General features: G+C 48.1%; 7 protein-coding genes and 1 long non-coding RNA gene across 11 annotated transcripts; 3 read left to right on the top strand and 5 right to left on the bottom strand.

Annotated features, from left to right (window-relative positions):
• Nucleotides 1–65025: 65025 nt before the first annotated feature.
• Ksr2 (kinase suppressor of ras 2) lies at nt 65026–262599 on the bottom strand. The gene is made up of 20 exons (XM_042669592.1): nt 262420–262599; nt 225393–225533; nt 223128–223278; nt 203314–203809; nt 171297–171484; nt 136415–136484; nt 133346–133429; nt 123857–123924; nt 123756–123765; nt 120850–120991; nt 113947–114115; nt 110166–110207; nt 109947–110019; nt 106781–106829; nt 104615–104982; nt 76133–76229; nt 75089–75222; nt 69785–69916; nt 66344–66473; nt 65026–65205 (listed from the first exon to the last, which is right to left on the bottom strand). The coding sequence occupies exons 1-20, from the start codon at nt 262597–262599 to the stop codon at nt 65026–65028; spliced, it is 2904 nt and encodes a 967-aa protein (XP_042525526.1).
• An 11613-nt stretch (nt 262600–274212) lies between these two features.
• LOC122099062 lies at nt 274213–278307 on the bottom strand. Its single transcript, XR_006145837.1, has 3 exons — nt 277937–278307; nt 276433–276654; nt 274213–274319 (listed from the first exon to the last, which is right to left on the bottom strand). It is a non-coding gene; the product is annotated as an uncharacterized LOC122099062 (long non-coding RNA).
• A 233-nt stretch (nt 278308–278540) lies between these two features.
• Nucleotides 278541–291644, top strand: Rfc5 (replication factor C subunit 5). Its single transcript, XM_042669557.1, has 12 exons — nt 278541–278678; nt 280146–280210; nt 281137–281273; nt 282461–282540; nt 283383–283456; nt 284793–284952; nt 285440–285521; nt 286339–286468; nt 287011–287088; nt 288543–288597; nt 289486–289609; nt 291025–291644. Exons 1-11 carry the CDS (start codon nt 278623–278625, stop codon nt 289580–289582), a joined length of 1014 nt encoding a protein of 337 aa, XP_042525491.1. The 5' UTR covers nt 278541–278622; the 3' UTR covers nt 289583–289609; nt 291025–291644.
• On the bottom strand, nt 291598–308979 carry Wsb2 (WD repeat and SOCS box containing 2). 2 transcript variants are annotated; one of them, XM_042669555.1, is made up of 9 exons: nt 308827–308979; nt 302843–303011; nt 299298–299542; nt 299021–299152; nt 295412–295512; nt 294128–294300; nt 293477–293587; nt 293280–293387; nt 291598–292856 (listed from the first exon to the last, which is right to left on the bottom strand). In XM_042669555.1, exons 1-9 carry the CDS (start codon nt 308837–308839, stop codon nt 292694–292696), a joined length of 1215 nt encoding a protein of 404 aa, XP_042525489.1. In that variant the 5' UTR covers nt 308840–308979; the 3' UTR covers nt 291598–292693. The 2 variants fall into 2 exon arrangements, with proteins under 2 accessions (XP_042525489.1, XP_042525488.1); XM_042669554.1 differs by lacking the exon at nt 308827–308979 and having other exon boundaries at nt 302843–303030.
• Nucleotides 308980–310680: 1701 nt separating this feature from the next.
• Vsig10 (V-set and immunoglobulin domain containing 10) lies at nt 310681–332268 on the bottom strand. Its single transcript, XM_042669629.1, has 9 exons — nt 332190–332268; nt 327397–327678; nt 323491–323793; nt 321770–322030; nt 321265–321558; nt 317374–317484; nt 316337–316349; nt 314633–314844; nt 310681–313629 (listed from the first exon to the last, which is right to left on the bottom strand). Exons 1-9 carry the CDS (start codon nt 332266–332268, stop codon nt 313577–313579), a joined length of 1608 nt encoding a protein of 535 aa, XP_042525563.1. The 3' UTR covers nt 310681–313576.
• A 16177-nt stretch (nt 332269–348445) lies between these two features.
• Pebp1 (phosphatidylethanolamine binding protein 1) lies at nt 348446–351704 on the top strand. Its single transcript, XM_042669602.1, has 4 exons — nt 348446–348683; nt 349179–349288; nt 349652–349752; nt 350900–351704. The coding sequence occupies exons 1-4, from the start codon at nt 348549–348551 to the stop codon at nt 351115–351117; spliced, it is 564 nt and encodes a 187-aa protein (XP_042525536.1). The 5' UTR covers nt 348446–348548; the 3' UTR covers nt 351118–351704.
• A 4636-nt stretch (nt 351705–356340) lies between these two features.
• Taok3 (TAO kinase 3) lies at nt 356341–489636 on the bottom strand. 3 transcript variants are annotated; one of them, XM_042669598.1, is made up of 22 exons: nt 478112–478266; nt 472381–472516; nt 430628–430730; nt 421135–421345; nt 420576–420647; nt 419843–419944; nt 416963–417008; nt 416024–416120; nt 413020–413133; nt 411612–411703; nt 409171–409264; nt 408161–408242; nt 405705–405872; nt 403015–403221; nt 391884–392018; nt 380372–380608; nt 378559–378687; nt 375213–375416; nt 367583–367822; nt 365052–365264; nt 357705–357887; nt 356341–356856 (listed from the first exon to the last, which is right to left on the bottom strand). In XM_042669598.1, the coding sequence occupies exons 4-22, from the start codon at nt 421252–421254 to the stop codon at nt 356695–356697; spliced, it is 2697 nt and encodes an 898-aa protein (XP_042525532.1). In that variant the 5' UTR covers nt 421255–421345; nt 430628–430730; nt 472381–472516; nt 478112–478266; the 3' UTR covers nt 356341–356694. The 3 variants fall into 3 exon arrangements, with proteins under 3 accessions (XP_042525532.1, XP_042525534.1, XP_042525533.1); XM_042669600.1 differs by lacking the exons at nt 472381–472516; nt 478112–478266 and adding an exon at nt 489422–489636; XM_042669599.1 differs by lacking the exon at nt 472381–472516.
• Nucleotides 489637–494003: 4367 nt separating this feature from the next.
• On the top strand, nt 494004–526256 carry Suds3 (SDS3 homolog, SIN3A corepressor complex component). Its single transcript, XM_042669601.1, has 12 exons — nt 494004–494260; nt 497188–497257; nt 500119–500174; nt 501241–501312; nt 502989–503008; nt 504808–504964; nt 510487–510582; nt 511354–511415; nt 511549–511570; nt 513510–513615; nt 520380–520464; nt 523130–526256. The coding sequence occupies exons 1-12, from the start codon at nt 494119–494121 to the stop codon at nt 523226–523228; spliced, it is 987 nt and encodes a 328-aa protein (XP_042525535.1). The 5' UTR covers nt 494004–494118; the 3' UTR covers nt 523229–526256.
• The last annotated feature ends 270 nt before the right edge of the window (nt 526257–526526 follow it).

The following is a 526526-nucleotide window of genomic DNA, read 5'->3' as shown; positions in this document are numbered from 1 at the left end:
TGGAGATGTTTCTGGATAAGTCCCTCTCCAAGCTATCGTAACCGTGGTTACTCATGAGAAAGGAAATGCTTTCAGATTCACTTATGAATTGTCATTTTGATGATGCATATTTCCTTTCTTTTTTTTTTTTTAACTGCATTTTTTTGCACCACCCTTAAACAAAAGGCTAAAGTCCTTAAAGTCCCACTGTCTCAGCTTCCAGACCTGGTTTTGTGATGCTGGGCAAAGGTACTTGACTTTTCTATTTCTCTTTAAAGAGAAATGACATACTTATTGTGTTCTGTGTGTGTGTGTGCATACACACCGGTTGTGGGTTTGAACTCAGGGCCTGGGCACTGTCCCTGAACTTTTGTGCTCAAGGCTGGTGCTCTACCACTTGAGCCACAGCTCCACTTCTAGCTTTTATTTTTTATTTTTTGGTGGTTAATTGGAGATCAGAATCTCACAGACTTTCCTGCCTGGGCTGGCTTTGATCCGTGATCCTCAGATCTCAGCCTCCTGAGTAGCTAAGATTATAGGTGTGAGCCACCAGGGCCTAGCCCGACTTGGGCTTTCCCAGGGGAGGAGATCCTCCTTCTCCCCATCCCCCGCCCCCCCCCCCCCCCCGCTCCCCGCAGTGGCTCCCTCTGGGAATTCAAGAAGGGTGAGGCTGGCTGTGCCAGCCCCTGAAGCTCTCCCATTCCTGGGCTTGGCGGTGGGTGAACCACAGGGCATGGCTGAACATATCACTGCTTCATCCGCCATGTGGAGGGAGCTTCGGGGCTGTGTACCCCATGGGTGAAGAGATCTAGAAAGCTCACAGAGCCTTCATCTCAACTAGATTTTACAAAGCTCATGTACAGAAGCCAGTTTGGCAGCCTGTAGACCATTATCTCCATCAGCATGGCAGAACATTCTAGAACTTGGGGCTAACGTTCTTCAATTCCTTCTTACCCATATTGCACCCTGTGCTGGACCCTTGCTGTGAGTTCTGTGTGGTGGGCAGAGCCATGACTTTGGACAGACAAGGGCTTGTGATCCAGCTTCGCCTCCTGCCGTACTGACTGACGGCGCCTCCTGAGCGGAAGTTCATGAAGTGGCATGGCCCGAGCCAAGTGCATTGTGGACTATTGTTTTTAGAGTCGCTTTACCTTGCCCATTTAGAGACATGAGGGCCAGGTGCGGTGGCACACGCCTGTAATCCCAGCTATTCAGGAGTCAGAGGTAGGAGGATCCTGGCTGGCAGACAGCTGAGGTCCAGGGAGACCTTATCTGAAAAATTAACTAAAAGTTAAAAGGACGGGGTGTGTGGTTCAAAGGGTAGAGCGCTTGCCTAGCAAGCGAGGGTCCTGAGTTCACTTTCTAGAGTGTCAACACTTTGGATGGGAAATACAAACGTAATTGCAGCAAGAGAGTTGCCTGGTGAGTGGAAGAAGGAAATGCAGTGTCAGTGTTCTCTGGAACATTAAGAATCAACAACAACAGCAACAAGAATGAAGGATGGTACCTGCTTCCTTCCTCTCCCTCTCCTTTTCCCTTACTCCCTTTTCTTTTCTTAGGCCAACCTCATCTCACAGCCGGGGTGGAGCTGGAGTGGAGTATTAGAAGCACAGATGCAGGTGGACAGAAGTAGAAGTCCCTGAAAGCATACCCGGAAGGCCTAACATAGTCTGCAGTGGTAGTCAGGGAAGGCTTCCTGGAGGAAGAGTCAGATTACAGACCTGGCTGGGGATGAAGGAGCAGATGGTAGGAGCAAGGGGCGAAGGGCTAGACCAGCAGGTGAACAGGCTCTGAGGTGGGAGAGAGCCGGCCTTCTGAGGCTCAAGGTGAGAGGAGAAAGCCAGGCTCTCCCCAGGAGGCTGGAGAGGGCATCAAGACCACGGAGGCCTCCCGAGCAGTTAGAGACTCCAGTGTGTTCCTGGAGTTTGATTTGTTAAGATGGTCCCGGCTGATGCTAAATGACACATGGGCAGGGAATGTCAGATTCGCTACAGGAAGCCCAGGAGAGATGAGCCAGGAGGTCAGGATTGGGGCGATGAGGGGCGCGGGGAGGGGAGAGATGGAAGAGGTTGAATCACAAAGTGACCCAGGACAGTGGCACTGAGGCCGACAGCGCTGTCCTGGATGACTCTCCTGCTTGTAAAAGATCCTGCCGTCCTTTTTTTTTTCTTTTTAATTTTCCAAAAGGCAAAGATTAAAAATAGGGATCAGAGATCCCTCCTGACCCAAATTCCTTCCCTTACTGCTTTTTAAATGAGCAACTACCTTGTTCCAAAAGACATGATGGGTGAACGGGTTGGCAGACCCCATGTTTCTGGCAGAGAGTTTCCTACCTTGCAGCGGTGCAGCACCGGGCTTGGCCTGAAGGAGGCGCTGAATAAATGAATCATGGACGGACAGGCCACGTCTGTAGTTGGGGGTAAGCGGCTTGTGTGGGAGGTAAGAGGGAGCGGTGGAGACTCGTGGAACGATTGGGAAGGCATGTCCATGGATGGAGTTTAGAGCCAGCTGGCAGATACCAGGCAGGAAGATGAGGCCGAAATCACATCATCCCCTACCCAACAGCTGTCACCAGAGCCCTGGAAGAGCAGAATTTAGATTCAGAAGGAGGGGAGTGAGAGAGGTGGGGGGTGGTCTTTGGGGAAGTGGAAATCGGTGATGGGTGTGATCCAAGTGCTTTGCTCTCACCAAGTGCGTGCTGTCCTGGACTGGCCTCACCTGGAAAGAGGTCAGGATCACAGCCGCTGGAGTCACTCGGACCCACACGCGAGGGCCCGCCTGCATCCTAAGAGAATCTCCAGATCCACTCACCAGCACGTGACAGCTCGAGAAACACAAGCCCAGTAGCCAGAGGGCTACTGGGGAGACTTGTGTGTGGCCGCCGGAAGCCTCACGTGGAATATTTCCATGTAATGTGTGTGTGATACTGTTAGATCAAAACCATCCCAAATCACCATCATTCAACAGCTTCATGAGCAACTGTGACGGCAATTGCAAATGCAATTTCAGTCCCAGCTGACCTTCTGCACAGAAGCGCTGCAGACTGGACATGCTCTCACGACGCCGTGGGTTGGGGTCTCTGAATAACAGCCCCAGGCACCTGGGAGAATTGTGTTTGGTTTACAGTGTATATCATTAAAAAAAAATGTGTTCTGCACCAGGCAGCAATGGCTCATAATCCTAGCTACTCAGGAGGCTGAGATCTGAGGATGGTGGTTCAAAAACCAGCCCGGGCAGGAAAGTCTGTAAGACTCTTATCTCTGATGAACCACCCCAAAACCAGAAGTGGAGCTGCAGCTCACGTGGTAGAGCTGCTAGCCTTGGGGATAGAAGCTCAGGGACAACATCCAGGCTCTGAGTTCAAGACACACACACACACACACACACACACACACACTTTGCCAATAGACTGCTGTTTAGAAACGGGAGGTTTTGACACAATATACATTTCTGGCTTTCTCGGGACAGTGCAGAGTGTGGCATATGCCGGTGTGGAGCAGGTAGGGGTATGCCCGTCACACGGGGCCTGGGGTCTCTGGGCCTTGGGCCACCACGCCGTCCCTCACGCAGTGTCTTGCTAGTTGACAGCGGATCTTCCATCAGACATTGGAAGTCGCTCTGTGCAGCTGCTCCGTGCAGAGACAAGAAGTGCATCTAGTGCCTGATGTACCCAGATGTTTCGTGGGACCCCAGAGACTGCCCCTCCTCCTCCCCAGTTCCGTGGGTTTCCTCAGTGACTGCCTTGTGGTGGCCTGGGCTGGCTTGATCTCCATCTCCTTTTGTTTTTGTTGGTTTTGGTTTTGGCGTCAGTACTGGGGCTTGAGTCGGAGGCCTTATGCTATTGTTTGGACAGTACTCTACCATTTTGAGCCACAGCGTTTTGAGGGTGAAGTGGAAATAAGATGGTGACCAGGGCTGGCTTCAAACTGCAATCCTCAGATCTCAGCCTCCAGAATAGCAAGGCTGGCAGACATGAGCTGCTGGTGCCTGGCTTTATCTCTGTTCGAATCATTTGCCTGGGACAGTCCCCCAGCTCCCCAGCCTCACTCCACAGGGCTCTACAACTCAAGAACTTTAGTATCTCCCTGCCTCAGTTTCCCCATCCATAAAACAGGTTAACCACAGTATCTCCACTGCTATTAGGTACTGGTAAAGGGAAGATAAGGGAGGAGAGGGGAGAGAAGAGGAAAGGGAGAGGTGAGGGGAAAAGAGAGAGGTGGGAAGGAGAGAGGGGAGGGGAGGAGACAAGTAGGAAGGGGAGTGGGGGAGAGGAGGGGAGAGACGAGGAGAAGGGTGAAGTTGGGGTGTTTCATTCTCTGTTCTCTCCCTGTCAGAACCCATGTCTAGCAGGGCCACATTCTTTTCTGAGAACCTATGGTGGGGGGGGGGTATCCCCCAATTCCATTCAATGGCACACCATGGCCCTGTCTCTCCTTCCCGCTGCAGGCCGGGTGGTCACAGTGCCCTGCTTCTGGGCCCTGGGCCCATCCTGTGTGCGTTAAGCTGAATTTCGGAGGGATGGGCCTCAAGTTCACGGCCCAAGTCCTGGGACCTGCGCAGTGCCCACAGTGGGGGACTGTCACCACTCCCAGGGCCGGGCAGCTAAACAGCGTAAATGACATTGTCACCAGCTTTCACAGGCGGTGACTCACAGCCTTAATTAAAATGCTGAGGAGAATGTAAAGCAAGGCTGCCTTGGAAAACACAGAGAGCCTGCTAAACTGCCGAGCTGTTTCTTCCAGGAAAGCGGAGAAAACAGAGACAGAGAAGGCGGGGAGAGGGAGAGGGAGAGGGAGAGGGGGAACGGGACAGAGAAGGTATGTTTAGGAGTGTGTGTGCACAACAGTATCCTTAAACTTTCATGTAAATTCATAACTATTAGCATTTGCGTATATGCTTGTCTATGTCTATCCTGTCCATCCATCTGTCTGTACAGCCATCTTTACAACGATCAGTTTTTTGGGGGGAGCATTGCTAGAGATTTAACTCAGGGCTTTGAGTTTGCTAGGAACATACTTTACCACTTGAACCATACCTCTAGCTAAATTCTTAAAAGTGGGGGGAGAAAGGAAGAGGAGGAAGAGGAGGAGGAGGAGGAGGAGGAGGAGAGAGAGAGAGAGAGAGAGAGAGAGAGAGTGTCCTGGGGTTTGAACTCAGGGCCTGGGTGTTGCCCCTGAGTTTTTTGACTCAGGGCTACAGCTCTACCACTTTGAGCCACAGCACCATTTCCAATCTTCTGGTGGTTAATTGGAGATAAGAGTTTCACAGACTTTCCTGTCCGGGCAGGCTTTGAACCACAATCTTCGGATTTCAGCCTCCTGAGTAGCTAAGATTACAGGCGTGAGCACTGCTGCCTGGCAAAATATATATGCTTTAGGATTAAAGACTGTACCACAAAAGCCACAACACCATTGTCGTACCTCAGAAAATTGACTAGACGTTCAAAAATTCACTCAATACTAGTGGAAGTTGGTCTTGTCCTTTCCTCCCTGGCCCCCTTTCTTTACCTTCTTTCTTTTACAAAACTTGTCTAGGTAATAAATTGAATCCCCATCACTTGAGAAAGGAAAGCAGAAACTGTGCCGAGCACACAGGCAATGGGAGCAGTTAGAAGTTTAGCCTGGGGGAGCAGGGTGGAGGAGGCTGGCTCCTCTCATGGGGGTTGCCAGATAAAGTGCTCCCAGCCTTGAATCAGACAAGAAATCCAAGCTAACAACATCAATTGCTGTGTGTGTGTGTGTGTGTGTGTGTGTGTGTGTGTGTGTGTGTGTGTGTGTGTGTGTGTGTCTTGAACTCAGGGCCCGGGCCCTGAGTCTCTAAGCTTTTTCACTCAAGGCTATCACTCTACCCCTTGAGCCACAGCTCCACATCTGGCTTTTTAATGGTTCACTGAGAGAAGAGTCTCATGTACGTGCTTGCCCAGGCTGGCTTTGAACCTCAGATCTCAGGCTCCCGAGTAGTTACGAAGACACGTGTGAGCCACCAGCTCCTGGCTCCAGCTGCTTTTTAAAACCTGCAATGGCCACACACATGTCCTCAGCATTATCACCCGCTGTCATCCAACCATGACCCATCAGGCTCCTCCCAACTTCATTCATTCCGGGGACCGACACGGACATCTCTCCTCAGAAACGAGCCCGCCATGGCCCTGGATGGGAACTGCAGAAAGAAACACCATGTTTCCACTCAAGTCTCCAGGACTCCCCGCTCCCCCAGTCCCTGAGAAATCTCAGGGCTCCAGGCCACTGGAAATGACCATGCCTACCTTCAGTGTGAGTTTCGAACATTTGTTAAAAAGATAGTCGAAAGCGGTAAGAACATACAGCCCTGAAAACCCATCCTGATCCCGTTCACGTATAGGAAATAAAGGAATTTCATCTCAGCCGCTGCATCAGAGCCGGGAGGGGGAGAAAGACAGCAGAAGGCTTGGCCAGCTAAGACTGATCTTCATCTGCAAACACATACTCGGTATTGACTCCGTTCATTTACTATTGCGTCAGCCTAATCCATCCTCATTATTTCCCTTATGTGAGATTTCAGAGCCGAGTTACTGCTATAAACATCAAAGAGCAAAAACTAATAATTAAATAAAATAATAAAATAAAATAAAAATATGCCCCCAAAGATGTCAGCTACAATGGGATACTCTTCTAATTGATCCCTGTAGATTATCTTTTTAGGCTAAGAATTCTCAGAATTTTTTCTTTACAGCCCTAAGTAATACATGTGGCTATTTTAATGACTAAATAAAACGAACTGCTTCTGTCATCTTGCCATTATCAGCAAGCTTGCTGGGACATGGTAAAAACAGAGGATGTATCTTCTTTCTTCTTTACACTGGAGTTCGGCTGCGGGGTTTAGCCTGGAGCCGGGAGCTCGGGGCTTTTGCTGAAAATGAAGCAGTAGCTGACCTGACTCTCATCACAAGCAAGCAAAATCCTTTAGTAGAAAAATGATGGATGCTCGCAGTCACTTCCCGAAGTTGAGCAAGCTTCCCGAATGCACGAGATCCTGTCTTCATTTCCAAGTAAAAATGGGTTCCACCAAGGTTCATCTTTTTTATTTTTAAGTCCTGAAGGTAGCAGCACTTCAGCTACGGTCAGGTTTTGAGAAAGAAAAGTTCCTGGAGGATTATTCCCCGTTTGGGTAATGCTGGGCAAATGTTCTTAGCTAACTTGCCTCAGGGCACTTCTGAAAACCTGTGGAATTTCTTTTAGGTACCTTGAATCTGAAAAAGCAGACCCATCCTCCTCTCCTAGCCCCACACTCCCATGACAGAACCAGAAGTAGGGAGACGATCACAGAGCCCAGGCTGGAAACAGAAATTTTTACCTCTTGTTACAAAAGGGTTCTGGGGGTCTCCATTGGCACAAGGTTGAAATAAAAACACAAACAAAATTAACCTTCTCTTTTTCTCTCCTAAATCCAAACCACCACCACCAACAAAAAGCCAGAGACTTCATGCTAACCTAACAGGACGTGGCTGCAGGTTCCTCAACGGAGCCTTGGGTTCCAAAGCCTCTATTTCCCAGATTTTAAAAAAAAATTGAAATTTTAGGACAGGAAAGGACCTGGTCTAGACTAACTACACAACTAGAGGACTCTCTTTCTCTCCCATCTGTGTTCCTAAAGCCTTCCCTTTACAGAGTGTCACACCCACTATCCCGAGCCTTTGCAGACATAACTACACGAGCTCCATCACCTGGATGACCTGTACAGAGGTCAGGTCGGGCTAACTTCTCAGAATCCAATCACAGAATCCTATGTCAAAGCCTGGCCTCCTGGTATCCCACAGTGACATGGTCTTTTAACTCTTAGTTCCCCATTGCCAAGAGGGTGGTGCACATCCCACCTACAGCTCCCATGTCCCCTTCTCTGAGGGGTCCCCCTGGCAATCCCCAGGCACTCACCCCAGGGACAGAAGCAGTATTTCAAATCTGCCTCTCCAAGAACTGTTTGCTCCTCCAGGGAGGCTTTCTGGGTGCCCCTGCCGGGTCAGACTGCAGAGTGCCTTGCTTGGGGGTACTTGCGCGGTTTGGGTAGCTGTCCTGGGGGGGGAGGGCTCCACCCTGGATGCGCCACTTAACTCAATTGTGTCACATCTGACACGTGTGCTGATGACTGCGCTCATCCTGGGCTTAGCTTCACTAAACAGGATTATGCTAAGACCCGTGCAGTAGCACCCCGCCGAGCACGCTCTATTGGGGACTTAGAGGTATCTTCTGTTCATTTATCATTGCACTGAACAGATCCGATGGGCTCAATTTCCCAGCACTGCAGGGCACTGCTCACAACGGTCCTTTCCTGGCATCAGGCAGGGACTGACATAAACAGGCAGGACTTGCGGCCTCCGGGCAGGGGGCCTCGTTGGCTGTCAAAATGAGCTCAGAGCAAGAGATTTGGTAAAGGCAGCAGCACGTAAACAGATCTCATCAGCTCTGGGTTTCTTTGGTTTCTAAAGTTAACACCTGAGAAGTTTGTCTGTCTGTCTGTCTCTTTGTGATGATACTGGGGCTTGAACTCAAGGCCTGGGTGGGCACTGCTCCAAAGCTTTTTGTGCTCAAGGCTAATGCTCTATCACTTGAGCCACAGCTCCATTTCTGCCTTGTTGGTGGTTCCTTGGAGATAAGAGTTTCATGGTCTTGTCTGCCTGTGCTGACTTCAAACCTCCATCATCAGATCTCTGCCTCCTGAGTTGCTAGTATGACAGGCGTGAGCCACCGTGCCTGGCTTGTGAGAGGTCTCTTTAGAAAGGCTCTTTCTCTCTGAATGCCCAGCATTGGATGGAAGAAAGGGCTAATATCCAGCCAGCGCTACGCGGGAGGATTCTTACTCATTCTCTCCATAAGTGTCACAACAGTTGGGAGAGATGGAATTAAACTCCCTTTAAGTCCAAATTTCTGAGTCCTCTCCGGTACACATAAAGTTAGTATTAAGGGCATTGGACAAGCATCATTCTACCAAGGATCTATGCCAGCTTCGTTACAAATATGCTGTGTGACTTTTACCAAGTCATGCAGCTTTTGCTGGGCCGCAGTTTTCCCCATTTGTGCAATGAGGGCGATGGACAGGAGACAGAAGCATTGGTTCCTCCTTCCCGGCAAAACACGGCAACACCAGCCCCGCAGCCTGAGCATACGATCTCACATCTCGGGTTTGGACTGGTGAATTTGGACCCAGAGGATCCATTGGGCTAACATTTGACCCTGGCTAGATGAGATGATGTCTCATGGCTATTGGGTGTTAGGATGAGGGAACTGATGGCTGTGGCCTTCTGGCTCTCGGGTCATTGGCCATAGACAAGATGGGGCGTCATGCCTTCCGGATGCAAATAGGTCCTAAGGTGCTCTCAGATTCAACTGTGTGCATCAATGTCTCCTAGGAAAGATCCACTGCGCTGACTATCCCTCCCTGCACAAACCTTCAGCGCCTCAGACAGAGAGACAGGTGCAGCATGCAGTCCTGGCCCCCAAACACACTGTAGGAAGGAAGCGTGACCAAATCTGTGTGTACTCCTAATGTACAGGTGCACGGACCCCCGAGCCGTAAGTGTTCAGGGAATTCAGCAGCACCCACCCTGTCCAGCTGGGCTGTGTGTGGAAGTCCCTCCAGGGACCAAGGACAGCTCCTTGCTCCTTGCTGTGGGGACCCTCTGCGGCATCCTGAGTCACCATACCACCCCCAGCCTCTCGGCCTTTGCCAAGTGGCTTTCCCATCAAGAATGCTCGCATGAAAGTGTGGTTTCCAGAACTCCTTTTACAGTGCTCACAAAACCTTCTACACAATCTCTTGTGGGAGTTCATCGCTCTCATTATTATTAACAGATAATGGAAAAGAAGTTCAGAGAGGTTAAGTAACCAACTGGAAGTCCACACAACTATGGAGCAAGCGAAGTGTAACCTCACACGTACAGGAAGCTTTAACAAGCTATTTGCTCTCTTCCCTGCATGGTCTGGGGTTTGGGGAATTATATATATATATATATATGTATATTATGTGTGTATGTATATATTACATATGTGACACATACATGTATATATATATATTATATGTAGAAGCCATTCTCTCGATGGTTGGGATAACCTCTGGCTAGCAGAGGAGTCTGGTGAGGAAGCTGTCTGCCTTCCCACAGGGGTGTGTCAGACTGCTTAAGTATAAAAAAAATACAATCCCCCCCCCCCAGATCAGAAGCCCAAAGTGGGGGGGCTGTGGTCCCCAGGGGACTATGAGCATGTGCATTTCCTCGCTTTGCTGCCTCAGTTTCCATATCTATCAAATGCAGTGTGGGTGTCTGCCTTGGGGAGCTGTAAGAAGATTCCAGACCTCTCTAGAAGAAAGCAGCGGTTTGAGCCTGCCCTCAGTCCATGGCCCCCTCAGAGGTTTCTAGAGTCTGGGCTGGGCCAGTGCGGTATTGCGGCTGGGGAAGAGCTGCCGAGGCAGGTCCCGACCCCTCTGCTCCTGACACACACCCAAAGTTAACGACGACGACGACAACAACAACAACAACAACAAATCATCTCCAACAACCCAACAGAGGAAAAACTGCTTCTGGTGGGGCGCTGCACCGAGGTTTTCTGGTGCTTTTCCAAACCTGCTGCGTTTGCACTTCGTCCCGGGAGATGGGGGGCGTCTCCTCACATTCCTGCGAGGGGGAAGCGGCTCCCAGCTTCTGTCTTCCCGGATCCTGGGGTCACCAGGGGCTACAAGGTGCGCCAGGAGCATCTTTGGGGTCCCTCCCTCCCTGGTCTCACCAGTCACTGAGTCCGAACCCCGGGTGGGGGGATCTTGGGGAGGGAAGAGCCAGGGGTGGGCGCAGCCTCCTCTACCCCGGGTGGGGGGGGGGCATGGCTCCAGACTTCGGTTCCTTTATTGGCAGGAAACCCTGGGTTTATCTATATCTGCCACTTTATGTAGGCCCCGAGATAGCGCCACAAAAGTATTGTGTCCCCAATTTACACACTGGAAAAGCCGAGGCTCCTTTGGAGAAACGGAGGGGCTTGACCTAATGGCAGCCCACTCGGGGATCTGAAACTCCCCGGAGTCCCCCCCCACAACACCAACCCGCTTCGGCGCCCCCCGGCGTCCCCAGCACGGTCCCCAGGCGCTGGGGGCGGCGGGCGGGGAGGCCACCGCGCCCGGAGGCCGGGGGACACGCACCTCACATCCTCAGGGCGAAGGCCCTAGACCCCGGTCCGGACCCGGGGGCCGCGGGTTCCCCAGGCGGCGCGGAAAGTTGGGGGTCTCCGGAGGGAAGCCCGAGGCTCGGCCGCTCCGGACGCACCCGGCGCACCCGGAGCCGCCGCGGTGCCAGACGCACAACTTTCCAGGTTCTAGGAGTCGGCGCTCGCTCGTCGCTCGCTCTCACACCCCCATCACCCGAGTAAGAAAGAGGCGCGGGGAGCCCGGCGGTGCCCGCGGGCGCGAGGGGCAAAGTTGGGAGGCAGGCGGGCGCCGCGACCCCGCGGAGCGGAGCCGCCCCCCGTCCGGCCTCGGGTCCCCCGCGGGCTGCGGGCGCCCGGAGGTGGCGAGGTGTCCGCCATGGCGGAGGCCGGCAGGTGCGGCGCGGCGGGAGAGGCCGCGCAAAGTTGGGGACGGACGGCGCCGCGATCGATCGACCCCTCCTCCGCCCCGGGCGTCCCCGAGCCCCGGGACCCCCGCTCCCCTCCTCGCCGGGGGTGGCTGGCGGGGCCGAGCGGGGCCGCCATTACCGCAGCGCGGCGCGGGGCGCGCGGCTGGGGAGGGACGCGGGGGTCCCCTGCAAAGTTGGAGCGGGGAGCCGGGAGCCGGCACCGGGGCTGGGGCCGCCGGCGGGGAGGAGACCCAGGCGGCCGGACTCAAGTTGGGACAGCGCGCGCGTGTCCGCGCGGGGTCCCCGGGGGTCCGGGAGGCGCCGGGGGGCGGGGAGGGCCCCGCGGGGGACGCGGGACGCCGCTGGAGAACTCACCTGGGGGCCGGGCCGGGCCGCCCCGGGGCCGCTCGGAGCTGCGCGGCCGCCGCCGCCGCCTCCGGGCTGTGCTCCGCCGTCTCCGCCCGCTCCGGTGCCCGCGGCCGCCGCCGGTCGCCGTCCCGCAGCCCGCGGAGCCAGGCGCACCCGCTCGCCTCCCGCGAGGAGCCGCGTCCCTCCCTTCCCCGCCGCTTTGTGCCTCCCCGGAGCGCTCCCCACCCCGCCCCCGCCCGCCCTCCCCGCCCGCCCTCTCCCCCCTCCCTCCGCCCCGGCGAGCCGCAAGTTCGGGACCCAGGCTGGCCGGCTCCCCGCCCCGCGCGCGCGCGCGCGCACCCCGGGCTCACCCGGCCGCCCCGCCGCTCCTCGGAGCCCGAGCCGCCGCCGCCGCGCCGAGCAGGAACCGCGGCGTCCATGTGTGGGGACGGAGCCCCGCGCGGAGGGTCGTCGGGCGGGGGGACGGATTCCTCAGCCGCCCCCCCTTTATCCTGTCATCGCGGAAACGAATTAGCGGTGACGTCCGGGGGGGGGCTCACCCCTCATTAGAAAAGAGCCGCCGCGCGCTCCGAAGCGCACACCTTTTATATAACCTCATTTCCATTTTTTTTCTATCAGGAAACACACGCGCGCACACACACACACACACACGTGGTCGTTCCTGGGGGTCCTGGGGGCTGGGGGCGCGCGCAGCAGCCACGCAGGGAAGGGCAGCTCCCCTTGGGCACAGATGGCCCCACGGGAGGTGACGATCGGGACTGGCGTCTCCGGCGGTGTTGGGACAATGTTCCCTCGTGGGACACCCCGTGCACCCCTCCCCAGACTGCGTACCGATGGACCCCCCCCAGGGGGCGGCAAGGATTGGGGAGGGGGTCGGGCCCAGCTCTGGCCCCGGACTCTTGGGTGTGCAGCCGGAGAGTCAGTTTCTAGAAATGTGGCCTGGCTCTGGTCTTTTCTAGCGCGGAGCTTACGCTGCTCAGGGCCTCTGGGGAGGGGGTGGGGAGAGGCCGGAGGGGACATGTTCACGCGTGGGTCAGAGACTCCCCCCCCCCCCAAGGTGTAGAGGGGAGAGGCCCAGAGCTGGGCTGGGAGGAGGGAGGGCTGAACCGAGAACGAAGCTTCCCTTCCTTTCTTAGGGGCCCGAACATATGGGTAACCATATAAACTCGTCTCGAAGCTGTATTTTCCTGGGCAGATTGCAAAGGATTTTTTGCATTTCACTGTCGCTGTTGCTCACATGCTTTTGGGGAAGCAGGGGGTGGGGGATTCAAGGAAAAGGAGGAAGATTCTCTCTCTCTCTCTCTCTCTCACACACACACGCACACGCACACGCACACACACAGAGGCATCTGGCTGTGGTGGCTTGATCCTCCTTCATCCCTAGCCTTGCCCAGGGAGCAGTGAGCCCGTTGGGGCTGGAGTTGTGCAGAGCAAAGGTAAAGAGGACACCCCCCCCCCATTTTGTCACTAATAAATGCTTTTCTGGTACCTTGCACACCAAGCAGAGGAGAAGGGAGTGTGACTTGGGGGGGGGGAGGTCAGGAAGAGGGAGGTGGGGGCTGAGAAGAGGGATGAATGTAGAGAAAGCTGACTGGGGTGTGTGGAAGTCTATGTTGTCTTCAGCGCTTTTGGAAGGAAGAACAGAGAAAATTCCATCAGCCCCAGAGCTGGGCCACATCTGGCAAGAGGCAAGAGCCGGTATCCTTCAAGGTGAGAAGACTGGACTGGGGGGATTGTGAGGAGAGACCAGATGGGGAAAGGCTTTGCATCGTACCTGGGGGGTGTAGTACCTGCTCAGGAAAGGAGAGCTATCCTGAAGGTGATGCTGAGTGGCAGAAGGGCTGGACAGGTGTCCCTGCACCCAGCTGGCCCTCCTGCTTGAACAGTTCCAAAGTTGAGCGCTGGGTTTCACTGGTGTTGGGTCTCAGAACACTGCTCCCTCAATTACCATGGCAACTGGGGGAATAAAAACGAGGAAGCCAGGGAAGAGAGGCTGCTCCTCCGCTGGGCTGGCGGTTCACCTGTTCCAAACGCGGTTTGCTAGTCTGCCACGTGGGGTCAGGGCCAAAAGCGGCTGGGGACAGAGGCGCTTCCTGTTCTAGAATCCGAGGGATTAGAAATCGGAGCAGAGTGGTCAGTAGGAAAGGCTGGACTGTGAGACGTGGGGTCAGAGCTGAGGCATTGCAGAAGGCAGAGTTGGCTTGGGTTTGAAAGGGGAACAGAGGCCTCGCTGTCCCCAGTTCTGTCCCTTGATGCCCCATGTCCCGAGAGCAAGCAACGATGGGGCTAGGGAGACAGAGGCTTGGATCCTGGGGAAGAGCCAGCTATCACAGGGAGATTGTGTGTGTGTGTGTGTAAGAAAGAACATAAAGAAATTGAGAGCGAGCTCCTGAGCCTTCCCTTGCTCCCTCTAAAATGATTAAGAGCAGCAGTTGTGTAGTAGAAAGAAGAAAGCCACTCTTGTATGGAGTGTTTCTCTCTTGACTTTTTTTGGAGCTCAACGTTGTTTTTCAGGTCTAGCCCATCCAACTGTCCTAAAGATGGCAAGAGTGGATCCTTGTTCCTGTTTGCCTTGGGGAAGAAACAGCTCCTGGAGGCAAAGCCGCTGGCTCCGGCCATCCAGTTCATCAGGAGTAAAGCAAACATTATTGCGTGGGTCCCAGGGCTCCAAAGGGGGCTTCCCCAGGGCCTGCAGAACGTTGAGTTGGGTTTTTTTGGGGGGAGGGGGATGGGGAGTGACTTGCTGTTGGGACCCTTCATTCTCAAGTCTGGAGTCAATAACCAGAGACATTTTGCTCCCAACCGTGTGGCCTTCTTTTGGGACTAGCTGGCACAGGATCGAGCCAGCTGTGGCCTGTCCGGGCACCCACATGGCACACCATGATAACAATTAATCTTGGATCTCTCTCCCTCTCTCTCTCTCTGCCTCACCCCTCCATGGGCAGTGGGTGGGTAAAGGGGGGTGTCATCCCTCCCTGGCCCCAGTCCTCAGCTCAGGGGAGCCGGCCAAGTGACAGAGGAGCTGGAAAAGGGACTTGGTTGGTTTTGCTGATATGGCAGCTGCCACTGAGGGGTAATACATTATCCAGGGCTAATGAAAACATAATTATCTTCTTTTGGCTGCAGAGAGGGGCTAATTTAATAGGCTGCGATCGAAAGGCATCTGCTGAATTCACCCAGCAGTGAAAACACTTGAAGGGCTGGGGCAGGGGTGTGTGTGTGTGTGTGGGGGGGGAACTGAAGTGTGCCTGCCTGATGCGGCCTGGCGACCCTGTCTGGGCCGCAGAAGGGTGAAAGGGGGCGTGGCGCATCGCGAAGGGGCGTGGCAAGCAACCGAAGGGGCGTGGCAAGCGGTGGAGGGGCGGGGCGAGTAGTGGAGGGACGAGGTGGCCCTAAGGGATCTATGAACAGACAGCTGGGCTGCGTCTATCTCCTTAAAATAAACTTATCTTTAGTTGTACATGCAACATGTCAGCTTAAAAGTATAGTGCACATCGTCATTCTCCCACCTCCAACCCCACTCCTCCTCCCTCCCTCCCTCCATTTCCCTAGGTTCAGAGAATCTGCGTATGACCGCATCTCCCCCTGCCCCACTCTTCCTCTCTTTATTCCTCTACCTCCTCACCTTTACCCCTTACCCCATCTCAAGAGCTGCACTCCTTTTTCTGCCACGAATTTGTGGGCTCGGCTTCCTTATCTGCCTGGTTCATGTCCACTGGGGGTCATACGCAGACTAGGAAGGGGGGCCCCACCATTCTAGGGCCCTCATCTTCCAGTCTTCCCCGCTGTAAGGAAACCCTTGGCCTGGGCACCCCTTTGCCACTGGGGAAAGCCACTGTGAAACTGGGCAGGACTGTCGTTTGTCACTCCAAGCCAGTGGTTCTTCAAGCATCTTCACCTGGAAACGAGGTCACCGCCCCTTGATGACCTGCTGGACAGCCAGTTCGCTGTCCCCACCCCAGACCACACAATCAGAGGCTGGGGTGGGGTTGTGAGGTGGGTCTGTGTTTGAAACTCGCCCTCCCAGCATTCTGACTCAGGTGGAAGTCTGACAAACTCTGTCCCGACCCGCAGCTGAACAGATGTCTGGAGTAAGAGAGGGAGGAGCAGGGTTGTTTACCTGGAGTTTCCCTTATTAGGCATCAAGTGTATGCCCAGCCCCGTGGGTTACATCCTGGGTCCTTCTGGGTCTTCCTTACTATCCTGCATGCACTTACTGCATCACACTGCCCAGAAATGCTCTTTGGTCTATCTCGTCCTGGATTAAAGGCCCCTAGGGTGGCAGGAGACGCAGGGCATCTTCTTTGCTTAGGACACACAGGGCCCCACTCTGCCCCCAGCAGCTCTGCATCCCAGCATCCACGTGCCACAACCTGTCAGTGACAGATCCGTTCCCCCCCACTCCCCCCCCCCCCCCCGCTCCCCAGCTCAGGGCACTGGCTCTGGAGCCCTTAAGGAGGGAGGGTGCTTCACCAAGGTAACAGGAGGCTGGCAGGCCAGACATGACTGAGGGTCAGGAAGCATGGTTGTCAGAGGGCCTGAAACCCCCAGGATGGGAGGGAGGGAGGGAGAAGGGAGGGAGGTCATGGTCCCTGAGGATGTTAAACTCCCTGGAGACACATGGAGGACTCTGCCAGATATACAAGACGGATGAGCCCTTTAAGGCTTAAAGGGGCAGGTGGGACATAAGAGAGAAAGTAGGTCTGAGGTTGCTCAGGCCTGGTTCTTGCACTAGTGTGCTATGTGAACTTGGTTTTAAAAAAAAAAAAAAAAGCAAAACCACAAACGCCACCCCCCTCCCAAAGACTTGGCATAGTTGAATGTCAAAAGGGAGATCTTAGAGCCGAGTGTGTTGGTTCATATCTGTAATTCTAACTGCTGGGGAGACAGACAGCAGGATGGAGGTTCAAGGCCAGCCTGGGGCACAAATTAACCAGGTTCTCTCTCCACGGTGGCTGCTACTTTGAGGAGGACCAACTCCAACCAAGTGTCTTTTCGTAAAGCCAAGAGTCCCCACGGTCCAGTGGCTTTTTTAAAAGAAGCCTGAGACTTTATGAAAGTTAAGAATAACTGATCCAGACTGTCCAAAAATGCAGGTGATTCCTTCCCTGGCCAGCCCTTGGGCTCCCTGCAGCCTTAGAGGAGAGGCAGTTCCCAGAATGACCGACAGATGGCGCTAAGCCTTCACTGTAGCTGCCCCTGTTTTCTGAGCTCGCGGGGCAGGTCCAGCCCTCTCTAGAATAAACACCCCTTGGCACCTGGGCCTGGGTCCTGGCTCACCCGGACTGCGGTGCTGGGCCACCCTGGGGGCTGTCTGCACCTTTGGTTCCCAGCCCAGTCTTGCAGACTTTGTCCGCAGAGGAGACACATCAAAAAAACCCACGTGAGTGTCAGAGCATTAGGGAACAGGTGATAGGAGGGGTGGAGTGGGGAGTAGCCCTCGGAGGTACATCAGAGTTCCCCTGAGAAGGCCCCAGTTTGCACAGGAGAAGGTTGGGGCTCAGAGAAGGCAATTCACTCTCTTTAGGTCACACAGCCAGGAGGGAGCAAAACCCACCCTGACTCATCTTCAATCAGCTCCCTTGTACATACTTGGGGGTCAGTGACATGGTGTCTCAGCGACCACCGAAGCAGAGATCCATCTCTCCAGCTGCTGGGACCTGAGGCAGGTGTGTGAATGAATAATGACACCACTCTGCTGACTGCTAAGGGTTAGGAAAAGTCTTTGGGGATACTGGGAGAGGAGGGGACGTTAAGAGTTCTGAGCAGTGATCTGAATGAGTTTGACACCTGATTCTGTCTTTATCTGCTGTGTGACCTTGGGCTGGGTGCTTGCCTCTCTGGGCCTCTGTCTTCCCTCCTCTAGGTTTGCTTGGGGCTCTGGTGTTTGAGGGGTTCCAAGACCTCTCCCCCAACCTCCATTTAGAGCTCTTCTGGTTTGAGACTATACGCCTTACTCTGCTTTCAGGGAGAGCCCTGGACTGGGGGCTCTATTAGTCATTCAATTTCCTACTCCTCCCTCCTTCTGCTGGGCCAAGTGCCTGAGGCTGGGGAAACTGAGGCCCAGGCAGGATTCTGCCCCCCCCCCCAAGTCCAGGCAAGCTCGAGGTCCCTGAGCACTGAGATTTCTGTCTACCTGCCTGTGATCATGGGAAGGGGCTCCGCTGGTCCCACCTGCCATCCCACGCTTTGGAGAGAGAACGCTTTATCCACCCCCACCCCCCAGCCCTGAGCTCTGACAAGTGATTTATTCAAACGGACACCTGAGCAAACAGTCGGGTACTCTGTCCTAATTGCGTGGGCAAGGGCTCAGTCCGGAGCCTGGCTGCTGCCTTGTGGGGTGACCTTTCCCGAGTCAATTACCCTTTCTGAGTCTCAGCCTTCTCATCTGCTGAAACTGTGGATGATGAGCTGGGCACTGGTGACTCATGCCTGCAATCCTAAACTACTCGGGAGATGGAGATCTGGAGGACTGGGGTTCAAGACCAGCCTAGGCAGCAAAGTCCATAAGACTCCATTTCTAAAAAGTAACCAGCAAAAAAAACAGGGCTGGAGGCATGGCTCACGCGGCAAAGCACCTGCTGAGTAAGCCAAGCAACTACAACACCTTGAATTCAAATTACAACAGAGGGATGGGGGGGGGGAGAGAATAAGCGAGAAAGGGGAGAAGAGAGAGAGAGGGAGAGAGAGGGGAGAGAGAGAGAGAGAGAAAGCAGAGAGAGAGAGAGAGAGAGAGAGAGAGAGAGAGAGAGAGAGAGAGAGAGAGAGAGAGAGGGAAAGCACTTAGGGATCATCTTTTGTCTCCCTGGATGGTATTTACTCAAAGAGAGGCTCATGTGTGGCTGGGGTCCAGGGCGGCACATAGGACTCTGGTCACCAAGGCTCTTTCTTCATCCGATGATTACTACAGGCTCGTGTGAGCTCCTTGTCTGTGTAGTGTGAGTGTGGGAGCTGTATCTGGAGCTGTGTGGTGTTCTTCAGCACGTCTAGTAGCTTGCTGGCACATTCCAGGCATTTAACAACTCAACCCAATCCCGTGCAGGAGTCAGGGTAGTCTGCCTATACTAGGGTTCTGGGACTTGTTATAAGTGCACATTTGGTGGATGCATCCCCAGCCCACTGAGGCAGCTGTTCCGGGGTAGAGCCCGTGACTCCGATGCACCAGGTAGTTTGGGAATCCCCTCCTACACCTCCAGGGGATAGCTGGGGAATCTTCTTTCTGCAGAAACCAAAACCTAAAGTAGCTGGAAGAAGAGCTGGGAGGGGGTGGCTCATGAGGGAGGTTAAGGCCTCTGTCTGTCTGCCCTCGTGTCCTGTCTGTTCTGTCCTGTCCTCCTCCAGGAGACCCTGCAGCATTTAGGACTTCCAGGCACATGGCTTGAAAATCATTGCCTTGCAAGTTCTCATACTGCAGCTGCCCACCTACCTGCCCACCAACACACCCGCCCACCCCTCATCCACCCAACCACCCATCATTCAATGTCCGTCCATCCATCCATCCACCTATTGTCCATCCATCTATCCATTTATCCATCCATTCATCACACCATGCATCTGTCTATCCACCCATCACTCATCCATCATCCATCCATCCATCCCATCTATCCATTATCCATCCCCTCATTATCCATCCATTTATGTATCCATCCATCCTTCATCCATCCATGCATCCATTTATCCACCCATCATTTATCTATTCCTCCACTCATCATTCCTCCATTTATGTACCCATCCATCCATCCTTCATCTTTCTACACATCCATCCATTCATGTATCCATCCACCCATCCATCCATCCTTCATTTATCCATGTATCCATCTATCCACCCACCATCCATCTATCCACTTACCCATCCACCCATCTGTCCATCTATCTATCCACCCACCCACCCACCCACCCACCCACCCATCCATCCATCCATCCATCCATCTACCCACCATCCATCCATCCATCCATCCATCCATCCATCCATCCATCCATCCATCCTTCTCTGCCATGCATCCATTTCTGTCTGTTGAGTTGGGGACCCACGTGTTTCTTGAGTTCCTGCATGTCTTGCCAGCAGGAGCAGTGGCTTCCTTTCCTGCAGGCTCTTTGTTGAAGGCTGTTTGTACAGCGTTGGAAGATAGAAATACCATGTACATTCAGAGGACAGATCGGACGTACCTTTCGTCCAGTATAAATATAATGCCTGTCGTTGGAGAAAGGGCAGCCTTTCCTACATTTGGACGTCTTGTCCTCGAGCCCAGCCTCATCACCTGATCCTCTTTGTGTGGGAACCAGGACTTGGGGAACGATAGCAGGGCCAACACCCTGCTTACTCTTGTTTGAGTAGGAAAACCCTGTGTCTTTGACCCACACATCTCATATCTTCTGCAAGCATTCCAAAAGCCATGGCAGGCTACGAGCCTGCAAGAGGAGTGGAGCCGGCGTCTCCTCTATGTCTTGGCACGGTTCGCCCTCCCTGCTCCATCCTTCCATTCCTTCAGTACTGAGTGCTGCCTGATTGCTCATGTCAAACAAACAGGCACTGTCCCAGCCTGAGAGAGCTTAGCAGGTGGGGAGAGAGAGGCAGTGGCCTCCCAAGAACTGCAAGGAGAGGAGCCTGGGCCTGGGCGAGGAGCCTGGGCCTGGGTGGGGGCGAGGAGCCTGGGCCTGGGTGGGGGCGAGGAGCCTGGGCCCGGGTGAGGAGCCTGGGCCGGGGCGAGGAGCCTGGGCCCGGGAGAGGAGCCTGGGCCTGGGAGAGGAGCCTGGGCCTGGGTGGGGGCGAGGAGCCTGGGCCTGGGTGGGGGCGAGGAGCCTGGGCCCGGGAGAGGAGCCTGGGCCGGGGAGAGGAGCCTGGGCCTGGGTGGGGGAGAGGAGCCTGGGCCTGGGTGGGGGCGAGGAGCCTGGGCCCGGGAGAAGAGCCTGGGCCTAGGTGGGGGCAGGAAGCCCTCCCCCTCCCCCCCTGCCTCCAGCGGGCCCCAGGAAGGCCCTCCATGCCTTCAGGCCCCCAACGTCCTCCAGGCCTCCACACTGCCTGGCCTGCCTGCTAGGTGCTGCTGTTGATGAGGTGATCTTACCACAGACCCAGGCCCGTGCTAAGCTCTCAAGCCTGCAGAAATACTGAGGTTACCTCCTTAACGTGAAAACCCACGAGTGGGAACGTTCCACATGTGACCTTGTATTCTGGGGGGGGGGGTGTCACAGCGAAAATGCAACTCTGCTAAAAATACCAGAGGAAATGGCTCTCAGGGCCTGGGTACAGCGCTGTGGCAGGGCGTTGGCCTCACGTGCATGTGGCCTGAACCCCAGCACCGCCCAAAGCCAGTGCACAGCATCCAAACAAATCACTGCTGGCTCCTGGGAGATACAGACTAAACCAGATACCAAGAGCCACACACCGGACTCCATGAACCAGAAGCAGGGTCCCTGTCCCCAGGACTGCGAGAATGTGGCCGTGGGAGAAACAGACAGCAAACACAGCATGAACTGTGACCCCCACCCTGTTCCTCCTCCTTCCTCTCTGCCCTTCCTCTCAGAATTCATCCCATTCTCTCCAGAACTTTCCCAAGTCTTCAAAAGCAAGAGGAGACTGGGGTGGAGGTGGGGACCATGGAGGCTGAGACAGGGTAGGGGTGGGTTCCACAGGAGCCAGGGCTGATTTCACAAAATACAGCAGGAAGGGGGTGGGAATCTTAGGAGAGGGGCAAACAGTTGGTGCGCCTTCAATGGTTGCTCGAGGAAGCAGCGAGGCACCGTGGTTTTTGCCTATAATCCTTGCAACTAGAGAAGCTGAGATCGGGAGGATCATGATTTGAGGCCAGCCTGGGGAAAATGTTCACAAGATGCCAACTCAGTCCATAAGATTTTGGGGGTGGTGGCTTGTGCCTGTCACCTTGGCAAACCAGCAGAGCTGTGGTGAAGGACAGCCTGGGAAAACCAGGAGAAATATTTTTTTAAAAAAATGAACAGATATGAGAGAGAGAGAGAGAGAGTGAGAGAGAGAGAGAGGAAGAGGAAGGAGAAGGAGAAGGAGGAGGAGGAGGAGGAGAAGGAGAAGGAGAAGAAGAAGAAGAAGAAGAAGAAGAAGAAGAAGAAGAAGAAGAAGAAGAAGAAGAAGAAGAAGAGGAAGAGGAAGAAAATGTCTTGTAGATGTTTCTAAGCTCTTGAAAACCCACCGAATTCCTTTCTGAGCTGACATCAGGGGGATCAATGCGTTCATTCAGAATCCCGCTAGGCCCCCAGCCCACACAGTTCTAACGAGCACTCCCGCAGGGAGCGCAGCGCTGGTATTTAATCGATACTAGTAGGAAAATTGCCAGCATCCATGAGGGGGCCATCTGAGGGCCGGCGACCACAGGCATGGACAACCCACGGTCTGGGGTGGGTGTCTGTAAGAGGTGTCAAGACAGAAGTGGCCACGGCCTGTCACAGCCAATCATTTCCCACCGGCCTCCTCTGCTCCAGGCATAGCACTGGAGCGCTCAGAGGGCGCCAGTAAGGCTCACCGCCTTCATGGGAGGAAATGGAAGCCCTTTCTCCTTCCCTCCCTCCCCCACTCTCTCCTTGCTCCTTTCTCTTATCTGTCTTTCATCCTGCAAGAGTGATGGTTCCCACTCTGGTCTTGGTACCCTTGGAAGCCAAGTCAGTCAACACACTTTCCTGTCCTTAAGATTCAGCCAATAGAAGGCCCTGAGGACAGGGCAGGGGCGGGGGATGTCAGGGAGGGCTGGTTTGTTCCCTCCTGGTGGCTGTCAATCAGTCAGGACAGTCCTTCTTCCCTCCTGTTGGCTGCTGCTCTCTCCTCTGGCCTGTTGGGACTCCCGGTAGTTCTGGGTCTTACAATGTGCCCTATGCATTCCCTGGTCCCTGACCAAAACATCTGTAAACTTCCATGACCCCTCAATGGTATCATTGGAGGAGGCGGGGGGGAGTCCCCTGTGGGGGTCCCAAAAGGACAGTGGAGACCCCGCGCTGCTCTAGCTCCATTTGGACTGAACAGCTCACCTCCCTTCACTCTGGTATTCCACTGTATCTGATGAGGGCTGGGGGCTTTGCTTTCTATCTGAATCCCAAGCTAAGGGCAAAGGACTCTTCATCTAGTCTGTCCTGGCTACAGGGAGATAGGTAGAAGGAGGGGACACATTTATATCCACTGCCTTGAAGTTATATGTAAGCAGTGTTTTCCTAGGAAGAAGCAATTTCTCTTTTTGTATAATCATTCCAATCATCAACACAAGAACACATACAATGAAACCCACCGATGATCAGAAAGACTGCCCAGTTCTCTGAGACTTCTCTGATAAGCAATAGCTATATATTTGTGCTGGTCCTGGGTCTTGAACTCAGGGCCTGGGCACTGTCCCCGAACTTTGGTATTCAAGGGTAGCATTCTGCCACTTGAGCCACAGCTCCATTTGCAGCTTTTTGGTGGTTAATTGGACATAAGAATCTCACAGACTTTTCCTGCCTGGGCTGGCTTTGAACCACGCTCCTCAGATCTCAGCTTCCTGAGTAGCATGGACTACAGACCTGAGCCACCAGCACCTGGCAACAGCAGATATTTTTACCATGACCTTTGAACAACTCTGGTGACAGTTGTTTGCTTTCTGAGTCAGAGAGCTCTCGAGTTTGAGCACTGTTTTCCAGGTCTGGAGGCTTGGGACTGGGTTGTGTCAAGGAGAAAGGAAGACAAGGTTTGAGGAGAGGGCTGGGATGGTAGGAGAGTCTATAGTCTCAAAGATGGTGGCTCAAGTGCACAGTAGATACTCAATAAACACTTTCAGTCCAAACATGGACCACCTCTTGCTTGATTCTCCTCAGTCTTTGGAAGTGGGCGGATGCAAATCGTTTTCAAGTGATTTAAAAGCTCCCCTGTAGCCTAGAACAAGCGGAAGAAACTTCCATGCCTTGTTTCCCTCTCATCCGTTCATTGAAGAACCTCCTGAGCTCAGAGCCGCTCATGAATCATGCTATTCACCGGCTGAATGAAGGCAATCCTGACGCCGCTTAAAACGCCTTCCCGCTGCACCGGGCAAAACACTCATTCCCTCTTCTATGCAAAGTAAACCACTTGAGTGTCTGACTTTTGTCTCTTCCAGAAGCTTCATCTAATAGGCTGGCCTCGAAAACACAGCGTGGAAAAAAAAAGCCAGCCTGGGGCTTCACCTGCCTCTGGATGAGCACCCTGGTTTTGCTCCCTCATTTTATTTTATTTCCTTCAAGGACTTTTTATTGGAGAGACTGCCGCAGGGAATTCTGGGTAGACTGGGAGTGGGCTTAGCTAAGGAGAGATCAGCATGAAACTCACATGGTCATCCGTGGCCTCGTATGAAGGGGGGAGTTAAACCCCAATATCTGCAGGTGCTGAGGGTCCCATGGGGCCCTTGGAGAAGCAGAGCATGAGTTGTGTGGGTGTGTACGTGTGTGTGCACATGGTGCTTACGGAAGTCACCAGATGGGGAGGGATGGTCATTGATCCAGAACTGAGTGGTGGGGAATGACAGAGAGCAAGTACCCCTGGGCCTGTCATGTCTGAGCTGAGCTCAAAAGCAGCTGGACTTTCAGGGGACCATGGGGAGGTGCACCCCAAAGCCTTGCTCAAGAGAAGACAAGCTATTTGGGTTCATGATGGACTCAGCTATGCAAGCAGGGACAGTGGTGTGGGGTTCTTTGACGCTGTTCTGGATGAGGCAAACATTTCGAGTTTTTTGCAACAAATGAGAAAAAGAGACCAGGCCAGCGGTGACCGAGAAAGTGCTAGAATCTGAGGAGAGCAAGGGGGTGGCAGGAAGACTACTGAAAAAGTAGTGGATAGACAGGAATGAGTGAATGAAAGAAGAGAGCGCAGAGCTCACTGTGGGCCCCACGGTTTAGGTCTGTTATGGCTGACCTGGCCTCTGACGCAGACAGCCCAGGATGCTAGGGCCCGGTGCAATGTGCCCAGGAACATGGACTTGACCCTGCTGGGATGGCCTGATGCTCTCTTCTCCTTCTTCTCTCCCTGCTAAAAGTCTCTCAAGCATTTGGTATACATGCTCAGGGCAGGGCTGGCCATGGGAAAAGCTCAGTAAACTTTAATGACTATCATCATTTAGCATTAACTTCAGTTCCTCTAGCCCCAGCTGTAGGCCCCTGGGTGGCCCTGGGCTGGTCAGACCTCATTTGTTCCTGGTTCTCCTCTCTCAGTGGTTCAGATGGGCAGGCTCTGTCCTACAACTGCAGAGCATCTGCTGGCTCTAAGTCCCTCATCTTCTTTTAGGGGAGACACAGGAAAATGTGGGCCTGGATCAGCCAGGCTGATGGGTCTGCAGAGACCCCCAAGGGTGTGAGTGAAGGGCCACCAAACTGAGGGTCTTAGGTAGAGTGATCTGGTTTGCCCTGGTATTCTCCTGGCTTTCCATAGGAAGTTCTGGGCTGGGTATGATGGTGCATGCTCTACCCCTGGCCCGCCATCATTCCTGCTATGGGTCGCATTATCTCCTCCCTTTTCAGGCTCTAATAGGCCTGGGGAAATTTCTCCACTGGGTGAGCAGGGCCCACCATAGATGAATGGGATCCCCCGGCATCTGCCTTCTTGCCTGGATGCCTTTCAAGATTCTCATATGAACCACACTTTTTTTGGAGGGGGAAGGGAGTGATACTGGGGATTGGACCCAGACCCTTGCTCTTACTAGACAAATGCTTTCCCACTTGAACCTCTTCCTCCTGTCCTTTGGTTTTATTGTATTTTGGAGACAGGGACTTGCTAACTTTGCTAGAGTTGCCCTCAAACTGTGATCTTCCTGCCTCAGTCTCCTGAGTAGCTGGGATTATAGGTGTAAGGCACCATGCCTGGTTAGATCATATGTTTGAAATCTTTAGAACACTGTCTGGAAGAGTGGTAGTTGATCGACATTAGCAATGGTAATGACAATACTTGGCAAAATGCCAAGGGACAGTGACAATAACCCTTACTGCTCTTCCCTGCTTTGCCCAGCTCATTCTTCCTTCCCTCCCTCCCTCCCTCCCTCCCTCCTTTCCTTCCTTCCTTCCTTCTCCTCCATGGTCCTGTGATATAGGGAATGGCAGAGGGAGAAACTGAGGTTCAGACAGGTACCATTGAATGCACAGTGTGTGTGTGTGTGTGTGTGTGTGTGTGTGTGTGTGTGTGTGTGTGTGTGTGACCCTGTGCTTCCAGTCCCTGCTCTGGGGCAGTTGGGCAGGTGTCCTGGGCACACTGGCTAGCAGGAGTGGATCTTCATGATGAGCCAAACACTAGCCTGTCTGAGGGTCACCAGAGGGTCAGGTGGGGGCAGAGTGGCTTGTCCAGAGCCCAGAGCTGGCCTACAGGGAATTCTCCTGGCCAGATAGAGAAGTCACCAGATGGGAGGCTGTGAATTTAATATGTGGCCATCTGCAGCCGGCGGTCTCCCTCCCCCTCCTCAGTTCTCCCCCCCTCCAGATGAGAAATCACTGCACACAGTTCCCTGCTCTGAGGCTACTTAGGTGCAAGGGGCAGAGTTCCTTCACCTGCTATAGCTTGCATGTCTGTCCAGATTTAGCTTCTCCCTCCCTTGGGAGGCCAGGCGTGAGGATCTGCCCCAGGAGCAGCCGTGGCCACCACGGTCAGACCCTCCGTCTCCATCACATCTACTTCCCGCTCAGAGGAAGCTGATGGCTACTAGGTGAGGATGGAGAAGCACAAAGGAAAAACGCAAAGGCTGTGGAGGGTAGGGCCCACCCCTGGAGCAGGGGTGACAAGGGCAGGTCAGCCTCTGTTCCCAGCCCACCTAAGCCTACAGAGAGGTCCCTCGCTTGAGCTTCCCGGAAACTCTCAGCTCTACCCAGACACCTGCTCCCCCCAGCTTGAGAAGACCCCTGTGACTCACAGGGCAGCCTCTGGGCAAAGCAGGGACCCCCCCCTCCCAGTTCCCATCACTGGAGATGGATGCAAAGCCCCGTGCACTGGGACAACATGACAGGCCAACATGAAAGATGCTTCTGGAAGCATTGAACAGTCAAGGCTTTTGCCACAGAGCAGGCACAGCATGCTGGGGTGATCTGGGGTGCTCTAGAAAGTGGGGTATGGTTGCAGACCCCACCGAGACAGCCTGGGCAGGGAGTACACACACACTGCCGACAGCCAGGCCCCCTTCGTGAGAGACTGGAGCTTTCCCCCACCCGTCTCCCGCCTGCCCCTCAGGGGTTGAGGCTCTCTGCTCTTCGATGCAGCTAACACACGCCCCATCACTGGCTGAAGTGCCTTTTAGAAGTGAGTTCGAGGTGGTCTGTTTCACACAGACTCCCCACTGGAGGGAGAACTCACATACTTTTTGGGGAGTTTGTATTCATGCTTGCTAGGCAGACACCCTACCACTTGCTTCTATAACAGATCAAGGCAAGTGCACCCACACACCGGACCCCCAGCTGCACCCCACACTGTAGAGTGACTGTGGGCGGGGGCTCTGCTCATCATCTCCGGCCCTGTGAGATGACAGTGGCATCGTTTCTGTCTTACAGGAGGGGACACTGGGGATTTCAAAGGGGGCTGTGACTTGCCTATGGTCCTACAATGAGACAGTGGCAGGGGAGAACAGGAAGGCGGGCCTGGCTGGGGTGTCGTCTCCCTCCCTTCCAGATTTGATGTCGGCGCACATCTGGAGGGCTGCTCTGCACTGATGTCCGTGCACATCTGGAGGGCTTCCCTGCCCTGAGCTCCCCAGGCTCGCATTGCATACTGGCCTCTGCCTTTCTCCCCTGCATTGTGCCGTTGGGGCTTTGCTATGTTTCCTTCCAATGGGATCAGGTTTGAGCCCACGCGGACTACGTGGGCTGCATTACCTACTAATGGCCTCTGGGTCTCCAACGAGACCAACCGAGGAAGGAAGTTTGCTCTTTGACCCAGAACATTTCATCTGCCCGGGGCAAGGAAATTACATTAGTGAATTATGATCTGTTTTGCAAGGTTCCTCTGACCAGCCAGGATGCTGACCAGTTTCCTGACCCTATGCATCAGAGATTCAACTTTCCGAGCTCAGGGCCGGCGGACAGGCTCGCTGTGGCCTGCTATAGACAGCAGCCTGGCACTGGGGGAAAGAGAGTTCTAGTTCCAGCTGTACCTCTCGACCTCCAGCAAGTTCCCCAACTTCCTCAGCCTCATAGAAATGGCGTCGGTAATAATCACAGGAGGCTTTTATCCATCTCTTTTGCCTCTTGTGGGACGATTCAACTTTCCCTCTATTAGATGTCAGATGATCTGCTCTTCCCAGATGGGTGTGGTTAATATGGCGCCCCGGCATTTGCTGAGAATCAACCAGGACGAGGACCAGCATTGGGTAAGGATGCTGTCCCTTAGGGGTCCACTTTGCTCCTAATTCCTATTGTCAGATATTCACACCTAGAGCTCTGCGACAAGTCTTCTTAGTGTGGGTGGCACCTGCCACTTGCTTCTAGTAGAGAGAACCCCCCCACCCCCCATCATGGATGTCACTGGTGGATTACCAGTGGACAATAAGCCGGTGCCGTTTACACGCTCATCTTCTCTCACAGCCTGGGGGATTGGGAGCCATGCTGGGAGCTGCCTCGGGGCCGTGGCCAGCAAGATCTCAAGGCTGTCACGAGCCATGTGAGCCATCACGGAGCAGGCAGCAGTGATTGTCCCCTTTCCTCGGACCCAGGAGGACTGAGAGCATCTGAGCGTGGCCCAGGCCCCTGGCTGCATGGAGTCCATTAGTCCAGCCTGCTCCATGGCTGGAGACTCTCCATTGGAGAGTCACCTGGTCTCTGAGTTCTCCGTCCCAATGGGAAAGCCGAGCCTTCTAAGAAATAGCCCTTGGGGCACCCTAGCACGGCTATCTGCCCCCTCGGATCACCAATGTCAAGGTGTTTGTGAGAGACCCAGAATTCAGGGGCTGGTGGTGGCTTCTTCCCTGCTGCTGGCCCCAAGGCAGGGGCTGGTGGAGCCCAGCTCTGACCTCTACAAGCTCAGGCCTCTCCCCTTGGCAAGCTGCGGTCAGAGACCAGGGCCACAGGCTTCCGGACGCAATACCCTGGAGACCCCTTGGAGGAAGCGAGGTCCCCCAGCCACGGGGCCTCCTCATGCGAGTCTGTCCCTTGGGTCTGTCCCTGCTTCTCCATAATTCACGGTCACGGCCACATTAACTGACGCTGCAGAGGCCATGAACTTGGCTAATTGTTTCCAAAGAGCTTTCTGGGCTGATTATAGGGTATTGGTATGGGAAGTGGCGAGGTCCTGGGGCTGGGCCATTCACGCTAGCCCCTGGGGTACCATCTGCCCGGATGCGCTTCAGAGAACAGCCAGAAGAGCTTTTATCTCCAGTTTGGGAAACTTTTTCTATTTTATTTTTGAAATTGTACTGGGGTTTGAACTCAGGGCCTCACGCTCGCTAGCCAAAAAAAAAAAAAAAAAAGTCCCTAGACCTTTTTACTTTCATTTGCATCTCAGGGTCACGCACAAGCTTCTAACCAGGGCTAGTGTTGGACCCAGTCTTCCTGTCTCCGTCTTTTGAGTAGCTGGAATGACAGGTGTGTGCCACCACACTGAGCCCCTAGGGCTGATTTTTGAAATGACTCCCTATGGCTTTCCATTTGTCTTGGTTTCAGTTCATTACCAGGTCAATTGCTTCACATTTCCTTTACCTCAGTTATTCTAGGGTCTTCTCCCTTCCCTCCTTTACTTCTTACCTTTAGGCAGGAGGAATCTGGGAGGAGGGCCTATCAGTAGGAAGTAGACTCAGGGAAATAAATCCCACCACACATCCATCATTTTGTCTCTGTGCTGTTATAATGATGCCCCGGGAAAACACACCCATGTCCTGCAGGAACCAAATGCTGAAGCCAGGCACGGTGTGACCTCAGAGTCCACCTTCCTCGTGACATATGAGCTCGAGAAGATCGGTCTGCTATTGCCCTAATGTTTACCTCTAGCTGGGCATTTCCCCCTTCAATGCATGATCTTAGCCATTTGATGGGGTGTCCACAACCCTCTCTTCCCACACTACTGCCAGACATTACTAATGGATCACAGCACACACATGATGAACCTGGATCTGCTCTCAACTATGTGACCTAGGCATCACCAAATCCTTTGAGAGAAGGTTACAGATGAAGACAAGAGGATGCTCCGTCTTGATGGTCATTGTCAGGACCAGGTGACTTGGCTTCTCACTCGGGTCCTCAGAAGTTCTCCTGGTACCATGGAGGAACCAAAAGGTTGCTGAGAATAAACTCAGCCCAAAGCTTGGTTTCCGTCCCACACACAGAACAGTGCGGTGCTGTTCCCTGCAGAGCTCAACTTCCCCCTCTGTGCCCTGTGCCCTGTGCCCAGGCACCCTCCTGGCCTTTCAGGATTTGAAGGCTGGGACCTCTCAGAGCCCGCCCAGCCCTGGTTTCTCTAGAGTTGGGCATTTGCACAGCCCGCCACTCTCGTGCCCTTTGGCTGATCACGGCACAGAAGTAAAGCACCTGGAGATGAGAGCCACAAACTCATGCTGTGAAGCCAGAAATGGCCACTCCCTTGCCCAGCGTCCCGTTGCTTCCAGAGTTCCACAGACCGTGGGGTGCAGAGGCAGAGTCCTCCCCCCCCCCCCCCCCCCCGCGCTTCCCAACACCTCTGCTCAGCCCCAGCTGTAAGGGCTGTAGAGGAGACAAATCCCTCCCCTGTTTCTTGCTTGCTTTCAGCTCTGAACTGTGAAATCCAAGATGGTGAGGACTCGGTCCTTCTTTACTGCAGCCCCCTCCATTCTTAGAACCTAGTCAGACTTCAGTAGACACACCAGACAGTGCTCAGAATACCGAAGTCCTCAATGAAGACCCAGCAAGGGAACAAATGAGAATGACTGGTGAGAGCGATGAGGGGGAAGAGCATGTCTTTGCACTCCAGCGGATAAGCTGGGGGGGGGGGGGGGCAAACACTGGCCAGAGAATGAAGACAGCACAGGAGAAATTGATTCAAGAGGTGTGAAGATTCCCAGGGACCCTGGCCTGCTGGATCCAGGGCAGGAAAAGGCAGCATAAAAGCAAATAGATGAACAGAAGCTGAGACTTGAAGCTTCCGCTTAAAGATGGAGAACTGATGCCCTGTCTTTCATATGCAGAGGGGGGCAGGCCCGGAAGAGGCAACGGCACATGCAAAGGCACGGAGGTTGGGTCCTGTTTGAGAGTAGCAGAATCTTGAGGCATTCTGAGTGAGCCTTGACAGGTAGACATTGGCTTACTACGTGGCCTCGGAGCTTGAGGTCAGGCATTTAGATGGTTTCTGATGTATACAGGAAGCTACAGAAAGGTCTAGAACAAAGGACTGGGTGTTACCTTATCTAGGCAGATTCTTCTGGCCACAAGGGGTGACATGGCTTAGGGGAGAGGCAGGAAGAAGAGCAGGGCATGTGCTTGGGGTTCACTGCAGGGCTACAGGTAAGAGCAGACAGCAAATTGGGTTTAGGGTGGTGATACTGTGCCAGATGAAATGGACAGACAAGGCATGGTTTTGAGATCTTGTCCCTTGCACCAAGTCTCTAGAATCATCCTTGAGGCTCCCACACGGGCCGTCTCCCCAGCCAGGTCCTGAAACCACGTTAAGTCATGTCTGGCCCCAGCTTCCGGATGCTTCCCTACCTGCTTTCCTCCCTGTTGGCAAAGCTCTCAGTTATTCTCTAATTGTCCTCATTTCGGCTCCCTCGTGTTCTTGTCAAACAGTAATTTAAAAAATGAGTCACCATGAACTTCATGCCGTTCTCCATTTATAATTAGGCCCATTTCCCCTGCTCTTCCACGCTTTCCTTCTCCCTCTCTCTGTCTCTGTCTCCCCACACCCCCCCCCCGCTTTGAAAAAATGAGAGGAGGAAAAAAAAACATCATACTTTGTGTTTGGCATTGGCTCTTAGATCTTTTGCCAGACAAAGGGTAGTGTCAGCTCAGGTGCCTTACAGGAGACCGGTCACTCTGGTGGTCAGCCTGAGAACCCAGGCTTCCAGCCTCTGGTGGGCCATTGGGAACATGAATCACAGAACTGAATCTCCAGGCCCAAGCACTCAGCCTCCTGCAATGGACGGGCCAGGGCCGAGTCAATGCAAGCTGAGCGTCCTGAGCAAGGCCCGCTTGGCCTTGAGTCACCCATTTGAAAATGGATCCAAGGCATGTCTGTTGGGAAAGACACTGGGACGAGGTTCATTTCATTTAGTCAGTCAACAAACACAGATGGTGATTTTCCACGTGGCACCCTGCCCCTCTTGAAGGAGGCTGCGGCCTCTGGTAGAGGCTCTTCCTTTCGTAGCAGCTGCTCTGTGCTCCTCTCTCAGAGGGGCCCCAGGCTCCTCCTCAGCCCTGCTGTGGATTCTTGCTCTGTCCCTTCTAAGTACATATCTTAACTCAAGTGTCCCTCTTCCTTATTTCTCTGTGCTGCCTCCTGCCCACCTGATGGCTTCAAACATGATCTGCCAGCTGTCACCTCCCTTTCACTTTTCCCATTCAGGTGTGCCTCCATCCTGAGCCTTCTCCTGGACAGCCTCAGGCCCATGTCTTGGCTACAACTACCTGAGTCAGGGGGCTGCACCTAGCCTTCCTTTCTATGCATCATTTCCTTCCTTCTAAGTAGAGAACTAAAGGAGAGAAGAAAAAAGGAAAGGTCCCAGCCAGACACCACTGGTGGCTCACATCTGTAATCCCAGCTGCTCAAGAGCTTGAGATTTGGAGGACTGCAGTTCAAAGCTAGGCCCAAACAGAAAAGTTCTCAAGACTCCATTCTCCCAAATAATCAGCAAAAAGAACAGGCCTGGAGGTGTGGCTCAAATGGTAGAGCACCAGCTAAGCAAGCAAAGCCAAGTTAGCAGGAGGCCCAGAGTTCAATCCTAAGGACCAGCAAAATGGGGATTGGAATGGGGAGGCTAGTTCTGAGGTAGGGGTCACCTAGACCTTCCCTCATTTATTTACAAAAGCTCCTCCAAAGGCAAGGGGCCTTCCGCCTGATCCCCCTTTCCATAAGGAAAGTTCTAGGGTGCTTTCTCTCTCTCTCTCTCTCTCTCTCTCTCTCTCTCACACACACACACACACACACACACACACACACACACGCCCTAGGCTACGATTAAACATCTGCGACACACTCAGTTATGCATGCAATTCAGATTTAATAAGAGGTTCCTGGACTGTGTAATAAAACACAAGGAGCAGGTTACCAGTTGCGGTCTGATCTCTATTTAATTAGATGCCGGCATCCTGTGGCTTTGGGGCTGGGATCAGACTTATGGGTTAGATGATAACTTTTCAGCAGGTTTAATCTGTGTCCTGCTCTTGGGGGAAAGAGGGGTGAGTCCTTTGAGTCACCAACAGAACAGAAAAGCCAGGAAGACCTTGGTCAGTGGGATCTGGGGAAGACCGGCTTGCAGGTTGTCCAAAACTTTAGTTAATGTAAAATGTAGTATGGGGGGTGGAGGGGGGGTTAGACTGAAAGAAGGTCTGCATAGATTCATGGAGGGCCAGTTTGACACTTTGGAGTCACAGGACTCAAGTCACAGGAAGACACCCCAGGTCCCACTACAGTAAGGGACGGGATTCCAGGCGGGTTATGGAAACCCAGTTGTGGGCTTCTATGAAGCATGGGTTTCCGTGTTGTAAAGAATCCCTCTGTGATTGGCTGGGAGCTCACACGTAATTAATCCTCGACAGGGAGGGATTAGAACGGGCTGGTATGGCGTAAGACTCCATCTGTGATGGAGAGGCACCTCACACACGGTTAAGCTGGCAAGGGAAGGAAGCAACGTACGCTGCCATGTTGTAGGAAATCCCAGCGCGGATGAGCTGGGAATCGCACAGGGAAGGGAGGCAGGTTTGGCAGAGGAATGCTGTCGATTTGGCTATTCCTCTCATTCTGCATGATTCACCATAAGCAGAAAAGACACAACCCAGCTCAAGGCCAAGCGCCATGATGAGCCGTGCACGACACTGGTCTCAAAGAGAACCGTAGCATGCGGTCATCTTACATGGCGGAGCAAGTTGAGAACTACACAGAAGGAGCCAGTGTGAGGAGAGAAAATAATATAACAGAATCATCTTGAGTTCACAGCCTATAATTAGCTGAGCAGAGTGAGTTCTAACAAAAATCAATGCCAGATAGCTTCCGTGATAAGAGGAAAATGAAGCAAAACAACACCACCACCGCCACCAGCAATCTGACTTTTTTTTCTGGTTATTTCAGGGATGGGAAGACTTTCCTACCCAGGCTGTCTTTGAACCATGATCATCTGGAACTCTGCCGCCTGAGCCACAGGCTGCTGGCTTGTCCAGGTGAACTTTCATAAAGCGGACAAGGCGTTTGGTAAACTTTAGATGCTCAGATCAGTACTGAAAGGCAAAACTATAGATAGGCCACAGGTATGTAAAGAAGATACCCATGCCATCAATTGGTACAGAAAAGCAGGCTGCTCAGCCTGAATCCTCAGAGAAAATACAAAGTGGAAACTACATGAGCTAGTTCTACACACACACACACACACACACACCATGACAAAACATAACAAAATAAGATTTTTATTTAACCCTGGCTCCAACTATTGAAAGGAACTTTGCTTCATACACAGAGGCAAAGACCTGGAACATCCTTAGGGAGAGGACCTGAAGCCCGAACACGTGCTGTTGCCCGGCTACTCCTCTTGGGGACCCAACCAGCCTGCTTCCAAAGTTGAGACGAGGAATACCTCTTGCGACAATGAACAGCTAATTGGCAGCATGGCTGATCTCTACCCATTAGATGCCAACAGCACCCTCTACTCCGATTTGAAAATTAAAAAACTATGCCTGGACTTTGCCACGCATCCCCTTGGGAAGCAGAAACTGCCTCTGGTTGAAAACCACCAACATAATCACCCTGGGCCGGCTGCTCAAGAAACAGACTGAATTTCCTCCCTGGTGGAGGACAGCCGAAGGTGGAGAGAGGCAGCTAAAAATAACACTGCCCAATCAAGGATCATAAATCACCGAGAAGGGAGCACTCTGCTTCCAAGACATGGTGGGAGTGCCAAGGGTGGTGTGGAGGGAAGGAAGAGCAAGGAGGAGAGGCTGGAGACAGGGTGGAGACAATGAAGCCAGAACACTGAGAGGGAAGAGAGGCTGCCTGGCCCCGGTTTGGGGCACTTGGGACCAGGGAACACGCGCTGGGACGTGGCCACAGGGAACAAAGGCCAAGCAAAGGAGTGGGGCTGGCCTGGGAACCTCATTGTCCCATCTGCCAACCTACTGTCTCCGGGGAAGTGGGGGTGGGCTTCAGCATCACCACGTTCCCCGATTTTATCCAGGAAGCTGGAAATGTGCCGCGTGTTTCCCGGCCCCTTTGTGGAAACATTGCCTCCCTGGAGCGCCCATACATTCTGGGCATGCGTGGTAAGATGCTGCACGTGCCAGGTCTACTGAGCATGCACGATGTGGCACTGCACCCCATGCATTCTGAGCATGTGCAATTTGTTCTCAAGGATGGTTGAGGAAAGCTATACACCTGTGAATAACAAGGGTCGACTGTGGTTAAGTTCTCTTGCCTTATACCAGGCAGAGAACGTAAGTGGATTTATAGTTTGAGCTTCATCTCCTGCTTGCCCAGAATTAGCTCCAGGAGAGCTGGAATCATACAGAGCCTGCCCAGGAGGCTGAATGAATGGACGAATGAGTGAATGAATGCACCACGGGCTCCTTGCAGTCAATGGGTTACTGTGGCTGGTTGGCAAGGTGAGCAATCTTGTTAACAAGGTCAGCGTCAGGGATTTATGTCTTCATTACACGGTTGGGGCCCCATGTCAGGACAACCCAGACCTCTAGCAAGCCTGGGTGCTGACACTAGAAATCAAACTGGCTCACTGTCTCACTGGGAATCAAGGCAGCCATGCTCAGCCTGCTGGGATGCAGGCTCCTCACCCAGACACCGGACCTGTGGACCACGCTCCAGGTCTTAGCTTACAGCAGGCATCCTGCAATTGCACTGTTGTAGTGTGTGGAGTGCAGTACAAGCATGAACAATACAGCCTGGAAAGACCAGGCATGGTGGCACGTGCCTGACATCTCAAGGCTCTGGAGGTAGAAACTGGGAGGATCGTAGTTCAGGTCATCTCCAGGCAAAAATGTGAGATCCTACCTGGAAAACCCTAAAATAAGAAGAGCCACGAGCGTGGCTCAAGTGGTAGAGCACCTGCCCAGCAATCATGAGGCCTCGAGTTCAATTCCTGGTGCTGCCCCAAACACAAATAAGACCATCAATAATGGAAACAAAAGGAAACAAAGCTCCACACAGCAGCCTCTGAGCTGTTAGGGTGGAGCCCCAAGAGCTGGGAGTAGTGGTGGTGGTGCAAAGCTTTGGCTCCTGCTGGCACCCTTAGGCTCACCCTTCCCCCATCTTTCCAACTGCTCACACTAGCCTGCCCTTCCCCCAGTGTGCACTTTCCTTAACCAAATCCAGATCCTGCCTGGCCTCGCCAGCTGGCTACCAGGACCCACCTCACTTGTGGCTACTGACTCTGGCAAACGCCCTGTCTTCTAGGCAGAATGACTGGGCAACTCTGCCCAGGCCTCTCCTACCTGGTCAAGGCCCCTCAGAGGCTCCTCCTCCTCCTCCTCCTCCTCCTCCTCCTTCTCTTCCTCCTCCTCCTCCTCAGAGCTGGACAGTTCTGAGGGCACCTGGCTTCATCAGGTTCTGGCAGTCTGTCGCTGGGCAGGTCTGACTCCTGGTCTAGGCAGCCCTCCCCACAGCACCCTGGGCCATGAGAATCGGCCCAGGTGTGTCCTGGAGCCCGTCACCTGGCCCAGCTGTCCCCAGGATTATGGATGGCAATGGGGGCCTCAAGGCTGCCTGGGAGGGGGGGCATGGAGGCAGGACTCAACTCATCACCCCCTCCACACACACACCCAATTTATTTGCCTGTCACACATTCCCACATCTGAACAGGTGCGTCCAGGAAGGTTCTAGAATCTCCCTATGCTTCACAGGTTCACTCGTGAGTCTCACTGGCCAGTCAGGTGGGGAAACGGTGAATGAAGGTCACTTGTGGGAAAAGGTTTGAACACACTGAGAAGTATGAGCAGAGGTTTCAGGGGGCAGGGAGCATGTGTAGCTGATGGATAGACAGACAGACAGATGGACAGGCAGGCAGCGACCTATTTGCTTCTCCCAGAACCTAAGCCTGGCTTGTGATTTTGTATTTGTTAACTTGTTTATTACGGAGTTTTTGCTAGAATGCCAACCCCAGGAGCAAGGACTGATCTGAATCTATCAGGGCCTAGGATCCAGAGAGGTTTGTGAACAGAATGAAGAAAGAAAAGGAAGCAGATACAAGAGAGAAAGGGCTGCCAGACATAAAAGCAGGCATGGAAGGATGGAGGGATGGACGGATGGACGGAGGGATGGGAGGTACTGGGGAAGTACAGGCAGCCTTCCAGCAAGTTCCTGACCAGGGGCCCTCTGATCCTCAAGGCTATCCCTGATGTTGTCCGTCCACCCGGCCCAAGCCCCTGTCCACCCACTTGCCCATTCCCCCCTAAAGAAAATTTGCTCACAGAAAGAAAAGTTGCTTGTGGAGTCCTGGGGAGAGTGCCAGAGGCTAGGACAGAGCTGGACAGAAAGTGAAGTGAAAAAAGTATGCTGGGGTCCAGGCCCCGGGGAGTTCCGCCTGGCCTGCCTCACGTGAGAATAAGGTCCGAGACCTCTCAGAATCCTCACCCCACTTCCAGTGAACTGTGCAGGCTCCTGCCTAGCACAGGCTTTTCAAAAGTCAGTCACTCAGCCAGGTGCCGGGAGCTCATCCTGTAGTCTTAGTGACTCTGGAAGCTGAGATCTGTAGTTCAAAGCCAGGCAGGATAGAAAAGTTAGTGAGATTCTTATCTCCAACTAACCAGCCACAGAAGCTTGATTGGAGACACAGTACATATAGTACAACACCGGCCATGCAAGCAGCTGAGCATGTGTAAGGCCCTGAGTTCAAATCCTAGTACTGCCCCGTCAAATTACCTCACTCATGAATACATGCATCATCTCTGGTTTCCAACAGCAGTATGACTATTTTTGTTTACTTATCATGTGCACCGGACATTCTAAAGTATGCCCACAATACAAAATTCCTCCCAGAGAAAGAATTTTGTCAAAATTCGAAACCATTGTTAAATTAATTTTTTCACTTAAAACTGGCATTTAAAAAATATGTATCCTTTTACTAATCATATTTTATAGGGAAGCTAATTCAGGGCATCTTCCTCCCCCCACATACCTCCTCTCCCCCTCTCTCCCCCCTCCCTCCTCCTCCCGCCTCAGACAGCCACACTCAACTACATGCAATGATTTCAGAAGTTTGAAACTTAATCAGAGTTTGAGATTGTTCAAAGTCAACTAAGGCTTAGTTTGTGTTTTCTAGCTGCGGAATAATATATCTTCCTATGTTTAAATAGAAGATTCAGAATAAATAGTGATGATAGACTTGAATAAAACATCCTGAAGTTATTTCTGCCATTCTTTACTGTCTCTTGGAGCAATGTTTAAAATTTAGTAGTTTAAAATTTTTAAGGCATAGAGTATGAGTCACAGGTACAATTTGTTTTGGTGGTTGTTAAATGCCAACTTTTGGTTCCTAGATAATCTATTTTACTGAATTTAAATGTAGCTTTAAGCATCAAAGTGTATTCTTCTTAAATGACGGGTTGGGAATGAAGAAGAACATGAAAAGAATCCTTATTGTTACAGCATTATTTGTTGTTGTTGTTATAGCATTCTTATGAGAAGTCATGTTGCTGTATACGAGACAGAAATGTTAAAAATGGTCCCCTTTGGATGTCAACTATTTGCCCACGTTACTGTTCCCCAAAAGTTATTCACACTGCCATTTCTTTTCTTTTTCTTTCTTTTTTGTGCCTGTCCTGGGGCTCGAACTCAGGTCTTGGGCACTGTCCCTGAGCTTTGTCGCGCAAGGCTAGGGCTCTAGTACTCGAGCCACAGCTCTCTCTCTGGCTTCGTGGAGGTTAATGGCTGTGAGGAGGGTGAGCTGCCGGCACCCAGCTAAGCTGCAAATTTCCAGCCTTGCTTTCTGTGGATACACAGGAACACCGACAAAGTCCAGCATTATTGTGCATGTGTACAAGTGTGCCAACACACGCTGGTGGGACCACCACAGTCTCAAAATCTCCTCTCACACGCTACAGCATAGGTTCGAGGTTTGGTCCCGCGCGCGGGCGCCTGTAGATCTGCTTCTGGCTTTGGGACAAGAGCTGCAGCTCACCCTAGCTCCCCTCCAGCGGGGAGCTTAGCTTGCATCTGATTTTGTTTTCTTTTTGCATGAGGGATCGCGTGCCCCGGGCCGGGCTTTCCTGCTCCCGGGAAGGGCAGAGGCAGTGTGGTTTAGAAGTTCCCTGCTTGGGGCTGGGAAGGTGGCTCAGTGGTAGAGCGCTTGCCTTGCATGCATGAGGCCCTGGGTTCGATTCCCCAGCACCACATAAGCAAAAAGGAAAAAAGCCGGAAGTGGCGCTGTGGCTCAAGTGATAGAGCGCTAGCCTTGAGCTGAAGAGCTGAGGGACAGCGCCCAGGCCCAGAGTTCAGGCCCACGACCGGACCCAAAAAAAAAAAAAAAGAAGTTCCCTGCTTGTGGCTCCTGAAGTCTGGGGTTATTTTCACCCTGCCCTTTCCTGCGTGGCCCGGGGCCAGAGGCTGTTCCCAGCTCAGTGCTGCCTTCTGCGTGGATCTCACCACCCCATGGCTGTCACCTGCCCTGTACCACACGGGCCCCGTGACCTGGGCTATTTAAGTAACTGTCTCTCTCTCACACACACACACACACACACACACACACACACACACACACACACGCGCGCACGCACGCACACATGCACGCACACACCCTGTTCCTCGGCTCCTTGGTGCCAAGGAGAGATTTTGCGGTCAGATCCTATTTCTCTGCTCCGTGTCCCCAGCTGGCGACGGGTTGGGGATGCCGTGACCCGCACTGTCTGCGCCCACAGGTTTCCTCATCCCCAGAGACTCGTGCCCAGGCCTTACGGGCACCTCGGGCCTCGCTGATTCCTGGGGTGTTCTCGAGGGGTGGAGGAGGCTGCATTGTCAGAACCTGCAGTGAGTGGACTGGGAACCCCCCCCCCGCCCCCGACTGGCAGGACCCCTCTTACAAACAGGGGACGCTCGAGCGTTTGCCCCACCAAGTCCTTCCATGGTGAGAATCAGAGCCGGGCAGCGTCTGCCTCTCTCCAGCCCCTGCCACCTGACCAGGTGACGTTGGGAGCTTAGAGGTGAGTCTCATTTTCAGCCCTAATGTTTTCTAAGCCATATTTAGAGGCCTAGCCTACCATCCCAGCCCATCTAGTCTGTAGCCTGCTCCTCTTCTTTCCCCCAGGCTCTGCTGCTCTCCTTGGCCAAATCCATCCGTCCGTTCCCCGCCATTACGAGGTTGAAGGGAGCTCTGGGGCCCAGAATCGCTGTCCCGCCCTGCAAAGCCCATCTCTCCTCACCCACACCAAGCTACCATTCATTCTATGGTCCAGTCTCCTACCCCCTCACCCCAGGGACTTTGCACATGCTGTTCCCACTGCCTGGAACACTTTTCCAGCCTCTCCGCTTCCTCTTGCAGACATGATCTTCAGCTCTCAGGTTGAAGACCTTTTCCTCTAAGAAATACTTGCCAGGTCTTCCCCTGGATTCCTGTGATGCCCCTGTACCCCCAGCACTGGGCACAGTGTACTGTGATGTATCTCACCGTGGAGAGAAGATGGATGAAAGCTGGACTGAGATCGTCATCACCACAGGGCCGGGCACATAGTAAGTGTTCAACTAATCCTTGGAAAATGACTAAGGAAAAAAGTCCTGAGCACAGAGGTGGAGACTGGGTAAAGTTTGTGTAGCTCAGGCCAAGCCTTGTTACTTCTCCATCCTATCCCTAAAACCCATGCTCCTAGTGGCCTTCTCCCTCTGCCTCCTCCTGGCCCCGCCATTTTGTTTTTCTCTTTTTTTCCTCCCTCCCTCTCTCCCTCCTTCCCTCCCTCCTTCCTCCCTTCCTTTCCTTCCTCTTATTCTTTCTTTCTCAATAGTACTGAGGATTGAGCCCAGCAAGTCCTCTACCACTTGAGCCATGCCTCAGTCCTTTTTCAGTTAGCTTTTTCAGAGTCTCATTGCGTTCGCCTAGGCTGGCGGCCAACTGTGATCTTCCTACCGCAGCCTCTCTTGGGTAATTGAAATCACGCCCAGGCTGCTGGGTTTCTTTTTGAAAGGCATACCTGAACTTTAACCCCTCTGGGCTCCACAGAGGGGTCCACCAGGGCGCAGACACAGGGAAAGGCACACAGACATGGACGCGGTCCTCCACGCCCTCAGAGAAAATCGCCCTGCTGACACTTTGAATGGAAAGTTCCAGGCTCCAGAGCAGACTGGGCGGTGGTAGCCTCTGACTACCCTCTGAAGGCTAATGTGTTAAAGTCTTGGTCCCCAGGAAGTGGGGGGTGGGAGGGAGGCCTTCAGGGCATTGGAGGCTCGCCCTTGGAGGGGGTCGTAGGACTCCAGACCCTCCCTGGCAATGAGATCAGAACTGAGTCCTAAGCAACGGGGCCATTGATCATGGGCTGGAACTCCCCTAACTGGAAGCCAAAAGAAACCTTTTCTCCTTACAAGCTCATTGTCTCATGTGTTTTGTTATGGTAACAGAAAGCTGAGCCTTCAGCCTTTGGAAATCAATGCATGTCTCAAGAAGGTCAGTACCCCACATCCTAACCACAGCATGGATCCCGGGGCACCCAGTGATGCCGGAAATGACCTGGCATCCCTGGTCTTGCTGGGCTAGGGTTGGAGTATTTGCAGGTAGAAGCAGCTGCTGTGGTGCGGCGGCCCTCGCGTGTCTGTCTTCCTGCGTGCTGAGCCTCCTGCATACCCGCAGATGGAGGTGCCAGCGGAAGCAGTGTTCCCTAATGAAGACGCTAATTGACACGAGCTGATTGTTCGGCTAAACAAGCCAGTGGACAGCACCCCCAGGAGGGGCGCTGGGCGGAAGTCGTCCACTCCAGAGGCCTCGTGTGAGGGAGGACAGGTCCACGAGGCTGTCAGCATGGCGCGTCTCTCCCTGCCCACCACCGCATCCCTGCCAGCGACAAAGCCATCAGGAGGGGAAAGCAATTACTGATGACCACACGGCCCACCAGACGCTTTGTGAGCGGACAGCCTCAGAATTCCAGGGTGTGTGATTACAGGATGCCTGGGGGCTGGCGTGCACGGCCACCGAGCTCTGCCACTTGGGCTGCTGCGCTGTGACATTGAAGGCCACTCGGGGACTGAAAGCCTGGTCCTCAGAGTCAGGTAGGCTCTGTAGAATGAGTTGGGTGTACATTCGCCTCCACCCCTTCCCGGGACGCGAAACTCCCGGGCGGCATTGATTCTTCGTCTTCATATGCTGAGCTACTGACTGCAGTCGCTGGAGCGCAATGCACCTCGGGAAATGTTTATTGCTAAATGACAATTAAAAAAAAGAAGTCTAGCTTACACTATTGAAAATTCAGAGTCCTGAACTGATTCTACAGGTATGAGTTTTAGGAAGATTTAGAAAGATTTCCTCTCTCTTCCTCTCTCTCTCTGTCTCTCTCTCTCTGTGGTCTATTGGTCAAGTCCAGGGCCAAGCTCTACCACTGAGTCACAAAGTCAACCCCAGAGGTGCTCCCTTTTTGCTATTACAGCTGGGAACACTGGGGCTATGTACAAGAAGCAGATACAATAGGGCCAACCAGGTAATACCGCACATGTCCATGTTACCAGAAGCCAAAAATTAACCTTCCATCCTGTGACACACTGAACCTCTCACTGACCTGTGAGTCAACCCACACTACCCATGCAGGTATATTTCCAACTATTTTCCCACCCTCTCACCCACCCCTCCATCCATTCATTCATTCGCTCATCCACTTCTCATCCATCAACCTACTCACACATCCATCTATCTATCCATTACCTACCTAATCATCTACCCATCCATTTATCCATCCAAACAACCTCTCATCCATCCATCCTTCCCCTACATATCCACCCACTTATCCAGATATTTACCCATCTATCCAAACAACCACTCATCTGTCCATCTATCCATCTATTCATCCACTCATTCATCTATCTATCCACTTATATCCTCACTATGGATAATGATTTTGTCTGAGACCAGGATTTGAACTCTTGAACTGATATTTTCACTCACTGGCTGAGGAGCCATGCCTCCAACCCCGACTATGAACATTGTTTTTATTAAACATTGTCTAGCTTCCAGACATTGTGCTAGGCACTGTATAACTTCCTCTTGAATGGATCTCAATTAAAGTTATTATAAAAGTGATGTACAGAGGGGTTACAGTTACATAAGTCATGCAATGAGTACCTTTCTTTTTGGACAATGTCACTCGATCTCACTTTTATGTCATTGACATTACAGAGGGAGAGACTAATAGATCAGCAAGTAATCTCAATCCAGCATGGTCTGGGTTATTCCAGGGCTGAGCAGGAGAGGCTGTGGGAAGCACTACCTAGGAGGCCCAGGGAAGGCTTTCTCAGAGAGGTGATGTCTACCTGCCCAGGAAGGCAGAACCAGTTGGGGAATGCTTGATGGGAAGAAGACTTTCAAGGCAGGAACTGCTGCTTGTACAAAGCAAAGGCAGGGGACAGCATGCCCACGCAGGGGAGAGGCCAGTGGTTCTGGATGTCTGGGTCACAGGAAGTAAAGCTGGAAAGAGAGTGAACTGGCCAGAATTCTGGGTCAGCCAAGAAAGGCCTTGAGTTTGACTATGTCGTAAGGTCTATGGGAGCTTTGGGGCGATGGAAATGGAGAACTTTGGGAATACACCCCCCCACTCCTCAACCCTCAGTGGTAGTTCTCCACTGAAGCAAGGAGCAGCAAGAGGCAAGAGACCCCACCAAGGAATTACAGTCAACCTACTTGTGTGTCAACTTGGGTCTTGCGGAATCCTTTTTCAGAACCATTTTTCTGCCTGATTGAAAAGCTAGTGATGTGGGAAGGAGGCAAATTAATGACCCAGACAGTGATTAATATTTTCCTCCAGACGCCTTCTTGAAATTCTCAAGGGAAACTCAGAGCCAAGCCCAAGAGGGAATATCTATGGCACAGGATTCTGGGTGAAGGCATGTCCCAGGACATGCTCTGTGGCCTGTCAGAGGCGACGGCTCAAAATGCTGTCATCCTACACCTTCTCCAGGTTACAGTCATCCACAAAGTAGAGTTCACACACCTATGTGTCAGGCATTGTGCCATTGGATACAAGACGAACTAAACCAGCTTCTTGCTTTCCAGGAGCCTGTAATTTTAGTAGGGACAGGGAACCCATCCATCAAAAGCTCAAGGTCAGCACTGACAGGATTCAGAAAGAGGAGCAAGGAGAGGAAGTGGCAGAACCCAAATACCCACCTCCCCACCCCCAGAATAAGAGTAAGAAGGGAAAGGCAGGTTCCAGAGTTGCCACGGTAACCAACGTGGAACTAAAAATAGTGACAGATCTCAATTGGCAAGTCCAGGCAAGAAATGTCAATAGATGAGGTCTCAGGTCTGAAAATCCATAAATGTCAAGTGTAAAAAAGCATGCTGCATAGAGATCTGGTGGTAACTCCAGGGAAAGACCTAGAAACTTTAAGAACAGGAGCCCTGGGAAGCAGGATAGAATGAAGGAAACGATGAGGAGGCAACTGTTTTCTATGCCAAAGATTTCTCACTGGATGGATTGCTTTCCCACTGTGCATAGGCAACGCAAACCACTGGCTATGTCAGTGGAGACAAATCTATTCAGTTAAATCAGGCCAAGTGGCCAAGTGAATGTTGGGGCAGGCAAGTTAGCAGCATTCGATTTGGAGTAAGGAGTGTGGGGACAGAGTTCAGAGGGACCTTAAACTTGGAGGGGCACAAATGGCTTGTGTTGCCAAAGAGCCTTTGTTTCCATTATTCATAGAAAGGAAGGCTGCAGGACCATTGTCAGTACTCGTGACTTTATCCCCATCAGAATTCGTAAGTGTTTTCATACCATCTCATAGCTGTAAATATCTTGAAATATTTATGTGCCTCCCTACCTCCAAATTTCAGGATTTGTGAGGCTCACAGCTAGCTCCTGTTAATTAATGTGGTAGGATTAAAACATATGATAAAGTGCATTTTTTCCCCTTCAGTACTAGGGATTGAACCCAGGGGCTTAGCTCATGTTCCATAAGACTAGTTCTTTTGTGTAGGTATATATCTATATCTATATTTATATATATGCATGCATGGGAGCTTGCTAAGTTGCCTTGAGCTGGCTTCAAATTCTTCCTTTCTTCATCACTTGAGTAGCTGGGATTACACATGTGAACCACTATGCCTGACATCATGTAGTGTGGCGGTAAGGGTGCGAGTGTTGGTGCTAGGATTTGAACTCCTCACCTCACACTTGCTAGTCAGGCCCTCTGTTGTTGAGCCACACCTCCTAGCCTTCTTTTTGGTTGCTTTTGGACTGGTTCTTTTTGAGATAAGATTTCACATCCTGCCTGAGGCCAGCCTGGACCATGACCCCCCCTATTTGGGTCTCCCCAACTAGAATCCATGCTCCCCAGGAATTCCTCCATGAATTGATTTCCTCTAGCTGGAATTCCCTGTGCTGTGTCTTGTAGATGATCGAGGGCCGCCTCTGCTGGATGAACTAGGCTTGTCCAGGTAACACTGGTGCCTGGCCCGTGGTGTTTGTGATATAGACCATGTGGACTGTCCCACTGTAATTACTGCATGACCTTTTGGGGGGCACCAATAGAGACCCACAGAAACACTCCTGCCCATGCCGGGTATGGAAGGCATGCTGGGGGCGGAGGATCCAGTCAGCAGGAGGAGAGGCAAGCCGGGAAAATCCAGCCATTGAAGCAGAGCCCAAGGAAATCCAAAGGACCTTGTGCGAGAGGCAAATGGGTACTAATGAAGCCCTTCTCCCTCTCCCCCTCCTCGTCCATCACCAGCAGCGAGTTCATCTCAGCAGAACGCCGCCACGCTGCCCGTCCTGTACGTGTCAGGAATCTGAATGTTGCCGACTGTGTCGCTGTGGTGGTTTTAATGCGTGGGTCTGGTGGGGTTTGTAGCTGTCCGTGAGCGTGAAGGACTCACACCTGCGTTCTGCGGACACACATGTAAACACCACGACGCTGCGGCCGGGCTGTGACGACCTGGGGAGGGGAGGTGTTTGCAGCCGTTCCACGTTGAAAGACACGAGGCGGCGGCTGCTCTTCAGGCCACGCCTGCAGCTCCCAGGCTGTGGCCCCTTCCTACGGCAGATGTTTTCTCCACAGCTCTGCATCAGCCGTGTCTGGGGCTGGAGCCTCTGCTGAGTGGTTCACAGTATTGTTCTTCCAAGAGTCTGTGACCCTGCCTCGCAGTACTGTCCCAGACAGATGAGGGTGGGTGCACTGGGTACTTAAACCAGCACCTAAAACACTGCCCAGCACCCTGTCAATGCAGCTGCCATCTTACAGGACCGAGGGAATATTGCTGACATTCCCAGCTCCGTGACTTTCATCCTGCTCATTGTTCAGGAGACAGATCCACAGTTGGAAAAACAATTACCTGGGCAGGAGTTTTGCCATGCTTTAGGTTGTCATAGCAAAGAACATTCTGGGTTGGAGAGTACATAGACATGAGGGTAAGGCCCAGCTGTGTGACCATGGGCAAGTTACTTGACTTCTCTGAGCCTCTGGCTCCAGATGACTTAAGACAAAGGGTCACTGCAGCCCTGCACACTTCATGGAGTCTGCAGGGGTTAGAGGTGGGCACAGTGGGCATGGTGGGAGCGACAGCAATCGGAGGAGCCACTCTCAGGGACAAGGAGGAGGCAATGTCGGAGAGGCATCCGGAAGGCCAGCGGAGGAAGGAGACACAGAGGAGAATGATTCCACCTTCACGTCCCCGTGCACAGGCTAACTCAGGCTCTGTCCCCAAGGGATTTCCCTCCCCTTGTGCGCACAGACCGCAGAGGCTGCCATGGAAATGACTGAGCCCCACAGAGAGTGCGGGAAGTGTGACGGCACAGCACAGAGCATTCAGAGCCAAGGGCTGCCATGGCTGGGCTGGGCTCAGCGAGACCTGCAGTTCAGCATGGAGCCCGGTTCTTCCCAGCCAGTGACACAGGCCCAGGAGGGCCTGCTCTGTAGCTTCGAGGAGGAGGAGGAGGAGGAGGAGGAGGAGGAGGAGGAGGAGGAGGAGGAGGAGGAGGAGGGGGAGGAGGGGGAGGGGGAGGAGGAGGAGGAGGAGGAGGAGGAGGAGGAGGGGGAGGGGGAGGGGGGGAGGGGGAGGAGGAGGAGGAGGAGGGCTCTGAAGGTACCAGAGTGTGAGCAACTTGCTGGCGTAGATGGGAGAGGTATTGACCCCTTACTGGGGTCTCAGGGTGGTGAGGCCTTGGAGATTCCAATCCCAGAGAGATGGATGGATGGACGTATGCACTGACAAATGGATACACGAATGGACAGACGAGTGAACAGATGGTGGATGGACAGATGGATGCTGAAGTGGATGGATAGAAGGGAGAATTGACAGGATGGATGGTTGATGAATGGACAGTTGGCAGAGGCTAGATGGATAGATGAATGGGCAGGTAGATGGATGACAAATGAGTGGGCAGATGGATAGATGGATGGGAAGAAAGATAGATGGCTAAAAGGATGCATAAGTAGGCAGACAGATGAATGGATAGATAGACAGATGGATGAATAAGTAGATGGGTGAAAGGGTGGATAGCTGGGAAGAGAGATGGACAGGTTACTGAGAAGATAGATGGATGGACAGATTGGCAGATGACTGAGAAGACAGAAGGATAGATGGATGGATAAATGGGTGTATAGATGCTGCTGCTGCTGCTGCTGGTGGTAGTGTGTATGTGTGCATGTGTGCACATGTGTGTGTATGGATGATGTTAGTGAACAACAATCTAAACCCTTCAGATGCTGTAAAGGGCACAGGTCCTAATAGGCCCCAAATTACATGCAGCTCATCTGCTTGCCAGGAGTCAGTGCTGGGGGCTTCGCTTAGCCAGAGGTGAGTGTCCTGTGCTTACCACCTGCCTCACGTATATTGCAGCAGCACCGGGAGGAACACATGGCACTCTACAGCGCCCGCGGTGCCCATGGAGAGGTAGCTGGTTCTGGGCAGGCTCGCTGTGGGAGCGGGACGTGTCAGTCTCCCACAGCCTCCACGCAGAACTGGTTTCCTCCGACAACACTGGGACTTTGAGACCTCCGGATTTTATTAGCCAGCATCAAATGCCTCTTTAGAACTCATTGTGCTAGAGAAAGCACAGGAAGTAGGGTGAAATTTTTCCTGCCAACTGGATTTCCTTTGATAATGAACTCCACTCTGGTGTAAACATTTCTATGAGAATTCTCTTCATTGAGAAGTGATTTTTTTTTTAATGCACTTGACAAAAGGGTGTGGGGGGGGTGTTAATGTTATGGTCTCCTTTATTCCTAATGAGGTGGGATCCTCTCTGAGCCAGTGGGCCTTAGTTTCTCCATCTACCCCTGGCAAGAGCCATCTTCCTGAGATTGCCCTAGGGTGCTGTGTGTGTGTGAGGAGCGTTGCTGCTCCAGTACAGGTAGGTCATGGTGGGAGGGCAAACTAAACAGGCTCAAGTCCCTCTCGTGTCTAAGAACGCAGAATGTGGTTTTTACAAGACGTTGCCACAGAGATAGTCACGTGTCAGGATAGGCAGCTGACCGGCTCACAGAGCCGCACTGCCTTCACACACACACACACACACACACACACACACACACACACACACACACACACACACACACACACACACACATCCATGATGGTGGGACGGGGCTCCACCCCACAGGCAAATCATTAAATACACACACCCTACACCTAGCATGGCGGTGCACACTCATAATCCCAGCACTTGGGAGGTTGAAGCAGGAGAATCGAAATTGGAGGCCAGCCTGGGCGCTCTCTCTCTCTCACGCGCACACACGCGCACACGCGCACGCACGCGCACACACACGCACACACGCACGCGCACACTGTCCCCTCTTACACGCCGAGGCTCCACCCCACCCTCACCGCATTTCCCCGCATGGCCTCAGTCAGGCGCCCCTGGGCCGCCCCTCCTCTTCCCTTTCTCGCTGGACCCTGGCAGGCGTTTGCCGCTGTTCGGCCCAAGTCCCCGCCACCTTCACCCCATCCATGTCTACCCAGCACCCCCCGGGCCACGGTGAACCTCCTTGATCCCCCCTCCCGACCTCATCAACGCCACGGTGACCTCACAGACACCCCGGTGACCTCTCCTGCCCATCTGACCCGGCTTCTTTCTTTCCCAGGATGCACCTGGAGGCCCTGGCAGCCACTTCCGGCTTATCTCGAGGCCTGAGCCCCTCGGCCTAGGCTGGGGCCTGTCACTGGCTGTGCCCCGTCCTGACCAAGCCCCCCTCTACTGCGTTCCTCTGCCCTCCAGACGCCCCCAGACGCGGGCCCCAGTGTCTCAGGCCCCGCTGCGGGAAAGCTGGAGGCCTACCTGCCAACAACACCACCCCGGTGCCCAGCCATGGTGCGCAAGAGAGGCGCTTCCTGCGCACTCATTGGACGAAGAGCCTTGGCCCCGCCCTCCAAGACACCTCTGCTCCAATCCCACGGGGCCTCCTCCGCTAAGGGGCGGGGCTTGGCGCAGGCTTGTTGAAGGAGCGCCCTGCGGGTCCTCGCCAGGCCTCTGCCAGCGTCCGCCCGGGCCGCCTTGGTCCCGGCCAGCGCCCCAGCCAGGCAGTCAGCGCTCCTCTCGAGCGCTTCTCGTTCGCTCCGTTTCCGCAGACGTCTGTGCGGGCACTCCTGCCATCCCGGCCGCTCCAGCCGGCCGGACTGCAGGCATGCCGAGCCCGCCAGCGTGCCCGCCCGCCCCAGACGCCTGGCGTCCACCCCAGGCAAGGTGGCAGCCACGCGGCAGCAGCTGCTACTGAGGCACCGACCGCAGGGCCCGGGCCCCGAGCCCGGCACCCCTCCCCTGCCACAGGCACCTATGCCCTGTGAACTCTGACCCCCCATCTGACCCACAGGCGCCCGCCCCACACCGCACGCTTCCTGGGAGCTGCTCCTCTAGCCCAGAAGCAAGTGGAGGGCCTGGGCCGGGGCCCCCAGCCTGGCCTCGCTGCTGCAGGCCGCGTGGCGCCGGCCGCCGTGGCCTCTGCCTGCGTGGCAGCCCGCGCCACACACACCCCCGTTTGCGGGCTTCTCCTGACCCTCCCAGGTAAGCCACCACCCAGGGTCCGAGCTCTGGGGCCGCCCGGGTGGAGGCCTCCGGGTGTGCACACGGGAGGTGATGAGGAGTCAGCCCCCTCCCCTCCCACAGGCCGCACTCCCCCATCGGACACCCCCTTCTGATGCCTGGGGCTGGGGGGCGCTGCCCCGGGAACCGCGTGACCCGGAGGAAGGACACGCTGGCTGGCATGGGTAAGGTCAAGATGGGGGGGGTCTGCACTGTCGGGCAGCCCCTGAGGCCCCAGAAGAAGAACCAAGCATGTAAGAGGCCCCTCCCTCCCGGGCGCTGCCTGGGTGCCCCGAATCTCCCATAGTGGGGATGTGAGGGGGAGCACAGGCCCCCACCTGTACTCACCGGTCCAGCGAGGCCTCACCCTGGCATGGTGGCATCGCCCCTCTCACCCGGAGCCGCCAGCAGCACTAATCAGCCTGGCGTGTGGCAGTGACTGGGGCTTAATTGACACCAGGTGGCCCCTCCCCTGGGGCAGGCCCGGAGCAGCTCAGCTGGGCCAGGAGACCAAGCTCCCAGGCAGGGGCTGGGGGGGGGGGGGCAGTGCAGGGGGGGTTCAGGAGAGGCAAGGGCGGTCAGCCAGCCCTGCCTGCCCCGGCTGCCCACTCCCTCCATGGAGCCAGGCCCCGCTTCCCCCGGTTCTGACCTTTCTTTCATTCCCCAGGCTCTGCTGTGGCTGCAGTGGCAGTGTGTGCCCAGAATGAGGTGTCTCAGGTTCCACCTCTCACCGCCCCCCCCAAGCTGGCTGGGACAGCGTGCAGGGAGCACAGGCTGGCCCGGCCGGGTCCAGGTGGTCCCTGCCAGCTCCCAAGTAAGAGCAGACATGGTAGAGTCACAGGAGCCAGGGATCAGTGTTTTAATGAACATTTATTATGCACATCCCTGCCTAGGCCGTAAGTGAATAGATTAAGGAAATGCCCAGCGGTGGCCTCTAGGCAATAGCGTGTAGTGATAATAAAAATCTCACATGCCCACAAGGGGAGGATTTAGTAACACTGTTTTGCTGATGAAGGAATAGAGGCTCAGAGAAGCAAAGTGTCTTTCTCAAGGTCACACAGCAAGACAGCAACACACACACACACAGAGCTCAGTCTGATCCCAGCTGGATTTTCATCACCACCATCACTCATCCCACTGTTCAAGATCGAGACATGGAGGCTCAGAGAGAGGCAGCCGGTTCTCCAAGTCACACAGCCAGAGATGGAATTAGGATTGGCTACTGAGTGTGTTGGGTCCTGCCACCCAGGGGGAAAATAAAGTCCATTCTTGATACACAGGCCTTCCCTCCGGGCTCTGGTGAGTCCTTGCTTCTATCAGGGTCTCAGATTAGCACCTCAGCTGGAGAAAGAGCACTGCACATGGAGTCAAAATGTGTGCCAAGCTCGCGGTGTGACCTTGAGCAGCTTCTTCCAGCTCTCTGGGCTCTGCTGTGCCTCTGAACAGCCAGTGAGAAGAGGCTTTGTGACTGAGGCTAGCAGGGCAGGGCTGGAGAACGGGGGTGTCCCCCCCCTCCCCCCCAGCTCGTGTCCCCCCCCCTCCCGCCACAGTGCCCCGCCCAGCTCCTCCTCCTCACTGCCAAAAGGCAAAAGTTAGAAGTCCCCAACTTCACGCCCTGGCTCTGCCCACTGATGTTGTGACCTTCTGTGGTCCTTTCTGGGTCTCGTTTTCTGCTGTCTAAACCACCACCCTGGAGAGTCGCCTCCCTGCCCAGGCCATGCACAAAGCACATCCGATGAAGGCAACAGCGTTTATGGGGCACTTACTGTGTGCTGGAGAAGTAAGAATGCACAGAATAAAGTCGGGGCGGAGGAGGGTGAGCTGCTCATTCATTCAACTTGTTGGCCCCTGTACTGTGTGTTGGGTGCTGTAAGGCTCGGAGACTACAGGAGTTCACAACATACCTGGGCCTTTGTCCACGCACCGCTGACATGTTCTCACCATTAACCGTGATCACGGATGGCTGTCATAATGACCATGTTTCTCTTCTCAGGCAAGATGGATTCCCCTCCCCTGCCCCTTGCAGGACTCAGTTTCCCTGTGGGTAGCATACCAGGCCTGGCTCCTGTGGTCCACCCTGCCCCACCCCTCTGGGGAACTCCACCCTGTGGTGTGGGATTCCAGAACGTTCTTAGAGCTAATCCTCAGTGCCCTCTTGGGCTGGTTTGGGATTGCTGTGCAGGCGCCCGGGCAGGTAGCTCACCCCGCTGGCACCGGCCCCGGCCCCACGTGGGCTGGGAGACACTGCGCTGTGACTCAGCCTGCCTGACTTGTCAAGCGAGGAGAAGGGAGCCGGCAGCTGCCTGGGCGGCAGCCAGGGGGCCTCCGGCAGGTGCCCGGGTACAGCCCGGCGCGTTCGGCTTACAAGGAAAAGACACTCAGCTCAGGGGACCGTGCACTGTCTCTGGGAGACAGTGAATGCCCTAGAATATTCTAGAAAGAATCATTGCTGCCTTGAAAGGGCAGGCGTTCATTTCCTGTCCCGCTAAGAACTTTACCCCGAAAGAGAAATGCAGGCACCTGGGGAGATGATTTGGGTCTCTCCTGTGGGCCTTAGTCATGGCCTCCTCCGGGAAGCAAGTTCTGAGCCTGTCCCTTGTGCCAGGCCGGGCCTCCCCTGAACGCCCCCGAACACCCTGGGCCTGTCCTCGCTCATCCAACCCCAACCCCAACCCCAAGCTCGGTGAGTTCTCCCTCACCCAGCGCCAGCATGGCAGAGCTGGCTTGAGTATAGACAGATGCGCCCCGAGCAAAGATAGCTTCTCCTTCACCAGTTGCTCTACCACCTTCTCCTTCAGCCACGCAGCATTCCTGAGTGTGGGGCTAGTGCCCAGGGATAGGGAAATACTCATTTTCTCTTCAGAACGCCTCCTACCTCCTGATGGTAATTTTAACTAGGTAAATTGTTGTAGGTGGTAGTCATCAACCACCACCATTGCTGGGCACCGTGGATCAGCCTGTAATCCCAGCTACTCAGGAGGTAAAGATAAGGAGAAATTTGGTTCTCTAGATCTCAACCAATACCTGGGCATGATGGGTCACACCTGTAATCTCAACTACTCAGAAAGTGTAAATAAGAGGATTGACATCTGAGCACCAAAGTCTCAAGCCTTTTTAATCCTAGCTACTCAGGAGGCTGAGATCTGAGGATCATGGTTGGAAGCCAGCCAGGGCACGAAAGTCTGGGAGACTCTTATCTCTAATCAGAATATCTCTACTCAGAAAAAGCCAGAAGTGGCGCCATGGCTCAAGCAGTAGAGCGCTAGCCTTGAGCCCAAAGCAGCTCTGGGACAGCACCCAGGCCTTGCATTCAAGCCCCAGGACCAGAAAAACAAAATGAAGACTGACATTGAGGCCAACTGGGCATAAATTCAAGAGTCTGTTAGAAAAACAAAACAATGAAAAATAAATTGGGGGGTAGGCTTCAAAGGGAGGGCACCGGCCTAGCAGACACAAGGCCCTGAGTTCAATTCCCAGTAAGGCCCAAACCAACCACCACCAAACCCTACCGACAGTGGCTGTAGTCAGGCAGCAGGCGTGTTCGGGTGAGGCTGGCGGGCGCCCTTGGTGGGTGGGGGGTGGCGGGGCGCTGTGGGGCGCCGCATAAGCATTGCTAACTTCCCCACTGTGTGCCATGCGCAGCCTCCGTGTTCCAGAAATAGGCCTGGCCTGTGTGCTCTGGTGTGTGGCCACGGGCATCCGACGCAGAAGCCGGGCCCCAGCTCAGCCCCTTATCCCCGAGAAGAGGCTAGTCTAGTCTCTACATATAAAAAAGCAAAAAGCAACAGGTAGAATGGATTCCACGATTCTTTAATCATGGGAAACAGCAATAGAAAATATTTTTAATGAGATACTTTGCAGTCTTGGGCGGGGGGAGGAAGGGGGACACATCTTTGGAATCCAGCGCCTGGTGACCGAGGCACATTTCACAGGCTTCGTGGCCTGCCACGCGTGCACAGTGGCTTCTGTATGGAGTCATGCACCCGTGGAAGGTTCTATTGACTGAAGACAGAGCCAGGAAAGAAGGGGGGGTGGCAAGATGGCGCCGAGCCTCCATCCTCAGTCACCACACCCTACAGCGATGCTTGCTTCCTTTCGCTGGTACTGGGGTTTTGAACTTGTCTCGTGGCTGGGTGCTCTGCCACTTGAGCCACAACCCCTCCTAGTCCAGCTTGCCTTGAACCACAGCGTCCTGAGCAGCTGGCACGCCCGGCGTGGGTCTGTGGTGTCTATGCGGCCACACAGCCACGTTCAGGACGTTGCTCTGCACGCGTTGGCCGTGCGGCTGGGAATTCAAGCCCATCGTTGAAACGGCCTTCCCCCAACCCGTGTCCCGCTTGCACTGCGAGTCCCGACTCTTCAGGAGACCACACAACAAGGAGCCTGGAGACCTGGGGCTGGTCTCCCCCGCCCCTGCACCCTGGCTCCTCCTGTTGTGCGTGGCCAGGGCTGCTGTGGCCCCGTGTGGCTGAATCCTGGCAGTCTGGGAAGTGGGAAGGACGCAATGGAGAACGTGGGTCTGCGATCCCAGCACACAGAAGGGAAGACGAGGTGTGTTTCTGTGGGTACTAGATAAACTCCGGGCTAAGCTGGGGGACAGTGTGTGAACCTGGAGGGGAGTCCCTGTTCCCCACCCACCCCAATTGTTTTTTTGTCAGTCGTGGGGCTTGAACTCAGGGCCTGGGCGCTGTCCCTGAACTCTTCAGCTCAAGGCTAGCGCTCTACCACTTGAGCCACAGTGCCACTTCTGGTTTTCTGGTGGTTCAGTGAAGACAAGAATCTCATGGGCTTTCCTGCCCGGGCTGGCTTTGAACCACCATCCTCAGATCTCAGCCTCCTGAGCTGCTAGGATGGCAGGCGTGAGCACTGATGCCTGGCTTCCCCACTACTTTGTGACCCTAAGGCTTGTGTCATCTCTTCCACCCCTGACGGCCCGTGCTGGTGACACAGGTGTCCCCAGGCCCCAGCCAGTCACACTGAGCTCGCTCGAGGGAGCAGCGCTGGCCTCTAACACAGAGGTGTCATTTCACGGTCGGGCTGGTGCCAGGGCGTCTCCCTGCAGTAATGAAACGAAACATTAAGCCTTTAAATGAGCCGAGATTTTATTCCAAGACAGAGAAATTAGCCAGTGGAGCAAAATAGCATTTCAAATAAAATGTGAGTGGAGGCTCCTGAGCCGTTAGACGACTTCATTTGCTAGGTAATTAAGGCGAGGCAAAGGGGTGAGAGTCCCCTGCCCTCACCCGGTGCCCCGGGCCCCGGCCAGTGACGTCTGCCTTCTGTCTTTCTCATGACGTTAGCAACGGCTTTTTCTTCTAGTAAGCTCCAAGACATTTTTTTTTTTTAAAGTGGGATCTGATTTATTCTTTTTTTTTTTGGTCGTGGGACCTGAACTCTGGGCCTGGGTACTGCCCCTCAGCTCTTCAGCTCAAGGCTAGCGCTCTACCACTTGAGCCACAGCGCTACTTCTGGCTTTTTCTGCTTATGTGGTGCTGAGGAATTGAACCCAGGGCCTTATGCATGCAAGGCAAGCGCTCTACCACTGAGCTACCTTCCCAGCCCGGATCTGATTTATTCTTTAATTCCAATAAGAACCATCTCATTGAGATTGGAAAATATCCCACAGAACGAAAGCCCAGGAGAACACCGAGCTGGATACTGGCAGACCTGCCGCCCTCAGCCCGGCCTAACCCTGTGTCCAGGCTGGGTGGGGCACACCTGTCACCCCAGCTATGGAGGAAGTGTAAATAGAAGATTCATGGCCCAGACAGGCTGGGCAAAGTATGAGGCTTTATTAGAAAAATAAAGAAAACAAAAAAGGGCTGGAGGTTCAAGTGGTAGAGTACCTTTCTGGCAAGCAATGAGGTCCTGAGTTCAAACTTCAGAATTGCTGATAGACACACAGAGGAAGACAAAGAGATAGGGGAGGAGAGAGAGAGAGAGAGAGAGAGAGAGAGAGAGAGAGAGAGAGAGAGAGAGAGAGAGAGAGAGAGAGAGAGAGATTCAGTCTGGGTTTAGATCTTTGCTTCACTCTTAGTATTGTGTGGCATTAGGTAAGTTTCTTAATTTCTCTGAGCCACCAATACTACAACTGGGTAACAGATAGTGCTAGAATATTTGTTCTGTGGAAGCATGGTGAGGTTGGCTGGGGAGGATGTCTGGGAGGGGCTCAGCACTGGGCCGTGGGCTGGTGGGAGAGGTGGAATGTGAATGAGTGAAAGGAGGAGGAGCCCAGGGCTGCAGGAGTGAGAGGCCATGCTCTGCCTCAGGGAATGCAGGCATCTTCATTATGCCAGGTGCTTTCCTGCGGCTTGAGCATGGAGATTAATGAGTGGCTCAGTTCCATGACTTCTGAAGCTTGGCCAACACCTGCTAATCCTAATGAAAAAGAAACCCAACTCCCGAAGGTCACATGGCAGGAATAGACTCCATCGCTGAAACCCGGCCTACAGACCCAAGCATGTGAGGGTGAGTGACAGTTGTCATGAATTGTGGACTTGGAAGGATGTTTGTTCCACAGCATTAGCATTAGCTGACTGATACACCATTCAATGTCATGCTGCAGGCTTCCTTCCACACAACAGAAATTCAGACCCATCCTGGCGGCAGTGTAATGCAGTAATTCTCAAATTCTTTATTGGCATAAATAATTCAGACATTGGATTCTCACTAAACATTGCACTAAACACAAGAAACAACAGGCTTGCCGGTCAGAGGCTCACAAACTGTCCAACAGCCCAAGTTAAAAATACTTTTTTTTTGTGAGAAGTGTAGAAAACTTTATAAATGATTCTGTACAAATATACAAGTGGACCCCTCCATCCAGCCAGCCATCCGGCTTTCTTTCCCGGATGGCATCGAATCAAATTATTCTCTCCCTATTCCAAGATGTTGGCAACAAAGGTGAGAGACAGAAACCAAGACAGAGAAGGAGAAGAGGAGAGCATGAAGCAGCCCCAGAAGGAAAAATGTGAAACAGATTTTAGCTCCTCCTGCGAGTTGGTCAGCGTGGACACACGTGGAGCCGTGGTGGACTGAGGGTCCCTGCGAGCCTGTACAGAATGTCTCTATAGAATATATATAGGTCAGATTTATAGGCATATATATTTGGGCATACAAAAAGGCGACAGCATCATTTACATAAGAAAGCCTTTGTACAATCCAGGGCTGGCTTTGGGAGAGACCTGGTTAAAGTGTCAAGGTCAAGGGAGAGAGGCCAGAGAGCACGGCCAGCCCGGAGGGGTGCCCTGAGCCGGGCCCATCCTGTGTGGACGCTCGCCTGGTGTGAGTGGTCTCGTCCGCCCTGGCCGATCATCCTGGGGTTCACTTTGGGACGTGGGTGAGGGGCTTCTGGCCTGTACCAGGGCTGTGGCGGGCCGGTTGCCAGAGCCGCCTCAGCAACCCGTGGCCAGCCCCTGCCTGTAGATGCTGGTCCCCGGCATGGCAGGGAGATTGTTCTTAGGAGAACTGGGCCTCCCCTGCTTCCCAGGAACCCCCCCAAAAAAAACATCTGGGTAAATGGGTTACATTCAGCACCCCCCCACTCCAGCCCCTGCTTTATCAGGTGTATCTTCCAGAAAGTGGGGTCCAGAGGGAAGTGCAGATGGGTGACTCAGAATTCACACTTACTGAGCACCTACTGGGTGCTGGGCATCGTGTGATGCCATTGACATTCATTAGTTAATTGAACACATCTTCCTCCTTCTCCCCCCCAAAAAAACCGCATAGGGGGCCGTGGTGGGACACACAGAGGCAGAGAAAACCCAAGGAAGGCCCTGGAGCAGCAGCATGGCTTTGACCTTGCTGAGATTGCGGCCACGGCACAGCGGCTGGGGTGGTAAGTTGAGTGGAGATGAAGCCCGCAAGCCAGCCCTGGCCCCCTTCTCCAACTTCAGGCTGGACTGCAGCCGTGGTCCGTGCCCATGACGACCCCTGGCTCTCCCTCACTGACCTCCAGGAACCAAGCATTTTTCCCATCATGCTTTGAGCCTGGGTCCTTCCACAAGTACATTTCTAAGGTCAGGCCTGTCCTTGGCCAGTGGTTCCCCCCCTCACCCCCCTTGACACACACACACACACACACACACACAGAGAAAGCTGTCAGGGAGTCCCTGGGGAGGCTTTCCTGGCATGACAAGATGTCACAGGAAATCAGAGACACGTGTCACGAGGAGGCGAAGTGAGCGGGGGACAGAAGCAATGTCAGGATCTGGATAGGGGTGCTGAGGCCAGCCTCAAGCAGCCCCTGAGTGACACACAGGGACTCACAGGACCTGAGAGAGATGGAAAGGGGGGGGGCATCAGCGTGCCATCCTGGCCAGCACGCAGGAAGCTCTCCTGTCATCTTCCCCTTGCGCCCCAATGCTAAGACGATACGGTGGGCGTGAAGTTCACGTCTCCGGGTCTGTCTAAGGCTGTTCCTCCTGCCACACACTTTTCCTTGCTCACCTGCTGCTCTTTTTCCAGCAGCGCAGGAGGCGCATGGATCTGCTGAATGGTCACATGGAAGGCAATCTGGGGGCAGGATGGGGAAGGCTCCTTGTGGACCTGTCTGTGGACATGAGCTCTGAAAGCAGGGGAAGATGTTCTGAGAAGTCCTGGAGGCCTTTAAATTCCATCAAGGGGCCGGGAAGCGGGCTCTGGGCAAGGGGCAGCCTGGGGCCACAGAGAGGGAGGAGGAAGGGGCCGAGATGGGCCTTTGCGTGTCTTCCAACTGTGCAGAGGACCAGGCCAGCCAAGCTCCGTCCTGGACGGTGGGCGGGCCAGGGCGGGCGCGCTGGTGCAGTTCACGCTACAAGCAGTGGCTGCAGTTCACTCGAGTTCTCTTGGACCTATTTCACACACACAGCTACGCGAATGGAATTCTTTGCAGCAAGGGAGAGAAGAGACTGGCAGAGGAAGGCAAGAATCTCCCAGGGCCAATTCCTTTTAAATTGCCAATGGCTCAGCCTGGGCACAGCTGGGGAAAGGGAGACCAGCACCCCTGGCTGACTACCACACGCTCCCCCACCCCAATTCTAAAAGCCAACTTCCCAAGCAATGCCGACTGTGCTTCATCCAATGCTAGGTGCTCGGTGGCCTGGGTCCCATGCTAGCCAGGACACCTGTACAGTCCCCTCCCAGGCCAGCTACGGCAGATGGGGATGAAGCTGCCCTACCTTGACCACACTGACTGACCGAGAAATACCCAAGGTCTAGCCTGTAGTAGATGCTCAATAAACCACTGACAACATGAGTGGCTGAGGAAGAAACACACGGGTCATCTCTACCCACCAGGACCAGTTCATTCAAAGCCTGGAGAGCCCTCTCAGCCCCATCTCCTTCAGAAATGTGCTGTTTCTGCTGGTGTTCAGGACCAGCCTTTCCCACACCTCCCTCTAGGGCGGGAGAGTCAGGGTATTTTTAAACAGGAAGAACTGGCCCAGGGCTGCATTTTTTTTAACAGATAGAAAAGAAAACTAAGATTTGTTTTCAATCATCAGACTTTCAAAATGAAGAAACTCTAATGGGAACAGCACAGCGGGCTGGCATAAACAATCTCAGCACGGGGGGGGGGGGGGGGGAGGGGGGGGACTCTCTTCCCAGCGCTGTATTTCACATCTACTATTCACTGTGTGGCTCTCTCCTCAGCTCCCGGTCTGGGGCCGTGTCCTGGGGCCGGGGGGAGGGGGGGGAGGAGGAGGGCGGGGAGGTGGAGGAGGAAGGAGAGGAAGAGCCTGCTGTCACAAGTGTTTCAAGGAACAGGGGTGGAAGTGGGGATCCACTAGAACCTGCCACAGAGCAATCAGAAGTCACATTCTGTTTGGCCATGCTGGGATTTGAACTCCTCCCTCCCCACCTCAGAGGCTGGAATGGAAACAGCCCTGTGGATGGCAGACGTGGCCTGTGGGCTCACTGTCACTCACCCCTTCAGACAGGGCTCTGAACACACTTGAGGAAGCTTCTGGAAAGGTGCCATGGGTGGCACCACCCCAACCCTGCCAGAAAACGTTACACACAGTGGTGATTGAACTGGCATCTGCCCTTGAAGAACAGCTACGCCAAAGCCCCGGCCCAAAGCCCTCAGGGCCGCACGAGGCTCGCAGACCAGAGCACAGCGCATCTGGTTAGTTAATAGGAGGTTGCAATTAAGGTGGGCTCCAGAACTCGACTGGTGTCCTTACGAGATGGTCACGTGACAACAGAGACTGGAGGGGACCGGCACATGGGAGGCCAGAGGCAGGGACTGGAAGGAAGCAGCCACCAGCCCGCTGGAAGTGAAGGGAGGAGGAAGACCCCCTGCAGCTCCCAGGGGCCCAGGGCCACGGCAGCACTGGGCTTCTGACTCCCGCAAGGTGGAGAGAAGGGGTAGGGACAAGAGGAGCTATCTGGGGACTGCACGGTGAGCTTTACGTGAGGAAGCAGCCGGCGAAGAGCAGAGACGAGCTGCAAATCCTCCGCCGAAGCCAATGCTTGCGTTTGAAGATGGGCCTCCAAAGAGATGGGGTCCAATTAGGTCAAGAGGATGGGGCCTTATTCCAACGTTAGACCGGCATCTGATGGGGCACCAAAGATGGGGTGAAATCGCTGATAAGGAGAGCGCTCTCCCCGGACAGCCCCAATGGACGTCTCATGATGGCAGCCCTCGTCAGAGCCCCACCTACGCCTGCCCGCGGTCAGATCTGTCCCCCTGGGGCTGGCCAGCTCCTAAAGGACAGTGCCTGTCCCTGTGAAAGACAGAGTACCAACAGGAAACAAGTCCAATTTCCCAAGTTAGGAGTTAGTCTCCCTTTGATTCTTTCCCCCCTCAATGAAAGATCAAGTGTTAAGGAAACCATCTGGCAGAGCGGGTTGAGGCTTCCAGGCCTGAGCTGGTGAGCCCAGCTCTGGATTCCTCTGCATGGTGGCTGTCCAGGGACCACGCCCAGCTGGGGACAGAGGCTGCAGGAGGGGAGGGAGGGATCTGGGTGTGCTGTGTGCGCGTGTGTGGCTGGTGCATGTGTGGTTTCTGGCACTGGCTTGTGAGGGTCACCACGGCGGGACACCACACAAGGCGTGGTCCTCCGGGATGGACACTAACAGCAGGAACAGGAGCTTCGTGACCCCATCAGATTCTTTCCTTTGAGCAGGAACAGGGAGCCAAGGTCAAGATGGACCCGAGCGATGTGGAGTTTCTAGCATGCCTCTGGTGGAGGGGGTGGGGGTGGGGGGCTGCCCGTCCCCACACCAGGCCAGGAGTACACCTGACCTGGAGGAGCAGACAGAATCCAGCACGCAACGCCGTGGCCCTCGGAAGGTGGTGGAGTAACTGCTCTATGGTGCTTCACCCCTGCACCACCTGCATGGAAGTCTTGATGTATAGATGGCTTTGCTGACCGTGAAACTGAACAAGAAGCCGATGGTTTCTGGAGCACAACAAGGACCCCCACACAAACACGAACCCGCATGGATCGCCTGGACGCACGGAGGGCCGGGCTAGTGGTCAGATGGACAATCGAAGCCTCTTCTCTTTCCAAAGAATGAGCGGACACATTCTCCTCTGGGGAGTCCTCTGCGCACACACTGAGGCCCGTCAGAGGGGAAGGGTTTCAGATTTAAATATAAAAGGGGCTACTGGGGCTGGGGGTTTAGCCCAGCGGAAGGGCGCCTGCCTGGCCACGCGCAAGGCCCTGGGTTCGGTTCTCAGCCCTAGTTAAAAAAAAAAAAGGGGGCTACTACGAGGCCAGGAGGAGCCAGGGAGACCCCGAGCCTGGAGCATTAGCGATCTTGGAAGGTGAACCCGTGTCAGAAAGATGGAGGAGAGAGGAGGAGGTGACAGGGCTCTCCCTGAGCCCCCCGGCCCTGCCATCGACCCCAACCTGATGGACCCACAGACAATCACCGAGGCGGCCCCCCTGGGTCCTGCCAAGGCGTGGCTGGGCCTTGGATGAATCCTGGAAGGGGGAAGGCGAGGCAAGAGGCCGTGGCGGCTCACCCGCCCAGCTCTTCCCATCTGCGTACGCTCTTGGTACCAGGGCCCACGACTGAGCTGAGAGGTTCTGGAAGGATTTGAGAAGCTAGTGGTTGGACTTGGGCACTCACTGGGCAGCTGGGCAGAGTCCAGGCTGTGCCCAGCACGGCCCACGGTCACAGAGCTGGTCTGAGGAGGGGCCTGCGCGGCAGGCAAGGCTCCGTACACCGGCCCCCAGGATGCTGGGGCTCCGGGGCTCCCAACACGCCTGGGAAGTATCCAAGATCTACGTGTGGGGAGCCACAGGCCCCGAAGATGAAGAGGAGGAATGGCCTGGGAAAGGGGGTGTCTCCGCAGGTGGTAAGTGGAGAGTGACACCAGAGGGCCGTGGACGGCCGGCTCGGCTCTGGGGTCACTGCCACCATTCTTTCTGGCTCCCAAGCAGGCGGGGGCCCAGAGCTCAGGGCAGCTGGTGGTAGCCAGGGTGCAGGAGGCCCTGCACGTTGGGCTGGATTTTGAGTCAGCTCTGGTAGGTTTGTGGCTCCCAGGTCCCATTATACCACCAAGAATGGGCAGCCTCTACGGAGTCCCGGCCTCTAAGGAGGCCACAGACCAGCCCTGCGCCTCCCGCTGCGGCCCGGCGGCCTGCGCGCTATCGCTGTGCTGGGGGCAGATGTCTCTGGTGGGTCAGGTCCCCTCAGCGGGGTCAGGGACAAACCACGGCAAGGCTCTCCTCACCCCTCTCTCTCCCACACCCCAGTGGCTCCCAGCGACCTTCAGGAAGGACAGTCTGCCAGCCCGGGCGGGGAGCAGGGCGAGGGACAGGCAGAGGGGACACGGAGCAATCACACACAGGCCAGGGGACCCCGGCTCCTAACAGAGAGGCCACCCAGGGACCCAGCACGGGGCTAGAGAACGGCCAGCTCCACACACTCCCACACCTCCACACTGGGGCTCCTGCAGCGCCACAGACACATCCTGAGACCCCCCACAGGCCCCTCAGATCCACATCCGCCTTGGAGGAGGAAAGAATGTACCAGAACCCCCCCCACCCAAGGCCCTCGCCTTCAGGGAGTGTCACAAACACTACCGAGCTGTAGGGAGAGGTGAGGTCGGGTGACATTCTCACACGGCAGGAGACGAGACAGGACTGGGGTCCCCAGGGGGCGGCCCTCAGGAGACATGTGGGGCTGTTCGCTGCCCTTTGGGGGTGGAACACAGGGGCACCCCTGCCTCTTCAGGCCGGGGGTGGAGCCTCTGGAAACAGAAGGTTCCACAGGAAGCACCCCCTCCCGCCTTGACCTTGACCTAGTGGCCCTGACCCAGCCCGCGCAGGGTCCTGATGTCTGCCCCGCCTTCCCAGGACCCTCAGCACGGAGAAGAGGAGCCGCCGTGCTGCGCCCTGCGGCAGGCCGGTGCAGCTCCTCCCCGTCCAGCTGGGAGGAGGACAGACAGCCCCAGTCCACACGGAGATGCAGACAGACGCACGCACGCTGACCCGTCCGAGGGCCCCCCCCCTCCCCGGCCTCCCATCCCAGCCTCCCCGGCCTCCCATCCCAGCCTCCACGGCCCACTCCACGCTCAGCCTGCAGCTCTCTTCTCCCCACCCCCGGCCCCCCGCATCTCACAGGGCGACACTGTCTTCCCGGGGGGCGCACACGTCTGGGGTGGGGGCGTGCGTGCTCCCAGGCTGGCCGGGGGGGGCCTCTGTGGGGAGCTGTGGCCTCCTCGGCTGGCAGAGGGCAGAGCAGGGAGGGAGAGGCGGCTCGCCGAAGCGGAGGCAGCTGGCACTATCCCCACGCTGACGTCACAGCCTGGAGTGGAGAGAAGGGAGCACTGTGAGAGGACTCGCACGGGTGGCCAGGCCGGTCTGTGTGGCTCTAGGAGGACTTGAGGTGGACTGCCCCTGTCCCCCGAGGACCTGCTACCTGACAAATGCTGCACATCCCCAACTCACTCACACCTGGGGACAGCCTGAGATAGAGCAGGACATTTCCTCTCAGGGGAGAGCATGGGAGCTCAGAGAGGTCCAGTGCTTTGTCCCAGAGTGCACAGCAGGAAGCATCTTTGAACCCAGAACTCTCCTAATGGTAGCATACGGCCTCTAGGCATTTTGTGAACACGTGCGCAAACAAGCTTGCTGCCCACTGCAGAAAAAGGACTTCATTTAGTTTGTTCCCAGCTCTTAGAATGGAGGCTCCCAATATGTGTTCTATACACATAGGTCCCATAATAATAAAAAGAACGCAGGAATGAGTGAATAAATTCCAGAGTCTAAAGTCCTATGATGCCAGATCACCACTTGCTCCGTGTCCCCAGCCCAGCTCCACGGTGGAATCTAGGAAGGAAGAGCCCTGCCTTCTTTTCCCTCCAGACAGCTTTAAGTCCTTCTGTTCAGTTGACCTCCATCTTCTCCTCCTGACCCCTAGGACGGCAGGGGTCACTGATAATGAGCCAACTGGCACAGGAGCCGGGGCCCGCCCTGGGCAGCCTCACAGAGCCTGTCTGCCTCACTTTCTGGATTGTCTGGAGGCTGGGTTTGGGAGGGGGCGCGGGGAAAGATGCTACACTCGGGGAGAACCAGATCTGCAACCCCAACAGGGAAGGGGAGGGGTGTGGAGCCTCTTCATAACACGGCAGAGGTCCCTCAGGCCAGAAGCTGGGAACCTTTCCAGTGGGGAATGCTGGGAGCCCAGAGCGGCCGTGATGGGCAGGCCGCTGGGCTGAGGGAGATCGCTACGCTATCAAGCCTCACAGGGGGGCTAAGTCATGAAGGCTCTGTGGTAATCACAGGCAGCCTCCAAGGTCCAAACTCCACAGCAGACTCACTGGACAGAGAGAGACCTGGTTGGGAAGCAGGTGGGGTCTGAGGGTGCAGTACAAGGAGGGGCTGGCTGGCTCCCACAGGCAGGGGAGTGGAGCTCAATGGTATTGAAGGTCACAGGACAAGGCAGTGGATGGCGCTGTAGAGAGAGGAAACGTACTCTGCAGACTTCCAGAAATGTCCAGGGTGAGACAGGCGGCGGTTTCGCTTCGGCAGTTTCTCCAGCATGTCCATGAGCTTGGTGAAGGTGGGCCGCTCCTCCTGCTCGAAGGCCCAGCAGAAGAGAAGAATGTCCTACAGACACCAGTGGGTGGCGGTTAAAATGCGTGCCGACTTTGTTGGCTCCTCATTGAAGTACTGGCACTTTGCACCTCATAGGGTCTGTCAGTCTGTCTTTCTGCCTCACATCCTTCTCTCTCTGTCACCATTCATCCGTGTGCTCAGCCACTCACCTCTCCATCCCTCTGTTCACCCACAAAGCATCCATCCATCCATATCAATTCACTCATCTTTCTTCTATCATCCATCTACCCACCCATATATTCTTCCATCTATCTATCCATCTGTCCATTCATACATATGTCCATCCATCCATGCATCCACCAAACAGAATTCATAAAACCATCCAATCATATTAATTCACTTACTCATTTTTAATCTACCATTATCCATCCATCCATCCATCCATCTATCCATCCATCCATCCATCAATTCATCCATTCTTCCTACTTACTTTCTGAGCCCATACAATAAACCAGGTAGGCTCTATGCTACCAAATATCAAGATCAATAATAGTTCCAAATGTATTTCTCAGCATTTTTCTCAAAAAACAAAAAGTGAGGGGGTAGAAGGAAATGCTGAAGTCTCTTGCTACACCCTAAAGATGTAAGTAACCTTCAAAGTCACAGAGGAGGAAAGTTACTTTTTTGTAGTCCTCACCCGAGAGGAAACCTGCAGGCAGGTAATCCTGACAGACACGCCAGGCCATTACTGCTCCTCTGACTTATCTTTTGATCAAAAGAGAGGATTCGTCCCGCTGTGCCTAAGAGGAAAGTTATTAATTTATAATCAGGCTTCTCTGTGTCTACCTTGCTCTGAGAGTTAGATAATGCCTTAAAATTATTATAGGGATGAAGATGAAGTGAAAAAACCAATCATATTTCTGATATTTTAATCAATATTTCTTGAAGGAAAGAAAAGAGACTGGCTGGTTCCGAACTCAGCCAAGTCCACTGCTAAGATGCAGTACGGCTAGGTGTTAGTGCGCCCCTGGTGGCAAGCACCTGGAATTGCAGGCATAGTGCAGAGACTGCTGGAACTCCCAGGCCCTAACTTCACAAGGCTGTGGGTGCTATTTACTTTGTCTGGAACCTTCTGGGGCTATGCCTGCTTTTCCCCTTGCCTGTGGCCCTGCAGGATGGAGGGACTTACCGAGATTTCTTTTCCCAAGCCAATCTGGCTGAGGTTGGGTTTCATTCCTGTCCCCATCTGCCAGATGATGGCCTCTGCTGGCTGGGTCTTGAAAGGCCACTCCCTGGCGTGGAGTTCATACCAGATCGTGCTGTTGGCAGATGTTAAAAGGAGGTGATGTGCGATGTCCCTCGTGACCCCACGTCCCTTTCCCTGCCAGCGCCACCTGCCCAGCTGTGCTCCTGGCTGACCTCTCCTCCTCTCCCTAGTCGTTTCCTCTCGGGGTTAACATTTGCCCCCTGGACCACACTTGAAGCTTCCCCACGTCTCCCACACCGTGCCTTTCCCCGGATACCTTCTTTGATGCCAGACACCTTTGTCATAAAGGGAGTGACGATTTTGGGGGCGCACCCCAGCAGTGATGGGAGGTGTGTGCTAAGGCACCTCTGTGCTGGGTGGTGGAGACTAGGCCCTTTCTTTGCCAGAGCTCTCTCCTGGGCTGAGTGCCTGACAGAGGGATTTCCCCCTCCCCAACCTTTACATGGCCTGCGGGGTGGGGGAGGAGATTAACCGTAACTTGAGCTGAAAGCAGCAGGGCTCTGGGTGGACATGGAGTATGGAGTTCAAGGTGAACAGCTGGAGTTTGGAGTCTGGGGCTTGGCTCTGAGAGATCTCTGGCTGAGCCAAATGGACCCCAGTCTCCCCTCGACCCACTCAAAATGGGAACCACACAGCTCTGGCTGAGAAAGGGTGAAATTTCACAACACTCAATAGACTTCTGAAAGGCTTTTTTCCCCCTAAGTCATCCCTGCGCTCCAGGTTCCCAAGCAACAGGATGCTCCTAAATGGCAGGAATCCAAGAGCGCCGGGGCCTTCGCACAGCAACAGTGTCAGAAATAAGAGCCTCATTAAAACTTCCTTTCAAGACCAACTTTTAAGAGAAATCTACTTTGAGAGGACTTTTTTTTTTTTTTTGCTAAAGATGAAAACTCTTCATGGAAAACCAATTACTTACTTTGGTACATTTTGTTAATTATGTTTTTTTCCCCCCTTTTGCTAAACTGATACTAAAATACAGCGGCTTAATTACTGCAATTTAGTTTCAGATGAACGGTATCTAACTGGATAAAGATTTGGGCATTAACTAATCAGGGCAAGTGACAGCTCAAAAGAGGCCTAAGTGACAGGTGTTAAGGACTCTGATCTTGAACCACCCGGGGGCTGGGGGGTGGTGGTGGTGGCAGTGAGGTACTATGGAGCAACTATCTAACATGTCTCAGGGATCCATGTCTAAGTGAACACATCTGCTGGACTGCCACTGTCCCTGCCAGCGTCCCCAGCCCTTGAATCTACCCATAGATAAGGCAAGGACTGGCGTGGCCATTCAAAGAACGGGGCACAGGCCGCTTGCCGGCTGCCCTCTGGCTGTGAGGTTTGAAACAGAGGACCTTGCTAGGCAGGTGCTCTACCTTGTGAGTCTCACTTGCAGTCCATTAATGCTTTACTATGTTTCCCCCTCTTGCTCTTGCCTCTAGTGGGGTGCAACTCCACACCCATATGCTGGTAAGATAGGATCTCGCTGAATACTCTCCCTTCCCCCCACTCCACAGTCTGGCCTTGAAGTACAACCCCCCCATTCTCTACCTCCTGCGTAGCTAAGATACACAGGTGTGAGCCACACCAGGGTTTTCTGCCCTGAACCTTCGGCTGTGTCTCTGAGTCGTCTTAACCCTTTACTGCCAAAGATGTCATTCCCTCGAGTGGTTATAGCCATTGTTTATTTCCTGACAAGGCCTCAACTTCTCTTTCCTAGACTCTAGGCATGGAGACTCAAGGTCCATGTCTAAATGCCACTTCTTTGGCCTCCCTAGCATCGTGCAGCCCCGTCTCACCTCCAGGATCTCCACCTTGGTAGATGACCTCAGCCCGCTCAGGTAGTGGTGGATACCTGAACGCCATCTACGTGCAGCCCATCACCAAATGCTGACATGTCGGTCCCTTAAGTCCTTCAGTCTGTCTCAGCTCCATACCCACAGGCACTGACTCCGTAGGGGCCAGAATCTCCCTAGGGAGGGACCCCCCCCCCCCCCGCTGCTGATGTCCTCCCCCATTCTGTTCTCTGCATGGCAGTCAGACTGACCTGATTGCACTAGGACTCTAATTACCATGAAGCCATCTCTGGCTCCATAACCATCAAGGGCTCCCTGGTGCCTTGAAGATGAAATAAAATCTCCTCAATTCTGCCATGAAGTGCTTTCAGGATTGACTGGCTTCCCTCTTCAGTCGCTCATCTTACCACCCACCGCCTTCCTCCCTTCCCCTAAACTCTCCATCCATCTGCTTCCTCCTCCCCACGACCCTCGCCTCACGTGTTCCTTCACCGTGGACAGCGTGCGCTTTCCTCCTTGTGTACCATTGTGCGCCTCCCTTCCTCCTCCAACAGCTCACTCTACCCCGTCCGTATTCAACTTTCAACTTAGGCCTATGAGTCATCTCCTCCTAGAAGAGACTCGAGGTGGAGATGGGATCCTTTTCAATTCCACTAGTGTTGTGGTGATTCCCAGCATAGCCCTCATCTCCTTTTGTCCTCCATAACACAAGATCAGAGGAGGGAATCTGTGCTGAGTGGAAAATAGGTCTATGAGTTCTTTAGTATTTCTCCCTGTAGAAGTCTAGAATACATTTTGGTTTACCACCCTGTGTCCCCTACCATGGAATGTATCTTGAAGAGACAATTTGGACTGTTTCTGCCACAAGGAAGATGTGTAAGATGATAGTGTGTGTCACCCTGACTTGCTCAGCACACAATGCAAGGGGTTAAAAAGGGGTAAAAATTCTCCTAAATGTGGCTAATTGTGCGTGTTAGTCAAAACTGAATGAGAAAGTCCCAGAAGAGTGGAAACGATGCTACTTAACTCCTGAGACCACTCACAAGTGGCTGGGGGATCCTGCCACCAAGCTGTGAGCTCCCTCTTCCAATACACCTCAACTGTCACCTCCTGAGTGACCCAGGCCAGCTCAGAGTCACAGCTCAGAAGCCATTCCCACATTCCTGAGCACAGACAGGGTCCATGTTGTTCCAGGTTGCTGAGTTTGGGAAAACTCGTGATACAGCAGTAGCTAACCAATACATGAATGACATTTGTAGCCCAGCCTCTGTAACAGTCCTAGCACATAGCAGGGAGCTAATGAATGAATGAGTGAATGAATGAATGACTCAGGTAACCTGGGGTATCCACATAACCGGTAAGAAACCAGCTGTACAGACATGTTTGCGTCATTTCTTTCCTACTAAGCTCCACTCAGATCCCCTTATTTTCACTCAGACATCTCTTCTGCCTCTCTCCTCTCCCCCTCTCAGGTGTCTCTGCCCTTCCACAATCATGGCAAGAGCGGGGGTAGGGGGTGGGAAATGCCCTCTGCCCCATGCTGGACTCTCCAAGGCCAGGGTGAGCCACCTACCCGAGTGCAAAGACATCTGAGTGCTTGGAAAAGGGAAGCTTGTCCTCCTCTGTGTCAGGGGACAGCTGGCGGATGATCTCCGGAGCCAGGTGACACAGCCAGCCATTCTGGATGCGCAGTTTGTCCTCACGCCTGGAAGATCAAAGCGCAGACTGAGCCCTAATCCTAAACCCCCCAAGTCCTCTGCTGCTTTGGCTTTCCCCCACTGGGTTCTACCTGACCTTCAACTTGAGGCTGAGACCCAGTGGAAAGTGCAGGAAGAGAGAACTGGAATGAAAGCCCTGGGGAGAAACACTGGACACTCAAACCACCCCGGCTCCCACGGCCAACCATTACAGTCAATTCTTCTTTGTGATAGCTGTGTTCCATAGTACAAAGTCTTCAGGTATTAGAAGATATTGACATAGCAAACACTAAATCATTGTTCCTTGAGGAGATACATACCCATACACAAACCTCACATAAGCTGTAATTCACTTAGAAATCCTAAAAATAAACTCATGTACTAGATTCTTGGTCTTTGAAACAACCATGAACAAGACTAGCAAGATCCCTGGCCTTTGCTCTTTGGTAGAAGAAAGAGACCACAAATGAATTAAATACTAACAGTGGTGTTACTGAAAAATTTAAAACAGTGAAGACATCCAGGATAAGAAACGTCCTAAAGGAGAACTCAGAGCTAGCAACACAGAAGATTCAGCCATATGAACAAGGAGAGGAAGGGGAGGCTAGTTCCAAGGCCCAAGGCAGGCCTACACATCTAGAACTCTTAGGTTCTAAACTCTAAAGACCACCACCAGTATAAATGGAACCACCATGCATCCTGTGAGCTAAAACGCATACAGCTGACTCCTTACTGATAGGACTTGGCTGGTTCTTCCTTTATTCATGATAAACAACACTGCAACGAACATCTTTGGGTAGATACCAACTATCTCCCTTTACCAAGCTCTATTATTGTCCCTCAGAATAAACTCTTGGAAGAGGAGGGAGCCCAGGTCCCTTCTATATATGGCAAATCTTTAGCAAACCAGAGCTCTGCACTTGCAATGAACAGCTCAGTAGAACTTCCATGAGGTTTTCGCTGATTGAAGGAAAGGGCCAGTTACCACGGGGTAGATCAAGAGTGAGATCGTGTAGGACCTCCACTCCCCTGAAGGTCTTCTGTGGGGTCCAGAGGCTGCTGCATTCTACAAAGCTTCCAGAGTTTGTAGGTTTCTGACCTACGTGAGGTATGATACCAACCCCTTAAGAGTGCTCATTCACATTCCAGAACCCTGACTATCTTATCTGGATACCTTCAGGAAGAGCATTGTCAGAGTGGTCCAAGATGAGAGTTGCTCTCTGCTAATATGGTGGTCCAACATGGCTGTCCAACATGGCCACTCCTAACCACACTGCTATCCAGCATGATGACTACTATAACTGAAGAACAGAACTTATGACTTGGTTACATTTTAATTATAATTAAATATATATGGCCACTTGTGGCTAGTGGCTAACAAGTTACATAACCCAATCAAATCCAGACAATTATGAACTAAATATGAATTTTAACTTAAATATGGTTTATTATTTGTGATGCTAGGGATCATGCCAAAAGTATTTTACATGCTAGGCAAGTACTCTACCACAGAACTATACTTCTGCCCTTAGATTTCTGAGGCAAGTTCTCACTATGTAGCTCAGGCTGGTCTGGAAATTGCTACGGAGACTAGATTGGCCTTAAACTCCTGATCCTTATGTCTCAGCCTCCCTAGTGCTGAGACACTTGCCTAAATATGTTTTCGTAAGTCTTCTTTGCACAGCCGTAAGTGGAAAGTGGTGTTGAAATGTCCCAGTTAAAATGATAAATGCTTGCACATGCCTTCCCTGAAGTCCACCTGCAGGCAGACCACAGATTCAGAAACATCAATAGAGGAAAGAACTCGGAGGAAGCCTCCAGGGATCCAGAGCTGGGGAGGGGGGAGGAGGATGGGTCCAGTGCTGCTGTCCCATTCACTAGCTGGGAGGGGGGAGGTGAGAGGCTTGGTGCATTTCAGAATTGTGCTCTCCAGGTGGTCTCAGAGCACAGAAGGCCCATTTGGATATACGGTGATTCGGATACATTCCCTAACAGCAGCCGTGGGAAGGGAACACGGCTGGTAACTGCTGTAATCTCAGCCTTCCTGTTTGGATGTTCCGGGTGTGCTACCCCAGGACCTGGCCACTTGTCTACCCCTTTCATTTCCATGCCAAAAGCACACTGGCAGAAGGGACAGAAAACAATGCAATTAGATGGATACCAATGATGAATCTGTTGAAATCCAGGGCTTCTCAACCTAGGTATGACTGACAAATTTAAGTCTGGATGATTTCTCTGCTGTGATGCTTAGAAACACTGTCTCTGGTCTCTACACACTAGATGCCAACACACCTTCCACGCCAGCTACAACAACTAAAACTTATCTCCAGACATCATCACATGACCCTGGCTGAGAAAATGGCCCCTGTTGAGATGTTTCTGTCCTAATGTATATAAAGTAAGGGAATGGTTCAAATCTAGAGTTTCAGCATCAGTGACCTCTTCTTGGAACATGGTAGAGACATTCTTCTCTAGAAGAGGACTTGAGCTCTCCCTCCACAGCAAACCCCAGAATGGGCAGGGTTGGAAGATGCTTGCTTCTAGAACTAGAGCACCTGTGGGGCTTGATGACCCACTGGTTGCTTTCCGGTTATGAAACCTCTAACCAACCCAGGCCTCTATTTTCCTGCCTGTTAAATGGGCACATTAGTCTGTACCACAGTCAGCCCTCAAAAGGACTGAGATCACTTATTATATACAAGGTTATTTCAGTGGCCAGGGTTGCGTGACATCCTCACATCATGATTGGCTTGTGAATATAGATGTTAGCTTGTATACACATCTATGTCTATATGTGTGTGCATTCACACCTATGCACACACAGAGATAATACACATTTTATCCTGAAGACTCAGAAATGGAGTTGAGGGTAGGACCCCCAATAAGAATGTCCTCCAAGGGACTGCGAAGGTGGCTCAGTGGTAGAGTGCTTGCCTTGCATGCCTGAGGCCCTGGGTTCGATTCCTCAGCACCACATAAGCAAAAAGAAAAAAGCCGGAAGTGGCGCTGTGACTCAAGTGGTAGAGTGCTAGCCTTGAGCTGAAGAGCTGAGGGACAGTGCCCAGACCCAGAGTTCAGGCCCCACGACCGGACCCCCTCCGAAAAAAAAAAAAAGAATGTCCTCCATGAAAGAGGGCATTGGGTTGGGAAGGTGGCTCAGTGGTAGAGTGCTTGCTTTGCATGCATGAGACCCTGGGATTCCTCAGCACCACATAAGCAGAAAAAGCCAGAAGTGGCGCTGTGGCTCAAGTGGTAAAGCGCTCGCCTTGAGCTGAAAAGCTGAGGAACAGCATCCAGGCCCAGAGTTCAGACCCCATGATTGGCAAAAGGAAGGAAGGAAGGAAGGAAGGAAGGAAGGAAGGAAGGAAGGAAGGAAGGAAGGAAGGAAGGAAGGAAGGAAGAGGGCATTGGAAAGACTAGCCTTCTCCAGGTATACATGGCCAGGCTGATGGGGCATGGTGGGTTGGGAAGCTGTGGTGGACACAAGAACAAATTACCCAATGTACCTGAGTTTCCACCATCACAACACCTCCACTGCTGCCGCTGCCCTGCTGGGTCAGTAGAGGACTGGCATGGGGGGGGGGGGAATGTCACTAGGACACACGGAGGAGTGGAGGCCACACAATTACCATCAGCCTGGGGCCGCGTGGGCAACTTCTCTGGAGGAAGAAACCAGAAGCCAGGCCTGGTGTAGACACACCGGGGCGTCCGGTTTCCATGGTGACGGGCCCACCAGTGACAACACGAATCATCTTCATTGTGGTTATTATTACGATTAATAACAGGCTACACACGTACGGGCAGCTGGCACCGTGGGGCTGGCATCTTAACCAACACATCTTCTTGAGGACAGCCGAGTAGCTGTATGCTGAGATGTCTGGATCTGAGAGCTTGGTCGGCTGCCTCCTCCCTCCCAAGCCACTGTTGAGTGCCTACTGTATGCCAGGCTACTGCTGAGTGCCTACTGTATGTGGGGCTGTCTGTGCCACCCCTAACGCCCTTCGAGGACCCCAGGGTGTCCTTTAAAGAATTCAGGGGCTCTTCAAAGCAACTGAGGGTTCAAGTGAAGTGAGAGAAACCAAAGGCTGTGTTCCTGCAGCAACAGGACACTCCTCCTAACCCACAGGACGAGAAGAAAACACACAGGGGTTTAGAATGCACGCAAGCACACACTCCAAATTAAAAGTCACAGGACAGGGCCTCTGAATTATGGGTTGTTTATAAGGGACCAAGCTGTTTCTCACATGGTCAACTTAATTCAGCTTGCTCTGGGGCTAACTGCCTCAGAGAGTTAATTACTTAAGGTTGGTTAATCATTCTCTGGGTGATACTGAGGAAGGGATATGCAAATTAATGCTAATTATAACAACTCTCTCAGCGCTACTATTTGTCAGGCGTTTGAAGTGAACGAGGTGTGGCGCTGGGTGCTTGCCGAGCATGTTCCTTTGTATCGTTACAAGGACCCTAGGAGGCAGGCACCGTTTTCTTAGATCAAGGAAGCTCAAGTTCCTAAGTTGTGCATCTGGATGGAAGTCCAAGGTAATAAGTGGCAGAGCCCGGGGGCCGCAGCCTCACTCTAAACCTGGTTCTTCGGCCTGCACTCCTGAGGTGCTAGAATGAATGATGACTGAGCTAAGTGGGGCAGGGGCTCTTGCGTGACCCCATCCTTCCAGGTGAGGACTCAAGTAAGGGGAGAGTCCTTGGACCAAACTTAAGGGCAAAAGCTTTGCAGGATTTGGGGGTGCTCTGTGCCCAATGCCTGCCCCCAACACAGGCAAGCAAGGAACATCCTTGCCATTTACAGAACAGGCAAGCAAGCCACATAGGACTAAGTGCGTAAGACTGTACTGCCATCTACTCAGGAGGCAGAGATCGAAAGGATGTCAGTTTGAGGCTGACCCCAGGCGAAATCTTGACACCCAGTACAAAAAAAAAAAAAAGCATAAAAAGCATTGAGGGTGCAACTCAAGTGGTAGAGCCCTTATCTAGCAAGTGCAGAGGCCTGAATTCCAATCCCAGTGCCATCCAAAACCAAGGGGCAACAAAGCATGACCTGGAAGCATGCCAGCCTCCCAACGCGGGACAGTGACCAGAGGCTCCACTCAGCTGCAGGCCATGGAGGCCGCATGAGAGGTCACCCTATCACCGGGGGACTCTCCCACCTCCTCCCACCCTCGCACCTGCCAGCCTGCAGCACCCCGGAAATGCTGAAGAGCCCGAAGTCCGTGATGACCACTTTGCCATTGTCGTAGAAGACGTTCTTTGACTTGAGGTCCTTGTGGAGGATGCCCTTGGCGTGCAGGTAGCCCATTCCCTGCAGGAAGCAGAGGAGGGAGCTGTCACAGGACACCCTAGCACCAGCTGCCGCCCCGACTTCTGCTATGAGGCAGATGAGTCTAGGGTCAGTCCGGTCTGGTCCCTGGAGTCTGGAGATGGGATGGAAGGAGGCGCAGCAAGCAAGACCCAGCTCCCCCCTGCACCCCCCCTTCCATAGACCACTGCAAAGCCATATCCTCTTGATTGGTCTGTTCCCCAAACGACACAGCCGTGGGATGAACAGGGACAATGCGGGAGTGACGTTCTCAGAGAAAAGGGACTCCCTTCTGCCATGGCTCCCACTCCCCTTCAGAGATGGAGCCCCCTTCTTTGTTCAGCTGGCACCCCTGAAGCATGCCTAGATTTTCAGGAGAAGGTTTGCGAGAGCCCAGAAGAGCCCAGAGGAGAGTCTACCAGAGGTCTAAGTCAAAGGCAGATGTGCAGAAACTTATTTTTGCCTTCATGAGCAAGTCCCATTTTTTTAATTGCTTCTTTGCGGGACTAACGCTTCCAATGGCAAATAAGATGCCTGCTGGGAATCGCAGGATGTTCCTTTTTTGCCTGAATACAAACAACACCCAAGGATTTGTTTCTCCAGCTGCAGCGGGGAGGAGAGATGGCTCGCACTTTGGGGAATTCCAAGGACTCAGATAATGGATCAGGAACCAAGGGGCCTTGGCCATGTCTCTGCACCTGCCAGCCCTCACACGGGAGCATGGACACAGACCAATGGGCTGGAGATAATTGCTAAATGCGGCATCTGAAGAACTCTTTTGCACATGACACCTAGTACTTTTTAAGTGGGGGATGAGACCATGAGTCTCACAGTCTCAAACCTGTGGGGTTTCTCAGGAGGGGCTGGGGGGAGGTCTTTCTGAGGTTCAGGAGGAGGGAGTGTCCCCAAATACCTTCACAATCTCCTGAGCAATCTGCCTGGTTTTGTTGACATCCAGGACAATCTTGGCGTCCCTCACCACCGAGTAGAGCGTCCGACCCTTACAGAGGCTGCAAAGTAAAAAGTCAAGGTCATTTCTGGAAGCGGTCAGCAGTCATGAAGAAGGTGACCACAGTTATGAGAGGTCACACATGATGGATGTCACTTGCCACTGGAGATCATGACCAGGACCTGGGCTGGACGCTGGAGCTGGTTCTGGGGTGTGTGTGAAGATCTGGAAAAAAAAGTTCTCGTAGATTCTTTAAGGATTGCCACTGAACGTACCCATTTCCCATCCACCCAGGGTGTCACGGGCAGAAAGTCACGCACACACTGACAATCTCTGTGTCCCCTGACCCTACTCAGCGAGCACTAGGGGCAGCTGCTGGCACTTGCCAGGGGTCCCCTGAGAACAGGGACAGTGACAACAGACCAGCCAAGCTTCGGCTGACAGGGGCCAAGTACCACCGGCAAATGATACACTCAATCCTTCAGAAGGGGGTGTGTAAACACCAATAAAACCAGCCCGGACCAGACACTTGTCTAGATAGAAGGGTTTTCAGCCTCATTGGCTTCATCAGGAGGACCAGCGGTTGAGGATGAACGACAGGATGACAAAAGACATCGTGCAGAGACAGCAACACCTCCTCATTAACTGCCTGCGCGTCTCTCTGTCCTGTCCTCCCCTGGGAGGCTCAGTGCCAGCACACACAAAGCAGGCGTGCAATAAACAGTGGCTGAGTAAATGAACGAATGAATTCTGGTTTCACCGTGGTCTTCTCAGTCCGAGCGTTATTGTTGGACCTTGCTGACATTCAAGTTCCTGTGTCTGAATCCCAGCACGGCTCCCTGTGTGCCTTTGGCTGGGTTACTTTACCTCTCTGAGCCTCATTTTGCTCACCTCCTGAAGGAAACCAGTGAGACTTAGCCTTGTCGTTTCTTTGGGGATTTGGAGAGGATAAAGTTTTGTACAGTGGGTGTCTGGCACCCGGTATGCATTCCTGCACACTGCTCAGGATCATGAGGGGCCTAGAGTCAGACTCCATGGTGCTAGGATCTGATCTGTCATATACTGGATGTGTGGCCCTGGGAGAGAAAGTTGTCCTCGCTGAACCTCAGTGGTATTATCTGTAGAATGGGGCCAACAGTAACTTGTAAACTCAAGTATGTAAAGACATAGCTCCTCTCCAGGCAGAAAGACTCCATGCAAGGCTCATCCACTATGAGAGGCAGTAAATAAATGATCAATAAAGTGGTCTCTCTCTCTCTCTCTCTCTCACACACACACACACACATACACACACACACACACACACACACACACACACACTCCTGCAAATACAGAAAGCTCCAGTTATACATCTGTCTATCTATGATCTCTGTCATCTCTGCCTCTAGTCACCTGCTACTCTCATACCCTTCAAAATACCTGTGACCACCCATGCTGTTTGACTAAGATTAGCTCTTCACCTGCTGAAGGTAAGCCTCCCAAGGCAGAGAGCTGACTCACGGATGGTCTGATTCACCTGTCAAGGTCGCCCAGAAAGTCCGCAAGGGCACCCCCTCCCCCGCCCCGTGACTCAAGGCTGCCCCCCCCCATCCAAGGCAGCGTGTTTTGAAGCTGGCCCAGCAGCGGTTGGAGGCAGGGTGGGCTGAGCAGCCAATTAAGCCATATTGACATTTAAGCATTGGCGATGGCGGAGGCCGTGGGTGGATTTCTGTCCCCTGATGCCTCGTTCTTGCGCAACCACCTACACTCATTACCGGCCAGGGCCTCCCACCGCTACAGTTCCCAGACTGAGTCCCCGGCTCAGGGTGGCTGAGTGAGGGTGAACGGCTCAAGTGCCCTTCCCTGATCTCATCCTCCCGCAGTGGGGTCTTCGCCTCCCTTCCTCCCCGCCGGGCCCTGCGCCACAGGAAGCAAACTCACTCCATTCCGGGTTGGGGTGTAACTTTGTGCAACCCCGGTTTGCTGCATCTGCAAGTGGAAAATAGGCAAATGGCCCCAGATAAGCCATTCCTCCCCTCTCCCCAGGCGCCCTAGCGGCACCTCACATGCATCCAACCTAGACAAACGCTGAACCTAGCAAACGCCGAGAGCAGGCATTTATCAGCCCCACGCTGGAGCCAACTGGGAAAGAATGAATGTATCCCCCAATTTCCTATGAGGAAATTCTAACCCCAATGGGGTGGTGTTAGAAGTTGGGCCTGTGGGGGGTGGTCAGCCATAAGTGAGATTAGCAACTCTTATAAATGGGACCCCAGGAAATGCAGAATAGTCAAGAACATTAAATAAGGAATTAAAAGGGAGTCCAGGGAGCCCACCCTCTCACCACCAGAGGCTGCAGGGTTGGGGGGGGGGTTACTGTCTGCCAATGAAAGAGAAACCCCACCACAGCCAAACCATGCTGCTGTCCTGCTCCAATCCCAGACTTCTGCCCTCTGGAACTGTGAGCAATAAATATCTGTTGTTTCTAAGCAGTCTCTATACTTCCTTACAGCAGCCTGAACTAAGCTACAACCCAAATGTTAAGTCACAGCAAACTAGATCAACAGTGACGCATAAGAAAAATACACACCATTGCCTCAAATCAAAATAAACAAGCTCTACTGCCAGCACAAACAGGAGAAAGGGAGGGGAAATTAAAAGGAGGACCGTGAAGTAGACAGGGATTAAAGAAGTGGTGGACCTATCACATAGCAGGTAACAAGTGGTTCCATCATGGAGCTTCTTGCTCCCATAATGCTTTGGGTTTCCACACAAATGCTTCTTCTTTCCATAATGTCCTGGGTACCTGCTCAACCAATGCAGAGAGTCACAAGCCATCAACCAATCAGCACAAAGCCCAGGGAGAGGAGAAATGGGAGGAGTGGTGTAATATAATAACCCCACCCCCCAGCCCCACGGTTGTACTCTACTTTTGGCTCCCTCTTCAAATAGAGAGGCTCTGTTCCCTACTTTCATGGCTGTCCTTTGTCCTCTTTTAAAACACTTTCCTGCCTTTCAAATTCTTGAACAGGGAGAAGAAAAAAACAAACCCATACTCCTACATGCCATCATTGGCCAGACGCTCAGGCTACCTAGAGTCCATTGTATAAAGTACACAAATAGAAAAATAACATTTTTACCTCCTTTAAATGATCCAGCCTGTGGAATTCAAGGGCTATAGTTAAGGATAACAAATGGTCTACTTGGAAGGTGAGCTACTGGCATACAGGCATGATTTAATATCTCCTCTGCCTCAATCCTCACCCCTCTGTATTGCACCCCATCTCCCTGCTTCCTGCCTGATCCCACCATTGTTTAGGAGCCTAGGCCCCTGGCAGATCTCCTTGACCAAGAATGACCAGCCCTGCTCCCAGAGACTCTGACTGGAACATGAGAAATGGGATTGAATAATTTGATATTTCTAAGGCTGGTAGTTGCAGAAAGTTCAAGGGTGGCCGAGAAGGCCACTCTGGGGAGGAAGTGTTGATGCTGAGAGCTGAAAGAAACCAACTGTGTGGGCATCTTGGGTGGAGACAGTGCAAAGGTCTTAATCCTGCAAAAGTGCAGGATTAAGTTCAGCATGTGCTAGGAAGGCTGGACTCCACAGAGCATGTCCCATTGCTTGCCCATTGCTTGACCTCCAACTAAAAGACACAGTGAGAAGATCCCAGGCTCTTAACTGCGTTGAGCACAAAGGCAGTTCATTTCAAAATCAGTTAATGAAAAAAAGAAAGGAAGAAAACCAACAACCTGGGTTGTCAGGAAGGATTTAAAACTCTCCGCTATTCACCGGAGAGGAAGCATTCCTGCACTTCTTCACACCCAGATCCCATCTGACTGTCCCATGCTCTTCCTCCCTCCCTCGAGCAAACAAATCATATTCCAAGTGACAAGTTGCTCACTCCATCAAATTCCAGCCTCGGGCAACGGCCCAACTTCCAAACCCTTCACGATTCTAACAGTGAAGATATTAAAATCTGGGGACTCTGGGGCTTTATAATAAAAAATGCCAGGTTAGCTTCTTATAAAAATGGGAAATGCCAGAAAGCAAGTGAGAAACGCCAGCTGCTTGCCACCTGCTTACCCCAATGCGCACCCAGGAAATGAAGCGCTATGGACTTCCATTAAGTAAGGGGCTGAAGGCTCTCTCCAGCATACAACCGCGCGTGCGAGGCCGCAAGCCCAGACACCCACGAGAAGTTGGACTTGGCCCTCGAGGAGGTGACCTGCTCCTCCTCCTCCTTCACTCTCTTCACATGCTTCTCCTTGTTCTTCAGCCCCAGTGGGTCTGATTTTGTTATGTGAGGGGCCCTGAAGTTGGCTGCTTCCGGCCCCTTGAAAGATTGAGACGTGGAGTTCTGGCTGTTGGGTCCCGATCTTCGCCATCTTTGATTACGAATCCGTGCCGCTAGACACAGGGCTGACATTGGTGGCTATGCAGAGATTCTCTGCCTCTCTGTGCCATGGCCCTGCCCAAAGGCTTCATGGAACATGGGACAGGCTCTCCTATTTGGAGCTTATTTTCTCAGCCTCTCCTGGGTCAGTCTGCCTGTCTCCTTCAGGCTCCCCTCCAACACGATCATTCCAGATCATTGGCCACGTTGGCCAACTCTTTTATTTCCTCACATGCTCACTTCCCGTGCACTGAGTTTGAAAACTCAAGTGTCTGTGCTATGGCTCAAACTTGTCTCCTGCAAATTGCTACGCCCGTGCCCCTGGAGGTGAGGTGTTTAGGAGGTGACTAGGGTTAGATGAGATCTGGAGGGTGGGGCCCCCAGGATGGCCTTAGTGGAATTATAAAACAAGAGGACGGGAGACCTGAGTTAGCACGCTTGTCCAATCCCACCATGGGAAACACTCCGCCATGTTGGGATGCAGTGGGCCGCCCTCACCAAGATGCAGTACCACGCTCTTGATTTCCAGCTCACAGCCCTGAACTAAACAAATCTGTATTTGGGGGCTGGGGTGTAGCTCAGTGATAGAGCCCTTGCTTAGCACACACAAGGTCCTGGGTTTGAACCCCAGCACCACAGAAAGAAGCCAAACCCACCAACAATCCTTTATGCTTTATAAATGACCCAGTCTCTGGCATTTAGTTATAGCAATGGGAAATGGACTCATAACATTTTAAAAAGAAACTTATCATTGCCTTCTGTCACTCCTGGAGTGGAAAGCTAGACTCCCCAACTTCAAATAAATGTTTTTAAAAAATAAACACAATGGCAACAACACTCAGTAATAAACAAAGTCGAGTCTTATGCTCGCATGGTGGCTTGCCAACAGTCTCTAAGGCCAAAGGCTCTGCTTTTTTGGAAAAACAGAGCAAAGACGTTTTATCCAGCAAGGTTTAGGAAGGAGTGAAATGCTAGCAGTAAATACACAGACACAGAGTTCGTTAATGTCAGGACACTATGTTCAGGTAACAAGCCAGAAGGGCTGACTCCTTGCTCCGATGAGTGATATTCTCTTGGGAGAGACAAGCAATAGGCAAACAGAGTAACTGCAAGTTATAATTAGAGCGACAGAAAAATAAACACCAAGGGCCTCTATTTGTAGGGCTGCTGTCTTAAGAGGAGGGGCAGCAGCAGCCATCCCAGCCTATACCATTCCAGGACAGGGACTAAGGGCCAACCAAGTGCCCACTCGATGCTCTCCCAGGACAGATCGTGACATTTAAGGAGCCATTCAAAGGCACCTGAGGATCTTGGCAAAGATTTTTCAGGCATCATCTCATTTAATGTCTCAGACTCTATATAATGTGGCCTGCTCATTCCCACTGTACAGATGGGGAAAACTGAGGATGTGAGTCCGTCTAGTTAGAAGCACACACCTCAGGATCAGAACTACTTCAGAGGATATCCTGCCACCCTCGGGCAGTTTACCTGAGATCTTCGGAAGTCACAGGGCTCTGTACACTGCAAGGTAGGGAAGTGTGAACGAATGCCATACTCCATGGAACGTGGCCTGGGCATGGACATGCTGCTGATGTTGTTACTGGAGGGCCTTTTGTCTGCACCAGGTGTGTGCACGCGTGCGTGCGTGCGTATGTGTGTGTGTGTGTGTGTGTGTGTAATCTAGATGTCCAGTGTTAATACTTAACTCTCAGCATCACCTGAAGACTATATGGGGCAAGGTGAATCTTATTTATTTATTCAGTGATTTATTCAAGGTGCTTGTCAGAGGCAGGAAACTTAGGTACAAGAAGTTGTAATCTCCTAGGCCCTGCAGAGAGGGGCAACACGGTCAGGATTTGAACCCAGACCTTGAATGTTCCCATCTTCCTAGGGTTGGCTAGGAGCTCTGGGAAGAGGTGGCTCAGTGGAGGGGCAGAGATGCACTAAGACGCCCACTCTGCCCACACCTCAAATTCAAGGTCAGGCCTGTGAGTCCTCTCTCTTACTCCATCCACGTGCTGCCTCTGCTTGGGACTTCTCAGAGGCACCAGCAGTCCAGAGGAGGCTGGACCCGGGCAGCCTTCGGCTCTGCATGCAGGGTCCTTGCCCACAGGGGCCGAGAAGAGCCAGGAACAACCCACAGAACTGGTGACTGAACGGAGGGAAGACGTCCTCCTGTGTGTGACCGTCCTGGGCCCGCCAGGGCGGGGTGCAGTGTCAGGACAGGGCTGGGTGCAGTGTCCTGGCACAAGAAACAGATCATAGGCTAAACCCAGGTGAAATCAGAAGTGACCCTTTCTAACCAGGTGCTGGTGGTGGCTCATTCCTATAATCCTAGCTACTCAGGAGGCTGAGATCTGAGGATTGCGAATCAAAGCCAGCCTGGCAAGGAACTCTGTGAGACTCATATCTCCAATGAACCACCAGAAAACTGGAAGTAGTGCTGTGGCTCAAAGCGGTAGGGTGCTAACCTTGAGCAAAAGAGCTCAGGGACAGCACCCAGGCCCAGAGTTCAAGCCCTACAACTGATTAAAAAGAAAAAAAGAAAAAGAAGTGACAGTTTCTGCCTCGCTTTGTGCAAGGTACCCTGGGGACACCAAGATGGAGCGGACCGCTGGCCCTGCCCCCGCTGCAGGGCCAGACATCGAATACCAGCAACTCTTATTGGCTGACCAGAGCCACGTTTATTTTTCAGTAAATATTTGAACAGTAAACTGAAGGACTGCCTTAAAAAAAAAAGTATACATCTGTCACCTAATTTATATGCATTAAAAAATCCACAGAGTTCAGACTCCGAGGTGTTAGCAAAGCTTTTCCCCTGGCGGCTGAGGCATTACACTTTTCCTTCCTCCCTCCTGCTTATCTCTCCTTTCTAATTTTCTCCAATAAACATGTGTTACTTTTGTAAATTGAGAAAAAGGGAGCAAGGGGGGATCAAAGCGCTGTTAAGTCAGACTGTGGTGAAGCGCAGACCCAGAGGCTCATTCTACAGACTGGCTAGAAAATCCTGAGCTGGTTGAGAAATTGAAATCAAAGGACAAAGTTACCGTCTGAGCTCCAACTCCAAGAAACTTAGAGGGGTTTGCCATTATCAAGAGGGCTGCAAGCGGGTTCGGCCTTCCATCTCTTGCACATTCCAGGCACGCAGCAAATGCTTGGTCTGACAACATACCCTCTGTGTAACAGTTCATGCTTTAATCTGGAAAGCAGAACTTGACTTTTTAAAATAACTATGTATGGCCAAGTATGGTGGTGCATGCCTGTAGTCCCAGCATTCAGGAAAGGCTCAGAGGTAGAAGATGGAGAGTTTGAGTTCATATTAAGACTGCTTCAAACAAACTCCTCAAAGGGTGACGACAGAGGCAAAGTGGAGTAGCTGTAGGAGATAGGGGTAGGCAGGCGGGTGGCGGGCATTGCCACATCCTTTCTCCCATGGGCCCTGAAGCCCAGGACAGCCTAGGTTGTTGGAGGTGGGACATGCACAGGGCCATCAGCCTTGGGGCTGAGCTGACCCTAGAGCTTTTAGGAAGGAAAAGAGGGGGAAGAGGGAGGGAGGAGAAGGGAGGAAGAGGAGCAGAGGAGAGGAAGAAAAGGAGGAGGAAAAGTCCTGTCTCTCTTTGGGATGCCAGGGCATTACAGTCTGGGTGGAAAATGTCCTTCGAAGCCCATGCATGAAAGGCTCAGGGGCCAGATCACCATGCATGAAAGGCTCAGGGGCCAGATCACCATGCATGAAAGGCTCAGGGGCCAGATCACTTTGGGAGGAAAGTGGCTGCTCTCTGATGGGCTCCCAATGTGACCCCGGCGGCTGGGTCACAGGTGGGGAAACTGAGACTCAGAGAGATGAGGTCATCCGCAAGATTGTGCAGGGCAGGAACCAGGCATCCACCCTAGGATCCCTTTGACACCAGGGACTTGTCCTGAGTCATGTGACCTGTAGGAAGCAGGAAGACGGGGCATCTGCAAGATTGTGCAGGGCAGGAACCAGGCATCCACCCTAGGATCCCTTTGACACCAGGGACTTGTCCTGAGGCATGTGACCTGTAGGAAGCAGGAAGACGGGGCATCTGCAAGATTGTGCAGGGCAGGAACCAGGCATCCACCCTAGGATCCCTTTGACACCAGGGACTTGTCCTGAGTCATGTGACCTGTAGGAAGCAGGAAGACGGGGCGGGAGCGGACAGAGGCACCAGCATTTCCTAGTCACAGAGCTCTGTGCGCATCTTCCCCTTGCTAGGGCTCTGCAGGGAAATTTATCCTCCTATTTCACCCATGTGGAAGGCTTGGAGTGTGTGTGTGTGTGTGTGTGTGTGTGTGTGTGTGTGTGTGTGTGTGTGTGTGTGTGTGTGTGTGTGTGTGTGTGTGTGTGTGTGTGTGTGTGTGTGTGTGTGTGTGTAAGAGCCTTCTCTGCCATGTGGAAGGCGTGTGTGTGTGTGTGTGTGTGTTCTAAGAGTCTTCTCTGCCAGAACCTGGAGAAGGAACTCAGCCCCATTTGCCCAGCCCCTCTTGCCCACAGCGCCAGGGAGGGGCATCGCAAACCTAGGGCCAAGACTTGCTTTTTTGTATGGTCCATGAGCTAAGCCTGGTTGTGGGTTTATAATTCCTTTACACAATTGTAAAAACAATTCAAAAGAAGAACAGTACTTGTGACCTGGGAAATTTAAGTGTCAGTGTGCGACAGCCACCCCATCGGTTTGCAGATTGTCTATGGCTGCTTCCCTGCTCCAAGGGTGAAGCTGAACACTGCCAGAGACCTAATGACAACGCTCAAAATGTCTGCTGCCTGTCCTCTAAAGAAAAGGACCCAAGAAATCACAGTTGAACAACAGAAGTCGGGCAACTGGGACAAAGACTGACCACTTTGAGGCTCCCTTCTGTGCAGTGGGGCCTGGGTAAGGTCAAGGCCCAGTGTGGATACCGTTCGATCCATTCATTCATGCATGCATGCACTGTCCCAAACTCCCAGAGCTCTGACCCTGCCAGGTGCTCTGCTAGGTGTGGGGACAGTGAGTCTGGTGGCAGATACACAGTGTGTGTGAAGAGCAAGTGGCAGTATGCAGGGACAAGACCCTTGGAGCCTGGACTTACACTCAGAAGAAAGAAAGAATCAGAACCAGACCAGGGCAAGCTCAGCTGGACCAAAGAACCCCCTGTGCCTGTGTTCCCCAATGCTGAGAGAGGCTGAGCTGCCCCCCCACCCCCACCCCCGAGGGCAGGACTGTGGAAATCCACATCAGTATCACACAGGATTTTAAGTCCCCTGCTTCTCCTCCATTCCCTGCTGCAACCCCACACCAGGCTGCCCCTGCACAAATGACCATCCGAGCAAGACAAATCCCATATTGCTCCAGAATGCCTTCTTTCCACATCACTGGTGTGGATGCATCCACGGGGGGGGGGGGGGCAGGGGGGAGGCGGGGAGCGGGAGGGATGGCCCAACCCACAGCTGCTACACCAGGATCCCTGCAGCTGGACAAACACCACCGTTCATGAGAAATGTCCACACATACACACACACTGATGTGTGCATTCTACAGGTGTAGGTGTACTTTTACACACACTCACACACACACCCACGAACATGCATATTTAAATGTGAATTGAGTACTTGTCAGTGTCTGTTAAGTGCAGGTACACGTATGCATATTTATTCTTATGGTTTGGGTAAATGCATGGTCCCTAAGGCAAGCAGTAGTAGGTGGGTTCTAAAGCGAGGTCTTTAGGTCATTGGGGCATGCCCTTAAAAGGTGCCCTCCTTCCCTCTCTCCCTCTTCCCCCTCCCCTCGGTGTGACTGCTTCCCACCACAATATACTGACTTCACCAGAGGCCCAAACCTCAGGGCGGACTAGGACATGAAGCTCCAAAACTCCAGAGCCACAAAGGCCCCAAGTAAACCTTCTTCTCTGTTTCTCTCAGTGGCCCGCGTCATTACGAAGCTGACCGTGATGTGTGTGGAGGGTCACTCTGGTGCATGCACACAGGCACGTCTGTTATGACTTTCCATGACTGCAGTCTGTGGTAGCCACCCGGGTACCAATCTCCCGCCTCTCATCCCTAGGTCGGCGTTCTGTCTACATTTCCCCAGGCCTTTGAAATGCTCCAAGAAGCCAATCAATTCTCTGCAGAGCGGAAGTTCAGGCTGCCAGGAGCGGGGAGAACTTGGGGGTGGGGAGGAGGTGAGTGCGCGCTAATGAATGGATCAAGGATCTTTTTCTTTTTGAGACGACATAATGTTCTAAAATTAGATTTGGGTAACAGTTGCCAAATTTTGTAACGATACTAAAAAAATTCCCCACCAAACTATATGTTTTAAATGAGTGAATTTGATGGTGTCTAAATTAGAAATCAATAAGGTTGTCTAAAAAAAATAAACAAAATTAGAAGTTCCACAAGGGTGGTTTTCTTGGCTCTGCCAACCAAGAAGCCCCATTTCTATAAGCTATGTCTTTGCCTGCCTTGCAGCAAGGAACATTTGGGTTCTTTCTTTCTCTCCAAATTTTGTAAGCAAGAACTTCAGGGCCTGGAGGGACGAAGGAGGCAAGACAACTCGGGTAGACACTGGAGGCAAACAAGCCACCAAAGGGTACCCCAAAGACTGGGGACACTGGACGGCTGGTGAGAAGGGGCCCTGCCACTTCCTGGTTGGGGAACTTGAGCATCCATCATGTCTCTCCCCCTCCCTGTGCAATGTGACTCAGGAGTCACAGTGGGTCCTGGAAACCCACCAGATTGGGATAGCCTGGATTCCTGGGCTTACCCTACAGCTACTTTAAGGAGACACAAACTTCAGAGCAAGGTGCAGAGGCTAGGAGACGGGAAGTGTGGTCTCCTGTGTACCTCGGAGGGAGCAATGAGAAGCAGAATCTGTTGTATTCTCTGTGCCAGAGTTTTGTAACTCACAGGAAAGCTTCTGGTCTGTCCAGCTGCACTGATTCAGAGCATCTTTTCCCAAAAGCTCACAGCTAAAGTGTCAAGACTGAGTTGGGAGCCTGGGATGGCCTGACTCCAAGTTCCAAGCTCTTGATTGCTAGGTTGATTGGGGATATTCATTACTGCATCAGACGTGTTTCCTATCCTAACTAAAAAGGCATGCAGAGAGGTTGGGACACTGAAGTCATTCAATAACTATCAGCTATGTATACAAAGTGGAAGAGACTACAAAACAGAGGGAGAGGGAAAGAGAGAGAGAGACAGACAGACAGAGACACAGAGACAGAGGCAGACAGAGACAGAGACATAGAGAGAGACAGAGAAAGAACATGAGCTAGGGTCAATATCCTACAGCAGCATCAGAGAAACCAAATTCCTTGGGATGGAAATGGCATTTTCTTTGGTGTTGCTCTTTCACAAATACTGCAGGATATGGACTCCTTCCCGCTTGTGCACAACTGGGTAGCACCATAATTTTAAAGAACCACAGGCAGATGGGAATCTTTCCTTGGTGAGATTCAATTCCATGTTTTTGTTCACTGTTTTCTCCGCTGCTTACAAATAGAAAGCAAGTCACCCCAGGAATGGGACCTTACTTCTCAAGCATTGGAGGAAAAAAAAAACCCAGAAAATAAATTCCCAGAGAGATTAAAAACATGAGTTCTGTGCCCCAAAAGGTTGTCATGTGGCAATGTTGTAGCTTCATGAGAAAGATGCACACTCGATGTAATCCTATTACAAATATTTCCATTAGTCTCCAAGCCTTACCTTGGTAATCTGTTTCAATTGAAAGTCCTGTCATTCCCCCAAAACCCAATTTAGAAGGGAGAGGAACAAAATAGAAGTTTGTGCCAATTTTCTCAGAGATGGGAAAAATTCCCACTGGAGTTCATCTGGGGTTCTGTCTCTCCTTAAAGCTCTTAACCGCAGGGCACCAGGCGAATTCTTCCCTAATGTTTGCCTGGCTATTCTTGCCCTCCCAGGCCCTCCAGCTTCCGAGATAGCTTCAAGGGCGAAGATACGGGATCTTCAGCAAATGCCCAGACAAGCTTTCTGACGCTCTGTAGAGGCTGGGGACGGGATGTACACAAGAGTTAGGACCAGCCTGGCTGTTCTCAACACACAGCCCAAACCCAGAGTCCAGCCCTCTGGAGTCCAGTGCACTAGGCTGCTTTCCTCTGCCACTGTGGAAGCTACTGGTTCATTTCAGGTACAATGAATGCCCAGGGGTGGGGGATGGGATGGTGGTATGGCACGCTGAGGAGAGGGAGGACAGAATTTAGCAGTACATGGGAGGTGGCTGCCTGGTCCACAGCCCAGGGGCTCTGTCCCTGCCTCTTGTTCAAGTGGAGTCGGTGCTGACCCCCCCACCCAGAGAGTTTCTGCTTGCTTAAAAATAAACCGAAACTAACCACTCTACACCTTGAGCCAGGCCCCAGATTGTTATTAAGTGGGGACTCACGCTTCTGCCCTGGATCCTTGCACTGTGATCTCCCCACCTCTGCCTCCCAAGCCACCAGGTTACAGGAATGCCCCGCCACGCCTGGCTGCCTCCAGACGTTTTTTTGAGCCATCACTGGCTGAATCTGCAGAGGGGGACTGTTGCTTCACATGAACTGTTCTGTCCTTTCTACGGAGCCTGCCCTTCCTCTATCATCTCATTGCTTCAAGAGTCTTTGAAACTTCCTGCCTGATACAATAATTGTGGCTGGTGTGTGTGTGTGTGTGTGTGTGTGTGTGTGTGTGTGTGTGTGTGTGTGTGTGTGTGTGTGTGTGTGTGTGTGTGTGTGTGTGTGTGTGTGTGTGTGTGTGTGTGTGTGTGTGTCTGTGTATTTTCACCACAGCTAGGGGGACTGAGGGGCCAGGCCTCCTGTCTTACAAAGCACGGTAGCTCCAGTCCCCATCTCCTCCTGGCCATGGTTAGTGAGGAGATGCACGGCTGGTAAGTGAATGGATGGCTGTGTTTCTAACATCTTGGTTGGGGAAACACGTTTTTGATCACCCACAAGTCAGAAGGAATCTTCCAGTGCCACCAGTGCTGGGCCCAGCAGACATCTTTTCTATGAAAATCTGGAGCTAAATGTCAAGGCTCACGGATGCAATCTCACAAATTCTTTCAATCAGGCAGCCCAGAAGGATTAGACTATGGATTATATTGGTTCCCCGAGTTATATATTAACACTCTTTTTGGCAGCCTGAAATAACATTTCTCTCCTTAGCCAATATCTTCTCCTTTCCCAGTTAGCAAACATTGAGGGTTATTATTTTCCCCTGAGTTGTCGATTTCAGCTCCAGTTCTTGCTTGGTATGTGCAGGCAAAGCTCTGCTTGCTTCGAGGATTCATAAATACCACACTACTGGCTGCAGGAATGCATGGCGCCATGCGTCAGCCAGGATGGGGAGCCTCCTGTGTAGAAGTAAAAGCCACGTATGTGGTATGGGAGAAAGGAACCTGTTACAGAGCTCTGCCAAGTGTGTGTGGGGGGGGGGGGGAAGGGAGGGAGAGCGGGGAACTAGAGATGCTGAACACTGTTTTTCTCCTGCAAAGATGGAAGCCAGAGAAAGGTCCAGGGGAAAGCTCCCAAGTTTTCAGAGTAAAATATAGGCTTAGACACTCCTAAGCTGAGTAACCTAGGCAGGATAATTAACGTCTCTGAGCCTGTTTCCTCTCCTGCCACATACCAGCCACAGGGAGTCACAGGGATGCCCAGTGTTTCATCCCTAAGTTACATTTAATGGAAATTAAATTAGATACTGTGTGATCTGGAGCTTTGCTGTAGAGACTCCAGGTCATGCAAGAGAAGATTTGACTAGGTGTCCTGGCACCCCCAGGACTCCCTCAAAATGACTAAAATGACTGGACCTCCTTTCTATTCAGCTCCACTTCTCCAGGAAGATCCATTCCTGTCACCACATCCAGTGCTCTTTGGAAAGTGCCGGCCCTGGATTCTGTCACAGAGAATCTCAAAAGCCAGTTGTGCCAGGCTTTCTTCTGGCCAATTTGTCGCAAGTAACACTGGTGACGTTAAGACTACACGTGTCATCAGTACTGCGACCAGCCAGGAAGACTCATTCTTTCCCTGCAGACAGGCAATAGAATGGCCAGGAGTGGCGACGCAGAGCAGTTTCCAAGTCTGTAGGATTCTGGAATCCTCTATTGTCATGGAAGCTTGCTCGGAGATGGGCAGAAGGGAAAAAGTGTTGGTTCAGTTCCTTGTGGGAAATGGGCAATAGTTAGTTGTCAGCCAGGGTCTATAATGGAATTACTAGGAAAGATTTTTTTTTTTATTTAAGCTAGAGAGAGAAAAGACATTCGTAAACCATCCCGTCAGTTGGCTCTGGGCTGTCATCATCCCAAAGCCCCCACATAATTCTAATGGTGAGCCCAGGGCAGGGGCCGCTGGAAAAGCTGACATCATTCCCTTTGACTCAGTAATGGGAAAAACAAAAGCAAAGAACAGACCAAACCAAACCAATACAACACAACACAACTCATTCTCTTTCGCATCCTTATGAAAAATGATCCCAGTTACTTCTGTTCTGCATGTTTGTTTATAAAAAACACTTCCACCCTTACATGCATTTGATCCAGCTCCTGGAAACGGCTCTGTGAAACAGAGTGAAACAAGGTCAGTCCTCCCATGCAGCAGATGAAGGAGTGGGGCGCAAAGCCCCAAACACTGGCCCATAACCACCCAATGCCCCATGGGGACAGACACCAGGCTTTCTGATCACAAAACCAGGAGGGCTACTTCACGGGAAATAGCCAAAGAGCGTTAAGACCTTTAAAGAAAGTCAAGCCCATTCTTTCACTATAAGGAAGCTGTCCAAGGGACCTACCTTTGGTACCTGACCCCAAAGGATGTTCTTTCAAACCACACCAAGGTTTCAACTCAGGGCTCACACTTGCTTGGGTTGGTGCTCTACCACTTGAGCCATGCCTCCGATCTATCTTTTTGTTGGTTAATGAGCTGGAATTTCTCAGACTTTCCTACCCAGGCTGGTTTTGAACTGCAATCCTCTGATCTCAGACTCCTGAGTAGCTATGTTGATCAAAAGTTTGGTCAGGAGAGAGGCCAAGATGTGTTTCTGAGAGGGAGATGATCCTGAAATCAAGTGCAGGCTTCTGGTGTAGCAAGGAAGGGGCTGAAGTCTAGCCCTCCATCTGCTCCCAAAAGCCCCAGCTGCCTGCACACCACCACCCCACCCAGGCTGTCACTCTGCTGCTTTCCTGGAGTGGGTTAAACCTCACCCCCTTGTGCTCTTGTTTGAACTACTGATTTGCTTAGCAAACATTTTCTCTATAAATAATGAGTAAGTACACAGCAGCCTGCTGCTGATGAATTGTTATGAGTTGGGAGTTAATGGGGTATAAAGTAAGTAACGAGCAGGCTTGTTTTCACTCTGCACCCCTCAATTCCCCATCATCCTTGGGAGCAGCACTGAACAACCTTGGAATTAAATTAGTGTCTTCTCTCTGCATCCCTCCCCATCACCCAAGACCACCCAGGGCTGCCTTCTACCCCACCTCCCAGGCTGAGAACTAAGCCACTCCCCACCATCCTTCCAGAGTACCTCACTCCCCATTTTAGTACAGAGTTCCACAAAGTTAGAACCAAAGGGCAGGAAATGAGCACAGTGGGCTAGATTCTAATGCTCTTGCCTGTACTGTCTCGCTCTCCCTGCACAGTCTGTTTTCTCTGCTTCTATGGGCGTGCTTCTGATCCATGGCGGGTGACTTGCCAGCAGTCTCATCATTCTCCATGCTCTGCCTCACCTTGGTGCCTTGCTGTGAGTAAGATGCACTACCTGCTTGAATTGTGCCCCTAGAAGAAAAGTCTCCTTTCTTGGACTGGCCTGATAGAAACCAGCACCTCAGCAGCTACTTGCTGATGGCTCGATTAATGGGTGGGTGCACAGATGAATGGATGGATGGGTGGATGAATTAATAAACAGATGGGTAGGTGGGTGGATTCTGGATGATGGATAGACCGATGGGTGGATGAATAGATGGGTAGGTGGATGGATGGATGAATGAATGGATGGGTGGACCCTGGATGAATATGGGAAGTTGGGTGGATACTGGATAGATGGATGGAGAGGTGTTTCAATGGTAGTTGGATGAATGGGCAGATGGGAGGTTGGGTAACTATTAGATGGATAGATGAGAGGACACGCAGGTACACTGGAGAGTGAACACATAGGTCGGTGGACAGACAGATGGGTGACAGATGGATAGACAGGTAAGGGGAACAGGATGGATGGATGGATGGATGGATGGATGGATGGATGGATGGATGGATGGATGGGAGGATCCGTGGAAAATGGGGAGGTGAGTGGAATACTGGATGGATGAACGGATGGGTGGATAGGAGAATGCACAGGAGGCTGGAAGGGTAAGTGAACACATAGGTCGGTGGATAGATAGGTGGACAAACTGGAATGGATGGATGGATGAATGGGTGGGAGCACCAGTGGCTAAATGGGTAGATGGATGGGCGTATAAAGTGGAGGGGGAGGGAGGGGGACAGAGATGGATGAACTGATGGGCATGTGTGAGTGAGTAAGCATGCATTCCATGTTGACCCATGCTGGGTCAACACAGGCGGGGACCAGGAGGTAGATGGCTATTCAAGGATGATTATAACCCTTTCCCAAACACTGGGACAGAGAGCTGCAAAGGGGAAGCTGTCTGCAGGCACAGGGCGGTAGAGGAAGAGCCTTGCTTGAGGCTGGCATGCCTGGGGATGGGCGGGGGGGGGGGGGGAGTTGAGGTTCATGGAGAAGATGGAACGAATGACAAGACCCTGCACCCGGCTGCAGTCCTAAGAGCTGTCAAGTTGCTTGGACAGAAATCAACCCTAGTGATCAAGGGACGCTGACAGTCTCCAATCGTCTACAAACAGCTCCCAACAAGTCCTCGGAGCGTCCTTGATCTGGGCCTGCCAGTCCCTGCGGGCTGTGCTAATAATGATCATGGAGGGCCGGGCGCAGCTGAGGAAATTCTGAAGTTGCTGTAACCCCCTCCCCTGCCTTTGAAGAGGTCCGATCTCTCCCCTCCCTCACCCGCCTCGGGGTCTTTTGAACACCTAGAAGAAACGGAATCCTCTTTTGAAGAGGACTTGGAGACAGACCTTTTGATTAAAAAGTAGGAGCAACTTCTCAGTCCCATGTCTTTTGGCAGTTGTCAAAGGGAGAAGTTGTTGTGAGGGTTGGCGGGGGTGGGGGGGGCGATAGGGGGGTGGAGGGGAGGGCCTGCTTCTCATCCTGGGTCTCAGAGCAAAGGCAGATTGTCCCTGGAGACTGCAGAAGGGCTGAGCCCCAAGGAGGGAGGGGGAACCTGCAGGGGTCTCTCCAATGGCAACTTTAAATGTGGGTCACTGACAACTCAACCAGAAAGTTCTCCTCACTAACGAGGTGCTCCTGGGAACTCATTGCCCACCCCCCACCCCCAAATCTCAGCACTGTGGTTTTGACTTTACCTGGTCACCGGGAAAAGCCCACTGTGGTCAGATTAGTGATAGGTACAGAATTAGTGTCTTGCCAACTACTATTATTACTTCATCATTTCAAGACCACTCCTCCCTCTCCTCTCTCTTTATAGTTTTCCCTTTCCCCATTCGCTTGCTCCTCCTGGCTGTGCAAGGACAAGATGGATGCAAATGCCGAGGCTTAGAGAGTTCAAGTGACTTGTCTAAGGTAACACAGCCAACCACTGATTAAGCCCGAACACTACCCCCACAGCACTGAAACCCCACATCCACCAGCACTGAGGCAACAGCTGTGGACCTAAGTCTCCTTTCTTGGGGCAGGGCTAGCAACAATCACAGCTGTTATTAACCGAGCTCCTGGTCAATCTGAGTGCCTGTAAGTGCATGAACCCATTTGATCTTCACCTCAACCCCACAAGGATGGGTGAGATTATTATCTCTGAGCTCTGCATTGTTGCACAAGCCTGTTTTCCTCCTGCAAAATGGGGACAAGGATTGAAGGATGAATTATCTGTAAAGTCCGGGAGCCTGGTCTATAGTAATTGTCCAATAAATGCATCTCCTCCTGATGAATGTTCAAACCCTCCCATCGCTGGGCACCTATGGCTCACACCTGTAATCCTAGCTCCTCAGGAGGCTGAGATCTGAGGCTCGTGGTTCAAAGCCAACCCGGACAAGAAAGTCTGTAAGACTCTTCTCTCCAATTAATCACAAAAAAACCGGAAGTGGCTCAAGTGGTAGAGTACTCATCTTGAGCTGAAGAGCTCAGGGACAGTGCCCAAGCTCAGAGTTCAAGCCTCATGACCAGCAAAAAATAAATTAATAAATAAATAAATAAAAATCAAACTCTCCTCCCCCATGTCCTGCAAAAACAGTTCAGCCAAGCGACTGGCAAGCCTTCCCTTCCCTTCCCTTGTCTCAAATGACAATGGTGACTGGCCAGCCACGTCTGGTTTGGACAACAAGCCACTGGGTCCCCAGAGGGGACGACTCCTGGGAACCGATCCCCTTCCCGCCTCCAGGGCCCCGTAGCTGTTCTGGTGATGAGGGTGGGAGTTTGTCTTGGGAGCGGGTCCTCCAGCTGTGGCTCGGCCTGTCCCACTGTCGTTACAGTGCTCTGAGCGTCCCAGTGCCCATCTAGTGAGGAGGGCGGCGAGTTCCACTCCCACCCTGACCCCGCCTGCAGCAGATGGGCTGGACCGTCACGTCCTGGGGCAGGTGCCCAGACATCCCCACACAGCGAGTGGAGGGCCGGCGCCATGGGAAGGCTGGCAGGTCGCCGGGGGGACCTCGCCTGTGCTCTCCGTGCCAGCTCTTAGAGCTGAGCTACTGCCTGGCCAGTCCCGGCTCCACAGACGACAGGCCCCGCCCTTCCTCGGGCCCGTGGGGCCTCACTCGCAGTGCTTGGTGCCCCTCGCAGCAATCTACCATACTGCTCCCCCAAGGCTGCTGGGTCTCAGTGCATGGCAGGAGAGGATTGTTACAAGCCACTGAACCAACAGCTCCCAGTGGGCCGCAGAGCTGCTGGGGAGCCAGGCGGGTGGGCAGGTGGGGGAGGACAGAGCCAATCCACCTTTTAGAACCATTAGATACCCAGATCTGGGGCTCAAAGCACCCCATAGCAACAGGTGGTCCCCAGTCTTATATCTACTTCTGGGTAGTAGATATCCACGGGAGGGGGGGGTGGGAGGGAGGGAGCCGCAACAAATCTAATTTTCTTTTTAAACAAGCCTCTCGTTTCTGAGTTGGCCCCAACTCTCTAAGCACCTATTTGGTCAGACTGAGACTCTCAGAGTCAGTCGGTCAGCCCGTCCATCTGTCCTCCCTTCACCTTTGTCTTCCCTTTCACCCACACCGGAAGATGTTGCTCACACTGCATATATTAATACCCAGATTGATTTTCCCCATGCCAGGCATTATAAGATTTATCTAGGCCCGTGGTTCCCCATCGACTGAGGAAGTCAATGTCCCAGCGGTCAATCAATCCTGATCTCCCCTAAGACACAGAGTCAATATCTATTTATTATTTGATTTATGGGCTTAATTATCTTAAACACAATCAGACAGGGGACAAAGCCAAAGCTGAGCAGTGGCCAGCCAACAGGATCTGAGTTGGAGACTCATGACACTGAACCCCAGTATCCAGCGAGTTCCCTGGGCAGAGAACAGCCCTGGCCTTGTTTGGGTCAGTCACCGTCCATGCTCACTTGTCGCCCTGGCCTGGGGTTGGCCATGGGAGACAGGAGAGAAGGGACAAATGCCAGGATTTCAATCCACACCTGCCATCAACTCATGCCATAAGACAGGCAGGTCTGGAGGCTCAGATGATGAACTTGAGTCGGAGATAAGACAAAGTTTATTGTCGGGGGGGGGGGGGGGAGGGGGGGAGGGGCGGAGGGGACACAGCACTCAGCAGGTCCCGGGGTGTCTACAGGGTGTAAGGGTGTAAGAGGGAATTCCGGAGCTGATGTGTGACTAGGAAACAGAAAAGAGACGCAGAGTCTATTTCCTCTGGGCTTGGATCCCACGTCGCCCTTCCTAGCTTAGAACCCTGGGGCGAAATTGTTAGGAAAAGCTGGCTTGTGCAGAGTGATCAAGGTTCATGCACAGGCAGGGTTTTCTGTCTTTTGAGTCACGGTCCCCACTTCCCCCACCCACAGGCGCAGACATGGAAACGCAGGGACGGCTGAAACTTCACAAGGTTCTTAATTACAACATTCCCTCCTCCCGCGAGGGCCCCGAGCCTGATCGTGGTTTCACTGCAGCCTGTCAGCGGCGCCAAGGAAAAGTGTCCTGGGCTGTGGAACACATGTTGCCCACGCACGCCTCCAGAGCACGGGAGTGCGGCCGGCTATTTTTAACCTGGGTAAACAGTGGAAAGTGTTGAGGACACTGAGTGTCCAGGCCCCCCACCCGCTCACGGCCGCTTTCCCCAAAAGGAGCTGTCCTGCCAAAGCAGCTTCTAGAATACATACGTGGTCCCACACCAAGTGTCCACTGCGCCTTTGGACAAGAAAACACATGGGCAATCCTAACGGCAAGTTCTTCCGTGGCAAAGGAGGCCCCAAAAGAGGATCAATCACAAGGTGGCCCTCCTTCAGTTAGATCCCTGGATGGCTTTCCTCCCGGCCTTAGGGGGAAAAGATTCAAATTCCTAATTCATAAAGTCCTTTCTGACTGTCTCCAGCAACTCCCAGGGGAGCCCATCTTGTTTTCTGGAGCCTCTGGGCCTTTGCACGTGCTATGTTTTCTGTCTGGAACAACACTATCTTCTTACCTATCTGGCTATTCCCTGGGTGGACACAGGACCAGCCCTGGGTCCACACAGCCTCCTATGGTCCTACAGAACCCCACTGGAGAATCATCTAGTGAGCCTCAAGAGGACAAAGGTCAGGCCTTTCCCCCTCTATTCATAGCACCACAGAACCTTTAGCACAGTGAGTATCTGAGATACCAACACTCAAATCACCGGCCCTTTGCTGTGCCCCTACAACCGACACTACCTCAGTGGCCTCTCCATCAGCCCCTAGCCAACCTTTCCCATCTCTGCACCATTTTCTTTAGTCCCAGTCATGCTCTGAAATTCTAATTTAAATAGTGCTGCAGATTACGGCTACACTCACCCAAAGGAGCATGCTGGAGGCGTACTTTTTTTTTCATTCATTCATTCAACAAATACAAATGGAGCATGTGATCTGTGTGCCGGGGAGAAGCCAGTCCAGTGGGGAGGCTCTGGCTTTCCTGGGGCTTTGTGTTAAGGTGAGGAGGGGAAACAGCTACATCACAAAGCAAGCAAAACAGCAGGAGGACCATATCACTCTGATCCATGGTAACTTGGCACTAAGGCAGAGAGCCAGGCAGGGTTAGAAAGGCCAGAGGTGGGAGGTGGCAGGCGGGTGCATTTGGGGTGGGTTGTCTGACTCTCTGCTGGTTGCTTCTTTCACAGCCTAGCTGCTTCTCAGCCCCCTTGCAAGCCAGGCTTGGCTCGACCCTCTATCCTAGGACAAACTTCCTGGCCTCCCAGAGGGCCTCAGGCTCAGCTAGAGCCCATGGTTTCAGTGTCCACGTCCACCCCGATGACTCACACGTGGTTATTTCCGGCCCCAACCTTTCAGTTCATCCCGGAGACCAATTTGCCACATTCGACAGTCATCCACACTAAGCCTAGAGCTTAGAGAAATGAAGTCACTCAGCTGAGCTGGGATCAGAGCTGGGACAGGAAGCCAAGTCCTGAAACTCCGGCCATCAGGCTGCATCCCGGGCCATCTCAAGAAACACAGCCATGTTTGGCACTTGAGAGAAAAAAAATGTCCTATGCTCTTTATTTCGATAATGCCATAGTAATTACTATAGCAACAAGAGAGGGAGGACTTAGGAGCATCTATCTGTAGTTACTGGGAGCTCTGGGAACTATTTCCATAGATCTCTTGTGGTTAGCCAGTCCTAGGGCTTGAACTCAGCCTGGACACTGTCCCTGGCCTTTTTCACTCAAGGCGGCATTCTACCACTTGAGCCACAACTCCACTTCCTGGGTTTTTTTTTTTTGGTAGTTCATCAGAAATATGTCTTACAGACTTTCCTCTCCAACCCTGTCCTGGGTTGGCTTTGAACCGTGATCCTCAGATCTTAGCCTCCTGAGTAGCTATGATTAGAGGTGTGAGTCACCAGCTTCCAGCTCAAAAAGGAAATTTTTTTAAGGTGATGACAGGCGTTGCCCCCAGTAATGGAGAATCTTGGGGATGTGAGCCATCTTGGTGGCCCTGAGCAGAAGTCTTCCATTGGTCATCTGATTGTGAACTGTTTATCAACAAGTACAGACATAACATCTGTGCCCCAAGCTAATGGAGACCATAAGGGGTCCATTTATAACATTTCCTTCACAAAAGTCCCCAAGCCGCCGTTTCATATTGCCACACAATTAAAGAGAGCTGCCGACAAAAAACTCTTTTCAGCTGTGATTTATAAAGGGAAAGCAATTCAGCTTTTATGGACAGAAAAGGAAGCCAGCGCCACTGGATGATAGGAGCTGAAATCTTCGTGTGTTCAGTTACCCCTCCCCCTCCACTCTTGTATATTATATTTAGGACAATCAAACTTGTCCAAAGGAGATGAGGGGGGCAGGAGGAATAAATCAGAAAGACACAAGTACAAGTTACAGAAGAAGAAAAAAAAAGAAAGAAAGAAAGAAAGAAAAGCCGGCCAACATCTCATCCAGGCTCTGAGCGAACCATCCTCGTGGAAGGCAGGGCCCTCTCCGCGCACTTGTCTGTCGGCTAACGATGGTGCCATGGTGGCACTGTATTACGGAGCACAGAAAAGAAGGATGGATTCTTGGAAGTGGGAATGAATAGCGGTTGGGCAGCACAGCCCCTGGTGTTCCACTGGGTTTGAGCAGCTGTACAAATGCGACGCGCAGCGTTTCATTTACCACATTTGGGAGGGGGCTGCCTGTCATCCCTGTGGACAGGCCATCCTCCGTGACAGAAGGGGCTGTCAGACTCCACGGCCCCAGGGAGGCAGAGCCTGCTCGCCCTCTCCTCCCTTCTCCCTGGGCACACAGCCTCAATCGGATCCCAATGGGATGCTTACCTGAAACCCCTGGCCCTGGGAAAGCGTTCTGATGACGCTGATACACAGGAACCAGCCAGACTTCTTCCTAGGTGGGAAGTGGCCCCTCCTTCCTCACCCACTTTTCCCATGCCTGCACCCTTTATTGCCATAACTGAGTCTTGACACGTGAAGCCAGCAAGCCAAGTAAAAAAGGTACCAGGAAGCCCAGGAGCAGTCAGAGTGCTTACTATTTAAAATTAAAAAAAAAAACAAAAAACAAAAAACAGAAAAAACAAGCCTTGCTCTGGCCCAGTGCAGTGGCTCACTCCTGTAATCCTAGCTACTTGGGAGGTGGTGACTAGGAGGACTGGACTTCCAGGCCAGTCTAGGCAGAAAACTTCTTTTCAAGAGACCTCATCTCACCAATAAGAAGCTGGGTGTGGGAGAGCACCTGTCACCCCAGGTCTGCAGGAGGCAGACATAAGAGGATAGAGAGATCCTGCTTGAGAAAGAAAGCCAAGTGGGCTGCAGGCACTTGCCTAGCAAGCCCGACTTTAATCCCCAGAACAGCAATAATAAATAACCCCAAAACAAAACCAACCCCCAAACTAGCTCTTGTTTTCCCAGCACAGTAAGATGCTCTCCAGACCCTTTGCCAGGGCCTGTGAAGAAAATGTAATTCACTGCCTGGCTTTCTGCAGCCCTTTTCCTTTCCTCATCCCTTTCCTTCTTTCTGGCCTTCAAACTTGCTGCCCCTGCCTGCCTCAGGGCCTTTGTAATTGCTGTACCCCTATGGGATCTGTTCTTTGCTTCTCAGCATGACTGGCTCCTCCTCTTCGGTGGATCTCAACTCCTATAATAACACTAGGACGCCTAAGATGCCTCCTCTAGAACCTGTCACTGACCATCCGTCGCCCTATTTGTGTCCTTTAAAGTAGGCATCATGTTCATTTATCTTGCTTGATCAACTTTCCCCAGAAAGTCAAGTCCTGGTATAACCTGGAGGTCCTGAATTCTGAAGGTCCAGCCTACAGCCTGGCACTAGGTCCAGCTCTGATAAATGCCCGTGGAAGGCCCACCTTAGCACTGCAGTGTGTAAGAGACCCAGGAAGCCCTGCTGGGAGAGGAAGGGTTAAACACTCCAACACTCCAGGCTCTCTCCCATTCTGGACCCAGACACTCACCTCCCATTGCCAGGGGGTGTGCAAGGTGTGTGGGAAAGACCCTCTCCAGAAGCAGAGAAGCGTGCTAAGGATGGGAAGTAGGAAGGTGTTTCTCTACAGCAGTGGGTCTCATGCTTGAGTCAGAGTCCCCTGACTCAAGCCGGGCCAGAGGCATGAATCCGCAGAGAAGGCCTGCAGGCCACCAGAATTCCTGCCTGCACCCACGTGAGGCTTCAGAGGGTTTGTTTTTAAAATTTCCTTCATAATTAAGTATTTCAGTTTTACTCATTTGCCTCAATGACTTGAAGAGCTTGAGCCTTTAGAATAACTGGTTTTTGGAGGGGTAGGGAACAAGGTCTTGCTGTTTAGCCAAGGCTAAACTTGCAATCCATCATCCAGCCTCTGCCTCTTGAGTGGGAAAGCACATTCTTAAGTAACTGCAATTCTGGGAGACAATTCTGGGTGCATGCATGTGTGTGTGTGTAGCATTCACAAAAGTACACACACAGCTGCAAATCAAAAGTACAAATTCAAAACTCAGGTCTGGTAAGCCAGTGGTCCTGGAGCTGGTGTGTGTGTGCAAAGGCTGAATCTTTCTAAGAAAATTCCAGAAGAGTCCAGGCTACAAGCAGCAGCTACGAGCCCTGGGCTCTGGGACCACGTCTTCCAGGTGATGCTGAGCCTCCCAGAGGGGCAGAGCTCTGGGGCCTGGGAGCTGTCACTGACCGCTCTGGTTCAGGCCACCACCTGACAAAGGATGGGCCAGCCCAGAGCCCAGGGGTCCATCTGCTCCATTCTCAGGTCTGTGTGACTTGGTTTATGACCTGGGCCAGGCCTCCCTCTGCCTCTCAGGTCTGTGCTCCCACACAGTGATCAACAGGAGAGGAAAAAGGTCTTGAGAAGTGAAGCCTCTACTTCTTTTATTTCCAAGGCTCTGTGTTCAACCCACTCATCCGCCAGGGCTGGGATTCCGGGGAGAAGTTTGAGGCCCTGCCACTTTCAGCCTTAACAAAAGGAGGCATGAGAAGAAATAATTCCAAGCCTTGGCCAGGCCCAGTGTTTCTATTTCCTTTTCAGGGAACTAGAGCATCATGAGCTTCCTGATCAATCTTCCAGGAAGACTCAGGGCAGCTCCATGCTCCTTTAGCTCTACCTTTAGTGGCCACGAGGGTGCAGTTTGGTTTGAAAGGCTCCACCTACAAATGGACTTGATGCATTAGGTCAAAGGAGATACACTGGGCAGATGACTGCCCCCAGTGACAGCCAGGCCCTAACCCCTGGAGGGATGAATGCAACTTCAAGCATAGAGCTGGATGTTGCAGGTGGGTCCTGAACACAGCCTCAACCCATTGGTCCTTCTAGCATGGAGCCAGGGGCTGGATGAGCTGAAGCAGATGATAGGACCATGGAAACCAGATGTTCTGTCACTGAATTCCAAAGGAGGATGGGGCAGGAAGCCATGGAATGCGGGACTACCACTTCCAAGGCTGAGAAAGGCAAGAAAACAGACCTGCTTCCAGAATTTGGGGAAGAAAATGCAGTCCCAGCTAGATTTTAGTTTAGTGACCCACTCAAGACCTTCAGAACCACGAAGGGAAGGCAGTTTGCTAGGAAGGGGACAGGAGTAGCTCCTGGAGACTGTGTTTGGAGTACCATGCACCCACTGGGGATCCAGAGAGACACCCCCCCCCACCAACACACACACATTTTGAGAAGCACCACCTCCCAGCTGCTCTGTCTCATCTGCAAGCACAATCTATGTTCAGAGAACCCAAGTTTTGCTGGTGTCAGCACAAACGTTCACTCTCACCTGCTCTTTTTACAGATGTGGAAACTGAGGCCCAGGAATCCTGCTCCCCACCCCCCTGCCCCCGCCATCTACCCCTGCAGCTGGGAGGAAGGGCGACAGACGCTTCCATTCAACTGTCTCATTATCAGCTTTTCCAATTCTATTTGGTGTTTTTAACACAAGCAGTTGCACAGCCTGTCGATAGCTTTGTGATCATTCCATAATGACCCAATCCTGCAATCACGCAGCCGCTCTGACTCCAACTGCATTTGTGGAGAGAGTAACTGGGTAACTTGTGGGTTGTTACCCCCATTCCCCAAGTGCCATCCACAGTGCAAGACAAAGAAGCTAATCTTAGAAATACTTGTTAACTTCAATGCTAATTGCTAAGTCACTGGCTAGAACATGCCATTCAATGGATCTGAAACATGCCAGGTAATTATCTGGTCTTATGCACCCTGTAAAATAAAACTGGGGTCCAAAATGTGTCCCAGTTGGTTGGCTGGCACCCAACCACCGACCTCTGCCAGTCACTCATCCGCATGGAAGCAATTAATCAAATTACTCAAATATTTGGTTGCAATCAGATGTTCCAAGGACAAATCTAGATGGCCAACAAGTGGGTAGTTGTGAATGGGCGCGCAGAGCCCTTCCCTCCATCAACAGATAACAATACAATCAGAGGACATAAATATCACTTTTTTTGGGGGGGGCAGCTCATCTGGCATCCTCACACAAAATACCAAAACACTTCAGAGACCAATTACATGTCCCAGAGCTGCAGAGCCTTTATGGTGGTGCCAGGAAAAGGCCGGGCTCTTTGTGAATCTGTAGGTAGAGGCTGCATGTGGGGAGAGGGCTCGGAGTTTGCACAATGGGGGTGTGTGAATGCAGCTGGCAGGCCGGCTGTGCAACACATTTTCATAAGGACCACTCTTTTTTCCCCAGGGGTGGCTGCTAACTGGGTCCATCCATTTCCAATTAGCCAGCTCTTAGGAAGGGGAGGGGGGAGAGAGGCAAGGGTCTGTGGTAAATGTTGGGGTGGGGGGGAGATTAGAGAACAAGGAAACAGGAGGTCCTTAGAGGGGTCAGGAAATAATTTATTTCAAAGGTCTAATTTGGGGGGGGGGGAACAAAGCAGAGTTAACAGAGCAGAAAGTAAAGAGATGCCAGAGAGGAAGCTGGAGTACCAGCTTAAGGTGGGAGCAGCAGGAAGGAAAACAGGAGTAAGGGAAAGCTGACTTTCCAACCAGACTTCTGCATTCCAAGTAAAGGGCTCCTGACTTCCTCGATAAGATGAAGAAAGGAAGCTAAGAGTCTCACTGGAAAGGGTGTAGAGCTGGCCACGGACAGTCCACAGATCACCTGTCATGCTACGGCCACCGACCTGCCCCAAGGCACTGCCTACCTTCCCACTCAGGGGCTCATTCTCTGCGCCCAGGAAAACCACCTACATCACTCTGGCCAATGGGTGGATGCAAGGTAGCATATCACAGCAGAGACCTGGACATCTTGCCATACTTGGGGACCCTCGACCTCCGTGGGAACCAGCCCCAGACTCTGCTACTGGGGATACGAAGCCCCGTGGATCAGAACCAAGGCACCAGCGGACAGGTGTGCAAGGGCATCCAGCTTCCTCTCTACCAGCCAGCCAAACAGCCCCCTATGAGAGCCCACTCACTGAGCCCAGCTCAGGCTGGAACCACCCACAAGACAGAAAAGCCTCTAGTTTGGGGTGGGGATTTTGCTACTGAGCTTAGACTACCTCATGAGGGCAGCCCAGACACTGCATTCCTTACTTGAGAGTCGCTTCTCCCCTGACATATGAGCAAAACCCTCAATCACTTACATAAACTCGCCATCCCGGACTCCAGTCAACCCACCATCTACAAAGTCAGTGGTGACGGATGACAATGCACCTGCCACAATTGCGCTAAGGCTCAAAAGTAAACTCAAGGAGAGTCTGTCATTCTGGAGGGCAGATTCAAGAAGAGACCCGACATACCCTGACATATGCCATCACATACCCAACTTTGGAGAGGTTCTATTGGCTGGGATGAGGAAGGGCCCACAACTGCACTAAGCCGCCCACTAAGCCGGGCGGCAGGAAGCATGGTGAAGCCACGGCGAGTGGCGGGGCGGGACTCACCTGGTGATGATGGCCAGGTGGGGCGGGCTCATACAGGCCCCCATGAAAAGCACCACGTTCTCGTGCCTCGTCTGCCTGTAGGCCATCACCTCCCGCTTAAAGGCCTTGAGCTGGTCCTCATTGTCCCTCTCGATGTCGATCAGCCGGATGGCCACCTCGCCGTGCCAGCGGCCGTGGTACACCTGCCCAAAGCGGCCCTTGCCGATGAGCTCGCCGATCTCCAGCTGCTCGAAGGGGATGTCCCACTCCTGCAGGAAGATGCTGGTCTGGCTGGCCTTGCGTGGGAAGCTCCGGGCTGAGAGCAGGGACAGGTTCATCTCCTCGAAGTCGTCCTCTGACTCCTCAGCTTCATCATGGCCCTCTTCATTCTGTAGGAGGAGAGAATGATCAGCGCTGCGCTGCCTCCAGCTCTCCCCGCCCTGTGGTCCTGCCTGCTCTGCAAGCCACGTGCTCTGGGGAGGGCTTGACATGCCTCCACACTGCCACCTTCACTCCTGGCTGGTGACGGGTGGCTCTGGTCTAGGATCACAGAACCATGGAAATCAGGGTCAGCCAACTTTTTTGGTACTACTGGGTAAACTGGGGCTTGAAGCAGAGAAATGCCATGGGAGCAACCACCCATTCTAGTTCTCTGGACTTCGGTGATACGTGTGTGTCTTGGGGCTTGAACTCAGGGCATTGGCACCGTCCCTGAGCTTTTGGGCCTGAGGCTAATAATGCTCTACACTTGAGCCATAGCTCTACTTCTAGCTTTTTGGTGGTTAACTGGAGATAAGAGTCTTGTGGATTTTCCTGCTTGGTCTGAATTTGAATCCTGAGCCTCAGATCTCAGCCTTCTGAGTAGCTGGGGTTATAGGCATGAGCCACTGGTGATGGGCTTGTTTTGGTGACACATCAAAAGTGATACATCTCAGTGTCACACCTTCTCTCCCAGGTAGCCCTGGGATACCTCTTGTTGGAGGTCACAGGCAGCCAGACCCGGGGGCGGGGGGCGCGGGGGAACAATAATTCAGGGCTCTGGACTCCTGTGATCCAAGGGTGTCCTATTCCATCCACCCTGCTGTTTTGATGCTCATGGTGTATATGATTGGGGTGACTGGCTAAAATATGGGTGTGTCTGTATGTGGCACACGACAGCCACCATTACAAAGTGTCTTGCCTCCCCTGGGGAATTTAGAATCAATGATTCTGAAATTTGGAGAAGGCAGAGCATAAAGGTTCACAAGGTAGCAAGGCAGGCAAGAGACCCACGAGATCCAGCTATATCCTGATCTACAGTGCCAAGAGCATCAGCCAACCAGGATCCTGTATTTTTACTACGAATGCCACGTGACTCCAACACGCTCAGACATGACCATCCTGAGGGATAACCACTCAAGGTCTAAGAATGCACCTGTCCAGCATGGTGTTTGCAGTGCCTGGGACCTTGGGATCCTTTTGCTGGAACAGCGGTTTCCTGAGCCAATGGGGCATCCCAGAGGCCCTGCCCTGGTCAGATGACCTGAGAAGGTGGGCACAGGCTGTCCTCACTCTCAATCCCTTGGCAAGCTGCCCACCGTGCCAACCTCGGAATCAATCCGGGAAATGTTGGCTTCCCAAGATCATTTTCCTAAGGACCTTCTGTAGTCCCAGAAAGAGACACAATTTCCCTGGAGACCTAGAGAACCTGAATTCTTGGAAGCCCAGAGCACAGTGGCAGAGCGGAGTGCTCAGACTCCACAGTTCTGACCTGGGAGACTTCATTTCTTCCTTCCACAACCTGGGTCGGGGTGGAGGTAGGATGAGGGGGGGAAGTTCCAGAACATTCTCACTGCCCTACCAAGCCCAGCATCCCTGGAGCCCCCAACTCCTCATTCCATTTGCTAGTCAACCAGTCTTGAGCTCATTTTTCAACTACAAATGCAAATCTCTGGCCAACTTCCACACAACTGGCTTTCTCCCCCCCCCCCCCACACCCCAAGGCACACACCATGTAACATAATGGCCCATTAGGCTCAGGTGGGGAGGGGCCGAGCTCCTTAACTGTCCTGGAGTTCCAACATCCATCCAACGGCCACCCCTCCCCCATGCACCCCAAGCCCTCTGCAGCATCAAAGGCATCAGCTGGCCTGGCCATGTTCTCAGCAGCCCCTGGAAAAAGCCACTTCCCTCCACTCCAATTCTCACCTCCGAGGTTGGCTCCACTTCAATTTGAAGTAACGGGTTTCCTTCCAAGCTTTAAAGAAAGAAAAAAAAGCAATGTGACCCTTAGGTGAAAGGTAAGTCCATGGATAAATTGAAGCTAGCCACGAAGTTCTGCCTACCAAGTCATTCTCTCACAACATTTGGGTCTAAAATCATCCCTAACCTGGCATGCACACAAAGAATTTCAACAGATTCTGGAACGTTCAAGGCTTGTCTTTCTTTATTGCTTCAGTTCCAACTAAGAAGCTTCAGTATAAATTGGCCTTCATTCCATGAGTCTTAGATGTTCCTAAGTCTTATATGCTTGCCGTGGAAGAATGAATCTGATGTCTAAGGTTCACTCACCATCAGACTCTCCTGGGAGCATATCATTTGTTCATTCATTTGTGCATTCATTTATCCACTCATTCAACCAGAATTCTGCTCCAGAAGCATTCCTGAGGATTTAGAGTTGACCTAGGCTTCAGCTCCTCACTTCAAGTACTACTGCATGACTACTGAAAGACCTAAAGCAAGTTGTGTGATTAAAAGTGACAAGGAGCACCAGCACCGGTGGCTCACGCCTATAACCCTAGCTACTCAAGAAGCTGAGATCTGAGAATCACGGTTCAAAGCCAGCCAGGAAGGAAAGTTCATGAGTCTCTTATCTCCAATTAACCACCAGAAAACCAGACGTGGCACTGTGGCTCAAGTGGTGAAGTGCTAGCCTTGAGCTGAAGAGCTCAGGGATAGAACCCAGGTCCAGAGTTCAAGCCCCATGACCAACAACAACAAAAAAAAAAAGTGACAAGGGCCAATAATTGATGAGTTCAAGAAGTGGAGTATGAATTCCCAGGAGAGAGTGTTGATGGATATATTTGCAAGCTCCTGGTATTTGGTTTGGAATTTGTCAAGCACATGCAATCAGGACGTGGTGGGTGAGAATGAGAAGACTTCACAGGTGTGTGTGTGTGTGTGTGTGTGTGTTGTGTTCAAAAGCTCATGAGATGTGCACATGGTGGGTGCCAGTGCTGGAGCCCACTGTGCTTGTTTTGTGAGCTACATAGGGACCGTGGCGTGTGTTCTGTACAGAGCTTGTCTTGTGTGTCCCGGAGTATCTTTTGTAGTCTCCAGGATATGTGTTTGTGGTGTGTGACTACAAAGCAACACCTGGACTACCGAAGGCACACAGAGTTAAGACAGGTAGACAACAGAATCATAACAAAAGCCACGCCCCTTTTGTATTTCTCCAATAGGAACTCAGCAGATTCTCCAACAGCCTCATCATTGGGTGGGAGGGCTGTCCATCCTGATCCACAAGACCCTGGGAATCTGTCCACATTCTGGAGCAGAGTCTAAATGATCATCAGGTCCCAAAGAAGGAGAAAGGGGTCATCATGAAGCAGTGTGTAAAGAATTGTTTCTATGATAGCCAAGGGGAGACAGGATGAAATGGTAGTGTGATGGTTGATTTGCCTGGAAGTTGGTTCCTACGGGCAGAAAAACACTCCTAGGGTACCCTTCTCCACACCTCACACAGAGCACAGCCCTCCTGTGTTGGCATCCAGGTGTTGGGGCTATTGGAGGAGTAGGTTCCCATCACTGAGCACACACAAGCAGATCACAGGCACCTACCTAGTGACTGTTTCCCACCAGTACTTCTTGTCTGTCGAGATCGTAACCTGGGGTTCATCTCACACAAAATGTGGAGTTGGTTTATGTGCAGCAGAGACCCAGAGTGAGATGCTGGTCCCATAGCTCCCAGCAAGTTACTGCTGCATTTACTTTAGTCTAACATGAATCAAAAAGGATGGGAAAATTAGGGGAGCCCAGAGAAAAACCAAGTCAGCAGAAATATGATTTGGAAAAACCAATCAAAGCCAGTGTGCCCCAGTTTCAGCCAAAGAAGTAAAGGAAGCGATGTCACCTTGGCTGTCCAAGCCATAGGCTCTTCTATACGCAAAGAGCATCTGTGACCTGGGACTGTCTCATTGCAGTATTATTTACAATGAAATGTTGAAAAGTATTGAGAGATCCAGCAAGAGGCATAAGAGGAAGAAACTGACTCTACAAGGACATGTCCTTCCTTCCTTCCTTCCTTTTCTTTGTGCCAGAACTGGAGCTTGAACTCAGTGTCTGGGTGCTGTCCCTGAGCATTTTTTTGCTCGAAGTTGATGCTCTACCACTTGAGCCACACCTCTACCTCTGACTTTTGGATGGTTTAATTGGAGATAAGAGTCTCATGGACTTTCCTGTCCAGGCTTGCTTCAAAATTCTATCCTCAGATCTCAGCTTCCTGAGTAGCTAGGATTATAGGCATGAGTCGGTGGAGCTGTGGCTCAAATGGTTGAGCATCAGCCTTGACCAAAACCAAAACAAACCAAAGCAAAACAAAAACTCAGGGACAGCACCCAGGCCCTGAGTTCAACCCCTAGTCCACACACATTACACACACACACACACACACACACACACACACACACACACACACACACACACACACACACACACACACACACACACACACACACACAGCTTTGCCAGTAGTTTTACTTTAATTGGTTATTTTTCCTTTCCTTTTTAATGGAATACTCAAAATTTCCAAAATTAACTTTTGTCAACTGTTACAAACTGGAAGCCAGCAAGCTCATTCTACAAGATACTCAAATCAGATCATCAGAATGGCTTCAGTCCTCAGCTCTGCCTCTATATGGAGAAAATGAGTCATAGACAAACAAATGGGCAGGGCTGTGTTCTAATAAAGCTTTATTTATAAAAGCAGAGGATAGCTTAGTTTGTCTCACAGACTAAAGTCAACTGAACCCTGGTGCAAATCTCGAGTACCCTGTTTAAAAGATTAAGAACATTTACCAAGCTCTGCCTGATGTCTAGGGAAAGCTGTCTTTCTCATGACAGGGAGGGGACTGGGGAATTGGCCTGCTCCCTAGAAGTCACACGTGCCATTTTCTTGTATGTTGAGACACAAGGCAGAGCTTGGGGGGAGGGGGAATGTGGCCTCTGTGACCTGGCCTGGACTGTTTAGCTCTGCCTAAGTCATGCCCTGGATCTCTTTGTTCCTGCCCCATTTCTTTCTTTCAGAGAGAAGGAGCACAGTGGAAGGGGTGGGCAAAGCCAGAGGCTTAGGGACACAGCGCTCAGCTCCACTTACATTGGATTGGAGGCCACTGGATGCAGGATGACCTGGGGTGCCCGCGTTGGCGTCTCTGGCACAGGTACCACATCTGAGAGCCGGAGAAGGCACAGTCAGAGACCAAGCCTGGAGTCTCCCCAGTCCCCCCCGCCCCCCAGAGGCGGCCACCTTCTCTGATCCTGTCCCCACCAATACATCCCCACCCCTAGGGCTTGTCACAGCTACCAGTAGACTCACCTGGGAAGATGAACTGCTGCTTGTATTTGTAGTAGTGTGATGCTGCTTAGAAGAGAAAGAAAGCAGCAGGTGAGTGAGAATGCCCTCAGGTTCCACGCTGGGCCCACAGCCACCACATGATCATGCCCTCATGGGCACCTGGGACACCAGAGCTCCAAGCATCCAACCCAATATCCCCATGGGGTGTCTTATATCCCTAACCATGCTGCTACTGATAAAATGCATAAATACATGCTCATTCAAACACATACTCACATGGTCTACTCTTTAAATCAATATTAATTGTTCCCTTTGGGTAAATTTAATCTCAATGGCTTTTTAAAAAATCTTTTATTTGTAGACTGAGAAAACAAAAATGTTTCTATGGCTAGACATGATGGCTCATGCCTATAATCCCAGGTACTTAGAGTATGGACATCAGAAGAATGGCAGCCCAAGGCCAGCTGGGCAAAACGTTGGCCAAAGCTCATCTCAACCAACAAGCCAGGAACAGTGTTAATGGCTGTCCTTCAGATACCAGGAGGCACGGATGGGAGGCTCAAGGTCTGAAGGCAAAAGCACAAGACCCTACCTAAAAAATCAACTAAAACAAAAAAGGGAAAGGGGTGGGTGTGGCTCAAGGGGTAGAGCACCAGCTTTTTAGCAAGTACAAGGCCCTGAGGTCAAATCCCAGTACCACAAAAAAAAATTCTTCCTGTTTTCCCCATATTTTCCAATTAAGATTATCCTCTTTTTCTTTTCTTTTTGCTTTGTTGATATAAGAAATGGCTAAGCGCAGTGGCTAAAAACAGCACACATGTATCCACTTGGATTGAAGTCCAAAGTTTGCACTGAACTTCGAGGTTCTGGGTCAGCTGGAGAGTCCTCCCCTCATCCTTTACATTTAGATGAAACTACGAGGATAATGGTACAAGGCCAGACTGGGCAGGTGCAGTGCAAGTTTTACACCTACAATTCTTGGCCCATCACTTCAGCACCCAACTTGGAATAAAAAATCTTCTTTATATGTATCTATATATGTGTGTGTATATCTATAGATAGATAGATATAAACATGGCTGGACACTGGTAGATAACACCTGTGATTTTAGCTACTCAGGAAGTGAAATTTGAGGATCATGGTTCAAAGCCAGCTAGGGTAAGAAAGTCTGTGAGATTCTTATCTCCACTAAACTACCCAAAAAGAAGGAAGTAGAGCTGTGGCTCAGTGGTGGAGTGTTAGCCTTGGGCAAAAGAAACAGGAATAATGCCCAGACCCTAAGTTCAAACCCCAGGACTGGTTGTACACACACACACACACACACACACACACACACACACACACACACACCCTCTTCAAACCCCAGGACTGGTACGTACACACACACACACACACACACACACACACACACACACACACACACACACACACACACACACACACACCCTCTGTACTAAGCATGTGCAGACTTTTTTCTTGTTATTTCTTAGGCAATATGATACAATAGCTAGTCACAGAGCACCTGTGTTGTGTCAGATATTATAAATCAGTAGGAATGTCTTAAGAACACGGGAGAGGTGTGTGGTCCCCATGCAGACACTGAGCCATTGTACCCTTAGGTTGTGGTGCTCCTGTGGGCCCAGGAAAAGGACCTCAGGGGGCAAATATATTAGCTGAGATGGATGCACAGGCTGTTCCCTCAGCTTAACTAACAGACAGGAATGATTTGTAATTAAGAGATGACTGGAGAGCTTTGGGTGCTAAGTCATTTGTCTGGGGCATGCAAATGCAAATCCCTCCCTGAGGTTGGAAGTGATTTACAACTCCCTTCAGGACTAAGTTCCAACAGCTCAGGATCCCAAACTCCCTGCTAACATGGTATGTAGGTATGAAACACACGTTTGCTGAAAAAATTCCACCACTTGGGAAGTCGAGGCAGAAGGATCACAAGTTTGAGGCCAATCTGGCTATGTAAGTCAGGCCAGCTGAGAAAAGCAAAGGCTCAAGATGTAGCTCAGTGGCAGAGAACTCATTGAGCATGCGTACAAAGGCAGGCCCTGAACTCAGTTCCCAGTGCTGTAGAAAACCAAAACCAAAGCTGTATGGCTCACAGGTAGGCGCCAACCACATGCCTGTAGACATTTTTATGCCTATACTCATGCAAAATGTCGTCATACATACCTCAACACATGCAATACAGAGTATGCTATTATACCTGTGATTCTGCAAATCACTCATCTTTCCACTTAAAATGCATACGGGTATCTTCCCGTGACAAGGCTCCCTAGAATACTGAATTCCCTAGATGAGATCTTTGATGAGACTGTCACTCTGCTGAGCTCTGGATGCCTGCTGCTTCAATGATCCTAAGGGTTAGGAACTATTATTATCCCCATTGTGCAGATAGGGAAACTGAGGCCCAGAGAGTTAATCATCTGAACAACTATATGCAGATATTATGTGGTAGAGCTGAATTGAAGGGCTCACTATAGAGCCCAGGGTGGTATCAAACCCACAATCCTCCTGCTTCAGCTTCCATTCACCCTTTTGAAGAGGAGCCCTCGCCCTGGGCAATGCCCGGTAGGTGACCTGCCTGGCTACTCAGCACCCTAGCTAAGATAATTCCGCTGCAACTCAGGGGGTGGGGGGAGGAGGGGACGGGGTGTGTGACTTCCATGTGACAGGCCCTCACTCCTAGTAGACATGAGGTTGTACCAGAATTACATACACAAATAAAAGGGAGGTGACCCTGACCAAGCAACATGCATTTTACTCATAAACTGGCATGTTGAATGGAAACAGCCTATTGTACAACTACTTAAAGATAATTTTTAAAAATAAAGCACCAAAGTTTCAAGACTCAGACCCATTCCCTGTCTAGGAAGAACAGTGTGGGTGGGGGACAGTCGGCTTGTCCTCAACAGCACTGAGTCTGGGGCTCCCAGGTGTGAAAGTCAGAGAACCTCCTGAACTCAAGAGCCAGATTAAGTCTTTCCTCCTTTCAGAGGAATTGCTTAGGTATTCATCATAGCTATAGAGACTCCACAGCAGCCCTCCTGGGGTCTCCCATCAGGATCAGGGCTGCATTCTGGAAGTTAGGGAGAATCTCAGGTATGGCCCTCCTCAAGGAGAAATATCCCTATGTCTAATGACAAAGGGGACCAAAAAGCCACCATGTCCCCCATGTGGATCCTCCTCCATCGTCTACAGCCCAGTGCCTCCTCCCCAGTCAATAGCCTGAGTAGGAGATGGTGGAACCTTCTATAACATTCCAGCTTTCCAAGGTGAGAAAAGGGAATTCAGAAGTCTCACAGCAGGAATATGGGAGACCAGGGTCTTGAACCCAGGACTCTAGGTACTCATTTAGAGCATGTGTTTGACATTAGGGAACGGGACACAGAAAACAGGTGGACTCGGGAATGTGTCTCTACATCCCTTGGCACATGACCCTGCTGCTAACTGTCAACTGCTCTGGCTCACAGGACAAGTACCAGCTGGCAGAGCAATGGATCCCTCTGTAAACAGACTCAGGTGAAGACTGCAGCTGCTGCCAGCCAAAAGTGAGAGTCTCCACAAAGCCTTGTGCCACCTCATGCCTCAATTTCCTCACCTGTAAAATGGAGTGAATATCACTTATCTCATGGTTATTCTAAATGAAATTAGGTGATAGATGAACTGCCTATGGCAAGGATCCACCCACATTCCTCCTTGGTCCTCCCTACCCATCAGGCTACTGCTCTCGATCAAGGGCTGGTCTCATTCCCCTCTCTGTCCTCTCTTCCCCTCCAATGCAGGGTCGTACCTGGCAGGTTGAAGTTCTTCTGCTGCCTCGTGCACTGGGGGGAAGGGTGGAGGGGAGAAGGCGGCGTGGCGCTGGGTGGGAGGGGAGGAGCCGGCGAGGAGGGTGTGGAGGACGTCGTGGAGGAGGGGTTGCTGCTGGAGTCTGGCTGGTAAGGGACAGGGATGTGGTCCTGCAGAAACAGAAGGGGGCAGGGGTCATGAACAGGCAGGGAAGCACAGACACAAGAAAGAAAGGGGGCTGAGCAGGAAAGGATCGCAGCTCAGCTTCCTAGGCTACCCTTGCCTTTCTTTACTCGGGCAGTGACCAGATCCTTCGAGCTCCACCACGCTGCATCTGGCCACAGTAAGAATTAGTTTGTAAGCTGGGTGCTGGTGGCTCACACCTGTAATCCTAGCTACTCAGGAGCCTGAGATCTGAGGATCACTGTTCAAAGCCAGCCTGGGCAGCAAAGTCGATAAGTCTCTGATCTCCAATGAACCACCAGACAACCAGAAGTGGCGCTGTGGTTCAAGTGGTAGAGCACTAGCCTTGAGCTGAAAAGCTGAGGGACAGTGCCCAGGCCCAGAGTTGAAGCCCCACAAACGACCCCCCTCCCACCAAAAAAGAATTAACTTGTAGAGTCACATACCCATTCACTGCTTGGACCCCAAAGGGCAAGGTTATCAAGGAATGAAAACCACAGAGCCCCCTGTGCCTCTTTGAGTCTGGGCGGCCTCACACAGAGGTGTCCGGCGTACTCGCCCCAGCCTGACACCTCTCCTCCTGGGTGTTTATTAAAGAATCAACAGCCTGACAGCTCCTGAGAGCAGGGGAGCAAGATGCAGCATCTTCATCCACAGCTCAGCTGGAGTCTGCACTACCTTGCGCTGCCCCCTGGGTCAGCTCTAGAGCAAAGACAGAAACAGAGTTCCGATGCACAGCACATCATCAGAAAAAAAGAAAGGGTGAGAAAAAGAGAGAGAGAGAGAGAGAGAGAGAGAGAGAGAGAGAGAGAGAGAGAGAGAGAGAAAGAGAGAGAGAGAGAGAGAGAGAGAAAGAGAAAGAGGCAGTGTAGTGAGTCAACTACCACCTCTCTGCAAAGGTATGTCACCTAGTAATTCAGAATCTGGTCTCACTCGGGACCAAGAGTCTTTTGAAGACATAATTAAAAAATGAGGGAATGGAGAGAAAGAGGGAACAGCTTACACTAAGCAAAAGGAAAGAAATGTACATATCACCCTATTTGGAAGAAATAGTTGTATTGTCAAAATTCATACAATTCATAAGCTTTATAGACCATGATAATGACAATCCACCTTGTGAAGGTTAAAATGTGTTTGTGACTTTAGCTAAATATCACTACCTCCACAATATTGTGAAGTTTATGTAATCACTGAATCTCAACAAAGAAAATTAAAAAGTAAGGGTAATCATCTTGGACTAAGCCAGTGCTAACTACAATGACAAATATCATTCGATGAGATAGGAAAGGACACACTCACACACAGACACAGACAGACAGACAGACAGACAGACACACACACACACACACACACACACACACAGCCGTGCGAAGACAGAAGTAGAGATCAGAGGGATTCTGGCACAAGCCAAAGGTTGCGGGAATCCTCAGAAGCTGAGGAAGGCAACAGGTCTTCCTTCAGAGGCTCTGGTGAGCACCTCTGCTGACCCCTGACCTTGCTGAAAGCCACAGTGGTTTAACCATTTTTCCACTGGAGGTCATACGCGCCGCCTCCTGCTGACTACTGTGGATAAAGTTACTATGAGCATGTATATGTAGGTTTCCTATGAATATGGGTTTTTATTGCTCTGGAATAATGTTCAAAGATGCAATTTCTGGATGATATAGAAACATCATGCTTATTAGTTTTGTTGTATTTCTTTAAGAAAACGCACCATTTTCAGCACAGTACTCTGGGCAGACTTGCTCATTTTCCCTGGCTGAACTGTTCTAGTAGGAGGGGAAATTCTTTCTGCAGGTGAGGCCCAGGTCCCAATGGGACCAGTAGCTGGAGTTGGAATTCCTTCAGAGGGAAACTTGAACTCTTCTAGATCACGAGGGAAAGGGTAGCTGGCACAATCCTTCTTTCTGAACACAGACAAGAGATGGAAACACCCCTCAGAGACCATCCAGGCCTCACCCTTCCTCCCGTAGGGAGTACTAAGGGGGAGAAACATGTCAATGGCTTGCTGGAGTCCCATGGGTGTCCAGGTCCCAGCTCCCAGCCCAGAGACAGGAACAGAAGGCTGGACTATGGACTAAGAAACTGACTCTGGGAATCAAACAGGAGTACGCTCAGCTGGGCCTCCACTCCACTGAGCACTGAGCTGGACATGGCAGAGGTAACTGCCCTCTCACGGTCAGTTCCCTTAACTGCCCTTTGCCTCCTGACCCAACAGCCGCTGTGGAATGGTCTGCCCTAAATAAACAGAGGTTAATGTCTGGTGACACCACAGCCCAGCCCAACACGGGACTAGAACTGATAGTATTAAATGAGCTGTCCACTAAGACGAGATGCTGGGAGGATTAGGGCAGAGGCTGAGTAGAGATGAGACTGGAAGAGAACGAAGGGTCCACAGTACACTAGAAACCAATAAGCAGAAGGCTGTGAGGAGTAGAAAATCCATGGCGTTCTCTGTGGAGAACTCTAACAACACAGAGTAAACATGAGAGCAGAAAATGAGGGTGTAAGTCATCAACAGCTGAACAGGTCAGATCCATGAAGTGAGCCCTGGGTCAGCGCACAACAGAAGGCCAGAACAACCATCTGTGGTCTTGTTTGGGGTCAAGCCAACTGCCCAACTCAAGGCCATCCTCTGTGTGTCCTTTCATGAGGCCCAGCTCTTAGAGGGTGAGCTCCAGGCCCTGTGTCACCCCATCTGCTTTTCCTGTAGACACCCTACTTGGCTGACTTAGGCCAGGTGGGTCTCTGCTCCCTGCAGCCAACTGAAAACAGCCAGGCAGCATCAGCCCCTTCTGACACTGGACCACAGCAGGCAGATCTTCAGCCCTTGCTGCTAGGATAGATAATAGTTCTGATGCCTTGATCAAAGGGACCAGAGCTACAGATCAGTCCCCCGAGGAGCACAGATAGGATGCTGCGAATGCTTATCTTCCATCCGCTCTGCCTTCTTCTCCCCTTCACCTTGTCTTCTTGATCCTCCCTCTTTCTCTATTGCTGTTATTCCTTTTTGATCATTTACCATCTCCCCCATTCCCTCTATCCTCTTTCATTTCCACCATCTTTTCCTCTGTCTTCCTTTCCTACTTCCTTTTCTTCTTCACTTTTCTCCTTTTCCTTCTTACGCTTATTTTCCCTTCTCTTCCTCTACCGTTCCCTCCTGCCTCTCCTTCCTTCTCCTCTTGTTCTTCCCATCCTTCCCCCTATTGATCATCTTCCTGCTCCATCCTCTCCTTCTCTTCTGCCGGCTCCTCTTCCTCCCTGCCTTCCTTCTCCTTCTATCCTCCTCCTCTTTTTTTATTCTGCCAGTCCTAGGGTTTGAACTCAGGGCTCAGGGGCTGTCTGTTTGAGCTTTTTTGCTCAAAGCTAGCCCTCTAATAGTTGACCAGAGTTCCATATCTAGCTAGTTGTTGGTTAACTGGAGACAAAAATCTCATAAACTTTCCTGCCCAGACAAGCTTTGAACTGTAATTCTCAGATCTCAGCTTCCTGAGTAGCTAGGGTTACAGGCATGAGCAACTGGTGCCCTGCTTCTCCTCTTTTTTTCTGTCCCTCTTCCTCCTCCTCCTCTTCTTCTTCCTTTCTCTTCCTCTTCCTCTTCCTTTCTTCCTCCCCTTCCTCCTGTTTTCATCATCAAGCTGTGCATGCATGCCCTGAGTACCCCATGCTGGACTAAATCCCTTTTACACACCACACCATCTAATCCTCTCCACAACCCCAACCACATCTATCGTATCGTATAACCCATTTTACAGAAGTGAACACCAAGTGCAGTCAGACTGAAATGGCCTGCCCAGTCACATAGCAAGTTAAGGAGTTGAGCTGCAAGTCCACGCTTTCTGACGCCAAAATCCACATTCCAATTATCATGGCAGGTGAGAAAACAAGGGCTCTGCGAAGGCGGATAGACGGAGCCAGGCAGGAAAAGAGCCAAAGCAACGTCAAGAACACTTCAGAGCAAACTGGCCCCGAAATCTACACCATTCCCCACTTCACTGCCTGACAAAGACCATCTGCATGACACCATGAGAGGAGAAAGGAGGGAAAAAAAATAACTCAGCCCAGTGAGGGAACCTGACCACATTCATGTCTATGCTTTCTAAACAGAGGTTAATTTATTTTCCTTGTCAGATTCTCCTTCTGGCAGACAAGCAGAACAATGCCAATCACTGATGACTCTAACCCCAAGGGGCTGCAGCGCCTGTAAAGCCAGAGGGGCAGGCCACAAGGTGGCTCTCGATTCCTGGTCCCCTCAGGATGCCAAGGAAAAGACAGGTCTTCAGAAAGGCAGTTACCCCAGGGGCTCATTATCTGAGCCCCCCTCAGCCCTCCCAGCTGTGGGGATCCCCTCTTATAAAAAACCTGTATCTTATGTTTTTTTAAATTCAAGTCTTCATTTGTTGGGGAGGCTGATGGAACCCTGAGCCTTGCACAGGCAAGGCAAGCGCTCTCCTGCCTGAGACCTGGATGTTTTGAAAATGACCATGGAGAAGGGGACATTTTACCTGGAAGCTTATAATACCAGCCAGAATTTCCAACACATCTACTGTACGCATGTGTTTTAAAATACTGATCTTTTCATTTTGTTTCCCTAACTTTCCTCTTGTTCACCTCAAGTGTTTATGAAACACAGACTCCATGTCCTTAGATGCTAGGGACGCTCGCCATTAAGAGCTGGGGTCTAGGTCTCCTCTCCTCTAATCTTGTTTCACTTTTCTCATAATTAAGAAAGTACACCAGGAGTGAGGCTGGCCAAGTCTCACCTTGGTTGCTAATTCCAGAGCCATGAGCAGTCTGCCATATTGTGAAGAAGCCCAAGCCACAGGCTCAGGGTACATGTGAGTAAACCTAGACTTCTGTGTGAGGCCCCGCCCTTGACATCCCACTAAAGATGATGGAAGCTCCAGCTAGGTCAAAGCACCTGACGGTAAACATTTCAGGTTCAAGGGACATAGCTGTTGTGATCTTCAACTTTTCATTTTTTTACATCTAACTGGGATGTGACGGAGTTCCAATAATGTTTTTTTTCCTTTGGTTTTGTTTTTGAGACAGTCTTCAATGATCCTAGGCTGGCCTGGAACTCTCTGTAGAGCTTGGGCTGGACTTGAAATCCTGCCTCTGCTTCACTGGTGTTGGGATAAGTGTCACCAAACCCAGTCCTGGTAAGTCTTCATTCATAAAATTAGACCATGGGATGGACATGGCCTATGGGCAAGAATGGGCTAAGCTCTGTGTTGGATGCCTCAAGACACCAGCTAATGGAGATTTCCCAGCTGAGTCCTGGGACTCTATGCAGTAAAACCAAACCCATGCTGTGTCCCAGCTCCCAATCCCCAGAGCTATGAGCACAGTACAAGAATGGGTGTCATATCCCACCAATATTGGGGCCACCCATCAAGCTGCAGCAGATGAAAAGAGCACCATTTCATGTACAGAGAACCCAAGGTTCTGGGAGATGAAGTGACTTGCTAAAGCTTTGCATCCAGTAAGTAGTGGAAGCGAGGGCGGACTGCCAGGTTGTCCTGACGCCAGAACACAAGCCTTCTCCATTGCTAGGACGATGCCACGAGAAGCCAGATGGCAACTGGCTCAGAGATCTCGTAGCAGAATCTGGGGGTGAGAGCACAAGAAGAAAAGAGCATACAGCTTGGGAGGAAGCATGGAAGGAAAGGTCAGAGATGAAGGGAAGGAGGGACTAAACTATGCCCAGCCTTGTAAGCTACCAGAGAAGATTCAGGCTTGTTTTTGGAAAGCAACAGAAAGCCCCTGGATGGTCTTAAAAGCAAAGAGAGATGACAGTCTAATGACATTCTTAAGAGTCACCCTGGCTGCTGGCCCGAGAATGGATGGGGGAAGGAGGAATGAGAGGAGAGCATGATCTTCAGAATGCTCATCTGGGACCTGCACGCTTGTGTCTCCCTTCTTCTTAGGGCTGACTCACACTTATTCACCTTCAAGGCCTTATGGGGCTCCAAAGACCACACAGGGGTATATCCTTTGCCTCCCACTGCTAAGCTTTGTGGGCCCAAGTGTAGCCTCACCAGCAGACCAAGAGGAACATGGGGGAGATCCTGCTAGAAATAAAGAGGTACAGAGAGGGCTGGGAATGTAGCTTAGTGGTAGAGTGCTTGCCTAGTGTTCATGAAGCCCTGGGTTTGATTCCTCAGTACCACATAAACAGAACAAGAAAACAAAAAGTCTCAGAGAGGCCCACTGCTACCCAGCTGCCTGAGGAAGGAAGCTAACCCAACTAGCTGGTGCTCAGAGCTCAGAGCTCCCAAAGATAACCTCCCATCCAGTCTCCACTAGAAGTGGAGTTGTTGATCCCCAGCCCTTAGCACACAGATGTTCGGAAAGCCGAGGACCATCTGCACAGCGGATCCCAGCAGATGGGGAGACGTCTCAGAGCATAGAGCAGGCAGGGGCTGAGGCACGGAGGAAAACTCCCTTTGGGGTTCTCCTGACCACACCACCCTCCACACATGCACCCCCTATTTCAAGGACACAGATTTCTGGCACATGACTATCTCTGCTAACTGCCAGGCGCTTCCAGCAAGCTTGATTCCACACAAATCACAGGGGAAAGGGAGGACCAGGAGAGCCCAGGGGGGTTGGCAGGTGCGTACCGCACCCAGGTCAATTCCGTCCATCCCTTTTGCCCACTACTTGGTGGTGCCACCCCCCCCCACAAGCCTGAACCCCACAGAAGCCCCCATCTCACCTTGTTGATTTTGTTGGTTTTGGGGAGCGTCTGACTGATGTGCAGGTCTGAGTACCGGGGTGGTTTCCGTACAGGGTTGTTGATGTCACACGGGACCGACTCTGTCCGGACTAACCTTGCTGGATCCGTAGGGACAAAAGCAGTAATGGGAGAGTTTAAGTATTATTTTGGCTTTGACTGTACCAGGAGAGTGGAGCTGACCCCACCTGGAAGGTCCCTGTCTCACCTGTATATGCGCATGTGGACGCGTACACGCACGCGTGCATGCACACACTGAGAGAGACAGTCATTGTATCACTATGGTGAGACCCAAGTGTTCTCTACGCTTTCTGTACTGTCCAAAATATAATAATCAGCTGGGAACAATGGCCTACATCTGCAAGCTGAGATCTGAGGCTGAGATCTAAGGATCACAAATCAGCAAAACAAGCCAGAAGTGGAGCTGTGGTTCAACCAGTAAGAGTGGAGGACTTGAGCAGAAGGGAAAGCATAATACCCTGTATTCAAACTACAATTCCTGCACAAAATAAATGTAAATGATAATTAAAAACAAAAACTGAGGCTCTCACAGTTAGTTTTTTCCCTATACCATTATTGTTTCCTAGTTACCCATTCTAGAACTGATCCTCCTTTAATATTATGAGGTTCCTGATTTCTCAGGATTAGCAGACAGTTCTAACCTTTGTATGGGGTCACCTTTTGTTAACCATGGGCGGGGGGGGGGGGGTATCAGAACTAAGCAGCTAGCCACACATGGCCATCCAAACAATCACTAAGGCCTATTAAGACCAGCCCCTGGGGGTCACACCCAAAACTACCCAGCAAGATGGACATATAGATGATGCCAGACAAATGCTTCCTGACCCAAATCTCATGATTGACCCCTTTCCTTCTGTTATTTCTACTACTCACAGGGAGCAAGACAAAGAACAACACAGAGAAAGCTAAGGTTAATACAAAGGTCCTCTTCTTGGTTCATCTGTTTTCTTTTTCTTTTTTTTCTTAATTGTGGGAATAAAAAGAGAACTGGTTGAAATGTTAAAGCTTTGGGTTGACCCAAGGATTTAATTTCTCTGCTTAGCCTGAGCTGCCATTACCATGGAAACAGGGTCTATTTTCAACTTCCCACCAACAGAGGGGAAAAGGGAAAAAAAAAAAAAAAAAAAGCAGGCAGACTTCTGGAAAGTTCCATTTGCTTGTACAGGTACCTGTTGTCTTAGAACACGGAGAGCATGACCTGGAAGGTGGGTGGCAGGGAGGGAGGGAGTCTTTCCTTAAATATCAGCCTCGGAGGGTCACCCGCCCCCCAGCAGTCTGAGGCTCACCTCCACACTGGAGACAGAGTCACAGCATCAACTACCCAGAGGAATTTCATGGGAGAATTCCTCCTCAAAGAAGCTGGCCCAAGGTGAGGGAGCTGTGAGAATTTAGGCTTTAAAATAGCTTCCTTGACTGTACATAGTGACTCTGGAAATAGATGGTTCTTAATTAAGGGTGTGGGGTGAAAGGGGCATGGGAAGAGAGGTGAAGGCCTTTCTCCACTTCTCTATGTGGACGAACAATGCAAAGAGCATAAAAATCCCCTGGCTTTGGGAAGGCCTTCAGCCACCACTTGCTTCCTCCTTCCCTTGAGTTCAGTCTAAATTTCAGGGGATTCCTCCAAGCTTGCTAATTGAGTCCATGCAGGAGTGCGAAGATGAAGATGAAAGATCTGCTCTTGTATTAGCAAATCTTCTGAAATGACTGATAGTTTTAAATGGGGGTCTTAGCAGGGGAGGTGGTAAGAAGGAAGATGAACTCTGGTACTAAGTTGCTAAACTTTAAAAGCAAGACTATGGCACATAGAAGTCTCCGTTGGGACTTTAAGATTCAGAGACACTTGAAAGACAGATCCATACAGCTGCTGGAGCATCTGCCTTCTCCAGATACCTTCCCTGCCCCATCTGGCCATCTGTGGGACACCTGAATTTACAGTCAACTCTGTCTGCAAGAAGCACCTCCCCAACTTTAAAATGCATAGAAATACCGTGCAGATGGGTGGGGTGGCGGGGGTGAGTAGTGAATTCTTAGTAGGTCTGGGGACAGAAATGGGGAATTTTTAACACATTCTCAGATGTTATGTCCCAGTGTTACTGGTCTACATGCCATCATTTGAACAGAAAAGGTCTGGGTCATGATGTCCAGGAGAAGTTTCTGTGGTGATGAAATGGCTCTGGATCTGGATCAAATCCAATATGGCAGCCACCTGTGGTTACTAAGCCCTAGCAGTATGGCTGACGTGACTAATTAAACTTGTGCTCTTATTTCATTTTAATTATTCTAAATGGCCAGATGTGGCTTGTAGCTACTGAATCAAGAGTAGAGACCTAGAGAGTCCCCCCAGGGATGGACTACAAGGTAGATAGTGGGGTCTGAGGGTTTGGGGCAAGAATTCTGGGAATTATTCGGGAAATGGAAAAGGTTTTCAGAGTCAAATCCTGTTAAGTCATTTGTGAGTAAGGAAAAGCCTTCCTTCCAGCTCTATTGGTCTTGCCTTTTCACTGGGAATGGCTTCTAATAACCACCCAGCCCAATCAGGTTGGCCCAGACACTCCCAGATGGCCTAAACCAGCAAACCTGAGCCAGAGACTTCTCCATGCTCACCTCCACAAGGCCAACTGACTGAACATGGCAAGAGCAGGATGGAGAGCACTCAGCCAGCACTCTTCTCATGGGAAGGGAAAGCAACGGATTGGCAGAAAGAGCAGAAGTGAAAATTGGAAGAACAGACAGGAATGAAAGAACAAGGGCTAACAATGAGGGGAGGTGAACTGCAGTATCAGAGACCAGCAGGAAAGTCTGGAAAATGAGGGGCAGGATAGAAGGTGTCTGAGGGAACGAAATGGAGTGAGAGAGTAGTTAAGGATCAGGAGGCATCTGCAATCATGCTGTCTGGGGCAACTACTGGTGGCATGCAAGAGGCTCCCAGCCCACCACTACCCGAGGGAAGCAAGGGTTAAATACTTACCTCCTCGGTGGATGATCAGGAGGTGACAGGGCGGGGCTTCTTTGGTGCATTTGTTGTGGCACTTTAATCTGAAAAAAAAAAAAGAAAAAGAAAAAGATGGATGGACAATGGATGGATGGAACAATGGGTGGGTGGATGGAAAAAGTAGTGGATAAGTTGGTGCATGAATGGATGGATAATGGATAGACGGAATGGGTGCTGAGGATGCATGAATGTATCAGTAGATAAGTGGGTGGGTGGATGGATGGATGAGAAAGTGGATGGATAAATGAGCTACCCCAAGTGGTTTGGAAAGTTCTTGGTATTGTGGGTACCCAGATGGGAAATGAGAAAGTTACAGCAAAGACTCATCTTTGGTAACCCAGATAATTAACTCTGGAGAGCAGCTGCTGCCACATACCCTCCTGGGTCCATCCTGAGAGTGGTCCCACAGTGGTGGCCATTTTTTCACCACTAGTGCCCACGTAGACTTCATGCCTCCAACTCATTTCCCCGACAGTCTGTACTCATCATCAGCATCATCATGGTTCTGACCATCACGTGACTTGAAGACTCACTAGTCTCCATTGCACAGATACAATTTCACTCCAGCTTTAGAGAAAGGAGCCCCAGGACTCTCAGCCTACCTCAGGGAATTAAACCAATGGGGATTCCATTTAATAGCTATGTTTTCAGGTTACCTTACAATGGAAAGGAATATTGATGTTTTTTCCATTCAGAATAGCAATATGCTTTCATCAATATACCTTTTTTTTCTGCCACTACTGGGGTTTGAACTCAGAGCCTCAGGTTTGCATGGCTTGCTTAGCTGGTGTTTTACTTGAGCCATGCCTCCAGGCCTGCATTTTGCTGGTTGCTTTAGCTATGGCATCTCTTGGGCTTTTCTGTCCTAGCTGGCTTGACTCTTACCTGTCTTCTAGTCTCTGCTTTCTTCCTCCTTCTTCCCTCCCCTCTACCTTTATACCATTGTCAGTTTTCTTCCAGCTCCATGAGAAGCATAAATAGGAGGATCACAGGCCAGACTAGCCTGAGCATAAATACCAAACCCTATTCAAAAAAATAATGAAAGCAAAACAGGCCATGGTCTGGCCTCAGCAGTAGAGCAACTACCTAACAAGCAAGGAGCCCTGAGTTCAAATCCTAGTACTGCCCCTCTTCTCCCCAAATAAAGGCAAAAAAGCAAAACAAAACAAAACTATAACAACAAAAAAAAACCTCTCAGTCTTGGGATCAAGCAGACTTGAGCTGCACACAGCTCTGACTTCTCAGTAGTATGAACAAGGGACCGTCAATCAGGAAAATGTCTGCACAGAGCGCACCTGCACTAGTAGAACTGTACTTTCTACACAAGGACTCTCTGAGTACACACGGGGATGTCATTCTACCCTTGTAGAGCCTGGACACTTGGAAAGGATTTATTTAGCGTTTTCATTGAAAACAGCCAATTTTTTTCAAACTTTCAAGCATTAATAGGATAAGCTTCAGTTATGGAGAAAAGTCGCTTGTGTGGAACGTCTTATCTCCCAGAGGGGCTGCTGGTGGAGGGAGACAAAGTAACACCATGCCCTCAGAAAACTGGGCATGAGAATTTATATCCAATACAAAACAATCCAGGCCTTCTTCCTGGTGTGCCCCCTGCCCATCCCCCGGATCTTCCGGAGGGAGCCTGGTGCCTCAAATATGCTGAATAGATACTGGAGACATGGTGGGAGAGCAGAGAAAAGCAAGGAAAGGGAGGAAGAGTGGGCAGAGGGGAAAAAATCAATTAAATATTGCTGATTAGGGATCTTTCTTTTTTTTCTGGAAAATGCTTTGTTTCTTGTAAACTGCACCCTCATTGTGTGCAGTGCACCCCATCCATTCCCTTCCTCCTCCTCAGCAGGGGGCAGGCACAGGGATTTAACCAAGGCACGGTGGATCTTCGGGAAGATTCCTGAGAATTACCACCACCACCACCACCACCACCACCACCACCATCATCATCACCACCACCACCACCACCACCATCGCCGCCACCACCACCACCACCACCACCATCACCATCACCACCACCACCACTACCATCACCACCACCACCACCACCATCACCACCACCACCACCACCACCACCACCACCACCACCACCACCACCATCACCATCATCATCACCACCACCACCACCACCATCGCCGCCACCACCACCACCACCACCACCACCACCACCACCGCCGCCGCCACCACCACCACCACCACCGCCGCCACCACCACCACCACCACCGCCGCCACCACCACCATCACCACCACCATCACCACCACCACCACCACCATCACCACCACCACCACCACCACCACCACCACCACCACCATCATCACCACCACCACCACCACCATCGCCGCCACCACCACCACCACCACCACCACCACCACCACCACCACCATCACCATCACCACCACCACCACCACCATCACCACCACCACCACCACCATCATCATCATCATCATAATCACCATCATCACCACCGTCATCTCCATCATCACCACGATCATCACCACCACCACCACCACGATCACCATCACCAATGTTACCATCATCACCACCATTATCATAACTACCACCATCACCATCATCGTCACTTTAACCAATGCCATCACCACCGTCACCACCACCACTATCATCGACATCACCTTCACCACCGCCATCATCACCATTATTACTACCATCACCCCCTCCCCACCCCCAGCAGCACTATCACTACACCAACTCACTTCAGCTTCCTCGTCTCTCACATACAACTGTAATTGGACTGTGATTTTTGCTTAGAATAGGTTTAAAATGCAGAAAAGGGACCGTTAATACCCATGATAATTATTGCAAAAAGCTGAAGTGTTTCTATTAATGGCAAAGTAAGTTCAAGATTCAAGCTGGTGATCTCTGAAATGCGCGCTCATAATTATATCCTGTCAATATCCTGCCTGTTGTACGAATTCCCAAAGCTTCCAGGAACTTGGCGGCAGCTGCAACATTGGCATTTGTGATTTCTCCAGTTTGCAAAGGTCGGAAGCAAGGAATGCATCCAGTGGCTCAGACCGATACAGGCAGACTTTACACTCTGATCTCCTAGCACTTGTGGCTGGCTCCATTTTTGCAAAACCAGGAATAATTCAAATCAAACATGGAATGATGGGTACAAGAACGCAGGTGAGGAGAACACAGGGCAAGGGAGGGAATTGAAAACTCAGCCAATCTGAGTGAAAAGGCCCCACAATATAACCAAACTGAGCAAGGAGGCATGGCTTATTTAAGTGCAAATTACTGAGGGGAGCAGTGGTGTGGAAAGAAGGAAATGTAAGCAAGTCCAGTCAGCTAGGGCAGCAGGGGCAAGGTTGGGGGAGGGTGGGGAGGGAACTGTGGAGATAGTGTTGAAGCATTCCTAGAAGAAACTAGAAAGCCCATCCTAGCTAATCCTGGCTGCCAGCACATCCCGAGTGCCCAGGGAAGCAACCACTGCCTCAGAAGTGGGTGGTAACCCGATGGAGCATGTACATGTATTTGCCTCTGCTACGTGACATGATCTGACATGGAAGCTTCTGGGCACTTGGGAATTTTAGTGCTAACTTTGGGAAAGTCCCAGGCAAAGTGGGGTATCTGGCCACCCTATGAGAGAATACAGCCCTATAATCACCACCCATAAATACAGGGTGAGAAACCCCATCATTCACTCTATACCTTTCCAGTGGGAAAAGTATAATTCACCCTAGAAGCTGCAGGTGTTTGCTGGGTGCGTCCATGGGGCAAGTGACTGGCACTGGCCTACTGACACTCAGTCATGCGCACTCCACTCCAATGGGGGCAATTCTGCAGCCCTGGGGGGCATCTGGCAACATCTGGAGACGTTTTCTGTTGTCACAACTAGCTATTAAGGACTGCTTAATGCACAGAATTGCAACCAGAATGATCTAGCTCCAAATACTGAACAGAGGCGAGGCTGAGAATTCCTGAGGTCTACCTTTAGCATATCTCCCAAGAAACCGTATGGTTTGGGAAAAAAAATCCCCAAGGAATACTGGAAAACAAGAGCCACAGCAAGGTGAGAAATATCCAGAACTTTCCAGAACCCCACTCTTGCTTCAACTCCCATAAGCCACTCTGCTTCCTGTGTTAAATGGTAGCCATTTATTTAAAGGTTTTGACCAAATCTCCAAGCCATGAATGTGACTGGGGCACTCATCTTCAGCATGCTGAGCGAGTACATCTGCCTCATTGTACATCAGAGAGGTTTAGTCATTTCCTCAAAATCACACGGCCAGGAAGTGGTCAGACTGGGGACCTGAGCTCAGCTCCTCCTGCCCCGAGTCTGTATCCCTGCGGTCCTTTTACTGCCATGAGCTGGGCTCCCTAGAAGCCTATGCTGAGCGTGGGATTCTTGCAAGGGATGTATTCAAGGAGAAACCCGTCCCGCTGTGAGGCAGCAAGGGTGCAAGTGGGGAGAAAAAGCTAAGTGGGATTTGGTTTCAGGTAATTCCAGAATCGGCTGGTCCTGCAGGGAGCTCTGCCACATAAATCGCACACACCGTGGAGCCAGTCTGCCTCGAGGGATTTTTTTTCCAACCCTGCATTAGGGACCTGCCAGCCCCCAAACACCATGCAGGCCAAGGGAGATGAGCTCAACACCAAGGCATGGATGTGCTCACGAACATGGGCCAGACCCTGGATTCTCCCAAGGAGGGGGACCGCACCTCAGAACCTATGCTAATGTGCTTGCAACCAACCTGGACCTCCAGAGCTGGGGAGTCTCGGGACGCCAGCACCCCTGGCTACTGTTTCGCTTGCCCCTGCCCAGGAAGTGGCCATCGTGACCTCAGCATCCTCCCCCCCCTCCCCCCATGACTGAGGCCCACCCTCAGGATGAAGGCCAAAACTGCTTTCCCAGAGAGGAGCTGGAAAGTCAGTGGTCAGGGCAGAGCATAGTTTCAAAGCAGAATCAATCACCCTATCCCCGGTGCCTGATGGAAACCACTGCAAAATAAACTCCAAAAAGTCTCAAGTCCTGCTGCAAGCCTTTCCTCCCTGCCCTGCTTCACCTGCTAAATCCTTTTCCTTCACAAGGTCCTCAGGGACAGGCACCCTTGATGTGCATCCTACCCCATCCATGCACCCCACCAGGCTTCCTCTGTGCCAATATATTCTCCCTGTTGCCCAGTGCTCTCTGGATAGCCAAGTCCCTCCCTCACAGATGGAGGACAAGCAGAAAACAGCAGGGAGGCCTATTATAAGGGCCCGGAGCTCCAGACCTGGAGCTCCACAGTGCAACCCAGGGAGTCTGCCAAGAGATCCAGCTGCCACTTCCATCCAGTCCTGGGTGGGGCCTGGGCTCACCTTGGGAGCTGACCATGACTGTAAGCACACTAGGCCGGGCTGGCCACGCTTCTCAGAGCCAAGGCACAACCCACAACAGAGGCTGTGCAGCGCAAGAAAACAGCCAGACTACAGTGCCACTTCTCCGTGGTGGCTAGGAAGATCTTGCCTGTGTTTCTGTACTCTGCCTTGTACAGAAAAAATAAAATAAATACATCTTGGCATCGATTCTTTAGCTACAGCTTGAAGCCTCCCAAATCACTTCTGTGCATCTGTCTGCAAGAAATGAAGACTAAGGTACAAAGGTTCTCAAAGACCAAGACCTGAGTTTGCAGGAACTTCTGGAAGGACCTGGGAGCACAGAAGGAAGCAGATAACACATGCCTGAGGGCTGGGAAACCCACCAGCATCTTCCTGCAAAAGCAAACTTGAGCCAGCTGGATCCACAGCTATCAGACAATCCGTGGATTGTGCTGACACTGGACCGCTGCATTCGGCGCTTATGAACCTATCAGACGAAGACGCCTCGATTTCGATAACTGCAGATTGCTTTCTGGGCTTTAATTTCTCATCAGTTCATTAATCTCTCTATTCAGAACACCAACAAGACAGCTTGATGATAATTCCTCAGGAAGTGGGCACTAAGCTGAAGCAGGAGGGAAGGGGGTGGCTAGATGTGGAGAAGTTTCTGGTTTCCTGGGTGGAGGGGTACCCCAAAACTAATTAATTCTTCAAGTAGAAATCAGGTTAGCTTCCAGAGATTAAGTACTTCGAGTGAGCCAGGTACAAAAATAAACATGAAACACAGTGGTAAACTTGCTTGGTTTTCCTTTGAAACAAGCTAGCTAGGAAGCTATTACCCCCATGTTCCAAAGGAAGGTAAGCAATCTGAGGGATCACATACTAATTGGACTCAAATCTGGGCCTATCTGTCCTACAGCCTGGCTTCCCAATCACAGGCTATCTTTATGACTCATTACACAACTATTTATTGCATGAATTTCAGGAGAGATGAAGACAAACAAAAGCCAGATCTATACAGGGAGGCTCAGAGCAGAAAAACAGAGGAACTTGTACTTCTCCAAACTGGAGAAGTACTGATCATCCTCACAAAAACATCCAGCCAGACAGGAAGGCTTGATTTGGCTTTTACACTGCTACCTCTCCATCAGGCTGTGGCTCTCCCAAGTGGGGGCCTAGAACCGAGGCCTCCTAACCACCTGGAACTTGCAGGATGTGCAGACTGCAGAGATCCTGGAGCAGAGACTCCAGAGGAGTGCAGCCCACATTGCATCTGTGCTACAACCCACCAGCACGTTCTGTGCATGCTCAAGTGAGACCCACTGCTAGGTGTGGTGGTGCACACCTGTAATCCCAATACTTGGGAGGCTGAGGAAGGAAGACTGTGAGTTTGTTCTACATAGCAAGACACACTACCTCAGAAAACCAAAAGGTCGAGGACCATAATTTAAGAAAAAGAAATGTGGGGATCACTCAGCAGCTGGAGAATAACCAAATACAATTTCTAACTCAACTGTAGGGAGGCCTGAGGATGCCCCCAGCCCCCAAGTGCTTCTGGTCCTGGGCCTCTCCCATGCAATGGACAGTAGAGCCCAGTTCCTGCCACCCAGGGAGTCTCTGGCAAGCACAGAATGCTCTGGGCTAAAGGGATCACAAGAATAAATCATTTCCTGCCTGGGAGACTCAAATGTGCACCTCTGGCTGCTTTCGGGGACAGAAAATGACCTGGGCCACAGAATCCTGCATCTTAAATTCTCACTCTAGCAGGAGACCTTTCCTGACCTCTTTAATTCCTATTTTCCCTTCTCTACTTCCTCCTGTCTCTTAGTTTCTCAGCCTTATCCCTTCAAGACCTCCTTTAAGAACTTTACTTGGTTTACTGGCTGTGCACCTCCTGCCCACCCACCAGGACATGGATTTTGTCCCTTTAATTCCCCACTCCTCCCCAGTGCCTGGAAGACACCTTGGTACACAGTGTTTACAGATTACAGCTGAGCATTTCTAATCCCAAAATCTGAAACCCAGAATGCAAAACTTGGTGAGTGCCAACAGGACACCACAGGTGTCCACACCTGATCCCACAGTCAAAACACAGGTGCAGGGCTGGGCTTAGTAATACACATCTATAGTTCCAGCTAGCTAGCAGATAGGAGGATGGTGATCCAAAGCCAATCACAGCAAAGATCTAAGAAAACAAAAGACAAAACAAATCTGGAAAACAAACAATAACAACAACAACAACAAAAACTGACAGAAGGACTTGGAGGAGGTTGGGACATTTCCCATCCCTAGCATTTACTCAATCTAGCATATTCACGATCCAACTAATAAGTAGTTGTTGACTGAAACGAAGAATGGTTTAGGAGGTATCTCTGAGAAAGGGCCTCCCACTTCCTGCCACCTCTCCACAATGTACGTACACTACACTATCAGAGCAACGTGTCTCTAAGGGTCTTCACTTCCTGACCAGCATTTCTAGGGGCAAATTGGTGATCAGGGCAATCCCGCCACAGCTAGCTTTGAACTCTTCACCAGGTGAAGAGGGATGTTCCTGGCTACAACACTGGGCCAGTGCATTTCACTGAGTTCGTCTGACAGCCCTGTGGCCATGTGCCGATGGGAAAACTGAGGCCAACACAACAGACTTGAAAAAGCTGGAGTTCACACCCAAGAGTTCAGTGATGGAGCTGGGACCTAAACCTCAGCCCTGGTACCCTGGTAGTTCCAAATGCCTATGGATCCTGCAGCCAGCCCTGGCCCCTGTTGCCAGGCCCCCCTCCAGGGGTCACTGTGGGCTGTGGGGCTGCCAGACAATGCCTGGGCAGTGACTGTCTCCACCCATGGCTCCCTCAGAGCTGGAAGGAAACAATGCTCTGCTCTCCGCAATCAGGAAGCTCGAAGGGTTCAGCCTGACCTTCTCAGGCAGGTGAGAGATGACCAGGATGGCTATCCCACCCCTGTCTATCAGGGAGGAGCAGGGATGAGGGAGGCCCGAAAGGACCCGAAAGACAGACAGCAACCTCTGCCTGCTAACTGGGCAGAGCAAGGCCAGGCAGGAGTGCAAGGGGAATTCCTAGACTCTTCCCCTAAGGCGGAGTGAGTGCTGTTGGCCACTTTGCAGCGATGGGACCTGAGCGGATAGCTAATATACCTGGTGCAAGGAGCCAGAGCCAGCCTGGGAACTCAATGTGGGCGCTGTGCTGTCCTCGGCATGCTGGTTTGAGGAGTGCTTTACTGCCCCCCACGACAGATCTGATTATTAATTATTCCTCTCCCACAGATGAAACTACTGGGGACTTATCCAAGGCCACACAGGGACACAGAGGTGGGATTTGAACCCAGCTTAGTGTGATAGCTGAGCTCACACCTGGAGTGAGTTTTCTTTTGCTTCCCTCCCTCCCTTTGGTCAGCCATGACAGAATGGACATGGGGAAGGAGTGGGAAGAGGTAGCGGGGCTGGGTGGTCCAGCTGTCTAGCCAGTACGTAAGGACACAGTGACTAGAACAGGAGTTATGGAGTTTGGGTTCAAGTCCTGACTGCTACTTTCCAGCTATGGCTTTTCCTGGCTGAGACTCGAATGGTAATACTCCTTCAGAGAAGTGCCCTGAGGAGAGAAAGCAGGGAGACGCAAAGGCCCCTACCAACTCCAAGAGCCAGGAATCAGCAAACCACACAGGACTAGGCTGGTTTTTCTACATCAGATTTTGCTGGAATAAGTTCATTGCTTTGTGCCTACTTTGTCTAGGAATGTTCCTGAGCTGAAGAGGCTCGGCTAAGAAGCTGCCATGCAGATTCCTCCACTAATGGGCTGCAAAACTTCAAATACTGACAGTGTGATTTGTGGGAGGACAGGCTTGCCAGCCCCTGATCCTAGACAATCCGAGCATGGAGCTTCCACGTGTGCCGGCCCAGTGTTCTGTGTTCCCTACTATGTTCTGTCAGTGGGGATTATGACCCAGAATCACCCAACCCCCTCTGCACTGTCCTCTTCCCCCGCCCGAATGTTGAATGTCTAAAGTGGACCAAAGGACTCTCTCAAAAGAAAGCAACCTCCCAGGCTCTCATCAGGTGCTGCACGTGCCTCGCTGACGGCAGGTGCTTCGGAAAGTCCCTTCCAAGTACAGCCACTTACTTGCAATTTTTACATTTGAGACCAAAAAGCATCCCCTTTCCACAGACCGTACACGTCTGAGACATCCAGTACTTGGTGGAAAACCTGTAGAAGAGAGACAGAAATGTTTCAAGGAGCAGAGGATAGCAATCAACCAATCTCTAGGAGGACGCCCTTGAGTACTGGAATCCAATCCTGCTTCCTCCAACATCGGTGACTCTCTTCCTCAAGTTGCTTAAACTGCTGGACCCTCCGTCCCTTCACCTGGATGGCCACAGTGTTGGCCTCATGGGTTGTCAGGAGGATTAAATGAAGTCATGCGTGCCTAGGGCTTTCCCCAGGGGCCTGGCACCAAGTTAGTATTGGACGGATTAATCGGGTTATGAATATCTTACAAACTTGAACATTTATAATAGATGGCCTATTTCATTCATTAGACAAAAACTGATGAGGGGTCTTCTACTCTGGGCCAAGTTTGGTTTCAGAATAGAGGAATGGAGCCCAACTATTGGAATGAAGGAGTCCCCCAAAAGGGAAAGCCTTTGACCATCAGCTCCCCTACCTCTCAAACTGCAAACAGAGTTTAGCAATCTCCCAGGGAGCCCTATTACCAGTGTGGGTAGGAACCCATTTGATTAACTCCCAGACAAGGCTGCTGGGTGCCTTCTATCCCCAGATCCCATTGGGAGGAGGCAGCAGCAAGCCAAGCAAGGCTCCCAGGAAAAGGATTGAAGGTTGTCAGGTCACAGTTAATTTTAATTTTCAATTTGTGCCACCGTCGGCAGGAGTCGTATCTAATCTTCACCGCTTCCAGTGTCAAATGGGAAATGGGAAGTGATTACATAACTTGGAGGCAGAGAATTTTGAGGGAAAGGCAGCCTCTCTTGGCTGTACCATCATGGCAATCTGGGTCAATCCCTCTCCAAACAGAACAAGCTGGAGCCTGAAGACTCCACAGCTAAGCAAATATAGTGGTATGCTGAGCAGAGCCCCCAGTTCTGGACTTGTTGGGCCCCCTGAGCAGGGCCAAGGAGTATAACAAGAGTCTGTTCTGTGGAAGGCAGCAGCTCTCAGGAATGGCACGGGGCAGCTATTCTCCCAGCAGCCAGAAGAGCGGGGATAGAGCACAAGTGTACATGGTGGGGGGGGGGGGTGGGATAAGGGGGGGAATTCCCTTTCCAACCCTGGCCTGTCCCCAGGGTCAGCTCTCTCCTTGTTGCCTGGCTCTGGCTGAAGTGACTGCTGAGAGAGAATGGGATTTTAATTTGGTTTCTTCACCAAGGCTGGGCTGAGTACCCATCTCTAGCCCCTGACATGAAGCCCAAGGAGAAACACAGAGCGACTAAAGATGAACAGACCACCTCTACGAACCCAGTCCCAAGTCTCAGATGACCTGGTTGCTCCCTCTTAGCTCTGCATAAATACAGAAACTGAGGCACTAGCAGGTTCCAAAGCCTGGGGGTGACCTCTATCTAGGAAATGACCTTAAGCTAGGATATAGATGGCAGGAGTAGGGCCAATTCATGGATGAAGATAAATCAGGGCCAATCCTGGGGTGTGGCTGAGGCAGAGATGAAACTAAGCCAGGGGTGTGGCCAAGTTAGAAACACAGCAGACTCAGGGATGTAGACAATTCAGGAGCATGGCCAGTCCAGGAGCAAAGCTCAATAGGGGGTGTGGCTAATTCAGGGGTGTGGCTGAGACAGAATGTGGCCAATCCAGAGGCCAAGCTCAATCGGGGATGTAGACAATTCAGGGTTGCGGCCAATCCTGAAGCAGAGCTCAATCAGGAGTGTGGCCAGTCCAGGGGCGTGGCTAAGCCAAGGGCGTGGCCGACCCTGGGTGCTGTGGGCAGCCTACACGGTGAAGACCTCGTGTTTGCTCCTCCTCTCTGCAGCTCACAGCCTGACCACAGGCATCTATCACATATTTCTCACAGCTTCCTCCAATTTTTCTCATTTGAGGTTTGACAACTATCCTGTCAACATACTTCTTTCAAAAGCCGCTGACAAGATGCCACTCCAGTGAGGGTGACCTCCAGCTGTGGCTATGTCTCCACCCCTGGTGTGTCCCTCCCCCAGTTGGGATCCCTGGGGACTGTCACAGTCTGTTGGCTGAGTTTCCTCTAGGTGGACAGCGTTCTGGAGACACAGGCCTTACATCCTGCTCAGTGTTGCAACACTGACACAGAAACACCTAGAGGAAAGAATCCATGCATGGGACCATCAGCTGGCTCACAGAGGCCTCACAGCATGGAACACCCTCAGCTGTCTGGCTGAGCCCATAGTGGTTCCCCCTCCCCCCAAGGCCTCAGTTTCCTTATCTATCAAATGAGGGTGATCATATTCATCCCAAAGAGATCGTAAGGCAATGGGGCAAACCACAGAAAGTCAGATGTGGGAAAGGGTACTAAGCAACTTGTTATAAGGGCAGACTAGTAGTAGCTAAAACCCACTCCCAACAAAGGCAGGTATAACCCTGGGGAAGTTATCCTATCACCCTGCCAGCAGCAGCCCCAGCCTGCCTCCACCTCAGGAGAGAATAAGCACCAGGGTCCAGCCCACAACCTTGTATTTCCTGGGTAAGAATTACCCAAAATTAGGACCTAAAGCAACAGCATTTACTGTTCATTTACTATGTGCCTGTGAGAAGCACTTTGTGTGTGTGTGTGTGTGTGTGTGTGTGTGTGTGTGTGTGTGTGTGTGTGTATTAACTCACTTAACTTTCATAACTATCCTGGAGGTAGGAAGACTTACTTGATGAAAAAGAGAAAGCAAACAACTTTCTCAAAGTTTCAAAGCTTTTTCACTCTGAATTTGGTCTTTTGTAGCTTTTTTCCCCCCCCAGGGCTGAGGACCAAACCCAGGGCCTTGCGCGCACTGGGTGGGCTAAACCCCCCAGCCCCCTTCACTCTGAATTTGGAACATAGGCAGTGACTCCAAAGCCTGGTGACTTTGACGAAAGGCAAGCTTGTGAGAGGCGCTGGTCTCAGACCTCTAGTTACCATGGTAATGAAGGAGCTGGGGCCAAATATTCTGTCCTACCTCGCCCACCCATGCCCGGGTTTACAGGTGCACACAGGCAGCCTACCTGTGTTTGATGGAGTTGCCCAGGTCTCTGCGGGGAATCTGCGGGGACCAGCGCGGCACTGACAGTGTGTCTACAGAGAGAGAAGAGTGGAGGAGAAAGGCTTGTTACACCGTGGTAGGGGGCTGCCAGGCTCTGGCCGAGCCCTGGGACGAAAAGGAATGATGGCCGGACACCTTCACCTGCTGAAGGCACCAGCAGCAGAATACTGTTACATCCACAACTGCAAGGCTCCCTGGGCAGTACAGCCAGAAGATGCCTTATGAGAAACCAGCTGTAGAATGAATAGAATCAGCCATCACTTCCATTTACGGAGGATGTAGCAGGTGCCACGCATGTGCCCATGAGTCACAGGAACCGCAGTCGCACAGTGCAGCCTACATCCTCAAAACCACCACAGGAACGAAGGTGCCAGCTCCCCCACTGCACGGATGGGGATACTGAGCCTGAGAGAGGGCAAGTCCCTTGCTCAAGGCCTTGTCTAGCAGCAGCACATCCTGGCTAGAGGGACTTGACAGCCTGCATCCTGGTGAAGTTGTGTGTAGCCATTACCAATGCCCACAAGGCCAGCCCAGTCTCATTTCTGCCAGAGTTGTGCAACTCATGAAATTAACTCTTTAACATCTTATAGTGAATCCACTGAAGTGCTTATTTCAAAAGTGAACTCTAAGCCAGGCATGGTAGGTGATACACACCTATAATCCCAGCACTAGGAAGAGGCCGAGACAGGAGGACTGAGAGTTCAAAGCCAGCCTGGGCTGCACAGAGGCCTCGTCTTTAAAACAAAGCAAAACAAAACAAAATGAAACATTAAAAAAATCCCCCCAAGCTTTATCTCTCTGTTCGTTTCTAGCTCTTCCTCTTGCTCTTCTTTTCTAGCTCTGTCTGCTCTCTCTCTGCTCTAGCTCTTTCCTCTCTCTCTTTCCCAGCCACGTGGAGTGCCAACCTTGCCTGGTCCCAGCATCTCTCTGTTCGTTTCTAGCTCTTCCTCTTGCTCTTCTTTTCTAGCTCTGTCTGCTCTCTCTCTGCTCTAGCTCTTTCCTCTCTCTCTTTCCCAGCCACGTGGAGTGCCAACCTTGCCTGGTCCCAGCAGGTCTACTGAATAAACCTACCCCTTACCTGAAAAAAAAAAAAAAAAAAAAAAAAAAAAAAAAAAAATCCCCCCAAAACCAGAAAACTGTATTACTCTATCCCATTTTCTATTGGCTGTAGTTACACTGTTAGCTAACTTCTTTTAGTATGTGCCATTTAATGTCATACCAGAATAGTGGATGAATGAATGGATGGATAATGGGTGGATGGATGGAAAGACAGACGAACAGGTAAGTGGATGCAGAGATAATGAATGGGTGGGTGGATGGATGGAGAATGGTAATGAATGGGTGGATAGATGCGTAAGTGGATGGATAATTGGTGGATGGATGGATGGATAATGGATAGCTGAGTGGGTAGAAGGACAGATAGGTAGATGAAAATGGGCGGATAGATGGAATGACAAATGAGAGTGACAAAGAAGGAATAACCCATGCAGCCTTCACAATAGGCGTCTCCCTATGTGGTCATTTCTTGCACGTTCAGTGTGAATGCCAGTGGGCTGCGCTGTCACTCTGTCCGTCGGTGGTTCAAGGTCTTGCGCAGACCCTGGCTCCAGCCCCAGCTTCTCTCACTGTCTGGCCATCTGCACCAGCCTCTCCTCGGCCCCGGAGGCCCCCGAGGCGAGATGAGAGCAGAAATGAACTCCTATGCCGCCTGTGAACTCGAGCTGCGCGGGGGATGGGGCTCTCTTCCCAGCAGATGGATGGTGTGGTCTTGTTTCAGGGTTGCAGACGCCCCTCGTTTTTCACAGCTATTGTTATGGAACAGAGCAGGGAGGGAGGGAGCCGGCATGTCAGGACCCATCAGGAGCATTTAACCCCAGTCCACTCATTCTCTCTTCTGTCTGGTGACACTGTCGCCAGCCATCTGAAAGCTGTTTCCCGAGACCCCAGTGGTGCCCCTGGAAAGCGGGAAACCTTTCTAAGACAGCTAATGATTCTCTGAGCCCAAAAGGGCAGAGAAAACTCAAGAAACAGACAGCATGACATATCAATCACCATCACAGCCTGTGGAATTTCCTCCAGCTTAACCGAAAAGCAAAACTCATCAAAGCCCACTTCCCCCATGTTTTAGTTTCTGAGAGTGACAACAACAACAAAAAAAAGACAAGAGAGAAAAACAATTCAAATATATTCTTGTTCTAATTCCTGCCTCCTCAAGGAGCTGATACAGGAGGTAGAGCAAAGACCTCACCTGTGACTGCCACTCCCATGCCGGGGAAGGCACAGCTTTCACATGAAACTTCCAGCAAACCAGAGGCACAGCCGGGAGCTGGTGGCTCACGGCTGTAATGCTACTCAGGAGGCTGAGACCTGAGGATCATGGTTCAAAGCCAACCCGGGTAGGAAAGTCCATGAGACTCTTATCTCCAATTAACAACCAGAAAACCAGAAGTGGCGCTGAGGCTCAAGTGGTAGAGCGCTCACCTTGAGCTGAAGAGCTCAGGGACAGCGCCCAGGCCCAGAGTTCAAGTCCACAACTGACAAAAAAAGAAAACACCACCAGAGGCACCAAATGCCTCTCGTCTCATGAGCCACTCGTACTGCCTGACTAGGGCGCTGTGTTGAGAAGGATGCTGAGGCTCCCCAGGAAAGCACATAAGACCATTAGTAATGTCTGCTGTGAGTGAAGACCCAGGTAACACAGCAACAAATCTGCCTACCTTTGCAGAAGCAAGGGCTACATTCCACCTTTGCACCCCCACCTCACAGCACAGTGCCTAGAGCCAAGTGTACACATAGTGTACATGCATGCAAAACCAGGACTATTGTCATAGAAACACAGAGTACACTGCTCCCTCCATATGTGCATGGTGCCATGCTGTGCCTGGAAATTCTGCCCATGGGAAGCACTAAAAGTGCTACCATTTGTCTCAGGCACAAAGGGAGACAATATTTCAGACAGGTGCAGCGATCTAATAAAGGTCATAGACAGCCAAGTACCATTGCCCCATGCCTCCCAGAAGCCTCAAGGCTCTCAGCTAGAGGAACATTGCTTCCTTACTTGGCAATGTCTGGGGGATATCTTGGGGTATTGCACTGTGCGGGGGGGGGGGGGGGGTGGAGTGTGCATGTGCGGGGGGTGTATCCTAGAATCTAGTGAGGGATGGCCAGAGAGGCTGGTTCAATATCCTGAAATACACAGACATACCCCCTCCTCCCATCCTCAAATGGCTCAAAATGTCAGCCAAGACTGAAAATTCCTAATTCTTAGCCAGGCACTGATGGCTCACACCTGTCATCCTGGTTACTCAGGAGGCTAAGATCTGAGGATCATGGTTTGAAGCAAGGTCTAAGCAAGAAAGTCTGTGAGACACTTAGCTCCAATCAACTACCAAAGATACAGAAGTGGAGCTGTGATTCAAGCGGTACAGCACCAGCCTTGAGTGAAAATGCTCAAGGACAACCCCCAGGTCCTGAGTTCAAGTTCCAGAACTGGCACAAAAATTTTTAAAAATAAGGAAAAGAATTCCTGATTCTCTAACTAACTCCTCCCTAAGCACCATCATGACCACTCACCAAAACAATCAGCAACACCAAACAGCAGCTGGAGCTGCAGAGGACTGAGAGCACAGAACAGACCCTTCGGACAGGGTCCACACGACCCGGATTCTATTCTCAAGGGCAGCGCCCTTCCAGAAGAGCACACAAGATCAAGCAGGGTGGTTTGATCTCCCTTCCCAGTGGCTTCTGTCAGCTACATCACACATCAAGTATGGTCTCCCAGCCTCAAGTCCTCAGAGCTCTATGTGGGCGTGCAGACTTGAACATGAACAGCCTTGCTTTACTTTCTTTGGGTTTCAATTTACTCCTGGAAGCCTTAAGAGCAAAGAGAACCTATTGGAAAGGAGAACAGAGAGATAATCCATGAGAATCGAGGACTTCTCTTAGCAGAGAAGGAGAATCACATTTCCAGCAATTTAACCAATCCTGAGACTGCTGTTAAACAATCAAAGCACTTATTAAAATGTCTCTGTGCCCACACAGAAGCCCTTTTCTCTCCCTCGTTTTCTGTTAAGAAGTCCTGCAGACATGGACGCAGGATGCTGCACATCCCAGCTGCCTGTGGGCTTGGGGGGAGAGTCACAGACATTTCTTCTTAAATATTTTCATTTCCAGTGCCTAGAATGATAAAGCAATGGATGCAGGAAGGTTTCTTCTTCTTTTGCATGAGTCTACAGATGTCTCTGCCCTCTCAAAAATGAATACTTCGCAACACAAGGGGAATAACCTAGCAGCCTGGCCTTGGTAATCACCTTGGTAGTCAGAAAGACACACAGAACTCCTACCAGAAGAAACCAGTGTTAAACAAACCTAGCAGCCTGGCCTTGGTAACCACCTTGGTAGTCAGAAAGACACACAGAACTCCTAACAGAAGAAACCAGTGTTAAACAAACCAAGTGTCCATACGATGTTAAGCTTTATAATGAAAATCTCAGACTCTGTCTTGCTGAGTCTAAAGTCAGGCTAATAAAGTGAGGTGGGCACTGGGAAAGAACACAGAAGTGTGAATACAAAGACATCAGGTAAAACTTGGTGATAAGGAACTGAAGGCAGGGGAAGAGAAAGAAATGGAGAAGATCTGGGTTACCAGTGGCTCATGCTTGTCTACCTTAGCTACTATATGGGAGGCTAGAAATGGGAGGAATGTGATTTGAGGCTAACTTGCACAGAAAACTTCATGAGATTGCCCTCTCAACTGTTATCTGGGCATAGTGGTGCATACTTGTCATCCCAGCTGGGACAGGAAACCACAAATAGGTGGATGAAAATCAAGGAACACACACACACGCACACGCACACACACACACACACACACACACACACACACACACACACACTTAGAGGTGTAGACTGTAAGTAGAGCAACAGTTCTGCAAAGCACTCAGTTCAAACCCCAGCTGCAAAACAAAAAGAAGAAGAAGAAAAGTGGGAAGAAGAAAAATAATCACAGATCTGTTTTATGTTCGGTCTTACCCAATCCTAAACATTATTTCAAACCAAGCCAGTCCAATAGCATTATGTGACATATTAATTCATCTCCCAATCTGATGGAGTGCCAGCCATTATCATTTGCCCTCACTCCAACCACAGAAAGTCAAGAAGTTAGACCATTTGTTGAAAGCAAGTAAAAGCCAGGACTTGAATTCTGAATTCAGGTCACAAAACCCAGGTCCAATAAACAACAGCCAGTCTGTCTGTGTGGTTTTGAGCCACTAGGTTTGTGGTCTTTTGTTGGAAGAGCTGGAAGAAACTATCTGGCCCCTGTGTTGTGCCAGACATGGTTTTAGGAACTGAACAGGTGACAGGAAAATATCACCACGTTTTGAGTTTAGAGTCTAGCAGGAGAATCAGAAAGTAAATGAGCCAACAAACGCCAGCCTTTTAGGAAAAGGAAACAGTACAGATGTGGGGGTCCTAAGACAACAGAGACTTTGACTATGTGTTAGACCAGAGGCCAGATGTTGTGCTGGACCTTATGAATGTAAGAGCTCCCTCTGGTGGCTGAGAGGAGTCAACCCAGCAGGGTAATGGAGAAACAGACTGGAGCTTCCCCAACCAGGCCACTTTCCACCTCCCACCTCTACCCTGGCCCAGACTTGTCCAGCCGTCACAATCCCACAGCAGCCCCCAATTAAAACTCCAAATCCTTCGCTCCACACTCACTGGAAAAGCAAAGGCAGGGCTAGTTGATGCCATAGCTGTGTCCCTTTCATGACATCAAAACATGTTTCCTCTCTCTGATGTAAAGGAGAATTTTTTTTTAAATTGGAGTATACGCCAGGGCCCAGGCTGGTCTTGGGGGGACAATTCCTTAGACATTTCCAAGCCCCAGGGGAGGGAAAAAAAAGGTAACCATGAGAAGATGGCAAGATAGGTTTTTTTTTTTAAATAATTATAATTTGTCTATTGTGGAGACTCAATCAGGACTGAGAGATCGTTGGGAAAGGGTCTCTCCCCAGCTACTTCAGAATCTACTCAGGGGATAAAATGTGGTGTTGAGTGGATAAATGAATGATGAATAAATTAACACACCAATGAAGAAATAAGTTCTGACCAGAACTGTTAAGCTCCTTGCTGAACTTACAGGCTGTGCATCATGTTACATATCTGTAATCCCAACTAGTCAGCAGGCGAAGGTAAGGAAGATCTAGACTGAGACTAGATCAGGTAAAGGGCTCAGTGAGGCCCAGAGTTCAATCCCTAGCGCTGCTAAGTAACAAATGAACAAATAAAACAAGAGCCTTACCTTCCTGGCCTGTGGGGATCTTAGGGATACTCGGTGTGGGACTTGGAGCAAAGCCAACAGATAACCCCCCAGCCCCACCCCTCCCCCGCCAGATACTCTCCCAGGTGGGGGAAGGACAGACACATCGCCTCTATTTCACCAATCTGAGCTGTGAACATTCTCGGCTGAGTGACAGGACCTCGAGCTCCAGGCTCGTCGTGCAGGTACACGGGAAATGGTAGTGTCTGCTCCTGGGCTGACTGAACTGAAGGGACGCCACGGGCAGAGCATCCGGCCCTTGCGGGCCCAGGAGCAGCACCTGGCTCCCCTCACCATGCTCAGCCACCGTGCAGAGGTGCCTTGTAGCAGCAGTTCTTCATTAAATCCACGCAACTTCGGGGGGCTGGCACCCCCAGTTTACAAAGCACACAATACGACAACTAAATAGTTAGCTAGCTAGTATCTGCCAGACTTGCAAGTCCATCCTAGTATCTTATAAAACTCTGGGCTGGCTTCCTAGCCCCGTGTGGAGACCCCCTTTTGAGACAAATGCAAAGATAATTTGCAAAACCAAGCCTTCCTGGAGGAAGAGAGATTGAGAAGCTGTTAGTGGCCATCTCCAAGGCAGAAAGCTCCTTGGATGTAAGAGCCAGTCACCTTCTCCTCTAGTGTTTCCATGGAGATAACGGCCTCTGAGCACACAGCACTATCACCTTCAGCAGGAAGCACTTACTGGGCGCCTACTGTATGCCGTGACCTACACTGTGGGATTTAAATGAACTATTCCTTTTCATCTCCACAGCCCTGTGCAGGCAGGCAAACGGGTCTGAGCTAGGCCAGTGGAGCCCGAGCTTATCCCCAAAGATACCCTAAGCTCCACACTGTCCTTAAGCTTCCAGCCGAGGGACGTGAGGGACTCTGTATGAGCTCAGCTTAGCTGTGGTCATATCAACTAGCGATTCTTGGAGCCCCAAAGATACTCAAAACTAATAATACTTCCACGGCTCAACGTTTGAGGGCCATGAGCCGGTCACTAGCTAAAATCCTACTGATTTAGCCATCACACCGAACTTAGCATCGACTGAAGGCACTCACCACGTGATTCATGCCGCAGCCAAGAAATCTGTTTGCTTCAATATCCAACTCAAATATATCCAGCCCGGAAGTGTTTTAATTACAGGATGCCTCTAAAGGTCACAGCCCTATGATGGCTTAGGGTCAAAAATCAAGTTTCTTTGTGGATTTGGGCATAACTTTCTTCCAGAGACCTCAAGCGTACACATCGTTACCCAGGGCCTTGGGTGGCCAAAGCAACAGATGGATCTGAAGCCATACCATGAGCCATTGGTCTGGGAGTGGGAGCACTGCGGTGGCGGGGGGGGGGGGGGGGGGGGGGGAGGCCAGTCAGTGTACATGTGGGGCTTGGCTGTGAGTGTGGCCTGCCTGTGGGAGGCAGGGCAGCCTCCACTTCCCAGTAGACAGCGCTTCCGGGCCCCCGGTGCAGCGTGGGAGAGAGCGTGAGACGTGAAGTCGCAGCTCTGTGACAAATATAACCTCTGCCACTTAGGAACTGTGCGGGCCTCGGCCATCTTGACTTCCCTAAGCTTCACTTTGCTCCTCTTCAAAAAGGGGATTGTGATCCCTCCCTCCTTAGGAGAGAGGCGATCTCATGAGGACAGGGCTTTGTGGGGGGCCTGATGGAGCCTTGTGATTATTGGTTTTGTTGTTGTCATCATTAGTCTGCCTCTAGAATTAACACGCCAGTTAGCACACTGCACAGCTCTCCATGGCCTGAGATTTAGAGCAGAGGCTGGCAAACTTGACCCTGGGGTCAAATGCAGCCCGCCCTCGGGTTCAGTAAACACAGTTTGATTGGCATACGTGTTCCCCCTGCCCCCCCACTTTGCTCAGCAATACCGTCCGTGCCTCTCACTGTGAGAGCAGCTTGAGTATTGTGACAGAGACGATCTGCTCATAAAATAATAATTACCTGGTCCTTTACGGAGAAAGCATGCTAATGTCTAATTTAGAGTAGGGAAACTTGTTTTATTTGGCTAATTGGCAGAAAGATTTTTTTTTTCCCTTCTGTGGAGTCAGAAGACCTGGTTCAAGACCCACCTTGACCACTTTACCTGTTGAGAATTCTTTGGACAAATGACCTGCAGCCTTCAATCCAAACTATGTAGGAGCACTTCATATCACCCCTCTGTTCGCACAGTCTTAGTACCCTCTGACTGAGTCCTAGCACTTTCCTCCCAAAGGGTGTTGCTGTTTGATTTCCATTTTGCAGAAGACAGCTGCCAGGCAAGGGAGGGTTTGAAGGATGCTCAGTGACAATGCTATCCCCTTTGCTGTCTCTAGAATATTCCAGGAGGCCATGCCCCTGTGGCAGGCCATGCTAAAAAGTCATATCAACTCCTAGGGCAGAGGAAGAGGAAAATGAACTCTCACTGCTTCTGCCTGAGTTTATTACTGTGACTTGCGTGTTGTCACTTTATCAAAGTGGAGAGCGACCTGAAAGATATGTGAATGACAACTGGAGGGAGGTGGCGGTCATGGCTGAAGGGGTAGAGGACCTGTTCTTCTGGGAATGTTTCTAGTAGAAGATGGGTGGGCAGGGAGGGCACTGAGCAAATGCCAGGTGAGAGAAGGGCCAGGAATGTGCAGAGGCAGTGAGAAAAGCTTACAGGAGAGCCATCTCCTGGGACCCCTGGCCCCACTCTGATTAGAAGATAAACCAGACAACTTCGGGATCTAGTGGGGAACAAAGAAAACGCACTGATTCTAATATTCCCCATTCAAAACCATTGCTCCCTTTGAAAAAGACCCTCACCACCTGGCCTCTGAGCCCAGGCTGGTATCTGCCCAGTGGGAGCCACCTTTATCATAAATCAAACCCGGGGATGGGGGAGAGCATCTTTTCTCTCCTGGCGAGCAATGTGGACCCAGAGTCATCACCTGTGATTTATTTTACCCTTTCGGTAGGCATCAAATAAATTCCTCCACCAGGAAAGAAAGAGAAGCGGCTGTGGTATTCAATTACATTTTATCATCTGCTCATCGCTGAATTTATTCAAGCGTATCAAGAATTTTTAACCCTGCCACCAAACAATGGGAGACCTGTGTCACAGGGGGGTTTGTGCTCCTTGCAGGGTGATGGATGGCCAATCCAAGGTCTCTGCAGTAGGAAGGGGGGATACACGCAGGAGATGGGGGGGGTGCTGTGGTGGCTGAGGGGGTGGGAGATGTAAAGGAGTAAACTATGAGATGACCCCCCTCCCCGCCCCGGCCTGGAGAGGGGAGTACCATGCTGAGGCAGCAGAGTAGGAAATGGCCTTTCTTCTCTCGCCTTCCTTTCCCTGGCCCAAAGCAGCAGCAGCCCACCTTCCCCTTGCTACCCTTTCACTGCTAAACCCTGAGAACAGGAAAGGAAAGCCCCGAAATGCCAACTGCATTTTACATAATGAGGTAATAAATTGGAAACACATCATCAAAGGGGAAATCACTTGTTAGCCATCTAGAGATGCAGAGGAGTTGTTAGGACAATGAGGCTGCCTGGGTCTGTCTGGAGATGGCCTTGGGCACTTGGGGAAAAACAGGGGCCTTGCTAAGGGGCTGTTGGTGGCATCATGGGAGGGGGAGGGGGAGGGGGAGAGGAGGAAAGGGAAAAAGGGAAGGTCTCTCCAGTTCAGAATATAGATCTAAACTTGGAATATTACAAACCAAGTCTTCCATCACAGCATCACATCAGTATCGTCTACTCACGCAGCCAGCCAAGGGGCAGGCAGTGAAGAAGAAAGCGCCAGTCCCAGGCCTGAGAGGCAGACACAAGCCATGCATCTGTGAGGGTGAATGACAGTCGCCCACCAGGATTCACATGGCCACCCCTCCAGGCCTCCAGGCCACCCTGGGGGGACGCCTGTGTTGATCTCATTTGCAGATGAACACACTGGGGTTCTGAGAGCTTCAGGGAGAAGCAGAGGGGCAAAAGGAAAGGAGGTAGTAAGGCAAGAGCTCACCTACCGGTTCTGCCACCAACTGAAAAAGCTACTTAGCTTCAGTCAACTAACAGTGATGACAGTTGGTGGTTTCCCCAAACCATCAGCACACTGGAACCACTGGAAGCCTGGTGGTGACTCAATTCAGACATCAGCAAATTATAGATCTGCAGCTTGTTTTTATGAATAAAGTTTTATTGACTCATGGCCACACACATTTGTCTATGACTGCAGAGCTGAGCAATTATAACATAGACCATTTGATGCATGAGGCTGAAAATAATTACCACCTGGCCCTTTAATCTAGTGTGCTGACCTCTGACTTTGTCCTGCAGATCTCCCTGAGATTCTGAATTTGGGGACCCCTGGCCAAGTGTTCAAGATTCATTAGCCCCTGAAGCAACGCCACCTATCATGTTCACCTATTTCCTCAAGAAGTAGGGCCAGGACAGCAGAGCACGGCACCTCTACCCATTGCCTGGATAGATGAATACCAATCCATCAGTGAAAAAGGTACTGTACTGATTCCATTTTGTAAATGGTGAAACTGAGGCCCAGTAGTTCCCTAAGGACAATGTTCTTTCTGACATGGATGCCGATTCCTGGCTTGGGTTTCCATGACAGTAAATCCCTCTTTTTGAACACTGTGTTCTGTGATCTGGCTGTGAGCTCCTGAAAGCAGGAGAGACTAGAGTAGAACTGAGCAGGAGTTGGCTTGACCATCTCCTGGGAACACTCCAGGCCTGAGCAGGAGGAAGAGAAGCGGCCCTGAGACCTGGCCAAGCCCAGGGCCCAGCTGGCAAGCACAGAACCACCTCGGACCCTGTGTCCTTGACCCAAAGGAAAATGCTCACTGGGAAACCTGGCCTGGCTCCAGTTTAAAAGAGGACAAAACAAGAGTTGACAGACAGAAGCCCACAGCTGCCATCCGCAAACACCAGCCCTGCGCCCCATCCATTTCAATTGTAAATAATCTCACATGGAAATCAACCAGCAGAAAGCACAGTGGCATGCATGGGGGTGGGCACGATGGAGACTGTGAGACACAGAGACCACCGCGAGGGTTCGCTATTCGGACCCAGAAAGGGCTGGCCTGTGGATTGCATATTCCAGGTCAGGGCTACTCACGGTGGCCACAAAGCCCCCTTTTCTCCTAAGAGACAAAGCATGCATACATGGAATTCATTTCTAATCCAGCTCTTTGTAAGATGGAGGAGGGATGAAATCCATCTTGTAGAGTGTCTTGGCCTCAATACAAAGCAGCACCCCCCCCCCACACACACACCACAGCAACCTAGGTGTCTATTCCACAGCTTTCCTGAACAACTCCTCTCTCTGGCCAAAACATGGGCAGAACCTTTGGGAAAACAGCCATGACTCTGTAGAGACACAGCCGTGAGCTATGGGAAGAATGGCACAGTCCAAGTTCCTCGGGCCATTTGTCCCCCTCCTGTCAGGCTGTCCTCAGTGCCTGCCCACAGCCCTCGCTTGCTGCTGGGAAGGATGGCTCTTCAGCTCTCCACACGATCCACCATCAATTACTTACATATTTATTGCCTTGAACTGAATTTATAGATCTTAAACTCAGAGCCATTCGAAGCTGTCTGAGCTGAAAATTCTCCCCCAGTGGAAGTGTGGGGTTTTTAAATTTAGGCAGCCACCTTGTCATTAATGTTCAGTGGAAGTTAATTGTGCATAGAACAAGGGATGGCTGAGAGCTTTGCCCACCCCGACTCATTGCTCATTACTGCTTGAGCGAGCTTCGCCGGGGACAAAACCATCTGAGATGGCTATAAAAGACCGGGATCAGATCTTAAGGACCCAAGATGTCGGGCCCTGTTGGATCAGCCCTCGGTGACTGAACGCTCCATCCCAAGTGGTGTCATGCTGTCTGTACTCTGCAGACACCGGGAAGACAGCCCTGTGATGGATCGTTTTCCAAGGTCAAAGCCACGCATCTGTTTTCCAAAGAGTTGTCTTTCTTTGAGCATCTCTAAGTGGGGCCAGGATGTCTGCTGAGATTATGGGACTGTGATGAGTCCTGGTCGCAGCCTTTCAAGCGAGGTCACTGCTGCTGGAGCCCTGCTACAACACAGCCATGCTGATCAGTGGGAGGTGCTTGAATCTACCCAGCACAGTATCTGGCCTCTCCGAGGGTCACGTGCATGGGCAATCTCTAGGTAACTCTAATTGCTGATGGAAACTGGAATCAGGAGTGCTGTCCCATCCATACACCTGCCTGCCTCTCTAGACCTTCCAAGGCTCTCCTGGCTCTATAGCAGTAGGTTTCAAACATGTAGAATCCTTTCACACACCCTTCCATGAAGTCGTAGGCTTTAGGATGGGGACCAAGGAAAAAAGTGCTTGTTCTATCATGTTCCTGATGGTCAATGTGGCTGGTCTTGGGCTAGAGACCCAAGATTGCCAATGAGAACTTCCTGGTGTCAGCAGTAGTGACACGGAGGACCAGGGCATTCTCCACAAGGGGTTGTCCTGGGCCCTATAGGATGCCAAGCAGAGCCTCTGGCCTCCACCCACGAGGGGCCAGCAGCAGCCTGCTCCCTGAGCTGTGACAAAGAAGACTGATCCATACATTGCCAATAACCACATTGTAGGAGGTCAAAGGTAACAAAACTGTGTCAGGAGCCGGTGGCTTACACCTGTAATCCTAGCAACTCAGGACACTGAGATCTGAGGATTTCAGTTTGAATCCATCCTGGGCAGATAGGTCTGTGAGACACTTATCTCCAATGAGCTAGTAAAAAGACAAGCAGGAGCCCAAGGCCTGAACTTGAGTCCCTGAACTGACACAAAAGTAAGAAATAGATACTAAAACTTGTAACACAGGAAGTTAATGAACGGTACCACAAACATCTTGGGGCTCGCGATGCAAGTCCCAACACTGATTGAGGATGTGGGGGTCAAGGATGGAGAGCCACTGAAGGAAATGTGGGATAAGGAAGTGCCACACTGTCACTCCTCCAGGTCCCCACGGGGCCAACCAGCTCCATACCCCATAAGCCAAATGGCTCCTTGTCCTCTTAACATCTCTCACTTCTTGGAGGAGTCACCGCTCCCCAGGTAGAGAGGCTGAGCCCTGCAACCAAGCTAGCCACGCCCTGGATCCTGCCAGGAAATGGGTCTGAGCCAGCAAAGGCACTCAAGGCCATGCTCAAAGAGCATCTGATTGCGACTCTCAGAGAGAAAACATAAATCCACAAAGCAGTGCAGGTTCCCGATTCTCCAACTCAGCAAACTTAATTCTAAAGGGCAATCGTTCCTGGTGTTTGTTTTTTGCTTTCTCCCAAAAAGGCACAAGATTGATAGTCAGTGGAGAAAGAAAGAGGTGTCCGATGGGGCCTGGCAGATGGGTGATGGATGGGGTGATGGCTGCATGATAGATATGCAATCAGGGCTGTTTGCAGACTCTGCTGTGACACCTGCCTCTATTCTCCTCTGTGGGGCTGGGCTCTGATCTCAGCCCTGGGCCACACCCTTCGCCGCCTTTACCTGGCACTCTATTCCTGATGGGGAAACAGCCCCTAATGATGGATGTGCTCAGTATGCTCATTCAATGCTTCTGCATCAAGCAAAGGCAGATTGATGAGCTGTAGAGGAGACGCATTCAAGGCCTGATCTATGCCTTTCACCTTGCAGCCAGCAGCCCGGCCTCCCAGCGCAAGGCAGTGTCTTTACACTGTCAATAGGACCTTGATTCTGTAAAGGATAAAAGACGTGTTCGTGGGTGAATGTGTACAGCCAGCTCAGGGTTTTCTGAGCCCCACTCAAAGCCCCCAGGTGACATTTTTGTGGGTTTTTTTTTTTTTTTTTTTGCAGCTGCTAGCTTCTTTCAGCCCTAGATATCAGCCCAGGGTGAGAACAGGCAAAAGACCTTCCTTGGAGCTAAGGAGCTGAGCAGTCCTAAGTTCATATCTCAGTGTGGTCCTCAGCCAAACCTTTCACCCTGGCTGAGACTATTCACTTCCTTATCTGTAGGGATAATTTGAGAACCGGAACAGCAACTCTGTAAGACAGCTGTGAAGAGGTAGATCACCTGGCCCAGCTACTTGTCATCGTGAAAGTTTGGGGAAGTTCTTGTTTCAACGCCTCTGGTCTTCATTTCCTTCATGACTTATTTCTCACAGGATCAATAGAGTAGAGCTGGCACTTGGCAGATGCTTAATTAATATTTGTCCTTCTTTATTTCCTTCAACTTGGCTCAAGAGGGAAGTGAATAAGGCATGCGTTTGTTTCTTTAGAACTGAAAATCACATGGCCACTCCCTACCCAGGGTTGAAGCGTGGCATCCCCTCTCTAAACTCACAACTCATCCGAAAAGGGGGTCACTGCAGATTAAGTTAGGATGCAGTCACACTTGGTTGGATGCCCCTGATTGAGAAACCTTAAAGAGAAACAAACAGACCTGGAGCCACTCAGAGAGGGAGGAGGACGTGCAGACACTGCCAGGACGTGAGCTAGAGAGGGATGCTGGGGTCCAGCAGCACCCAGAAACTGGATCCTTTCCTACAGCCTTCAGAGGGGGCACAGCCCAGCCATACCATGCTACACTGTGACTTTTGACTTCGACCTCTGTAGAACCACAAAGGGTATGAATAAGGAATGAATGCTTTTTTTTTTTTTTGGTCGGTCATGGGGCTTGAACTCTGGGCCTGGGCGCTGTCCCTATGCTCTTCAGCTCAAGGCTAGCGCTCCACCACTTAAACCACAGTGCCACTTCTGTTTTTCTAGAGATTTATTGGAGATAAGAGTTTCATGGACTTTCTTGCTCAGGCTGGCTTTGAACCGAGATCCTCAGATCTCAGCCTCCTGAGTAGCTGGGATTACAGGCGTGAGCCATCGGCACCAGCTATGAATGCTTATTCTAAACCATTCAGTTTATACTACACTTCGTTATCTCAGACCTCAGAGAGAAACACACATCTTACTTCAAGCAGCCCTGCTTGTCCATCTCTCTGCTCTAGGTAGAGAACTGATTGATTCTCTGCTTCTTAGGATCCCCTCCTCAGTAAATTATTTCAGCAAAATGTCAGAGCAAAAACATTATAGACTTTGAGGCCCTGTGGGGTTTCTGTCCCACTACTCTACTCTGCCTGCATGCAGCCACGGGTAAGACACATGTAGTGACACAGCCCCAGGTCACCAGGCTGTCCCTGGGTGCTGCCCCCAGAGTGACACGTGTGCTGGCTCGTCGCTGGCTCATCACACTTGATGACAATGAGTTCAGCAAGGACACAGGGTGACCCTGTTCCATAAAGATGCAGCTGCCCTGGCTGAGGTAAGATCAGGTGAGTGTGCATGCCAGGACCATCCTCCACTTTGATTCATGACAAGTTAGAGGCACTCACCATCCACACACGACCTCAGTCTCCAGGACTGTGGGGGATGACACACATGTACCCTGCTTTTGCAGGCAAGAGAAACTAAGCCCTCCAAGCAACTGGAGGTGGAGGGCGGGGCAAAGGCAGAGCTGAACCCAAGGCAAGACAGCCCCTAAACTGCCAGGTCTGGTCACCCTTGAAATTGAAGCTAGAGTAGCCTCCTGGCCCTCAGCTGAGACCCAAAGACTCTGCTCTCCGTGAACTTGGGGTTTCTCCCCCCCCAACCACCATGGAACAATCTCCCAAGGGAGTCATGAAAAATTGTGAGCTGCCTGGGCCAGGACAGGGCAGTTCACAGCTGCAGGAAGGAAGGGAAGGTTGATGGACAGTGGGATGGTGGTGTCTGGTGTTTTATGACAGCAGATGGACTGAGGCCAAGAGGTGGGAGGGACAGGAGCCTCGGGGCTTCTGGTAGCCCTGGAACCCTTGTAAGGAGAGCAGGGTAGTGCCAGGCTGTCCCCAGATGTGGATGAATACTCTGGAATGCCACCTGTCCACTGCCAGCACTGTGCCGCAGCCCATCTGGGATCAGCTCATCTCTGCGCGGGGACCTGCCTCCCTGCACCCTGGCTCTGGAGGAGGCAGCACCTGGGACAAACCCCAGCGTGACCACCTACTATTGGCAGATCTCAAACAAGTGATCTCGTGCCTCAGAGTCAAATTTTCTCATCTTTAAAATGGGGTGGGAACATCTCTCATGCCTGATGTGACACGCTATGGTGACTGGCATACAATAAACATTTAATAAGAATGCCAGCTCCATCCACCCCGCCTCACACAGTCCCCAAGCATTAGAATTCAACTAGCCCAGAGATGGGCTGTGACCCCAAGACCAAATCCAGACCCACTTCTGTATGATTGAAATCTAAGAAAGGCTTTTCCATTTTTAAATTATTTGAATAAATTTCGTGATTTGAAAAATTATATGCAATTCACAGTTCAATGTCCACAAATCAAGTTATACTTTCTTTTTTGCAGGGATAGTACTGGAGTTTGAACTCAGATCTGGGAGCTTCAGAGGAAGGCTTCTACCGCCTGAGCCATGCCCCTTCTACCACTCAAAACACGCCCCCGGCACTCAAGCCACGCCCCTGACCTCATGGCCTCTCCCCTCCCCTCACCTGTCGTGCACACAGCTTTTGATGCCATAATACAGAGTTCTGGAATTGTGGCAGAGATCATGCAGCTGAGTTTACCTGCCAGGCCGCCACTGAGATCAGATGGGGGCTGGATGGTTCTTGGTGGCAGGGGCTGTGCTCTACACTGCAGGACACTGAATGCGCACTTTCTGGTCTCCATCCACTAACTTGCCATGGCGTTGTGTGCCCAGCCATAACAACCAAAAATGTTTCTGGGCACTGGGAACAGAGAATCACACCCAGCTGAGACTTCTTCATTCTGAGCTAATCCTACTTACATCCTTTAGAAGAAATAATGAAACTGGGGCAGTGGACAGTGTGAGTTGCCCAGCTGGATGGTGGCAGAGAGGAGACTGTTTTGAGGGTTTTACGTCTTACGTTTTCAGAACATCCTTGCTCCTACATGACTGGGCCTCCTGGATGAGCAGCAGCCCGAGGAGCCGGGGAGCGAAGCTTCAAGACCTGAGCTGAGTCAGCTGCTGAGCCCCGCGTGTGTTACAACCAAACAGCTATGTGGGGAACCTGTTCCACTGGAGGATCATGGAGAACCCTGACCTATGACACCCCTAAACACACCTTAACACCAGGCACCAGTGGCTCAGGCCTGTCATCCTCCTCAGGAGACTAAGATCTGAAGGTCCCAGGTCTGAAGCTACCCCTGGCATATTCCATCTCCAAATAAGTAGCAAACACCAGACTGGAGGCATCGCTCAAGTGGTAGAGCAGCAGCTGAGCAAGGGCAAGGTTCTCTGTTCAAATCCTGGTACTAACTTAAAAAAAAACTCATACTTGTATTCTATCCTTAATAGGGAGGAAGGGGCTGGGAAGGTGGCTCAGTGGTAGAGCGCTTGCCTTGCATGCATGAGGCCCTGGGTTCGATTCCTCAGCACCACATAAGCAAAAAAAAAAACAAAAAAACAAACAAACTCGGAAGTAGCGCTGTGGCTCAAGTGGTAGACGCTAGCCTTGAGCTGAAGAGCTGAGGGACAGCGCCCAGGCCCAGAGTTCAGGCCTCACGACCTGACCCCCCACAAAAAAAAAAAAAAAAATAGGGAGGAAGTTCTGATGCCTGCTACATCTTGGAGAATATCATCCAAGTGAAAGAAAGAAGCTAGTCACAAGAGACAGACGCTGGGGTTCTGAGCACAGGGAAGTACCCAGAGTGGTCAAGTTCATGGAGATAGGAGAGTAGAGGTTCCCAGGGACAAGGGGGAAGGAGTGGGCAGTTGATGGTTAATGGGGCCAGGCTTTCAGCAGTTCAGGGGTGGTGGTGGTGGCTACAGACAATGAGAGCCTGCTTCATACCACATAACTGAACAAGCGGTATTCTCAGAGCTCAACCCTCCACTCACAATGGACTTGAGCCCAATAAACTCATCTGAAGTTGAAAACGACCCAAGTGGCATATGCATTACACACACATAACCTCCCTAACAACGTCACAGCTTAGCCACTGCAGAGCGGTGGTTTTTAGAGTATACCCAGGTAAGACCTTGGGATGCTGTGGTGGATAAAGAGCTCTTGCATCTCAAGAGGACATCACTAGCCCAGGAAAATAGCACAGGTAGAAAAATGGCAGAATTCAAAGCATGGTTTCTACTGGATTTCTACTGCCTTTGCCCCATCTTGAAGCAAAAAGGAAAAAAAATCTGGAAGTTTAATAATTATGAAGTCAAGGATAGTCTATATGCGTGAGACATTGTGAAACTGGCACAAGAAAAAGTTCAGTAAAGTAAAATAACGCACATGAACTGTTACTATGTGCCATAAGCACACATAGTATCAAACATCACCAATAATGATGACACTCTTGAGAAGTTCACCCTCACATGACTCATCTTTAGCTGAATACCACAGGGTACACTTTAAGTTAATTAGATGGCCAGGGTGGTACTAGGTGATGGAATATGCAACTTGCTGCATGCATATGCTCCACTGTTGGCCAAAACACTGCCATACAGCCCATGAATACAGACCAGTTACGAAGCATGTCCTTAAGTATTGTCTTTACGTAAAAGGAGCAATGTGCAGAAAATACATAGCCTATTGAAACAAGCAATAGAAAACTACCCTGAAAGAGAAAATAGAAGTGCTCTCACCCAGATTGTTTCCAAGGGAACACCTTTCGATGGTAGTATTTTGACTTCCTCCATGACATACTTGTGTGTTGCCTCACCTCACTGCAAGATGCATGCGTTACATTTTGTAATGTAAAAATACTTCTTATAAAAAGTCTAGAGGAGACTTGTTCTAAGGAGCTGGCCCCACAGAAGTACACAACTAAGAACTGACAAGGATGGGTTCCCAGCTTGATGGAGAATGCTTGGAAAGTCTCTGATCACATCCCCCTGGGTGGGCTGTTCAGAGCTGTAGCTCATTACCTGACAAAATGTTAATTTACTATTGCCATTAAGAGTCATGATAGATCTGGTTGGAAAAGTGACCGAACAGAAGATAAAAGGGAAGGCTGCTGACATTGCCATGTGGAGAAAGGTCCCTTAATATCTTTCTGTGGTACTTCTGTGCGTTCAACTGTAGAAACTTAGGGAGAGGAAAACGAATCAACATTACAGGCTGCCTTTTAATTTACACCCGTGAAATAATTTTGACGATCGTTCATAAGTGTTTAACTAATGTTTATTCTGGAAATGTCACCAGCGCCTCTGAAATTTACTTTGATATTCTCTGAGTGTTACCTCTCTATTAATATGTGAATGTGGAAAGACTCGCTCTCAGTCTAACATCCTGACATCTTTTTTTGATGTGCTGAGACTTGGCATGGATTTGAGATTCATGATCATATTTAAGACAAAATTGAGCTTCAAAGAAAATCTATGGTGTTCTCTGTCTGCCCATGAACTATCACGCTACCCATTCTCACCCCACTTCAACCCACACAAGGGGGATGCTCTGCTATGCTCAGCCCTGGGAGGTGTTCTTCACTCATTACCTACTATGAAAACAAGAATCTTTGGTAACCACTGAATCAAACAACTCAATGATTAACATCTCTTCTGGTGAGACACATCAATGTACTGAGAAAGCACATTTCCTTCTCCTGCTTACATGGACAGACAGGACAGCATTGCGCATCCACCTTGTCTGAGAAGACCTGCAGTGCTTTGCAATAAGGTATATTAGAGCCAGGTGATGGTGTCTCACACCTTGTAACCTTAGCTACTCAGGAGGCTGAGATCTAAGGATCACAGTTCGAAGCCAGCCCTCACAGGAAAGTATGTGAAACTGTTCTCCAATTAACCACCGAAAAGCTGAATGTGGAGCTGTGGCTTAAGTGGTAGAGCACCCATCTTCAGAGAGAAAAGCTATAGAATTTCACCAAGGCTCTGAGCTCATGACCTGGTATTAGCATGCACGCGCACGCACGCGCACACACACACATACACACACACACACACACACAAAGTACACTGGGTACAGAGTTTTGTTTAATCCTGCCCAACCACTCAAGGCCCTGAGGAAGAATGATATTCATTAGCCAATGTCAAATGCTTTTCTGCTCAAAACCCATAACCTGCCCACCCCCAAGTCTCAGTCTTCAGGAACAGTGTGACTATGGCATACTGAGCTTTTTACTTCTTCTACCTTGGAACTTGGAATGGAGCAGACTGGAGAGAGCCAGTACAATATGGAGAAGTGGTGACTGGCTCCTATGCACCAGAGCTTGTGGAGATGAGCTGAGGCCAGCAGCCAGCACCAACTCCACCAGCCACGTGAGGCCGCCATCTTGGAAATGGATCCTTGAAGGTCTGTGCAGCCTTCGGATGGAATGCAGCCCAACAGCATCCCAGGGACACCTTTCTGAGAGGTCTGGCCCAAGACTACTCTACTGCGCAACTCCAAAATCCCCCACTCACAGACACTGTGAGAGAAGAAATTTTCTTTGCTGTTGTGACTAAATCTTTTTTTTTAATTGAAAAGGTGAACTGGGGGGGGGGGGGCACAGTTACATAGGCAAGGCAATGAGTACATTTGCTTTTAATCATTGTTACCCCATCCCTCTTTATCTCCCACTTACCCCTTCCTCCCCCCTCCCCCATGTGACTAAATCAGTTGTCACCGGAGGAAGAACCCTTCTACCAACAACAGATAAATTAACAGTGGTCTCATGCAACCTGCTAGCCAGGCATGGTAGCTCACAACTGTAATCAGAGCTTATGGGAGGCACAGATAGGGAGGAATTGGGTTTTTTGCCCAAGCAAAAAGTTAGTCAGAGTCCTCCTCCCCTCCCCCACCCCCAACTCAATGACAAAAGCTGGACACAGCGATTTCCACCTGTCATCTCAGCTAGATGGAAGGTTATAAAGTAAGAGGATCACAGTCCAGGCAACTCAAGGTAAGAAAATCAAGACCCTGACAAAAATAACAAGCAAAAAGGGCTAAGAACATGACTCAAGTGATAGAGCCACTTGCCTAGCAAGTACAAGGCCCCAAGTTCAAGCCCAGTGCTAAAAATACATGTATGTATGTATGTATGTATGTGTATATGTATGTATGTGTGCACATATGTACTACCCGCTGGTGTCATGGGCATCTTAATGTGCATAAATACACAGTGCTGTTCTCACGATGACAAAAATCTCCAGTGATCCATTTCTTAGAGCATGTCGCTGTCATTACACAGCATGTGACTGTGGCCAATTGTTCTGCAGTAGGTAACACCTACAGATTTTTAAAGAGAAAGAAAACTCTACTGCTTCACACAGCAAACTGAAAATATTTTATGAATAAGTTTAAAATGAGGAATCAATGAATTTTTTGGGGGGGAAGAAAGGTGTCAACAAAATGAGATGGTAAGTAGCCCTCCAGCCCCACATCCCAGTAAGGGAATGGCATTTTTCATTCCCATGATACAGGCACTAAGTTACTTGATTCAGATACTGAACTTGGGACATTGGCTTCCCATGCCTAGTCTTCCTACAGGGATGAGGAAGAGGTGTCAGCCAGGCAGTGTGCCACCCACACAGCCCCTCTCAGCATCTGCCCTTGGCTAAAGCAGGCAGCCTCACCCAGACTCTCCCATGCCTTGGCCAGCACATCCCACTGCTAAGGACCGGCCAGTGAGGTGGTACAAAGTCCAGAGCCCTTTGTTCCACTTCAAAACAATGCCAGACAAGATCCTGTGCCCTGGAGGTCGGGTGAGAGCTTTAGACTGTAGCACATGTAGCCCAGATTCTCCTGCACCACTGCAACACAACTACGTGATAAACTTATAATACACCAATCTCCTCAGTTCTGCTGCCAGGAAACAAGCTGTGACAATGTGACAAATGCAAGTCTACCATTCTTCCTTCTTACTTCCTGTCCATTTATACATTCATAATAATCATCGATGGTTATTAATATTAATACTAATTAATATTAATATTAATTAATAATACTAATAAGCAATGGTTGGAGCCTGGTGTGAACAGGGAACTGATCCTAGCAAAATGAGTTCACTAGTGTCTACCTGTCCAGAAGCAGTTTTCCACGTTTCTCTTAGTTATGGTTCAAGAAATTTCATGAAGCTATCATTTCTAAAAGCTTTTTTTACGTTCTTGGTCATTTTCTCTTCAAGTTTTGTATCTCTTCCTTATTTCTCTCCTCTTTCCTCTTTCTCTGGGATCTCACTGACAAATATATGAGACCCTATGTCTCAAGTGTGTTTTCTTTAGGCTTCCTCTGCCCCACATTGCTTCAGTATGGACATTTTCTCTGATTTATCCTCTAGTTCACCAACTTTCTCTTCAAGTGTATCTAATCTACAGTTAACTCCGTTTATTCAATTACTCCTTTCATTTGGAACTCTGAGTTCAAGAAAGTCCATCTGATGTGTTTTTTGGTTCCACAGATCTGTGCTAAGATTTTGCATGCCATCATCACATATACCTTAATCGGAGTTATTTTTAAATTCCATGCCTTGCAAAGAAATACAAGAAATAAAAGTCAGAGACCGCTGATAAAAGTGACAACACCGATGCATTCTGACATCTTGCTGTGTGAAAGAAGCCAGACACAAAGTAAACACACGCTGTGAACCAAGTCCTCTGACATTCTGGAGCATGGAAAGTAATCTATTGTAGCAGAAGGAAGGCAGGGAATTTGAGGAGAACTATAGGGTGATGAAATGTTCTGCACGGTTACTCAGGCATATACTCAGTTCTTGTCTGAACTCACCCAACTGTATTCTTTTAGTGGTGGCAACTTATTTTGCCTCAATAGTATTAGACTTTTAAAAACCTAAATTAGTGCCTTTGAGGAGACAAGCTCCTAATTCTGGCAAATCCCAGAACATAAGAATTAAGAATAAATTAAATCTTGATAAAGTAAAAGAAGATAAAGTCTATGTTTATTGACTCAATATCTGGATCATCTTGGGGGAGGGGGAGGGGTCTGGGTTTTTTCTACTGGTTTTCAGTCATGTGGTTTTGCCTCCTAATATGTCTGGTAATTTTTTATTGAATTCCTAAAGTTGTGCATGAAAATTGGAGGAGATAATTTGAGCTTGGGGATGATGTCATTTTTCTCTAGAGAAGACTTAAATCTTGCTTCTGGGAGCAGCAAATCACATTAATCCAATGAGGTACCGTGTAGATTTGATACTGGGCTTCATCTCGTACAAGCACTGGTCTATCTCTAGCTTGCCCTCACTCCTCTAGTCCGCCCCTCAGCTTCCCTGCTGGACACACTGGGATTTACCAGGGCCCCCCTTCTTCCTGGTAGGCCTTGAGAACCAATTTTTCTCTCCCTAAGCAACATGAGACATAAATTTCTGCTGAACTTCATAATCCCGAAGTCATCGTGTTGTAAGTGGCAAATACGTGAGGGAGACCAGCAGCGTTGAACCTGGGGCTCATGTGTTGGTACCTCTTCTTTCTATAATCAGAGCTACTGAAGTCCTTACTGTCTTGGTAGCTTGCTAATGTCTTCAAACAGGTTTTAAAAAATACTGTGTGGGGAAAAAAATATTGTGTGCAGCTGTTGTGGCTCTTCTTGGCAGGAAGGCTGGCTTGGAGCTCAGTACCACTCACCATGGATGGAAGGGGGAGTTTCTTCAGGACCCCATGCACAGATCCAGAGCCAAGCTCTACCTTCAAGGGCCTCAGAAGGGACTGGTGACAAGGACTTCAATGCTGTTGGCTACGGCTGCCTTGTGCAATGGCTCTCCCCAGTGACATTTCCTGTGAGCCCAGCCTCAGAAAAGAGCCAACCCCCAGTTTAAAAAACATTACTGGTAACGCACCTATATATAATAGGAACATCTCAAGCGATGCTAATTCATCATCTCACTTGAGTCTCACTGTTGATCTATTTAAGAGATATATTGAGGCTATCATTAACATATGAAATTCATTAAGTGTACAATTCCATGATTTTTTTCAACACTGAAGGATCTTATACTTGCTAGACAGATGCTCTAGCACTTTAGACATGCCCCCAGTCCTTTCTTGATTTGGTCATTTTTTTCAGGTAAGGTCTCACATTTTTGCCCACACTGGCCTCAGATCACAATCCCTCCTACCTAGGGCCTCCTGCACCTGGGATCATAGGCACATGCTAGCATGCCCAGCTTGTTTGTTGAGATGGGGACTCTAATGTTTTCCCCAGACTGGCCTCAAACCACTGTCTTCTCCATTTCTGCTTCCAAAGTAGCTCAGATTACAAGCATTAGCCACCATGTCAAGCCTAATTCCATGAACTTCTAGTAAAAATTTACAGAATTTTGATCATAGTCATAATGCAATTTTTAGAACATTCTCACCAAAAATATACTTGGCATAAAACTGTTCTGAGCCCAAGCCCCAGGCAACCACTCATCTACCCTGTCTCTCTATATTTGTAATTTCTAGATAGCTGATACAAATGAAAGCGCTGAGTCTGTGATCTTTTCTGACTGTCTTCTTTCATTTGTCATCACTGATCTATAATGGAAGTATTATTATCCTCACTGTACAGATGAGAAAATTGGGGATTGGAGAGGTTAAGAGACTTGGCCTGACATTAATCTGTTGGTCAATGGAAAGGATACCAAGTTTTGAGATGACACCTGAAGGCTTCTCTTCTCCATGAAACTGCATGCTACCCCCATCCCCAGAGCCATCTCCATGGGCTGCTAGCTCCTGGGTGGTGACCCATCGCCTCACACAATCATGGTCTGTTAGACTCCAGGAACCACCTCTATAGAAGGACTATGGTGAACGCTCTCCCAATGCCTGCATTTAATTGATTGGTATTTACTTATTATTTAATGAATTGACATTCACATTATTTGATATTTGTTAGAGTTGAACAAAGGAAAACAAAAAGGAGGTTAAACCAAAAAAAAATGGATAAAGGACAGAACTGTAGCCTGGGCAACCGTTCACAGATCAATCACTGGGGAGTCTACCCAAACTCAGGCTCTAGTGATCAAGTATTTGTGTCTGTCGACTAGGTTTCCTCTAAGCTTTTAGGTCAGTAGCCGAGTCCAAAGGGTAGGCTCATTTTTTCATGCTTAGGACTATTTTTTTCATGATTTGTACTTAAATCCAAATTTGAGAAAGATCCAGCCCACATACCCCACTGACCCTTCTACATGTATTTGCATAGATAGCAGGAAATACATAAATATGTAGACTAGGGCAGTGGGAAGATTCTGAGTGTTTACAAACTAAACCTCTGCTTCCAGGGAGTTTTGTGTCAGAGTTTGGAGGCCATATTGAACAGAGGTTAAGAGCAAAGGATTCTGGGCTTACAAAGCAACTCCATCACTTACCAGCTGTATGCCCTCAGGTAGGTTTGGTTACTTAACCTGTCTGGGCTATAAGCATCTCAGCTATAACAGGAGGATAAAGATAGCATCTTCCTCACAGGGTCAGAGAAGGATTTAAAGAATAAAAGCAGGTGAGGAGGCTGGTCCAGAGCAAAGTATCCACATACAATACCTCCTAATGACACAGGCCTGGCTGTTTCTTCATCCATGAGTTTGTATTAATGGCATCTTCCCAGATCAAGTTCTGTACTATGTTTATGAAAGAGAGACTGTGGATGAAGAGCACACATGGGGGAAGGAGGGGCTCAATACTATATTTGAAACTTCCTGTAGGTCTAAAATGATTTCAAAATAATCACTGTGTAACTCAAGAGAGCTACTGGACTCTTTGAGCCTCTTGTTCCTCTTCATTTTGTAATGTAGATTTGATCATTTATCCCAGTATATAACACATGGTAGATGGTCAATGGACACTTGGGTTACAGTGATTGAATTAAATAATTCACATTTATTTACCTATGATGTCCGTATTTACCTATGATGTCCAGCTGTTATATTCATGCATTAGAGACAGAAAGTTAGAGCTTGTTGTGTTTTGCAGGTCCTGGAACTTGAGCTCAGAGCCTGGACACTGTTCCTGAGCTTTTGTGCTCAGTGCTAGCTAGCACTCTACTATTTAAGCCACAGCTCCACTTTCAGCTTTCTGGTACTTCATTGGAGAAAAGAGTCTCATGGACTTTCCTACCCAAGTTGGCTTCAACCCTGATCCTCAGGTCTCAGCCTCTTGAGTAGTTAGGATTACAGGCATAAGCCATCAGCACCGCCTAGGGGGAGGGGGGGGAGAATATGTGAGTGTATGTGGTGTGTGTGTGTGTTTGTATGTGAAGGAGGAAGAGCTGGGGGACTAAGGCAGATGTGGTGCAGAGTGAATCTGGAGCACACAGAGCCTGCTGTCTGTTGTCTTCTGTTTGGGCTTAGGGCCATGGAGAGCCATGGATGGGCGATGGGAAGGACTGAGTCACCGACTGCCCTTCTGTAAACATCCCAGTCTACTAAGTAGGGTGGGATTGGTTAGGAGGGTATGGTGTGGTTAGAGAGTGGTATGAGAGCTAGCCAGGAAGTGAAATTGGCAAAAACTGAGGACAGAAGGTTTTCTGGGTGGGTGTGGTCAAAGAATGGATATGGCATTTGGGCTCCAATGAGGCTACCTGTGGTTGGTATTGATGAGTAGACACAATGTGGGACCAGTTTTCTGGGAGAAGCAAACACCCTACAGAGAAAGGAGGATGGCGTGGCTTGCTATTGCTTTCCACTCACCAAAGACCACTGGGGCCTTTGACGTCAGAGGCTCTGTGAGAAGTGAAAATGCGGCCCAGGCTGACAGGGACTGGCTGCAGACACAGCTCTCCAAGTGTTTGTTGAATGAATAAGCGAATGGCTAAACCAGAAGCTTCAAGCCTCTATGGTGGCTGACCTTCTGTAATTACTTCTGTATTTGGGAAAAATAGTTTTAGACTCTTATTTTATGGTCCCAAATCAACTTTATGAGTCTTCCTTATGATGATTATCAATCTAGGTCTTTTATTCTCTGTCAGATGAAAAGAAAAAGAAAAAGAAAACCTTGACTTTTATCTACATTTGTCATGCTTAATTATTTTCTTCATTTATATTCCAATATGCTAAATATTATGATAATCTTTAGTCGGTTCCTTTTTAAGCTAAGTGCTCCTTAACAACAAGAATCCTGAAAAAGCCCCAATGTTCATGTTAAGTTACTTGTGGGCAAGATGGGGATAATTATCAGTATTTATCAAATGCGATAATATGCAAAAGAGCATATTCTTAAACCAGAGGCAATATACAAGATTGGAGCTGTTACTCTCACTCATCGAACAAAATTTCTAAGTTAAAAGAAAAAAAAAATCTCTCCAAAGATTTCTACTTATTTTTGGAGAAGAAACAGTTACCCAGTATCTACCCACAAATTAAAAAAAAAAAACCTAGTGAAGAGTGTTTATCACACACCTGTAAACCCAGCTACCTGGCTAGTAAAGAAGGCTCTCTGCAGGAGGCTAGCCTGGTTACAGTCCAAGATTAAGGGAGCCCATTGACCAAGGCCCCTGGGGAGGGTGGCAAATCTTGGTAGGAGCACATGGTAGAACAAGCCACTCACCATACAAGCCAGGAAAAAAAACAAACCTTCAATGACCCAAAGACCTCCTACTTGGCCCAGCCTCCTAAAGTTCTCCCATATCCCAAAAGCAAGAACCCTAGAGACCAAGCTGCTAAGACAGGGAACTCAGAGACATGCATAAGACAGGAATACTGAGACAGCATTACAATAATCAAGAAGCAACAGTTCCAATCTGATTAAAACCAAGTGCACACAGAAAGACACAACCAATCTCAAAGCTTACAGGAGTCAGAATTCTAATACACAGAACACATCATCTGTTGTTTTTTTGTGTGTGTTGTTGTTGTTTGTCAGTCGTGGGGCCTGAACTCTGGGCCTGGGCACTATCCCTCAGCTCTTCAGCTCTTTAGTGAGCACTCTACCACTTGAGCCACAGCGCCACTTCTGGCTTTTTCTACTTATGTGGTGCTGAGGAATCAAACCTAGGGCCTCATGCATGCAAGGCAAGCACTCTACCACTGAGCCACCTTCCCAGTCTGTTTTTCTTTAGAATTAATGAAAGTTAGAAAAGAAATGGAGTATAGAAAAAAATCACCACCAAATAATGATGCCAAGATTTGAAAGACAGAGGGCTCAAGAGATAAACAAACAGTTACAGAAAGGCAAAGCCTGTGAGACTTGTGAATCAATACCAGAAAATAGAGGTTATCTACCACAAACCACAAACCACAAACGGATGGGCTGGGGTGTCCCCTGAGCCTCTCCCAGCCTGGATGGAGCACCTTTCCCAACATCTCCCTTCTTTCTCCCTCTAGTCTTGAGTTTAGTCTTTGTCATTTTGCTGTGGTGGTAAGAGGAAAGTCTTTCCTTTTTAGATGGGGAAACTGAGACTCAGAGTGGCTGGCTGAGTGACCTGGCGTAGTGAGGGATGGCAAAGCCTGGCCAACACCTGGGGTTTGGAATGCATCAGGCTATCTCAGGCCCATTGACTGGCGGGGGGGGGGGGGGGGGGGGGCGGGGGGCGGGGAGGGCTCCACATGGAGAAGCTGCTGACTGGTTTATGATCCCAGTTAGAAAATGGGTGTCAGGGGGAGGCAAAGGAAAGTGGCTTAGCCTAGAGCCAGCGCCCTCACCCTCAGCATGGAGTCGGAGGAGCAGGCAGTACAGACCAGCACACTGTGACTAATTTGAGGAGTACCCCTTCCTCTGCTGAGAGCCCCCACAGACTGTGCTGAGTGCTGGCTCCCTAGTGGGCATTTGGGGAGCAGCATTTAACTCTTTATGGTCACCTGGGGGACCCTGTGAGAGGCGATCCCTGGCACCAACTGACTAATGGGCAATTTCACAGCTGAGGGGAGCTCTGTCACTCCCCTCTCCTGCCCCCCCAGAGGCACCCAGTTTACTCCCCAGCCAATTACACAGCCACCCCCAAAGCTTGGCTCATTAGCCTGGTGATGGCATAGCTCAAACTGAAGACTTGCCCCTTATAGATGCTCAATTTCCCAAGGCTGCTGCAACTCAGAACTCTAAGGCAGGCGGCTTTAAGCAACAGGAATTACTCTTTCATTGTTTAGGAGGCCAGGTATTTTTCTTCTTCTAGGGACAGGAGGGCTGTATGTACTCCTCGCTTCCAACAGCTTCTGTGTGTCCCAATTCCCATCTACCCCTAGAATGCATCACACTGGGCTAAATGTCCACCTTGCTCATCTTAACTTCGCTCATTATATCCACAAGGGTCCTATGTCCAAAGAAGGTCACACTTGGAGGTGATGTGGGTGAGGACTCCACACATCACAACATGCACCTGGCAGGTGGCAATGGTTGCTAGGGAAGAGAAGAGGAAGAGGAGCTCAGGGGAGTTCACACCTGAGCCTCCCTTAGGCCCAAGATGATCCAATCACACTCCAATTCCAAGTGGAAACCCTCAGATCTGGTTTCTTCCCTTTACCAACCCCACATCTCATCCAGCTAGACCTCACTCTGTTGATCCTCTGCTGACCCCTCTCCACCCCTCAAGTCCCTGTGCAAAACACAAGCTACTCATGGCAGCCTCCCCCAAAAATCCTGCTAGGGTCTGTACCCTTGTTTCTGGATACCATAACCACCAAAGCACCCTGAACAGCTGGTGGCTGCCACAGTAGCTACTTTGTGTCTGCCTCCCCAGCCATCTGGACAGAGGATACGGATGAAGATTTCAAATGTCTGGTCATCCCAGTCACCCTGGTACCCACCAAAGGAAGCAATTTCGATGGGATGGGCAGGCAAAGGAATGAGTCTTGAATCCAGGAGTTGACTGGAGAAAAAGCCTTTGCTCCTGACTATCTCGAATTACATATGGAGAAGTGGCAGGTGGCATGGCCTCAAGTAACACTATCCCATCTGAACACTTCGTCCCTCTGGTGACCCCCCTACCCTACCCGGAAAAGCCACCTAACTTCCTAGTACCCCGCTGTCCTCATTCACAAAAAGAGAAAACCAGTTGCTACCTCCTCTTTGGTGGCTTACAAAGACCATCTGACCCTGGCATCTGACCCAACTCTGTGTCTTACTGAGGTTAGGTGGCTCTTTCTAATTGATCAATGACATGTTAGTCTGATGGATAATGAATAAGGAAAGAAGAGCCTTGGATTCTCCATTTATGACCTTCAAAAAATGTTTAAGAAGGACACTAAACAAAAAAAAAATTCTAAATTGAGTTTCAGAGACATTTGGGAACCACTGCTATTGGGAGACAGTACCAGGGATGGGACACCGGACTTTTCTGCTTCATATAACTCACTTTTACCTGCTTATTCATATCTTGGGGTCTTGTGGGGATAGGGGGCTTGTGTATAAGCTTTTCTTTTTTCTTCCTTTTTGTTTTTTTTTTTTTTTTTTGTATGTCATGGGGCTTGAACTCTGGGCCTGGGCGCTGTCCCTGCACTTTACCACTTGAGCCACAGTAACATTTTTTGTTTTCTGGTGGTTTATTGGAGATAAGAGTCTCACGGATTTTCCTGCCCGGGCTGGCTTTGAACCAAGATCCTCAGATCTCAGCCTCCTGAGTAGCTAGGATTACAGGCGTGAGCCACCGATGCCCAGTAATAAGCTTCTTTTTGAAGAGAGGTTTTGTTGCGAAGTAATGCAAGAAAGCTTTAAAACTCCAAACCAGAAAAATGGTTCCTGCTAGGATGGTTTGAAATACGGCTTTGTCCACTCTGAAACTCATGGTGAAATGTGATTGGTGCTGAGCAGGTTTAGGGGTGGGACATAGGGGGAGGCAGCTGGGTCATGATGCTGGGTCATGAGTGACTGCTGCCTTTCTGGAGGCAATGGGTTACAGTGGGATTCAGTCCCTTTCTCTCTTTCATGTACACTGCCCCCGCCCTTTCTGCCTTCACCGTGAGTCTGTAGGCCCTCAATGGCCTCCAAAACAGCGGAGGAAATGCTTTCCAGTATGCATTACCCAGTCTCTGGTATCCTGTGATAGTCCTGTTGAACAAGTGAACGCATGACCCCTGAATGGGGCTGGCAGATGCCTTGGGCCCTCTGGAAGATGTCAAAGTTTCCCATTGGGCCCTGTTCTTAGAGTTTAATCTGTCTGCCACCTCCAGCAGGAGGCACAGTTGTGTCTGTGATTCACACCCACCTCCTTCACCCCTGCCCATTTGGGTTCAGGGAGCTGGGCAGGTGTCTGGATGGCAGCTTGGCTGAAGATGGAGCCAGGTGACCGAAGGAACTGATGATAATCAGTTCATTCATGAGCAGCAGCAGCACCAGGAACCATGACCCCAGCAGGGCTAACACACCTGAGTGATGTAGGCTCACACTGCAGCTTGGATAATCTCAGGCTTGGATAATGGTGAATTGAAGTAAGAAGAGAAAGTCATAGCACTGACACTGAAGTCAGAAGTGTTTGGAAAATCTCGTGGGAGTTTACCTGCTGTTGTTCGTCACTGCTAATGAACATGCCCTGGCCACTCCAGCTGGGGCTTGACCTTGGCTATCCACTGGAACCCTCTAGGGAGGTTCCAGAGGCCCCATCGTAGACCCAGGTGCCCCCCAAGGGTCCCGATGCCATTGAGCTGGGGTATAACCTGGACACTTCTCCCATGAGAGAACAGACAATGACTCTCGGCTGCTCAGCACCCCTCTTGGGGTCATTAATAGCACGTGGTGGCCCTTGGGTAATGCAGTTCAGGGGGTTCAGTGAGGTTCACAAGCTTTCAGGGGCTCCTGCTACTGCTAATAGCCTGGAATACTCTATCTAATTTAAATCATGGAGGTGATCATGGAAAGAATGAGCCAGAAAGTCACAAGTAGCTGCTTCAGGGACACAGGACCCGAAAGGAGGCCGTGGGAGACGGAAACCACTGCTTGCCTTGCGGGACCTCTGCTAACATTTGCAGAGCAGCTTTTTTGGAAATGTAGCCAGCATTCAGTATGAGTTAGAGACCTGAATTTGTGAGGGGAGCAGAGGAGCTGAGTTTCTAAAAGGGAGCCAAGGGGGTAGGCAATGTGCTGCTTCTGGGGTTTGCTCCACTGTGGCTCTGGGGATCAAAGTCCTCCCGCCCTCCCTTCCCCCCCACCCCCAGGGATGGTGAGTATGATTCCCCTGTGAGTTGACACCATGGAGCCAAGCCTGACCCAAACTGCTCAAAAGTTCTCCCAATTCTGGAGCTAGCTACAAGACATAGTTTTGCAGCAAACTCTCTCCCAGCCACACGCTCCGCTCCTCCACTCCCTCTTCTGAGGGTAATGAACCTTGATCTCAAGCCTCATTAAACCCCATTATATAATCAGCCCCATCCCGAGAGTCCCCTCATAACCCTCCCAGTGTGGGCTGTGATTTAGCTCCGTCTCTATCGACGCCCGCCCCCCTTCCCACCCGCTGCCCACAAAGCAGTCGATGGTCAACTCCCCTTGCCTCATCTCTGGGACCAAGAACAGACACACCGAGAGGGAGAGGGGCCTTGCAACCGCACCCTCCATGCCCTTCCCTGAAGGACATTTCCTGAAACACACAGGGTCCCACATGCCACTCCAGCTGGTGCTTCCACGACCACGCTAGGGAGCAGCGCATCCATTAGTCACTTGTTTTCCCTCAGTGGTGCTGCCCTGGAGGCAGCTCACAAAGAAAGACCCAGAACCCCCGCAGGTGGCAACAGTGCCCAGCCATCCCTCATCTTCAAGACGGCCAGAATGAAGGAGTCCCTTTTGGGCCACTCTGTACTCGCAGGCGCCCACAGGGACAGCTACCACCTGGGACCACCGATGCCCTGACTATTAACAGCAGAGTTGAGGGAGCGTGGGTGCCACTTCCTAGGGAAGCAGTCTCTAACCCAGAGGCACCTTTCCAGCCAGGCCGCTACCCATGACCATCCCCCACCCAGGAGAGAAAACTCGAACCAGAAAAGTCCCTGGCTGAACCATGAGGGGGTCGGGGGGAGGGGGGCGATAACCACACAGCCCAGTGCTGTAGATGACAGAATTGTGGCACAGAGGCTGTCAATGCTAGGTCTTCCTATTAAGTACCAGGTGACATAATGTCAGCTACCATCTATTAAACACTTACTGTATACAAGCCCTGTGCCGACAGAGCTCAACCCATAAGGGCTATGCTGACCCTCCATGAGGAGCCTGAGGTTCAGAGAGGCTCCTAGCTCTCTCAAGGACAGACACACAGCACCAAAGTACAGAGCTAAGGACAACAACCCAGCCTTTCCTCCTTCACCCCTCTGGGGCCCACATTCCCAGCTGTGACACCAACCTTCCCCTACTGGCACCACACACCTGGTCTGACAGCATCCCCCGCCCCTGTTCCTACTCACCCAGGCACGCGGAGTGCTGCCTCTGATTTCTGTGACTGTGATTTCTCTTGACAAACTGATCAGTTGGCTTTCGGCTGTTGACTGTGTGTCCCAAGTGCTGTTTTAGTTCCTACTTAGTTCCTACAAGGCAAGGCCTGCAGACTACAGGCCTACAGATAAGCCAGTCTCTGAATCTGTACCTTGCTGACATGGAGTCTTCCTTCCAGACCCTCAACGGGTCCCTGCAGTCCCCACCAAACACACACCTGCACACAGACCCCCAGTTCTCCTTTGCCTTCATAGCTTTCATCAAGTTGTCAAAGGGACCCCTGACTTACCAGGGGAAAACTTCAGAACTCTTAGGCTTAGTAATAAAACCTCGCCCTTCAGGAAAGGTGATTGTTCTTTTTACTTCTTGCTGTGCATTTGAGACACCTTGGCTATCAAATGAGGACTAATGATTATACTGGTCAGCTTTCGGTAAGAAAGAAATAGATTCATATCCCAGCTTAGCTGCTGTGCAACTTAAGAGCAAGTTCCCTGGTCCCGAGCCTCGGTTTCCCCAGTTTGCAAAAATAATAACAAGAACTAAATGTGGTCCCCCAAGGTAAGCAAGGAGCAGGTCCTAATAAGGCCCGCGACCATTTCTTATGTATGAACGACACAACATGACACAGGAGCAGTCAAGCGCTCAATTCACAGCAATCAGCCAATCAGAGTTGCTGCTTTGCTGGAGGAGCCAATGGGTGTCACCAGAGGACTCCCCTGGGCCCCCGCACATCTGTGTCCCACAGCTAAACCAGCCTCTGAGCAGAGAAGACCACAAGCTTTCTGAAACAATCAGTCCTGATTGCCAGAAACTTCCTTTTCTATTCTGAGTCATAACCACCCTGTCCCCAGCAGAAATGTGTAAGAACAGAGTCTGAAACTACCCCAGGCCACCATCAGCCCAGTTTGAACCTGACTCCATCTCTGAGCAGTAGAGGCCACATAGGCTGGCCAGAGCAAAGCAAAATGCAACATTCCCGGTGCCTTAACCTACAATGGCCAAGAAGATTCTGGAACCAAGCAGCTGAAGAACGGTAGGGAGGAGGGAGGAGGGCTGACATGCCTGTGGAGATCCTTGTCATAACTACCTGCCCGCAAAGAGCAGGGGCCAGGCGCACAATGTCAGCAGCCGAGAGCTGAGGACACCCCCTCCAAGCCACCCAAAGGGGCGGGTTTGGCATGGGGGGAGGGCGAGGGGGGAAGCAGGTGATGCACAAGAAAAATGTCTGCACCGTGGCAGCCGGCATGGAAGACAGTGCAGCCTGGGGGAGACGGGGCAGGCGCAGGCGAAGGGAGACTTACTTGCAGAGCAGTTGGCCTCGGAGTGCACGGGCGGGGTGGAGGGCAGGAAGGGCGCGTGCCCCACAAAGAAGGAGCGCAGGGAGCGGTCGGACAGAAGCGGGGAGCGTGGCTGCGCCGGAATGTTCTCGCAGCTGCCCACGCCGCCGCTGTGGATCTTGAGGTTGAAGGGTTTGCTCTTTTTCTTGGCTCTGGAAAAAGGAGACAGAAAAGGAGCTAGAGCCGTATTATGCATTGAATTAACCCCGGCCTTGGGTCTCCACAGGGGGAAGGGGGAGAGAGAAAAAGCAGTTCCCAGGGAGAAAATGAGAAAAGATACAGTTTGGGGGGACAGGATGGAGGTGGTTTTGTCCCCAGGTCCTCTTGGATCCTCTGAAGAGCCCATTTCTGCTGTGAAGACCCAGGAAGACATAATAGGCCATTCTTTTCCTCTTAGCTCCCTGCGAAAGTTCTAGAAAATGAAGGTCAAGTTCAGCTCCCAAATCCAACCCTGGACATCCTGGGGTCCCAGGGCTGCAGGCACTCGGCCCTCTACCATGCTGTCCTCTGGTGGACTGGTAGCATCCAGGAGACCTGGGTCAAGGTGGCATCACCCCATGCCAGGTTCCCTGCAACCAATTGTATAAAAACCACCAACCTGGGAGGGAGGGAGAGGGCAAAGGAAGGCACGAATGTTCCGAATCCTTTGTGTCCATGTGTGAGAATGGACCAGTGATGCTGGCATAGTCAAGGGTAGGGAGGGGGACGAAGAAGAGTCACGGGGGGGGGGGGGGAGTCTGGTCAAGATACATTGTATGTGCCTATGGACATGTTAAAATGAACCCCCCTTGTACCCCCCCCCCCAAAACACATACCACACACACACACACACACACCCCTTCCTGACACCTTTCAGGAGATGTAAACAGATCAAACCTCCAGTGGGAAGCCAATAACCCTTGGTGGAAGCTTCTGCTTGTTGGGGTTTCTGCTACAGAGCCCCTTACCCTGAGCCCACCTGTGAGTCTGTCTGGTTCTCATCTGAGGCCCTACCAAGTACTAGGCTGGTGCTCCTTTTAGGAGTACTGAAGGCAGGAAGCTCCCAGCACCCTGGGCTGGATCACTGGGGGTTGGGGGAGGAGCGGGGGGCATGAGTACTGCAGGGGTAGAGAGACAGTCATCCAAAAGAGACCCTGGAAACCAGGCATCATGGCTCATACCTGTAATCCCAGATTCTCAGAAGGCTGAAATCAGAGGCTCACAGTACAAAGCTAGCCAGGGCAGGAAAATCTATGAGACTGATCTCCAGTTAACCACCAAAAAGCTGGAAATGGAAAAGTGGCTCAAGTGGTAGAGCATCAGCCTCGAATGAAAAAGTTCAGGGACAGTTCTTGTGCCCTGTATTCAAGCCTTAGTACCAGCGTGGGTGCGTGGGTGCGCACACACACACACACACAGGGACCCTGGGGTACCTTGCCCTTCCCTCTGTCTAGCCCCTCATAGCACTCCTGGGTGGGGTGGGGTGGGGTGGGGTGGGGTGGGGTGGAGGTGGGTGGTGAATGACCAGATTGCAGGGACAGATGCTTGCGGTTTAGCTTCCCCCTCTCTGGGGATCAGTTAAGTTTTCAATTCACCTCATCTCTCTCACCATGGGGGAGAAGATGGAATAAAAATCATCTCTGAATCACTGCAAAATATCCACGTTTATTCTAATTCTATCCTGAGAATTCACTGTTTACTAACTCCAGACAGAATCTGCTGCTAAAACAAAATGGGAATGTCAGTGCCATTGAGCCCTGCTTTTTGTTTTTTTTTGGGGGGGGGGGTCTCTTTAAGGCCCAAAGATGATGTGGTGACCCGTGTGCACCTGGGCCTAGGGAGTGACTCATCTCCCACGGGAACTTCAGTATTTGTGGGAAGATTTCTAAATGAAAGAAGAGAAAGAAGAGCCCAACTCTGGAACCTCACAACTCATGGCCATGGGCTCCGTGTCCCTCCTCCCCAAGGGAAAGGGAAGAAGGGAACCATGGCTAAGTCTTGTACCTATGCCCAGCCGGGCACTGGTCCTGCCCACCCAAGTGAAGACCATTTGGCTCCTGCTGCAGAGAAGATCACCTTCCGCTCATGTTAACCACCGCAAGCTGCCTGCCTGGTTCATTTCCATTTGTCTGAGATGACCCAGCCCCTCTGTACCTCCTGCAGGCAGCCATCCTGGAATCCAGTCACTCTGAGCAAGGTTTGGAAGTGCCTCCTCCAGGAAATCTTCCCTAACAACCCCCCCCACCCCCCCCACACACACCCCTCTCCTGGCCAAGGACAGCCATCCTTCTCAGTTCTCCCCATCAATATGGCTGCCATTTCCTATTTTTTTCAAAAAATGTCACCTCCCCATCAGATGGGGGCGGGGGAGTGCTTTGAGAGCAATGGCTGTGTTCCATTTATCTTTATATCCTAGGCAGCCAGCACAGAGTCTGGTACACAGTAGGTGCTCATGACATTCTTCTTTTTAAAGGCCTGTCCTGGATGAAGACTCTGGCACGAATCATACCCATTGTCTTTCTGTTTGATGAATGGGAAGGAGCTACAGGGCTAGTTTGCACACTTGTCCCTGTCCCCAGGAGCTGGTTTAAAGAGTGCCTGGCTTCAAAATGTACCCAAGGTTCCTCTCAGAGCCCCTCCTGGTCCCCTCCCCGGAGTGACCTGGGAATCCCGGTTATCTTAGATCTACGCCTCCCCCAAGCTGGCTGCCTGGGCCTCTGTTCTGCTGATGATCCCTGCAGGGGTCCCACAGCAAGGACCTGCTGTGACTGCAACTGCTGGTGGTTTCTCAGCCTAGGGCTGGAGAAGTCAGGAGGAGTGGAGAAGGCGATTTCCTTCCCCACAAAGCTACAAAAATGAAGGCTCAGAGAAGCTCCAGGCCCTGCTGGTTCACACCTGTAATTGCAGCTACTCAGGAGGCAGAGATAGGAGGATCTCAGTAAAGAGGGGGGTGGGGGGAGGTAGACTAAAATCTTACCAAAATAACTAAAACAAAGGAGCTGGAGGTGTGGCTCTGGTGATAGAGCCCTGACTAGCTCCCAAGGAAAAAAAGAATGAGTCAGCCAATCTATGCTGAGAGATGGCTAGCAGCATGAATTTCTCTGGGAGTCTTACTGACTGGGCAAGGGGCAAGCCTTCTGGGGAAGCTGAAAACACCTCTGTCTCAGCCGGTCACCTGCTGCACGGACAGACGTAAAAACTCACCAAGCCAGCTGTAAAAATTAAACCCTCCTGCACATCAGTTCTGGCTTCCAACAAGGTTTTTATAACAACAACAACAACAAGATGAGTAACCCAATTTTAAAAAAATGAAAAAGGGCTTTTTATAGACATTTCTCCCCAGAAGCCACCAAGCTGACCCTCTTCAGGGAAAGGCACATGGGAATCACGTGACATTGGCCTTCCAACCCACCAGAGGCCACGGACAAAACCCAAGCTGGAGATAACCAGTGTTGGCAAGGAGGAGGGAAGCTCTTCGCTGCTGGAGGGAGGGGGAAGGTGGAGGTCCACTTTATAGATGAGGACACAGAAGTCCAGAGAAGGGAGATGGCCCAGAGGTGTAAACGCCAAACACACCCCCAAACCAGGGCACTTCAGGAGTGCCTGTGTCAGGCCCTTCTGGGGACAAGGAGAACATGAGAGACAGCCCTCATTGTCACAGGCCAGCACCAAGCTGTGCCAGCTCAACACCAGGGTGAGCAACTACAAACCTGAGCTCCACGGTGAGAGTCACCAGCTGACTTGATTCCCGAGGCAGGTGAGAGGGAGGGGCGCCAGCTCTGGGTCTTCTGGGAGGTGACCCATGAGTTTGCACCTGGCCACACCCCCCAGTTCTTCTAGACCAGCCATGGGTGAACAATGAGCCGAGGCCAGGCCCGAGTCAGCCCTGAGCCTTGCTCCTTTTTGTATACAAAGCTTTCTTGGAGCCCCACTGTACCCTGTCATACTGTCTGGGCTGTCTGGGCAAGAGGTTCCTTGTGACCGAGGCTGGATGACCTCGAAGGCTGCAGTACTGACTAGCTAGCCCTTCACCCAAGAGTCCAATCACTTCTGCACCAGGCCACCTGCCCTCCAAGGTTAAAAAAAGAAAGAAGAGGAAGGGAAGAGCCCTTAAGAGTACCAGGGTCCGCATGGGATTTGTTTTTCCTAGAGTGTGAAATGTCTCTCAAATTTTTAATGCCTATAGAATAAACATAGTCAACAGCATGGTGATGCACATCTTTAATTCCAGCCTTCAGGAGGCTGAAGCAGGAGGATCGTGAGTTTGAGGTCAACCTAGCTTACACAGTGAGACCCTGTTCCAAAGTAATAAAAGATGAGGGTGGGAGCAGACCTGGGTGTCCTCAAAGCCAGTTGGTTCCCACCCATGTCAATCATTCCACTGTGGGTGCTGCTCACATACATTCTGCTCACAGGCATCCGTCCCTGGACTACAGGAAGTGCACCAGGCTGTCAACAAGCAGGTTAACTGGGAAGAATCCATCTTCCACTTGCACCTGGGTATCTTGCCAAAGGCAAGATCATTTGGGAATGATCCAGAAGCCCAAGCACAGCCCCCTACCCCCCACCCTCCACCATGATCCAGGCTCTTCCAGACAAAGCAGGGGCCGGGGCTCAGCCTTCCAGGCCAGATTGGATTGGTGTGGGTGTCCTGGCCTGCTGATTTCCTGCCTCTCTGTGATTAGCCACTAATCTTATTTTTTTCCCTTTGTTCCCCAACCCGTAAATCAGTTACAGACCAAATATTTACACAGCCTATCATTTCCGACTGAAGGAGGTCTCCTGACAGCCCTCATTATTAGAAATGATGACTGATCTGGGACAGAGACTTCACTGACACGTGGCTGGGTGCTTTCCTTTAAGTTTGCTTCCTCTATGGCCTGAAGATCATTTCCAAGACGAATTGGCATAGAGCTCTTCTCGATGTCTCCCTGGGGCTGGGTGGGGGGAAGGGGGGCCCAGGCAGTCTCCCGTCACCCCAATGTACCGTGCTCAATGTACAATGCTCCCTCTTCCTCTTGGCCTCACCCTTGGCCAGACAATGGATTCACATTATCTGACTCAAACACAATTCCCTAGAACCAGAAATTTATATATACACATATAGAAAAAGACAGCCAAGTACAGACCCAGGGGAAAACAAACATCTTTACTGGTCCCCTTTGACTACCTTTTCTTCTTTAAGATGAGGTTTGACATCTTGAGATGAGGAAGCAGAGGGTCAAAGAAGTGGAAATTTGTCCTAGTTCACAAAGCACAGAAGAGACAAAAGCAGCCTTTGAACCTGGTTCTGTCTGACACCAACGATCTTAGTCCTAAAGTATACCACAGCCTTGGTAAGATGAGGATTTGCTTAGAAGCTGACGAGGAAGAGGTTTTGGTTATGGGAATCCTTAACACCCCAAGTTGCCTTGAAGATAGCACACAAATGTATCCTTAGTGATCACCCGCTCACGTGAGAACTGAACAACTTCCCCTGTAGGAGGTCAGCAAAAGTATTTAGCTCAAGGAAAACAAGCACCCGCCTCTGGGGAAAGGTACACTGTGAGTGCGTATTTTGGGCCATGCCTAAGCAGGTGTGCATTTCAATCTGATGGCTCTGTGGCTTCTGTGAAGCCCAGAGGCTGGCAGCAGCCTGCACCACAGAGCCTGTGCTGCCAGCTAGATTCCCAGTGGAGGCGGCCAACCTCAGCCATTCTTGACTTCTTGCTTGTAAATTGCAGGGTTCAAGCTGCATTATGGAAAAAGCTCATCTATCTCCCACTTGCTGAGTTGGCCAAGCAGGCCTCACGGCCGTGACCATGAGCATGTCAGAAACTGCACCGAGTCCACCTTCTGATTTACGCAGGCAATCTCCTCTCCCCACTCCTACTCTGCCCCTCACTTCAGTGGGGGAAAGTGAGTCACTGGGAGCTGCACAGAGGCCATGGACCAGCCTTCATCCACCAAGATGATCCCCACCCCACTCCCGTGGAACTTCTAGTAACTCAGACCCTTTTTCCCACCATGACTCCAGGAAGAAAGTCAAACATTTTCCTTTGCATTTCCAGAATTATGATTTGAATACAGAGGGGTTGTTTTCCCCCATGCAAGGCCTCCAATATCCTTTTGTGTATACATATGTGTGCTAATACTGGTACCTGCGCTCAGGGCCTGGGTGCTGTCCCTTAACTTTTTCATTCAAAGCTGACACCCTACTATTTGAGCCACAGCTCCACTTCCAGCTTTTTGGTAGTTCACTGGAGAAAAGAGTTTCACCAACTTTCCTGCTTAGACTGGTTTCAAATCACGATCCTCAGATCCCAGCGTCCTGAGTAGCTAGGATTACAGGTGTGAGCCACCCAGGCAGTTACTTTGGGAAGCTCAGTTTAATGAGCAGTGATTTCTCCAAAGTGCCTGTCTGGTCCTTCCTGCTACCCTCAAGAGTCCCCGGAATTGCCAGATCCTGGGGATGGAAAGCGGGACCAACAGCTGTCACATGTGCACACACACGATACATCTGAGGTCAGACAGAAAGAATGATGCATACATTAATGAAGATGGGAGAGTGGGGGGAGCAAGTCCACTCTTTATCATGCATGCAGATCCTTTATGAGGAAAGGAATGTGTTGAGAGAGGAGGGGGAGGAAAGGGAGGGAAAGAAGGAAGGAAGGGAGAAAGATGGGTAGAAGGGAGGGAGGGAGGAAGATGGAAGGCAGTGTCTCAGTAGCACTTCATTTATAAAAGCAAGCTGTGGGCCATACTTTGTCCAGAATTGACCCTGGTGCCCTGAGAGCTCCAGGACTAGTGGTTAGAACAGTGAAGAAACCCTACCTCTCCTTAATTAACTAGAAGAAAACCAGCTGATTCAACTCTTACCCTAAGCCCTGGGTGGGCTCACGTGAACCAGCCAGGCTGTGTGGGACTTGCTCGAGCTGGTGGCTGGCTGTAGGCAAGTTAATTAAATGGCAGCGATGTTGCTGATAACGATGCGGTTCTGGCTGTGAGATGGCCACATCCACGGGGCCTTGCTTGGGGGGCACTCTGCTGCCTTAGAAGAAGAATGATGGCTCTGTCCAGACTCCCACTCCCCACTTCCTGCCAGGCACAAAATCTGGTCTGTGGTGCCTGGGTTCCGGATCTGCCCAGGGATGCTGGGTCACCACGCGAAGCCCGTGCTGCGAGCCACACAAATGCACACGGAGAGCCCCCTCACCTGCTGCGGCCGGGCCTGGGTGGGGCTGGCTGTGCTGTGAGGAGCTACAAGGAGAAGCAGTGCAGGTGGGCTTTGAAGGATCAAAGAAATCACTGCATCCTGGGCCCAGGTCTGTGCCAGCTGGGGGCCGAGGGCGGCAGGCGTCTATCTCAAGTGGCAGTTCAGAGGGGCAATGTCACGTGGGATGCTCACATCCTCAAGGAATGACACAGCCCGTCACGCAGCTGCCAGGAGAGACTGAGGCCCAGCCACTGCCTCTCTCCCAGAGCCCAAGGCGCCCGGGGAGTGGCACGAGGCTCAGCTTCCCTCCTGCATATGGAACGCGGCTGCCCTCTGGCCCCCATGACTTGCCTGCCACGTCTGCGCAGCACCGAGATGAATTATGGATGGGGAGAGGTTTGGCAGGTTGACAGAGATAGACGGCTGCCCACCAAAGGCCAGGCTGGGTGCAGAGCAAAACCAACCCATCAAGATGTTCCACAGGATGCCTACCCGTCCCCCCCCCCCCGCCCCCTGCCATGGGCCCACGTGCAACAGCTCCTTCTCCCCTGGAGCCACCCGTGTCTCTGGGCAGAGAATAGTCCATCTCAGGCCTCTTGCTGATGCCTACACTCCAGCCAGGTGGTGTCTGGGCCACGCTGTAGCTTCCCCACGGTAAGTCTCAGCAGGAATTAAGTCAAGCTAGTAAGAAACACAGAGGGGTCTCTCTGGACCCCCCAGGCTGAGACCTCCAATTGTCACTGCAGTAGAGAACCATGCCCCTACGGAGCTGTGCCGATGGATCAAGAGACCTACTTCCCAGCTTGCACCATGCCAAAATCTGGTTGATAGATTTCACACAAGCACACGCACGTACGCGAACGAGCAAGTACGCGTGCACACGCACGCGCGCGCGCATGCACACACACACACACGCACACGAAATAGGCACTTAACTATATATTGTTCACAGGCACTAAAGCCCAAATATCCATCAGTGGGCAGATGCATAAACTAATTTTGTGGGAACAGAGCTTCTAACATGGAGTGAAAAAGGCAGTCGCAAAAAGCAAGTGCTATGTTATACACAGGCTTCCACTCACATGAACTGAACAGAGGACTCGGATCACTGGAGACAGATAGCTGCTGGTCATTTCCCAGGGCCAAGAAAGAAGGTGAAATCCAAATAAATGAGAGGGAGGGAGAGCAGCGGCAGAAGGTGAGGTATCAGGATGACCAGAGCTGCCCTCAGTTCCTGGAGGAACTAAGAGTCCAGCAGAAGAGCCAGCACTGAAACCCAGAGATGTCAAACACGAGGAATACGGAATGACAAAGAACACAGGCCAGTCTAGGTAGCACATCCCTGTATTCCCAGCTACTTGAGAGAGGTACTTCATCCAGGCCAACCCAGGACAAAGGCCAGGGTGTAGAGCCATCTGCTCAATCATCTGCCCACAGGCAGTAAAAACAGGCTTCTAGAAGATTCTCTCCAACTCCCACAGCCTTGGGCTGAGCCATTCTGCCCTCCCCTCTGATTTTACACTGTGGGCCACAGTACTGAGCACAGGGTCATTCCTTTGGCCCTTGGGAGGGGAAGACAGAAGAAAACAGGCACCTGGCACCAAACTGGTGAGTTGTAAATTGCTGAGAACAGAAAGGCAGGGACTTGAACTGACACCTGCATGCCTGCGTTCACTGCAGCAGTATTTACAATAGTCCAAAATCCAGAAGCACCTCCCAGTGTGTATGTGTACTGACCGGTGGCCAGATGAGCAAATTCTGGAATATTATTCAGCTCTGTACAGGAGGGAGATTCTGACACACATTACAATACGGCTGAACCTTAAGGATTTGGTGCTTGGTGAAAGCAGCCTACATGCTGCCATTTCAGGAGTCAAGTTCGCAGAAAGCAGAGTGCGGCGTCTGGGCTGCAGGAAGGATGGAGAATTTCATGGGTGGAGAGCTTCCACTTGGAACACCAAGAGTCCCGCAGATGGACAAAGGCAAAGTCAGTACAATACAAATGTACACAATGCCACTGAACTCTACCCTTCAACGTGGTGAATGGGGCCTATTTCATGCTGTGTCCATTTTACTACAATAAAAACAACATGTGACGGTGGCTCCCGCCTGTAACCCTAGCTACTCCGGAGGCGGGTATCTGAGGGTCAAAGTTTGAAGCCAGCCCAGGCAGACTCTTATCGCCAATGAACCACCAAAAAGCTAGAAATGGAGCTGTGGTGCAGATGGTAGAGCACCAGTACCATGTGAAAAAGCTCAGGGGACAGTGCCCCAGGCTCTGAGTTCAAGCCCCAGTACTGGCATACACACAAAATATGGGCAAGCAGATGAACACCGGTGGAGTCTGGGAAGCTGGCACGGGGGGGGGGGGGGGGGAGGGTTTGTGGGGACTGGAGAATGAATGAGACAGGGAGAAAAGGCACAGTTTCCTTCCAGAGAGCCAAAGCGGGCCCACAAAGCCGCTGAGGCCGGCGGGAGCCTGGGGTGCATTCTTTGGGGGAAAGACAGACTAACTGGGCAGCCGTTCCCTGTCCTGTGGTCCCAGTGCTTCTCCCCTCCCTCCCTCTCATCCCCTCCTCCCCTTGCTTCCAATGACAAATTCAGGCCTCCCCATGTCCCCCAAAACAAATGTCAAGTCTTCATGACCAGTTGCAAAGAAGCTGTAAAACTCAGGCCCACTGAAGTGCAGCCTGGGACCATCTGCCACCAGGGGGCGAAGCTGGGCCTGGGCCTGAGTCTCCTGAGGTCCCGCTGCACCCATGGACAGCCCATTACCTGGGTGCAGCCCAAGGAAAATGGAGCTAGTTTCTCAGAGGCTGAGATCGCAGGTGTTTTTCTAAGCAGTCAAGGCAGTCACGGCCCCCAGCTAACCTGAGTTCATGCTGTAACCACAACTACCCGGGAGGTGGAGGCAGAGGATCATGGGTCTGACGTTAGCCCAAGCAAAAGGTCAAAACCCAGCCTGCATGAAATGCAAATGAAACACATCCACACGGAGTAGCAAACTACCTTTCTAATTCTTCCTGTGCAGAACAGCTTGGTTGTCATTTTTTTAAATGTTAATAAGGTTACTGAGAATTAATGATGGTGCACCCAAGTGCTGTGGATGGATGAAGATGGCTAGCACTGGAATTGCCTGGCAGCCACCACATACACCCAGCTAGGCAACGCAAGGGTGCTACTGACAGCACAAACGTGTGTATCCATGAGAAAAGCCACGGGAGGGGGTCACAACAGCAGAGCCAATGTGGGCATCCCTCAGAGAAGGAAGAGCGGTTGTTTAAACACCTCCTAATGGGCCCCCACCACTCCAGCACCCTGCCAACACTCTGCAGATAAAAAGGGACTCCTACTTTATCGCCTAAGTCCTTTTTCCTATTTTCTGGAGACACAGTCTGGCTTGGTAGTTGAGACTGGCCTCAACTCATGATCATCCTACCTCTGTCTTCTCCGTGCTGAGATTACATACATCCTAAACCCTATGTCAGTTGTGGGGCTTGAACTCAGGGCTTAGGTGCTGTCCTTGGACTCTTTTTGTTCAAAGCTAGTGCACTAACACTTTGAGACACAGTCCCACTTCCAGTTTTCTGGTGATTAGCTGTAGATAATAGTCTAATGGACTTTCTTTCCCAGGCTGGTTTTGAACCGTGATCCTCAGATAATTAGTCTCCTGAGTAGCTAGGAGTACAAGCATGAGCCACCAGCACCCAGCTCTAAAACCTTTTATTTTTCTGCTGCTGCTTCTTTCTTCTTTGTAAGTACGAGGCTTCTACTACTTCTACTACTCAGATCTTGCGTTCTGAAGCAGACACTCTGCCACTCGACCCATGCCTCCAGCCCTTTTTCTTTTTTTGAGGTAGGGTCTCACTTTTCTCTGGGGTCAACCCGGACCATGATCCACACTTCTGCAAAGCTAGAATGACAGGGGTGCATCACCATGGCCAGCTATGGATTGAGCTAAGGTCTCCCAAACATTCTGCCTGGAATAGCCTTGAACTGCTATTCTCCTGGTCTCTACCTCCAGAGTAGCTGGGGTTCCTGGCATGAGCATTCAATTCCGTCTCCTCCTCAGCGCCCCTGCATGCCCAGGCCAGGCGGCAGGACTCTGCTCTCAGTGACCTCATCACTGCTCCTCCCGGTCTACAGACAAGAAAAACTTTTCAAAAGCATAAATTTGGTCTCACCACAGTTTTGCTTTCCACGTCTCATAAACTAAGGGTTGGATTCTTCACTCTGTTCCCATGGAGGGCCAGGGGGCCACTCCTCACCCGAGTGGCTAAGGACACACCACGGGACTGTGGAGCGTCACTTTATCCTTGTGGATGTCATTACGTAAGGATTTTTGAGATGAAATCTTACACTGTCCAGCAAATCCCTAAATCCAGTGACAAGTACCCTGATAAAGAGATCTGACCCAGACAGAAGAGCAGAGGGCACAGGAAGAGATAAAGGCAGGGTCTTTAGTGAGGAGCCAGGCCGCAAACCAAGGAACGCCACCGAGAACCACCAGAAGCCTGACGAGGAAGAATGACGGAGCCTCTGGAGGGAAGCAGGCATGTACCCAGAGGTCCACCTGCAGAATGGTAAGAGACAAATGTCTACTGCCCTGAGCCACCAAGTGGGAGACCACTGTTACAGCAGCCACGACACCACACAGCCCGTAAATCCTCCAAGCCACTTCCATTTGCTCTTTCCTCAACTCTACTATTCCTTTATTTTGTTCTATTTTTTAATGGTACAAAGTTATCCAAACCAGAGCCTCACGTATGCTAGGCAATCACTCTACCACTAAGCCACACTCCCAGCTCCAATCCTACTGTTCTTTAGTTACCCAAATGCAGGTTGCATGTTCCCCTCTGTTGCAGGACCTGTGCACATGCTGCGTCTTTATCTGGCCCTGGCTGACTTCCTCCATTCAACCATCATCGCTCCCTGGGAAGCATGATGTCAAACGTGATCCTCCCATTACAGACCCTCCTCCACACCACCAAGCACCTCCTCCCTGTAGCCTACTGCGAAGATGTCAGCGTTCATGTCATTGTACTGGGACACAGCCACACCCGTTTGTCACTGGTGACTACAGCAGAGCTGAGTGATTCTCATAGCAACCAACCCCATGGCAACAAAGCCTGTGATATTTACTATTTACAGAAAAGGGCCACCTAACTCTTTTTACTGTGTAGTATTCTGTAACTCAGATGTATGCCTCCTTCTCAAGACTGCCCGACAAAAATGGGACCCTTGTCTGTCTTCTATCTCCAGATGACTTAGCAGCATGTAACAGACACTCAAATATTCCAAATACTTGAAAAAGAACATAATTTAGTAAAACTAAAAAACAGGAACTAGAGCGAGACATCAGACACCCCCATCCTGACTCAAAAGGGGAGAGGAGGAGAAAGGCGGGGGGCGGGGGGTGGGGCGGGGCAGGCGATGGAACCTGACCCATCTCGCTTCACCACATCAAGGTGAACAAATTTCGAAGCCGATAAGCAGTGTCAAATCAGGCCTTGGTCTTGGACGAACTAACTTCCTTATTGAGGGCCCAGGGGCCCCCATTTCATGCCTCCTCTTCCTCCACCAAACTAGGACAAAAGGCAGACACAAGTGAGCAGCCGGCGCAGGAGCAGTGGCTGCACGTGAAGCCCTCTAGAACGCACCATCTGCTAAGGACTCTCACATTCTGATGCAGCCGGGAGCTCACAGCTCGGCTCAGCTGAATGAGTGGCAGCTGGCTCCCAGGAGACCCAGGAGGACACTCATTTCCTTCTCCACCTCTCTGATCAACTGTCTTAGGAAAATCCCCACTCCAAAGATGACGAGGAAGAGAAGACAGCCAGGATGGAGTTGGGGTCGGAAGAGAGTTGGGCACATGGCTCAAAAGTCAAGGCTGGGTTTAAACCACAAACTCAGGGCTCTGACATCTGCTACATCTTGGTAGAGCCTGTTTGAGTCTACCTTCAGGTAGAAGATGGTTTCTTTGGCCCATTCAGTAAATACATTGGAGCATCAATAATATGTACATTGGGCACTGGTGGCTCATGCCTGTTAATCCTAACTATTCAGGAGACTGAGATCTGAGGATCACAGTTCAAAGCCAGCCCAGCAAGAAAGTCTGTGAGACGCTTATCTCCAGTGAACCACCAAAAAGCCAGGCTCAAGTGATAGAGCCCAAGCCCTGAGCACAAAAAACAACTCAGGGACAGCACCCAGGTCCTGAGTTCAAGCCCCAGGTCCAATACTAAAATTAAAAAAAATCAGGTGCTTGTTAAGACTGGGGCTATGCTGGTGGGGGGGGACCTACGCGCTGGGGCTGGGACTGAGCATGGATCTGTGCCCCTCACAGGCCCTGGGGCTCTGTGCCAGGAACTAAACGGGGAAAGCACTGAGGAAAACATGCTTGGATGCCTCATGCTGATTTCCAGCTCTGAGAGAAACCGTGAAGAAACTGTGCCCCAATTTTCATCATTAGTTCCACATCCTGCAGGAAAATGCCCTGCACATCCTGAGTGCGAGGGAAATCATCAAGCACACCACAGGCCAAGCACTCCAGCAGAGAGGGGCACAAAGCTCTCCTACCACTCTCCTTCAGCCCTGCTTGACCGGGATGAGCAGGATGAAAGCAGAGCTTCTCCTTTTTGCAAAGAAAGTGGGGGAAAAGACCAATCCGCTGAGTATGTGTCCATACCTACAAGTGTTCTAGCAATTTCTAGCCCTTTCCAGATGAAACTAGAATCCCACTGGGGACAGGATGTGGCCTAAGTGTTCAGATTAGTCACCTTCCAGAGGGGCTGAATCGTGGACAGCCTTTCTGGTCTCCATGCCAGGCAATGCCAGACACATCCACTGCCCCTTCTCTTCCCTCCTTCCTTTCCCTCCCTTCTTCTCCCTCCACCCAACTATGACAACCAAAACAGAGTCTGAACACAGGGGCCCCAGGCATGGCCGGAAGCACAGGCCTGAGAACTGAGGGCTGAGGACAGTGGACTGGACACACTGAACGAGCTGGTCTACTCCTGCCCCACGCCAGCAAAGGCAGCGGCAGGGTTGCCAGCTTCAGGGGGGCAGGATGGTGGGCACTTGGTGAGCATTTGAGACGTGCCCTGGGAGGATGTGAACACACTGAATCAGAGCCCCAGATCTGAGGACAGAAGTGACCACAGCACAGCCCGGCCTGGCAGGTAACGAGGACATTTGAATATGGCTTCTTGCTCCAAACCCTCAAACCACTGCTTCTGTTTTCTTTAAAGACGGAGAAAAAATTAAAAAAAAGAGGAGAATTGACAGGTGACGGGGAAGGCCTGAGGGCATCTGGGTTTTGTATCTGCCTCTCATCTTTTATTGAACAAGGAAATGGCGTGGGGGGAGGGAGTGATGGGATTCTAAGTACAATATGAAGACAAGTCTTCCCTGAGGCTGGACAGGAAGGGCTGCTCAGCTGGGCTTGGGGGGACCCAGGCACCCCACTTGCTGTACCCCACATGCTCTGGGGGGTGGGCCACAGGAAGCTGACTTTAGACTAGCCTGGACAGAAGCAAGCCTTTTGTGGGCTTTGGCGTCATGGGTTCAAATTTAACTTCTAGGGACTCTAGGTCAGGCTTTGGACTTGTCATTTAACTTCTGGGGACTCAGTTTCTCCACCTGTACCTTGACAGTAATAATACTCATGGTTATAAAGATTAAAAGAGCATCACAAAGCTTTCAGCTCTGGGCAAAACATATCCGAGAGCTAAATCAGTTAAATGTCTCATTTACGCCAGTGATTTTATTTTAATGCTCGTGACTGTAACATACTGCCATTTCTACCTCAACCATCCCAGCACCATGTCATGCCTTTTAAAATGTTTCATCTAAGCCAGGTGCCACTGGCTCACACCTGTAATTCCAGCTGCTCAGGAGGCTGAGATCTGAGGATCTCAGTTGAAAGCCAGCCCAGGCAGGAAAGACCATGAGACTCTTATCTCCAATTAACTACCAGAAAACCTGAAGTAGAGTGCTGACTCAAAGGGGTAGAGTGCTATCCTAGAGTGAAAAAGCTCAGGGGCAGTGTCGAGGCCACAAGCTACAGCCCCACAACCAACAAAACAAATAAATAAAATAAAATGCTTCATCCAGCTGAGCCGTGGCGTACCACCTGTAAGCCCAGTGCTAGGGGGGCTGAGGTAGGAATTTTATCCTATCTTACCTCCATCCCTCCCACAGCCACCTCTGCTTCGAGGAAAAACAAAAAAGCTGAGCTTAGCCTGGGGCCATTCACATGGGGTCGTTTGCAAGGCCAGGCAGGGAGAGATGACAGATAAATATGATAGATAAGACAGATGACAGACAAATATATGATAGAGAAGACAGATGATGGATGGATGGATGAAAGACAGATGACAGACATTTCCAACTGGCTCTGCATATTTAGAACTCTGACAAATGTGTGCATAAATCTCAGCATGTTAACCATTATTCTCAAAAAAGAAAAGAAAGACTCACAGCAAAAGTTTAAGAGCAATTGTTTTGGGGGCAAAATTCCGGTAAGACGGACTAAGGAATATGTGCTGTGACCCTCTCGATTCTTCTTTAGGTTTACACTGTTACACCAGCACAGGCAGATGACTACTCTCATTTTAAATGGGTGGAGCGGGGACAGGAAGGGACTGAGAGAGAGAAAGGGAGAGAGGGAGGCAAGGAGGGAGAAAGGGCAGGACCAAGGAGAAAAAGGACACTGGGCACCCAAGCTCCACCCTGTGGCTGCCTTCCGCCCTCCTCCCGGCTAGGCCTGACTGAGCTGCTGGGGACCAGAGGAGACAAATCACCCCAGCCTGATTCCAGGTCCCCTGGGGCCAGCTCCCCAGGGCAATGTGAGCTGGCGCTGAGCTGCTGATAATGTCTGGGGGAGACGGAGGCAGCCAACCAGCTGCCCCCCCCCAACACACACACAGATTCATCTCATCCTTTCCTCTGTTCATCTATGTCACCGAGAGAAGGGAGGAACTGGCTCTCCCTGATTGGGTGGCAGCTGCCTGCTTTCCAAGCATGGCCATTACCTCTTCCCGCCAGTGCCTAGCACTGTGCCACAGGCCGCACCGACTTCAGGTTCAAGGCTCGCGGATCTATTCTTCTTTCTGGAGCACCAGGTAGAAGATGCTCAGTCCTTCTTTAAAGGACTTTTAGTCACCAGCAACCTCTCCTTCCTCCCAAGGCTTGAGCCTCTTCTGCCAGGTCCTCACTCTCCCCGACCCCCTCAAAAAAAAAAAAGCCAGAGAACATTCCCAGAGTGCAGCCAAAGGAGGAGCGGGAGAGTGTGCTCGCAGAGGCTCTGCCTTGCGCCTGGCACTTCACTGCCCCTCCCATTACACCCTGACCACCTCCTCTATCTGAAGCAGGAATTCTCAGAGAGGTTAAATGACTTACCTGAGGTCACACAGCGCACGCTCCCAGGGAAGTCATGGGCTCTCAACCCAGTCCTCTAAAGCAGCTGCCTCCCACCTACCCAGCCACCCACATCCTTTGGTCTTCAAGTCCCAGTGACCTCCACAGGGACACTGTGTCCCAGATAGCCCCTGGAAACATATCACAGAGTGGGATGTGGGTGCTGGAGGCAGCCAGTGGCAGAGAGTCTGGTTAGCACCCACTGCGCACAGCCAAGCCAAGAACCATCCTGAGGCCAAGAAACTTCACTGCACAACGTCCCGGGTCCTCGCTTCTCCAGACACCTGAGAAAATCCACTCTGGGCTCTGACTTTTTTTTAACTCACCTGGTAGTGAGCTGGTATTTAGGGAATCTGCCTCCTTGGGTTGCCCCTGGATACATAAAATCTCATATAAATTCACGCTCATGCTCGCTAACTCGGCCATATTCTCATTACTGGGCGCCGGCTAAGTTTCCCTCCACCAAGAGCAATAAGGTTCTGGGCTTCCTGACAGGGAGACTCAGCTGTAATTAGCAGTCACAAACCCTTAAGCTGACTCACTTGCCAATGGGGGGGAGGGGAATCTACCTGCTGTGGCCATGCCTCCTCCCTCCACCCCATGCAAATAAAACGCAGAAAGTAGGAGGAATGCAAAGAGGAACCTCAATCCCCCATCCCAGTGCCTAGAAAGCAAAAAAGAGCCCCAAGCAGTGGGCGCAGAGCCCAGAGAAAGGTCGCGAGCCAACTGCCAAAGTCCCCTCTGGGAAGTGGGCCACCAAAGGCCAGGGGCAGAGGCGTCCAGCAAGTCTTCCTCTCATCTGACCCCCACGTCAGCCACTTGAAGAAGTTACTGCCGAGACCATTTTACTGTCACAAATCAAGAAAATTCCTGTAAAGACCAGGTGGTAGCGGTTTTCTGCTGTATAAACTGCGGCTGTGAGCAGCTACTAAACACAGAAGTTGTAGCCCAAAACAGAGGATGCATAACAGATGCACCTATCCATTATCTGTGATTCTATGTCTAACCATCCATTCATCCATCTAACCATCATCCACCCATCTATCCACCCACACATCCACCTATCCACCCATTCATCCACCCACACATCCATCCATCCACCCATCCATCCACCCATCCACCCTCCCATCCACACATCCATCTACACATCCATCCACCCTTCCATCCATACATATATACATCCACACATCTACACATCCATCCATCCGTCCATCCATCCATCTTTCCATCAACCCATCCATCTATGCATCTGTCCATCCATCTATTCAGACACACTCATTATCTACTCATCTACCTATTTATCCATTCATCCATTCACCAATCTGCCTAATATCCTTCGCTCTATTCGTGTATCCATCACCTGCCTATCCATCCATCCTTTTATTTACCTACCCCCACCTATCAATCTATTCATTCACCCATCTATACCCACCTACCCACCTAACCATCCACCCATTCATCCATTCCTCCCTCTGTCTGTACAACAAATATTCATTGGCACTTTGGATATCAAGCCAAAAAGTCTCCTTTGGGTCACACTGGTCTTCAAGTTCCTGGTACATGTGTTTTCCTGTCTTTGGGGCCTTCTCTCTGGAAAACTCCACCCACCATGGCCCCACTCTCTTGACCATTCCTCTGTTCTCAGCTTCAAATGGACAAAGACCACATCTGGACTACTCAACTATTCTCAACTTTGGCACCCTGATTGTTTCTTTCCCAACATTTGGAATACCGTCAGATTATCTGGCCACTGCAGGAGTTTGCTTTGTGCCAGCTTCATCATTAGCAATGAATTCCATGAAGGCAGAGATCAAATCTTTCTCACTTGCTGCCAAGCCCTCAGCATCTGGCACACAAGAGATACTTAAGAGATAAGTGACTGAATGGAATGAATCAATGTATGGCCTCCACTCCTTGTACCAAGAACAGCTCAGATTGCACAATCATATCCAATATGGCAGCCATGGCTAAAAAACGAGCTATCCTGAACTAAGATGAATTGTGAGCTTCTAGTACATGTCCTGATTTTAAAGACTCCCAACTAGGTAGAGGGGAGGAGAGGGAAAATAATGTAAAATACTTCATCTTAAATGGATTACTTGTTAAAGTGACTTTTCATCAATTGGGTGTAATTATTAAAAATCAGTTCCATCTGTTTCCTTGACTTTTCAAAAGGGGCTACTAGAAGTTGTTCATTACGAATGATCCACATTTCAGTTCTACCAGGCAGCCCTCATCTCAAACAGCCCGATTCTCCTCCCAGATTTCTTACTAATTACCTCTCTGACCTTGGTCCAGTCAATTAACCTCAATAGGTCTCAGTTTCTTTATGCAATAAATGAATTTAAGAATTGCTAACCCGCTGACCACACAGGGTTTCCCTGTGGCTCTAAGGAGACAGCAGAATCAAAAGTGACTGCAGGAACTTTATTCAGATGAAAGCGTTTCTGTAATGAGGTTTTCTGACTGTTACTTTCCTCTCTAGCTCTGGATATATTATCCAACTCCCTCCCAGACCTCATGGTCTGGCTTGCTTTTTTGACTTTTGTTTTTGAGATGGGGTCTCACTGTGCATCCAGGGTTGGCCTGGAACTCACGGTCATCCTGTCTCAGGAGGACAGTGCCCTTCTCCTGCTGGGATTAGGGGCATACTCCACCATATCTGATTACTATGGCCTGATGTTTTTTAACTGGTTCATTCACAAATGAATTTCAGAAGCCAAGGAGATGAGCAAGGAAAGTTCATTGTGAGACTCCTCAAGGTCACCAAAGTTGGTATGATCCACTCCCATATTTCAGGGTAATCTTTCAAGTTACCCTGAGAAGGGTAACTGGGTTTGTTCAGACCCCCTGTCCTCTATTATAACAGCACCATTTATCTGAGCAAAAGTTGAGGATTGGTTCATCTTTCAGCTGGAGGTGACATGTCAGTTTTGTACGACATATGGGACAGGCAGGTGTGTGTACCTGCCTCAACCAACCTACCCCCACCCCGGGACACGCTGATGGCCTCAAGGTTGATCTGATGGATTCTAATGCCAGAAAAACTTCAAGAAAGCAGTTCCTCTCTCCACTGAGGTTATAAATCTGAAACTACTAGAAAAACAGGGTTGAGGGGGAGGGGGAGAACCATAACAAGAGAGCAAAGCTCTCATAGAGCAAGTAGTCAAAACAGAGTTCTTTCCACATTTGCTTAAACACCTAGATCACCAGATCTGAATCCTACTATGCCTATGAATCTTGCAGTCACAAAAGCCAGCAAATAGCCAGGTTAAGCTGTGACTTAATCAAGGGAAAAGATCAAGGAGAGCACATTTTCAAAGGAATTTATTTTCTGACTCTCAATTAAGATGCTACTCCACCAGAATTAGCATTGTGTTGTCTAGAGGCGCTTGGAGGTGCTGGAGACATGGTATAACTAAATGGTGAATTAAATGCAGTCTCTCCTAAAAGCACTGAGAGTGTGCAGAGGGTCATGAAGAAAGCACAATCTCTAGAGCCATTTTGCCAAATCCCTATAGTTCACTGATGTGGAAGGAAGGAGACAGCTCAGTCAAAGTCAGGGTCAGGCCTACCCCTGCCATTGGGATAATCTAGAACCCAATACGGTGGCTAACTCCAATGGTTACTGAACCCAAGAAGGCTTACTAGTATACTAAATGCTCAACCATACTGAATTTGAATTGGTTGAAATTCACTAATGGCCACTTGGGGCTAATGGTGACTACACTGGACTGGTTGGGTCTGAGCAGATCTATGGAGGGGATCACAGATCATCTCTGTGCAGATTTCAGGAGACAACATCTCAGGAAGGAGGTGGGGGTCCTTCTGCCTCTACCCAGCAAGTGTGGGAAGGAACCCCACTACCACCAAAAATGATGATGGTGGTGGTAGTGATGATAATGATGATGATAAATTTGTTGAAAAGCTCCAAGCCGGGTATGTTGGTGCCTTCCTGTAGTTTCAGCTACTTGGGAGGTAGAGGCTGGAGAATCTTGAGTTTGAAGCCAACCTGGGCAAAAATAGTGAGACTATCTCAAACATAAAATACAAATAGGCAGGCATGTGGCTCAACTGGTAGAGCACTTGCATAGTATTCACCAGGCCCTGGATTCAATCCCTAGTACAAAGACTGGGGTGGAAAAAGTCAAAACATAGTGTATAATAAAATGTAAAAACTCAGTGAAATCCAAATAAAATCTGCATCTGAGTCAACAGTGCTTTCCAATGTCTGAGTCCTGTTTGTGACCATGAACCAGTTACATAAGAGCAGCTGTGGGAGGAAGGATACAAAAGAAATTCTACGTGAAAACTTTTTGTGACTCTTAAACCATTTCATAAGAAAAGGATTTCTTGGGGCTGGGAAGGTGGCTCAGTGGTAGAGCGCTTGCCTTGTATGCCTGAGGCCCTGGGTTCGCTTCCTCAGCACCACATAAAGAAAAAAGAAAAATGCCAGAAATGATGCTGTGGCTCAAGTAGTAGAGCGCTAGCCTTGAGCTGAAGAGCTGAGGGACAGCGCCCAGGCCCAGAGTTCAGGCCCCACAACTGGACCAAAAAAAAAAAAAATTAAAATTAAAAAATTTTAAAAAAGAAAAGGATTTCTTTTTAAGAAAAGCTGCTAGGAGCCAGGCAACAGTGGCTCATGCCTGTCATCTTAGCTACTCAAAAGGCTGAGATCTAAGGACTCAAGTTCAAATCCAGCCTGGGTAGGAAAGTCCATGAGACTTTTACCCCCAATTAACCACCAAAAATCCAGATGTGAAGTTGTGGCTCAAGTGGTAGAGTGTTAGCTTTGAACAAAAATGCTGAGGGTCAGCACCCAGGCCCTGACTGCAACAACAACAACAACAAAAAAAAGTAAAGAAGGGAATGAAGGGGAGGGAAGGGGAGGGAAGAGGAGGGAAGGGGAGGGAAGGAGAAGGGAGGAAATGGGAGGGGAGGGGAGGGAGGGATGGATGGACTAATAGGACTAGGCTCCAGTAACTTATCCCTGTAATCTTAGCTACTCTAGGCTGAGATCTAAGGATTGAGGTTCAAAGCCAGCCCCGCAGGAAAGTTCACGAGACTCATATTGGAGCTATGGCTCGAGTGATAGAGTGCTAACTAGCCTGGAGCTAAAAATGCTAGGAGTCAGCACTAAGGCCCTGAATTCAAGCCCTAAGACTGGCACACACACAAAAAAAAGCTAATAGGGTTTTCTAGAAGTTGTGTATTTATTTGTGTTTCTCATCATTCTCAATCTTGTGGTTCATAAGACTTGTAAAGATGTCAAAAAAAATCCTCAAATTTAACCTGCAAATACTTATGTGTTTTAGATTGAAGTTCTCTTTTTTTTTTCCTTTTGACATCACTGAGATTTCAACTCAGGGGCTCACACTTACTAGATGGGTACTCTACCACTAAGCCACACCCCAGACCTTCTTTTGCACTGGTTATTTTTTAGCTAGGGTGCTCACCTGGACCTTAATCGACCTATTTTAGGCTTCTCATCCTAGCTAGGAGGACAGGTACAGAACACCACATCCAGCTTCTTCTACTGACATCGAGTCTAGAAGACTTTTCTGCCCAGACTTGTCTAGAACTGTAATCCTACCTTTCATTCTCATCCTCCCAACTGATTAGGATTCTAGGTGTGAGCCACCAGTGCCCAACACAAGCGTCTTAAAACCTGTTCATGGACCTTAAATCTTGTTCATGGACCTCTGCCCCACGCTGCATAGAGTGTGTTACAATGACCCCATGCCGTGGCCATCTACCACCCTCAACTGCAACAACTACCCTTGGCTTGAATGGCCATGCCATGTGCGACTTAATGCTCTGGTTCAGTTCTGGACGGTCCCGTGGCTTTAGATGGCTGCTGCTGCTGGGAGTGGCATCTCTCTGGATCATCAGCCTTACCCCCTCACCCCCACTCTCATGCAATCCTGGGTTGCTGGATGCCCCAGGGCCTGAATCAGAGGGATTAGGGTCAACAATGCCAAGACAGGACCGGAGTTAGCACCCAGATGCATAAAACAGACCCAAATAGGGGATGTTTTCCATCCCCCCTGGGGAGACTTGTGCAAGTGTTCACTGGGCCCCATGGTTGACTCATTCATTAGGGAGGAAGAATAGGATCTGCCCCTGCTGATTCCAGAAAGACTGGGGGGAAGGAGGACTTCAAAATGTCCACAGAGCCTGGGACAAGGCGGGATAAGACCTAAGCCACCTGTTGAGATACAATGTTCTCAGGATAGGTGCTGACTGTCCTCATCTGGTACCTTTTCTCTGTGGCTTAGTTTGTTTTTGAGTGTGTGTGTGTGTGTGTGTGTGTGTGTGTGTGTGTGCACCCACATACACATGCACACGCAAATATACACAGAGTGCTGGGATTCAATTCAAGGCTTGCTAAGCAAACACTCTACCACTTGAACCACATGCCAAAACCTTTTGCTTTTACCATTTGTTTTTCAGACAGGGTCATATGCTCTTTGCCCAGGCTAGCCTCAGATGATGGTCCTCTTACCTATGCCTCTCCAGTGGTTGGGATTTTGATAGGCATGTACCACCACACCCAGCTCGGGATTTTTTGTTGTTTTGTTGTTGAGATAGAATCTTGTTCACTTTTACCTGGATTGGACTTGAACTGTGATCTTACTGTCTTTACCTCCCAAGTAGCTCAGATTACAGGCATGTACCATCAAGCTCTGTTGTTTTTTGGGGGGTTGTTTTTTTTTGGGGGGGGGTCCGGTCATGGGGCCTGAACTCTGGGCCTGGGCGCTGTCCCTCAGCTCTTCAGCTCAAGGCTAGCGCTCTACCACTTGAGCCACAGTGCCACTTCCAGCTTTCTTCTCTTTGCTTGTGGTGCTGAGGAATCGAACCCAGGGCCTCATGCATGCAAGGCACGGCTCTACCACTGAGCCAACTTCCCAGCCCCCAAGCCCCATTTTTAACGGCTCAGTTCTTAAAGCTGTATAAATAAAGGCACTAAAGAGAAAGGAAACTAGGACGCACATTCCTCTTTGTTATTGATAAGGAAAAGGAGAGAAGAAAGCAAGAGTCACTGGAGAAAAATGCAGAGAAGCCAACACGCCTGCCTCTTGGCCCTACCATATTCCAAGTCTGTCAATTTGTTCCACCTGTGCTTGCCATGGTTAAGTAAACTCAGAAATTCTTCACCAGAGGCCAAGTTTGCAGGGCTGCTCCCAGCAAATTGGCCCAGGCTGACATCCCAGCTGCTGTCCATTATAAGTTGGTACAGAACATTAACTTCTGAGAGGCCCCTATGGTGCCCAGAGAGCCCCTAGCCTCCTCACACTGCATCTTGAAAACCTAAGTGGACAACTGAGAACTCAGGATGGTTTGCCCGGCTGAGCAGCTCCTGAGATCCACTGGCACCAGAAGTGCCAGCAGGCATGGAGAATGGCTCTGGTGCCCCTCCCTGCCCAACTACACCTGGCAGTCCCTTCACGTGCTGCTGGGGGCCTGAGCAGACAGAGCAAGCTGCAGATGCCAAAGGGGAAGCAGGGAGGTGGTGGTCTCCAGTCTTCCATGCTGCCCCTACCCACAGCAAGTGGCCACAACAAATGTGCAGAGCCCAAAGTCACGAACACCACAGCCTCTAATGGTCAATTGAGTTCAAGTGCCCACACTGCTCTCTATCTGGGCTTTTTAAGGTGCTATCTTCCTCATAGGGGAGACATATATACCCAAGAAATACAAATTTCCTCTGGTGAGTTGAGCACTGGTGGCTCACACCTATAATCCTAGCTACTAAGGAGGCTGAGATCTGAGGGTCACGATTCAAAACTAGCCAGGGCAGGAAAGCCCATGAGACTCTTTATTTCAGTTGACCAATAAAAAGCCAGAAGTGGAGCTATAAAACTTAAATGGTAGAGCCCCAGCCTTGAGTGAAAAAGTCAAACAAGAGTGCAATGCCCTGAGATCAAGCCCCAGTACTGGAGGTGAAGAGCGCCTGGAACCCCCTGACCTGCAAGCATGCCCCCCCACCCTACCCCAAGACAGTCATTTCAGCAGCTCTGGGGAAAGATCCCGGGAACCCACACCCAAGGCCCAGCTTGCCATGGCACCGTGAACATCTGTTGCCTAGAAAACAGCATGTTAGGAAAGTTCAGTCTCTGAACTGCAGGTCAGAACAAGGCTGAGATTTGGGAATAAGAAAGATAAAGATGGTCACCTTTGGCCCTGACTGCTGTCTGCCATGTCTTCTGCCCAACAAGATTAAGGCTAGAAAGGAAGCAGCAGGCTCAGTCAGCGGTGGTAACCTGGCCTCACAGGAGCATGGCCACCAGCCCCTTCCTTGGTACCAAGGAAAGAACTGGAAGTCGGCTCCCAGTACTTGGGGACTGAGAAGAGCACTGCCTTGTTTATTCATTTGACAAGCACTCACTGAGCCTTCAATTGTATATCCCATGCTGTTACGTGAAAGGCGAGGTCATAAGGCCAGGAGGTGGCTGGCCTGTCATCCCAGATACTTGGAAGGGCAAGATGGGGATGACCATGTTTTCAGATCAACTTGGGCAGAAAAGTTTATAGGACGCTCATGTCAACCAATAATAACTGGGCAGGAACGGTAGTTTATACTTGTCATGCCAGCAATAGGGGAGGAGAAAATAGGAAGATCACAGCTCAAGCCAGCCCAGACATAAAGTCAATTTCCTATTTGAAAAACTGAAAAGAAAAAAGAACTAGGGGCATGGCTCAAGGGGTAGATTACTTGCCTAAGCAAGTCCAAAGCCCTGAATTCAAACCCCAGAACTGCCAGGGGAGGAGGGGGGAGATATGACTATACCTTTTGAGTCAAGGACAAGGTTCTTAGAACTACCTGAAGTCTGCGTACTTCAGGAAGTGAAATCAAAGCTGGCGGCACCTCAGGTCTCATGAGATGCCACAGCTTATCTCCCCACCCAAACACGCCCCAGCTGGCACCAGGGGGGATGTGATTGACTAATCATCTCAATGCCTGCACCCAATTCAGGGGGTGGACGCAGAAGGGCCACCATTCTGATGTCCAAAACACAGTCCACAAACACAACAAGAGACTGGAAGGGAGAAGTGAGAATTACTGCGAACAGCAGTAAGTTGGCCTGTTTCTCTGGCAGCGTTGGGACCCTGGCCATGGTGGAAAGGGGTCCCAGCTGGAGGCCTACGGAGTTAAGATTTTTCTTCTTTCTCTATTAATTCGAGGTAATAAATACCTGCAGCCTGAGGAAACAGGAGGAGTGATGGAGAGCTCTTAGCTAGCCACCAGACGGCTGCTGGCCATGTTCATTTCCATGCACGGCCCTGATGGGGTCCACTGGGAGCTACTGTCTGGGCATCGGGGTGATGCATGCGGGAGTGACTGGTGCCAGAAGGAGGTCTGGGGCTCCCTGTGCTGCCACCAGCCACGGGGAGCAGATGGCAGCGTCTCCCATTGACTTCCGCTCAGCTGTGTCACCAGAGCCACATTCTGCTGTGCTCGGGGAGGCAGAGGGCATGCCTGCTAGAATTAATTGATGAAAGAGAGGACAGGAAGAAAGACTCCGAGCAGCTGGACTGAGTTCCTGAGGCCAAAATGCACCCTGGCTAAAAGGACTCATGATCAGTCATGGCCCTTGCCTGAAGATCCTTCAAGAAGGTTCCCTACTGACCTCAGGATAACCTTAGCTCCCAGGATCTCCTGTTTAGTTCCCCACACAGCACATTTCAGCTTCCAACATTAACACCTGCCGAGATATCCTACCTGGAAATGTCCTCCTCTCTTTATCTGGCCACTTCCTATAACCTCATGTGAGGGCTGGCAAACTTCAACTCACAGGCCAAATCCAGACCACCGCTTGTGTGTATAAATAAAGTTTTACTAGAACACAACCGTGGACGCTCCTTTGCATGCTAGTATGGCTGGTTTTGCTTGCAGCAGCCGAGTGGAGAAAAAGCAACAGAGACCATGTGGCTGTACTGGCCACGAGGCAGATGCTTTGACTCTTTGTCCCTTGATTTTACTCAGCACATCTCATACAATGCTTCCTTCAGGAAGCTGTTCCTGGCCTCCCAACATGTCTTAGGTCTCTTCACCTGGGCTACCTCAGTGCCAGCCTTTCTTCCTTTAAACTGAATTATACCTGGGATTTCCAATCTGTCTCTTCTAGACCCCAAGTCCCTTAAGAAAATGACTAGAGGTTTTGTTTACTTGTTTTAGTATCTGTTTGAAACTCCATGCCCTAGGACTCTTACACAGACCTTGGACATCTTACAGGCACCAAAAATCTAAGTTGGCTATGTGAAATAACAAGCAAATATGTGAATGTATGGACACCAGTGATGAACAGAGACGAAAGGGCCCACTCAATCACACATCCCATAAACAGATGACCCCCAAATACCTGCGGAGGCACCATTCCCAGGTCAGACCAACCATAGTGCAGGGCAGTGTTGCACTTAAAAGTTGGGGTCCAGGATCCTCAAGGCTAAGCAGGGCCCACATCCTGCAGTTGTTTCCAGGCCCTTTGTTATGCTGCCCATCACATTACTGTTTTATTCTGCTTATTTCTCCTCTGCTCCCCTGAAGTGCTGAAAAACATCGCCCTCCACAGAGGCCCTGCTGGGACAGACTGTGTGATGCGTGTACACACGAACCAGTCTCTACTCCCAAAGCCTTTCCTGGAAGGCAGTGTGCACAGCGCCAGGTAGAGCCCTATTTCCCTCTAGGGCCACAGACTTCACTTTTAATGGCTTCTCTATCACACTCCCTGCTTGGCAAATTTCTAGGGCTCTCAGTTTGTCCAAAAGGACTGTCCTGCCTGGCTTGAGGTGATGCCCTGTCCCCTGGCCACCATGATCTGAGATCTCAGAGCCAGGCAGCTGCCCTGTGTGGCTCCAGCTTAGTGCTGAAGTTGGCCCTGGAAGGAACTTTTTTTTACATCTTCCATTTATCATCCTAAAAGGTTCATCTCAAATCCTATCAGATAGATCAATTATCCAGAAATGGAGCAGGGCCTTCTCCTGTCTCTTCCCCCGACAACAATGGTACCACCCTCCCGAGTGGGTACATTTGGGATATTTAATTTGGCAAATGAGTGACAACCCCTCCTAGAAGCCTGGCGCCTGCCTGTGGCAGCTCTGAGAGAAAACAGAGGAGCACACGCCCAACCCCATTACCAGGAAGGACGGAAAAAAAAAAAAGGCATAAATCTACCAGCCCAATGGAGCCCCTTGGGAAAGCCTTCATCTCCAGTCTCCAGCACAGGAGGGCTCTCAGTCACACCCATTCACAATCAGCTACACCCCACAAACTGAAACCACCCTGAAATGCTGCTAGCTAAGGATTATCTGCTCCCAGCTTTTTCTACTCGCAGTCATCTTAAACCTCACCCTAAGCGCTAGTCCACAGAATTAAAGACTCTGGGGAAAGGATGGGAATCAAATTCATTGAACAGGCCTATTTTGATTATTTGATTGATGCTAGATTGGTTGATGATTGACTGAGACTTTTCAAGATAGCTGTTCCAGTCCCAACTACACATGGTACAGCCCACGCCATGAACACAAATCTAAATTTGATGGGGTAAAGAGAGTGAGGTTCAAAAACAAGATTTCTTCTTGATCAATAAGCCAGGGGTGGTAGTGCTTGCCTGTAATCTCAGCTATATAGAAAGCATTAATAGGAGGATCTAGGCCTAGGCTAGTCTATGCAAATCATGAGACCTTATCTTAAAAGAAAAAAAAAAGATGGTACTGCAATTACCTAAAAAATGTGAGCCCCTACCCCTGAATTCAAGCCTCAGTACAACCAATAAAGAGGAAAGAGAGTAAGAGAAAACTAAATATCTCATGCATGTGCATAAAGACCTGATTAGATGCAATCAGGGATTCATATGGGCATATTAATAGATGAGTAATTAGAGTAGCTCACTACAGCAAGGGAAGGGGGAAATTCTCCTTTTATTGCTTACATTTTATACGACTTGTATTTGCCAAATAATGATGTACTAGGAGTTATTTCTCTATTTAAAATGTGTAGCTGAAAATTACCTCTTAAAAAAGGGTATGGAAATGAAATATTTACAAGAATCCCTTTTTAATACTGAGCTTTTTTAATGCATTAAAAACAATTTGGTTACTTCACAACCCATGGCAAAAAAAAAGGAGGAGAGCAGGTCATTGGTATCACAGCTGACAAATAGAAGAAAGTCAAATAGAACAGTGTGCAAATCGTTACACACCTAAGAATATTTAGGGTTTCTTTCCTGACAATGGCCCTGGGTGTGAAAGTCAAGCTGACTAGACCTCTCCCCTCCACTACCCTCCTTCCTCTCCCCACCCTCGCTCTCTGGACTGTAGGGAACTGGTGGTGCTTACTCAGCAGTGTGCCATGAAGCCACAGTAACAGCAAAGAAGGCTGGCTAGAAATGTTGGAGAGATTTCCACCCACAGATCTATGTCAACTTCTCCACCTCTTTCCTTTTTCAATTTTAATACCACATTTTCCTGCAAATGATGGACCATTCTTCTTTGTGGCCAAATAATATTCTATTGGTTATATATGCCACCTTTTCTTTATCCACTCATCCAATGATAGACATCTAGTTTGATTTTTTTTGTATGCTACTTTGAAAATGTGAACTAAAAACAATGTGTGTGTGTGTGTGTGTGTGCGTGCGTGCGCGCGCACGTGCGCGTGTTCCTGGGGCTGGAACTCAGAGTCTGAGTGCTATCCTTTAGCTTTGTGCTCAAGGTTAACATTCTATCCCTTGAGCCACAGCTCTATTTCTGGCTTTTGGTGGTTAATTGGAGATAAGACTTCCCTGCCCCAACTGGCTTCAAACCTAGATTCTCAGATCTCAGTCTTCTGAGTAAAATACAATGTTAATGTTTAAGAAGATGGCATACCAAAGAAACATAGGTCCCATGGTTTCCCTTATTTGCAATATCTAGTATAGGTATGAGTCAAGCGGAAAAAGTCAGAGAATGTGAAGTTAGGAAAACGAACCCTCAAATATGTATTTTAATGTTTTTGTTTCTTTCATGCATGTGTTTCTAACGCATTTATAATATTTTTTCTTTGTTGCTTTGTATGTCCCTCCCCCACAGTGTAACCCCCGCTTTCACTATATTTGATGTCAGTATAACATGTGGAGGAGACGGGGACAAACAAGTCGTTTAAGGATTCAGGTGGACCTGTTGCAACAATGAGAAGTACAAAATGTCATGTCAAAACCAGCTTTACAATGTCGGTGGGGGGGGGGGAGGGGGGTATGATTGGGTGGGGGGGAGGGGGGAGGCTGGGAAGGGAGGTGAAGGGTAAACAAAGGAGGAGGCTGCAATGCTTGGTAAGAAATGTATGCATTTTCCTGCCCATGTAATTGTAACCCCTCTGTACAGTATGTTCTCAAATAAAATAAAATTAAATTAAAAAAAAAAAAAGAAAGTAGGATGGAATTCACAGCTATTCTACAATAAAAAAAAAAAAAGAAGATGGCATACACTGAAGAATACATTACATAGATATATCAAATTATCACACTGGGCTCCATATATACATAAAATTAAGACAATAATTTATATGCAAAAATAAACAAAATAGATGTCTTTTAAATGTAGTGCTACAAATACGCTGGATATCTGTTTATGTACTATGACTCTTTGGGGGTCCACTAATGAGTATAAAAATGTTTACCTCTTATCCAAGAATCAATTTTTGTCCTCTCAAGAAGGACTTCCACACTACTGGGCTATACTGAAAGTGTACAGAGAAAATGCAAAAAACCAGGCAGGCACTGGTAGCTGGTAACCCTAGCTACTCAGAAGACTGAGAATTCATGGCTGGACATCAGGGGGAAAAACAATCCCAGAAGTGGAGGTGTGGTTCAAGTGGTAGAGGGTCAACCTTGAGCAAAAAAAAAAAAAAAAAAAAAGCAAAGCAAGAGCATGAGGCCCTGAGTTTAACCCCAGTACCAGAAAAAAGAAAAACAGGAAATGTGAGAAGCAATATATACTTCCCACTGTGTTGATAATAGCCCCCTGAGTGGTTTAAACTTGCATCTTTGTTGAGAATTACTCGCTAAGAAAGTGAAAGAGCCTTTCTCCACTTGTGTGTGTGTACACCTTTCATAATGATGCCAGAGGAATAAAGCCACACACTTGTAAAGTGAAAAAAAAATAAATAGAGAGAAAAGGAAAGGGAAAGAAGACAATAGATATTTCAGGAGCATTGTACAGAAATGTGGATTTGGTTAAGACCAATCTTGGCAGCATTACTTGACTACCAGGTGCCCAGCTGAGCCCTTGCTAATAATGTCTTATTTTCTGGTGATGCTCTTCCTGAAGAGGCCCAACAGAGGCTACCAGGGACGTGAAAAAGAGAGAAGGGAGGGGGAGGGAAGGGGGAAGGAGAGAAGAGCGAGGAGAGGGGGGAGAAAGAGAGAGAGACCATCTGATAAACACACTCATGTGTGTCTGAAAAGGCCAAGGATAGAAGATCTTACTGAAGCAGACTTCCATCAACCCAAGACCTCCCAGGGTGCTTTGTGTTCCAAAGATGCCAGGAGCAAACAGCTCTGAAAGACGCTGTTCAGAGGCACTCTTGAACCTCCACTTAGGAAGAAATAAGGGTGGATGGAAGGTGGCCAGTTAGTAGCACACATACTGCTAAGTCTGCGAAGTTACCCAACCTGAGCAAGAAAGCAGCAACCCAAATGTTCTAGAACTCTGTGGCTGCCTTCCACCAGACAAAGGTTTGGCCTCTCAACCTTCTCACCCACTCCCTAATGGGGTTCATTCTAGAATCAAAGTTATCTAGAGAATTCCCACAGCAAAAAAAAAAGTGTGCATGATGTATAGAATGTATAAATGCACGGATACACACACATATATGAACAAGCTTCATAAAACAACACTGCCAACACCTGCCACGCATTCTAATATATTCCACTCAAAGTTCTATTTCCCTTTTGGAATGCTGGTCACCGTGTATTCAAATGTCCCATCACCCCACTAATGGGTCGTAACCTCCAATTTAAAGATGGAAATATACTCCAACCACCCAGACCCGCAGCAAGAACGCTAAGACTCAGTGAGGTCAAGGCTAAGACCCCAAGGCTACTTCCTAGCAGATCTAGGAACAGCAGAGACCAAGTCAGGGTGGGCCGATGTCTGCGCCGTGATTAGAACATCTCCCCATCAGTGCTTAGCTCCACACTTCTACCTCACTGGGGGCTGTGGAGGTCCCCAAGCATTCACTTGAGGGTGTAGAGGTCTGGAAACAACACCCCCTGGCACTCTTTTGAGGGTGTGGGGGTCCCCAGACAATTACCCCGGCACCCACTTGGGGGCGTGGGGTCCCCGGGCACTCACTCGGGTGCGCAGGGCCCTGCACTCACTTGGGGGCGTGGGGTCCCCCGCACTCACTTGGGGGTGTGGGCCTCGTCCGGGCGCTGGCCCAGCTGGAACTCGTGGGACTTGCTGCGGTGCAGCGCGGTGAAGCCTGGGATCAGGTGGATCAGCTTGCGGGAGGAGGGCGGCGGGGTTCCGGGGGGCTTCAGCTTGTTCCTCCTGCGCGCGGGCGGCGTGCCAGGCGGGGTCACCGTGACGATGTTGGGGGTCCGCGGCGGGGTGCGCGCCGCGTGCCGCTGCCGGGGCGAGGGCGGCAGAGAGCGGGGTCCCGACTCTAGCGGCCCGGGGCGGTCCACGGAGAGCCGGTCCCCGTGGGCCCGGGGGTCCCCGTGCGCCGCGGGCGCGGGGTGGCACAGGTGCGGGGCGCAGCGGGCCGGCACGCGGGGGCTCGGGGACGGGTGCGGGGCGCGGGCGCGGGCCGCGGGCTCCGCGGGGCACAGCGGGCTGTTCTCCTTGCCGGGCTCCGGCGTGGGCCATTGGATTGTCCAGTCTTGCTTGGAGGGGTTCCCACCTGCGTGGAAATGGGAAACACGTGAGCCGAGGCGCACCAACCAGATGCCTGTGTGCGCCTGACGTCGCGCTTCGTCATATACGCCCGACGTCATGCGCATGCGCCTTCTCACTAGCACGTGGTAGCCCCAGCAGGCCGCGGGCCAGTCACCCGGTGTGCGCATGTGCTTGGCACGGTGCGTCCCTTACAGCGTGCGCACGTGGCGTCACGTGCAATTATTACACCGCACGCGTACCGTGTCCTAGGTACACAAGCACGTGCGCGTCGCCTCGCGTGTCCCTTACAGCCTACGCAATTGTACCACGTCACGGGCACCCCGCGGCACGTGCACACTGGATCCGCGCCACACGGAGACCCGAGGTGGGCAAGAGACGGGGCGGAGGCCACACAGCAGGGAAGGGCCGCTCGGCTGGGGCTGGGGGCGTCAGGCAGCCCTGGCGCTGCCCGGAGGGAGGGAGGCCGGCCCCGCGGCGGGTCCCGGAGGGAGGGAGGGAGGGAGGCCCCGCGGCGGGTCCCGGAGGGAGGGAGGGAGGGAGGCCCCGCGGGCCCCGGAGGGAGGGAGGGAGGGAGGCCCCGCGGGCCCCGGAGGGAGGGAGGGAGGGAGGGAGGCCGGGCCCGGAGGCCGGGCAGCTCCTTCCCACTCCGCATCGAGCCGGAGGTCGCGCTGGTGGATGCGTTTCCCGGCTGTGACTCAGTGTCTCCACGTGTGACTGGGTAGCGCGGAACTCCGGCGCGGGGGTTCCCGGGGTGTGGCAAGGACAAGTCACCCGGCTTAAGGACTGGCACCCGCCAGTGTTGCGGGCGTGTTTGTGGACAACAGGAGAAAACGCCTATCTGCAAGATGCCACTGAAGATTCAATGAGATGAAGGTATACGGAGCCTTGTTCCTGCCTGACACAGAGCCAGCACGCAACATTTCCTAGTCCTTGTCTTACAGATTTTTCCAGGCGTTACCCTCATGTCTCCAAGGGCAAACTCAGCCAGCCCTTATTGAGGTTGAATTGAGCTCCCCCAAGAAAGATACTCCGAACCCCCCCCCCCATGCACTATTGATAAAAGAGTCTTTGCTGATATAAACCGTGATGGGTAAGAGGAGCATGGTGGTTCATGCCTGTAATCCCAGCACTGGAGAGGCTGAGACAGAAAGATCATGATTTCAAGGCCAGCCTGTGTTACTTGGTGATATCCATAAAGAGGAAAAGACAGGATCAAGCACAGTAGCTTCACACTCAAGAGGTTTTAATAACTTTTAAAAAGACAGGTCAAGTGGTAGAACACCTGACTAGCAAATATGAAGCCCTGAGTTCAAACCCCGTGCTAAAAAGAAAAAAGGGAAACAGAAAAAGAAAAGGTGGGACATAGAAAGGTTGAATAAAGATGGATATAGAGATTGTAAGGATGAGGCTATGAGCCAAGGAATGTTGAGGAGTCCTGGCCCTCACCAGACAACAACCAGGGAGAAAGAGGCTCAGAATAGATAGTTCCCCAGACTTTAGAGGGGTACAGTCCAGTACACACCCTGACTCAACACTTCAAGCCCCAGAACTGTGATAAAATTAAATGATAGGGGCTTCCTGACAGCAGCCCTGGAATGTTCCAGCAAGAAGCAACAACATGTGTTTCATGCCATCTCATAGTGAGCGTGTGAGTTAGAGGGTCCAGCACCCTTCATGCTGGCCTGCATCCATGCTACTGGACAAGAGACCGCAAGTCGGTAAAGTCATCTGTGGCAATAGGAGATACTCCACTTCCCTAAACAACCTATAGTTCCTCCAAGGACACACACACATACACACTGCACTGCACTGCACTGTGTTCAAGGAGCTTCCAGCTCTCCCTGCTCCCCCCACCATCTTTGCTAATTTCCCTGCCTTACCTAAAAGTTTCTTTTCAAAGCCTAAAAAGATCAAAAAGGATGGAAGCCAATCTTTACCCGCCCCTCCCCACCAAATTCCCTTCGCCATGAAATATTCTTCCTTTCCATCCCCTCCATCTCAAAATCAGAAGTCTGGGGATGAAAAAGAAAAAAGAAAAAAAAGAAGAAAAAGGTCTCATTTCATTACTCCAAATTGCCGGCTGCTAAATTGCTAGCGACTCCACTCCGCACGGAAGAAGCTACAGAAGCATCTCAACCCACCCTTCTTCCTTTTGATCCTCTTTTTAATAAAGTCTGAGGGAAAAAGAGGTAATTTTTCATTTTAAATAGGAAAGGTGTGGCAACAAGAAGCTCCAAGGGATAGTAATCGTCATCTTCCCTATCTTGTCACCCGTTTCTGGAAAGTCATTTTATTTCAAGTCTTGAGATGGGCGGGGAGACAGGAATGGGACTTAAGAAATGAAAGGTCTCCAGCTTGATGAAAAGCATTTGCAAGGTGCACCATTTTTCTTTTGGCCTCCTCTGATAAGAGACTGAGAGAAATAAAAGCCATCTCTCGAGGGGGAAAATAATTTCAGGAACTCTAGGCAAGTGTCTAAGTTCTTTGTCACTTCCTATTAAACCTGTATAAACAGGCAAAAGTGTGGCTTCGAATTTCAGAGTGGGCATCTGAACATCTGCTCCCTGCCTTTGCCTGCCACAGACAGCTCAGGCAGAGAGACCCTGGGCGGGGGTTAGCAGATTAAGGATGTGCATGAATATTTCCAAGTGCTTGTTAGTTGATCCCTATAACTTTTGGGCAAGAAGCAGAACTTTCAGACACTGCTTGAAAACGTGTCTGCAGTCATAAGTATAGAAAATGATAGCAGCCAGGCTACAGTGGCTTATGTCTAGCATCCCAACTATTCAGGAGACTAAGATGTGAGGATTGCAAATTTAAGCCAAGCCTGCCTGGCAGAAAACTCCGTGACACTCTTATCTCCAATTAATTAGCAAAAAGCTGCAAGTGGAGCTGGGGCTCAAGTAGTAAGTGTTGAGTGAAAAAAGCAAGCTAGAGCATGAGGACCTTGAGTTCAAGTCCCAGTATGGGCACAAAATCAGCACCACCACCACCACCACCACCACCATCATCATCATCATCATCATCATCACAGAGCAAGTGGAACTGTCTAACACTGATTTCTCATTTAATAGCATCACAACCATGGTTATGAACCAACATGGCAGGCTGATGCTGGCAGATGGGTAAGGCTCCCAATTTGAACTGTTCACTGGGGCTGTGGTCTGATACAAGCCCCCAAAAACTCAGGTTTGAGGGGGGTAGTGGGCATGGCTCAGTCACAGTGGATGTGGTCCGGTGGGCGTGGTCAGGCGATGGGGGCCTGATGTACCCATAGTGGGCTTAGCTGAGTGGTAGGGCACTGCCTAGCAAACGTAAGTTCAAACCCCAGTACTGTCAAAAATAAAAAGAAGGGTTCTTGTGAGTTGGTGGCATCTTCCCAAGTCTGGGAGCAGGTATGACTGGGAGAAAGGGTCTGCTTACATCAACCCCAGTCCTGCATACCCAGCATCCCTTGGCAGACCGGAGTACCCTCCACCCAGGCAACTATTATTAGGAGCCTGGTCCTGCCCCTGCTCCTGGCCCCACGGCTGACTCATCCCCGACTTCCAGTCTCGGCTGCCGGTTGGCTGAGATTTTTCCAGAGAGGGAGATGGCGTTCGTGATTGATGCACTCGATCATAAAAATAACCAGTTATTTTCATGCAATGAGTCACCCCTAAAAATACCCCAGTGCTCGAAGGGCAAACGCCGGGGGCGTACTCACTCCCACACTCTACTCACACTCACACACACACTCGGGCATGCACTCACACACTTGTGTGCATGCGCCAGTATGCGCTCACACTCACACCCATACACATTGCCACACACTGCCGCACACACGCGCATGTGCACGCGAGTGCACACACACACACACACAGAGCTGTCCTCAGGCTGGAACACTGACGGGATATGCTGGGAGCCTGGCTCCTCCCTTGGGACAGCAGGCAGCATATGAGTCTCTGCCTGCTGCTATGACAAAGAAGACACTCTATGGCAGCTTAATCCCACACCCACTTCTTACCCTAACCACGGGTGGGCTGATGTCACAAGCAGGTCTGACTGGACTGACATCAAAATGTCAGCAGAAGCTGGGCGGCAGAAAAGTCTGTGAGACTCTTATCTCTAATTAACCATCAAAAAGAAAAGAAAAAAATGGCTCCAAGTGGCAGAGCACTAGCCTTGAGTGAAAAACCTAAGAGAAAGCACTCAGGCTCTGAGTTTAAGCCCCAATATTGGCGCGCACACACACGCGTGCGCGCACAAAGGCACACACACGCAGCCTCCATTACTGCTTCTCTCAGTGCCATCTGATTGATAATTGCAGGCTGACGCTGGCTTGATAAATGGCCTATGCATTGTCATTACTGAGTGTTTACCTGATCTGTTTAATGAATATTAATTCGTAAGAAACAATATTTCCATTCTTGAAGCAATTCGGGGCAAAATGATGTTTTTCTCCTGCTCTCCCTCCCTTCCCTCTTGGAGAGAACACAGAGTTAAGTAATAACAGGCCTTGTCAGGGTGATTTATGGTGCATGAAGACAAAGAGAGAGAAGGAATTTGCTCTCCTTCCTCAGGTGGTGCCTGAGGAAGGGAATGGAGGGAGAGAGAGAAGGGAGAGAGGGAGGGAGGGAGGGAGGGAGGGCTGCCATCCCCCCAGAGCTGGGAGCAGGCTGGGGGGGGGGGGGGATGGAGTTCTAGGCCAGAGAGAAGGTTTGGGCAAGACAGAGGATGAGGTAAGTTCATTGTCTAGGATGTCCCCAGGAGCATTGGAAGCTCTGTCCTGGGAGCACCCCCGCCCCAGTGCAACCCAGACAGGGTCACTCCACTTAGAGCTTCAGGAGTTCTTTCCAGAGGATGCCTGCTGGCTGTGGGTGGCAGGGTGTGAGGCCTGATACCCACTCTATCTCCCAAGAGACTCCCGTGTCTGCCCTGCCCTTCCCCATGCTAAAGCGCTTATTTAAGTTAGGCACTGATGGCTCACACCTGTCTTCCCAACTACTCAGGAGGCTGAGATCTGAGGATCGAGGTTCAAAGCCAGCCTGGGCAGGAAAAAAAATTTATGAGACTCTCATTGACAATGAACCAGTAAAAAGCCAGAAGGATGGCTGTGGTTCAAATGGTAGAGTGCTAGCCTTGAGCAAAAGAAGCTCAGGGACAGCACCCAGGCCTTGAGTTCAAGCCCCAGGACCAGCAAAACAAAAGAATGAATAGAATGTCCTGGAACAACCCCCCCAGAGAGGATGTGGGAGGAAAGGTGTCTGTCTGGGGGGAGGGGTCTGTCACTCAGCCTCAACTAGCACCCCATGCTGCAGGCATGGGCGAAGATGCCACAAGATGCCCATAAGCACCAGTGTGCTTAGCTACATGCTACAGCAGAATTGGCATTCACCATGATGCTCAGCTGCTCCCATCTCCCCAAAAGGAGGCTGAGTACCGTGAAGCAGCCCTGCCATCCCTGCCGACCCCCGGCCCCTCCAGGACAAGCAATCTTCTTTCTGTCTCTGTGGATTTGCTCCTTCCCAGCCTTGAAATGGAAGCCAGCTACCTGTGGCCCTTTCTTGGTGTCTGGCTCTTCCTGGGTTTAAGGTTCAAGGTTCAAGTTTCGCCCACCTGGTGGCACGCGCCAGCAGTATCTCATTTCTGTTTAGTCACATGGCTGTGCCGGTGTTGGGTGAGTTGGAAACACAAACATCTTCCCGCACAAGCGGGCGGCACAGCAGGGCCTTGAGAACCGCGTGGCAGTCCCCAGCACCTGTCACCATCCATTACCAAGGGCCCATTCCGCCAACCCAGCCCTGATGACACTTCCTTTTCTTGGGATGAAATCCGCGCTGCCGCAGGGGGGCTGTGGGGTCCTGATGAGACCTGACAGGGGAGACGCTGAGGGGGGGACAATGTCACTGCCACCCACCACCAGCTCGTAGAACAGAGAGAAGGAGACATGGAGCCGGCGATTCCCGCCAGTGTGAGCCTCCCCCTCCTCCCTACCTTAAAACCACAGAGCCACAGGGAGAGAGGGGTAAAGAGACAAGGCCCACCGCCAGGCACCCCACCCCCACCCCAAGACCTGGCCACCGGGGAGCTGCCCACCAAGGAACAAATGGATCTGAGTGATTTTTACTCAAATACTTCAGCAAACTAGCATTCTCATTTCTCATTGAACTGTATTTTTTTCCCTATTTTTTTCCCCTTGCTGGAGATACTGGGATTTGAGCTCCAAGCCAAGCACTTGCTAAACAGGCACTCTACCACTTCAACCATACAGCCCCAGCCCTTTTTTACTTCATCTATGTTTCTAAGCGAATCTTGCGTTTATGTCTGGGCCAGCCTGGACAGGGCCAGATCACAATCCTCCTACTTATGCTTCCTACATAGCCAGAATGGCGGGCATGCAGCACCAGCTTTTTATTGATTGAGATTAGGGGAATCTCCTTAACTGTATGGCTAGGTTAGTCTAGAATTGAGATCCTTCTCATCTCCACACCTCCTGAGTAGCTGGGATTAGAGGAGTGAACCACTGCATCCAGCAGGGCTCTACACTATTTCTATCAACTGCCAGCAGATGATGAAGTAACCTTTTCTCCATTTCAAAAGTGATGTCTGGTTCTGATATTTTCCCCGATCATTTCCGGCTAGCATGCAGAAGAAATGTGGTTAACATGGCCACTGCTCTGAGAAGATGGCTTCGCTGTGCAGCTACCCCAGATGGTCGGCTGGTCTTTGTGTTTTCTTTTGAGGGTGCTATTTTGGTTGCTCCGAGAAAAAAAAAAAAAAAGGAAAACAGGGATGAAAGAAAGAAATCGGTAACACTAATGAGCTTATAACGCAAAGCTAAAAATAAATGAATGCAGGAGCATGACGATTGTGACAGAAAATTAAGTTAAATCAAAATTGAAGTGTTCTGGGATGTTTCTCAAAAGGCACCAGAATTTGATAAGTTGACGAGTCGTCACTATATCCATCAAGAAAGAAGGGATTTTCCCCCCCCAAACAATGTATGTCCAGCTGTCTGCATGGCAGAAGTTTCAGAGTTCCACAAGCGAGGGGTGGCCGGGGCTGAGGAAGTTATCCCCCCATAGCGCCCCAACCTGGCCCTAGGTGATCTCTTTCCTCCAGGCCCTGCCTGCCCCCACACCTACCTGAGGCCACCCCCCATGGCCACACATCTGTGTGACAACATGGGGTAACGTCCCCCCCACCACTGTGGCTGCAGGAGAAACAGCCCCATCCGCTCTGCTCCACCAGCTTCAAGGAAAGCAACTTGGGAGAACGGCACCTTGGGCACTGGCTTCTTAAAACACAGTCCTGTCCAGCCTGGGCAATACCAGGGGCTTGGCAAGAATGCAAAGTCCCCCACCTCAGACCTACTGAGCCCTACCTCCTGAGGGTGAAGCCTGCCTCCTGAGACTAAAACCACACACCGCCTGAAGGTGAAGCCCTGCTTCCTAAGGATGAAGTCCCGCCTCCTGAGACTAAAGCCCCACCACCTGAGGACCAAGCCCCACCTCCTGAGACTAAAACCACACCTCCTGAGGGTAAAGCCCCACCTCCTGAAGATTAAGCCCCGCCTCCTGATGATGAAACCACGCCTCCTGAGGATTAAGCCTTGCCACCTGAGGGTAAAGCCCTGACTCCTAAGGGTGAAACCACACCTCCTGAGGTTGAATCCATGCCTCCTTGGGTGAAGCGCCACCTCCTGGGGGTGAAGCCACGCCTCCGGAGCATGAAGCCACGCCTCCTGCATTTTTAGTCGTGCTGCTGCTATCCTGTCACATGCGTGGTGATTCACACCCCAGCCATAGTGGAGCTGGTCAAACCAAGCCTCTGTGTTTCTCCCAAGAGCTCAGAATCTATAAGCAAAACACAACGGCTGCTTCCATCATGCCTAAGGTCCAAGTGCTTGTCACACATTCATAACTGAAGCAATGACCCAATAAGTAGCTCTGAGCCTGGAGCCCAAGGAGCACACTGAACACTGCCTGGAGTCAAGGAGCAGGGCTGAGTCCTAAAAACATTGTTTTATCTTTTTGTGGGATACTGATTGGGGTTTTAACTCAGGGCCTTGTGCTTGCTAGTCACGGGCTCTACCACTTGAACCACATCCTAGTCCTTTAGTTTTTAGTTTGCTTTGCAGATAAATCTCAAACGCTGTTGCCGAGACCAGCCTCAGACCCCAATCCTCCTAACGCTGCCTCCCATGTGGTTGAGATTACAGCATTACTTTAGTTCACTCACATCCCTCCGTGACGCAGGGCGACTGTCATCACTTTGCAGACACGGCAGGGAGGCTGAGGGAAGAGCATGCAGGTCTGCCCACCGCCTGTCAGCTCCGACAGAGCCTGGAGCTGCTCAGAGAACTGCAAAGGCCCAGGCTGAAGAGCCAACATCCTTCTGCTAGACCTTGTTCAGAATCCCGGAAGTCAGAGTTGAACCAAGTGCAGCTCTTGTTCACGAGAAAGTTGTCACAGGCCACTGGGGGCTCTGCCCAGCCTTTCCACAACAAGGCTCTGTCCCCTGGCAGAGGAAGTTTGCTGATGAGAAGCCCCTGAAGATAAGCTGTCTCTTCACATCTGAATTTCGAAACCATTCTAGCAAAACTCCATTAGGCTCTGAGTGTGGCAGGAGATAATGATCTGACTTTCTCTCTTTCAATCACCCTCCCCCGCATCCCCATAACGAAACGATATGGGGAATTAGATGGTTCTAATTAATGACTCAATAAATGGAGAGAAGGGGGAGGGGGCTGGCAGGGCTCCTGTGTCTCATATCCTCAATATACATTTCAGCTTAGAGAGAGTTACAGGCCCACAGCAGGCTCACCACTCCCTAAAGAGAGGACCTCTGGTCCGGTGTGGAAGCGCATGCCTGTAATCCCAGCCCTGGGAGGGGAATGAGAGGCTGAAGAAGGAAGATCCAGGGTTGGAAGCTGTCCCGGATTACAGAGTGAGACACTGTCTCCAAACAAAGGACGACTCCCACCCCCTACCCCAATCTCAGGATCATAATCACAGCCCTCAGTATTAATGGCTGGAAACCTCTACCCACAAGACCCGGGCTGGACCTTGGAACCTAGGACAATGGGTCAAGAAAGGTCCTATCTCCCTTCAGAGACAGGGCCTCCCCCACCTTCCAGCTCGTCCACAGTGCCCCTCAAAGCCAAAGCTGGCCGGCATTGGCATTAAAGAGTGATCTCCGGGGTCAAACTAGTGGGGGCCAAAACCCCAGGTCCCCACCTGGCTTCCGGCAGCTTCCTCACGTGGGAAGCAAAGCCTTGCTTGAGCCAGTATGGGGCCAATGGTTATCAGCAAGGCCTGTGGGTCAGTTCTTGGCTGTGTGGCCTGAAGCAAGGTGCTTGGCCCCTCTGTGTCTCCACTCCCTTGTCTGTAATCTGGGAACAGCAAAAATGCCAGCCTCCCCGGACTGTGGTAAATCACGTGCCGCGGTAGCAAGTCGAGGTGCTTGGGGGGCACAGGACACACACGGGGCCCAGCGGCCAGCCCCTGAGACGCAGTTGATAAATGTGTGCACACCGGGATTGCTTTCTTGGGGTGAGGTGTGCTTGCAGGCCAGCCTGTGAAGCCGGCGAATGTGTTCTGTAGCTGCAGGAGGAGAAATGAATGCTATCAAGGGCCGACAACAAAGGACAAGTCCCGGGACACAGGGGACCCAAGGGGGCCCCCAGGGCACACCATTTACTGCTGCCCATCCATCTCCCCCACCACACCCCAGCTCCCCGGATGCCAGCCCACACTGAAGACAGGATGGTGAGCATCGAACGACCCACAGGGATGAGGGAGGGGAAGGGAGGAGGTGTAGACAGGAAGCATGCTGGGAAACTCCCTGGTGGTGGCAGCCTGTGAGCTCATGTCAGGGTAGAAAGCCAGACAAAGTGGCCATGGAGCAAGCTCCTAGCACCACAGCCATCCAAGGCCAGAGGTGCCCACAGCAGGCAGCCAGAGCCCTTCTCTCCCCTTCTGCAAACATCAACTCTACCTTCTAGGTCCAGCATGTACCCTGGGTACCACATGAAAATCTACTACCACCGAGCACACCTTGGGCCACCCGAGGATGACACGTTAATATGTGTAGAAACAATCACTCAAGAGACAACAGAAGCAAAGGAAAAAAAATCACAACAGAACCCTGAACAACAGCCGCACAAAATTGCCATATTTGCAGGAAGAAATGAGGTGTCACCAGTGATTTTCAGAAAACTAATTAACAACCCGGCTAAAATAAATAAATGAAGCTAAGGAGAAAAGGGTATGAGACAAGCTATCTCATCTTAATATCATTTCTCTTTTGTTAAAAATGGATATGGGGGGGGAAGAAGCCAGGAAATTATTATAATTAAAATGTAATTGTATCTTCCTTGGGTGATTTTGAAAGCACTTTTAAATACTGAAATACTTCATGTGAAATAGCTCACATTAAGATGTGAAGATAGGCATGATCATAATTGATGGGATATATATATATATTCTTTTCTGTTTTCCAAATTTTTGTGGGTTATAAATGATTTTAATGTCCCAAAGAGAAATAAATGTTACTTGAAAAACAAATAAGAGACATCTAAGACTCCCCAAGACCCAGCTCAGCAGGGAGGGAGAAGAGGAGCATCTGGGTCAAGCTGACCTTGGAAACTCTGAACACAGACCCCTCAGCCCCTTCTAGGCTCCAGAGGCTGGTCTGCGAGCACGGGGTCATGGGCGGCGGGGAGGGGTGCTCTGCCTAACGCGGATGCTGATTGGATTAGAGCCTGGTTCTGTTTTCCTCTAAGTAGATTATGCTCTTCTTGAACTTGCTCCAGTGGGTCCCGGAAATGTAGCCCAGGACAGTCCTGTGGTTCGTTTTCTGAGCTCACTGGAATATGTTTAAGTATGTAATAATACATTTAAGCTTAATCAGATAAATCACTAAATCAGATCGTTATCTTTGAAATCAATTTGAAAAGCAAGCTCTGGCTGTAAGTCCTGGCCAAGGAAGGATAGACAGAAAGAGGAAGACTTGAGGCAGAGGCCAAGGTCACCATCCCACCCCCACCCCACTCCCAGCACCAAAGGCACCCCACCCTGTACCCTCCCTTCCCCCTACCCAGAGGCTCAGCTCAACAGATCTTCAGATCTGCGGTGATGGAGTCAGTGTAAAATATCATCTAGGCTCTGCCAGTCTTCAAGACCTTTTAGAAGACGCCAAGGCCAGAAGCTCACATGGGAACATCTGGTCGACCTCCCTATGGCAAAGCAACTAAACTCTTGTCTTCAGGCCAGACCCCTCTAAAAGCTGTGGTAGGTGAGTGGGATCCTTTGAGTCAAGATTAAGGGACAGGAGCAGGAGACAAGTCGGTACTAGACTTAGATACCTGGCCACTCTTTCTGGGAGACTTCAGGCAAGTGACGTCACCTCCCTGTGCCTCAGTCTCCCCATGTACACAATGGTCTGTCCACAGCATTGAGCTGTGGACAGTTTACTCAAGTTTACTCAGCCGTGTCTTTTACTGTTGCTGAGTTGTTTTTATTCCACTTCTTACCTAGTATATTTTTATGTGGACAGACAATATCCCTAAAGACAAGAAGATGCCTGGGAACATTCTTGTTTTATTTTAACAAATGTTAACAGAGTCAGGATCGAGGGGGGGGGTCATCAGAACATAATGGTAATCAAATGGACACCATCTTTCATCTCAAAGAAGCTACAGCGTGATGACACAGATGGGAAATAAACATGCAATGAAAACCTGGGACATGTGCTACCAATCAAATGAGCAAAGGATTCTGGGTGTTATTTTGGGCTGTGATGGGGGGGGGGAGAGTGGCAGAAACAGGAAGACTTTTCAACAAAAATATGCCTAAATATGCGTTCGCTATATAATACATTCAACAGGTGACAGCTAGGGAGGAAGAAAAGGATGGAGTGTCATGCTCCAGAGAGTGCAGGATAAACAGGGGTCCGGAGATGAGAAAAGCACACAAGAACTGCAAAAGAAAACGGGAAATAAACAAAACTGTAAGGAGCTGAATGAAGCCAGTGAGGTCCCGGGGAATCAGGCCCCGGGGGACAGAGGGCTTTGAACAGGGGACGTGTATGACTTTTGAGTCGGGATTTTGAGAGCTCACTCTGGCTCCACACAGAAGGCCTTGGAGGGAGACAACATGGAACAAGGACACCAGAGGGGAGGCCAGGGTCGTAGTTGCAAGAAGAGAGCTGAAAGAGGCTGTTTTGAAAACAGCATTAACACCACCGGGATGTATGAGGCATCATGGGCGCTGGACTGAAATGTGGACGACTTGCAACCAGAGAGAAGGCACCAACACTTACTAAAGTGAGGACAATTTTGGAGGAAGAGGAGTGGTCCCACCCCCGACACGTGAAGTTTAAGATTGCAAGCGATAGACCCAATGAGTGACTAGAGGCAAGAGAACCAGCAGGACAGGGTGCTACCTGAGAAATTCAGAGAGGAGAATGTCCCCCCAAAAGAGGGAGTGGTCTACGATTATAGGCTGTGCTAAGAGATCAAGAAAGGGAAGAGGGGTGTGTCTCTGATTCACCTCACTATCCAGAGCCTGCCCTGCAAGAGGCCTTCATGGATGTGTGTGGAAGGAGAGATGGGTGTGTGGGCTGCGTGTGGGCTGCGTGTGGGCGTGTGATAGATGGGCACATGAGTGGGAGGATATGGATCCATGGTCGGGCAGACAGGGCCATGGTTGGTCGTGTGCATAGATGATTGACAGATGGGTACATGGATCTAGTCATTGCTCTGGCCACAAATAAGTTAGCCAATTTCCTAAGGGAAGGATACTTTTTCTTTTTACATAATTTCCCCAGTTTAGAGAGTGCTTTCCACCCCATCCTTCCCCTCTGCATTCCACATAGCCATTCTATTTCCTCAGAAAGACCTTCTCCCACTTCCCTAGCTAGATGGCTCCCATACCCTTCCTCCCAGGATTTATCAGATTCTCACATCAGCACATTTCTTTGTTGGATGGTCCATCACCATAGGCAGGGTCCTGGCCCAGCACTGCCAAGTCTGCAGCATCTGGTAGAGTACATACTGTACAGGAGGGGCTGAGCGCCTAGATAGGAGATGGATGGGGAGACAGCTGAGGGGGTGAATAAAGAGACACGTGGCCAGTTTCCTGTAGGACACCCTTATGGTGAAGCTGTCCTGACATGGCTAAAAGAACGAGGTGGGTGGATGGATGGGTGAATGGATGGAAGGGTGCATGTATAGCTGGATGGGTGGATGATGATGCATAGATGGATGCATGCATGGTTGGATGGTTAGATATAGGGATGGGTGGATGGATATATGGGTGGATATGTGGATGAGTAGATGAATGGATAGATGGATGGATACATGGATGGATGGTTAGATATATGGATGGGTGGATAGATGGATAGATGGATAGTAGATGGGTGGATAAGTGGGTAGATATATGAATGGATAGATGGATGGATGGATGGATGGATGGATAGATGGGTGGATGGACAGATAGGTGAGTGGATGGATGGGTGGACAGAAAGAAGGACAAATGGAGATGGATGGATGAATGGAGCAAAAGGGAGAAAATTAGAAAGGAAGAAGGTGGAAGACTACATTTAAGGATCGTTTTGCTAGATCATCACTAGAAAGGGAGAGGGAGGGAGTCGGGAGGATGAGTGAGTGAATCCATCACTTCCTTCTGACCTGTGCTATGACAGCCACAACCTGACACCGTCTTGTTCCACCTCTGCCCAGCCGTCTGCTGCCGGAGCCCGCTGCACCTCCAGGGAAGACGCTTGCCCTCCTGGCCTGCAGCCTCGGCCAGGGTGCGGCCTCATCCTGTCCTGGGACCCTTGCTCCCACTGCCTTGCTGCACTGGGCAGGGACAGGCTACTGGCACTGGAGAGGAGGGGGAAGGAGATTTTTGAAAGGCCAGGGCAGGAAAAAACACCCACTAGACAAACAAAAGAAAAAATAATATATGCGTCTTCTAAGGGAAGGGTCAAGCCCTCTACTCTCAAAATATTCAGAAAATGACGAGGAGAGACACCTCAAGTCTGGAAGGTGACCTCCAGGGGGCGCTGGCTGGCCTTAGCAGAGGCAAGTGTTAGTATACATGCACACACGTGCACAGCTACAGTCCCCTGTATTTGCACTTGCTTGCGCTCGTGCTGTCTCTCTGTCTCTGTGTCTCTCTCCTGGTCCTGGGGCTTGAAGTCAGGACCTGGGCACTGTCTCTGAGCTTTTATACTCACACTCTTCCAATTTGAACCACAACACCATTTCCCTCTTTCTAGTAGTTAATTGGAGATAAGTCTCATGAACTTTCCTGCCTGGGCTGGCTTTGAACCATGATCCTCCTGAGGAACTAGGATTCCAGGCGTGAGCCATTGGCTTGCTCCCTCTCTTTTTTACAGATTGGTTCTCAGTGGCCCTGGATGCTCCTCATCACGGCCAGGGGCTGGGGATGGGATGAGCCGGGGCGGGGGAGGGAGGACAGACTGCCCTTTGGAGAAGAAGGAAGAGGTGCATCTGCTCGGGGAGGTGCAGGGCCCAGCCACCGCCAGCACCACAGCAACAAGGGGCCTCTCTCTCCCCTGGCCAGAAGGTGCTGGAGCTCTGCCTGGTGGCCACATCTATCTCTAAATTAACTTAAACCAAACTGGGATGGGCCAGAGCTTAAGGCCCAGACACTGGAGACCACCCACCCAGCCGGTGAGCAGGTGCGGGCCTGAGAGAGTGGCTCAGCTTGGGTTCTCTGTGGAGAATCAAGAAGAGGCATGACTGCCGAGCGAGGGCACCAAGTGCCTGGCACGGAGGAACGGTCCATCAGCACCACATGGTATTGTTATTGTTGTTGTGGTTGTTGTGTGTTTCTTTAACTAGGAGGCATTATATTGTCATTAAAAATATCTAAGGGCTGGGAAGGTGGCTTAGTGGTAGAGTGCTTGCCTAGCATGCATGAAGCCCTAGTTTTGATTCCTCAGTACCACATACACAGAAAAAGCCAGAAGTGGCATTGTGGCTCAAGTGGTAGAGCGCTAACCTTGAGCAAAAGCAGCTCAGGGACAGTGCCCAGGACCCAGGACTGGCAAAATAAATAAACATCATAAGCTGGTAAGAGTATCGCTATTTTGTAGAGAGGATTTGCAGGACCAGAGAGGTTGAGCAACTTTTCCTGACCTCAGACCCTGTGTTATTAGGCAAGCTGACTGGGGCCGCAGATGGTGCTGGAACTCAGGGCGGCCTGACCATCGGGCGGTCACAGGTTGGTGCCTTTCCCCAGCCAGAGCTCTGCGAGGCCTCACCTGAGGGGTGGGAAGGGTGGCCGGGGAGGAGGGAAGGGGGCCATGCACCTGGTAAGCACCCCGTGGGAAGATCGGACCATTCACTCACTCTCCCGGCTGTATTTCCCCAGGGATGTTGAAGGAACCTGCTCAGAAATGAGGCCGTTTCTTTCCTGCACACTTCTCACTGCGCTCACTAAGCCTGGGTGCCAGGAACCTCCACCCCTAGAATGGAAGAGAGACCGAAGAGAAAAGAGGGAGAAAAGGAAGGGGGGGAGGGATGTGCTGCGTCCTAGGGAAGCCTGTCTCCTTCAGATGATTAAACAGATGTTGTCAGAATTCTCTCAGCTCTGGAGTCTTTGAGGCAAGGCTCGGGGAGAGGGGAAAACAACATTAAAAAAAACAAAAAACTAAGCTATTAGCTGGCAACAGATTCCTCCAAAGAGACAGCTGGAATTCCAGCCACACACTCGTGATTCCAGAAGACAGGGCACTGTGTGGGTCTATTACCATTCTTATTATGATTATTGTTATCCCTGTTAGGAATACTGTCATTCCTACTGATCCTTCTACCCTGACTGCTGTCTTGGGAAAGAAAGAAAACAGAGGAGAAAGTCAGCTCCGGGGAAGGAGGTGGAAGGGAAGGGTTAGGAAAGTGGATGACAGAAGAGAGACGTGGCATGCCCCCCAAACCCCCAGCTTCCCGGGGAAGGGGCCGGGTCCCCCGGGGCAAGCGGCGCGGGGCGGCCCGGGTCGGGCACCAGGGCCTCCGGCCTCGTCCACGCGGCCTCCCGCCCCGGCCGGCCAGGAGCTGCGTCACCGGGCAGCAAAGCGGGGGACTCGGACTACCGTCCTCGCCAGCTCCGCCTCCCCAGGACCCGGGGGTCCCAGGGCTGGCAGGCAGAGCCTCGGGACGGTGCTCCCGGGCCGGCCTCGAGCCGCGATCCTCCCGTCTCTGCCTCCCGCGGCGCTGGGACTGTAGGTGTGCGCTGCCACGCCTGGCCCTGGTGTCTGTGGCTCCGGGTGGGTGTCACGCGCGTCTCGGATTGGGGGGGGGCTCGGGGTTCACGGGGGGGCTCGGGGTTCACGGGGGGGGGGCTCGGGGTTCACGGGGGGGGCTCGGGGTTCACGCAGGCGCCGGCCGGCCGGGCGGGCCCCGCCTCCTCCCAGGTGGACGGAGACCCGCCTCCTCCCAGGTGGACGGACACTCCGCCTCCTCCCAGGTGGACGGAGCCGAACAATGAGCACTCAAGGCCGCTCTCGCTCTCGGTTCCCCTCCCAGGAGACGCGGCCGGCTGCGGGCGGACCGCCAGGGGGACGGCCGAGGCTGGGGGGGGGTCCGCTTCCCAGCCCCGCGAGGGGCGGCCGAGGGGCGGGAGAGGAGCTGGGGACCCCGTCCTCCAGCGAGGGGGGGGGGGGGCCTGGCCTCCCGCCCCCCTCCCTGCCCTTCCCAGGGCCTTCCCCGCCCCCCCCCGCCCCCCCCGCCCCCTCCCCCCCGCCCCCCCCCACCACCCGCCCCCTCCACCCGCCCCCTCCCCCCCCGCCCCCTCCACCCGCCCCCTCCCCCCCCGCCCCCTCCACCCCCGCCCCCGTTGTGGCCGGGCTTCCCGGCCCCAGGTGACCGTGACCCCCACCACGACGGTCCGGCCCGCACCTCGGCCCCCGGGACTCGGACCCGCGCGGAGCCCCGGTTCGGGCCACGCCGATAGTTAAGGTGAAAGTCAGGAGATTCCACGCTCCCAGCCGGGTCCCAGATGGAAGCTTCCAGAATGGCGTGGAGCGGCCTGGGGCGGGTCGCCCCCTGTTGGACAGCGGCCACGCGCACGCGCATGCGCAGGAGCACGCCGCGCTCTCCCGGGCTGCGCCTGCGCCTGCGCCTGCGCCTGCGCCTGCGCCTGCGCCTGCGCCTGCGCCTGCGCCTGCGCCTGCGCCTGCGCCTGCGCCTGCGCCTGCGCCTGCGCCTGCGCCTGCGCCTGCGCCTGCGCCGTGGGGTTGCGATCCCGCCGTCACCCTCGGCCCCGCCCAGCCAGGAGCGCCTGGCTGGGCCAAAGGAGCTGGGGAGGCCGGGGCGTGGCTGGAGTGGTGTCCTGTGTGACACTCAGGGCTCGAGGGTCAGGGGTCAGCTCGTCTGGATCCGTGTTCTGTGTGACACTCAGGGCTCGAGGGTCAGGGGTTGAGGGTCAGGGGTCAGCCCGGTCTGCAGGAGCCGGGAGAGGCCACACAGGGACCAAAGCGCCGCCCGGCTCTGTCGTTAGAGCGAAGCAGCGCCGGGGAGGAGCGGGGCGCGTGGGGCCGGGCCGAGGGCCACCCCGGAGCCCGGGCCGGCCGGGACGGGCGCGCAGCGCACCCGGGCTGACCAGCGTGAGCCCCGCGGGGCCGCGTGCGCACCTGGGCGTGCACGCGGGGTGTGTGTGTGCGGACCTGGGCGTGCACGCGGGGTGTGTGTGCGGACCTGGGCGTGCACGCGGGGTGTGTGCGCACGGACATGGGCGTGCACGCGGGGTGTGTGTGCGGACCTGGGCGTGCACGCGGGGTGTGTGTGCGGACCTGGGCGTGCACGCGGGGTGTGTGTGCGCACCTGGGCGTGCACGCGGGGTGTGTGTGCGGACCTGGGCGTGCACGCGGGGTGTGTGTGCGGACCTGGGCGTGCACGCGGGGTGTGTGTGCGCGGACCTGGGCGTGCACGCGGGGTGTGTGTGCGGACATGGGCGTGCACGCGGTGATGTGTGTGCGGACCTGGGCGTGCACACGGGGGTGCGTGCGCGGACCTGGGCGTGCACACGGGGTGCGTGCGCGGACCTGGGCGTGCACACGGTGATGTGTGTGCGGACCTGGGCGTGCACACGGGGTGCGTGCGCGGGCATGGGCGTGCACGCGGGGTGTGTGTGCAGAACTGGGCGTGCACGCGGGGTGTGTGTGTGCAGAACTGGGCGTGCACGCGGGGGGGGGGTGTGTGCGGACCTGGGAGCGCACGCGGGGTGTGTGTGCGGAACTGGGCGTGCATGCAGGGGGGGGGTGTGCGGACATGGGCGTGCACACGGGGTATGTGTGCGCACGGACCTGGGCGTGCACGCGGGGTGTGTGTGTGTGGACATGGGCGTGCACGCGGGGTGTGTGTGCGCGGACCTGGGAGTGCACGTGGGTATGTGTGCGCACGGACATGGGCGTGCACGCGGGGTGTGTGTGCGCGGACCTGGGCGTGCACGCGGGGTGTGTGTGCGGAACTGGGCGTGCACGCGGGGTGTGTGTGCGGAACTGGGCGTGCACGCGGGGTGTGTGTGCGGAACTGGGCGTTCATGCGGGGTGTGTGTGCTGAACTGGGCGTGCACGCGGGGGGGTGTGCGGACATGGGCGTGCACACGGGGTATGTGTGCGCACAAACCTGGGCGTGCACGCGGGGTGTGTGTGCGCGGACCTGGGCGTGCACGCGGGGGGGGGGGGTGTGCGCGGACCTGGGCGTGCACGCGGGGTGTGTGTGCGGAACTGGGCGTGCACGCGGGGGGGGGTGCGGACATGGGCGTGCACACGGGGTATGTGTGCACACGGACCTGGGCGTGCACACGGGGTGTGTGTGTGCAGACCTGGGCGTGCACACGGGGTGCGCACGTGTGCATAGGTGTACAGGGATTGCTGGGATCTGAGAACTGCGGTTCAAAGCCAACCACGACAGCAGTTAATCACCAAAATTAATCACCAAACAGCTTGAAGGGAGCTGTGGCCTTAAGGGAACAAAAGCTCGAGGACAGGGCCCAGCACCTGAGCTCAGCCCCAGGACCTGCGCACTCCATCTCCAATTAAAGAGCAAAAAGCTGGGCAAGAAGTGTGGCGCAAGCGGCAGAATACGAGCAATAAGTGAAAAAAGCGCTAAGCCCTGAGTCAAAGCCCCAGAACTGGCAAAACAGAAGTCCAGACGGCACTCCAGAACGTAAACCCTGCCCAGATCTCAGATCTGGGGTCCTGCTCCCCCACACAAGGACCCAGAAACCACCACCCCTCTCAAGATCCACCCTCCCCCATCCCCACACCCACCTTCCCCCCCAGGCTGCCCAGCCCCCTCTGCTCACCTGACAAGTGCACGGCCCTCAGGCAGGACAGGGAGGCGTTGAGCCGGGCACACTCCTCGGGGTTAGCCCCGAACTTCTCCACCGTCTCACACACCTGCTCATCCGTCATCTCCAGCAGGTCTTCCAGGCTCAGCTGCCCGGGGCAGATCTCCTAGGGGAGGGCATGGAGAAGGAGGGTCACTGGGCCTGGGCCACGAGGTCCCTGTGGGCAGTCACCAGGGGCGGTTGCTAGGTGCACACTCTGTGCTAGTGGTGACCCTTGAGCACCTGGAGACACAACTCGGCATCCAGGGCCATGTGGCAGGGCTAGGGAATCGTACACAGTAGGGAAAAGGATGCCTCTGGACAGCCAAGGTAGGAACAGATATGCAGGGCTCCAGCCAGCAACGTGGAGGAACTGTGGCCTCACCGCTCCTGCCCCAAACCCTGCAGATTTGTCAAACACAGATGTATCTATATATGCATGTAAGAGCAATCAATGGACCGGAGCGCCTGTGGCTCAACGCCTGTAATCCTAGCTACTCAGGAGGCTGAGATCTGAGGGTGGGAGGTTCAAAGCCAGCCTGGTCAGAAGCATCCGTGAGACTCATCTCCAATTCATCACAAAGAAAGCTGGAAATGGCTCAAGTGGCAGAGTACTAGCCTTGAGCAAAAGGAGTTCAGGGACACTGCCCAGGCCCTGGTCTAAGGACTAGTGCACACGCGCATGCACACACACACACACACACACAAGAGCAATCAATGGTAACGATGTAAAAAAAAATCATTGTCATTTAAACTAAGTCATCATGATCCTGGGCTAGGTGATATCATGGAGGTCTCCTGCCTTCTTGTGGTCATCCCTGAGTATTACAGCAAAACGCAACACACACACACACACACACACACACACACACACACGCACAATTGGAGGGATGGACTAGGCCAGGATGATAGCGTGGAGTTCTGCCCTCTTGTGGCTGTGTCTTGTATTACAGCAAAACACATTAAATTGGAGGGAGGCTAAGCTAGGGTGATAGTATGGCATTCTCCTGCCCTCTTGTGGCTGTGCCTTAGTATTACGGCAAAACACAGACATTAAATTGAGGGTTGGCTTCTAAGCTAGGGTGATAATATGGAGTTCTCCTGCCCTCTTGCGGCCATGTCTGAGTATTACAGTAAAATACAGATTTCCACTTCAAATTGGAGGGAATGGAGTCTAGGCTAGGGCAGGACTCCAGGATCCTTCTGCCCTCTTGTGGCCATATCTGTACATTACAGGAAAATACAGATTCCCACGTTAAATTGGAGGAATGGATTCTAAGCTAGGGCAGGATTCCAGGATACTTCTGCCCTCTTGTGGCCATATCTGTACATTACAGGAAAATACAAGATCTGTATTAAATGTAAGAGCATTAAAATACAAGATCCATATTAGATGCACATTAATTCCACATTAAATTGAGAAGGAATGGGGGAGGGGAAAGGGAGGTAGGAAGGGAAGAAGGGTGGGAGATAATTGTCCACTCAAAAGGTCTTGAAGGTGTGGATGATTCTACCTCTGAAATTCTCCCTGTAAAGCCTCGGTAAAGTGACTGGACGGGGAGGGGGGGTTCAACAATGACTCTGCTTTTACAGAGAGAGCGTGGCTCCACTAGGTCAGGGCCATGGAGGGTGTGGCTCCTCCTGGAGTGGGGACACCCAGCCTGAAGGGGGACACTAGCCAGATGCTCTGGTTTGGTTTTGCCATTGGGAAATCACCTGCCAGGCTGAGGCCTGAGGTCTGCCAGACAATGAGCTGGACATTCTCTGTACATCAGGCCAAGCCAGTGAGAGAAAGGGAGGACCACGCTCCCTGTGGCTTCCACGTGGGAAGACCATGGCTCTGACCCTGTGATTCAATATCTCAGCCACATCCCACAAAATGCAATCCTCAGCCACAATGCAAGTGTCCCACGTGGCAGATGGAGCCAAGAACACGGATGAAAAAGTATTCCCACTGGGAACCAAGTCTCCATGGACAGCTCTGGACTGAGGGAAATGACTTGGCTAGAGTGACTCCATTAAGTATGAGGGCTGGAAGGCTTTCTAGCTGACTCTGAAGCCATGCCCTCAGCCAGCCTGTCCAGGAACTTCAGAGATCCTGGCCACGTTAATTGAGGACCTACTATGTACTAGGGACAGTGCTGGACCAGGGGAGGAATGGAGCAGGTGGGTGCTGGGTTCTGGGGGTGGAGAGGGAGGAAAGGGAAGGGGAAGGGAGGGAGCAGGGTGGCCTCTGGTCACCTCCACGACTTCCTTGCGGACATCCACGATCCGGAACCAGTGCCGGAGCTGGGGGAAGCCATCGAGTTCAGCGTTGCGCTCCTGCAACGCCACCTTCTTCTTGCAGGACAGCTGCCGGCTGAAGTACTTGACCAGCTTGCTCTGAGGAGACAGCAACAAGGCCCTGCTCAGAAGCACTGACGTCAGACCCAGAGGGAGGAAACCTGCCCGCCCCAGCCCCGGCATCCCCGGATGGGGACAAGGTGCTTCTGCTTCAGTGAGAGCATCCCTCCACCTAGGATGAGGATGCTTGCATCTCCCAAAGCCTCGCATTCTGGAAGCTTCCAGGCAGATGCAGCCACAGGTCACTGCCGTGGGCAAGGATTCATGGAGTGCATACAGGACCAAGTTGGTTCTCTTGCACTGTGGGGCTCAGGTGAGAAGCAAGAGGCCTGGCGCTGGAGGCTCACGCCTGTAATCCCAGCTGTTCAGGAGGCTGAGACCAGGAGGATTTGGGTTCAGAGCCCGCCTGGGCGGGAAAGTCTGCTACACTTTAACTCCAATGAACTAGCAAAATGCAGGACTAGAGGCAGGGCTCAAGTGGCAGGGCAAACCAGCAAAATAACAAAGAGGGGCTGGGAAGGTGGCTCAGTGGTAGAGCGCTTGCCTTGCATGCATGAGGCCCTGGGTTCGATTCCTCAGCACCACATAAGCAAAAAGAAAAAAGCCGGAAGTGGCGCTGTGGTTCAAGTGGTAGAGCGCTAGCCTTGAGCTGAAGAGCTGAGGGACAGCGCCCAGGCCCAGAGTTCAGGCCCCACGACCGGACCCAAAAAAACAAACAAACAAAAAACAATAAAGAAAGAAGAGGAGGGAAACACAGCAAGATTTAAAAAAAAAAAAAAAGGAAACTATATCCGTTCATGAGCACTTTTACCTAAAACGAGAAAAGTAATTCGGAAAATGCAATCATGGAAGGATGTTTTTCAATCTCTCGATCCTCCTTCATAAACACTGACCTGGGGTTTGGACTGTGGCTCAGGGATGGAGTGCTTGCCTAGCATGCATGAAGCCCTGGGTTCCATTCCTCAGCACCACATACACAGAAAAAGCTGGAAGTGGTGCTGTGGCTCAAGTGGTAGAGTGCTAGCCTTGAGCAAAAGCAGCTCAGGAACAGCGCCCAGGTCCTGAGTTCAAGCCCCACAACTGACCAAAAAAAAAAAAAACTGACCCGGCAAACAGCAAACCAGAGAACACCTCGTTTTCGACTATAGTCAGGGCCCCAACCCCAGCGGCCACGAGATATTCCCTGAGAGCGCACGGAGCCACCCGGCCCCCGCAGACACCGGGGCTTAGGACAAACACTTGCCCAGCAAGTCCTGAGCTCAAAATCACCTCAGGTGGCCCGGAGAACACGGCGCCTGCCTGAGACCAGGCGGCCGAGGCTCCGAGTCTCAGCCGCCCCACGGCCACACCGGGCTGGCTGGAGAGGCTCCAGGCCACATCCCCAGAGACAGCCATCCCCAGACGAACCTCCAAACCTAGAGCGGCCATCAGCTGACCAACAGCCGCCTGAGCAACAGCCCCCTCCTAGGCAGGACCAGAGTTCGAACTCAGCGCCTTGCGCTTGCTAGGCAGGTACTCTACCTCTTCATCCATCCCACCAGACCTTTTTTGCCCTTGTGATTTTTTTTTCACAGTAAGGTCTCACACTTACACCTGGGCAGCCAGAACCGCGATCCTCCCTTTTACATTCTGAGTCGGAAGTAAAGCGGGGCCTTCACAAGGCAGGGGGCGGAACTGGGGGTGGAGAGACAGACACACCTCACACATGGGTGGCTCACGCCTGCAATCCCAGCTACTCAGGAGGCTGAGATCTGAGGATCACAGTTCGAAGCCAGCCCGGGCAGGAAAGTCCACGAGACTCTTTCTCTCCAATGAACCACCAAGAAAAGCAGAAATGGAGCTGTTGGCTCAAGTGGGAAGAGCACCACCCTTGAGTGAGAATGCTGAGGGACAGCGCCCAGGCCCCAGGTTCAAGTCCCAGGACCGGCACACAATGTCAGCGTGTATCAGATGCGTCTGCAACTGTTCCCTTCGAGTGTGCGGGTCGGGAGAGCTCAGCTGACGTCGCTGCTCCAGGCTTTTAGAAGAATTCACGGCTGCCACGTTCATAAGCAAGAAAGCCTGGAAGCCACCGACCCCTCCGCCCGGACGGCAGCAAGCACCGGCAGACGGAGCCGAGAGCAGACGCGCGGCCTGGCCGACCCGTGTCACCGAGCCGGGCACAGGGCGCCGCCTGCTTCGCTCTGGTGGCCAGGTTGCAGCTGACCTGGTTTTTTTCTGTTCCCTTCTCCAAGGTGATGTTAGAAAAAGCAATACTGGCATGTCCGCGGCAAGTGGGGGAACGGTTGGTTTGTGGGGTTTGTTCCCCTAATCTAGGTTGGGTGATTTTTCGTGTCTCCGCACACGAGGCCACGCACCTCCCCTTTCCTGCTTGCATGATTTTTCTGACAGTATCTTGACCCTGATCCTCGTTTGAATCCTTGACACACGCTGGGAGGACAGGTGTGTGCCACCGTGCCCAGCGTTTACTGGTTGAGATGGGATCTCATTAACGCATCATCTGGACTAGCTTCAAACCTCCTCCAATCTTTACCTCCCTTGTAGCTGGGATTATAAGCGTGAGCCACTATGCCTGCCTTGGTAGCCATTCCTGCCAAGCCCCCCAAGGCTGAGGACACGGAGTTATTGTGACTGTTTATTTCTGGGGGTTCTTACTGAGCCAACCCCTCTGATGGTACTTTTTTTATTATTCAGCCTTCACCATGACTCCATGCTATACACGACTCCTGTCCCATGCCCTAAACAAGGGAGCTGTGGCCCAGGTGAGTCAAGTATTTGGCTCAAAGTCAGCAAGGTACTAAGTGGAAAATAAGGTATTTGTGTGTGTGTGTGTGTGTGTGTGTGTGTGTGTGTGTGTGTGTGTGTGTGTGTGTGTGCATGCCAATACTAGAGTTTGAATTCAGGACCTTGGTGCTGCCCCTTAGCTTTTCTTTGTTCAAGGCTGGCACTTGACGCCTTGAGCCACTCTGCTTCTGGCTTTTTCTGTGATGAGTTGGAGATAAGAGTCTCACAGACAGGGGCTGGGAAGGTGGCTCAGTGGTAGAGCGCTTGCCTTGCATGCATGAGGCCCTGGGTTCAATTCCTCAGCACCACATAAGCAAAAAAGAAAAAAGCCAGAAGTGGAGCTGTGGCTCAAGTGGTAGAACACTAGCCTTGAGCTGAAGAACTGAGGGACAGCACCCAAGCCCAGAGTTCAGACCCCATGACTGGACCCAAAAAAAAAAAAAAAAGAGTCTCACAGACTTTCCTGCCCAGGCTGGCTTTGAACCACGATCCTCAGATCTCAGCCTCCTGAGTAGCTGGGGTGACAGGTGTGAACAGCTCCCAGACAAATCAGGATTTAACCCAAGTCCAGCAAACTCTTGTTAACGCATAAATAACTACACGGGTTTGACCCTAGCGCTGCCGACACAATAGGAATATTCCCTGTCATCACCACATGAGAAATAGACTCCAAAAAATACAAAAACAGTTCCATGGATTATTCTTCACAGTGTCCACAGAGAAGCGATCGCTCCTCCGAGGCCTCTGGTCCCAGGCGCTCTCCCCCACCCTCTGCTGCAGGGCCATCAAAGGCAGGGGGCAGGGCTGCAGAAGGTGGTGAGTTTGATTTCTAGGGCGCCCTCAATTCAAGTGCACGCAGAACAGCACGGCACAAATGTCCATCTTCACACAGACACAGAACTCCTGGAAGATGGGCGTCCTGGCCAGGTCCAGCATCTGGCAGCACTGCTAGGGGTCAGAGTGAGGGGGTCTCCTCCCTTTTGCCCCCCACAAACTTGGGCTTGGCTTCTGCAAAGGTGGGGGGGGGGGGGGAACAGCCTGAACCTGAGGTGCAATTCTCCATCTGCCCACTGGGGGGCGATCTGGCACCTCCACGGCAGATGGAAAATTTCCGCAGGCCCAACTCTGAGCCTGGAATCCAGCCTTATTACTGTACTGTGTTAGCAGGTTGATAAATTTAGCAGCACAAACAACAAAAAAAAAAAAAATTAAAAAGTCAAGACATGTGACAGAGCTAAAAATAACCGTGTCTGAAATCCCTAATGAGAAACAGGAAATTTGGCACTCAGACTCTTCACCGAGACAAACCCAGTGTGTTTAGGGGTTTGCTCAAGCAGGAGGCCCTGCCGGATTCTTCGGAAAAGCAAGAGGGAGCCAGGCCCAGTGATACACACCTGTCATCCCGGCCACTCAGGAAACTGGGTGGATGTGAGACTCTTAGATCAGCAATTAAAACAGATTGGGGGGCGGGGAGCCAGAAGTGGGGCTGTGGCTCAAGTGGCAGAGCACCAGCCTTGAGCGAAAAAAATAGCCCAACAAGAGCACAGGGCCTTGAGTTCAAGCCCTAGAGAACAAGAATACTACCACGTAGATAAAGAGTTCTGCCTGTCTCCCTCCCCCCCCCCCCCCCCCCAGCCTTCAGGGCCTGGCTGGGCATGCAGTCGGCGCTCCATACATTCCCCCTGGTCTTGACATGAACCAACATCATGGAAACTGGGCATCGGGGCTCTAGGAAGGAACCCTAAGTCCTTTAGGGAGTGGGTGTGTCCAGGACAAGCCCAGGTCCCAGCAGGGCCAAGGCCGGCTCTGGTTGGTTCTCAGACTCCAAGAGGATAATGAAATCACTGCCGGAGGCCCAGCGCGGTCCCCGGTTGTCAGGGCGACCACTGTCACAACATCCCCGGGTGCTGGCTGTGCGGGGCACCTGACGGGGAGAGGAGGATTTGACTGGCGGCCTGTTTAGATCCACAGGCAGATTCACTGCCCTGGGAGGGCCAGAGCCAGGAGATGGCTCCCGCCTCCCTGCCCGCACGAATCCCGGTGAGAACAAGGGACCCTGGCAGCACCCCAGCCCAGCCCGGCCCCCGCCCCCTAGCTTTGGGTTAAAGGCTCAGGACTGCTTGTGGCTTCTTTCCCTTCACATATACTAATGCATGTCGCCAACAGGACCACATCCCCAGTTAAATGTGGCTATTCTAAATAAACCGTGAAATGACACTGTCTTCGCTGTAGCAGCAGCTCAGCTTTCGTGAGCACCTGCTACGTGCCAGGCATTATAGCAAGGTTATCTGAGCCAGGGTGCTGGTGGCTCACGTTTGCAATCCTAGCTACTCAGGAGGAGGCTGAGATCGGAGGATTGTGTTCAAAACCGTAAGAGTTTTTCACTCCAAGGGACCATCAAAAGGCCAGACGTAAAACTGGGGCTCCAATGGGAGAGTGCCAACTCTGAGCAAAAAAGCCAAATGAGACCGTGAGGCCCTGAGTTCAAGTCGCAGTATGAGTGCGTTGATTTGGCTGATGCGTGGAAGAATTAAGAACCGGAGGGGCAGACGTAGGCACAGGGAGGGGGTCTGTGGCCTGCCTGGGGTCACCTGGGAACCCCAGACGCCACTGCCCAGGACCAAGACTGTCATCACCGCGCACACACACACACGCACACGCGCATCAAGGCTAATGCTAGCTGGCTGCTCACGTGTACCTGGGGAGCTTGTTAGAAGCGCACAGGCCGAGCCCCGGTGCGGCCTTGAGCAAGCCCCGGAGGCTCCTGGGGCCGGGGGCTTCTCCGCTCTCCTCTAAACGAGGTCCCCGGGCAGCAGACCCAGCAAGTTCCACCCGCCCTGCCCTGTCCTGCGGCAGCCCGGAGCCCCGGGCTCCTCACACCCAAGTGATGAGATCTGGAGAACAATCTGGAATTGGGGAGAGGGCGTGGAGGGTGGCCAGACCCTCCCCACCCCACCCCCAAACCCTGACAAGCAGAACAACGAACTTCTGTCCAAGTTGTCGGCACTCCCAACTTTGTTTTTTGTTTTAGAACCTGGGTAGAAAGAAAATAAACAACGGCACACGTTTCCATTCAGGCTGGCTTTAGGGGAGCTTCTGGATCTGTGGAGCTTAAACAGCGCCCGAATTGGAGTCCATACACACTTTCTCCATCTTACACCTACACGCCGAGCCATGAGACTCCTGGGTAAGTGAGACAGGTGGATGGTGTGTAAAAATGGTTAAAATCCAGCGCCCGTGGCTCACCCCTGTCACCCCAGCTACTCAGGAGGCTGAGATCTGAGGATCGAAGTTCAAAGCCAACCCCAGGCAGGAAAGTTCATGAGCCTCTTACCTCCAATGAACCACCAAAACGCAGGAGCTGAGCTGTGGATCAAGTGGTAGAGTGGGAAAAGCCAAGGAAGAGCTGGCGGCACTGAGCTCAAACCCAGCCCTCTGCACACCCCCCCCAGGGAATGTCCAAATATCAAAGAAAAAAGTTGTGTGTATTTTACAAGATGGTGTTGTCCGCCCCTGGCTCAATCTCAGCACCACAAAATACAAATACAACAAGCAAACAGAATTGTATCATAGCGCCCGTGCTACAGGTTTAGAAACTGACGCACAACCTGCCCGCTCCAAGGCTCCAGCATCTCCCAAGCAGGTTAGCGGTGGAGGCCGGATTCGAACCCAGGTTCCCCAACACCAAACCTCTGCCCCCTGCCCCGCTTCCGCCGACTTCACACTCAGGCCCTGTGCCCTGCGGGTCCCACACCCTGAAAACTTTCCACCCAGATCCCCACTGTGTCTCCGTTAGCTCCTCGGGGACCATGACGCTGGCCTCCCCAGGGCTGAGATTTTCCACATTTAGCGTCAGCCCCGAGGAAAGTTTTGTTAGAAAGTGGGGGCTATTTTTAAATCATGAGACTTGGGCCCTCGGTGTGGGGCACAGAGCCTTACATCCTGCCCGCCCCTGTCCCCATTTCAATTCAAACCCCCCCCCACCGCGGGTCAGCTCTTCACGGGGGGCCACAGGACCCCCGTCCCCTCTGAGGACAGCAGCAGCACACACCTGCGCCTTTCCTGTACACTTCCCGTGCACATGGCTGCCTTCCTTCTCTCAATAGAGCCCCGAGTTCCAGATTCTGCCGACCGGCCTCCCACAGAGCCTGCTCTTCTGCAAACACTGCTCTCCCATCCCCAAGTCTCTGTGTGTGTGTGTGTGTGTGTGTGTGTGTGTGTGTATGCCTTCGGAAGGTTCTAGAAACTTCTAGAAGAAGCCTGGGAGGCAGAGTTCCTGCTGACTTTCACAGGAGGATTTCCCCCTCCTCCTGGCTGACAGCCACCATGGGACATCCACCTGCTAAATCTTGCATCACCTCTGAATGGAGTCATGGGAAGAAGGCTGGGCCAGGAGGTGGGGGCCTGGGCTCCAGGCGCGTGGGAGACAGCCATGGCCGTCCCCGGGAAGAGCTGCTGGCATTCTTGCTGGAGCCAGTGTCACCTGTGGAGACGCACCGTCACCCCTCTACCCCAGGAAAATGAAAATGTTCCGGGTAACAGGGAATTAGAGGGCAGAATAATGCAGGGGAGCAAGTCCCCCATCACCCCTTAGCTTACGCCAGCCCAGAAATGCCTGGAAGTCTAGCGTGATGGGAAGAAAATAATTGGAATACGTTAATGTTTCTCATTTCCCCAAAGAGCAACACTCACAGCTCCGTAGTTATATTCTTTCATCTTTTCGCTTGCTTTTTTCTTTCTCTCTTTCTCTCCGTTCAGAACTCCTCTGGCTTTTATCCCTAGCCTTTCAAGAGTTGTGTTTTTGTTTTGTTTCTGTTCTTTACAAACCAATTTCTACTTTTCCAAGCTTTTTCTTTTTCTTTTTGCCCCTACTCTGGTGTCTGGGGAGAGGAACACATCCACCACGCTAGACATCCACAAAGCTGCTGCCCAAAAGCCAAACCTGGCCCTCCCTTTGTGTTTGTCAATAAAGTTTTATTGGAATGCAGTCGAGCTGCTTGTTCACATGTTCTATAGTGGCTTTTATTCCACAACCGCAGAGCTAAGGGAGTTGACACAGAGAATGACCTAGAAGACTTAAACCACCATGTGTCTCGCTTGCACGTGTGTGTGTGTGTGTGTGTGTGTGTGTGTGTGTGTGTTCTGGTGCGTGAACTCAAGGCCCTTCGCTGTTACTTGGCATTTTTCCCCCTCTCAAGGCTGGCACTCTACCACTTGAGCTATACTCTCTCTTACAGCTTTTTTGCTGGTTCACTCAACATACAAATCTCTTTGATTTGTCTGCCCGAGCTGGCCTTGAACCCCAATCCCCAGATCGGAGCCATCTGAGTAACTCAGATGCCAGGTCTGAGCTCCTGGGTGCCAGCGACCACCTGGCTCTTTATACCAGTGTTTGCTGATCCCTGATCCCCATTTACACACCAACTTTATGAAAATCTATACACCTTGTGCCACATGTGTAGAGAACACCCCGCCCAGGCCGGGCTTTGTCCCAGCCTCTGTCCCCTCCCTGCAATCCCCTCGCCCAGCCAGCCAGACCTCTCCCCTGGGGAAACACCCTCAGTACAAGCTAAAGCTAAGCTCCGTGCAGGCCTTGGTCCGGGTTTGAGAAGAGGCGAGCTATGTGAAATCTGAGGATGTGGGGGATGCTATGTCATCAGCCCCTCAGAAATCTCCAAGCAGATGCCCATGAATACAACAGGCCCCACACCCCAAATCTGTGGAGAATGGTGCTTCATGTTGAAGTCTCCCACAAAAACATGGCTGGAGAAGTTTCGAGAAAGGGCTGCGTAAAAATGTGTGCACGTGTGTGCGTGTGCAAATCATGAATTACACTCCAGCAGTAGCCTCACACTCCTTGCTTACCAGCCAAAGTCAACCATAAGAAGCAATCAGCAAAAGCTGTGAGACCTTGTACACGTTCCTGAAGCTCTCTGAGCCTCCGGAAGCATCACGTGTGACCGTGGTGTGTTTTCCACGGGGTCACTGTGAGGATCTGACAACCAGGTGTGTTTCTAACACTGGCAGGAGCCGGTCCCACACACCTACCAACACATCCCTGTCCTATTTTCCTCTCAGTTCCATTTTGTCACTGGTTTGAGAAGAATTACGGTAAGAAAGATTACAAATCACGAAGAAGGAACACATAAAAACCAAGGTTTCCTGATCACCAGATGAGACCAGCTAGGATCTCGAGTGCACACTGTCCGGCCGGGGCTGGGACTGCACATGGCTAAGGACCCAGGCATCCATTCATATCTAACAGCGGCGGGGGGCGAGGGGGGGCAGACAGTGTGACACCCCCACCTTGTCAGGTTTAGCAAATAGAAACTAGAACACATTAGCCAGACCCCTGACAGGGGCTCACACCTGTAACCCTAGCTACGCAGGAGGCTGAGATCTGGAGGATTGTGGCTCCAAGCCAGCCTGGAGAAGAAGTCTTAGAGCTTCTTGTCTCCAATTCATAGCAAGATGCTGGACTGGAGGGGAAGGGAAGGAACTGCACAGCCTGCTTTCTGGAGAGACATGGACAAACCCAGCAGCTTCCCTTTATTCTGGTCTGATTCCTCGATTTACCAAGTAGAAGACTAGGGGCAGCAGCAAGGATGGGTGCTCCGGCCCCAACCCTGGGGGATCCTCACCCTCGGTGGGCAGGGGCCTCTATGAGAAGAACACTGCTTCGCCCTCTTCCTTCTCATGGTTATTCTGCTGGGGGGAGGGGAAGGGACCCAGGAAAGCCCCTCCCTGAGTGGGGCCCCCTGTGTCTCAGATCTACTCAGCAAGAGGTCTGGGGGTGAGATCCAAAGTTCTGCACTTCTCCCAACACCCCCCTGGGGCCTCCCCAAGGAGCTGCGGGAGGGGGGAGTGGAGAGGTTGAACAACTCCCTCAGGGAGAGGTGAGCAAACGGGGAAACAGAGATCAGGTGGCCGTGGGCAATTAGTGGAAGGAGCTAGCCACAGAGCCCCAGCTGCCTCTCACCCAGCGCCGGGGCGCAGGTGCTCAGTCCAGGCGCCCAGGGTGCCACTGAGGCGCGCGGCTCGGCTGAGATCTGGTTTCCAGGTAAGGAGGAAACAGCTGGGCCCCTGCGCCAGCGCCCCGAGCGGGGACCCAGCCACGGGGCACCGCTGACGTCAGTGGAAACTCACCCCCCTGCCCTGACACACACAGAGATTACCACACAGAGCTCAGAGGGAGAATCGGGGAATAGGAATGGAAAATTCTGGAAAGATACCAAACACCTGGAAGGGCACAAGGCGAAAGGGAGGTAATCTTACACCGTGTAGAGACAGAATGCAAATTGGAAGATGAATGCCATGGCCTTCCCAGAAGTGTCTGGATTTGGGAACTGGCAAACCATGTTCGCTTTTCATTTCTTTATTTGTAATGATTATTTTTCCTTTCTTCTGGCTAGGAGAGGATGTAACGCTGCTGTCATAACTGTCTTTTCCACTAGCACCAATTTACGGAAAGAATATTCAAAACAAACATACTGCTGGTCTTCTAGAGAAAAAAAAAGAAGAAGAAAAAAAAGACCTAACTGGCAATGCCCAGTAGGAGCTGGCAGATTCTAGTCGGGTGAAATTAAAGTGATAATTAGTTTCCAAGAAGGGAAAAATGGAAATATGGAAAGGAAACATTAGGGTGTTTGCAAGAGAGGAACACTGACGGCGGTCAACGTATGGTAAGGCACAAATAATTTCCATTTGTATTTTATGTCCAAACAGAAACGATTTATATCCAGGACAGCACACTGGAGAACATATCTAAATGAACTTGTTTTATAGCCACTAAGAGTCATCAGCAAGCAAATGTCAGGGAAAAAAAATAACTTGAAAACTCATTAACTTTGACTTTGACTTTGTTTATGCTTTTTTCTTTTTCTTTTTTTTTTTTTTTTTTTTTTTTTTTGAGAACTGGTTACTGAGCATGTCCAGCTTTCTCCTGGATTACATTTTTGGTTGTTTTTTTTTATCCCTCATCTTGCAGAGAGAATTGCTTCCTAAGAAATCAAGGCTGCTGGAATCAAGGCAAATGCACAAACACAGCACACACACACACACAACACAGCACACACACACACACACACACACACGGGATCACTTGCACAACTTCAGCCAGGCAAAAACACTCCTTAGCAACCAGGTGTAGGAACAGAACTGGAAACTGAGGATCAAGTGTATGAGAAAGGCCCTTCCTCCTATAGGGGTGAGCCCACTGCTGACATCACCCCACTTCCCCATGACACAAGTGTGCAGCTACACCGTCAGATGCTCTGGGTGCCCACAGAACTCTGCTGTCAAAGACGGTCCAATATGCTGTGGCCCTTGCAAAAATGGGGCCACTGGGGGAGATAGAAAGGACTATCTTGACTCCGAGCAAACCCAGGCAAAAGTCTGTGAGACCCTATGTGAAAAATAAACTTCAAAGTAAACCAGGCATGACAGTTCATGACTGCAATCCCAGCCATTCAGGAGGCTGAAATTGAGAGGATTGTGGATGGAGGCCAGCCCAGGCCAAAAATGCAAGATTATTTGAAAATGTAAAGCCATAAAGAGTGGGGAAAGTAGGTAAAGTTGGTACGGCACCTGCCTAGTAACAAGAAAGAATTCAAACCCCAAGACTAAAAACAAACAAAAACTAATAATAAAAAGGCCAGAGTGCTATAGTGAAGACCCTGGCTCAAACCCCAATAACAAAGGAATAAACACAGCATGTGAAGTCTTAACTACTGCAACAAACAAATATTCCATCCCACACCAGGTGCTGGTGGCTCCTGCCTGCGTCTTAGCTGCTCAGAAGGCTGAGAATCTAGAGGATCACAGTTTGAAGCCAGTCTGGGCTGAAAAGTTGGCAAGACTCTTATCTCCAATGAAACAGTTAAAAAGTAGGGCTATGGGGCCAAGCAAGAGTCAGGCCCTGAGAATAAATAACTTTGGTGTGTGTTTTATGTCAAGATAGAAATGATTTTCACCCAGAAGCCCACCCTGGAGAACATAGCTAAGCAAACGTGTGTTATAGCCAGTTGTATATGATTGGCACTCTACTACTTAATTAAGCCCCTCCTCCAATCCACCCTCAGCTCCTTTAACCTAGCCACTTTAAACCCACTCACTTTACCCGCTGGGCATCTTCTCCACAATATCACATGGGGAAGGGCAGTCACAGGCTTAGGGAAGTTCAGGCATCACATCACATGAAGTTGCTCTGTCCAGATCCCTCCCTCCAAGTAGCAGTGCTGAGAAGGATTTGTTTCTGAATCAAATGCTAACTGCTACCTTCTCTAAAGGAAAAAAAAAAAAAACCACCCAGCCAGGCACCAGTGCCTCACACCTGTCCTCCTAGCTACTCGGGAAGCTGAGATCCGAGGATCACGGTTCAAAGCCAGCCCAGGCAGGAAGGCCCCTGAGGCTCTTATCTCCAATGAACCACCCAAAGAGCTGAAAGTGGAGCTGTGGCTCAAGCGATACAGTGCTATCCTAAGTTCAGGGACAGCGCCCAGGCCCTGAGTTCAAACCTCAGGATCAGCACAAACAAGAAAAGAGAAGCATCCTCTCAGGCTAGGATAGCAGGTGGGTATCTGTCTGCTGACTTCTTGTCTTACTTGGTATATGTTTTCTTTACAAGTCCTTGGTAGGTTGTTAGTTTCCTGAAGGCAAAAACCACATGTCCCTCTAATATTCCTTACAGGGCAGGCAGTCCATATACTTGCTGAACAAATTACACAATTTATAGTGAATAAGTGCTGAACACAGGATCCGATTTCCACACCTCAATACATCACTAGGGAGGGAGCCAGGGGTTGGTTTCCACTGTCCTGAGCCTGGTAGCTACAACTCAGATCCACACATCTTGTTACCTCTAAAGGACAAGAATGAGGTTGAGTATGTCAGGTGTGCTGACTCCCCATTGGTCACCAGGCTCTCTGTGTCAGGTGTACTGACTTCCCATTGGTCACTGGGCTCTGTGTCAGGAGTACTGACTTCCCATTGGTCACTGGGCTCTGTGTGTCAAGTATGCTGACTCTCCATTGGTCACCAGGCTCTCTGTGTCAGGTGTGCTGACTTCCCATTGGTCACTGGGCTCTGTGTGTCAAGTATGCTGACTCTCCATTGGTCACCAGGCTCTCTGTGTCAGGTGTGTTGACTCCCCATTGGTCACAGGCTCTAGGCATCAGGTGTGTGATTTCCCAACTGAATACATCACTGACTTGGATAATACTATTTACCAATTTCCTTATTGTTTTTCCATTTCCTCCATACCATGGACACAAAAAGATCTGGATGTGACCTAAAACTCTAAGAGGTACTGTGTTAACCCAAAGTTCCTGGATTTTTCAAGGTCATTAAGTATCAGAATATGAAAGTCAAGTTCTACCAAGGTCAAGATCACTGGAGTTCAGCGAAGGTCATTGAGAAGCTACCTCCCTACTGTTTAACTATTTGGATCTCTGACCCTCTTACTGCTGTTATCTTGGCTTTCTTGCTAAAAACAAAAGTAGGTTACGAGGAGAATTAAGTTCTGGGGTGCTGCTGCAGAGCAGGGGTAAGCACAGATACAGACAATTTGCTGCATATTTCAGTAGAGCCAGAAGGAAGGACATGAATGGCCTTGTCTCAAAGAAATGATAACTGTTTGAAGAGCTGGATCTACCCTGAGTATCCAGGTATCAAAGCATTGGCAGTACTCATCCATGTAACCAATTTAAAAAATCAACAAGTACAAGCAGAAATGAACTGCAACCAGGACTAATCATATTCAAGCACATGCCTGTAATCCCAACGACCATGGAGTCAGAGACAGGAGGATGGTGAGTTAGAGGCCAACCTGGGCCACACACAAAAAAGACAACTATACCAAGGGCGACATCTTCTTCTATTCTTCAAGGAGACACAAAGATTCCGCCTGTGGCCTGAAGATCTCTGCGAGTTTTGTAAATGTCCAGCAAACTTTGGCAGCCAAGGCCTAACCTGGGGTGGGGGTGGGGGAGGGGGAACCAAATTTTAATTGGTCCATCTGGGTTTTAAAGTCGTCTGGGAGATTTGAAACTATACCCATAAATAATAAACACAGATTCAGCCCAGGCATTCCATATAGATCCTTTGATCTCAATATAGAAGGAGACATATATATATGCCCAAAATGTTTCCATAAATGCTTTCCAGGTAATTCTTCATGCTGTTACATTTTATCTCAATGTTCTGTCCAGAGCCAGCTTGAAAAACACAAAAGAGAACCAAGGGAGAACTCTCTAGAAGGAGGTGACAGAGCAGAGCAGTTCCAAGGACAGTTTGGCATGGCGCTGTGGCTCACCTAGCTACTCAGGAGGCTGAGATCTGAGGACTGCATTTGAGACCAGCCCTTCAGGAAGGTCCATGAGACGCTTATCTCCAATGAACTACCAGAAAACGGGAAGTGGCAATTGCCTCAAAGTGGTAGAGCGCTCGCAGTGAGCAAAAACAGAGCTCAGGGACAGCGCCCAGGCCTTGATTTCAAGCCCCACGAACAACAAGAAGAAGAAAAGAAAGGCAGGACAGCCTGGTCTCTGACCCCTGCTGCCCAGGACGCAGTATTTTAAGAAGCTGGGAGCAGAGGTGGCAGCTTCACAGGCTCATGGATTTAACCAGGACACAGCCACACTTTTTGTTTGGCATTACCCTCTGGATGAGGCCTGTGGGGAGGAGCCCCTCCCCCAGGCAGGGAGGGGGGGTGGAGAGGGGAGGAGGAAGGGGAGCAGGGAGACTGTGAGATCTGGGTCCCCTCTCTCCACATTCCCAGAGCACAGCGCTCCATCCCCAGGTGGCCTGGTAACAGGCAGAACTGTCCTGGGATCTGAACAATGAGTTTCTAGACCAGGACTCGGGGACCTGGTTTCTTTTGGCTAAAAGTGGCTCATATGTAATCAGTGCACGAAGGGGAGACAGCCAAGACACACACACACACACACACACACACACACACACACACACACACACACAGAAGCAATCACCTGGGGGGGAGGGCCCTTAACCAGCCTTGTCTGCCCCTCCCCTGCAGAGTAGCCCCCCTCCCCAATAACACACCACCCTCCACAGCTCCAACTCGGAGGACAGAGGGAGGACCTTCCCTCCCAGCTTACAGAAGGGAGCGAGGCTCCGCTGAATGCTTCTGCTGGGCACTTCTGGCCTTGAGAACAAACTGCTGTTGCTCCAAATTGCCAGGCCAGGTTGGCCTCAAATCCTGACCCTCCTACCTCTGCCTCGCAAATAGCCAGGATTATAGATGTGCCCACACACGCACACACACACACACCCTGGCATCCACGGTTTCCTTTTTTATTTATTTATCTATTTTAGATAGAGAAGTTGTGGCTCAGGGAGGTGCAATTCCTAAGCTACCCTAGAGCTTGTGTAAGTCAGCTCAGCCCTGGAAACAGAATGGCTGCTCCCCGCCCCCTCCCCACACCACAGAACAGGGTGGAAGACAGGACAGGTGTAAGGAGAGAGATGCAAGCCTTCCCCAAGTTGTCTCAACACCCCAGCTTCCAAGAATCCAGGCTGTGTGTCTTCCTTCTCTTAGTTAACTTCTCTGGGCTTTCCCTGTCTGCATCTGTGGGAAGAGGGCTCCAGGAAGACGGACCTCGAAGGATGATGATAATCCTACCTGAGCCAAACCTCAGAACAGAGTCGGACATAGTGGATGCTGCACAGCAAAGGGTCAGCTGAGAGAATGCAGCTGTGGCTTATGACTTTGAGAACTCCCAGACTCTGGAGTCTGGCTGTGTGGACTCTAGGCAGGTTGCTTTCCCTCTCTGAGCCTCAGATGGAAGAGGTTGGCTAGGTGCCGGTGGCTCACGCCTGTCATCCTTGCTACTCAGGAGACTGAGATCTGAGGATTGTGGTTGAAAGCCAGCCTGGGCATGGAAAGTCTGTGAGACTCTGATCTCCAATTAATCACCAGAAAACTGGAAGTGGCGCTGTGGCTCAAATGGTAGAGCACTAGCCTTGAGCTGAAGAGCTGAGGGGCAGCGCCTAGGTCCAGAGTTCAAGCTCCATGACTGACCAAAAAAAAAAAGAGGTTGGTGCTGTCCAAAGGCCATCAGGAGAAAGCTTAGTGCCAGGCCTAGAGCCTGGCACCTGCTCACTGGCCGAGGACAAGGGGTACCACCAGCCACGGGCGAGACCTGGTGCTGACCCCACCCCGCACCTCCTCACAGAGAGGCCAGATCAACAAGAAGGTCAGGGGGAAAGAGTAAACTGCTCCTCTCACACCTAGACACGCACCTCCCCGCAGAGCTGAGCAAATGTGTGCTTGCGTGGCAGCGCTGTACAGAGCTCGGATGCGTTTATTTGCCTAGACATGGACGCGTTCGATGTACACAGAGGGAGACGCCATCTCCAGACAGAGCTCAGGAACGCTCCCAAGCACTGGAGGCCGGCTCCCCGTTCCACGCGTGCCGGTGCGGTGTATTTAGGTCGCTCATCACACTACCTATCTGAAGGCAGGGCAAACCCAGCACAGCTCAAATTAGAAACAGCCTACAAAAACCTCAGCAGCCAATCGCAGGCCGGGGCCTGGCCCAGCGCACAGGCTTGCAGTGGCAGACTTCACGCACAGGGCCGGCTTGTTGGGGAATTCTCCCCGCAGGGCTGGGGATCAGCTACTGGGACAATGGGGTAAACTCCTACACGGCTGAAAACACACGTGTCAGGAAAGCTCAGCGGCTTGGTGGAGTTCCCTGTTTTATGGACATCCAAGAGCCTGGTGGCTCATACCTATAATCCTAGCTACTCGGGAGGCTGAGATCTGAGGATCTGAGGATCGAGGTTAGAAACCAACCTAGGCAGGAAGGTCGTGAGACTCTTTTCTCCAATGAACCACCCAAAAGCCGGAAGTAGAGCTGTGGCTCAAATGGTAAGGCACTAACCTTGAACAAAAGAGGCTCAGGGACAGCACCCAAGCCCTGAGTTAAAGCCCCAATACTGGCACAAAACAGAGACAAAGACAGAGACAGACAGGGATGGGGGGTGTTCCTCTCCAGGATCCACAATCACCAGAAAACACTTTGGAAGGTTCACGCCAGCTTTGACTCCCTGTGAGATGGAGAGTCACCCACAGCCCGAAGACAAAGTGCACTTCCGAAGCAAAGAACCATGCTCAAACCACGCTGAACACACGTTCAGAGCTAAAGACACACAGCAGAAAACTTCCACTCCTACTGGGCCTCAGCCAGGCTCAGTCCCAGCCACATGCCTCACAGAGCTCCAACAGGAGGAGGAAGAGGAGGAGGAGGAGGGTACAGCATAACATGCGAGGTAAGTTCCGTGTAGATGTGACTTAGAGTGGCAATGGAGAAAGAAGGGAAGAGGGAAGAAAGGAGAGAGGGAGGGAAGGAGGAAGGAAGGAAGGGAGGAAGGAAGGGAGGAAGGGAGGGAGGGAGGGAGGGAGGAAGGAAGGAAGGAAGGAAGGTAGGAAGGAAGGAAGGAAGGAAGGATCACAGCCATATTAGGTAGAACTACAGTGAATAATGACAATTTACACATGAAATCCATATGCACAAGCAGGATACGTGGTACATGCCTATAATCCCCACACCTGGAAAGCTGAGGCAGGAGGGTTGCGAGTTCAAGTCCACCCTATAATATATAAGACCCTATCTCAAAAGATTTTAAAAAAACTATAAACATAAGAAAACAAACAACTAAGCTGAACTAAAGCTAAACAGATTATTAGAACATATGATGTATATAATAGCCTATCTTTTGTGTAAGAAGAATATTAATTTGTATAATTATGTATATATTTATCACATAGACATGTGTATGTGTATATATATATATATATATATATATATATATATATATATGTATAGGTACACACACACACATACACAAATAGGCATTCTTTGTTGTTTTTTGCCAATCCTGGGGCTTGAACTAAGGGGCCTGGGCAGTGTCCTTGCACTTCTACCACTTGAGCCACAGCTCCACTTCTGGCTTTTTGGTGGCTTATTGGAGATGAGTCTCATGGACTTTTCTGCTCAGGCTGGCTTTGAACTGTGATCCTCAGATCTCAGCCTCCTGAGGATTACAGGCCACCAACGCCTGGCAGAAAGATGTTTCTTTTGTAGATTGGAAATCAGAGAGGGGGCAGAGAGGGAGGGAGGGAGAGGGAAGGGGAGGAGAGGGGAAGAAGGAGGGGGAGAGGGAGGGGGAGAGGGAGAGGGAGAGGGGGAGGGAGAGGGAGAGGGAGAGAGAGAGGGAGAGGGAGAGGGAGAGGGAGGGAGCCAGCTCTCCCCAGCTGGGCCTGGGATTTTCTGTCCTGGCAAAACTTCCTCCAGCTCCCCTTGATCTGAGTTAACGCAGCCCTGGCAGCCTGTGGACAGGGCTGTCATGAGCTCTGGGTGCCACGCTCAAAGCCTTCCCAGGGCTGACAACGGCACCCTAATTCCTAAAGGAATCTCAGGTAGGGCTCTGGCTAGACTGACTTCCACAGTCTGAGCTGCTGCAGCTGAAAACCTCGGTCTCTCTCCTGAGAAGCCCATTCCAAGAGCGCCTTCCAGCCCCGCCCTGGCTAGCTCCTCTCTTATCATTGTTGCCATATGTTTGTAACCATCCACACAACCAGCCACAGATGGCCCCGGTCCTGGTGGCCTTCACCCCCCCCCCCCCCACACACACACACACATACCCTCTCTGCAGTATAAGATACCCTTATAATTCTTGGGGTATAGACAGGCACTCATGGCTCAAGCTTATAATCCTAGCAACTCAGGAGGCTGAGATCTGAGGATCACAGTTCAAAGCCAGCCTGGGCAGGAAAGTCTGTAAGACTCTGATCTCCAATAAACCACTCAGAAAACTGGAAGTGGAGCTGAGGCTCAAGTGGTAGAGCACCAGCTTTGAGTAAAAAAACCTCAGGAGCCAGGTGCCAATGGCTCACACCTGTAATCTTAGCATTTACGAGGCTGAGATCTGAGGCTCACAGTTCAAAGCCAGCCTGAGCAGGAAAGTCTGTAAGACTTTTTTTTTTTTTTTTTGGGTCCGGTCGTAGGGCTTGAACTCTGGGCCTGGGCACTGTCCCTCAGCTCTTCAGCTCAAGGCTAGCACTCTACCCCTTGAGCCACAGCGCCACTTCCGGCTTTTTTCTTTTTGCTTATGTGGGGCTGAGGAATCGAACCCAGGGCCTCAGGCATGCAAGGCAAGCACTCTACCACTGAGCCATCTTCCCAGCCCCTAGTCTGTAAGACTTTTATCTCCAATAAACCACCAGAAAACTGGAAGTAGTGCTATGGCTCAAGTTTGAGTTGAAGAGCTCAGGGATAGCGCCCAGGCTCAGAATTCAAGCCCCAGGAGACACACACACACACACACACACACACACACACACACACACACACACACTGAAATGGAGGAAAGAAGGTATGGTTATCCTAAGGACAAGTCTTGTACGCCTCAAAGGACTGCATCAAGAGGTCACTGTGCCAGGATCCCATCAGGACCAGCGTTCCTGACTCACCTCTAGGTGGCGCTGGAGCTGCCCACCCCGAGCCCACCTCGGGGGTAACAAGTAATGCAACTCGACTAAGCACCACACCTGTGCTTAGTAAGCACCCAGGAAAGGGCAGTTCTGATTCGCAGATGCACGTTGAGGTGGTAAGCCGTCATTCCAAGAAACTCAGAGCATCCTGTGGTCTGCCCTGCCACACCGGGGACACCTCCCACCCCCACCGGGCACTCTCTGTGCTGAGCCTGGAAAGCCATACGGGGCTGAGACTCCCTGAGGCCAGCGTCTAAAAACATCTCCTTCCAAGCGTCACCACCTCCAAAGCACCAGGCGCAAAGGAAAACGCCTCCGTGCTGAAGAAACACAAAAAACAGCACACGCGAGAGACAGAGGGCCTGGATGCAGCCACACCGACACCCTGATCCGCAGCCCCGCAACACTGTGAGGGCTCCCCGGCATCTTCCCGGGCTCCCGGGTGAGGAGCAGGGCAGTGGGGAATAAGGCAACATACTCAGGATGAAGCTGCGGCCACGTGGACGGCCGTCAGAACCGGGCGTCCACATGCAGACTGGCCCGGCGACTGTGGCTCAGCCACTCAGGGGCCTGAGATTTGAAGATCCAAGTTTGAAGCCAGCCCTGGCAGGAAAGTCTGTGAGACTCTTATCTCCAATTAAATACCACAAGGCCAGAAGTGAAGCTATGGCTCAAGTGGTAGAGCGCCAGCCTTGAGCAAATAAGCTAAGAGACAGCGCCCAGGCCCTGAGCTCAAGCCTCAGGATCCCCCCCATCCCCCTCCCCCCCCCCCCCCCCCCCCCCGCACAAAGGTGTTTCCTGAGACCGTGTGTGTAGGTCAGTGGTTGAGCACGTGTCTGCTTGAAGCCTCATCCCCAGCACCCCAAAAAATAAAAAAGAATACAACCAGAACAAACCACAAGTTTCAGATAAACCATAAACTTTTTTCTCCCAGTCCTGGGGCTTGAACTCAGGGCCTGGGTGCTGTCCCTGAACCTCTTTTGCTCAAGGCTAGCGCTCTACCACTTGAGCCACACTGCCACCTCCAACTTTTTCCATTTCTGTGGTACTGAGGAATCAAACCCAAGGCTTTGTGCCTGCTAGGCAAGCACTCGACCACTGAGCCGCCTTCCCAGCCCACCATCAACTTCTGTAGCGTATTTCCCACGCCATCTAGCTCATCACGCTGCTATCTAGTCGCTGCTGTTTCCCTGGAACTCAAGCTCAACTGAGCATCCTACGGGTTGCCTAGCAACCCTGTGAGCAACGGGCATCATAAAGAACTCGTGCTAGGCAGCAGGCGGTGGCGGCAACAGAGGGGCCCTGCCTGCCTGGGCTGCAACCTCCCCTCCCCTCCTCCCCTGCTCTCCTCCCCTCCCATCCTCCGTGGTTCTCTGCACATCTGTGACTTACCCAAGTTACACAGCGGCAAGAGGGCCTGGAACTGGAGCCCAGCACCCTGCTCTGATTCCTTTTCCCTTTGCCATCCCTCACAGCCACCCTGAAAGAGGAGGGAGCTAGCTGCAGGGCAGGGCAGCGGACGCAGGCTGTGGCTCAGAGCCAGCTGTAAGACCTCTGCGGCCGCACAGATGGTTCACGCCTGTAATCTTAGCTACTCTGGAGGCTGAGATGGAGAGAGGATCGGATCGCAGCTCGAGGCCAGCCGGGGCAGTAAAGTTTGTGAGATGCCAACTCCAAAATAACCAGGAAAAAAAAACGCTGGACGAGAGGCATGGCTCCAGTGGTAGAGCACCAACCATGAGCCAGAAAGTCTATCAAGAGCAAGGCTCTGAGTTCAAGCACGGTACACACACACACACACACACACACACACACACACACACACACACACACACACACACACACACACACACAGAGCTCACCAATCTGATATGAACCACGATCTTCTAAATCATCTTCCTGCATTTCTACTTGTGCCTCTCACTGAAGCCAAGCCATACCTGCCCCCTGCCCGCTCCCCCCACCTCTGATCAAAAAAACCAGTGTTTCGTTCCTCTTAGAAAACATACTAGCCTGCTCTCCGCTTCCCAGGATCCTACTCCACTTCCCCACCAGGTCTTGAACACTCTACTCTGGTCAAACATGCTCACTGGCTGCTCCTCTGAGACCTCAGGACTTTTGCACATGCTGCTGCTTCACTCTGAAGCTCTTCTCCCCGCTCCCTCCCATAGCCTCCAGGACCATCCCCTCATTTCCTGCTTAAATATCACCTTTTCCTGTTCGATGCTTTCTTTTCCTCTTCATACTACTCCAACTATTATACTCCCTTATTCCTTACACCAGGATTTGAACTCAGGGCCTCACCGTCGCTTAGCTTGGTGCTACATTGGTGCTTTACCACTTGAGTCATGCCTCTGGCCCAGCATTTTGCTGGTTGGTTTGGAGATGAAGTGCTGGCACAGACTTTTCCACCTCCACTGGCTTCAAACCTTGATCCTTTGGACCTCTCCACTTCCTAAGTAGCTAGATGACAAGTGTGAGCCACCAGTACTTGAACTCCGGGTCTCATCTGTGCTTGGCTTCATTGGTCATGGCTGGTACTCAACCATTTGAGCCACTCCTCTAGCCCAGCACTTGGCTGCCTAACTAGAGATGGAATCTTATACATTTCTTTCTGCACAAGCTAACTTAGGACCATGATCCTCAAAGATCTCAGCCTCCTGAGGCAGCCAGGATTACAGGCATGCCCTACAATGCCTGGCATTTATACTGATCCCTCGGTCCCTCTGTCTCCTCCAACTAGAACCTGAGCTGTTTTTCTGGCAGAGGCAGATGCCCCCGCACACACAAACCCTACACAGCGAGAGCGTGGTGAGATGAAGCAGCCCCAAGAGAGAAAAATAAAACAAAACAAAACTGGGTTTGTGAAGCAGAAAGACAGGAGTCAGGAAGACCAGACAAAAAGTACCCTGTGGCTCCTCCTCCCTCCCACCCCAGCTGGAGGGCCAGCCAGGCCCCAGCCCTGCCCCTGCCCCTCAGCAGCCGGCGGTGAGAAAATGAGCCACACATATACTCCACTGTGTGTGTGGGTGTGTGGTGTGCGCACGCACGCACGCGCACACACACGCACACACACACACACACATACACACGTGTGTATGTGAGGTGATGTCTCCTCCCAGTCCAAGTTCATGGATGGCCACCTTCATTATCGCTAATCTGATCAGACGGCCAGCCTCTCCGACCTGTAACACGCTACTGATGAATTTTTCATAACTTTGTAGAGACATATTTTCCCCCTGCACTGCTGTTAATAATAAACCACTCTAGAGCAAGAGATCTGAAACGAATTTCCATCTGGCCGCTGCTTTCCTCCCAGCTTCCCTCTTCTCCCTCATCCGGGAGGGACTGTGGAGGTCTCTCCCTTGAAATACTATGCTTTCAGGGTGCTGGGTGTGTTGTGATGTGAACAGAACCTGCCCGGCTCTTTAAATGGGGATAAAGATACCCAAGCTAGGCTTTCAAATCATGTTTGAGGCGTGAGACCATCCATTCGAGACTTTTATTCAATTTGCAAATGAGGCTGTCTTGTTTCTCTCTAATGAGGAGGAGGAAAGGCAGGAAGAGGGGGCCAGGGAACCTCATGCGAAGGAGGGAAAATGGGGGACCAGGCACAGTAGTGCCTGCCTGTCATCTTAGCTACTCAGGAGGTCCTGCGAAATCTGACACACACTCTTCTGTGAAACTCCTATCGCCTTCTGATGCATTTGAGAAAAACAATGAAGGGGGGGGTGGAAGAAAGCATGCAATTTTTACAATCTAGTCTGCATTCACCGATGGGAGATGTCGTAAGTGACCTCATATACTAGTGAGTGAGTACTGTCATAGATTAGTAAGTGACGTCATATGTCAGTGAGCCACAGGTGTATTTGCCACACTAACCTGTCACTACTGTCATTCCGAAAGCCGGGTGCCAGTGGCTCACACCTGTAATCCTAGCTATTCAGGAAGCTAGGGTCTGGAGGACTGCAATTCAAAGCCAGCCTGGGCTGGCAGAAAAGTCCATAAGACTCCATCTCTGACTAACCAGTCAAATATCAAACTGGAGGCATGGCTCAATGGTCAAGCACCAGCCACAAGCCACCAGCTCTAAGTTCTCATCTCAGTACTGGAACCAAACAAGCAAACAAAAAAAAATATTACTCTGAGGGGTTCTGTGGGGTTCCACCTCTGCTAAAGGGCTGTCAGTCTGCACGTGAGATAAAGCCTTCTGCGTATTCCTCACTGGGACCCACAGAAAGTCCTGCTGGCCTCCAGGCGCTTCCGGTGCTGGGAGTTGGGGAGGCCAAGGGACAGTGCATCTGAAAATTGTCAGTCTGCTTTCTGACTAAGCCACTCTACCTTTGCGACAATTCACTGGGAAGGCTGCGATCTGGAGGATCGCAACTCAAAGCCAGCCTGGGTACAGAAAGTACTGGTGTACGCCTAGGTGATCTTTGCAAAAAGGAAGGAGCTGAACATAGCCCACGCACTGGACCAGTACGGGGCAGAAACAGATCTGTGGGGGCCCAAGGGGTAGCATGGGGAGGGGGGGGCCTGGGGCTGATCCCTGACAGGTACAAGGCACGTTTCTGTGTGTGGAGATGAAAACATCTGGTGATCATGGTTGCAAAGTGCCAAGCAGCGAATAAAAGCTATCCAACTGGACATCTAAAAATGGTTAAAATGTAAATGAGTTTTTAATGTTCCATGAATTTTTACCTCAATCTTTAAAAGCTAGAAACAAAAACAGAAAATCGGAAGTGGCTATTTTGAAGTAAGGGAAATTGCCAGGGATATAAAGAAAGCTTAAATAATGTTTTGGTTTTGGTTTTCAGTTGTAGGGCTTGAACTCAGGGCCTGGGCACTGTCCCTGACCTTCTTTTGCTCAAGACTAGCACTCTACCACTTGAGCCACAGCTCCACTTCCAGCCTTTTCTTTTTACGTGGTACTGAGGAATCGAAGCCAGGGCTTCGTGTATGCTAGGCAAGCACTGTACCACTAAGTCACATTGCCAGCCCTGCTTGTTTGTTTTTTAAAGGTAGTTCACCAAGAACATATAACCATTGCAAATGTGTGTACACATCAAAAAACAGCTAAAATACACGAAGGAAAGAGGGATGCAGTGGCTCAGCCTGTCATCCCAGCTACTTGGGAAGCAGAGATCAGGCTCAGTGGTATAGACCAGTGATCCCAGCTAAAGGACAGGAAGGATCACAGTCCAATGCCATCCCAGGACAAACACATGACACCCTACCTGAAAAATAACTAAAAAACAAAAATGGGACAGGGGCATGGTTCAAGTGGTAGAGCATCTTTTTAGCAAGAAGGAAGAAAAACAAAGCCTGAGTTCTAGCCCCAGGACTGCCATACACAAAAGAAGAAAGGAAGGAAGGAAGGAAAGAAGGAAGGAAGGAAGGAAGGAAGGAAGGAAGGAAGGAAGGAAGGAAGGAAGGAAGGAAGGAAGGAAGGAAGGAAGGAAGGAAGGAAGAAGGGAGGGAGGGAGGGAAGGAGGCAGGCAGGCAGGGAGACTACAGGGACTGAAAAGGTCAAAACTACAATATACCAATATTCCTACAATTTCAATATTCATCTCTATAATCAATAAATTACCTGGATGGCACCACCAGGCAAAGAACACAGGACCACTCAGCCAGACAGAACAGACCAGAAAGAACATACCCAGAAGGATCAGCAACCTTAAAACTGTTTAAGAAAATGGAAATGGTGCAAAACGGCATCCATTGTCCATCACCGAGTCAAAGCAGGAATCAACAACCAAAAAGCTAACAATGGGGACACGTGTGTCCACGAGAGCCTGAGTCACGGGAGCCGGGAGTCAGTGAGAAAGTCGTATGAGAGTGGAGAACAATGGAAATGAACCCACCAAAACCGTGTGGGCCGCAGCTCCAGCAGTCCTGAGCTGGCAAAGGTAAATCGGTGGCGGCTGTGGAGAGGAGACTGTAATGAAGGGGCCGGTGCAGGGAAGGTGAGGAATGGAAAAGGGATCGGGGACAAACGCAACCAGAACACTCAGTGTACAGATGATAAAGACAGTAAGGAGCCACAGAGATGTCTGAGGAGGAGACAGACGGGTGGGGGAGGAGGGAAGGGTACCTCCACCTAAGAACACTGGACACTTGGCTGAACAGGTTAAATTGTAACCCCCTTGGACAACCTTCTGAAGTGCAGAACCAATAAAAATATTTGTTTTTTTAATCTATCTATCCATCTACCTAGTCATTTTTTGTCAGTTGTGAGGCTTGAACTCTGGGCCTGGGCGCTGTCCCTGAGCTCTTCAGCTCAAGGTGAGTACTCTACTACTTCAGCCACACAACTCCACTTCCGGTTTATTGGAAATAAGAGTCTCATGGACTTTCCTGCCCAGGCTGGCTTTGAACTGTGATCCTCAGACCGCAGCCTCTTGAGTAGTCAGGATTTACAGGCATGAGCCACCAACGCCCAGCTTATTTATTTATTACTGGTCCCCAGGCTTGAACTCTGAGCCTGGGCACTGTCCCTGAGTTTCTTTTGTTCAAAACTAGCACTCTACCACTTTGAGCCACAGCACCATTTCTGGCTTTTTCTGAGTAGTTTATTGGAGCTGAGAGTCTCAAGAACTTACTTCCCTGCCCCAGCTGGCTTCAAACTGTGATCCTCAGATCTTAGTCTCCTGAATAGCTAGGATGACAGGAATGAGCCACTGATGCCATCTTAAAATATTTATTTAAAAAGAAAAGGAAAAAAGAAAGGAAGGATGGAAGGAAGGAAGGAAGGAAGTTAGTTTTAAAAGAAAGAAAGAGAGAGACAGAGAGAAACAAACAAACAAAGAAAAAGGAAAGAAAGAAAGAAAGAAAGGCTTGCCAAATGCTAGTGGCTCATGCCTGTAATACTTTTCAACTCAGGAGGCTGAGATCTGAAGATCATAGTTTGAAGCCAGCGTGGGTAGGTAAGTGTTTAGGACAATGAACCACCAAAAAGCCAGAAGTGGCAGTGTGGTTCAAGTGGTAGAGAGCTAGCCTTGAGCAAAAATGCTCAGGGACAGTGACCAGGTCGAGTTCAAGCCCCAGTACTGGCATAATAAATAAATAAAAATAAATAAACAAGTAAATATCTAAGAAATAGGAAAGAAAATAAACTCAGAGCAAGCAGCAACAGGAAGGAAAAATAATAACAACAATTGCAAATAGGAACAATAGAGAAAGGGCATTGGTGGCTCACACCTGTCATCCTAGCTATTCAGGAGGGTGAGATCTGAGGATCACAGTTTGAAGCCAACCCTGACAGAAACATCCCCATGAGACTCTTACCTCCAGTTAACCACTCAAAAAACCAGTAGTGGTGCTGTGGCTCAAGTGATAGAGTGCTAGCCTTAAGCACAAAGAAGCTCAGGGATAGCACCCAGGCCCTGAGTTCAAGTCTCACAACTGATAAAAAAAAAAAAAAAAAGAAAGAAAAGGAAAGGAAAGATAAAATAAGTGGTCAAGCCAAGTGCTGTGGCTCACACCTGCAATTCTACCTACTCAGGAGGCTGAGATCTGAGGATCATGGTTCAAAGCCAGTCCAGACAGGAAAGCCTGTGAGACTCTTATCTCCAATGAATGCCCAGAAAACCAGAAGTGGCGCTGTGGCTCAAAGTTGTAGCGCACTAGCCTTGAGCAAAAGAAGCTCAAGTGTGGCAGGGAGCATCAGGCACAGACCCTGTAGGCTAGAAAGGAAAGGAATACTGCCAGCAACTCTCTACGGGAAATTCAACTATTTAAATAAAACCTGCCAATTCCTCAAAGCCTCCATCCACCAAAATTTACCCTAAAACAAAGACAGTGAGCAAAACATTCCTAAAACTATTAAAGAAATTTAATCTGTAGTTAAAAACCTTATCTAACCAGGCACCTGATGGCTCACACCTGTCATCCTAGCTACTCAGGAGGCTGAGAGCTGAGGATGGCAGTTCAAAGCCAACCAAGGCAGGAAAAGTCAGTGAGACTATCTCCTTAACTACCAAAAAGCTGGAGGTAGAACTGTGGCTCAAGTGATAGAGTGCTAGCCTTGAGCAAAAAAAGCTCAGGGACAGCGCCGGCCTTGAATTCAAGCCCCAGGACCAGCACCAAAAAAAAAAAAAGAAGAAGAAGAAAAGAAAAGAGAAAAAGAAAGAGAGAGAGAGAAGAAGAAGAAGGAAGGAAGGTAGGTAGATTGATTATATGGGCATATGGACTCTGTCCTACATGGCAATTTGGCAAAACGTCATGAACGGCTACAAGCCTCAGACCCAGGAATTCCACTTCTAGGAAGGAAGGGATGGGTGATGCACAGGGCGGCCACCACAACCCTATTCACCATACAAAATGAGGAACAACTTCTCAAAAACAGAATCTCAGATAAATGACAGAGTGAGCCTCCAAGTCATATTAATGCAGCCACTAAACATAATACTTTAGCCGGATGCCACTGGCTCATGCCTTGTACTCCTCGCTACTTGGGAGGCTGGGAACAGAAGGATCACAGTTCGAGGCCAATCCAAGAAAAATTCACAAGGCCTCACCTCCACAGAGTGAAGCTGGATGCAGCAAGCAGCACAAATCAAGGCTCAGATGCACAGCAGGGTGGGAAGTGGCAACCTTATCCTAAAAAGAAGTGGTGCAGGTCGGGCGCCAGTGGCTCACGCCTGTAATCCTAGCTACTCAGGAGGCTGAGATCTGAGGATCTCAGTTCAAAGCCAGCCTGGGCAAGAAAGTCCATGAGACTCTTATCTCCAATAAATCACTTGAAAACCAGAAGTGGCGCTGTGGCTCAAGCGGTGGAGCGCTCGCCTTGAGCTGAAGAGCGCAGGGACAGCGCCCAAGCCCAGAGTTCAAGCCCATGACCGACAAAAAAAAAAGAAAGAAAGAAAGAAAGAACTGGTGCAAAATAGGGCTGAAGGATGGCTCAGTAGAGCTCCAACCTAGGAAGAATGAGACACTGAGTCACATCCGCACTGGGAAGAATAATAATAATAACCTGAGTGCTAGGGGCACTCCTACTCAGGAGGCTGAGATCTGAGGATCACAGTTTGAAGCTAGCCCAAGCAGGAAAGTCTGTGAGACTCTTATCTTCAATTAACCAACAAAAAGCCGGAAGTGGAGCAATGGCCCAGGTGATAGAGCACCAACCATAAATGGAAAAAAACTAAGAGATACTGTCCATGAGTTCAAGCCCCAGGACCAGTAAAAGTAATAATAATAATAATACTTTAGTAATATAACACAGTGATATATATATATACATATGTATATGTATATCTGTACTGCACTTCATCAGGGTACCAGTGGCTAACATCTGTAATCCTAGCTACTCAGGAGTCTGAGATCTGAGGAATGTCTGTGAGACTCTTACCTCCAATGAACTATTAAAAAGCTGGAAATGGCATTGTGGCTCAAAGTGATAAAGCACTATCCTTGAGCACAAAAACTCAGGGAGAGTGCCTGGGCCCTGAGTTCAAGGCCTAGGACCAGCACAAAACAATTAATTAAAATAAATAAAAGAAAATAAGTGTCATATCCTTGACCTTCCTCGGGCTCCAGCCTGCGCACGCAACTGGGCTTGCCTGGCTGGTTCAAACTAGCGCACTGAAGTCTTCCCATCACAAACAATGTAATTCTTTAGAAGGACTAAATCATAGCCCAAGAAAATAAGTACTAAGAAACGCATACTTGCAAGAGAGATGGTGGGTCCAGGGGATGGGAGTATGGGAGAGGGGGAAGGAAGCAGACAAGAATGCATTGTATATACCACAGACTTGAGGAATAGAAGGGAGGGGTGGGTAGAAGCAGGGTGGAGATGCAGAAGGGGTTCCACAGATCAAGATGTATTGTGCACAAAAATGTTTTTGTTAAATGGCAAAAAGAATTCAATACACAGCCTACAAAATTAAGAAAAGCGAAAGAAGGGGTTGGCTGGGAGGGCTCGGTGGAAATCTCTTTGTACAACTACTTGAAGATAATAAAAGTACTTTAAAAATTACAAAACAACCAATAACAGTGTCACCGTTCACTGAATTTGGGGGGCAAAACACTGAGCAACAGTTCTCCATTCTTAATTTTCCTTTACCTCTCGTAGCATTGGTCATCGGTGTATCCGCTTCCCACAGAAGTGGCTAACTTTTTAAAAACAACTCCAGATCTTTTAAAAAAAAAACATGTATCACAAGGCCCAGCTAGTGGTACGAACCTGTAATTCCAGTATCTGAGAGACAGAGAGAATAGGATTGCAACTTGAGGCCAAACTTTAAAAAAAAAAAAAAAAATTAGCAAAACCTTATCCCAAATAACGAGCTGACAATGGTGGTACATGCCTATAATCCTGGCAACACAGGAGGCAGAGGTGAGATGATCTGAGCCCAGCCTTAGGATAAATGCAAAACCCCTACCTGAAAAATAACAGAAGCAAAAAGGTCTGGCTTAACACCTAGCAAGTGTGAGGCCCTGAGTTCAAATCCCCCAATACTGCCAACAAAACCAAAATGGAAAAAATGTATCATCACCTCCCTGTTCAAAAGCCTCCTGGAGGAATAAAATCTGAGCATTTTAGCAAAGCTGTCCACAGCCAGATTCCTGTCCCGTCTCTCACTCTGTCCCTCACCCACTCCACTCTGAGAAGGCTCGGGGAGGAGACCTGGGGACCTAGGCCACGTGGGTGAGGCCACGCCAGTGGGTGAACCCCTCCCCAGAGGGCTGGGCGCCATCAGTAGTACTGGCCCAGAGTGCAGGCTCCTGAGCAAAAAAACGTTTCAAGCCACTACGTACAGGGGTGTTTTGTCCTCCTGCAATTGGTAAATGACTTCTAGCTCTCAGTACCCAGCTGAAACCCCTCTCCCCTCTTTCTCTGCAATCTCCAGTGGATCCCAGCTCAGCTCCGGGAGGCGAGCAACTGTGAGAGCAACTTCAAGGAAGGAGGCATTTAAGAGGCCCACACTTCCACTCCCTGCTCTCCCCACTCTCTAAGTGCAGGCAATGGTAATGGGACCATTAACCATGCATGCCCTTCTCAAACCATTTAGTGAGCAAGAAAAGGCTTCACTGTACCGGGGCCATGACACATGCACAGGTCTATTTGTTTCAGCCTATCCTACTCAATACAATCACTTTTCAGCTCCTCCCACCAAGTGTGGGAGGCAAGGGGAGCCCCCAGCCCCTATATCCAGGCTGGCGTCATGAATCAAAGCAACTCACAAAACACAGTGCAACTGACACCATGTGGTTTGCCAATCTCAAGATCCCTTACCATGTAAGAAACCCAAGTAGCCGGGCATCAGTGGCTCACGCCTGTAATCCTAGCTACACAGGAAGATGAGAAGCAAGGATCATTGTTCAAAGCCAGCCCATGCAGGAAAATCTGTGAGACTCTTATGTCCAATGAACCCCCCAAAAAACAGAAGTGGCGCTGTGGCTCAAAGTGGTAGAGCAGTAGCCTTGAGCAAAAATGCTCAGGGACAGTGCCCAGGCCCTGAGTTCAAGCCTCACAACCAACGGAAGGAAGGAAGGAAGAAGAAGGAAGGAAGGAAGGAAGGAAGGAAGGAAGAAAGGAAGGAAGGAAGGAAGGAAGGAAGGAAGGAAGGAAGGAAGGAAGGAAGGAAGGAAGGAAAGAAGGAAGGAAGGAAAGGAGGGAGGGAGGGAAGGAGGGAGAGAGGGAGGGAGGGAGGGACACTGGAAAGCTGTTACCCCAGGAGGCCACTCAGAGGAAGGGGACCAGCCATCCCATACTCATGTCACCCCCAGGGAAGACTCATAGAAGAACCCTCCAGCTTACAGGTGGCTACACCTGTAATCCTAGCTAGCTAGCTAGCTACTCAGGAGGCCGAGATCTGAGGGTCACGGTTCAAAGCCAAGCTGGACAAGAAAGTCTGTGCAACTCTTATCTCCACTGACCTGAAGCAGAGCTGTGGCTCAAGTGGTAAAGCAATAACCTTGAGCAAAAGAAGCTCAGGGACAATGCCCAGGCCCTAAGTTCAAGCCCCAGGACCAGCACACACACACACACACACACACACACACACACACACACACACGAGAGAGAGAGAGAGAGAGAGAGAGAGAGAGAGAGAGAGAGAGAGAGAGAGAGAGATGGGGGGTTGGGTCGGGGGGTAAGTGCCTGTCTACAATGTCAGTTCCATTCAAGAAAATTCCAACTGTTCTCCCACCTGGGCCCATCCCATCCCTGTTGTACCCGCACCAACACAGAGCACCCCAAAAACATCTCCCCTCAGCCAGTGCCCCTCCCCCAAAAATGACTCCTGCAGACAAGCAAGTACAAACCAGGAACTGACACATACACTTGGGAAGCCCAGACGCGAAGAATGGTTTTTCCTTTTCTTTTGTTTTTCTTTTTCTTTTTTTTTCCACCAGTGCTGGGCCTTGAACTCAGAGGTCTGGTTGCGCTCCCTTAGCTTTTCACTCGAGGCTAGCACTCTACCACTTGAGCCATAGCACCACTTCCGGCTCCTTGGTGTTTATTTGGAGATAAGAGTCTCACAGACTGTCCTGCCTGGGTTGACTTAGAACCTCCATCTTCAGATCTCAGTCTCCTGAGCAGCTAGGATGACAGGCATGAGCCACTGGCACCCAGCTATATTATCTTTTTTTTTTTTTTTACTTGTATTCACTCCAAAACTTTTGACAGCTTCTACCTGTGTCCTCAAAGGGTCAGAATTTGGCTGATCTGACTTCCCTGTCCTGCAAGCCCAGGAGTCAGTGTTCTGGTTTCCTCTGCTATGCACATTACCTGTCAGTCTCTATTCTGAGCACATGGGTCTCGAAGATGACCCAAGAAGGTGTAATAATATGCTCTGTGGTTTGCATCTAGAGACCTGTCCCCTTTTCTGGGATCTAAACGCTTCCACTTTAAATCTCCAGCTCCCCAACCAAGGCCTCCCTCCACGATCAGCCAAATGATTCCCCTGGTGTATTTTATGGAACAAACCCTTCCTGGGGGAAAATCCTTGGGAAAGGAAAACACTGCGAGCCTCATCCTTGGAGGCACACGGTACGTGGATGGCATATTAAAGGCTCTGAGAAGGCCTGCAGGAAGAGATACCGATTTCACTCCTGTTTCACTCAACTTTTCCCCAAGTTCATTGAGCATTCACCAACCACAGAGTTTGTATCACCCTCTCCCAATTCCCCCCCCCCACACACACACACAATAGTTATTCACCACCAACATCTAGGATGGGGCCTGGAATATAACATCTGTTAAAATAAAAAAAAAAAAACATTTTTTAAGTTAACAACCCACAGAATTCCGCAGGATCGACTTTGGCAATGCCACTGAAGCGGCTGCTCTCCTCCGATGTCCCCAGGCCATCTAGGCTACGCCATATGTTGCTAACCACAACCATCTCTGTAACTGTCATTTATTTAGCACTTGCTAAATAACTTGCATGCAATTAAGTGCCAGAGCCTTCAACCTGTCATCCCTTATCATCCCTGTAACCATCATCTGAGGTAGGTAATATTCATCTATGATTATCATTTTGCCCCCAACACACACACACACACACACACACACACACACACACACACACACACACACACACACACTCAAATGAATCAAGATAGTTAAAGTGAATAGCCTGATTAGAAAAGCTAGAATTCGAAATGGCACCAATTTAACTCTAAAACTCATGACTTTTTTTTTTTTTTTGGTCAGTTGTGAGGCTTGAACTCGTGGCCCAGGTACTGTCCCTGAGCTCTTTTCCTCAAAGCTAACACTCTACCACTTTGAGTCACTGTTCTACTTCTGGTTTTCTAGTGGTTAATTGGAGATAAGTCTCATGGACTTTCCTACCCCGGCTGGCTTTGAACCGCAATACTTCTGATCTCAGCCTCCTCAGTAGCTAGGATTTCAGAGTGAGCCACTACCTCTTAATGATGACCTTTTCTTTTCCATCAAAATATCTCCTATGAACATACTGTAGCTGGCAATGCTACCCATTCACACCTTCCCTGGCACTGGCAGAATATGAATGTTGAACAGGAAAGACAACAGGTCCTCAGAAACAAATGATCGTGATGGTGTCCCCAGTTCCCCACTCCCTGACTCCCTTGCAGCTAGAGTATCATTTAACTCTGGCCAAGATGCTTATAATGAAACACGGCTGTTGAGATAGTGAAGAGGAGGTGTCCTAGGGAAGTCTTGATTGCTAGTAACCAAAAGTAAGACCCTCTCATCCATCTCCACTCTCCAAGTCCAGCTCTTCCCTGCCTGGAACACAGATGTGAAAAGCTACAAGCCCCATCTTGCAAGAGATCAACCCTGATTTTACTGGGGAGAGGAAAAAAAAATCAGAGCTAGACTGAACTAACTCTAGTAGCTCCTAACCTCTGTTACACAATAAGAGAAAAAACAAAATCATTGGCTTCAAGGCTGTTGTTGGGTTTTTAATTCCATGGAGCTGAATGCAATTCTTTTTTCTTTTTTCTTTTTTTGTCAGTCATGGGGCTTGAACTCTGGGTCTGGGCACTGTCCCTCAGCTCTTCAGCTCAAGCTGGGTACTCTACCACTTGAGCCACAGCGACACTTCCAGTTTTCTGGTGGTTTATTGGAGATAAGAGTCTCACAGGCTTTCCTGCCCAGACTAGCTTTGAACCATGATCCTCAGATCTCAGCCTCCTGAGTAGCTAGGATTACAGGCGTGAGCCACTGGAGCCCAGGTCTGAATGCAATTCTTAATGGATTCACATTAATGGTATCTCCCATCATCATCATCATTTCACAGTTAAGATTCGCCTTTCCTTCCCATACACCCAGGCCACCTCCTGAAGACAAAGTCTATGTTTTGTGGTTTTGTTTTGACAGATGCACGTGTTACTGGACATCACCTGCCATCAAGGTATTTGGGGTGGTCCATGAGTTACTAACTTCTGTGAGCAGGGAGTTTTTCTCCATTAAATGGCTGAGACATGGCATCTGTCTCCTAGTGGATCCATCTTTCCAAACATGCCCTGGGAAAACTTGCATCCAAAGCTCAAGACACGAATACAGACTCCCTAGTCCTTCTCCCAGTACTGACTGCATTTGAATCTCTAGAGTTCAGGCAGACAGTGACATTTTAATGAACACCCTTTTGATACACAAAATTTGACCACTGTTGGAGGAAAACCAAACAAACCACCTATGGATCCAAACAGGAAGTTTTGGCAGGATTGTGTGTGTGTGTGTGTGTGTGTGTGTGTGTGTGTGTGTGTGTAACCAGTACTAGGGCTTGAACTCTGGGCCAGGATGCTGTCCTTTAGCATTTTTGCTAAATGTTCTACCACTTGAGCCACTTCTCTACTTCCAGCTTTTTGGTGGTTAAATGAAGATAAGAGTCTCAGGGACTTTCCCGCCTGAGACCTTAGCCTCCTGAGTAGTTAGAATTATAGGTGTGAGCCATCAGCCATGGCTCAAGTTTGGCAGGATTTGACCTGAAATCACTAACCCCTCTTCAGTGGCTCCTCCTTTGCCCTAGAGATCCAAGAAGTCTAAATAGCTGTATTAGCTCCAGACCAATCCCTGGGCAATGTGGATAAAGTGGCTGGTATGCCCAGTGGCATGATGGGAGTAAGAGACTACAGCTATACCCCATCACCACCCTGGTTTCCAAGGAAAATCACCCTGCACATGGGAAGTGACAGAACCTAGCATCTACTACCACAATCGCCGCTGTCCAGGGAGTTACCTGAGGTCGAAGTCATGTTTGAGAGGAAGGAATAGAAAACTTCAGGAAACTTCCATGGCCATCTATAAACTAGCACTGTGGGGGGAATCCTGTCTCTGATGAAGGGATCTCAGGTGATCCTCAGAGTGTGTGTATGTGGAGGGAGAAGGAGTTGTCCTATTTCTTGAAGACATCCTCCATGCAATTCTGAATCATAAACAGTACCAGCTTTGGGACACTGTGCAGACTGAGACATGAGTAGTTTGGGCCAGTACATCTCACAATTTGTCTTCCAGCAGCCAGGTATTAGCCAAGCCTCTCTCAAGTGCTCAGAGAAGCAGTCAGTACCTGTGCCTGCCAACCTGCCCTTCTCACTCCCCCCAATATCCCCTGGCATTTATCTAATTTCATCGGGAAGATCAAGTTCCCAGATGACAGGTGCACACAGACATGCATGGGAAGGAGGGAGAAAACACAATATTAAAATTCACAAACACACACACACAAACTCCTCTTTCCAAAGGATGACATCCTATGGGTTGACATCAGCCACATTTCAAAGCAGAGAATTAAAAAAAAAAAAAAAAGGAAAGAAAGCAAGCCTGGGGAAATGAATCAGAGAGAAACACTCGCCCAGGCAGAGAGCCACGAGAGCCAGTAAGGGCTGATGAGTCCAGGCCTTGGGAGCACGCGGGCCTCAACTCCTGCGTCCCACGAACCTCTCAGCAGTGTGCTTGCCTACTTCACCTACAGGGCCATCTGCTTCACCCCCAAGTCCCACTGCCAACACCCTCAGGTAACGCCAGCTGCCAAGAGTTCCTGAATTAATCGAGCCATGTGGGCAGCAGGGCCATTTTGGGGACAGAAGATGAGCTGATTCCCTCATACATCTTAGACCACCTGAGCACCAAGAGAGTACGCAAACACCAGGCATTTTCAAAGGATGCTAAAGCTTTCCACAAACCCCAAGGGGCCTCCGCGAGAAATCATCTGTGCCATTTTCTTGGTGAGAACCTCTGCATCCACACCACCCCTCAAAAAGAAAAAGAAAAAAAAAAGAAACAACTGCTACAAACTCCTTGTCAAGTTCATTTGAAGAGAGAGAGAAAAAAATCACAACAACGCCAAAGATAACTCCTCCTCCTTCGGATCCTTCTCTCTCAAATCTCACCAAGATCCAAAAGGATTTTCCCACGCCACTTGTGCAAGCTGATCTCAGCATAATTCCTCCCTCCCCCCCCCCCCCCCGTTTCTTTTTTACACATCTTTAGGCCCTGCTGCAGCTTGCTGAACCAAATGTGATCGTATTGGAAATGGATAGCTGACTTCAGTGACATGGTTTATTTCCGTGCATCTCACTTCCCTTCCCAACATGCATTATCACTGAGAAAATAAAAAATAAAAAAAAAAAATCACAGAGCGAAAGGGAGGCTGGGAAAAGGGGGGAGGCGAAGAGGTCTACCTGTCCAGGCAGCCCCATTAGCCTGCCAGTAAAAACAAAACAAAAACAAAAAAAAAGAAGGAAAGAAAGAAAGAAAAACACCTTTTGACCACCTGCAGAATGCACGAGGTCACGTGGGCCCTCTGCAGCTCCAGAATCTCTATCCAACACACAACCCCCCCATGGCATATAAACAAACCTACAAGCAGGAGAAGGAAAAAAAAAAGCCCAACTCCCTGCTCCTGAACGCAAGCTACCAAAATAATAAAGAATAGCAATTACTACTGTTACTACCTCCTAGACAGACATCAGATGCACAGAACACCAATCCAGCCCACCTCAGTCACCCCTCCCCCGCCCCCTCGGCCCCCAACAAACAGAATCCCAGGGGAAGAGGATGGTCGGGGAGGAGGGGAAGGCAGGCAGGCAGGCAGGCTGACCCCAGCACCAGCATCACCACCACCATCACCATCATCACACACACACACACACACACACACACACACACGCCGCCAAAGCAGCAGCACCTACCTCCAGGGTCCGGATCTCTTTTTGTGTGAGGTCGTTGGAGGTAGCACACTTGGTCCTAAGCCCTTCCAGGTTAGAAATGCTCAAGTCTATCATGTTTTGGACCAGCTCGCACTGTTGTAACGCTTTTTGCAAACTCAGAGGCTGCAGCTCCTCGCCTTTTGTCATGTTTTCCTCATCCATCGCTTGCTCTGTAACCCCCCCCTTTCTCCTCCTCCCTCCTCCTCCTCCTCCTCCTCCTCCTCCTCCTCCTCCTCCTCCCAGACAGAAAAAAAAAGGGGGGGGAGGTAGGGAGCAGAGGTGGAGGGAGCGAACCCCCTCCGCCTCGCCAACCCCTGCGACTTGTCACCGATGTCTCCTGAAGAAGAAACCCAACATCTCACACGGGGCTGAGGGGGTGGGGTGGGAGGAGGGGACGGAGCCGAAATTTATTATTTTATTTTGGGGTAGCAGGCAGTCTCCATTAGCCCCCCCCCCCCCGCCCCGTCCCTGACGAGGAGCGATGGTGTTTCTTAGGAGCGAGCCAGGTGCTGTGATGCTGTTCCGAGCACTTGGGGAGGAAGGGGAGGAGGAGGAGGAGGAGGAAGAGGAGGAGGAGGAGGAGGGCAAGCAGCGCTCACTCGGCACCCGGCTCCGGGACGGACGGACAGACAGACAGACAGACAGGTTTGGCTGGCGGGCTTTTATGTCAGGAGGCGGCGGCCCGCGGGGACCGCGCATGGTCGGCGGCGCTAGCGCGGTGAGCGGCTGCGGGCGGCCCGGCGGCTCCCGCGGCGGCGGCGGCGGCGGCGGCGGCGGCGCCCACTGCGGCGGGCGGCCGCGTCCTCTGCGCGCTGCTGCGGCCGCCGCCGCGCTCCGGGGGTGACGGCGGCTGCGATCGCCCCGGCCGCGCTCCGCACCGACATCTTGCCTGTCAATCACGGGGCGGGGAGGGGGCGGGGGAGCGGGGGACCCGCGGGGCGCGGGTTGGCGGAGAGGCGCGGAGCGCGCAGCCGCCCGGCCCCGGGCGCGCGCACCTGGGGAAGGGGAGGGGGAGGAGGCGCGCGCACCTGGGGGAGGGGAGGGGGAGGAGGCGCGCGCACCTGGGGAAGGGGAGGGGGAGGAGGCGCGCGCACCTGGGGGAGGAGAGGGGAGGAGGCGCGCCCACCTGGGGGGAGGGGAGGAGAGGGGAGGAGGCGCGCGCACCTGGGGGGAGGGGAGGAGAGGGGAGGAGGCGCGCGCACCTGGGGGAGGGGAGGAGAGGGGAGGAGGCGCGCGCACCTGGGGGAGGGGAGGGGAGGGGGGAGGCGCACCTGGGGGAGGGGAGGGGAGGGGGGAGGCGCGCGCACCTGGGGGAGGGGAGGGGAGGAGGCGCGCGCACCTGGGGGGGAGGGGAGGAGAGGGGGAGGAGGCGCGCGCACCTGGGGGAGGGGAGGGGAGGGGAGGAGGCGCGCGCACCTGGGGGAGGGGAGGGGAGGGGGAGGAGGCGCGCGCACCTGGGGGGGAGGGGAGGGGAGGAGGCGCGCGCGCCTGGGGGAGGGGAGGGGGAGGCGCGCGCACCTGGGGGAGGGGAGGGGAGGGGGAGGAGGCGCGCGCACCTGCGGGGAGGGGAGGGGAGGAGGCGCGCGCACCTGGGGGAGGGGAGGGGAAGAGGAGGAGGCGCGCGCACCTGGGGGAGGGGAGGGGAGGGGAGGGGGGAGGCGCGCGCACCTGGGGGAGGGGAGGGGAGGGGAGGGGGGAGGCGCGCGCACCTGGGGGGAGGGGAGGGGGAGGAGGCGCGCGCACCTCGGGGAGATGACCGAGGCGCGCGCACCTGGAGAGGGGAGGGGGCGAGGGCGGGGTTTCCCGGGCCCGTGGCGCTGGCGTGGCCGAGCGCAGTTCCTAACGGGCGCGCAGATGGGGCGGGGGCGAGGGTCACCCCAGGCCCCCAGGCCGCCGCTCCCAGAGGTGGAGATGCGGGGAAGGAATCCCGAGCGAGGGGGCGGGGAGAGACAGATCGATGCCCTGGTGCGGGTGGACCCCCGCAGCCCCCTCCCGGCTCTCGCGAGACCCGGGCGGGCGGCGCGGCAGGTGCGCTCGGGCTGGGAGCAGGTGTGTGCGCCCTCCCGCGCGGGAGGCCGGCGTGCGCGGGGACGTGTCCTACCGGCCCTGCGGCTCTGCGACCAGCCTGCCGGCCTGGCATTTCGTTCGTTCTTGTTACTGGGATGGAGGTGGGGATCAGTCCATTGGTAAATGACTGATTTCCTGGGCCTGGGGAAGCTGGCTCCTTCCCTTGGTCTAGCCCTGGTCTGGTCCCCGTGGGCTATCGATTTCCAGAAAAAAAAAGATTTACTTTTTCTGCTCATACCATGTCCAGTTTACCTACCTAGGTCTGACTGCAGTCTTAATTTATATCAGTAAATAATGGTACCAAAATTAAAGTGTGTGTGTGTGTACTGGAGCTTGAACTCAGGGCCTGGGCCATGTCCCTTAGCTTTTTTCACTCAAGTCTGGTGCTCTACCACTTGAGTCTCGGCTCCACTTGCAGATTTTTGGTGGATAGTTGGAGATAAGAGTCCCACAGACCGGAAGTGGCGCTGTAGCTCAAGTGGTAGAGCGCTCGCCTTGAGCTGAAGAGCTGAGGGACAGCGCCCAGGCCCAGAGTTCAGGCCCCACGACGGACAAAAAAAAAAAAAAAAAAAAGAGTCTCACAGACCCTCCTTCCCCAGCTGGCTTTGAACTGCATTCCTCAGATCTCAGTCTCTGAATTCAGTACCTAGGATTGATTACACGTGTGAGCTACCAGCGCCCGGCAAGAATGGTTTTTGTGGTTTAGTTTGGGGGGAGAGAGTACATCAAAAGGAGAATATGATAAATACAGTTTTATTGGAATACCACTGCCCATTTGCTTGCTATCTGCAGTTAACTTTTGCCTTCTAACAGGAAAGCTGAGTACCTGCAACAGAGACATGTATGGCACAGGACACCTAAAAGATTTACTATCTGGCTCATTCCAGAAAAGTGTACCAACTCCTGACTAAATCTTCTGAGACCATATTCCACCCAGACCCTCTTCTAGCCGGTCTCTTCGTCACTCAGCTTCAAGTCACATCTCAGAGAAGGCCTTCCTCCTCTGGTGCCATGGAATGCACCTGTGGTCCCAGCTACTTGGGAGGCTGAGGCAGGGGGAGCCTTTGAAGCTAGGAACTTAAGGCCGACCTAGGCAACATAGTGAGAAGCCTCAAGGAGAAAAACAATATAGCAAAAGGCACCTATTACTGTCTGTGAGCAGGGCAATGAGGACGCCAAGGAACCATAGATCTGAAAAGTCAAAAGAAGCAATGGCCAGGAGCTGGTGGCTCACGCCTATAATCCTAGCTACTCAGGAGACTGAGATCTAAGGATTGTGATTCAAAGCCAGCCTGGGCAGAAAAGTCTCCATAAGACTTTATCTCCAATAAACTACTCAGAACAGGCCAGAAGTGGCACTGTGCCTCAAGTGCTAAAGCACTAGCCTTAAGCAAAAGAAGCTGAGGGGCCAGACCCTGAGTTCAAACCCCAGAATTGGCACCAAAAAGGAGGGGGGGAGAGGAGGAGAAGGAAGCAATTGTTGGCAAATTTCTTATTTTTTAGGACTATATAAGATTTTACGGCTCATGCAGGCCAACGAAGTATCTTCAAAATCTCTATTAGACTGAAGACCTGGAGCTGTGTGGAAGAACACTTTCCTAGCATTGGGCCCTGGGCAGTCCTTCTGCTGATCCTTTCAGTTAGTGTCATCTCTTAAGAACAGCATTATTTTCGGGTATTATAAATCTAGCCCCATCCTATCAGAACTTTATTCCGCATCCCCATCCCTTTCAGGCTAATGCACAGATGGCCCTGGGGCCCACAGTGGACAGGGGTGGATGCGTCCTTTCCCTCCTGCTCTCCAACTTACCTGGCTGGATATAGGAGCCTCAGAGGGCTGAGTGGAAAATGGATCCTTGGCAGAGAACAGGGAGGTAGGTACAGGGTGTCAGATGCACCCCTTTCTCCTGCCAAGCCCTTACTTGTTGGCACATGGGACACACTGAGGAGTCTTCAGAGACTCCCTTCCTCTTATATTCCCTACTCCACACCCCCCAGACTCTACCCCCACCTCTTCTGGGGTCCCCTGGCTAGAAGGCTGCCCTCTTGGTTGATTGCAGTGTGGCACAGGCCAGGCTTGCTCTACAGGGGTCATCTGGCCCCGGGGGGAACAGGCCAGGCCTGTCAAGAAACCTGCACTGGCTACGATAAGACCTTATCAGATATGGGCTAGAGGTTGATGCTTTTGGATGATCCAAGGACCAGTCTGGTCACCCCGGAACTGTATTTTACCCACTGCCCTCACTTTGGAACTAAGCCCAAGTTCTAGAGCAGCCAGAAAAGTCTCATTCCACACTTGTTGTATTAATCATGACCTGACCCCAAGCTTGCAAAACTGCATTATGTGTAAAGTTACAAACTGGGAAGTGGCAGTTTAGGAGACCATCCCTGGGGGAGTGGAAAGGGAAGGGGGAGGGTAGGAAGGAGGAAGAGGGTAGGAAGAAAAGGAAAAGGTGGAGGAAGAGGAGGAGGGGAAGGGAGAGGAGAAGAGAAAGAGGAGGGGAGGGGGAAAGAGGAAAGGAGAAAAGGAAGAGGAAGAGAAGGCTAAAAAATGATAGCTTAAAGAGTGAGCTGGGGTCATGTGGTAGAGTACCTGCCTACAAATCTCGAGTGCAAAAAAAAAGTAAATTGGATGCAATGGCTCACATCTGTAATCCCAGCAACTCGGAAGCTGGAGTTGAGGATTACAGCTCAATGGCATCACAACTAACAGGGCCTGGCAATATGTCATCACAGCTATACAGAAGACATACGTAGATCTATCTAAGCAAAAGCATGAGACACTATCCAGAAAATAAAAGTGCTAGGAGTATGTCTCAAGTGTCAAAAGAGTGCCTGGTAAACAAACACAAGGCCCTGAGTTCAAACCCCAGTACTTTCCCTATCTTCCCCTGAGAAAACTTCACCCCTGATTTCCACTGACCTAGAAGGTCTGGTTCTCAGAAGCTTATCAAGTCCTCTGACATAACTGATAGGGCCTGGCAACACAACCCCTGTTGAAAATAACACACACACACACACACACACACACACACACACACACACACACACACACACACAAACACGTCATGATGGATGGACACATAGCATTCTTACCAACCCATCAGAAAATAAAATCTGTATTGCGTTCAAATGGGACTACCCAGTTCAGAATTCCTACAAGCACTTTGCCAGTTGTGCCAGACCATCTCGGTTGCATATCAAAACCACAGAACCCCACAACCTACTCGAGACCTACCTAAGTCTGTTGGCTTCCCTCTGAATGCCTGTGTCCCAACTCCAAACCCAAATTCTGAAATCCTGACCCCCCCAAGTGATGGCCTACAGATGGAGCCTTCCGAAGGTGATTGATTTGACTGTGTAAGTGGAGTTCTCCCTAACAGTATTAACCCTAATGGTACACGTCAGGGCCAAAAAGGAGACACGTCCTATGTTGAAGGCCTGGTCCCCAAGGCAATGCTCAGAGCTGGTTCTTCCAGAGTAGACTGGATCACAAAGGCTCTGACCTCATCAATGGACCCATCCATGGATGGATTCATAACTGAATGGACTGTTGGGAGGTGGCAGAACCTGAAAAAGGTGGGGCCTGATTGGAGGAAGTGGTCAGGGTGAGAGGGGTGATCTTAGGCCTGATTGGGGGATGTGGTCAGTGGGGGTGTGTCCTTAGGTCTGATTGGAGGAAGTGGTGGTGGGGGAGTAACCTTAAGTTCTGATTGGAGGAAATGTTCAGTGGGGGCTGTGCCTTTGAAAGCTTTATCTTGTTCCTACCTCTTCCCTTCTCTGCCTGTCTGCCTCCTGGCTGCCATGTGGTGAATGGCTTTCCTCCACCATGCCATTCTGCCATGATATTCTGCGCACCACAGGGCCAGGATCAACGAAGTCAAGTGAACATTGACTGAAATCGGAATCCAAATGAATCTTTCTTCCTTTAGGTTGCTTGTCTCAGCTATTTTATCACAGCAACAAAAGTTACTGGATATAAGTATACTCAGTGTCCTTGTTTCTGGTAGAACTCCCATTAGGGTTGCCACTGCAGGAGGTCCAGCTTTCAGCCTTGATCAGAGCTGATGGGATTTCTCATTTACGCACAATGTAGGGAAATTTAGGGACATAAGTGACAGCTTTTTGTCATCACAGTTAATCAACTTATAAATAAGTCACTCTTGATGACAGATTCACCTGCAACTGGAATCACAATTAATTTTTTAATTAAAAAAATTTTATTCAGGGGCTGGGAATGTGGCTTAGTTGTAGAATGCTTTCCTAGCATGCATGAGGCCCCGGATTCAATTCCTTGGTACCGCATACACAGAAAATAAATGAAATTTTTAAAAATGCTAGTCAATGGAATAATATTTAATGGAATTTTCAGGTTATTCCCTTTCCATTATTCTCAATTATCACCCTCCCATCCCTACCCTCACGTTACAGCTTAAAAAAACAAACAAGCAAAAAACAAACACACCTTAGCAGGCACTGGTGGCTTACACCTGTAAGGCTAGCTTTTCAGGAGGCTGAGATTTGAGGGTCTGGGTTCTAAGCCTGCTCAGATAGACAAATCTGAGATACTTTTATTTCCAATTAACCAACAAAAGGCCAGAAGTGATGTAACTCAAGGAATAGAGTGCCAGCCTTGAGCTAAAATGCCAAGCAAGAGTGCAGGGCCCTGAGCTCTAGCCCCAGTACTAAACAGATACAAAATAAATAAGCTTAAACTGGATTCTCCTAGTTTCTAGGATCCAATAGATCACCTTTCAGTTGGGACATCTGTGTATATTTTCCCCCTGATGGTCAATCAAGAGTGTTAAGGAGACAGGACAAAAGAAAATTGTTTTCTAGTTTCTCATAACACTGTACTTCGGACTTTGGAATAAGTTTCTAATTCTAATTGTTTCAAAATAAACACGATCTTTTTTGTGTGTGAAATTTATCACAGCAAGATCTCCCCATTCAGTGTTCCCCAGTGCTCAGTCATTCCCAGATGGATGGATCTGAAGTCTATAGGTAAGGAATGGAGTTCTGTCACTACCCAAACACAGCAGCCACCGCAAGGCATTTGGGATCTTGCAATAAAAAACATTTCACCAAGCCTGGCACCAGTGGCTCGTGCCTGTAATCCTAGTTACTAAGGAGGCAGAGATCTGAGGATCGTGGTTCAAAGCCAGCCTAGGCAAGAAAGTCCAAGAGACACTTATCTCCAGTGAACCACCAGAAAACCAGAAGTGACACTGTGGCTCAAAGTGGTAGAGCTCAGGAGCATTGTCCAGGCCCAGAGTTCCAGCCCCATAACCATCACCAATAACAAGAAAACATTTCCCCAGCAAGCCCTTTTATGTGTTCACTCTGCAAGATTCCTCCATGAGACTTTCAGATCACCTGAGCCACAGAAGGAAATTATGAAGTTGTATCAAAACAAGGAACTTAATTCAAATGTAGCATTAAGAAAGTATTTTTAATTAATTGGCACAAACTGAGGATATCCTGCAGTTAACAGGCCAATGGTGGTTGACATTTGCTGAACTATGACACACTGAATAAATTGGTTTTTGTCCAACATGCTTAAATTAAGAAGAAAAAATTCAGAGGGTATAAAATCATTTACTCCTGTGTGACTTGGGAAAGTAGATACCCCTTTAAGAAAGAAATGTACTTTTGTTAAACGTTATTGTTTTTATTTTATTTTATTGTTCATTTGTGTGTGTGTGTGTGTGTGTGTGTGTGTGTGTGTGTTGGTAGTACCAAGGTTTAAACTCAGGGCCTGACACTTGCCAGGTAGTCACTCTTTACCACTTGAGCCATACCTCCTTTTTACCTAAAGCTGGTATAGGCAAATCTTCCTACCTGTTCCTCCCTTGTAGATGGAATTACAGGTGTGTATTACCATGACATATTTGGTAAAATGAGTTCTCATTTTTTACCCAGGCTGGTCTTAAACCACTGTCGCCCTGATCTCTTGAGTAGCTGAGATTGTAGTATGTGCTACTGCTTCTAGCTCTAAAATCTATAAATGACCTTCAAATTTCAGGACTTTTTTCAAGATACTGTTGTTTAGCCTTCATCTTCATGAACATACCAGGAGTTCTAACTTTCTACAGAGCTGTCAGCTCTCTTCAGTTTGGAGCAATAATTCAATGAAGGTACTTCACTTTTGTTTTTGGTCAGTCATGGGGCTTGAACTGTGAGCCTGAACCCTTTTCCTGAGCTCTTCAACTCGAGGCTAGTGTTCTACCACTTGAGCCACAGCATCAGTTTCTGTTTCCTGGTGGCTTTCTTGCCCGGGTTGGCTTTAACTGTGATCCTCAGATCTCTGCTTCTTGAGTAGCTAGGATTACAGGCATGAACCACCAGTAGCTAGGATTACAGGCATGAACCACCAGAGCCTGGCTGGTACTTCACTTTTAAAAGTAAAAATTAAATAAATAAGAGGAAGTGTACTCATTACCTCACTCATGTAACTGTAACCCTCTGTATAGTATCTTTACAATAAAAAAATTAAATAAAAAAGCTTTTTAGCTAAAGTCAATTTTTAAATCTATTTTGATTGTCTCTATTTGAAACATATAGTATCTTCAGGTTTAAAAGCTTTTGTATTGACTTGGAACTCTCTTCAGTTTCTGGTACTTAACACTCTTCCTCTGATTTTCAATGTTTCATGGATTTAAAACATACATTAAAAAAACACACAGCTGTTGAACTTGGGCTAAATGCTTTGAGAGGAGATTAAGGGGAGTTGAGGATGGGGCAAATGCTATAAATAGCATTTCTTTAGGATTTATCTACTGTATAATAAAGTGTTGTGTAACTCTGCCATGCATAATAAATAATGATAGTAATTTGCAATTTCTTATTAACATGCATCTATTGTTTTTTTTGCTCATATTAAGGGCTACTTCTTCCTCCCTCACACCCCCAGGGGCTCTGGTGTGTTGCTGGTACAGCCTGATCTTGTGCACAGACTTGCAAAGATACACACTCGCCCCCTTTATCACCTCACAGTTTCAATCTTACCAACCCAAAAGCAGTGTTCTAAAATCCTGAAGAGGTGGCTCACACCTGTCATCCCAGAATCATTCAAAGCCAGTCTAGGCAGGAAAGTCTGTGAGACTAGCTCCAATAAACTATTCAGGAAAGTCCAAAAGTGGTGCTGTGGCTCAAGTGGTAGAGTGCTAGCCTTGAGAACAAAAGCTCAGGGACAGCACCCAGGTCCCGAGTTCAAGCTCCAGGACTGGCAAGAAAATAATAAAATATAAAACACCAAAGAGAGCCTTAGTAACTTCTCTACCTTCTCTTTGCTTCCCTGAATCACAAGGAGCACAGTGATTCCAACCCAGAGAAACTCTATTGGACTCAAAGTGGAAGCAATGATTCCCAAAGAAGAAATAGCTTTAAAATTTTACCAACCTGGAGACCCTACAGCATAAAGTATATAAGAAGTAAGTGTGACTTGGTTTCTCCTGAAAGACTCATCACAAGAAACTAAGGGGGATTCCTGTCTCCATCAAGCAGTTAAGCCTTAGAATTATGGGGTGCTGGGTTTGTGTACCCCAGGGCAGCTGGAAGGCTTGGAGCCTTTGGAACTTAAAGAGTTGAATTGTTCAAAGGCCAGACACTGAGAGGGAAGGAGGTGGGGGTTATCCTGAAGAATCTCACGGGAGGGGGTAACAATGCTCCATAGGAAGTGTACTCATTACCTTACTCATGTAACTGTAACCCCTCTACAGAATCTTTACAATAAAAAATATAGTTTAAAAAAATCTCACAGTGGGATGCAGGAGAGCAGTGAAGGGCAGGACAGTGAGACACACACACATTGCTGGCACCAGGACTGAAACCACACAGCAGCTGCCCGCAGACGCGCGACAGTAAAGCCTGCTCTGGCATGCTCCCGGCCCCGGACCTCTCTTTCGGCAGGCAGCAGAGAGACCACACTCCATCTACATATAACTCTTTCCTTTTATTGGGGGGAGGGGGAGGGAATATGTAGAAAGACTTCAGAAAAGCAGCTCAGATAAGCCTAATTCCCGGATTCCGTGGCACCCCAGGAAAGGGCAAAAGTGCTGGGTGGCAGCGAAGTTGTACATAGAGAGAAGCAAGAGCATCACCAACGGAGCCACCAAGAGTTGGCACGAATGTGCCAGCAAGCTTTGCATGACTACAACAAGATGCCTGAGGCAATCAGCTGAAGAGGAGGAAGGGGAGGAAGGGGAGGAAGGGGAGTTTGGTCCATGGGGAGTTGACCCTATTGCTTTGGGACCTGTGGTGAGGCTATAAGAAAGAGAGCAGAAAAGACCAACTTCAACAGACCAACAGGTTTTATTTGGGAAGGGCAACCGAGTCTCCAGCCCAGCTGGAGAAAATGGCGAGACAACTAGAATCTCATTTTATTAGGCAGAAAAGGGGAGTGGAGTTGTGAAGGGGAGCAATCTTGAATCATAGGGAAGGAGATTTAAATGCGCCTAGATGATGGATACCCATCACCCATGGCCAATCCAAGACCCCCTTGAAAGTGACAACTATGACCTAACTTCCTCCCACCAGGCCCCGCCTTCCGAAGGGTTCTACCATCTCCTTTGATCACCAAGCTGGAGATGGAGCCTGTCACACACAAATCTTGAGGGGAACATTCCAGGTCCGAATGACAGCAACTTACAAAAGCATCTTTTCCAGCCCTGAAGGCAGAGGCTCTTCTCTGCATTTCTGGACTACACGTCTTACAATGGGGATCCTTGGCTGCCACCCCCCACTCTTCCCCGCCCACACGAGTGTTAGGTAGCAAATTTCCAATCTCAGACTCAGAATCAGAGTCAAAGATTAATACATACACTGTCATAAATTTTTTATTTAGTCAACAAGCCGGGCACCAGGGTCGAGGCCTATAATCCTAGCCATTCAGGAGCCTGAGATCTGAGAATCATGGTTTGAAGCCAGTCTGGGCAGAGAAGTTTGTGAGACTCTTATCTCCAATTAATCAGCAAAAAGCAGAAGTGGAAGTATGGCTCAAGTGGTAGAGAACCAACCATGCACAGGACAAAAAAAAAAAAGCTAAGCAAGAGTATCAGGCCCCTGAATTCAAGCCCCAGAACCTACACACAATCAACACACATTTAAGGAACAGTGGATGAAGGCCCTGGGCTCTGATGTGGGAGACTCCAACAAGAGATCGTTGTTTGGGGAGAAGGGTCTGAGGACTTGCCATCTCATGATGCCATTGCCACCAAAACAATGACCTTTGTCCCAATTGTCCTTTGGGTGTTTGGAGGAAGACCAGTTTGATGTTCTTCCTCTGGCATCGGCCAAAGGTAAGGCTCACATCCATCCGCACCTCAGATCAAGTCTTTAAAATAAACAACAGTGGTCAGTGCCGCGGCGAAAGTCACAGTCGACCATGATAAAATGCAGGACTCCCTTCCCAGCCGCCAATTTGGAAAGCAAATACTATTTGTTGGTAATTTCGTTTGTAATTTTGGATCCTGGCATCTCCAGGACCTGACGTTTTATTAAAGCATTTCAAATCTGGTTGTGGTTATATAAGAAGTGTCTGGGCCTGTGTTCTCTGATGTCTCTGTTCACATGGTGATGCCAGCCTGGCTCACCCCCTCCCCCAGGGTTAACCCCAGGATGGAGGCCCGGAGGCAGGAGTAATCCCATCTCTACCTGCCGGGGAGAAATCACTTGGAGGAGCCTTGTAGTGGTTTGTTTGGCCAGGATAGTGATTTTTATTTGCTTTTAAGTGTTAACATACAGGAATCTTGTGGGGAAAACCCCAAATTCTGGTCAGGAGATCTGCCAACAGCCATGTTCCTTGTGGCGGAATGCTGTCAGATAGAAATAAGCAAGAAGATTATTGACCAGGATGTTGCTTTCCAGGTACACACGTGAGCAGTTGTTAAATAAAATGTATGAGCGTGGGGAGGTTCTTTGTTGTGGACTTAGCACTTGAACTAGACCCAAGTAGACCAGACCAAACCAGAAGGAAGTCACTTGTGGTAGGTGATGGAAAATAGACCAGCTTTCCAAAACAAAGCGGCCAGGAACAACCAAGCTAACCCTGTGCGCTGACCCAGGTGAGGTGTGGGGAATTCCACTCACAGTGCCAGGGGCGGCAAGTCTAAGGTCGAGAACATCATGGGCAAACAGGAGGCCAGAAAAGGTCGAGCATGGAGTTTGCTCTTCATCTTGAAGGAGCAGCACAGCACCCCTAATGACCTCATGACCTTGAACTAAGCCCCACCACTTCACAGTTCCATCACCTCCCAAACTCTATCACTGATGGCCACGCTTCCAACCTCTAGCCCTGTTGGACCTCACTCAACCACTCGAACCATGGCCCTCTCAAAGAAAGGAGTTTCAAAGCATCCATCTGCCTTTGTCTCTGCTTTCTTGTGCCTTTTCAGCTTAGGAAGCCAATTCTGCTGCTCAGCTCACTGGAAGGTCCTTCATGAATTGCTTGATAAAAGCCAATGTAGAGGGCAAACATGATGGCTCATACCTATAATCCCAGCCACATGGGATGTAGAAATAGGATCAGGATTTGAGGCCATGCTAGGCAAAAGCAATAAAACTTATAAAAGACCTCCATCTCAGCCAACAAGAGACACATCATGGTTCACGCCAGCTACTGAGAGGTAGAGACAGGAGGGTCCAGGTCTATGGCTGGCAACATTTTTTTTTAGCTCCTATCTGAAAAATAAAACCTAAAGGAGTGGGGTGGCTCAAGTGGTAGAGCACCTAACGAGCATAAGGCCCTAGAGTTCAAATCCTATACCTTCAAAAAAGAAAAAAAGCCAACTAGAAAGTAGGAGTGTTACCTCAAGTGGTAGAGCACCAGCCTTGAGCAAAACAAGGCAAGTGAGAATGGAAAGCCCAGAGTTTAAGCCCCAGTACTGGCACAAAAATAAGTAGCCACGCTGGGAAGGTGGCTCTGTGGTAGAGCACTTGCCTTGCATGCATGAGGACCTGGGTTCAATTCCTGAGCACCACATAAGTAGGAAAAAAAAGCCAGAAGTAGCGCTGTGGCTCAAGTGGGGTAGAGCGCTAGCCTTGAGCTGAAGAGCTGAGGGACAGCGCCCAGGCCCAGAGTTCGGCCCACAACTGGACCCCCCCCACCACCTCCAAAAAAAAGAAATAAGTAGCCAACTAAATTGTGAAACCCAATTTGTAGAACTTTCATGTTTTTGACGGAACCCTTTTCTTTTTTTTGGTCGTGGGGCTTGAACTCTGGGCCAGGGAGCTGTCCCTCAGCTCTTCAGCTCTAGGCGAACACTCTACCATTTGAGCCACGGTGCCACTTCTGGTTTTCTGGTGGCTTATTGGAGATAAGAGTTTCACGGACTTTCCTGCCCGGGCTGGCTTTGAACCATGATCCTCAGATCTCAGCCTCCTGAATAGCTAGGATTACAGGCATGAGCTACTGGTGCCCGGCTGTGAAACTCTTATTTCCAATAAAAAGTACCAACCAACCAGAAAGTGGAGCTGTGACTCAAGCGTTGAGCAGTAGTTCAGGGACAGTGCCCAGGCTCTGAGTTCAAGCCCTAGGACCAGTATACACACACAAACACACACACACACACACACACACACACACACACAATGTTTGGGCCATGGTAACCATCTAATAAAAAGAAGCTTCTATCATTTATTCACTCAACAAACATTCAGTGAGTGCTTCCTTGGAACCAATCTGTGTTCCAGACCTGAGGAGTGCAGTGTTGAGTTAGAAATGCTTGTCCAGTCACTGAACTTACCATCTATGGAGGGAGGTAGTGCATGATGGATGACATCATCAATGTAGACTATGATGTCCCAGAAATGAATTCTGTATGCCACATCAACTAGTCCTAGTATATGAGCTACACACACACCCTTCCTGGCAAGGTCCCAAGAGATTGTTGAGAGAGCGACAGACAGACAAAGAGAGAGGAGACTTACTGGTGGCGGTGTAGTCCTGCATGGCTTCAAAACCAGTGGATCCCCGCAATTTGGGCCAGAAAGAGGGGGTTTATTTTGGGGTGAAAACAAGAGCAAGTTCATCCTGGCTGGAATGTATCTGGTGTACCTCCACCTCAGAGACATCTCTGGAGCCATCCCTGGGTCTAACTGCAAAGCCCCACGGGGGACGCTGGTTTCATCTTTTTATGACTTGCTGGGAAACTGGGCAAGAAAAACCATTATAGGTTACTCAGGGCATGTGACAGTGGCTATTAATCATAGCTGCAGTCATGTCAAGTTACACTCATATAAAACTACCCCTTTGATGCCCATACTGGGTATTATGATGCAAACCTGTTCCGGTTTTGTTTGAATCTCCTGATTTAAGGTGTCAACAGCATCATGTTGGAAGGCAAAAGGATCCTTAGCAAATTACCTCTTATGATGGTGGCTGGTTAAAGCCCAGGATTATGGTAGAGCCTCATGAGTTAATCCTTTCGGTTTAACTTGAGTTGAAGAAGATATGAAGCAAGGAAAAACTGGGTGAGAACATGCTAGAAGGGGGAAAGTAAAGTAGAATGTGGTAGGTGCTTTACACATTCCTGTGTTCAAATACTCACCGCTATCTTCCAGGAGATCATGGTGGTATATTTTGTGGGGTGGGGATCAAACATAGGGCCTCACCCTAGTGAATGAACATTGTGGAGAAGCAACCTATGCAGAATGGAGTGGCAGCTAACGATCTCAACACCCTGGGTTCAATTTGGCCCACAGAGAAAGTAGAGTAGGGATATTAGCATATCAACCCCATTTGATCCCCTGCTTTGGGCTCCCAGGCAGAAGTTAGGGGACAGGTAACATCACTCATTTGGCCCTCTGTCCTATTCTGTTCCTAGAGCAGGTGACACCCTCAAGATGGGATGCAAAGAACATGTCTGTCTCCCAGTTATACTGCTTTGTCACCTCCTAGTATTTTTGTCGTATCATGTTTATGTTGTGTGATACTGGGGACTGAACTCTTGGCTCCTAGAGCTTGGCCCAGGTCCCATTCTGTTCTTTAAAAACCAAAACAAGCTGAGTTACCCTGAGTGCTGGTGGCTCCTGCCCATAATCCTAGCGACTCAGGAGGCTGAGAGCAGAGGATCACAGTTCAAAGCCAACCTTAGGCAGGAAAGACTTCTCCCTCCAATTAACTACCAGAAAACCAGAAGTGGTGCTGTGGCTCAAAGTGGTAGAGCACTAGCCTTAGGTGGAAAAGCTCAGGGGCAGCACCGAGGCCCTGAGTTCAAGCTCCACAACCAACTAAAAACCCAAACAAACAAAAATGAACCTGAATTTTTCTATGGATGTGATCGACTATCATTGCTGGAAAATGCAGACTCGACCCTGCCCTAACAACAACAACAACGACAAAGTGGTGGAAAACTCCCCTCAGCTTAGGAGAACACACTTAAAACTTGAATCCCGATTCTCAGCATCTCAGATCATGGAGACCCTGTCATACCTATGAATTCTGCCTGTCCAGTGTACACGGATGAACTCCATTGGACGTTTGTTGTTGTTTTTCTGCAGTGGTTTTCTGGAGATTGGTCTTTGTTGTGGCTGTTGCCCAGGCCTGCCAGGATCCCTCTTCAGAACCGGGGCACCGGCGTGCCCAGCCTGTCGGTGACGGTGTGGCAGCGGGGGTGCTGGGACTCCGCCCCGGGCCTCTCACTCCCCAGCCACAGCCCCCGGCGGCGCACGACTGGGTCCTCTCATTCTGGAAGCTTCTGTTCCCTCGCACGCGAGCGAGCGTCAGAAACTTGGAGATGGCCTTCATTTGCCAGGCTGACTGGCGGCGGCCCGGCCTGTCGCAGAGAGATCGACAGAGCAGGCCATGGTGGTGGGGGGGGGGGGAGGGAGGGAGGGAGGGCCAGGGAGGGAGGGAGAGGGAGGATAGCAGCTTGCCGCTTCCGGTAACTTAGCAACCGGCGCCTTGGCAACGGACAGGGGGCGGGACCAAGGGAGGAAGCCGGAAGCAGGCAGCCGTCTCGCGAGAGTCGGGTACCCGCGCACGTACGCTAAGGACCAGGTAGACGAGGTCTCGCGAGAGCTGGGTTCGCGCGCGTACTCGTAGTCGGAGGCTGGCCGGGGTCTGCTCGCGTTCAGGTTCCTGTACAGGTGATCCCGGGTCACCTTGCTCTTCCTGCCATGGAGCAGCAGCCGCAGCAGCCGCCGCCCGCTGTAAAGATCAGGAACCTGCCCTGGTAGGAAGGAGCATGGCGTCCGCGACACGAGGCCCTGCCCGGCCTCTCCGACGTCCCCGGGTTGAGGACAGAGGGAGGGCTGCGACCCCGCGAGCCATCTAGATGTGCCTCGACGCCCCCAGGATCACCAGCCCCCCCACCCCCCGTTCCCTTCTTGCCAGCGCTCCTCCACGCCCGGCTGATGGAAAGGCGCAGCTGGACACCTTGCATTGGCCTCGCCCAAGCGCCCGCTCCCCTCCCGCATGCTTCCCTCCTTCCCTCTCCCCGCTTCTGTGAGACCTCAGGTCAAATCTGGGCCTGTGCAGTAGCTACTTTATCATCCGTCTTTGTTGATCAGCTTTCTAACTAACGAGCAGGCCTTCTTGTTTCCATGATGGATCCTTACAAAAAGACCCTGGGAGGCGGTTACTCGTAGTATTTGGATTTTACAACACGGAGAAACTGCATCTTAGCTTAACTAACTGGCAGAGCTAGAACACGGGCTTGGATTTGAACCCAGATAACTTCAGCTCGTGTCTGTCCTCAACTGTCTTGAATGCAAATAGGTCATAGTGAATAGCCGTTGATGGAGTCTGGCTTGGTTTAGAACTGCCAGGTTCCTACTTGATACTGTTACATTTGTTTTAATTGGAAGAGGCCGTTCAGTGGCGTTGAGGACGCTCAGAATATGCTGTACAGTCATCCCACTGTCTAGTTCCAAAATTCTTCATCATCTTAGATGGAAAGCCTATCATCACTGGCTCATCCATTCCCAGCAACAACTGATTACTATGTATGGATAAGTAGAGTCATGCCAAATGTGGCTTTGTGTGTGGCTTCTTTTGCTTAGCATCCTGTTGTCAAGGTTCATCTACATTGTAGCTTGGAGCAGATCTTTGTTCTCTTGTTTTTGAGGCAGGATCACTTGTGTGACCCAGGCTAATCTTGAACTCCTGAATCCCCTGAGGCCTCAGTGTCCCATGTGCTGTGCTTATAGGCATGTATCACTATGCCTGTTTTCTTCATCCCTTTTATGGTCAGATCGCACTGCATTACAGTCATAGATGGTATTTTACTATCCATTCCTTTCCAATAGGTATTTGAGTTTGAATTCACTTTTAAATTCAAGTATCAAGTGTTCATCCAGATCAGGATAATGGACAGCTAGAGAGATGAGGTTAGGGCTGGTTTCGTTGCTATTGATATTTAGAGTCAGTTGGGGGAGGGGGGCACAAGGCAACTGGCCTATGTGGCCTATGTATTGTAGGATACACCTACCCACAAAGTACCCATAGCATCTCCCCAGCCACCTAGTTTAACAACAATGTCTCAAGATTGCACCGAATGCTCCAGGCTGGGGAAGATGGATCCAGGTTCAAACTTGAAGGCTTTGTTTCTCTTCTTTGAAATAGGCTGTGAAAGGATTCTTTTTATAGCTAACAAAAATATTCTTGCATTTTTTATATAACATCCTAAACTGTGTTTCAGGGTTGAGAAATACCGACCACAGACACTGAATGATCTCATTTCTCATCAGGACATTTTGAGTACCAGTAAGTATTATTGTCATCTCTTTTGAACGATCTGTCTCTGCTGCGTAATAACTTGAAAGAATCTGACCAAGTGTTGTAGAAGGTGGCTTTAAGAGTTTTCATTCCTGCCTGGCACTGCTGGCTCAAGCCTGTAATCCTAGCTACTCAGGAGGCTAAGATCTAAGGATCTCAGTTCAAAGCCAGCCTGGGCAGGAAGGTCTGTGAAACTCTTATCTCCAATTAACCACCAGAAAACTGGAAGTGGCTCAAATAGTAGAGTGAGTGCTTCCCTTGAGCTGAAGAGCTCAGGGACAGCGCCCAGGCCGAGATCAAGCAAGACTCGTAACCGACCAACAACAACAAAAAAAAATAGAAAAGAGTTTTCATTCCTGACTGGTCATGGTGGTCCATACCTGTCATCCCAGCTGCCTTAGGATACAGATGTAGGAGTATCAGCCAGGACAAAAGCACAATCTAAAAAGCAAAAAAGAAAATAAAAAAATTGAGGCTATGACTTAATTGATATAGCACCTGTCTACTACAAATCCCAGTACTACAAAACAAAGTTCTGTTTTGTTTGCTGGTCCTGGGCCTTAACCTCAGGACCTGGGCTCTGTCCCCGAGCCTCTATGTGCTCAAGGCTAGTGCTCTACCACTTGAGCCATAGTGCCACATCCGGCTTCTTAAAAGTAGTTTGTTGGAAATGAGTGTAACGGACTTTCCTGCTTGAGCTGTCTTTGAACCGTGATCCTCAGATCTCAGCCTCCTAAGTAGCCAGGATTACAGGCCTGAGCCACCGGCACCCAGCCACAAAGGAAGTTTTGACTCTGGCAGGTGTGTGGTTGGCACTTACATAGGGCTGAAGTGCATTCAGCCCAGGTCAAGGGCTCACTTTGAATGTGTGACTCCTGAAGACTAGTGCTGTTGTTTTTCCTCCCTGTCCTCAGTTCAGAAATTTATCAGTGAGGATCGCCTGCCACACCTACTTCTTTACGGCCCGCCAGGGACAGGAAAAACATCCACCATCCTCGCCTGTGCTAAGCAGCTATACAAAGATAAAGAATTCAACTCCATGGTCTTAGAGGTGAGTAGGATTATTCTCATTCAGCAAATAAGTAAGGAAGACTGTGGTTCAGGGCCAGTTGTGGCCAAAAAAAAACCTGGGCATGGTGGCATGCTCCTGGTATTCCAGATACTTGGGAATGCAAGTAGGAGGATCACAGTTCAGGGCAGCCCAGGGAAAAAGTGAGAACCTATCTGGTTCTACTAAGTGCCAAGCCCAGAGTTCAAACCCCAATACTGCAAAACAATAAAAACAATTCCCATAATCTAAATATTGTCTATTACAAGAAAAATATTTGAGTTACTGTTTCTTTTGTTGTTGTTGTTGGTCGTGGGGCTTGAATTCTAGGCTTGGGTGCTGTCCCTGCGTTCTTCAGCTCAAGGCAAGTGCTCTACCACTTAAGCCACAGCGCCACTTCCAGTTTTCCAGTGGTTTATTGGAGATAAGAGTCCCATGGACTTTCCTGCCCGGGCTGGCTTTGAACCATGATTCTCAGATCTCAGCCTCCTGAGTAGCTAGGATTACAGGCGTGAGCCACCAGTGCCCAGCTTTGAGTTACTCTTTAGGTGTAGGTGTCAGAACCTTGCCACTCCCATCTTTGTACTGTCTTGGGTGAATTCAGAATGTGATAAACCTCTTGAGGATTTTGATAACTAATTAAACATAGCATTGTCTTAGCAAGGCACTGGGGGTCCATGCCTATAATCCTGGCTACTCAGGAGGCTGAGATCTGAGGATCATGGTATGAAGTCAGCCTGAGCAGCACAGTCCATGAGACTCTTATCTCCAATAAACTACCAAAACCCAGAAGTAGAACTGTGATTCAAGTGGTAGAGGACCTAGCCTTGAGCACCAAGAAGCTCAGGGATAGTTCTGAGGCCCTGAGTTTGAGCCCAAGACCAGCAAAGAAACAAAACAAACATCACAAAACACCATAGCATTGTCTTGCTCAGGACAGAGGTCTTTTGGAAGGGATCATCCTTGAATTCCCAAGTTTGTGTGGAGACGTCCTCAAGAGAAGGGAAATAGCCATTTGCCTTGCAGATGTAATGGAATGTTTAGGGACTTCTGGGTGCTTTGTTTTTCTAATGCTTATCTCTTAGCTGCTGTTAGCCCTGGAGAAGTAGTTGGCAGAGATATATTGAAACCAGAATTCATAGGTAGCAAAGTATATGGTTTTCATGATGGCATCTTTCTCCTATGTGTAGCTGAATGCTTCTGACGACCGAGGCATAGATATCGTGCGGGGACCAATCCTGAGCTTTGCCAGCACCAGGACAATATTTAAGTAAGAATGATTTGTATAATTTCTCAGAGACCTGATAGATAAGATGGTACCGCTTTTGAATCCTCCCCATTGGTAAAACAAGCTATGGAAAGATAAAATTCAAAGAAGGTGGTGAGCAATGTTACAACAGGCCAGGCTCGGTAGCTTCCACCTGTAATTGCAGCTGCTTGGGAGGCAGAAATCAGGGGACTGCGCTTCCACTACAGCCTGGGAATAAAAGTTAGAATCCTCTTATCAGTAGCTGCCTACTACAGGGGAAGCACAATGTGACATTCATAAAAACTGGCTGCATTGACCTTTAAAAAGACAGTGTCAGAACAGTGGTTTAAATAAAAAGGAAAAAAGGTGGTCTGGTGCTGTGATGTAAGGATTGTGGTTCAAAGCCAGCCTGGACAGGAAAGTTCATGAGACTACTAACGAGCCATGGCTCAAGGAGTAGAGCACTAGTCTTGAGCAAAAAAAGCTAAAGGATAGTGCCCAGGTCCTGAGATCAAGCCCCAGGAACAGCACTAAAAGAAGACAGACATGAGCATATGGGCGCATGGCATGACCAGTGGTAGAGCGCAAGCTGACCCTTCACGAATGCTGTCCCACCCCCCAGGCAGAGCAGGTAGTGGTGGGGTCCTGTGAGGAAGGAAGCCAGGCACGGGACGGTGCAGAGGATAGGCCTGGCCCTCGCTGCCCTCGTGGTGCAATATGCTCTTCTTGTCGGAGACTGCACATGCCAGCCTTGGTCCCCGTTCAGGACACGGGAACTGATGGCCCAAATGTGAAGGCGTAGCCTGGGCCTGCTATTGTCGTGAGATTTAAGAGATCCTGAGATACGCCGTTTGCTTTCCCAGGAAAGGGTTTAAACTCGTGATCCTGGACGAAGCCGACGCCATGACTCAGGATGCCCAGAATGCCTTGCGACGAGGTAAAGAAGAGTGGCCAAGTTCAGTATGTGAGATCCCAGCGTGGCTCAGCCTCCAGAGTCATGCTCAGGACCAGAGGACCTTAGAGCCTGGCTGCCCCTCCCCGAGGAGCAGACGCTAGCATTCTGTGGGGGTTATGGGGAGATTTTCCTTCCAAAACTGTTGGACATAGGCCCTGTCGCTGGTGCCTTTAGGTACTGAACAGCAGGGAAAAGACTTACCTGTTATGCCACTCCATGCGGGCATGACCCCACCACGTGCCAAGTGAGTGGCCAGTGGGGAGGGGTCTTCCTATGCCATAGAGTAAGGGCATTTCCTGTTGGCTAAAGGGCCCTGGCCTTCTCTCATGAGACAGAACCGCCTTTAGGAACTTGGGGAGGAGGAGTGGGTTGCAGCCCAGGTTGCAGAGGACTTGCAAGGAGGATGTCAGACTGTCGTCTGGTCCTGCAAGTGTCAGCTGCCCGTCTCCACCACTGTGCTCTAGAGTGGCCATCATTCTGGGCAGATGGCCCTGCGAGGGACACTGGTGCCTTTAGAGAGGCACTGTGTCCCCAGCACCTCAGCTCTGTGTGGTGCTCCCCTAAGTGCTCCAAGGCCTCTGGACAGAACAATGGAATCTGCTCAAAGTCCCCTGGCCCCACTCAAAAGCATGGAGCATTGTCACCTGGCTGCTGGGCAAGAGGACAAGGGCTGGTGTATAGGGGCTCAGATCTGCAGGTATGAGGTGTTAATTCTGCCAGAATGACCTCACATCATAAGATATGCACAGTGACAGCAACACATCTATGAGCTTTGAAAGCAGAGTAGTTAGGTCAAGCGTGGTGGTATGTGCCTATAATCCTGGCTACTCTGGAGGCAGAGGTAGGAAAATGGAGGTTCCAGGCCAGTTCTGGCAGAAATTAACAAGATGGTTTGATAAACAAGCCCGGCATGGTGATGCACACTTGTAATCCCAGCTACCTGGAGACAGAGGTAGGAGGATCCTTGAGGCTAGCCTGGGCAAACGCAGGACACTATCAGAAAAATAAAAGCACAAAAGGCTGGGCTGTGTGTGGTCCTAGTGGTTCAGCAGTACCCTGGCAAGCAGAAGGACCCGCGTTCAGTCCCCAGTCCCAGCAAAAGGAGAAAGAGTGGCTGGTCTCAGGTCCTGAACACATCGTGACAGCCCGCCTATGGTCACTCTCCCAACCTGTGTGGGAAATAGGTTTAAACCTGTTTGAACAGGTTTACATAAACCTGTTCTGTGCCCTCCTGATGCCTGCAGGGTTCAGGGTGCTGGGTCCTCTGGTGGGTGGGTGGGGCTGGTCATGGATGGACATGGTTTTATTTTTCGTCTAGTGATTGAGAAGTTCACAGAAAATACCAGATTTTGTCTCATCTGCAACTATCTGTCCAAGATCATCCCGGCCCTGCAGTCCCGCTGTACCAGGTTCCGCTTTGGACCCCTGACGCCAGAACTCATGGTCCCCCGCCTGGAGCACGTGGTACAAGAGGAGAAGTGAGTGCTTGCTGAGGTCTTGGGGAGTGGGGGGGGGGGGGGGAGGCGTGGGGACTCCCAGGGGGTTCTGGCCACTGTCATTGCCTCTCCTGGAGCCTCTCCTTAAATCCATTTGATTTTCTCCAAGTCCCTCCTTCCTTGGGCATTGTCCTTGTTCCTTCCTACTCCATCTCTGCCAAGTGCATGCTGCTGAGTCTCCTCAGCAGATGCCGCCAGCCCCTAAAAGGGAAGCTGCATGCTGTGCAGTAAGATGCCAGGCAAGTAGCTCCTAAACATCGAGACAGGCTCTGGGCTCCGTCCTCTCCAGACAGTGTCACTCACAGCCAGCTGCGTGTAGGAATGCCTGGTGAAGCAAGGCAGTATTGTTCTATTCTTTTTCTCTGCGAGTCTTCGAAAGCCATGGTCTTGAAGGCCACCTCATCCCCTGTGGGAATGCTTGCACTTTGGCGGGGAGGGGAGCCTGAATCCTGTGCCCATTCCCTTGCAGAGTGGATATAAGTGAAGATGGAATGAAAGCACTTGTGACTCTGTCCAGTGGAGATATGCGCAGGGCTCTGAACATCCTGCAGGTGAGCTCTAACATCACTCTGCAAATCACTCCCCAAGAATGATGAGCAAGAGCAGGGCAATGGTGGCTCACACCCACAATCCTAGCTACTGAGGATAGAGGTTTGAAGCCAGCCAGGGTAGCAGAGTCCATGAGAATCTTACCTCCAAGTAATCAGCAAACACTAGACATAGAGCATTAGTGGCTCATGCCTGTAATCCTAGCTACTAAGGAGACTGATTGCTGAGGATCGCCGTTTGAAGCCAACCCAGGCAGGAAAGTCTGAGACTCTTATTTCTAATGAACCACTAGAAAACTAGAAGTGGATCTGTGGCTCAAAAGTGGTAGAGCGCTAGCCTTGAGCAAAAGAGCTCAGGAACAGTGCCCAGGTCCAGAGTTCAAGCCAAAAAAAATGCCAAAAGTAGAACTGTGGCTTAAAGCACCTAGGCCCTGGGTTCAAGTCCCTGTCAGTACATATATATACAAAAATGATAGGATGCTCAAGTGGTAGAGCCCATGCCTAGCAAACATGAGAGCTGGGTGCAGACCTCAGTCATGCAAGAAAAAAAAGGATGGATAGATGGACAGACGTATAGTGGATTGCAGGACAACCAACCTAAACTAGAAAGCTAGAACCATAAGACATCTCAACATGTTCTGTTTTGATGAAGCAGAAAGCCCTTTGTGGAGCCCAAGGCCAGGTTAGGGAAGGATTGATTGGGTGGCTTAGCAGCCCGTGAGCTCTTTCCATGTGGAAGACACAAATCATAGTGTCCTTAGCCCACTATTACTGGTGTGGCGGCCACCTACAATTCAACTGCATCTCTCTCTGTGCACAGAGCACCAACATGGCCTTTGGGAAGGTGACAGAGGAGACTGTGTATACCTGCACAGGGCACCCACTAAAGTCAGACATCGCCAACATTCTGGACTGGATGTTGAACCTGGACTTCACCACTGCCTACAGAAGTATCCTTTCTCACGAGTGTCGCCTTGTGGCATGGAGGCCGGAGTGCAGCGTGGGAGCACAGGCTGCAGCCTGCACCTCCGCCTGGCTGGCTTGTGGTCAGGGTGGGCATCTGGCAGAGCCTTCCTGAATGGCTCCAGCCCTTGTGAAACTTTCGGCAACTTTGCTCTTGGATGGGAGAAAGTAGTTAAGCCTCAGGGTGGAAGATGGATTAGTTATAAAGTGGTTAGTGTTAACTCTCGTTTTGCTGTGAAATTTAAAGCTAGGAATAATGATAGGGAGCCTTTGGAGAATCTCTTTTGCTCTGTTCTGCAATATAAGGAGATTTACCTGTGGTTTCTAGAAAGCTCTGTGCCTTGGGTGTGGCCTAAGGCAGAAGAGCCCTAGAGTATCTGCCTAGTAAGCATGAGGTCCTTACTGAAGTTGAAAAGCAGGAAAAGTAAGAACTGGGACCAGACCTGAGATTGGAAGAGCTGCTGGGAATGGAGGTCTGCGGCTTGTGGGTTCTAGAACTTTCCTCCATTGCCTCAGCTCCTCACCCCAGATATCATGGAGTTGAAAACCCTGAAGGGCTTGGCGTTACACGACATCCTGACGGAGGTTCATCTGTTCGTGCACAGAGGTAGCCTGCTACTCCCCAGCCCAAGTCTGTGGAGGATGTGGTTAGGAGAGCATAATCATTCATTCATTCATTCATTCATCACGGCACTAGGGATTGAGCCCAAGCCCTCAAGCATACTAGGCAAGCAAGTATTCTACCATGTTAGCCATGGCCCCAACCCGGGCTTTTTTCTTGAAGCACCAAAATGGAATGAGGTATCTCATGTCTTTATTTTTAGCACTTCTGTCTTGCTGTTTAAAACTTTGTTCCAAAAACCTTTTAATATCTGGAACTGTAGGTGAGAAGAAAGAAATCCCTGAAAACTAACTATCTCCTCCAGGGGTTTCTATTTTGTAATTTCATATGCTTTTTATTTTGGTGCTGGGGATCAAACCAAGAGCCTAATACATTCTACACACACTACCACAGAGCTGACATCCATCCCTGTTTTGTAGTTCTCGAAGGAAAGGAGGAGCAGTCATAGGAAGCCCCCCTCTAAGTCCCACCCTTGTCTACAACACAGTGTGGGTAGCCCGTCTCCCAGAGCACACCGTCGGCCACGAGCAGGGAGCCTGGCATCTGCATCTTTTCAGTAGCCTTCGGCATCCAAGAGTTTTCATTAATGAGTGAACCTATTCCTTGTGTTTTTCAAAAGTGGCTGGGTGCTGGTGGCTCATGCCTATGATAATCCTACCTACTTAGGAGGCTGAGATTTTAGGATTGCAGGCCAAAGCCAGCCTGGGCAGAAAAGTCCATGAGACTCTTATTTCCAAATACCATTCAAAACCAGAAGTGGCGCTGTGGCTCAAAGTGGTAGAGCGCTAGCCTTGAGCAAAAAATCTCAGACAAAGCCGCGCCCTGGGCTCAGGCCTATAATCCTAGCTGCTCAGGAGGCTGAGATTTGAGGATCATGGTTTGAAGTTAGCCTGAGCAGGAAAGTCCGTGAGACTCTTATCTCCAGTAAACCACTCGAAAACCGGAAGGGGTGCTGTGGCTCAAGCAGTAGAGCGCTCACCTTGAGATGAAGAGTGTGCAGAGACAGCATTCAAGCCCAGAGTTCAAGCCCCATGACCAACCAAAAAAAAAAAAATCTCCGGGACAGCATGCAGGCCCTGAGTTCAAGCCCCACAAATCACCAAAAGGTGGACAGTCGGTGAGAATCCAGCTTTCAAGTTGTGGAGTTGCCCAAGAGACAGGGGTGTGTGTGTGAGTGAGCGTGAACATGAACTACACGGCAAAGGGCCGCCTCCATCATTTGTTCTTCCTTAGAAATCTAACAGCTTGTGATCAGTGTGAGGACTTGAGTTCAGACACCAGCTGATGTTCACTCAGTTTTGTCACAATAAGTCCAGTGTATCTAGTTGATGTGTAAACTATAACTTTTCCATTTTGGGGGGGTGGTGGTGGTGGTGGTCGTGGTGTTTGTATAGAGTAACCAACCTTCACTAGTGTGACTGTTATTTTTTTCCCCCCAGTTGACTTTCCATCTTCGGTTCGAGTACATTTACTGGCTAAAATGGCAGACATTGAGTGAGTATTTTTCCCAACGTAAAAGCAGCCCCACCCCTCCCCAGTGATCATACTTGGCTGGTTTTGGTTTTCTGTCTGGATCGCGCCTGCGCGCGAGGTGTGGATGGCGAGGGTAAAGGTAGGGTTGCTTGTCGAGCAGGAACAAGGGCAGTTCCAGGTTTGTGCTGTGTCCCAGGCACAGCGCCTCTGACTGCAGATGCTCTTGCAATTCCCCAGGCCTGCTCCAGTTCAGACCCGAGGTCATCTCGGGACGGCCAGCCACCCAGCTGTTATTAAGGCATTTTGGCATCCAGGGGCATACTAGGGGAAAAGCAAACACAAACTCAATTTTCCACTTTGCCTGGCTCAGTCAACACTGCATTAGCCCCCAGTGAGGCTGGCAGCTGTCTCTGAAGCACAGCTCTGGGTTCAAAGCAGACGTCAGGGAGGGCCAGCTCCAATTTGCCTTTGATGTACATAAATTAGGCCTCTCTGCCCGCCCTGTGGTGAGGACGATTTTGCTCTCCATGGCTGGGCACTTAAACAGCGACAGGATGAACTGCCAGCGCCGTCTCACTGACCTGACCACAGACCCCCCTCCAGATACTCAGTGAGATGTCTTCATGAGGAGGTGCTTCTATTTTAGCCCTGTCTTCCACCGTGAACCCGTCACCTCTTTGTCCATAGAGGGAGAAGAGTGAAACTCAGAGCTCTGCTGTTGGTAAGCTCTTAAAAGATGTCAGCAGGTTGAGATCTTGAAATCCACGTTAAGCACAAGAAAATATGGGGACGCACAGGAGACTGCTTTCCAGAAGCAGCCATCCACTAGTCATCAGCTGGCCCTGCGTTCCTACCCGAAGGCAGGACCGGGCTCGTCTTTGTCCTGACCTTGGCTTTGATTTCTTTTAGGTACAGACTCTCTGTTGGCACCAGCGAGAAGATTCAGCTGAGTTCCCTCATTGCTGCCTTTCAAGTCACCCGAGACCTGATTGTGGCAGAGGCGTAGGCACTCTGGGGCCACCGTGACTACAGGGTGAGGAGCTGCCTAGGGAGGAAGATGGAGCTGGGACGACACCCCACGTCTTGGAGGCCTGGCTGGGAACAGAGGCAGATTTCTGGGCAGTGCTCTCTGGCTGCGTGGAGCAGCGATGTCAGCTGTCAACCCACTGTTGGTACCTTTTATTGGGAGAAAACCTTTTTTTTTTTTTTTTTTTTGGCATTATGGCCTTGACCCTTCAGTTTTGTTCTGATTTTTTCTTTTTGACCCTTCAGTTTCTTGAGTCACAGGAAGTTGGACTACCCGTTCTGGGGAACAAAATGTTTTCAAGTGTAATGTGGTCTGTGTCCCAACCCAGAGGAAACATCTTTTTTGTCGGTCGTGGGCTTGAACTCTGGATGTCGGGGCTGTCCCTGAGTGCTTCAGCTCAAGGCTAGGCTCTACCTACCACTTGAGCCACAGCACCACTTCGTTTTCTGGTGGTTTATTGGAGATAAGCGTCTCACGGATGTTCATGCCCCAGCTGGCTTTGAACTCTAATCCTCAGCTCAGCCTCCTGAGTCACTAGGATTATAGGTGTGAGCTGCCGGTGCCCAAGCTTCTTTCTTGTTTTGTGGTACTGAGGAATTGAAGACAGGGCCACATGTGGGCCAGGCCACTCTGCCACTAAGCCCCGTTCACAGCCAATTTTTTCCCCCTTCTGTTTTTGGTGCTGGTCCTGAAGCTTGCACTTAGGAATTGGGTGCTTTCCTTGAGCTTTTCTGCGCAAGGCTCGTGCTCTACCACTTGAGTCACAGCTCCACTTCTGGCTTTTTGTAGCTTATTGGTGATAAGAGTTTTGTGGACTTTCCTACCCAAGCTGGCTTTGAACTGCAATCCTCAGATCTCAGCCTCCTGAATAGCTAGGATTACAGGTGTAAGCCACCAGCACCTGGCTAGGAATCTACTCTTTCACCCTCTGTATTTACTTCAAATGATCGCTAATGGATTTCTGACCAAAGCTATTATATTTTCATATAAAGAAATTGTTTTCTTTGCCTGGCATGGTGTTATGTGCCTATAAGTCCCAGCACTCAGGTTGTGGAGGAAGAAAGATCACTAGTTCAAGACCGACCTAGGTTGTACAGCAAGTTCTAGGCTAGCCTAGTGACATGGCAAGACCTCTCCTACCCTCCCCCCCCCCCACCAAAAAAAAAGCCTCTAAAGCAAAAAACACCTAGTCTCTTATTTCTTCTCAAGGAATATAAATTATGGTGTGGATACCAGGAAAAACTAACATAGTTGGGTTAGCTTTTCAACTGTCAGTGTGGGCCAGTGTCTGCAGATCTCACTTGCTCAGGTGGGAAGGCAGCGCAGTAAATAAGCCCACAGAAGAGATCACAAGAGACGGCAGATATAAGTGCCTGTACAAGTCTGTCTGAAAACCGTCTTGTCATTTCATTTTTTCACAGGAATATGGCAGCTTGCTTGCTGGTTATTATAAGCAACTTTGGGACAACTTGCATTTGTATGAAAGCCTTCTGTCTGTGCTAGCAAAGAAAAAAACCTCTGGAGGTCATTTCTGATAAAGGCATCAAATTACAGCATGGGCCTTAACTTGCCACCGACCTGACTTACAACTTTTGGTGGTACATAGTACAAAGGCGACAATGCATTTTGCAGAAGGCTTCTGATGGCCATCTCTTTAATTTCTCTCAATTTGTGATAGGGCAGGGTTGTCTGGTGTTGGCTGCCACACCCCCATGACTCCACTGCTGCGCGCCATGGTACTCACTGGGGTTGAAACTGGCTTTGAGCTAGGCAGGTGCTTGACTGCTTGAGCCATGCCCCACTACCATTGGAGGATGGAATGCATCTGAATCCCCCCTGGTCCATGAACTAGCTCCCCAAGGATACTAGGAGTGTGACATCACATGGTCTCGTGTACCATAAACCTAAAACGCCTGGTCCATTCCCAGCTCTCGCCTAGTTTATTTACAAGGTATTTTTTTTTCCTTAATGGAAGAAAAAAATGAACCAAGCCATAAACTTTTCTCTCAATAAAGCTTCATTCTGAAATGTTTTTCTTCAAGCAACAAGGTGGTGGATTCCTGTACTCCCCACAAGTTGTACAATGCTGATACTGCCTCCACATAAAGCATCAATTGAGAAAAACAAAGACTAAGATGGTACATTTCTTTTAAAATAATTTAAAATATATTACATTTCCTAAGGCAGATTTTCGTCTGAGGTGTTTGATCAGGGAACTACAGGCCACTGGATGGAGAACAGGACTTTGAGAGCTGTTTCGGGGTGGATGAACTTGGCTGATGAGGTCAAGCAGCAAAGATGTCGTACACACGGGGATGGGCTGGAGAGGTGACCGACCACAGCACTTGTCACAGCAAAGACGTCCTCACAAGTGGTCCCTTAAGTATCTGAATTTTTGGATGCCAGTGGGAAAAACGCAGTTGTACCTTAACATCTGTTGAGAAATACAAATAAATACGATGCTCACAAGTGGCCAGCAGCTGACAACTCAGTAGCTGTTTCAACAGTCATGCAGTTTAGAAACACATCCTTCTACAATCTGACATACAAATTTGTCATCTGCACGTGCACACCACTGCTTTAAAAAACAAAAAACAAGCCAGTAATAGTGTCAACATCGGTCAGGACAGGCCTCTGGTCTCTGTAACTCAGTTAACATCTTAGACCAAACAGCTCCATGGGAAGTTGGTCCTGCTGGCTGGAGGCCCTTCACCACCGCAGGAGCTTAAAACCATCCTAACCATGTGACAGGTGCTCTGCCATCACAGGCAGCTACCACCTCCAGCCAAGGGGGTATGGCCCTCGAGGAGAGGCTCCGGGGATCTGCTTGCTTTTATTACCAAAACACCAAGAACTGCACTTTAAACAAAATGACTAGAAGGACTGACATCTGCCGTTCACGAGTGGACTGTCACCGCAGGAATGGTGCCTCCACCAGACCTGTGCGTGCCCTGGAGAGAGGCTTGCTAGTCCTTTGGGATCTGGCCTGCTACATTCCATTCACAATCCCAAAGAAGTTCTATTCCAATCAGACCCCATGTTTGGCCTGTTAGGCCAGTGGATTCGTTGCCAAGAAGGTGGATTTGTGGCTCAGAAAGTCCTGTATGTGAGGAACTCCTTCATCTTCTTGGGGATCGGCAGTGCCAAGACTTGGTAAGTGGTCAGGAAGCTTCGCAGGGCTTTCCGGCATAAGTGCTTCAGTGAGGACAAGACTCTAGGAGCAGTCCAGAACTGGACATGGCCATCTCGTGTCCTGAAACAACAAGGACCTGCATCACAGCGGTGTTTCACGACAGTGGGTGTGTATTTGTGATCGGACCCTCTGCCTGCCATGTGGGCAAGGGAACCTGATAAGGTTATGAAAAGTCAAGATGTCCCTATCTGTGGTCCTTCTTCCTCAGAAGGTTTGAGGTAAGATGCTCACCAGAGCCCAGGAGTCCAAATAGCCTAGGCACACTGCAAGGCTCCATGTCAAAAAAAAAAAAAGCTAAATTCAACACCTTAGAAACCAAGTGCCATCTTAAAGGTTAGCAGCACGTGACACTGATCAAATACTCTGAATTAAATGTAGCGTTGATGTTCCCTTTCCAGGGTTTGTTATAGGTAAGAAAATTCTAGATGTTTTCTTCCCTTAAAAACTGCATGGTACAGGCAGCAGAGGCTGACAGATACATACCCTGTGGCAATAACTCCACCATGTGGAAAAAACGTGCAGCAAAGCCCATTGGTCATGGGGGCAAATGCAATCGGAGCTTTCAGCTCGAGAGCCCAGATCCTGAGAAGCCTGGAAAGGAACGGGTGGCAGTTAGCTGACAGGTTATGAAGGGGACTGCTGGCAAGCATTAGCCATGCACCCTCCTAGAATGGGCTCACCTGTCATCTGCCACCGTGGCAAGGTACAAGCCTTCAGGAGAGAAGCACACGGATCTCAGGGAGCTCATGTGGACGTCGCTGTCGTCCATGGCAGGGTCCAGCTGGGTGTGGCTGCAGAAGAGGAACAGGACAGTTCCTAGAACAATGTCCACCCCCATGCTGCTGTGACCCATGCCCCTCTGGAAACCGGGCTAGAGGAGTCCTAGCACCTTCCCGTGCTCCCTTCCTATGCAAAGCAGCTCAGCCCTCACCTCAGTGCCACAGTAAAAATGTAGCCTTTTTTTAGGCTGAGACACATAATTATAGAGCTACCTATTATTTGCTTTGGAAGGCCAACAGGGACAGGAGAGAGACAGACTGTGAGAACATGGAAGTTCATACTAGAATGGAGCTTACATCAGGAGCATTCTGAGCGTGATACTACAGCTATCTGCAATGGGAACTGTCACCATGAGGTTTCACAGGGCCAAGTTCAAAGACATACAGACAGCTCGCTGAGAACAAAGCACAGAACGATGTGGGACTGTGTGCTCCGGCCCACTGTCTCCAACCCTGATCCCCAGACCAGAGGGCTGGGTCTCAGCCCAGGGAGGCCCACTGTCACCACCTCAACACCCAGAGGTCTCAGCCTGAGCAGGCTTCTGTCCTTACTGCAGGGACCTCAGCCTCTCGCCAGTGTAGGGGTCCCACATAATGACGTTGGTATCGTAAGAGGCCGTGACCAGCAAGGCTGAGTCGGGGGAGAAGTCACAGGAGACCACGCTGCTCTGGTGGCCCTCTAGTTTCCGGATTAATGTGTAAGACCGCATGCTCCACAGAAAGACCTGTGGAGAGTAATGGGGGCTGGTGAGGGGGCTGGAATGGCAGGAAGGGGCCCCCACATTGCCCCTACGGGTCCCACAGCCAGACAAAGGTCAGTTTTCAGCTCCAGACGGCCCTCCCAGAACCCATCACACAGGTTCCCCAAAAGCAGCAGTGCAGGGTTCTTAAGTCACTTCACATATTGCATTCTGGATAAGCCAGGCTGATCTCAGGTCTGGGGCTGAGAACCCCAGGTGCTCCTCAGCTGTTTGGCTTGGGGCAGCACCTCAGCCAAGGGCTATCCACATATGGCGGAGCAAGCGCTGGGCCACCCCCCACCAAGCTGCGGCACTCTGCTCAGACATCTGACACCCGCCCCACCTTGCTTGCAGACCCACCACCCAGCTGACCAAGCTCACCACTAGCAAGCTTCCTGGAGCCATTGTAGTTAGTGGGCTTTGTTTTCTTTGCTATGAAAACTCTCAGTTCACACAGTTCTCTCAAAGACCTTCTACACTGCCAGCAGTTCAAGCAAAGGCAAATGCTGAATGAAACCAACTCTTCTCAATTGTTTGTTCTTGAGTTTCAAAAAATTTTTTAATAAACAGGATTTCAGGACAAAGTTCAACCATTAACTGCACATGCCATGATTTGAATTGGAAATTGTAATCAAAGAGATTCAAATTAGATAGTCTGAAGGAAATGTGGATCCAGATGTGGGCTGCAACTTTTAAAATCTCAAGACCACCAAAGGGAAGAGAAAATTGATAAAGCACCCTACCCCTTTGCCAGACACTGATGGCTCACACATAATCCTAGCTACTCAGAGGCTGAGATCTGAGGATCATGATTTAAAGGTATCCTGGGCAGGAAAGTCCATGAGACACTTAGTCTCCATTAACCAGCAAAATCTGGAAGTGGAGCTCTGGCTCAAGTAGTAGTGATGGTGGCCATCTACTCTCTCAGTTCAAGCTAAGTGTCAACTATGATGGTGTTCTACTGAGGGCAGGATGCATTCACATACATTCAGATCCCCCTACACACTTAGGTGCATACACCCCTTAGATACCTCAGAACTCCTGTGTCTCTGCAAACCAACACAACAGAGGGAGCAGTGCCTGGTGCAGAGCTTACCGACTTCTCTCCAGCCGCAGAGCACAGCATGCTGCAGTCCGGGGAAATGGAGCAGCAGTAAACCCACTGCAAGTGGCCCGACAGCACCTGAATCTGCTTCCCTGCCAGAGACAAGCAGATGGTAAGCCACCCAGACAGCACGGCAGCAAAGGCCCAGCACTAGCACTCCACAGTGCTTTTGCAGCTAGGCTGAGAAAGAAATATGACAAGACTGGTCATTTAAACACTTGTTAACCAAAATAAAAATAAATAAAACACCTGAGTGCAGGGAAATCATTACCTATGGCTTCACTAAGACCTGCATCGGGGCTCAAGCAAATTTTCCTGTTCTGAGGGCACAGATCTTCATTTCTCCTTCCCTTCCTCACCTCTGTCGCAGGTCCATGGACCCTGCTAAAGCAGGACCATCCGTGTGAAATCACTTAGAGACAGGAGCTCTGGGTCACATGACTTGCTTCCAGGGCTAGTCCACTGCCTACTCGGTGAATAAGTCGGGTGACACATGTCATCTGTCCATGCCTAGCTTCTGTCCACCCATTGAGGGATGGGCAAATTAATGGGGTAAATACAGCCTATTAATGTAGATGGAATTAGAAACACAAGGTACTGTTTAATTGTTTCTAAAAAAGCAATACACACAAAAAAATGTGAATAGAATTCCATTGTGAACCAACAATCCCAAAAACCCATGAAGGTGAGCTTATGTGTGCTTAGGATCCCAACAGGACTGTGAAGTTCCAGCCAGATGGACTAAGTCCACAAGACTTCATCTCAACAGAAGAAGCTGGCCATGGTGGCACACGCCCATCATCCCAGCTACAATGAAAACCCTAGAACAGGTGGATTGCAGTCGAGGTACATGCCCACACAACAAGTGAGACCCTAATTCAAAAATAATCAGTGTCAAAAGGCACTGGAGACGTGACTCAAGTAGGAAAGCGCCTACCTAACAAGTTTAAGTTCAAACCCCAGTAACAACGAAGGAAAGTGTAACTCTACTCCATCCTACCAACTCTCTCACTCTCATCTAGTCCTTTTTGCCCAGCAGCAAATGATTTCTTTCCAAAGCCACTCTCCAGGGATCTTCCTGAGGTGGGAAGCTGATTGTAGATTACTAGGAAAGCATTAAGAATGGCACCGCCAGGGCTGGGCATATAGCTCAGTGTGGGAAAACATGCATAACAGGAGTGAGGTTCCAAGTTCCACCTCTGGTACTGCACAAAAACACAAAAGCAAAGCAAAAGCAGCACCTCTGAGAAGCCTGCCCTGTCAGCAGGCCCATCTGGGATCGTGTGACTACAAGTCCAGCCACAGGCAGAAATGACTGGAGCTCCTAGGACATGCTCTCAGAGGAGGCTGCTCTAGGAGCCTCCACTGCTCTATCAGACAATGCTGACTGGAGGCTCCCGTGTTACCAGGCGCATGTCTAGGAGAGCAGCATGGGAAGTCCTGTGGAAGGGGGAGCAAGACCACCCCAGCTCAGGTGAAGACCTCAGTCTCTTACAGAGCCGTGGCTTCATCATCATCTCCATTCAGCCTAACCCCGCAGCTGTGGGGGAGCTGCACAGGGAGGACTCCCTCTTCTTCATGTCACCAGTTAAGGATCAACCACAGATGCCAGGAGTTCCTTCCTGCCACTCCTGAATACAGAATTCTTATTCAAGGCAGAGTTCCAGAAAAGCCTGAGAGTTACTGTAGGCCTAGATCCTGCTTTGGAGAGAGGCCTCCTGGTTCTTTCAAAAAGTATCCAGAGGGAGGACTCTGGATCAGTGGTGTGCAGCTGAGAAACTTTACCCCCAGAGAACATTGTACAATGTCTAGATATTTCATCACAAACTTACAGGGAGCAAATGCTTCTCAGAAGACACTAGGGATGCCGCCCAATGTCTTGGAACACACAGGCGGTGCAAACACCAACCTGGCTAAGAAAGAGAGCTCTATCACAGATGTCAAGAGTGACATCCCCCAGAGGGGTGAAAATTATTTATATATGTACATGTATATATACACACATATATGTTTTTGTGTGTTTTGTTTTTGTTTTGTCAGTCATGAGGCTTGAACTCTGGGACTGAATGCTGTCCCTCAGCTCAAGGCTAGCACTCTACCACTTGAGCCACTGCGCCACTTCTGGTTTTCTGAGTGGTTTATTGGAGATAAGAGTCTCACGGCTGGGTGCCAGTGGCTTATGCCTATAATCCTAGCTACTCAGGAGGCTGAGATCTGAGGATCTCGGTTCATAGCCAGCCTAGGCAGGAAAGACGGTGAGACTCCTATCTCCACTAAGCCACTAGAAAACTGGAAGTGTGTGCTGTAGCTCAAGTGGTAGAGAGCTCGCCTTGAGCTGAAGAGCTGAGGGACAGCGCCCAGGCCCAGAGTTCAAGCCCCATGACTGACACACACACACAAAAAGAGTCTCACTGACTTTCCTGCCTGGGCTGGCTTTTAACCATGATCCTGAGATCTCAGCCTCCTGAGTCGCTAGGATTACAAGTGTAAGCCATCGGCACCTGGCTACACATATATGCAGATAAACATATACACACATCTCTTACATGTTTCCTTACATTCTTTATACACACACACACACACACACACACATAATCTTACATGTTTCCTTACATACAGGCGTTCAGTGCCTAAGCATCCTGGCAGCCCTCCAGATTCTCCACATGAACCTAACTGACCAGAAGTCAAGAGAGTTCTTAAAACTGCATCTGGCAAGTGCCAGTGACTCATACCTTGTAATCCTAGCTACAAGGAGGCTGAGATTAGAGGATCAAGGTTTGAAAGCCAGTGCAGGCAGGAAAGTCCATGAGACTCCACCTCTAACTAAACAGCAAAAAGCTAGGCTGGAGGAATGACTCACATGCTAAAGTGGAAGCTCTGAGGTCAAGTTCCAGTAACAACACCAAAAAAAAAAGAAAGAAAAGCTCACACATCCATAATACCCAAGCTGGGTGCCAGTGGCTCAGGCCTGTAATCTTAACTAGTCAGAAGACTGAGACCTGAGGATCATGGTTTGAAGCCAACCTGGGCAGAAAAATCTACAGGACTTATCTCCAGTCTACCAACAAAAAGTCAGAAGTGGTGCTGTGGCTGAAATGGCAGAATACCATTCTTGAGTGAAAGTCAAGCCAGGTCATGAGGCCCTGAGTTTGAACCCCAGTACAGGCACATAAAAATGAAAAATTTGGTCTGTATTGGATACACGTACATTTCCCTCTCAGCATTCTCTAAATAACATACTATCATACCTATTTGTACAGCATTTACATGAAGGGAGTACAGGACATGAAGAGATGGTACACAGCACAGGGAGGATGTGCACTGGTTCTATGTAGCTACCGCGCCGTCTTATGTTAGAGTCAAGAACTTGCAGAACCTGCCATCCATGCAGTCCTAGAACCTACTGGCTTAGGGACCACTGCACAGTGCATCTTTGTAACTTAAATCTTCCTGATTCAGTGCACCTTTGGGGCAGAAGGTGGCTATAAAAATATCTAAAAAGACTAATTCATGGGTGATAAGGTGAAGGTAGAGAAACGCCATTCTGGATAAAGGTGACATGAACAAAGAGGCAGCTACAGGTAGTTGACACTTCCATACCGTGTTTATTTAGGTCCCAGATTCGAAGAGTCTTATCTCGTGATGCAGAGACCAAAATCAAGCTGCCACTGGGTGTGAAGCTCAGATCTCTCACAACATCTTGGTGGCCAGAAAGATTCAAAAGCAGGAGCCCTGGAAAGGGAGCAGAAGCCCTAGGTTAGGAGAAGTGGATCCAGGATGCTGGCCAACCAGGGGTCATTGGCCGCTGTGGGGCCTGACGAGCCAGGGCAGCCAGTCCAGGTGTGTCCAGCCACACATGTGCCAGGAGAGGACCTACCTGTCTGCACCTCCCAGATCTTGATTTGTCCATCGTTGAGTCCCGTGGCAAGGATCAGGCAGGAGACATCTGGTGCTTGGGAATGGTGGCGTGCCCAGAGCTTTCTGCTGGGTGCAGAAGGCCAGGGGCTGAAGGCCAACCCCCATACAATCTGCCCACAGTCCAGTGTCTTCTCCTTCGGGCTGCCTCGTCCTTTTGTGTCATTTTTGCTGCTTCGGCTTTTGGCTTCAAACCCTTTGGGGATGCTGGACAAAGCAGAGGTTTCTTTATGAGTCTAAAACTGCTAACCTGCCGGCCAACTTGTCTTTCTAAAGCCCTAGAAACAACTCTGGGGGTTCGGTGGCTCCTGCTATGACTTTTTTATTTCACTTTAGGATTCATGAAATAAGAGGCTTTCCTGGCCTTGACCAAGCCCTGCAATGGGGTGGCCTGCCTGGTGGGATAAAGACCACAGGCTCCAGGGAGCCACACACTTGCTCAGAAGGTTCTCTAGGGGGCTGGTGTGTGGAGAGAAAGCACGCTCACACTACAGGTTTGGAACCAGGGCAGACAGAATTAGATCCTAATACACCCTGGTGCTCCTGCCTGACCAGCCCCAGCTTCAGCTCAGAATCCACCACGAGCTGAAAAATAATAAACCTGTCTCGTCATTGCCCAATGGATGATGAGGCTTCATCAGTGCAGGTGGGACAGGGACCCACTGGCAGGGTGGTCAGCAGACACAAAGAACCACACAAGTGGTGTGTAGGCATTAGAGGCTCAGATCAAGGAGGCTCAGGCCCACTGGGCCAGAAGACAAAGTCACAGAGGCACAGCAGGACTCAGCCTGAAGACACAAAGTTTCCAGCCTGCATACTCTGCATCAAATAGTAAACCCCACTTTTCCAGACTTCCCCAAAACTCTGGTGCATCTGCAGAAGAGCATGAGGATAGAATGTCAGGTGTGAGCACAACCTCCAATCTGGTTCCTGAGAACCCTTCACCACTGCGTGTGCATTCAGACCTCCTGATTCACCAGTCCTGAAAAGGTCGATGTAAACCATGCTGCAGTGGAACTTGAAGAATTTCCACCTAAGCTCATCTCCTTGACAGCAGGAAGTGAGGCACAGACAGAGCCGATTAGTCCACACCCAAGGTGTTATGCCTGACAAAACCATACCACACTAAGTGCTCATACAGGTATACAAGTAAAGTGGTCAAGCATGCTAATTATCATCTCCCTCCACTCTTCTGGGGAGGCCAGTAAACATTATCATTGTGCCATGTTCACAGTGGATCTCCACAACACATCCCACCTAGAGGAAACTTCTCAGCCACAAACAACACACACAGCCCAACCCACCTTCAGTCTTAAACCCACACCCCCTACTCCCTGTCCTGGTCCCCCATCCACAGCCCTAAAGCATCCATAGTCACTGCTAGCTACCGGTTCTCCTCATAGAAGATGGAGAGGTCCTCATCTTTCTGTCCCTAACCTACTTCCCTTGGCATACTGAGCTCCAGGTTTGCTGTCCCTGAGGGAAATGAAAGCCAGGCAAGGCTCAAGTAATGAAGCACTCACCTAGCTGAGGGCAAGGTTCAGCTCTCAGAACCCAACACCATTATTACCACAAACATCCCACCACTAATCTGTATATGCATGTCTTTAAAAAAATAAGGGATAGTATTGTACACAGGTCCATTTATAGCCTGCTTTTCACACATCCTAGTGTACATCCCTCCAGATGTGACTCCCCTAATCAAACTTTTCGTTTAACATACCAATAACACGTTTCTCTCAGCAATGACAGCCAAGAGGGCTAATATCCAAACATCTTTTTCCATTTCCCTTCGTTAATATTGTAAAGATATAGCTACCTCAACTGATGTATTTATTTGAGAATAAGAGTGACCAGCAAACAACAGATGTTTCATTCTTTAAAAGAAAAAATTCTCAGACTATAAACTGCCGTCAGAACAAGTCTAGATGTGAAAGAGCATTCCTCGAGTTTAGAGCAGAGATATCGATAAACCAGCACCTTGGCATCGCTGCTAATAAGCAGGAAGAAATGGCGGGTCACAACCCTTTCATCCAACCTTGGTCTGGGAATGACAAGCCCCACCAGGAAGTTACCCCCAAGCAGCTGCATCAAGTCACCTCTATAGCTACAAAAAGACCTCAGCAGATCCCAAACAAGACCTCAGCAGATTCCAAAGATTCTTAGGAGCTGGGTGCCAGGAAATGGAGGGCAAAGACCACTGCATGCTTCCCCTCCACCCAGCCCTGTGCACTACCATCGCAGCTAGCTGCGTCAGCATCGCCAAGGCTATAGAGTCCACCCGAATCTACAAAATCCTTCTATCCAGGCTGGCAAGTGGCTCAGTGGTAGAGCGCTTGCCTTGCATGCCTGAGGCCCTGGGTTCGATTCTTCAGCACCACCTAAGCAAAAAGAAAAAAGCCGGAAGTGGCGCTGTGGCTCAAGTGGTAGAGCGCTAGCCTTGAGCTGAAGAGCTGAGGGACAGCGCCCAGGCCGAGTTCAGGCCCCACGACCGGACCCAAAAAAAAAAAAAAAAAAAAAATCCTTCTATCCAATTATGCTTTATAAAGAAATACCTAAAGGCAAACCAAACCAGATCCTCAAGAACTGGGGCTGCGTCTGCCTCTAGCTCAGTGTCAGCATACGAGGATCGGCAATCCATGCTGGCCACGTTACATGGGGAACAACGCGAAGGTACAGATGCTAGGTCCCCAGGGAGCTCACAGCAGACACTGGACCTGTCATCTCAAATGAAGAAAAGCCTGAGCACCAGACACCAAACTAGGTCAACAACAGAACAAAGACTCAACTTTAAAGGGCAAAAGAGCTGCACAGAAAGATTCGGGTTTTTGGAGGAAAGTATCCACTGAACCAACACACAAAAAGGTGCTCAAAACCACACATTTTCCCAGGAGGAAACTGTCAACCAGACCAGAGATTGCACTTCACCTGTGCCAGGTCAGCTCTGCAGAATGGCAGCAGGCTCTGGCACGTGCTGCCCAGCATGTGGGGAACCAGGAGCTGAGGGCATGGCGGTGCTGGCAGGAAGGTCAGGGATGCCACCACCACTGGGGCAAATCCCACCTGGATTAGACCCAAACGGCCACCAGAGAAAAACACCCATGTCCACACCATGCAGAACTGTGTGGCAGTAACTGGAACTATCACGTGGATGAGCTGCAAGATGCAACATACTGTACAATTCCATCTGTGCAAATGTCCCAGAAAGCATCAGGGAGGGGAGGGAGTGCTGGCTAAGGGATCAGGAGTAACAACATTGTAGACTTGATTAGTAATAGATGCATACCCCTTTTAAAAGCCTTTGCATCACACTCTAAATGGGCTAGTGGAACAGGGTGTCAACTGTACCCCAATAAACGTGGGACTACCACAATCTTGGTCTGACATTCCCATATACCCATGAACGCAGTCAATCGCTTTCATCCTTTTGCTCCCTCATCTGTCTTTGGGCCACACCATCACCTTCTCCCCAAATAAGATCAGGGGTCATCTGGGAAGAGTACTCACAACTGCTCCTCCAACGGCCAAGGGATGAGCTTGACAATGCAGTGTCCTTGAGACCAGGCAAACCAGGCGCCGTCAGGGGAGAAGGCCACGCTCCAGGTCTCACAGCTCGACTTCCAATCAAATTGGTGGGGGCGCCCGGGCTTGAGTTCAGCCAGCAGCAGCGGTTCCTCTGGGGTAGGAGACAGCATGCTTCACAAACACACCCCTGTTCTCAGACCACCGGGCAGGGAAGCTGCTGTCGCCCCAAGGCTGAGCGATCGAGGCTGGATTTCCCTTTCCCAGAGGGAGTGGTCATTTAAATGACCTGGGTATTAACCGCAGTCACTGGCTGGCCACATTCCTATAACGTTACTCAGTCCCAGCCTCCCCAGGGCCAGTGACCCAGAGTCACAGTGACCTTTGGACGGGTGGGCCTCATGTTCCAATAAAAACCTGCGTAGGAAGAAAAAGGGGGAAGGCAGAAAAAGTGGGAAGGCCAAGAGCCAGGCCTACCGGCCAAGACTCAAAGCCAAGGATAGATTCCCTAGACTAGACCTACAAATTAGCTAGCTGTATCAGATACTTTAGCCAGCTGACAGAAAGGCCACAAAAAGCAGCACACAGGTAAACAGGTACCTGCAACTCAAAGCCCTCCTCAAACCCAAGTCAGCGCTCTGAGCAGGCTGCCTACTGCCTTGTCCATATCCTCGGCAAGCAACTGATTCCTATCCCTGCCCCTAGAAGAGGCCCTACCAAAGTGGAACACACCTCTGGGCTATGGTAGGGTAGGAGGACCACAGGGTCTCAAGGCAGCCCTAGCAAGAGGCTGGGAGTAAGGCTTTAGTGGTAAAGTACCTGCCTAGCAAGAACAAAACCCTGAGTTCAAATACACGCATATGCATACACACGCATACACACACACACACACACAGAGCCAAAAACCTGTCAGATCACATCATTTCTTCCAAACACATTCCAAGGCTGCAGTGTATCTTTGCACCTGAGACAGCCCTGAACCCCTGCTCACTTTCCAAGGAGAATCTGACCTTCATTTGCAATTGAGAAAAGCACCCTCCATCTGCAACCTCACACCACCTAAGCTGAGGGGCAACCCCACTCTGCATTTCGGGCACTGGGGCCCGAACAAGCCTTGAAGCACTTTCCTCCCAGCCTCTGACTGACTCCATCTTTGTTCTTCCCGGGGCCCAGCAAGCATCCTGTGGAAGCAGCAATGATGGCTGGCCCAACAAGACAACCACAGCTCCGACTGCATCGCTCTATGCCACAGAAGACTGCTGGCTGACAAGGCCTGCAGGTGAATGGTCTTCAAAATGCAGTTCTGCCCACTATGGCTGACAAGAATATCAAAGCTGGCTTCCTTCCTGAATAAGGTCACTTGCTCCTGGAGTCCACAAGTGTTCCAAGTATTGACAGTTTTACTTTGCTCACTAGAGAGACATTAATTTTAAACAAGATGCACCTTCACAAGTCTCATACCTGGACATCAGTGAAGTCAAGGGGAATCCTAAACCCATGACTTCGTAGGTTTTCTGGGTGATAAAATTGTAACACAACTCATGGGAGTCAAGGAAATGGAGGATTAGATGCATATGAGGGCTAGATGTATGAAATATAAGGATTTTCTACAGTGCTTTATAGGAAAAGTACATGGATGCATCTTGTTTCTATAAAATAAAGGAGTCTAGACTTTTAATACATCATAGCAAGCCTTTTAAAAGACAATATTCATTCCTTGTTGTTCTTTGTGGCAACCCAGATTTTAACATACTGGATCTAAATTGCTATTTGTATAGGCCAGATAATTCCCCTGGAGACTCGCATGTCCACAATCTCATTAGTATGAACACACTTCCTTGATGGGCAGGTTCACATGTAAACAGTCACTGTATGTTTTAAATCTTAAAAACAAGTGCCTCCCTGTGGTGCAGAAAGCTGGCCACATTTTCTCCTTCCTCATTATTTTTGATATATTTCTAGGGTGCTGTCAACTCTAATCTGCTAATGCTGTCTTCAGGTTGCATGGAGGTTCTCAGTAGTAGGGATTTTATGCCAAGACTGGCAACAACAAGTGGAGATGTGTGGAATGGATAAAGGTGCAGGGCTGCTGGGAGCAACCATTACCACAGACCTGTCTGGCCCCAAACGTCAACAGCACTAAGGCTGAGAAAGCTGACGTCATAAAATGTTAATGACATCGATAGACCTGCAGGACACCTTCAGATGAGCTGCGGAAAGTTTTCTTTATGCCATCCTGGGATGAGAATTGCTTCACTTCCTCCACCATGCAGACAGCACCCATCTTTTGGACACTATGGGGTTCTGTACAATACAAAATGGGCATCCAATGATTTCTCTGCCTCCCAAACTAAATTCAATACCAAGTGCATTCAAGTCTCCAAGACTTGTCAGAGCTGTTCTGTGTCCATCACTAGGGCTACTATTTCTTGAGAGTGTTGGGTTTTTTGTTCAAGGCCAATACTATTACTTCTAGCTAGTTATTTGGAGGTAAGAGTCTCAGACATCCCTTCCCAGGCTGACTTCAAACCGCTATCCTCGGATCTTGGCCTCCTAGTGTAGTTTACCTGGCCCACTGGGCAGCCTTCCAAGTGCCCTCCTCCCTAGCTTCCACATTCCATTCTCCTCACTTCCAAGTGCTCAGTCTCAGAATGAAACCCAACTCCTCCTGTACCTGTCCCCAACCTGTTTCCCAGCTGGGCTTGTACTGTTCCTCTCTAGACCCTATTAAAAGGTCTCCGGGCCATCTACCTCTTGACTAAGCTCAATAAACTCAGTTCTGACCTCAGAGACTTTTATTCCAGTGATTCCCTTAAAGAAAATGCCTCCCCCTTGGCTTAAATGACAATGCCTCCCAAGCCTTTCCTACACTCCCCACCTCCTCCCACCCTCCTCCCAGCTCCTTCACATAACTCCTACTGAGTGTCAAGTGTCTCCCCAACCATGGGAGCAGTGATGCCAGGGGACCAGCAAGGATTTGGCAAGTCGGAAAATGAAGCCTTTAACCTATGACAGTGCTTCCAAAATGCCAGTATTCCCCATAAAATCCGGCTCAAACCAGTCCTACCCAGAATCCATACTCTATTTCTAGTACTTAAAACTCTCAGCTATTTAAAGTTTAGGAAACTAGGAGCTGAAAAAAAAAAAAAAAAACTCTGACTCGACCCTTGGGCGTCTGGACCCAAACTAAATATGACTACTGGAGCCAGGTGCTGTGGCTCACACCTGTAATCCTAGCTACTCAGGAGGCTGAGATCTGAGGATCAGGGTTTAAAGCTAGTCTGGGCAAGAAAGTCTGTGAGATTCTTTTACCACCAGAAAACCACAAGTGGCACTATGGCTCAAATGGGAGAGTGCTGGCCTAAAGCTGACGAGCTCAGGGAGAACGCCCAGGCCCAAAGTTCAAGCCCCACAACTGACCAAAAAAAACCATATAAATGACTACTGGAATAGAGAGCCGTAATCAGTGCAAGTTCAAAACAAAGCACCAGTGCAACTCCAACCAGGGCTGTACCTACATAACAGAGCTGAGGGGACCCAGCTCCACTCCCAGACAGTACCTGCACTGGCCCTTCTGGGTTCCTAAATGCCACAGATGCTTTTTTGGCTATTTTGGTGTTACTGGGATTTGAACTCCAGACACAGAGCTTGCCTGGCTGGTGTTCCATCTGCCTTGAACTCAGGTCCTTCAGCCGAGCCTCCAGTCCTTTTTCAGGGAGAGTCAGGTATATCTTGCCCCAAGGGAGAGTGGCCACCAAATAATCCAATAATTTTGATTTGATAACCTAAGTGAGTCAGTGGTGCTTCTTTTCAACTAAGATTTCATGTTTATAGTGAGCCATTATGAAACGGCTCAAATTAGCATACACTTCACATACTTAGCATTCTTTTGTGGTGAGGACACTTGAAAATATATTCTTGGCAATTTTCAAGTTAAAAACTATGTTATTAACTACAATCACTATAATGTACAATAGCTCTGAACTATTCTTCGTTGGAGTTTTGTAACTTTGAATTAATGTTTCCCTAGTCCCTACCCTTTCCAATTAAGCAGCAGGATGTGTGTGGACAACCAGGCTAAATGGAAAGTCATTTTACTGAGCAAGTCTCCAGGCAACATGCCTAGCCTTAAGAGAGACAGAAGCTTAGACTCCAGCTGGCGGGCAGCTCAGTGGCTTTTCCTCCCTCAGGACCTTTGCACGACTGTTCTACCAGCCTGGAAAGTTCTGCACATCATGTCATGCAGGGTCGAGGCTCCACCAGAGGATGTGCCCAGCCTCACCATCACTTCTGTTACACTCAAGTTTCTTTATAACCATCACCCAAACCTCTGCTTGCTTTGTTTTTAGGCAAGCCACCTGAACTTTCCTCTCTTCACAGCCCCATGGTAATTACCAGGACTTCATGCCAGATCTGAGACCAGATTTTGTGAAGACAGGATACAGAAGTTTTTAAATACCCATCAGATTGTGAAGACTTGGAACGAGACTGCAATATCCCAATAATCTTTATTTGGTTACATAAATGAAGCCAATAGAAGAGATAATGGTGTTGATGTATCAGATGGGAAGAAATACAGCTTTTGGACTGATTGCACCTGTTTCTTTTTCCCTTGAGGCTTATCCCAACATTTCAAATTACAGCTGAGGCTCAATTATATTTCTACTGACCAGCATTAGCCTAGAGGGTTAGCAGGTAGTATAAACCTTCAATAAACATTTGGTGAATGAATAAAAGAATTCTGACCGCTGCAATAACGATTTCTACTACTGCCCATTGTATTCCTTTACAATCAGCTTTATTTATTCCATGTGGAAAGAACTTCAAATTCCAGCCTACTCTATGAATTTTTTTTTTTAAACTAGATTGGCAGCTCTCAGCATCTGCGCCCACACCCCTAAAACACAACTGGCAAGCATGAGGAAAAAGCCAGCACTGTACAGAGACTCCGGTGGAAAGCAGAAGCCAGTGTCACAGAAGGCTTTCAATGGAGCAGGAAGCTATAAAAGCCTCACCTAACTTAAGATCCCGGAATACAGTAGGGGCTATTTAAAAAAAAACAAAAAAAAAAAAGGTAAAATTCCAGGGGTAACTCCTACTGAAAAGCCCTTATCTAGCTGGGAACGGAAAGCAGCTACCTCTGCACACCTTTTTTACTGAATGCTCGACTCCTGGAAACAAAGAAACGGTCATTTCCTAAATTAAAAAAAAGGGGAAAAAAAGGAACACCACCCCGGGGAATATCCGATTTCCTCCGCCACCCCCCCCCCCCCCGGCCTCCCCGCAACGCTAAACAAGCCGGCGGCCACCGGAACCCTCCAGGTCGGGCTGAGATGTGAACCCCTCGGTGGGGGGAAACAAACCCGAGCCCTGGGCCTTGGCCTCGGCGGGACATTCCGAAGGAAACTCCCTAGAATACAGCCCCAGCTCTGGGAGGGATTCGGCCTCTCCCCAGGAGGCCCCGGTGCCACGTGCGGAGCCCAGCGCGGAGGGGGTTCGGGGCTGGGGGGGGGCTCCGTGCGCCCCCGGCCTCGGCGTCCCCCCCGCAGGCCGGCCCGGGGACGCGGCCCGGGCGGGCGAGGTCTCCCCTCACTGGCTCCCCACGGTGACAGCTGTGAGGGCCGCGGAGTGGAGTCCCGGGGACCCCACCTGTCACCCGGTCCCCAGGGGCCGCGCGCCCCCGGGGGCGGCGTCCACGGAGACCCCGCTCCCAGGGACAGGCGAGGCGGCGGCCACCCGCCCGCGGGCGGGGACGCAGCCGAGACGCGGGCGGGGCGGCGAGCGGCTCCCCCGTGAGTCCTTCCGGGCCTCGGCGGCCGCCCCCCTCCCACTCCCCCGCGAGCCCCCCCGGCCTCGGCGGGCGGCGGCGGCGGCGGGCGGGGCGGCGCCGCGGACAGCGAAAGTGAAACAAAGCCGGACGCCCGCGCGCGCGCACCCCGCCGGGGCCCCGCCCGGAGCACCGCACTCACCTCCGGCCTCCATGGAGGACACGCGCGGCCCGCCGCAGCGGCGGGCGCCTCAGCCCCCCGGGCCGCCGGCCCTCATGCCGCCCCCGCGCCCCGCGCCCCCGCCTCGGCCCCGCCGCCGCCGCCGCCTGCAGGAGAGGCCATCAGCTGCTTCCCGTCACATGGCGGCCGGCGCGGGCGGGGGCGCAGGGGCGGGGCCTTGGGCGCGGAGGGGGCGGGGCCGGCGCGTGGAGACGCGGGGCGGGGCCTTCGAGACGCGGTCATAGACGCGGCGGGGGCGGGGCTTGGAAGACGCAGGCGTGGCCGCGATTTGTGGTGGGCGTGGTGTTTGGCTCGTGGGCGTGGCCATCGGCCGGGTCGGGGCGGAGCCTGGGGACCGGCGAGGGGCGAGGCCGACGTGAAAGTGGGAGCTGGGGGAGGGCCTAAGTGAGTCGCAGGCCTTGGGGCTGAGGGGGGGATCGGGGCACCGGCCAAGAGGACTGAGGAGGAACGGGAAAGGGACCTAAATGAAAACGGGGGGCGGGGGGGGGGGAAGCTGAAGTACAATGGAGGACGGGGGTGGGGCTGGAGCCGTTTTCGGAGCCTGGGATGCAAGCCCTTGGGGGCCGATGGAGCCTGGAGCAATGGGTGGGCGCCCGGCGCGGGGGATGGGGTGCGGGAGAAGGGAAATGGGCCTGGTAGCTGTCGGGGGAGCGGGGAGAGGGGCTGTCGAAGGAGAGGTTGTGTCTCCCCAGTTCGTGGAGGGGGGCAGCGAGTTGAGAGACGGGGGGGGGGGGGGGTGAGGAGGGGGTGAGGGAGAGGGGAGCCCCAGGCAGGGCGAGTAGTAGGAGGGGCGCGCGCTGGGCCTGGGGCATCCCACAGGCCTCCTTCCCGGAGCCGGGGAAAGAGCCAGGTTTTAGGGGTTGCCCTGTGGTCAGGGGTCTGCCTTCCCCCTCCCATCCCCCCCTTCACTATTTACTTCTCATAGGTCTTAAACTTACTTTTTTTTTTTGGCTGGGGCTTGAACTCAGGGCCTGGGCACTGTCCCTGAGCCTCTCTGTGCTCAAAGCTAGCACTCTACCACCTGAGCCACAGCGGCACTTCCAGCTCTCTCCTGTGGTTGTGAGGAGTCAAACCCAAGGCTTCATGCATGCAAGGCACCCACTCTACCACTAAGCCACCTTCCTCGCCCTTACTTTCCTTATCCAAACCTCTTTCCCATGTTTTTGTTTGTCGGTTGTGGGACTTGAACTCTGGGCCTGTCTCTCAGCTCTTCAGCTTAAGGCAAGTGCTCTACCACTTGAGCCACAGCACCATTTCCAGGTTTGTATTTTTTGCTATGTGGTGCTGAGGAATCGAACCCAGGGCCTCATGTATGCAAGGCAAGCGCTCTACCACTGAGCCACTTGCCTAGCCCCTAACCTGTTTTCTATTGGGCATTTGATGTGAATTCCACTTTTATCTTCAATCTCTGTATTGGTCTCTTTCACACTAGGTTCCCATTTCATTTCTGATCATCTGCTCTCCATAAATTCTAATTCTATTCTCAGCTTTATTACAACATCTTACTTTTTTTAACCTGGCTTTTATCCCCCACCTCCCACTGCTGCCATGTTTTTCTCCAATTTTCTCCTGTCCCAAATTCTCATCCTTAAATAAGGATTTAAGTTGTTTGTTTTGTAATGCTGGAGATAGATCATAGGACATTGGTAGGCAAGCACATTACCTCTGGATTACATCACCAGCCCCTTACTAGACATTCAGTGATAACAAAAGTAGTATTCTTTTAAATAGAAACAGTTTTAAAAAAATATTTTTTCTGGCACACTTGTTTCTCTAAACCATTTACTAATCAGGTCCAAATCAACATCACTGAAACATATTTAAAAATAATTTTATTCTGTAATTTAAAAAATCCATAACCCTGGAACTAATTTCTACCAGCCTTCCCCCAGCAAATATTAAAATGTAAATAACACAGAGCCATCTGCTTCTTTTTTTCCCAGCAGTTTGTAGCCAGCCCCAGGTGACAATAGAAGTTGGCACTTGACTACATCATAAGAAATTCTTCCCCAACAAGATTTCCCTCCCCCTCAGGTTTCAGTACTCAAGAGTATGGAAATTTTCCATCCTGTCTAAGCTGAACATGTAGGTCCTGTGTGGATTTGTGAGTGATAGAGCTAATAACTAAGCCACAGGGTTTCAGAGCCCCACCCAGAGTACCCCAGGTTTTAAAGAAAAGCAACACAATGTAATTGCCCTGATGTGTTTATCTTCCTGCTTCTGATAAGTAGACCTCATAGTCCCAGAGTTAACAATACACACAGATAAGATTTTTTTTAATACAATGTTGCAACTTGGACTTTATCCCACCAAGATTGTAAGCTACAGTCACCATGATGGTAGCTTTGGTTTGAATCATATTAAGGAAAAGGGAAGAAAAAGCAAAAAACAAGTCCAGATTCTTTCTAAATTCTTTAAGACTTGAACTATTCAGTTTCTTAAATGTCTGGGCCGGGGCTGCCAGGAGTGACAGCAATCACAGCGGGTCATGACATTTGTCACTAAGCCCTGGAGTCTCCCATTTGCCAGTGGAAAAACTCTCAAATGTTTCTGGTCCTGAGGTGTGTGTGCATGAAAAGGAAGGGGAAGCTATGGACAGCGTCCCAGCAACCTGGCAAACGTGTTCTCCATTCCCGGACGGCTGTCCTCCACTTCCCACACCTACTTCCTTTACCTAATGTACCCTCTGCATAGTAGGTTCTCAAATTCAGGAATTCATCATCAAAGTCTCGCAAGGCCAATGCTGCAACTTGAGGATCTCATTCTAGAATGGTGCCCACAGCCAGCCGTTTGGAGGGGCTCAGTATGCGAGGTACCAATCAATGAGTCCTGATCAAGGGACCTGCCATTCACAGCTATTCCTGCATAGTGAGCCAGGACTCGCCATGCTCCAGACTCCCCAGCACCCTGAACTGGGGACAGGACACACCTCTAGTGATTTGTTTCCTTCATAGAGAGATCTTCCCAACCACATCTGGAGCTTCCTTCAGAGAACCAGTTCTGTATCTCCAGTACCTAATCCCTGCCATTGGAGAAAGTGGGCCCTCCTTGGATCCCTAGATTTGCCTGTTGGAGCACAAAGGCAATGTGGAAGTGCAAACATTGGTCTGATTTTTCATGTTTTCCCCCTCTGTAAGGTTCTGACTTTAAGAGGCTTGAATGAAATGGGGCAGTGGGGGGAAGGGGCGGGGAGAAATGCCTTAAGGATGTAATGAAAGCCATGAACTCACCCCATATTGTTTTCATTTAGAATCTAGGGTCGCTGATCAGTGTATCCTCATATCTTTAAGACATAGGAAGGAAACAGGTTTTCCATTTCTAAAACAGTCAAACTGAGGCCTCTTTCCAAACTAACAGAAGAAATAAATGAAAAGTGCTGAAAGCTGATGAAGGGCTGTCACCTAGGCAGCTTTTCTACATAAAAACTCTGTGAGAACCTTCCCAACCCCTCACTAGAGCCCCCCTGAGAAAAGGATTCTGTCTCCAGGAGAAAACAGTTCCCAGGGAACTGCCTTGGGGCCCCTCTAGGAGAGAGTGTTCAATGAAGAATAAAAGGCCCAGGATAGGAAGAGTGGCTCAGTTGGTACAGGGCTAATCAGTGAGCAAAAGCAACAGGTATCAAGTTCAAATCCCGGTCTCGGATCAAAAAAGAACAAAAAGAATGAAAGGCACAAGGCCCCAAAGCAGCTCTGAACTTAACAATGGATATGTTTTCCCCTTCCCAAAGAGAAGGCAAAGGCGGCAACAAACATCTATTGAGCACCTCCCAGGAACTGTATGTCTTTCTGAATGACTTCATTTAATTCTCACCCATGAACGAATGGGGCTGGAAGGCAGTGATGTTGCCTATTTTACAGATGAGGAAATAGCAGCCCAGAGAGAGACAAAGCATCAGGCCCCACCCCACTGAGCAAAGAAGGGGCAGGGCCCAGATTCAAGAGTGTGCTGATTGTAAAAGCTGAGAAGCCAAACCACCTTCCTCTGACTTGCCCTGGCACCTGACACCTCACCGGAGGAGAGCTCACCTCCGGCTCCTCACCTGGACAGTGATAAAGGAAGTCTCATTACTGGACTAGATTTCCCTGTTTGACTGGGATAAACTGTTTACAAATTGTTATTTCCCCCCTCAATACTGGGGCTTCAAATCAGGGCCTTGTGCTCTCATTTGACTTTTTCCACTCAAGGCTGTCACACCACCACTTGAGCCACACCTCTGCTTCCAGCATCTTGTTGGTTAATCAGCAATAAAACTCTCATGGAATTTCTTGCCTGGGCTGGCTTTGAACCGTGATCCTCAGATCTCAGCTTCCCGAGTAGCTTGTAGGCATGAGCCACTGGTGCCAGGCCCCAGATCTTTAATAATAGCACAGAGCACCAAGACCAGTGCTCCCCCTTGCAAATCAAGGTCTGTCACAGCCAACCTGGACAGAGCCAGGTGACACAGGCAAAATGGTACCTCCATTGCCATTTGCTTTCCCCCAACACATTGCTCCTTCCCACAATGTCTTAACATCCAGGAAACTTCTAGCAAATCAAAGCAATGACGAGATGGAAGGAAAGATGGATGTGTTTCTTCTTGGCTGCTGTTGTGAATGCAAGCTCCCAGGTGGCGATGGGAGGGGTCGGGGTCAGAGCCAGGCGATGAGCTGTTTTCTCAAATGGAGCTTTCCCCCACTTTCAAAACAAGGTGACGGTGGACAGATCCCCTTCTTCAAACTGGCCTGTCTTCTTGAGCAATGTCACTTTGCGGGGCACTGCTGTCATCTGTTCAGAGGGGGATGGGGGGAGGAGACTCAATGATCTCAGTGCAGTAGCATGGTATTCTGTTTCCTTGGCCAGGCTATGGTGGTGTTTGGGATCTGACTCTTTCCTGATGAGCCACAGGGTCAGGTTTCATGGTGGAAACAGGGCAGGGTGTGCAACTGCCTGTCTTAAATCAGAATCCTCTAGACATGCTTGATGCTTGCTACCCATCATGCCCCTGGCTCATGCCCTCACCAGAAGCACTCATTCATATTTATTCAAATGCAACTGTCCTTATACACTGGTCTCATATCTACCTCTTCCAGAAAGCTGGGCCTGCCCGATGCTCTCATCATTCTCAGAGGCCCTGTAGTTTTCCGTGTGTGTGTGTGTGTTGTGTGTGTGTGTGTGTGTGTGTGTGTGTGTGTGTGTGTGTGTGTGTGTGGTTTGAACTCAGGGCCTGGGCACTGTCCCTGAACTTTTTTTTTTTTTTTGCTCAAAATTAATGCTACACCCACTTGAGCCACAGCTTCACTTCTGACAAAAAAGTAGTTAACTGGAGATGGGTCTTCCAGACTTTCCTGCCAGGTCTGACTTCAAACTGGGATCCTCAGATCTCAGCCTCCTAAGTAGCTAGGATTACAAGTGTGAGTCACTGGCACCTGGATGGAGTTTTTAAATCCATCAGCCATCCAACTGTCCTTCTGAAGGAACCTGCAAGTGGATCTTCATCAGTGCTGATTGTCTATTCAACAGTGCTCATTGTGTGCTTCTACCCAGTGAGTGGCTTGGTAAATGTCCACTCCTATATCAGCAGTTACACTTGAGTACTTTACCTCAAATGCTTGGGACCGGAAGTGTTTCAGATGTCTTTGCACATGTAGAATGAAAGAAGCCAGGGAGGAATGGGTCCCATGTGTTAAATGGGCCAAGCTACTTAAAAAGGCCAAGCTCACGCCTGCCCTGCAGATCTAGCAGGTGCTTGCTGCACAGATCCGAGTGCTTGCGAGGAAGGAGGGCTTACCTTGGAGATCTTGGAGTCCGTTCCTCAGTTGCTCTAGGTTTCCATTCACCAGTGCAGTCACTCTGTGAATGTGGCCATGCTTGTGGACTTCTTTCGGCAACTCCTCTCTCATCTCTTCCTCCTCCTCTGCGGCCTCCTCCTCCTCTGCTCCCTCGGCCTCCTCCTCCTCTTCTGAATCCACCAAAACCATCACATCACCCATGTCCTGGCCCCTATTTTCCAAAGGAGGGGGGAAAAAATCTTGTTTTTCTCCTCACTGAACACTCAACCCTAGATCGTTCCAGACCCACTGGGAACAATGGCCTTCTAATACAGGATATAGTAAAAGATGGTCCCGAAACTAAGTATTCTGTCATTATGAATGAGGAAGTAGAATTATTTGTCTATGTATCATAGAAAAAATAATTCTTTGATTCCAGTCAGGTTCTTAAAGAAATAAAATATACAGCCAGGGGGGCTGGGAAGTTGGCTCAGTGGTAAAGCGCTTGCCTTGCATGCCTGAGGCCCTGGGTTCGATTCCTCAGCACCACATAAGCAAAAAGAAAAAAGCCAGAAGTGGCGCTGTGGCTCAAGTGGTAGAGTGCTAGCCTTGAGCTGAAGAGCTGAGGGACAGCGCCCAGGCCCAGAGTTCAGGCCCCGTGACCGGACCCAAAAAAAAAAAAAAATATATACAGCCAGGGATGGGTGGCTTACACCTGTAATTCCAGTTACTCAGGAGTCTAAGATCTGAGGACTACCATCTGAAGCTAGCCCGGGCAGCAAAGTCTGTTAACCAACCAAAAAGCTAGAATTGCAATTCTGCTCAAGTGGTAGAGCTCCAGACTTGAGCAAAAAACCTAAAGGACAGCACCTAGGCCCTGAGTTCAAACTCCAATACACCACAAAAAATTTTTTTTTACTTTGCCTCAAACTACCCTTTGAAGGATAGAGGATTATGAACTTGTTCAAACTCATCTTCTAAAACATCCTGTAAGATTTTGTCTTATTCATCCTTTTGTCTCATGGTAGGAAATGTAATAAAAGCATGAATGACTAAGCTACCATGTATACAATGTCTTCATGTTTCAGTGCTAGGCCCACAAAGTGCCTAGCCCTGAGGTTTGACATCAAAAAAAGAGAAAGAAAAGAAAGAAAGAGAAAGAAAGCGGAAGAGAGAAGAAGGAAGGAAAGGGAGGAAGGAAGGAAGGAAGAAAGGAAGGGAGGGAGGGAGGGAGAGAGAGAGAGAGTGAAAGAAAGAAGCAAGCAAGCCCACGATCTGAGGATCGTGATTCAAAGTCAGCCAGGGCAGAAAAGTCTACGAGACTCTCATCTCCAATTAACTACCAGAAAACCGGAAGTGGTGCTGTGGCTCCAGTGGTAGAGCACTCGCCTTAAGCTGAAGAGCTTAGGGACAGCTCCCAGGTCTAGAGTTCAAGCCCAATGACCAACAAAATAAAATAAATAAATAGAGACTTTGGCATCCATCAGACCTGAGTCAGAAAGTGGGGCCTGTCATCTCCTCCTGGATGAGCTTTCAGTAATCCCTTCACTGGGCCTCTTCCCCCACAAGGGAAACAGAAATGCCACCATTGCTCTGAGGTGATCAAGGGTTTATGGTCTGGTCCCCACTGGAATTTATTATTGTGCTTCTTACAAAAGGAGGGCAAACAAGAAAGATGAAAGTATGGAAATGGGGTCTTTGATTTGAATCTTGGGAACACTCACCTCAAGGGGTCTCCTACAGAAGACAAGACAAGAAAACAAAAGTCAGTATCCAGTACCACCACTAAGACTCCCACAAGTCAATTGAAAACAAACTGACCTGTTCAAAAGATGGAACAAGCCAGGGGTGCACCTCATGCCTGTATTCTTGTAATCCTAGCTACTTAGGAGGCTGAGATCTGAGGATCCTGGTTTGAAGCCAGCCCAGGCAGGAAAGTCTGTGAGACTCATCTCCAATTACAGAAAAAGTCAGAAGTGTGCTGTGGCTCAAGTAGTAGAACGCTAGCCTTGAGCAAAAGGAACTCAGGGACAGTGTCCAAGCCCAGAGGCTCAAGCCCCAGGATTGGGGGCTGGCGGGGGGGGGGGGGGGGGGAGCCAGGCACTGATGGCTCACACCTGTAATCCTAGCTACTCATAGGAGGCTGACATCTGAGGATTTAGGTTCAAAGCCAACCCAGAAAAGTCCCTGTGAGACTCATCTCCAATGAACTACTCAAAAACCAGAAGTAGAGTGGTGGCTCAAAGTGGTAGAGTGCTAGCTCTGAGTAAAAGAGCTCAGGGACAGCACCCACACCCTGAGTTCAAGCCCCACAACTGGAAAAAAAAAAAGAAAAGAACTAATCCAAAGGAAGAGGTTCTAGAAATTTCAGGGATAGCAGGCAATACTTAAGCACTCTGGCACATGTTGACCCCATGAAGAATTCAATAGGTGGATGTCAGGTGAAGTTGAACAATGGCTTTCTTCCCACCACCCACACATTGTCTTTTTTGTATGTGTGTGCCATCTTAGGGCTTAGGCACTATCCTCTAAGCTTTTTCTGCTCAAGGCTAGTGCTCTGCCACTTGAACCCCAGCTCCACTTCTGGCTTTTTGTGGTTAGAAATAAAAGTCTCGTGGAATTTCCTGCTAGGACTGGCTCCAAACTGACATCCTTATAGCTCATCTTCCTGAGTAGCTAGGATGACAGGCATGATTCACAGGTGTCTGGCCCCTCCCACCTGTTTAAGAAGCCTGAAGCAAAGGGACCAAGAAGCCGTTACCTTTCCAGCAGAACACAGGGCTGTAATACAACAGAAGTCCGAAAATAGTAGCCACTCCCAACAGGAGGAGGCTGATGATGGTTCCCACCACACTTCCGATATTGAGAGGCTCTGTAAAGACAAATCACAGTGAAGCCTTATATCCACATCATGTGGGTACAGCTGAGCAACACCTGTCCTCTGCCTAAATCCAGATCTTATCTTGGCTTCATGACTTTAAACCCAAACAGACGATCACTCTCCGATGCAAGACAAATAGCTCTTCACCCAACAGTGGGCTGAGTTTGTGGGAGTCAAAGTGCACAATATGAGTGCACTTGTGAAATGCATCTTGGAAAGTTAAAAATCTGTGTTGAGCCAGGTGCCAGTGGCTCACACCTGTCGTCCTAGCTACTCAGGTGGCTGAGATCTGAGGATCGGAGTTCACAGCCAGCCCGGGCAGGGCTCTTTGCTGTCACAGTCCTTACTGGCTGTCTTCTAAGATCATAGACGAATGGTTAATTTTGCATTTTTTTTCAAGCAGTACTGAGGGTTGAACGTGGGCTTTATACATGCTGAGCAACTGCTTGACTTCTGAGCTGAGCTATACTCCCAGCTGAGTCTAGCCTCTTTCCCAATTTCATGTGAATGAACTCATCTCTTTTGTAACATGTTTATCTTGTTCAACATTAGGTTTAGGCTGTAAAAAAAAAAAAAGAATCTGTGTTGACCAGACATCAAGAAAGTAAGCATGGGGCTGGGAGTGTGGTTTAGTGGTGGAGTGCTTGCCTAGCATGCATGAAGCTCTGGGTTCCATTTCCTCAGCACCACGTACATAGAAAAAGCCAGAAGTAGCATGGTGGCTCAAGTGGTAGAGTGCTAGCCTTGAGCAAAAGAAGCTCAGGAACAATGCCCAGACCCTGAGTTCAAGCCCCAGGACTGGAAAAAAAAGAAAAAGAAAAAGAATGGGAGTTATCTGTACTGTGATAAACAGTGGGCTCAATGGACAGAATAGAAAATTTGAGTACAGGCCCACACATAGAAACTTGGCCTATGACAGATTAGTGGACAAAAAAAAAAGGTTAATAAATGGCAGTGGATCAAATGGTTTATAAAAATTAGGAGGAGAGGGCTGGGAAGGTGGCTCAGTGGTAGAGCGCTTGCCTTGCACGCTTGAGGCCCTGGGTTCTATTCCTCAGCACCACATAAGCAGAAAGAAAAAAAAAAAAAAAGCCGGAAGTGGCACTGTGGCTCAAGTGGTAGAGTGCTAGCCTTGAGCTGAAGAGCTGAGGAACAGCGCCCAGGCCCAGAGTTCAGGCCCCATGACCGGACCCCAAAAAAAAAAAAAAAAAAAAAATTAGGAGGAGAAAAAGGAAGAAAATTATTCCATATTAATGAAAGATTTAGCTTGTGAGAGTGTTAATTCAAAAATAAAATTCCTAAGAAAGGCTTAACTGTGGAAAAAAAAAAAAAAACGTTAAAACTGTTAGAGGCAACTTTAGGAAGACTATTTTTGTGACCCTGGGAGAGGGAAGAATTTCTTAAGCCATAAAAATTGCAACAAACAAACTAAAATATGTATAACATAAATCAATAAATTATCATGAAGAACTTCTACAACAAAAAAAATGCAACTACACATCTGTGAGAAAGGAGAAAATGTCAAGGCACAAGGTGTGGCACCGGCTCAAAACCTTAGTAATCAGAGAAATGAACATTAGAACCTCAAAGAGATTCTGTTTTTGTTTTGATTGGTCCTGGGACTTGAACTCAAAGCCTGGGCACTATCCCTGAGTGTTTTTGCTCAAGGTTAACCCTCTACTACTTTGAACCACAGCTCTACTTCCCTTTTCTAGTTGTTTAGTTGAAGAGTCTCACGGACTTTCCTGCAGAGGTTGGCTTTGACCCATTATCCTCAGATCTCAGCTTCCTGAGTAGCTAGAATTACAGGCATGAGCCCCCAGCAACCAGCTGAGATTTTTTTTTGTCATTTGTGGGACTTGAAATCTGGGCCTGGGTGCTGTCCCTCAGCTCTTCAGCTCAAGGCGACTACCGCTTGAGCCGCAGAGCCACTTCCAGTTTTGAGTGGTTTATTCGAGATAAGAGTCCCACCGTCTTTCTTGCCTAGGCTGGCTTTGAACCGCAATCCTCAGATCTCAGCCTCCTGAGTAGCTAGGATTACAGGCATGAGCCACCGGCGGCCTGGCTAAGATTGTTTTTTTGACATACACGATGGGCAAAAATTAAAAATCCAGTAAAAATGCAAAGCAAGCCAATTCTTGTCTATTGCTTTTGAGACTGGAAAGTGGTACACCTACTTGGTAAAATGCACATAAATAACATGCCTTTTATATAAATACATACATGGCCTTTGAACATATCTAGAGGAATGCTTGCTAAGATATCCATAGCAACTCTGCTATCATCACAAAAAGCAGCAACCACACAAACATCCATCAGCAGGAAAAATGAGGAACTGTCTTGTGGAATGATGACACAATGGAAAATTATACAGCGGTAAAGAGGTAGGAAGTATAATGATATGCATTTGAATGAATCAATCCTAGAAAGAAAATGTAAAACGAGCAAGTCACAAAAGACTTGCTTATGGTGGCTTCAATTTTGCTTTTTTTTTTGTAGAAAAATTTTTAGAGCATTGTTAGGTTTCTAGCAAAACTATACAGCACGTACAGAGTTCACCTACAGATACACAGTACCCCCACCTCAAATCCCCTACTAGAGTGACACATTGTCACAATTCATGAATTCCCATCCAGCGTCACCTGAAGCCATAGTTTGCAGCAGGCCTCACTCTTGGTGTTGAAAAGTCTGTGAGTTCAGATGATGGCACAAAGACATGTATCTATAACTACACCATCTGAGAGGATTTCCACTGCTTTCAAAGTCCAGGGTCTGCCTACTCCACTGCCTGCTTCCTGCCTTCAACTCTAGAAACCTCTCACCTACTTAATATCTCCACTGTTTTATACACTATACAGCCACAATGGCTATATTTTTAAACTGAAAAAAAAAAAAAAAAGCTGGGAACCGGTGGCTCACGCCTGTCATCCTAGCTCCTCAGGAGGCTGAGATCTGAGGATCACAGTTCAAAGTCAGCCTGGGCAGGAAAGTCTGTGAGATACTTACCTCCAATGAACCACCAGAACACCAGAAATGGCTCTGTGGCTCAAAATGGTAGAGTGCTATCTTTGAGCACAAAAGCTCAGGGACAGTGGCCAAGCCCAGAATTCAAACCCCAGAACAGGCTAATAATAATAATAATAATAATAAATTGAAATAAGACCTATAAAGTGAGCAATCTACAGAATGGTATTTGTCTATACAAAATTATGTGTACATACAATAGACACTTATACTTTCATGTTAATGGAAGACTATCTGAAAGATTCCATGTCCTGAGTTCAAGTCCCAGGATGAACACAAAATAAATAAAAGTAAGTATGGGTGGAGACTTCAAGTGTTTGCCTTCTATTGAGCTTGAAGACTTTTTCATATTTTTTTTTTTTTTTTTTCCAATCACATATGGCTTCTTTGACCCCATCAAATAACTTTATTCACACAAACGTCCCTTAATTTACAAAGCCTCAGTCATTCATACATTAGGGGATCCACAGTGTTCTTTTTCATATTTTTTGTATGTGTATTCTTCAGGTTGTAATATACAATTATATATAATAATTTATGTTAATATATATAATTTTTGCTCCCTGTACTAGTACTACTGCCTTTAAGACTGGACAGTAATTGTTCCCCATCCACCTCACGGAGGTGCACCAGCTGCATATGCCGGCTCTCTGTGACCAGTGGAGGGGGAAAGGGGCCTGTGCTATCTCCAGGCAGCAGCTCTTCACCTTCCTTCCCCACTCCCGCCTTCCCTGGCTTTGGGCTCACCTTTCACAGTTAGCCAGATGTCCACCTCCCTCACCCCCACAGGGTTCTCAGCTCGGCAGACATAGTAGCCCTCGTCCAGGTCCCGCGAGCAGTTGTGGACAGTGAGGTTGGAGCTCTGGCCAGTCTGGGTGATGAGGTAATGGTTGCTGGGCTGGAGAACCGCTTCGGGCTGGCTGAGATTCCTCAGCCACTGGATCTTGGCGAGAGGAGAAGCTCCGGACACTTGGCAGGTGAGCGTCACGTTGCCTCCCACAAAGCAAGTCTTCATGGGCTCGGAGAGAAGCGAGGGGCTCCCTAGAAATGAGAAGACAAATGTTTACGAAGAGACACGAGCCCTGCCTAGACATCTTCGAGAATATGAGTTCTTTCCTGAGAAGAAATTTATGCCACTTCAACACACTGTGCTTTCAAACAATTCTTCCCCAGGACAACTTCCAAACAATTTTTGGAGAAGAAAAGGAAGGCAGGTGACCCCCAGCCCCAGGACAAAGCCAGCCACACTCACTGATCTGCACCACACAGCTGGCTCCCGACTCCGGCCCCACTACATGGCTGCCAAGGCATTTGAAGGTCTTGCCATCCTCCAGCTGGGTGTTGTTCACCACCTCCACCCCCAGCGATGAGTTCCCCAGGATCATCCCTCCTGGTTCCTCTGTCCACAAGAAGTTAGGCTCAGGGTATCCCCCATCCCAGTGACAGGTGAGCTGCAGAGTGGACGATGTCAAGGCCGTCTCTGCAGAGCACCGAGGTGCTGATGTAGGAGGGGCTGCAAGACACCAGAGGAAAAATGGCCTTACTTACAGACCGAAGTATTGGAGTCTCAGAGAAACATCAACTCTAGTCAGTCAATCAGGTGATGTGGTTCATGTCAATAATCCTAGCCACTCAGGGAGACTGAGGTCTGAGGATCTAATTTGAAAACAGGCAGGGCAGGCAAATGCAGGAGGCTAAAAAAGCCAAGAAAGTGGAGTTGTAGTTTAAGTGGTAATGCCTTAAACATAAAAAGCCAAATGAAAGCTAGAGGTCCTGAGTACAAGTATCAGGATTGGCACAAAACCAAAACAACAGCAACAAGATACTTTTAGCCACAGTCTACCTTGACACAGCACCTAAAATAAATTAGCACTTGGCACCGAATTTCCTTTGCTGGGTGTTACATCTCAGAGGCCCTGGGTCTTGTTGGTCTTTGCCTTTCTCTCTAGACAAGAGTAGTCCTTAAATTTAATTACATGAAATTACAAATCTAGTCCCTCCATTACATAGCCATATTTCAAGCATTCAGTAACCACATATGACAAACAGCAGCTTTATTAAAACCGCACAGGACATCTCCATTACCCCTGTCCAAAAAGTTCTATGGCACAGTGTTGGGCCCTGTAAAACTTAAAAGTGGTTGCCTTGGCCAAGGGCAAATGGACTATTATTCAGCCATGAAAAGGAAACAAGCATGGCCTGGGTTCTTGTTACAATGTGGATGCCCACCTTATACAAAGTGTATTTTCTATCTATCTGGTAAATTCTTATGTATGCTCCATTCATAACAAATACCTGGGAACCGGAAAATTCACACAGACAGAGCCCAGATTAGAATCTGTCAGGGGCTAGGGCACAGAATGGGGAGAGGAGTAAGTGCTTAAAGGGTCTGAAGTTTTCAATTGAGATGATGTCAATGTTTGGGGATTTGCAGTAGTTTGGCTCTAGTACAGCTCTGCAGCAGACTATGAATTAAATCAAGGCGTGGTCCTGCACTTGACTCCACAGGCCTAAGTTTGAACCTTGTAAGAGGTGTGGCCTAGAGGAAGGTCTTAGTTCCTGGCGGATGTGGCCTTGGACGGGATTTGGGAGCTGCGCCTTCCTCTTCTGGTCCCTCCCACGCCAGGCAGTGAGTGGATGGGTTTCCTTTGTCTCCTGTTCTCACCGTGGCAGGCTGTGTCATCACAGGCTCAACCCATCCATCGGTCACTGACAAAAACCTGCACCACGGTGACCCAAAGGCCATCTGTGATAGCAGCCAGCTTCCGGGGAGAGGCGGGAGAGGTTGGGATGATTTCCTGTCTGACCAGAGTGGGTATGGGGGGGGGGGGTGGGACTTCCTGTCTGACCCAAGCGGGCGCATGCACATTCAGGGGCAGGGAGGTGGTAACGGTGAATGACTTCCAGCCAGGCCCTCGTGTGCGCATGCGCGCGGGGTGTGGGGCAGGCGGGGCGGGGCGGCTTCTTACGCACAGTAGACCAGGAGCTCGGTGGTCACCTTTCGCTGCCTCCCGCTGAGCGTGTTGGTGGCCACGCAGGTGTAGTTGCCTTGGAGACTGGGCAACATCTGCAGCAGCGCGAAGCTGGACAGCGTCCGGTTGTTCCCGAAGAGCTCGGGCCGGCCCGGGGCGGCCTGGAACCACCACTCCACCCGGGGCGGAGGCCGGGCGCGGCTGCGGCAGCTGAAGGCCGCCCGGGAGCCCCTGGCCACGAACCGGGTGCCGTTGGGAAGGGAGCCCGAGGCGGAGACGTTGACCTCCACCTGGAAGGGGCCATCTGGGAAGGACAGAGAGAGGAGCAGGGCGTGAAGCCGGCGCTGAGTGAGACTCACAAACCCATCGGGGGACGCCGGGCCCGCACATCCACGTTGACCTCACTTTGGGGGCCTCGTTCGCTTTTGGGGAGGCAGATGTTCACTAAATTAAGGGCAGAGAAACACTGAGACAATCACACGAGGATTTAAACATAAGCAAACATCTAAGGAGGGGCTGACAGAGCCTCTCTGGGTCGACTGAGCTGTGGAATAGCTACAGAATTTTGATCACAAGTATTCGCCTGGAGCCAAGGGCTGGCATCTATAATCCTAGCTACTCAGGAGGCTGAGATCTGATGCCTGAGGTTCAAAGCCAGCTCAGGCAAGAAAGTCTATAAGACTTATCTCCCATTAGCCACCAAAAAGCTGGAAATGGAGCTGTGGCTCAAGTTGTAGAGTGCTAGCTTTCAGCCCAGGGGCAATGCCTAAGCCCTGATTTCAAGCCCCCATATCAGCACACACACACACACACACAGGAACAAAAGAAAAAAGATATGAAGAAATAGACCATAAAAAACATTATTCGTGAGCACAGTATTGACTTTGCCCCGGTTCTGCTCAGCCCTGGCCACTGCACAGCTATAGAAAGGTGTTTTGTTGTTGTTATTTTATCAGTCCTGGGGCTTGAACTCAGGGCCTGGGCACTGTCCCAGAACTTTTGCTCAAGGATAGCACGCTATCACTTGAGCTACAGTGCCACTTCTGGCCTTTTCTGATTATGTGGTACAAAGAAATTGAACCCAGGACTTCATGCATGCTAGGTAAGCACTCTACCACTAAGCCACATTCCCAGCCCAGAAAGGTGGGTTTCTAAGGTTGAGTCTTGACAATATGCTTGTCAGGTGGGGGCATCCTCTTCCCAATGCAGGGGTCAGCAGATTCTTCACCTCCCACAGGGGGTCTGGGGGAAATAAAGCTATGGCTTGAGAGGTGTTCAGGCCCCCAAACTACTGTTGTTGGTTATTAGGTATGTGGAAAGGCAGGTCCTGGGCGTGCCTACACTTGGTACAGGGTGTCTTTGAGCTTCTAGTGGCCAACACCCAGGCCACAAAGGTAATGTGAGTCACATCAGACGCATTTGGTCAGCCGGGCCCCATAGCCTGGCCTGCACACAGTGCAGAACCCCAGAAGTCAACTGAGAAGGGCTTCTGTCCAGGAGAATTTTAAGCAAGAAATGAGGGTAGTTCCTGAGTGTAGTGGGACACTCCTGTAATCTCAGCACTTAGGAGGTAAAGGTAGGAGGATGGTGAGTTCAAGGCCAGACTGGGCTATTTAGTGAAACTCTGTATCCAAAAAGAAAAAAAGAAATGGGGCTGGTGCAGGAGGGGGGAGGGGGGAATGCTGGCAGGGGAGTACTGATGGTTCAAGCCTATAATCCTCCTAGCTCCTCAGAAAGCTGAGATCTGAGAAAAATGGAGCCCAAAAGAGCCGCATAGCATGTCCCAGGAAGTGTGTTGAGTGTCTTTCACAGGTTGATGATCCTCAGCCTGGTCACTGGGCTCCTCAAATGCCCAATGCCAAGGGCACAAACATCTTAAGAAACAAGATGTCTTTAAGAGCAAGAGGTGGGGCTGGGAAGGTGACTCAGTGGTAGAGTGCTTGCCTCGCATGCATGAGGCCCTGGGTTGGATTCCTCAGCACCACATAAGCAGAAAAAGCCAGAAGTGGCACTGTGTCTCAAGTAGGAGAGCATTAGCCTTGAGCTGAGGAGCTGAGAGACAGTGCCCAGGCCCAGAGTTCAAGCCCCATGACCGACCAAAAATAAATAAATAAATAAAAAGCAAGAGGCTGAGATTAGAAGATGGAGGTTCAAAGCCAGCCCAGGCAGCAAAATCCAAGAGATGCTAACTCCAAGTAAGCAGCAAAAACATGGACCTGACGCATAGCTCAAGTGGTAGAGTGCTAGCCATGAGCAAGAAATTTGAGCAAGAACACAAGGCCTGAGCTCACACCCCAGTACTGGCGCGCACACACACACACACACACACAAAGTTAGGAAGGAAAAGAAAAAAGAAAGGAAGGAAAAAAGAAAACTGTCTGACTCTTTAAAACAGAGTTGCCAAATATGCCACTGATTGGCAAGCAGAAGCCCAGGTCCAGGTGGCAAGAAAGATAAAGCTCCCCGCCATTACACAGCCAGCTTTGTGTGTCTCTAGCATCTCTGTTTATTTGCATATTGAAGGCCACTGACAGATAACAACTTGTCACATCCTGGAATGTTTTCCCTCTAGCTTCCAAGGCCAAGTGAAGATGTTTCTAAACTTTTCTCATTAAAAGAAAGCGAGTATGTGGCCAAGTTCCTAACTCTGTCAGTAAGAAGACTGGAAAGATACAAACAAGAGTCTGACTCTCCCAAGTCCTGTTAGAAACACTCAGACAGCAGGCACCAGAGGCTCATGCCTGTAATCCTAACAACTCAAGAGGCTGAGATATGAGGATCACGGTTTGAAGCCTGAGCAGGAACATCCATGAGAAATTCTTATCTCCAAACCAACCGCCAAAAAGTCAGAAGAGGAGCTATGGCTCAAGTGGTAGAGCAATAGCTTTGAGCAAAAAAAAAAAAAAAGCTCAAGGGCAGTACCAGGCCCTGAGTTCAAGCCCCTAGTACTGGCACAATAATAGTAATAATAGTTAAAATAACCCATTTATTTTCAGGCACTGAAAGTTGAATTGCATATATTCTGATTTTTTTCCCCCAATGGTATAAAAGTATATGGAATAGTCATAGCTTGCAGCCATATGAAAAGGACAGTGCACTGCTGGTGGCTGGCTGGATATGGCTTGCAGGCTGCACGCCCCCACTCAGATTTCATCTGTGTCTATTAGCAGACAGGAAGAGTTTTGCAGGAAAGGGTGGGAAGAGCCAGGCAAGCCACATCGAGTATTTACCACGGTAGCAGAGCGCGTTCACTCTACCTGCCAAAGACTGCAATGTATTATCCCCAAGAACAAAGGAGGAAAACGGACTTGGAGATAGCCGGCTGCTTCCTTGAGGTAACAAAGACTAAGTGGCAACGCTAGACTGGAACACAGCAGTCTGACTCGATTACATTATAGGACAAAATAACATGGACAGTAAGGATTATATGGACAATAACCAAAAAATAATAGCTAAGTAATATGCCAGGAACCTTTAAAGCATCCTATAAACTAGTATCTCTTGTTCACAGCAGTTCTGTGGGGGCAGGAATCCTTTCTTGTGTATGTGTGTACTGGTGCTAGGGTTTGAACTCTGAGCCTTGCCCTCTCAACTGGGCTTTTTTGCTCAAGTGCTCTACCTGTCTTCAGGCATTTTTGCCTGAAGTCTTGCAGATTTGTCTTCCCTAGCTGGCTTCAAAACTGTGATCCTTAGATCTCAGCCTAGAATCAGTAGCTAGAATCAGAAACCACTGGCGTCTGGCTGTGAGGCAGGGATTCTCTTCAGCCCATTGTAGGGTCACTCAGCTTGCCAAGCTGCAGAACCTACACTAAAACTCGGGCCATGTGTTGCCAAAGCCCAAGCTCCTAACCACAGCCCCGTCCTGTCCCGTCCATGGCCCCAGGGAGAGCTCTGCAGCCCCACTCACCTGCCACCTGCAGCGACACGGGGAAGTAGCGAGTGTCATTCAGGACCTCCTGGCAAGAGTAGACGCCCTCATCCTGCAGGCTCAGAGCCTCGATGCGCAGGGCGCTGGCGTTCACCAGAGAGAAGCGAGGTGCAGCCAGTGGGAGGCTGGAATTGGAGGACAGAAGGAAGACGGGCTCCGAGTCGTTCCGGTACCAGGTCACCAGACCCCTGGGTGCTGAGGTGTTGCCACAGAGCAGCGTGACAGTGCCGAGAGCCTCGCCGATGACCACAGCCCCCAGTCCTGTCCAAGAGAAGGTCTGGCCGTTACTGTTTGTCTGGGAACAAACCTCGATGTTGGGACAGAACCCCTGCACGAGGAGATCTGAAAAGGTCTTGTGTGTTTTGTTGTGGGGGTTTTTCTTTTGCCAGTCCTAGTGCTCGAACTTAGGGCCTGAGTGCTGTCCCTGAGCCTCCTGGTGCTCAAGAGTAGAGCATTCCACCACTTGAGCCGCAGCACCACGTCTGGCTTTTTCTGAGTAGTTTATTGGAGAGAAGAGTCTCATGGACTTGCCTGCCCTGATTGGCTTCGAACTGCAACCCTTAGATCTCAGCCTCCCGAGTAGCTAGGATTACAGGCGTGAGCCACCCGCGCATGGGGGGGGGGGGTCTAATGTGTTTTGAAGAAGTAGTAACAGAAGAAAGCCTCCGCTACTCCTGCACAGGTGCTGAGGCTCATGAACAGGGGGTTGATGCCACACACAGCCCAGCTGCCCAGCTGCCCAGCTGTCTATGATCCATGCCGGCCACTGCTCACCACAGTGACTGTCCACTCACACTGGGCTCAGCGGTGTCACTGGCTTTGGGATGGCCAAACAGGATGACAGCAGAGGCTTCAATAATAATTGCGGTTGGGCCTGGTGGCTCACATCTGTCATTATAGCTACCCAGGAGGCTGAGGTCTGGGAATCACGGTTCAAATCCAGCCAGGGCAGGAAAGTCTGTGAGACTCTCATGTCCAATTAACCACTGTGGCTGTGGTGCTGTGGCTCACAGTGGTGGAGAGCTTGCCTTGAGCAAAAGAGATCAGGGACAGCGCCCAGGCCCCACGTTCAAGCCTCAGGACTGAAGGTAAAAACAAACAAACAAAAATAACAGAACCAGAAGGGTAGCTCAAGTTGGTAGAGCTCCAAGACATGATGGACCCAGGCAAGACCAACAGAGTACCTATCCCACTGCCCTGAGTTCAGCCAGCCAGCTGGGGTGTCCGCTGTGATGGGATGGCCCAACGCAGAACCCATATGGTTTCATTTGCCTAGAAACCCAGCTGGCCTCTGTCTTCCCAGCTCAGGTTTAATGTGGTGATAGCTCTCTGGGCAGCTCCATGCAGGAACGGGTGGACAGTAGGGGACTCTACTGAGCCCCCCGCCCCCCCCATCACATGGACTCTGGGCTGGGCTCTGGGCATCTGCTGGTAGACACATTGGATAGAAACCTCAGGAGCTCACAGGCTGGAAGGGAAAACATAATAAAACCAACCACTACAACTGAGCGGATAAACAGGAAATTCAGATGGGGAGTGTACCAGGCCAGACTTCTTCCAGGAAGCCGACCAAGGGCATGGACAGGTAGGCCCCGGACACGCAAAGCTGGGGACGGATCAGAGGAACAAGCTATCCAAAAGCCTTGACCAGAAGTAGCAGCTAGGTGAGAAAGCAAATGATCAGTGCTTCCAAAACACTGAAACCCAGCTGGGCTCTGGTGGCTCACACCTGTAACCCTAACTACTGAGGAGGCTGAGATCTGAGGGTGGTGGTTTGAAGCCAGCCCAGGCAGGCAGAGAAGTCCTTAAGATTCTTCCCTCCAACTGGCCAGCAAAAAGCCAAAAGTGGAGGTGTGATTCAAGTGGTAGAATACCAGCCTCAAGTAGAAAAGCCAAACAAGAGCTAGACACCCTAAGTTTTACCCCTAATACCAGTACATGTGTGTGTGTGTGTGTGTGTGTATGTGTGTGTGGGCGCATACACCCATAAACCAGAAACAGTGGCCCTTTCCCAGGCTCCACAGGTAATTCTGATATTCAAGCAAAGCCGACAGCTGAAAGACAACTAGTACTGTGGTATCAGGCATTGCTGAGTGACAAGACAAAAAGCCCATTTTGGGGAGAAGAGCTCAAGTGTCCCACCTCTTCACAAAGAACACCCAGTGTGGGAGGCAGGGGTAGGGGGGGAGTGGGTTTGGGCTGAGGATGCTCTGGAATCAATTCGTGGTGATGGTTGCAGAGCCCTGTGGATGAACTCTAAACCACAGAACTGCACGCTCTCACAGGGTGGGTTTCCTGGTATGTAAATTATGTCTCAATGAACCAGCAAAACAAGATGCCATCTCCCTCTGCGGAGTCAGGCCCATTTGTAAGAGAAAAGAGAGAGAAAAGAGCCTGGTGCTGTTGGCTCAGGCCTGTCATCTGAGCTACTCAGGAGGCTGAGAGCTGAGGATCCTGGATCAAAGCCAGCCCAGGCAGGAAAGTCAGTGAGACTTTCAGAAAACCGCTAGTGGTGCTGTGGCTTAAAGTGGTAGAGTCCTAGCCTTGAACAAAAGAGCTGGGGGACAGCACCCAGGCCCCAAGTTCAAGCCCCACCACTGACCAAAAAAAAAAAAGCTCAGGGACAGTGCCCAGGTTCAGTTCAAGCCCCAGGAAGGACAACAAAATGAGAGAGAGAGGGAGACAGACAGACAGAATGCTATATATCTGCATTGGTCTTTTTTTTTTTTTTAATGGGGGACCAAGCCAAGCCTTCTGCCCTTTTGTTTTTGAGACAGGGTCACAAACTCCTGATCTTCCTGCTACTACCTCTCCTCTCCTAAAGCTGGGATTACAGGAGGACACCATGACACTTGACCTGTATTTGGTCTGCTCTGATTAGAAGGGGCTTCTCTTGAAAAATGACTTTAGTTCCGATTTTCTTTCCATCTTTTATTGTTCCCAAGCCGGGATTGAATTGCAAAAAGAAAATCTAAGCCACTAACTGGACAATGAGACCTAATATTAGAGACTCCCAAACTGCCAAAAAAAAAAGTTTCATGAGGAGCACTCTGGAAAGCAGGGGAGGGTCATTTTCTAACAATCAGGCTGGGAAACCAGGTTCTCAGGTGTCCACTGAGGAGGCAAAGAAAGAACTGTGGAATTCCAGGTGCAATAAGTGTTCTTGAGCTCTGCAGATTTGTCCCTTTCCTGATGCCGCACCAAGGAATAAAGGAACAGCAGCTTGGAAAGTCCCTGGTAAAATTTTAAACTTCAGAACTTGGCGGACATTTTCTTCTCCAAGAAAGAGCACAACATGGTCACAGAAGAAACCGTCTGAAGACAGGGCACTCCTCTTCCTGGCTTTACCTGCTCTGTTTGTCTTAACTACCTCAGAGATTATTTTAATCAAGAGAAGTAGCTGAAGCTATTCTGGCTCATTGATTAGTGATGTCTGGCCCTGGCACAGAACGGGTAGCCACAGTCATCCAACACAAGTTCCATTCATGAGGGCCCTGGATCCCCTAGTTTTGTTATTGACAGAATGTGAGCTTCAGCAAGTGTAAGCTAATTTAAGGTCCACACAGATGTCACCAGAAGATGTGAGGCTGTCACACACATCTCAGATGTTCCAGGTCTCAAGGATTTTAGTCTGGCCTTGCACACCAGAATGGGAAAATAGGATGCAGAAACATTTGTGCCACTGAAGTCCTCACGATGTCTAGGAGTCCCTTGTTGGATTCAAAACATGTAATAAAGTGGGGAGCAATACATTTTTTTTAAAAGGGAGGCCTTACAAATGCACTGGGCTATTCCATTATCAGGGGTCTGGAAGCTGTTAGCGTATTACTATTTACAGAGTTAGCCTTACACCCAAACGTTGTGTTTTTCCTAGCAACTTTCCCCATAAATACTCCAGAGTATACCATGCACAGGTAATAAGCGGAAGTATCCATGTGACCTGGAGATGAAGTATGAATGCCAGGTTGCTCTCAAGGCCCACCGACCCTCCCCCACTCCACCCCTCCTGATTCTCCCAAAAGATGAGATACACCTAGATAAAAACTAAACAACCACAGGGTGACCGCGCCTAGCTCCTGGTGGGAAAACAGATCAACCTTCTCATTTTTCCAGATGACTTGGAAATGGGGGGTTACAGGAAATGGCATGCATTTTTCTGACTATTAGGAAGAAAATTTTTTAAAAAACATAGGAAAAGTCCAACACTTTAAAAGAACTTTTCTCCCTTGCAGACAGGAAGCTCCAGGCACCACTTCGGACCCGCGCAGCTCCAGCCAGCGCAGAGACTCGCCCTGCGCCCCCCGATCGCGCCCCACTTCCCGGGGCCCCTCGGGCGCCCTCCCCACCTGCTGGCCAGCGCCGGGCCGCCCGCCGGGGCGGGACGCGCCGCGGACGGCGGGTGAAACGCGGGACGCAGCCGGTTCCGGCGGGGAGGAAGCACCCGACGCCTCGTCCCTAACAAAGGCTTTTTCTTCATTTGTTTTCGGCCAGTGCCGGGCAGTGGGGATCTGAAGTTAGTTCCCCGGAGGAGTTTGTTGGAACGGGGGTGGAGGGGGTGGGGGGAGACCGCGCGGATCGCAGGTGCGAGGCCGGCGCGGCGCGGCCGGGGCCGGGGCGGCGGGGCCGGCGCAGCGGGGCCGCGGCCGGGACACCGCGGCGCCTCGTCCCGGCACCATCGCCACGGGGGAAACACGCGAGGCGAAGTCACGAGGAAGTGGGAACGCAGGCGGAGACTCTCCCCTCCCCTCCGCCCCCGGGTCCCCGGCCCTTACCTGCGGGCACCGCGCGGGCCAGCAGCGCCCCGAGGCACAGCAGGACGCGGGGCTGCGGCGCCCGGGCGCCCGCGGCCATCTCGCCCCGGCCCGGCGCTCCGGAGGCTCCGGGGTTAACCGAGCGCGCCCCCCCCCCCGGTCGCGGGGTGCGGAGAAGCCGGGGTCCCCCGCCGAGCGCACTCCGCCCCTGCGCCCACCCGGCGCGCGCGCGCGCGGGGTCGGCGGCAAACAACGGGCGCGGCCGCCGCCGCCGCCTCCCGTCCCGGCGGGAGCGCGACTTCCCACCGCGGCGGCCCGGGCCGGGGCCGCACCGGCGCGCGCAGACCCGGGAGACCGCGGTCCGCCCCGGAGGCCCGGGACGGCGGGGACGGCCCAGCCCGGCCCGGCCCGCCGCACCCCGCCCCGGCCCCGCCCCGGCCCCGCGCCCCGGGGTGCAGCGCCCCCTCTGCCCCGCGGGGGAAAGGTGAACCCGGACCTCCCAGCCAGGCCTCCCCCCCCCCAATCCCCCGAGGCCGACGGACACCCCACGATCGAGACGGGGACCCCCGGACCGGCCAGGCTTGTTTCTTAAGAGTCGGAGGCTTTTTTTTTTTTTTTTAATGTTGGGTTTATTTTCCTTCTTCAGTGCCTGCCCCCCCCTCCCCGCAGGTCCTGCAGTGCTACGTTCACGGGTTCGATTCCCTCTCTTCCCTGATGTGCTCCCCCACCACACACACACACACCCCTTAAAAGAACCACCACCAACCCAGTCCCATGCCCCGGGCAGCTTCTATCTTCTCCTTAGGAAGAAAAGCCTGGTAGAAACTAGCTGTTTAAGGATAAAGACAACCAGGCCTCTGTCATCCTGGCTACTCAGGAGGCCGAGATTGGAGGATCGAGGTTAGAAGACAGCCCTGGCAGGAGAGTCCATGAGACCCTTTATCTCCATTACTCGGAAGAGGCCGGAAGTGGCGCTGTGGCTCCAGAGAGAGCTCTCACCTTGAGCACAAAGAGGCTCAGGGGCAGCGCCCAGGCCTTGAGTTCAAGCCCCAGGAAGGGCAAAGAAATAAATAATAAGGCTAGGTGTCAGTGGCTCACACCTGTAATCCTAGCTACTCTGGAGGCTGAGATCTGAGGATTGAAGCTCTTGGAGGAAGGAAAGTCCGTGACGCTTATATCTCCAGTTAACCAACAAAACTTAGAAGTAGACCTGTGGCTCAAATGGTAGAGCACTAGCTTTGAATAAAGCAAAAGTGAAGGGACTGTGCCCAGGCCCTGAGGTCAAGCCCCAGGACCAGCACACAAATAAATAAATGTAATTATAGTGCAAATAAAGAGAGGTGAAGGGCAGGGAAGGAGGAGAGAGACCACATTTCTTCCCACATTTCTGTAATATATGTATGTATTTATTTGTCGGTCGTGGAGCTTGAACTCTGGGCCTGGGCGCTGTCCCTGAGCTCTTCAGCTCAAGGCTAGCGCTCTACCACTGGAGCCACAGCGAGAGTCCCCGGCCTCCGGCTTTCTGTAATACACTGAAGCTCTTTCCTGCCCTTGCTTGCAACTCCAGGCCCAATAAGTTAAATAAATAATGGCAACCCCGAGGTGCAATTACAGTGACACAGTCTGTTGTCCAAAGGAGCTTTGTTGAACTTATTTTCCATGAAAAACCCTCTTTGGGAACTGCTAAAACAAAGAAAGTGTATTTTTCCTGATGGTAAACTGAGGCAGGAAGCTCATAGCTGCTGCTTTAATTCCTGTTTTCCCTTTCCCCTACACCCCCCTCCTTGGATTCTAGACACTGGATCTTTACCCTGTAGTTGGCAGGGACATCAGGTCTTGTCCATTTCCTCCATGTGACTCTGTGTGTGTGTGTGTGTGTGTGTGTGTGTGTGTGTGTGTGTGTGCGCGCGCACGCACGCACCAGCATCTATTTGTTGATTTAATGACTGCATTTGTGTGTCAAATTGGTTGGTTTTGATCTAGCAGCACTCATCCCCACCTCAAAAACAAGCTGTACAAGGGTCAGCATTCACTGGGAGGTTTCCAGCTCAGAGCCTGGAACTTTCTATGTCCCTCCTGGTGCCCAGCAAGGACAACTGCACAAAATAGGCCTCCCCTGGGGCTGTGCTGACCCTGCATCGTTGGAGTGCTGTTGGGAGGGATGGGGTACACCTGCCAGCCTTTGCACCCCACGCTCTGACCCAGCCCCTTTCACAGCCTGCTACATTCCAATGGACCCCCGTGGAGCAACCCAGGCTGGCTTTCCCCAGGTCCTGACACCTGCACACAGGTATAGCCAGGGCCCAGAGGGCCTACTTCACCCGGAGGAAACTCAGCCAGTCATCTCCTCTGCTTGGGGTCCAGGAGCTGTGACGCGTACTGTGCTGCCCGCTCACATTTCTGGCTCACTTTGGATCCCTGACAAAGTAGGCCACCATCCATCCCAGCCCTAGTTTCTGTGTCTGGAAACAGAAAAGGTTGCCCAGCCCTCCCCCTTCCCAGGAGACTGTCCTGGGGGTCAAATCCGTTCTAAAGACATCAACAAAGATCCTCACAGCTTTCTGGCATCTTTTAGAGTCTGTCACTGGAATTGCCCCTGGGCTGGGGCCCCTAAATCCACACTAGACAGCGAAACACAGATCCACATCCCCCTCTGGGCAGGAAGGCTACTGGAGGCTGATTTGGATTTGTTTTTCCATCTCCAGGCTAAGTGCTTTACATCTGTAAGCTGGTTCTGTCCTCCGAGCCCACTGGAAAATTGGGTATTAATGATCATTTCCATTTTACAGATGGCTCCTGTAGCTACTTTACAAAATCAATAGAAGAGTCACAATTTGAACTCTTTTGGTTTGTGTGTGTGTGTGTGTGTGTGCGTGTGCGCGCGTGTGCACTGGTGTGTGCCAGTCCTGGGGTTTAAACTCGGGGCCTGGGCGCTATACCTGAGTTTTTGTGCTCAAGGCTAGTGCTCTCCCACTTGAGCCACAGCTCCACTTCTGACGTTTTGATGGATCACTGGAAAGAAGAGCCTCACAGACTTTTCCTTCCAGGGCTGACTTTGAACAGTGATCCTCGGATCTCAGCCTCCTGAGTAGCTGGGATGATAGGCGTGAGCCACCAGTGCTGAGTAGCGGGACTCAAAGTTGGAGCCAGCAAGTGCTCTGCCTCTGAGCCACACCCCTAGTCTGTGGTTTCCATCAGAGATGCAGAGTTGGGTCTCTGAAGACTTTATCAGGCTGTCTACTATTTCTGTCCCATTCTACCTCCTGCTGGCATCTGTCCCCTCTCTAGAGGGATCTCTGAAAGGTTTCCTAGCAACGACCTGCATCTCTCTCCACCTGGACACATTCTCCTGGGTGCCTGGGACAGGCAGGGCCAGCAGAGCAGACCTGGCAGGAAGAAGCCTGCCCAGTTGGGTGTTTCACTTGTAGGCAAACAAACAATCCTACCTGGACCCCACAGCCCTGTGCAGAATCTTCATTCTTCGGAGCAGAAAACCTGCCGAACCTTCCAGTAACACTTTTGCCTTCTATCCAGAAGGGAGAACTGGGGGGGGGTGCGGATGACACAGCAGAGAAGTTCCTGGAATCAGGCAAAATTCCAAAAAGGAGCTGGCAGGTGCAATGGAACACAGAGTCTGCTATTTTTAACCGGACCCAGAGATCAGGAGGGTGAAGCTCAGTGGTTCTGACAAGCACATGACTTGGAGGTGATCCGTCCTGTGTGCCCCCCCACTCCCCAAGGGACCAGCCAGGTGATTATCTTGCTTCCCAAGAAATGGGGGAGCCAGAGGCTGGAGAGGAGCCTGCACCCTCTAGGTAAGAACAGCTCAGAAGGGCACATGTGAATGGGCGCTAGTATTGGTGATGGTGGTGTGTGTGTGTGCGCGTGTGTGTGCCTGTGTGCCAATTCCCCTGGCATAAGTACTTCCATCACCGGATTGCAAGCTACCATCAGGAAGTTACCAATCTCTAAGACACATCCCCTGGCCAAAGCAGAGACCACTGGTATGGCCGCTCTGTGCCCTACTGAGGTTCCTTCAAGGAGAAAAAAGTTTTGACAAGGAAAGCAACAAGCTAGATTACTAGAGCCTGGGCTGGCTGGGAGTGGGCTGCGAGTCAGACTCCTGAAGAAAAGTCTTTGATCACTGGCTCCTGTGTTCTATAAACTCAGGCTCACCACTGCCAGACGGAATGCATTTGCTAGCCAAGACAAAGGTTATTTTCCTCACTGCAAATTAGGACATTGGTTTGACATGTGTTGAATTTGTGAAGCACCAAGAGAGGAGGAAGGAAGAAAGAAAAAGGAAGGAAGGGAAGAAGGAAGGAGAAGAAAGAGAGAGACAGAGAAAGACAGATGGAGCTTACTAATTTGTTTTAAAGGGCTGTGCTGCATGCAATGGTACAGAACTACAAACTTAATTAGGCTGGAATAGAACAGGGTTCCAGTGGCTCATGCCTATAATCCTAGCTACTCAGAAAGTGGAGGTTCCAAGGACAGTTGTTTGTAGCCAACCCCCAGCAGAAAAGCCCTTGAGACTCTATTTCCAATTAACTAGCAAAATGCTGGATTGGAGGCATGGGTCATGTGATAGAGTGCTGGCTGAGCAAGCAAAAAGTCCTGAGTCCAAGGCCCAGTACCTGGTGGGGGGGGGGGGGGGGAAGCCTGCCTCTCTATGATATATCCTAAATTCTATCTGGCCGGAGTTCAATCAAGTCATATTTTCTTTTGTGCCAGTTCTGGGGCTTGAACTCAGGGCGTAGGCACTATTCCTGAGCTTCTTTTGCTTAAGGAACTCTACCACTCCAGCCATAGCACTACTTCTGGCTTTTTTTGTGTATGTGGTGCTAAGGAATTGAACCAGGGCTTCACGCAGGCTAAGCAAGCACTCTACCACTAAGCCATAAACCCAACCCCTTAAGTCATACTTTATATCATTACCCCCATGCTTTTTTTTTTTCTTACTCCAGGCTAGCATTTAGCCATAGCTAAATATAATTTTAGCCATAGCTCCACTTTTGGCTTTCTTTTTGATGGTTCACTAGTGATGTGTCTTCAGATTTTCCTGCCCAGGCTGGCTTTGAATAGTGACCCTTAGATCTTAGCCTCCTGAGTAGCTAGGATTACAGGGGTGAGCCACTGGTGCCTGGCTCAAATCCTTTAGATATGATTCAGGTTGAGGTTGAGGATTGACTGGAACCATGATCCTCAGACTCTTGCCTCCTAAGTAACTCAGATTTCAGGCTTGAACCACTATACCCAGCATGCATCACCATGCCCGGTTTACAGTAACAGTTCCTAGGGGCTGGTGGCATGGTTTAGTGGTAGAGCACCTGCCTGGCAAGATTGAGGCCCTGAGTTCAAATCTTAGGACCACCTCTCCCCCCTCAAAAGAAGAACAAAAATTATTAAAAATAGCAGTTTTAAAACCTGACAGTGGAAAAATTAATAACATTGGAAAATTCCAGTGGCTCACGCCTGCAATCGTGGCTACTCAGGAGTCTGAGATCTGAAGATTGAAGTTCAAAGCAATCCTAGGCAAGAAAGACCATAAGGCTCTTATTTCTGATTAACCTTCAAAAAGCCAGAAAGGGAGCTGTGGCTTAAATGGTAGAGCAATAGCCTTGAAAGAAAAAAGTTCAGGGACAGCTCCCAAGCCCTGAGTTCAAGCCCCAGGACCTGTACACACACACACACACACACACACACACACTTTTTTTTTTTCGGTCGGTCGTGGGGCTTGAACTCTGGGCCTGGGCGCTGTCCTTCAGCTCTTCAGCTCAAGGCGAGCACTCTACCACTTGAGCTACAGCGCCACTTCCGGTTTTCTGGTGGTTTATTGGAGATAGGAGTCTCACAGTCTTTCCTGCCCGGACTGGCTTTGAACCGTGATCCTCAGATCTCAGCCTCCTGAGTAGCTAGGATTACAGGCGTGAGCCACCAGCGCTCGGCACACACACACACTTTAACCAGCTAAAAATACAGCTAAGCTTGCAGGTCTAAATTGTTATTATAAACAGGTTGATTGGAGCCTGAAGAGGAAACAAAACTCACATTCAAACTTGGGTCACTAGGTGGCGCTCTCACCCATGAACAGAGTCCAATCTCAACCACCAGCCAAAGCCATTTAAGAGATGAGTTGGCCAAGCTTTGTGGAACTCAAAGAATTTGAGATTTTTGATTTCACCAACAGCTGCTGTTTCCCAGAGGAGGTATCCAGGCCCAGAGTTGTTCAGCAGCTCAAGGTCAGAGCTCCAGGGTAAAGCCAAGACTCACCCACACTTGCCCAAGTTTTGCTATCTCTAAAATGTATCACATAGAACTGACTCATTCAAGAGAGTATGAAGGATAGCAGGCAGGGTTTTCTTCTGTGGGTGAACACAGGGACCATGGGACCACTTCCTCGACTAGGGTCCGGCCTCCCATTAATGCCAACACCACCAATGCATCGAATGATCCATGCATTGATGAGGTCATAGGCTTCAGGATCCCTCAGTTGACACCCAAGTCCCCTCCCCACCCCATGAGCCCGTGGGGAACATCTCAGATGGGAACTGCAGTTGGCTCAGATGCATGCCAGGGTTACTTGTATATCTGCTTGTCCTTAAGAAAGTGCATCTTTTTTCCCTCAGACTCAGTTTCTGGCCCACACTAATAGTTCCCACCAGATATGAAAAAAATCAAAAATGAGTAATTGTCCAGGTGCTGGTGGCTCATGCCTGTAATCCTAGTTACTCCAGAGACTGAGATCTGAGGATCAAGTCAGCCCAGGACTTTTGTTGTTGTTGGTGGTGGTGGTGGTGGGGCTTGAATTCAGGCTGTCCCTGAGCCTCTTTGGCTCAAGGCTAGTGCTCTACCACTTGAGCCACAGTGCCAATTCTGTTTTGAGTGGCTAATTGGAGATAAGAGTCTCATGGGGATGCTGGCTGCATCTCAATAACTTCAAGATGAGGTTGTCACCTCCTCCAGGAAGCCTTCCTGGTGCACTCAGTACCAATAGGTATTTAGGTATATAGCCTTTGCATCTGTAGAAAGGTAAATCACCAGCTTCTACTTATCTGCCTTCTTGCTCCAGCCTGTCCTCCTGAAGGCATAGATAAGTCTTGCTCATTTCTGGGTCCCAGGGGCCAGCACAGGGCTTGGCACACCATAGCTGTTCAGTGGATAAGTATGGCTTTGGGGCAGATAGAAATAGGTCCGACACTGAATAGATCCCTCTGTAGCTCACAAAGCTCTAGAATCTTCTTGATGGTTCTCATTTGCTCAGAACCATCTCCTAGGAGATGAGCTCAGTCTGGTCTACAGAGGGGTTACTTACCTTCTCTGCCCCAAGGTACAGCCTGATCTGGGGGCCTCTTTCCTGGACATTTGCATCCATGTTGATAGAATGTCATGTCATGTACCTGCTTCCACTAGCCCATGGCGATCTCTCCACTTTCTCCCACTGTCCGTGGTCCCGGGCGCGTGGCACATGCCTATAAGCCCAGCTCCTGTTTAACGTTTCCACTCAAGGCTGCTGTCTACTACTTGAGCCACACCTTTCTGGATTTTTGTTCGTTAACTGGAGATAAGTGTCTCAGGGATTTGTTTCCCCGGTCTGTTTTGAACCAGGGTCCTCAGATCTCAGACTTTGAGTAGCTAGAATTACAGAGGAGAGCCACAGAAAGCTTAGTGACAGGCAGGGTTAAGTAGATTATTATCCACTAACAATTTGGGGCAGGCGGCCATCTCTGTACTCAATACAGAAGGACGGCTTACCACTCGAGTCCAAGGACTTCAGCAAATGGAACAAAGGCCAAATATATATTTCACAATCTCACAAGGTCAAATTCTCCAAAGAGGTACCGCTGGGTAAAAAGCAAGCATGTTAGACCATTTGCTAGATTCTGCCAACTACTAAAAAAAAAAGACCCCACCCCCTCCCACTCCTTCGGCACTTCCTACTAAGGTTGGATATCTCAGGTTTCTTAGACTGGACATTTTCAGCCTGTGCCAGTAGCTCACGCCTGTAATCCTATCTACTTGGGAGGCTGAGATCTGAGGATCACAGTTTGAAGCCATCCAGGGAGGACAAACCTGAGAGACGCTTATCTCCTATTAACCAGTCAAAAAGCCACAGAAGTGGAGCTCGAATTGTAAAGTGCCAACCTTTAGTGAAAAAGCCAAGCAAGAACGAGAGGTCCTGACTTCAAGCAAAAGGAAAAAAACCAAAAGACTAGCTACTTCCAGGCCCCATTGGTCTTCTGATCACCATAGTGTGAACTTCATTATACGGTGGGAATGATAATATTTTGGACATACTGGGTTAACTATATTATTAAAAGTAATTGCACCCATTAACTTGTCTTTCTGTTTTATTCCTCTGACTAGCAATGGGGTGTGATCTAAGCTAAGGACCTTGCATTTGCAAGGCAGGCTCTTTACCACTTGAGCCATGCCTCCAGTCCTGCTTTTATGTTGGCTAACTGTGAGATAGGGTCTCAATTAGTGCCCTAGTCCACCTGAACCACAGTCGTCCAGCTTGTGTTCCTCTGTGTTGCTGGGGTGACAGTGAGGGCCATGGTACCCAACTTTTGTGCTTCCATGGTACCCAACTTTTGTGCTTCCCTTGTAGCTAGGATGACAGGCATGAGTCACCTCTCCCTGCCACTGAGGGAGATGAGGTCTTGCAAACTTTGATGCCCCACTGGGCCTCAAACCTCAATCCTCTGATGTCTGCTTTCCAAGTAGCTAGGATTATAGTCTTGAACCAACACACGCAGCTCTTTTCACCTTTTTAAAAATGTGGCTGCTGAAATTTGTCTGTCTGATTCCTATAGTACTGGTGATCAAACCTGGAGCCTGGAATATTTTAGTCAAGGGCTCTACCACTTAGCTATACCCCCCTCTCCCCACCCCAGTCCAAGACTGGGTAATTTACTAGGTGAGTTTGAAACTAGAGAGGTTCGTTCTTGCCCATGTGGGCCATGTTCCATCCACAGAGACTCTTGTGAATTCTGCTTCCAGTCACCTTGGGTGGAGGGAGGCCGAACAAGAAAGAGGAGAGAGGGAGTCTTGTGGGCCATTTGTGAGGCCGGACTTCACTGTGGCCTTTGATTCAGGCATTAAATTTGTACAGGAGCCTTTGTTTTTTCGGTAATTTTTTTGGTGCCAGTATTAAGGCTTGGTCTTAGGGCCTGGGCACTGTCTCTTCACACTTTTGCTCCAGACCAATGCTCTAACTCTTGAACCACAGCTCCATTTCAAGCTTTTGGGGGGGTTCATTGGAGAGAAGAGTCTCATGGACTTGCCTGCTCGGGCTGGCTTTGAACTGTGGTCCTCAGATCTCAGCCTTCTGTTGGCTTAGGGTTACAAGCGTGTATGGTCTTCTGTGAGTCCTGGTGCTGTTACTGGCATGTCCCGTGAGACCCCTGGCCTGTGACCTTGCGTGGGTCCTCATTGGAAAGACAATGAAGAAGCTGTATTCTACGGAAGCTTCTCCATCCCTCTACCCCCAACTCCTTCTGCCAGAAGAGATACAAATACACTTGTGCGCTCCCCATCCCCATCACCAATATCCTTGTGCCTAAATACTGTACCACAGACCCCGTCTGTGACATGGGGAAAAGCATACCTCGGTGTGACATTTGTCCTTCTAGGATTCTGTCCAACCCCATCCACCAGGCTTGTTATCTAATCTCTGTTTATTTACCTTGAACTTGTAGACAAATATTCATTACAGCAAAGCCTCATGAGTCCACACCAGTTGGGGGAGTCACTATGTATCGATTGGTGTTTTAATAAATACAATCTCCTCATTTCCAGAGCAGCTTATAACCTTTTCATAAGCAGAGGTAGCATCTGTTTGAATTAAATGACCAATATCACATGTAATCCATATTAGTGGTTGTACTCTGTTCAAAGTACATAGGTGTGAACTTAGATGATGTTCTGTGTGTGTGTGTGTGTATGTGTGTGTGTGTGTGCTGGAACCAGGTCTTGAATTAAGGACCTTGCACTCTTGCTTGGCTTTTTCACTCAGGGCTGGTGCTCTACCATTTGAACCACAGCTCCATTTCAGCTTTTTTCATGGTTAACTGGAGAAAAGAGTGTCATAGACTTTCCTTTTCTGGCTGGCTTTGAACCATGATCCTCAGATCTCAACCTCCTGAATAGCTAATATTACAGGCCTGAATGATTGACGCCTGACTTAAATCAGGGTATTTAATGTTTATGTCTCTTTCTTTGGTGGTGTTGGGGTTTGAACTCAAGGACTTGTACTTACTAGGCAGGTGTTCTATCTCTGAGCCATACCTCAGCCCTCCTGGCTCTCAGAAATAGTGCTGTAATGAACATTTCTTTGAGCCATACTTTTAGTTCTGTGGGACATTCATCCAGATGTGGCACTGCTGGAGGTGTATGTATGTGTGGGTGTCATATGACAAGTCTGTTTTTAATCTTTTGCAGAAGTTGATTGTTTTCAAAAATTTAATTTCCTGTCTAGGAATGTGGTTTAGTGGTAGAATGCTTGCCTAGCATGCATGAGGCCTTGGGTTTGATTCCTCAGTATCATATAAGCAGAAAAGGCTGGAAGTGGTGCTGTGGCTCAAGTGGTAGAGTGCTAGCCTTGAGCCAAAGAAGCTCAGGGTCAGTACCCAGGCCCTGAGTTCAAGCCCCATGGGCCAAAGTAATAACAACAACAACAATACTAATACTAATTTCCTGATGAACACTTCTCCAGAAATTTTATTTAGAAGATAACGTGAGAAGGCTGTGAAATTCTCAAAGAGAAAACAAACTCTCACTATAAACATCCTGAGGAATGGAAGCCCAGAGACCAGTTAGAGGTTAATTTCCTGCACAGATTCTTGGTCTAGCTCATTGGCCTGTAGCCAGTGCTTCACTTCCATGCAATCCTCCTTCACCCAGCATTTACCCAGTGAGTAACTCTGGAAGGACGCCATCCCACTAAATAACCACATGAGAGAATTCCGGCCCTGCAGCCAACAAACAAAAACTAGTCGTGGTTTGTAGGCTCATTCATTTGTGTCCACCCACAGCCGGCACCTGCTGGGGCTTGCAGCCCATACACACAGGCAGACAAACGACAATCCGCATGGCAGGCACTAGCTATGTGTTAATACATCTAAAGTATCTATCTCCTTTCCTTTTTGTTTTTGTCAGTTGTGGGGCTTGAACTCAGGGCCTGGGTACTGTCCCTAAGCCTCTTTGTGCTTAAAAAACTAGCGCTCTACCACTTGAGCCACAGCACTACTTTCTGGTTTTTGAGTGGTTAATTTTAGATAAGAGTCTCACAGGGACTTTTCTGCCCGAGCTGGCTTCAAACCGTGATCTTCAGATCTCAGCCTCCTGAGTAGCTAATCACTGGCACCTGGCTCCTTTTTTTCTTTTTTAAATTGTTTTTCCCACCGTTTTTCATTTGGGTTTTCTTTTTCTTTCTTTTCTTCTCCTTCCTTCCTTCCTTCCTTCCTTCCTTCCTTCCTTCCTTCCTTCCTTTCTTTCTTTCTTTCTTTCTTCCTTTCTGCTAGTATTGCCCAGGACTCTACCACACCCCCACCCCAGATATTTGCTGGATATTTTGGAGAATTTTCCTGCCTAGGCTGGCCTTGAATTATGCTCCTCCAATTCTCCTGAAGAGCTAGGATTACAGAGAAAATCTCCAACAGAGCCACCGAATAAATTGTACATCTAGATGGGAACAAACTATTACAATAATAATCTGAACTAGACAACTGAATAACAGCATTGTTTTGAATAGTGCAAATAAGGGTTCAGTTCTCTAATTTTATCGAGTAGATGTACTTGAATATAAGATTTTTGAAATATCTTTACTTCTCTTGCTCAAAGACACTAATTTCATTTAAAGAGCTAATTATTATAAGTCCTTTTCGTAAATGAAATAAAGTGAGTGTAATATATGATAGTGGTTAAGAATGTTGACAACTCAGTCCAACACAGTGGCTCACATCTGTAATCCTAGTTATTTAGAAGGTGGAGATGGAAAGGATCAATATTCAAGGCCAGCCTAGACAAATTTAGGGAGACCCCCCCCCATCCTATTCAGCAAGATGGGTATGATGGTGTGTGGGTGCATGTCTGTAATCCCAGTTACATAGATAGGGTCTTTAAATCTTTTAAAACCTAAGACAATTATATTTACACATACATACATACATATATATAGTTGGTCATGGGGCTTGAACTCTGGGTCTGGGCGCTGTCCCTCAGCTCTTCAGTTCAAGGCAGGCGCTCTACCACTTGAGCCACAGTGCCCCTTCTGGTTTTCTGGTGGTTAACTGGAAATAAGAGTCTCATGGACTTTCCTGCCTGGGCTGGCTTTGAACCACTATCCTCAGATCTCAGCCTCCTGAGTAGCCAGTACTACAAGTGTGAGCCACCAGCGCCTGGCTTAGTTATAATAATTATATTAATTATAATTATAATTATCTATTTCAGTGCTGGTGGCTTATATCTATAATCCTAGCTACATAGGAGACTGAGATCTGAGGATCTTGATTTGAAGTCAGTCTGTGCAGGAAAATCCATGAGATTCTTTTTTTTTTTTGGGGGGGGGGTCCGGTCATGGGGCCTGAACTCTGGGCCTGGGCGCTGTCCCTCAGCTCTTCAGCTCAAGGCTAGTGCTCTACCACTTGAGTCACAGCGCCACTTCTAGCTTTTTTCTGTTTGCTTATATGGTGCTGAGGAATTGAACCCAGGGCCTCATGCATGCAAGGTAAGCACTCTACCACTGAGCCACCTTCCCAGCCCCAGCCATGAGATTCTTTGTTTTTGTTTTTTTTGGTCCGGTTGTGGGGCCTGAACTCTGGGCCTGGGCGCTGTCCCTCAGCTCTTCAGCTTAAGGCTAGCGCTCTACCACTTGAGCCACAGTGCCACTTCCGGCTTTTTTTCTTTTTGCTTATGTGGTGTTGAGGAATCGAACCCAGGGCCTCAGGCATGCAAGGCAAACACTCTACCACTGAGCCATCTTCCCAGCCCGCCATGAGATTTTTATCTCCAAAAAACTACCAAAAAGCCAGAAGTGGGGCTGTGGCTTTAGTGGTAGAGCTCTAGCTTTGAGCAAAAAAGCTCAGGGACAGTGTCCAGGCCCTGTGTTCAAGCCCCAGGACTGGCAAACAGGTACAGACCAAATAATCTATTTTGATACATATACTTTATAAAGGTAGCTAAATGCAAGCTTTGCAGAAATAAACAGACCAAAACTGCCTAAACTTACTGCTTTAAATTTTTTTTTTTAAATTTTATTGCTAAGGATAGAACCCAGGGCCTCAGGCATGTTAGGCAAATGCTCTACTACTAAGCTATATATACCCTAGCCAGTACTCAGAGTTTTTAAATTGGGAAGACATAACCTATGTTATTATCAATGTTCATATCCAAGTAGAGGAATAAAGAGATTTGTTGTTTACTTGCTTTTTAAAAAAGTTCCTTTGTGCCTGGTGCCAGTGGCTCACACCTGTAATCCTAGCTGCTCCAGAGGTTGAGATTTGAGGATCATGGTTCAAAGCTAGCTGGGGCAGAAAAGATAAGAATCTCATCTCCAATTAAGTACCAAAAATAAAAGATAGAAGTGGAGCTGTGGCTAAAGTGGTTGAGTGTTAATACTGAGGAAAAAAGCTTAGGAACAGTACCCAGTCCCTAGTTCAAGCCCCAGGATCAGCTCACACGTGCACACAGACACACACACACTTACACATACTCACACACAAATTCCTCTGAAAATTTTTTTTACAGTAATTTGTATTATTTTGTAATCAAACAACAGGTGGGAGTTATCAATGCTATAGGCTACCTAGGGTAAAACACAGTTTTGGTGGAGGCCAAGCCATTTGGCTGCAAAATAGGAGTAGTTGTAGCTTTAAAAACTCATTTCTGGGGCCAGGAAGGTGGCTCAGTGGTAGAGTGCTTGCCTTGCATGCATGAGGCCCTGGGTTCGATTCCTCAGCACCATAGAAGCAAGTGGCGCTGTGGTCCAAGTGGTAGAGCTCTAGCCTTGAACTGAATAGCTGAGGGACAGCGCCCAGGCCCAGATTTCAGGCCCCATGACCAACAAAAAACAACAAAAAACTCATCTCTGGGGTGGGAATGCAGGTTAGTGGTAGAGTGCTTGCCTAGCATGCATGAAGCCCTGAGTTTGATTCCTCAGTACCACATAAACAGAAAAAACTGGGAGTAGCGCTGTGTCTCAAGTGGTAGAGCACTAGCCTTGAGCAAAAAAGAAATTCAGGGACAGTGCTCAGGCCCTAAGTTAAAGCCCCAGGACCAGAGTAAACAACAATAAACTCATTTCTTAACTGGGCATTGGTGGCTTATGCCTGTAATACTCAGGAGGCTGAGATATGAGGATCGTGTTTCAAAGCCAGCCTGGGCAGGAAAGTCCAAGAGATTCTTATCTCCAATTAACCACCAGAAAATCAGAAGTGATGCTGTGTCTCCAAGTGGTACCAGTGCTATTTTTTTTCTTTGGGGGGGGGGGGGGGGCGTCCAGTCCTGGGGCCTGAACTCTAGGCCTGGGCGGTATCCCTCAGTTCTTCAGCTCAAGGCTAGCGCTCTACAACTTGAGCCATAGCGCCACTTCCAGCTTTTTTCTTTTTGCTTATGTGGTGCTGAGGAATGGAACCCAGGGCCTCATACATGCAAGGCAAGCACTCTACCACTGAGCCACCTTCCCAGCCCGACGAGTGTATTCTTGAGTGAAAGAGCCAGGAACAGGGTCTAGGCCCAGAGTTCAAGTCCTACAACCGACAAAAAAAAAAAAAAAACAAAAAAACACCAAAACAAAACATAAAACAAAAACAAAAACCACAGAGTCCCTACCAAACTCATTTCTCAAAAAAAAAAAATTATTTCTCAAGAATGGTGAGTGTCAGTGCCCGAATGCTTTATCTGAGGTTTTGTTTTTGTTTTTCTCTCTCAAGGATAGAGCTCTACTCCTTGAGTCACAGCTCTACTTCTGGCTTTTTAATAGTTAACTGGAGACAAGAATCTCACAGATGTTCCTGCCATGACTGGCTTGAAACCTTGTTCCTCAGATCTCAGCCTCCTGAGCAGCTAGGATTACAGGCACGGGTCATTGGTGCCTGGACTCTAAACTAGTGATTATCAACTATGATCGATATTAAAATACCTGGAAGGATCATTGAACCAGATTGCCCATGTTTCAGATCAGTAAGTTTGGGGTGAGGCTAAAAGTGTGTATTCCTCACACATTTCTAGGTGATACTGATTCTGCCGGTCTGGGCCCCCTATTTGAGGAAACTGTTGTTTTAAGCACTTCTTAAAACACCTGCTTAATAGTCTTTTGTAATCCATCAACCTTCACTTTCCATTTATTTTCTTCTTGTTCTTCACTTCCTACAGACAAAAGTATAGTTGTTCTGAGAAGTTTACATTCCAATGCTAAAATAAACTACTTAGGACATAAAGGATAAGTTGCTGACTTAAAAATAAAAATGTACATTAAAAAATTTCCTGTTTGTGCAAGGATGGATTTGTATTTTTCACCTTCTAGCTGTAACGATGTGTACATTTCATCTGCCCCTTTCAGTGTGTGCTCTAGAACCTGAAAATAATGAAATGAATAAGTCTCTAATTTTAAAAAATGGTATGTGCATCAAGGAGGTGGGCAAGCGAGGATATGTAAGTATCTCACCCATGGAGAATGCGCTCAAAAGCTCGCAGGCACTTTCCCAATACTGGAAAAACAGGGAAGTGAGAGCTCAACTAGTCTTAAGAGGTGTAAGACAAGAGCAAGGCCTCACCATTTATAAATTGAGACGCTGGTGCAATGATTCATGCAAAAAAGTTAAAACGGGCCGGGCGCCGGTGACTCACGTCTGCAGTCCCAGCTACTCAGGAGGCTGAGATCTGAGGATCGCGGTTCGAAGCCAGCCCGAGCAGGAAAGTCCATGAGGCTCTTACCGCCAATAAACCACCAGCAAACTGGAGGTGGAGCCCTGGCTGAAGCGGTAGAGCGCTAGCCTTGCGCAAAAGAGCACAGGGACAGCGCCCAGGCCCCGAGTTCAAGCAAAAACAAGAAAGTGAACCGCATGAAGCAATAGTGAGCTCAGTCGCATTTCTGGAGATTTCTCGCACACAGAGAACTCAGGGACAGCTCGTAGCAAACGGCCTTGACCCGGAAGTATCAGTTGCCCCGGCCTACCAGGTTCCACCAATCAGAGAGCAAGTGGGCGGGCTCTCTCGGGTGATTGGAGAAGAAGGCGGGGAAGGGGAGGGGGCGGAGCGGCACGGTCGCTCGTGCGCACGCGCGCTGCCGCTGGCGTTGCTGACCGCCCGGAGTCCGTGCGGTTGCTCCACGCGTGTCCTCGCGCTGCGCCCTCGGCCGAGTCCGCCCGCAGCCCCGCCATGCCTGCCGACCTCAGCAAGTGGTCCGGGCCTTTGAGCCTGCAGGAAGTGGACGAGCGGCCCCAGTACCCGCTGCGGGTGTCCTACACGGGGGTGGAGGTGGACGAGCTGGGCAAAGTGCTGACGCCCACCCAGGTACCCCGGGGCCGGGGCCGGGGCCGGCGGCCAGGCCGCGGCCTGCGGGGCCCCGGAGCACGCGGCCGCGGCGGGGCGGGAGCGGAGAGGGGGCGCTCGGCCCCATTCCGGGGCTTCCAGGCCCCGAAACAGCCGCGAGGGCGAGGGCTGGGCGAGACGGGGCAGCCCGGGGGGCCCTGCGTTGGTGTGCGGGGTGAACCCTCCTCCCCGCCCCCACCGTGACGCCTTATGTAACCGCCGGTCGGCATCAGCCCGCGAACCGCCTTGGTTGAGGGGTCAGGAGCCTGCGCTCCGCCCGCCCCCCCCACGGCTGGGGCTGCCCCGGGCGGGGTTGGCTCTCCGCACTGGCTGCCAAGTTAGCGGAGGGTTTGGGTGGCAGGAAGGGGGGGGGGTCGGAGAGGAGGGGGCGGGGGAGGAGAGAGGTTGGGGGAGGATGGGGGGTACAGGGGAGGAGGGGAAGAGGGGGGCTGGGGGACACCAAACTGACTCTTACAGGTTAAGAACAGACCCAGCAGCATTGAGTGGGAAGGTTGTGATTCTGGGAAACTGTACACCTTGGTCCTGACCGACCCGGATGCTCCCAGCAGGAAGGACCCCAAATACAGGCAAGCTGGGAGAAGTGGGGGGGGGGGGGCGGGGAGCATCCACACACACGACCCAACCCATGCCAGGTAAGGTCCCTCACTGGGGATGCGAAAGTACAGCTGGTGTGGGATTTTCGTGCCCCGGCTTGAGCCAGCATTTGCATTTCTTGCCCCTTGGTTCCCAAGCAACATTCTAGAACATACAACTGATGTCCAGGTTCACCAGGAGCCCCTCTGTATAGCCCCTTCATAACAACAACAACAAAACTAGGCAGGGACCCTCGTGGTCATAGCCATGGCCCCGCCTGCAGCACCCGCCCACTGTGCAGATCAGTGGCTGCACTGGCCCTTCGGCGTTCTCATCTGTCTGGTTCTTCCACACAGGGAGTGGCACCACTTCCTGGTGGTCAACATGAAGGGCAACGATGTGAGCAGTGGGACTGTCCTCTCTGATTATGTGGGCTCCGGGCCTCCCAGTGGCACAGGTAAGTACTGGGGAGGCTGGGTTTGAGTTCTGATTGGGCAGCCAAGGCCTCCTGTGGCCTGGCTTCTAACGGCAGGTGGTGTGGGCTCTTTGGCTTTCTGCAGGGCAGCTGCCTTCCAGAGTCCGTTCAGCTAGAACTTTGGGCTTTGGGTGAACCCTCAGCAGAACTACTTCTTGGGCTCTGTGCCTTTGCTGAGTGAGGAAGTTGGGGATAGTGTCTCTTTTGTTTTGCTCTAGCTCCTTTCTCCCCAACTTCTAGTTAGTATCTCTGTGTGTTCATCACTAGTTCTAAGACTTGAACTCAAGGCCAAGGTGCTGTCTCTTAACTTTTTCTGTTAAGGCTGGCACCATGTCATTTGACCCACACCTCTACTTTTTGGTGGCTCGAAATTAGCCACCAAATTGGGTTTGTCTGCCCAGGCTGGCTTCAAATATTGATCCTCAGATCTCAGCCTGTTGAATAGCTAGGATTACAGGCATGAGCGACTGGCTTGGTTGGTGTCTTGCAAAGATTTGAGAGGCTTTTGCAGAACCCTCTCTCTTTTTCAGATCCCCACACATACATGGTCATCCATGTGTATCAGTAGATGGGGGCGTCCTTGTGGCCGCCAGCGGTACACAGCATTTCCATCTGCTGCAGAGGAGTGGGCAAAGAATGGTTGAGCAGAAGCTTGTGGGCATTGTCCTGCCCTGAGGTAGAACTAAGAGGTGCAAGGAGATACTGATAAGGGCTGCTGGTCCTGGCTCATGTTTCATTTAGACACAGAAGCTTCGAGAAAGTTCAAAGTCCTCCCATGCCTTCCCTAACAGGAGGATACAGTGGCAGGTTTCCTAGGGACCTATTATGTTCTCTAGGGCAGGGAGAAAATTAGGCAATTTAATTATGGGGCGGAGCCACCTGAGGATAAAACAGTTCTCCCTGGCGGGAGCTGTTCTCATTTGCAGAAAACCCCTCAGCAATCCCTTTTGTCACAAGATGTTTCACAGGGTGTAACTTGCATATAAGAAATGTGTGGATCGTGAGCTTTCAGGGAGGTCACTTCTGTCCCCCAAAGGTGCCTTGTTTACCCACTGCCCCGCAGCTCGCCTTGCCCGCATCTGGAGCGCTTTCCTCCCTTCTGAGCAGCTGTGGCTTCCTCTCCCCACAGGCCTCCATCGCTACGTGTGGCTGGTATACCAGCAGGACAAGCCTCTGAAGTGTGACGAGCCCATTCTCAGCAACCGCTCCGGGGACCACCGTGGCAAGTTCAAGGTGGCGGCCTTCCGCAAGAAGTACCACCTGGGCTCCCCAGTGGCTGGCACGTGCTACCAGGCCGAGTGGGATGACTATGTCCCCAAGCTGTACGAGCAGCTCTCTGGGAAGTAGGGCGGCTCAGCTCAAGAGCCCCCTCCCCCCAGCCCTGGGGCCCTGCAAGTGGGGTCCTTGGGCACCCAAGCCAGTAGATGTCCCTCTCCCTTGCTCGGGCCACGCCTGGGCCGTCCACAGTGTCACAGGGTGGTTCGTCCTGCTGCCTGTCCTTTATGCTCCTATTGATGTGTTGATCACGTTTGAATTCCGTTTTGGGGGGTGGCATTTGGAATTGTAATGGGGGTACCTTGTTAACAACTAGCAATCCAGAATCTAAAGAAAACTCCAGTTAAAAAAAAGACTTGGGAGGGGGTGAAAGAAAAAGGAGGGGAATAGTCACTGTCTTTGAGATCCTGCCTGCATCTTCTCCCCACAATCTCTCCACCAGGGACCGGCTCTCATGGCAGGCTCCTGGCTGGCCCCTACAGCGTCTCCGTAGCTGACTAGGTGTCTACCCTTAAACACTGCTGGGGCTGGAGGACAGGTGGGTTGGAGTCCTTACATCCTTGAGGGTTAAATTGTTCACTGGTTGTTCTGGAGTTGCTTAGTGTTACTTCTGCTGTTTGCTTATCGTTGAATAAAGTAGAAATGTTGGATAATGCAAACCTCCAGGTACTGTCCCTTCTTGGGTGTGGGGTCCAGAAATAAGCGGCCCCTTGTCCCTGAGCAGGAGGGCCATGGCGAGGGCTCCGAGTTGGGTCATTCCACAGTGGCTTCTCTGCACAGACGGCTGAGCTCCACTGGAGAAAGCAGGCAAGGCCTCAGGCTGCCTTGCCCACAAAGCACCTTGGCCTCCTGGCCTGAGATACCTTGTGCATTTTGTGCCAGGGAGGGACCTAGGCAGGCGCCTGGCCTCAGCCCAGGCCCAGGTGATACACAGAAGCCCCACCCCGCCCCATGGGGACTGTGCAGACAGGGAATCGCACCTCAGAAGTGGCCGTTGCCACGTCCCCATGTGATCCATGGGGAGCCAGCGCCGACAGGGAGGGGAGGGCAGGTGACCAGCTCCTGGCTGTGGCTCTGTGGGGGTGCTCATTCCCAGCACATGCAGACCCCGGGGTTCCACCCCTTGCAGCACGACTCAAGAAAGGGCCAAGCACTGCCTGGGAGTTGCTGAGATGCAGGCGTAGCCTCCTCACCACCTTTTCATTGCTGGGCTTTTATCTTTTTGATTTTTGGACACTAGGTCTTGGTGTTTGCCTTCAAACCAGGATCTTCCTGTCTCAGCCTTTGGAATAGCTCGAATTACAGGCATGTATCACCAAGTACGGCTGCATAGTACTTAGGTTCTTTGGAAAAAAAAAAAAAAAACTTGTGAGCTCTGGGGCGGCATATAAGATAGGCTTTTTTAAGTGTTTAGAATTTATTGGCAGCATGGTTTGAACTCAGGGACTCAAGTGTATTTAGCGTGCTCATACCTGATTGGTGGCCTACCACTTGAGCCATACCTCCAACACTGCTTTGTCGCTGGTTATTTTGGAGACAGTCTTGCAAACTTCTTCTCTGGCCAGCTTCAAACTGGTCCTTTCGAACTCAGCCCCGAGTAGGATTGCAGGCATGAGCCAGGGCTCCTTGTTTAAAAATAAGATTCTGTTAAAAGTTGTAAAGAGAATCCTATTGGCTTTAAAAATTAATGTCGAGAGCCTGCCGTGGTGATACAAGCTGCTCAGGAGGTAGAGGCAGGAGGATCAGGAGTTAGAGAAAAATCCAGGCAGTGAGGAGACCTGGTCTCAAAAGCAAACATGCAAAACAACTGGAGCTGGCTGCCAGTGGCTCACACCTGTAATCCTGGCTACTCAGGAGGCTGAGATCTGAGGATTGAGGTTTGAAGTCAACTCAGGCAGGCAAGTCCATGACTTTTTTTTTTTTTTTTGTGGTGGTGGTGGTCGTGGACTTGAACTCTGGACTTGGGTATCCCTGAGCTATTCAGCTCAAGGTGTGGGCTTTATCACTTGAGCCACAGCGCCTCTTCTGGATTTCTGGTCGTTTGTTGGAGATGGGTCTCACAGACTTTACTGCCCTGGTTGGAACCACGATCCTCAGATCTCAGCCTCCTGAGTAGCTAGGATTACAGGCGTGAGCCACCAGCAGCCAAGTCCATGACTTTTACTTCTAACCAGCAAAAATCCAGAAGTGGAGCTGTGGTCCAAACAATAGAGTGCCAACCTTGCGTAAAAAAATGCTTAAGGGATAGTGTCCAGGTCCCAAGTTCAAGCCTCATTACTGGCACAACAACATGAAAAAAATAATTGGAGGCGTGGGTTCAAGTAGTAGAACAGGCGTGAACTAAAAAGCTGAGGGACCATGTGAGGCCATGAGTTCAAGTCTTTATAAAGTTACTAAGAAGGAGGTGTTGTTAGATTGAGAAGTGTGGCAAGCTTATCCACACTTGTTCAGAAGCCCACCTTGTTCAGAAGTAGTTTTCTGGAAGCCCTGCTCAGCTACACTGCCCATGAGGATGCAAACTCCAGCTGCAAAGCCCAGTTTTGTCCTTTGAAAGGTGTGGAATGGAGGTGTGGTTCAAGTGGTAAAGCAGGAGCTTACTGGAAAACAAAAACAGACAAAATGAATAGAGACGTGGAATCCTTACTCTGCCTCACCTCAGGGCTGCTGGAGAACAGCAGGACAGTCCTGCAGAGTAAGTGAACAGTCAATACATGTAAAGGATAAACCTGGACCCTCTCCACATAAGGGCTCAAAGCCTTGTGTCCTCAGCTGTCCCTGGCTAGGAGTGGCCCATCAGGAGGACTGCGTAGGAGGGGTCTGGCTTGACCCCCGAGCATGGCTTGGCAGTTGTGCCTGAGCCCAGTGTTTCCAACAGCTCGAAACCCTGGAAACCGCTGTCATTCTGACATCATAGTACAATGTGTCATCCACCCTGGATGCCCTGATTTAAACCTAGGAATGGATGAGATAGGGTCTGAGCCCAGCTCACGTCTCTTTTCAGGACTTAAATACAGTGGCACACAGCCCACATGTTCTTAAACCAAAGTCTCGCAGTCTTGTGTCCTGTACAGGTAGCTTTAACAAGGTGGTGTTTATGATCAGGCATAGTTTCTAAGTGATTGCCAATAATACAGAGCAGACTATAATGGTATACTGTGATCTCTTTCTGGAAAGAACTCACAGCTGCACTCACCCTTCTGGGAAGACGAGAGGTCCAGGGCCCTCAGGAGGGCATGAAGAGGGGCAGATGATGACGTGGCACCAGGTCACTCCTGACTTTAATGAAATGGTAGAAGGACATACCTGCTTTGGTAATCTTGGGTAATAGTTGAAGGCTCCTTGCTTCCCACTCTCCCCCCACCAAACTAAATCCTTTTGGCCCTGTTGCTTTGGATCCATGGTAGATTAATATGGGAAGAACCCAGGGTAGAGCAGCCAGGAAGCAAAGAGGAGGAGAGGAAGAAGCTGGGTCCCTTATCTACACCAAGAGCCCACCTCCAAAGACCTAACTTCCTCCCACTTGGCCCCACATAGTGCCACAGGCTTGGGACTGAGCTTTCATTGAACACGAGCCTCTGGGGCACATTACAGACCTCAGTTCTAGCAATTACACATCTTTCCAGTCCTCTCCAATGTTACTTTTCAGATGTACCTGATGGGAAGTGCTTAGGAAGTTAGACCATAGTTATAAAAGGCTTTATGGTTGGGGTTAAGCCATACTGGTAACTGTTTTGTAATTTTAGGAGTATACAGTTATGCTTTAGTTTATCATGATGAAAATGGCACATTTGATAACAGAACCATCTTTAGCATAAAAGAATGACCAACATGCATGTCAGTTCTTTTAGGACTGGGGTGTAACTTAGTGGTATTAGTGTATGCCAAGTATATACAGAGGCCTGGTTTCTGCCCTTAGCACAAATAAAGGTGCACATGATTTTAATGAACTAGCTCAGCCCAAAGTTTAATAATAGCAGTTGCCAATGTATAGAGGGCTTAACAGATCTAAGCATGTAATCTCTTACTGAGATTGTCCTTACCCCCAAAACTATATCTAGAAGTTGTATTTTTTAATATTTCATTGTTATACCTACAGAATTATTCTAATGAGAGACTGTGAGGGGAAGGGCTCCATTATTGAGAGATCACTTAAAATATGTGGTGATTCTGCCTGTTCTGTAGCTGGCTTCCTCTCAAACATGTGCTTGTGCATGTGTGCATGTGTGCATGCCTCTTCCTATGGCCAAGGGCAGTTAGATATGACTTGTGGCCAGCACAGCACTGTCCCCTGCAGAGGACATGGAAGACAGTTTTCCTTGGGTCCTGACCAGAGTCTTGGTGGAGCAGGGAGGCTACGTAATGTGGCCAGGTCTCTGAGTCAGCCCCTGGAGAACCTGCAAAGGAATCTTCCTGCTACAAGAACACAGCCAGGCGATGTGATGAACACTTTTATTTACAAATATAATTAAAAGCTCTGACAGTTAATCATGCTCTTCCTTGGAACCTGAAAAATGTTTTGTTTTTTTTTTTAAAGTGCATGCAAAAGAAGTAAAGCCTTTTTTTTTTCATCATTTTTTATTGTAAGAAAATACACAGTTTGAAAGTGTGAAGAATGCAGTTATTTATGACCAAGATATGGGACTCAGGAAAGGGGAAGGGAAATAAAGAAAAAGGCCGAGATGGTTTGATTGAGAGACAGTGTTGAACTCCAAATACTGAATTGGAAAAGGAGGGAGGCGGGGAGGGTGGGAGGGGAGGAACAGGAGGAGGAAGTAAAAAAATTTGATCAGAGAAACAGTTAAAATACAATATGAAAATAAGTAATACCTCTCCTTAAATTCCTTCTATACACAAAATACACGATTTGCCAAAGCCCAATTTGTGCTACTGGGATTCTGTGAGTTCTTTAAGTGTATTCACATCCTCTGCAAGTGCAGAAAATGGTTATGATACAATCAGGATATGCTGAGGACAAGTTAAACCCTTGCCAGCAAGTTTCTTAAAAATCACAAGATCTCTCCACCCCCCCACCCCCCAGCCCCAAAAAAGTAATAATATGTCACCACTGATATGTACATCACAATTAGTTTCTGTAAAATGTATCAAATTTTCAATCTTTAATAAAACTTTGTTTTTTTTAATTCCTGATGAATAAATACCAAAAAAATAAAATAAAATAAAATAATGCAGCAGCTAGTTAAGGTGTAAGGCTGCGGATATTGTGTCTCTCTCCCCCTTGGCGTTTAGTATTATTATCATCATCATTATCATTATTATTATTGTTTTTTTGCTTTACTTTCACAGATTGAGCGATTGCTTAAAGCAATATCCATCCACTTTTCGTTGTTGGTTTATTGGTTTTTTGTTCAAAGTGTCTCCGAGGTTCTTGTGAATCTGCAGCCACGTCAGCATGACGTGGGTTATGGAGAGAAGGCGGCCGGAAGCTGGCCAGCACTGCAAGTGGACACGGGGGAGGAAGGGGCCCCTGATGGAGGAAGAATACACAGGCACTAGTCCGACACGGTGTCAGTAAGAGTAAGAGAGAGAGAGAGTGACAGAAACGCCCGTTCAAATGGGGAATGTGGTTTTGCAGGGTCTCAACTTTTTCTGTTTTCATTTTTTTTTTGTAAATGGCAAAAAAATTTAATCTCATCTATAGTCCTCCTTAGGAAAATCTAATGTAACCAAATTCCCAAATCCCATTCTGAGGCTCTCCATGTCAAAAGTTTCAATCTCTCGCTCTTGCCTTTCCAAGAGGAACTTGATTCTCTCGCTGCGTTCCTTCTGCAGGGCAGCCAGCTCCTCTTCAATCTGAAACAAGCACAGCAAGCCATCCTTAGTGGGCTCTCGGTGGGCATACTAGGCACATGTGACATGTGTACAACTACTGTGTGCATGCGCACCTACTGTGTGTGCGTGTATCCTACTATGCACGTACACGGGAACCTGGAGTTAAGTGACCATAGAAGGCTGAGAGAGGCCTGTAATGAATATCCTGCATGGTACCATTAGGTTTCAAACTTGCTGCCAAGAATAAAAATGCTAAGGCTCACCCATGAGAGCGATGCTACTCCAGCCCAGACTCCAAGCTCTGGGCTGATCTAGGTCAGTGGTCTTGACACAGCAGGAGGTAGCTCAAAAGCTGACAAGGCCACACAACAGCACAGTGAGATGCACGGCTTAATCACAGAGGGTAATGGCTGTTAAAACAGCAGCGGGGAAAGCTGCTGGTCTTGGCTAACAAGTAGATTGCCCACCAGCTTCCAGATGCCCCATGGTACCATCTACTTCATATACCCAGGATATCTGGGATGGTGGATATTTCGATTGGGATAACATTTACTACAGACAGCAACGTCAGCCTACCTACATTTTAATTCTTATTGTGGCTTAACTGCCACATGTGCACTTGGCTTTCCCATGCCACTCAGTGCCTACACTACCAGCTTAGAAGGTGGAGGGCTTCTTAGCGGGTTGTTGCTATGAGATCAGACTTAGCAAGTTCATGACCTTAGCATCCCGGGGCCCATACTGGCCGTCCAGGGGTGCCTGGAGTATAATGCTGCCAGTAAGTGAGCAGTCGCTAGTGGGGCTCCCCAAGCCCCCTGGCCCCAGCCCACCCCATTCCAGCTTAAGGGGTGCCATAAGAATGCTCATACCTTCTGCTCAAGATGTGCTCTGCGCAGAGACACCCTCTGCTCTAGCTTCTGGAGCTCACGTTCATGTTGTGCCTCTGTCTGCATCTTGATTTTGCTCTGGTAGGCGTTGAGCAGCTCCATTTCCTGCTGGAGCTGTAGCCTCAAGGCCTGGCATTCTGCTTCCTGAGCCTCATCTAGCCGTAACTGCGGGCACACACAGAAGACACACAGTGTAACACAGCCCTGGCTGGTGGTACATGGGATGACTGGCTGCGGTTGGTCCCCACAGTCTGTTCATTCTAGGATCCCACCAGGGATGTCTGCCCAATGGGCCACGAGGTCTTGCAAACACTTCGCTTTCAGGAGGACCTAGTGGCTAACACATAGGCTTTGGGGATAGATTCCCGAGACTGAGGTCTGGCCACCACTCACATGAGCCACCTTGCCAACTATACAACCTCTCTAGGTCTCTCTCTTTTTTAAACTCTCAAGAAAATTGGCATGAGGGTCATATAAAAGAAGCCATATTGTAATCCCGGGCATACTAAAACATCCAATGACCAGAAGTTGGTTTAGTACCATTATTTTGGTTTTGATAAGACCATTTCTATATCTAGACACCTTTAACCATAAAACCACAAAACCACTGAGGTAGCTGTACATAAGTGAGTCTAATGGCTGTCAAACCTGAGGAGCATGCCACAGTACTGCCATGATCTTGTCCCACCAGGCTGACCCCCACCCTGGTTGGCTAGAGAGGTTACCATCTTGTTAGCTGGCTGAGGTGGTTTCAAATCTCTTTCCCCAAGGGTGGCTTAATAATCTCAAGGGCAGGTTGGGGATAGTGTGTATTATGAAAGGGGTACCCAGGGGGAAAAAAAAGAGGTCCTGGGTACATTCACAGCCAGGAGTATCTGCCCAATGGGCTATGAAATCCTGATGATGTTGCTTTCAGGAAGGAAACTGCAGGAGCCGGTGTCAGGGTGGCTGAGCCCAGATAGCCTGTGGAGTCATGAGGTCTAGCCTGCAGAGGCAACCTGGCCAATTTTCCTCTGCTTCCAGAAGCACTTAACTCTGTCTGGATCTTGTGTGCAAAATGGGTCAAGCCAGCCCTTGGAAATGCCAACCTCACTTTGAGCAGGAGGGCCTCAGTGCCCCGTGCCTGGCACAGTTGTGTCCTCAGATGGTGGTGCCTAGTTTGGCTGAGAACTGTGAGGTGAGAACCCTGGAATCAGACACTTCAGGCTTCCCCAAGGGGGCCGTTTAATCAAGAAACCTCCTCCCCTCCATACAAATTGTGACAGCGAACAACCGGTCATGCTATCTGGATGGAGAACTGACTCCCTGACATGCTAGGATAGTTCTACAGAGTTATTGTTGGAGCACAGAACTTCTGGAGAAATACACCATAGATGAAAGGAACAGAAAATTAATTAGTAGTTGTATTTCCATGGCACCTTCTGATAATTAATCCTCACCAGCCCCTATTAAAACCCCTGAGCATTTAGACCATGTTCTTCTCGTCTCCCCTATCACAGGACTGTTAGCGGTCTGCAGCAGGGGCAGCCCTCATTACCTCCCCACAGGAGGTTCTTCACCAGAAAGACCACATCTTGTTCTGTCCTGCTCATTAGTTTTAGTTGTTATCACCCTGAGCAGGCAGGTGAGAGGCTGGCTCATTTTACAGGCAATATAGACATCAGAAACCCCTCCATCCTGTTTCTGGCATTTCCCCCCCCCCACACTATTTCCCCCCCAGTCATGGGGCTTGAACTCAGAGCCTGGGTGCTGTCACTAAGCTTTTTGTGCTCAAGGCTAGTGCCCTACCACTTTGAACCACAATGCCACTTCCGGTTTTCTGGTGGTTCACTGGAGTTAAGAGTCTCAGACTTTCCTGCCTGGGCTAGCTTTGAACCAGGATCCTCAGATCTCAGTCTCCTGAGTAGCTAGGATTATAGGCATGATTCATCGATGCCTGGCTTTCTGGCATTTTCTTATTGGTTTTTTTCTTATTAATAGAACTCTGAGTACGTAAGTTCCCATGATGGAAATCAGAGGACAATTCGGGACTTGGTATTTACCAAATCCAAATCCAGTCAAAATTGTTTATCTGTACATTTGTGTTTTCTAAACTGGCTTCAATGGAAGGCCAGGATGTGAAAGAGGCAGTAGGAAGCAGTAGTGGCCAAGCTCACAGGTTCCTCCTACTTGACTCTACTACTACATAGCTAAGTCAATTCCTGTAGGCAGGAGCTGACACACTGTAGTGTGACAGTGGGCCAATGGAGCCTGTGGCCCGTGTTTATGAATAAAGTTTTATTGGATGCAGGATTGCTCATTGTCTAGGCTGTTTCTGCACTACCTAGCTGTGAGACCTTGTGGCACACATGGCTTACAGTGTTTACTGTCTGCCCTATTAGACAGAGAGAAAAGCAGGCGCTACCCTGTTCCAAGAGGGAGCTTGTCTGTCTTGGAATAGAAGACAATTACTGTTTTTCCTTTCCCATCCTCTCTCTTCCATCTTACACAGATTCACTGAATGGTTGCTATATGCCAGGTACTGATGCCAGTGCTAAGAAAATAAAGTTTCGCAAGACAAGAATCCTACCCAACCCTCCTATGGTCCCAACCCCCCTCTCTCCTTTTCACTTCTCATCCCTTCCTACCCTGGTCATGCTCCAATTGGATCCCTCTACTCAAACTGCATCTTTCCCCAGCCTTCTAAAATCCTACACATACCTCTTGTGTAACCTCCCCATTCTGTACTCTCCCAGGCCCTTACTACATACAGGTGCTCCTCAGGGATTTGTCCCGGGCCTCTCTAAGTCCCCTTCTTAAGGGACCGCAACCACTGTGAAAGCCTCAGTTGCCAGGAACTCCTATCATGTCAGACTTCCTTTCTGAGGCCTGCGAGATATGATCATACCAAAGTCAATTCGTCATTTTCCTTCCTGCTTCCCCAACCAGCTCTTCCTCCACTTTTTGTGTGGAAGCAAATGGTACCATTATCCACCGTTCTTCTCAAGCCAGAGGCTGTAGCCATTCTTAAACCTCCCTCATCCAGAATGCCCCTTGTCTAGCTGCCCCTGGTGCCCAGGTAAAGCAGCATCATATACAATCTCCTCACACCCGCTTTGGCCACCTTCCAGGTCATTCTTCACGTCACCATTGCTCAAAGGTACACATCTGATGTCAGGCCTCTGCTCTAGCATCAGACTAAGCATTCTTCAAGCTGCAAATCCTGAGTGACTAGAAGACTGGGATGTTTTCACAAGTGCATGGGCTGCCATCTTTGCATCCGCAGCTCCTCGTTCCAGCCCAGCCTAGCTTCCTGCTGGCTTCTTGACCTTGCTGGGCCTTGAACAATGTTGGTTTCCCTCTATTCTTCCAGAAATCCCATGAGGCCCTCATCCATGTCACATTTACCCAGGCACAGCACAGGAACTCAAGAAAGATCTGCTAGATGAATGAAGGAGTGAATGTGTGCCACAGGTCTCCTCCACAGTCAGAACATTTAAGCTTCTCTCAACTCACAGAATCTTCCTTTGACTGTTTGCTTCCAGCAGCAGGGGTCTGCACAGAGTCTCACATACAGTTTCTCCTTCCTTTCTTTTTCTTTGTGGTGGTACTAGGGTTTGAAATCAGGGCTTCATACTTGCTATGCAAATGCTCTATCACTTGAGCCATACCCCTAGCCCTTTAGGCTTTAGGTTACTCAGGAGCGTGCGCTTTTGCTTGGGCTGCAGTCTTGTTACTCTGTGTCCATGTAGCTGGGATTACACCTGGCCTCTCCCTCTTTTGAGGTACAGTCACTACAATGTCTCCTATTCCCACTGGTCTCCTGATGGTCTTGGGAAGCAATGGACAGACTCATGGCCAGACACACCAAGTACCCCAAAGTCCAGTATTCTACTGTCTCTGCCCACTTGAAATCTGTAGTTAAATATGAACTGGGAGACAGGATCTTTCCTGGTTCCCCTCCTGTATCTCTGAGTATTCATTTTCTTTGCAGTGCTCTTTCCCCCCTTCCCCCTCAGTACTGGGGGTTGAACTCAAGGTCTCCTGATTGCTAGGTGCGTGCTCTACCACTTGGCCACACCTCCAGTCTCTTTTTGCATTGGTTATATTAAAGGGTTTCACTTTATGCTGGGCTGGCGTGGGCAGGGATCCTCCTACTTGCACTTCCCATTTATCTGGGATAACAGACATGTGCCACCAAACTAGCCATTGGTTGAAGTTTCTGCCATCTAAGAAGCTAGGATTGTAGGTCTAAGCCTCTGTGCCCAGCAAAGAAGACAAATAACTACTGTGAAATGAGCATTCTGGGTTTTTGAATGCTTGAACTCAGGGCTTCACACTTGCTAGGCAGGTGCTCTACTGCTTGATCGACATTGCCAGGCTTTCCTTGTACTCCTTTAGGCAAGCAACCGGGCTCTTCATTTCCCTCTAATTCCACTCCAGTCCCTAGTAGATCCCACCTACTACTGCCCCCAAATGGCAATGGTGTGGAACTTTCCTTTGCTCCCCATATCCTCTATGAACTAGACTTTTATGTCTGTAGGGTTCTTGCTGGACACTGTAGAGCTAAGATACCATGCCCAAAACGTAGTCACTCCCCACACCCCTCTCTGCTGTCTCCCTTGGCAACAGGATAGTTAGTGCAGTCTGTTGCCAAACCTACCTCTCAAACTAGCCACTAAGTTCTAACTGCTGCAGCGTGTACGCATTTCTCAAATCTTTCCCTTCTTTCTCGTTCCATTAGCAGGTCTGTATATCTGCCTCTTGTGCTGGTACTGGGGCTTGAATTCAGGCTTCTTCATTTAAGGCTGGTGTTTTGCCATTCAGCTACATCCACTTCTGGCTTTTTGCTGGTTAATTGGAGATAAGAGTCTCATGGAGGGCTGGGAATGCGGCTTAGAGGTAGAGTGCCCTGGATTCAATTCCTCAGTACCACATAAACAGAAAAAGCTGAAAGTGGTGCTGTGTCTCAGGTGGTAGAGTGCTAGCCTTGAGCAAAAGCAGCTCAGGGACAGTGCCTAGGCCCTGAGTTCAAGCCCCAGAACTAAAAAAAAAAAAAAAAAAAGCCTCATAGATTTTTCTGCCAGCGCTTTTAACTGTGACCCTCTGATCTCGGCCTCCTGAGTGGCTAGAATTACAAGCACGAGACCAGTTCTCTCTCTCTCTCTCTTACAGCTTGCTGACAGATCTCTACCTATATCTGCTACATGATTGCAACTCTCTTTTTGTGGTACTAGGTACCTGCTTTCTAGGCTGGTGCACTACCATTTGAGCCATGCCCCCAGCCCTTTGAATTGTTTTGGGGATGAGTCTTATGTTTTTGCCCAGGGCCAGTCTGAGGACTATAATCCTCCTATCTATACCTTCCTCGTATTTCAGATTACAGACATTCATTGCTACACCTGATTTATTGGTTTAGATATTTTGAACCAAAGTTCAAAGATCTTGTTTCTGTTTTTGCCTGGGTGGGCATCAAACTATAATCCTTGGGCATCAAACTATGATCCTCTTGATGTCTGTCTGCCTAGTAGCTAGGATTATAGGTGTGAACTACCACCCTCAGCCCTTGCCAATAGCTTTCTGTATCACAATTCTGATCTTGATCTTCCCTTCCTCAGCAGATTTCAATAGCTCTCTATTGCCTGTGGCACAGCAGTGATCCACTCTGCTTTTAGAGGATCTGACCCCAACTATCACCTGCTTTCATTAAAGAGTATTTGACCTTCCAGCCCTGGCAACTACTTGTTGCTTGTCAAACATGCCACCTCTCTTAGGTTCCTGGTCTGTGCATAGACTTTGGTATCTGCCTGGACTACTTTTCCTCCTCTGCTGGTGGAGGGCTAGCATTCCATAAGTCCTATTTCTTTTCTTTCATATTTTTTTCTTTCTTTCTCTCTCCTCTCTTCCCTCCCTTCCTCCCCCCCACCCTTTCTTGTTTTTTGTTTTTTTTTTTTGGTCGTGGGACCTAAACTCTGGGCCTGTGTGCTGTCCCTCAGCTCTTCAGCTCAAGGCTAGTGCTCTACCACTTGAGCCACAGCTCCACTTCTGGTTTTCTGGTAGTTTATTAGAGATAAGAGTCTCACAGACTTTCCTGCCCTGGCTGGCTTTGAGCCATGATCCTCAGATTTCAGCCTCCTGAATAGCTAGGGTTATAGGCATGAGCCACTGGCACCCAGCAGTCCTATTTCTTCATGAAACCTTCATAAATTACCAAGCAGGCTTCACCCCTGGCTTACCAAGCCCCACATCATTTCACCTGGGGTTCTCAATCTTCCCCTCTTTTATTTGTGCTGGTCTTAGGGCTTGAACTCAGGGCCTTGGCACTTGGTTCCTGAGCCAAGGCTAGCACTCTACCACTTGAGCCACAGCTCCACTTCTGTTGTTTTTTGGGGGTAATTGGAGATGTCTCATGGGCTTTCCTACTTGAGCTGATAACCATGAGCCATCAATGTTCAGCTCCTTTCTTTCCTTTCTTTTTAGTGTTAAAGACAACCTAGGGCTTTGCGGATGCTGGGTAACCCCTGCCACTGAGCTGTACCCCTTCATTGTTTGAAGCAGGGTCTTCACTATAGAACCTAGGCTGTCTTCTGATTTCAGATTCTCCTTCTTTAGCCTGCTGGAATTACAGGTATGTATCATCATGCCCAACCCACCTCTAGGCTCTCATTTAAGTTCGAAGTTCTCAGATGTGCCTTTTTGACCTTTGCCTATGTAGATACCTCCTCACTGAGCCTTAAAAGTTGACTTCAGTGACTTTCTCTTCACCTCCTGGCTTCCCCAGGGCCCGCTTCGTTGCCCCTACTTGTCCTGCCATAAGCTTGCTCCTCTTTCGTCAAAGCACTGTTTGATTACCTCAACTCCTGGATTGCCTGATCCAGTGTGAGGGCTGAGACTCCTGATCTAGTCCTGGCTCTATCTCTGAGCTGAACACTGAAGCCTAACTAAAGTTTACTGACTGAATGTGCCTCACCAGACCGTGAGTTCCCAGGGAAGTGTCATTCATTTGTTAAGTGTGGCAGGGGAGGAAGCCAGCAAACCTTTGATAAATGAACATATGACATTATACATGAAATCTATCACATCTAACCCTTAAAGTCCCTAAGTGCCACAGCACTGTGGTTTAGCACAGCACGCCTGGAATTCCATCTTTTAAGATATTCCTGAAAGGATCCATATGGGCGTTGTTTTATTCCGAGGTTGGTAGTTGATCGTATTTCCTCAGCTTGTTGGGTGGAAAAACACCAATATCCTAAAAGTGTGCCATGAGCATCCTGGGAAGCAAAGGCTGGATCTTGAATTCTCTGGAATCTCAAAGCTCTTGAAGCTGTGGCACCAAACCTACCCACTTACCGCTTGAGAAGCCATCATTTCATTTATACTCTGTTCATACTGCTCGGCCAGAATGGCCAGTTTTCGCGTCTGCTCGTCTTTCAGTGTCTTTAAGATTGTTTTGTGCTCATTCTTTGGAGTGACTTCCAACTGGTGATTCTTGAGTGCTTTATACTGTTTGGTCTGTACTTTGCAAGTGTCCTGAAACTGTTTTTTAATTTGCATTTCCATGGCCTGTTAGAAAAAGTGACAGAGAGAAAATAAAGACCTGTCAGTCAACCTGGAATGATCTCTGTTTCATCAACCACACAGTTCCAGGACTGGAACCACCCAACTTTTGGTGTGGTGACCCACAGTGCCAGTCAGCAACCCAGGAAAATAACACAGACCACACAGACAAGAGTAGACTTTATCAGTGCTTTTGGTTTGATACAAAATGAGTAGTAGTGCTTTTGAATTTACAAGAGATTTTGAATTTATGATTCTGAGAGGATCATGGAATAGTATGAAGCTTATTAACTGGCTGGAAGTTACTTCCATGTTTTCCTACTCAAAGTGTTTATAATCATCACTATTGTTTTTCTTTGTGTGTATGTGTGCATGCACATGTCATTTCTTTGTTTCCAGGGCATTATATAAACCAGATCTCACTGTTGTAACTTACAATATTTCTTCCCCCCTACCCTTCTGGTACTAAGGACTTGCACTTACTTGGCTTACTCATAGCTGGTGATCTACCATATAAGCCAATTTCTGCCCAGGCTAACCTCAAACTAAGAGCCTTTGCATCTTGATCTCCTAAGTAGCTAGGATTACAGGTTTGTGCCACTGTTGCCTAGCTAATGTGTTTCCTTGACAAATCAATAAAGGGAAACCTGTGGATAATACCTTGCATCTCCACTGGCTTCCAGCATCAGTTGAGAGGGAAGGGGAATGTGGGTGTTTCCCCATTAAGAGGTGTACTCACACATGGCAATTCCAAATTTGCACTTTGGCATTATTATTATTATTTTTTTCTCGGTTGTGGGGCTTGAACTCAGAGCCTGGGCGCTGTCTGTGAGCTCTTTTGTTCAAGGCTAGTGCTCTACCACTTGGATCCACAGCTCTACATCCCCGTTTTTGAGTAGTTAATAGGAGATAAGAGTCTCACAGGGGCTTTTCTGCCCTGCCTGGCTTCCAACCACCATCCTCAGTCTCAGCCTCCTGAGTAGCTAGGATTACAGATGTGAGCCACTGGTAACTGGAGCACTTTGGCTTTATTAGGGCCAAAGTCACATGTGTATTTGGTGTATGGGTGATTGGGATCACTCATGAGACAGTTTGGGGTTCTGCACATGGCCATGTAATGGAGCATGGCCCCATGTCTGTGCCAGTGTGGCTGATGTCTTCCAGACACACAGTCTGCAGGGCTTGCTAACATGAGACTGTTAGAATTAGCTGGAGGCCAGTGGAGTTAGTGACAGCCAGCAGAGCTTCCCTTGGCAAGGTTATCTTCAGTGCAGGCAGCACAGGTCTGGCCTAGGTAGGGTCAAACCTCCTTTCCAGCCCATGACAGACCCTACCCATCAACCACACTCATTTCTTCCAAGTTCCAGCATATGGCACTCAAGTCAGCTACCTCATTTCCCTGCACTGGAACCCTAGACTCATACTGCTCCTCCCCCTTTATCTAGTATTGAGGTTTGAACTCAAGGCCTGTGCTTGTTAGGCAGGCAGTCTCTTTCTTTCTTTCTTTTTTTGGGTCCAGTCATGGGGCCTGAACTCTGGGCCTGGGCGCTGTCCCTCAGCTCTTCAGCTCAAGGCTAGCGCTCTACCACTTGAGCCACAGTGCCACTTCCAGCTTTTTTCTTTTTGCTTATGTGGTTTTGAGGAATCGAACCCAGGGCCTCAGGCATGCAAGGCAAGCGCTCTACTGCTGAGCCACTTTCCCAGCCCAGGCAAGTACTCTATTTCTTAAGCCATGCCCCCAGCTTATTTATTTATTTATTCCCAAGGTAGGGTCTTGATTTATGCCCTGCTCAGGCTGGACTGTGATCCTCCTACTTTTGCTTCCCAATGTTGCTTGGGATGACAGGGTAGGCTACCACATCCAGCCATTGTACATCCCCCTTAGCCAGGATAATAGGTGTGTGCCAGAGCATCCAGCTATGCGACTTGTGGAACTTGGAGATGGGTCTTGTGAATTTTTATTTTTTGGCCTGGGTTGGCCTTGAACTTTGCTCCTCAATCTCTTCTTCCAAATGATCTAGGATTATAGGCTTAAGCCACTGTGTCCAGCCTACTCATCCACTTTGAAAGAGGGCTGGTCCTGAAAGGCTCAGAGAAATGACTAATGGAATAAAAGGGAAACGGAGATCTCACATGGCAGTGTTCCAGGGCTTGTGGAACACAGACCCTTGGGCTTTGCAACCAGAGACACAGGGCCGTGGGAAATACACGATTCTGAGCAGCTGGCTGACAATCTCCAGGTTCAGTGATAACCACATCTGGTCTGGCCCCACTCCATTCTGGACATCACAAGTACGACGTGCTTCTGTGAACTCTCTTCTCACCTTTAAGTTTTTTGGCTGCTGCCGAAGTTCCATGACATGCTTCCTGTGCAGCTCCCTCTCTCGCCTCTTATTGTACTCCAGCTGGTTCTCCAGTTCAGTCTGGTGCTGCAAACGGATCAGATCCATGCGGAGCTTCTGTAGCGTGTGCAGCTGCCGGTACTCCAGCTCCCGGGTAGACTCGTCATGCCGGATCAGCATGGCGTGCTCCATCTCCTTCTGCGTCCTCTTCTTGTTGAGTTCCTGTATCAGGAACAAAAGCAGAAAGCAGAGATGAATGAGGGGGAACTGGGAGGAACATACTGCTCATGGATGGGTGGCTCTCTCTCCATCAAAGCATGACAGAGACTTGATTAACCATCCATCCCTGGAGCTTTAGGCCCACTGTTTACAAGCAGTCACAACTGTGTGGTCTGTAAAATGGGATGCTGATACCCCCCTCATTGGCGTTCCCCCCCCCCCCCCCGTACAGATCTGCTGTGACCCTGTGTTAGGTGCTGTGCTGTGCTTGGGTCTAAAGAAAAATTTCTTCAATTTAACTGGTATCTCTCCCCCGTGCTTGCCATTAAAGTCACGTGAATAAGCCATTCAGATGTAAGAAGCTTATATCCACAACATAGTAATTGTCTGGAGCAGGATCTTGGGGTCAGTTTTAGCTTGATCCAGTTCAAATAAACTACAGTGAACACCCAAGCAAAAGAATATTGATTAAAATAAAGAAATAATTTTAATAAGCAGATTTAGAAGGCAAGACAGCAAGGTGGGAGGTGCTAAGATCTCATGTGCTACTGCAGGAATGTCTAAACACGATTTGGATTTGTTTCAAGGGATAAAAGACAGTACCCTAGAGCTTCCCCCATCTCCTGACCCCTCCCCCCCAACCAGTTTTATTCTCCTGGTCCACCATCTTTCTTCTGTAAGAGATCAGCAAGTGGCCCCTAGATGGCACCAAAGGGAAGTAAGCCCTTCTAGCCAACTTCTGCTCTCCAAGCCCAGAACCAAGAGAGCCAAGGAAGCTGGGCACCTGTAATCCTAGCTACTCAGAGGCTGAGATCTGAAGTTCGAGGTTTGAAGTCAGCCAGGCTCTACTCTTATCTCCAATTAATCACCAAAAAGTCAGAGATGGAGCTGTGGCTTTGAGCCCAAAAGCTCAGGGATAGAACCCAGGCCCTGAGTTTAAGCCCCATGGCAGGCAAGAAAGAAAGAAAAGAAAGAAAGAAAGAAAGAAGGAAGGAAGGAAGGAAAGAAAAAGAAAGAAAGAAAGAAAGAAAGAAAGAAAGAAAGAAAGAAAGTCAAGGAAAAGTGAGTAAGGAAGGAACCTGCTCCCGGACCCTGGCAGCATTACACCTGACAGTGGAGTGGGCATTCCTCCACCTCCACTCTCCTAAGCTGACAGGTCCAAGCTGAGTCCAGGTTGCCTACAGCCCTGAAACTCAAGAAACTCATTGGGGGAAAGAGGATACAAGACATAGTGAACCCCTTTAGGGAAGCAAGGGCTTTAATCATGTTTAATGGAATGACGCAGGATACAAATGAACATCTGAATCAGAATGGCCAGGTCAGAAGACATTCACAACGAACTCACCAGCTTCTTCTACATGAGGTAAAGTTTGAGGACTCTCAGACAAAAGCTCAGGGGTGTCTGTTACTATCAGCTTCTCCCCTACTCTTAACCTGGGCTTTGGGCACTTCCTTGTCTACAGATTTGCTACTTCCGTAATGAACATGTGGGGAAGGTAAGTGAAAGGTAACAAGAACATACTTTGGAATATATTCATATGTTCTTATTTTCCTGTATTTGGAAATGAATATCTAGAATACAGTATCTTCAATGTGGTTATGATTAGTTATCCAGGGAGAGAGAAATGTGACACTAAAATTGTTTTTCTGTTACAATCTGTAGGTTGTTTCCTTTATCTCCAGTTTGTATATCTGAGTTGCTGAGCTGTAAGATGATTAGGCTGCCTAAACTATTTTAAAACATGGGAAAAATATTATTCACCTTATTAGGAGTCCAGTACTGTGCCTACTTCATAATCTCAGCCTCCTAAGTAGCTAGGATTACAAGCATAAGCCACCAGCACCTGGCTCAACTGCATTTTCTTGAGACCCAGATCTCTGTGTTACCCAGGCTGGTTTCAAATTTCTGGGCCCAAGAGATTCTCCTGCCTCAGTCTTTAGAGTAGCTGGAACTACAGGTGTATAACACCATACCTGGCTCTCATTAAAAAAAAAAAGTATTTCACATATCTCATGCAATACTAGTGGCAGCTCTGTGAGGTGGAAATCTTGAAGAGATTTTTTTTACACGTGGGGAGAAGGCATTTGGGAACCAAGGGACTATGGTAAGGTCATATGACTTCCATAAAACAGGAACAAAGCTAAAACTTGGGTTAAGTTTTCAATGAAAAGATATTCTGATATTTTCCTGCTTAAACTTTTTTTATTTTTATTTTTTTTTTGGGGTCCGGTCATAGAGCCTGAACTCTGGGCCTGGGCACTGTCCCTCAGCTCTTCAGCTCAAGGCTAGCGCTCTACCACTTGAGCCACAGCGCCACTTCCGGCTTTTTTCTTTTTGCTTATGTGGTGCTGAGGAATCGAACCCAGGGCCTCAAGCATGCAAGGCAAGTGCTCTACCACTGAGCCACCTTCCAAGCCCTTAAACTTTTTTTGGTGTGAGAAAAAAATGTTGAAGAATTCCTCTGCTCTAGCTACACGAGATGCAATGGCTGGGTTATCTGTACAGATGACATAATCTATATATACAAGAGCCATGTGTGCCTTTAGCTCGGACAGTCCTCAAACAGAGCTGGGCAGAAATGAAAGAAAATGGAGATCCAGCTCAGCAACACACTAAGGCCTGTCTGTTGTGAGGGATGATAGGCTGGAATGGGTTGTTCCCTTTCCCTAGCCCCTACCCCACTGTGATATCTCTGCAGGTGAGTGTGAGCTTGGGGCTGAAGCTTATGAGCTTTTCACACAAAATGGTCCGGAGACAGGCACTACCACACATCCTGTGAGTCTACTTCCTGGATAAGATGTGGCTTTGGTGTGCATTCCCTACCTTTTCTTCCTGCAGTTGTTCAATGTATTTTCAGTTCTAGTACAAATTGGCTTCATTGATTTATTGGGCAGCTGGGGTTTGAATTCAGGGCCTGGGTGCTAGGCAGGTGCTCTACCACTTCAATCATGCCTCTAGCCCTTTTTGCTTTATTTCCTTATTTTTTGTTGGTTGTGGGGCTTGAACTCAGGGCCTGGGTGCTGTCCCTGAGGTCTTTTGCTCAAGGCTAGTGCTGTACTACTTTGAACCACGGTGCGACTTCCAGTTTTTGAGTGGTTAATTGGAGATCAGAGTCTCACAGGGACTTTTCTGCCTGGGCTGACTTCCAACTGTGATCCTCAGATCTCAGCTTCCTGAGTGCTAGGATTACAGTCATGAGCCATCAGTGCCTACCTTTTTTTTAAAGATACTTTTGCTTTAGTTTTACTCAAGATTGGCCTTATGCCAGACCAAAATCTTCCTATGTCCACTACTGACACAGCAGGGATTATGGATAGGCATCTTTATTGAATTTTTTTTTTAGAGGGAGGGGGGAGGGGTCTGAGTTTGTCCAATCTCTGCCTCCTCTGTAGCTGGTCAGGCATGAGCCACCACATGCAGCCTTGGTATCTTTACTTGCAGCTGAGCAAAAACTAGACTTCGGCTCTTTTCCTTTTTATGGTGCTGGAATTCCCAGCACCATGAGACTCAGAGAGGGCCTTGCTAGGTTTCCTAAACTGGCCTCCAACACAGCTGGGATTACAGGCTCAGCTTGTAGGGGAGCTGCTGTCATCCTGTGATAGTTGATGCTGTCTAGGTTTTCTTCTTCATCTCAGTGACTGGGCTAAGGTGGGACTATGTGTGTGTGGTAGTGAGAAAGGCTGATTCCCTGCCCCCTCCCACAGCTCCTTCCCAGTCTATGGTGAACCTTTATACGTGTTTTCATGAGCTAAAGGGACTGCTGATACAGAATTTAGGGGTAGATATGGGAAAAGAAGCATCTTGGGTGGAAGTCAAAACCCTCTTAGAGGACAATTTGCAGTGCTGGGATTTGAACCCATGGCCCTGTAAATGCCAGGCAAGTGCTTGACTTCTGAGATACCCTGATAGCCCTGGTGATATTTAAAACTTGGAAAACCAGGTAGTTTTCACACAACTCTTTGGCCTAGAAATTTCACTGCAGAGACATCCTGCACAAATACTTGTGTATGATTTATTTTATTACTGATTTATTTCTATGGTGCTGGGGATGGAACCTCGTGCACGCTAGGCAAGAGCTCACCCACAGCCTCTAAAAATACTTACATTCAGAGATGTTCTCTGTGGCAACGTTGGTGATACTGTAACATGTCAACAAAATGCCCAGCACAAAGTGCCTCATTAAACACGTGATTACACAAAACACTCTGAGGTTGTAAGATCAGTGTGTGTGGGGGGGTGTTGTTTGTCCTGCATAGTGAATGGAGTAAAGAAACAAGACCATGTGGTGGAGGTCTGCACTCTGTCAGGCTGAGCATCCACCTTCCCTTCTGTTTATCCTCTACTTTTGGCTTCATGTTACCCAATCAACTCTGTCTCCCAGGATTCTGAATCTTGTACAGAAATGCTACAGAGATGAGTAGTGTTGGAGACACAATGCCCTGGGGAGCGTGTGTCTGTTCTTGCCCTTGCCCTTGCCTCAGCAGGTGCTTTTCTGGGATGGCTCTCCATCTCTTCTGGCTCTGGTCTTCAGCTCTGTCACCTGCCCCATGGTCTTGTGGTAAATTCTTTTCCATGTTTAAGTCAGCCAGAGTTTTGTTTCTAATGCTTGCAAATCCAGTAACCCCACTGATACAAAAGAAATCTCATTTTGAAAAAGTTATAAGCTGTACAGATGAGGCCGGGTGGAATGAAATGATCAGGAAAAGGAAATGAGGAGATGTTGGTCAAATAGTACAGAATTTCCCTTATGCAAGATAATCTTGAGATATAATGTATAACCTTATGACAGTAGTTAATAACACTTGCAGTTTGCTAAGAGGATGAATTTTAAATTAAATCTTCCTCACACATGCACATGTACTTACATGTAGCAACAATGTAGAGTTTAATTAGTTTGAATATAGGGAACATTTTACAATATATACCTACATGAAAGCATCAAAATTTCTACCTTAAATATGTATGATTTTTATAATATCAACAATATCTCAACAAAGCTATTGAAAAATATTAGTGTATTTTTTACTTTTCTGTATTTATCTCTTTTCAAAGTTCTTTTAAAAATTATTTTTTCATTTTATTTTTGTTGGTCGTGGGGCTTGAACTCTGGGCCCGGGCGCTGTCCCTCAGCTTTTCAGCTCAAGGCTAGTGCTCTACCACTTGAACCACAGCACCACTTCCAGTTTTCTGGTGGTTTACTGGAGATCAGAGTCTCACGGACTTTTCTGCCTGGGCTGGCTTTGAACCACAATCCACAGATCTCAGCCTCCTGAGTAGCTAGGATTACAGGCGTGAGCCACCAGCACCTGGCTAAAAAGTATTATTATTATTATTATTTTGTCCGTCATGGGGCTTGAACTCTGGGCCTGGGTGCTGTCCCTCAGCTCCTCAGGGTCTTTCCTGCCCAGGCTGACTTTGAACCGTGATCATCAGATCTCAGCCTCCTGAAATGCTAGGATTACAGGTATGATCCACCAGCGCCCAGCCTAAAAATTATTTTTGTAAGTAGAAAAACTGTACATTTTCATGAAAGTTTCTCTTATTCTGCACTCAAGAAAAACACTCCTATAGAGTTGGCTTAGCTAAGCTGGTTAATACCTAGCATGTAAGGAGTTACACATGAAATTACCATCACTTTGGGGAACAACAATCATCTAGAATTGCTAGATTACAGGCATGAACCATCATAGTCTGGTTTGTTTTTCCTTTCTACAAGATGAGATAACACATAAGTCTGGCCTAGAATTCTGTGGGTTGCCTAGAAATTTTAGATTTTCCTAACTGAATATGGTTCTCTGAGCTATGTATGTGGTTTACTCCTGTGATCCAAGCACTCAGGAAGCTGAGGCAGGAGAACTGAGAAGTTCCAGGTCAGCCTGCACTACCTAATGAGACCTCATGCCAGAAAAAAAAAATCAGTCTGTCCTTGAACTTATAATCTTCCTGGCTCAGCCTCCTGAGTAGAAGTAATTTTTGACTCCTTTTAAAATTCCTCCATGTATCTAGTCAGCGTTACTAAGGATTTTGCCTCAGAAATATTACTCCAAGACCAGGCATGGTGACTATGCCTGTTATGCTAGCTACACAGGGGGCAGAGATCAGGAGGACTGAGGTTTATGTCTCAAGTTAGTGAGATGCCATCTGACAAGTTATCGAGATGCCAGATATGGTGGCTCACACCTGTGCTCCCAGCTCTGTAGGAGCCTGTAAGCGGCCCTGAGCAAAAATGAGAGACCCTATCAAAAGAATAGATAACCTAAAGCCAGGCACAAGTGGCTCATGCCTATAATCCTAGCCTATAATCCTAGCTACTCAGGAGGCTCACCGTTTGAAGCTAACTTGCACAGGAAAGTCTTGTAAGATTCAACCACAGGAAGTAAAGCTGTGGCTCAAGTGGTACAGTGTCAGTCCTTGAGCAAAAAAACTCAAGGACAGTGCCCAGGTCCTGAGATCAAGCCCCGGGACCAGCGCTAAAAAAGAAAAATACTAAACAAACAAAAAAAAATTAAAGCAAAAAGGGCTGGAGGAATGGTTCAAGCAGTAGCGTAGCAGTCTAGCAGGCACGTGGCATATGATAATACCTTTGTGTTGACAGGAAGAGCATTCCAGCAGGCCTCCTGCTTCTTACCTTTCCAGCATGGCTCATACTGGTATACTAACTCTTCCAAGCACAGCCAGATCTCATCAGGTCTCCCCTGATTAAAAGCTTCAGATGGCTGTGGCTGCCTTTGAGCTACAACCTAAATGCCTTCCTTTAAACAAGGCCTTGAATGCTACTCCTGGAGGTACTTCTAGCTCCTTTCCAGATACCCAGAACTCTGGCGACCTTGGACTCAGCCCTGAGTCCTCCAAATGTTGCCATGACTATATGCATGTCATGGTTTATATGTCCATTACTAAACCCAGAACACTGGGTTATAACTAATCTGCTACACATTTCCCCTCCTGACTCAGGGCCTCTTGGAGGCAGAGAATAAAAGGCACCATGGCCTTGGCATCTACCTCTGTGAATGCCAGATAACTGGTTGAATGAACTTAATTTGAAATGATTTTGAGCACCATACAAAACTCCAAGTCCTCAACCAGCAGACACAGAGTAAAGCCCTCTATTCTACCCCTTTTGATTCTTCACTATGTCATACGCAGTGGAGAGATAATAGATGTTCATTAAAATTCTTTGATGTCTTTAGAAAAAGCTTATGTTCTGTTCTGCAATTAAGTTTTCTCTTACCAACGGTAAATTAGGTATCTGATATGTTTTGTGTACCTATTGTGTGTCAGGCATTGTGCTAAAGACTAAGGATGAAGAAATACGGCATACAGACAAGGTCATGACCCTCCCATAGCTCAATGTCTCCTGAGCCAGAGACAGTGACTTAGAACCGAACATACCTCCCGAATGTTCTGCTGCTCCACCTCATGCCGCTTGATCATAATTTTCCGCTTGAAGAAACGACAGTGTTTGTCATAGTACAGTCTCTGCTGGGTGAGAAGGTGGGCTTCCTCTTCAGCCTGTGTGTGCTGCAGGTTCTCTTTATGCTTGGAGATCCGTTCTTGCTTTTCTTTCTTGGGTGTGCTATGGTCCTCATTCATTTCCTTGGAAAAAACAACAAACCCAGGCAGTGATCAGAGGAGGTAGAATATAAATCTACAGTGAAAGGAAGAAGATAACCTTTATAGAAAATGGGTTGGGCTTACTCTTCTGTGTTCTACCGACTAGCTTGGTCTACATTTGGTTAACTACTTGCACAGTTGAAATCTCCTAATGGATGACATCCATATTACTTAAGGTTTTACCACGTGACATCTCACGATATTTCAGTTATCTCTGCCCTTCCAGGAAGTCCTTATGTGTAAATTCTCTCCTGTCATGTTCCATGAGGTCTTGAAGGAAGCCTTCAGGCCATCCAGGAAATGTTGTTTCCAGCAGGAGGAAGGTTGGGATCATAGGAAGAAGTCAGGTGACTCCTCTGCTCAGGCCTTGACCTCAGCTTCAACATTAGTCACCTAGCTTGCAAGTCTAGACTTATGGGACCATAAAAATGTATTCCGAAATCAAGAATCAGTGATTTCCGGACATGTGCCATTTTGTTTCGTCCATATCCCTGTGTTCTTTCAACAGCTGAGATAGGGAGACTTTGATCATTCTAAGAATTCTATGTCTAAATATTTATGCCAAATCAAGTTTTACTTTATGAGGAGTTATAGGAGTTTTGCACAGAAAGCTCTGAGATTTCTCAAATTGGCTTTCATCTTGCTTTTTCTCAGAGTATCTTGAAAGAATTAGAAGTGAAGGCCTGTGGTCTCTTACACATATCCATCAGAATCTGGAAAACCAAAAGGAGCCTGAGGACTAAGTGAGAACTCTTTGAAAAACAAAAATACTTGGTGGTATTGGGATTTGAACTCAGGGCCTCATGCTTGCTAGGTCCACATCATCCTGCTAAGTCATCGCTCCAATTCGTTTTTCACTGGTTGCTTTTAGGATGGGATCTCACTTCCCATCTGGGTATGCTTCTTTGACTTGATATGTCTACTTTTAGACTTCTCATTGTTTCTGGGATGAGAGGCAGGTGCCACCACACCCAGCTTCCCTTCAGTAGAGTCTCAGGGACTTTTCTGCTTGGGCTGGCCAGGCAGCACAATCCTTCTAGGCTCAGCCTCCCATGTAGTGTGGGCTGACAGGCATGTGCCATTGTGTCCAGCTATAAATTGAGAAGTCTCCAGAACTTTTCTTCCCTGGTACCAATCTTAGCCTCCCATGTGGCTAGGATTAGAGGTGTGAGCCACCTATGCCTGGCCTGAGTGGGAACTCTAGAATTCTGTTCACTAGGAGAATCTTCTAAAGGTAGATTCTAAATACTTCCTAAATATTTCATGTAACCCTATTATCCTAGTGTTACAAAAGCTCAAAATGGATGCCACATTCATACAGTGTGTTGTATAGAAATAAGAAGGTAAGAAGAGCTAAGAAAAATGACATTTCTTATTGAAAAATCAATTTGATTTCTGTCATCCAACAGCATCCTCTGGCAATACTATAAGAATTTGCCTCAAGTCAATCACTAAGAAAAAACACGGAACTATTCCTCTCCACTCTCTAGTTTCCTGGACCTTACAGCATCAGAGACTGCCCATTCAGCCAGTGTGAATCAACCACAATTGTATGTCCAGCCTAGCAATTACAGTGGCTTACCTGGGTAGGCAAGAGATCCCTGGGCCCAAGGCTACCCCAACCCACTTGCTCTCACTCCCTAATTAATTGAAGAGGAATCATGTAGTGTTAACTTACAAATCAGAATATGACCTCCATATTTCATATACTAAGGCAGTGGCACTATTGAATCTTATTAAACCTTAATACACTTAGTAAGTCTACAATAAGAACTCCTGAGTCTTCTAAGAAGAAAAGTCCACAGAACTGCACCCAATTCTCCTGTAAGTGCTAGGAAAGGAGACCTGAAGGAATCTGAGCGTTCAGATGAAATGGTACTTCCTCAAGGAAACTCTTGAAGTCCTCCAATGGTCTTCAACCAGACATTCATTCCAGTACCATATTTACATGCACTGCACACAGGGATACAGTCAGGCGCCAAACCAGTCATGGTCTCAGCTCTTACAATGCTCAGCAGCTGATAGTCAGTAGCTCAAACCATCATTCAAAAAATAAAAACACCGTTATGAAACCAGAGACACCTGTCCTGCTTGATACATTTAGGAGAGCTCTCTTGGGGGAGTCATATTGAGTCAAAGTCCTCGTAATCCATGCTTAGTCCTACAAGAAGGAGGAGGAGGAGCTAACTGAGTGGAACTGAGAAGGGCTTGAGGGCAGGGAGGCAACCTGGTGGAAGTGGTTGTATGTGCAGGGGGGCGCTTGGTACATCTGAGAAACTGAAAGGTAACCACTGTGGCTGGAATAGCCAAGAGCAAGAACTAAGAGTAAGGGAAGCACTGGTGTGACGCGCCAGAGGAAGGGTAGGCTGATTGTAGGTCATGTCAGATTTCTGACAGTTTGAGCTGCTCTAAGAGCAATTGGAAGCTACTGGATCTGAAAACAATGGAGTAAAAATAACTAGATTTATGGTTTGAAAAGATTACTCTGGGCCAGCCAAGATGGCACATGTCTATAATCAAAGCTAAGCAGGGGGCTGAGATTTGGGAGGATTGTGGAGGTCAGCTCAAGCAAAAAGTTAGCAAGACCTCATCTCAGCCAGGATCTAGTATGATAATACACACCTGTGATCCCAGTCATCCAGGAGGTATAGATAGGAGTGTCTTGGTTCAAGAGCAGACCAGGCAAAAACTCCAGACCCAACCAAAAAAGCAACTAAAGCAAAAAAGGGCTGAAGGTAAGTGGCTCAAGTGGAAAAGAGCACTGTTAGTGAGCAAAAGGACCTGAGTTAAAGTCCTAGTATTCCAGAAAAAAATTTTTTTTCCTGACTCTCTGGCTGAAGTGTAGAGAATAAGCTAGAAGTAGGAAGAGTGTGTGAGTCTTTAAAAGTGGCTCCTGGAATAATAGCAGCAGATATTACATAGGAACTTGTTAGAGATGCGTGACCTCTGCGTGGGTTAGAGGGCTGGCTTAGCAGTTTGCTTTCATAAACATTTCTGGTGATTTAATGGGAAGCTGAGAAGTGCTGGATTGGAATTTTCATCCTGAGGTAAGGTGAGGCATTTCTCAGTCTCCACCATTCTAGTGACAACCTAGAGCCACACACCCCCATGGTGGTACCCTTACCTCTTTTATTTTTTCCTTGCAAATCTTATACTGCTTCTTCTGACTTTCTAAGAAAGTTGTCAAGTCTTTCTTCTGCTGGGCCAAGATCTGTTGCTGGAACTTCTTCTCATCTGCTGCAGCTACCTTTGCCTGGAGAGACAACAGACATGACGGAGTGAATCTGGCTTCCACCCCATGCACGTCTTGAGTGAAGGCCACAGTCCCCAAGTGCTGAGCCATGCCAGCTTTTCAACAAATAACAGTAATATGAAAGACATCTATTGTCCGGGTCTTGTATGTCTTAAAAGAAATGTCATTCTGCCGGGTGCCGGTGGCTCATGTCTGTAATCCTAGCTACTCAGGAGGCTGAGATCTGAGGATCACGGTTCAAAGCCAGCCCGGGCAGGAAAAGTCTGTGAGACTCTTACCTTCAATAAACCACTAGAAAACCAGAAGTGGCCCTGTGGCTCAAGGGGTAGAGTGCTCGCCTTGAGCTGAAGAGCGCAGGGACAGCGCCCAGGCCCAGAGTTCAAGCCCCATGACCGACAAAAAAAATAAAAATAAATAAAAAAAATAAAGAAAGAAAAAAAAGAAATGCCATTCTGGGGCTAGGAAGGTGACTCAGTGGTAGAGTTCTTGCCTTAGCATGCATGAGGCCCTGGGTTTGATTCTTTAGCACCATATAAGCAGAAAAAGCCAAAAGTAGCACTGTGGCTCAAGTGGTAGAGCACTACCCACCCCCCTCAAAAAAAAGGAATGTCATTCCCAATTATGGAAAAAAAATTAGGAAGGTGGACTACAAACATATATTATTAAGCACAACAAACAAAACATATTTTATTGATTTGATGTTTCCTTCCAGGTGGAGAAAGACAGCTTAGTTCCCAAGACACCCTGGTGCCATGGCTCTACTCATTCCACTCCCAGGGAGCAGCATGTACTCCTGCTTTTCCACACTTGGTCAGTGTCATGGGACGACAGGGAAGGTCACTTGATAAGAACTTGTGGCTGGGTAAGTCTGTTGAGCCGTGATTAGTGTGACTAAATTGTCTTTAATATTGGACACGTACCAGTTGTGACAATGATATTTCAAGTTATTCTTTTTTTTATTCTCCTGATAGTAGGGTTTGAACTCAGGGCCTCACACTTTTTCAGCTGGTACTGTACCACTTGAACCATGTCTCCATCCATACTTTTTGCTGGTTTGGAAATGGAGGTTCATCATAGACTTTTCTGTCTATGTTGGCTTGGAACCTTGATTCTTTGTATCTCACCTCCTGAGTAGCTGGGACTACAGGTGTGAGCTGGCACCTGGCTTGTCTTAGTCTGTTTTAAAAATTAAATTTCCGGGGCTCAGACTGTAGTCAAGAAATGGAGTGCATGTTTAATATGTATGAGGCCCTGACTCTTAGCACCAACTAAGGTAATAAACTAAAAACTAAGTTGGCTTAGAATGTGGAGAAGGAAGAGAGCTACTTCCTAGACATCACAAATCATGGTTGGATTAATCCTTTGTTATATTGGGAAGGTGACCAATCAGGCAGGGACCATCTCACTAAAAGGACAAACTATGGGCATGGTAGGAAGAAGACTAGACCTTTTTGTTTCTCAGAAGACAGGAGCCTCCTGTTTCCTTCACTGGTACCCAGAACACCATGAAGGGAGTGATGTTCAGAATATATTTACAAAGGTTTTACCTTTTATAGCCACTCAGCAATAACACCCGTCTCTCACCTGTGGGAAGCCCATTCCTGTCCCAAGCAGGAACTACCACTGACTGTGGCCAGGCTGGCTTGGTTGTGGCTACTGACGCAGTGTACTTGCGCATACTGACCTCCTTTTCTATGATAGCCACTTGCTTCTTGGCCAGCTTCTCCAGCTCGATGGACGAGTTGTTGGCATGCGTCTCCACCTCCTTCTGGAGTTTGAGGCGGTGCTCGTCCATCTCAGCCTTCAGCTTGTTCTCCAGGGCGATCAGCTGCTTCTGGTGCTGGCGCCGCATCCGCTTATAACCTGACATCTGTTCCCGTAACTCGTTCTCCTGCTCATGCTCATGGATCTGCCGTGTAACCTGCCATGGGTTGGGGACAGCACTCAGGTCATTGGGTCACCAGAGACCAACTTTTGGGTGAAGCCACACCCCAGAATTTATCACTGTCACTAGGCATTTCCTGTCTACCCACTGCTCCCTTGTAGGGACACCAGGCTGGGCTCTTTCTGTACTTACTCTCTCCTCAAAGCCACCCCATTCTCTTTTTCATTTGACACTCTCACAGGTAGGTGTTACTGCTCCATTGAAAATAAACTTGAAACAAAGGAGGAGGTAACAATGCATGGGAAATGTACTCATGACCTTACTCATGTAACTGTAACCCCTCTGTACAGTATCTTTACAATAAAAAAAAAAATATATATATATTAAAAGAAAAAAAGAAAGTAAACTTGAGACACGAGGGAGGTAGTTTATTTATTTAGCCAAAGCATGCATGCACGCATGTACACTCAGACACATACTCAGACACGATCCAGGTTACATGACTGATAAGGAGGAGCCTTGGGATCCAGGATATTTCCACCACAACAGGGTTGTGTGCACCCCTGATGACAATGCGTTACCTGTATACCACATGCCACTAGCATCCCCTGGACTCTGCCTTCCAAGAAGCCTCTTGGTTCCCTTTTCCTTCATGGTGCTCAGTCCATATCCAGGAAGTGATGTGCCCAATATATTGCAATGGACCTCGACGACAATTTGACCTTCAAGTGACAATTTGATCTAAATAGCCCTGCTCCCAACAATAACATTCCTCCCTCACCTGTAGCCAGCTCCCCAGTCTTTGCTCCTCTGGAAGCTGTCACTATCATGACCATCAAGTGTCTTCTGGTGTCTGCTGTGATACTGGCAAAATCTCTCCAGATGAGATACCTTTTTTTTATATATAAAAAGATCATGCCTCTAATAGTCATAGGAACCTTGAAGATTCTTTTAAAATAGTTTGAGTATGATTTATTCCCTATTCTTATGATAGGAGAGAAGGAGAAAGAGACAGACAGACAAGTAGATACATACAGACACCTTTTGAAATGTTATATTCTGGCAGTACTGGAGTTTATACTTTGAGCTTCACATTTTCCAGGTAGACACTCTACTACTTTAGTCACAACCCTCACCCTTTTTTTTTTTTTTTTGGATCCGGTCGTGGGGCCTGAACTCTGGGCCTGGGCGCTGTCCCTCAGCTCTTCAGCTCAAGGCTAGTGCTCTACCACTTGAGCCACAGCGCCACCTCCGGCTTTTTTCTTTTTGCTTATGTGGTGCTGAGGAATCGAACCCAGGGCCTCAAGCATGCAAGGCAAGCGCTCTACCACTAAGCCACCTTCCCAGCCCACCCTTTTTTTTTTTTATTGGTCTAATTTTCAGATAGTGTCTCACAGTTTTTACCTAGGGCTGGCCTCAGATCACAATCCTCCTACCTATGTCTCATGCATAGCTAGGATTGCAGACACAAATCACCCCCTATGGCTTTTTTGCTGAGATGGGACTCTTATTTAACATTTTCCCTAGGCTATCCTTGAACCTAAGTCTTCCCAATCTCTGCCTCCTGAGTAGCTGGGATTACAGGTGTGAGCCACCATACCCAGAGAGAGACCCTCTCTGAAAACATCTCTCTCTCCCTCCCTTTTCCCACAAGAAGAAACGTTAACAAAATTATTTTAATTTTCTTCCCCGAAAGGTTAAGGCATTTCTATCATTTTTGGATGGCTACTTTTCCTGAATTCACTGTCAAGTAAATGTCCAACCAGCTGAAGAGTGCAAAGGAAATCTTGAAATCTTGGTGCCTTTTGTCTCTTCTTTGAACCTCTCATGATTTTCTACTTCTTCCATTTATCACCCCTCTTTACCTTCTGGATCTATTCACCTCTCCTTTCCTTTTCAATCTTCCTATATGGTTTAGAAAAATACACTTAATTCCAGGACTATAATTTTAGCTTTGTTCTTCTCTATGTGATTTGTGCACCTGCACTGGTTCACGGGGCACTTTTCCCTAACCTCACCCCTAAACAAGTTTTACTGGAAATTTTCATGCTGCTACTTTCAGTTTATGGGTCAAGGTATGTTTAATACAAAGAACAGGTTGTTTCTCTGCTCTCTTTGGAAGGTGTCTCTGAACACTAGACAGAGTCCTGTCTGCCAAGAGAGGGCAGCTCTGTAACCAAGTAGCATAATAGCAGTATGCCATTAAACATTAGCCGAACTTTGAAATTCTTCCAGCTGAAATAAACCGTAGATTTCATATCCATCTCTCTTTTCTGAAGGATAACACTCTTGAAAGTATGAAGAAGAGCAGAAGATACTTTAAGAGTGTAAAAGAACAGCATCACTAAAGAACCTCTAATACTTAAGAAAATGAACAATCATGGGCTGGGAAGTTGGCTCAGTGGTAGAGTGCTTGCCTCGCATGCATGAGGCCCTAGGTTCAATTCCTCAGCACCACATAAGCAGAAAAAAGCCGGAAGTGGCGTTGTGGCTCAAGTGGTAGAGTGTTAGCCTTGAGCTGAAGAGCTGAGGGACAGGGCCCAGGCCCAGAGTTCAGCCCCCATGACCGGATTCCCCCCCCCCCCCCCAAAAAAAAAAGAAAAGAAAAAAAGAAAATGAACAATCGATTTCATCACCTCATTCATTCATTCCTTTCTTGGGTGTTGGCAACTGAACCTAGGGCCTCCTATATGCTAACCATGTGCGTTACCTCTAACCTACATGTCTGGCCTTGCTGTTTTTTTTTTTTTTTTTTTTTGCCAGTCATGGGGCTTGAACTCTGGGCTTGGGCTCTGTCCCTCAGCTCTTCAGCTCAAGGTGAGCACTCTACCATTTGAGTCACAGCATCACTTCCAGTTTTCTGGTGGTTTATTGGAGATAAGAGTCACGGACTTTCCTGTCCAGGCTGGGTTTGAACCTCAATCCTCAGATTTCAGCCTCCTGAGTAGCTAGGATTACAGGCGTGAGCCACCAGCGCTCGGTGCCTTGCTGTTGTTATTAATACCGGTTTTTGTTTGTTTTTTTTTTTGAGACAGGGTCTAGTTTCTTGATCGCTGAGATTATAGCCATGTACCACTACTCTAATTCTATATTAACATTATTATTTTGTGCTGCTAGGGATGGAACTCAGGGCCTTGAACATGCTAGATAAGTGCTCTACCACTTGAGTTATACATCAATCCATCCATCCATCTATCTATCTATCTATCTATCTATCTATCTATCTATCTATCTATCTATCTATCTATCTATCTATCTATCTATCTATCTATCTATCTATCCATCCATCCATCCATCCATCCATCCATCCATCCATCCATCCATCCATCCATCCATCCATCCATCCATCTATCTATGCAGGTCCTGGGGCTTAAACCCTAGACCTGTGTACTGTTCCTTAGCTTTTGTGCTCAAGGCTAGTGCTCTACCACTTGAATCATAGCTCCATTTCTGGCTTTTTTTTAGTAGTTTAGTAGAGATGAGAGTCTCACAGGCTTTCCAGGGCAGCTTTGAACCATGATCCTCAGGATCTCAGCCTTCTGAGTTGGCACAGAGCTTATTATTATTTTTAATGGATTTATTTGTAGTTAAAAGAGAAGCAGAGAAGTATTTTGAAATATGTACATTTAAACCTTCCCATTCTTATGTCTTCCTGAAGTACAGAGTTAGGGGAAGAACAATTCCAGTCAATGGAAAGAATATCAATTAGTCTTTTGAAATTTGCCATCCTTTTCTGACAAATGAAGCAGTATTTTAACCAGATACTTCCATTTTTCTTATTATACCATTCCTCTTTAATCAGGTTTCTGAAACTCGGAGGTAGGGTATGTGCCAACACTATCATGCCACATTTAAACTTTGTCATAGGCATTGGCCTATGATCAGCAAACAATTCTCAGGATGGCCATTTTCCTGGGTAGGAGGCCCATATGCAGGGCAGAAAGGAGGCAGGAGTCACTTTTTGTCTTCACTAGCAGATAGGTCCTAGTAAAGAGGACAGTTCTACTACACCAGACCTTATCTGGTATAAGTGCAATATACAGATACATTTGAATGGGCCATTAGTTTGCCTCTCTGCGATGTGGAAACACATAGTATCACCTTCCTAATGTCATAACCAAACTTCCTAAGTTTCCAATTGTCTTCCTGTGTGTCAAAACACTAAGTTTTATATTTTCACATCCCAGGCAGACAGATATATGTAAATGGAAGAACAACTAGATGTTTCATTTGTTAAGTTTAACATGTTATGTAGTTAAAATTCATTAATTACAATGTGCATGCTCATATGTTTTAAGGTTATAATGTGTGTCTGAAGAACACACTATTGATCAATACATTTTAAAAGCCAATGCTTTTGTTTTTAATCATACTTTTTGGTTTCTAAAGTGGTTTCACTCATAATTTACCTCTTTAGGGTAAATTTAGGGTATAGTACCTTGCCTAGCAAGCAAAAGGCTCAGGTTTCCAATCCAGTACTGCCCCAAATAGAATAAACATAACAACCACAACAAACAGCAATATAGAAACCAAAAAGAGGGAAGGGAAGGTGGCTCAGTGGTAGAGCGCTTGGCTTGCAGGCATGAGGCCTTGGGTTTGATTCCTCAGTACCACATAATCAGGAAGTGGTGCTGTGGCTCAAGTGGTAGGGTGTTAGCCCTGAGCTGAAGAGCTGAGGGACAGCACCCAGGCCCAGAGTTCAGGCCCCATGACCGGACCCAAAAAAAAAAAAACAACCAAAAAAAAAACCCTTTAATTTTTTTTTTTCTGTCAGTCGTGAGGCTTAAACTCTGGGCCTGGGAGCTGACCCTCAGCTCTTCAGCTCAAGGCTAGTGCTCTACCATTTGAGCCACAGCGCTACTTCCAGTCATCTGGTGGTTCATTGGAGATAAGAGTCTCACTTTCCTGCCTAGGCTGGCTTTGAACCATGATCCTCAGACCTCAGCTTCCTCCTGAGGAGCTAGGATGACAGGCATGAGCCGCTAGTGCCTGGCTCAGCCTTTTAATTTCTATAAGCCCAATGTTTTGAATTGCCTCAAAGAATCCCAGCACCAAGGTAGAAAAAGAGTGGCAACTTTCTATTATGGAGCAATGGAGGGAACTAACCCTCTCCAAAATCAAAGATGGAGGGGTGAAGGAGTCTGAATGACAAGTTGAGTCAGGCTGAAAACAGGCAGTCACTGCAGAGATATAACAGCTGTAGTTTTTATAGAGACATGGAACCTGCTCCCGTGAGATGCTTCGAGATTAGCCTCTTACCTCTTATTGTACACCAACCTGGGGCACATGAGAACCTCTCCAACTATTTTGGGTATTTTTCCATATACAAGGAAGAACTAGGCATGTCATCCACAGGGCTGGAGGAATACCAGAGAACACCATCAAAGGAATTAGACAATACATGGTAGCATTTTTCCTTCTCCTGCCAGGCTCTGAGAATATACTGTCTCCCCCCAATCCTATTTAGTGTTTTTGGTGATAGGGTTATAGTTAAAAGTGGATCCAAGAGCAAAAAAATGTGTATCTATATTATGGATTGTTGGAGTAAAGATAGAACTAGAGGTTCAGCTCAGTGTGCTTAGCTCAGCATGCACAAGGCCCTAGGTTCCATCCCTAGTGCCAATAAATAAGTAAAGAAATAAAGTTCGAGGACTAGGAAGGTGGCTCAGTAGTAGTGTTTCCTTTGCATGCATGAGACCCTGGGTTCGATTCCTCAGCAACATATAAGCAGGAAGTGGTGCTGTGACTCAAGTGGTAGAGCACTAACCTTGAGCTGAAGAGCTGAAGGATAGTGCCTAGGCCCAGAGTTCAGGCCCCACAACCGACAAGGAAAATAAAAAAAAAGAGAAACAAAGAAATGAAGTTCAAATATACAATTTACCCTTTCCTTTTTACAGTGCTGGGGATTTCAGAGCTTCATGCATACTAAGCAGTGCTCTACCATCAAGCCACACACCCCCATGTATAGTTACTATAGTTTTGGAGTTTGAATTATTACCCATTTCGTCTATCTAGAATATGTAGAAAATAAGTGATATATAAGCTATAAAAAGGAAGATTTAGGGCTGGGAAGGTGGCTCAGTGGTAGAGTGCTTGCCTTGCATGCATGAGGTCCTGGGTTCAATTCCTCAGCACCACATAAGCAGAAAAAGCCAGAAGTGGCACTGTGGCTCAAGTGGTAAGTGCTAGCCTTGAGCTGAAGAGCTGAGGGATTGTGCCCTGGCCCAGAGTTCAGGCCCCATGACTGGCAAAAAAAAAAAAAAAAGGAAGATTTAAACTTTTTATTTATTTATTTATTTATTTTTGGGTCCGGTTGTGGGCCCTGAACTCTGGGCCTGGGTGCTGTCCCTCAGCTCTTCAGCTCAAGGCTAGCGCTCTACCACTGAGCCACCTTCCCAGCCCCAATTTAAACTTTTTAAAGGATAGTTTATTTAACCTTTCAACACCACCCTATTTATTCCAACAAAATTTGGCCCTCAATTTTATCCAAGGTGTAGACTATGAATACCACGTCTAAAGCCCTGCGCTAAGAGGCTAATAAGCAACTTATTCAATGTAAAAGAAGGGTGTGGTGGCTGATAATGTTATCCTCGTAAGAGGTCAGAACCAATCAACAAGATTATTTGTAAAGGAGGAGGCTGCAATGCTTGGTAAGAAATGTACGCATTATCCTGCCCATGTAACTGTAACTCCTCTGTACAGTATGTTCACAAATAAAATTAAATTAAATTTAAAAAAAAAAAGATTATTTGTAAAAATCAAAATGGTGTATATGAGAAAAGTAGTTACCTTATCACTTAAAACAAAAAAATCCATAGCTAGTTCTTAAAAAGAATACAGTGAGTCACATTTGGGCCTTAGGAATCTGACATCTCACCCTTAAGAACCCCTAAAATAAGTCTTTAAGTTCTCACTGCAAGTAATGATGGACCCCAGAAAATTCTGCCTCATAACAGAGAATATCACATGACTAACTCTGAAACACACATGTCTACATCCACGTTCTCACATGTCAATGTTTGGCGGAGATTTCACAGTTCATTTATTCAGCATGTGTTTATTGAGACTGGCTGCATAGGCTGGGCATGCTGATTGACAGAGCATGTAAAAAATGGCCTCTGCAATGATCTCAGTGAGTGGCAAGGCCAAGAACAAGGAAGGAGACATTCAGGGTTTGGATGGGCATCTCCTAGTACCCTATATTTGGACACAGGAATACTTACTGCTGAGACACAAACACTTCTATTCTCAAGTAGTAAACGGTATTCAACTGTAGAATGAGTTGAATAATTGGGTTGCATTTTCAAAAACTCCAAATGTAGTTTTAATTGCAATCTTGTTCCTGAATCTTATAAAGCCAAATAAGAGAGTCTGTATTTTATGGATAGAAAACTAATATTCTCCCCTCCATTTTTTTTCCTGGGGACTATAAGCTGGGACTTTCCCCCTTACATCCCTCTTCCTGATGTGTGTTCTGTCCTCAGTTCACCTGGACAAGGAAGATACTGCATTCTATTCAGAATTCCTGTATAATAAGGCCAATGGCTGAAAAAAAATTGGCTTAGGTGGTGTGTGTGTGTGTGTGTGTGTGTGTGTGTGTGTGTGTGTGTGTGTGTGTGTGTGCGTGCTGGGACTTGTACTCAATGCATGGGTGCTGCCCCATTATATTTTTGCTCAAGGCTAGCTCTCTACCACTTAGCCATAGCTCTACTTCTGGCTTTTTGGTGGTTAATTGGAAATTAGTCTTATGGATTTTCCTTTGAACTGTGACCTTCAGATCAAGTAGCTAGGATTACAGATGTGAGCCACCAGTGTCTGGCTCTTGGTGCTCTTTATATTAACACCTATCAAGAAAATAGGGACCTGGGATATTACAAAATTTGAAGAAAAAAATGACATCAGATGTACAGACAGCTGAAAACACTTTGTGCATAGGTCAGTAATATAATTAAAATATCATGCTGTCTATTTACTCAAGGGAAGACTCATCTAAAAGGGCCAAGGAATCTTGAAGAATTATCTAAACCGTTCTCCTCCAGACAACAACTCAACTCAATAGGAACTTTTTTTTTTTACAGATGGAAGAGGAAGTCTAAAATTAAAAGAAGATGCCATGGAATCACTTTCATTTTCCTAGTGCTTCAAAACAAGGTTAATATCTCTGCTCTTAGGAGACTATGAAGGAAATTATAATTCTAAAGTTTACTTTTTTCCCCTTTGTTACAAATGCAGTTGTGTGGCAGAGCCTGCAAACACAGAAATCTCAGTTTTCAGGTGCCCAAACAACCTCCAGCAGTTGAGTACCCCAAGTTCATGGGTTCTACACACCTGTCACAAACTGATTCGCAGGCAGAAAGGAGGAAGTCATACAGAGGAAAGAAACAACCAGGTATTACCCCTTTCAGATTTGTGTTGAAAGGTAGGTTCACCAGACAATTTTAGCTATAATGTTTTTGTTAGTTTGCAAGTTGACTTAAGATATATTCTCATCAATTATTGGCTCATCACTGAAAAATGAATTTCTAAATTCCTCCTCATTTTGCTGTTCATGTTTGGCTCTCTCAGTGACTTGTTAGCATTCTACTGAAAGATGACAAAGAATAAAACCAAAATCAATCAATATTTTATAGCTACCAACTAGGGGAAGTGAGGTTTCCAACCGTGACTTGGTTACTCATTACACTGGACCTTCATTTTTTCCTCTGATCTTACTTTGATGGTATTTTAATCCATTTGAGCTGGGACCCACCACTACCACCAACAAAAACCAAAGAAATCCCCGAACCAACAACAACAAAAAACCAAAACCAAAACAGAAGCATCATCCTCAACAACAAAGGACCCACAAAAAATAAAACAGCCAATAGAATTCATTATTGAAAATAGAATACTTTCGGATATTCAGTGTCCTGACTCCTAATGGGACTCACCTTTGCAATGATCTGATGCAGAGAACTGTAGTACTTTATAGCATACATGAAAACAGCCATACTAGCAGTTGGATTATCCAAAGTGAGAGGTGAGCTGTATCACACCATGCTCTTTCTGCCTTCCATTGATTTATTATTCTCCCTCAAAACCACTAGATACAAAACCCCTAAACTCTGAGCAGTTCCGATGGATCCCATCACAACTCTTGAAGCATTTACTCAGAGAGGGTGCACTGCAAAACCAACTTGTTTTTATGCTTAGAGCAACCGCCCATCAACTACTCCGTTTTCAACTTCATACAGGAGTAGTCCTTTAGTCAATCTCAAGTCCATCAGAGAGATGGCCGTTGACAGTTCCCTGGGCAGGCACTGTGAAGCCTGTAGGAGTCAGCAGGGCTCCTAAGGACTTCACCCACAGCCCGCCCTGGCCTAGCAGGGAAGCAGCTTTCTCATCTGCAGAGAGGAAGACTGTGATGGCTGAAACACACACAGAGCAGCCCTGGGTGAGTTCACAGAGACCAGTGGGAGATTTTTCTGGCCTGGCTGTAGTAGAGTCTTACAGGGAGGGAGGAGAGTCATGAATATGTGATGTGGGAATGAGGGTGTGGCCAGGAGAGGAGAAGAGAACCTGTCCCAGAGGGGGGACTGCACTTGGTACCATGTCTGCTTCCTTGCCTAACCTGCCTGTGGTGTGGTGTGGTGATGCTCAGGGCCCTTCGCCATTTCTCTCTCCTCTCTAACACAAGCAGGCTGGGGACAGGGACAAGCCTGTCAGGAGTGTGCTCAGTACTCAAGCTCCCACAAATACCATGTTTCTTTTGTCAGTAATCATGGCAGGGAGATACTTATTATTTAAATAATGCCACCCTGCTTTATTTAGACTCAGAAGCACACTTTAGGTACTTAAAACAATCATTAGCAAATACTGAGTGGACATTTTAAGACTCCATTACACAGTGTAACATTCCTTTAAAATGAAAAATTGCCCATCAATGAGATTACCAGAAACTTCTCCATCAAGGAACTTACATCTAAATTAAATTGCTTGCTTTTTTACAACAGCAGGCATAAGCAATAGGTAGGTGCTTTGACTTCCATTTTTCTTTATATATGGGGTGTTAAAAGATTATAATTCATTCTAAATTTCAAATGTAATTGGAGCCTTTCAGAGACTTGGGGAATCAAAGTAGAAATCAGGTTTGAAAAAAAATAGGACAAGAAAAAAAACCCCACGATCATTTCTGGGTCGGCCTTGGATGACGTCATCACAGGTTCTAAATGTAATAGCCAAGCAAGCAAGCGGTGTACACTAACTCTTCTTCTTTGCCCATGTGACCTCTAACATCCATTTGGGCAAAACAACTAATATTTCAGCAATTTTCTTTTTAGTTGAGAAATGAGATGCAGGAGGGAAAGATTAAGGAGAGTTTAGAATGCCAAGGATGAAGCGATGTGAGTGTGAATGTGTGTGTGTGTGTGTGTGTGTGTGTGTGTGTGAGTGTGGGTGAGCGCGCACGCGCACGCGTGGGGGGCCGAGGGGAGGAGGCATGAAAACTAACTCTTCCAGCACACACCCCTTTTGCTACTACAAGGACATGCAGCAATCCCATTTACAATAGTAAAAAATGCTGAAGGATCTCACGGTCCCTTCGCTCCTGCGACCATCCCTACCCTCTCCTACAAAGCCCTTCTGGCTTTATTGGTGCCAGGGAATTCTTCAGGGGTTAAATGGGGGAGCACGGCCACTACCATTGTTGTAATAAATAAATGAATGAACCAGAACGAACCAGCAATACATCCCTGGGAAGCAAGTATCTGATTTTTCTGCAATTAGAGATGTTAACTGGCACCCATATATTTTTAAAAATTCTGTTTTATCTTTTGATGTGTATGTGTGTGTTCATTATAGACACACATGCATCTATACAAAAAAGAAGCACATACCCCTGCATATACATACATCAATACCTTTAAAAATATTTTAGCATTATTTATTTCAATGAAAAGACAGATAGCTTTAAAAAAAAATTGGATAGGCTAGCCACTCACCTGGAAGGCCTTATTATTTTACATATACAGCATATACAAATACACACACACACACACACACACACACACACACACACACACACACACACACACACACACACAAAGGTTTTTTCCCCCCCATGCCATACAGAATGCTAAAATATCTGAGATCAGGTTGCTATGCCAACAGATTTTTTTTTTCTAAAATGAATAAAATTATTAAGGAGGGAGAGAACATTCTTGACTCCTTTCCTCCCATCCATGAAGCCGAGAGAGGCTCAGGGAGGGCGAGAGGCTGCCAGACAGGGAGGAGGGGAAGGAAAGGGAAGGTGGGTAGAGGGGTGTTTGCTTACCAAAGATGCTGATTTGATCGTGGCAAAGCGCTCTCTGTTCCGATAGTGGAGGGCCTGGCTCTGAACTGACTGGGTAGGCCGCGGCTCAGGCCTGGGATCGCCGTGGCCCGCCTCATCCCTTATGAATACATGACCCTGCAGAAATGGATAAAAACCAGGAGAAAGTCCAGCTGTGCTCTTTCCTCGCCGGCTGCCTCTCTCTCACCCCTCTTTCTGCACAAGCGCTGCTGTTTGAAATGCATAGTTTAGCTCTCTGCTAGTCCCCGCAGCTCCCACGGTACAAAATGAATAAGCAACACATTGCAGCCTTCAGTTAGGAATGTCAGCTGATCGCTAGTGGGATGCCTTCTGAATCCCTGGCAGGCTTTTTCTTTACCTCCAGAATTACATATATGCAAAAGAAAAAAAGAATAGAAAAAACAATGCAATGTACAGACTCCTTAGAACGGTTTGCTTAAAAGGCTGTAACCAAAGAATTCCTTTAAAAATGTCATGTCCATGTCTAGCGGGGAGGATGCTGGTGGCTTTTAACATAAAAGCGAGCCTCCGCCTCATTCCCTTGAAAGATCTGCGCTCTCAATTGAATTTTATTTGAGATCTGGCCGGCAGGATCATCGTTCTGCTTTTAGAATCAGTGGAGGCTTGTGCTGAACTGCCTCTCTAGCTTGTGCTCGGAAGATTCGGCAGTCACTGAGGGATCCTGCTTTCCAGTCATGATCGTACACAGTTCTAGCACCTTCTCTCTACAGCTTCTGAAAGGATTTTTTTTTTTTTTAGATTTAAAGAGACAGGCATACAATTCCATCCAAATGATACTTTCACAAATTCTCCCTCAACTCAGCATGGGTATGTCAGCAGAGTAAGCAAAGCTACAATTTAATGTCCTTGACTGATTTAATCAAGCCTGAGCTTCTTGATGGACAAAGATGATTAATCTCATTCTAACACCCGGCAAAAAAAAGCACATTCCCTGTAAGCGTAATAATGGATGTTTCTTAGATGTAACTGGGATGACTTTTAAAGGGGAAAGGCTTCTAGACGATGCTCCACTCAATAAAAGATGAAGCGGTCAGTCAGTGAGTAGCTCTAATGCTTTAGATTAAAAAAAAAAATCTCTAGTAATTTTCAGCTCAAAATCATGTACAACTGGGGGGTGTTTTTCAGCTACACACGTTCAGGATGAGGAAGGAGAAACCAATCCCCTATTTCCCCCGGGTTCTAGGAGAAACCATTTATGAGAGAGGTCAGTTTTGCATTTTGTCCACGACTACTTGAAATTTTCCTAATTGCTCTTTCCTTCGTTAGAAAGCAAGACACAAATAGGCTTAGAAAACACAAGATTGTCTTACTGTCCAGAATGATGAAAAGTCAAAACATAAATTCTTTGGAGGGAAATGAAAATTTTACATCCACATTTTTTTTTTATGTAAAAGCCAAGACCTATTATTAAATTTATTGTAGGACCGATTTTCCTTTGATTTTTTTTTTTTTTGGTGTTTTAATATATGGGGCAGGAAGTTACTGTGACATCTATGTTCAAATATTGTTTTCCGTTTATATGTGGCAGTTCAGTGAATGCCTTTAATAAACTTTCAATTGTGAGCAAATCCATCATATTCAGTGGATTTTCTATAGCTATTCTGTCCAGTAGGATAGCCACTAACAACATGTGCCTTACTGGAATTAAATTATTTTTTTAAAAAAGGAAATTAAATGTAAAATTTAATTCCAAAGTTTATCAACTACATTTCAAGCACTTAATGACCATAGGTGGTGGCTCCTAGATTGGACAACAGAGATATAGAATATGTGTCCATCTGTCCATCTATGCAGAAAGTTCTATCAGGCTAAGCTATAGGTTCAAAATGTACCTCTAAAGACGGGTGTGGTGGCACAGGCTTGTAATCTCAGCACTGAGGAGGCTGAGGCAAGAGGATTTTGAGTTTGAGGCCAGCCTGGGCTATGTAGCAAGAACTTGTTTTTGAAATGTAGAAGAATATGGCTTAAAGGATCAATTAAAATTCTTTGTATTATTTTCTGGGAGATGGGTGTGCCACTGTAATTCATTTCCTGGGTTTAATGTTCTGGAGAAGGCACTGGGGCCTACCACCATTTTGTTACTATGTATTTATTAGTACATCCTATTTATGCCTGAAATCAAACTGACTTAATATGACAGTCACTTAAAATGCTACCAATCATAAGAGATCAACCAGAGAGAGACCTGTGGTTTTCTATGCAATCTAACACAAGTCTTAATTTTGGTGAAGATTAGCTAACTTATTAATAATACACTGATAGGGAAGGACCCTAAATATGTAGCAGCAGCTGCATTTCAAATAACAGTAAGTTGACTTACCCAGCTATGTAACATATCAGATATATTTGTATGCAAATATATATAATTTTCCTAGTTTTTTATGTCTGATAAAAATGAATGTTTTAAGTTCAGTTCATCAAATGAGAAGCCATATTATATTTTCCAAGTTCACTAAAGGTAAGCAAATTGAAAAGGTGAAGTCAAAAAAAATCACATGACCCATTAAATATATCTTAAAAATCATGCTTTTTTTTTTTTTTTTGCTGGTCTCTGGTGGCTCAACACCTGATCACAACTTCACTGTAATATTCTGGACAAGAAGCTTTACTTTTCTGTAGAGATTCCCCCCTGGGTGTCAGACATAAAACTTCTGGGATGAAGATTCATGGAGTAGTAATTTCCCTCAAGTTTGTATCAATTGGAATCCCTCTGGACTGCAATGTATTTTGTGAGTACTTTTACTACAGTGCCTATCACTCTTATTTGTCAATCTTATCCTGAGGCTGAGGGCTTTTATAAGGCAGAGCAAATGTGAACTTAAAAAAAAATTCAGTCCCCCCTCTCCCCAGCACCTGGCCTAGTGCTTGATACTTAGTTGGCATTCAGTAAATGTTTGCTGAATAAATAAGCTCAAGAATACAAGTCTGGAGAGATTTTGAGAAAATGACATTTTCTCTTGGATTATTTAACAGAATTCAAATTTGTATTTCACAAAAATCTGCCACTTCTGTACTCTAAGAAAGTCATAAAATAGTGACACACACACACAAACACACCTTTATGCAGCGTGTGTGGAGTGTGTCTAAAAATGGCTTTTTTTCCTGATGATTTGAGGCCTTTCTATAGACACCCACACTTTTCTTGCTGTAGAGGAGGGATCAGCAAACCCTCAGTCTCTCCTTTGTTTTGTTCATTTCAAAATTATTTCGTGGTTGTGTAGCAGGTGTGGTCAACAAATCCTGAGGCTAGAGGAGTGGAGGAGAAGCAGGAACGGCAAGGTACACATGGAAGGGGTTAGGTTAGGGCAGAAGATGGAAAGGGGCAGGAGAGAGGTGTTGTGTGGAGGCTCTGGATCCTCCTATGTGATTTTACTTTTACTTTGCCATATGTGGCTTTGGCCTGCTGGTCAGCAAAAATAATTGAAGGGCTGCTGAAGCAAGGGAAAACTAAACCCCAACAGTGTAGACCCTCACGGCCAATTTTCTTTGATTCCCCTCTGTAAAAATAGTGAAACATTGACCAGTAGAAAGGGCTAAGTAAAGCTTTAGGAGTTAAGATAAAATGACTTAAAAAAATTTTTTTTTGCTAAGTAATCCCTGAAAAGTGGCCACTAAGACAGGATTTGGCATATCTCAAGTAATAATGATTGAATACTAATTTTTTGAAATATTTATTTATTGGTGCTGATATTGGGGCATGAATTTAGGGGCCTTGCCCTCTTATTTGGCTTTTTCACTTTTTTTTTTCACCCATGGCTCGACCATTTGAGCCATGTCTCAAGTTCTGTTGGTTTTTTGTTTTTTTTTCTGGTTAGTTGGACATAAGAGAGTCTAATTAACTGAGTTGCCTACCTAGGCTGGCTTTGAATTGTGATCCTCCAACCTTAGCCTCCTGAGTAGCTATGATTACAGGTGTGAGCCACTTTTAATATATGATCTACACCAACAGATGGCAACACGAGGCAATATATGTATATTTTTAACAAAAATATTATTTTTAACAAAAATATACATATACCTGTGTTGTGTTTTGCTTTGTGATGTTGCGTATAAAACCTAGGGTCTTGTGCCTACTTGACATAGACTTTACCAGAGAGCTGTACCCCTAGACCATACAAACGCCTCTTAATTGACAAACTAAGAACATAATGGAATCTATAGTGGAGGCAGTGTCATCTCCCTTTGCCAGTGCTGCCTACAACAGTAACGTTAAGAAGTGGGATGGAGACTCACAAGCTAAACTGTGTTGAACCTTTGGCCTGGCATGTCCTGACAGAGTTTAGCCCACAAAACACCAACTGAGTGTAGACAGATAGACATGTTCCTGGAGGGCTGAAAGAGAGGTCTGTGAGGACTCACAATGTACGGTAGCAGCACCGGTGAGGGGAAGTTAGACATGTTTAAAGTTGATGTTGTTAGAATATGTCCTTAGACTTATCAACTCATTCTTGTTCAAAAAGAAGATTTGCTAGCTACTCAGGAGGCAGAAATCTGAGGATTGTGGTTCAAAGTCAGCATAGACAGGAACATCTATAAGAATCTTTATCTCCAACTAACCATCATAAAACCAGAAAAGCTCCACTTCTGAGCATCACCCTTGAGAGAAAAAACTCAGGAACAGCACTCAGGCCCTGAGTTTAAGCCTCCCTCCACCCTACATATACAAAAAGATTAGATCAGGATCCTTTCAGAGCCTAGGAAAATGGGGTATAAGCAAAAACTGGGGAGAAAGATGTAACCTGAAATTCTATGCAAAGAAAAGTTTTACAGTCCTGCTAAAAATCTGTCTTTATTCTGACACATGGCAGATAGTTGTAAGCCAAGGCCTAGTTGCACACAACCTTTAAAACTAAATTACTTCCTGTATAAAATGGCAATCTGTTTGGATATGATTTGATTGTAATGATCAAGGGAGATAAAAATTCTTCACCTCGCCGGGTGCTGGTGGCTCACGCCTATAATCCTAGCTACTCAGGAGGCTGAGATCTGAGGATCGCGGTTCAAAGCCAGCCCGGGCAGGAGAGACCTTGAGACTCCTATCTCCAATAAACCACCAGAAAACCGGAAGTGGCGCTGTAGCTCAAGTGGTAGAGTGCTCGCCTTGAGCTGAAGTGCTGAGGGACAGCACCCAGGCCCAGAGTTCAAGCCCCACGACCAAAAAAAAAAAAAAAAAAAAAAATTCTTCACCTCTAGAGAGGGATGGGGGAGAATGAGGAAAAGGGTGCTATTAATTAAATTGCATTGTATGTACAAAGTAACATGTTGAATGGTAACCCTTTTATACAGCTACTTAAAGATAATTGAAAAAAATTTCCCCTTTTTAAAAAATATTCTTGGGTTGGGAAGGTGGCTCAGTGGTAGAGCGCTTGCCTTGCATGCATGAGGCCCTGGGTTTGATTCTTCAGCACCACATAAGCAAAAAGAAAAAAACCGGAAGTGGTGCTGTGGCTCAAATGGTAGAGTGCTAGCCTTGAGCTGAAGAGCTGAGGGACAGCGCCCAGGCCCAGAGTTCAGGCCCCATGACTGGACCCAAAAAAAAAAAAAATATATATATATATATATATATATTCTTGGGTTGGGAAGGTGGCTCAGTGGTAGAGTGCTTGCCTTGCATGCATGAGGTCCTGGATTCAATTCCTCAGCACCACATAAGCAGAAAAAGCCGGACGTGGCGCTGTGGCTCAAGGGGTAGGGCACTAGCCTTGAGCTGAAGAGCTGAAGGACAGCACCCAGGCCCAGAGTTCAGGCCCCACGACCAACCAAAAAATAAAAAATTCTGGTATCTGTCAAGCATGTTTTTATTGTCTCAAGTATTATCACTGGACAAACCATTAACTCTTTCAAACCATCAAGACAATACTTAAGATTATTTAAGTAGCCACTCTGTAAGCCACTATGTCCCATAAACCAAAATAGTGAAATGTTGAGTTTTTGGTAATTAGCATATTGGTTCATTTGTTCATTCATTTGTTCATTCCACAGATAACTTGGAATGAAGTAAGTACTTCATGAAGCACTTTAATGAATTTACCTCCTCTGTGCCAGACACTTTTCTAAGTATTGGGGATACCAGGCCAAGTAGGCATGGCCCTTGCCTGGTAGAATTCACATTCTAGTCATGAAATAATAAATTAATACATAATGTACCTTTATATAGTGACAAGGATTAAAAAGAAAATAAAATAGGATAATGAAGTAATGGCTAAAAGACAATTATACAATATATTTTTTTAAGTACTAGAGTTTGAATTCAGGGGTTTGTGTTTAATTGGCAGGTACTCTATCACTTGAGCCATATTCTAGCCTTTTACTTGGCTTTAGTTGTTGCTGTTGTTGTTATTGGATAAGGTGTCACTCTTTGCCCAGGCTGGCCTGACCTGGTATCTTCCTATTTATACTTGTGTGTGGTTGGATTTACAGGTATATTCCACCACACCCAGCTTCTTATTGGTTGAAATCGGGGCCTTGCTAACTTTTCTCTCTGGTAAGCCTCAAACTGCAATGCTCTTGATTTCTACCTCCCAAGAACAGGGATTACAGGCATATGCCACTATACACAGTATGCTATATGATAATTTAAAAACAGGCTACTGTATTTCTTCTAAAATAATCTTTGTGTTCACAAATTATGATAGACTCTGAAATGCATCATGGATCCTCATTTTGGGATGCATTTCTGGTCTCAGCTGAGTGGGGGTCCTGTTAGCTGTCATTTCCTAATAGCAGTTCCTTTGGGGGAAGCCTCAGATTCAGAGCACACCTGCTTCTATTCCATGATGGATATGGGCTGGGGCATCTAGACTAGGGCTGTTTCTGCCCAGTGTAGACAACATGGAAGGGCTGAGTGAGCTCCGGAACTGTCTGTGGGGCTGGTTGCAGGGGCCTTTTTCATAATTCAGCTTCTGTTGTGCCCAGTGTTGTGCCCTGCCCCCCTCACAGGGGTTCATCGCAAGGGCTGTCCTAATTAAACAAAGAACTCCAGCAGGGCTAAACTGTCTCAGCTTGGTTTCCTGGAAAATCCAATCTGAGATAAGTGTCCCCTAACCCTACAAGAGATAAAGTATAGCTATTATCCATCTTCATGTAGAAGGGACTGACTGTACTAGTGGCTTCTGAAAAATCCACTTACAAGGGAATGCCTAAGTGGGTTCAACATTTCTTGATATGAGAGAAACAGGCCTTGTCCAGGCCAGAGGAGGGCAGGGGAGAGCTGCTTCTTTCAAGACTACAGGAATATTGCCTGGTGCTGGTGGCTCCTGTCTTTCATCCTAGCTACTCAGGAGGCTGAGATCTGAGGATCTCAGTCCAGCGACATCTCAGGCAGGAAAATCTGAGACACGTAAATAACCAGCAAAAAGCCAGAACTAGAAGTGTAGTTCAAACGGCAGAGCACCATTAGTAAGCAAGTAAGAGCCAGAGATTCTGAGTTCAAGACCTAGTACCAGACAAAGGGGTGGAGTGGGGAATGATTACAGGAACAGAAATACAAGATTTTAGAAAGAGCTTGGTGGAACACAACCTGAAGGAACACAAAGTTTGTGATCTGTCCAAAGTAAAATAGATTTGACAGCAGCAGACAGAATTACAGACTAGAGGGCTGGGAAGGTAGCTCAGTGGTAGAGCACTTGCCTTGCATGCTTGAGGCCCTGGGTTTGATTCCTCAGCACCACATAAGCAAAAAGAAAAAAGCCGGAAGTGGCGCTGTGGCCCAAGTGGTAGAGCGCTAGCCTGCGCCCAGGCCCACGACCAGACCCTCCCCCCCCCCCAAAAAAAAAAAAAAAAAAGAACTACAGACTAGATTCATCATTCTTTTTTTTTTTTTTTTTTTGGGTCCAGTCGTGGGGCCTGCACTCTGGGCCTGGGCGCTGTCCCTCAGCTCTTCAGCTCAAGGCTAGCGCTCTACCACTTGAGCCACAGCGCCACTTCCGGCTTTTTTTCTTTTTGCTTATATGGTGCTGAGGAATCGAACCCAGGGCCTCAGGCATGCAAGGCAAGCGCTCTACCACTGAGCCACCTTCCCAGCTCCTAGATTCATCATTCTTAAGAGTTTAATATACAAAGCCGGGTGCTGGTGGCTCACGCCTGTAATCCTAGCTACTCAGGAGGCTGAGATCTGAGAATCGCGGTTCAAAGCCAGCCCGGGCAGGAAAGACCGTGAGACTCCTATCTCCAATAAATCACTAGAAAACCGGAAGTGGCGCTGTAGCTCAAGTGGTGGAACCCTCACCTTGAGCTGAAGAGCTGAGCGACAAAAAAAAAAAAAAAAAAGAGTTTAATATACAAAATTTTCTACTGGGAGTTTAAAATACTTCCATTGTTTTCTTTTTAAAAAATATCTGTTTTTAAGCTCAGGTGTAAAGACTAAGTGAATATCATGAAAAGACAATGTTTAAGTTTTCATCTTATTTTGTCCTTCTCTCTTCCATGTATCTCTTTCTTTCAATGTTTTTTTGAGGAAAACAATGATTTTTTAAAAAAATATTTATTTATTTATTTATTTTGCTAGTCCTGGGCTTGAATTCAGGGCCTGGGTGCTGTGCCTGAGCTTCTTTTGCTCAAGGTTAACATTCTACCACTTGAGCCACAGCACCACTTATGGCTTTTTCTGTTCATGTGGCGCTGAGGAATTGAACCCAGGGCTTCATGCATGCTAGGCAAGCATTCTACCACTAAGCCACATTCCCAGCCTCGTGATTTTTTCTTATTCATTGGTCCTGGGCACTATCCCTGAGACTGTCTGCATAGGGACACTCTACCACTTTGAGCCACAGCTCCACTTCTAGTTTTATGATGGTTAATTGGAGTTAAAAGTCTCATGGAGCTGGGTGCCAGTGGCTCATACTTATAATCCTAGCTACTTAGGAGGCTGAGAACTGAGGATTGTGGTTCAAAGCCAGCCAGGGCAGGAAAGTCTGTGAGACTCTTATCTCTAATAAACTACTCAGAAAAAGCCAGAAGTAGAGCTGTGGCCCAAGTGATAAGAGTGCTAGCCTTGAGCACAGAGAGGCTCAGGACAGAGCCTATGGCCAGAGTTCAAGCCTCAGGACTGGCAAAAAAAAAAAAAAAGAGTCAAATCACAACCCTCAGCTCTCAGACTCCTGATTAGCCAGGATTACAAGTGTGAGCCACTAACACCCCATTTGTTGTTGTTGTTGTTGTAAGTATTGGGGATTGAACTCAAGGCCTTATGTTTGCTAGGTATGTGCTCTACCACTTGACACCATGCCTCCAGCTCAGTTCCTTTTTGTATTGTTAATTTATTTTGTTTTTGGTATTGAGACTTGAAATCTGGGCCTCACTGATACTCTACTAGTTGAGCCACACCTCAGTCAGGCTCTCTTGCTGTTTGATTGGAGATGAGAGTCTCATGGATTTATATGCCCAGCCTGGCTCTGAATCATGATCCTCAGATCTCAGCTTCCAAGGAAAGTAGAATTACAGGCCTGAGTCACTGGTGCCAGCTGTATCGGTTATAGTTGAGTTATTGTCTGACAATGCCAGGGCTGGCCTGGGCTGTGATCCTCCTACTTGTGCTTCCAAATATTGCTAGGTATGACAGATATGTGTCAATGTACCCAGAAATTGTGCTTCCTCTGTAGCTAGAATTATAGGTATGCCACTGCTCTTGGCTATTGGTTGAGATGGGGTCCCTTGAATTTTTTATTCCTAGGTTGGCCTTGAACCTAGGTTTTCATGGTCTCTGTCTCCTAAATAGTGCCTGGTCCCTTCTAGATTAAATCCTCATATTAGGTGCAGTAAAATTTATAAGGACATACAGTTATTTGTGTGACTCTTTGCTTAGCCTTCCTCATGATGATAAGCTCTTTGAAGACACCATGTCTGTTCCATTTCTTCTGTATTTCCAGAGTTGACCACAGCTGCTGGCACATAGAGATCCCCAACAATATTTGTTAAGTAAATGATTAAGCTCCTCAGCTTTAGGAAAGCAACAAGTAATCCTCCTATTCACAACTGGATACCAGTGAATTTTCTCCTGCCTTTCCTTCTTTCCAATTCAATTTCTTTTTTCCTCCCCGGAAAAAAGTACAACCAATAAAAGTTAAAGTGAAAAAAAATTAAAAAAAAACCCAAAACTTCAACCCACTTTTTCCTGGAATGAGAATGTGCTATCACTCATTAAAATACGTGCACACATTCCTCACCTATACCTAACAAGGAAAAAATTAGAAGGGACACTTTACTAATTTCACATGATGAACTATTTACCAAAAGCCTCTCAAATACTTTTGGGAAATACATAGAAACATTGTTAGTAATTCTAATTCACATTCTAGAAACTGCTTTGAAAAAAGCTTTTTTTAAAAAGTATTTTTTTAAAAAGTATTTGTTCATGAAGAATTTCAGGGCTAGTGTGGTCGCCTAAGCCTTCGGTCCTTCTATGTGGGAGGCAGAGATCAGGGGAACATAGTTTGAGACCAATCTTGGCATAAAATTTCGTAAGACTCCTATCTCTACTACTGTCGATCTCAGTGACAAATGGAAGTAAAATAAGGATGATTATAGTTCAGGCTGGCTCAGCATGAATAAAGTGAGACCTCATCTTGAAAATAACCTACACAAAAAGGGGTTGTAGGCATGATTCAAGAGGTAGAGCACCTGCTTTTTGCAAATGAGGCCCTGAGTTTAAATCCAAGCATTGCCAAAAGAGATAACAGGAAGAAAATAGGGAAAAAAGACATGATTAATAGGTCACCATTGGGAAGCTTTGATGGCTGGCAAGTCTGAAGGGTACCGGTTTAAAGGAGAATTGGGTTCTGTGATGTGAGACTTAGCTTTTTTTTTTTTTTTTTTTTTAACATTTATTTATTGATGGTGGTGAACATGGGAGCAAGCAGAGGAGATGAAGAAAAAGGCACAGGAGATGAAGAAAAAGGCCTGCAGAGTCTTCTGCTACTTTTTCATGGAAAGAGAACTGTCAGTGTTGGGTTTCCTCCCACAATTCAGTTGTAAAGTGGGTATTGAGACTTGAACTCTGGGCCTCACTGACACTGGAAGCATCTGGAAGCCAAGTGGGCTAACCTTGGCTCACTGGGTGGTGAACCCCAAGTGTAAGGACCAGCAGGAAACCTACCTTCTTGTGCACAATGGAGGAGCTGGAGTTTACTGTGCCTTCCTCATCATGTGACATGACCATCTCAGAGCTGCTCTGGTCCATGAGCTCCTGCATGCTGTTCACACTGCTGCTCTGGCTGCCGGTGCTCACTGACACACTGGGGATGGAGTGGTTGCTGCCTAGGCTGTCCATTTCCCTGGTCAGGGTGCTCCCATGTTCGCTGTCCTAGAGAAACGGGGCACCAGGGTTAGAAACCAAAAGATTGGAAATGAAATGCCAATCCACTAAGAGACTAAGCATGTTCGGTTGCTTTTCTGCCAACCTGCAGGGGGAAACTCATTATGGAGCAACTCTGATTCACCTCCATGCCTTCCTCTAGTGTGGTTCTGGATGTGGGGCCTAAGGTTCTCAATGCATCTATCCCGGGGCTTAATTGTACACAACTAGCCCAATTGGGATGCTGCCACTAAGCAGAACCAGTCCAGGTTTGTGAGAGCTCCTGGAGCACATCAAGGTGCTAGAGAGATGACTGGCTACTAAGCAGGTGACCTGCAGGATACCTGCAGTCATAGCAGTGGTCACTTGAACCCAAACTGGGATGAGGAGTTTTCAGAGATGCGATGAGCTCTGTGCTCCTGTGTGCATCATTATTGGGCAACTTCATGTCTGAGCCGGGATATTAATTTTATTGTCCTAGACAGGTAATTAAATTCTGCCTCCCTTAAGCAATTCTATCTTGTTTCTTCTGTAGTCTTATTAAATATATCTGTTAAATAATACTGGCATTCATCACTGTTGGCCCAAAGACTATTTGAAAAGTTGTAAAATAATCTGAATGTATAATTTATCCATCACAATGGAATATCTTTAGATATAAGATTAAATAATATAAATCAACCTAGCTACAAATAAACCCCATTTTCAAAGAACTATACTATACACAGATAACTTTAATGAATTGTTACTTAGTCATGGCAATATAAGGAATCACTGGGTAGTACAAAATAGTACATAGTATATTGTATTTTAATAAATTAACTTCCCCATTTCTACATATGCAATCAAGAGATTTTATAGTTCAACTCTATTTCCTAAGTATTGTGTTTATGATTACTGGTAAAATAATTTTGCTTTGTTTTATATTAAAAAGCTAACATACATTCATTCTTCACTCCTTTTTATTTAGTTTTAACTTGCTCAAAACTAATTCCTGGAGTAATCCTCTTATTCCTATTCTTTCTGGCTTCTTTACTTACATCTCTTTGCTCTGCCTTCAATGTCTTTATCCCAGTTCCATACTTTTTGCATATAAACATAAAACAGCCTTCCCCGTATCTATGGGACTTTGCACAGGCTGAACCCTCCCACATTTCCTTCTTAGCTCAATTTCCAAATCTCAAAATAACTTTTTTTTTTTGGTCTGTCGTGGGGCTTGAACTCTGGGCCTAGGCACTGTCCCTGAGCTCTTTCTTCAGCTCAAGGCCAGCACTCTACCATTGGAGCCACAGTATCACTTCTAGTTTTCTGGTGGTTAATTGGATATAAGAGTCTCATGGACTTTGCTTGCCTGGGCTGTTTTTTATTATTATTATTGTGAAAATACCATACAGAGGGGTTACAATTACATGGGCAAGATAGTGAGTCCTGGGCTGGTTTTGAACCGAGATCCTCAGATCTTAGCCTCCTGAGTAGCTAGGAGTACAAGTGTGAGCCATTGGTGCCCGGCTTCAAAATAACTTTTGATGCCTATATCTTCTTGTTTATTCTTTTCTTCTGGTCCGAGACTGGGACTCAAACTCAGTACCTTACACTCTTGCTCATTGGTTAGCACTCTACCAATGGAACCATACTTCCAAGGCCAGTGTCTCTATTTTCTTATCCCTTTTACAACCCACAGCAATTTACTACTTGTCCACCCTTGTCCCATTAAACTACTTTAACAAAGGTCACCAAGGACACACTATTCTAAAACCCACTTGACCTGACCTCTCTGGTATCAGACACCATTATGCTACTTAAAGCTGTGAACTTTCTTAACATCTGCTCATGTATGACATGGGCCTTCTTCCCTATCAACTTCTTGATTCATGACTACTTTAAGACTCTTGACTTCCAACCAGCTTTCTCATTCCCAGACTTCTTTCTTCTATTCTATATTTGTGTATCCCAACCAACTGCTCATAATCACCATTCAGGTGGCTCAATCATTATCTTCTTGGCTTCAACCAATTCTTTTATGTGTGTGAGGAATCAGGAAGCCATCTAGCCCGAGAAAACTTCCATCTGTACATAATATCAGGAGGAATGGATGCTATGACCTTGAACTTAACAAACACCATCTTCAAATCATCCCAAACTTACTCTTTCTCCTTAGAACTTCTTGTCTTTTCTTGGTATGAACATATGCCTAAGCCACCCAGGCTCATGTGTTAAATTACCTTAAATTCCTCATTGTCACTGTTACTTTGTCAAAAACCATTCACATCATGTCTTAGGTGTCACCTGCACCAATGCTGCCTATTTGTCTTCCATTAAGGACCCCTCAATGTCCATGTGCCTTACATGAGAGTTGTTCTATGTCTACTAGGATCCCTGCATGTCTCTTCAGGGTGTACCTGCAGGGTTATCTTCAAAAGTATTCCTTCTATCCAGAAAGTTCTCACATGGTGGACATTCTGTGAGGGTAGGCTGGAGTAAGCCATACCTACCTCTTCATCTTCTTGGGACTCATTTAAGGGTCCATTTCGAGTCTCTTGGAAGAGGATTTTTTTCATTTTCCGGTACTGTAGGTTGTCCAGCTCACGCACAGCATCTTTGGTCCTCTGTATGAGGTCAATGAGGACTCGAGGTGGCCGTTCCCGCCGAACAAAGTCATGCTGTTTCAGGAAGGAGAAAGAACAAACTGCTATCTGAGGTGTAAGATGTAGGTATAAAAGCAAATAGGGAAATATAAACAGTTCTGAGTTTTGCAGAAATATCCAATTGTGTGTGTGTGTGTGTGTGTGTGTGTGTGTGTGTGTTGGTACTGGATACTTTCTGGTGCTGGCACTTTTCCTGGCCAGGCTCTCACTTTGAACTGTTATCTACAGATCTCACTCAACTTTCTGAGTAGCTAGGATTACAGGCATGAGCCACTGGTGCCTGAATGGTATTTTAATGCCAGGAAGAAATGTGAAGAAAAGACAGATTATTGAGGAATAAATAATAGTTATAATAATTTGTGGAGCTTTGTCTTTTGTGTTTTTTTAAAAAAAAAATTATTTATTTATTTATTTATTCCGGTCATGGGGCCTGAACTCTGGGCTTGGGGGCTGTCCCTCAGCTCTTCAGTTCAAGGCTAGCATTCTACCACTTGAGCCACAGCACCACTTCTGGCTTTTTCTCCTTATGTGGTGGTGAGGAATCGAATCCAGGGCCTCATGCATACAAAGCAAGCACTCTACCATTGAGCCACCTTCTCAACCCTGTTATTTTGTTTTAATTACTTAAGTTTATCTATCACAGGAAAAGCCCTTGATGGGTTGGTTTACTATATTTCTTCAGCATTTATAATATAATTTTAGCTTGTTATTATTTTTTCTCTATTTTTCTTTGGTCAGAACACTTGCTAGTTCTATCTTTTTGTTGTCCACTTTCCTAAATTTTATCTCTTTTCTCTTCCCATATTTTAATATAACCAATATTTGTTTACATACCCTGCACCCATCCTTAGCCATGGTAGCTCTTTTCTCATTTCCCATTTCTTGTTTGGTTGTTTTAAAAATCTTTGTCTACTTCAAAGTAATACAGATACCATCTCTTCTCTAGTGTTTTGCTCTTGCTGTCTCTCCCTGTAGACTTGTGAAGCTGTGGCTCAGGTAGACAAAATGGTTCATGTCTAGAACCTGTGCTCAGGCACAAGGGGGTCAAGTCTGGCCCTGTTGCTTCTGTTACCAGATTCCTGTGACCTGACACTCAACAAAAAAAACCCTTTACTCTTAGGTGAGCTGGCTTCAGATCTACTTTTTCACTAAGACGCAAAGACAGAAAAATCAGAGAACAATGTCTACAGGGTCTAAAGAAGAAAACAAAACAAAACATAAATCCCTGACCCAGACAAGGTGCTATTCAATGATAAAGACAGCTGACATTTTTAAGCTTTACAAATTTAGAGGCCTTCTGAGTTTTTCTTAAAAACAAACAAACAATAATCAAAACTGTTCAGGAATAAAACCCAGCCAGTTTGGAGTGAAACAAACAAAAAACAGGGTTGAAGACCACATATAAAGAAAAAGATTACAAATCTGGAGTGCTGCATATATTAATATTGCAGGAGATCCACACATTGTGCTGATGGTGATGGACCACATGTGTGAAATTTATAGCCGTACATAGAAAAACACCACAGAGAGATACTGAAAATTATGTTTCAATCAACGGATGTGGTTCACGTGATATTCTTGCCATTATCGCCTATAGTGTAATGTCATATAAATGTATGCTTTGGCAGCCATGCACCTTCACTGCTGAAAGATCTGCAACAACTTTGGCACTCGAACCCCTGACAGACTCAGACCTAAGGGTATCGCATTAAAATCTATGCCTATGTTGTTAGGCACAGAAACATCACTATGATGACCACAGCTAGTAGGGAATACTCTTGTGTGTGTGAGCGTGTGTGTATGTGTGTGTGTGTGTGTGTGTGTGTGTATGTGCCTTGGGCTTGAACTCAGGGTCTGAGCGAACTTCCTAAGCTTCTTTTGCTCTACCACTTAAGCCTCAACTCGACTCCAGACTTTTTGGTGGCTAATTGGAGGTAAGAGTCTTATGGACTTTTCTATTCTGGCTAGCTTTGAACCATGATCCTCAGATCTCAGCCTCCTGAGTAGCTAGGATCACAGGTGTGAGCCACTAGCACCTGGCTAAGAATAATCTTTATTGAAGGAAAAAAAAAAAGAGGGGAGGAATGGGAAAAAGGACAAGTAAAGGGTAAGCAACCCATAGGGAATTTATGGCACATACATCACGGTGATCTTGCTGTTTTTTTGCCTACTGCCATCTCTGGGTAAATGACAAGGGACATTCTAACCTAGTTTGCCAGGATGCCCTGACACAGTAATGATTTACCAAGTCCCCCCACAGTGGGACTTTAACACTTCCATCTCAAATATAACTGAAAATTTACCCGTAACAATTCTGCTGATGTTGGCCTTTCCTGAGGTATTTTCTGCAAGCAGTAATCAACAAATCTCCTGAAGGAGTCTGTCCTGTGTGGGAATATATGAAAAGAAGGCCAAATGAGGGGCTGCAGAGTGAGCACTTGATTATATAAAACAACTTCATTCTAGACAAACTTGTGCATGTTAGGAAAATTTTAAAATCCAGTGGTTTGGAATCTTAAGAGAACAGGAATATTTCCATGTTCTCAAAGTTTTAAGGTACCTGAGGTTAATTCTTCTGGATGACATTGTTAGTCAACATGGACACACACAGTCACATATAAGGGCGCATACTTAGGTTAAACCATAATGCATATCAGAAAATGAAAACCACCACACTACACTAATATATAATTGTTCAGTGCATTCTTCTCCTAAGAGGTAACAACCCTCATGTTGTCGAGTCCATATTCTTCATGTCTAGTTAATATTCCTCCCTGTCCTAACAAGGGAGCAAACCCAGAGGCACAAGGCATAGAGGACCTAGGGATATAATTTCTGAAGAAAATTACTTTCTGTCTTGAAAACCCCACTTTGTCTGCTTTCTAGAACTTTTGTGGCCTCCATGTTATGTAGATGTTATATTTTGGGGGAAGGAACAATACATTTCCCTAATCGTACTAAACATTCTGTCCCTCTTCTTACTTAAAGTAAACTAAAGACAATTAGGAAAGATAAATGGGGCTGATGAGGGTGTGACTGGCAAGACTTGTGAGGCTAGGTGGCAGGGTGTGTTCCCCTGGGATTTCAGATGCTGTACACAGTAGGGACACAGCACCAGCCCAGGTAAAGGGCAGAACTAGAAACTGCACATGTGCTTCCTGATAGCACCACAGGTGTAAAGACACTGCTTGTGGGACATCAGTGTCACTGGCTGTGACATACAATGAAGGGTCAGCTATAGAAACTGCAATTTAATGAGACTGTCAGCTGCTAGGAGCATTTTATTGGAGATGTAGAAGGACAGCAGTCTTACCATTCACTGGACTGCAAGGTGGGGGAGTCGTTCTGAGCGATGTGATACAAAGCACTCATTGCGTTCATGTTGAAAAGTGGGGGCTTCCTTTCCGCTGCAAGGGAAGAAACATGATAAGGCCATTCAGGAAAGAGACCAGGCAGAGAGAGAGACATAAGGAACTCTGTGCAAAGCTTGGCTTCCCAATCGATAGACAGCTCATTACTGTCATCATGCCACACGACCCACTTATTTTAATCTCGAAGGTCAGCCCAGGATAGCCATTCACAGACTGCTGGTCTTTTAATGGACATTGGCAAAGCTCCTAACACAGCCTGCTTCAAATGGTGTGAGAAAAATTTCTTGTGTCTTTTTCATAAATCTCAGAACACTGACCATTGCCTACTTTCCTATAATAGGTATAAACATCTTCATGCATGTATATGCTTTAACATAAATATGGACTTATTTACGAGAGCAGAATAGAAAAAATATTTTTATGGAATGGAACACTTGAAACCTCATTAACATATATGGGAGATAATCCTCTTCAGTGAAGAGTTCGGCAGCTCATCTAGGCCAAATCATTGTTGGGGAAGGGGCGGGGAGGTGTGAGGTAGGAAGTAGAGGATAAGTAATACACACACAGTCTGGTCCTACCCATTATAGAGAGAAACTCTGCAACTTAACTTTTTCTTCCCCTTCTCTTCCCTTCCCTTTCTCTGTCCCTCCTTCCCTTCTTTTTTTCCTCCCTTCCTTCCTTCTTCCATAGTACTGGGATTTCAACTCAAAGCTTTGTGTTTGATCACTTGAGCCATGCCTCTAGCCCTGCTTTTTGCTGGAAATAGAGTCCTGAGGACTTTTCAGCACAGGCTGACTTCAAACCACTGTCCTCCAGACATGGTCCTGACTACCTACCTGTAGAGCATCCTCTGAGAAACCTGTTCTTTCTCCATTTTTTCCTGTCATCTTTATCTTCACTGAAGGAACCAAGCTCAGACACTCCCACTGGCTCTGCTTTCTATATCTAAGCCCCTCCCTTCCCTCTTCATTCCCTACATTTTATCTGGCTTTTTTTGTTGTTGTTGTTCTAGGAATTGAACACAGAGCCTTGCACATGTTAGGCAGGTACCTTTATCAATGAGCTATACTCCTATACCCCAGCCTATACCCCCTCCATCCACAGTTCTCCATTCACAGCCTTCACTCACTATATTACCTAGGTTGCTCACAAGCTGCTAGGTTCAAGTGATCTTCCCCTTTTAGTTTCCCAGTTAGCTGGGATTACAGGCACAGCACTAAACCCAGCGCTAGCTCTTTCAGGTTTCACTTCTAATATAATTTTATTTCTGCAGTAGTTTCATAAGTATTTATTCAGGGCTTAATATATATTTGCAATCACTTCCTCAGGGAGGCCTCTCCTGATTTCTCAACATATATCTCCCATCAGATTTTTGTCACTGTGAATTAGGTTTGTTCTTTCTACCATGTTATAATCCCTGTAATGGTATAAGGCTTTACATTTTATAATCCCTGTAATGGTGTAAGACTTTACATCACAGGTGTCCTCTGTGCTAAATATCACAAGTGCAGTGACAGTGTTTACTATTTTCATCATTGCATCCCTAGTGCTGAGAATAGCACCTGGTTCACAGGAGGCAGCCCCAGAATATCTGCTCAAGAAATGGATATAGTCAAAACAAATTAAAGAAAAGAAGGGATGGGAATGTGGATTAGTGGTAGAGTGCTAGCCTTGAGTAAAAGCAGCTCAGGGATAGTGCTCAGGCCCTGAGTTCAAGCCTCAGGACTGGCAAAAAAAATGAAAAAAAAAAAACAAAACAATAAAGCAAAGATGCTTTGTTAAGAGAGAATCTTCATGCAGCAAGCAGTCACAAAAATGCCCAATGTCAGACATTAAGTGATGGCCTCAGCCACTATCAGGCAACAGGAAGCACTTCATTCACTGGGCAAAGGTAAAAATCTAAGCTCTCAGGACACTGAGCTGCATAAGAAAAATGTTAGGGATAGTGCTAAAGAAAGAAAACAGAGCCAGCCTGGGCAGGAAAGTCCGTGAGACTTTTATCTCCAATAAACTACTCAGAAAACCAAAAGCGGCACTGTGGCTCAAGTGGTAGAGCACTAGCCTTGAGCTGAAGAGCTGAGGGACAGCGCTCAGGCCCAGAGTTCAAGGCTCATGACCAAAGAAAGAAAAAAAGATAATTAGAAAGAATATAATACAACCAAATAACAACAAAGCTTGGTGATGCAATGAGAACAGTAGTACAGCTCAGAGTTGAGCAAGAAAGGAGAGTCCTACAAAGCATAAGTACTCACCCTGTAAACTAGACAAGATAGCTGGGTGTAGTGGCTCATGTCTGTAATCTAGCTAACAGCTGGATGAGTCATAGGACAATCATGAGGTATGATTCCAAAAAATATAAAGAAAATAGCTTGTTACTCACCCAGTTCTATGCAGGTAATCCCAAGGGACCAAATGTCAACTTTCCCATCATACTGTCCTTCATCCATAGCTAAGATCACTTCTGGAGCCATCCTACCAAAGAGAACATGTAAAATTCAGGTCAAAAATTAAAAACAGGGCTGGGAATGTGGCTTAGTGGTAGAGTGCTTGCCTAGCATGCATGAAGCCCTGGGTTCCATTCATCAGTACCACATACACAGGAAAAGCCAGGAGTGGCACTGTAGCTCAAGTGGTAGAGTGCTAGCCCTGAGCACAGAGGCTGAGGGACAGAGCCCAGGCCCTGATTCAAACCCCAGGACCTGCATAAATAAATAAATAAATAAATAATACATTTCCCTTATAAAGTGGCTCAGTACCAAAATGTGCTTAAGCACACTAAATAATTTTACCTGATACAGCTATTTTTATACCAATCATTCTGAAAAATATTCAAAATGTAAAATATACTTAGTGATTTATATGCAATAATACATTATTTTCAGTAAGTCCTGGTTTTACTCTTTACTATTGGTTTGACCTTGGGTAAGTAACCTGCTTGCACATCAGTTTCTTCATCCATAAAAATGGAGAGAATTCTAGTAGTTACCTTATAGAATTGGGTAAAGAGTTTGCATATATAAAGCACATATAAATTAAAATGAAAATAAAGCCATTAGTGATTCTAAAGACCAAAACTTACAAAGCAGGCTGCGGTAATAAAGTGTCACTTTGCTTGTTTGTCACAAATGTCCTTTCATTAGGAGGGTAGGGGCCTTGTCAGTTTAACATGCTTTGGAGAGAACTATATTCTATCATTGTGTAGAAGCAGTTGCTTGGTAAATGCTATTTGATGGTATGGGAAAAAATTCAAACAGCAGCTGGTTTGTTTCGTATGTAATTCATTTCCCAGCATATAAATCATTCTCCAAGATATATGGAAATTCCAATGTAGCTACAAAAGGCAGGCAAGAAATCTGGACTAGAATAGGGAATAACTTCAAAGTCGGAATGAAGATGGCATATGGGAAGTTCATTCACCAGAAGGTAATGCTTACGCTTGTTGGCTCACCTGAGAAGGGTGTCCTTACCTGGACACTCTGCCTCGATAGAAAAGTTCAAAAGAAACCTCCAATGAAATCCAAAACCTGAGCTTGGTCAGTGAGTTGATAATCCTACTCAGTTTACACACAGTGACATCAACCCTTATTTGAACAATTTAAAGTCATTCTAAGTTGTACATTCAGGACTTAAAGTGCTTCTTTGTTTGCTTGTGACAAATAAAATCCCATTTGGGGCACATGCGTAACACACATTGCAAAGAAGAAAACAACACCAAACTAATGCCAGAGTTTCATCTTGTTCATGTGTATGTATTTCAATACTCTAGTCTATTTTCCAAGTCTACATACCAATAAGGTGTGCCTACGAAGGAATTAGCAGGAGAAGCTATGGAGGCAGATCCAAAATCAGCCAGTTTCACCTGGCCTGGCTCTGTCAGGAGAATATTTCCTGCCTTAATGTCCCTGGAGGAAAAAAACAAGAGGATCAGAAAATTATCTCTCAATTTTGGTAATGGGATAGGTCAAAGCATGCAGTTAATAAGATTATAAAAAGTTTATTTAAAACAACAACAACAACAAATTTTGCTCAGATAGCTAGAAGGGGAGGTTAATAACTACTGCACATTGTCAGGGGGGTCCAGATTCCTGGTGTACTTACAGGTAGATCATTGTAATTACTTAAAGATAGAGCTTCCTTCAGAGGGAGGGTATACAGCAAGAAGGAAGGCAGACACAGCAGACAAGGAAAGCTCTTCAGCTGCTACCCCTTTCAAAAGCATCTTCTTCAATGCTAAATCCAGTCACTGCAGTATTCCTTGGGTAGAGAAATTGGTACCATTCTAACTGCCTTTCTTATTTTCTCTTCCAGATTATGTAGCATTCTGGAATCTTACATGAAACTTTGATGACTCTGCATTGACTACCTGCAGTAACCCTCAACTGTGCACATACCTTTTCTTTCTTGCCTTTTACCCTTTCTCTCTGCTTTTAATTGTAACTGCAACTCTAAGGCACTTGAGGGTGCATGCTAGATAGAAGGTATTGTTTTAAAAATAACACCGTACAGTAAAAGGAAGACCCTGAAAGATCAAAACAAACAAGGATTAAGGGTTAGGATGTGGCATTTTGATTGTGTTAGACAATGAATTGCAAGTGTTTATGACTAAAGGTATTAGATCTTTTATGCAGCCAAAAAGTTTTAAAAATGTGACTTAAAAGATTCACTCTTCAGTAAAGTCATTTATAATGAAGATGGGGATGTTCTCCTTGTGTTTAGAAGACACAAGTGTCTTCTAAAGACATGAGGTGTAATGAGTATAGAAGCCAGGAACTGTAAGTTTATGGACCATGGAAAGATAAAGCAGAAAAAAAAAGAGCAAAACTTATTCCAGGATGAAAATGGTCAAGTTCAAATGCTTCTCAAACAACCTTTGCAAAAACTTCCCTTGGAAATGCAGTTTCCTTCCTCATGGTTGCATTGGACATTGGCAGAGAGAACTAAAAAAAAAGGCATTATTTACTTCTCTTTGCAACAGAAAAGTATTTTTCTTCTTTTATTTTCAACTAGAAAACTAAACTGCCTCTCTTAAATAAAAATAATAAAAATTGGACATAGTATTCATTTTTTAAACTCAAGAACACTCTTTAAGTGTTTGGGTTTTTTTTGTCTTTTCAACTTCTTTTACAAACCAAAGACGATAATGTATTATTCAGAATAGAACAGTAAGTCAGTGTGGATCTTCAGGTAATAAAGACACATAGGCAAATAATTCATTCAGAAATAACATATCAGTTCCAAAGAAACACATTTTTAAAAGGTCTTCAAATACAGATATTATAATAAATGTATTTAGTTGCAACCAGGACACACACACACACACACACACACACACACATTTAGTTTTGTTGTGTAATGCTGGAGATTGGACCTTTGGTGTCATACTAGGTAAGTGTCTACCTCTGAGCTCCACTCCCAGCCCCATAATTCTCCCTAGTGATGACTAAGGCCAGTTCGAGGTAGGATCTGATGGGCCTGTATTAAGGAAGTTCTGCTCTTGTAGTTCTAGTAACTGTCAGGTGACTTCTGAAACACCTAAAGGGGGAACTGTGACCTAATAGTTTCACTTCTTCCTAGTAAATGCCAAGTGTTTCCCTTGGTTGCAAGGCATCTCAAGTCCTTTGCATTTTGGAGCTATTCTGCTATTACCACTCATGAAAGTCACAGCTAGGAGCTCTTTTCTATAGAAGGACTGACCACTAATAACAGCTTTCTTCAGGAGAAGTTAGTGGAGGGAGGAGGGGGAGTGGAGAGTAGCCGGATGGTCAGTGGTAAGACTACTGGCTTATCAACTGCAAAAGGCCCTGGATTAAAACATCAACACCAATCAAAACAGAAGGAAGGGGGCTGGGAATGTGGCTTTGTGGTAGAGTGCTTGTCTAGCATGCATGAGTCCCTGGGTTTAACTCCTCATGAATCAAAATAATTGAAAAAGATTTTTTTGCCAGACGCCAGTGGCTCATGCCTGCAATCCTAGCTACTCAGGAGGCTGAGATCTGAGGATCGAGGTTCAAAGCGAGCCAGGGCAGGAAAGTCCGTGAGACTCTTATCTCCAATAAACTACCAGAAAACCAGAAGTGGCTCAAGCGGTAAAGCGCTCACCTTGAGGTAACGAGTGCAGGGACAGCGCCCAACCCCAGAGTTCAAGCCCCATGACTGACAAAAAAAAAAGAACACACACACACACACACACACACAGCCAGAAGGAAGGAAATAAATTTAAAAAAAGAAAAGAAAAGAAAATGGATAAGAAACCAGTAGATTATTGGATTAGGAGTAAGGAAGTTTGAGCTGTAGTTCTTACTCTATTACTTTAATGCTCTGAAATAATGGGCACATTATTTACATCTTTCTGAGCTTTAATCTCTCACCCACCAAAATGTAGACTTTAGGAATGTAAAGTGTTTGAAACGGCATCTGTATATAGATGATTAACTTGTTATTTCAACAGGAGAAGAAACTCAGCTGAGAAATAAAGGTATCAAAGAAAGGTGGATTTTCCTTTTTTTGTGTGTGACATTCTATCCAGAGTTACTAGGCTCTTCTTGAGTTTCCCTGAATGATTAGCCTAGAGAATGTTAACCTATAGAACAGATATGACAGAAATCTTTTTGGATGAATGGGAAAGGCCAGAAGATGGAGGCAAATTTTGGCAATCTAATTCCTTATATCCAAGAATAGTAACATCTGTTTGCTTCCCATAAATTCTTAGGTACCCTGAAAGTCAGAGCTTGCACTAGTTTTCAAGGATCTTGGAAGAGAGGGTCCTGTAAGAGAAGGGAAAATGAACCTTACCTGTGAATCAATGCATGAGAATGTAGATAGGCTAGCCCCTGCAAAGCACCATGGGTAATGGCAGCAATCTCCACTTCCTGAAGTGGCTTTTTATGAACTGAGGAAGGAGGAAGGGAAAGTTGATCACATGTCTCGTCATTTGAAGATGTGGAAATAATATTTACCTAAATACATAGGGTATATATTTTCTAGAGAATAGCAATTCATGATCAGATAAAAACCAAATGCAAGAAACAAAACAGACCCACCCCTCAAAACAAAACAATAAAACTTTAATATTCATTAATACATTGCTAATTTATCAGTCAGTTGCCAGTTAATGCCACACTGCTTCCAACTGGTGTGGTGTGAATGTACCACATGTCCTTCTGATATTTTAGATGCCTGGAGTATTCTAGGTCACATTATTCTTCTTTACCACAGAGCCATCTATAATTACCCCCTCTAACCACAGGTTTTCATTATTTGTGAAAGCAGCTAATAAGCAATTTCTATTCAGAGATCAAGGATGATCTAAGACATATTTTAATGTAAAATTGTAACATAGCTTCTGGTTATAACAACATCTGCAGAGAAGAATTGGGTCAGTTGCTATATTGGAAGGGGTTAAATATCAATATATTTGTTAACTCTTAACTCTCTGTTACGTGTATGCAGGCATTTGATGTGTTTGATTACATACATGCCACATCATATTAACCCAATAATTTATCAGGACCTGCCGTGGATGGGCCATGAATGAATGGCAGGAGAGGTGTTAACATCATGTGATGCTTCAGTGATAGTGCAGGATGTAGTTTGCATAGCTTACCAGTACTATCCTTATCCTTATCCAAGTGGACTACTCCAGACTGCACTTTACTACAGGGACAAATAATGTGTTGACCAAAGTAAAACAGAAAGGAGGGTATATCCAGTGCTTTCATTTACAGAGCTTACCTTCTAACAAGTCAGAAGCAGAGCCTAAGCAATACTCCATCACCAACTGTAACAAAGTAAAAAAATTGGAACAAAAATATTAAATGGTAAATTCTAAAAATGAATAATACATCAGTATTCAATTGGATGTTATTTGGAGTAGCATGATGAAATCTGTCTCACTGTCCTGCTAAAGAAGTGAGTCATCCTTCATCCAGTGTATCCCCTCTATATATACCACCCACCATAGTCACTTAGCACTCATCTTGGTTATCAAATCAACTTTCAGATCAGCTTTCACAGTGCTTCAGTGCCATGTTCAACTAAACCTCAGTTTATTCAATGATGCTCCCAATTACAACTGGAGAGGTTGTTTGTAATTTTACTGAAGTATACATTTGGAAATGCTTTACTGTTTATTAGTTAGTTATTAGCAACTGCTATTAATATCTTACTGTGCCAAATGTTAAAATTGTAGACCTTATCACAGATGTATAAGCATGGGGAAAATCAAACTATAAGCAGAGACTGGTATTGTTTATGGGTTCAGGAATTCACTGGGATTCTTGGAACAACACCTCCCCCCAGGGAAATGAGGTCAGGGGCTACATTGGTTTCCATGGAATATGTCTGTTAGGGATAACAGCATCTTCAGAATGCTGGCTGTCTTTGTCATCATGAGGTGACAGGGAGTTGGAGCTTGCTACCACTGCCCAGCATGAATGGAGAGTTACTGTACTACACATCACTAGCTTGGGGAAAAAACAAAACAACAAAATTTCAAATCCAGGCCAGGTGTGGTGGTTCATGCCTATAACTAGCTACTCCAAAGGTAGAGATGAGGATGATAGTTCACCAGGGCAAAAAAATTCACAAGATCTGATCTCAACCCATGGTTGGTTGTTGTGATCCATATTTGTTATTCCAGCTACATGGGAGCATAAATAGGAGGATCATGGTTCAGGCCAGCTGGGGCAAAAAAAAAAAAAAAAAAAAAAATGTAACCCTATTTTAAAAAAGCAAGAAAGGCTGGAGGTGTGGCTTAGCAGTAAAGAACCTGTCCAGCAAGTGCAAAGCTCTGAGTTCAAACTCCAGTACTACAAAAAAAATTCAAAATCCAGATTATGGTTTTTATTGAATGTTCACTATAAAGCTGAAAACTCTGAAAGTGAACTGTTCAGAGTCAGGGACCATTTGTATACAACTTCAAAACTGAATGGAATATGTTCAGTGTGTATATTTTTAAAGTTATATGTTAAAATTTTCAATGTTTTTGCTATAGATATTCTTTGTTTTGTTACTCCATAATATGAAAAATGTAGATTGTGCTTCTGAAACTCCAGCTGCTCTACCTTTACAATCACTGGTCTGGCTTCTAGCTGTACTAGCTTCTTCCTCCTGGCAGATTATTCTTGAACCCATTTGTATGCATTTCTCCTGAAGCTCCATTCCTAGGGTCACCTTCTAATTAGTTTATCAGACCAATTATAGATAGAAGCTAGGTAACCAAGCTTATTAGCACTCTAAGTAATCTAAGAGTAAACAGCTTTTCCTGAAGTAAACAGGATTTGCTGAAGACTTGAAACATATGAGATTTAGAACCTGGATTTTGTAACATTTATTCTGCCTAATGGAAATCCCATTCTAGACTCTTCCAAGTCATCAGAGATTGCTAGAGAACTGATTTCCAGATATAAAGATGCTCCTTTGTTTAATTTCTTCTGTTCAGAATGGAAGTAATTGTTGTAGGTATCTTAAGGTCTGTATGAGTGGAAATGTTTATGTTGACATATACTGCTTGAGAACAAAAACTCCATCCATAATTAAGGAGTATGCATAGGAAAGGACTTGGTACAGGTAAGCACTGAATCATAACTTAATTGAACTTTCAGTTATTAGAAGTGCAGTCTGATACCCTGCAAAGTTTAATATTTTCATGTTGTAAGTGATACCCATTGAGCCAGCTTAAAAATAGAAATGCAATCATATAAAAATATCCAATAGAGGGGGACAAATTACTTTTTCAGTTGGTCTTGTGATTAAACAATGCACAGATGGGGCTGGGAAGGTGGCTCAGAGTATTTGCCTTGCATGCAAGAGGCCCTGGGTTTGATTCCTCAGTACCACATAAGCAGAAAAAGCTGGAAGTGGCGTTGTGGATCAAGTGGTAAAGTGCTCACCTAGAGCTGAAGAGCTGAGGGACAGCGCCCAGGCCCAGAGTTCAGGTCCCACGACCAAAAAAATCCACAAAAAAACCACAAACAACAACAACAACAAAGAATACACAGATTAAAATATCCAACACACTGCCAACTATTTTTTGTGTGTGTGTGTGAGTTGGAGTTGCGGGGGGAGGAATAAAAAAATGAGTAAGACAAAAATGTTCAGATGTGACTCAAATGCCTTGCCATTTGCTTTCACAAATAAAACATTATAAGATGCTGTTATTGGGCTGGGATGGTGGCTCAGTGGTAGAGCGCCTGCCTTGCATGCCTAAGGCCCTGGGTTCGATTCCTCAGCACACATAAGCAAAAAGAAAAAAGCCGGAAGTGGCGCTGTGGCTCAAGTGGTAGAGCGCTAGCCTTGAGCTGAAGAGCTGAGGGACAGCGCCCAGGCCCAGAGTTCAGGCGCCACGACCGGACCCAAAAAAAAAAAAAAAAAAAAGATGCTGTTATTAAGACACCACCATTATTTGCTGAGTGTTGACAGGAGATTTCTAATATCCTTATACTTAATCTAATGGAATCATTTAATCTTATGGAATGTATATCTTAAGACACACTTGGAAGTATTAACAAATGTCAAATACTGGTAACAAAATTCAAATGGATCAGAAATGGGACTGAGACTTTTATAGTTCTGATAAGCAATAGGAAGAATATTTAAGAGACTCTGACTTACCCAAGCAGTGTGCTCTTTCAAATAACAGCCTTTGTACTCAATTGTATTAGGATGCTTCAGCTGTCGTAAAAATTTAACTTCTTTAAGTATATCTTGCCATTTCTATTGAAACTCAAAAAAGAAATGTTTTCAGTTTCAAACTGAAAATAGCATTTTATCAAGTGTACATGTATAATGTCATCGTGGTTATAAATGAGCATGTGGTAAATGTTTCAAAAATGATGGAGCATTTTAAACTTGTATTATTTCTGAAGTTTGAGTACATGTAACAAAAACATCACTAAGTGTATTATAATAAATTCATATTATACATGTCCATGTCCTATTCTGGAAAATAGTTAATTAAGCTAAACTATTAGGAACTTTTATTCTTTCCACAAGAAGGGGAAAAAAGAATTGTGATAAGGAAACATTTAAAAACTTTGTGAATTACTTTTCTGTACCTTTTATTTAATTTTAATAGACACACAGTAATTGAATGTATTTGTGGGGTACAATGCAATGTTCTTATATATCAAAATATTGTGTCATTTTCCAATCAAGGCACTTATCATATCTATCACCTCAAACAGTTACCATTTCTTTGTGGTGCGATCATGCAGATATTCTCTTCCAGTTACTGTGAAATATACACTGTGCTGTATCATTACTCATGGTCACCCTAGAGTGCTGGGAAAACCAGCCCTTCACCTTTGCTGATGCATCAGCTTGGACAGCTGTGGTCTCCTCTTACCTCATGTGTCTGTTTTCCGCTGTAGGACATTTTCTTAACTGCCACCACCTCATTGGTGTGAGCATTTGTGGCCTGCATTCGGGGGAAAGATGAAAAATAAAAACAATGAATCATGTTTAATATTTGACTAGAGAGTTTAATAAAAATAATATCCTCAGAGTTCAGTGCCACTGTTTAGAGATGCTCTAAGTGGAGCAACTTCATATCTCAACTGTTCTCAGAGAATATTTCTCTTTATCCTTTTCTGAATGTAAGTTCACACACACACACACACACACACACACACACACACACACACACACACACACACACACACACACACACACACACACACACACACACTGTTTTTTGCCAGTCCTGGGGCTTGAATTCAGGATCTGGGCACTGTTCCTGAGCTTCTTTTGCTCAAGGCTAGTGCTCTACCATGTGAGCCACAGTGCCACGTCCAGCTTTTCTGTTTTTGTGGTGCCGAAGAATCAAAACTAGGGATGCATGCTAGGAAAGCGTTCTATCACTAAGCAACATTCCAAGTCCTGAATGACTGTTTTTAGGTACTTACGAAATACACTGCTCCAAAACTTCCATGTCCAATTTCATGCAAACCAATAAAGAGTTCTTCAGGGTCATCTTTGTAGAACAGATCAGCAATCTCTGGGTCCTTTGGTACCCCTTTACGCATGGTGGCCACTCCTGCAATGACTTTGCTTTCCAATACCCCAGTCAGTTGTATCTCTCATTGACAGCTCTGAGTATTTACAAATCTTCAGTACCTATAGTAAAAAATAAGTGTTCAATTAGGTCATTTATAAGTCATTATAAATACAAATTAATATTAAAGTTATCGGGGGTTTACGATTCAGTATTAAAATGACAAAGCTGTCCAAATGAAAAATAGAACAAGTGTTTGGATAAACATTTCTATACAAAGATACACAAATGACATTAGCACATGTAATGATGCCCAGTATTGTTAGTGTATTAGAAAATTAAAAGTAAAATGTCAAACAGACACTTCTTCATACTCTCCAGAATGGCTATCATCAAGAATATAAGTATAAGCCGAGTGCCTGTGGCTCACACCTGTAATCCTAGCTACTCAGATGGCTGAGATATGAGGATTGTGGTTCAAAGTCAGCCCAGACAGGAAAGTCAGTGATATTCTTATCTCCAATTAACCACCAAAACCCGGAAGTGGTGCTGTGACTCTAGTTGTAGAGCACTTACATTGAGCTGAAGAGCTAAGGGACAGTGCCCAGCCCAGAGATAAAGCTCCATGACTATATATATATATATATATATATATATATATATATATATGCACACACACATATATGTATATATACACACACATAAATATATGTATATTTAGGTGAGGATGTGGAAAAGTTAAAACTGTCCAAAAATGCTGGAGAGAACAAGTATAAAATGACAGACATTCTGGAAAACAACATGAATTCAACCAAAACTTAAACACTGAGTTGTATCACATTGACAATTAACCCAGATATTCTATTCTTGGTTTATACCCAAGGGAAGTGAAGATATATGTCTACTCCAAACCTTGTGCATTAATGCTTGTAACAATATTGTTCATAATGGCCAGAAGGTGGAAACAATCCAAATGTCTATTAACTGGTTAACAAATAAACAAGCTGTGGCATATCCATACAATGGAATATTACTTAGCTATAAAAGGGAATAAAGTATTGGTATTTGCTATAACACGAATGAATTGTATAAACATTATGCTAAGTGAAACAAGCCAGCCATAAGAGATTACACTTTGAATGACTCCATTTATATAAAATTTCCCAAACACGTAACTCACAGAGACAGAAAATAGATTACTGTTTCCTAGGAGGGTTTGGAGAACGACAGCCAAAGGGTCTAGGGTTTTCCTTCAAAGTGATGAAATGTGACCTGATTGTGGTGATGACTGCAAGGCTCTGGAATCTTGCTCAAAATCACTCAATTGCATATATATATATACATATATAATTTATTTTTTGGTGCTAGTCCTGGGGCTTGAACTCAGGGCTAGATGCTGTCCTTCAGCCTTTTGGCTTAAGGCTAGCCCCTAACCATGTGAGCCACAGTGCCACTTTCTGCTTTTTTTTGTTGCTTAATTGGAGATAAGAGTCTCACAGGGGAAGTGGCACTGTGGCTCAAAGTGGTAGAGTGCTAGTCTTGAGCAAAAGAGCTCAGGGACAATGCCCAGGCCATGAGTTCAAGCCCCATGACTGACCAAAAATAAAAATGAAAATAAAATTATATATGGCTGGGAATATGGCTTAGTGATAGAGTGCTTGCCTAGCAAGCATGAGGCCCTGCATCCAATTCCTTGGTACAATATAAATAAAAAATAAATAAAATTGATTTTAAAAAAAGAGTCTCATGGGACTGTCCTGCCTAGGCTGGCTTCAAATGATGATCCTCAGATCTCAGACTTATAAGTAGCTAGTATTATAAACATGTGCCACCAGTACCTGGCTCACACACATGATTTTTTTTTTTCTGTCAGTCATGGGGCTAATAGTCATAGTATGGGTGCTGTCCCTGAGCTATTTCTACCATTTTGAGCAATCTACCACTTTGAGCCACGCTCCACTTCTAGTTCTCTGATGGTTCATTGGAGATAAGAATTTCATGGACTTCCCTGCCTGAACTGGCTTTGAACTTTAATCCTCAGATCTCAGGCTCCTGAGAAGCTAGGATTATAGGTGTGAGCCATCAGCCCCCAGCTACACACATGGTTTTTATTTCTACATTTGCACTTACATAGTACAGTCAGTGTTTCTTCCTTAACCCATTAGCTAACTAAGCTATATATCTGGCTGTTGGCCAATAAGACTACTTTCTCAAAACATGAGCCAGTGAGCTTCACTATAAGAGAAAAAGGTGATCAATTAAAAGAGTAAAAGACAGTACTAAGAGATGTTCCTTCCCTTGTAACACAATAATAGCTTTGAGTGACAATGCATATCATTCCCTATATCTGTCTAGTTAATTCATTAGCATGGGTAGCTCAGTAGCCTCTTCACCACTACCCCTCAATCCAACTCATTCTTTCATTCTGGAATCACTTACTACTTGCCACATGCTCTATTGGGACAGGTGTTGGAGACAGATTGGGATGTGGTCCTGGTCCTTAAAGGGTTTCCAGTCAAATAGGGTGACAGACATTAAGTTACAATGACAGGAATGACACAATGGTTGCCATTGATGGCTTTTATGAAGAAAGCTTGAACTCTTTTAATGTAAGGATGCAAGAGACTGACTTGGCCTGTTTATGACTTAAAAGTGAAAAAGCATGCCCTTTTAGGGAAAATAAATGTAGTTCATTTAATATGGATGGATGGGAGAGCTGGAAGGAGAAAACACACAGCTGGTATTAAGCCAAGGAAAATCACAAAAGGCCTTTTAAACCGTATTAAGAAATTTGGATTGTATCCTGAGGGTAACAGGTCCCTGAAGGCTTTAAATAGGAAAAAGGATGTCCCTGCCAACACTGCACCTGCCATCCTGGGCAGAGGTCCTGCCAAGTCATGAGTACCAATGAGCGAGTACAAAGGCACCTCATCAGGACTCTTAGAGAAGTAATCTAAGTCTGCCTGTCAGACAGGTAGCTGAGAGTACAAACTGAAAACTCACAAAGTATTTTTTGCCTTCACTGTTTATATCAAAGAACAGGAAAGAGGAACAAAGATTTAATCAAAGACATGCCTTTTGGAGACCATGCTTAAAAGCAAAGTATGAGATTGCCTTCAGGAAAACAGAAGGATATATGATCTAAATTTATGAGAACAAACATCTTTTCAATCATCAAATTGTATTTTAAACTTCTGAATGTTTTGGTTTCAATGATAATGCTAAATATACTGTGGATTATGATTTAGATGGAAAACATAGATTGCTAATGTCATACTACAGAACCGACTGATTTTTGAAGCTACCAATATTTAAATGTAAAAATGAGATCATAGAAATTTCTAGGAAAAAAACTACAAGTTAATACTTAATTAGTAAACAATATACTAGGGACCAAAGTTATAAACTATAATCAATAAGCTTGACTACATGTAATGAATAACTCCTTTATGTTGAAAAAATGTAATGAAGGGAGTTCTGTTTCTAGCAAAGGTGGAGCAATAGGGACTAGACTTATTATTTGCCATCAGAAATAAATGAATATAGTACTTCAAGAAATGGGATATTAGGCAAAGGATAAAGATCCCTGATGTAAGAAAAACAAATGATAGAAGCAACATCTGTCCTAGCTTCATGTCCTGGGAGAGGTTCCAAACCATGGTACTAAGGGATTGCCAAGGAGGCTAGTAGACTCTTTAGTTTGAGACTAAGGTAAGAATTAGGTGACTGTGGTAACTGGAGTTCACAGGCAGAAAAACAGGGTTTGGGGATCTGCAGGAGTTCCCTTCAAATCTTCAGGTGAGCAGAAATTAGTGAAGCATGTGAGAAGAGGCCCTAGTTCAGAAAAATATCTCCTGAAAAGAACAGAGAAAACAATACCTGGTGCTCACAAAGGGCTGTTCTCACTAGCCAGGACAGGGAATCTCTAATTCATGGGCATTGGTGATAGTATTCAGAAAAGTCCGAACTCAGCATTAGGAATAATTCCTTCTGAACTAAATCTTAGACTCTGATTTCTAACAAATTTTAAAAAGCAGGACCTACAAGGGTGAAATTATTTCTGTATAACATAACTAAACGGGAAAAGATATAAACACTAACCAAAAGGGAGCTGAGCTAGCTATACTAACATAAGATAAAGAAGATTTCCAAGCATATTAGTGTTGATAATGAACGCTGTTTTACACTGATAAAGAGATCAATTATTTCACCAAAAGGACATAATAATCTTAAATGTTTATGCGTTTAGTAACACGTTTTAAAATATATGGTTAAAAATGAAAATGTATGGGGAAGGTGGCTCAGTGGTAAAGTGCTTGCCTTGCATGCATAAGGCCTGGGTACGATTTCTCAGCACCACATAAGCAGAAAAAGCCAGAAGTGGTGCTGTGGCTCAAGTGATAGAGTGCTTGCCTTGAGCTGAAGAGCTGAGGGATAGTGCCCAGGCCCAGAATTCAAGCCCCATGACTGGAAAAAAAAAAAAAAAGCCGGGCACTGGTGGCTCATGCCTGTAATCCTAGCTACTCATGAGGCTGACATCTGAGGATTGTAGTTCAAAGCTAGCCTGGGCAGGAAGTCTGTGAGACTCTTATCTCCAATAAACCACCAGAAAACCGGAAGTGAGGCTGTGGCTCAAGTGACAGAGTGCTGGCTTTGAGCTGAAGAGCTGAGGGACAGTACCCAGAGTTCAAGCCCCACAATGACAACCACCACCACCACCAACAACAACAAAAAAGAAAATGTAAGGAGAAATGTACAAATCCATAATATACGAACACAAAAATCTATAACATACAAAATATACAAATACACAGAGGTTTCAATATACTACTCTCAACCATTGACAGGAATCAGTAAGGACATAGATCTTAACATTATCAACCAATTACAACAGAACTCTGTCAACAGCAACAGAATACACATTCTTTTCAAGTGCACACAGAACATTCATGTTGTATTCTGAGCCATGAAACAAGACCCAGTATGTTAAAAGGACATAAGGCATAGTGAGTACATATTTAAAATAATGGATTTAAATAGATACCTATAATTGATACCTGAACAATTCCAAATATAATGAAATTAAACAACACATTTAAAAATAATCAATGGGTCAAGAACAAATCAAAAGAGGAATTAGAATGCAGTTTTATCTGAATGACAATGTAAGTACAATGTGTCAGACTTTGTGTGAGGCTGTTGAAACTGACTTAACAAGGAAATCTAGGGCACTAGATTGTAGATTTGGAAAGGAAGAAAGGTCTCAAGTAAGTGTCCTCAAATTGCACAATTAAAACAACAACAACAAAGACCAAGAGAAAAAAAGCAAATTAAGACTAAAGTGAAGAGAAAATAATAAAGATTAAAGCGGGGGGGGGGGGGGGGAAGGGGGAGGATGGGAAGGGATGGGAAGGGGAAACAAAGGAGGAGGCTACAATGCTTGATAAGAAATGTACTCATTATCTTGCCTATGTAATTGTAACCCCTCTGTACAGTATTTTCACAATAAAAAAATTAAAAAAATAAAATATAATCATACCAAAAAAAAGATTAAAGTAAAAAATCAATGAAAGAAAAGCCAGAGAAAACTGAAGAAGAAAATAAATGAAAGCAAAGTCAATTTGTTGAGAAGAATAATCATACTTGTACATTTTTTACCAGATTGACTATATGAGAGTTATACAAAAATATAAAAAAATCATAAAATTTAAAATTGGAAGTCAGGAATGAGAGAAGAGACATCAGTACAGACTGTTCAGAGACCAGAAGATCAGGGGCTATGAGGAACAATATTATACAAGTAAGTTCATTAACTTACAAGAGACAAACACTTCAAAAGACACAAAGCACTGTAGCTTGCTCCACAAAAAGATAATCTACATAAGCTTGTATCTATTAAAGTAATTGAATTTGTAACTTGAAGTATTCCTGCAGAGAAAATACCAGGCTCAGATGGCTTTCTAACACGAGTCTAGGGAATATCTCCAATTCTATACAATTCTTGTAGAAAATTGAAATGGATGATTGTTCCAATTTATATGACTATGTCTCAGCCTATGAGGCTTGCCTACCTCCTGATATCAGAACCAAAAGCCAAAGGCATACAAGGCAAAATGCACAAAATTGAAAACATCTGCTTTTTTAAGGCACTTAGGAGAATAAAAAAAGAGGCAACTTGGAGGGGGGCTGATGGCAGGGGTAGCACTAATCAAGGTACATTGTACTCATAAATGACATGGAGTTAAAACCCATTTGTACAAATACTTAAAATAATAAAACAAAATTAAAAAGCCAGGCAAGTTATTGGGGAAAAACCTTTACCAAACCTATCTCAAAACAGACTATATCCAGAAAATATAGAAAATTGGCAAAACTCAGAAATAATAACCTAATTTGAAAAAGATTATAAATATCACTATTCATTAGGGAAACAATGGTGAGGTGAGGAGTTGCTATACACTTATTAGAATGGCTAGCATTAAAAAAAATCCAAGTGTCAGGGCTCAGGCCTGTAATCCTAGCTACTCAGGATGCCAAGATCTGAGGATAGCGGTTCAAAGCCAGCCTAGGCAGGAAAGTCCCATAAACTACTCAAAAAGCCAGAGTAAGCTGGGCACCGGCAGCTCACGCCTGTAATCCTAGCTACTCAGGAGGCTGAGATCTGAAGACCGCAGTTCAAAGACAGCCCGGGCAGGTTTATCTCCAATAAACCACTAGAAAATTGGAAGTGGCACTGTGGCTCAAGCGGTAGAACGCTCACCTTGAGCTGAAGAGTGCAGGGACAGTGCCCAAGCCCAGAGTTCAAGCACCATGACTGACCAAAAAAAAAAAAAAAGCCAGAGTAGCGTTGTGGCTCAAGGGGCAGAGTGCTCACCTTGAGCAAAGCAGCTCAGGGACAGCGCCCAGGCCCAGAGTTCAAGCACCCAAAACCTAACCAAAACAGATTTGGCCTACATTAACTGGATCTCTAATACATTGCAGGCAGGAATGTAGTCAGTCACTCGGGCTGGGAAGGTGGCTCAGTGGTAGAGCGCTTGCCTTGCATGCCTGAGGCCCTGGGTTCGATTCCTCAGCACCACATAAGCAAAAAAGAAAAAACCCGGAAGTGGCGCTGTGACTCAAGTGGTAGAGCGCTAGCCTTGAGCTGAAGAGCTGAGGGACAGTGCCTAGGCCCAGAGTTTAGGCCCCATGATCAGACCCAAAAAAAAGTAGTCACTTGAGCAAAACACTTAAAAAGTTACACAGTTGTAGGTATTCCACTTGGATTTACCCAGGAAACCCTTCACACCCATGTTCACAGTCTATTTTTTTTTTTAATAGCCAGAACTGGAAGCAGTCCAGATGTCCATCAACAAATGGGTGAGCAAGCACGCGATGGAATGCAGCAGCCGTCAAGGGACTGACTGGTGCATGCTACAACATGGTCAGCTGCAAACCGGCCATGCCTAGTCAGGGAGTCAGGTAAAAAGCCAGTACATTCTTCATGATGTCAGTGATATGAAATTCTAAGATACACCAACAAAGAGGCAGAGCTTCAGTGGCTGGCTAGGACAAGGCGGCTGTGAGAGGGTAAAGAGGGACTAAAGAGGGGTGTGAGGAAGTTTTAGAGAATGAAAGGTTTATTATCTTCACCAAAATCAGCTTTAATCTCTATCTATCTATCTATCTATCTATCTATCTATCTATCTATCTATCTATCTATCTATCTATCTGATAGAAGTATGCATTTATTAAAGTGAAAGGCAACTGAAGTGAGAAAATCCTTGCAAAATACATACCAGTTAAATTTTTCTTAATATTAGAGATGTACACATATCTACATACACATACATGTTCCCTCCAACTCAAGAGCTATAAATAAGAAATTCAAAAGAGAAATAGCTCTCCTTAATGTATCAAATACATGTAACTACACTAATAATCAAAGAAGCACAAACTTACAAGGCATTTGATTTTACATGCCAATTTGGCAAGATCATAGTGCAAATCTATTTTTTTGGCAAGTACAGAAGGAAGCAGTCACTTTCATCTGTTGCTGGGAGGGATGGAGCACCATGTGCCCTGACCTAGTGATGCCCCTGGGAGGGGGTGGGGGCTCCCCCAGTGGGAAGGGCTCATGTTTGCTTATCCTGCTTTAGCAGAAGAGGTTGGTGGAAGCAGGCTGAGCACAGAAAGTGGTGATAGTGAACAAGGAAAGTGTGGCTTCTTCAGCCTACAAGCTTGGGTTTCTTTCTTTTTTACTGTGTTTTTCTTGTTATTATACAGGTGATGTACAGAGAGGGGTTACAGCTACATTTTTTCTTGGACAATGTCACCCACACTTGAAGTTCTCTGCAGTTTGAGTTTTAGCTTAAGTAAGTATTGTGATTTCAGATAACTCATTTTCTTTTTTTTGCTTATCTGTATTTAGAAAATTTGTCTTGAAACTTCTATTCCTTGTGTAAATAGAGAAGTGACATGAAACTGATCTGGTGTGGACCCTAGATGTCCCTTAAAACCCAGGCTACAGGCTTAGTACCCAAGGTGGGGCTATGGGGAAATAGTGGAATGTAAGAGTCCTTGTGGGAGGTCTGTAGGTCATTGGGGTGCCCTACAAGGGCATTTAAGTACCCTGCTCATTTGTCATTCCCTCCATTGCTTCATGGTCATGAGGTGGGAAGCTCTGCTCCACGAGGCACTCCAGCCATGGGTCCAATCCATCATGGAACAAAACCTTCAATCACTGTGAGCCAAAGTAGTAAACCTTTTCTCTGTCTAAGTTTATTATCTCAGGTATTTCATTATGGTCTCAGAAGGCTGACTAACAAAGAAAGCATTTAGATTTCAAAATCTAACAATAAAGTATTAAAACCAAAAAGGCTACATATATATTTCTGGAAAACAAATTGATAATTGGAACCAATAAACTTTAAGTAAAGCTAGGTGCCAGTGGCTCACACTTGTAATCCTAGCTCATCAGGAGTCTGAGATCTGAGGATCACAGTGCGAAGCCAACCTGGCAGTTATATCAGCAGTTAACCACCATAAAATCAGAAGTAGCACTGTGGTTCAAAGTGATAGCATGAAAAAAAAAAAAGTGGTAGCATGCTAGCCTTGAGTGAAAAAGCTCAGAGACAGTGTCCAGGTCTTGAGTTCAAGTCACACGAGCAACAACAAAAAAAGAAGAAACTTTAAGTAAGCTATTTCTTTTAAGTTATTTCTTCTCTACCTGGTCAGGAGTAAGAATAATGAAAATCTATTAGGAAATAATTTGAAGCCGTTCATAAAATATTCTATCCTACTTTTATTTATATTCTTACTTACTCTTTTATTTTTCTTGCAAATAAAATTAATTCAGAAAATCCAGAATATATAATTAGGTCCTATGTTTAGATAAACCTAAGTCACAAACCTCTTCACCATACCTTTTTGAGTGTGGCACAAGATACACCATCTGGCTCAGATGCATTGTAGCAGCAGTATCTTATTCTTCCTTTGTAACTTCTGTCTTTTGTATTTTATGTGTACCTATGGAGGGAAAAGAGAGAAATACAGCATTAAAGAGACAAAATCAAAGCTTAGTGGTGCACTGTTATAGTCCCAGTTATTAAGAAGGGTGGGAATGGGGTGTAGGAAATCATTTGCGCTCAGGAGTTTGAGGCCAGCCCAGGCAATGTCTTAAAAACACAAGTCACATGATCATCCTCCTGAAGTTCAGTTCAGATGATGCCCTATCTCTGCTCAAAATGCTTCAAGGTCTCCCTCCTTCCTATAGAACACAGAACAGTTACCTCATAGACATTCAGAGGTGGCTCCAAACCAGTGGTACAATGAGTCTGTTCATTGTTCATATACATTTCACAAGTCATATCAAACTTCATCTTTTCCTGTATGGTTCCTCTGTCTACAGTGTCCAAATTCCAACCACCCTCATAGTCCACCTAAACATCACTTCATTTATGAAACCTCTCACTTTGTCCCTTTGCTTCAGTTTTAAATACACAATTATCAGTACTCTTGTGTGGCGTCCTACTCTTCAGAGTAGGTTACATATGTAAGTCTATATTTTGATGGACCCTTGGAACTCTCCCTAAGTTACTTTATAAACTGCTTTATTGAAATATAATTCACACACATATAATCTCATTTAAACTGAACAGCTCAGTTTTTTAGTATATTTACAGATATGTACCATTATCAGTTATATTTAAAGTATATTCATCATGACCACAAAGAAACCCTTTAGCCATTACCCTCCTACCCGTCCCCCAGTCCTAAGCAAACATGAATCTGCTTTCTATCTCTGTAGATTGGCCTGTTCTGGATATTTCATGAGAACAGAATTATCCAGGATCTGTAGTTTTGTGATCAACTTCTTTCATTTAGTGTAATGATTTCAAAGTTCATCTATGCACCTGTATCATGTAAAGTATGATTGTTTTACTACTGGTCACTGCTAAGTAACATTTAACTATATAAATATTCCATATTTAATTCATCCAAACATCCACCAGTTGGTGGACCTATGAACTCTTTCTTGTTTTTGGCTATTGTAGACCATGCTGCCATAATCATTGATGCACAAGTTTTTGTGGGGGCGAATGTTAGCATTCCTCTTGAGTATGTACCAGTGTGTAGAATTGTTTGACTCTATGTTTATTTATTCATTTTTGTGTCAGTACTGGGATTTTAACTCAGGGCCTGGGTGCCGTTCCTTAGCATTTTTGCTCAAGGCTAGCACTCTACATTTGAGCCACTTCTCCACTTCTGGCTTTTTAAAGTACTTACTGGGAGATAAGAGTTTCATGGACTTTTCTGCCCCAGCTGGCTTTGAATTGCAATCCTCAGATCTCAGCCTCCTGAGTATTTAGGATTATAGAAGTGAGTCACTGGTACCTAGCTTGTCTCTATCGTATTTTTATATAGTATACAATCCATAAAACCCTGGGGAAATCTTTTCTTCAATTCTACTTTTTATTTTTCTGTCAGCTGTGGGGCTTGAACTCTGGGCCTGGCCGCTGTCCCTCAGCTCTTCAGCTCAAGGCGAGTGCTCTACCACTTGAGCCACAGCACCTCTTCCTCAATTCTACTTTTGAAATTGAAAATTCAAATTTATCCTTCTCCTAAAACATGAACAGAGATATTTTTCCTTTCAACAGGATAACAGAATTAACTGAAATAATATGCACAAAATAATTTTCTTTCCTCTCCATTAACCTCCGGTAACCCCAAGTATTACATTCATAGTGAAGACTTAGAACTGTGCCAAGAATGTAGTCTTTCAAGTCTTGGGCCCTTGAGCCAACTCAACAACCCAGCTAGCTGAAGAGTAGATTTCATCAGACATGCAATTAAAATAGTGTTCTTCACTCTTTTATTCTCAGAAATGGAAACCCTCCAACAATAGTAATCAAATAAATTCCTTTTCATAGACATAACTTAATTTCTCATAAGTCTCCTCTTCCCAGAAGAAGCTTCAAGATGTTTTACCTAAGTGCTTAGTTGCCTTTTGGTGTTTTTTGTTTTTTGTGTTCTTGTGCTAAACCTGGGGTTTAAACTCAGGGTCTAGGCATTGTTCTTGAGTGTTTTTGCTCAAGGCTAGCACTCTGCCACTTGCACTATAGCTCTACTTCTGGCTTTTGGGTTGTTAATTGGAGGTAAGAGTCTTAGGGGCTTTCTTGCCCAGACTGACTTTGTAACTCAATCCTCAGATATCACTCACATGTGGAAGCCAGGAAAGTTGGTCTCACAGAAGCAGAGAATGGTAGCTAGCAAAGGTTGGGAGAAATGATAGGGAAGGAGGAAAGGAGAGAAAGGCTGATCAATGAGTTCTAAGTTATAGTCCAATAGGAGTGAGAGGTGCTGGTGCACTATTGCATTGCAGGGGCCTGGAAAGACAAAATACTGCCTATTTCAAAAAGCAGAGAGAACTTTGAATGTTTTCACTAAACTTTAAAGGACTAGCATGGCAGTCAGGTAGAGACATGCAGGGAAATCTTGTACCTATGACAGATCTGGGAATCATTTGTAAAGAAGAGAAAAGATCAAGAAAAGGCTATGGTAATGTAGGCAAAGAACTTAGAGGGAAGAGGCAGCTAGGGACAAATTCATACAGAACACTTCAAAAGCTGACTTCTAGCAAATGCTAGGTTCATGTTAAGTATGATATTATATTCTATAATTAGGCATGCATTCTATCTAATACATAATCAAAGGCTAAAATCACTTCCTTAAGCCCAAAAAATTGAGATAAGTAATCACTTAAAACTACCAGGGGGTTGGCACCGGTGTGTCATACCTATAATCCTAGCTACTCAGGAGGCTGAAATCTGAGGATTGTGGTTTGAAGCCAGCACAGGCAGAAAAGTCTGTGAGATTCTTATCTCCAATAAACTACTCAGAAAAAGTTGGAAGTGGTGCTGTGGTTCAAGTGGTAGGGTGCTAGCCTTGAGTGAAAAGGATCTCAAGGACAGCGTCCACGCCCAGAGTGCAAGTCCCAGGAATGGCTAAACAAATAATCAGTAATAAAATTTAGGTCCTTATATTTTTAAAAGATTGCAGTGATGTTTGGTTCATGTCACTGTAAAGAAAAGTTATGTTTAAATATCTGTATGGTATAGTTAAAATGTTAAATTAGCTCACTTTTAAATTGATAAGTCAATTTATAAATATATACTTAATTATAGGTATATACAGATACATGTATGTATATATGTGTAGATTAAAGATATATTATATATGTATCTATGTCTGTAGATTACAGTTTCTATAATTAGAATTTTAACTTGGAATGGAGGTTAATCAAGTTATTTCTAAGCAGCCTCACAGCAGTGAGCTGGTTCTTGGGCCATGCTAGTCCAGGTTGCATCTTGATCACAGAGCACATGATGGTATAGTAAAAACTCTGAACTAAAACATATGTATCTCAGATTCTCATTTTACAATGGCCTCTAAATAGCCTGTGGTTTTAGTGTGGATCAGGTCATTTAAATTTTTTTCTAAGTTTGAGTTTCCTGGTGCTGGAAGGCTGGTGGAGGTAATTTCTAAGTTCTATTTCAACTTGGAAAGTGTATGATTTTGGCATGTTATTCCATTTAAAAATCTTTCATTCAGATTCATACACACATATGTGTGCATGCACATGCGTACACACACCAACACACACTCAGACATATACACACACCCCCTGAGTTCAATTTATGACTCAATTTCCAACAGTCTTTAATTGCTAAAAAGCTAAGTCAAAAAGAAAACCAGAATATAAATACCCTGAGCCTCAGCAAATTGTACCTGTCGCTGATCCCCAGTGCAGCAAAGAAGATGCTGTGAGCACTCTGTATTCATAAGTTTCTTGACTCTTTGCCACAAGGTTACAATCTAGGCATGGAGATAATAGAACCACAGGTAGAAAGAAATGTTTTCAAAATAAACCTTAGGGCTAATGAAGGATTATCTAGCATGCATTTTCCCCCCTAAAATTTCACAGCTATTAGCAAATTCTTTTTTGTTATTCGTTTTTGATGGTTTCTCTCCTGTTTTCTACTTTGCTGCCCTGAACAGTGTTCCTTTAGCACTACTGGTTTTAAAGTTAAAAGTTCCATGGTATGTACTGAGGTTTGTATTGACTTTTTGGGCAAAGGGGCTTCTTAGCCTCTGCAGTGGGCTGAATTTTATTTTCCAGCCACTCTCCAATTCACATGTTGAAACACTAACTCCAAACGTGGCTTTAGAAGATACAGCCTTTAGCAGAGGATTGAGGATTTCCTGAGGTCTTAGGGTGGAGCTCTACCTTACAGGATTGATGGGGCTTAGGAGAAGAGGAAGGGAGAAAGATGGGAAGGTACTAGAGGTAGCACTTGTAGGTCAGGAAGATACCTCACCACATAATGAACCTTTAGGAATTTTGGTCTTATATATCTAACCTTTAAAACTGTGAGCAAATAAATTTCTATTGTTGTATTTTGTTCCAGAGAAGACCGGAACAGACTAAAAAAACAGACTGAAAAACTCCTCAGATGATTAAAAATGGTTACTAATCTAGTGGTTAAAATATATATTTCTTTTCCTTTTTTGTAGTTAGAATAGCAGGTTTTAAAAAAAAATAAATCTTTTCACACACATATTGATAATTCAAAGAACTAGGTGAAAAGTATTATTCTTTGAAATGGAGCTGCTTATTATGTTTAGTCTCTGCCAATAAGTGAAACCCACCACACACAAATAAGGTTCCTAGGATAGATATACTTAAGGGCAAAATCTTGACTAAAAGTCATCCTCCAGAGACTAAATTTATTTGACCTTTCAACAATGCTGCCTCCGAATATGAAGCTAAAATGTCTATGGCTCCTCAAGATAAGTGAATACAACTATTTTGCTTTACAGGTATGCAAAGAAGTTTCTTCAAGTTATTTATTTGACATTTGGAAATAAAGTGAAGTGGGGCTGAGATGTAGCTCAGAGTAGCATGCCTCACAGCATGTATGAGGCCCTCAGTTCATCCATACCACAGCAAAACCAACCAACCGACCGACTACATAATAATAATTTAAAAAACACAACACGGCATCAATCCTCCACATACCATGAGATTTAAAATACTGTTTAACCTGTTTGTAACTGGAATCAACCCTCTCCACTTCCACTAGCCTTGTCTCTCTGAAAGTCAAACCCAGCTTAAGCCCAACATTATCCACACTGTTCAAGACAGAAATCCAAGGTCCTTGCTGTGATCCGCTCCTCAATCTCATCCTTACTAACTTTACTAACCAGATGCCCCAGCTGCTCAAAATCCTCCCCTCAGACACTAAGATGCACCTGGGAGCAAAAGAAAAGAAGTCTCCTTCTTGATGAACTAGAATCCGCGCAAGGCACTGCCTATATCAGAGACGTTTTCTCTTTTTATGTTCCTGGAGAAGAGTGCTACAAATGCTTAGTTTCCCCACGGTACTTAGCATACAGGATTTAGGTTGTCTGGGTGAGTATGTCCCCATCAGAAACATGCACTGATGGAGAGCAGGGGTCCTATTTGTATCAGTACTGTCCAGAAGACTGGCTGACACATTGTGTGTGGGCCAAGAGCTGTTGCAGGCTACTAATTCACATCTGAAATTTATTAGAGCATTCTCCTTTTAGAGGAATAACATGGGAAATATTCCTATAATGTACATCACCATGATTTCTTCATGTGCTTCTCTGAATTACTGTTTCTACAGACTGCTTAAGATGAACTTGACCTTTATTTTGAAGATTTATTACTTTTATTAAATGATGTAATGTCCAAATGTCAACAACTGCAGACTGTCAGCATTCCCAGTGTACTAGCTGGATGTCTTAATGAACTGGCATTTGAAATAACTCCCATTTAAACATCTACAAACCTCTTTGGACTCAGATTCTAGATGTATTAGTTTTACAAAAGTGAAATAAGGTCTAGATTACACAGTGCACAAAACTTTAATCCTGTTCTGTAATATTTTTCCATACAAAGGGTCTTAATACATGGTATTTTTGCACTAATAAGTTTAGATTCCCTAATTAGGCCTGCCTTCATCAGCAAGCCCAAAATATTAATTGATAGAACTTCATCCAGTCTTTTACTAGGATTTTTGATCATTCACTCAATGGTAGTCTTGTGGTAAATGAAGACATTTTATAACAAGTAGAAAAGAGATAGCACACTAGTCCTGATATTAAACTACTCTGGGCATAGAGGACAGACAAAAGTAAGAGTTAATGTAATTTACACCACATCACTTCATTAACATTTATTCTGTACCTGCATCTTTGTCTGCTAGGCACTACACCTCATTTAAGCCTGAGCACAACATTGTGGCAGAGTTACTATTATTGATTTCGGTTTACAGATCCAGACCTACAGGCCAGCTTCACAGAGTTAGTGTGTAGTAGAGCTGGGATTCAAAGCTCAAGCCAGGTCTTTTAGCCCCTCTGGTTGAATTTTCAGCTAAATCATTCTGTGAAAGACTTCAGGATTCCATGCAGCCTACAAACTGCCTGAATTCTACCTATGTAATCATTCTGATTTGTTTTGCTCATAGCTGAACCAGAGACTGAACCTCTTACTCTCAAATTTTCTTTTCCCTTTGTATTTTTTAAAGGGAATATAATCCAGCACCATGGTGTACACCTGCATTCTATTGTTCTCAGGAGGCTGAGGCAGGAGGAATGATTGATCCCAGGAGTTCAAGACTAACCTGGGCAACACAGAAGCATCATACACATTCATGCACACATGTGCATACACATGTGTACACATAGAGAGGAGTATTATCAGAGAGTGGTATGCAAAACCAAGGAAGTCTAATGTTTCTAAAATTGTCTACACAAGTGTGTTTAGGTGTGCTGAACTACAGAAGTATATGCTGTTACAAATGTTCACCACACTCAGCACAGTGGCATGCTCTCCAGGGTATAGCCTGGGATATACTACCCAGTCAGATGTGGAACAGGTTACACCATCTGGGTGTGACCAATTATACTCGAGGTTGTTCACTCACTGATGATACATTTCTTAGTACTCATCCCCATTGTCGTGCGATGTGCAACACTGGTTTAAAATATAAGACTAGGGCTGGGAAGGTGGCTCCGTGGTAAAGTGCTTGCCTTGCATGCATGAGTCCCTGGGTTCAATTCCTCAGCACCACATAAACAGAAAAAGTTGGAAGTGGTGCTGTGGCTCAAGTGGTTGAGCACTGCCTTGAGCTGAAGAGCTGAGAGTCGGCGCCCAGACCCAGAGTTCAGGCCCCACAACCAGAAAGAAGGAAAGAAGGAAAGGAAAGAAAGAAAGAAAGAAAGGAAGAAAGAAATATATAAAGCTAATCTTAAAGGGTAATTATAACAAAAAAGTTAAAAAAGTAAAATAGATCGCTTTAAGACAAAATTTTATAATCATCTTAAACCTTTGAAGATGATTTGCTTGCTTTACTCCGTATGCCCACACTGCATATACAGATTCATACAACTATTCATAGCTATACTGAGTTCTGAATACACTGCCCATCTTTTAAAAATCAAAAATCATAGCATATGAATGCCAATGAAAAGGGGCACAAAATGTGTTCCAAGATATTCTTATAGTTCTAAAATACCTAAAGTTGTTCATAATTTCATGATTAACAGAGTTCTACTATTGGTATTTAAACAACAACTTGAAATCTTGATCCTTGTAGCTGTTTACTAGAGAAAAGAAGACAGTTGTGATTTAGTGAATCCCAACAAGACTGTTGAGGAGGCAAGCTTCTTCAGTGAGAGTAATCTAAGGCCAGTGGGTATTTATGACTTTCTTTTCTCTTAACCTACAATTAAACCTAATATGTACAAATCAAGTGGGTGAGTGGGCAGAGCTGGCTTACCAGGGTGTAAAATGCTTTTGTGGGAGGCTCAGAAAGGCAGCTTGTGAACCACCACCAAAACCAAGGAAGACAATTCCTTTGCTGTTAAGGAAATTGCAAAAACATTTTAGAAAGGAGTCAGCTACTTTAGTAATACAAATGTTCTGGTGGCTCATCTGAATGCCCAGAGCTCTGTATTCACTACTTAGCAGCCTCAAAGATTGAACCAAAGGCTGAGAAGACAAGGGTGCACAGGAGAGTTTCGCTTCTGCTCCCCACTCTGGCAGGCAAGGCACTGAATTAGCATCTGTCTGAGCGGTAACTTCCAAAAGTCTGAGTAGAAAATCAAGTGGTTAAAGAGATCATTGGGAGCGAATTGTATAGGAGGAGGGTTGGGGGTTGAATACAAAAGGAGAGGATCAGCATAGTAGAAAAGACTCACCAAGATAAAACCCAGCCAAAATAAAAATGGACACCAAGCAACTTTAAAAAGTAATAGTCACACTATGGTATGTATGAATGAGTGTATGTATGCATGCATGTATGTATAGAGAGAGGGGGAAGAAGGAGGACAGGGAAGGGGAGGGAAAGGGAGAAGAGAGGGAAGGGGAAGTGAGGAGGGGGGAGGGGAAGGGGATGAAGAAGGGGAGAAGAGAGAAGGGAAGGAGGGGAAGTTCAGCATACTGAAGAATTTTTTTTCTTGAATTCTATAGTTCTTTCGGTCCTTAGATAATTTTGTGTCAGTGGCCTAATGATTTTCTTTTCTTTGCTCATCTCTCTCTTTCTCTCTTTCCTTCTTTCTTCCCTCCCCCCTCATACAACCAGAAATAATGAAACAGTTTTTTAAGTATTGCTTCAGTCCTTCATTTTTGGCCCTCCCCACAAACACTTCACTTCTTTGGAGCTGGATAAATATCAGACACTACAGTGCCACAAGCTACAGCACAAAGCCACCATCCACAAAGTGTCATTAAAGCTGAAAAGAGGGGGAATGATCAAAGCCAAATAGTCAGTGGAAGCTAAATACACAAACTAGAAATGAAAAACTCGAGCATTTAGTCACTTAAATGCGAATAGTAAACTTAACAGTAAAACTTAATAGCAAAAGTTTGTGTCCGTGTTTGTTGAAACTTAAAGGATCTTTCTCACCAGGAGCAACCCTGGCACTTGTAGTCTAGCTAGACTTCTTCACCTAGAGAATTTATGAATGAGGTTTCAGCAAGATACTTTTATTTTTTTCTTTCATTTAGATATGCAATTATTAAAGTCAGAAGTAGTGGTCTGAACAGTCCAAATTCAAAGCAGGACAAAATAGTGTGGTCATTTGTGTTCATATTTTTTTTCCCTTAGACTTTCTCTTTCATAATTACATCACTTATGAACAAAAGTATTTGTATATTCTCTTTCCTGGTAGGTGTCTTTTGTCATTCTGTGTCCTGTTTTCTTGGAAGTGGGGGAAAACAAAAGGAAGCATGATTTTCTGGGTAGATCTAGGGAGGACTGAAGAAGCTATACATATTCAGAGGTGGTGAAGACAGAGCAATTTGTTGGCAAGGGACAAAGGTATGTCAGGAGCCCCTGGTCTCAGAATGAATGACAGTGTAGCCTGGGAGATTTTGTTGCTCTCCTGCTGACTACTGAAGACTGAGGGCAGCCTCACTTGTGGGCTGAGTGTGAACTCAAGAACACTTATATTTGAATGGTTTTTCTGCTTTTGCTTCTGGGCCACTTGTCAATTTAATCTCTGTCCTAGCCTCAGGTAGCATATAGATAATATAATATCTCCTATAGTATCTATAGCAACTCTAAGGGATGATCTTTATAAGTAGAAAGCTATCACAAGTTTTTTAGTTCTTACCTATTATTGTGGATAAATGAGAGTTCTTGTTTCTGAAATCTATTGGTGCTCTTATAAATAGTATGTTCTTATAAAAACCCAAAACAACCCATACCAGGAATAGCACCTTTCTCACCGTTATGCCTCAAATTATTTCTTGTAATTCTGTACATGTGGTAGTCTATTCTTGAAAAATCACAATATTTTCAGAATATTCTGAAACCGGAATCTGCTAACATGTGGGTGTTTTTAAAGTGGACAAACATGTCAGGCGCCAGTGGCTAATCCTAGCTACTTAGGAGACTGAGGTCTGAGGATCATGGTTCAAACCTAGCCCAGGAAGAAAAGTCCATGAGACTCATCTCCAATTAATCACTAGAAAATTGGAAGTGGAGCTGTAGCTCAAAGTGGTAGAGCACTAGCCTTGAGCGAAAAAGTTCGACAGCATCCAGGCCCTTAGTTCAAGCCCTATGAATGACAATAAATAAATAAATAAATAAAGTGGAAAAACTTGAAATGAATAAAGAATAGTCCGGCAGACCCTGCCTGTTCTTTTCCCACTGATATGATATCCTCCCTGCACTGGTACAGACAATTCTCTGCCACCCTACCCCACAGGATGGAACCTAACAGGAGAAGCCAGTTATGACAAACCCTCCAATAGCCATTGCAGTGATTGATTCAGGGACAAGCATGAGTACCAGTTATCCCACAGAACATCAATCACTTTCTAATATACCTCATTTTTTTTAAATTGTGAAAATACCGTACAGAGGGGTTACAATTACATGAGCAAGGTAATGAGTACATTTCTTATAAAGTATTGTTGCCTCCTCCTTTGTTTCTCCTTATTTTTTTTGTTATGTTTTGTTTGGGTTTGGTTTTCACTTGCATGTTTTCTGTTTCCCCTGCAAGGGCAAGTTTTTCAGGCTGGTTCACTGTTACATCTCCAATGTTGGAACTCATGTTTGGCGAACTGTGTTTGGCACAAGCTCTGCCAGGCTTTGACAGCTCACATCTGTGATCCTAGTTACTCAGGAAACTGAGATCTGAGGATCTCAGTTCAAAGCCAGGCCAAGTAGAAAAGTCCATGAAAGTCTTATCCCCAATTAACCAGTAAAAACCCAGAAGTGCAGCTCAAATGGCAGAGCACCAACCTCAAGTGGTAAGGCTAAGCAAGAGCTCCAGGTCCCTAGTTCAAGTTCCAAAACAGACAATCAAACAAACAAAAAACAGAAAGAAAAAGGAAAAGAAGAAAAAGAAATTGTTACTCTAAGCCTGAATCAACTGACTAATTCTATTATAAGACCATGAGGAACAAAGTTTCTTTTGCCTTGCCTTTTTTCTGTCTGCTGCTTTTCCTGTGCTGACAGCACGCTCTAGATTTCATACTGTCAGATGACATGCTAAGCAAGTCACCACCACTGAGCTACACCCCAGGCTGCAAGTTTCGTGAAGGTGAGTTTCCGTGTGTCTTGAAGTTATTTCCTTATTGCTGTCATATCTGCAATGCTGGCTGAGAAATGCTGTGTAGTTAACTCATCTCTCCATGCTCCCGGGGTCCTGTCCTTCCCTCTGCTGCTTCATGCCCACGGCACTTTGCTCGGGAGTCTGGCCCTGTTTCTGTGAAGTCATTATCTCCACGACTTTGTTAGAAAGTGACTGAATAGACGGCAGTTTTAAGTTGTTGAGACGACAAGCAGTGTTTTTCAGAAGAAATTCTTTTATGAGTTCCAATAAAATAAAAACGTTCAGTGATTCAACAAGCTGGATTACCTTTTGTTCACCAAGAGGGAAATTCCACTAAAGAACACTAAAGAGAGCATACTTCTCTTTAATTTTTGCTCTCTAGAAGCTTCTCACTCAGTGCCATTTTTCACACTGAGCACCAGAGCCTTCAAAGGTCTCAGGGAACAGAGATGTGGACTATTTGAACTGGGCTGACTGCAAAATATATTAGCCAAAACAACACCTTCGCTACTTGGCCCAGAATTATTAACTGTCTCCTGTTCAGCTTTATGGCATGAGAGCTGCTTATATCTTTGCAACTAAGTCTTAGACAAAAAAATCACCAGAACTTAGATTTACAGTAAAGGAACTCCCTAAATACTGAACAAGTTTACTTCGTTGCAGAAAAAGAATATAATCTGAAGTTAAGACATGCTAAAATAAGCCTCTGCACTGCTTTAAAACTTTTGATTTTTGAATGTTACATGAATACAGCTTACATCTCATTTTGTGGTGCTTGTGTGTATGTTTTTGTTTTTGTTTTTTTAGTTTGCTCAGACAACATTCTCACAACTTGATGTGTGATAAGCTTAGGAAACATGGTTATACTATTGAGAATCCAAGAATTTCATTAGATACTGCTTTCTCTTAATTTTCAATTGGTAGGAAGGGCACAGTTGCCTGGAGTTAGAAGAGTGGGTGGTATCCATATCCTACTCTGCTCCTTAGTGTGATCAGTAGCTTGCTACTTGAAGAGACTGTGCTGGGTGCCGGTGCCTCACACTGGTAATCCTAGCTACTCAGGAGGCTGAGATCTGAGGATCGTGGTTCAAAGCCAGCCTGGGCTGGAAAGTCCATGAGACTCTTATCTCCAATAAACCACTCAGAAAACCAGAAGTGGCGCTGGGGCTCAAGTGGTAGAGCGCTAGCCTTGAGCTAAAGAGCTGAGGGACAGTGCCAGGCCCAGAGTTCAAGCCCCAGGACTGGCCAAAAAAAAAAAAAAAAGACTGAGAGCACAGGTCTTAATTAAAGGAGACCTGGGTTCAACTCCCAGATCAGTTAGCTAATGACATAAGCAAGTTTCATATCTGTTCAGGGCTCAGTCTCTTCATCTATAAAATGGACATCAAAGGGTTTGGTAGGATAGTTCATGGAAAATATGAAACAAGATGACTCACACAGTAAGCAGTCAACAATTTCATACATTACTGTAATAAAATAATTAGACAGGGTTGTTGTTGTTGTTGGTGGTGGTGGTGGTGGTGGTGGTGGTGGTGGTGCTGGTGGTGGTGGTGGTGGTGGTGGTGGTGGTGGTGGTGGTGGTGTGTGTGTGTGTGTGTGTGTGTGTGTGTGTGTGTGTGTGTGTGTGTGTGTGTGTGTGTGTGTGTGTGTGTGTGTGTGTGTGTATGGTGCTGGGGAATTGAACCCAAGGCCTCTGCATACGCTAAAGCAAGCACTCTACCACTGAACTAACAGTGTGTGTGTGTGTGTGTGTGTGTGTGTGTGTGTGTGTGTGTGTGTGTGTGTGTGTGTGTGTGTGTGTGTGTGTATGGTGCTGGGGAATTGAACCCAAGGCCTCTGCATACGCTAAAGCAAGCACTCTACCACTGAACTAACATCCCTAGCCAATAAAGGAAATAATTAATTGATATACAGAGTATACATAAGGATCTTAAAAGTACTTAACTGTTAATTTTCTGCTATTTTATACATGTCAAAAAGTTTGCTTGGCTGTTGTTCAATTTTCATCCCTGCTGCTTTGGATACAGTCATAAAAACAATGTAATTAAGTGCTAGTTTGGACTTTCTTCACTGATATTTACATTTTGTGACAGGAATTGCTCTTAACACATTTTCAAGAGGTCATCATGGTTACATAGAATAATAAACCATGTAGAAAGATCAGTATCATTATTTGATTTGGATTTTTTCTTATTCTGTGCCTTATTTGCCAATAATCTTTATTATAATCAATACCATTTTAAAAAGTATCCTTAAGCAGTTACAGAGGGGTTAAAAGGGGTTTAAGGGCTGGGATGTATGTAGCTCAATGGCAAAGTACTTGTGTAGCAAGTGTAACATCCTGGGTTTGATCCCCAGTATGAAAAAGACAAGACCAGAAAAAAAGGAGGCCCTTCAAATCAATTGTGGGTACAATGTATCTTAATCAATGTCACTCCTTTCATCAGTCTCTCTCTCTCTCTCTCTCTCTCTCTCTCTCTTTTTTTTTGTCGGTCATGGAGCTTGAATTCTGGGCCTGAGCGCAGTTACTCAGCTCTTCAGCTTAAGGCCAGTGCTCTACCACGTGAGCCACAGCACTACTTCCCATTTTCTGGTGCTTAACTGGAGATGAGTCTCATGGACTTTCCAGCCCAGGCTGATTTTGAACCACAATCCTTAGATCTCAGCCTCCTGAATAGCTAGGATTATAGGCGGGAGCCACCGGTGCCTGGCTCATTCTCAATTCTTTATCAAAGTTTTTTTTTTATCTTGACTTACATCCTTAGGAATGTGAATGGATGTGAAACATTTCATATTTTATTTTCCTTCAGTCTAAAATTAACATAAATCTATCTTTAGATTTAGTGGACTCTAATGTCCATTTATAAAATTATCATTTATACCAGGATATCCAAATCACATGGTAGGTTCTATCTTTTAGTTTTTACTTCCTTATTTGTTCTTTGAGACAGTGTCTTACTATGCAGTCCAGGCTGCATAAGATCTGAATTCAAGATCATCCTGCCTCAGCTTTGGTGTGCAAACAATGCCTGGTTAGATTCCATCTTTGAAGGTATTTGTTTTCTATGCTGTATACGTAAATCAATTACTTGATTATAAACTAGAGTATAGTTGACATAAGACTCCTGCTCTCTAGTTTCGTTGGAGGATCACTGCTTCCAACAGAATGTTTCATGATGATAGAGAGGATCACCATCCAATACGGTAGTCTTTTAGGACATGGACTATTAAGCACTGAAAGATGACCAGTACAACAGAGGAACTGAATTTATAGTTCTGTTTTACTTCCATTAGTTAAAATATAAGTAGCTGGGGGTGGGAAGGTGGCTCAGTGGTAGAGTGGTTGCCTTGCATGCAGGAGGCCCTGGGTTCAATTCCTCAGCACCACATAAGCAGAAAAGGCCGGAAGTGGCGCTGTGGCTCAAGTAGTAGAGCACTTGCCTTGAGCTGAAGAGCTAAGGGACAGTGCCCAGGCCCAGAGTTCAGGCCCACGACATATATATATATATATATATATATATATATATATATATATATATATATATATATATACGTGTATATATATATATATATACGTACATATATATATATATATATATGCATGTTGTATGTATGTATGTAGCTGTGTGATTAGCAGCAGCCTTGCTGCATAGCAGTTTGGAGCAGTTCAAATAACATCCCCACTGGTAGTCATGTTGAATTTGAATAATAATACTGAGTACAAGGGCAAGGCCCTGAGTTTCAAGCCCAGGAAATAAAACATAAACACACAAAAAAGTCTATGAGAGAAGTTTGGTTAAATTATAACTTTTTTTTTTTGTTGTTTGTTGGTCGTGGAACCTGAACTCTGGACATGGGCACTGTCCTTCAGCTCTTCAGCTCAAGGCTAGCACTCTACAACTTGAGCCACAGTACTTCTGGCTTTTTCTGCTTATGTGGTGCTGAGGAATCTAACCCAGGGCCTCAGGCATGCAAGGCAAGCATTACTACCACTGAGCCACCTTCCCAGCCCCAGTTTGGTTAAATTATATAAGCAACTGTGATTTTGAAAATTCATAGAAATGTGGGCAGAGGATATAGCTCAAAGGCTGTGTTTGCCTAGCATGTTATGAGGACTTGGGTTCCATTCTAGCCCAGGAAGGTAAGGAGGAAGGAATGAAGGGAGGGAGAACAAAATAAAAGAAGGAAGGAAGGAAGGAAGGAGGGAAGAAAGGAAGGAAGGAAGGAGAGAAGGAAGGAAGGAAGGAAGGAGGGAAGGAAGGAAGGAAGGAAGGAAGGAAGGAAGGAAGGAAGGAAGGAAGGAAGGAAGGAAAAAAAGAAAGGAGGAGGAAAACAATGCTATGATTTTGGATTATAACAGGTAGTAAGCATTATATATGATATAGCCATTACATAATGGATATTAAAAGGACATAAACATCCTGGAATGTTTACATAATTAACATCTAACCATATCCTTCATAATTACAATAAAGTAGGGCATTTTTTGGGGGGGAAAGTGGATGGTAGTGAGAAAATATTTTATTTATTAATGATTTACTACTAATATCTGACTCCACAAGTGTCATCATCTATTAGAGTCTTACAATCACATTCTTCACAACATCTGTAGGACAGCTCATGTTAGACTGATGTTATAAATGAAGAAATGAAAGCAACACTAAAGGAAACTAATTGCCCACAGTTGTGTACTGAATTGACGGAGAAAGGGGAGTATCACTTCTCCCATGAATTTCTTGGTTCTAGCAGCTTTTGTTACAGCCTTACACCCTAACATTATTTTTGGCTCCTGAGTAACACCCATCATAACCAGACGCCTGTAGTATCAGGATCTTACACAATGAAATGGTAATGAGGGCCTTGAAAGGGGAAACACAGCTTATCTGCTGAAGCTCCATTCTTCTGAGCCCTGTATTAAAATCTCGAGTGAAAAATCAAACTGACAAAGACCAAAAACCTCCATCCTTAAGGAGAAGAAAATGCAGAAAAGAGAGTCATCAATTAAAAAGATATTTAAGGACACACAATGAAGAGAGAGATTGACTGACTTGAACTGGGTATAATTCTGGGAGGCAGAAACAGGGAAGATTGAGGTTTTGAGGCCAGCTTGGGCAAGAAGTTCATGAGACTGAATTCCAAACAGTAAAACACTGGATAGGGTGGCCTGTGCCTGTGATCCGAGCTATGAACCAGAGGAAGTATGAACCAGAGAATCAAAGTTTAGATGAGCATAGGTAAAAAGTGAGAGCCTATTTAAAAAATAACTAAAGCAAAAAGAGCCATTGGTATGGCTCAGGTGGTAGAAGGCCTGCCTAGCAAGTGTGAGGTGGCTTGGAGTTCAAATCTCAGTACCATCAAAACAAATTTTAAAACTGCAACTTTAACTCAGATCTAAATAACCAACTGACTTGGGTGATGCTGATCTTAGGAAGGGACAGGCAAAACATTACAGACAAAAGGCATTTGTAGCTCTGTTACAAAGAGGAAGCCTCTCTCTCTTAGAACTTCACATAAGACTGGGTTCCTCTAATATTTGAAAGGTTTATGTCAACAGTAACCTAGGACTGGGGTGTGGCTCAAGTGGCAGAGCACTTGTTGTCTGGCAAATACAAGGCCCTGCGTTCACTCTCCAGAACCACCAAGGGAGAAAAAAAAAAAAAAACCCATCAGCTAGTGTCAGATACTGAGATAGGACTTTTTACAGAACAGGAATGACTGAACCACTCAGTAATCTAATCTGAGGTCAAAATTTAGGGAAATGAAAAGCAAACCTTTGATATGGAAAAACAACCAGAGTGACTTTTATGAAGTAATCAAGCTGGAATAAGTAGTTATGGCTCTATCTTGCTTCGTGATATTTACCATCTCTGTCCTTGAAGTCTTTTGCAAAGTATTTATTAAAGCTTTCTTGTTGCCATACTTCTTATCCTACCTGCTTTACTTAAGGAGCAATAAAATGAATCAGCTTCTAGTAGGGAAAAAGTCTAAGGAGGAAGAGCTGGGCCCTTTCAAGCCCATAAAAAGCAAATCTTTCAGCAGTGACATGTCCATTTTCACCATGGTAAATGCCTGTATAGACAGTAACTGTGTATTTGCCTGGGGTTTCCTGAAATCACCCATACAGGAAGTCTCCAGCTTACGAAACAGTTTGCCTCCAAGTGTTCTCTTCCAGGCTATGTATCTGTAACTTTGAATGTTTCCATTCACAAGTCTATGTTTCAGATGGAATCTAGACTTATGGGTTAGTCCACAAAGGGTACATTAGCTCTCATGCAAATTCAGTAGATTATTTTGCATTTTCAAATATTTTTAACGTGCTGTTAAAATACAATAATGTAATACACTTAATTAGTAATTTTTAAATGTAGCTTGGATTAAGACAGTGCATACCATGACATGCTAAATGTAGACAAGGATATTTTAAACTGAGCTTTGGCGTCATTTAGGATTACAGGATTGGTAGCATCAGTTCTTTATTCTAGCTACTTTCATTAAAAATGGTGTGGCTCTTTCTCTCTACACCTATATTATTTTCTATAAAACCAGAGAACATGAGGTTAATAAAGATTTCAGAGATCATTTTCAGTCTACTCTTGAGGTAGAGAAACTGAGACTTAAAATTGCTAAATGATCTAGCACTTCCGGTTACATATCAGAAGGAAATCCTATCAATATATCAGAGGGATATTTTATTCCAGTGTTCACTGCAGCATGATTCACCATAGCTATGGTATTGTAACTACCTATATGTACAACAACAGATGAATGACGGACGGAATATGTACATAATAGAATACTAACTAGCCTTGAAAAAAGGAAAGGAATCTGTCACTTGCAAAAATCAAAAGTACCAAAAGCAGGGATCTAAGCAGATCTATGCACACCAATGATCAGAGCAGTATTAATTACAGCCAAAAGATGAAAACAACCTAAGGGTTCTGATGAACAAGGTGTGGAATATACATAGAATGGAGTATTGCTCAGCCATAAAAGGAAATGTAGTTCTAAGAGATGTCATGTGAACCTTGAAAACATTATTTTAAGGGAAATAATTTCATACCCTGAAGAGGAGAAGGTGGGTGAGAGAGAGAGAGGAGGAAATAGGGACTTTGTGCTTAATAGGTACAGAGATTATATTGATGAAACATTCTGGATGTGGATAGTGATAATGTTCTCATTATTGCTTCCTTCTGATAAATCTCTCCAAGTGCAATTGATATATCAAAAGGCACAGAATAACTGATATACTTAATAGTACTCTAATTTGTATTTTTATTCTATAAATAAAGCTTAGTATTTTCCCACTTAATGATTAACTCTTCATAATCTTTGTTAATCATTTCTGGTGAAATATAGGATCACAGGTCTCATGAAATCTGATGATCATATAAAAGCTTATGACTTTTTTTTTGTGCTAGTGCTGGGGCTTGAACTCAGAGCTTGAGTACTGTCCCTTAATTTTTGCACTTGAAGGTGGCATTCTACTACTTATAGCAAAGCACCATTTCTGGCTTTTTGCTTGTTAATTGCTGAGCTGGCTTCAGCCTTCTGGGTAGCTAGGATTACAGCCAGGAGCCACAAGTACCTGACTTATCTTCATTTTGTGAAGAGGATGCTGCTAACACATCAACAGGGAAACCAAATAACATACTGGTCACTTCTGATCCCAGATGGTGTGGGACACCCCTTGTCTGTTCTCCTGGTTCAAACCTGGTTTGTTTGTTTGTTTTGTTTTGTTCCATTACTGGAGCTTGCACTCAGGGCCTGGGTGCTGTCCCTGAGCTTTTTTCCTCAAGGCTACCACTTGTGCCACAGCTCTACTTCAGCTATTATTGATAGTTAATGGGAGATAAGAGTCTCATGGACCTTCCTGCATGGGCTGACTTAAAACTGTATTCCTCTGATTTCAGTGTCCTGAGTAGCTAGGATTATAGGTGTGAGCCACCAGCACCCGGCTCAAACATGTATAAGCACACAGGTAAACAGCATTTTGCTCCCATTTCATATGCACTTGGTTTCATATACTAGACTATTGATTCATCCCTCTGTAATGTGTTAGAAGCTCAAGGCAAATAAATTTATCAGCTTATGGTCAAGATTAGCATTTTACAAACACCATGAGTAATAATTGTGATTGACTAGGTATACAGTAGCCATCCACACTAGACTGTGAGCTCATTGGGAAAAGAACTATTTTATTATTAAAGAAACACACACAAAAGGACTTGTGGTTAGTACACTGCTTCATAATAGCCATTGCTTAAACCATGTTGTTTAAACTAAAGGGGCCTTTACACTGCTAGAAGTTCATGAGAAAAAACAAATGGTTCCCTATGCCAGAATATTTTAGAGTCAGAGTACACGAATTGAAGATGAATCACACTGCTATTTATAATGATAATTACAGCAGGGTCTGTAACAGAAAACATTTGGAAACAACCCAAATGTCTATCACAGAGGAATTGATTACTGTGTGAGGAATACAACCAGAGGAGAGCTCTAGGAAGGTATTCCTACTAACAAAGTCTTCACTAATATGCTTGATGTGATTACACTTTTAAAATAGTGTGAATAATGTTAGGCAAGAGAATCCAAAAGGACTCTAGAAAGAAAAGCCAGCTAGAAAAAACTGCTTTGAGTGGCTCTAAGTTGGGACATGAACTCAGTCCCTGGGCACTGGCCCTGTCCTCTTTTGCGCAAGGCTAGTTCTCTACCACTTTGAGCCATAGGGTCACTTCCAGGTTTTCTGGTGGTTAATTTCAGATAAGAGTCTCATGGACTGTCCTGGCTGGCTTTAAACTGCGATCCTCAGATCTCAGCCTCCTGAGTAGCCAGGATTAAAGGCCTGAGCCACTAGCACCTGGCCTGATTGGTCATTTTTATTTGACTGGGGTTGTCTACTTTCTATACTGCTCATTATTTTATTATGTAAATGTTTTATATATGCGAGTATATTTTTCATAAAATATAATGCTTCCAGCCCGGTGCCAGTGGCTCATGCCTGTAATCTTAGCTACTCAGGAGTCTGAGACCTAAGGATCGTGGTTCAAAGCCTTGAGGAATGGCCATGAGATTCTTATCTCTAATTAAACATCAGAAAAATCAGAAGTAGAGCTGTGGCTCAAGTGGTAGAGTACCAGCCTTGAGTGAAGAAGCTAAGGGATAGAACCCATGCTCTGTGTTTAAGCCCTAGTATGGGCACAAAAAAAGAAAAAAGTTGTGAGAACAGCTGTTTAAATTTTAAATAAAAAAGGAAGCATTTGCATCTAATTCTTTATATCAAAATATTTTATGTCAAAAATTAAAATTATTTAACCAATACAAATGCAGGTGAATATGGTTTAGATCTCAGGCTTCAAGAAGGACACAAAATAAAGCAACTCAAAAACTTATCAAGCTGGACAGTGGTGGCTCACAACTGTAATCCTAGCTACTCAGGAGGCTGAGACCTGAGGATCGTGGTTCAAAGCCAGCCTGGGCAGGATAGTCCATAAGACTCTTACCTCCAAATAATCACCAGAAAACTAGAAGTGGCGCTGTGGCTCAAGTGGTAGAGCGCTGGCCTTGAGCAAAAAGCTACTCAGGGAGAGCATTCAGGTCCTGAGTTCAAGCCCCAGGGTGGTGTTGAAGGAAAGTAAAGGGGATGACCTTGTAGGAGAGACGCAGAAAATACAAGGTAGTGATTACAGAGACTTGGTACAGCTGTACTGACCTGACAGAAAGCTAATAAGTGGGAAATGCATGTCCCAGCAGTGGATATATTGTGGCTCAGATGTGCTGGGGGGTGGTGTGAGAAGTGGATCCTAATCGTGGGCAGTAGCAGGAGCATAGAGGGATCCTGTAGAGGGGGCTTCAAGATAAGAAAGAAACCGTTGGACTGCCTGATATATCTTAATATAGTGAGATAGATCTGAATATAATTCTGGAAGGGAATAGGAGAATAAGTTATATGACTAGAAGAAATGAAGACATTATTTACTGTATGGATAATAAAATACAATTTAATTGACACAAAAATAAATCTACACTAAAATTCCTTCACAGCCCACTAAGTATCCATCTTAAGTGTTGTCTCTTAAACTAACCAAAAGTTATGCTATAAGTAAGTATACCTGAGAGAAGAGAGGAAAGTGTGTAAGAAAGGTAAATTCTCATCTTTCATCTGACACTGAAATATTCAGACAGCAGTGTAAACATGTTGTTTAGAAATACAGAAGAAAGAAAAAGAGAAAACACCTATAAAACACTGAAGAATCTGTCACTGGGGATCAGGAATTGTAGCAGGAGTCCAGATGTGAGGCAGAAGACAGCTGGTGAGCATTAAAAGCCTTGAAGGAAAATGATGGCTTTGTAAACTTTACAACTGTATAATTTCAATAGAAACATAACATTATATAAAATCACACTTCTTTGGCACAAAACACTATTGAAAGAATGACACAAATGGGGGAAATAGCTGCCTATGTACTAGTAAGAAAACTATTACCCCAAATACAAGAAAAATACTAATTTTTATTTTACAAAAAGTGAAAAAAGATATGGGAAATGGGAAAAGGGAGAAATACCTAATTTATTCAAGTACAACTAATAAAGATTTCCAGCCACAGTAATAATCAAAGAAATGCAAATTAAATGATTTGGAAAGTGTTGAAGAGATCATGAGAAGGTAAACCCACCCAGATTCAGATTCAGTAGGGGTGTGTGTGTGTGGTTGTGTGTGTGTGTGTGTGTGTGTGTGTGTGTTCCTTCACTGGTGTGTGTGTGTGTGTGTGTGTGTGTGTGTGTGTGTGTGTGTGTGTTCCTTCACTGGTGGCCAATATGACACTATGTATCAAACTTGTAAATGGGATGATGACTCTGTCATCTAGCAATTGCAGTCATTTTTTTCTGCTGAAATACATAGGTGGAGAAAGCTAGAAATGTTCCAGGTAACAACTGAATACAAACAACGACTCTTGGACAGCAGTGGGGTGTAAACTCTGGGTCTCATGAGTTTTAGGAAGGTACTCTACCACCTGAGACCCCTTGACCCCCCAGCCCTTTCTGCTTTGGTTATTTTTAAGTTCAAATTTCACTATTATTATTATAGTAAGGTAGTAAAGGGTTTATTTAATGAAAAGGAAGTAAAGGCCACTCAGAAGAGCAATGGGACCCTGAAACCAGTTGTCCCTATTACTATTACTATTATTATTATTATTATTACTAGTAGTAATATTATTATCACTAGTAGTAACAGTATTTTTCTCAGGCTAGCCGAAACCTCAATCCTCCAACTTACACTTTCTGCTATAGCTGGGATGACAGGCACATACCACTGAGCCCAGTTTTTTCTGTTCAGATGGCCTCTCACAAACCTTTATTTTCCCCCTGTAGTCTCATTCTGCAATCTTCCTGAACTCAGCCTCCCAAGTATCAAGGATTACTGGTGCGAACCACTGCACCCAGCTACCTTTAACTTGATGGTCTCCTATCTATCTATCTATCTATCTATCTATCTATCTATCTATCTATCTATCTATCTATCTATCTATCTAAAAGGCATGTTGCCAAGCAGTGTGAGCCCATATTTATTTAGGAACTAATATTTCCTAAGTAAAAGTTTAAATTTTCAAGTTTTCTTATATGGGGCTGAGTGTACCTAGCATGAGTGTTGCCCTGGGTGTAACCCCAGCAAAAAGAGAGAGAGAAAGAGAGAAGGAGCGGAACCCCAAGAGCTAATATCCACATATGAGTAGGTTTATATATTTCCACAGAAAGAGTTCCATAAAAAAATAAATCAAGTGACTAGAAATAAACAAACTTCAGTGGTGGTATAACTATAGAGGATTTTTACTTTCAACTTTTCTGAGTTGTTTGTATTTTTTACAAAAAGGAAACTGTGGGAGTCCCTTGGAATTCAAAGAAGATTAGTTCTCTGGGATCCCTTCCTCTTTGATACTAAAATATTGGGCTACTCAAGTCCCTTACAGATGGCCCTGATGTCTGCAAGTTCTGATGTTTACATTTATGTCTGATTGGAGTGGCAGATATATAACCTATAAATATGAAAGGCTGTCTCTGTTCCTTCCAAACTATAAAAGATATATTTTTCAAGTATCCAGTATTGTATCAATTACTTTGGACTAGTGAGTTATAATTTTTTTTCACGGTACTGTGGTTTAAACACAGGGCTTTGCACTTGATAGGCAAGTAGCCACTCTTTGCACTGGTTAATTTTGAGATGAGGGCCTCACTTCTCACCAGTTCCTAGCCTAGATCAAAGTCTGCCTAGTTTACATTTCTCTTTGTGGTTGGACAGATAAATTCCACTATGTCCTGTCATCTCAAACTTTTCTGCTGGGGCTGGCCTTAAATGATGATCTTCTAGATCTCAGCCTCCAAAGTATTGGACCAGTAAGTTAAAAATGTTAAGTGCGGGGCTGGGAAGGTGGCTCAGTGGTAGAGTGTTTGCCTTGCATGCATGAGGCCCGGGGTTCGATTCCTCAGCACCACATAAGCAAAAAGAAAAAAGCCAGAAGAGGTGCTGTGCTCACGTGGTAGAGCGCTAGCCTTGAGCTGAAGAGCTGAGGGACAGCGCCCAGGCCCAGAGTTCAGGCCCCACGACTGGACCCCCCCCCCCCAAAAAAAAAGTTAAGTGCCACCTTTCTACAGTGCTTCATTTTTATAATCATGGATATCATGGTTATTAGTAATGATAAAAAAATTAACTCTTATTATTAGTAATGATAAAAAATTTCATCCACAAAGTGAGAGATTAGTTCTACTGACAATCTCCACTATACCAACTGCTGCTAAAACATTTGTTTTTGCTTTATTATTATAAAAGCAATATATGTTCAACCACAGTCCAGCATATAATAAGGTATAGAAGCTTTCCTCTCCATTTCTTCTTCTATTTTTTTTTTTTTTTTTTTGGGTCCGGTCGTGGGGCCTGAACTCTGGGCCTGGGCGCTGTCCCTCAGCTCTTCAGCTCAAGGCTAGCGCTCTACCACTTGAGCCACAGCGCCACTTCCGGCTTTTTTCTTTTTGCTTATGTGGTGCTGAGGAATCGAACCCAGGGCCTCAGGCATGTAAGGCAAGCGCTCTACCACTGAGCCACCTTCCCAGCCCTCTCCATTTCTTCTCTATTCAGTCTCCCTATTCTCACTCCTCAAAAGTAATCTAACTCCTTAAGAAACTACTGTGTAGTCTTTGATGTTTTTCTATAGATACAATGATCATACCTTTTTATTATTATACAAATAATATTATGAAAATTATTACAAAACATATTATAAATCTTATTATAAAAATATACTATAAAATGGGCCTGTATCTTGCTGACATACACTCTCACAAACCAGTCTGATTGCTACATGATTACTATAAACCATTTCTTTATAGCATTTCTTATTTAAGGGGTTAGGAATATAGCTCAGTTGGTAGAGTGCTTGCCTAGCATGCATGAGGCCCTTAGCTCAAGCCCTAGCATCACCAAGAGAAAAAAAATGACAATAATAGTAGTTCTTATTGGCAAGACATGTTTGGGCTAATTTGGAGTCACGGTGATCAAGAGCAAGCAAACAAGCAAAACTACGGAACTCCATCCCAACATCTGGCTTTAATCATGAAAACCACTGGTGATGTTGCCCTGGTGCTGTCAGCCAGGACTTGCTTACTTTGTCTTAACAGATTTTAGGTGAATCCTAACAGTCAATTCCCACAGGGATCCATTATGCCAGTTTTACAGATGAAGAAACTGATGTTCTGAAGAAGCTAAGAATCAGGACCAGAGAAAGTACCATTTCTTAACTTCCCAATCACAGCAAGAAATAGAAACCCAAAAAGCTCCAACCACTTACTCACATAAAGTAAGCATGTGTCACTCTGAAAGGAAAACACGTATGTTTAGAAATAATAATAGTGAAGGAAATCGTTCAAACATTCATGCAAATGCTATGTGCAATCTATTTTGATCTTTTGCCAACAGTACTGAAATCAGTGCATACTAGACCGAGTTAAGTTCATTCAGTATAAGTCCTGGGAGACTGGTTCTCAAACTACAGTTTCCTTTCTGGCAGAAGAGGAATCTCTAAAAAAATCCTATAACATGAAGCTCACAAATGAGCCTCAGGATTATTGGCATTTAGAATTTTCATTTCATGACTTCCTGAAATAAACATCTATTTAGAGGCCACAAACACTGTCTTTCTCAAGTTCTTTTGCTGTGTGTGTGTGTGTGTGTGTGTGTGTGTGTGTGTGTGTGTGTGTGTGTGTGTGTGTGTAACTTATAAAGTCCATTTGCTTTGGGTGATTAATGCTAGATCCACTTTGAAAAATTAACACTCATATAAAACATCTATTTAGAGGCCACAAACACTGTCTTTCTCAAGTTCTTTTGCTGTGTGTGTGTGTGTGTGTGTGTGTGTGTGTGTGTGTGTGTGTGTGTGTGTGTGTATAACTTATAAAGTCCATTTGCTTTGGGTGATTAATGCTAGATCCACTTTGAAAAATTAACACTCATATAAAATGACATTTAAAGGTGTGATTTTCCAAATCCCAACAGGGCCAATTTCTATCTATCTAGTTAGCTATTTGGGGCTGGTACTGGGGCTTGAACTCAAGGCCTGTCCCTTCTTTTTTTTTTCTCTCAAGGCTGATGCTCTACTATTTGAGTCACAGCTCCACTTCTGACTTTTTTGCTGGTTAGTTGGAGATAAGAGTCTCATGGACATTCCTGCCTGAGCTGGCTTTGAACCTTGATCCTCAAATTTCAGCCTCCAGAGTAACTAGGATTATAGGTATGAGCCACTGGCAACCAGCTGGGACTATTTGTTTTAAGAAAGCATATTATATTTAGAGGTAAACAGCCATCTATGCACTCTATCTCACACAGCACATGCATGTCAATCCATATAATATTTCCTCTTTCAGTAATTGATTCCTGATGCATATTCAGGAGTGCTCACTGCTTCATTGCTGAGATGAGCTACAAGTTTTTCTTTAAGGGAAACTGGAGGTCCCTCCCTAAGTAATCCATACAGCCAGTCCCTGATGTTAAATGTAACTGAATAATCAAAACTTTCTACTGTATTAAAAGAAAGTGCAGTTTGAATTATAATCACAAATGGATAGCTGGGAAGATGAGATTTATTATGGCTTTTAAATTTAAAAAGCAATTTGAAATTAAGTAACTTTTTTCCACAGTAATTTTATCTATTCCTTCCACAACCAGTTATTTAATTAATATCTATTGTGTGCCAGGCTTCAGGCCATATAGCACAGATAAAATCATGAACATGTTAAGATCTTATCTTCAGACAGATAATATCCATTGAGAATCCAAGCCTGAAATACAGAGTATCAGATCAGTGTAGATCACATATAGGTTATGTGATCAGTCTTGAGGAAAGACTCATCAATCTCTTAAAGAAAGGAGGTAAGAAAATCTCATGAAAGTCAATGAGTGAGTGTATGTGAGGTTCCAGGCACTTGATGTAAAGACCTGGACACTGACTTCACATCTAATAAAAACAACTGATAGGCTGGGAGAAAGCCAAGGAAGGAGTGACACTTCAAAAAGAAATGCACTGCCAGGTTCTGGTGGCTCACACTTGTAATCCTAGCTACTTAGGAGGCTGAGATCTGAGGATCTTGGTTCAAGGCCAGCCCTGTCAGGAAAGTCCACTAGACTCTTTTCTCCAATTAACCCCTAGAAAGTCAGAAGTGGCACTGTGGCTCAAGTGGTAGCACTTGCCTGCCCAGTTCCTCAGTTCAAGCCCCATAACCTACCACAAAAAAAGTAATGTACTCAGAACCTATGAAATTGTAACCATTCTGTCACTGTCTTTATAAAAACAATAAAAAATATTAAAAAAAAAAAAACAACGAAAAAACCCAGCATACTAGCATTCTTTGAAAGTAAAGATGTGGTGGCTACTTCTACTAGGCATGGTGGCTTGCTACTAGAATTTGGATTCTTTTCTCCAGGAATGTGCCAAGACTCTGTGTCTTGACACCTGAACTGCCAAATGATTAAAATTGATTCTCAACCTTTCCAAATCATGTAAAGGTCAAAAAAATATGTATGGTTAGGTGCTGGTGGCTCATGTCTGTAATTGAATATCTGAGGATAGGGGTTTAAATGTAGCCTGGGAAGAAAAGTTTGTGAGATTTTTATCTCTAATTAACCACGGAAGACATGGAAGTAGTCAGGTGCAAGTGGCTCATGCCTATAATCCTAGCTACTCAGGAATCTGAGATCTGAGAATCATGGTTCAAAGCCAGCCCAGGCAGGAAAGTCAGTAAGACTTTTATTCTCCAATGAACCACCAGAAAACTCGAAATGATGCTGTGGCTCAAAGAGGTAGAGCACTAGCCTTGAGTAAAAAGAGCCCAGGGACAGCACCCAGACCCTAAGTTCAAGCCCCATAGCCAACAACAAAAACAATAACAACAAAAAGAGATAGAAGTGGAAGTGTGGCTCAATGGTTGAGCACAGCCATGAGCAAAAAAGCTAAGCAAGAGCCGGAAACCCTAAGTTTAAGCCCCAGGACTAGCACATACATGCATGCATACACACAAATCTTACATCATTTACTTTAGAGTATAACTTGGATAGATCAAATGGAGAAAAATAACTTATTAAAATTAATGTTAAACATTTACCAGAAGGACTACATTCCATACCATGAGTCATTTTCTGTATGTTTCCTACTTATATGGTGTGGAGGAGTATGATTTCTATATCAAGATATAAAAATTGGTATATTCATGAATATCTTAGGAGCATCAATCTCTCTGCCCTTTATGATGGAAGGTAACATTCCATGAGCTACTGTGAAACAGGGTTAAAACCAAGGGACATGGGAACACAAATACTCTCTTAATTGTTAAACTTCACATTTTATGTATGAATTCATACTAGTTCTCTGAGGTAATAATTTAAAGTTTTGCATAAATACTTGCATGTACCTACTTCTGCAGGACTTGAAGATATATTTCTGATATGGGGCTGACCAGAAATATAAGGAAGAATTTTTTTTTTGTTTTTGTTTTTGTGGGGCTTGAACTCAGGGCCTGAGCTTTTCAGCTCAAGGCATTTGCTCTACCACTTGAGCCACAGCACCACTTCTGGTTTTCTGGTGGTTAAGTGACGATAAGAGTCTCATGGCTGGCTTTGAACCAAGATCCTCAGATATCAGCCTCTTGAGTAGCTAGGATTATAGGTGTGAGCCACTGGTGCCTGGCCAATGGATTGTTTCTTAATGATCACAAAAAAGAGAGAGAGAAGAGAGAGACAATATACTATCAATCACTGACATTAAGTCAACTCCAATATGGAAAAATATCTGGGTATCTGTGATCTGGGAGAAAAACACAACAGGAATTCCATGGTGCCTGCTTTCTAGAAAATGACAAGAGTCCTAAAATAAAACCTGACCTCGTATTTCCTGTCTTCTTCCCTCCAACCCCCAATATTTCTATCTAGAGACGTCCAGATGAAAAACAAAACTTAACCTTTCATTTTTACAAAGTCAAAATGGCTGATGAGAAAATGCATGTGAAGACTGCATTCTTGAACTGATTCTGGAATAGTGACACCGGGTTAAGTATTTACTCATTTCTTTTGTCTGCAAAGAGTACCTCTATGTATTTTTCTATATTCCAATATATATAGCTACTGGTGGTAAAAAGAAATCCTGTTTCTAAAAGAATTTTAAAACATGCCTTAGGGCATAATATCAATATGCACAGTTTTTATGATTTATGTATCAGTTAAAAAATTTAAACAATGATGAATTAGCTTTGTGGCTTTTTAGGTGGCATTAAGATTTCTGATCCCAAAGTACATGGTGGAAGCATAGGCCCCAGCATTGAGATAGCAAAGATGTGGGGTGAGGGCATGTAAAGTCTGGGATCCATTGATAGCAGGACAGAGAGGAAGCCAGCAAAAAGAGGAAGTATGTCACAGAGCAGCTTTTTTGAATTACACAAAATGGACAGTTCTTAATTAACCTTTCAATGGGTTAATTGATAAAAAGGAAAAAAAAGAGAAAGAAAACGAGAAAAGAAGCTCAAAAAAGAAAAAGTAGGAATGCGAAAAAGGAAAAGGGAAAAAGAAAAAAAGCAGAAAGGAAAACAAAAGAAAACAAAAACGGAAACACAGCTGGAAAGGGGTAGAAAGGTACAGAAGACCAGCCTGGTGAGCAATGAGACTTCAGTTGGGTAGTCATTTATCTTCCTGAGTCTGAACAGCCCAAAGCCTCAAAGACATGAGACATCTGTTTCCTTTGGTATGATGAACAAGAATAGGGACTCGACCTCATCTGTGTCCAACTGCCACCCACCAAAAATGTTGATTAGAAAAACCAGCAACACAATCTACAGAGGTCTGTGGCATCACTTCACAAAATGGGAAGTTCTTGAACAACAAGCACTACCTATAAAGGGTGCTTTTTAGAAGAGTAATTGCTGGAGAATGGAAATATAACTGGAGAATTCAATTCCTTTGCCTTCAGAATGAAGTATAACGTGCAACTGTTGATGATAGAATGAACATAAGAAGTAGAGTCATGGAGTTCCAGAAAATACCATGCTGCATCATGCCCTGAGACTTCAGATCTATCATTTCCTGCAAAATGAGAATATTATCTGATTTTATAGTAATTTGATGACCAAATTTCTTAAAATCCACGTAAAGGTATTTTACCAATTGCTGTAAAACCCAATATCCTTATTATTGCTGGGTGCTGGGTTTTATATCTGGAATCTTAGCTACTCATAAGGCTGAGATCAGAGACCAAGCAGAGCAGTCCACACAATATTCCACTTCCAAAATAAACAAGAAAAAGCAGGGCTGGGGACATGGATCAAGTGGTCGAGTGCCAGCAAAGTAAACAAGACAAGTGAACTTGATGCCCTGGGTTCAGATCATGGGCAAAATGCCCACTAAAATGTGTTACTAGTAAGTAAAAGTACTTTGAGTGCTACAATGGTGAAGTGCATCAGTTATCATATTACCAACAGATTAACTTATTTTTAGTATCTGTGAAACCTATGGATAGGCTAGAAAATTCAGAAGCATTTCTAGTGTTTATACGACTCATTTATTTCTTAACAGCCACAGTCTCTCTTTGTTCTTGCTACCCACCCATGCACTCTTTCCAGCCTTCACTTCTCATTACAGGACTTTCTTTTCTTTTCTTTTTTTGTCAGTCATGGGGCTTGAACTCTGAGCCTGAATGCTGTACCTCAGCTCTTTAGCTCAAGGCTAGTGCTCTACCACTTGAGCCACTGAACCACTTCAGGTTTTCTGAGTGGTTTATTAGAGATAAGAATCTTACGGACTTTCCTGCCCTGGCTGGCTTTGAACTGCGATCCTCAGATCTCAGCCTCCTGAGTAGCTAGGATTATAGGCATGAGCCACCGGTGCCTGGCTGCACTTTCTGTTCTTACTCTTTGGTTACAAACAATTCTCTTCTCATTCCACTTCTTTTCCTTTAATAAACCTGTCCTATAAGATTCTCTATTTCCATTTAAAAAAGATTCCTGAGTTTTGAAAAACACCATTATAGAAAACATCTCAACAGTATTTATAAAGCTTGTACATCCTTTTTAGATTAGAATAAGTAAATGAAGACTAAACAACTGTCCTTACAGTAGTACATAGAAAGGAACCACATCTCTGTCCTGCCATTAGCTTATCTAGCCCTCCCCAACAGCTGCATGATAGAATTTTCCAAAAGCAGAACTGGATTCACCATCTCTTACACAATGGTGGGGACACACAGTAGAATTAGATCATGTAATCAACTTCAAACAGTTCTCCAGATGAACCACTTGAAATCACTCAAAAGTAGGCTATGTTATCATTGGGACAGATCGACATTAACCAGAAATCTTAAAATAAAATGCTGATTTTACAAAACAGAGATAAGGGGCTGGGAAGGTGGCTCAGTGGTAGCGCACTTGCCTTGCATGCATGAGGCCCTGGGTTCGATTCCTCAGCACCACATAAGCAAAAAGAAAACAGCCGGAAGTGGCACTGTGGCTCAAGTGGTAGAGCACTAGCCTTGAGCTGAATAGCTAAGGGACAGCGCCCAGGCCCAGAGTACAGGCCCACGTCCGGACCCCAAAAACAAAAAACAAAAAAAACAAAACAGATAAATATGAAATGGACTGCTACTGCGGATTTATAGATTGATTTCCTCACCACTATCACTCAAGTGGTAGAGTGCTTGTGAACAAAAAAGGCCCTGAGTTCAAGCCCCAGGATTGGGACAAAAATTAGTAAATAAAAACAAAAACAAAAAACTAAGGGGATCTAGGGGCAAACTTAGGAGAAGGGAAACATAAACTAATCTCTTTTGTGTTGTTCATTAAAATAAACAAAACACATACAAATACCATACTTTACACTTCAGTTTTATGTGTTTATTTGTTTGGTTGTGGGGCTTAAACAAAGGGTCTGCACACTGTCCATGAGCTTTTGCTTAAGGCTAGCATTCTACCACTTGAGCCACAGCTCTACTTCAAGGTTTTTTTTTTTGTGTGTGTGTGTGATTAATTGAAGATAAGAGTTTCATGGACTTTCCTTTCTGAACTGTCTTTGAACCACAATCTCAGACTCCTAATATGCGTTTATTTTAATAAAATTCTTTTTGGCTCGAAGATTCTCATAATAGCCTCAGATCCTACAAAATCCCAAGCAAGAGATGCTCCATCAGAGTCTCAGATGTGTTCAATTTTTAGTGTTAATTAATCAATATCCTACTTCCTTAAAAATCCATGTCAGTTCCAAAATAAGATGGAATATATCTCCTCAGAAGTGCAACTAGATAACCTGGAAATATTTCAATAGATTGTAAATGTCAGAAAGAAGAGCAAGACTGGCCAGCGGCCTCAGGACATGGACACCTTGACTGACAAGCCACTTGGGTTTTGTTTTGTCATTTACACTCTAGATGGGACATGAAAGGTCTCACAGCACAGAACTACCAATAGGTACACAAAAGCATAAGGAAAATACAAAAGCCTACAGTAGTCTCCTAGTAGGGAGACCTACATTCCAGTAGGGCTAAGCTGCTGCAGAAGGGGCAGCAGGAGAACCTGGGCCAATGCCACAGCCCTACTCCGTACCAGATAGTAGCAGATGTGCTACTCCTCTGTCCACCCTGATGACACCCAGCCTTCAGACTAATAGCAGAGGACCATCTGGCCATCTACTGTGGCCAGGAATCTCCCAGCCCTTCTCCCTTCAGCAGGGTTGCAGATGGACAAAGGGTAGTCAAGGGAGGCACTTCCCTCTCCCATGAGCACTGTCAGTGATGAACTGGAAATACTTGGGGAATACTCTTCATCCAAGGTACCAATATCTCACACACTTTGCCTAAGGGCAGTAGAGAGCAACTGGGGACCAGGGAAGTATCATTTATTTACCTGTGACAGCAACAAGCATCCAGCCAGGTATTCAAGAAGACCCAGAAGAATGAGGGAACTAAACAGCATTGGAAAGAAAAGGCAAAAACTAAACTTTCATTGATCCTACCATCCACAAAAAAGGTGAGTAGCTGCAAACAATAATGTAATGTCCAGGAAAGAATAACACCTGAGAAAACAATATGCTGACTACAAGAATCTCATCTTGGGCTAGGAAGGTGGCTCAGTGGTAGAGTGCTTACCTTGCATGCATGAGACCCTGGGTTTGATTCCTCAGCACCACATAAGCAGAAAAAGCTGAAAGTGGTGCTGGCTCGTGGTAGAGTGCTAGCCTTGAGCTGAAGAGCTGAGGGACAATGATCAGGCCCAGAGTACAGGCCCCACGACTGACAAAAAAAAAAAAAAAAAGGAAAGAAACTCATCTTGAACATAATGTTAGTAGGATAAAAGTAAGAGCAAAAATAACTAAAGGTTATTTTCCTTTGAGCTCTGTCAGTTTTTGTTTTGTGCAATTTGAAACTGTGGTCTGTAGGATTACACTCTTCTTGGTAGACTGACACTTCCACAAATGTCTCCTGATAGGATAAAAGTGTCAGTCCACCAAGAAGAGGTGGTCCCACATCTGAAGATCAGTATAATCTGCCTTATCAACAGTCTAAAAAGTAAAGAAAAAAGCATACAATCATTTCTATGCCAGCAGAAAAAAAGGACAAACTTCAACATCCGTTTCTGATTAACAACTCAAGAAACTAAAACTTCCGACACAAACAAGAGTTAGGAATTGAGGAAAACAAATTCAACTTGCTGAAGATGATCTACAAGCATGATTACAAACATCACACTTAATGGCCTATGAGGTTCCCTGGACCTGTGAAGAGTCTGGTGTGTTTAGCCTCTAGTTCTTTCATGGCAGAGGCAAAAGATCAATCTAGAAGTCATAAACTAAGGCAGTTTGGACTTTCACATAAACCATGTGTCACAGAGGAGTTTCTGACACCAGAGAAGGATGATCAGATTTGTCTTCTGGAAAGGATGGACAGGAAGGATGGACAGCAAGGAGGACAGCCACAAAGAAGCTGAGAGCCTAAGACCAGGGCCTGATATGGATGAGAATTCTCAGTTCTTCATAGAGTTCAGTCTACAAGAAAACTCCATTCTGATATGGATGAGAATGGTCAGTTCTTCATAGGATTCAGATTACAAGAAAACTCCACTCCCCAATGTACCACATTTGTGGAAATTAAGTCTTCATAACTATTAGCCATCCTGGTTTATAACTATCTTCAGAATTGTGTAACAAATAACATGGTAGGGCTACAGTAAAACATTTCTTGAGTCTTTTGGTTGCTCTTTAAGAAGATTCTTCCAATACAAGCATGCTACTTTGTGCTTTTTAATTTGATTTTTCTTTTCTAAACTACCTTTAATTTTGAAATCAAAACACACGTGGCACTGGTCAAATTATTAAAGTTTCATGATCAAAAATCATTACTTTCACGTATTATTCAGGATATTGAGGAATGGTACTTATTTTCTCTTAAAAGACAAAACAATTGTTTTAGCAACAAGTTACATAGAGCTTTCATAACTGAAATACTGGTGTCTGGAGAGAATAAATTATAAATGTGAAATATGAAAAGCTGTATTTTCCATTTATTTATGTGCACAGGTACAAGTATTTGCTTTTGATAGAATGTAGAAATAGTTGAATGGAAACTATAAGGCAATGGTAAGCTAACAGCTCTCAGCTCTGCACATCCCCCCACAAAGCCTAACAAAACAAGACAAACAAAAAAACTGGCTGCCAGTTTGGAGAGGGAAGAAGAGCCAAGGAGTTAAGAGTTCATTCTGGGTACAATAAGATGACTTGTCCTTTCCTTTGCTTTGTTATTATATCACATGGTAAGTTCTTTTCCAATAGCAAAGACAGAATCAGGGGACTGGACTATAAGGAGAAAATTAATGATGAGAAGAAATTTTTTAAATGAAAATATAAGTTATTTATTTGTAGGGACTGCTCCTGTTTCGTTTTACACAGAATAGAAACATTTAAGTAGTTTTTATAAACTCATCTATGGACACTAAATGTTTGAATGGACACTAAATGTTTGGATCTGTGTGTGTGTGTGTGTGTGTGTGTGTGTATGTATGCGTGCGCGCGTGCACCTGTCCTGGGGTTTTTAGTCGGGGCAATGTCCCTAAGCGGTTTTTTTTTTTTTTTGCTCAAGGCTAACACTCTACCACTTGAGCCACAGCTCCACTTCCTGAATCTCCCGATTATGGAAAATAGAAAACACAGAGAAGTAAACAAAAGAATATCCTGAACAGCCTCCTGTACAACTGTAACAATTTCCTACTAATGGCTCAACCACTTCCACCCCATCCCATTATGAAATAATTCCTAAGTATTTCAGTTTGACTTCAAATATTCAGGGTGTATGTTTAAAAGACAAGAAACACTATTTGGACTTGATTATGCAAATTTCAAAAGAGCTATTACTCTTAAATGGAGATTAGTTAAAATTAAATAACTATTTTAAAAAGCATTTATAATGAGACCATTAGCACACCTAGTTTTCCCCTCCCCACTTGGCAGTGCAGGGATGGAATCCAGATAGTCTTGTTTTTTAGGCCAGGGCTCTATCACTGAACTATCTCCAGCCTTGACTGCTATCCTTAGTTCAAAACATTTATGAGTAATTCTTAACATCCCCAGGTTCAAAGTCCAATTTTGAATGTACTCAAGTTGCATCACAATTTTTAATTCCATTTTTTTCTATGTAAGTATGAATTAGGTCCTAACATTATTATCTATCCATGTTTATTTTAATGGAAATACTCAACTCAAAAGTTTTTAATAATTAAAGTTAATAATTAAGTTAATTACAAAAAGTAAAAGTTTTAAATAATTAAATCCAATATAAATGTAGTAAACATCCAGACGAGTTCACCCCAGCAGGGCAGCACTGATAAGGTATGCTCACAAGTATATATGCTGGGTCAAACTAAGCAAACTGAGGGGGAAACAGAGATGGGAAATAGCTGATTTCATTTATTCTTTGATTCAAAACACTTCCTTCCACACTGATGGGTTTAAATACGATATGAGTTTTATCAAGGAAGTCTACTGGGCCATGCTAACAAAATCCTTCCATGATCTCTCGTTTGTTTACTTAACATTTTCACTGTTTTATTTTGTCCAAATAGCTTGCTTCTTTATTTGAAATGAACTTGAGATCACAGGACCTCAGAGTTGGGAGGGATCCTGTGGCTTCCTGCTCTCAGAAGAGGCAGCTTTGATACTGGGGTGATACCAGGCCTTCCAAGTGCAAGAGTACCATCAGGAAGCAATCTGCTGACAGTGTATTCTAATTTGCTGACAGATAGGCAAATATGATCAGTAACAGTTTTATTAGCACAACTTAAAATAACTTTGAGTTTAATCCTTTTGCAATGATTAGTAAAGTCGATAGTTTCTCTGACATGTTGAACGATATGGTTACACAAGAATAAAGAAATATATCTGAAATAATAAAGATTAGAAACCCACCATCTACAGCAGCATGCAGAAATCAACAGTGCTAGGCTCTACTTGTATAATATGGTAACAAAGGGTTGCAGATGTGTGTCCTATCCATAAATAAAATATCCAATATAAAATATTTTATGTTTTTTTTTGTTTGACGTTAGAAAATCTTAGCAGGTCTAATAAAATATGCATATTAGGTGTGTATTGGGTGTAAAAAGATCACTTTGTGGTTCTTTACACATCTATTGGTATATTAAAGATAGCATTTCACAGCAAATTCACTAATGAAAAGCAAAAGTATTTTTATGGAAAACTGGAGCCAGGAACTGGTGGCCTCACACCGTAATTCTATAGCTACTCAAAAGATTTGAGACCTAGAAGATCTTGGTTCCAAGCCAGCCTGGGCAGACAAATGTGAGAGACTCTTATCTCTAATTATCCAGCAAAAATCTGGAAGTGAGTGGAGCTGTGGCTCAAGTGGTAACATGCCAGGCTTGAGTGAATCAAGCAAAGCAAGAGTTCATGATATTCTTGAGTTCAAGCCCCAGTACTGGCATTAAAAAAAATTGTGGTGTCAAGGGCTGGGCATGTGGCTCACATTGTAGGAGCCCTAACCTAGCTTAAGGCCCTTGGTTCATTTCCCAGAAGAGGAAAGAAGGAAGGAAGAAAGGAAGGAAGGAAGGGAGGGAAGAAGGAAGGAAGGAAGAAAAGAAGGAAGGAAGGGGGAAGGGAGGAAAAGAAAAAGCAATTGCCAATTAAAAATCTAAAAATATGGCTTCCTGCTGGGAATGTGGCTTAGTGGTAGAGTGCTTGCCTATAATCCTACGACTCAGGAGGCTGATATCTGAGGATCACAGTACAAAGCCAGCCTGGGCAGCAGTCTGGGATTTATTTCCAATTAATCATAGAAAAAGCTAGAGGGCTGGCAATGGGGCTTAGTGATAAGAGTGATTGCCTAGCATGCAATTCCTCAATTCAATTCCTCAGTACTATATAAACAGAAAAAGCCTGAAGTGGTGTTGTGGTTCAAGTGATAGACTGCTAGCCTTGAGAAAAAGAAGCTCAGGGACCAGTGCCTAGGCCCTGAGTTCAGAACCCAGGAAAGAAAGAAAGGAAGAAAGAAAGAAAGGAAGAAAGAAAGAAAGAAAGAAGGAAAGAAAGAAGGAAAGAAAGAAAGAAAGAGCAAAAGCTGGAAGTGGTGCTGTAGCTAAAGTGGTAGAGTGCTACCCGTGATAAAAAGGAGCTTAAGGATAGCACCCAGGCCCAGAGTTAAAAAAAAAAACAAAATACACACACAAGAAGAGTACAACTAATAGAATACTGATACTAGTGCACTAGTATAATAATACATTGTAGTATATAAATATTATAAATAATAACACTACTAGTATGTTGAAGCTGGTAGTATTTATAACTGCTAATAATATCTATTAATGCTATGAATAATATAGTAGTCCTTTGCTTTCCCATGCTTAACATGATGCATTTCTTCTTGTGCATTTGCACAGTCAGGAGACCTCTGTTACCAACACTTCATTGTTTAGTCCCTTGTGAAAGCACTCAGGATAGGTCTTTAGACATCTTCCTCTTGTTAATACCCATCACCCTTTCACCTTGTCAAGGATAATAAGAACTTTAATCTGTTCTTCCAAGGTGTTAGCTTTCTAAGGATCACTAACAAGTTTCATAAGCTTAATATGCTTGGTCACTCAGTCTTTTTTTTTTTTTTGAAGCAGATTCTACTTCATATGTAATAAGGATGAAAATATTTATACTTCAGGGTCCGATCAGAATAGAAACTTAATTTAAAAAAAAAATTGAATAAATTAAAGAAATGACACAGAGCTCAGAATAATGGACTAAAACTATTCATTGAGTAAGTAATTCAAGTAGTTGGTTACTTTGGACAAATCCAAAATTCTCAGTAATGATCTCAAAGGGCTCATCACCAAGAGGTTTGAAAGCAAGACTAGCATTCTGGCACCCCAAATTCCCTAGGCAGGAATGCAAGGGAAGGAAGGCTGGTGATTGGCTGAGGAAAGAAGTGCTAAAGGAGCTGGCTGCAGTGTAAGAAGGCCAAGTACAGAGCATGTGTCCAGGAGATAAGTCTCCATTCTCTCAAGCCCTGTTACTTGGAAAACCTGTCAGAACCTGGCTTGTGATTCTGGTGTATGGATGAAAAAGGGAACATAATGTCAAACAATGAGTGTCTTTGTCAGGACTATAGGGTAAAAGTTCTGTTTACCATATTTAAAAACAGACAAACAAGAAAACCATGTTTCAGGTAACTAAGTTCTCAAGGTCTGTCTGCTGTCAAATCTTCTTGTGACTGGAAAGAAACCTAAAGTTGTACTGGAGATAGAGACAGAGACAGGGGATGGGACAGGGAGTGGGGGGTGGGGTGGGAGAAGAGGGGTCAAGGGAGGGAGAGAGACAGCATAACTAGGAAATGATGAGAGCTCTGCAAAAATAAAGACTAAAAAGAGGGCTGGAAATGTGGCTTAGTGTAAACTGCTTGCCTAGCACACATGAAGCCCTGGGTTTGATTCCTCAGTACCACATAAAAACAGAAAAATCTGGAAGTGGCTCAAATGGTAGAGTGCTAGCCTTGAGCAAAAGAAGCCCCACAATAGTACCCGGGCCCTGAGTTCAAGCTGCAGGACTGGCAAAAAAAAACAAAAAACAAAACCAAAAGACCAAAAAGCCAAAAACCTAAAGCCAAACACATTTCAGGCCTGGTGCTGGTGGCTCATGCCAGTAATCCTAGCTAGTCAAGACGCTAAGATCTGAGGATTGCAGTTCAAAGCCAGCTCTGGCAGGAAAGTCCATGAGATTCTAATCTCCAAACTACCAGGAAACTAGAAGTGAGCTGTGGCTCAAAGTGGGAAAGTGCTAGCTTTGAGCAGAAAGAGGCTCTGGGACAGTTGGCCAGACCTAGGGCTAACAAACAAAACAAAAGACAAAAATAAAGAAAATGAGGTGGAATAAGTTCATATCCAAAATGAGTATTTGTTGATCTAATGACATACTGTTAAAGTAAGAACAACAACAAAGCAGCTTATAAGAGAATGCATGCAATATAACCTAATCACTACTTTTACAAATACTTTACCTTAAAAAAAGATACATGGACCAAAGCTAAGGTTATTATAGACAAATGTCAACATATATCTAAGTATGAAATGTACTTTTTAATCTTTTTTTGTCAGTCATGGGACTTGAACGCAGGGCCTGGGCCCTTTCTCTAGCTCTTTAGCTCAAGGCTACTATTCTACCACTTTGAGCCACAGCACCACTTCACCACTTTCTGTTTACTGGTAGTAACTGGAGATGAGTCTCACAAGCCAGGTGTCAGTGGCTCATGCCTGTAATCCTAGCTACTCAAGAGGCTGAGATCTGAGGATCGAGGTTCAAAGCCAGCCCTGGCAGAAAAGTCCGTGAAACTGTTATCTCCAATAAAACACCAGAAAACCGGAAGTGGTGCTGTACCTCAAGTGGTAGACCGCTTGCCTTGAGCTGAAGAGCTGAGGGACAGTGCACAGGCCCAGAGTTCAAGCCCCACGACCGACCAAAAAAAAATAAAAATAAAAGAGTCTCACAGACTTTCCTGTCCAGGCTGGCTTTGAATCAAGATCCTCAGATTTCAGCCTCCTGAGTAGCTAGGATTATAGGTGTAAACCACCAACAATGGCAAGTTTTATCTTCTAGTTATGCAGATGTATTTCTATGGATTCAAGCAAAAAGCATGTATTATTTGTGTGGTGGTTAAGAAGTACATAAGAGGGGGGGACTTCCCATCACTTTGCTGGAAAAAGCATTAAAAGAAATGAAGAAGGTATTTGCTTCCATACTTATTAATTTACCCAGTCTTCTTACTAGGAATCTCCAATTTGGGGAATGAGAAGGAACTGACTTTTTGTAACATCTGAATACAGGACACTCATAATTGCAAAGTGACATATGTTCATCATTAGTTTTTTATAGTCATTGTGCAGATTAAGATGTTAGCCTAGGGCTGGGAAGGTGGCTCAGTGGTAGAGCACTTGCCTTGCATGCATGAGGCCCTGGGTTCGATTCCTCAGCACCACATAAGCAAAAAGAGAAAAGCCGGAAGTGGCGCTGTGGCTCAAGTGGTAGAGCACTAGCCTTGAGCTGAAGAGCTGAGGGACAGTGTCCAGGCCCAGAGTTCAGGCCCCACGACCGGACCCCAAAAAAAAGATGTTAGCCTAGTACCTGTCACACTCTAGAATGTATTTTTAACAAATTCATAGTCTAGAGAAAAATATAAAGTATTCTTCTGGGGGCATCTTTTAGAAAGAATAAAACATTTTTATGATAATTTTAAACCTAGGATTATAAACTAATTTTTAAACTAAATGCTGTGCTAATAATATCTACTATTATTAGCATTCAAAATACACAGCTTGAAAATGACAAGAAACGTGGTCTTGACTGGCCTAACTAATGGCCTGTATAATTACACCATGAAGCTCTGCTTTTGCAGTCAAATGTATTTAAAAGCATTAGAAAATACATAGTCAATACATAAAGAATGAAACACATAGCAGTGACAGAATTTAACCTTTCCACATATGCTTGAAGTGACTCAAGGCATTTATTTTCTAATTCTAAGTACTACTTATAAGCAATAATACTATAAATTCCAAATCCACGCCATTCAATGTCCTCAACTTTTTTCCATTCCATCTAGAAATTTCCATGTATATCAACTGGCTTCTTCTACCTGTTGTTTTTTTTTTTTTTTTCCAGGTTACCCACCTCTCCCTAGCAAATGTTTTCTTAATTCTTTAGCCTGTGGCCTGCTCATTTCATTAACTTGCCCCTGTCATTTTCTTAAATCTTCAGGTGCTCTCTGTATCTACCTTTCCTTCAGGCCTATGGTACACTCCAGGCACCCTTTGTTGAGGAGTGAAGGAGACCTTTCCAGGAAGAAAGATAACTCTGCAACTAGTAAGCTCACTAACTCCAACCTCCTTATCTCTAAACGCAACAGGTATCTCTTTGGGTTGTACTTTCTAGAACTTCTATGCCACACCTCCTTGAAAGGCTCTGATTTCTTGATTTGTGTGGGACCACAGTTGTCCACCTCCTCTACTGGCTTCTCCTCCTCCTCCTCCTACCTGCTCACATGGGCATCTGTGCTGGGCGGCTTCTCTCTGCACTTTCTCCTGTCCATCTCATTCTCTCCTGTGCACTTAGCTCTCCCCCAAGCTGTTAATGCCCTCAATAAATCTCTTACAAGCTGCTTTTCTTCTTTCTCATAGAGGCTGTCCTAGTTCATAGAACCTCATCACCAGTCCAAATTCTCATTCCCAATCTCTTTTTTCCTTGAAGTTATTCTATAAGCTATCCATGGAATAGTCTTTCAAAGGCTCTGATTGCATCCCTTCTATTCAAATACCTTAAGTGGCTCCCCACTATTTCCTGTTCAAAATCTTGGTATGTGATTCAAAGGCCTTTGATTTGCAACTGTCCTAAGTATACTAGTTTTGTTTTCCATGTCTGAACTAGGCTGGAAAAACAAAACAAAACATTGATTACATCCTACCATACCTGCTGAAGAACTGGCCAGCACTCAAGACTCAGCTCAAATTCCATTTCCCAGCTTGCCTCTCTCCATCATAAGCAATCTCTTCTTCATCCACAGAAAATAACTGACAACTTCTTGACAGGACTGGCACCCTTGGGCCTGTTTTTAAAGGACAGGGACACTTCTGAATTTCATTAACTGAATATGACTAGTAGTAGGAGTCTTATTTGTTCTCCATAGTGCTTTCAAGGTAGTAGGAAATTGGAGCTGCTTGTGAGGAATTAAAGACTACTCATCATACTCAGTACTGGAGGCTCATGCTTGCAATCCTAGCTAAGGAGGTGAAGATCTGAGGACCAGAGTTTGAAGCCAGCCTGAAACTCTTACCTACAATTAACCACCAAAAACCTGGAAGTGGATCTGTGGCTCAAGACTGAGTCCCAGAATTGAGCAGACCCAGTACCAGCTGGACTGTGTGTGTGTGTGTGTGTGTGTGTGTGTGTGTGTGTGTGCGCGCGCGCGCGCGCGCGCGCGCACGCACGCGTGCACGTGCGCACACACGTATTATTTTGTCATAAAGAATAAAATCATGTCATTCGTAGGAAAATGGATCAAACTAGATGTAATCATATTAAACTACATGAAACAAGTTTCTCTTTTGTAGAAAGCAGTATTTAAAAAGATGAAGGAGGGGTAGGAAGGGAGCTACTAGGGAATAGGATGCGGAGAACAAAGAGTATCTGGAAGAGGGTCACAATCAACTCACAACATATTCATGTATGGAAATGTCACAGTGGGGCCTGTTAGTATATGAAATTAGTATTCGCTAATTACCAACCACCCAAATGTTTACCTTAGTGAAGATACAGCAGTGAATAAGATACTACATACATTTTTGTTCATCAGTTTGCTAAAATAAAAGTCACCTGGGAATTTGCACTGAAACCAGTAAAGAGCTGTAACAGGAAAAGCTTCAAAGAGGATGTATCATTGGTACAGGGCCCTGAAGGTAATGTAAAAATCTGAATAATCAGAGAAATCTGGAGGATGGCTTTTTAGACCAAGTAAGTCATAGTAGCATAGAAAGCCTCAAATAAGTAGGATATGGCTGAGAGAGGCTGACTTTAGAATGACAGAAAGGATGGGTCCAGGAACACAGGAACTGAAGCTGGGTAAGTATGGGGATGCTCAAAGTCAGGAAGACGAAGCAAGATGTAATACAGATCTAGAAAATTCAAACACTAGAAATGTGTTCTCAAAGGCCATCATATACCAAGTATAATAAAAATAGTTGTATGGTTTGGTTTTCATCAGTTTACACAGACCTGTCTCCCCAATTTCACATCTGCATTGATAACACATCCCATGAAAGTTTGCTTGTTTAACAATCACTGTATGTTTTAAATTCATGAGTAAAATTACAGAGTATAGGCCTCTAGGATGTGGAGAGTAAAAATAGAAAAAAAAAAACTCTCCACATTCTTTTGGTTTTGTCTGTTTTTATGTTTTTTTGACACAGGGTTAAGCTATGTAGTACAGGCTGGCCTCAAAGTTACTATGTAATACCGATTGTCCTTGAACTTGTAATCACCCTGCCTCAGCCTCCAAATTCTGGAATTATATGCACACAACACTATGCTTTGCCTAAAAGCCTTTTCTGTACCCAAATATATATTATATATTGTCTGTTTTTACCAAAGCAAAAGACTAAAGACTAAAAGACTTGTAGCTGATCTAAAAACTGAAGACAGCTGGGCACCAGTGGCTCATGCCTGTAATCCTAGCTACTCAGGAGGCTGAGATCTGAGGATCGAGGGTCAAAGCTAGCAGGGGCAGGAAAGTCCGTGAGACTCTTATATCCAATAAGCCACCAGAAAACCGGAAGTGATGCTGTAGCTCAAGTAGTAGAGTGCTCGCCTTGAGCTGAAGAGCTGAGGGACAGAGCCCAGGCCCAGAGTTCAAGCTCCAGGACCAGAAAAAAAAAAAAAAAAGACTGAAGACAGAGTCCTAAGTTATGTGACAGGGGTCTGCTCAGAAGCAACAAACACATAAACACCACGAAAAGGAACTTAAATTAATTCTTTGTCATGTTGCTTTCCAGAATTTTATCAAATTGAGAAGCCAGGTGTGCTAGTGGCTCATGCCTATAATCCTAGCTACTCAAGAGGCTGAAAACCCGAAGTGTCGATGTGGCTCAAAGTGGTAGCGTACTAGTCTTGAGCAAAAAGAGCTCCAAGACCAAAAATAAATAATGAAATAAATGAAAAGAAAATCTGAGATGAAACAAAGAAAGAAATCTTACTAATGCAAAAGTTGCCTGACTAGACAATCATTCTGACTAATAATGTCAAAATGCACCGTACCTTGCACCCTTCCTCCTGTCAGCTTAGAATGGATGGCATATACAAAATTAGGATAATAAATAAGATCAATAGACCTCATTCACATGCCCCCATAGCACTTTCTAGGTACTTCTGTTACAGAACATGAATTCTCTTACCTAGACATGACTTTATGTATGAAACTGGAATACCCCAAAGTCATAAGGAAGAGTAAAACCACCAGTGGTCACTGTTTTCTTTCTTTCCATGCATAGCCAACCTTGGTTTACCATATAGTATCTCACTTAATCCTCCCAACATGAATGTCCAGTTTATAGCTGAAGGAACTCACATTTCAGAGAAGCTATGGGGTTTGTACTTGATCACAAAACTAGCAGGTGGCCGACAAGTTCTCTAACTTGATCTGCCTGCTCTTGTAAATCATTAGATTAGACTCCCTATTCTAAATCTATGGGACCAAATTCAAAAGTAAGAGATAGGTATTGGGTATGGTGGTACACACCTTGTAACCCCAGCATTTGAAAGGCTGAGCAGAAAACTGAGAGTTTGAGGCCGGCTTAGACTATACAGAGACACTGTCTCAGAAAACAAACACATAAACAAACAACAATAACAACAACAAAAACCCAATCTACATATATATGGAAGCTGGCTTTATTTCTTACTATGTAAGAGTTAGGGAGGGCATCAGGTGACAGATTCCTTCACTCTGAACTGAAAACTTCATACTGGGTTTGTGAAGGGTAGCAAGGCACAACTAGGAATTGGGAGTCTTACGGTCCTTTCAGCAGGACAACTTCTTTTACATCACAATCCAATGTATTGACAAGGTTGAAGTATTTTTCTTGGTTAGTCATATCTATAAAGCAACTCAGCCAGTTGAAGATTTAAGTAGTCTTCAGATGACCTAAAGATGCTTGAAAAGAATCTTCTTAGAATTCCAGTGACCCACGCTACTTGTGCTCACTCCTAGCAGCACAACTAACCTTTTAAATATAGTTCTTTCTACATAAAATAAAATAAATCCATAAGACACTTCTAAAAATAATTCTCCACTGTAATTCCCTCCTCTTGCATCTGGGCACAGATGTCATATTTCCTCTACAAAGCTTCCTTTTATGTTGCAAGAGTAAGCATCTCAATTTAAAGCTGAACCAGAACAATCTAGAGCTACCAACTCCTTCACAGGAAGTATTTTTTTTGTACTTTACATAATGGTCTGACTGCAATTGGACATCCTTATATCAGAATTGTGCAATACGTTTAACTAGGAAATAGAGCACTTAGGGTTTTTGAAGTTCTGCCTCCTCTCCCCGACTCATTGCTGCTAACATGTGGCCTTCCACAGAAGGGTCGGTGAGATAGATCTGGGCTAACCAGAGATAAAGAGTATGAACACAGGAAATGAGGGGCTAGAAGATGAAAGCACGTGTCAGGTCATTCAGGAATATGAAACTTGTCATCTGAGAAAACTGGCAAACTGTTCTAATGGTGAAATAAACATACAAATTAATAAGATACAGTTAGTCACTTCCACTTTTCCCCTTCCATTACTGGTGTTCTGGCACACAGCCATATATAATCTGCAATAATCTGTCACTATGGGGCACCACCCATTTCCTCTGCCCCACCCTCAGCTGAGCTGTGACCAGGACACTTCTGGATGGCCAATGTAACCTTCAGACCATCAAAAAAGGCCAACTTTTCCTTTCCAATGTGACCTGAAATTCACATCAGCCACACTTAGAAGTCTTTAAACATTCAAAAGTCTTAAGAAAGAAATAAGCAATATGTCATATTTCAAAATGTTTTCAATCATCTGAAACTTTTAATTTCCTTTGTTAATACATTAGATAAAATACTCCACCACACAGGGACTATGCCCTCAAAATTTCTTGAATGAAAGCTGTATCGGTACACAATTCTAAGACTGAATTTACACATAAAACATGTACAAAATTAAGGATTTGTCCAGGGTTACAGATCAGTGTATACATTTTATTTAAAACTTAGTCTGATGGCCTCATGAAGTTGGTAAACCAAAATCAAGTTAAAACAAAACCACTTTGAGTAGCTTTACTGATTTATAAAATGTTTCACATTGACTTTTTTTAATATGCAAATTGTGAGTTGTCACATTAAAAAATATCTACTTGTTTACTTCATCAAATTATATTTATGGACTACAGTGGTCTCAATTATTAATTACCTCATAGTTAAGATATTTTGTCTTCATATTTCTCTAGGTAACTAACACTATTTACAAACATGAGAAACCATAGTCGATGTGACCAAATGCTCTGATCTTGCCTCTAAATTCAGTTTTTATATTGTTTTCTGTTTCTGTGAAAGAAGTAAAATAGGAAGAGTGATATTTTTATGGAGCTCTGAGATAAACAGAGTGCTGTTTTGAGTAGCTTCATTTTCAAAAACTGCTTTAAAGTAATACAACACATTAGCATATATTGCATCCATCCTTAATAAAGATGACCTCTAGTAAATTTAAACCTTTTTTAAATAAAAGACTCATATGCTAAGATTTTGATGTTTACCCCCTCAAAAAAATCAAACAAAGGCCCAATTAAAAAATGACCTTAATGTTTATTTGTAGAATATCAAACTACAAATTAAAATAAATAGAGCATATGAATGCAATGGCTTTTGGGGTTGATGGTTTGCTGCTGAATTTTGAGTTAAGGCCATAAATATTCACATAAAATTCAACAGGGAGTTTAAGTTACTCTTGTGCATTAACACTGGTAAGAATGGAGCCATTTCCAATAAGATATTTAATGCAAACTAGAAGACCATGCAAAGAACATGTGAAATGCAGGTGTCAGTCTTTCCAATCCAACAGACCATAGTCCCTAAACATACTTTATGTGCCACAGCAATTGGTAAATTGGCCCTTAAGATGGCTTAAAAAAAAAAAAAGGTGTCTCTTACTTAGAGGAAAGATGAAACTGAAGACAATTTCACTTAAAAAAATACCACTAGGCTATCAAGGACTTTCATCCCCAGAAAGGAAGTTATTACAGACACCTAAGTTTTATAAGCGAGATTCAAACACAGGACTTCCTGATCGGACAATTGACATCACAAACACTTTCTACGGCTTTACATGCTGATCCTTGGGAAAGAATTTTCTAAAAATGTTTCCAAGACTTCCCCTATACCCCTACAAAAGAGAAAAACCACACTCAGGCTACACAAATCTTAGGTAAAAAACAAAGATATTCTGATCATGCCTACTATTATGGAGGTAACGTGTAAATATTAGAGCAGGTTACTGCTGTCAATAATCCTTTCAGCTCAGGTTTTAATGTTTTATGCACTCTCTCCCACCCAGCATGCTCCAGTAAGATTTCATGGGACAAAGCATTGGACAGGAGGAAGAGAAAGGACTACTTACCAACTCCTCGATAATGTAGGAAAGATGAATAACCATTCACATTTTAAATTCCAAATTAAGTGCCCTTTTAAGCGTGTATAAAGAAGAATCTTCAAGAAGCCTGGTATGATCCCAACAAGGAACTGCAGAGACAGCAGAATGCTCTGGGTGCCCCACTCTGCTATCACTCAGCAGGCTGAGGTATTTCCTGTTCCCTCCCATTGGTTCTTACAGGTGCTTGAGCCAATGGGTGGTGCCAATCTACTCTTCCGCTTGTATGTAATCCACAAAGGGAGATTTAAAATGTCATAGAATTTCAGGACAGGACCATCTTGAGCTAATACTACGAGCCGTCCAAACTAGGTTGATTATGAAATGACGATAATCATCTTGTTAAAGCATTGTAATTATTATCATATTAAACCTAAAAGGGCTTTTCCAGTCAGGTCTGGTGCTGAGATCTGTAGTCCCAGCACTTGAGAGGCTGACATTAGGAGGACTGACTTTGAGGGCAACCTAAGCTGCACAGCAAGACTCAGTTAAAAAAAAAAAAAAAAAAGCAAGCCAGGCGCCAGTGGCTCATGCCTGTAATCCTAGCTACTCAGGAGGCTGAGACCTGAGGATCACGGTTCAACGCCAGTCCGGGCAGAAAAGTCCTTGAGACTCTGATCTCCAATAAACCACTAGAAAACTGGAAGTAGCACTGTGGCTCAAGAGGTAGAACACTTGGCTTGAGTTGAAGAGTGCAGGGACAGCACCCAGGCCCAGAGTTCAAGCCGCACGACTGACAAAAACAAACAAAAAAAACCCCAAAACCCAAGCCAACAAACAAGCAAAAACAAATAACAAGGGCTGGGAAGGTGGCTCATTGGTAAAGTGCTTGCCTTGCCATACATGAGGCCCTGAGTTCCTTCTTCAGCACCACAAAAACAGAAAAAACTGGAAGTAGCGCTGTGGCTCAAGTGGTAGCCTTGAATTCAAGAGCTGAGGGACAGTGCCCAAGCCCAGAGTTCAGACCCCACGACTGGAAAACAAACAAACAAAAAAATTAAAAACAAATAACAAACCTCTTTTTCTAGAACCCAGTACACAAAAGTAAGGATTCTTTAAAAATATATTTTTAAAATGTTTTCCTAACATTTCAAACAAGCATGTTGGAGGCAATGGCATAGGGTCCAGCAGGAAAAGGAAAAACTTCTCACCATGAGTCACCAGTGACTAAGTTATTTTAATTTAGGCTTAAAGCACATTCCATACCCATATAGAAAAATGTACATGCAGAAAAATGATAGTAACCTCAGAAACCAGAGCTGACCAATTTTCAGGATCAATATCAGTATCTAAGAAAATCAGGTACGGCAGGGCGCCAGTGGCTCACACCTAATCCTAGCTAATCAGGAGGCTGAGATCTGAGGATCACAGTTTAAAGCCAGCCCGGACAGGAAACTCCCCGAGAGAGACTCTTATCTCCAATAAACCACTAGAAAACCGGAAGTGGCGCTGTGGCTCAAGCGGTAGAGCACTCGCCTTGAGCTGAAGACGCAGAGACAGCGCCCAAGCCCAGAGTTCAAGCCCCATGACCGAACAAAAAAAAAAAGAAAAGAAAAAGAAAATCAGGTGGTTTTTTCTTGTTGTTTTAAAACAGGGATAATGCTCTTGTCCATAATTTTCCATATTGTTATTTTGATGTTACCAGTGTTCAGTGCCTAAGGCAACATCAACAGACATCCATCCATTAGTCTGTGTGATAATAAACAGTTTTCACAGGTTTTAGCCAGACTGAGACACAGACATCTCAGGTATATGGTGTGAAATGGTAGGAATGGATTTTATTTGCATTCAACAGCAACAGAAATACTAAATTCAGGACTGTTTAAAGAAGAATGAAAAACCCAGAGAGCAACATATACAGATAAAATCTACCATTTTAAGCTACACTTTACTATACTTCCTTATGTTTAAAATAATACTCAGGAGGATCTGGCTGAGATCTAGAAGATGGAGGTTCAAAGCCAGCCCAAGCAGAAAAATCTTTGAGACTCTATCTCCAATTAACCCACAAAAACCTGGGCTAGAGTGGGATGCCAGAGGTTCACACCTGTAATCCTAGCTACTCAGGAGGCTGATATCTGAGGATGGTGGTTTAAAGCCAGCCTGGGCAGAAAAGTCCATGACACTCATATCTCCAATTAATCATAGAAACAGCCAGAAGTGGCACTATGGCTCAAGTGGTAGAGCCCAGGGACAGTGCCCAAGGTTTAGAGTTCAAGCCCCAGGGCTGGCATTATAAAAACTGGGCTGGAGGCATGGCTAAAGTGGTAGATAAATCCTTAGTACAATAAAAAAGTTTACATATACTAACTATAATAACATTACAAACATATATTATTATTATTTTTGGGGGGTCCGATTGTGGGGCCTGAACTCTGGGCCTGGGCGCTGTCCCTCAGCTCTTCAGCTCAAGGCGAGCGCTCTACCACTTGAGCCACAGCACCACTTCCGGTTTTTTTCTTTTTGCTTATGTGCTGCTGAGGAATCGAACCCAGGGCCTCAGGCATGCAAGGCAAGCGCTTTATCACTGAGCCACCTTCCCAGCCCTATAAACATATATTAATCTATCAGGTTTACCAACTGTTAGGGTCAGAAGTGAATTCTCCCCTTAGGAATTACCCCTGCTGTCTTCATTGGCAGCAATAATTATCTGTATAATTACACTTAAATATTATTTGAGCCTAAAATAAGTCCTTAAATTTAATACAATTCAATAATTAGGATGTTAGTTAAAAGGCACTTTGTGGAGCTGGAAAGCGCTCGCCTTGAGCTGAAGAGCTGAGGGACAGCGCCCAGGCCCAAAGTTCAGGCCCCACGACCAGACCCCCCCCCCCCAAAAAAAAAGGCACTTTGTTAGAGGCATCAGACACCATCCTTTTGAAATCAAGAAAATGGATGTCAGGGCTGGAAATATGGCTTAGTGCTAGAGTGCTTGCCTAGCATGCATGAAGCCCTAGGTTCGGTTCCTTAGTACCACATAAACAGAAAAAGCCGGAAGTGGTGTTGTAGCTCAAGTGGTAGAGTGCTAGCCTTGAGCAAAAGAAACTCAGGGACTGAGCTTTAGGCCCTGAGTTCAAGCCCCTGAATTCAAGCACCAGAACTGGCAAAAAAAAAGAAAAAGAAAAAGAAAAAAGATGGATGTCAGTAAGCATGACACAAGGACAAACCCTATAATTTAACATCAAAGAATATTATGTAATAAGAAAAAGTACAGAATTTAGGGAATGTAAAAGAGAGAGAAACAAGGAGGATGATCAGAAATGACCTCATGAAAGATAACACTGTAGCTCAGTAGTAAGATGCTTGCCTGGATATTTCCATCCCAAGCACTGGAAAGAAAAAAAATCTACAAAATGAGGAACAGGGGTATGTAGGCAAGAGAAAGAGCAGGAACAAGACCAGAGGGTGGCAAAGCAGGAAGAAGTTGGCTAGTATGCAGGCCAGTCTGATGGGGCAAAGACTGTCTTTGTGGGTACAAATCAGGTGATAAAACCTAAGAACAGGTTGATAAATCTGTACTCAGGTCAGTAAGCCAAGTTAGAGGTTTTGAACTTGCATACAAAATCAGAATGTCCTCTAGGCAGAGCAAAAGACTAACAGTGTGTGGCATCTCAGAAGGACAAAACCAGTGAATGGAAAATTGACATAGGAGTCATTCCTGAGAACTTTATTAAGATCCTCAAAGCCAGACACTGGTGGCTCAGGCCACCTAGATAACTCAGGAGGATTGAGATTTGAAGCCAGTATAGATATAAAAAGTCATTAAGACTCTTATCTCCAATTAAGCAAAAATCCAAAAAGCTGGAAGTGGAGGTGTGGTTCAAGTGGTAGAGTGCCAGTCTTGAGTGAAAAAACTAAGGTTCTGAGTTCAAGTCCCAGTACCAGCACAATAAAAAACAAACAAACATGCATTGTACATACTGGCTCTGAAGTAAAAGATGGTAATGTGCATGCTCAGTTCCCAAGAGGAGAATTTTACTCCCCAGGGATAGATGGCAACCCCTTTTGAGTTCTCATAGCTTGGTAAGTATGCTATAGGCATCTAGTGAATCATCAAGACCAGAGAATGTCACTACCTTATGATGCAGAAGACAGCCCTGCACAAAGAATTCTGAGGTCCCTAAGTATCAAGAGAGCCATAGCTGAGAAACCCTAAGAAACTGGAGCTGTCCTCCCAGACTCTGAATCCAGAGCCTTCCACTTATGGTCTGCATGACCCTGGCAAAGTCAGTCAGTTCTCTCAGAGGATGAAAATATTAAGAATATCTGAAGCAAGGCATGATAGCTCACATCTGTAATCCTAACTTCTCAGGAGACTGAGATCTGAGGATCAAAGCCACACAGAGCAGGTAAGTGTGAAAGGCTTATCTCCAATTAACCAACAATAAGCCAGAAATTGAGGTGTGACTCAAGTTCTAAAGCACCAGTCTTGAACTGAAAAAGGTAAGGGAGAGCAAGAGGGCCTGAGTTCAAATCCAGTTCCAGAAGGAAGGAAGGAAGGAAGGATTGTGTCTTGATTAGTGTCATCTATTGTAATAGGTAAATGTATTTGAATTGTCATTATTCTGGATCACTCTGGTTATAAGCCAGTGTCATTAGACAGAAAATGAGACGCATAAAATTAAATAATTTTTTTCTTTTTGTCTGAAACCAGGACTAGAACTCTATCTGACGCTTCCCCTCATTAGCTGGGGCTCTACCAACTGGGCCATGCCTCTAAACCCTAAATTGCTTTTTATTCAGCCCACAATCTCACCCTAATTAATGTAGAATTACAGACAGGCCATAAATAAATATCATGTATTTCTTTCTCTAAGCTGAATCTAAGACATAGTAACAGACTTCTAACAAAGAAATCAATGAAATGCGTGTGTAGGCTAAACAATTACAAACTAAACTCGATGCTGAAATACCACTGTGCAATCTCTCACAACTCAAAAAAAAAAAAAAACACAAAAAACTATTGTGATTGGCAGGAATCAAACACTGAGGAACTGAAAGATATTTTCTCTTTGAAGGGTCACAAAACATTTTTTAGATGGAATATTTCTTGCTTTCTCTCTCACCTCCTTCCACTCCCTTTCTTTGTGTCTTTCTTGTGTCTGTATGTTTACTTTTGGGGAAGAGGGAAGAAACTGAAAGGGGGAAAATTACAAACGAAAAAAGGCTTTTAAGCTAAAAGTGTACAGAAATAAACCTAAAACCAGTAGATATGAATACTGGCAAGCAACCGGGACATTTATGCAGGCTGGCTTAAACATTAAACCAAATTAGATATGCAGCTCTCCTGTGAGATTACAATGGCTTGACTGTACAGGACTCAAGGGGTAAAGGAAGTGTGAAGTGGGTTATTGTTTCCTGGGCAGAACTTGGATCTTGCTAAACTACAACTGAGGACAGCTAAAGGACCCAGGGGAACTTCCATCAGAGACGGCTGCAACCATTCCTTTGGAAGTGCATCTTAATCTCTTCTTTTTTTTTGTCAGTCGTTGGGCCTGGGCGCTGTCCCTCAGCTCTTCAGCTCAAGGATAGTGCTCTTCCACTTGAGCCACAGCACCACTTCCAGCTTTTTCTGCTTATGTGGTGCTGAGGAATCGAACCCAGGGCCTCATGCATGCAAAGCAAGCACTCTACCACTGAGCTACCTTCCCAGCCCCTCTTCTTTATCTTTTTAAACAGAAAATAAATGGTTTAAATGAATGAAGGCATACAGACTTAATACTTATAGTTTCTTGTCCTATAAGTTTTAGTTTTTGAAATGAGAACAATTCCCACAGAATCCCTATACTCCCTTTCCCTTCCTCCTATCCCATGGAATAAAAAATTATTAGAGGCCTTCCCTGTCACTAAGAATTCTATTAGAAGCCAGGCACAGTAGTTCAGGCCTGTAAGCTTAGCTACTCAGGGGGCTGAAGTTGGGAGGATCACAATTTAAGGCTGGCCCAGGAAGAGATGCAAGAGTCCTTTATAAGCAATATATGGCTACAGTGGCATGTGCTTCTCATCCCAGCTACATGAGAGGCTGAGATTGTGATGATTATGGCTTTAGGCCAGCCTAGAGAAAAAAGTTTTTAAGCTTGTATCTGGGTGGAAGAAGCTGTGTGCAATGGTACCTGTAAAGGCAGGAAGGATGAAACAGGATGATGGTGATCCAGGAATGACACACTGGGCAAACAGTGAGACTATATCTCAAAATGAGCAGTGCAAAAAGGAGTTGGGTGGGGGGGAGGCTCAGCAGTGCAGTGCCTGCCTGTCAAGAGGAAAGCCCTGAGTTCAAACCTCACCACTACCACCAAAAAGACATAAGAGAACAAACAAAAAAAACCCAACAACAACCAGGTAGTACATCATGAATTTCTCTATTATATTGTAGAATTACTGGCATGTCACAGAACATTGTATGTAATATATATATATATATATATTATATGCACATGTACATATATATATATATATATATATATTGTGCACTACATAACAAATACACTGCCCTTTTAAATAACCTTGAGTTACCTGGCTTTTATTTGAATTTTATCTAGCATTCTGGAAAAATAAATTTAATGTAAAAAATTACACTCCATCCCACTAAAATGATAATGTCTGATATTTTTAATTTGTGTTTGAGCTGTTGTCCCTCTCATCTGCTTTTCTATTTCTCAGGGGAGGACATCCACTGAGTGGAAATTTCATAACCACATCAAGTTCCACACTAGCAACCTGCTCAGAACTGTTCTGTATCAGCTAATGTCAAACAAAATTCCTAAATACAAAATGTCCTCTACTTATTGTCACCTTCATGAAAAGAACTTTGAGATCTTTTTTTTTTGTGGTGCCAATATTAAGGGTCTTGAACTCTGGGCGCTGTCCCTGAGGTTTTTTGCCCAAGGCTAGCACTCTACCTCTTGAGTAACTAGGATTACAAGAGTAAGCCACCAGTGTCCAGCTCAGGAATTTTTTTTTCTTGGATTTAAACAGTAGGTTTTGGAGCTGAGTGGGAGTTTAGCACAGTGATAGAGTTTTTGCCAAGCATGTGTGGAAAACCTAAGTTTGATCCCCAGCACATGCATGCAACATGCATACAAACATACATAGCAGCTCTAAGTTAGCCTCTATGTTACACCTTTGGGAATTAATACATCATTCCTTTCTTCCTCTAAGTTGAAGCTGCCCATTACTAAACACAGTCAATAGATTTTTTTTTAAACAGTATATTTTAAACTTGAATTAGGTATCTAAGCAACTGGAATGGTGTGGTCATCATGTCCAATTTTTCCCTAAAAGCATCATTTTCAAAGTTTGTTTCTAAAAAAGAAAGAAAAAACAAATGACAGAGAAACTGGCAGAGAAGTGAAAAATTTAACAAACTAAACACAAAATTGTAGGATATAACCATAGCAGAGTGTGTGCATTGGAGAGAATATTTAAAAGGTGGTTAGGGTGATATTAACATATACTAAGTGCTGTGAGTAAGTGCCTAGTCCTCAGTTTCAATTTTCCCTTGTCAAAGAAGGAGGCAGCCCCCTTCACTGACTCCCCCCTTTCCCCCCACAATGCATTCCTCCATTTCTTCTTCTTTTTTGGGAGGGGGTCGGTGGTGGGGCTTAAACTCTGGGCCTGGGCGCTGTCCCTCAGCTCTTCAGCTCAAGGCAAGCGCTCTACCGCTTGAACCACAGTGCCACTTCTGGTTTTCTAGTGGTTTACTGGAGATAAGATTCTCACAGAATTTCCTGCCTGGGCTGGCTTTGAACCACAATCCTCAGATCTCAGCCTCCTGAGTAGCTAGGATTACAGGCGTGAGCCACCCATGTCCAGCTCATTTTATTTTATTTTAGTCTTTTCTTTTTTGGTACTGGGGATCGAACTCAGGACATTGCACTTGCTAGGCAAGCGCTTTGCCACTGAGCTACATCCCAGCTCCCCCCGGCTCATTTTATTTTTATCTATTTATTTTTGTGGGTCATGGGGCTTTAACTCTGAGCCTGAGCACTGTCCCTCAGCTCTTCAGCTCAAGGCTTGTGCTCCACCACTGAGCCACAGAGCCACTTCTGGTTTTCTCGTGGTTTACTGGAGATAGGAGTCTCATGGACTTTTCTGCTGGGGCTGGCTTTAAACTGAGATCCTCAGACCTCAGCTTCCTGAGTAGCTAGGATTACAGGCATGAGCCACCAGCACCCAGCTTCTCATTTTAATAGACACTAACTTCCCTCCCACCAGGACCTAAACTGTCTATGCTCCATAGCTTGCCCTGGAATTATAAAGCCTTCAGTCTTGTAACTTTTGGGATGAGAAATCCAATTGGAAATTGGTATGTGTTCGGTGATTCCTATCTATTTCTGTGTCCATACTCTCTCTGTCTCTGTCTCTGTCTCTGTGTCTCTGCCTGCCTGCCTGCCTGCCTGTCTGTCTGTCTGTCTGTCTGTCTGTCTGTCTCTCTCTCTCTCTTGACCTTTAAGCTGTCTCCAACACATCAAAGTTAAAAAACCCCCTTTCTCAACCTGGTATATAGTTCTTCTAAATCTGAGTGGTAAATATTGAAACTGACATCCTGCCAATCTGAAAAACTTTAACTCCTTTTTGAACTTAAAAAAAAAAAAGGAAGGAAGAAAGAAAGAAAAAAAAAGAAAGAAGAGAAAAAAAGAAAGAAAAGGAAAAGCACAAACAAAAGTCCTAGCAGTCCAGGAAAATTCCAGGATCAAAATAAACATTTTAATTAATCCAGCACATGAATCTCCAAAAAAGATCATTTTCCCCCAGCTTTCATGAACGCCCTGGAATGCCTCCCACGACCCCGACCGGACCTGGTCAGGCAGCACAAATCTCCATCTTTCCAGGACGTTTGTAAAGAATCTCCAAGATGTTTCACTACATAGCCAGGCTTCACTGAGACCCCAGCGTCAACCTCGGGGGAGACCACGGGTTGAGGTCCTATAAGCAGCGCGGGTCTCAGATCTCCCTCCCTGGAGACTCGGACCAGGTTCCCCACGGTGCTGTTCCCCAGGTGGAGCAACTCTCAGCCCTGCCACCCCTGCCTCCCCCTCCCTCTCCTCTACGGCCCCCCCACTGGCATCCACTGGCCTAGGTCCGGAGGGGTGGCAGTCTCTCCCCACTGTCCCGCCTTCTCTCCAGGAGCCCTTCCATACACCTTCGGTCCTGGTCCCTTTTAGGGGTTCCCTCCCTTTACTCTGCTACCCCAAGCCTTCACAGCCAGCCTCGCTCCTCTTGGGGACTCATCTTCAGACCCCCTTTCCCCACCTCTCTTGGGGATCTCATGGCTTATCTCCCCCCACCCCCAGTTACTCTCAGGGTTCCTTCGGTTCATCCTGATGTCTTAAACCAGTCTCAGACCTCCTCGGGGTCCCGTCTGCTCACCCCACTGTCCCGGCCCCTCTCGGGGTCCCCTCTGCTGTCCTGGCCCCTCTCGGGGGTTCCCTGTCCTCCTCTTGATCGACATCCCAGTCACTATCAGACTGAGTCCCCACTCCAGGCCCTGTTGTCCTGTCCGGGCTACTCTCGGGGTCCCCTCCCCTTGCTCGCCCCGATATCTCGATGTCTTGGTCACTCTCAGGGTCCCCTCTTCATACCCTGCTGTTCTGGCCCCTTTGGGGGTCCCCACTTCAGGCCCCGCCATTCTGTCCCGGTCACTCTCAGGGTCCCCTCTGCGCCCCGCTGTCCTGTCCCAGTCACCCTCGGGGGTCCCCTCTCTGCGCCCACCGTCCTGTCCCGATCACTCTCGGGGTCCTCTCTCCGTGCCCCGCCATGCTGTCCCGATCACTCTCGGGGTCCCCTCTCTGCGCCCCGCCATGCTGTCCCAATCACTCTCGGGGTCCCCTCCCCGCGCCCCGCTGTCCCGGTCATCCTCGGGGTCCCCTCTCCGGGACCCACTGTCCCGGTCACCCTCGGGGTCCCCTCTCCGCGCCCCGCTGTCCCGGTCACACTCGGGGTCCCCTCTCTGCGCCCCGCTGTCCCGGGCACTCTCGGGGTCCTCTCTCTCTGAGCCCACCGTCCTGTCCCGGTCACTCTCGGGGTCTCCTCCCCGCGCCCCGCTGTCCCGGTCACTCTCGGGGTCCCCTCCCCGCGCCCCGCTGTCCCGGGCACTCTCGGGGTCCCCTCCCCGCGCCCCGCTGTCCCGGGCACTCTCGGGGTCCTCTCTCCGGGCCCCGCTGTCCCGGTCACTCTCGGGGTCCCCTCCCCGCGCCCCGCTGTCCCGGTCACTCTCGGGGTCCCCTCCCCGCGCCCCGCTGTCCCGGGCACTCTCGGGGTCCCCTCCCCGCGCCCCGCTGTCCCGGGCACTCTCGGGGTCCCCTCCCTGCGCCCCGCTGTCCCGGTCACTCTCGGGGTCCCCTCTCCGCGCCCCGCTGTCCCGGGCACTCTCGGGGTCCCCTCTCCGCGCCCCGCTGTCCCGGGCACTCTCGGGGTCCCCTCCCCGCGCCCCGCTGTCCCGGGCACTCTCGGGGTCCCCTCCCCGCGCCCCGCTGTCCCGGTCACTCTCGGGGTCCCCTCCCCGCGCCCCGCTGTCCCGGTCACTCTCGGGGTCCCCTCCCCGCGCCCCGCTGTCCCGGGCACTCTCGGGGTCCCCTCTCCGGGCCCCGCTGTCCCGGTCACTCTCGGGGTCCCCTCTCCGGGCCCCACTGTCCCGGTCACTCTCGGGGTCCCCTCTCCGCGCCCCGCTGTCCCGGTCACTCTCGGGGTCCTCTCTCCGGGCCCCGCTGTCCCGGGCACTCTCGGGGTCCCCTCTCCGCGCCCCGCTGTCCCGGGCACTCTCGGGGTCCCCTCCCCGCGCCCCGCTGTCCCGGGCACTCTCGGGGTCCCCTCCCTGCGCCCCGCTCTCCCGGGCACTCTCGGGGTCCTCTCTCCGGGCCCCGCTGTCCCGGGCACTCTCGGGGTCCCCTCCCTGCGCCCCGCTGTCCCGGGCACTCTCGGGGTCCTCTCTCCGGGCCCCGCTGTCCCGGGCACTCTCGGGGTCCCCTCTCCGCGCCCCGCTGTCCCGGGCACTCTCGGGGTCCCCTCCCTGCGCCCCGCTCTCCCGGGCACTCTCGGGGTCCTCTCTCCGGGCCCCGCTGTCCCGGGCACTCTCGGGGTCCTCTCTCCGCGCCCCGCTCTCCCGGGCACTCTCGGGGTCCCCTCCCCGCGCCCCGCTGTCCCGGGCACCCCGGAACTCCCGTCCGTCCGTCGGTGCTCCCCGCCGCCGCCGGTCCGGGTCCCTTCCAGGCGCGGGCTGTCCGTCAGCACCGGGCGCCCGCGTGCTCGCCTTCGCCGGTACCGGGCGCCCCGCGTTCTCACCTCAGCCCCGCTGTCACCGCTCCCGGGCCCCGCGTCGCCGCCGTCGCTTCCTCCTCACACTTGCTCCGAGTCGCTGTCGCGCGGCTGTTTCCCCGGAGGACGCCCGGCTCGGGTCTCCCGGTGCCGGACCCCGCGTCGCGCAGCCTCCGCCCGGGACCTCGCGTCGCGCCCCGGCACTCCTCACAGGACCCCGCCGCCCGGGGCCACACGGACCTCCGCGCCGCCGCTGCCGCCGCCGCTGCTGTCCGAGGTGCGGCGCCTGCCAGGGGTGGCCAATCGCACCCGACCGCGCCGAGCGCGCCCCGCCCCATCGCCTCCTTACGCCCGCCCCCTGCCCCGGCCACGCCCCTGCTCGGCTCCGATAGGCTTTCTACTGACCTTCCCTGATCGCCGGGCCTGGGGCCGAGGCCGGATATAGGTATTGGATTGGAAGTGCCTTGGGCAGCCGAGAGGTCGATGGAGGCTGAGGATTGGTGGAGCTTACGATGGGCGGGAACTGAGGGGGCGGAGCTTTCTCAGACACGGAAGACCTTGCAATGTCCAAGTTACCCGCTGTCGGGGCTGGGGTGCGGTCAGTGTTGTTTGTGCTGCTCAGAGGTCAAAGTTCACGGCACTCCTCCCCACGCCTTTGCTTTTCTGGGGAGACTCCCTGAGACCACGGAGAGGGACAGGGAGAGAGGGAGGGGGGGATGGAGAGGAGGAGAGCCAGAGCGCCAGGTGACCGTGCCACAACTTCCTCAGTAGTTCCATCCTAAATCAACAGTATCATGTATTCGCCTAGGACTTGGGGTGAATAAGTCCTTGTATCTCTGGCTGGGAGGCTGCTTTCACGGACAGCAGTTTACAGCTGTTAGAAAAAAGAACGGATGTCTCTGTGCTGGGGGCATACACCAACGTTCAAGCCTGGTTTTAGGAAATACCCATTTTGTGGGTGTTGATGACAGCAGAGACTGGAGGAACCCTCTTTGGCTGTCGTTCAATAAGCCAGGGCTACAGGTTTTAATGATCCTGCCTGAGCCAAAGGCCAAAGGCCAGTGAGCTTTGACCCCGAGGTAACCAGTGATAGGGAAGAACCGAGTTAACCCCAGCTGAAACATAGTGTCTGCCGGGGAGGGGGGGTGGAGAGCGGGGGTTGGTCACTCAACAGCATGCTTAATACTTCCAGGCAACCGGATAATGCTCATTAAATTAACACCAAGTACCAGGAAAACACCTTGAATACCTAAATTCCAAAGCAAGTTTATGGTCTTGGACCATTTAGCGTTTTTAATGAAAGAAATTGTTTCAATTCAGGAACAACACATTATGATCCTAACCTGACGGGTTATGTCGATGGGGCCTTTAGCTCTCAGAAAACCTTCCATCATTCATTTTCTTTTAAACCCCTACAGACAAAAAAAAAAAAAAAATTGTTCTAGCCCTGCGCCGGTGGCTCACGCCTGTGATCCTAGCTACTCAGGAGGCTGAGATCTGAGGATCGCAGTTCAAAGCCAGCCCGGGCAGGAAAGGCAGTGAGACCCTTATCTCCAATTAACCACCAGAAAACCGGAAGTGGCGCTGTGGCTCATGTGGTAGAGCGCTCGCCTTGAGCTGAAGGGCTGAGGGACAGCGCCCAGGTCCAGAGTTTAAGCTCCACAAATGGAAAAAAAAATTGTTCTAATTGGTATACACGTTTCTCCTAGTGCTTTTGAAAATATATACCATTCCAATGACAATGGCTCCCTTTAAATAAAGTGTTGGAACATGAGGAAGTGCACAGACTGCAGAGGTTCTGGAAGACGCTGAAGGAGAGCTGGCAGGACTTCGGTTTCAGTTCAGTCTAATGTCAACCTCTTCTGAGCACTGAGTCTGGGAGGAAGGTATAGGAAGATTTCAAACTGGTAAAACGATTTTGAGGGAACTGGACTCTTAAAGGCTGAAGGAGACTACAAAATCATATTAAACCATTATGCACGGGCAAGAATAAAGTAATGCGGTTTTTTTTTTTAAAGTAAGACCCTTCTTCTCTAAAGAGCAGTTAAGAGTCAGTTAAGAGCTCATCCTAATAGTTCTGCAGAAACAGGAAAAAAGAATGGATAAACTCATCACCCAAGAATCTAATTGTATCTCTGAATTACATATGAAAAAAGGAATTCATGACCATTTGCAGATGCTGTTTGCAATTAAGAAGCTAGATATAGAAATAAAACAAGTAATATATTTATTTAAAAAAACCTGCATTCTTGAAAACATTTAGCAGCAAAATCAACTTTTTGAAAGTTCAACCAGTTCTGACTGTGTGTGTGTGTGTGTGTGTGTGTGTGTGTATGTGTGTTGCTTGACAGTGCCCAGGCACTGTCCCTGAGCTCAAGTCTGACATTCAATCACTTTAGTCACAGCTGCACTTCTGGCTTTTTGGTGGTAAATTGAAGATGAGAATTTTTTTTGTTTTTGGGTCCAGTCGTGGGGCCTGAACTCTGGGCCTGGGCGCTGTCCCTCAGCTCTTCAGCTCAAGGCTAGCTCTCTACCATTTGAGCCACAGCGCCACTTCTGGCTTTTTTTTTTTCTGCTTATGTGGTGCTGAGGAATCGAACCCAGAGCCTCATGCATGCAAGGCAAGCGCTTTACCACTGAGCCACCTTCCCAGCTAGAGATGAGAATCTTATAGTCTTTCCTGCCATGACTGGCTTCTAACCTCAGTACTCAGATCTCAGTCTACTAAGTAGTTAGGAATATAGACAGACATAAGCCATTGGCTCCTGGCTTTTTTTTTTTTTCTTTTCTATGTTATGAATAAATTCACTGATCGGAACCTAAGTTGTCCAATGTAACTGATTACAAGAAATGTAGATGTGATCCAATAGCACAAGAAAAGAAAATGACTTCATCTGTTGGATGAGGGACAGTTCTGGAATCCTACTTTTAAATATAGACTTCAGATCTACACTGAGCTTTGAAAGCTATTCGTATTTAGGAGCTTCAGATCTTGAAACTCCTGGAATGCCATCTTACATTCCACTCTGGAAATTCTTATGTTTCACTGGGAGGAAATAATCCTCACGAATGAAGCCAAAATTTAAATTAAAACAAGGTAGTATATGTGAAATGTCTTAAAAATAAATGGGACAATAGTTTCTCACTTTTAAAGGCTCCATGGGGGCTAGTGTAGAGATAAATTTAATCACAAAGTATCTGAGAGTGAGAATATTATACCGGGTTCCAAACTGGCTTTTAACATCTATGTTCAGTTTTGCTGTTTCTTACCCGCCCCCTCCCCTGCCCCTTGGATTTACTGGGGTTTCAACCTAAGGCCTCATACTTGCTAAGCTGGCATTCTACCACATGAGCCACACCTTTAGCCTTACCTTTTGCTGGTTATTTTGGAGTTGGAGACTAGTGAGCTTTTTTTTGCCTGAGCTGGATGTGAATCAAGGTCCTCCGAATCTCAGCCTCCCTTGTGAGTACATAGGATTATAGGCCAGAGCCTCCTGAGTCTGCACTAGTTTTACTATTTATATGGAGACTTGGGTGTGCATCACAGTGGAAACACTTTGAACAAATCAATATATGTCTTTGAGCCCCTTTTCCGCTCTCAGAACAAGGGATACTGAAATGTTTGGTAAGCAAAACGGCAACACCGTGTTCACTTTCTACTCAGTAGAGAACACAAATGAATTCAAGTAGATTCTTAGCTTTCTTGGTTTGTGTATTTTAGCCAAATTACTTCCGGTAGGCTAAGGTTCCATTTGCTCAACTAAGTGTTAGCTGGTTAGCAAGCTATTGGATTAGGCAATACATAAAATAATAAAAAAAAAAAAACCACCAGAAAAACAACACTTAAAAAATAAATATTCAAAGAAATAGGAGTCATTTGTTCTGGGGAGAAGCTGGGGGTGGGTCTCTGTCCTTTTATGCAAAGACAGCCCTTCTTACCACTGGTAAACCCGGGGAACACTTAGCAGATCGAGTAAACCTATACAACAGGAAGTATTCCCAAGGTCTAGGGAAATACCATTCTGTGGACCCTGGGATGGAGTAACAGCATCTTGTCTTTGAGTTCTGGAAAAAAACCCTTCTAATTAGCCACGGGGAGGGGCCAGGCTTCCTTCCCCCACCCGCATGATCAGGCACCCTGGCTAGTTTAGGTTTCCTGATCTATTCAGAGGACGGTTTATGACGTTCACCTGCCTGAATGAGAGCTCATCTCCACCTGCCAAGGGCGGTGCAGAGCCCTCCGCCCCTCGGGTCGCTGACATCCTCCTCCCTTTCGTTCTGGCTCTGGGCGCCGCCTGGCGGCGATTTCCGGAAGTGTCCGCTGAGCTTTGCAGGAGGGGCGTGGGTGGGGTCCTGGCGGCGGCCAGGGCTGTCCACAGATTTGCCTAACTCGAGGGAACCTGGCCTCCGCCCCGCCCCCTGACCACCTACTGAGTGTTTTAAGACGGCAATGAAGGGGCCGCGGTTCCCACGAAAGGGGTGTCGGGCGTCTCCTCCAGCTTCTGAGGATGGCGGGGTCAGGCCGCCACCGGGCAGCTCGCGACCCGGAAGTCGCCCTGAGCTCGAGGCCCCCGTTGCCGAGCGCGGGCGCGGGGGGCGGAGCGCGGCGCCGGCGGGGACGGGGTCGTCGCGGCCGCCGCTCCTCCTTGAGTTCGGGGCCGCCTGAGGCGCCGTCGCGGCGACGTCGGGGCCGCCCGAGAGGTGGCCGCGGGCTCCGAGGCGACATGAGCGCGGCGGGGCTGCTGGCTCCGGCGCCGGCCCCGGCTGGAGCGCCGCCCGCCCCGGAGTTCTACCCGGAGGAGGACGAGGAGCTGGAGAGCGCCGAGGACGACGAGCGCAGCTGCCGGGGCCGCGACTCGGACGAGGGTGCGTGCGGGGCGGGCGGGGTGCGGGGACGGGGGGGTGGCCCGGCCCCGGGGGGGTCACGACTCCCACGGAGGCGCAGGGGGCGGGCGGCGGGGGGCAGGGGGCGGCGGGGGTGCGGGGACGGAGGCGGGGGTGGCCCGGGCCTGGGGTGCGGGGACGGGGACGGGGGTGACCCGGGCCTGGGGTGCGGGGACGGAGGCGGGGGTGACCCGGGCCTGGGGTGCGGGGACGGGGACGGGGACGGGGGGGGGCGGCCCCGGGCCTGGGGTGCGGGGACGGGGACGGGGATGACCCGGGCCTGGGGTGCGGGGACGGAGGCGGGGGTGACCCGGGCCTGGGGTGCGGGGACGGGGACGGGGACGGGGGGGGGCGGCCCCGGGCCTGGGGTGCGGGGACGGGGACGGGGATGACCCGGGCCTGGGGTGCGGGGACGGAGGCGGGGGTGACCCGGGCCTGGGGTGCGGGGACGGGGACGGGGACGGGGGGGGCGGCCCCGGGCCTGGGGTGCGGGGACGGGGACGGGGATGACCCGGGCCTGGGGTGCGGGGACGGAGGCGGGGGTGACCCGGGCCTGGGGTGCGGGGACGGAGGCGGGGGGGGGCGGCCCCGGGCCTGGGGTGCGGGGACGGAGGCGGGGGGGGCGGTCCCGAGCCTGGGGTGCGGGCCGAGGGGCGAGGCAGCCCCGGGCCTGGGGTGCGGGGACGGGGACGGGGGGGGGGGCGGCCCCGGGCCTGGGGTGCGGGTCAGGGGCGAGGCAGCCCCGGGTCTGGGGTGCGGGGACGGGGGCGGGGGGGTCGGGCCTTGGGTGCGGGACGGGGACGGGGAGGGGGCAGCCCCGGGCCTGGGGTGCGGGGACGGGGAGGGGGCAGCCCCGGGTCTGGGGTGCGGGGACGGGGGGGGGGGCAGCCCCGGGCCTGGGGTGCGGGGACGGGGAGGGGGCAGCCCCGGGCCTGGGGTGCGGGGACGGGGACGGGGGGGGGGCGGCCCCGGGCCTGGGGTACGGGGGCGGGGGGCGAGGCGGCCCCGGGCCTGGGGTGCGGGGACGGGGAGGGGGCAGCCCACGGTAAGGCACCCTGAGTCCGGGCTGGGGGAGGCCGCCCCGTGCCCCGCACTTAGGTTAGAGACTGGGTTAGAGGTTGTCCGAGGTGTCTGGTCCCTTTAAGACCGCCGGCTCCCTCCGTCCCCATTCCCCCACTGAACTCGCGTGTTGGTGGGAAAGCCCTCCCGCGGAGCGCTCGCCACCCCCGGGGCGGGGCCCAGGGAAGCCCACCTGCGTTTGCAAAGTGGTCCCCCGGCCGAGTTGGAAAAACACAAACAAAAGCCCCACGCCTTGGATCCTAGCTACTCAGGAGGCTGAGATCTGAGGATCTCGGTTCGAAGCCAGCCCGGGCAGGAAAGTCTGTCACCCCCACACCCCTTCCCCCGTCAATTAACCACAGAAAGGCCGGAAGTGGAGCGGTGGCTCAAGTGGCAGAGCACTCGTGGCCTTGAGCAACCCCCCCCCCCCCCCCCAGCAACAACAACAAACAGGGACGGTGCACCGGTCCTGAGTTCAAGCCGCAGGACGGGCGCACAACCCCCTTCCCCTCTCCCGGTATAAATATGATCTCGAAGTCAGTTTTTGGCCTGGCTTTGCCCCACCCCGGGTGAAGGGGTTGGTAGCGCTGACTCCCCCGGGGGGGGGGGGGGACGTGAAGGCTGGAGCATCAACCAGGTACTTAGTCTGGGGCTCCGGAAGGGTTTTTAACACTAGGGAAAAGGGTGGGGGGGGGGGGGGAACTGCTTGCCTATGGCGTGTGTCCCGTCCAGTAGGCTTCTCTCAGAGTCCAGCTTTTTTCATTCTGGTCTCCAGCCTTTGGCAAGTGCGAGGAGCTTCAAGAAGGAGCTAGAGGGAGAAGAAAGGTGAATAGAAAAGGGCAGGAAGAGAGTCATGTGGGTAGAGTATCCTGGCATGTTGGGCCCCAAAACTAAGGTAGATCAGTTGTCTGGAGTCAGTCTCCCGGGTGGCGCTTCCCTGAACCCCTTTCTCGAGAATGAGGTCCCGACAGACCGGGTCCAGCACCTAAGAAGGCATTGCATGCAGGTGCATGGTGTTGAGCTATATTGAAAACTAGAGGTTTTGGGTGAAACCCTTTGCATTGCACCCAGTGGCCACCAGGGGGAGCACTGAAACCAAAGTTGACTTTTTATTTTCAGTAAGGGGCGGTTGAAATTCTCTACCCTTCAGCTGTTTGCCAGAGAACAGGGTTATAAACGTTTTGAAACTTTTTAAATTTGTAACTAGTCATCTTGCCCCCATCCTGCCTTTTGTGACTTTAAACATTATTTGGTTATTAGAACTTAATTTGTGGTGGGGAATTCTCCTTTTTCAGTGTATGTATCTGAGGAACAGTGTGTGCAGGTTCAAACCCAGCATCCCTCAGGAGAGAGCGTGTGCACTCTTTTGTTGTTGTTGTTGGTCATGAGGCCTGAACTCTGGGCCTAGGTACTCTCCCTCGGCTCTCCAGCTCAAGGCTAGCGCTCTACCACTTGAGTCACAGCGCCACCTCCAGCTTTTTCTGCTTATGTGGAGCTGAGGAATTGAACCCAGGGCCTCCTGCATGCAAGGCAAGCGCTCCACCACTGACCGCCTTCCCAGCCCTGCACTCTTTTTGAGCAGTGAGTAGGGCTTGAGTGCTTGCAATTCCTGCTGGTGATGCCCATATCTCCCCTGCACTACCCTGATTGTTACGGTGGCATCCTTACTGCCTGTGTCTGCTGCACCTTCTTTTCTGGCTTCCCTTCAGATAAAGGCAGACTCTTTCATACAGCTGCTTGGGCTAGTTGGAGGTGGTATTTTGTGGTTTCATGCAGGCCTGTGGTGAGTAGAAGTTTACTTGTTCTTGTCAGCTGTGAATTATAATCTTAACCTGTCTTCATTTTCTCAGATACGGAGGATGCCAGTGAGGCTGACCTGGCAAAGCATGATGAAGAAGACTATGTAGAGATGAAAGAACAGTGAGTTTATTTGCCTGTCTCTGTTCATTGATATAAAATCTTTATGGTGGCTCTGTGGTTTTGACCTTGGTTCTTCAAAAGTACACATTGTTAGGTTTTTAAAAAGAGGTAGCCGAGTAAGAACAGCAGCACGCACATGGTATTCAGGTAAGGGGTAGGTTTATTCAGTAGACCTGCTGGGACCAGGCAAGGTTGGCACTCCACGCGGCTGGGAAAGGCCTAGGAAAGAGAGAGAGCCGGGAAAGAGAGAGAGGAAAGAGAGAGAAAAGAGCTTGAGAAGAGCTAGACAAGAGCAGAGAGAGGGCTAGAAAAGAGAAGGAAAGAGCTGAGAAAGAGCTAGAAAGTTGCAGAGAGAGGGCTTCTGGGCCTGAGAAGGGTGTGGCCACATCAAATTCAAATGTGACCTCAGTGGATGCAGATGTGACCTCTCCCAGGTGTCCCAGTTGCCTAGGTAACACAGGTACTGGGTGGAGACTTTGCTACCAGGAGGGTGGAGTCTGCTAGCCATCCCAGAGCGGACCTTACACACATTATCTCTGCATTTCCTCCTTTAAAGCAGTACAGTTAGTCTTCCAGTTAAGACTCTTGAGTCTTATATCTAGGTTTTGATGTGTCTGACAAGGCCCAAAGAAGGTAACTGGCATCTATGCTGGCCGTTCTACTCTGTCTTGATGCTCTCAGGGACCCGGGACTGGAGAGCAGGCTTCTGACTCCTGTGCACAACTTGTCTCAGTCTCTCTCATCTTCACCACTCGTCACTCACACCCTCTCCTTGTTTGAGGACACATGCACAGAGAGCAAACTCTGCTCACCTTTGTATGTTTGTTTTCTTCTGAGACAGGCTGGTCTCAAACTCCTGGGCTCTCCCAATCCTCCAACCTCCACCTCCCAAGTTCTAGGAGCCCCAGGTTCCCCTCCATCCTATCTGCTTTTTATCACATCCTGTTTGCTTTTTATATTGTACCCAGATAGAAAGCAGTATAGCATGGTCTCTGTGTATTTATTGAAGATCTTGACTTGGACTTCTGAAATTTTTCTAAAGTAGAAGTTCCACATTCTTTTGTAGGGCCTGTTTGCCAGGGTTTGTGGCTATCTTCTGGATTCTTTTATCCTTTTCAAGCTTTGAAACTCAGATAATTCATTTAAGTCTGAACAGGAAAGATAATAATGGGTCACCTTGATGCCTGTGATCTTTCCAACAGTGGTCTGGGTTTTATTCTTCCTTAGTCTCTTCCTGACTGACATTGACCCCTTTGAGATATGTTCTCACGATTCCCGGTACACTGTTCGTTTTTGTAGACAGACTCAGATGCAGGCACTGTCTGGGACTGTGGGATGGGAGATTGAATGCCCTGGGTGCTGAGTGCTGACTTTTTGTGCTTTAAAAATTTTATTTTTTATTTTTATTTTTGTCAGTTATTGGGTTTGAACTCAGGACCTGGGTGTGGTCCCTGAGCTTTTTTTTTTGCTCAAGGCCAGCACTCTACCACTTTGAACCACTGCACCACTTCTGGTTTTCTGGTGATTAATTGGAGATGAGTCTCACGGACTTTCCTGCCCGGCTGGTTTGAACTGCGATTCTCAGATTTCAGCCTCCTGAGTACCTAGGATGACAGGCTTAAGCCACTGGTGCCTGGCTTGCTTATGGTTTTATTTATTTATTTATTTATTATTATGAAAATACTGTACAGAGGAGTTACAATTACATGGGCAAGATAATGAGTACATTTCTTATCAAGCATTGTAGCCTCCTCCTCTTTTGTTTCCCCTTCCCATCCCTTCTCATCCCCCCGCCCCCCCTCCCCCTTTGCTTATGGTTTTATGTCTGTTCCTTCTCCTGTACTTGATGTTTAAACACCATTTTTTAGAGATAATCTTTGGGTTGAAAATAGCAAGTATAAAATAAGTTTTGACTAAAATGCAATGCCTTGTATGGCTCCCAGTGACTATCAGGAGTCATTGGAACTCTCCCTAGGAAGCCTAACCTGTGAGTGAGGGCCAAAGCCTGGCCAGACTTAGCTGAATTATCCCTTGAGTGTCTTTGTAATAAGAGTCTAAAACTGAAAAAAAAACTACCTAACATGTAGTAGACATGGCAGCCTTTTAACTGCTCAGAGGAGATCTCCAAATACAACCCACACTCCTCTAGTTCTTTGGGCTAATAACATGCCGTATGCTTTGTGTGTGCTGCTTCTTCTCACCCAGCTGGGGCTGCATTTTAACTTTTGCCTCTGAACTACTGTTATTTATTTTTGTCAGTTGTGGGGCTTGAACTCGGGGCTTGGGCGCTGTCCCTGAGCTCTTCTACCACTTGAGCCACAGCGCCATTTCTGTGTTATTTTTTTGATTCTGAAAGAGTAGAGCTTAAAAGAAGTGACAAGGAAGTTTATTAACTCGATGCTCACACAGCTGTGCTAATTTGTAGACCTGTACTCGGAAGGCATCGTCTTCCTTCTTGTTTAGGTGCTGGAGGAGTTGTGTTTAGTGCCAGCTCCACATTTTTTGGCGTGTGATGCTGTGCCTTAAAATTCAAAAGAAAAGAGCATGGCGCTTGTACTTTATTTTTGTATGTCCTTGTTTACCTGTCCACCATTGGTGTTTATTATAATTTGCCATCTTCATGATTGGACATTTTGAATTGGTTTACAGAAGAATCTGTAAAATTAGGGTGTGATTCAAGAATACTGGAGCCTTTCCCTTTGTGATCCCTGTATCTGGAGCCTTCTAAACCAGCCTCTCCTTTCCTCCGTCCCTTGAAGGGCACTGGGACTGTAAACACTGTGGGCAGCTTCTGTGTGAATGGTGTTTGGAACTGAGGACTGACATTGTCTTTTCATGTGACTTTTTTTTTTTTTAAATAGGATGTATCAGGACAAACTGGCTTCTCTGAAGAGGCAGCTGCAACAGCTGCAGGAAGGTTGGTGTGTGCTCATCTCTGTCGTTTCTAAATATCTTTGAGTTTTGCCTGGCTTGCTGTTCTGTGGGAGTGGTTTAAGTGATCCAGAACATATTTTGCTGTCTTCTGCTGATAAAGTAGTGGTTTTCAAGCTTTTCCATGTTTCCAACAGGGAGCGTATTCTTCTAAAGTGAAATTCTCCGTGGGGCCTTCTGGAGGGCTCCAGTTGAGTCCTCTGTGCCTCAAGCATAGTGCTCTTAGGAACAGTGCTGCAGCTCCACTGTCCTGCAGTGATCTCCGGTGTGACGAGGGGAGTCAGTAGGACCCAGCACTGGGGTGGACCCAGCAAGGAACTGGGGCTTTGCTGGTGCTGTTCGCTTTGGGTTCATATCATGGAAATTCTCCCTACCCTCCCCCTACCTCATTGAGCCTGCTTTTCCAGTAGTTGCTGTTTTTCTAGGGAGTGATCTTTTTCCTTGAACTGGCCTGGAGCCAAGCCCTAGGATCAGGGATCATAATTGCTTCAGGGAAGACCAGGGAGTGAGCAGAGGCTTCAGGGTTTACACCTGAGCACTGGCAGGCTGCATGTAATTGACTGAAAGTAGTCATCATCTTCCTCAGCTGTGTTAGCAGTCTTTCGTGCTAAAATAGCCACCGAGGGCTCGTGGCTGGCACTGGATAGTGCAGGTGCAGAACATGCTTCCAGTGCAGAAAGCCTTCCTGGACAGCCTTGACCAGGCCTGCTGAAGGAGAGTGATCTTTCTCCTGGAAAGGGAAGCCTATTGCCTTAGGCTATAGCCACAAGTGGTCAGACTGACCTGGTGAATCTATACCCTTCCTACTCTCCCTCACTCACCTGAGATCTTGATACTCTGGGGTGGGCCACATCTAGGCCTGGGGTGGAGTGTGCTGTGGGTCTTGGCCGAGGGCCTGAATCCAGTAAACTCCTCTTGGGTATGGTTTCCTAGGCTTTCTTCTATTCTGGTGTTACTTAGTCACCAGTGGTGGGAGAAAAGAATCCTAGGGAGCAATGAGGAGCAGATTGATCTTCAGAATACATATCTGTTTTATAAATTCCCAATTCCAGGCACATTGCAGGAATATCAGAAGAGGATGAAAAAGTTGGACCAGCAATACAAAGAAAGGATCCGGAATGCAGGTGAAGGTCTCTAAAATGAAAACACCCCTGCATACTTTTCCCCTTTGTTATCAGCATGTAATGTTACCCCAATCTTTTCTCCACAATGTGTCCCTCCACTGGGAGAGTCTTGGGGAAGAGAAAGTGCAGTGGTGCAGTTTTCAGGTAGCTTAGGCTGACAGCAGTGACTCCTGTCAGGTTATTTTCCTGGGTCCTCCCCTCTCCCCCCCTGGGGGGTCTTCACCTTTTCTGGTCTGCCTGGCTGAATTGTAGACAGTCAGAGGCTCTGATGCTAAAGAAGGTATAGGTTGTCCTGCCCACCGTTACCTGCTGCTACTGGATTCTGTACTCAGAACGGCCCTCCTCCTTTCTGCAAGTATTGCATTGTAAGCCTGCAGAGAAAAGGAGCAGGCTTTTGCTTTGGGGCTGTTGTGTGGAATAAATGCATCCATTTGTTGGGTATCTGCTCCATTTACAAAGTGTAAGCAACATAAGGCTGTGGACACATTGCCCTTTAGGAAACTTGACATTGCTCTGATAGAAAATAGCTGCACACGTAAAGGGAAAGAACCCTGGTAGGAGCAGGATTTGAAAACGAGCTGGGTGCTCCAGCGTTAGGTAGATGAGTTGCTTTTCTTCATTCCTGCAGACTGTCCTTTTCTTTTGTGTTATGTCATATAGGCTTCTCCTCTCAACTGAAGGCACAGAAGCTCTTCTAGATCAGTCATGATGTGGCTGTAGAAAGCAGAGTCAGTCTTACAGAGACAGTCCACCTCTTCAGCTGTGCTGTATTGGCTGAAGCCCCGTCATCCGCCTGCTTGCTGCAGGTGTGACTGGTCATGGGTAGCACCACGAAGCCTTGATAGCATGGGGCTGGGTGTGCTTGGGCTCCTGTGCCCAGCCATTCCTGGGACCAGAGTGCTGAGGGTTTCTGCCCATCAGAAACAAAGTGGTTTAGTCTTTTCTGCAGTTGACATTTTCCATCAAGCAGCTTCAGATGTCCTCTGCACCCTGAGAGCTCTGTGGGGGTATGGTTGCGTGCATCTGGGCTGTGGGTCTGTAGGATGTCAGGTTTGCACTGACCCTGTTAAGCTGGGCTCAATACCCAGTAGTCTTCACTGACTGCATACAGTAGGCCATAGGCCTATTTTATTCCAAGAATGGGTTTTGTATCTTCTCTTGGGGTGTGAGTGTGTGTGTGTGAGAGAGAGGTAAGTGAGAGTCTGTTTTGTAAAGAACTGCTAATTGTCAGGTACACTATAGGCCTTAGAAACCTGTGCAGCACTGCTGGGTGGGTCCTTCCAGTGGCTCACCGGGGCTTAGTGAGTGAGGAAGGACTGCAGTTGATTAGGAACTTGAGAGAGGTCAGAGGCCCCAGGGCATTGTTGTCAGAGGCACCAGCCTGGTCAGAGCCTGACGTCCTGAGAGCAAAGTCCTAGGAGAGCTCAGCAGGACCTCTGCTGAGGGGTGTTGGAGGGCTTGACTCAGAACTGTTTGAGCTGATAGCATCCAAGACCAAACTTAAAACAAGCACAAGTATTTCTCCTGTCCTTCTTTTCACATCTCCCCACATTTGCTTTGTATAATGTGCTGTCAGAAAGTAATTCTGTGTATTAAGTGAGGCCTGATGTTCCTGGGTGGGAAGGTGTGGCACCTGGGGACCCAGAATCTAACTGTACACTGTTTTTCTCTTCCAGAGCTCTTCCTCCAGCTGGAGGTAAGTACTGGACTTGCAGACTGGGCTGCTGTGGGAAGCCGCCTCTCCTCCTGTGGCCTCCTTCTGTGAAACTGGAGGCCTTCTCTTCATTTGTTGTTGGATAGCCTGTGCTTAACACCGGGGCTGCTCACTGTTTTCTGTGGCATTTACCTCACAGTATCTGAATTATAGGGACTTCATATTGATACTGGTCCTTGAAGTAGTCCCATGGAATTGCTCACAAAATCATTTTTTTTTTTTTTGGGTCCGGTTGTGGGGCCTGAACTCTGGGCCTGGGCGCTGTCCCTCAGCTCTTCAGCTCAAGGCTAGCGCTCTACCACTTGAGCCACAGCGCCACTTCCGGCTTTTATCTTTTTGCTTATGTGGTGCTGAGGAATGGAACCCAGGGCCTCAGGCATGCAAGGCAAGTACTCTACCACTGAGCCACCTTCCCAGCCCACAAAATAATTTTTTAACAGCAACTCTGGGCCAGTAATAAAAGCTTCCTTTCAGTCTGCATTCACTCTGGCTCTGTCAGTCTCCAGTCGGCGTCAAGGCCAGTCTTGAGGGCTGTTTTGTCCCAGGTGGTGATTGGGTAGAGATGGTGTTTTTTCCACCCTGTTGTTGGAAGCCATTCTAAAACGAGTCACTGCCTAGGGGATCACATGGTCCCCACCCATGGCCCCTGTGTTTATTACACTATGGTGCAGGGATTGTTGAAGTGGGTGCTGTCACTGGGGAAGTTCCTCAAGTGCTAAAGAGAGCCTAGCAACAGAGGGCCCTGAGTTCAAGCCCCAGTAATGCCAAAGAAAAAAAAAAGGGGTGTTTACAGGTGGATTTTGTTTTTGTACTGGCATTTGAACTCAGGAGCTTACTGATTGCTAGGGTGTCTTTACCACTTGAGCCCCCCCCGCAGCCCTTTTTGCTTTAGTTATTTTTCAGATAAGGTATTGTAGGTTTTACCCTGGACCACAGTCTCCTGGCTTAATACCTTCTGCATAGCTGAGTTTACAAATCTCAACCACTTCATTCAGCTCATTTGTTGAGATGGGAGTACTCACTATTTTCCCAGGCTGGCTCAAACCATGATCCTCTGATCTCCACCTCACAAAGCTAACTGGGAAGTTAGTTTAGTTTAATTGCAATGTTTCAGGAACCTTGTGAATGATCTGTACTTCCAGTTGTGGGGCCTGAACTCTGGGCCTGGGCGCTGTCCCTCAGCTCTTCAAGGCTAGTGCTCTACCACTTGAGCCACGGCACCACTTCCAGCTTTTTTCTTTTTGCTTATGTAGTGCTGAGGAATCGAATCCAGGGCCTCAATGCATGCAAGGCAAGAGCTCTACCACGGAGCCATCTTCTGAGCCCATAAGGTTGTTACTATTTTTTTGTTGATTGTGCGGCTTGAACTCTGGGCCTTAGCGCTGTCCCTCAGCTCTTCAGCTCAAGGCGAGCGCTCTACCGCTTGAGCTACAGTACCACTTCCTGATCTGTACTTCTAAGTATAAAAAATAGTAACTCCATTTGTCTGGTTTTAATATCATGCAGTTAATTTTGAGTAGAGATTTCATCTTAAGATTGCCTTCTTGAGACACTGTGCTTTATTAATTGTGGTCTCCTGGCGGGCAGGGAGGAAGCAGTCCTGTGTCTGAACTTGGCCCTTTGTTGGCCTTGCTGACCCCTGGTGCCACATGTGTGTAAGAGTGTGTAAGACTGACTTGTACTTCTGGTCAAGGTATTTTCTTTACTGTTGAGAACTGTTGAGCCTGACTTCCAGCTGCTTAGACTATGTTTCCCCCAGCCTGTGTTTCTTTCTTGTTCAGACTGAACAAGTGGAAAGAAACTACATCAAAGAAAAGAAGGCAGCAGTGAAGGAATTTGAGGACAAGAAGGTGGAGCTGAAGGAGAACCTGATTGCAGAACTGGAAGAAAAGAAGAAAATGATTGAGAACGAGAAGCTGACTATGGAGCTGACGGGAGGTATGGAAACTCTGTGTGTGTGTGTGTCCGTGTCCCTGTCCCTGTCCCTGGTAGGCTCCAATTACTCTTGCTGTCTCCCACCTCCAGAGCGGGATGTGGCCATGGTTGGGGGAAGGCTTTGACAGATCAGCTTTCTAGCTCCACCTGGTATCGGCTGTGTGGCCTTGATCCAGCTGCTTCACTTGTGTGAGTCAGTTTCTAGACTGTCCAGGGGGGCTGGCCGTGCCCTAACTCTGGTTTAATATTAGAAGTACCCAGGACAGTGTCTAGCTGAGACACAGGTGGTTCAGTACAGAGGTGTGCCTTGAATAGGAAATGCAAGCTCTGGCTTGTGCTTTACCTGACTTTCACCTGGGCCGGTGAAAGACATGCTCCATGTCTCTGTCCTTTTCAGTCACTCACCCAGCCCATCTGCTCTGATGGACTCTGCTCTGTGTTTGCTGTCTGCCTTAATTACAGGCAAGGTGCTGTATCTTCTCTCTTGAGCTTCTCTGTGTCTTCCCCCAGGCTGTGCTATGAGCACTTCAGAGCCAGTGCCATTCTAGCAGGGCACTTGACTATTCTTTGAGGCCACAGAGGTCACCTGAGGCTTGGGGCCAAGCCTCATCCCTACCCTAGGACTTCCTGAACTGCATGTGGGAGCCCAACAGGGCGCAGCAACTTTCAGGGAGAAGTGATATGGACTGACTTTGTGGTCTGCATGTAGGCTGATGAGCCCTGGAAGGATACAGAGGATGGGCTGGAATTCAGCAAATGCTGCAGAGCAGGTTGGGCAAGTCTGTCACTTGAGGTCTCACACCATGCCCTGCTGCACGGCCCACATTTAACTCAACCACCATCAGAGGTTCTGGTACTCTGGTACATCTGATTTCAACAGGGTGCAGGTTTTCCTTTTTTTTTTTGAATGGATATACTTGGAGCTCACTTTGAAACGAAAAGTAACTAGTGAAGATCTCCCCCTCCACCCCCAAGTTTCTGTTCTGTGAACCAACTTGGGCTTCCTGTTGACAGACTTCTACCCTGATGAGAATGTGCTTGTGTCTAACAGTGGGGCAGGGCCCAACCCCTCAAGTCTCTGCTAGCTTCCTCATTGGAGGACTTGGTGAGGGTATGCATGCCTTAGGCCTCCTGACTTGTTTTGGAGTAGGTAGATGCTGTAGTAGCATCTTCAGGCAGCCCCACCTTGTTGGGGTTTCTATCACTAGACTGCTAGCACTGTGCTGCCTCATTTGTAGGAATCTGCCTGCCTGTGCTATGACCCTTTGCTGGTGGCTATGACTGGCATTGATGCCTCATTGCTCTGCTAGAGACACCAGATGCTCAGGAGCCTTCATTAGGCTAGTGGGAAATAGTGTCTGGTTATAGCCGCTCCCTTTCCATCTGCAGGGAAGGGTATCAGCACCTCACCTGTAATTTGGTATTGTAATTGTTGACAAGCCAGAGACAGTGTTTGGCCAGGCTGTTTTACCGACAGAATGGTAACTGGGACAGGGGCTGTCCTCAGTGACTTGAGGCAGAGTGTGCCAGGGTGGAAAAGACAAATCAATGCAGTGAAATCATTTGTAACGCAATAAAATAGATTACAGAGGTGTTTAAAGCTAGCCATGGGCATTGAAGGTACCGATGTCCTTCCTCAAGCCATTTAGTACCCTTGATATGGAGAGGACTGCCAAGGTAATGATGGAGTGTGCAGAGAAGAGCCACTGGAGCTGGAAGATAATTAGCCTTTCCACAGATGGTGCTGCTATGGAGTTGCATTAAAGGCCTGTTCTCTTCCTCTAATTGACTGACTTATTTCACCTCTGTGGATTGATGCCCAGTGTCATTGTTGCCCAGCTCTGCACACAAAAGGTATTTCTACAGATCTCCTTTTCTGTTCGACCTGAAGATCTCATCTAAAAACAAAGTCAGATTTGAGAGGCTAAGGCAAAACCTTGTCTGAGGGACCCTCTGGAAACAGGTGACCTGCTCACACACTGGTGACCTGCTCTGAGCATGACGTAAAGCACTCACCTCCCTGGGAATTTGTGCAGGATGACGTCTTGACACCCAGGCCTCTGTAGAGGACATAGGAAGGGCAGTTGTGGCAAGGGGTACAATAGTGGAGAAGCTAGGCTAGGTTGTTGCTCTGATTCAGCTTTAAGGTGTACATGTGTCAACTGGGAGCCTGGACATAAGGCATGCTGTTGAGAGGCCCCAGACCCACTGTGCCTCCCATCAGACCAGGTTGATAGAACCACCCAAGTGTGTGTGTTTTCTTTGATGTTGAGGCCAAGATTGTAAGTAACCCAAAGAACCAAAGAACCTAATTAGCCTTAAAAATTCGTGGGGCTTTTATCACTTTTTCCTTCTGGTGCCAGTACTTGGGGTTGAACTTAGGGATCCCACTTTTGTTCAGCTTTCTTGTTCAACAGCTGGTGCTCTACTACTTGAGTTATGCCTTGAGTCCAGCATTTTGCTGATTAATTGGAGATGGGAATTCTCCGATTTTTCTGCCTAGGGTGGCCTTAAACTTTGATTTCCAAATCTTGGCCTTCTGAGAAGTTAGGATTGGCAGGCATAAGCCATTGGTTCCTGGCTATTATTAATTCATCATTTTTCTTGTTAGTGCAGGCCTTTTGTGTGTGTGCTTTCACCAGCTCCCTATTTGCCACTATAATTTCTTTTGCCAATTTTACTCCTTTCAGTTTCTGGAAGCTACTTGTGGCCTCAGTAAAGCTCTTGTTTCCTTTAGAAAATAGTCCTAGCTGGGAGCACATGTCATTAAAGTCAGAGAAGATGTCTGTCTCCTGAGCACACAGCGACTGAGATCCTAGGCATTATGTAGAAACCTTGAGCTGTGTGGGCTGATGGGCCTGTGGTGTCCTGGCTTCTTTACCAGCTTAGTTGTGAGGCGGTTTCCTCCTTTGGCAAGGTAGTGATAGCCCATCTGGTGGTGGGAACTGAGTGGAGACGATGCTTGTACTGTGCTTTGGAGAATGACTGGCTCAGGGTAGACGTGGGACTTGGGAAGTGTAACCTTGTTCAGTTCCTGTAGCCTTTCTGGTCTGGGTGTCCTTCTATCTGGTTTACAGATGGCAAGGCTGACAGTGAAGTGCAGCCATTTGCTCAGCCCCCAAAGGAACTGGCTAGTGTTTCACTAGAATTCATGTCAGCTGCCTCATTGTGACTCTCAGAACCATAGGTCATGGAGCACTGAGTGGGTCACAGAGTGAGACTGAGGGGTGAGGCCTTTGTGCTCAGCTGTTCCTGTTCTGATCGTCATGGAGCCTTCCCAGTGTAGTGCAGCGCTGAGAGATGGCCCCAGTGAAAGACAGACTGACCTCATGTTGTGCATGAGCATAGTCTCCACAGTGGTCACCCAGTGCAGGGGGCCTGAGGAGTCATGGAAAGGAGCAGGAGTCCCACATGAATATCTGGGGAAGAGAAGGGAAGAGGTGACCTGGATTTGGGGTGTGGGTCATCTTCCAGACACTCTGCTCACAGAGTGGAATCCAGGCCATTCTGTGCAGTCCGAGCACTTGTGGGCTCTGTCCTCTCTTTAATGCCATCTGCTCATGGCAGCTTGGGTCCAACTCTACAGTCCTGTTTATGCAGCACACCATGCTGGGCATAACAAAAGTTTGATTGAGACTGGTTCTAATGAACATATTTTTAGGCAGGAAAGAAACTACAAGCGGGTGCTGGTGGCTCACACCTGTAATCCTAGCTACTCAGGAGGCTGAGATCTGAGGATTGCTGTTCAAAGCCAGTCCTGGCAGGAGAGACCATGAGACTCCTATCTCCAATAAACCACCAGAAAACCGGAAGAGGTGCTGTAGCTCAAGTGGTAGAGCGCTCACCTTGAGCTGAAGAGCTGAGGGACAGTGCCCAGGCCCAGAGTTCAAGCCCCATGACCGACAAAAAAAAAAAAAAGAAACTACAAAGGCCAGTTTTATAAACTGACAAGGTAGGGGCTGGGAAGTGGCTAAGTGGTAGAGTGCTTGCCTTGCGGCCCTGGGTTCGATTCCTCAGCACAACATAAGCAGAAAAAGCTGACAGTGGTGCTGTGGCTCAAGTGGTAGAGTGCTCGCCTTGAACTGAAGAGCTGAGGGACAGCACCCAGGCCCAGAGTTCAGACCCCATGGCTGACAAAAAAAAAAAAAAAAGACAAGGTATAAAGAGGTACATATGATAGGTGGGTGATAGCCATTGATGCTTCACAACTTGCTGACCAGATTGGACACTGCAGTGTGAAAGATGCCCACCTAGTGCCAGCGGGCACCAGAGAAGAAGTAGATGGTCTGTGAGCTTGATAGCTCTGTCTAGTAGAGAGTGACTGAGTGCAGATAGGGAATCCCAGTGTCCGATGGGGGACCGTCCCATGGGGTGTGGCACTTGGCACAGGAGAAGTTGGTATGGAAGTATTAGTGGGAAGCTAGACTGAGCCTCTGCCTGGGGGTGATGTCACAGACAGGAGAATACCGAGTGGACTTTGTAAGGCAGGATATAGGAGTTCAAGGGCAGAAAAGAAGCTAGCCAGTTGCTGATGGCACATGCTTGTAATCCTAGCTACTGAGGAGGTTGAGATGCAAGGATTGCAATTTGAAACCAGCTAGGTAGAAAAGTATATGAGACTTATCTCCAGTTAACCACTCACTGAAAATTCAGCTAGCATTGTGGGCACCCCCCCCAAAAAAAAATAAAGAGGTTTAGAAATAGCACTCAGGACCAGCAAACGGAGCCATAACACAAAAAGATGGGTCTCTGGGTAACAAGTGAGGCCTGTCCTTCAGTTGGGAGAGCAGTAGGCCTCTGAAGTATTTAGTAAGAATGACGTACAAAGTGATAGTACCTGTGTCCTACAGAGATCACTGAGGAGGGGGCCTTCCGCAAGGTTATTGAACAGGTTCATGAGGCTGAATTGATTATGGATGAATTTGATGCCTGAGTAAAGACAGATGAGGGGGCTGATTTTGTTTGCATGTGGAAGGGGACAGATGTAAAATGTAGGAGAGACAGCTTTGGGAGCGGAAGCAGAAGGATTGAGATTGTTATGGGTCATCATTGCGGTGCTGGCATTGGTGACTGTAGAGGACAGCCAGTATCTCAGGAAGGAGCGGGCCAGCACCAAAGACCTTTTATGCCAGTCGGCTTCAGAGCAACCCCTCTGTGGGAGAGTGGGAGAGCAGCAGAAATGGGGCACATGAGGACCGTAAGGCTCCTTCAGTCACAAGAGCAGAGACCTTTCTGGCTTCTTTATTTGAGGGAAAGGAGGAACAGCCCCTAGGCTTTTGAGGGTGCCAGAGAGAAACCCCCATGTTGGACTTTATGATAGTTTCCAAGAGGAGTGTGTGTCTGAATCTTAGAACCATAGACCCACTCTAGTCTTAGAGTAGTGTCTGCTTTAGACCATGCATAGGTCAATCATCTCCAGTAAAAGTTGTGCTGGGGAAGCTGTGGGCAAAAACCTTATACCACAGGAATTCTTACTGATTTCAGGTGGGAGCTGGATAGATTTACTCATTCGCTTCTTGCCACAGACTCTATGGAGGTGAAGCCTATCATGACCAGAAAGTTGCGGAGACGACCAAATGATCCGGTCCCCATCCCAGACAAGAGGAGAAAACCTGCCCCTGATATCCATTTCACCAGGCACCAATGACCTTTCCTTCCCTGAGACTGTTGAATCCTTTGCTTACCCGTTTGGTAGAGGGTCTATGGCAAAAGCCTGCAGAAGCAGCAGTATTTGATGGGAGCTCATGGCTATGGCTCCTCTTAACAAAAAGGCTTTGTAGAAAGCAGGCATTTACAAAGGTAATCTGTATTGGGAAGTTCAACCTGGTTTTAAAACTTACCTCAGGGGCAGCTGCCAACCTGATGTGTCTTAATTTTTCCTCCTGTAAGGTGAGGACCGAAGTATCTGCCTTTGTGTTCCTCTGTCACCAGGTGCCTTTAAGCAGATGACATCATAGTCAACATAAAGAAGCTCTGTAGTCATAGAGATGGCTAATGGGATGGGATGCTTGGAGACTAGAGTTAGTGGTTCTGTCCCTCTTGAGAAAATAGCTGTTTTCTGTAGTGCTTCAGTCATTCTGCTACCAGCAGAGGGCCGAAGCTCAAGTTTCTTCTTCCTAAAGGTTTCAGAGCTAGGGAAGGGTAACTATAGAACATCATTGGAACTAAAGCTCTTTATAAATTCAGAGCTAAGTTGTTTTAGTTTGCTATGCTGTTACTGTTGTTATAGATACCTAACATATTGTTACTTTAAAAGCATCATGTAGCATCATTATCAGTTTTTCTAAAAATCGTTTGGCACCGTCAGTTTTAAAGGACAGATTTTCCTATTGTGTTGATTTCTGATTCTGGGGAACGGAACTTCTCAGGCAGCTTCCTTTAACTCTTCACACCTCAGCTAAACTACTTGTTAACAGACGAGCAGATCATGGAGGATCTGAGGACCTTAAATAAGGTATGGCTTGGCTTTTCAGATTCCTGGAATTCACCTGGTACTCTCCTGCACCAGGCTTGTGTAACTTGTTAAATCATCCATACCTGACACTGGAAGTTGCATCTGAAATGATTTTCTGTTGTTCTTCTTACAGCTTAAGTCACCCAAGAGACCAGGTAAGTGCATGATGTTACTGGCATTTGCAGTCTTTGTATCACATTGTTGGGAAAGCATGTGAATACCTGCCAGAGAATTGTGGCAGTTTTGAAAAAGTAAAGTTTGTGTTATATGCCCCAAGACAGGCATCACAGAAACTGAAGAAAACCGTACACGCTGTCATTTCTGTGGGATTTATTATAGATTACCCACCCTCCTTTTTTTGATACTTAGTCTTGGGGCTTGAACTGAGGTCATGGTTGCTGTCGCTGAGCTTTTGTGCTCAAGGCTAGTGCTCTGTCATTTGAGCCATAGTTTCACTTGCTTTTTGTTTTTGTTTTTTTAAATTTTGGTCGTGGGGTTTGAACTCTGGGCTTGGACGCTATCCCTGTGCTCTTCAGCTCAAGGCAAGCACTCTACCCCTTGAGCCACAGTGCCACTTCTTTTTAGTGTTTAATTAGAGATGAGTCTTATCTGGGCTGGCTTTGAATCATGATCCTTAGATCTCAGCTTCTTGAGTAAGTAGAATTACCACCATGAGCCATCAATGTTGGGCTTGTACTTTTCCTTTTCCTCTTCTCTTCTCTTCTCTTCGCCAGAGTCTTACTGTTTAGCTAGGCTGGTCTTGAACTCAAAATCTTCTTGCCTCAGCCTCTCAAGTGCTAGCATTATAGGGTCTGTACCATTATCCCCAGATAGTGATTGTTACAAGTTTCTTCGAGTTCATTGGCATCAGTTTTTTTTTGTTTTTTTTTTTTTTTTTTGGGTCTGGTCGTGGGGACTGAATTCTGGGCCTGGGCGCTGTCCCTCAGCTCTTCAGCTCAAGGCTAGCACTCTACCACTTGAGCCATAGCACCACTTCCGGCTTTTTTCTTTTTTCTTTTTGCTTATGTGGTGCTGAGGAATCGAACCCAGAGCCTCAGGCATGAAGGCAAGCGCTCTACCACTGAGCCACCTTCCCAGCCCTGGCATCAGTTTTGAAGATGAGAACTGGGGGTTGTTCAGTGTGACTTGTGTTCTGGTTAAGGCCTTGGCATTAGTGCTCTAGTGGCATTTCCTGGCCTGCCCCTGCTAATGCCACAGGCTGCACTGACTTGCAGTTTGTGGACTAGAGGCAATTCTCGTTGCAAATTAGCATTCTGAGCTGGAAATGTCTTTGGTTCTGAGCACTGTGATTACTTCACCGAACCCTCTCCTACTGAGGACACAGTTCTCCCTCCTGTGATGCCTGTGGTCCATAGAAAAGGACAAGAATGATTTATTTTCCCCCTCTGGTCCTGAGGCTTGAATTCTGGGCCTGGGTTCTGTCCCTGAGCTGCTTTTGTTCAAGGCTAGCACTCTACCACTTGAGCCACAGCACCACTTCTGGCTTTTTCTGAGTAGTTTATTGGTGATGAGTTTCACGGACTTTTCTCGCCTGAGTAGTTGGTGGTATGAGCTATCAGTGCCCAACATAATTTCCTTTTTAAGAAATATTTTTTTTTCTTGATCTGTTTTGAGTCCTCGTGGTCATGGGATTTTCTTCCTACTCAAAGTAACCTTGTACATCTGCACATTTGCCCTTTATCTCCCTGGCCTCAGGTTTCTCTTCTGTTCAGTGCTTACCTCATGGTTTTGTGGATCAGGTAACATGTAATGATGAGGAATTTTGTGGTGCACAGGGCAGATTGGGTGTCCACATTGAGTTCAGCATCAGTATGCTGAGGGACCGTTTAGTTGCACATCTGATGAGTCATAGGATTTCGTCTATGAACATCTGACACCCCACCTGGGTAACATATGAGACCCCACTGCTTAAAAAAAAAAAAAAATCTGTCCAGATTCTGTGTATTACTCGAGTAATGGCTTGGTGGTCTTTAACATTGCCCCCCTGGCAATGTTTGATTAAAGCATGTTGGCTGATGGGCTCACAAATTTATAAAATGCTCAGTCACTGAAGTGTCTGTCTGGTGTCTCCAGCATCCCCATCCTCCCCCGAACACCTGCCTGCTACACCCACGGAGTCTCCAGCCCAGAGATTTGAGGCTCGAATAGAAGATGGCAAACTATATTACGATAAAAGATGGTAAGTTATGAGAAAACAGTCCTTTATTTTTGTCTGAGAATGGAACTTGAACTTGGTATTTGACCCTTTTGCTTATTGATGGTGTTCTATCATCTGAGCCATGTCTCTAATCCCAAAGGTTTTTTTTTCTTCCCTCATTGCCTATTCTTAATAGTCTCAGAAGAACCTCTTAGTAGAGTCCACTGTGATGGTTATTTCAGATCATTCTCCCTCCCCCCACCTCCCATCTATTTAACTGAGGATCTTGCACATGCTAGGCAAGTGTTTTACCCCTTACCTACAATCCTAGCCCTAACTTAATTTTCGTTTTATTTTGGAGACAAAGTCTCATTATATAGTCCAGGCTGGCCTCAAACTTGCCATCACCCTTCCTCTGCTTCTCAAATGCTGAGACCATTGGGAACTCTGAGTACTACACGTCAGCAGTTTATGAATGCCTCTGTCAGGTCTTTGAAAGCCAGGCTTCCTCAAGAGCATCCTTCGGATGGTAGCCTGCCCCTTCTCTGTGCCGCTTCCATGGGCGCCCTTGCCAGCGGGACCAGGACCTGCCCTGTTTCTCTTAACTCCTCTTCTGAGCACTAAACTTATTAGGCATTCTGCAGATAAAAGGATTTTGTGGTCAAGTCCATTCAGGGGATGATTGTGCTAATTAAGATAAATGAGTGTCTTTCCTGCTCTGTCCCCGTGGGTCCTGCAGTTGTACATATTGCGGGTTCTAATGTGAGCAGGAGTTCTGTATTTGCCAGCTGTTCTCTTTCTCATGTGCCATCCCACTGCGGAAGTGTTCCAGAAAACTTGGAAACTAACCTTAGACATGATTAGTTTAGCTTTGAACACAGAAACTCTCAGACTGGCAGCATTTTATCATTGGAGAGAATGGTGAAACTATAGGAAAGAGCCCTAAAACTTGTCTGTATATTCATTAAGCAAACATTGCCTTCTATCTTAGATGTTCTCTTTGGTAGATAACCAAATCACCCTGGGTCCTGCCACAGCTCTGTGAGCCCTGGTTCAGCATTGTCTTTATTTATCCCGGTGCAGGCAAACTCTTTGCAAATGGGACACATGGTTAGTCCTGCCTTTCCATTTAGTTACATGAGGCTGTTTTTCTGGGTTACTGTATGGTCTCTAATTTATTGCATATGATAATCTTTTTTTTTTTTGGGGTCTGGTCGTGGGGCCTGAACTCTGGGCCTGGGCGCTGTCCCTCAGCTCTTCAGCTCAAGGCTAGCACTCTACCACTTGAGCCACAGCGCCACTTCCAGCTTTTTTTTTTTTTTTTTTTTTTGCTTATGTGGTGCTGAGGAATTGAACCCAGGGCCTCAGGCATGCAAGGCAAGCGCTCTACCACTGAGCCACCTTCCCAGCCCCTGCATATGATAATCTTTTAAGTTTTTCAATATTTTTATGTAGTGAAAAGTTCCAAAATTAGGGTGATGGTTATTTTGGCTTTTTTGAGGTTTATGTTAGTTACATCATGTCAATTGGTTACCTTATTTATGCATGTTTGTTTGTTTGCATGTATCTGTGTGCATATGTATGTGATTGTATGCATGTGGAGGGTCTGGGATTTGAACGCTTGACATACAAGTGTTCTCTACCCTTTGAGCCGCACCTCCAGCCCTTTTTTTTTTTTTTTTTTTTGGTCAGTCATGGGGCTTGAACTCTGGGCCTGAGCGCTGTCCCTCAGCTCTTCAGCTCAAGGCCAGTGCTCTACCACTTGAGCCACAGTGCCACTTCTGGTTTTCTGTTGATTTATTGGAGATAAGAGTTTCACGGACTTTCCTGCCTGGGCTGGCTTTGAACCGAGATCCTCAGATCTCAGCCTCCTGAGTAGCTAGGATTACAGGCGTGAGCCACCAGCGTCCAGCACCTCCAGCCCTTTTTGTGTTTAGTTTATTGTTCAGTCTGTTCTACCCTCCTGTGTCTCCCACCTACCTGAGATTTCAGATATAGGCCATTATACCCAGCTTTTGTTGAGATGGAATCTTGTTAGCTAATTTTTTTACACTAGCCTTTAAGCCGAGATCTTCCTGGTCTCTACCTCCCAAGTATCTGAAGCTAAGGTGTGAGCCACTGTGCCCAGCCAGTGATCCCTCTGTATCCATGAGGAATAAGTTCCAGGCCCCTGTCCCTCACCTAGCAAAATCCAATTGCATTTAACCTAAGGACACCTTCCTGTACAATTCTGTGTTGTCTTTAGGTTACTTACAATAACCCGTGCAATGTAAGTTGGTATTATACCTATTTTTCTTATTACAAGAAAAAAAAGTCAATAGTATGAACACATTTTTTTCTAAATGTTTTCAGTGGAGCTTACAGATTCATAGGCTGTGTTCTTGTCAGAAAGTGATCTAGTCATGCCTGAAATCAACCATTTTCACTTACTAATTTTCATTGACTTCCTTGTGCAGAAGATGGAAGAGGCTTTTTTTGTGTTGTGTAAGCCTAACAGGGGTGACCTCTACCACTTTTGTTGGGTTGCTTTTTAGTGTTGTTTTAACGTTGCTTATCAGAACCTACCACCACTAGGTGGCAGGCCTGAGCTGTTCAACACAAGGGGAGCAAACTAAGATGAAAAATGTTTCTAATAATGAAAACCAAATAACCTTTAAAGATCAAGCCCACATATAAGAACCGTTTTGAAAATGGTGAGATTTATAACTAACATTTTTACGGATCTGTGCATCTCAAAGCCATGTGATATTTCAAATGATGTTCATTTTGTGATTGCATTGCTTCAGATCTTCCTCTTTCTAGACTCAGTCCTTAGATTTTATGAGACGTGTCTTGAGGGTGAAAATGCAGAAAAATGAAAGTCCTGGTTCCTTAAAGAAAGGATCCACAGTGATGGGTGCTTCATAATGTAAACAAAGCGGTCAAAATGTTCACCATCTTTCTGATATTAGAGAATACATTTGAAAAAGAATGTCTATATACACAGCATTTCAATGCATTTCAAGTTGCTTATTCTATTTTTAATGTATTTTTAAAATGCGGCTTTCTATTCTGTTGTGTGTATTTCCTTGGGTTTGGCAATCACAGTGAGTAGCAAGAGGTGCTCCCTCCCTTCCCTGGTCCTTACAGCAGGGGATGCTTTCCCCTGTGCAGGACTGTCCCTCAAAGGTCCTGAGGTTGGCTGTGTGTTTGTCACTTGGGAGTCCTCATGTTTCTCTGCTTGGGAGACATGGCCTGTGGCCGAGAGATCAGCTGAGTCACTTTCTTCTTCCAGTCGCATAGTATTTTGGTAGAACAGTATTTTTGGCAAACCATGTTTCATTGAGTTTTAAATGACTTCAGCAAAATTGGGGTGAACACTTCCTCAGCTACATTGCATTTTGAAAGATAAGCATCTTCCTCTGCCCAGCTTGTCTGCTTTTAAAGCTTCCCCTCCCCCCATCATGCCTCAAGCTTTCCTCATAGTTTGATTTGGACTAATGACCTCTCAGAAAATACCATGAAAGTAGCTGATATTTTAAAATAACAAAGTTAACTGATGATGCTGGTAGATCGTTTTTTTTTCTTCTTCTCTGCTAATGTGAATCAAAAGTGAAGTGCTTCACTTGTTCAGTAGATTTAACCCTCCATCTCTCAGCTGCTGTTGGAACAGTGTTGCCTGGAGGTTCTAGAGCTGTTATGTGGATTCAGGTTTTGGAAAATGAAGTGTTAATTTTAGGGTTCCCAGTAGGATACAAAACTCAATTACATCTCCTCCTTCCTTGCCCCACTTTTGAACTTACCTTCTAAAGAAATTGCTTCCTTCCAAAAGAATAGTCATTCTAGTTCATTGGGTTTAACAATGAGGCCCACAGCATTAAGAGCTTAATTGTAGGGATTCCCAGGTCAGAATTTCCATTAGTAATAAAGTCAATTTGACATTTACAGCTCCTTCTCGAGGCTGTTTATAATGCTTTTCTTCAGCAGCTGAATCAGAGCTTGTAAAACAGGTTAATTTGCAAAAAAGAAAGATGGTGTACATTTTTTCTAAATTAGGTCTATTGATGTTGCTTTTGAGTGTTTTTTTCCCCCTTGGTTTCTAAATATGCTTTGAATTACTTTTCCCTTAATTTTCTTTAGGAATTGAACTTTAACTTGCTATGTTAAGGTTGTCATATACTTTCTATCATATAAAACCCACATTTGAGTACTTATCAGAGAATTCAAATAACTTGGAAGGGGTGCTGTGGCTCAAGTAGTAGAGCACTCGCCTTGAGCAGAAGAGCTCAGGGACAGCGCCCAGGCCCAGAGTTGAAGCCCCATGACTGACCAAAAAAAAAAAAAGAAAAAATTAAATAACGTAATTGAATTGTTTTCCCAGGAGAATGGTCCCCCAAGATCAGTGTGTTGTGCATGAGAATCGGGGTGGGGGGGGCAGAGGGACGGGGGGAAGCCCTGGATTCTTGGGCATCACTTGGCTTGGGAGTTGGTTGCTTTGAGGAGCATGCTGGCTAGCTCTGCTGTGAGGGGGTGGAGCCATGGTGGACACTGAGGCCAGCCATGTGCAACTGTGTTGTGAGTTACCAGAGGTGGTAGCTCAGGGGGGCCACAGTTACTCCTGATGTTTACTGGTAGTCAGCCAAGTGGGTTGGGTTTGAGTGTTCTAAGCACAGTTGAAGGAAAATATACCTTATAAAAATTATTTGACAGGATTCTATTTTTTTCTTAATTTTTAAAATTATTATTAAAGGTGATGTACAGAGGGGTTACAGTTACATAAGTCAGGTAAAGAGTACATTTCTTTTTTTTCTTTTCCTCTTTTATCCTGGGGCTTGAACTCAGGGCCTCGGTGCTGTCCCTGAGCTCTTTTTGCTTAAGGGTCATATCTCAGCCTTCTGAGTAACTAGGATTACAGGTGTGAGCCATCAGTGCTCAGCAAGAGTACATTTCTTGCCAGGCAAGTGTAAGGCAAGTGCTCTACCACTGAGCCACCTTCCCAGCCCAAGAGTACATTTCTTTCTGGACAGTGTCACCCCTTCCCTTGATTTTGTGGCAATAATTGGGCTTGAACTCAGGGCCTTGTGCTTACTTGACTGGTGCTCTGTTACTTGAACCATGCCTCTAGTTCATCTTTTATTGTTAGTTGATTAGAGATGGAGTCCATAGGACTATTCTGCCTAGGCTGGCTTCCACCTGTAATCCTCCAGATACCAAGCTCCTGAATAGCTAATAGTACAGGTGTGAGTCACCTGTTTTCTTTGACTTTGCGATACTAAGTTTTCTTTTTACCCCATACTTAGTGTTTTCCAATATCACAACTTATAAGAAGGTATTATTTACTCCTCTCTCTCTCTTTTTAAAAGATTCTCACTCTGTAACAGCCCTGGCTGGCTCCAGTCTTATCATCCTCCTGCTTCAGTCTCCTGAGTGCCAAGATCACAGGTGTACCCCACCACATTCGGCTTATTTTTTTTTTGCCAGTCATGGAGCTTGAACTCAGGGCCTGGGCCCTGTTCCTGAGCTTCTTTTGCTCAAGGCTAGCACTCTACCATTTCAGCCACAGCACCACTTCTGGCTTTTTCTGTGTATGTGATACTGAGGAATCGAACCCAGGGATTTCATGCATGTTAGGCCCTGGGCTGTTTTTTTTTTTTTTTCTCTATATAAGTAATAAGAAAAATGAAAGGTATGTAATAAAAAGAATACTACTTTTAGTTTACCATTTTTAGTTTCATCTTAGCATTTTAGCAAAATTTCATTGTGTCTTCAAAATTACATGGGAGCATAGTGGACATAGGTTTTCTTCTCCACCTAGTTCTATATTGAGTATGCTTCCTGCTAATCATGCACTTCTGTATCAAGCCCATCAGCTTGCTTTTTAAAAGTATTTAGGCAGAATCAGAATGAGTTGAGACAGGTTGCATTTTGTTTTGTTTCTCTTGAATAATTTCCAGTCACCATAGAAAGAGTTAGCGAGTTGCTGTGATCTGGTTTAGTGTTTCCTCACACACTGTGGGACACCAAGGCTTTCTGACCCAGTTTGCTAAAAGCAAACTAGAGAGCTTTGATCTAAACAGGTCTCACCATTCTAATTACTTTCATGATTGTTTTCAAGAAGAGAGTTGACATGGAGCCCTAAGTTCTCTGCCCCTAGGTAGCAGGTTAAGAGTGCTAAGAACCTAGACTGCAAAATCCTTGCTGTGGGAGAGAATTACTTCCTTTGTTGGGACTCTTAGCACTCTATCATCTTGTTATACCTGCAGAGCAGAATCTGCCTCCTTCCACCAGAGAACTGATAGTAAGATGCTTTATATGAATTTAGGGATCTGTGTAGCCAGAATGACCAAAGGTTCATCTTCTTGATTGGACTGGGACTGGCCTTGTCCAGGGCTGGCAGCGCTGGCCAGCTGATCTTCCCGGCTCCCGTCCTCCATCAGCTGCTCTCTCATCCTTTTGTCCCACTGAGCTTTGGCTCAGTCTTCCTTTTTCTGTGGAAAAGTGGATCAGAGAATGTTACTTTAACATTTTCAATTCATGTTTCGAACTGGGTCATATGGTCCAAATACAGAAGATAGAGCTTTCCAACCCCTCCCTTGGTCTCAGCTCTGCCTTCCCCTTTGTAGAGGGGCCTAGAAATTTAAGTTGCAGACTACAAGATTTGAGGTCATATCTAATCCAAGGACAGAGGCCTTTAAATTCAACTCCCTGAAATCCAGACTCTTGCTCTTGATTAATTATATTATTGTGATGGCAGTGGCGGTGTTTGTTTTGTCTGGTTATGTTCTTACTAGTTTTGCATCTGTGTTTCTGTGCTCTGTTTCTGGCAGGTACCACAAGAGCCAGGCCATCTATTTGGAGTCAAAGGACAACCAGAAACTGAGCTGTGTGATCAGCTCTGTTGGAGCCAATGAGGTAGGAACCAAATATCCTCTGTGGAAAGCAAGATGTGCCCTGTGAAGTGTGAGAAGTAGGACAGCCCTGAAGTAAAGTGTCACTGAGGAAGTGGGTCTTGTCTTCTGTGAGTTACCCTGGAGGCAGCACTTGGAGGCACTCAGGGCCAGCCTGAAAGTCCCTGCATTTGCTTGCAGGCCATCCATGCTGAGTCTTGGTGAACTCCTTATGCAGTCACTGATGTGGGAGCCAGAGAGACTTAGAAGGCTTGCCTGAGTCTGTGCAGTCACCTCTTGCTGAGGGAGGAGTTCCCCTGTGGAACACACTCTTTCTTTTAGCCTGTCCCTGAGTACTATCAGGCTTGCTTCTTGCTGTGAGGATTTAATGCTGTATTTGGTACAAGGTCCCGCACTGAATAAGTGCTTGGTAAATAGGTGCTGGTCCAACCAGCATTGACTCCCTTGTCTGCTCCCTTTCTGACCCTATGTATGCTGTGCTGGCTGTGAACCATGAATTGCTGGGTTCATGCCTCTGGGGCTTGGTCTCCTGGTCCTCCTGCAGTATGGGGCCTGTTGTCAAGTTGCTCAGAGTTCTAGCAGCCAGTGAGGTCCCTGCGCTGTGAGTTCTCCACTGGCTGGCCCCTTCACCATGAGGATGTCAGCAATGTCTAACTTGCATTGTTAGGAGTTAAAAGTTTAAAACTTCAGTAGCTGGACTGACTGGATCTTTTTTATCAGTTCACAAATGTCTGCAAAGAAATTGATTTTTATGTGTCTCCCTCGGTAAGTTATTCGTGCCAGTGAGCAGTAAATCTAATGAAACTGGATTATGAAATATAACTTAAGCCTCTTGTAGTCTCTCAGCTTCCTGAATTGAAAATGCCCTCAAATGTGACTAGTTTGCAAATTGGTTGTTTACTTAAAAGTTACAGAGAGCCTTGGAGACAAATGACATTATTCCCTGAGTTCTGGATCTGTGAGTCTCCTCCAGCCAAGCCAGAACCAAGAGGGACCCCACAGAAACACCTAGTGTCCTCAGCAAGGAGGTACTGCGTTTTCATGATGGAGCGTCAGTACCTGGCTGTGGGCACTGCTTCTTAAAACCATGTGACTTCGTAGTCTCAGCTTCAGAACCATTATTTTCCTGTCTGACACCTCAAGGAAATCAGACACGCATATCCAGTCCTGGCACCCCATTGCAGATTGTCATGATGGATATGAATCGGTCTGAGGAGGAAGGGCTGATGGTTTTAGACTCTTCAAGGGTAGAGGCCCCAGCACTGCTGGTGACTTCCTGATTTGGCCTATCTATGGGTTAGTTTTCAGTTTTAACATGGATCCTTAAGGCTTTCAGAGGCTTATCTTCATGTGAGATCCTTAACTTGCTGCGTGTGTGTGTGTGTGTGTGCGTGTGTGCGTGTGTGCGTGCGTGCGTGCGTGCGTGCGTGCGTGCGTGCGCGCGTGCGCGCGCGCGCGCATGCATGTGTGTGTGTGTACGTGCGCGTGCGTGTTCCCGTGAGCGCCAGTCCTAGTCCTGGGGCTTATACTCAGGACCTACATGCTGTCCATGAATTCCTTTTGCTTAAGAATAGCACTCTACTACTTGAGCTACAGCTTCACTTCCATTACTTTTTGGATCTAGTTTTTTGGAGATAAGGATTTCATGGACTTTCTTACTCAGACTAGCTTCAAACTCTGATCCTCAGATCTCAGCCTCCTAAGTGGGATTACAGAAGTGAGAAATGCCCAACCCTTGTGTCATTTTTAAACCACTGTTGTTGACTTTTTAAGTCTCTTTTGCTAAATAATCACATAGAAGAAATGGAGATGAAACTGAGAATAAGCTTTTGTAAAACCTAAAAACTGAGTTGGGAGGAGGAGATGTTTCTGGAAGCCTGTTTATATAAGTTTCCAGCCCTTTTACAACATTCTGCTTGCAGCCTGTTACAGAGAGCAGGTGAGTCAGGGATGCTTTAGGGGGAGGAACAAGGGACTTGGATGTCAGGTACCAGCACCACAGGGACACAAAGAGCTGTGGCCTTGCTGACCTTGACCTCTTCTGTAGAGCAGAGCAAGCCATGACAGGTAGTCCATACTTTATAGTGCTGCCCGGTACACAGCATAGTGTCTGGGGTATGGTGGAACCCTGAACTCCAGTCCTGGCCTAGGATGCTACTTGCTGGTGTGCTTGTTGACTCTGGCAGTCCTGTGTTGCCTAGTGTACTCTGTTCTGCAGAAGGATGTGTCTGAGCCACCTGTCCATTTGTGGTGGGGAGGAAGGCTGAGCCTATAGGCTTTCAACTCCCATCAGCATCAGCTCTTTTGGTGGGGGATGTGGGGAGGGCAACTGCCACAGTATTAAAAGGCTGTATGACTTGGAAGTTCCTTGAGGAAAGGAACCTATTCCCAGATTTGATTGGAAAGGTGATGTTCATAAGTATGTCTCTAGATCTCTGTGCTGCCTGTTGTCTCGTCAGGGATGTGGGAAGGAAGGATGGGAGAGCAGGTGCAGGCTCACATCTTTTTCCTGCAGCAGCGAGCCTTGAGTGTCTTGTGGAGACAGGCTGTCCAGGCAAAGGGGACCCGCTTTCTGGTCATACCTGGCCCATGTAGATACTCTCCTGTCTGGGCAATTTGCCTATCAGTGTTGAGCCTCTCTCATCTTGTTCCCTCTGCTGCCCCCACAGATCTGGGTGAGAAAGACCAGCGACAGCACCAAGATGAGGATCTACCTGGGCCAGCTTCAGCGCGGGCTCTTTGTGATCCGCCGGCGGTCAGCGGCTTGACTTTCTGCAGCGTCTCTTCTCCCCAGACCCTTTTTCTGGAGTGGTTTTCATTTTGGTTTGTTTTCTTAATAGAAAATTCTTAACTTACCGGGAATAGCTACTTCCTTGGAATGGAGGACACTTGCGGATCCTGCCAGGCAGGCTGTGGCTGGCCACTTCCGTCCCTGCCACTCCTCCCTGCCTCGGCCTCCTCCAGCGTCAGGCACCACGGGACCCTTACTGTCAGGAGTACTTGGGGGTTTGATTTACGTTATTTGTATTTCTTTATTTTGTGCTTATACTTTGACTTTTTGTTCAAACCTTGAGCTTGAAGGGAGAGCTGTTTTCCTTACCCTTACGTCTTTCTATCATGAAGACGAGCTGGAAGGAATCCACTGAATGGTGTATTTCCCTGTTTGCATCTGATGAGTGGATGGTACATCTCCTTCCCTTGTTGGGCCCTACTCACTGTGGCCCCAGAAGCCTGGGGCAAAGGACCAGGCAGAAGGAGATTGGTTTTCCTGGCTCTTGGCCTTCTCAGAGAAACAAATGCTTGTGTAACAGCTAGCACATGCCATATATTCCACTGGCTGTCCGGAGACTGTGCATCTAAGTAATTGGGACTGGGGAGCTGACATTTTGTATCCCTAACATGCTGAAGTTACCATATTTTAAATATTATTTAATGCACGTGATTTATTCAAACATGTCTGCTCCTCCTCAGGCTAGAACAAGAGGCAGTAATTTCCAGTTTTCATTTGTAATTCTTTTCTCTCCCCAGTTCCCAGATAGCTAGAAATGTTGCATACCTCGGACCAAGCGTCTAAGTATGCTCTAGTTAGCGGGGCAGCGAGGCTGGTAGTGCAGTAGTTGGGGATCTCTAGACTCCTTTATAAGTCAGGGTCACTGGTGCTGATGCCATGGCTGGGTGTCCCTCTGTCGGACACATAATTCACTGGGAGATAGGGCTCTGCACATGACTGGATGCAGCTAGAGGATAAAGAATCTGTTGTCACACAGCTGTTAGTACCTCTCTGGGCACCTTAGGACATCCTTGTAGTATTCCTATTGGTCAGGCCCTTGGATGCCATTGTTGTCTCGTACTGTACAGAGCCTACAGCAAGTTGTGGTGACAAGTGATTTGCTGACTCCTAAGTTCTGGCTTCCACAGAGACCAAACCTTTCTGATTGGTAAAGACTTGTACAGATAGGTTTTCATTTTAATTTATGCTTTCATTTTCTTCCTGGTGTTGGCAGGATAAATGATGTTGTTTATCAGAAGTTGTCTAGGTGTTCCCTCTATTTCTTCCCTGCCCCTCCCCCATTGTTACCATGTTTACCACAGTGTACCATGACTGTGGTAAGCAGAGGCTCCTCCCCTCTTGACAGTGCTTGGTGGCCCAGGCTGTGATTGAGGATGTCTCTTGCCACTGGCATATGTAATGTTGCTTGCCAGGGTGCTGCGGTGGGAACTTAGTTAAATATGTTTAGTATGTTTTGCCATCCGAGGTTTTAAGAGAGATTTCAACCTGTCACCTCCCTTGTCTTCCCACACAGTACATTAAAGTGTGTTGTGGCTAGGGTCCCATCCACGGTCACAGGGTCTGCGGTAAAGCAGTGGCATGTTGCCTTCTGTTCTTCACTTGTCTGAGTGCAGCCTTGTGTTTTGGTGAAGTCACCCTCGGCCTGAGGGCTGGGGTGTGGCCACTGCCACCCTCTCAGTACCCTCAGAAGCCTCAGTTGTGACCCAGTAAGAGGAGGGGAAATGCAGTCTCAGGACAAACCACAGTGAATTCCCTCACCCTGAGGTAGGAATACAGCAGCCAAGAGGAGAGGCCTGTGAGTGGATATGGTGGTTGTCTGTGAGGATGGAACACAGCTGGAGGGAATTCAGACAGACTCCTAGAGAAGAGGCTATAGGGCTGTTCTTACCCCACAAGCTGAGAACCCTTGCAGTAAGCCTTCAAATCAGGTGAAGCCCCAGATTCAACTGTGTCAAGCAAGGTGGCCTTTGGAAAAATCAGTCCAGACAAGTCTGATCAAGAACCTGCTGGTTGGTTGGTGTGGCTGAAATCCTAGCTACTTGAGTTGGAGAGCGGTGGGGTAAGGCCAGCCTGGGCAGAAGTTAAACTCCATCACAATCAGTAAAGCTGTGAGTAACGGCATGTATCTGTCACCCCAGCTACCTAGGAGGCATACATAATAGCATCACTGTCCAGGCTGGCCTGGGCAAAAACGTTAAGACCCTATTAAAGAAAGAAAGCAAAAAAAAAAGATGAAGGGCATGGCACAAGTTAGATCCCTTGCCTAACAAGGTTCAGGTCCCTGAGTTCAAATCCCAGTACTGCCAAAAAAACATGCACACATTTTCTGTGAGCCATGCCTCCAAGTACCACATCCAGTGTTCGTTGGGGATGTTGTGTGTCCTCTCTCAAGCCAGGGTCTTTGTGAACAGTTTGCAGACCGGTTTCTGTAGCTGTACAATGCCAGGGCATTTCTATTCATTTGTATGCCAGTGTTTTGGATGTCTTAACTACCTACCTTAAAAGTTTTCTTTTTGAACTTCTCACTGGGTAAGAGCCTCACCACTGATCTATGAATGGAGCCTCATGAATTTGTGTAGGAGGTCCTGTGTCAGTGCTGGGTGGCTTTTCTAAGTGAAATAAGGAGGGGCAGGGTTGGGGTAAGGGTCACTGCTTTTTTTAACCTGACTGGTGTGGGGGTGGGGAATCTTCTTATCTACAGTATTTTTCTTTTAAGCCTTGAATTTTTTGCTAAGTAATTTCCTCCTTATTTAAAAATTTTGTCTTTATCTGGGAATTTGAAATCTCAGTATTTAGTGCATCACCAGTTTTTCCAAAGAGTCTGAACCATTTTAATGCCAGAACCTGGTAAATCTGCAGCCATTTCAAGCAGCTGGTGAGCTTTTTTATACATTTTAGGCTTGTTACCATTAAATGTCTCGAAAGGTGAATGTAAATTGTAAAAAAGAATAGGGTTTTTGTTTGTTTGTTTGTTTTAAATAAACTTTCCAAGAGAAACAATCCAAGGCTTGTTGTCTCCATGGACTTGATAAGTGATGGAATGAGGTTGGGTTTTCCTTTCATTGATGAAGCTGGGGGAGAGGGAGGGGTGGACTAGACATGGGCTCATTACCAGGGTAGAGTCAGATAGAGTAGCATGCCTGAAAGCCTAATACTCAATCCCCTAGGTTTATAAAGAGCAGTTGCAAAGGTAATGCGCTGTGTAATTGTTGGAGATGATGAAAGAATCTAGTGAATAATGTGGAAATGTAATTGCCAGTGGAGAAGAGAAAGTA

This window comes from Dipodomys spectabilis, unplaced genomic scaffold (assembly GCF_019054845.1).
Source record: "Dipodomys spectabilis isolate Male_0828 unplaced genomic scaffold, ASM1905484v1 ptg000499l, whole genome shotgun sequence".
In the NCBI taxonomy this organism is placed as follows: domain Eukaryota; kingdom Metazoa; phylum Chordata; class Mammalia; order Rodentia; family Heteromyidae; genus Dipodomys; species Dipodomys spectabilis.
Note: the sequence above shows the minus strand (reverse complement) of the source record. Positions and strands in the feature narration are given on the sequence as shown.

Coding starts and splice junctions, on each gene's coding strand:
- Suds3 (XM_042669601.1), top strand. CDS start 494,119: ATGAGCGCGGCGGGGCTGCTGGCTCCGGCGCCGGCCCCGGCTGGAGCG. Junction 503,009..504,807: donor AGCTCTTCCTCCAGCTGGAG/GTAAGTACTGGA, acceptor TTTCTTGTTCAG/ACTGAACAAGTGGAAAGAAA. Junction 513,616..520,379: donor CTATATTACGATAAAAGATG/GTAAGTTATGAG, acceptor TGTTTCTGGCAG/GTACCACAAGAGCCAGGCCA.
- Pebp1 (XM_042669602.1), top strand. CDS start 348,549: ATGCCTGCCGACCTCAGCAAGTGGTCCGGGCCTTTGAGCCTGCAGGAA. Junction 348,684..349,178: donor AAGTGCTGACGCCCACCCAG/GTACCCCGGGGC, acceptor TGACTCTTACAG/GTTAAGAACAGACCCAGCAG. Junction 349,753..350,899: donor CGGGCCTCCCAGTGGCACAG/GTAAGTACTGGG, acceptor CTCTCCCCACAG/GCCTCCATCGCTACGTGTGG.
- Wsb2 (XM_042669554.1), bottom strand. CDS start 303,030: ATGCTGTCTCCTACCCCAGAGGAACCGCTGCTGCTGGCTGAACTCAAG. Junction 293,588..294,127: donor GAGAGGCTGAGGTCCCTGCA/GTAAGGACAGAA, acceptor CCTCTTCTGCAG/CCACACCCAGCTGGACCCTG. Junction 293,388..293,476: donor GCCACGGTGGCAGATGACAG/GTGAGCCCATTC, acceptor GTTCCTTTCCAG/GCTTCTCAGGATCTGGGCTC.
- Taok3 (XM_042669600.1), bottom strand. CDS start 421,254: ATGCGTAAAGGGGTACCAAAGGACCCAGAGATTGCTGATCTGTTCTAC. Junction 416,121..416,962: donor TGCTTCTGACTTGTTAGAAG/GTAAGCTCTGTA, acceptor CTCCTTCCTCAG/TTCATAAAAAGCCACTTCAG. Junction 409,265..411,611: donor GATTACCTGCATAGAACTGG/GTGAGTAACAAG, acceptor CTTCCCTTGCAG/CGGAAAGGAAGCCCCCACTT.
- Rfc5 (XM_042669557.1), top strand. CDS start 278,623: ATGGAGCAGCAGCCGCAGCAGCCGCCGCCCGCTGTAAAGATCAGGAAC. Junction 283,457..284,792: donor CCAGAATGCCTTGCGACGAG/GTAAAGAAGAGT, acceptor TTTTTCGTCTAG/TGATTGAGAAGTTCACAGAA. Junction 288,598..289,485: donor GCTAAAATGGCAGACATTGA/GTGAGTATTTTT, acceptor GATTTCTTTTAG/GTACAGACTCTCTGTTGGCA.
- Vsig10 (XM_042669629.1), bottom strand. CDS start 332,268: ATGGCCGCGGGCGCCCGGGCGCCGCAGCCCCGCGTCCTGCTGTGCCTC. Junction 323,794..327,396: donor CGTGTCGCTGCAGGTGGCAG/GTGAGTGGGGCT, acceptor TGTCCTTCCCAG/ATGGCCCCTTCCAGGTGGAG. Junction 313,630..314,632: donor CGGACTCCAAGATCTCCAAG/GTAAGCCCTCCT, acceptor CCCTCTGAACAG/ATGACAGCAGTGCCCCGCAA.
- Ksr2 (XM_042669592.1), bottom strand. CDS start 262,599: ATGGATGAGGAAAACATGACAAAAGGCGAGGAGCTGCAGCCTCTGAGT. Junction 104,983..106,780: donor AAGTGGAGCCAACCTCGGAG/GTGAGAATTGGA, acceptor CTCCTCCTACAG/AATGAAGAGGGCCATGATGA. Junction 65,206..66,343: donor GCTTGGGAAAAGAAATCTCG/GTAAGTCCCTCC, acceptor TGGTGTCTGTAG/GACATTCTTCTCTTCTGCTG.